General features: G+C 38.6%; 2 protein-coding genes, 1 long non-coding RNA gene and 1 pseudogene across 15 annotated transcripts; 1 reads left to right on the forward strand and 3 right to left on the reverse strand.

Moving 5' to 3' along the window:
- Positions 1–26470: 26470 nt before the first annotated feature.
- Positions 26471–40217, reverse strand: CCDC195 (coiled-coil domain containing 195). The gene is made up of 3 exons (XM_059927442.1): positions 39956–40217; positions 35133–35379; positions 26471–26594 (listed from the first exon to the last, which is right to left on the reverse strand). The coding sequence occupies exons 1-3, from the start codon at positions 40215–40217 to the stop codon at positions 26471–26473; spliced, it is 633 nt and encodes a 210-aa protein (XP_059783425.1).
- Positions 40218–80829: 40612 nt separating this feature from the next.
- On the reverse strand, positions 80830–369651 carry DOCK10 (dedicator of cytokinesis 10). 13 transcript variants are annotated; one of them, XM_059928827.1, is made up of 57 exons: positions 369453–369651; positions 249100–249219; positions 235559–235648; positions 217825–217907; positions 207172–207244; positions 206773–206895; positions 206390–206524; positions 189952–190135; positions 188604–188689; positions 188246–188329; positions 187971–188126; positions 179713–179934; positions 179402–179524; positions 178062–178144; positions 172849–172971; positions 170100–170179; positions 168069–168256; positions 167176–167241; positions 165347–165439; positions 161236–161359; positions 160918–161039; positions 160459–160545; positions 157684–157776; positions 157127–157245; positions 152655–152724; positions 149205–149318; positions 145029–145100; positions 139494–139640; positions 134001–134084; positions 131684–131780; positions 130011–130055; positions 128048–128223; positions 127805–127921; positions 126228–126339; positions 125394–125515; positions 125191–125305; positions 125037–125103; positions 124766–124813; positions 124098–124199; positions 114225–114349; positions 112826–112938; positions 111048–111185; positions 110173–110355; positions 109645–109755; positions 108053–108268; positions 104107–104164; positions 103696–103794; positions 100577–100683; positions 98688–98810; positions 98438–98551; positions 90972–91118; positions 88900–89110; positions 87488–87678; positions 85482–85582; positions 85167–85305; positions 83813–83888; positions 80830–81376 (listed from the first exon to the last, which is right to left on the reverse strand). In XM_059928827.1, exons 1-57 carry the CDS (start codon positions 369573–369575, stop codon positions 81315–81317), a joined length of 6582 nt encoding a protein of 2193 aa, XP_059784810.1. In that variant the 5' UTR covers positions 369576–369651; the 3' UTR covers positions 80830–81314. The 13 variants fall into 13 exon arrangements, 11 of the variants coding, with proteins under 11 accessions (XP_059784810.1, XP_059784806.1, XP_059784809.1 ...); XM_059928823.1 differs by lacking the exon at positions 369453–369651 and adding an exon at positions 304972–305446 and having other exon boundaries at positions 235568–235648; XM_059928826.1 differs by lacking the exon at positions 369453–369651 and adding an exon at positions 304972–305446 and having other exon boundaries at positions 125394–125488.
- LOC132369273 (uncharacterized) lies at positions 236119–253321 on the forward strand. Its single transcript, XR_009504317.1, has 3 exons — positions 236119–236184; positions 240558–240621; positions 253276–253321. It is a non-coding gene; the product is annotated as an uncharacterized LOC132369273 (long non-coding RNA).
- Positions 369652–400751: 31100 nt separating the features above from the next.
- Positions 400752–401446, reverse strand: LOC132368718 (ras-related protein Rab-5B-like; annotated as a pseudogene).
- Positions 401447–576716: the final 175270 nt, after the last annotated feature.

The following is a 576716-nucleotide window of genomic DNA, read 5'->3' on the forward strand; positions in this document are numbered from 1 at the left end:
ATCCGATACACAAAGAGTGGAGGAGAAGAGCTCTCAGCCGAGGAAAAAGCCTGAGCGAAGACCATGGGGCAGGAAAAAACGTGGGATTGTTAGCGTGGTGATGAAGTGTGCTGCCTTTAGAGTCAGAGCTCACATCCTGCCTCTGTCGCTCACTAGCCGTGCAACCCTGGTGGTGAGTTTCTTAACCTCTTTGTGCCTGGGTTTGCTTGTCTGTAAAATAGGGTACTCCATGAAGTTGAGAACAGGCAGAGGTTATATCCCACATGGGACTTTGTAGGCAACAGCAAGGGATGTGGGGAATCTCCCCATCGCCAAAGTATAATGGGAAGCCATTCAAGGGCTTTTAGAAAGCGAATAATATCATTTGCTTTATATTTTAGAAGGTTATTTTTTGTGGCTACATACAAAGGAATAGGAGGAGGCAAGTATGGAGCAGGCAGACCAGGTGGGAAGGAGTCCGGGTAAGGGAAGCTGACATAACGACTGACAGCATCTGGCCAAGAGCTGAATGGGTAAAAGTGGGAAAGAAATGCATCCAAAATAACCCTTAGGTTTTGGGCTTTAACAACTGGGTGAGTTACGCTGACATTTACTGAGGTGACATTGACCTGGCTTGAGGATCATGGGACCAGGTAGGCTGGGTCTGGGCCCTCCAGGACATCTCAGGCTTAGACCATACGCCTAAGGTTTCACTCTTAAAGTCTAGTAAGGCCTCCAGTCATCTTTTGTAGACATGAGAAATGGTATTTAAATACTGCCCTTAATGGCGCTGTCACTGTTTAAGGGCTCTATAGATGATAATTCTTCCAAAGGTCAGAACAGTCCTCTGAGGTAGGTACTACTATCATTACCATTTTACAGACAAGGAAAGAATGTAGCAATAAAATAGGGGAACCCAAATTAAAATCCAGGGAGTCTAGCTCCAAGTCTGCTACCCATAACTGATAAATTACCAATGTAGGTTCTGATACTACGTAAAGTATGGGGAGAAGTTTTGGCTTTTTTATTAGTGAACTTTAAATATAACATACATACAAGAAAGTATAAAAATCATAAGTGTGTAGCTGGGTGAGTTATCAAAGTGGACATGCCCGTGAACACCACTCCGGTCAAGCAGGGGAATAGTATTGGCCCCCAGAAGCCCATCTCATGCTCCTTCCCAATCACTACCCTCCTCCCCAAAGGAATCACTCTCCTGACTTCTAACACTATAGCTAAATTATGCTTATTTTTGAGTTAATATAAATGGAATTATAAGATTTACCTTTTTAAGGACAAAAATATGCCATTTTTGAACACTGTGGTCATCCACTGGGAATTGGAACACATTAGTGGAAATTGCCTCTAAATGCCAAGGAGAAAGCCCTCTGTCCGTGCAGTGTACTGTAGGACCTGGTTTGGGATAAACTTCCCTGGAGTCTACCAGTGACAGGTGGTGCAGTCTGTCTGGAGAGAAAGGAAAATTATGTAACAAGGAAATTCAAAGGAGACATCTCATGCATGTGTGAATAAAATTGGGGAAGAAAATGCAAAATGGAATTAATAATGTGGGAAAATGGGAGGTCAACTCACTGTTAAGGGCAAATCATAATGGGCAAATGCGAGGTGGGACATTTATGGAGAAATCATTTGTTGAGTTGGGATGTTTGGGGCGAGGGACCATTTGAAGTGGTCCCCCATTTTATCCATTTTGAAAAACCACAAGGGTAAGCTCTTAAAAGCCAATAATCTGGACTAGAAACTATATCATATAGTATGGTTTATGTGATGCAGTAAAAAAAAGGATTAAGGGCTAGTACAAGCTTGCAACTGTCAGTTAATCACAGGTTGCGTGAGTGATGAAAGGGACTTTACATCCAGGGCCTGCAGTTTATAGAAGCCCAGACTAGTTACGGGGATGGAGGCACAGCTAACTGGCCCACACCCTGGAAGGGGCAAGCTAGGGCCAGAGCCTGGGTTTTGTGGACATTCAGGTCTTCACACTGTATTGGACTGTTCTCTTCATGAGGTCAAGGTGTGTAAGAGAAGGTTGTGGTCTGAGGTCTTAAAAAGGGGAGCTAGAATCATATTCAAGGGTCATTTTGCAAACTGTTTATTCTCCCTTCATGAAAGACCAAGGGGCACTCATAGTGGACCATGTTTTCTGTGGGTTTGGGGGTGGGAAGCAGCAGGAACATAAATTATTCTTTCCTCTCCCTGGATGCTCTTCTCCCATTTCTTCAAAAGCTGGCTTCATCTCATCCTTCAGCCTCAGTTCCTAAGAGCTGTATCTAATTAGTTTCTATTTAGCACTCAAAGGATTTTCATCTCAACACCTATTGCTACAATAATTAATTAAATATTTAATTAAATTTTTATTTTTTAATTTTTTAAATTAAATTAAATTTTTAATTTTATATGGGAGTATAGTTGATTTACAATGTTGTCTTAGTTTCAGGTGTACAGCAAAGTGATTCAGTTATACATATAAAAATTTTTTTTTACCTTTTGAGCTCCACCCACTTCTCCTATTTATTTATTTATTTATTTAACTGGTTGCTTTGTTGATAAATCTCTTTGTCTACTTCCCCAACTGTAATGTAAACTCCAGCTCATCAGGAGCTGGTCTGTGTAGTTCACAGCAGTAATCCCAGCGCTGGTGCAGTGCTTCACCCATAGTGGGTGCTAAATTAAGATTCCCTGAATAAACGAAGGGCTGAGTGATAACAACGTGTCCCTGAATGGCAGGCTCCCGTAGAGGCAATCGCTGGTGATATAAGTTATCCCATATCTTTGGTCTTTTGGAAACCATGTTTCTGTGGGCAGGCTTGAGCATTCTTGGACGTTTAACTCTCTGCCCATGGCCCCTAAGCTTGGAAAATGAGAGAACCTGCAGGATGTGAACCTTCTCGACTCGAAGTCTGTCTAGTACAAGAGGTGTTGTTCTACCCATATGCTTAACATTCTGGGTGGGCTCACACTGGGGAAATTAGGCGTGTTTTTAGTGGAATTTTGTTTCTATTTCCTGAATTATCCCAGTGGATCTGGGATACTTCTGGAGCTACCACACTTACCTAAGTGTGTCCTGGAAATTCTGGGGATGTATGCAACTCTTTGGGACCCTTCAAGCTGGAGTCAGTCTGTGACTGGACCCTCTGTGGCATATCAGGATATCATCAAGCCCAGGGAACACCGTGTTTCTCCCCACCTCTAGCCTAATGCGTGGAGAGTGGACGCAGACTCGTTTTAAGGTGGGTGCACACGTGACCATGATGACCGTGATTTCTGAGGCTGGGGAGGCCATAGAATCATGTGACAAATGGTACAAACAGCAATTAATCCCACGGGAGTCAGACCGCCTGGGTTCAAACTCTATCTCACTTAGTGGCAGCGTGACTCTGGAAGAGTGACTTGTCCTATCCGAGTAATTGCCTACCAATGTTGGTGCCTGAATTTTTACCTTGGGGGCTAAATTTCATGCCCATAAAAGTCCCTTTCTCCTCGAACTTCTGAGACCAAGAGGATTTCCCCTGATCAGACACCTGGCAAATGGTATACATGGATAGTCTCCTTACCTGGAAAATCCCATGTTCAGGTTCAGTATCGTTTATAACCAGTGGGGAAGCAATACTGCTTCCTAGTGGAAGATATCTGACGTAAGATCCACTCTTAGGGGACATGCTTAAATCAAGATGACCCAGATCTCTAGCAGGGCAGCAGGTGCACAGGAAAGCAGGATTAAGCTGGCATAGGGCCAAAGGTATGGCTTTTCATTTTTTGTTCTTTTCTTAGCTTAATCCACTGAGTTCTTTTTCCTCAAGTGAATATGACAGTACATATTGCCAGAATAGTGCAAATGCAACTGAGACGATACGGTGGAGTATTTATTTTCTTATTAGGCAAATACTTTTAATTTAAGTAGCAAGTATCTGTCATGAATATCTTTGAATGTGAACAAAGCAGTAACTAAAATACCTTTAAAATAAGGATGATGCCACTCTTTTACATCTATTTTCATTGTTTTACTTCCATCTAATATTTGTGCCTTTAAAAAACATTTGTTTCACAAGCTTTTCAATCAACTGCATAGTTAAGGAGGAAGTTCAAAATTAAAACCTTTAAGATTGGGATCATGATTTATCTCTTGGCTTGTTTATCCAGTTAAAAGTCAAAGGTAACTGCAAACTGAATGATCCATATCATCAAATACCAGTTAATTGTCTCTTGGGTGACGTAGCATAAGGGGCATGAGATAAACACAGATGAATTTGTTCTTAGGCTGCCTAACGTTTTTGCATACTGCATTATACCTTATGTAGATTTTGCATACGTCCTTCAGCTAAGTATAAACACAAGCTTCGTATTTGATTTATTCCTACATTGGACTGATTATTTATGTTAGACTACCTAGTGAGCTATGAATCAACTTTTAGTAGTTTGGATTCTGTTGGCTTCTGTTGTAAATCTTGATGAAGTGCTTCATAAGCCTGACATTCTCAGGGATCTTTTTTTTTTTTATTTTTAAATTTTATTTTATTTTAGTTTTGGCTGTGTTGTGTCTTCGTTGCTGCACGTGGGATTTTCTCTGGTTGCAGCGAGCGGGGGCTACTCTTTGTTGCGGTGCACAGGCTTCTCATTGCGGTGGCTTCTCTTGTTGGGAGCACGGGCTCTAGGTGCGCGGGCTTCAGTACTTGTGGCACACGGGCTCAGTAGTTGTGGCTCATGGGCTCTAGAGCGCAGGCTCAGTAGTTGTGGCACACGGGCCTAGTTGCTCCGCGGCATGTGGGATCTTCCTGGACCAGGGCTCGAACCCGTGTCTCCTGCTTTGGCAGGTGGATTCTTAACCACTTCGCCACCAGGAAAGCCCCCCATTCTCAGGTTTTTATCAAGATTTCTGCCCAACTTTTTTTTTTTATTCCTGGAAAAACTATTTTTAAATTGAGGTATAATTTATACACAACTATATGCACACATCTTAAGTACTGTGGTAGGCAGAATAATGGACTGCCAGAGATGTCCACATTCTCATCCCTGAAAACTGAATATGTTACCATACATGACAAAAGGGACCTTGCAGAGGTCCTTAAATTCAGGTCCTTGAGATGGAAAGATTACTCTGGATTATCCATGTGGGCACAGTGAAATCACAAGAATTCTTAAAAGTGGGAGAGGGGGGCAGAACTGGAGGTCAGAGTGATGAGATGCAAGAAAGATTCCACCCACCCCCCATTGCTGGCCTTGAAGATGGAGGGAGGGAGGGGACCATGAACCTAGGGATAGGGGTGGCACCTAGAAGCAGGAATAGGCAAAAAACATGGTTTCCCCCAAAGCCTTAGGAAAGGAACACAACCTTGCCAATACTTTGATTTTGGCCTCGTGAGACCTTTGTTGGACTACCGGCCTATAAAACGGTAAGAGGATAAAGTTGTGTTGTGTTAAGTCACTGCGTTTGTGATAATTTGTTATGGTAGCAATAGGAGACTAGTACCACAGCTAGATGAATTTTTATATATGTATAAATCTGTGTAACCACTACCTAGAACAAGATATAGAACATTTTTACCATGCTACAAAGTTCCCTCAGGCCCTTTCCCAGTCAAAATCACCCATCAGAGGTAGCCACTCTTCTTGACTTCCAACTTCATAGATTAGATTTGCTTGTTTCTTAGCTTCTTATTAATGGAACCATCATATGCTCTTTTATGTCTGGCTTCTTTCTTTTAACATAGTATTTGTGAGGTTCCACTATTGATACCATTTGTTTTTATTGTTATGTAGTATTCCATTGTATGGATATGTCACAATTTATTCTTTACTTTTTCTTTGTTTCAAGTTTTTATCTATTAATAATAATGCTCTCTGAACATTCTTGTACAAGGCTTTTAATGGATATATGTACTTATTTCTCTTGGAGATGTATTTGGAGCAGAACTGCCGGGCCTTAGATAGGTGTATATTGAACTCTAATAAAAACTGCCAACAGTTCTTCCAAGTGGTTGGCCTATTGCAGAATAATTTGGCAAAGATCTGAACCAGCTGCATAACCTCTCTCAGGAGGGACATGAAAACATTCTGTAGTGGGCTGCCTTTTGTCGTGGTTATTTATGAAAAGGGTGTGTTTTGTGGCACTGTACTGCACAGGGCTTGTTACCAGGTTGCTTGGAGAAGAACAAAGAGCTGGGTGAGACCATGGCTGGAACTCTGTGCTTTAGACTTTCACCTGCCATTTCAAATACTTAACTCTGTTCAGGGTGCTTGTCAGAATTCAAAGTTGATGTTATGAAACCTAATGTAGCAGTAATAATGTGTTAATCACTATTTGGAAAAAGATTGGATTGCAGATGTTAAAAAGACCAAAGCAAGAGGAGAAAAAAGATGGAAAACACTGGGGGCGGGAGACTGCCACTCTGTTACACGACATAGAATAAAACGATCTGGTGACGCCCAAGTTAGGAGATGCAGGGGTCCTAACAGAAATTATAAGCACCAGCTTCTGGAGACACCGAGGAGACGTGTACCTGATGATCATCATGCATTGACTTTCAAAAATCTTTAAGTTCACAAATGCTCTTCCCCGAGACTTCCATCATCCTCATCTTTTGTTTTAATTGGTGATGAGATGACAAATACAGTCGATCCTCATTATTCACAGATTCTGTGTTTGTGAGTTCACCTCTCGCTACAGTTTATCTATGACCCCAGATCAATACTCACTGCGCTTTCATGCACATTTGCGGATATGTGCAGAGCAACAAAAAATTTTGAGTCCGTGGAGATGCAAGCTACCAGCTGACATTGAACCAGCTGATGCCCTGCCTTCTGCTCTTGGGCTGTAAACAAGTGTCCTTTCTACTGTCTCTTAGGGCCATGATTTTCACATTTTTGTGCTTTTTGTTGGTGATTTTGATGTTTAAAATGGTCCCCAAGCAAGTAGTGCTGAAGTACTATCTAGTGCTACTCAATGCAAGAAAACTGCCATCGATGTGTCTTAAACCAAGTGTTAGATAAGCTTCCTTTGGCTATGAGTCATAGTGTTGTTGGCTGTGAGTTTGTTATTGAATCCCAATATATATTAAATAAGGTGTCAAACAGAAATACACATAAAACAAGCTTATGTATGAATTGGTTGCTGTAAATTTTGTGATCATAGGCTCGCAGGAAGCTAACCCTGTATTTCCCCTGGGGGCAATTGTTTAGTATTTGCTAATTCCATATTCATGGTGACTTTATAGTGAATAATGAGAATCCACTGTGTATAGAACATAGACCCTCAATTCCACGGATATGCCCTAGAAATTCCCAGTGATGAAACATACCAAACAAACATAGAAACAAGAGGAAACCTAGAGTTCTCATTGACCTACTGAAGGGATTTCTTTCAGTTTGTAGCCAAATTTCATACAAGCTCATTCTGATCTCTTTTAGGTTCTGGGCATATGGCTTCATATTTGCTCATATCTGTTTTCCTACTTAAAATAAGCTTGTGGCAATGGCCACATAGGTTATAGAATGTCAGTGGTGTCAAGACCCTCAAATCTATCAATACAACTCCCTCTTTTACAGATGAGAAATTTGAGGCCCAGTTAGGTGAAGAGGTTGCCAAGATCTGGAATTCCATTCACTTAGCTGCCTTCTATTTGATAAATATGAATCAAGCTGAGGAGAGATGATCATAATAGCAATATATGAAATTCATGTTAAAAAAATCAATATAGTAAGAATAAATTCTGTATTATCAGCATCACGTAGACTTGGGTGATAAAGTGTTTCTCAGATAGTTTAGCACTCTATCTTTGCAAGTCCTGGTTTTAAGTGACTGATAGCATCATACTACAGAGAAATCTCTTGACTAGAAGATTGCCAGATCACTTTGTCTCAGTGTGAAGGAATGCTCTGAATTTTTGAGGCATTATTTGATACAGCTTAGCTAAAGTAACATTTGGGGGAAGCCCAGTTTACCGATTTCATGAACATGGATATGAATTCTTTTTTCACCTGCTCAGAGTGAAGCAGACTGGTGTGAGCATCTAAAAAGTTGTTTCTATTCCTGAAACTAACACAGCATTGTGAATCAACTATACTTCAACTTAAAAAAAGAAAAGGTTGTTCCTGATCTACAGAAGACAGACATTTGATTTGAGCAAAACTTTAGATTGTACAATGTGAAGTAATTTTCAATATCTCAGTTATTCAGATGTTTATAAATAGCCAATATTTTAATTTTTATTGTATGTGTGTATATGTATATATGATACAATTATATACGATTTTTTTTATACTGAGAGAAGTGTGATGTCACAGTCTGGAGAGAAGCAACCATGCCAGAAATGTGAGGTTCTGGAATGTTTGAACTCTGCCATTATTCATGCATGAAGGTGAAGTTACCAGCTCACCCTGTCAGCATGACATAAACTCTGAGTTATTTTTCTGTGTAATCAATAACGGTTCCCCTGATCATAAAAGTTCACGATAGAAAATTGGGAAAATAAAAGGGTGAAGAAGAAAATAATTTACTCATAATTCTGCCCTTCAGAGATGAGCACTTTGGGGTTTGGGCATGTTTTACTCTCTGTGTGTATGTACTCACAGGCATTCGTTGTGCTTTTTGTAACAAGATGGTATTATATGCTTTATTTTTGTACCATTTAAGTTTAATATATCATGTGCATATTCCAACGTCATAAAATATTCTCCCAAAACTTTAAAATCCATCATGACCCAAATTTACTAAAGCAATACCCAATTTTTGGAAAGGGAAGCTGTTTTTTGCTCTTGTAAAATAACATCGCAATGAGTATCTTTGAATATTTTTTGTAAAGCTCTGATTGCTTCCTTGTGATAAATTCCCAGACCTGTAATTATTGGGTTAAGGAGTATGGGGAGTTTTTCTAGTATTGGCATAGAATTCTCTGGACCCCTTCTAGTGGTAGGGCCTTTTGATGCGGGATGGCTAGAGGGGAAGGAGGCTGCCTTCCTTGCGGCGGTAGCTACCCGATAATCTCCAAATCTACCGCTGGGGTAGAGCCTAATACCCTGTTCTGATAGACTAGCTTTTCCTTCTAATCGTTTTCCTGGAGCGGGGTACTTGTGGTTAAAAATCTTGCTTTTTAAATTGAATCTGCAAATCATGAGTTTTTATGACTAAAGCTGCTATGTTGATGAAACAAATGATAACATTGTATACAAAAACTGTTTGAATATTTGAAAGGAGAACATACATTTTGAGGTTGTTCCCCTTTTGACATTTTCTCGAAGCCAGAAAATCCAAGCCTATAGAGGAGCTGACAGTTTCCTTTTGGAATAATCTTAACAGCACTTACAAGGAGACCAGTCACACTGGCCTTAGAAGACCTTTATGAGCTCTAACTCCTCCCACCTTTAACCCAGAATATAAATAAATATTATGTAGAGAAGAGATCTGGATTTTCTTTCTTTGTGTGTGTGTTCCAAATAAACCGCTCACACGTTTCTGACAATGGTCTTGGGCTTAAAAACGCACAAATTGCCTAAAGAATAACGTTGACTAACATTGGTGGGAATTTGGCTTTAATCTGGGTTGTGCTCTAGGTTCTTTATTTATCGATTTTATTCGTCAAAACAGTCTCCCCCCTCCCTCAGTGTTTATTTGACAGATGAGAAGACTGATCCTCAGAGAAAAGACTTTCCTCAAATCTGAGATTACGTGAAGAGCTAGATCTGTCCAGTTCCAAGTCTATATTCACTATAGCATGCTGCCTTCTCAGGGTTCTGATATGGTTTCCTGTTCCAAACCAAGTGATTTCTCTGCTTCCCTGCCACCGTTTCAATTATTAATTCACTCATTTATTTAGTGCATAACTGAGCAAATGCCCTGAGTTAAGATACTAGGAATAGAAAAATGACCAGAAAGCCATTATCTTTGAGAGGAAGACCTGGAAATGAGCAATGTCCCAATTGGGATGGGTATTAGAAAGGGTTGTGAAATGTTATAGAGTATCTGACCTTGACCCTGGGGCCAATGGCCTTGCAGCCTACTCCTGTGGATTTTTAGTCATTTCTCTAACGTTCTCTTATAGTCCAGTTCACTCTCACACCTGTACACACTCTTGCATATCCTCAAACATGCCCTCATACAACTCACTCAGGTTTGAATGTTCTCGAAAAGGTGAGTTGCAATTTAAATATAGCCAAACGGTTTTTATTTATGCTAGAAGCAAAACTATACCTGTTGTCTTATTATAAATATTGTCAGTCAATAAGTCACTTGAAGGACTCACAGATTGTAAAATATCCTTAGATTACATACTGTGAACTCGCCAATCAGGAACCTTCTACCGAACATCAGATATGTGAAAACACTGTGTTAGTCGGGGTAGAAGCTTCAAAGTGACAATAATGATGTAAGAATGATTTCTGCCACCAGGCAGTACACAAGTTCCAAACAGACAGCATGTGCTGAAGGAGACTGGAGGAGATGGAGACGGCTTCCAGAAAGGGTGATCAAGGGGCAGGTGTGGGTGTGCTGCTTGTTCCTCCCTCTCCTGTGACTGTGGATAAGTGAGTATGGGCATCATGGACTGAGCAGGGTACGGTTGCCAGGGCCGCAGACCCATCAGGATTGAGCTGCTGAGTCACACCACCAGGTAAGCCACCAAGACTGGCACAGGTAATATCTGAGAGCAAGGGATTTAGAATGGAGAGTGGAGGAGGGAGAGGGTGACTGGGACTGCAGTTCATCCCACTAAGCTCCCTCTTCTGTCTCCCCCAGCAAGAGAGGCTCACGTGGAAGAGCTGCGCCCTGAACCTGAGTCTCCAGAGAACCGCATCCCTGTGGCACGAGCGGTGGACCGTGGCAGACAGGGAGCCAGGGAGATGCACGACTGGGTGATTTGCATCCCTGCACCTCTGGACTCTGTAAGGCTAGAGGAACTGATTTCCAAAGTGGGTGCTCTCTTTCCAGGAGACTTAGCGAGGGTTCCACTGGGCTACAAGCCATTGCTCTTGCCCGGCATTTGGAGCTCCTTGTGTCCAGGGATCGGCAGCTGAGAAGAGTCCCCATCTTAGCAGGGTAACTGACCTTGATCTGCAGGGGGAGCAGGACTGCTGTTACAAACTGGGGACAGAGAGGAACACCTGTGGGACTCAGGTCATCACTTGGGTACCTCCAGGTACTCCCTTGTTTTCAGCATCCTCTCAGGAATACATTTTCTAAAAGCTCTTCCCATGATTCTGTGACCAGATAGGGTTGAAAATTGCTCAGTGAATCTCTTTTCTCATTCTATTTACTTTCTAAGATAACTCTCATTGTATACGTAGGAGACAGATAATAAGTGTGGTCATTCATAAACAGGAGAGATTCAAGATACACCTTAGACAATAAAATCTCCAATCCTTTATTTAACCTGGAGAATAACAGAGAACACATAAAAAACACGGTAAATAAAAGTACAGGAGAAGGTCATGTAATTTTTCATCTTCTTATACCCTCAGGCTTGTATTTTTTCCATTTTTCTTCTCATACTTACTTTTAACAAAATAGCTATTGTTTTCTTTGTTATGATAAACTTGCCTCAACTTTTTTCTTTTGAAAATTATTTATGTTCCAAATTTTTAGACATAAACTGTCTTCTAGGATTACAAAAATATAGCCCTATTAAGATTTTTGTCTCTTGAGAGATTTCTGTATATTATGTGAATGGTCATTCTCACGAAGGTTTGATATTTTGTTTTCCTCTGTTAAAGAAGGCTAGAATCATCCATATATTCCTCTCTTCTTCCTTTCACTGTACCCTCACATTGGGTCTTTGGCTTGTGGAATAAGATCTGCCTAGAGAGGGGAAATTCAAGTAGAACCCTGTGAAAATACCTCTCAATCCCTGGACAAGATAGAACATAAAAAACGATATCACATCAAAGGGGCATGGAGAGATTAGTGTCACCCTTAAAAATACAAAGGATGCAGGGTTGGTGGTGTCCATCATATTTCCATTTAATCCACCAATATAGGCCCCAAAGAAAGTTGATGGATCCTGGAGGATGGCTGTAGACAACAGCAAGCAAGATAAGGTATCTATGATAGAACAGATTGAAATTGAGCAGGACCCTGTGGGGCCCTCCCAGGGAACAGACTTCCTGCGTCCCCTGCCTCTTGTTTGTAGAAAAGCTTTAGCCTCCTAGACCTTCCCTGAGTTCCAAAGCAAATTTAATCAGAGAAGTGAGAAAATGCAGAAACAAAAGAAAACAGTCAAGTAAGACAAAATAGTAATAGTTTAGCCATAAAACAAAGTCAAGGACCTTTAGTTCCTCCTCAAGGGCTATAGATAATATCCTGAGCCATATCCTTGAGTTGTTTTGCAGATGCTAAAACCCCACCAGGTGGAATGATGCATGATGACCACCAGGGTGTAGACTCCAGACCAGTTGGAGCCAGAACATTTATAACTGAGATTCCTGAAATACCACCTGGTTACCTCACCCCCAACCAATCAGGATGTACATGAGCTGATCACGCACCCTGCAACCATCTCCCTCACCTTGCCTTAGAAGATGTGGTACATATATACAATGAAATATTACTTAGTCATAGAAAAGAACAAAATAATGCATTTGCAGCAACATGGATGGACCTAGAGATTGTCATACTGAGTGAAGTAAGTCAGACAGAGAAAGACAAACATCATATGATATCGCTTATATGTGGAATCTAAAAAAAAATGGTACAAATGAACTTATTTACAAAACAGAAATAGAGTCACAAATGTAGAAAACAAACTTATGATTAACAGGGGGGAAATGGGGAGAGGGATAAATTGGGAGATTGGGATTGACATGTAAAATAGATAACCAACAAGGACCTACTGTATAGCACAGGGAACTCTACTCAGTACTCTGTAATGACCTATATGGGAAAAGAATCTAAAAAAGAGTGTATATATGCATATGTATAACTGATTCACTTTGCTGTACACCTGAAACTAACACAACATTGTAAATCAGCTATACCCCAATCAATACAAAAAAATTGTATTGATTTTTTTAAAAAAGTAAATGTATAAAAACTCTTCCTTGAAAGTCATTGGGCAATTTGGGCCTTTTGAGCATGAGCTGCTCATTCTTCTTGCTTGGCCTTGCAATAAACTCTGTACTTTCCTTCATCACAACCCAGTGTCAGTAGATTGACTTTGCTGCATGTTGGGTGAGCAGATCCAAGTTTGCTTTGGTAACAAGATTAATAAGACCTCAGCATTGGCAAACACATTGTTTTAAAGCCCAGTTGGAAAAGATCAGAAACAATTTTCATTCACATGGAAGAGACAAGATCACATCGTTATAGTTTAGTCCCAAGGCAATGTCAACCTTCTTGCTCTCTGTCATAATATAGTCAGAAGAAATATCCCCTGCTTTGAGGTCTGTGGTTGGCTGAATAATGTCCCTCTTCCCCCAGATATCCATGTCCTAATCCTCGAACCTGAGAATATGTTACATTACGTGGCAAAAGGGACTTTGTAGATGTGATTAAGTTAAAGATTTGAGATGGGAAGATTAGACCGGATTATCTGAAGAGGTCCTATGAAATCACAAGGGTCTTGGAAGGAAGGAGGCAGGAAAGTCAGAGTCAGAGAAGGCAATGTAATGATGGGAGGAGACAAAGAGACGAGGGAAAGATTTGCAGATGCTGCTCCACTCGCCATCAGGAGAGTTAAGGACCATGAGCTAAGGAATGCAGCAGAAGCTGGAAAAGGCAAGGAAATGGATTCTTTCCTAGAGCCTCCAGAAACAACATAGTTCTGCTGGCTCTTGATTTTTGGCCATATGACCTCCAGAACTGTAGGATAATGAATATGTGTAGTTTTAAGCCACTAAGTTTATGGTAATTTGCTATGGCATCAATAGGAAACAACGATTTCCCAGAGAACATCAGAGTGATGGTAGGAGGTAGGGTGGTTTCCAGAACTGGTGAATTCAACAGCTTAATAACATACTCATGGTTCTAAATTATTTATAAATTTTCTCTTTGACACCCTCAGTGTGCTTTTTGCTTTTGTTTTCAGGCCAGTCATTTTTTACAGTGACAAGATTGCTGCTTTGGTTCCAAGCATCACATCTCACACCTCACTATTCAGTCAGGAAAGGAGAATGATCTTTGTGTTTATTTTTCAGGTGTAAAGGACACTTTCTCATAATAGCAGAATACTTTTTGACCTGTATATGCACCACTTTTTTTTTTAAAAACATCTTTATTGGAGTATAATTGCTTTACAATGCTGTGTTAGTTTCTGCTTTATAACAAAGTGAATCAGTTATACATACACATATGTTCCCATATCTCTTCCCTCTTGCATCTCCCTCCCTCCCAACCCTCCCTATCACACCCCTCTAGGTGGTCACAAAGCACCGAGCTGATCTCCCTGTGCTATGCGGCTACTTCCCACTAGCTATCTATTTTACATTTGGTAGTGTATATATGTCTATGCCACTCTCTCACCCTGTCACATCTTACCCCTCCCCCTCCCCATATCCTCAAGTCCATTCTCTAGTAGGTCTGTGTCTTTATTCCCGTCTTGCCACTAGGTTCTTCATGACCTTTATTTTCCCTTAGATTCCATATATATGTGTTAGCATACTGTATTTGTTTTTCTCTTTCTCACATACTTCACTCTGTATGACAGACTCTAACTCCATCCACCTCACTACAAATACCTCCATTTCATTTCTTTTTATGGCTGAGTAATATTCCATTGTATATATGTGCCACATCTTCTTTATCCATTCATCTGTCGATGGACATTTAGGTTGTTTCCATGTCCTGGCTATTGTAAATAGAGCTGCAATGAACATATTGGTACATGACTCTTTTTGAATTATGGTTTTCTCAGGGTATATGCCCAGTAGTGGGATTGCTGGGTCGTATGGTAGTTCTATTTGTAGTTTTTAAGGAACCTCCATACTGTTCTCCATAGTGGCTGTATCAATTTACATTCCCACCAACAATGCAAGAGTGTTCCCTTTTCTCCACACCCTCTCCAGCATTTATTGTTTCTAGATTTTTTGATGATGGCCATTCTGACCGGTGTGAGATGATATCTCATTGTAGTTTTGATTTGCATTTCTCTAATGATTAATGATGTTGAGCATTCTTTCATGTGTCTGTTGGCAATCTGTATATGTTCTTTGGAGAAATGTCTATTTAGGTCTTCTGCCCATTTTTGGATTGGGTTGTTTGTTTTTTTGTTATTGAGCTGCATGAGCTGCTTGTAAATCTTGGAGATTAATCCTTTGTCAGTTGCTTCATTTGCAAATATTTTCTCCCATTCTGAGGGTTGTCTTTTCGTCTTGTTTATGGTTTCCTTTGCTGTGCAAAAACTTTTAAGTTTCATTAGGTCCCATTTGTTTACTTGTGTTTTTATTTCCATCTCTAGGAGCTGGGTCAAAAAGAATCTTGCTGTGATGTATGTCATAGAGTGTTCTGCCTATGTTTTCCTCTAAGAGGTTACTTAGGTCTTTAATCCATTTTGAGTTTATTTTTGTGTTTGGTGTCAGGGAGTGTTCTAATTTCATACTTTTACATGTACCTGTCCAATTTTCCCAGCACCACTTATTGAAGAGGCTATCTTTTCTCCACTGTATATGCTTGCCTCCTTTATCAAAGATAAGGTGACCATATGTGCGTGGCTTTATCTCTGGGCTTTCTATCCTGTTCCATTGATCTATATTTCTGTTTTTGTGCCAGTACCATACTGTCTTGATGACTGTAGCTTTGTAGTATAGTGTGAAGTCTGGGAGCCTGATTCCTCCAGCTCCGTTTTTCTTTCTCAAGATTGCTTTGGCTATTCGGGGTCTTTTGTGTTTCCATACAAATTGTGAAATTTTTTGTTCTAGTTCTGTGAAAAATGCCAGTGGTAGTTTGATAGGGATTGCATTGAATCTGTAGATTGCTTTGGGTAGTGTAGTCATTTTCACAATGTTGATTCTTCCAATCCAAGAACATGGTATATCTTGCCATCTATTTGTATCATCTTTAATTTCTTTCACCAGTGTCTTATAATTTTCTGCATACAGGTCTTTTGTCTCCCTAGGTAGGTTTATTCCTAGATATTTTATTCTTTTTGTTGCAGTGGTAAATGGGAGTGTTTTCTTAATTCCACTTTCAGATTTTTCATCATTAGTGTATAGGAATGCTAGAGATTTCTGTGCATTAATTTTGTATCCTGCTACTTTACCAAATTCATTGATTAGCTTTAGTAGTTTTCTGGTAGCATCTTTAGGATTCTCTATGTATAGTATCATGTCATCTGCAAACAGTGACAGCTTTACTTCTTCTTTTCCGAGTTGGATTCCTTTTATTTCTTTTTCTTCTCTGATTGCTGTGGCTTACACTTCCCAAACTATGTTGAATAATAGTGGTGAGAGTGGGCAACCTTGTCTTGTTCCTGATCTTAGTCGAAATGGTTTCAGTTTTTCACCATTGAGGACAATGTTGGCTGTGGGTTTGTCATATATGGCCTTTATTATGTTGAGGAAAGTTCCCTCTATGCCTACTTTCTGCAGGGCTTTTATCATAAATGGGTGTTGAATTTTGTCGAAAGCTTTCTCTGCATCTATTGAGATGATCATATGGTTTTTCTCCTTCAGTTTGTTAATATGATGTATCACGTTGATTGATTTGCGTATATTGAAGAATCCTTGCATTCCTGGGATAAACCCCACTTGATCATGGTGTATGATTCTTTTAATGTGCTGTTGGATTCTGTTTGCTAGTATTTTGTTGAGGATTTTTGCATCTATGTTCATCAGTGATATTGGCCTGTAGTTTTCTTTCTTTGTGACATCTTTGTTTGGTTTTGGTATCAGGGTGATGGTGGCCTCGTAGAATGAGTTGGGAAGTTTTCCTCCCTCTGCAATATTTTGGAAGAGTTTGAGAAGGATAGGTGTTAGCTCTTCTCTAAATGTTTGATAGAATTCGCCTGTGAAGCCATCTGGTCCTGGGCTTTTGTTTGTTGGAAGATTTTTAATCACAGTTTCAATTTCAGTGCTTGTGATTGGTCTGTTCATATTTTCTATTTCTTCCTGGTTCAGCCTCGGCAGGTTGTGCATTTCTAAGAATCTGTCCATCTCTTCCAGGTTGTCCACTTTATTGGCATAGAGTTGCTTGTAGTAACCTCTCATGATCGTTTGTATTTCTGCAGTGTCAGCGGTTACTTCTCTTTTTTCATTTCTAACTCTAGTGATTTGAGTCTTCTCCCTTTTTCTCTTGATGAGTCTGGCTAATGGTTTATCAATTTTGTTTATCTTCTCAAAGAACCAGCTTTTAGTTTTATTGATCTTCGCTATTGTCTCTTTCATTTCTTTTTCATTTATTTCTGATCTGATCTTTATGGTTTCTTTCCTTCTGCTAGCTTTGGGGTTTTTTTGTTCTTCTTTCTCTAATTGCTTTAGGTGCAAGGTTAGGTTGTTTATTCGAGATGTTTCCTGTTTCTTGAGGTAGACTTGTATTGCTATAAACTTCCCTCTTAGCACTGCTTTTGCTGCATCCCATAGGTTTTGGGTCATCGTGTCTCCATTGTCATTTGTTTCTAGGTATTTTTTGATTTCCCCTTTGATTTCTTCAGTGATCACTTCGTTATTAAGTACTGTATTGTGTAGCCTCCATGTGTTTGTATTTTTTACAGATCTTTTCCTGTAATTGATATCTAGTCTCATAGCATTGTGGTTGGAAAAGATACCTGATACGATTTCAATTTTCTTAAATTTACCAAGGCTTGATTTGTGACCCAAGATATGATCTATCCTGGAGAATGTTCCATGAGCACTTGAGAAAAATGTGTATTCTGTTGTTTTTGGGTGGAATGTCCTATAAATATCAATTAAACCCATCTTGTTTAATGTATCATTTAAAGCTTGTGTTTCCTTATTTATTTTCATTTTGGATGATCTATTCATTGGTGAAAGTGGGGTGTTAAAGTCCCCTACTATGATTGTGTTGCTGTCGATTTCCCCTTTTATGGTTGTTAGTATTTGCCTTATGTATTGAGGTGCTCCTATGTTGGGTGCATAAATATTTACAATTGTTAAACCTTCCTCTTGGATCGATCCCTTGATCATTATCTAGTGTCCTTCTTTGTCTCTTGTAATAGTCTTTATTTTAAAGTCTATTTTGTCTGATATGAGAATTGCTACTCGAGCTTTCTTTTGATTTCTATTTGCATGGAATATCTTTTTCCATCCCCTCACTTTCAGTCTGTATGTGTCTCTAGGTCTGAAGTGGGTCTCTTGTAGACAGCATATATATGGGTCTTGTTTTTGTATCCATTCAGCCAGTCTGTGTCTTTTGGTGGGAGCATTTAATCCATTTACATTTAAGGTAATTATCGATATGTATGTTCCTATTCCCATTTTCTTAAATGTTTTGGGTTTGTTATTGTAGGTGTTTTCCTTCTCTTGTGTTTCTTGCCTAGAGAAGTTCCTTTAGCATTTGTTGTAAAGCTGGTTTGGTGGTGCTGAACTCTCTCAGCTTTTGCTTGTCTGTAAAGGTTTTAATTTCTCCATCAAATCTGAATGAGATCCTTGTTGGGTAGAGTAATCTTGGTTGTAGGTTTTTCTCCTTCATCACTTTAAGTATATCCTGTCACTCCCTTCTGGCTTGCAGAGTTTCTGCTGAAAGATCAGATGTTAACCTTATGGGGATTCCCTTGTGTGTTATTTGTTTTTTTTCCCTTGCTGCTTTTAATATGTTTTCCTTATATTTAATTTTTGACAGTTTGATTAATATATGTGTTGGCGTGTTTCTCCTTGGGTTTATCCCGTATGGGACTCTGTGTGCTTCCAGGACTTGGTTAACTATTTCCTTTCCCATATTAGGGAAGTTTTCAACTATAATCTCTTCAAATATTTTCTCAGTCCCTTTCTTTTTCTCTTCTTCTTCTGGGACCCCTATAATTCGAATGTTGGTGCATTTAATGTTGTCCCAGAGGTCTCTGAGACTGTCCTCAGTTCTTTTCATTCTTTTTCCTTTATTCTGCTCTGCAGTAGTTATTTCCACCATTTTATCTTCCAGGTCACTTATCCGTTCTTCTGCCTCAGTTATTCTGCTATTGATCCCGTCTAGAGTATTTATTTATTGTGTTTTTCATCGTTGCTTGGTTCCTCTTTAGTTCTTCTACGTCCTTGTTAAATGTTTCTTGCATTTTGTCTATTCTATTTCCTAGATTTTGGATCATCCTTACTATCATTATTCTGAATTCTTTTTCAGGTAGACTACCTATTTCCTCTTCATTTGTTAGGTCTGGTGTGTTTTGACCCTGCTCCTTCATCTGCTGTGTGTTTTTCTGTCTTCTCATTTTGCTTATCTTACTGTGTTTGGGGTCTCCTTTTCACAGGTTGCAGGTTCGTAGTTCCCGTTGTTTTTGGTATCTGTCCCCAGTGGCTAAGGTTGGTTCAGTGGGTTGTGTAGGCTTCCTGGTGGAGGGGACTAGTGCCTGTGTTCTGGTGGATGAGGCTGGATCTTGTCTTTCTGGTGGGCACGTCCACGTCTGGTGGTGTGTTTTGGGGTGTTTGTGGCCTTATTATGATTTTAGGCAGCCTCTCTGCTAATGGATGGGGCTGTGTTCCTGTCTTGCTAGTTGTTTGGCATAGGGTGTCCAGCACTGTAGCTTGCTGGTCGTTGAGTGAAGCTGGGTCTTGATGTTGAGATGGAGATCTCTGAGAGATTTTCGCCGTTTGGTATTACGTGGAGCTGGGAGGTCTCTTGTGGACCAGTGTCCTGAAGTTGGCTCTCCCACCTCAGAGGCACAGCCCTGATGCCTGGCTGGAGCACCAAGAGCCTTTCATCCACATGGCTCAGGGTAAAAGGGAGAAAAAATAGAAAGAAAGAAAGAGGATAAAATAAAATAAAATAAAATAAAATAAAATAAAGCTATTATAAAGCAAAGCTATACAGACAAAATCTCACCCAGAAGCATATACATATACACTCACGGAAAAGGAAAAGGGGAAAAATTAATATATCCTGCTCCCAAAGTCCACCTCCTGAATTTGGGATGATTTGTTGTCTATTCAGGTATTCAACAGATGCAGGCACATCAAGTTGTTTGTGGAGTTTTAATCCGCTGCTTCTGAGGCTGCTGGGAGAGATTTCCCTTTCTCTTTGTTCGCACAGCTCCTGGGGTTCAGCTTTGGGTTTGGACCCGCCTCTGCATGTAGGTCGCCTGAGGGCGTCTGTTCTTCGCTCAGACAGGACGGGGTTAAAGGAGCTGCTGCTTCGGGGGCTCTGGCTCACTCAGGCCGCGGGGAGGGAGGGGTACAGAGGAGGCGGGGCGAGCCTGCGGCGGCAGAGGCATCGTGACGTTGCACCAGCCTGAGGCGCGCAGTGTGTTCTCCCGGGGAAGTTGTCCCTGGGTTACGGGCCCCTGGCAGCGGCGGGCTGCACCGGCTCCCGGGAGGGGCGGTGTGGAGAGTGACCTGTGCTCGCACACAGGCTTCTTGGTGGCGGCAGCAGCAGCCTTAGAGTCTCAGGCCTGTCTCTGGGGTCCGCGCTGATAGCCGTGGCTCGCGCCCGTCTCTGGAGCTCGTTTAGGCGGCGCTCTGAATCCCCTCTCCTCGCGTACCGCGAAACAAAGAGGCAAGAAAAAGTCTCTTGCCTCTTCGGCAGCTGCAGACTTTTTCCCGGACTCCCTCCCGGCCAGCTGTGGTGCGCTAACCCCTTCAGGCTGTGTTCACGCCGCCAATCCCAGTCCTCTCCCTGCGATCCGACCGCAGCCCGCGCCTCAGCTCCCAGCCCCGCCCGCCCCGGCGGGGGAGCAGACAAGCCTCTCGGGCTGGTGAGTGCTGGTCAGCGCCGAGCCTCAGTGTGGGAAGTGCGGGAATCTCTCCGCTTTGCCCTCCGCACCCCTGTGGCTGCGCTCTCCTCCGTGGCTCCGAAGCTTCCCCCCTCTGCTACCCGCAGTCTCCGCCTGCGAAGGGGCTCCTAGTGTGTGGAAACCTTTCCTCCTTCACGGCTCCCTCCCACTGGTGCGAGTCCCGTCCCTATTCTTTTGTCTCTGTTATTTCCTTTTTCTTTTGCCCTACCCAGGTACGTGGGGGAGTTTCTTGCCTTTTGGGAGGTCTTTGGTCTTCTGCCAGCGTTCAGTGGGTGTTCTGTAGGAGCAGTTCCACGTGTAGATGTATATCTAATGTATCTGTGGGAAGGAAGGTGATGTCCGTGTCTTACCCTTCCGCCATCTTGCCCCCCTGCACCACTTTTTGTACTCACTTTCAAGTCAAGACCGCTAAAGGAAACATTGCAAAGAGTTGTGTGGAGGTCAAGATTTGATGCTGAATAGGTAAGTGACATTTGATTTTCTGGATGTTCTTGCCATGTTTGATAAGGATGAGAACTGGCATTCAGAGCAGTCTGCCTTAACCAGAGTTTGTTGAGAAGATGTGCATTTACTGAATACACAGTTAATAAAGCATTTTGCATATAGCATCATAGGATTCCAACCAAAATTTAATTCAGGCCAAATACTTATGAGTGAGTAACTGTGGAATTGCCCATTACCTTAAAGGCTTGTAATCTTCTTTTGAAAGCTCTGAATGCAGACTTCCTTCTAAAATGACGGAAATGGACTTGGTTGCTTGTAACAATACCCTCTTGAAGTCATTTTTGCTCCCCAAATAGATTTCATTGACCTATTCCATTTATTAACTTATTCAGGTAATTATACCCAGTTTGTCTGGAGGCTGAGCAGGAGAATGATATTAGGGTTCATCAGCATAATGTAGTCTGTGTAGAGACTGGCTTGGAAGTCTTCACGAGGGTGGTTATCACTTCACCAAGGTTTCCACGGGAGCTCAGAGGCTCTGGAATTGACAGTCCCTATGGGGATGAGGTCCTTTGTGGTAGGAAGGCAGCTGATGAGAAATGGCTCCGAGTTCATTGAAACCTTCTGAAGTTGCTCTAGTCTTCAAACAAGAAATGAACTCTTGAAGTGTATTTTCAAGAAGTAGATTTAAAACATAATATTTCTTATGGGAAAGAGCTTTGGGGCCATGTCCAGTCTTATTTACTGCATAAATCCTCTGCAGCCACCAAACTCAGTGACAGGAGGGCTGAGGTCATCAGGGCAGAAGTGTGGTGCCGTGGAAAGGCCACTGGACCACGAATCAGGAGACGAGGTTTCTCTGCATGGCCTGCCACTAATTCCCTGGGCAGGGCTGGGAGGGGGCAAACCTCTGCTTACCTTTTCCTTGAAGGCAAAGACTATGTCCTGTAGATACTACGACTGCCACTACTACCACTATTACTATTATTTCTTGAGTGCTTACTGGGTGCTAGGTATTGGAGTAGGTGCTTTACATATTTTAGCTCATTAAATCTCCACATGCCAGAGAATGTCAGCATATCCCCATTTTACAGATGAGGAAACTGATGCTTTAAGAGGCTCAGTGATGTTGCTTAAGATCACATGGGTGTGAGGGAGTGAGAGCCCAGGGCTGTCCTTGTCCGTGCTGTCAAGGCACGTCCTTCTTCAGGATCTGTGACATTCAGGGCCGGTCTTCACAGCCCCTCGACTTTACAACAGTGATTCTCAGCATTGTTTGCACATTGGAATCATGGAGGAGCTCTAAGGAATACTGATGACAAGGTCCATCCCCAGGGCTGCTGACATAACTCGTCTAGGGTGGAGCCTGGGAAATGGGATTTTTAATGCTCTCTGGTTTATTTGATGCTGCAGTCAGTATTGAGAACTACCACTATACGCTTAGTTTCAGGGACTGGGGAGAGAAGGCCAGGAGGTTAAGCACTTTCCGATTTTGGAGTTCCAGTTTTCTGAGAGCTGGCTTTTCTTGGAATGGCTTCTTGAGGAGATCGTTTAAATGCTAGATTTCTGGGACCGGGAATGAGCTTCAGTGCAGCTCTACAAATGTAGAGCACTTGAAGAGAGGAAAAAGTAAATATTTGGGAAGAACACTTGAATGAGTTGGTTTAGAAAAGATTTGAGGCCAAAGGGAGTTTCTGTTTTAAGAGAGGAAGCATCTGTGTGTGATGATGTGATGTAAGTTTTCCACAGTCAATCTGGATAGAACTAGAACCAAAGCCAATGGCCGGGATGAAAAAGACCACGTCTTTGACGGGCAATATAAAATCAGCCACATATTAGATGAAATAATACAGTTAGGAAGGGAGTAATTGGCTCACTTCTTGGATGCCCATTTAACTGTTATACGTGACCACAGGCCATTTAGCAAGTTACTTTTTCTAATGCACTAAATAGTGTAGCAATTGGGCCAAAGAGTTATTTGCTTCTGAGCTATCCATTCAGTTACCTGCTCTTCAATGCTGAAAGCTTTTCTTATATTAAACAATGGGGTTTGTTGGACAAAATGTTATTTCAAAGACCAAGAACCTTCTAGGTGTTTCACAGAGTGAATTTTTTCCTACTTAGATAATCTTGCTTGTGTTCCCCTTATCTTTCCATCAGAAATGAGTTTCTGGTCTGAGATAACTGTGTGAATTAAAAATCCTCAAGACTAAGGAGGAAAGAAAGGAGGAAGGGTGTGTATTTGGGAATTAATGGAAGGAATTAGGGACAATTTTCACGAATGAGTAAAATTAAGACTGATAACTGTGTTCCCTAAAGAAGAGGGGTGCTGTATCTTTTGGAACACTCTTAATGAAAATGTATACGGTCTTCATAAAATGGTATTGAGCAGGTGGCAGAATGAATTTGTTATCATTATTAAGAATAGACTTTTAATTGGTCCTCAGATTCAGACATCTCAAGCGTAAGAATTTTGAGTTGACCTGCAGGAGGAGAAATTCTAATTAAAGGAAAAGGTAAAATGAGGAGATATTTCCTGAACGTAAGCCTGAATGCCACAGAGAATTATCTTTTAGTAAGACCTGGACAGGAACAAGTTTAATCTCTCTCTGAGTTCATGGAGAATTGTGTTTCAAGATCGACTTTCAAAGTAGTTTTAATAATGTCAAAGTACTAAGTATGTATGAGACTGGATAAATTCAGTCTTCCTTTTCTCACGTTTCAGAAAACTAATTGTGAGTAGATTATTGTAGTCATGAGATATTTTGACTGTCTTACAGCACTAATGATAAAAGCAGGGATCAAAGAAGAATTAAAGCTACAACAGGTCTTTTATTCACTCCTGTATGTGAAAGAGTATTTTTCAACTACGTGCTTTTTCAAACACAGCTTGAATGAATGAACGTTTCTCTGCATTGATATTTAAAAATTAAGTACTACTGCAGGCGGTAGAACTGTCTCTTAAAATAGGACTATAATTGAACATAATATGTGGATTACAATAACCACATAGTACTCTCTTAGACTGCTTTATCATATTTTTAAAGTTCTATGGGTGGTGTTTTCCATAATCAGAAGGTACTACTGTACTTTCCTTTTTATTTTGGTGGTAAAAACATCAGGCTCAATGCTTGTGCCTGCCTGGATACTTAGAGGTTCCTAAGATCTGTTTTCTAGAGGGTAAACCAGAATTTGGACTAAGGAATAAAATGAACTCCATAATGTTTCCCATTGTCCCTGTACACAGCTATTTTCTGGTTAAGTTTATTCTAGAGTCACAGCTTAGGGAGTAGAAATAGCTCAAGGAAATCGGAGCAGACAGAATTGGGGTGCTGGAAAAGTTGCCAGGGCCAACCATTTGATTTTGAGCACATTGTTTATGTTTTCCTTTGTTTCAATATCTTTATTTGTTAAAGGACATTTGCAGGAGACCAATTTATGAAAGCAAATAGCTCTGGCAGATGTTGGTGTACTTTGATAATAGATTGATGTATTTGTTAACTTTTGGCTTTCATCACCCACAGAGTTATGAATTTCTGCCACTATTGGCAGTGATGGTGACCATTAAGAATTCATCATGGGGAGGTTTCTATTCCTTCTTCCTCTTTCTCTTTTTCCTCTTCTTTCCAGGTAAAGTACACAGCTCTGAATGCTAGGGAAGTGTCTTGCTGTTCATCTTTTAGCTGATGACTCATCAACTTAGCCAAGAGAAAATCAAAAGCTAGAACACACAAAAGCTAGAAATCTCACATATAAATTTTTACCTGGTATCTTAAATCTGGTCTTTAGACAAATTGTATTTGGTTTTCACAATGTTTTAAAAATTGAACATAATGCCAGTATTTATGAATCAGGAGATTTTGCATAAAAATCCAGATTTTAACATCCATTGGACGATAGACCATGTGACAATGGAGTGTCCCCTTCCCCACACAGCCTCACAAGGGTGAGTAGTTGCAGCCCCATGTGGATAGAGTGTGCATATGCCTGTTCTCCAGAGCACCCCCCCACTCCTTTCTATCACTTGTCTGTCCCTGCTGGACATTTGAGTTCCCCTCTTTCCTATCTTTCCCCTCTGGTTGTAACCTTGCCCTATTGTACACCTGGTATAAGGCTGAGAATATTGTTAATCTTAAATGAATATCATAAATAAAGGAAACATCTGACCCATTATGTGACTTTTACCTCAGGGTATTCGTTGATTCATCCATTTCCCTTCCAGGAGTCTGTCTTGTGATTATTAAAAACCTCTCTTAGAAATAGACTGGACCATTCATACCCTTTCCTTGCTTCCCTGCTTCTTCAACTTGGCATCGGATCTGGGGAACCCTATGATTCTTAGTATTTACAATAGTGGATAGCAATCATAGCTGTCTAAGACATCACCTGGGAAGGCTTGTTTAAAAATGTGAATTTCTTGTCTTGTTCCTGTCTGGAGCCCCCAGATCTGCATTTTAACACTCTGGAGATTTTAACATAAGATATTTGTTTAAAAGGCATACTGGTATTAGAACATGATTGCTGTAAACCTGGAGGAGGAGATGGTCTCTTGACTAGAAGTTCAGGATTTGAGGGAGTTCTGAGGTTTTCAACCTCTAAGTAATAATCATTTGAACCTTTTTCTCTCTCCTTCCAACCAGGATGAGTGTCTTTGCCGTTAGCCAGCCCACAGTTACTCTGAGCCCACAATACACGCTGTGGGAGTTTGCTGTGTTTGTGTCTACATGCCAGTAACACGGGATATTAAAAGACCAAGTGAGCTTGTGTCAGTGAAATATCAACACACAAATTAACTATAAGGATAATCACTGTGGCTTCTATGTTATAATCAGAAATAGAACTTTTTTTTTCTAGATTTGTTATAGTTTCAACTGGAGAACGACACATAATGGGAACAGCAGCATTTCCTGATAGCATAGCACAGATACGAAACACTTAGCATGCAATTTAATTTAATTACATTTAATTGCTCACATGCTGCATAGAGAGACTTCCACAGCCACCGTGCACCCATCAACAACAACATAAAGTAATGGCTTCCATTTCTTGGCCAAGTCCACTGACAACTCTATTGATCCAATGCCAAATATTTGTATATCTTACTGAGCATCTTGCCAAAGGTCTTTGCAGGGGAGGACATTGACCCAGCCAGGCCTCGGTGTTCCCACATGTTGGAAATCAACTGTTTCTTAAATTTCACCACCTTACGTATACTATTCTGTAATGGTACTTAGCTGGTTTGTGGTCTGATCTGGTGAGTATTTCAAAGAACTTGAGTTTTTGGAATATGAAGACATGTTCATGGGTAACAGGAAACTGACTGTCTTTATCTTGTCCCTAAAGAATGCAGAATAGGGAAAGAGAAATAAAACTTTTTAGTGAGCCTTTATGCAAAAACACTTACTATTTCTACAAAACATTTACTATTTTTGCAAGTCACCAAATATTGCTTAAAGTGTTAAAGGTTCACCTTAAATATATCATAATTTTTTTGTTTAGTTGTTCAATAATAATGCATGAAAAAATATTGGAATTGGCCTTTTGATTAAACCCAGTGAATAGCACTGATAAAACTAAAATTTAAAATTTTTGAGGCAAGGTCTGTACGTCTGAGGATTATTAGCTTGGCGTTTAAAGTTGGAGAACATCATGTTCTCTCAGGCAAACTGTCCTACACACCAAAACTCTTCAGTTGAAATGAAAAAGAAATTTGAGGGAATTATTTTATAATCCCAATCAATCTGCACTTTGGAGTTTGAATTAATGGACTATCCATCACACCTGAACAATGAGGGGAGAGAGAAGTGACAGCAATGACCCAGTGTTACCTGAGGGATTAAATCTTTTCATTTTGCCCACTTCTCCTTTCCCCTTGAACAGTGTTATATATAATTTTGACATAAATCAGGATAAAGTTCTCCCAGGAATAAGTCTAAAGAGCAGTGTTTAAAATTATTGCCTTTTCTCTAGTTTTTTTTTTTCTTTCTTTTCTCTAGTTTTGATCTCTCTCTCTCTTTAATTAGATAAGGCTATAATTTCACTGAATGGCATTTAGTGGCCTGTATCTAGGGGAACACATCTGCTCCCTCCCTTGGGAGGAAGGCCAGTAGTTCTATATGGGATCAATAAAATAATAACTGCTTTGCCACTTAGCAAGCATTCACTTGACTATCCCATTTATTCTTCAAAGAAACTATGAGGTAACTGCTATTATGATTCTCTTTTTACAAAAGAATAAACTACGGCACAGCTCAGACTAATAACTTGTCCAAGACCATGCTGTTTGCAAAAGATGGAGTTGGGACTTTAGCCATCTGATTCCAGAGGCTGTCTTCTTAACCACTTTGCTTAGGAAAAGAAGACAATGTATTTATTTTAATGTGTCTGTTTTATCCTATCAGTAAAATATCATTTCTAAGTTTAGTTGTCCATATGGACCCTTTTCCCTAATCTTTTCAACAGCCTGAGGTTATTTTTTCTTTTTTTCTTGAATGCAGGAGGAAAAGATTGGGTTTCTATGTCAAAATTAGGGAAAAAATTAAAATCCAGTCTCTAGTTTCTGGAGATCATTGGTTCTTAGAAATATTGACATTGGCATTATTCCGTAAAATACTTTATTGGTACAATAATAGAAAAGTTCATAAGCAAATTAGGTACAATGTCTCACTGATTTGAAAGCTAGTTCAAACAAATTGGTTCTTGATAAATCTTTGTAAGATTCTTTGAAAGCTATTAGAAAGGAAATGAATTTACCCAAAAATTAGAGGAATAATGTAATGAGTTGTTACTTTACTAGTTAATCCCTAAGAAAGTAAAAGACAAAATAAAAAAGTACTACAAAAAAAAACCCACTTAATTCCTATTCAACAGTTCTCTGTATCTACTGGGTTTTATGCCAACCCAGCTGTTGATTTAAAGCCGTTACTGACTTTCTTGCTTTAACACAATTCTACAATTGGCTCAAACTTTCAAATTAAAGTAGATTCCAAATTAGAAATGGATTGTGTTCTAATAGTTTATTCACTGGCAGCTTGGAAGTTGGAAAACATTTTGCTTCAGAAAAATAATACATTATAAACATTGGCTAGGTCCCCAAACTACCATAGAAAATAATGTAAATTGAAATGGGAAAATTAATACCGCTATATTTCCCAGTTTAGCATTGTAGGTCTGTAAGCCTGTAATGGTTAAAGTGCAAAAACTAAAGCATTATAATACAGGCACTGTACAATTATAAACTATGTAAACACAAGCCTGGAAAGATACGCATTAAAATCTCAATGGTGGTTTTTCAGGTAGTGGGATTTTGGAAGATTTTCCTTTTTATACTTTTTACTTTGTATATTACACTAATATTTTATAATTAGCAATTTAAAAAATAATGAACATTTAGTGCTTTTATATAACTGTATATTATATGTGTACATAATTTTATTTAGACAAAGGGTACATCTCTGCCTTTCTTCCCTCCTCCCTCTTTGAAATCACATGGCCATTGGAACACAATGGTTGGGTGTACACTTCCTGTTTCCATATCCCACATCTGCTTTGTTAACAAATCTTGTTGGCTCCACCTTCAAATGTTTAGAAACCACATCCAGTTATTGCCGTTGGCCAAGAAATAATCATTTCTTGTCTAAATTATATTTTTAGCCTTAAACCTGGTCCCCTTGCTTTCTGTATTGTTTTTCTATAGTCTTTTCAAAAGAGAGCTCCATATATACATATATATATATATATATATATATATATATATATATATATATATATATAATGAAAAGAGTATATTATGCATCCCGATTCACTTAGAAAAAAATCCAGAATCATTGGAAAGGAGTGGAAGACCACCCTTAGCTCTCTGCCTTCTCTCTCTCTGTCTCGCTTCTTCCCTTCACTACGCTCAGTGCCAGCCATCTTGCCCTTCTTCAAACACCAGTTGTGGACCCACCCAGGCCTCTGACATTTGCTGTTCTCAACGCCTGGAGAGTGCCCCCGCCTACCCACTCCAATCCCCTGCTCATATCCCCAGAACTCTCTCTCTCCATTCTTTATTCAAATAGTGAGGTATCTTCTGGCTACGATATAAAAAATTTCAACAATGCTTGCTCTTCAAACCCTTCATTTTTCCTTTGATTGGTTTACTTTTCTCACCATCTGACATAATATATACTTCCTGTATTTTCATGTTTATTGATCATTATGTTACAAAGGAAAAAGCTCCACATTGGCAGAGATTTTTGACAATTTTTTTCCTGCTGTATCTTCAGTGCCTAGAATCCAGCACGTAGTACACCCTTAAGATGTATTTGCTGAATGAATGAATGTGGGTAATGAAAGCATAAAAAACAGACTGAAAGGATAGAAGAAAAACTCATGGTTAACACTTGCCCCTCAGGAGTACAGGAGAAGAGAGATATAGGGCTTTTCTCTTTATTAGTAACATATTTTCTTTTATATATAAAAATATCTGGATAAAATATGATAAAACTCTTGCAGATGAATACATTGATATTTGTAATATTGGTTTCTGAATGTTTATGTATTTTGAAAATTTTCATAAAGACATATTTTACTAGCTTTCCAATAATTAATGGTAAAGCACATATTCCTAGCATTCCATGGAAGGACTTTTATGATGGATCCTGCTAACTTCTCCATCCTCACTGATTTCCCTACTTTTGGTTTTTCTCCGTAGTCATGATTTCTTCTCTCTTCTTGTCTTTTTTGCTCTACTGGGATGACCCTTCCATTTTTCTTTGCCTGTCCTTCCTGACCCAGGTTCCTCTCTCTGCTCCTATAATAGAACTTTCTACAAATGAAACACAGTTTTCATCCTGCTTTGTAAAATTCAAATAAAACTGGCTCAACCTTTGTATCCCACATCCAGTGGGAAGTCCAGCGCTCTTTCCAATATTTATGAGAATTCTTGCAGGCCTATTAATTATGGTTACCCTTTGATTTGATTTCCTGCCACTGCTGAATTAGATAACTCATTCTCTCAACAACTATATTTGTTCCATTTTCTCTTCCCCAGATAAGTTAATCGTGAAACCAGGTCCCTATTTCTTGATTTTCCTCCTTCTCCTCAGAGGAGACAAATGTGTATACACTTTTTTTTTAAACATCTTTATGGGAGTATAATTGCTTTACAATGGTGTGTTCGTTTCTGCTGTATAACAAAGTGAATCACCTATACATATACATATATCCCCATATCTCCTCCCTCTTGCGTCTCCCTCCCACCCTCCCTATCCCACACATCTAGGTGGACACAAAGCACCGAGCTGATCTCCCTGTGCTATGCAGCTGCTTCCCACTAGCTATCTTTTTTTTTTTTAACTTTATATTGGAGTATAGCCAATTAACAATGTTCTGATAGTTTCAGGTGCACAGCAAAGCAACTCTAGCTATCTATTTTACATTTGGTAGTGTATATATGTCCATGCCACTGTTTCACTTCGTCCCAGCTTATCCTTCACCTTCCCCATGTCCTCAAGTCCATTTGCTACATCTGAGTCTTTATTCCATTCTTGCCCCTACGTTCTTCAGAACCGTGGTTTTTTTTTTTAGATTCCATATATATGTGTTAGCACACAGTATTTGTTTTTCTCTTTCTGACTTACTTCACTGTGTATAACAGTCTCTAGGTCCATCCACCTCATTACAATTAACTCAATTTCGTTTCTTTTTATGGCTGAGTAATATTCCATTGTATATATGTGCCACATCTTCTTTATCCATTCATCTGTCGATGGACACTTAGGTTGCTTCCATGTCCTGGCTATTGTAAATAGTGCTGCAATGAACATTGTGGTACATGACTCTTTTTGAATTATGGTTTTCTCAGGGTATATGCCCAGTAGTGGGATTGCTGGGTCGTATGATAGTTCTATTCTTGGTTTTCTAAGGGACCTCCATACTGTTCTCCACAGTGGCTGTATCAATTTACATTCCCACCAACAGTGGAAGAGGGTTCCCTTTTCTCCACACCCTTCCAGCATCTGTTGTTTGTAGATTTTTTGATGATCGCCTTTCTGATTGGTGTGAGGTGATACTTCATTGTAGTTTTGATTTGCATTTCTCTAATGATTAGTGATGTTGAGCATCCTTTCATGTGTTTGTTGGCAATCTGTGTATCTTCTTTGGAGAAATGTCTATTTAGCTCTTCTGCCCATTTTTGGATTAGGTTGTTTGTTTTTTTGATATTAAGCTGCAAGAGCCGCTTGTAAATTTTGGAGATTAATCCTTTGTCAGTTGCTTCATTTGCAAATATTCTCTCCCATTCTGAGGGTTGTCCTTTTGTCTTGTTTATGGTTTCCTTTGCTGTGCAGCTTTGAAGTTTCATTAGGTCCCATTTGTTTATTTTTGTTTTTATTTCCATTTCTCTAGGAGGTGGGTCCAAAAGGATCTTGCTGTGATTTATATCATGGAGTGTTCTGCCTATGTTTTCCTCTAAAGTTTTATAGTTTCTGGCCTTACATTTAGGTCTTTAATCTATTTTGAATTTATTTTTGTGTATGGTGTTAGGGAGTGTTCTAATTTCATTCTTTTACATGTAGCTGTCCAGTTTTCTCAGCACTACTTATTGAAGAGGCTGTCTTTTCTCCATTGTATATTCTTGCCTCCTTTATCAAAAATAAGGTGACCATATATGCGTGGGTTTATCTCTGGACTTTCTATCCTGTTCCATTGATCTATACTTCTATTTTTGTGCCAGTACCATACTGTCTTGATTACTGTAGTTTGTAGTATAGTCTGAAGTCAGGGAGCCTGATTCCTCCAGCTCCGTTTTTCTTTCTCAAGACTGCTTTGGCTATGCGGGGTCTTTTGTGTTTCCATACAAATTGTGAAACTTTTTGTTCTAGTTCTGTGAAAAATGCCATTGGTAGTCTGATAGGAATTGCATTGAATGTGTAGATTGCTTTGGGTAGTAGAGTCATTTTCACAATGTTGATTCTTCCAATCCAAGAACATGGTATATCTCTCCATCTGTTTGTATCATCTTTAATTTCTTTCATCAGTGTCTTAAAGTTTTCTGAGTATAGGTCTTTTGTCTCCTTAGGTAGGTTTATTCCTAGGTATTTTATTCTTTTTGTTGCAATGGTAAATGGGAGTGTTTCCTTAATTTCTCTTTCAGATTTTTCATCATTAGTGTATAGGAATGCACGGGATTTCTGTGCATTAATTTTGTATCCTGCTACTTTACCAAATTCATTGATTAGCTTTAGTAGTTTTCTGGTAGCATCTTTAGGATTCTATATGTATAGTATCCTGTCATCTGCAAACAGTGACAGCTTTACTTCTTCTTTTCTGATTTGGATTCCTTTTATTTCTTTTTCTTCTCTGATGGCTGTGGCTAAAACTTTCCAAACTATGTTGAATAATAGTGGTGAGAGTGGGCAACCTTGTTTTGTTCCTGATCTTAGTGGAAATGGTTTCAGTTTTTCACCATTGAGAACGATGTTGGCTGTGGGTTTGTCATATATGGCCTTTACTATGTTGAGATAAGTTCCCTCTATGCATACTTTCTGGAGGGTTTTTATCATAAATGGGTGTTGAATTTTTTTGAAAGCTTTTTCTGCATCTATTGAGATGATCATATGGTTTTTCTCCTTCAATTTGTTAATATGGTGTATCACATTGATTGATTTGCATATATTGAAGAATCCTTGCATACCTGGGATAAACCCCGGTTGATCATGGTGTATGATCCTTTTAATTTGCTGTTGGATTCTGTTTGCTAGTATTTTGTTGAGCATTTTTGCATCTATGTTCATCAGTGATATTGCCCTGTATTTTTCTTTCTTTGTGGCATCTTTGTCTGGTTTTGGTATCAGGGTGTTTGTGGCCTCGTAGAATGAGTTTGGGAGTATTCTTCCCTCTGCTATATTTTGGAAGAGTTTGAGAAGGATGGGTGTTAGCTCTTCTCTAAATGTTTGATAGAATTCGCCTGTGAAGCCATCTGGTCCTGGGCTTTTGTTTGTTGGAAGATTTTTAATCACAGTTTCAATTTCAGTGCTTGTGTTTGGTCTGTTTATATTTTCTATTTCTTCCTGAAAGGTTGTGCTTTTCTAAGAATTTGTCCATTTCTTCCAGGTTGTCCATTTTATTGGCATAGAGTTGCTTGTAGTGATCTCTCATGATCCTTTGGATTTCTGCAGTGTCAGTTGTTACTTCTCCTTTTTCATTTCTAATTCTTTTGATTTGAGTGCTCTCCCTTTTTTTCTTGATGAGTCTGGCTAATGGTTTATCAATTTTGTTTATCTTCTCAAAGAACCAGCTTTTAGTTTTATTCATCTTTGCTATTGTTTCCTTCATTTCTTTTTCATTTATTTCTGATCTGATCTTTATGATTTCTTTCCTTCTGCTAACTTTGTGGTTTTTTTGTTCTTCTTTCTCTAATTGCTGTAGGTGTAAGGTTAGGGTGTTTATTTGAAATTTTTCTTGTTTCTTGAGGTAGGATTGTATTGCTATAAACTTCCCTCTTAGAACTGCTTTTGCTGCATCCCATAGGTTTTGGGTCATCGTGTTTTCATTGTCATTTGTTTCTAGGTATTTTTTAATTTCCTCTTTGATTTCTTCAGTGATCTCTTGGTTATTAAGTAGTGTATTGTTTAGCCTCCATGTGTTTGTATTTTTTACAGATTTTTTACTGTAGTTGATACCTAGTCTCATAGCGTTGTGGTCAGTAAAGATACGTGATATGATTTCAATTTTGTTAAATTTACCAAGGCTTGATTTTTGACCCAAGATATGATCTATTCTGGAGAATGTTCCATGAGTACTTTAAAAGAAAGTGTATTCTGTTGTTTCTGGATGGAATGTACTATAAATATCAATTAAGTCCATCTTGTTTAATGTATCATTTAAAGGTTGTGTTTCCTTCTTTATTTTCATTTTTGATGATCTGTCCATTGGTGAAAGTGGGGCGTTAAAGTCCTCTACTGTGATTGTTTTACTGTCAATTTTCCCTTTTATGTCTGTTAGCATTTGCCTTATATATTGAGGTGCTCCTATGTTGGGTGCATAACTTAAAAGCTTTTCCACAGCAAAGGAAAACATAAACAAGATGTGTATATACCTTTGATAGTCAGGGCGTAACTGGGAATGGGGAGGTAGAAATGCAGATTGTGGGGGAGGGGAAGTGATGCTCTAACACAGTAGTGCTTGACAGTGACAATCTTGTTCCGAAAGAGCCCTTGGCTTTACCCACTACAAGGGCCACTGGCCAAGTTTCCTCTTAAAGATTCCCAGCTTACTTCTCAAATATTTTCTCAGTCCCTCCCATTTGCAGCCTGCTCATAACTCCTTAAATACCAATTCGTATTTTGCAGAACAGGTCAGTTTCCTCTTTGTCTCTTGGCCTGTTTGGCTTATGCCTAGAGGGTCCTGTCTTATACTCACATAAGCCCATGAAGGCGCCTTCCTCCACAAGAACAGTTCTTTCTCAGAGAGGAATTCTCTATTCAGCTCCTAATGTAACTGTGCCTTCTCCCTGAGACACTATTGCAGTGGTCAGTTTACTTGTGCGTCTTTGTCACTAAATGAAAGTTTTGAACATAACGTTTTGCTTTTGCAGGATCTTGGATCCCCAGTGACCAGCTCAGAGTATGATAATTAATGCTTGATTAGTAAGTGAAGACTGATGGTTCTCCACTTAATAGAGGCATCTATTAGAGGGTACCATTTGATCTCACATAAATTTGTTTCTTTTGGTTCTCAAAACAGACATAAGTACGATGGAAGTTATCTTGGCCTAATAGCCTACTTGGTTTTATTACTTCCACTAGATAAGACCTGGCTTATCCAGGAGAACGTCTCAGTAGCCATCACAGCATTCAACTATAAACTATCCTGAGGCGGATTGTACATTACCTGCAACCAAAACCATGCTTGGGAAAGCCTCTTTGGCTGGAACCATTGCTGGTAAAAGAATCTGGGGCAAACATCTTTTCTTCGTTGTCTTGCTTCTTAATTGAAGAACATGCCAGTGATTTGACTGTTTTTTGAGCTTCTAGAATTCCACAATTTGGATGTTTTTTCCCAGCTTTCCAAGGATCATTTGCAGCTAACAAATGAGTTGGTGAGGAAATGGAATAGCGTCTAACAATCATGACATTGCCTGTACAGGAGACACAAAATTCAAGTTTAAAAATTCTACTTTTAATGACATCCACAAATGGAAGATTGTGTTGGTAGTAAATACTTCATTGAAACTAACTAACCAAAGCTGTTGTTTTTAGATTATGTTTTTTTGCATAAAAGACATTAATTCATTGATTTATTTTGCAAATTATTGAGTGCCAACCATGAGCCAGGTGTTTTTTTAAGAGATGGGGTGTGGGAGTGAACAACACAGAATTCTTGCCTGCATAAAATTCTCATGTGGCTGACAGATGATAAGCAATATATGATAAAATTCAGATAGTGATAGGTTCTAGGAAGACAAATCAAGCTGATGAGGGCTAGGGGATAGAGGCAGATGAGGGAGGGGGTCTATTTAAATAGTGTGGTCAGGGAAGACCTTCCTGAGAACATAGAATATGAACAGAGAGCTGGACATACAGAGATAATAAAACACGATCTTAAAATGCAAAGAACATGAATTTCTAGACATGCAGTTCTGGGCGTTCTCCTCATTCTAGAAGAACGTGCTCGTCCACAGCCCCTCATCACTTGAATAGCCACAAATAATTGAACTGGCTGCTCCCAACTGGCCTGAAATGTGTGTGTTGGCTTTAGTTAGGACAGTTGTTATGAGGATGCCTGTCGCATGAGAGATGAAAGCAAGGCAGACACATGGAAAGAAGTAAAGCCTCGGGACTTCCCTGGTGGTCCAGTGGTTAAGACTCCGCCCTTCCACTGCAGGGGGTGTGGGTTCCATCCCTGGTCGGGGAATTAAGATCCTGCATGCTGCAAGGTACGGCCAAAAAATTAAAAAAAAAAAAAAAAAAAAGAAGAAGTAGTAAAGATGCCTTCTGTGGGAAACAGGAGTTCTCCGGAGAGAGATGGAGAGATTTATGGCTTTAGTTTCTGAGGGCTTCCAACCCAATTTCTGTCCATAAGGGCCTGCTAATAATCTCTTTCCTTGAGGTAAATCCTATCTCCATTCCTTGTAATGAAAGCACCTTGAATAAAAGAGCTTTATTTTAGGGAGTCTTGGTTTGTCTGCATCTCACTTCTAACACTGTGCAAACTGACCTGGGGCCTGTCATTCAACCTCTACTTAGACATCTAGCTATTACCCCTGGGGTTAATGACACTGACCTCAAGGGTTGGTTTCCATTTTCTGGAGCACTCAATGAATGTTTGTTGAATCTTTATTCTTTCTCATCATAGCTTTGCCATTAGCTAGCATGAAAGTATAAGAAAGTGCAGCATCGTGTTTAGGTTTTCAGAGGGCTGGAAGCACAATTTTCTCTTTTTTAAGTTTGTGGCCCGTGTCTGCAGAACACAGACAGCAAATTATATAGCCATTACAGAAAGCAGAGGCTGCCCTGGCTTTTCATAGTTTGGAAAAGCAGAAGGTCATATTTTAAGCAAGAGTTTGTGGGGGAGTTTAAGTTCAAATCTCTCTGAAGTAATTAACTGCAAATACTATTCATAAATTATCTTTGAACACTTCCTTTGGCCATGATCTATCACTTCTATAATTATCTAAAAACAGGTTTATGACTGTTGACAAACATAAAAGTTTCTGTTTAAGAGGATTATAAAACAATATCTTTATACCAAATGGTAGGAAAGTACAACAGAGGAAATTATATTCATAATAGCAAAGTTAAGTTTATTGTTTGGGACCTATACTCCAGCTTGACTGATCAGCATATAGGCTTTTGGTTTATGTCCCTGGATCACAAATAATCTGTATCCTTTAGTTTCTTATCAATAAAAGGGAAAGAATATTCCACAGAGCATCACAGGGTCATTAGCACCAATTCAAAGATTGCTTTCAAATGCAGTTTATTTGCCAGCAAAGGGTATGAGCAGATTGAAGGGAATGCTGGAGTTTCCCTGTAAAGAATTGCTTCTTGCATCTTCTTCATAGCAAATTATCTCTTCCCTAAAAGAGCCTAGGAGAGATTGCAAAGGGCAGGAGGGGTGAGGGCAACATCCCTGTAATGGACGGGTTGGATTTTGTACCTACCAAATGCTGGCACACTCTTACATATGTTTCCAGGAGAATTTCGTCTCAAGTGATCGCTTCCAGACCCACCTTAATGGTTCCTTCTTAAAGTGAGACACACTTCTGATTTCATATCGTTCCTTCTCAAAGAATAGGTTTATGTTATTTTGTTTTCAAGAGGATCAGACAAGCTGCTTAATCTCTCTGGGTCTTGTAGCCTCAGCAGTAAAAACAGGGGATGAGCTCTAAATCTCCTCCTTAGCAGAACATTTCTATCATTCAGTTGCAAGTATGAATTTTGATTGATATCAGCAATATCTTACTGACTGCTAATAAAAAACTTAAACTCAAGTCAAATAATATTTTTCCGACCCATCCAATGATATGACGACAACTGCTACCAAGTAACTCATGCTGAGTCTTACTTGTGCTACATCATTTAATCGTCTCAGCAGTCCTATGAGATAGATTCTATCACTTTCTTCATTTTACAGATGAGGAGAGTGATCATAAAACATGTCACATTCATAGAGTCATAGAATTCTACAGTTGGAATAGGCCTTGGAAGGCATCTAACTGATTCATTTTTACTTGATAATGCTAAGATCAGGAATTTTATGTGAGCTCCCCAGCACTGACCAACCATTACAAAACGGATTACAACCCAGGTGTCTTCATGCTCAGGCCAATGTTCCTTCTACTTATGTCACTTTCATAATAGAACATCACATGTACGACACACAGAAATATCACTTAAATGAACTCAACTGGGTTTCTAAGCACAAATTTAAATCATATTTCCTTCTTTGCTTTGTTGGTGCAACTGGCAAGAGTTCCCCAAATGTCACCAAACGTTTTTCACTAGTCCTTTTCCAACTTAATGCTTATATTCTTATTGGAGGTCACCATTCAGATGCTGAAAATGTATATTATCAGTTGTGTATTTAGCTCTTAATAATATTCAAACCTCCTTTAAACTTGATGGCATTCAGGCCCTGAATTCAGGGTTTAAAGGGTAATACTCTTTGCTCTTTAACCAGTTTAATGCTTGTTTTAGAATAGCACTAGGTATACTGAGGCCCAAATTACTTTTGCATTAGGATAAGCATCATGAAAAATAGATTTGAAAGAGTTGTTTACCTTTGGAGTAAGGCAGTTGTTTTCAATTGGGAGAAATGTTGTCTTCCAGGTGACATTTGGAATGTCTGAAGACATTTTTGATGGTCATGACTGAAGGGGGAGAGGCAGGTACTACTAGTGTTTAGAAGCCAGGAAAAACTGCTAAACACCCTACAATGTCCAAGACAAACTGCTATAATACAGAGTTATTCAGTCCAAATGTCAAGAATTCAGAGATGGAGGAAGCCTGGGGAAGGATATACTACACATGTCCATATGTTTTTGTTTTTTTTTCACCAGGAGAAGGTCTAACTTCCGTAAAGGTTACTCTTTCAGTTTTACTAAATAACCAACAGACAGAATAACTCAGATCCAGTGCTGTTCTTGACAACAAGGGAAAAGACCGTGACTGGAATCTGCTCCCAGCTTTGAAATACAGGGACCCATACTAGAAAAAGGCCTCTTTAACAGAAAAAACCAGCTGGAAATAGAACATGTCCCATTGCCAAGCTGCTCAGCACCTCTAAATGGCATTGCCTGAATCTTTTGACAGAGGATATTAAGCGCTTTGAGTATTTAATTATGTATCTCAATTTTATTTGAATATACTGTATGTAGGCAAGCACTCATTTCAATGTAGAACGTATTTTTTCACTCTCCTGATTTCTGACTTAATGTATAGTCCTCACAGTCAAAACTCTTTCCCATAAAAGGTGAGAGATTTGATTCTTTTAGAATATATCATTGCCTTTTATTCTTGAAGTCTTCAACCTGTATAGTAAGTTGAATTATGTGCAACATATGTTCATAAAGGACAGTAAAAATTTTGTAAAATACGGATAAGAAATAATACCTACCATTTGTTGTGTGTTTGCCAGGTGCTATACTAAGCACTTAGGTTATCATTAAAGTCAATCCTCACAACCATGTGAGGTAGGTACTGTAACACTTCCAAATGAACAAAATGAGGGTTAAAGATTTCTCAGAGCTAGCTCTAAATCTAGTGGCTAACTGGTGTCAGATCACTAGCAACCATATTTGTCTGATTCTAATATCCATATACTTAATTATTACGCAATACTGTTCTAGGTTAATAAGCGAGCACGCCATTTGACACGTACCCATTTGGTGTCCCATTATGTAGCATTTAAATGCTTGAAGTCAAGAAAGGAAAAAAAGCATTACTTTTAATATGACTGATTTCCACAAATCTGTCATCCTCATCTTCCCAGGACTATCTGGAGATAGTTTCAATGTTGTTAAAATATGTTGCTTGAAGATGCTAAAGAAATTTTTGCCTAGGGATTCAAAGCTAATCTACCAGGAGAAAAAGGATGGAACTCACCACTGTAATACCAAGTTATGCAGTTATGTGAGAGGCACAATAAACCTACTATTTGGGAGATATTTGCAAAGGTGGGTACAGCCCAGAAGAGCTATGGACATACGGTACCTTGGTGTTCTCTCACAGCTGGGGCCGTACCAGTGGAAACACCACCATGAAGGGCTGCTGGAGATTGTCCAGGCACTTCTGCAAATTTACCGAGGTCTGTGACTTCCTCTTCCTTCTCATCTCCTGATTTTCCCCCTGAGCCTGGGGTTCTCTGACTACTTGAAGTCAGCTTCATCCGGAGGGCTTGATTCTCTTTCTCCAGCTTACTGATCTCTGCCCGCATTTCCTGGATAACTCTCATGAGCTGGATATTTGCTTCCATTGCCTCTTTTCAGGTCGTTATGGTTTGTTCCTTTGGGGAGACAGATCAACATTTGCTCATGAACCAAATGCACAATCTACTCAGTGAAACAAGTTGATCCCGCCCATAAACCTTCCTGAACAATAAGTGTCATTCTTCTCTATGCCATCTTTCAGCACCTGGGGAGTTAGGCTGTCTAGGGAGGTAAAGGATCTCTATGATTTATTCATTCTGGGTTTTGTTTTTCAGAACAGAGCTTTTCTTTGTATCTTTCATTTCATATCAATCCACAGTTCTAGAATATTGCTTTGTGTCTGCAGAGGACACTCCAGAAATTTCCAGTGAGGAACAGAGTTTCTTGCTTCTGTCATGAACTCACCATCCTACCAGCCACTCAAGTTTTTTCTCTGTTGCTATTTGTGGGATCAGACGTTTCATAGAATCACCAACTGGCACGAGCACATCAAAACTGGCACATAAGAATTATTCCTTGTCTTCTCTGTAACATATATCATAGTTCTGTACTTTTTGGGTAAATTATTAATTTTGACACCTCTTGATTAAGGGTAACTAGCAGAGGAAGTCATATGAATTGCAGTGAGATTATTTAAATGAGATGTTGATAATTATACCTAAATCCCTTAAGATAATTTCAAGGACCATATAATTACTTCTCAGTAGGTTTCTATCTTATAAGCATTTTTGCTGTTATTTGGTTTCAGAGTGTTTGCTTGGGCAAATACTGCCCAGAGCTATTTTGGGAATGTAAGAAGATACAGGTTAAACATTAATCTTGAATGAGAAGAACACGCTATAGGTAACAGCTTTCATTACCTATTTCCTGAAGAGGTTTCTTTGTTGGGAATGAAAAGTACGAATCTTAGATAACATATTCTCTATAACCACTTGGAAATTCAATTAATGTTTAAACATGAATGCCTTTTTGCAATAGGGTAAAAATGATCAGATAATTTTTCATGGTGATAGCTTTCCCTGCGCATTTGTTCCCTTATGTTTTTATGTATATTGATGTGTTTTTTTTTTGCTTATCCTAATAAATAGGATAGGCAGGTTGATTGATCCAAGGCCGTAGGTGAGAGTGATTGGAGAAAGTATTATTCCTTTTTTATTCATACTGAATTATTATATGTATTTAAATTTTATGAAGTGTTTACTAAAAAGTCAGTCTAAAAAAACAATGTGGCTGTTTTGATATACTACTTCTATTTGTATTTAAATGAATTTCAGTAAACTTTTGTGTGCCAAACTGGCTAGAGGCGATGGAAATGGCTGTGGAAATATGGAATATGGAGTAAGATGAGTCTTAAAGGTCATCCAGTCCAACCACCTACCAGATATTCAAATCTGTTCCACAACATCTCTGTAATGGATTATTGACCCTATATTTAAGTATTTTCCCTGTAGGAAAGTCCCCTTCCTACCAAGGTATACTACTTACTTTTTAATTAAAATTATTTACTTGACCAAAAATTGGCCTCCATGTAGCTTGTTCCTAGTTCTTCTCTTTAGAGAGGTTATGTGACAAGCCTAATCCTTGTTTTAATGAAAATTCTTATTCTATCATGTTCTAATGAGTCTCTATTCACCAGAAGGAACATCCCAATTTTTTCAACTGTTTGTCAGCTAATGTGGGTTCATGGACCTTGGCCACTCTCTTTTGAACATGTTTCCATTTGTAGAAAGGCCTCTTGAACTAGGATGTCCAGGTCTAAATGTATTCTTCTGAAGGCATCTGACTAGCCTGGAGTATACTGGCATAGCTTCTGTAAAGTCTTCTGTAGAAAATATTCCATAAAATTGGGCAGTAAAGACCGTTCTTGAAATTGTATTCACTGAAACAAAGCAGGAATTGTATAACTGTTGAAACTGAAAAAATAGTCATTATTTATAGACAATTTGATTGTATATCTAGAAAGTCCAAGAAAGTGAATAAAAAATTTTATTTTGTAATCTCTTATGTTACAAAATAAATATTTAAAAATCAGTAGTTTTCCAAAGTACTATTAATAACTATATAGAATAAAATAATTGAAAAGTATTCCACTAACAATAGCCTCCCTGCCTATAAAATCACTCAGGAATTGTCTTTAAAAAGTTTGTAGAAGAAAATCTAGTATTTTACTGAGTTAGAAAACTTAAGAAAATGGAGAATATGCTCTTGGTGAGAGGACCGTATATTTTAAGGAAATCGTAATTGAATTTCTAATTTATAGGTTTAGTGAAAGCACAAATTCTTTTGTTAAAAAAGAAACTGATGAAATCATTCTAAAGATCACCTGGAGACAATAGGCTTGAATTATGTGAAAATGAAGCATATTTTTTGGGTCTTTGCCTTATTAAATTATTCAATAGAGTATGAAGCTGTAAAGATGAAAACAGCAAATACTGGTGAATTTGCAGGTAGGACAAAGTTACAGATAATTCCTAGAAGAAATAGAAATGGCCAAAAAATGTGAAAGAATCTCAACATCACTAGTAATTTTGCAAATGAAAACAATGAAATACTTTTTGTGGAAGGGCCTAACAAGCTAGCAAAGATTTTGAAAAACGAATAAAATTAATGCAAATACTACTAATAAATGGCATGTCTTTTTGATAAGCAGTTTTACAATAAGTATCAAGGATATTTAAAAAATTCTTCACTGTAGACCTTTAAATTCTACCTTCTAGACTCTACCTAAGAAAGTAATTATATTTAAAGATTTTTATAAAAGGATGCTCATTGTGCACTACTTTAATAACAAAACATTGGAAATAACCTAAGTGTCCAAAAGAGGAGAATAAATAAATAAAATATGATAGAGCCTTAAAACATAATAGAATTCTGAAACTGAAAATGTTGAGTGAAAAACTAGTATATATTATAGAGTAAAATCAAAACCATGTAAAAAGCATAAGAAAGAAATGCCCTGAAAGGAAAACAATTCCTATCTCTTTGTGGTAAGATTTTGGATGATTCTTATTTACCCTTATATAGTACATGAATTTTTAAAAATCCTATAGTTACATGAAAGACTTCCATAATGAAAAAATTAGGTAATAAAAATAAATAATGTGAAAGAAATTTATTTAAATGATCTGACATTATGTTTTCTTGGGACTTTGTTGACGTTTGATTGAGTCAAATGGCAATTAAGTCAAATGGCTAGTGAGAACTGGAATTTTTTTCTTACCAAATTAGCTTTAGTCTTTAATAGTTGTCATAACAGTTTTAAAATTTGATATATGAGTGAAAGGTGTTCAGAATTAGTAAATTTTTATATAAATGCTAGGATTGATGGTTTTATAATTACTCATGATTCATTTCTAAGGGTGTGGATGGATGTCTTGTGTAATGGGACAGGCTGGGCTCAGAGAGTTCTGCTTTAGGAACTGACTTGTATAGTGGGGGAGACGGGGTATTGGGTCCTATAAGAAGGGCGGGGAAGTGGTGAGTGGGGTTGAAGGAAAATTCCAACAGCATGCTCTGGGAAGTCCAAATGGCAAGAGGAAAAAAGTGTCTGAAGACCACGGCAGTAGCTGACAGGTAATAATCGAAGCAAGAAACTTGCTTGGGGATCCAGGCTGAAGGATGGCATAGCGGGGCGTTGTTGGCATGTAGAAGAGCTATGGCCACTGGCACTGTGACTCCCTGATGGCACTTTAGGCCTTTTTCTTGAACTATCAAAATCAAGGCTGTGAGCCCTTTTTCTAGAGCAGGATTCCTCAGACTCCTCAGAGTCACCTGGGAGTGCTTGCTTCAAATGCAGGTCTACAGGCCCAACCCTACACCCACTGGGACTCTCTTGTGGTTGATTTGGTAAATCACATTGTAAGAAACTCCCTAGATTATTCTTATGCATACTAAAGTTTTACGACAATTGTTCTAGAACAGTAGTAGAAATTTAAAAAACCACTAGAAATAAAATGGAAGCCGCATACACCATTACAAATTTCCTAGTAGCCACATTAAAAAAGTAAAGAAAACAAATTAATTTCCATGTTTTCTTTAACCCAGTAGCCCCAGGATATTATCATTTCAGCATGCAAGTAAATATAAAAATTGCTAATGAGATATTTTACATAGTTTTTCTCACGCTGTCTTTAAAGTTCAGTGTGCATTTTACACTGAGAGCCTGACACAATTCAGACACTAATTTTTCATTGGAAATACTTGATCTGTATTTAGATTTCATCAAACTGACAGTTGAAAAGGTAGATTTGCATGCCCAGGTGGTTCCAAACATACTGAGACACACTTGGGTATCAGTCAGTCATCTGTAGAGCAGCCTCCAGTGATCCTCCAGCTCGACGGGAGTAGAAGGCAAGTCCCCACGTGGGTCACCCATGAGGTCTGATGTGATCCTGTCTTTGGCTCCGCTCTGATTTCATCTGCTACCACTCCCTTGCTCCACCACTCTGCCCTGCCCCAATCACACTGGCCTTTTTGGTTCCGTAAACACTCCAGGCACATTCTTGCCTTACGACCCTGGTCCCAGCTGTCCCTGTGACTGAAAGTGCTTCCCCTTAGATATCCACACAGCTAATTCCCTCATCTTCTACACCAGCTAGCAAACCTCATGCCTCCAGCCTCCAGCATGAGTTGACACTGTGGGAATGGAGTCAATCTTTGGCTCTTCCCACATTTGTGGGCAAAGGTTTAAAAAAGGAGATGAACTGCATTAGCACATCAGCTTTCCAGAGGACGGAGAGTTGGCACCAAGTGCCTTCCTTCCATCCTCCTCAAATAGATGATGACACATCATGTCCTTTTTCTGGACATAAAATCGTGCCTTGCTAGAATATGGTGTGTAGGGTTGACATGTGGCTTCTTTATCTGTCAGAAACTTCAGTTTAAGTCAGTGACAGAGGATGGGCAAGGTCAGATTAGAACTCAGGGATTTTGACTGCATTATCATCACTCGACCATGTGTAGAGGTACCCAATTGCCTTACCCTCTAAGGCATAATAGAAAAATGTCACTTACATGAAATCTTATGTCTCACTTTTCAAGCAGGCATACACTCTGCTGTTATAAATTATTTAAGCAGCTGCTCAAAAATTCTACTTTTGCAGCATTTGCTGAGAATTCACTTTGACCTTGAACTTGATATGTAGCTATTGTCAGAGTGATTTCCCAGGTGACCGGAAGCATCTGGTGTTGCCATGAGCCCAGACTCAGGAGTGGATTTGACAGTCCGCCTTCTCGTCGTCTTTTTGACATCTGAGTACCACACAGTGGCAGAGCAGTCATGTGGAAAGGAAGGAGGAGATGAAAAGTTTTTGACGGGCACAGCATCCGTGAAATGCTGATAAGCTTATGAGGGGGATGTTTAAGAATGCCCTGGGTCAACTCAGTGCCCTGGGAAGTGATGAGCCACCTCCCTGTTCAGCCAGATGTGAGATGAGCTTGGCTTGGCCAGCTTTGTGTGCATGAAGAGACTTTCATGGAGACAGACATGAGAAAGAACATCCGCTGTCTGATAGACTGCCACTGGCCTGTGGTGAGTTTCCAATGAGAATAAGAATTTCAAGGCTTCCCTGAAACTGGCATATGTGCAAGAAATTTGAACTGATATAATGGACAGGGCAGAGATCCTGGGTCCTAAGGACCTAACTCCTACTCTGTCACTATCTCATTATTAAATCTTACTCATAAAATAAAGGCAGGTAAAATAAATGAATGATATGAGTTGAACAACTAGTCAGCTCCAGCCATCAATTGCCATGAAGAAATGCACCTCTACTGTTTCTAGTTCTTTAGAATTTCCAAAAGAAGTTGGAATCCAGATATCATGAGAGATATTTACACTTTTAAAGATGGGCAGCTAATTCAACCTTTCAAATATACTGTGCAGACCCAACAAAACATGTTTGAGGGAATGGATAAATTCTCTTGGTTTCCAATGTGTGTGGCTTCCAGGAGACAGAGTCCTTCTTCCCATGAGAAAATAAGGACCAGAAAAGTAATATGGCTTTCCAAGATCAACTTGCTCTAGTCAACATTTACTGAGGGCCAAGTTTAAGCCTCCAGCAGGATATCCTGTAAGGATCTAGCTTTATGTACTTTCAGCAGCAAGAACAAGTTATTCCTCTTTTCTGAGCCTATATCTTTATCTGTAAAGGGAACATAAGGGCAGTTATCTCCATGGGTCATTGTGAAGATTGAATGAATTTATAATGATAAATACTCAAGTGCTTTGAAGTTAGTAAGTTTTCAATACATGTTAGTTGAGTAACATCAGGTTTTAAAATTAAAGATTGCTGGCTGAATATTCTATCTGCTATCTAGCATTAGACAAGTAGGGAGAGGGCTTCATAGGGGAGGAGAGAGGGAGGATGGAGAGGCATATGACTGCAGGAGAATGAACCTATCTGCGGGGTTTGAGTCTAGCCTTGCCCTGGGTACCTGTATATCTGCTGAGCCCCACTATTTTTAGTTTCATTAAAATCCCTTTTGGAATTTATGGATCAATTGGGAACAGTTAGCATCTTTACTATATTGAATCTTTATTATGACATTTATTCTGATCCACTTCTAAGTACTTCAAGAATGTTTTGTAGTTATGTCCATGAAAGTCTTCCACTTATTTTATTACATTATTGTTTCACTATCATTTAGCTCTAAATATTTTGTAATTCCTATTGTTATCACCTCATTCATTTATTCAATGAATAGTTATTTACTTCTTACCATGTGCCAAGCCCCATTCAAAGCACTGGACAATAGCTAGTGAACAAAAGAGATAGAAATCCTTACCTTTATGGAATGTATATTCTAGCTGGGAAGACAGCAAAGAAACACAATACATAAGCAAAATGTGAAGCATGTGAGAAGAGATAAGGGCTTTGGAGAAAAATAAAGGGGCACAGAATGCCAGGTGAGGGCAGTGAGAGTTCAGTTTAAATTCATTTAAAAACAGAGCAGGTAGGAAAGAAGTCACTGTAAAGGTGACCCGAGGAAAAGGAGGGAGAAAACCATTGGGAATAGTTTCAGTCATGTGAATGGAAAGAACAAAGGCACTGATGGAACTGTATTCTTGTTATGTTTGAGGGCATCACGTGATTTGGATGGTATGCGAAATAGATGTAACACAAAGAGTCAGGAAGGTAGCGGGGAGCTAGATCATGAGGGCTCTGTAGGCTACTGGGTGGACTTTGGCTTATATTTCCAAATAATAAACTTTAAAAATCCATTCACATTTATTGTTATTGTTTATATATTTGGATTTGTTTCTACTTTTATTCTCTATTTGCAATTCTTTTTTCTTAGTTGCTATTTTCCCCTCTACCACTGTCATCAGATTGTTTAATAAACTTGCCTTAAGGTAGCACAGATGCTGAGGAACACAGCCTCTGAAAGCACACTCTCTGGGTTTGAGTTCTGGCTCTACCACTTCTTAGCAATGTGACCTTGGGTCAGTTACCCAACTTCTCTGTGCCCTAGACTCAGATCTGTTGGAAACTCAGCTGTCAGCTGTTATCTCATGGGGTGGTTATGAAGATAGCTTCAAGAACTTCGAACAGTGGCAACATATAGGAAATACTCAAAGTGTGTTTGTTACTCTTTTTGCTAGTTTGGAAGCTTTTGACTGTATTTCTGTTCTTCTAACATTTAGCATTAATTTTTCACATATTTTTTAATAACGTGAAAAGTTATGCAATATTTTTCTCCCCCTCTTGACCACTACAAAAACTGAAAGTCTTTAACTTTCACTGAAACATTTCTTATTTGTTATAGTTATTTTGAATTTGGTTTTGAAAAACATTGTTTTTTGCAATCATAAGATTATTAAATTTAACAATATGCTTTAACTTTTTCTGTAATTACCCTGTCTTTTTTGGGGGGGGTTAATCTTCCTTCTTACTTGCATTTTTTAAACCAATTCTTTTAATGCAGGTCTATGAATATATAAACTATGTTCATATAAATATCAATAGATATGCTTTTATTTTATCCTCACTTGTGAATGAGGGTTTAGCTGGGTACAAAATTCTATAATATGTATAAATTTTCTTGAAAATTCCCAGCCATAATTGTACGTCACTGAATTTTTTTTCAAAACACCATCTATCAACTACAAGATCATGAAACAGTTCTGAACGCTACAGCAGAGAGATGCAGGTGTAATGATTTCAACACCCTGGATATATTCTTTCTCTTATTTGCTTCCATTCTATCTCTATGTAGGTTGTTGTCAATGGAACCAGACAGTGTGAACATCATGGCTTGAATAACACCCATCAGCTATGAAGAAGTGTGGCCAGTATTTGTTCTCTGTGTTGATTCAACTTTTATGTCTCCAGTAAAATTGCCCCTACGAAGCATTTGTGTGGACTCTCTGAATAAAGAGAAATTCATTTGTTCAGCAAAAAGTTAGCATTTTGAATACATTGTTTGGTTGCCTTTTGGCCTCTATTGTTAATAAGTGTGCTGTAAATTTAATTCTCATTTCTCTACAAGTAATTTTTCTATTTCCTCTGGTAAGTTTTAGATGGTCTTTATAATCTTTGATTTTTCTATATTTCATTAGGATGTGAATTTATCACTATTTACCCTGCTCATTATTCATAGTGAAGCTATGATCTGTTCACAAGCCTGTTGTGAAGATTGGATAAAATGGCCTGGGCCCTGATTACCACTTGACCTTCATCTTCATGTCACTTTTTCCTCACTCACCATGTTCTCCCCATACAGACTGTTCTCAGATGTATGAAGGTCCTTCTCATCTCAGGTCTTTACACATCTTGTTGCTTTTGGCCTGAAAACTCCATCCACATCTTCATCTGCAAACTCCTACCTATCTTCCTGGTGCCAGGTTAAGTACCGTTCCCTAGAGATGCCTCTTCCCATCCTCCTGCCCAGCTTAGGAGACCACAGCACGTTCCCTCGCAAAACGCCGTACATTTCCTTTGGAACACTTACCAAAATGGTGATAAAAATTATTTCTTCTATCTGCCTCTCCCCTTCTATTTTAAGCTCCATGAAGGCAGGGGCCGGGCTTGTCTTGTTCATCATTGCATTCCCAGTAGCTGTGCCGGTCCTGTCTTTTCAAGAAGTACATGCCAAGGCAGGATGAGATGTACGCCAGATTTATTAGGGGAAATTCTTGTGAAGAATAAAGGGGAGAGGGGGGCAGAAATCTGCAGGGAAATTCAAGGAGAGAGGAAAGGAAGTGTGGGCTAGGAAAAGCGTTAGACTGCAGCACAATTTTGAGAAAATTTTGGCCAGGCCAGTGGAAGCCCCCAGGCAAAAGTTTCTCCTTAGAGAAATTCTGTGTTGAGCAGAAGAATCCAGCACAAATTACCCTGCCGGACTCAGCACTGACTGGGGCCACCCAGGAAAGTGGGGCTTGGGCAGGTTTGCTGCAGCACCTTTAAGGGTGTGGAGATTCAGCTGGGGCAGCAGGACGAAAATGCTCCCCACAACAGGTTCTCGTACGGGAGGTCTGTGCGCGTCCCTCCGTGGCCACCAGGCCAATGAGATACTTGGAGTGAGTTGAATGGTGGCCCCCAAAGGTACACCTGTATCTCAACTCCTGGACCCTGTAAATGTGTCGTTATTTGGAAAAAGGGTTATTGCTCATATAATTAAATTAGGAATCTTGAGATGAGATTAGTAGATGCATGAGGCTAGTGGCTGCTGTATTGGACGGTGGACAGTGCAGATATAACTTATCCATCATCCTGGAAGGTTCTTTGAACAATGCTGTTCTAGAGTAGTTTATTTATGTTAGGCAATATGGTATGTGTATGTGTGTGTGTGTTTGTGTATGTACGTACTCACAGGCAAATCAATACAACCATATGGAAAGACTGCTTGAAAAATGCAAAATGATCTCTCTTAGCAACAGCCCTCAGTGCTGGTCAGGCTGGCCTCTACAGCAGGCAGTTCTTTTTTCCTGACCTGTACAACTTTCTTCCTCTCCTCCCCCTGTCCTTTCTCAACTTAGGCTGTATGTGTGTGTTTGCATGCTTGTGGTTTTTTAAAAAATATATTTATTTATTTTATTTTATTTTTGACTGTGTTGGGTCTTCGGTTCGTGCGAGGGCTTTCTCTAGTTGCGGCAAGCGGGGACCACTCTTCATCGCGGTGCGCGGGCCTTTCACTATCGCGGCCCCTCCCGTTGCGGGGCACAGGCTCCAGACGCGCAGGCTCAGTAGTTGTGGCTCACGGGCCCAGCTGCTCCGTGGCATGTGGGAACTTCCCAGACCAGGGCTCGAACCCGTGTCCCCTGCATTAGCAGGCAGATTCTCAACCACTGCGCCACCAGGGAAGCCCCATGCTTGTGTTTTTAAACTCTCTCTCCTCTCTAAAAGTTATTGTCACAGAGAGCCACTGTGACTGATGGAGACCATCTCATTTGATCTCCCAGGTGGCTCGGGCTGGAAAAACCCTGAAAACAATCTGTGAGCATCGATAATCTTCCTTATGATCATGTGTCGATGATCTCAGGATCATCCACCCTTATGTTCAGCTCTGTGAAGATTACAGAGTCAGCGGAATGCTATGTCTCTCCAGGAGGCCATTACCGGTAAGTTCTATTCTTAAGAGGAAAACTGTTCTAGAAATAGCAAAAAAGTGTGACCTGTTTAACCACTCTTCTGCTTTATGAAGCCAATTTGCCAGAAATAAGTCTGGTTTTTTAATGTCTCTCCTATTTTGTAGATGAAGAGAAATCTGTGGCTTTGCTGAACTTTGGTTACTATGAATTATTAACGAAATGGGACTTAAAAAATGTCCAGTTTCATTTAAAGTCTTGCGTAGCATGATGCCTCTACTTTGGCCTCATTAATTCTAATAGCATTAAACAGACTACAATGTCTGCATCAGGGCCCCTTACTTTGGGAAAGATGATTTTTCTTCCCCCAAGAGGGTCCCATTCCATTGACTCGTGTTGCACAGTATTACAAAGATTTTCTCTAGGACCAGCTTCTGCCATTAGAGCACTGGAAGGTAGTGTCACCTGGACAGTTTACTTCTGCTACCAGTTCCTGGAGGTAATTGCTTCCCTAGGCTTTGTGATGCCAATCTTTTGCTTATTAGCACTTTCTTTAATGAAGGATGGAGGCTGTATCGGTTATCTATAAATGTGCAGATGTGGGAAGGTTAAAACAAGGAGAATTGATTGAAACATATTCCTAGAGGCTCTCCTCATTTCACAGACCCAGTTGATTAACTCAAGTGCTAATATAAAACTGGTGAGTTATTATCTGGAAAGGATGAACCAAAGGGGCTCTGAACTGGGCACACCAAACTGAGAGTATGAATGCCACCCTGAAAACAGAGGATTAAGTGAGCATCTACTCACTGAATGGTGATGACACCAGAACTTTTTTTTTTTGAAAAGCAGGTTTATAACCTTTAGCTAAATTTTCTCTGGTTTCTGGGACACTGACCAGCCCAACCAGAAAGATCTATAGATATTGTCAGTTGATGGTTCCTCTAAATGGAAAGGCAATTTCTCTCTCTTTTAGTCTCTCTCTGTCTCTCTTTCTCTCTCTCTCTCTCTCTCTCTCTCTCTCTCACACACACACACACACACACACTGAGTTTAATGCCAGCTTGTGTAGTACCTCACTTTGAATATGAATGGATAGTAAATAGTTATCAATCAAGAAAATTATCTACCTTGAAAGACAAAGGCCAGAACAAGCAAACAGAATAAAAGTGCTCATAGGAAACAGAGGCAACATAGGGAGAAGAAGAAAATTTAGGCAAATAACTATAATTAATATTCCTGGAAAAGTATGTGAAGAATAGTATTCATGAAACAAAAAGAGAATGTATATAAAAAGAGAACATCTAGAACAATAAAGAACCTTTGAAAAATTAAAAATAATATAGCAGAAACATATGGGTTATAGTCTCTGCAGATGAGTTAATAGTAACAAAAGGAAAGATTTCTACTCCTACCCTCAATAAATTGACCATATAGAATTAAAAAGCCGTCATCTTAAAAAGGAAATGAAAATGAAATTAGAACTATTGCAAATGAATGGCAAGTCTGTGGGATTGACTATAACAATCCTCAGAGGAAAATTTATATCTTAAATGCATAATGCATTTACCACGTCTATTTGATTTTTCCTCCTTAGCTCACAGATAAACTACATTTCCCAGCTACCCCTGCAGTTAGGTGGGACCACGTGACTGAGTTCTGGCCAATGGAATATGGGAAGAAGTAGATATGCTTCTTCCAAGCCTGGCCTCTGAAACATCCTGTTCTCCAAACACTTCACACTCATTCTTTCAATCTCTCTCTCTCTTTTTTTTCTCTTTGGCTGCCCAAATAGAGGGATCCAGTCAAGGTATATCACAGTGTCAGCAAATAAATATTAACTGTGCTTCTGCTACTGCTGACAGAGGAACGTCATTTATCCCTCATCATTTAGTGCTTTTAAATTCAGGCTGATGGGATACTGAGTAGTTTAGCAAAAAGTGAACAATGTATTTGAAATTCTTAACTTCGTGGTGCAATAGCTTGGAAAGTTTTCTTTACTACAAGCTGAAACCCTCTGTGTGTTTCTTTTTGAGAGGCTGAATCAATTCATTCATGTATTCATTTTTGCATTCATTTATATATTCAGCAAATTCTTTTTAAAATTATTTATTTATTTTTGGCTGCGTTGGGTCTTTGTTGCTGCGCTCAGGCTTTCTCTAGTTGCAGCGAGCAGTGGCTACTCTTCTTTGAGGTGTGCGGGCTTCTCATTGCAGTGGCTTCTCTTGTTGCGAAGCATGGGTTCTAGGCATGTGGGCTTCAGTAGTTGTGGCTCGCGAGCTCTAGAGCGAAGGCTCAGTAGTTGTGGCGCACGGGCTTAGTTGCTCTGTGGCATGTGGGATCTTACTGGACCAGGGCTCGAACCCGCCTGTGTCCCCTGCATTGGCAGGCGGATTCTCAACCACTGCACCACCAGAGAAGTCCTCAGCAAGTTCTTATTAAGCATCTATCTATCTAATGTGCTATACTGGACACAGGAGACAGACAGGTTTTATGCCTTAAAAAGTGAGACAACCAAATAAATACATGAAATAATCAAAACATAAAATGTAAGTTGTATTATGATTAGTATTAGGAAGAAGTCACCCAGGAGAATTTTCTTTAAGGAAGATGGTCAGGGGAGGCTTCTTAGAGCATAAAGAATGAGAACACAGGAGCCCTGCAAAAAACTCAGCCAAATATTAAAATGCCTTACATACCACATGGAGGAGTTTGGCTTGCTTTTATTTTTGCCACCAGAAGAATGTGATTTTATTATTTTTAATTTTTTTAAAATTAAACGGAAGATTCTTTAAATTCTATAGTGCTTTACAATTTTCAAAAGTTTTACACACATGATTTCATATAATTCCATAATAATCCTCCCCCACCCCCTGCAACCCTTATATTTTGGCTTTTATTTTAAATCTTTAAATTTTAAAAAGATCTATTGGCTTTGGGTGAAGAATGGATTAGAGCAGTTATTAAGTAACTGGTATTAAATGTGAAAGAGAGGATGATTTATGAAAAAATACTTCTGTAATCCATTAATATGTAATGTCAAATAAGGAATTTCTCCTACCAGAGACATTTGAGTAGTTTCCAATCCCAAACTTGACAACAATGATCTTGTTGTGACCTGCCTGGAAGGGTCCTGCCTTCTGGGAGACTACTTTGCTCATGGTAGAAAAAAGACTTTTATTTTCAAGAGTATTATTTACTGTGTCTGATTATTTTAAGTGGAAAGACATCTTTGGATTTATCTGAGGATGAAATGTCTCACTGAAATTTGTGATTTGTGTGGTGATGGGAAAGTCTTACTCTATAGAGGGGAATAAATGGACTATTACGTTTTGTTCTCTTATTAGTTTATACTAGAGACTGTTCAAAATAAACTGTGTTATTTTGACTAGTGTCACTGTATTAGAACAAAGAGTATTCTTTGTTCCTTATACTATTAGGGTGTGTTTGGTAAAAGAATGAATGAATAGTAATCTTCTCTGAATGTATTTTAAAAATAAATGGAAGGTAGTCTGCCAATAAGAATAGAACTATGAATGCCTGCTCATTTAGTTCTTCAAAAATTGGCTCATGTCCTAAAAAGTGGGCCCTGTGGTTGGTTCTTCCACAGGCATGAATAATGCAAATATTTGACTCTGGATGAAATCTCTGTGAAGTCATTGGCATGTGGTTTTATGCAGTCTGGCTGGGTTGAAGGTCTTGAAATAGAGTTCCCATGAGCCCTTCCATTCCCCAACTCCACTGCCATTAAGGTAGACTGACGCAGACCTCCTATGCACAGCAACAGTTCACATGCCAGCCCAAGGAAATGGGTTCACAGGGCAGAAGAGTCATTTGACTACGGGGCTGTTACCTACAATGGTGTAAAGGGGCCCAGTGCTCTTTCTGAGTTTGCCAGGATTACAACTCAATGAGAACGTGGTTCAATTTTGATTCATTTCTGGTCTAATTTTTATAAGAGATTTATATTAGATTTGGTTCAATGAATGTAGAAATGTATAGGTCGAAGTCAATAAGCAATCAGAATATACAGTTATTGGTTGTATGTGTGATTTTGCTAAAAATTATTTTCCATCAAATATTTAACAGCTTACTCTTGTTTTTGTTCAGTGCAAATTCTTGGTCTCTGGAGATGCTTATAGATGAAGTAAATGGCCATCTCTTTTTCTAGATAGCCATTCATCTGCTGAAGCAGCTTTGAGGTTGTGTCCAGCCCTAGGCTTTTGTGATTGAAGCAGAAAAACGGGTTACTGTTGTTCAGAGATGTGGCCCTCATCTGTGATTTTCTTCAGTGTTTTGCTATGTAGAGAATAGCAATGTATTGGAAGCTGGGCTTTCAAAAATATCAGAAGAATTAAAGGATCCCAGTAAAAATTTTTTTTTTCCTCAAAGTCTCTGTGTTTATGTTACCATTACCATTTTTTCCTATTTATTTTGAACTAAATAGTCAATCAAATTATTTTTGTAGTTTTGTAGTTGACATTTTGGGTCCTCTATTCTTCCTTTTTTAGTTTTTTTTTGGTCAGGAAAGTATTAGCCTGGGTTTTTAGTCTTGCTTCTTTTATGTAACTCAGGTGAAATTAATTTAAAAGGCAATGGTTTGGAGATATTGGCTGGTGATGAAGTGACACAGAAATAGGAATCTTGCTGGGTTATTATTTATTTCTTCTTCAGGTTTTTTTTTTAAATAAATGCAGAGAGTAAGTACTGAGACACATTTAGCTATAATTGTAAATGCAACTAGTTCATAGAGGGTTTTTTTTTTTTTTAACATCTTTACTGGAGTATAACTGCTTCACAATGGTGTGTTAGTTTCTGCTTTATAACAAAGTGAATCAGCTATACATATACATATATCCCCATATCTCCTCCCTCTTGCGTCTCCCTCCCACCCTCCCTATCTTTTTTTTGTTTGTTGTTTGGGTTTTTTTTTTAGTGTATTATTTCCTAACCATCGAGAATAGCTCTGCTATGCTTCGTTATTGGAAAGGCACTTTCATGTTTTCCTATCATTCCTTTTCCTATATGTTAATGGGTTTTCCATGAAAGGATTAAGAAATTAAGGCTAGTGGTCCCCCTCAAGAAAGAATGACCAATGACCCTTTTGATCCCATCTCAGATTTGTTCTAAACTTTATCATTCACAAGGTTGTGCAACCATCCTTGCTATCTAATTCCAGAACATTTTCATCACTCTGAAAAGAAACCATTACCCACTCCCCATACCCGCCTCCCTCCCTGCCCTTGGCAATCATTAATCTACTTTTTGTTTCTGTTTTTTTCATATTCTCGATAATCTCATATAAATGGAATCGAAAAACATGTGGCCTTTTGTGTCACTTAGCAGAGTGTTTCCAAGATTCATTCATACTGTAGCATGTATGGTGAATTTTATGGCATGCAAATTCTATCTCAATAAAAAAATGTACCTAAAAGCCAACAGACTCAGTTAAATTTTAACTAAATTAAAAAAAAAATCTTCCCATTCAGACAGGAGAGCAACAAGTGCATGAAAACATTTACTTAAAATTAATTTATAAACTTACAGTGTTTGGTTTCTAGGTTACCTCTAACTTCATAATTTGCCTTTTCCCCTAAATATTAAAACTGGATTTGAAGTAACTCTTCTTCTTTTTTTTTTTTTTTTAAACATCTTTATTGAAGTATAATTGCCTTACAATGGTGTGTTAGCTTCTGCTTTATAACAAAGTGAATCAGTTATACATATACAATATGTTCCCATATCTCTTCCCTCTTGCATCTCCCTCCCTCCCACCCTCCCCATCCCACCCCTCTAGGTGGTCACAAAGCACCGAGCTGATCTCCCTGTGCTATGCGGCTGTTTCCCACTAGCTATCTATTTTACATTTGGTAGTTTATATATGTCCATGACACTCTCTCACCCTGTCACATCTTACCCCTCCCCCTCCCCATATCCTCAAGTCCATTCTCTAGTAGGTCTGTGTCTTTATTCCCGTCTTGCCACTAGGTTCTTCATGGCCTTTTTTTTTTTTTTTTCCCTTAGATTCCGTATATATATGTTAGCATACTGTATTTGTTTTTCTCTTTCTCACTTACTTCACTCTGTATGACAGACTCTAACTCCATCCACCTCATTACAAATACCTCCATTTCATTTCTTTTTATGGCTGAGTAATATTCCATTGTATATATGTGCCACATCTTCTTTATCCATTCATCTGTCGATGGACATTTAGGTTGCTTCCATGTCCTGGCTATTGTAAATAGAGCTGCAATGAACATTTTGGTACATGACTCTTTTTGAACTATGGTTTTCTCAGGGTATATGCCCAGTAGTGGGATTGCTGGGTCGTATGGTAGTTCTATTTGTAGTTTTTTAAGGAACCTCCATGCTGTTCTCCATAGTGGCTGTATCAATTTACATTACCACCAACAGTACAAGAGTGTTCCCTTTCCTCCACACCCTCTCCAGCATTTATTGTTTCTAGATTTTTTGATGATGGCCATTCTGACCGGTGTGAGATGATATCTCATTGTAGTTTTGATTTGCATTTCTCTAATGATTAATGATGTTGAGCATTCTTTCATGTGTCTGTTGGCAATCTGTATATCTTCTTTGGAGAAATGTCTATTTAGGTCTTCTGCCCATTTTTGGGTTGGGTTGTTCGTTTTTTTGTTTTTGAGCTGCATGAGCTGCTTGTAAATCTTGGAGATTAATCCTTTGTCGGTTGCTTCATTTGCAAATATTTTCTCCCATTCTGATGGTTGTCTTTTGGTCTTGTTTATGGTTTCCTTTGCTGTGCAAAAGCTTTTAAGTTTCATTAGGTCCCATTTGTTTATTTGTGTTCTTATTTCCATTTCTCTGGGAGCTGGGTCAAAAAGAATCTTGCTGTGATGTGTAACTCTTTTTCTACCACATCAACCATGCAGTATCTTTTCTTCGATTACATGCTGTTTGTCTTTGCTCCAGTGGAAAACTAGGTCATTAAAACCATCCTGAGGCAGAATAAGTTGTAGACAAACATGTCTATTCAGAGTTGAGTGCTGGGGTTTCTATCTTTCATACAAAGTGTGTGATGTTTACTTTCGTGGCTCAGTTGCTTCTTCCATAAAATGGGCACAAGAATAATTCCTACCAGAGGGGGGCTGTGAGGTGTAACTGAGTGCTCAGAATAGTGCAGGGCACACGGTGAATTTTCAAATGAGGGAAGTGATTATTACTCTTATTGGCCCTGACGTTTATATAATTGATAGTGTCCAGCTGTATGTGTTATTGTTGTTGTTTTTTTTTTTTTTTGGCCACACTGCACGGCATGTGGGATCTTAGTTCCCCAACCAGGGCTCGAACCCATGCCTCCTGCAGTGGAAGCGCAGAGTGCTAACCACTGGACCCCCAGGGAATTCCCAGTTGTATGTATTTATGGAACAAGAAGTATTGCACTAATGAATGTAAATAGTCAACGAAAAGGGAAAGGTTTCTATTAATTCCTGGCCATATACATTAGAATTCTGTGTATATGGCTAATAAGGTTCAGTTTGGGCTGTTTATTCTCAGTGAGCACTGTGTCCGTATGATCCGTCAAGAGAGCAACGGAAATATGGACATTGAACAGGCTCAGTGAAAAGAAACAAAATTTAATGCAGCTTTATTTTTCTACTAAGTATTATTTGTGTTAAAGTGTCAGTAAAGAAGTTGGGAAGAATTTGACATTCAGATTAATGTCATTAATAAACAGAATTATTAAAATGCATAAAAGCACAAGCAACTATACAGAGAATTCTACATAGAGAAGCATAAAATTCTAATTTCTTCTTCAGATTGGAAGATGGATTGCTTTTATATAATACTGAAATTATGAAAGCAATCCCAAGAAAGTTTTAATTATTTGCAGATATTTCCAGAATTTATTAACTGATAACTTAAAATGCTGACTTTTTTTTTTTTTTTAATGAAAGCTTCTTTCTTTCTTTCTTTCTTTCTTTCTTTCTTTTTGGCTGTGTTTGGTCTTCGTTTCTGTGTGAGGGCTTTCTCTAGTTGTGGCGAGCAGGGGCTACTCTTCATCGCGGTGCCCGGACCTCTCACTGTCGCGACCTCTCTTGTTGCGGAGCACAGGCTCCAGACGCGCAGGCTCAGTAGTTGTGGCTCACAGGCTTAGGTGCTCCGTGGCATATGGGATCTTCCCAGACCAGGGCTCGAACCTGTGACCCCTGCATTGGCAGGCGGATTCTCAACCACTGCGCCACCAGGGAAGCCCCACTGCTGACTTTTTAAAGGAGTTTATTGCATGCAATAGTTGTGCAGTATTTCACTTATTTAATAAAGGTACTGAATGTTGAAGGACAAATTAATACTACTATTGACATCAAATATATTCTTTGTGAAAAAATAGTTAATATCTGTAGATGAAGTTATATATATATTTATAGCAGTTTAATGGTAAAAAAAAACCTGAACAGGGTGTTTTTCATTTACAAAGTGATTATATATGACATACATTGATCTCATCAAGACCATGAGTGTTGACATTAATTTACAAAAATTTTATTTAGGGCCTACTGTGAGCCAGATATTGTTTGAGGTTCTCAAGGTAGATTAAACAAAAGAGATGAATATTCCTGGCTGCTATGGTCTTAATGTTCACGTGCCCCCAAATTTCATATGTTGAAATCTTTAACCCCAAGATGAAAATATTAGGAGGTGAGGCCATTGGAAGGTGATTAGCTCATTAGGGTGAAGCCCTCATGATTAGAGTTAGTGCCCTTGTAAAAAGACCTCGGAGTACCTTCCACAATGTAAGGACACAGCAAGAAGGCACTGTCTATGAGGAAGCATGTTCTCACCAGACACCAAATCTGCTGGCACCATGGTCTCTGACTTCCCAGCCTCCGGAACTGGGAGAAAGATATGTTTGTTGTTTACAACTCTTCAGTTTATTGTGTGCGTGTGTGTGTTTTTTTAATTTCTTTAAAAATAAATTTATTTATTTAGTTTATTTTTGGCTGCTTTGGTTCTTCGTTGCTGTGCGCTGCTTTCTCTAGTTGCGACGAGCGGTGGCTACTCATCGTTGCGGTGCTCAGACTTCTCATTGCGGTGGCTTCTCTTGTTGAGGAGCATGGGCTCTAGGCGCGTGGGCTTCAGTAGCTGCGGCACACAAGCTCAGTAGTTGTGGCTCGCGGGCTCTAGAGCACAGGCTCAGTAGTTGTGGCGCAAGGCCTCAGTTGCTCCACGGCATGTGGGATCTTCCCAGACCAGGGCTCGAACCCGTGTCCCCTGCACTGGCGGGCAGATTCTTAACCACTGCACCACCAGGGAAGCCCCATCGTGTTTTTGTTAGAGCAGCCTGAATGGACTAACAATACTGACCCTCATGGAGCATAACATATAAACAAATTCACATATAAATAAATAACCTAGCAATAAATAACTGATTTATTGTGTAATTCCACGTAGTGACAAATACTAGGGGAAACAAAAAGCAGAATAAGAAGTAGGGAATGATCAGAAGGAAGGGGAGAAATGCTGCTTTGGATTTCAGCCATAGAGTTCGGAGAAGTCCCCTTTGAGGAAGTAATACGTGAACAGGGAACTGAATGAAACGAGGGAGCAGGACGTGCAACTGCCTAGGGGAAGACCTTTCCAGGCAAATGGAACAGTAAGTGCATAGCCTTGAGTTAGCAGTGAGTTTGCCACGTGTGAGGGCCAGCAGGCCAGTGTGGCGACAGCAGCGTGAACCTGGGGGAATTGCCAGAAGGGGAGGACACAGGGTGAGTCAGGGGCCCCATCACCTTGGCCTTGCAGACAGTGTGATGGCAAGGCTTCCAGTTCTATTCTAAAGGTACATGCATCGATTGGAGGGTTGTGGCAGGAGTGGCAAGATCTGAGTACATTTCTAGGTACTAATGCTCTTCTTTTTTCTTTTTAACAAATAAGGGAACGAAACCCACAGGGGTACAATGGCCTGCTCATTCCAAGAGTGTAGGAGCAGAGGGAGGGCGAAATAGACTAGTGAAGTTCAGATGTGCTGTCTACAGTCCCTGGAGGGCTCTTTGCTGGCCTCATCTTCTCCTTACTGAAGCAGAATCTCCAGGGGAAACACCTGGGAATCAGTATTTTTAGTAACTGTGTCAGTTTTTCTCAGCATAAAGCAAACTCTAGAAGTCCAAAAACTACTAAGATAGGGTATCTAACTCTTCCCAGAATCTGAGTCACTATAAAATTAGATACATTATACTATAATTTGAAAAAAAAAATCTAAGTTAAAAATTTGTTTGAGAAAAATCACCAGTAAACATGACAAATGGATCTAATTCTTCTAGGTTATCCTGGTGTTATTAGGGAAATTCTTACCTGCAATTACTAGCATGAAAGAATTACTATTTACACAGAACATAATAATGATCATTGCATGTTCTCACTTTTTTCTTTTTAATAGAAAGACAGAATGAAAAATTAGTTAAGTTGCACGTTTCTTCATTTTGTTGAATTTTAAAACTTTGAGAAGGATTGCATAAAATATGGACTAATATAAAAAGTAATGATCCCCAATGACTGAATTTCATTCTTTTTTTTTCCCACTACTCCCTGATAGGATGCAATTTTTGTAACAATTCTTTGCAAAGGTTTTTTTCTAGAAGCTTTTTGAAGCAAAGAAATACAAATTATGGGACTGAATATTTCTATGACATACCTCTCCCAGCATTCTCTCAGAAACAAATATAATTTTAATGGTTATCTATAGTGTTTTATAGAATAAAATTTAATTTAAAATCCATCATCCAGTTTTATTCTTAGTCTATCCTCTACTGTAAATGAGGTCCTGGTATAAGCTGTAAAGTTATTTTTACCTTCTTATTTTTGGCCCGGCAATTCTACTCCTAGGTGCTTACATAAGGGAAATGAAAAGATCTGTACAGAAAGATTTAAAGCAGCTTTAATCATAATAGCCCCAAAATGTAAATAGCCCAGGTGATTACCAACAAAAAATAGATAAACAAATTATGGTCCATTTACATAGTGGAATACTACCCAGCACTAAAAAGGAATGAAATACTCATTCATGCAAAAACTTAAATGACTCTCAAAAACATTATGCTATAAAGAAGCCTTACCCAAAAGATAGCTTATAATTCCATTTACCTGGTGTTTACAATAAGCAAAAGTAATTTGTGGATAGAAAATTGGAACAGTGGCTGCCTCAAGGGAGTTAGAGGGGGGTGGGTATTGATAGGAAAAGGGCACCGAGGGAAACTTCTGGAGTGTTGGTAGTGTTGTGTATCTTTAAAGAAGGGTTATATTACTCAGGGGCAAGCATTTGTCAAAACACATCAAAGAGTACACTTAAGATTTGTGCATTTTACTTTATGTAAGTTTTACCCCTCCCAAATTATGAATAACTATTGAACTCTAATGTTATTCATGCTAAAGTTTTTAGGGGTGAGATATACTGATGTGAGCAATTTACCCTAAATATGTATTTTTAAAATGAGATGGAATGATGGATGGTTATAGGAATGAATAATGGGTAGATGTGTGATAAAGCAAATATAGGAAATGTTTATTGCAGAATTGAAGTGAGAACATACAAGTGGTCTGCTTTCTATTTTGCATACCATCTTTCTTTCAAGGTCCTCTTGGAACCCTATCAGGTTCATGAAACCCTTCTCAATACTCCATATCACCTTGGTATTTTCCGTCTCTGAATTCTTTTAATAAATGTAGCAGACATCACAAATTTTTGACATGATGATATACTGTCACGCATTTTTCTGGAACCGTGGACATAGCATTTATCTCCTTGACTAAGATATAAACTTCTTGAGAGCAAAGACTAGTCTCATTGGTTTTTTTTTTTCCCCTCTCCCCAGTGTCATTTCTCTAACACTCACAGAATTTACAAGAGTACCATGATAATGTGTCAGTATATGATAATGTTAGTTGGAGTGGATAAGTTTCAAGACACATATAACAGCTGTGACTCCATAATTTTCAGACAAAGCTGAAGTTTGTCTTTTAAAGGTGGTCTAGCCCTAGAGCACTAGACTAATCTGTTTCCTGGATAGATTCCAGTTTCCATTTGAAATATCTCCAGTGACCCAAACTCAGTCTATTGAGATGCATTTGGAGCATTTGGCACAGTGGCTCTTTCCTTGGCAGTCTTTAGATACATTGAGACAGTGTGGAAAGCTGATGAGACAAAATGATATGCACACCAGCAGTTTACAGGTACCCCGATTCAGCAGATAAAAATAGACCAACAATTACAAAATTATCAGAGGGTGGTTTGCATTGGGACTGCCTTTTGGGACACTGACACTGATCTTGCCTCAGTGACTGATTGCCCTAGGGAGACAGAACTATTACAATATGAGCAGCTAATACAGTCCTTGCTGTTAATTCCAGGAATAATGACCTCTAGGATTAGCAAATAGGAGTACATAATCTATACCGAGAGGAGTATTAAAAACCCAAAGCAGATTATTAATTCCCAAGATAAAGATGAGTCAAATATCATAAAATATATTTTATACTCTATTTGAATTTTATTAGATATAACAACCGAATTCCTCACTTTTTAACTCATTTTTAGAGTAAATCTGAAACATATTAAATGCAAAATTTTTTGTTGTAGTTTTCAGAATGAGATAAAATTGTCATCTAAAAATTTATCAGTTCCAGCTCTAGAGAGCATTTTTTTACTCATCGATTGAGAGGATCTTTTCTTTTTTTAAATTTTATTTATTTAGTTAGTTATTTATGGCTGTGTTGGGTCTTCGTTTCTGTGCGAGGGCTTTCTCTAGTTGCAGCAAGTGGGGGCCACTCTTCATCGCGGTGCGCGGGCCTCTCACTATTGCGGCCTGTCTTGTTGTGGAGCACAGGCTCCAGACGTGCAGGCTCAGTAGTTGTGGCTCACGGGCCTAGTTGCTCCGCGGCATGTGGGATCTTCCCAGGCCAGGGCTCGAACCCATGTCCCCTGCATTAGCAGGCAGATTCTCAACCACTGCGCTACCAGGGAAGCCCGAGAGGATCTTTTGAGAGCCTGACTTTGTCTTTGAACTTGCTTAACCATGCTGATGTGAATGGAAGTTCTCCTTCACAAGAGCCTCTGCAGGATAGGACACACATCGTCTTTCTAGTTCATCTTTGAATCTCATCACTCTGGCCTTTGAGACAATTACACCAGATCCCCCCAAACCTAGCAGATTTGACTAAGAAATTTCTTTTTCAAAAAAATTATTTTTATTGTAGTAAAAAGCCCATAACATGAAATTTACCCTCCTAAACATTTTTTAACTGTTTACTTCAATCGTGTTAAGTATATTCACATTGTTGGCCAGCCAAGCTCCAGAACTTTTCATCTTGCAAAACTGAATCTCTGGACCCATTAAGCAAGCACTTCCCACTCCCCCCCTCCCCCAGCCCCTGGCACCCACCATTCTCCTTTTGGTTTCTATGATTTTAACTACTCTAAATACCTCATGGAGGTGGAATCATATGATATTTGTCTTTTTCTGACTGGCTTATTTTACTTAGCCAAGTAACCTCAATGTTCATCCATGTTGTAGCATGTGTCAGAATTTCCTTCTTTTTTGACTTTTTATTTTATATTGCAGTATAGTTGATTAACAATGTTGTGTTAGTTTCAGGTGTACAGCAAAGTGATTTAGTTATACAAAAAAAAATGACACAAATGAACTTATTCACAAAACAGAAACAGACTCACAGACTTAGAGAAGTTCCTTCCTTTTAAAGACTGAATAATATTCTATTGTACATATAGACAACATTAAAAATAATCTTTTCATCCATGGATGAACACTTGGGTTGCTTCCACCTCTTGGGTATTTTGAACAGTGTTGCTATGAACACGGGTGTGCAAACATCTCTCTGCAATCCCACTTTCAGTTCTTTCGGATACATTGCCAGAAGTGGGATGTCTGGATCATATGGTAATCCTACTTTTAATTTTTTGAGTGACCTTCATACTGTTTTCTATGGTGGCAGCACCATTTTACCTTCCCACCAATGGCGTACAGGGATTTTTTTTTTCCACATCTTAGCTAACACTTGTTATTTTCTGTTTTGTTTTGTTTTTTTAAATAGTAGTCATCCAAATAAATGTGTTTAAAAATTGCTTTTTAACTGAAAAAAAACCGACTTTCTCACCAAAGGAGTTGAAAATATTGAGGGCACAAAGTCCACAAAAGCTGAATAAGATTTATTTCACATTAAAAGTATTGTGGCTGATCATTTCTTGCATTGATCATGGATTGTTTTACTCTTTAGGCTTCTGAAATTAGCCATATACTGAAATGAGCCACCTGCCTCAGTATTAACTGGGCAGAATTTGAATGGTGAACTTTTGCAACCCCATTTTCCATGGTGAATAAGTGTCTGTAAGAGAAACTACTTTCTGAAATAGTGAAAAACTGACAGTGCAAACCTGGTCTGCTGCTAAAGAGATAATGTGAATGAAAGTTGGTCATCACCATGAACTTCAGTGTTCTAGTTATTAAAACAAAGGAGTTTGTCTAGACTAGAGATGGCAAATCTACATGCCTACAGGACACAGGCAGGCCCTGTAAATGAGTGAGGCAGGTTGGTTGTAGAACAACAGAGTGGAATGTCTTTGTCAGACTGTGGAGTAGAGTACATGCTTCTTCAAAAGTAGGAAACCAGCCCTCAGCTCCAATGTACAGTGCCATGAGGAAACTAGACTTTTGTCCATATCATGTGTTGCTGGATCTTCAAACTTGCCAAGAAAAGTTGAAAAATTTTAAATATGGTGATAATTTTTTCCTTCTTTTTTTTAAAAAAATTAATTTATTTATTTTTATATTTTTTTAAATTTTTGGCTGTGTTGGGTCTTCGTTTCTGTGCGAGGGCTTTCTCTAGTTGCGGCAAGCGGGGGCCACTCTTCATCACGGTGTGCGGGCCTCTCACTATCGTGGCCTCTCTTGTTGCGGAGCACAGGCTCCAGATGCGCAGGCTCAGTAGTTGTGGCTCACGGGCCTAGTTGCTCCGCGGCATGTGGGATCTTCCCAGACCAGGGCTCGAACCCGTGTCCCCTGCATTGGCAGGCAGATTCTCAACCACTGCGCCACCAGGGAAGCCCCAGATATGCTGATAATTTTAATTAAAAGAAAAATGCTTTTGTGCAGGACAAATAAACACATTTCTGGGTGGAATGTGGCCTGTTGTCTGGGCTTGCAGTATGTGGGCTGGATGATCTCTAAGGTTCTTTGAGTTCTAAAATTCTTTAATTTTCACATATCAGGAACAGATTAAAAATAGCAAAAATAACCAGGGTCTGTGATCCTATTTTGTATTTTGTATTGCTCAAAATTATAGGCTGTTGTCTTGGTTTCATGAGAATGGATCAAAATGACTCAGTTGTTTGACATATAGACATTATCTCCTTAAGCACTATATTTATCTTCAGTGAATTGTACTAAGAAAGATTTGTGTGACAACTCAGATCACATTTGGGATGATACACGGCTCTCTGTAGCAAAACCCGCTGTCTTTTATTTGATTCCTTAGATCTGTATTGAATTTCAGCAAAATTGAAGAGAAGAAAAAATCAGTTCATGTCTCAATCAATTTCATGAACTAAAAGACAGATGAGATTTCTCCTTTGGCTCCAGATTTGCCTGTCCCTGCAGAATTGTTGGAGAATATTGGTGGTTGTCTGATCTCTTCCATCAGAACTTTTTCCTTTCAATAAGAATGCAGCTGTGATTGACATTTGCTCTCCAGCCAGTAGCCTTCTTCTCTTGTTTCTTTCTTTTGTTGCTAGAATGTTGATTTCCCAGTTAGCCACTCCCGCTGCAGTCTGAGTCTAGTGATTCTCAAAGTGTGCTCCTCAGACTAGCAGCCTCAGCATCCGGAAACTTGTTAGAAATGCGCATCCTCAGGTCTTGTCCCACGGGATTAAATAATTCTGGTGCTGCTGACCCACCCCACAGCTCCAGGCCTGATGATTTATGCACTGTGATGGTTTAAGACTGAACATATGATACAGGTCAGTGGTTGTCAAACATTATGATAGATCTGAATCACTTGGAGGGCTTGTTAAAACAAAAATTGTTGGCCCTTTCCCTCAGAGATTATGATTCTGTAGGTTTGGTTTGAGACCTAAGCATTTTTAACAAGTTTCCAGGTTAATGCTGGTGCTGCTCCTAAGAGATGCTGATGATCACACTTTGAGAACCACTGCTCTGCGTTCATGAGATTAAAGTCTGAGAATTTTGTTGAAACGCCACATGCATCAGTTAGCTGATGCTTCATAAAAGGTGTGTGAAAAGTACCCCAAATCTTAGTTGCATACAACAGTAAGTACTTATTTCTCTTTTACGCATGTGATCACTGGCTGGTATCTGACTGAGTCTGGGTTTGGCTGGATTTGGCTCCAAGCTTCAGGTTTAGCCAAGCTCTTCTCCATGTGTCTTTTATCCTCCCTGGTCCAATGGCTCCTCAAATCAAAGCCTGGTCCTCTAAGAATAAAAGTCGAAGTGCAAGTGACCAGGTCCAACTGTGCAAGCTTATTATAGATCTAACTCAGGTCAGTTACATCTACTAATATTCTATTGGCCAAAGCAAATCACATGATCAATACCAACATCAAAAGCTCTCACAAAAGTTGAAGGTGAGATAATGAATGTTTACTGAATGATAATCTATCGTATCTGGGAAAAAGTGCTTTTTTTTTTCCATTGTGTTTTTTTTTTTTCATCTACTATTTTATTTTATTTTATTTATTTATTTTTTTAACATCTTTATTAGAGTATAATTGCTTTACAATGGTGTGTCAATTTCTGCTTTATTACAAAGTGAATCAGTTATACATATACATATGTCCCCATATCTCTTCCCTCTTGCATCTCCCTCCCTCCCACCCTCCCTATCCCACCCCTCTAGGTGGTCACAAACCACCGAGCTGATCTCCCTGTGCTATGCGGCTGCTTCCCACTAGCTATCTATTTTACGTTTGGTAGTGTATATATGTCCATGCCACTCTCTCACTTTGTCCCAGCTTACCCTTCCCCCTCCATTCTCTAGTAGGTTTGCCCCTAGGTTCTTCTGACCATTTTCTTTTTTTTTTTAATTATTTTTATTTTTATTTTTAGATTCCATATATATGTGTTAGCATATGGTATTTGTTTTTCTCTTTCTGACTTACTTCACTCTGTATGACAGTCTCTATGTCCATCCACCTCACTACAAATAACTCAGTTTCGTTCCTTTTTATGGCTGAGTAATATTCCATTGTATATACGTTTCCACTGGTTTTTTAAGCTAGTAAGCTAGAGCCTTGGATCTGTTAGTGGCTGACTTTGCAGCCATATAGGAAACAATTGCCTCAGAATAAAGTCAATAAAAGGAAAGTCAGAGCTGAAAGCTGAAGAGAGATAGAATCCTGAAGCTTCAGCCATGTTAGAAACCATTTCTATCACTGAATTTTTTGTTAGGTAAACCAATACTTCTGTTTTTTCTTAAGCTGTTTCTTGCAACCCAACATCCTTAAGTCCATAGCCATGTATGAAATATTTAATGGTTACCTTTCACTTTGTAAATCTTCATCAATCCTTGAGACAATGGACATTTCAATAAATATGATGTTTAAGTTGTATGTCGAAATGTTTGTTTGCCAAGTTTCTCTTAGTACTGTGGTATTTTAGAAGTTTGATTCAAAGTTAAATTTACTGCAGTAGAATTTGTCTTTAACCAAATACTTTCAATACCCTATAACATTTTATTTGGTCATACCTCAAAGGATTAGATAAAAGTTAAGTAGTTAAGTGCCATAGGTGACCAAAAGAGGACTTTATATCTTCTGGGGAGTACATTTGTTAGAAATAACATGATGATGTTAGTAAGAACAATGCTGGGTTAATGAGATGAATTTTAAAGTTTTCTCTCCAGAAATAGGTATTCTAAGACTGGCATGGCACTCCACCATCATCTTGGACCCAGGATCTTTCTATATTTCTTCTCTGCCATTCTTAATGTGTGGCTACCAATCTTTCCCCAGGGTCCAAGATAGCTGCCAGAACTCAGGCTCACATACCAGGCACGAGGGAGGAAGTGAGGAAGAGCAAAAAGGGTCCAGGCCAGCTACATGCTACCCTTTTAAGGTGCTTTCTAGATGTGTCCCCCAACAAATTCTACCTGTACTTTATTGGCTAGACCTTAATCAGATAGACACAAGGTTGGCTGAGAAGTATAGTCTTTTTGGCTCAGTACTTTTATCTCCTGCATAAAATCATGGTTGTGTTATAGAGAAAGATGGGTAGAACTTAGGCAGCAGCTGGCCATCTCTGCCGCAAATGCGAATTTCAGAAGTAAACAGTGAAGCATCTCTGATGGAAGTCAACATAAAATCAAAAACCGACAGGAGGCAAACCGAAATGACTATAGAAATGGAATACAAACGTATCTCAAAAGAGAATTGGAAAATGAAGTGCAAGTAGTAATGGGTTAGGGTCAGAAATCAGAATGGTCACTAGAACTCCAGGCAAAGGGAAGATGGTGAAAAATACATTTTCTCAGGGTTTAATGGACACAGTTTTTGGGAGAGAAGTAAATGTAAATAGTTCAGTTTATAGAAAGGTGCACAACTGAGAGCGAAAAGAACTTTTCAAATAAAACAAGTCAAAGTGTTTTTCAGCAGGCTTTATCAGACTCAACTTGAATGAAATATCTTTAAAAATATCCATTTCTGGTATACCTGACGCCACATTTCCTATGCAGCCTGCTGGTGATAAATCTGCCCTTCAGAATAACCTTCCTCGCCTAGCAAGGATATGTAATAAAGGCAATGCTAACATTTGAGTTTACTCGGAAGATATTTCTTATAGTAAAAACCTGAAGCGTTTAGGTTGAAAAACATCATTACGTGAATTCCCTAGAGTGAGAGAGGGTAGGCAACGGCATCTCTCTAACCTCACAGGGTATCAAGGACTGTCGTCCTCCAGGTGATTGGGAACATTCTCAGAAAGGACATCTGATGACATGCGGGCAATGGCTCGGTATGGCCAGTGTGGGCAGGATTTTGGTTTAGGTTCAAGCAAATTCAAACAAGTGGTAAGTGGAAGAACAGCAGTGGACAGGCAGACAGATCTGACCACAATCCAGTTCTGCTTTTTATTATATTCCATCATGATATTGAACCAATTTCTTCATTTCCCCGGACGTGCATTTCTTCATCTATGAAATGATGATAAGGATACCTATTCACAGTGGTGCTGAGAAGATTAACGAGACCATGTAGGTAAAATTGCTTAGTCTGGTGCTGATGGTGGACATTCAGTTAATTCAAACCCCACTTCTATCCTTGGCCCTACCCTTCTCTCTTTCTCCTTTTTCTTTCTCTCTCTATTCTTCTTTCCTCACAGACTTCAAAATCTCCTAAAGCACCACAAGGAGGCACAGCTTAAACATCAGCTTACGTAACAGTAGGTTCCATGTAGCTCGCTGAGTTACGCCAGGGTAGAGTAGAAAGCCTCGTGGCTGGAAGTTCTGCCATTATTCTGAGTAGGCTGTGCATGTGCAGAACTATATGCCATCAATCTATTTACTCCAATTTGTAGAATATGAGTTGCTTTGCGAAGTTCATTTTTCTATTCATTTCTTTCTTATATTTTCCACTTGTGATTTGCATAAGTTCTTGCTCTCTAGTCAAAATTATTATAGTATTCCCTGTGTGTCTGTGTGCACACATGTTAACTTTCAGAATAAACCAGAAAATGAATAGTTTACTTTAGGTTTTCCCTGTTCTCACTTCCCCATGTCTTCATGATTTCCACTTGAACTTTGTTTTACATTTTTCACAATAATATGTGTATACTTTATTTATTTCACAGCATTGCTCTGAAAAGCTATCAGTTCCATTTATTGCCATAGTTAGAGCCAGTTTTTTGGTGTAATTACAGTAAATTATTCCTGTAAACATTAATCAGTTCAATGGGTCTCCAATCTCAGGTTCTGAAACACACAGCAGGTCAGTGTTATACATCTGTCTGGTTTTTACATAGCTTCTAGGCATTTTTAATACTACCAAACCTCACATCTTCCTAATGTTTTTCTGTCACTAAGGATGACCAAGTTGATCCTCTAACAGAGAAGGAAAATTTGATGCTAAATTATTTTTGATATCACTAATTGAAAAAAAAACGCTTTTCAGCAAATAACTATTTCATCCAGCTGGACTTTAGAAAGCATGCCTTTTCTGTATTCATATCCTTTGTCAGTGATTATGCTAATTTCACTTTTGTCTTTTATGGGCAATTTCAGAGGATTTATCCAAAGCCAAACCAATAGGTAGCATCTTTCCTTAAGGATACAGGCAGATAATAAGTAGTATTTGTGCACTTTGAGAACACTTTCTGAGTACCTACGATATGGTGTGCACTATGCCAGCAGTCTCTGAAAAGAGAAGATGCTTCCCTGTCCTCAGCCGTCTCACATAAAGGGAAACCACCTGGGACTTCCAGCTGGTATTATGTGTTCATTAGTGACTATGTATGGAGGCAACATGAATTACTCATTTTCTAATTTATGCATTCATTAATTATTCACTTATTTCAATCATTCTTTTAATAAATATTATTTTAAAATAATTTAAAGTCATAACCCCTAACTTCCCACTTGGGTTGCTTGTTTTGTATGATATTAATAATTATAATTCACAGATATTGAGTGTTTATTGTTGCCAGGCTGTGTGCTAAGTATTTTCTGTGCTTTCATTTAATCCTCTTAATAACCTTGCGAAATCAGTGTATTTATTATTGCCATTTTACAGATGATGAAACTGAGATTTGGTGAGTATACTTACTCAACACCACTTAGGCAATTAGCAGTGGAGCTGGGGTTCTATATTACTCTGGAGCCCATGCTAAAAACCACTATGCCACTCTGATTTAATATGGTATGAGTAGGGAAACCAAAGAGTCATTAGTCAGTGTGAAATTGCTCAAGGAAATCTAACCTTGAGAGCTTTTTTGATGCATTTGCTTATTCATTCACCCCTGTATCTAGACGGTGTTGACTGAGACCCTTCTCCATGCTGGACGCTTTGCCGAGCCTCCAGAATACAAAGGCACACAAGATGCAATCTTTGCCTTCAAGGAGTTACATGCTTGGATTCAACTATTCGTTTTCCGTCTCCCTCTAAGCATTTCTCTTTGGATTACTCTTGAATCATGCAACATCTTAGCTCTATGGGTCCAGGAGGTGGTGTTTGCTGCTGGCCCTTGGCAATGGGCTGCTACAGGAAGTCTTTCTGATCTGATTTAATTACATCTTCAAATGTCAAGATATCACAGTACAGAAAATATAAGTGGGGAATTCTGACAAGGAAAACATTATTTTCTAATTCTTAAAAAGAGACTATGCTAACATTTAGACTTCAAAGGGCGTATCACCTGATATGTTAAATAGACAACCCAAGAAGTTGCTAATTCCAATAGAGAGATGAAATTGATTAGAAGATAAAGCATAATTTTTACCCAAGGTGAGCACTGCACTCAAGACCATGTCTGAGGTGAAAGAATGGGGCAATTATCTGCAATTCCAGTCATGAGCTATTTCTACAGCCTCCAGAAGAGGGAACTGAATTGCAGCTACACAGCCCTCCAGGGGTCCTGCATTTTTGCCAGAGACATTCTCAGATTCTATTGAAAGGAGTAGAAAAACTGCATATTTGATGAAAGTGGAAAAATCGATAGTGACCGGAATATTAACACCTATTATTCAAATTTAAGACATCCTGTTTTCTTATCCACAACTTGATAAAAAAATCCAACTTTTAATGAAGTGAGTATGACTAAAGCCAAATGGAAGCTATTTTGAGAGGTATGAAACAATGTTGCCATGAAATCTCCCAGAAACAAACAAATGCCTCATGGTATGGGGGCAAATGGGAAACCTCAGACTCCCCAGGGCTGGTGATCTGTCTGAGAGTCAGGGAAGTGTTGGCTTACTCTGCTGGGCTAGATTCATTTCCATTTCATGCATTTTAAAAACATCCCATTTCATTCTTGCCAGATGTATGATGTTAGGAAATCCCCATTTCTGGGGTGTGGCACCTACCCATCCCCTCTTGGGGCTCTGACTCACTCTGTGCAGGACCAGCAGTAGATAGGAAAGCAAGATGGAAAAAGAGCTTTGTTTCTTTGAGGAGAGTCTCTGACTCAGCACAGTTACACACTCAAGTTACACTATAGAAGACAGTGAATATCAGTTTATAAAAGGCTGTTATTGTTCATTCTCAACTTTTCCCAGTAGTGACTGTAAAAATCCATAGTATCAGAACCAAGGTCTCTCAAAAAAAGAGTATAGATTGTTTTGAATCATCATTAGCATCTTGGGTTTAAAATCCTAATGGAAACAGTTTCTTTCTGGGAAGGACTCTTGTTTTCAGCCCTTCTAAATGTTAAAGGCAAAGTAAGGGGCAACACATTTCCCAAATACTTTAGCTTAAAAATAACCAATTCAAGAAACCTCAGGCAGCAATGTCTTTTGCTCAGCTGTTCAGAAGGGAGAGGCTGAAAACTGGAAACCACTTGATAGACTGTGATGGGTCAATTTGACTTTCGGAATCCAAAGGGGTGTTTTTGAGCTGAGGTGGTGAAAGGCCTCTGCCCTGGCTTGGGTCACTGGCTGGAAATATTTCTGTAGAACACTCCAGAGTCTTTTCAAGCTAGCTTTCCATTTTACTTCACTTTTGTTAAAAAGCAAAAATTCTTTTTTGTTGCTGTCATTAAATTGATTTAACTTGATTTCTAGAACTTTACTTTTATTCTTTATTTCTTTAAAAGATAATTGCTCATCCAAAGGGAAAAATAACATTGCAGAAGATAAGCCCCATAGAAATCCAAAGGAACTCACTAATTTTCATGCAAGTATTATGAAATGGACTTTCTCAATCATGGGCCATTCTGTTCAATAAAATATCCTGCAGATGCCACTGTCTTATTTGTAACTTTAAAACGTCAACCTATCCTGGATTTAGTAGTTCCAGTTGTGTGGCTTTTGATGAAATACAAGGAAAGTCATGAGCTTCAAAAGTAAATATTCTTTATACAATAGGAATATATACAAGAAGCAATGGTTTTATAGTTGGGTATTAATATTAATGATGTAAGAAAATTGCAAGCAGATGCCTCTGGAGAATCCTTGACATTAGTGTTATTTAAAGCTATTCTTTGTAAACCTTTGCTCAATTACTCAGGCTCAATCACCATCACCTTCTCCAAATGACCTTCATGAACCCTATTTGGGCATGTTTTGATTTATCTCTCACTCCTTATCCCTCTCAGATCAACTTTATGTGCTCGCTGTAGCGTCTCTCTTGAGACTTGTGGTTTATGATCTCTCCATCAAATTATTCTTCTCTTACCTCCCATGCCCAACCACACGCGTCCCCTACAGGAACATCAAGGGGCAAAGGGAAGGCAAAGGAGTTTAGAGCTTTTATGGGAATTTCTGTATTTTGCTGATGTCTCCCCATCTCCATTATTCACCTGGAACACTTTAATCACGCGTGTTCTGAACCCAAACATATTTATCTGCTTATCTGTCCTCTCCTCATAGCACTTCCTCTCATGTGTCCATAAGGAAATTGACACTTATCCTGTTCCATCTCAGGCAAATGAACTTCTGGTCAGGATGGGACTCTGTTCTCTAAGTAGACCATGGATCTTCTTGTTAAATCTTGGGACATAACCAAGGTGGAGCTGCAGAGGACATGCCAAGGGGGCTCTTAGATGCCAACTGTTAGCACTTCTTAAACTTATTTTCACCCTCTTAGAAAATTCAAGATCCCATATAAACTTTCTCATATTTTCAAACTTCTCCTATTGACACTATACACATGTGGCTCTCTCAGTAGCCATCAGACCTTGAATGTTGCCTGAGGATCAGGAGAATCAGATGCTGATTGCTTTGGAATGATGTGGGAAAATAGAGTGATCTGCTAGGATTGCTAATTGAAAATTTTCAATGAACATATGCCGTCTATGTACACCCCTCTACAAAGTACCAACACATCTGTTTTTTGTGTTTAATTTTCAGAACCACTTGTTCGGTAGCACTCATGACCCTCCCTTAGAGAGTTAAAGTGATTGGCCCAAGGACATACCTGTTTGAGCCTTCAGAATGTAACCAGGTATGGTTCTTTGTAACTCATTTACTACTTCACGTAGATATGATTTAACTGAATGTGTTCAGAGATGACTTCAGGCCTAGATAGAGATGATGGTTTATTTAGCGAGATGGTGGACAAGGATGTGGGTTGTGGAAGAACTTCAGTGGCAGACTCTCTGAAGACCTAAAATTCCAACAACTAAAAATTCATTCCTTTAGATGTGGTGCATACATACAATGGAATACTACTCAGCCATAAAAAAGAATAAAATAATGCCATTTGCAGCAGCATGGATGAAACTAGAGATTATCCTACTAAGTGAAATAAGTCAGAAAGAGAAAGACAAATACTGTGTGACATCACTTATATGTGGAATCTAAAATATGGCACAAATGAACCTATCTACAAAACAGAAACAGACCCACAGACATAGAGAACAGACTTGTGGCTGGCAAGGGAGGGGATGGAGAGAGAGGGATGGACTGGGAGTTTGGGGTTGGTAGAGGCAAACTATTACATTTAGAATGGGTAAACAACAAGGTCCTAATGTATAGCACAGGGAACTATATTCAATCTCCTGTGATAAACCATAATGGAAAAGAATATAAAAAAAAGAATGTCTATATGTGTATAACTGAGTCACTTTGCTGTACAGCAGAGATTAGCACAGCATTGTAAATCAACCATACTTCAATAAAAACAAATCATTCTTGGGCTTCCCTGGTGGCGCAGTGGTTGAGAGTCTGCCTGCCAATGCAGGGGACACGGGTTCGGGCCCTGGTCTGGGAAGATCCCACGTGCCGCAGAGCAACTAGACCCGTGAGCCACAATTACTGAGCCTGTGCATCTGGAGCCTGTGCTCCGCAACAAGAGAGGCCGCGATAGTGAGAGGCCCGCGCACCGCGATGAAGAGTGGCCCCCGCTCGCCGCAAGTAGAGAAAGCCCTCGCACAGAAACGAAGACCCAACACAGCCATAAATAAATAAATAAATAAAAAATATTAAAAAAAAAAAATCATTCCTTTGAGTTAAAGATTGTCCTTTGAAGATACTAATTTTCCCAGGAAGCGATAGCACTCTTTCCTATAATCAGTCACTGGATCAACAGTTTGAGGCAACCTGATGTTAGCCTTTCAGCAGGTTTCACGCAAGGGTGGGAGATGCACAGGAACTGGGCAGCCCCTCCTAACCCTAACTCCAGTGCCCAGCACATCACCAGTTGCCCGTACCGCAGGAGCAGAGGTGGTCTCACGTAATCCTTCTCAACCCAGTATCCCAGGCAACAGCTTCCTGTTTTTTTCTTTTTTGTTTTTTGGCTGGTGGCTTGTGGGATCTTAGTTCCCCAACCAGGGATCAAACCCACACCCTTGGCAGTGAAAGTGCAGAGTCCTAACCACTGGACCGCCAGGGAATTCCCAACAGCTTCATTTTGATTGGAGTTGGTATTTGAATTAGAATCCACTTGGAAGCAAGACAAACACAGATGGAGAAGGGGGTGGGGATTCTGCTTGAGGAAGACAGGACTGGGTGGAGGGCTCGAGCAGGGACTGCAGTGAGGCGACATTAGGTCACTGAGTGGTGGGGAGGGCACGAGAATACAAAGGAGCTAGGAGCAGAGAGGAGTGGGGAAGCTTCCAAATGAAAAGATCCTGTTGTTAGTAATTCTGTCCGAGTTTGCTCCTACAGATGTACGTATCCAGTGCCAAGTACTTCAGGGGCAAACCCTGCTGAGGCTGAGAACTGAAAAGAAACCCAAAGCAGTCAACACTGATATTTAAAAAAAAAAAAATCCCCTTATAAAAGAGATTCAAGGACACTCATTCCTACAATGACTTCTGGCTCCAAATCCATCTTCCCACAGTCTACTCTTTCTCCCTCTTCTCTCCATTCCCTGCCCTAGCATTTTCTCTGGAACGTCTCCATTCCAACAGAACTTGGAGAAATGACTCCAGAGCTCCGAAGTGCAGGCCAATAATTTGAACTGCCAACATCGCAAAGAAGATTAAGACACAATCTGCCTTCAAGCCAGCCATGGCATGGTTGGAAAGAAAATGCAGACACGTGAAATGATAACTGACAACATAATTAAGGAGAGTAAAACAGGTGACGCAGGTGTATGTGCCAATGAAGGGCAGAGAATGAGAAATCCAGATGAGCTGGGGTCAAAAGCAAAGCTTCTGGAAAATCTATGGACTTCATCTATTCCCCCGAGAAATAGACTCTGATGTGGAGATTTACATGCAGGAAATGTACTGGGAATCCACGCCTCTTGGGAATCCTCTTCAAAGGATGTGTGGGCAGAAGGGCTGAACTGTGCTGTAGTTACAAGTTGCTCTCAGCCAGAGCTGGGGAGCCCTGATGGCCCTTCAGAGTCGTCTTGAACTGGGGCAATGAGGCCAGGCCTTTGTACCTCCCACCATCAACCAGTCATTGAATGTGAGCTTTGTCTGGGCTTACATTGGACAAGAGGAACTCAGCTGAGAGCCATCAGCCACCAGGAGAGTGAGCAGCTGGGGGGATGGGAGTCTCAGCCCTGAAGGGTGGCTCTGGGTGTCCTATCACAGTGGCCACCACGGGTGTGAATTCAGCTGAGTCCTGATGTATATGGGTTGGGTTTATACGGTTGGAGAAAAGCAGCCTTTCAGGTGGAGGCGCAAGGTTGGTTTTTGTTTGTAAGTGAGCAGAACAATGTGGTCCAGTGAGGGGTGTGCGGAGGCGAGCAGGCAGGACGTGAACCTGGGGGGAGGGGAATGGGCTTCCGGCAGAGAATCTTGAATGCTACTCGTGCCTGCACTTCATCATTTTCAGAACAAAGTATCACATTATCGGCATATAATATGATACATATTTGCATATATATATGATTTTTCACTGATACAAACATGGGGGGGAGGATATGGGGGCCACTTGTAATGTGAGCAAATTTAAAATTTAATTTAGGGTCATTTTGTCACATTCCCTTTCAAATGGGTTTCATTTCCTAACTGCTCATAAGAGTACTGAAATTTTACATATATGTATATATGTAAATATTTTTTCTTTCTTTCTGGAGTTTGACTAATACTATAAGATGAAAAGTCATCAGTCTGCAAATATGGTAAAGTCCTTCTGCAGAGCAATGTTCAGGTTATGAAATCTGATACTTCCCATACATACTCTCCATCTCATCAGAAGGAAACAAGTTTATTGGTCCATTTGTATTGTTTTCTAAACGGATGTGAACACAGAATAGGGACATATTATGGGAGGTTTGGATATTGGGCACTTGTTAATAAGGTAGTTGTTGCCAAAAATGAAGGGATACATTAATTTTTTTTGCAGTCTGGGCATTGTGCACTTTGAAATGAGAATGGGGAGGTAGCTACTGAGTGGGATGATGAATGGGTGGGTGGACAGAGCCAAGACTGAAATCCCAAGTACTAGATCCGCTTATTCTGTGTTGGATACCTTCCAGGGTAAATCACAGGAAAATAATGTCCCTTGTCTTCTTAGTTTCAGTCTTTCCATTTGACGAACTGGGAGATTTGCTACCATTTTTTTTTATAGAGCTTATTTTGATGAGTTACTAATTAAAGTAAAATGTTGTAGATTGTTTTGAGAAAAAGGTAATATAAAGATGCAAAAGAACATAAAAGAAGAATTCAGTCTTGGTAATTCGAAATCAGGTCACTGGTTTATAAGGCATTGTCCTCTGCAAAGTAAATATTTAGGGGTGGTTAATTAGCACAGGATGCGGTAGAACGCTTATAACCCTTGTATGTCTAAGAATTATGTGGTGCTGGGTACCACTTCTTGGGGTTTCTATTTCAGAAGGCTTGATAGAGCTCAGAAATATGCATTTTAGCATGGGACATGCCTGATGCTGAAGCAGATGATCTGCTGTCCACATCTAGTAATCACTACACTTTGATAGAGAGAAAAAGTTTGAACTGCGGTCTGCACATGCCTATGGGATCTAGGCAGGAAACATAAATAAAAGTGGCTGACCTGGCGTAAGTCAGTCAGGGCCTGCTGCAGACTGTGGCAAAGAGGAGAGCACCTGTAAAGCGATCAGTGGGGTCTCAGTTTTAACTGATTGTTGTCAGGTGGGCATGTGAATCCAGCATTACCAGAGAGCTTCATTTTTTCACAGATACTAGAAAGCTGGAATTTTATATAAGACTCTGAATATTTAAGTGTTGGTGTGTACCTGAAAAAAATTAAAGACACTCTGTGTGACAGATAAAATGCATCTGTTGGATTCAGTCTCTGAGCAGCCAATTTGATGCATCTGGTCTAAAGAAGGGAGGAATAGAAGGCGCTGGGATTTGCAGGGTGAGTTCAGTGTTGTTAAAGCACAGCGGTCTTAGTTGATTCCCTCTAGAGCAGCTGACCTTAAACTTCTTGTACTATGAACCATTTCAGGGGCAAAATACAGTGAAGCCATCTAACATTTGGCTGTTTGTGATGCAAAAAATAGAATATTTGGCATTTAACATGAGTAAAAAGATGTATTATTTTCGATTACTTCCTTAGAGGTTTTATTTTCAGATTTGGACAGGCGACCTAATGCTGACGGTGTCCTTAGGGCAGGGGGGATGGGTGGGTTGAGATGGCCATTCTTTCCTTCCTTCTTTCTTTCTTTCTTTCCTTCCTTCCTTCCTTCCTTTCTTTCTTTCTCTCTCTCTCTCTTTCTTAATACAACAAAATGTTTTTCTCACTCAGACTCCATGTCCAACAACGTTGGGGGAGTGGTGTGAGTGTGTGTCTGCTCCTTGTGGTCACCCGGGGACTCAGGCTGATGGAGTCTCCATCTCCTGTCTTTCAACGATGTCTGCATCAGGTGAAGGGCTGGGGCAGAACCACTTACTGGCTTTTAAATATCTGCCTGAAAGTGACACATGTCACTTGGGCTCACATTTCAATGGCTAAAGTATGGTCAAGTCTAACTTCAAAAAAGGCAGGAAAGTGCAATACCACCACAAATTTATAAAATGTACAGATGGAATGTTTGTGAAAAGTCCTAGTAATTATCACAACCCTCAAGATTCTGATTGATTAAATCTTCTCCAAATCAGTCTAGTTATCTCCTGGGATTGGAAATCCCTGGTCTGTCTAGTTGACCTTAGGAGGAACTGTCCAGATGAGGTTCAAGTCCTTTTCCTGACTTCTTGCTAAGGCGTCACAGGTGGTGAGTAGTATCGTCTGAAAGGATACATGCACCCCAATGTTCTGCAGCACTGTTTACAACAGCCAAGACATGGAAGCAACCTAAATGTCCATCAACAAAAGAATGGATGAAGAAGATGTGGTACATATATACAATGGAATATTACTCAGCCATTAAAAAGAATGAAATAATGCCATTCGCAGCAACATGGATGGACCTAGATATTGTCATACTGAGTGAAGTAAGTCAGAGAAAGAGAAATATCGTATGATAGTGCTTATAGTGGAATCTAAAAAAAGTGATACAAATGAACTTATTTATAAAGCAGAAATAGACTTAGAGAACGAACTATGGTTACCTGCGGGGAGAAGGTTGGGGAGGAGGGATAGTTAGGGAGTTTGGGGTTGACATGTACACACTGCTATATTTAAAATGGATAACCAACAAGGACCTACTGTATACCACAGGGAACTCTGCTTAATATTCTATAATAACCTAATTGGGAAAAGAATTTGAAAAAGAATAAAACAAAAACAAAACCCCCAAAAAGGAAACAAACCAAAAAACGTTGTGAGTAGGATTGCATTCAGCAGAGGGCCAGTCCCATGAACCACTTTTAGTAGCAACTTGCCCACTCTTCAAGAGGAAACCAAATGCAAAGTAACTGTATTTTTTATTTCTATTAACAACAAAAGGCTTCCATAATTTCACATCTCATTGCTTTTAAGAGCACATATATTACAAATAAAGAAACTCCACAAACTTTAAAGATTAGTATCTATCAACATTTTTGTACACATACACAAATATTTTAATATAATGGTATCTGAAATGTTATTCATATAATTTTAGCACTGTCATAAGTATTAACTAAAAAGTTTTTTAAATTTGGTAAAAACCATATATTTTACAATCTTCTATTTACATCTGAAATATGCTCAAATGTTAAAAAACATTCACTTTGACCTTTAAAATATGTGTATGAGGACTGGGTATTGAACATAATGTAACCGACAGCAAACTTACAGTTGGCTTTTGAGCTACACATTCATTGGAATTTCATAGCAAATATTCAGCTTGGCTTGATCGACGCTGCTCAAAGAAAAAAAATATAAGAAATGTGCAAATCTGGAGGCTGGCAAAATTCTCAAGCTAGCGAGGTAAAAACAAAAAATATGAACACCATAAAAACTTCAAATAAATTAAATGTATCTTTCTCTTCCCCGAGGTTAGCTGCAAATTCAGAGAGTTCTCTTGGAGGCGTGTCTGACGTTGCAGACTCTCCCTCAAACTTCTGCACTGGGTGAGACAGAGACGGTGGGCAGAGAGAGAGCCGCCTTGCTAATGACTCGAGTGCAAGTTTGCTCCACTCCTCGCTTTGATGGGTCGTCCTGGTACGTAATCTTGGGACAGGACAAAACATATGTGACAAAACAAAATGATGACAGAGAAGTCTGTGTTAATATCTCCAAACACAAAATTAAACCCAGAACAGTGATTTTTTAAAATTCCCTACAGGAAATCTGCAAATGTTGAAAAATGCACTTATTAAAGCAGATCTGAAGAATTTTTTCCCCAGCCCATGTCTCAGCCATGTTAACCAGATTTAAAGTAGCTTTCTGATACTCTTCAACTATCAGATATATATTTTTAAATGTCTGAATGAACCTTATGAATGTGTTTGAGTAATTCTGGAATTTTATTTTATTTGCAAAGTTTGTAAACTGTATGGTCAAAATCTGCCCCCAAAGGGAAACAGCTGAAGCCTCATTTAAATGTTTGCGTTAATGGAACTATAATACAAGGAAAAAATATACCTTGACCTGATTTTACTTTTGAAAATCATGTTAATACGCCTAAATCATACTTTCCTGTCAGATCTGTTCAAATAATGATATGTGAACACAATAACAATCACAGAAACCCCAGGCACCTCTAAAATCTCTGTGCAGAAGAGACTTAATGAATATTTAAAATTCTTGGTTATGACAATTTTCCCACTAACTTCCTGCATTACCATGCTTTAGTTCTACTACTCTTCTGGGATGGAATGGTCGCTGTGTCCCCTCCAAGCACCTGGCATCCATGTATCCTATACTGCCAATAAGTTCTCCTTTTGATCAATGTCTCAAGTTCTGCTTAAATAAATTGGCAAACAATGTATCGAAAGAAATTCTAAAAGCAACATGCCTTTGGATCTCGCCTGCTTGGCACTGTAACAGAGTAGATGTGTTCCTTTCCCTGTATTTTATATTTGGTATCCATTACCAGCGTTGACTTCACTATGCTGTCATCTTTCTAAATGTTGAAACAGACTCCAAATCAGTATCTTAACGCTTCATCCAATAGTTACATGTATTACTTTGGCCTCCATCAAAGGAGGCTTTTATGGATTTTGGCTGTTTATAAAATAGTGCGGCATTCTGACTGCCTGTCAAGGTAATTACTGCCTGTCTGTCACTTTAGCAGCTGAAGCTGCTCCATCTCCATATCTCCGTTTTACACACTAGCATCCACTTAATCCGGCTCCATCTCTCTCCTCATACCGAAGGTTCCTTCACTAAGTAGTGGCTTCAGTCTTAGCCTTTTAGCTAAGACTTTTCTGGACACTCTTGGAGTGAACTGCATAATCAATTCTGTTTCTGTTTTTCTATTTCTATGTTTGTCTATCCATTCTAACTCTGTTTCTAAGTTTTAAAAGTTTTACGGTAGAATTTCTCTCTTCTACTCTTATTATACATGTACCTGTTTCCAGAATATGTGGATGAGTATCTAGGTATGTAAAGGTATTCATACATTAAAGATTATGGCTCATTCATGCATTACAGGATTATGCAAAAATTTGACTACCCTTCCCTCTGCTAGAGTTCAAACCCAAACATTATGGTCAAATGCTTTATTAAAAAATTGAGAAAAGAAGCAAACACATTTTTTTTTGTTATAAATCTGAACTGAGATAAATACCCAGTTTTTAAAAATACTTTGGACTTTAAGGACCCCTATCCTTTGCTAGCTATTTCTGACATTACAACCAACTCAAAACACTTATCAATGGTTGTCATGAAAATAGCTTATTTTGCTGTAGATGACTTAGAGTTTTGCTACGGTTAAGTTAAATTTATGATTGATAATCATCAATTAAATAGTTAATTTAGAATATCCTCTACAGAGTTAGAAGTTAATATTTTGTCCTCATTTTAATCTAAGGTGGAAATGTGGAATGGTCACATAATAGAGTAAATCGTTTTTAAGGAAAACTTTTTTTTTTAGGATATCGTGAATGTTGTAGTCATTGTGCCATACATAAAACCCATGTGACAAATCCCCATAGAAACTCAGGACCAGGAGAAAGTTTGTCTTTCCTGCCAACACATCTATTTCTTTTACTAAATAACAGGACCTGGGTAATGCATAAGTTTCTTTTCTTTGCATCAGTTTCTAGAAAGCACAGAGTCAAATTTTGCTTCTCTTAGCAAAGGTTTTCTGGAAAAGAAATTATTTTTCTCTCCTCTTAATCACCTGGTCCTTGCCTTTGTACTGTTGTTTTAGCACTTTGAGGTATAATGAATCTTTGTTTTGGATCCAAATGAGCTCAAATGTATTTCAGAAGTTGACAGAATATACATTTTCCTTTTAAAAGCTAAGTGATTAACTTTAGCTTTTTCATTTTAGTAGGCTTTTTAATTTTCATACTGACCTACCTTGAAATGGAAATAAAGTTGTTCTAATTAAGTAAACATCTAGAGAACACTAGTCACTATGGAGGCGTCTGGGAAAAATGAAGAGGTAGACCAGAAGGCCACAAAGGACAGCGTAGACATAAGGAAAGAAAAACATACCACTTTTGCTTACAGTACTGAGGGAGATACTAGACACAGAGGAACAGAAGCTGTATAAACATGGACCGCGACAGAGCTGCCAGGAAAAAAAGAGAAAAGCATTTTTGCCCAAAGTTTCAAGGTCAGATGCAATTTACAGTTGGAAACAAGCATTTCTTTGCCACCTATTCCACCTTTCAGATCCACTGTTTGTTCTTTTTGTTTCACTCTCCGATTTATGATTTCCCCATGCTGTTAAGGCGTTGCTCCTGAGTATTTAGTTCCCATTACCCCTGAAAAATTCCAAACCAATACTTCCACTAGGAATCCTATCCAAGGAGATTGTTTTCTTTGCAACATAAGTCAATTAACCATTTCTTTTTCTAACTGCTATGGAGAATTTAAAATGTGGGTAGAAGGAGATGGAAAAGAAGAAAAAGGAACATATGGGAAATGCAATTAGAATAGAAGTTGCATATGACACATTTCATGTTTTGTTATAGTGCTAGGCCATTTAAGGAAAGGAAAGGGAACTGATATTTAGTGAATGGCTACTGTGCATGAAACACTACTGGGAGGTTAACTCAAGTTCTCCCCCTCAATTGTTCTGGAAAGAGCACATCTAACTCCTTGAGGGGACCATGGGTGATGAGATGTCCAGGTAGAGTGTGAGGGTTGACGGATGCTGGGAAGTGGGCCAAAAAAAGCAGAACTTGGCTTTCGGTCGCTTGATTCTCAGTATCCCCAAAAGTACTGTGATTATTGAATGTCCACATTTTGTGCACAGTCTTACAGAACATACTGAATACATGTCAGAAATCATGGATGACTTGCTTTTGGGGTGGGGGGTGACTTTTATCCCACTTCTGCATATTTTCCAGAGGCAGCCTTGACCATTAAAAGCCCAGGACCCTAGTCCTGGTGTTCTTCCTGAGTATGATGCAGAGACCCCCTAGTGGCAGAACTGTGGAACTCCACATCCCAGCCTGGGGACTGTGAGGTCCTGAATCAGGGGTGCTGGGAGTGGCAGCAAACTCTAGCTGGAATGCCACCAATGTTCTTGGTGTCTAACAGGCATCATCTGTTCTAGAAAACCAACACACATCGTTTGGATAAACATCTCTGAAAACTGTAGACAGCAACTGGGTTCTCATCTTCTTTTCCTACAGATTTTTATCCAACCTGATCCCTCTACTTTGAGACAGGGGATGTTGTGCATGGGGGAGAGAACAGGTAAGCGACATGGTGTTCATGAAAGTACAGGGATTTCAGCAGCAGGAAAACAAAGAGACTCTTTCGGGTCCTTCTGGCATTGGGGATAAAATGGGCACTTTCTATGAATGGACCGCTCGGGCTGCCCCAGGGAAAGCCTCACCTGCTCATTCATGATTGCTGAGAGTTCGCTGAGCATGTCCTTATAATGGGATCTCAGTTCCTCCTGGTACTCCAGCTGGTCCTCCTTGATGAGGCGCTCATTCACATCCAGGGCCTGCCCACACGCATCTGCAAATTGCCTTTAGTGACAGCAATAAGCAAATTAACAGCCAGAGAAAGCGGCAACTCAAAGTCAGGCTGCTGATACACTCAGCCACCGAGAAGAGGGTCGGTCAGGTGGCTTCCTGGGGCATTCATTCATGACTCCCTGTCTGAAGGGATCCAAGGGAGAACAGCCCAACAAAGAAAATCTTACCTGAAGATTGCCTTCAAAAGCTTTACTTGGTTGTCAGGGTATTTCTTTGCGTTGGTTTCTTCAAGAAAAGCCCGTGCATAAGCCATTGGCCCGGCATTAACCTATTGGGGAGAAGAGAATTGGCTGAGAATGGTCCCACCTCCTCCATGGAGACTTCTCCAAGACTGGAAGGAGTAGCACCCATCATGTGGCCCCTCAATTCTCTCACATTGCCTAGTAGTCTACTAATTTGTTATCTGTCTTATCTGCTGTCTCTCACCTGGTCAATGAGCTACTAAAAGGAGGCATCTAAATTCCACATTTCATTGCCATCCTTCCCCAACTTCAGTCATGTGTGCACCGTGTCACATTTTGCCACACCCTCATTCTGCTAGCACTGTTATTTTCTTAATAACCTTGAAAACTAGACTCACCTTGATTGACTTAAGTAAACTTAACATCTGTGAAATCAAATGTTTGCTGTGCTAGTTTTTTCCCTACAAACATTCAAGCAAACACATAGCTATTAATAAGAGACAGTGCACAGTGGTCGTGATCTAGGCATCGCCCTGGAAATCACTGCCTTATTGCATCTCCCTCGAAAGTCTGGCTGAGACTGTGGTCCAAAAGGGACTTTTTAGATTTGCTGAATGAAGGCACAGTGCCAAGTCCTATTCACGCTCACAGGCATGCGTAGGCTCTCATTAGTGAAGGAGTCTATATTCTTCAGGGCTTACAGTCTTTGCATGTGACTGTGGGGCTTGGAAGGAATAAGGTAAAAGAAGAAGGAAGCCAGTGCTGTATCTGAGGCATCTTCAGATGGCTTTGCCTAGCAGGTATTGCCAGTGTGGTAGAGCGAGTACAGAAAGCCTTCCTTTGTTTCTCCAGATGCAACTCCACCCTCCTCTGCTCAGCTATGGGCTGAGGGAAGCTGTCCCATTTGGAGTATAACAATGGTGCTTTTATCTTCTGGCTTTTAAAAATGTAGTATCATTATTATTTTGAGTCAGCCATGGGGATACAGACAAGAGGTGGGTGGGGAAGAGGAGAAACAGGTCAGTATCAGGATCAACAGTACTGAGCTTTCCTTTTGCCTCAGGCTCCCGCGTAGCTCTGTGTGGCACTGTTACTGGCTTGCCTTTGTTTAAAATTTTAATACTTGTTCAATATGGATTTTTGAAGTTATTTTTGATTTTTAAAAACATTGCATTAAAATACAATTTTATCTTGATTACTGAGTGTTTTGATGCTCCCTTAATTTTGTGCCCAAGGAAAATGCCTCACTCGCCTCACTCTAGTCTCAGTCTTGTCTGGGCTTATTTAGGTCCAGGCCTTCTTCCTTGCAATCCCCCAGCACAGACCATGTCTATCTGTCTGTCTGTCTATCATCAGCTGGCTCTCCCCGCTGTCTCTCTGCTTCCACTAACTCTTCTCTCCCCTGAGTCTTCAGGTCTGGGGAGGGTGACAGCCCCTCACTCTTACGCCCCGGTGCCTGCCCCCTTTGGTTTTCCTAAATACTGCTTGTACTTTTTTCAAAGAGTCATTTGTTACGTTTTCTTCAGTCACCCACTGTGAGCAAGCCATCTGCTTTCCTCTCAAGACCCTGACAGTCAGATAAATACTGATGCACATTTTATGAACTAATAAACTTTTTAAAAAGTTTTGTTTTTGAACAGTTTTATAAGGCTTTTCATGACAGAGACTTACAAGAGAGCCATGCTTACTCATTCACTAATTCTTTGTTAGAATTTAGAATACAGAACACAGTTTATGCAGAGCAGATGGGAAAGGATGGTTGAGGAAGAAGAAATTTTCTTTCAGCTAAACCTAAGAAAGGCTTATCTCTAGTTGTCTGGAACCATCAACGTGCATTCACAAGGAAACAAAATTTTAAAGACTCAGATAAAGGTGTTGAACGGTATCACAAACAGAAAAATGTCTCTTATACCCTTTGTCAAAAAATTTCAAGGGGCGTTTTGTACCAGGTTCCACTGGCCATGAGTATCTCAGCTCCGGGCGATGCTTACCTTCACGCTGACACTTCCTTGGAGTTTGAGCTGCAGTCTGATCATGTCCACTTCTTCCATCGTGCAAAGCTGATTAAGCTCGGAAACTTTCTTGGACATCTCATCAATCGCCACTTCAATGGGATTCAGTTCTGTGCTCGACTGGCTGATGACCTGTATCCTCTTCTTCACGTAGGGGAACAAGTGACTCGCTGCACAAAAGCAATACAAGAGCATTTCAAGGTCGAGGGTTAGTGAAGAGTCAAGGGTTCTCTTGAAAGGACGATCCTGTGTCTTTTCTTTGCACACAGACCATTCCATCCTGCACGTTTTCTGTGTATGTGAGTCATTTTTTCTCGTATGTTCCACGCTCTCATATACCTCTTAGGAGCGCAGCTACTTTCCCCTGGCACGTTCTTGCATGCTTCACTAGCCAACATGTCCTCATTGCCAAGGCTGGACTAGACCTATAGAGTCTCTAAACACTGAAAAGATGATAGCTTCCACCACAACTTGTAATTCAAATAAAAACTACCCTAAATCACAATCAAGAATGCTTCAGTAGATACTGAATAGCATATATTATAATAGCTTTCTTCTAGTTTTTTTTTTTTTTAATTATGAAAGTTCTGGAAAAGTTTACTGAAGGTGAATGTTTTCCCATAGTTTGGATATGGCTGCTACCCAGGTATCTACGGCAGAATCTAGGACTGCTCACCTTTGAAGATGGCTTGGGTCTCCTTCGTTCAGATGCCCGCGCTCATTTTTCCCCTCAGCCTGCCCTAAGTCCCCCTCTGCTGGGTTCCCATTTCATTTCTCATGCTGGCCTCACCTGAAATTCTTGCTTTACTTGGCTCTTTCTCCTACCAGATGGTGAGCGCCTTGAAGGCAAGAATTGTGTTTTATTTATTTGAATTGTCAGAACAATGCCCGACACCTACAGGCACTTATCGAATGTTTGTGGAATGAAAGGAAGACCAACTCATAGGACAGATCTAGATAGTACTGGAAGGGATGCTGGAGGAAAACCCTCTGCATTCATTTCACAGATGAGGAATCTGAATTCCACAGTGGTTTAGAATCTTGCCCCAAAGCACACAATTCTGAGAGTGGCTATCTCTGCAGTAACTGGGGTGTAGTTTCAGGGAGAGAGGAGAGGAAAGCTCAGAGCGCCTTTCCCAAGACACCAGGACCTTGACCACTGTACGGTCTAAAGGGAAGAGGTGGGTAAAGTGACCCTGTGATAGTTTCTGTTTTGGTTGACTTGTCAAGGGTCTCTGTCTTGAAAGAAAATAAAGAAATGTTCCTGGCAAACATTTCCAAGTCAGCACATTTTGGGTACTTGTCTGCAAGATCGAAGGGTCTTGATTTCCACGAATCCGGCCTAAGCGAGGGCCCTGCGAGGGAGCACGTGCTCGGGGACCAGCACCTACTTGTCAGGACCGTCCTCCGCTTGCACTGCTCCTCCACGCCACCGTGCTTCTTGCCTGACGGCGTGAAGGGCGTCTCAAAGACAAATCGGTTGATGTTGTGGTGCGTTTCGAAGTCTGTCTTCCGGTCCTCTATTTCCTTTTCCTCAAAGAACGGCGTGACATAAGTCACCTGGATGTAGGCGTACTTGGGGTCCAAATCCTTGGGGTTTACCTGTTTCAACATATTATGGGCAGAGAAAGAGCGGTGAGCCGTGAAGTGCTCCTGAAAGAAAGGTGGGGAACCCTGTATCCCCCCAGCTTGGCGTCCTGAGCTGCCCCTCTCAGAGGAGAAAGGCCCATCACATCATGTGAGAGCTGGGTGAACGCAAAGCCCAGACAGAGTAGCTGGCTGGACCGCGGTCAAGCAGCCAGACGGTGGCAGAGGCAGGAGGGAGCCAGCGCGCCGAGTAGCTGGGGCTCTTTGAAACATAAGTACTTGGCTATGACATACTATTTAACCTTTTATTTTCTTTCTCTTCTGTACTGAATAGCTTCACCTTTGTCTTGAATCAAGCTTGTTGAGAGTGGAAATACATCTCTCTGTTCCTCTACGATTCAGTCGTGTACCTAGACTGGGACCATCGGCTGTGGGCTTGTAATGTGAAAGGAGGTTCCTGGTCTGTTTAGCAGATTAACTGATTACCTATCACACGACTGCAAATATTTTTATTTTCGATTTCTCAAATTCCTTCTCTAATCTGCAATAAGTCATTTTATATAATTTTTAAAACTAACTCTGCTTTGGTGAATAGGCTTGACAAATAGCAAGGAAGGAAGGAAGACAGGCTTGGGGTACCCCCCAGAAGCCAGGCAATGGTTCTTGCTTTCCTTCAAGGTAGAAGAGATAAGCCTCAGCCTCTTTCCTAATGATTCCTTGAAGAATTTTCAGACTTCTTCCAACTTTCTCCATCCGTTCACCCATCCACTGTTTATCCAGTTCCAGAGATTGGAGGAGGCTCATGAATTTATTTGTAATGCTGCAAATAATGGCACTGTAAGATGGGTACAACTAACCATTTTACGGATTAAAAAATGGAGACTCAGAGTGACCACCCAACTTCTCCAAGATGGATCGCCAGCTGATAAGTGGTAGCATGGTGGAATGAAGACCCCAGTTGTTCTGACACCAAAATTGGCACTTCTCTCACTGCTAGGAATTGTTTCTACGTTTCATGTAGGAGGGCCACCATGACCGCGGTTCTAGCTCTGTCCCCCTTTATGGGGAAGGGGTTTGTACCTTTCAAGCTAAGAATGATGAACACATTTTAACAATTTCTGCCCAGATTCAACAAATCTTATCTCATGCCCAGACCCCTCCAAATACTAGCTTCGCAAAAGAGGAAAAGGAAAAAAAGACCTTTTTTGGGCCTAATAGAGGTCAATACAGTTGGGTGCAAACCAGCTTTTCTAGCTCCACCTCTGCCACACTCTTCTATACAATCTGTGTTTCAAAGACCTGCCGTTCTCTAAACACACCTCCCCCTTGAATTCCTCCTGTCACTGCATGTGCTGGCTTTTTAGAATGCTTCCAGAAAACACCTTCTCACCCTACAATCCCCAGCTCAAGCATCACGCCCTCTGTGAAGCGTCGCCCAACCCAGAAGGAGCTGTTCAGGGAGCCCCCGGCCCCAAGCTTTCCCTGTATGACTTGGAGGAAAGCTCCTCCAGGAAGACCTTCATGACTGAATAAATACTTTTTTTGCTCTTTCCTCCCAGTCCACCACTGGGCCCAATCATTTAACCCTTTGGTTGCTACTCAAATGTGAACAACCTACGGGAGCCATGGAGGGTTTAGTAAGTTGTTTCTAAGGTTACCTAAAAGTTACTCAAATAAACATGTACAAGGTTTTTGACACCTCCCCTTCCCCAATCACCAATCCATCAACCAATAAACAACCGAAACTCCCAAAATAGTTTAGGTAGTTTGCTTTGCATAGTCAGGCAGAAATTTAAAACAGTAATGAATGTAGTTAAGAGAGAAAAAAAAATGAAGTTAGTTCTTTGCACTTGCATGAATACTGATGTTCCCCTACCTTATTGGAGTCCTGGATTATCTTCACATTGTCTGCTCCGAATTTATCTGCGTAGAGCTTGAGCAGTCTTTGGGAAATCTCGGAGAGACCTGTCAGCTTAGGCTCTTTATATATATACTCTTTACCTTCTTCTTCTTCAAAAAAACCCTATGGAAGACATATAGTGAACCGCCAAGTTTATTAGAGAACTCCAACTGCAAATAAGGAGCAAAACAAAAAACATTTACTTAAATATTATAGCCATTAGTTTGGTTGCCATCCAAGCCATAGATTAGCACCCTATAAAATTCAAATTCAGAGAAAAATCAAGTGAAGGAAACAAAATATCATGTTAGAATCAGTCATTAATGTAAATACTGCCTAGTCAGGCCAAAGAGCCTCATGAAGCAACTTACACATATTTTTCTCTATTAGAAGAAATCATTGGTAATACCTGCTTGCATATATTTTAGGGGAAGAATGCCCTCATGTGGTAGCCTGGTGTAGAACACGAAGTCTGGAGTACTTTTTGGTATTTTTCAATGGTATTTTTCAAAGAGCAGTATCATTTTTAAGAAAGTCTTGGAAACCAGGATAGGAAATATTAATGTTATAGGGCAGGTAAAGGTATCTAAATGGGTTGATATGCATCCCACATCATCTTAGATGAAAAGCCATAACAGAAATTACGTGTGCTATGCTCGCAAGTACTGTTATTTTTAGTATTTCATCAGGGGTCTGATGCAACTTGGCTATGTGCAATTTCGTCCTTCAATTTACTTTACTAATAGATCCCTTACGTTCTTGCAAAGCTAGACCTTATAAGAGTGAAAGTAGTAAAGTAACCATGTTATCATTTTTATGTCATAGGAGCAAGTAGGTTTTAACCTCTGTTAATTTATTTATCTGGTTTGAAACAGGGGGAAGGGAAGATTCCATTGAGGATAATTGAGGCAATCTTTATAATTCCTTCTCACTGAAGAGACACAGAGGCATTTTTCCTTTGGAATATATGTGACCTCAGAATATTGGAGTAAGTCTGCAGTTTAAGAACCCAAGTGTCTCTGGTATCTTCTGACTGCAGAGTTTACTGTAAGGAAATGACTTCTGAGGGCTGAGTGAAGATACTGGAGGTCATAACAAAATCTTACCTATATATTTTTTTAAATCATTTTTGGCTATTTAAAAACTACTCATTATGTGTAAAAAAAATGGGTAAAATGTTCCAATGCTTTTTTTTTTTTTTTTCATGGCTAACGTGAGGCAATCTAAGAATAATGATTAGAGCTCACATCTGTATGGTTCTTTATACTTGCAAAGCACTTTCATCCATGTAAGTCTGCCCATCATGAACAGTATACTTTGTATCATAATTGGGCTATAACTGAAGACAGGGAATAAGGCACATTCACCAGCACAGTTCTTGTTCAGCAGGTAATTGCTTGTCTCCTTGTGTTTCCCTAATTGACTTTGGGCTTTTTAAAGGCAGGAAAGTATCTTGTTCAGCACTGCATGTCCAGTGTTTAACATAGTGTCTGGTCTCTAGAGGGACATCACTGTGCATTAGTTGAATGAATAAACAGATGAATAAGATAGCTCTCAGAGGGCTACATCTTAAAAGGATATATTTGTACCAAGTATAACTGGAAAAGACTCCATTGCTTTTAATACAAATGTTTTTATTGAACACATTTCTTTGAGAATGTTCAAGACCAACACAGCTGATTATGAGTACCTTGACTCCAAACTGCTAAAACAAGTGATCTATGATGCTAAAAGCATGAAAAGTCTCTCCTTATCATTCTTCTAGACTTCGTAGGGGTAGTGAGGTCTGGCCCTATCCCCACATGACTTCCAGCCTGTTAGGTTTTTTCTGTTGCTGTCTTTATGGAGTTTTGTCTGATTCAAGGTCAGAGGTTAGTGGCTCAAATTGACAGATTGACACAAAAGAGAACTAAGACTTCTGAGGCCATCAACCAGAATCCCCACAGGGCAATAGCTGAAGCAACATTTACAACTTCCATTTCAGCGAGAAAAATGTCTCCAATTTCCAGGAAAAGATTTTCTCATCATGGTGTGAAAACTAGCACAGATACTTTCACTGTGAATTTTTTCCCCTAACAAATTTCTGAATCCAGAGTTAGCAGAAGAGGAGTGGTGAGAGCAGTATTTTATTGTCATTACTATGACTCTTGTGGCCTTGGTCATGACCTGTGACTTCTTTCATCCTTACTCCTTGCTCTGGAGGATGGGAAATAGTACAGACTTAGACTTAGGAGACCCTAAGGACAGTGTCCGGGACACAAAAGGCCATTGGTGAGTGTTAGCTATAATGAGGAGAATGGTAGTGGTGACAATAATAAAGGAAAAAACTGTCAGTAAAGCAATCTGAGTTCTGGCTAATATGCAGGGAAACAGCTTAACTGAGTTTTGAGTGCTTAAAAATGCATACCTTTGGGTCCTCTTACTTGGGAACTACAATTTTCCTTATTGTAAAAGGACTATTGATGATTATTTTGATATTTTGGTAAGTGATTGATCAGAAAGAATCGTGATTAGAATTAATCAATTTATTTACAGAACATGGAGCTATAAACCTGTTGAGACTATTTTATAAAATGAATAGAAAGGAGCTGGTGTAGCAGAATATAGTACTTAATCCCTTACAGGGATTGTGTAAGAGCTTTTGGAGCCAGAGAAATGGAGGCTCTGAAAATGGCTGGGATGCGAGCTTATCTTTAACCCAGGGAAATCAAAGCAAAGCCCAGTGAGGCACAGGACACTATCTTAAGGAAGTTTAATGCTCTGTCCGTGAAATAATTGATTTATAAATAGGGACACAAGGTGATGAAAACCTAGGGGCAGTTTCTCTTTTGCTTTTGCCCCAAAGTGATGAGAAGACTGCATTTCAAGGCAACAGGAAATGTGACTTCTGCATTTTCCATAGTTCAATTTTTTAAAAATGTCATTTTACAAGGCAACAAACGCCCTGATCTGCCATGGTTACGAAACAGCACGTATCCTAGTTAAACAAGGACTTTGAGTCAGTAGAGTTAACATGCATGGATTATGAAACTTTCAGGCAACAGATTATGATAAAAATGTACTTCAATGAACCGACAACGAAAATTATTGACTCCTTCCTAGATGTTTTTGCAGGTACTTCAGAATCTTGAAATAGCTCTGGATCATTATTGGGATGTCAAATATAAGTGCCCCTGCTATTATATTCCACCGATTCAACGTTCACAAAGGAATGCATCCAAAGAGGAATCTAATGTATAAAAGATGGGTCAGAAAATCACAATAAGCTAAATGTTAAGAAAAGAAAAACTTCACAGATGCAGAGAAATGGTTTCATACAAATATGAACCCAAATATGAACCCAATTATTAGTGTGTGTGTGTATATATATATATATATATATATATCTATATATATATATATCTCAGTGACTTTCATAGAGGAGGGGAGCCAGAAGGGTGTATCACACCCCAACATGGAGATGATGGCTGTACACAACACACAGGCACCTTCCCTCCCACCCCCAATCCCTTTTCTATCAAGATTCTGAGGTGCATCTATACCCATGTAGGCATGATTGAGAATCATGGAATTTACATCCTTTGATGAATAGAATAAAATTCTCCCAGGCTTTTCACTCAATTCATTCCAAGGCCATCTGATGTTTTAAGTTATTCAATGAGCATTCACTTGCTTGCTTTCATGCTAAATACCAGAGCCTAAGGATTTCATTGATTACAGTTGATGTTTGATCACTACTGGCGGTTCATTACTCTGGAAATGAATACTTCAGGGACACTTGAGGGGGTGTTTTATATAGGCTGCTCTGTGTAAAATTTCCACAGTCAATGATGCCAGGTGTTGCATTAGAAAATTCATGCTATGCAAGACTTGCGTTTTTATTAAAGTTCTCGCCACGAAAGAACAGTTTTCAACTTGTTTTCCAGGGTCTGGCTCATTGCAGACATAATATTAACTACCCTAGTCAGTACTATAAAGTGAAAGTACTAGTCCACGGGGGACACTAAAATATTTACACAAAGGCCTTTGTGGAGGCAAAGAGACGACCGCATGTTATATTCCCATAATCTTCGGAATATGATTGTGAGACATCAATTTGGATATTAAAAGGTGAATTTTACAGGGACATAAGGTACCATCATGAAAAAAAAATCATTTCTGACCATGGAGCTTATGCTAATGAAATAGTCAAGATTTTCTCAGATCTTTAGAACCTTCATTCTGCACACATCTGGGGGGATGTGCAAATCTATTTGCTATTTCTTTATCATCAAATATAAAGTGATGTGCACTGTCTGCTCCCATTGAATACAATAGTTCACCCTCTCCGTTTGGTGTCTTGGGACAGGTGGTTGAATATCATTTGAACAATGATGACAGGCTCTAAATGGCTGTTTATCAGAATGACCTCCATTAGTTCTCCTTGTTCAAAGGCAGCTGGGGTTTGAGTTTACAGAGTACCCTGCTTAGGCATGTCCTCAGGTCTGCAGATTTAACAAGACACTTTGCCTTTTAAGCTCAGGTTGGACTTTTAAATAAAAGACAATTGAGAATACTGGCAGCATTAAAAACAAAAAGTCAGGTGCACGGTCAACACACTTAATTGAGGAATCTGCAAAAAGAACAAAGTTAGGTCATTTGAAAGTAGCTCTCCCCCATCCTTCCCCATTGTCCACCTCCCCCGTTCTATTTAATAGAGGGGTTTCCAAGTATTCTTTTAGTAGGTGAGTTAAGGACACATGACCCAAAATTTACAAATGAAAGTAGAAAATACTGATACAGTATGGATGGGGGAAAGGGATTTTAAAGAATTACAAAAAAGTATGTATTGGTCAGAGAAGCAGAGCTGACTGTGGACAATGTATGGATATTGAAAGAATTTGCTTTTCCAGCTTACTCAGCAATAATTACATTGACCCACATGAAGTTGCCATCTTTGTAAGTAAAAAAAAAGGTTGATTATGGGCAATTTCATATGGTTCAAAATAACACAGAGGAAATTCTGTGTCACAGAGCTCTAGGTCTTGGCACGTTATTGCCCCTCAGCTCGTCCTCTAAAATTCTTACATGGCTTCTTTTTGCATCTCAGGAGACTTAACCTGATTTACAGGGTAAAGGTTTAATTCACTGTTCATCATTTATGTTGGGAATTAATACCATCACTTTAGAGAATGCTCAGAGCTCACCACCAAAGAGAGAGGGCCCCGTTTCTCCACGATACTCATTTGGCAAAGGGTAGGGTCCTTTCAGGACCCCGGGAAGGTGCCCACCAATGGCCACCACTATAACTTTTGAGATTCTGCCCACCATACTCTTCTTAATCAGCTGTAACTCTGGTGGCCTGAACTGAGCAGGGAAATTCCAATACTGAGTCTACTATCCATATATTTCAAATATGTGGTGCCCATATTTATCTGTGTGTGTGTGTGTGTGTGTGTGTGTGTGTATGTAGGTTTTCAGACTACACTGACCTTTGTGCAGAAAGATATTATATATGAAAAATAAAGGATACATTTTTGTAATTCAGATAAATGGAATAAACACAATTTAGTCCCAGAAATGCAGGATGACTCCAAAATGAATGGAAACAGGATTATCTCACCTATCTCAAATGTTCATTTGCACAAAAAAGTTAAGGTTCAGTAAAATCATAGGGAGGGAAGTGTGAGGCTTATTAGAGCATGCAAGTGGAGAGAGAGAACTTACCACAGCCTGGAACAATCAAGACCAAAAGAAGAAAAGAGTAAACATCTGCATTAAAATCTCATTGGAAAGGAGCATGATCTTTTCGTTTCCACCTGTTTAGTAACCAGTATCTTAGATGCTGGTTGGAGAAACCATCAGGTAGGCAATCTGCTTTTCATGACCAGACTATTAATGGCAATTCATCACTTTTTCATTAGAAAGATCGCCTGAAGCTTTGTAAACTCAAATCTAGGTTTGCTGAACGTACGTCCTGTGAGCTACATCCATGCTGCTCAGTTAGCCTGTGGCCATTCCCAGGAAACCCTTGCCTTTCCCTTACAATCCCTCAGCTCCCACATTCCCTTCCTGACGAGGTGTTCTGCCATTTTTCTTGCTAATGTTTCAGTGAGGTCAAGAGTTATTTATTTTCTGTTTATTGCTGACTTGTAAGATACCATTTCCTTTTCTCTCTCCTCCTCTCCTGCAGATTCTCACATTTCTAACTCCCCAATATATACTATCACTTCAGACAGCTCAGATTCTTTTCCAGGGAACCCCCAAATGTGTAAATTTAGCTTCTTTTTGTAGACTGTCTCCACAGTCCTAATGCTCCTGTGCAGTGGGGGAAATCTGGGTTGGATTAATTCGTTTATGGTAAGTGGCTGCCCAGTGACATTTTCCTTTCCAGGGAGACAGCAGCTGTCTTTATTAATTCAGACATTAGTTTTTAAGCTGCCTTTGGTGGTTAGAGGACAATAATTATTTTCCAAAAGACTTCAATATATATTTTCCAAAAGACGTCAGCGGGAAGTGATCTAGAATGACCATGCTGGATTTGACACCTTTGTTTGCAGCCTTAAAAGATTCTGAGGAGAACAAGAAGCCATGTGAAACTGTGCCTTACATGAGGGGAGAAAAAAAAAGGAAATGAGAGAGCTGAGAGTCATTACCACTGTGAAAATAAAAGAATGGAATGATTCTCCATGAAAGTAATAGCCTGAAATATGGCTGCTGAAATATACTAGTGTTATAAGCCTGCCTGGATTGTGATTGGGTTTATCCCACTTAAAGCACTACTCAGAGACATTCCTAATTAATATATAAGTTTGCTTTGCTTTTAAGACAATGCTATGGCTCACTAATATTTTCAGTCTTGTTCATTGTTTATGCAGTAAGCTGAGAAAGATCACTTTGAAATTATATTGACCGGCAATATAAGAAACAAAGCAACCAGTTTATGCTCTGCTTAGAAGCAGTGATGGTTTGAAAGTAGAAGAAAAGAAAATGCATGATTTTAAAGTCAAAAGTTCATGGCTTTGATATGGTAGAGCCCCTAGGAATTCTTTATTTCCTGGAATGTTATGGATTTCATTGCCAAAAATATATTCATTTAAATTTCATTTTCAAATATGATGCAAACCTATAATTAGACATTTTGGGGAGAACGGGAGGAGGAGGGTGTTGAAGAAGAAGTGCCCTCTTTCTCCAAGAAGTTCGAAATCACCGTTTTACCTCAATCTGTATTAAGACTCATGGAGGTCTCCGCTCATTTTTTTCTTAATTTAGTATGTTCCTTTGGCCAAACATATAGACCCTCACACTCAGAGAAACACTCAAATATACCTAGACACATCCCCACCTCCACCTCCACCCCCTCAATCCTTTGGCACATGTAGTTAGATGTCTTGTAAAGAATGAAGTACAGCAATCAACCACTTAACAGAACTTAGAGGCCATGCTGCTTGTAGGAAACTTACTTGCCCATAAAATGCCACACGATAGTAGCGACCGAAGAGCCGCTTCTCTGAATTCACCACCTCTGCAACTTTCAGATACGACCGATGAATGTCGTAGTAGAGATCTGATAATTTCTGAAACCAGAAGTGAAGGGTTTCGTGAAGATGATGCTGACATCAAAAATAGGGAGTTTCTACTTTTGGAAATTGTAAGTAATTCTCCAATGTAATGAAGGATATTTGAACTAACTCCTGGGTTTAGAACACCTACTTTGAAGTCTCTCTGCTTCTCAAAGACCGCAATGATGGGTTTGTTGACATCAGCGATGAGCTCATATCTCTCAGACTTCCACAGGAACTCCACACACAGGTACAGCTGCTCCACCAGGACATTCTGCAGTTCCGCAAACGGAAATGAGATTTTACACAGTGAAGATTGTGGCTCATCCCTGAAACTTGCTTTCAAAACTGTTGAACCGTCAATTTTATTCATAGTGGGATTTCTGCATTCCCTATCTTTGCAATTGGCAGTTACATCCATCCTGGGAGGGATGGTGGTGTCTTCTTGCAGTCTTCTCTTTCCTTATTAGTGCCTCAAACTTGCTAATTTAAATCTATAACAAGTATTCAGATCTGTCTGCTTTTTTTTCCATTCCTACAGTCACTGGCTTAGATCAAACCCCCGTTTCTTCATTCCCAGATCCCTGGGGTAGTCTTCAAGCTAATGTTTTCCCTCGCCAATGGGTCCTATTGGTCCTATGTGTTACTCCCCAGTAATCTTTGTTTCTAAAACATAAACCTGACCATGAGCTTGCCACTGCCCTAAACCTTTGGAGGCACTCCAGTGGCTATGAACTGCTGTCCAAACTCTCTAGCATGATATTGAAGGAGCTCCAGGATCAGGCACCAACCTCTTTTTCAGTGCCACTCTCATTCACACCTTGGCATTGACTTTACACTTTGGCTATACCACACTGTACCACACCATTCTTAGAATACTTTACAATTTCCACACTTTTGCCTGTGAAGTTGCTGCTGCTCCTCTGACAACCTTATTTTCTCATTTGACACCTTCAAGTCCTATCAAATGTCAAGACAGTGCAAAAGTCTGCAGAGTTTTTATTTATGCCCCATTCATCTGCATTCCAATCACTTTCATGTAAAAAATTATTCCCCTTTTAATTTCAGCTATATATGATGCCTAGATTTATAGTTACTGGGTCTTAGACTGGTTACTCCCCACCCTGAAGGAAGTTTGTCTTTCACAAGATTCTAAACTCTTTAAGAGCTGGGATTATGCCTTATTATCTTTGTCTTCCCAAATACATTTGCTTTACTTATCTTTGTCTCAATGCCTCCCATATACTAGTAGTTTAATAAATGTTCAACTGAATCAAATTATATACTCTCTAAAGCAAGTGGATAATATTGCTGGAATGTTTTCAGTGTCTTTTAAGAAAAGATTTTAAACATTATTTGAAATAGTTCATATAAATACATAATTGCATTTACTATTTATTTTCAATGTACATTAAGTTAACGTACAGCCATATGTAAAATTTCAGTAAAATCTACCCCAGATTTTTTTCTGTATCCTTTTTTAAGTCTATGTAATATTATGAATAAAAAAATTAGCTTATGAAATATTTTATTTACTTGAGGAGGGGAGCTCTATTTTCTTCACCTAAATTATTGCTAAGTAATTCCAGGTAGAGAGCTTCTTTTGAAAAATAACTGTGGTTTGCATACCAGAAGGTTTTCTGCAGAAACTAGTGCGATTTTCTGTTCAAGTCTATTTGTTAATAAATTTTCTAATGCATTAAATAAAGTTGTGACCAGCTCAACAAATTTTCAGCATCCCTTACCACATTTACCAACAGACTACAGATATTATATTTTGTAGAAAAGCTGATCGTATATATTTGGCTCCATCTTAGAGAAATAAAATTTAGTTTAAATTTTGATTGAAACTTATGCTTTATCAATGGAATCTGATATCTATTAATCTTAGTTTAATTTTAGCCTGCATTTTATTTTGCCTAAGTCATGTTATAGAATAACTTTATTTGATTTCTGAATAAGATTTTCTCTTTAGCTTAATGTTACAATTCAATGCATCTTTTTACTCAATTACTGTACACTCAATCATTTTGGTCTAACCTCATTGTATGGTGTGTCTTGCATTCCTGAATCTTCTTTCATTGCCCCTTCTTCTTTAATATTTGGTGTAATGCTCAGAAAAGCTGGCCAGCCCATAGAGAACATGCCTTGAGAGGACAAAGCAAAATGTATCATTATTTGAGACAAATCCTGCTTGGATTAGACAGTGCCTTTCTTCATGATGTGACATGTGGTGGTTAGAAAGCTCACACACTCAACGAGATGGTTAGATTATGACTGTTGATAAATACTCTCTTCTAGGCAACCAATCTTCCCCTTTTTATAATTTTTTTTTTTTTATCATTTTCAGGTGACCTGTTTTCTATAACGAGCTGGCATGGGATTATGGACAGAGCACATGCTTGCAGATTGATGTAGCTCCAAAGTTCTGGTTTAATTAACCTCTTGGAGTCTGTATCCCTCATTTGTTAAACCAGATACATTAATATCTATCTCAAAGGATGTTGAAAGGATTCAAAGTATTAGTATTAGAGAAAACATCTGGTATCATCAGTGCACTGTAAAGACAATACTCGATACTTACTAACTTTCCCTCTTTTGCATTATCTAGAAAACTTCTCAAATTTTCTTAGCCTCTTGGCCACCAAGCTTAAAAAAGATTTGGCTCTGAGGATGCATATGAAAACAGTTGATAATGGGTAATGTGCTAAACAAGGGATCAGATCAGAACGTCGGGGGGTATCAGAGGTTAAGAGCACAGTCTGGAGTGATAGACCAGCCCTCGAACTTCAGCCCCATCACAAGCTAACAAGGGAGTCTGTGGCAGGTTGCTTAACTTCTTTAGGTTTTCTCACCTGTAAACATGAGGTGATAACAGCACCTAACTCCGACTCCTTATTGGCAACTAATGGAGATATCGCCAGTACAGAGCTTAGTGCAGTGGCTGCCCTGGAGCAAGTGCTTTTTAAGTTATAGTTACTACTTTTGTAGATATTTCCATTTCTAATAATCAGATCATTGGCTATGTAAGTAACTTATCACCCCCAAACGTGCTAGAAATGACGATAATAATGATTGCAATTGAATCCTTGCATTAAAAGCTCTCCTTTCCTACTTTTTATTAATATTTTTCTTTGGAAATTAAACACATTAAATATATGAGCATTGACTGGAGCAGGAAAAGTCACTTCTTGTGGGATAATGATGATTGTTAGTACAACTGAGGAAGCCCTGTTTTCTGGAGTCACCTCAATTCACCTATACAGTCATCCCTCAGTATCCGCAGGGGACTGATTCCAGGACCTCCACAGATATCAGATATCAAATTCCACAAACGCTCAAGTTCTTTATATAAAATGGCATAGTACAATTGGTCCTCCATATCCATGGGTTCTCACTGATGGAGCGGCTGGTTGAATCTGCAGATCTGGAACCCCCAGATACGGAGGTTCGACTGCATTCTTATCACGTGTGCATTGTAGTGAAGGGACAGTTTACTTCTTTGACTTAGAAACATCATAACATACAAGTACATTGAGGACTTCAAATATATGCCAATGATCTTCAGATATATGCCAATGAATACAAATATCTGCTAATGCATCATAAATAATCACCTTCCTTAATTCAAAGTTTACAAAACAAATACAGTTGACCCTTAAACAACATGGTTTGAACTACATGAGTCTACTCACATGCAGATTTTTTTCAATAAGTACGCATGCAGCACTGCACAGTCTGTGGTTGGTCGAATCCGTGGATGTGGATATGGAGGGCCGACTGTAAAGTTACATGTGGGTTTTTCGACTGGCAGGGTCACCGCCCCTAACCCCCTCGTTGTCGAAGGGTCAACTGTATATATGTTTCTCAATGGGTATGTTATTCCAATATCACCACTGGTCTAAAAGTATTTAGATTTTTTTGAATATTAAAGATTCACACAACATTTTGGGCTATAAGTTTCCACAACTTCTCAAACTGACACCTAGCTTTATCTGGTTTCTCCAATTTTGTTTCAGTTAGAATATAAAATAGTTTTTATAAAACTGTATGGTATCTGATTATGAAAAAAAATTAGATGGGGAGGAAAGGCATGTTAAATACAACAATGATGGTTTTGATGACTTGCCTATAAAAATAAGGCTAAGTAGGAGGTATGAAACTGAGCAAGAAGATCCCTAACTTTTATTGTGGACATGAGTCATAAAGCCAGGTCTGGTCCCTTCTCCAAGGCCCTCAAACAAGTGAGCTCACTGTCTCAGAATTCAGTCTGGTCACTTGGTTCAAATATCTTATTTGCAAAATCCACTGAAACTCTTTAGGAAATAAATACATATTTAAAAGAATAAGGGACCAATTATGTTTCCAAAATATTGTAACCAAAGTCCTTTTCCCTTTTGTTTAGGTATTTTAATCTTAACATCTAAAGATCTGTTTCTGTTGTTCATATAGTGAGTTTTCCACTGCATTTTGAAAGTTAAGATAGTGATGTGAAATAGACCGCGGTTCATAAACTCTGCGTTTGAACAAACTTCTGCAAGGTTATATTGGCAAATTTTTTTAAACAAAGAGTAATTCTTTAGTTATTGTTAGAAAATCTCTATCAGATGTTAAAGATGGAATATTTTTAATTGAAGGAAAACCATACTGTAAATCATTATATGTTATAAATTGTGAGAATCAGTGTATGCTTTACAAAAAGAAAATGGAGCCTGTTGATTATAAGTGTAATCCTGTGTATATACACTATATTTATATGTCTCTCTTTCTGCAGCCCTTATTTTGAATAAACAGTTGTATTACATTTCAACAGCTGAATGGATTTCTCTTGCAATTTTAAACAATTCATCCATTTCAGAATAAAATCCCGAAGACAGACTACCATGCAAATTGGTAGTAAAACATGGCCATAATATTGGATAAGATGCAGTTCTGTTTGCTGAGAACTCTTTAGGTCTCTAAACTTCATAAAAGTTTGGATGGATGGAATTTCTGAATGGTAGAAACTTTGGGTTTTTACGGAGTAAGTTATGTAGGTCTGAGATAGTTTTTGCTTCTAGGAATACATTTAAGAGTTTCACTGGAACAAAATTGAAGCAGCGACTTGGTTTTCTCGGCACCATTCCCTGGGGATAAAGGAGCCCAGGTAGATCACTCACTTCCTCCACTGGGAGTTGTTAGTAATAAGTTGCTATCACAGGGGTGGATATCCTCCGGGAGCAAGGATGGTGTGCAAATCTTTTCCATTTTCCAGTAACCTATGGTAGTGCAAGATGAGGTTAGGACATTGTCACATGTTTATGTTAATTCAAGTTTATGTTAACCAATGAAGCCTTCTCATTTGGAACTAAGAAGCGGACCAGTTAGCCTGGTTGGACGTAAAATAAGCATGATAATGGCATGGAAGAGAGTTAAAACTTAAAAGTACAGCATAATTAGAAACATCTGTGAAAATTAACATTGCTTAATAAAACATCGAGAATAATAAAACTTAAAATTAATAAATAAATTTTAAGTTAGGTTTCAACATGTTGATTTCTGGACTTCCTCCCCTCACAAGGTTGTCTTACCCCTTCTTTTTAGGTATTCCGCGATGAGGGCAGCTATATGAATGTAACACATAGCAGCCTGTAAGAAAAAAGAAAACAGTTTGAGAGGAAGATTTTACCATTTATTTAATACTGTAGATTTTACTATCTATCTTATTAGGATTAATCCTCCAAGGTGAGTCAGTATTCCAAGTCAGAATATGTAGAGAAATCCTTTCCATGGTAGAACCGGAAATGAGAATCAATTAGATTTCCGAAAAGTTCACCATCAAGAATAAAATGGCTATTTGGGAATTTTTTTGGTTTGTTTTTCTTGATGTAGTTTTCAGGTGGGTGAATGAGCTGGCCTGAAGAATTTTCCCATAGAATTATCTTCTTTCCTTAATATCTATGTCTCTCCTCTCTCTCTAAATAGCACCTGGATATAAACTGGAAGTAAAAATAAGCCATCTTCTTACTTTTTTCTACTTCCAGTAATGCCCCCCTTAGAATTTTTATTGTCTTTAAAATGGTAGCCGCACAAGGCAGCACTTGATAAAATAGTGTGACCTAATGTATCACGTGTGCTTTCCTCAACCAGATTATTTGAGCTACATTTTTTTGTTCTGTAAAATCTCCTGCAAAGCCCTCGAACACTGCTGAACACAGAGTAGACCCTGACCTGCTGAAGAGTCCAAATGACTTCAACTTTGCCTTTTGAAGTTTTATGGAGAAACCCCTCCATTTTCAGGGCGGTCCAAGGGAACTGGGGCTGCTCATTTTTGTCCTCACCAAACTGCTACCAAGTGAGGCCTCTGGTCAGATCTACTTCCATCCCAGAGTCCTTCACATGTATTTAGGACTTCAGTTTTCCTACACAAATTCATCTCGTCCCAAAGAGGGCACAATCCTGGGAATACAGTAAAGCAGAACTTCCCCACTTGGTGTCTGGAAGCCACTTGGGTGCTGTGAATTGCTGCACATAAATCCTCCCAGTGTTTAAACAGACATTAAAAAGTTACCTATTGTGATACACCATATTAACAAATTGAAGGAGAAAAACCATATGATCATCTCAATAGATGCAGAGAAAGCTTTCGACAAAATTCAACACCCATTTATGATAAAAACCCTGCAGAAAGTAAGCATAGAGGGAACTTACCTCAACATAATAAAGGCCATATATGACAAACCCACAGCCAACATCGTTCTCAATGGTGAAAAACTGAAAGCATTTCCACTAAGATCAGGAACAAGACAAGGTTGCCCACTCTCACCACTATTATTCAACATAGTTTTGGAAGTGTTAGCCACAGCAATCAGAGAAGAAAAAGAAATAAAAGGAATCCAAATCAGAAAAGAAGGAGTAAAGCTGTCACTGTTTGCAGATGACATGATACTATACATAGAGAATCCTAAAGATGCTACCAGAAAACTACTAGAGCTAATCAATGAATTGGGTAAAGTAGCAGGATACAAAATTAATGCACAGAAATCTCTTGCATTCCTATACACTAATGATGAAAAATCTGAAAGTGAAATTAAGAAAACACTCCCATTTACCATTGCAACAAAAAGAATAAAATACCTAGGAATAAACCTACCTAAGGAGACAAAAGACCTGTACTCAGAAAACTTTAAGACACTGATGAAAGAAATTAAAGATGATACAAATAGATGGAGAGATATACCATGTTCTTGGATTGGAAGAATCAACATTGTAAAAATGACTCTACTACCCAAAGCAATCTACAGATTCAATGCAATCCTTATCAAACTACCACTGGCATTTTTCACAGAACTAGAACAAAAAGTTTCACAATTTGTATGGACACACAAAAGACCCGAATAGCCAAAGCAATCTGGAGAAAGAAAAACGGAGCTGGAGGAATCGGGCTTCTGGCATTCAGACTATACTACAAAGCTACAGTAATCAAGACAGTATGGTACTGGCAGAAAAACAGAAATATAGATCAATGGAACAGGATAGAAAGCCCAGAGATAAACCCACACACATATGGTCACCTTATCTTTGATAAAGGAGGCAAGCATATACAGTGGAGAAACGACAGCCTTTTCAATAAGTGGTACTGGGAAAACTGGACAGCTACATGTAAAAGAATGAAATTAGAATACTCCCTAACGCCATACACAAAAATAAACTCAAAATGGATTAAAGACCTAAATATAAGGCCAGACACTATCAAACTCTTAGAGGAAAACATAGGCAGAACACTCTATGACATAAATCACAGCAAGATCCTTTTTGACCCACCTCCTAGAGAAATGGAAATAAAAACAAAAATAAACAAATGGGACCTAATGAAACTTAAAAGCTTTTGCACAGCAAAGGAAACCATAAACAAGATGAAAAGACAACCCTCAGGATGGGAGAAAATATTTGCAAATGAAGCAACTGACAAAGGATTAATCTCCAAAATTTACAAGCAGCTCATGCAGCTCAATATCAAAAAAACAAACAACCCAATCCAAAATGGGCAGAAGACCTAAATAGACATTTCTCCAAAGAAGATATACAGATTGTCAACAAACACATGAAAGAATGCTCAAGATCATTAATCATTAGAGAAATGCAACTCAAAACTACAATGAGATATCATCTCACACCGGTCAGAATGGCCATCCTCAAAAAATCTACAAACCATAAATGCTGGAGAGGGTGTGGAGAAAAAGGAACCCTCTTGCACTGTTGGTGGGAATGTAAATTGATAGAGCCACTATGGAGAACAGTATGGAGGTTCCTTAAAAAACTAAAAATAGAACTATCATACGACCCAGCAATCCCACTATTGGGCATATACCCTGAGAAAACCATAATTCAAAAAGAGTCATGTACCACAATGTTCATTGCAGCTCTATTTACAATAGCCAGGACATGGAAGCAACCTATGTGTCCATCAACAGATGAATGGATAAAGAAGATATGGCACATATATACAATGGAATATTACTCAGCCATAAAAAGAAACGAATTTGAGTTATTTGTAGTGAGGTGGATGCACCTAGAGTCTGTCATACAGAGTAAAATAAGTCAGAAAGAGAAAAACAAATACCGTATGCTAACACATATATATGGAATCTAAAAAACAAACAAAAAAATGGTCATGAAGAACCTAGGGGCAAGATGGGAATAAAGACGCAGACCTACTAGAGAATGGACTTGAGGATATGGGGAGGGAGAAGGGTAAGCTGGGACAAAGTGAGAGAGTGGCATGGACAGATATACACTACCAAATGTAAAATAGTGGGTAGCAGCCGCATAGCATAGGGAGATCAGCTTGGTGCTTTGTGACCACCTAGAGGGGTGGGATAGGGAGGGTGGGAGGGGGGGAGACGCAAGAGGGAAGAGATATGGGGATATATGTATATGTATAACTAATTCACTTTGTTATAAAGCAGAAACTAACACACCATTGTAAAGCAGTTATACTCCCATAAAGATGTTAAAAAAGAAAAAAAGTTACCTATTGATTTATAACCATCACACAGTGGCCTCTTCTCATGTGGCTCTTAGGAGTGTTAACCTTTCCAACGCTAGTTCAGACTAGCTGCATACGAGGACAGATTATCCCAACCTGAGTTGACTCACCTCGATGGTGAGTTTCCCCATTCAACTCCAATTCCAGGGAAGAAATTTTAACACACAGAACACCAACTTATATAACTCAATTTCCAGACACCCTTACAACCATCCTCCTTAGCCTCAGGCTTTTAGCATTTGGTCTCCATTACACATCCTACAACTGCAGCTGGCCCCCAAGACACTGGCTTTTATTTGATATTATTTACATGGAGTTAGGCATCCTTGAATCCTACATGCAAATGTAATGCCCATAACATATAATTAGGTCATATTGACATTAGTGGGGAAATATGATAACTTTTTATATTCCTGCTGTAAATGATAATCCAATCATCCTGATCAAGAGGACAACTAATGAAGAATCACTGAGTCTTTGCTAATCACCTCGGATAAGTCTCCGTTTCTCGCATGAATTTTGGCCATGCTTTCCAGCCAGGTCCTCCGTAGCTCGGGGGTGCTTGCGTAGGAGTTTGCCAGGCTGTACTGGAGATCCACCAGCATCTCGGGATCCTTCTCATGCTCCTTCATCTGAGCCGTGGCCATTAAAACAGTCCTTATACGTTTAGTCAGATCTTTCACCTCTGCTGGGAAATTGCTGTTCTTTGGAAAACAGAGAGCCTGGGTCATTATCTGTTTAGAACCCACAAATTAACTCACTTCAAGTTACGTTTTTAGCTATGGCTTGGCATCACAGTCTGGTGCATTCTAAATATTGTTCACAGATATGTACATTCTTTATGGACAAACTCTGTGTATTGTGATTGCGGCTGTACACATTTGAAGATGAACTGTAGTAGATTCCATTTTGTCTCCTAGCCTACCTTCTTCTAGTAATAGCATCCCGACATCCTCTAGCATCCTCTCTGGCTCTAGTTCACATAATTTGAATGGGTCGACTCCATTCCCAGGCACCAGGGGTGACACATGATATGTGCCTGGCCAATCAATCATATTCTTTTATACTCCAGGTCACAGTGATTGGCTTAGGGTTGGGCATATGAAACAAGGTTGGATCAAAGAGACTCAGTCCTGGGACTTTAACTGGCACTACAGAACAAGGTGCTTTTCCCACCCATAGAATACTACCATTGTCCTCAGAATTTCTGAGAGAGTAAGCTCATGGGGAGAGCCTACCTGTAAATGAAGTAAAGGAAGAAGAAAACTGAACTGAGAGACAAGGAGAGAGGCAAAAATAGAGGTGGTAGGGTAGGGGGATCTGAAAACATTACTTTAATCCCTGGGTTCAGCCATGCCTGACACCAGGCTCTATCCCTGAACTTTTCAGTATTATAACTGAAGGACAAGTCTCCAGAAAGTTTTTTGTTTTTTTTTAAAATTTATTTATTTTTGGCTGCGTTGGGTCTTCGTTGCTGCACACGGGCTTTCTCTGGTTGCAGTGAGTGGGGGCTACTCTTCGTTGCGGTGCACTCGCTTCTCATTGCAGTGGCTTCTCTTGTTGCGGAGCACGGGCTCTAGGTGCATGGGCTTCAGTAGTTGTGGCTCGTGGTCTCTAGAGCGAAGGCTCAGTAGTTGTGGCGCATGGGCTTAGCTGCTCCGCGGCATGTGGGATCTTCCCGGACCAGGGCTCGAACCCGTGTCCCCTGCATTGGCGGGCGGATTCCCAACCACTGTGCCACCAGGGAAGCCGCTCCAGAAAGTTTTAAAAGAGATAAAATGAATTTGACCAAGAATGGGATTATGAGAGAAACACTGTATTTCTTGGTATCTGATATCTGTGGTTAGTTTTCTTGTTAAGCATCATTCAACCCCATATCTTGGAAATTCCACTTAACTGAGTATATGCTGAAAGTGTAAGAGCTGATTATCCATTCAAGCAAGTGGACTCAATATAAGTACTCAAAGGGTCAATAAACAAAATACAGAATTTGTATTTTTTATGATTTTGGTATCTCGCGAAAAGAATCCAGTTTAGTTTATTCCCAATTCTTTAAAAAAGTCTGCAAAGCATTTCTTACTTTCATTTGCTTGTCTCCATTAGCAAAATTATTGGTAATTGCAAGGGAATGTTGAAACCGAGAGCCTCCAATCCCAGCATCAGCTATTAACTGGCTTACGGCCTTGATAAGCTGAAAGAGAAAAGGAAAACGAAACCTCAAAAGCAAGTAACTCCGAAATACTAGTTGTATAGAAATCCACTGAGTTGGATGAATGTATCATTAATTTCTCCCTGTAGGCCCAATGAATGTGCTCAGAATCTGGTGGGATTTGGCATCCTAGAAACAATCATGGTCCCTGAGTTGTGTGTTCTATGATTCTATTCCCTGGCAGAAGAAAGGAAAAGTACAGGTGGAGTTATGGGCTTTGCTGATTTCTGCCCAGCTGCACTCTTTCTATGAATCGGAACTGAGTGTGATGGGCATCTTTAAGGAGGAATCTGATGGAAGAGTTGGGAACTGGTTGCCCTGGAAACAGTAGGCTTTTATTAATGCTGAAACAGATGAGTGGTTTTAACAACAACATTAATGGAAATTGGCAGCACTTACTTGTAAGTGGGACCGGACAATAGACTTTTGTTTGTTAAATTCAAAATTCTTCCTCATAAAAAAGTATAGAAGTGCTGACGCTTCCGTCTGAGTCGACCGTGACCTGTGGTTGCAGCATTTTAGGACTTCATAGCAGAATGATCCACACAAGTCGGCAGGCCCTTGGAAGAACGCTGAAGGAAACTACGGAAACAGAAGTGCTGGTGAAGTGAGCAAATTCCTTCATTTTGCTCTGTTCATTCTCAAATTTTAAAATCCCTTCGAATAAAATCTTTCTTTCTTTTTTTCTTAACCTAGACTTTGTCTCCCATTTGCAGGTGGAAGAGGATATAATCTTATTTACTGAAGTCTATGTTAGTATTTCTTTTTTTTTTTCTTCCTAGAAATAATCATTCTCTACGTTGTAAGTATCCCTTGCATCAGTAATGGATGACTACCCAAAGCAATGGAATGAGAGCTCTGAAATAGTTTCTATTCACCCAACACTGTAAAACCACCAGAGTCCTCAAAGGTGGACTCTCCTGTTTCTAATGCAGAACCTTTGACTTGGCAGGAATGGACATCACAGTTGATGGTGTGTATTTTACCTAACTCTCTGCCACAAACACTGAGAACCCAAAGAACTGATGGCCAGGTGCTAATTTTATTCCCTTTTGATACCCAGCAGATAGGCTGCCAAGGCTGTGAACTTATTTTGAGACCATGAATCAAATAGTTTAACAAAACCAAATAAATCGCCTAATAAAACCAAATAAATCAAATAGAAGAAAACAAACCTTCTTCCCCCGATACTGAGAGATGTAAGGATTAATATGTGTTTATTATCAGCAATGAACACTTCACTGAGCTTTCCTTGGAACCTGGAGGACCCTTACCTTGCATACAAATAGCCTCAAAGAGGCAAATACGTGCTTCAGTGCTGTGGCTGATTGGTTGACTTGAAAAAAGAGCATGTAGGTATCAAAGACCCTTTTCATCATTGAATTTTGACATTCAGATTGTTGGAGTTGTCTCTGGAAATTTAACACAGCAGTTATTTAGGATGAGTGAAAGGACACCTGTATTCTTTCAAAAAATATTTACTCTGGTCCTACTATGTAATAGGCACAATTCTGGGTGTGGAAATAAAGTGCTGAATAAGGTCTATGTTCCCAATGAAACTTACATATAGCAGTGATTGAAAAAAGTTACTAAATAAGAAAATAGAGTAGAATGATATATGATGGAAAGTAATTGCTTTGGGGGATAAGATTACTTTATATAGGGTGGTTAAGATCTCTCTAATGGATGAATTGACATGTGAGCTGAAAAAGTCAGCCATGGGCAGATCTGGGAGGATTGTCCAAGGAAAGAAAAACAGTTGGTACCAGGGACTTGAGATGGATTGGAGCTTATGAGTTCAAGCAGAGAAAAAAGAGAAAAAAGAAAAAAAGAGAAAAAAGAGCAGAGTAGCCTAAGCATGGTGAGTGGGGCAGGGTTGGGAGAGAGGTAGCAGATGTGGCCACAGACAGGCAGGTCCTCAAAGGCACTGATAGAGCCTGTAAGATGTATGAGATTTGATTGACATTTCCATCGAGCAATAAAGAATTAAAACATGGATTTTGGTTTTTCGACTGCCATGCTAACATTTTACTTGAAAATAAGACTTTCTTGCTATAATCATTCTGTTTGGTGCAGACTATTCAACCGACCCAACTTTTTCTAATTTAACCCTTAACATTTGAAAGCTCATTAGGTTGAGCTAATGTTTTTAATAACTTCATTGGGGTGTAATTGACATAATTTCTATAGTTCATAATTTATAAAATTTTATATTTTATATTCTATTGTATGACTATGTTTCAATACCACTATTTTAAAAAATCCATTCACCTGTTGATGTACTTTTGTGTTGTTTCCAGTGTTTAATTATTAAAAAACAAAGCTTCTATGAATATTGATGTACAAAGCTTTGTGTGAACAAATGCTTTTATTTTTCCTGGGTAAATTCCTAGTATTGGAATGGCTGGTCACATGATAGATTATGTTGAACCTTCATTCCAGCATACTTTTTTTCAAGGTGTTTGTATCATTTTGTATTCCCACCATCAGTGAATGAGAGTTCCAGTTTCTCCATATCCTTGCGAAAACTTGGTATGGTCAGTCTTTTTAACTGCAACCATTCTAATGGTAGGTAGTGGTATCACTTCACCAAAGATATTGAGATGGTAAGTAAGCACACAAAGATATAGAGATGGTAAGTAAGTAAAAAGATGCTCAACATTATCACTCTGTTTTCTCTAGCTGTTGTATCTGTTTATCTGTTGTATCTAGCCGTCATTTGTCTCTCCCTTTGATACTGAAAAAGTAGAGTCACATTCTCGCTCAGCCCAACTTGCCTGACAGTAAAGCAAGAGAAACAAGGAAGAAAGATTGTTTATTATTGGACAATAAGGAAATATGTCTGTGTGTATATCAATTGAGCATTTGCCAACTTCTGATAAATTCTGAATCTCTTCTTTAACATGTTTTCCACTCACACTTAGGTTGATTTATGTAAGGTTAATACATTTCATTAAATGTCATAAAAACCTTAAAAACATATTCTTGACTTCACATGACTTTTCCACCATTCATTTTATCATATTACAGAAGAAGTTACAGTCACACTCACCTGGTGGACCTGAGTGAAGAGGGCTAGCAGGTCTAGAATAGTCAGGCAAACCTCTGTAGCAATATTGGCCTCTGTGTCCACGTGGTGCACGATGTCTATTTCATTGGAGTTGCCTACAAAATAAAGTAGAAAATGCATAAATGTCTGAGACAAATCTTTGTACCCTAAAAAGAACTTTTTTCTATTACAACATAGTCAGTGTTTACTGGGGTTTTGACGAGTAATTTTATTAAATCAAGGTGCTTTCATTTGTTCAATTTCTTTATTGGCTGAAGCAAAAACAGAGACAGAGTTTTTAGTGGGCCCTATAGACTGAAAGTTTGTGTCCCTGCAAATTCATATGTCAAAGCCCTAATCCACAATATAACGGTATTTGGAGGCAGAGTCTTTGAGAGGTAATTAGGTTATGAGAATGGAACCCTCATGAATGGGATTAGTGCTCTTATAAAAAGAGACACCAGAGAGATCATCTCGCTCTCTCTGTCATGTGAGGACACAGCAAGAAGTTGGCCATCGTCAAACGTGGTTCTTACCAGACATCAAATCTGCTGGCCCCTTGATCTTGGATCTCTCATCCTCTAGAACTATGAGAAATAAATGTTTGTTGTTTAAGCTACATAGTCTGTGGTATTGTGTTGTAGCAGCTCAAACTGATTAAGACAGTGTGTGTGCCCTTTTCATTTGTCAGCTATAGAGTTTCCAAAGGATCAGAGTAGTCTGTTGTCCATTATTTCTCACTACTTTTCCATTGATTCAGCCATTGGTAGAGTCATATTTCCTCCGTAATCAGTCTGGGTCAAGTTTTATGGTCCTAGATTAATAGACCAAACGTAGAGTCTCAGTGGATGATCTGCATTAATGGCCTCATCAGAAAGGGATTAAATGTATTTATAGGTTAAGGCAAATACCTTCAAACAGCTAACTGTGGTCACATGTCCACAATCAAGAACACTTACATGATACAAAAACACTGGATCCCATTTTCTCCTCATTCACACCTGGAATGTGTGCAACACTGGATTCAAGATGGCACACTTGCTGCTTCTAGGACATGGACAACTTTCTCCTCTTCCCAAAGAGTGGACAGTAATCCGGTTGAGAGAGGCCACCCTAACCCCTCACAATGCCAAGTCACTTGGTTCCAGAGGAGCTACAGTGAGCATACTATATTGAGAGTTTTACTTTTCCCCTTTCTCCTCATAAGGACACTAGTTTATTTTAGATGCTTCCTGCTGATTCTCTCCCAGAAATGTTCCTCAGGCTACAGCAAGCCTGAATACCAGTGGTCTCAGGGGCACAGCAACATTCTTTACATTTCTGAAACAATGCATTTTATGTCCTGCACACATCTAGAGAAAAATGATAACCATCTTGTTTCTATTATTTCTGGTATACTTACTGGTCATGGTATTGTCTAACATCTGTAGGAGTTTAGGATTAGAAAGTGCATTTTTGCCTCGAATTATCGGTAAAGTTTGTGATCTGTGCTGCTTCTGTCCTTCATGACTGGAAGTGGTGTGCATCCTGAAAATGAAATGACAAAAATGCTTAAAGTCATAGGGATATGATAACCAAATTTGCATTCAAATTCTCTTGATTGAGTCAAATGTTAAAAAATCTTTGAATAGAGACTTTTTATTAAAAATATGAATTATAGGTGACATGATGAGAGGAACATTTAAAAGTACTTTTGGAGAAATTTTATTTAAGCCAAAAAAGGGTTCAGAATGATAATAGATACTAAAGGATAACAGACAAATAATAGATACTGAATTAAATTCTGCACAAACATATTCATTATTACTTAATGAAATCATGGGATTCCATGCATGTTAAGTTGGTTATTGGTTGATCAGAAAGGCATAGTCGTAGACATTAAGAAAGTACAGGCATTGGGGCAAGATGGCGGAAGAGTAAGACGCGGAGATCACCTTCCTTCCCACAGATACAGCAGAAATACATCTACACGTGGAACTGCTCCTACAGAACACCCACTGAACGCTGGCAGAAGACGTCAGACCTCCCAAAAGGCAAGACAATCCCCACGTACTTGGGTAGGGTAAAAGAAAAAAGAAATAACAGAGACAAAAAGAATAGGGACGGGACCTGCGCCAGTGGGAGGGAGCCGTGAAGGAGGAAAGGTTTCCAGGCACTAGGAAGCCCCTTTGCGGGCAGAGACTGCGGGTGGCAGAGGGGGGAAGCTTCGGAGCCGCGGAGGAGAGCGCAGCCACAGGGGTGCGGAGGGCAAAGCGGAGAGACTCCCGCACAGAGGCTCGGCGCCAACCAGCACTCACCAGCCCGAGAGGCTTGTCTGCTCACTCGCCAGGGCGGGCGGGGGCTGGGAGCTGAGGCTCGGGCTTTGGTGCTAGCCGGGAGGGAGTCCGGGAAAAAGTCTGCAGCTGCCGAAGAGGCAAGAGACTTTTTCTTGCCTCTTTGTTTCGCGGCGTGCAAGGAGAGGGGATTCAGAGCGCTGCCTAAACGAAATCCAGAGACGGGTGCGAGCCGCGCGGCTATCAGCGCGGATCCCACAGCAACAGGGGCGCAGAGGGAAAAACGGAGAGATTCCCGCACAGAGGCTCAGCGCCGAGCAGCGCTCACCAGCCCGAGAGGCTTGTCTGCTCACCCGCTGGGGCGGGCGGGGCTGGGAGCTGAGGCTCGGGCTTCGGTCGGATCGCAGGGAGAGGACTGGGGCTGGCGGCGTGAACACAGCCTGAAGGGGTTGCGGTGCCGCGGCGAGCCGGGAGGGAGCCGGAGAGGAGGTCTGCAGCCGCCGAAGAGGCAAGAGACTTTTTCTTGCCTCTTTGTTTCGCGGCGCGCAAGGAGAGGGGATTCAGAGCGCCGCCTAGACGAACTCCAGAGGCGGGCGCGAGCCGCGGCTAACAGCGCGGACCCCAGAGACTGGTAGGAAACGCTAAGGCTGCTGCTGCCGCCACCAAGAAGCCTGTGTGCGAGCCCAGGTCACTCTCCACACCGCCCCTCCCGGGAGCCGGTGCAGCTCGCCACTGCCAGGCTCCCGTGATCCAGGGACAACTTCCCCGGGAGAACACACGGCGCGCCTCAGGCTGCTGCAACGTCACGACGCCTCTGACGCCGCAGGCTCGCCCCGCCTCCTCCGTACCGCTCCCTCCCCTGGCCTGAGTGAGCCAGAGCCCCCGAAGCAGCTGCTCCTTTAACCCCGTTCTGTCTGGGCGGGGAGCGGACGCCCTCAGGCAACGTACATGCAGAGGCGGGTCCAAATCCAAAGCTGAACGCTGGGAGCTGTACGAACAAAGAAGAGAAAGGGAAATCTCCCCCAGCAGCCTCAGAAGCAGCGGATTAAAGCTCCACAAACAACTTGATGTGCCTGCATCTGTTGAATACCTGAATAGACAACGAATCATCCCAAATTCAAAAGGTGGACTTTAGGAGCAGGATATATTAATTTCCCCTTTTCCTTTTTTTGTGAGTGTATATGTGTATGCTTCTGGGTGAGATTTTGTCTGTATAGCTTTGCTTTCACCATCAGTCCTAGGGTTAGGTCCGTCCATTTTTTTTTTTTTTTACTTAAAAAAATTTTTTTTTTCCTAATATATGCTTTCTTAATAATTTTTTCCGTATTTTCTATTTTTAGAAATTAAAAAATTTTTTAATAAGTTTTTTCATATTTTTTATTTTAAAAAATTAAAAAAATTTTTTTAATAAATTTTTTTCTTAAAAATCTTTTTCTTATTTTTTACTATAAAAAAATTAATAAATCTATTTTTAAAAATTAAAAAAAAATTTTTTCTGAATACATTTACTCTTAATAATTTTTTTTCTTATTTTTTATTATAATAGCTTTATTTTATTTTATTTTATCCTCTTTTTATCTTTCTATTTTTTTCTCCCTTATATTCTGAGCTGTGTGGATGAAAGGCTCTTGGTGCTCCAGCCAGGCATCAGGGCTGTGCCTCTGAGGTGGGAGAGCCAACCTCAGGACACTGGTCCACATGAGACCTACCAGCTCCACGTAATACCAAACGGCAAAAATCTCTCAGAGATCTCCATCTCAACATCAAGACCCAGCTTCACTCAACGACCAGCAAGCTACAGGGCTGGACACCCTATGCCAAACAACTAGCAAGACAGGAACACAGCCCCATCCATTAGCAGGGAGGCTGCCTAAAATCATAAGGCCACAGACACCCCAAAACACACCACCAGACGTGGACGTGCCCACCAGAAAGACAAGATTCAACCTCATCCACCAGAACACAGGCAATAGTCCCCTCCACCAGGAAGCCTACACAACCCACTGAACCAACCTTACCCACTGGGGACAGATACCAAAAACAACGGGAACTACGAACCTGCAGCCTGTGAAAAGGAGACCCCAAACACAGTAAGATAAGCAAAATGAGACGACAGAAAAACACACAGCAGATGAAGGAGCAGGGTCAAAACACACCAGACCTAACAAATGAAGAGGAAATAGGTAGTCTACCTGAAAAAGAATTCAGAATAATGATAGGAAGGATGATCCAAAATCTTGGAAATAGAATAGACAAAATGCAAGAAACATTTAACAAGGACGTAGAAGAACTAAAGAGGAACCAAGCAACGATGAAAAACACAATAAATGAAATTAAAAATACTCTAGATGGGATCAATAGCAGAATAACTGAGGCAGAAGAAAGGATAAGTGACCTGGAAGATAAAATGGTGGAAATAACTACTGCAGAGCAGGATAAAGAAAAAAGAATGAAAAGAACTGAGGACAGTCTCAGAGACCTCTGGGACAACATTAAACGCACCAACATTCGAATTATAGGGGTCCCAGAAGAAGAAGAGAAAAAGAAAGGGACTGAGAAAATATTTGAAGAGATTATAGTTGAAAACTTCCCTAATATGGGAAAGGAAATAGTTAACCAAGTCCAGGAAGCACAGAGAGTCCCATACAGGATAAACCCAAGGAGAAACACGCCAAGACACATATTAATCAAACTGTCAAAAATTAAATATAAAGAAAACATATTAAAAGCAGCAAGGGAAAAACAACAAATAACACACAAGGGAATCCCCATAAGGTTAACATCTGATCTTTCAGCAGAAACTCTGCAAGCCAGAAGGGAGTGGCAGGATATACTTAAAGTGATGAAGGAGAAAAACCTACAACCAAGGTTACTCTACCCAGCAAGGATCTCATTCAGATTTGATGGAGAAATTAAAACCTTTACAGACAAGCAAAAGCTGAGAGAGTTCAGCACCACCAAACCAGCTTTACAACAAATGCTAAAGGAACTTCTCTAGGCAAGAAACACAAGAGAAGGAAAACACCTACAATAACAAACCCAAAACATTTAAGAAAATGGGAATGGGAACATACATATCGATAATTACCTTGAATGTAAATGGATTAAATGCTCCCACCAAAAGACACAGACTGGCTGAATGGATACAAAAACAAGACCCATATATATGCTGTCTACAAGAGACCCACTTCAGACCTAGAGACACATACAGACTGAAAGTGAGGGGATGGAAAAAGATATTCCATGCAAATGGAAATCAAAAGAAAGCTGGAGTAGCAATTCTCATATCAGACAAAATAGACTTTAAAATAAAGAATATTATAAGAGACAAAGAAGGACACTATATAATGATCAAGGGATCGATCCAAGAGGAAGGTATAACAATTGTAAATATTTATGCACCCAACATAGGAGCACCTCAATACATAAGGCAAATACTAACAGCCATAAAAGGGGAAATCGACAGCAACACAATCATAGTAGGGGACTTTAACACCCCACTTTCACCAATGGACAGATCATCCAAAATGAAAATAAATAAGGAAACACAAGATTTAAATGATACATTAAACAAGATGGACTTAATTGATATTTATAGGACATTCCACCCAAAAACAACAGAATACACATTTTTCTCAAGTGCGCATGGAACATTCTCCAGGATAGATCATATCTTGGGTCACAAATCAAGCCTTGGTAAATTTAAGAAAATTGAAATCGTATCAAGTATCTTTTCCGACCACAACGCTATGAGACTAGATATCAATTACAGGAAAAGATCTGTAAAAAATACAAACACATGGAGGCTACACAATACACTACTTAATAACGAAGTGATCACTGAAGAAATCAAAGGGGAAATCAAAAAATACCTAGAAACAAATGACAATGGAGATACGACGACCCAAAACCTATGGGACGCAGCAAAAGCAGTGCTAAGAGGGAAGTTTATAGCAATACAAGCCTACCTCAAGAAACAGGAAACATCTCGAATAAACAACCTAACCTTGCACCTAAAGCAATTAGAGAAAGAAGAACAAAAAAACCCCAAAGCTAGCAGAAGGAAAGAAATCATAAAGATCAGGTCAGAAATAAATGAAAAAGAAATGAAGGAAACAATAGCAAAAATCAATAAAACTAAAAGCTGGTTCTTTGAGAAGATAAACAAAATTGATAAACCATTAGCCAGACTCATCAAGAGAAAAAGGGAGAAGACTCAAATCAATAGAATTAGAAATGAAAAAGGAGAAGTAACCACTGACACTGCAGAAATACAAAAGATCATGAGAGATTACTACAAGCAACTCTACGCCAATAAAATGGACAACCTGGAAGAAATGGACAGATTCTTAGAAATGCACAAAGTGCCGAGACTGAACCAGGAAGAAATAGAAAATATGAACAGACCAATCACAAGCACTGAAATTGAAACTGTGATTAAAAACCTTCCAACAAACAAAAGCCCAGAACCAGATGGCTTCACAGGTGAATTCTATCAAACATTTAGAGAAGAGCTAACACCTATCCTTCTCAAACTCTTCCAAAATATTGCAGAGGGAGGAACACTCCCAAACTCATTCTACGAGGCCACCATCACCCTGATACCAAAACCAGACAAAGATGTCACAAAGAAAGAAAACTACAGGCCAATATCACTGATGAACATAGATGCAAAAATCCTCAACAAAATACTCGCAAACAGAATCCAACAGCACATTAAAAGGATCATACACCATGATCAAGTGGGGTTTATCCCAGGAATGCAAGGATTCTTCAATATACGTAAATCAATCAATGTGATACACCATATTAACAAATTGAAGGAGAAAAACCATATGATCATCTCAATAGATGCAGAGAAAGCTTTCGACAAAATTCAACACCCATTTATGATAAAAGTCCTGCAGAAAGTAGGCATAGAGGGAACTTTCCTCAACATAATAAAGGCCATATATGACAAACCCACAGCCAACATTGTCCTCAATGGTGAAAAACTGAAACCATTTCCACTAAGATCAGGAACAAGACAAGGTTGCCCACTCTCACCACTATTATTCAACATAGTTTTGGAAGTGTTAGCCACAGCAATCAGAGAAGACAAAGAAATAAAAGGAATCCAAATCGGAAAAGAAGAAGTAAAGCTGTCACTGTTTGCAGATGACATGATACTATACATAGAGAATCCTAAAGATGCTACCAGAAAACTCCTAGAGCTAATCAATGAATTTGGTAAAGTAGCAGGATACAAAATTAATGCACAGAAATCTCTTGCATTTCTATACACTAATGACGAAAAATCTGAAAGTGAAATTAAGAAAACACTCCCGTTTACCATTGCAACAAAAAGAATAAAATATCTAGGAATAAACCTACCTAAGGAGACAAAAGACCTGTATGCAGAAAATTATAAGACACTGATGAAAGAAATTAAAGATGATACAAATAGATGGAAAGATATACCATGTTCCTGGATTGGAAGAATCAACATTGTGAAAATGACTCTACTACCCAAAGCAATCTACAGATTCAATGCAATCCCTATCAAACTACCACTGGCATTTTTCACAGAACTAGAACAAAAAATTTCACAATTTGTATGGAAACACAAAAGACCCCGAATAGCCAAAGCAATCTTGAGAACGAAAAATGGAGCTGGGGGAATCAGGCTCCCTGCCTTCAGACTATATTACAAAGCTACAGTAATCAAGACAGTTTGGTACTGGCACAAAAACAGAAATATAGATCAATGGAACAGGATAGAAAGCCCAGAGATAAACCCACGCACATATGGTCACCTTATCTTTGATAAAGGAGGCAAGCATATACAGTGGAGAAAAGACAGCCTCTTCAATAAGTGGTGCTGGGAAAATTGGACAGATACATGTAAAAGTATGAAATTAGAACACTCCCTGACACCATGCACAAAAATAAACTCAAAATGGATTAAAGACCTAAGTGTAAGACCAGACACTATCAAACTCTTAGAGGAAAACATAGGCAGAACATTCTATGACATACATCACAGCAAGATTCTTTTTGACCCAGCTCCCAGAGAAATGGAAATAAGAACACAAATAAACAAATGGGACCTAATGAAACTTAAAAGCTTTTGCACAGCAAAGGAAACCATAAAGAAGACCAAAAGACAACCATCAGAATGGGAGAAAATATTTGCAAATGAAGCAACTGACAAAGGATTAATCTCCAAGATTTACAAGCAGCTCATGCAGCTCAATAACAAAAAAACGAACAACCCAATCCAAAAATGGGCAGAAGACCTAAACAGACATTTCTCCAAAGAAGATATACAGATGGCCAACAGACACATGAAAGAATGCTCAACATCATTAATCATTAGAAAAATGCAAATCAAAACTACAATGAGATATCATCTCACACCGGTCAGAATGGCCATCATCAAAAAATCTAGAAACAATAAATGCTGGAGAGGGTGTGGAGGAAAGGGAACTCTCTTGCACTGTTGGTGGGAATGTAAATTGATAGAGCCACTATGGAGAACAGTATGGAGGTTCCTTAAAAAACTACAAATAGAACTACCATACGATCCAACAATCCCACTACTGGGCATATACCCTGAGAAAACCATAGGTCAAAAAGAGTCATGTACCAAAATGTTCATTGCAGCTCTATTTACAATAGCCAGGACATGGAAGCAACCTAAATGTCCATCGACAGATGAATGGATAAAGAAGATGTGGCACATATATACAATGGAATATTACTCAGCCATAAAAAGAAATGAAATGGAGGTATTTGTAATGAGGTGGATGGAGTTAGAGTCTGTCATACAGAGTGAAGTAAGTCAGAAAGAGAAAAACAAATACAGTATGCTAACACATATATACGGAATCTAAGGGAAAAAAAAGCCATGAAGAACCTAGTGGCAAGACGGGAATAAAGACACAGACCTACTAGAGAATGGACTTGAGGATATGGGGAGGGGGTGGGGTGAGATGTGACAGGGTGAGAGAGTGTCATGGACATATATACACTACCAAATGTAAAATAGATAGCTAGTGGGAAGCAGCCGCATAGCACAGGGAGATCAGCTCGGTGCTTTGTGACCACCTAGAGGGGTGGGATGGGGAGGGTGGGAGGGAGGGAGATGCAAGAGGGAAGAGATATGGGAACATATTGTATATGTATAACTGATTCACTTTGTTATAAAGCAGAAGCTAACACACCATTGTAAGGCAATTATACTTCAATAAAGATGTTTAAAAAACAAAACAAAACAAAAAAACAAAAACAAAAACAAAAACAAAAACAAAAACAAAAAAAAAGAAAGTACAATATTATATAGCTCAATTGTATCAATTATTTTTAGGAGGTAAAATGTAAAAAAGTAAAATCTAGTCTAAAACAACACTTTGTCTCCTACTTCTTTGCATTTGGAAATTCTTACAGGATTCGTCTTTGCATTTGTGTCATGCCCACAGCAGGGCTGACATATGATCCTTGTTGGGGAGAGAGCTGAGGGGGCTTCTGAGCTGCTGCTTTCCCAGAGCAGGGACAATGGCCAGGGCTCTTATTCAACGCCCCTTGGCACTTCTAACTGGGGGAATGAGGAAGTAGGAATATTTCCTGTTCCCGACTTTCATTTAAGCTATCATTTCATTTAAGCTTTCATTTAAGCTATCTTATGGCCAAGGTCATAGAAAATTTCTTTGAGGAAAGCAGGCAATAGGAGATACTGAAGAGTCAAGCCTAAAAAAGAAGCAACTTTTTCTCTTTGTCTTACTTCTCAAGGCTTATTGGATTCTGGCTAAATCAAATGCTCTGGATGGATTGGGACCCTAGAGATCTAACTTTGGCTTTCAGTAGCCAGGAGAGTCTGGGTCATTTCTGTAGCTACAAGGAATAATGGGTTTGGGGCTGTATGGTTTGGGGCTGTATGGCTTGGACCTTTGGGACTGGATTATTTCCAGGTTTTGCGTCTCCTTCAGTCTGTAACTCCTGGAGGAAAAGCCATGGCTTCTGGGAGGGGAGTCGTGAAAATGACCAGGACCTGTCCAGATGGTTTAGGGAGGAGCCTAAAATCTAACCCACCAGACATCTCCAAAACTGCAGTGACCTCAGGTGGGTTACGACTGTCATTAAAGTAATTGTTTATAGTCCTCTACTCAACTGCCATTTATTTTCTCAAAAGGGGACCATTTCAAGGGGTCCCCATGGATAAACAAGCAAAATTTATTTTATGGTTTATTAGCTATATACTACATTCATATTTCTTTCTAAAGCTCTTTCCAAAATATAGCCATTTTCATATTATACATTATTATGATACTCCTGGGGAGAATAAATCAAACTGGAGAAAATTTTAGCAAAGAATTCTGATTTACTAGACCCAGAGGAGCTTTAAGGTAGGATTTTAGGGCAAATGTTTCCTGTAGGGTAGGTTAAGGAAGGGTGACCCTAGGCTTTATATACTATCCTAATGACTAAAAAAATCTAAAATGAGCTTACAGGGCCAGCTATGCTTCCTATTGCCTTTGACCCTTTAAAAAACACATTAAGCTCTAAGAATACTGATAAATTATTACAATTACTAAGAGGAAAGGGGAGATATGACCTCACATTTTACTTTGTCACTAGATTAGCAAACATTACAATAGGCATTTATTGGAATTATGTCTTTTCAGGTTCAATTAAATTAAGATACTCATTGACCCTATAAAAGGCATTGTACACTAGGTGCACATAAATAAGGCATAATCTTTGCTTCTTAGGTTTTCACAAGCTAGTGGGGCAGAGAGGGACGTACCGACAAAGTTTCTTCAGAGAAACATACAGAGTTACTTTAGATCTGTTTTTGGTTTGAGAGATATATATACACAGTCACACACACACACACATGCACGTGTGTGTGCATATGTGTGTATTCACAGCATATATATATATATATATATATGTACGTATACACACACACATCCATGTACACTCACAATATAATTTTAAATATCAAGCAAATGTGACAGTACCATTGTGGCAAGAGGCCAGAAGTCTGGCAGGATGGATTAGATCCTTTGAGAGTTCCATTGTTTTGGGTGGACTGCACGAATTTAAACGCAGCAGCAATTTTTCTGCAAGGAAAACTGAAGTTTTAATCCTAGCTCAGTGTTTGTAATTGATATATGAATTAAAAAAACGGCAACTGACAAAGTGATTACTGAACAATGAAATATTCCACATGCTATGAAAAATAAAATCACATTTTCTTCTGGAAATGGGAAATTGCGGGTTTAGGGAAGATGCCAGGGGTACTGCTGTCTCTCATGAGAAAAGGATGACAGCACAGTTTTCCAGATTGTTTTTTTTTAGTTTATTGGAAGTATTTTCTTAAATAGGTATCTTTCAAGTTATATTCATATAAAGATGGATAAATTAGTTGAGAAGGTACATGAAATGTGGTTTCCTTTCAGAAATGTGTTTTGTGCTTTTTCCCTGGACAGCTTTAACTGTTCCTAGATCTACTACGGCTATAGGGTAACCATCAAACTTCTATGTCTCATGTGAGGTCAGCCTTAAAATCCTTATTTGCATTTTAAGATTTCTAACATATATTTCTAAGTCTAACCTGATCCATTAATAATATGTCATAATTTTTTTCAGAATATCAGACTAACCTTTTGGAATTTAAAATTATTACCTTATTATGTTACGTTTTCCTAGATATCTGAAATTTTGAAGACAAACACTAGAAAGGAAAAAAAAGTCACATTCTAATTATTCATGCCTTTTTATTTATACAAAGTGTTCATCCAAGTATATTAAAAGAAAAATATTAAGTTTTTTTTAAATAGTTTATGCATTATTACTGATAGATCATTCACCATATGGTACCTAGAATGAAAAATGGTATACTAAAGTATTTTGAAGATTCTAGAAAAAAGCGTTATGTAATCAACTCTAAAACTTACTCCAAGATGCTGAAGAAGTCGGAGACCTCTGGACTGGGTGCTCTTTGCCAGTAGGCAATCAGAGTCTCTGAAAGGAAACACGGAGTAGCATGGGACTCTTTGAAATTCAAATTTTTTTTTCCTTAAAAATTTAAATTTAAAGAACTCTCTTTACCCTCTGAAATTGTTTTCATAATGTGAAGAAAGCACATAAGAAGACTCCTGGTTTCTGCTTGATCTAACTTGTCAAATCGAAGAGTTGAGCCTATCAAAGACAAGGGTCTTGGGATCTAGGAATGAAGAACCAATTAGGATTGAGTAAGAGTAGGAGATTGCTGACTGGTAATATGCTTGGTAAGTTTGGGAGAGAAGCCGTACCTTTTCACAGTTGTCAGTCTTCTCACTGCTCTTCTCATTGGTACTTGGGTTGGAGTCAAGACTTGCTAACGAAGCTCTGGAATCAGCATGGTTTACTGTAGAAATAGCTATTGATGAAAATGCTGTAAACACAAGCCACAGCACACAGACAGTAATGAGATGTACGGGCACACAACACAAAAAGCTAAAATGATGAACCAAAAAGATGTTGATCACTCAGGTGGCAGCAGTATTGTGAAAAGTTGACATAATAGAGTCTGGGATTGGCATGAAAGATATGTAACTTTTAAAATATTATTATAACAGCCATGCCAGCATTAAGGATTTAGGAAAATTTAGACCATTTTAACTGGAAATAAAGCTTTTTCCTTTGATTTCTTAAAAAGCTTTTTAAAGAACGTTTCTGTTTTAAAATGCTAATAAAAGTTCCTAATGATGCTTTTGGGGAAGAAGCTTTCAATTTTTGACAGTTTTTAAGAAATTAAGATGACATTTCCAAAATAGTTCTTAAAAATAATCTTTGAAGTTGAAGGGCTATTATATTTTAAAAGGCCATATGCAATGAAACCTTCAGGATTGTCTCCAGAATGAAACAATTTGATAACATCGGAGAAGACTGCTCCTTGATCAAGTAAAAATGAACACTAAGTAGAAGAGGAAGTTGCTGGATGGCATGCAAAGAAACATGTAACAAGACTCTTCAGCTATATAAATGCAGTATACTTTGTCACATAGATTATGTGTAATGAATTATGGAGTGGGTAAAACGCACAGTGATATACAATGTAAACACGGATGAGAGTTAAACACAACTGTCTGGAAGGTTTGAAGTACCTGCTATGGAATTTAAAACATCTTTAGAAAATGATGTGTCCACAGAGTTTGCATGTTTCATAGCTGACTGGGTGTGGAATCCTCCATTGGTGCTGAGGTCATCTCTAGACCCCTGTATTCAAAGCACAGAAGAAATTAGTGGGAATCATCATATTTCAGCATTGTAAACCCACATATGCCTTCTTCGTTACACTTTCAATTAGATGATACGTGATTTGATCTTTTATATTTCAGCAAAATCTTCTGCCAAACTAAGCAATGAAAATTAATATAGTTAAACCGTACTCTTAGTCACAGTTTAATTTCTTACGTGATTTAAAAAGTTTTTAACAATGTAGTAGAAACTATCTTTTAGATATAGACTAAATGGCTGGAATGGTTATTGATAAATTCACTGATTTAAAAAAAATTTTAATTGAGGTATAGTTGATGTACAATATTATATAAGTTACAGATGTACAATACAGGGATTCACAATTTGTAAAGGTTATACTCTATTTACAGTTATTATAAAATATTGGCTATATTCCCCATGTTGTATAATATATTCTTATAGCTTATTTTATACATAATAGTTTTTACCTCTTAATCCTCTACCCCTATTGCCCCTCACCCCCCTTCCCTCTCCCCACTGGTAATCACTAGTTTGTTCTATATAGCTGTGAGTCTGCTTCTTTTTTTTGTCATATTCACTAGTTTGTTGTATTTTTTAGATTCTACCTATAAGTGATATCATAAATTCATTGATTATATTATAGATTATATACCATTATTATCATGGATTATCTTATGTATATTACTATTATTAAAAACTAGATTTTAGGTACGTATTATAGGCCAGTATCTATGATGAATGTTCTTTATTCCACAATTTAATCCTCCTAAGAACCTTGTGATACAGGTATTCTCTTCCATTTTATAAATGAGGAAATAGAGGCTTAAAGAAGTTGGATAACTTATCTAAGGTCACATAGATAGTAACTGATTCTATTGAGATTTGAACAAGGCCTAAAAAAAAAATAATTCCAAAGACATAGCTCCTAACTTCTAGATGGTAATATCTTGCCTAGTACTGGATTCAGCAGTGCGTCAACTCATCTGGGAGCTGAACACAGTCAAAGGATCTCAAGAGGGTTGTCGTGAAGTCACTAGGCTGGCTCAGTGGAGCAGGGGTGACAAAACAGGCCACTCCTGGGCTGTGACTACAAATAAGGCACGTGGCTCTACTGACACCAGATGGGCCTAAACCCGATGCAGAAAGGTGGTGGGGAAAGGTGTACACTGAGGATGGGGCCATGAATGCAACAGAGGAACCTGGTACAAACTGGAGAGAATTGGAAGGTGATGCAGAGAACAGAGGACAATGAAAACAAAATGCTGAAAAGATGGCCAAGTGGAAGGCGTCAGTGACCAATCTGGAACAAATGACACTATGTAAACGTCTCAAAACACCTAGCAAGAAGTGTTGTTTAATCCTTCGTTTGCTCACAGTTGGGGGAAAATAGTTATCTATGGCAAAAATATAAAAAGGCAAATTTTTTATTAAGATAGACACTTGGAATATTCTGCAGACTTACCTGATTTGATGTATTGACGGTAAAAGGATACAGGTCCTTCAGGTAAATCCTTGGCATATTGTCCAGAAGCATGCCATAGAGGGGCATGTATAAACTTGCTATCTGGGCCTGCTTCTTCTAGGTGAAAAAGTAGTCAAAAGAAATCATTCACGTAAAAATCAATAGACTTGTAGGTTTGATGTGCATTTAATGCAGTGAACCATTAAATGGTGTTTAGGGAAGGGAGAGAGGAAGACCACTTACTGGTTCTCTGTATCGATCATCAAATGAATGCTTAGCCATTAGATTTTTTAGGACAGCTAAAGCCAAGTGCCTGATATCTTGGTCTTCTTGCAGAGCAAAGCCAACTTCTCGGAGCAGAATTCCGATTAAGAAGTGTTTGCGGCAAAACTCATTTGTGACTGAATATTCAGGCATATCTTTGTGAGGAAGGTAAAGAGATCATGTTATTGAAAATCAACTGATCACTTGATAATCGAGAGTGGTTTAGCAAACAACTCTCAACCCCTCTCACTACTAGGAGGGATTCAGTAATACAGTCTTGCTACAGAGATGAAAAATGTGAAGAGGGGCATTCAGCAAGTATTCTGTTTATACTAATCCAAATAGTACTCAATGTCAAATGTCAAATTCCATAAAAGTGGCATGTCTACAGTAGTACTGGAGTTGAAAGGAGAAAAGCTTATTTTCTGCCTGGAGGAATCAAGAGATGTGACCGGAGGGAATATGTTGAGATGGACCTTTGAGGGTGCTCAAGGTTGAAGATGCAAAGAGTCCGGGGGCTGGGGGGGGGCAGTTGGAGGCAGTACGGGGAGGAGAGGAGGTTGGGAGAAGGGATAGGGTTTCAGTGGCACAGACTTCTGAAAGCACAGTTATGTGAGGAGCACAGGTATGGAGGAGACCGGTAAGCACAGCAGCCAAAAGAGGAGTGGGGAGAATTAAGACTTAAGAGATATACTGGGACTGGATGATGGACAAAATCAAGTACAAATTCCTAAGCTGGTGTTTAGGTCCCTGAACCATTTGCACGTAATTCTATAGGAAATGTTAAGTGACTGACAGCTTTGAGATCAGTGGCCGAATCAGACCTATGCTTTATTGATCCATTAATATGATAGGCTATAAATGGGAATTAGACTGTAGGGAGATGTGGGGTGAGGGCTACCATCCAGGAGGCTGTAGGAACAGGGAAGGGGGGATGGTGGGAAGGCATCTGGACCTGGGGTAGCAGGACCCAAGTAGTAGCAGTAAAATCACCAGGACAAGTGGGCTGCAGGACGTAAAAGAGCAAAGAGAGAGGAAAACCAAAGAGGGCTGCACCATTTTGAGTCTGAACTATAGAGGAAAGAATGTTAAAATCTCAAGTAATAGTGCATTTATTGAGAATGGTCCAATGTGCTTTCTAAACGTTACTGTTAATAACAGGACTAGCGTCCAGCCTATAAAACAGGTATTGTGTGCCAACACTCGGCTAAGCACTTCACAAGCGTTATCTCCGTTACTCCTCAGAACTACCCGTTAGGAATAATGAACTATTAGAATACTCCAGGCCATAACTGACCAGGAGCAAAGTAAACACACCGATTTTTAAAAAATGCTGCTGGGGACAAAATTACGGGAAATGTGGAAGTTCAGGAAACTAAGATCAAAGGGCTTAGGTTAAATAAATCTTTCCATGAAATACTGAGTAATAGTGAGGGGCCAGAAAGAGAACAAAGCTTTCCGATTCCCAATCTATGGCTAGAAAAAAAATTACCGGGACTATTTGAAGTTATAAACTCGTCTGGGGTAAAAATAAACTTATATGATTCTAACAATCTCAAATCCTGAGAGAATGGTTTGAACTAGGGTGTGGTTTATTGATAGAAATATCAGATAGTTTCATTGAGCAAGTGTGTTATTACATACAATTGGGAATTTTATTAATGATGCACTCTAAGAAAATTTCAGATGCTTTGGGAAATTAAAAAAATTCCAACTCTGGAGAATAAAGTATGAAAGAATTCAAGTTGGGGAAGCATTTAATTATCTGTGACAAGAGAAAAGCTCAATCAACTTTTTGACTATTTTGATTAGATGATATTAAACATATGGCTATTTATTAGCATCTGGAAACTGGAAATTTGAAGTATCTATACTCATCAATATTATCAAATTATGATGTGGTTATTAATGCTGAGATAGTGTAATATAAAATATTATTTACCTGATGCATGTAACTCTTGTATTGATTCTGAAGGTGTCAAAGGATCTGGATTTAATATAAATAAACAAAAAGTTCAGATATATACATACTCAGATACACACTATATTCATTAACTATGTGTAATTTATACTGAAAAATTAAAATACACTGTCCTAAAATATGAGTGAGTCCCTTCAATAAAGCTTTGTTTTTCAAGACAAGTACCTTAGGTTGTTTACTTCTTTCCTTAAAAATGAATGCCATGAACAGAATTATTCTAATTCTTAGCTTTCTTTTTGGACACCTTTTTGTTCTATCAGAAATCTGCTTGCTACAAAACATATTTTTATGTTCACTGTTGATAATATCATATCTACACAGAGACTGTCAGGCCTTTTTCTGAGCCACTGATAAGTAGTAAACAACCAGAATCCAAATGACAAAAACAGGTTTGATCCTCTTGAGTGCTGTAACCAGCCGCCTAATGCAGTAATATCTTGGCACTAGTTCATAAACATAAAACAAAACAAAAAGTGAAAAATGTTAGTCCAAAATAACTTTTCCACCCTTTATTCTATGAAGGCATTTAGATAAATGTGTTTCATAAATTGGAAAAAGAATGGAATAATGTATACAGCTTATATTTAAGATTGACATGACAAAACTTTTATAGGCTTGATAATGTACGTTACTTTCTCTTTCCTTCCAAAATATTAGTGTGAGCTATAATACATATGAAGAGGCTCTTTACCATCTTAGTTTCTGCTTTCCATGAATATCAAAACTGTGCCTTGTAATTTACTCATGCTTAGAAGTATTTAATTAATCAATTTATTTATTTTATTGGGGTATAATTGACATATAACATTATATTAGTTTCAAGTGCACCACATGATTTGATATACGTACACCTTGCAAAGTAGAAGTAAAGTATTTTAAAGTCATAAATCATTTAAGTATTTTCTTTGTAGCTTGATGTTTGATTAGTTTCTGATGTCTAGATGGGTGATGCTTATTCTCTACCATGATCATGCTGATATGTGTGTATATACATATTTTGACAAAAGTAATAAATGAAAATATTGTCTATAGACCATTTATACTATAGTAAGTATAGTAAACAAAATGTGAAGCCCCATTTTTACCTGTGCACCCATCTCTGCCTCAGAGGTACTGAGTATTTACAATGTTGCCCATTTGCCTGCCTTCTTTTCTCCCTTTCAACCTACCAGTTTTCTTTGTATAAAACTCATTTTGAGGAATTGCATTTTAATGTACACACATTGATAATCTTAAATGAATTTATACTCACAAAGTATAACTTTTCCTCCCTGTAATTTTATGTCTCTCAAAATCAAAGGAAAGTTGTCTTTTGGAGCCAGTATGGTGAAAGACAGTATGGGTCTAGGTTAAAATTCTTTGATTTACAAGCATCAATTTTATGGTTTTCTTGGCCTTCTCGTTAATGAAAAAGGAAACATAGACAAAAATTGAGAAATACAGAGCTGTATTCTTTACCACATGCCACCAACTTCTGCATTTTAACCTGATTATCTGGCTCTAATCCCATGTGACAACTTCAGACAAAACCAACACTGAAGAAACAGGAAAACAACAACAAACAAAGGCAAAACAAACAAAAAAATATATTTGTTCCCATTGTAGGAACAGACAAAAATTCTGGGAATTATTACCTGGAATGTTTGCTGATCTTATGGGGAGACACAAAGGAATAAAGTGTTCATGCTGACATACTTCTTGAAGGAAATCAAATTTATATTGGCATAAGGTCTGAAAAAGAGGCAAAGAAATGACTATTATTCACACACTAAGAAAATTAATGGAAAATCTGCACTTGAATCTTATATCTAAAAAGGAGGTGGAGTTACTTTTGTGTGACCACTGGGTCATTGTTAAATTTAAAGGATTTTGTCCCCTCTGAAGTGGTAAATGTAGTCAGGCCCCCTGTTTTTGGAGATTGGACAAGGCCTGTTCAGGAAATGATCCCATCTGCAACCTACGTTGAGCTTCTATGAGATACAATCTTACTCAGCCCTATTTTTTGCTTCTTTTGGCATGTATTTAACATGTTTATTCTGGGAAAAATAGGTCCTCACCACATGTACAGAGGTCTTCAACTACATTCAGCTCAAAGAACATATCACTTCAATCAACTCCTAAGATCCAGTGCTAAGGAAGACAATGGTGCAGATAATCTAAAATTACAGTGAATCTCTCTCCATCTGCCATTTATTTTTGGAGTACGTTATCTAATTCCACCTCTTCCCTGCCCTAGCAAACAGGTCTGTCATTTCAATAATGTTTTGAGTAGGACAGAGATAAACGAAGTGCAGACATGGTCTAAGACAACTTAATACAATCACATAAATAGGAACAATCAGCATGTTCATAACCATTCTATTTGCATTGTCATGCAAACTAAGTAATCAATTTTTAAGACTCAGATTGTGTTCACTGTATTCACTAATACCAGCTAACAAAATAAAATATATTCCATTTGCTCAGATATTTTAGAATCATATTTTGTGGCAACTTTAGTCAATAATTTAAAATACTGCCATCTTAAACAAGGGTAGTATCTGACTTAATCCTTTGCACATCCAAGTGAAACGAAGCATAATTAAATTACATGGTAGTCATTCTTCACTGAGTATATTCTGTTTGGTTTTTGATAAAATATGTAGTTTAAGTTCACTGGAATTATACCTAAAATGATATTCTGCAAATATCATGCATAATTGGAGCACTAATGAAGGATATTCTCCCAAAAAATATTTACGGAGAGAATTGGATTCTCAAAATCAAATGACATATAACCATGTAACTCTCCTAGCCTAAAGTATATCTCCACTGCCAAAAAATAATGTTCAGTCTCCTAAGCATAACATGAAAGGTTCCAAGAAGATCATTATTTATTTTTGGCTTTTCTATATTCGTTACTCTTTCCCAATACCTAGATAATTTCCCAATGGGGACTTATCTTCCTCCCAATGGGTAAAGGTTAATGGGGAACTATTAATTCAGGTGCCCTGTCTTCCCTCCCTAAGAGGCAGGCATGTGACCCACAGCAGGTTGGTCACATGCTTCCTCTCTGGAATGTAAATCTTAAGCCGAGTATTAAGAAGGAGAAAATGGTCCCATTTGATTATTTAGACAGCAGCAGACCCTGGCCACTGGTTCATCCTTTGTGATTACTCTTGTGCCCTGGAAGTGCCTTGGTCACTGTTCTTTTCCAAGCTTAGTTCTCGAGCTCTTTCATCAATGCTGTTTACCCCAATATCCTTCCAAAAAATTCCCTTTTGCTCAAATTGGAGTAAGCTTCTGTTGCTGCGAGACAAAGAACCTTAACTGATAAAACTTTCACAGTCTGGCCCACTTCCAGTCTTATTTCCCTCTAGCATATGCCATACTACGTAGCTCAGTGGTTCTCAAACTTGAGAGTGCAGAGGAATCACCTGAAAGTCTTGTTGCAATCCAGATTTCTGGGCTCCCCCTGTGGTAGCTCTGTTCCGAGATCACTGGTCTAGGAACCACACTTTGAGAACCGCTGCTCTCTAGACAGTACTGTTCCCTATCTCCCAAAACATAGCCCCTATTTAGGTAGGGTGATCAACTGTCCCATTTTGCCCAAGACAGAAGGTTTCCAGGGAAGTGGGATTTTCAGTGCTAAAACCAAGACAGTTCTGAGTAAACTTGAGGCAGAAGAATTGCAGGTGGAAAGAATCACTCCTTTCACCGCCCACAGGAAATAAAAGTGAAATGTAAACACTTTCATTCCACACTCCTTTTTTGTCCCCTGTGAAGGAAGGACTGGGTAGACTTACTTAGCACATGAACCGTTTTAAAAGGCTGCCTCTCATTGGTATAGAAATTATTTTTTGATATGGATAATGGATAGGTTATTGTTTTAGACAGATATACACAGAGACCAGTTTATTTATTTAAAATGCAACAGTTTAGAAAGCAAGCACTCCGGTACGTGGTTCTTACCTTGGGATCACCAGAGGAGAACATGCTGACGTAACTGTTAACCGTCTTAAACACAAAACCCCGGTCCATAAACGTAAAGCAGCGCTAAAAAAGTAAAATTCTAAATTCAGACGTTTTTAATTTAAGGATCATTAAAGATGTTAGAAAAGGTGATTAAATATATTGAAGTAAAATAACATTTAACTAAATGTGCTATATAATAAATGTCTTAAAAATCTCTGCAATATGTTTAAGCGTTCATCCACATATGGCAACTAATTAAAATACTAGATACAGTACACACACCAGAAAGTTACAAACCCATATTTATCAATTTTCTAAAACATCTCTTGGAGCTTTGCAATGAGGTCTTTCCTTTTAATATAGAAAGTTTTAGCTTTTACTTGTCTATTTTTTAAAACCACTTAGTTACATTTTATTATTATTGTTTTTTAGTAATTCGATTCCATAATTCCTCAGGTGAAGAACCTTGCTGTGCAACATTGGGTAGGAACAGGGCAGAGACATGTCAGGAAAACCTTTTAAAATCTCACTGGCCAAAAAAAATAAATAAATAAATAATAAAATCTCACTGGCCTCCTTCAACAGAATAGCTTTTCTTTTCAGCCAAGGCAGCTTGAATTTGAAGAGTGAAGGTAAGAGATCCTGGGATTTCTATCAGTGAGCTGCTCACTGTCTCTTTATTATGTTGTCAATCTCTCTTAACTGTAAAAACGAGAGCCTTAAACAGTAGGTAGGTTTGGAGGAGTCAGGCAAGCGTTCCAACTTGGTACAGCACCTGCTCTCTCTCCCAAAGACCCATGGCCATGTCACCAGTAACCAAGCTACAGTGGCCAATTACTGCACTGGAAAAGTGTGAAGTGGGCATGGACCATATTTACTGATGCAGTATCTTGGGGAGGCACTATAGCAGATTGGCATATGGGGTCATCACTGCGTGTGTGGGGGTTGCATTCTACCCAGCCACATGTGTGTGAGCATGCGTACTACATGGGAAAATTTCTCAGCTGCTACATCACTCAGCATAGAAGCCTTCTTTCTCGTCCAAAGAGCCCTGTATGGTCCATTGTACTGGTTTTGCATCTCTTGATCTCTCCTCAATTTTACAAACAAATCTCTTTTCTCAAAAAGGACTGAACATAAAATCTTGTTATAGGTAGTCTACCAAGTGGAAAGTCTCGCACTGAAATACGCCCGTGTGTAAACATGAGCTTTTTTCTCTAATAACATTTTTCCAGTTGTTTGGTCATTTATATGTTTGTTTTGTTTCCTTTTCCATTTTTCTTTGTTTTCTTCTGAGTTTTTGTTTTTCATTACCTATTCATTATTGTGTTAACATACTGCTTCATTTATATTTTCATTTTCAATATGGATTTAAGTTCCTTCAATAACTCTCCCCTTAGAAAAAAGTAAATGGCTCCCATGTCCTCCCACCTCCCAAAAGAACAGTGAGGAAAGGTAGACACCAGAGCATAATCATAAGCACAGAAGATGTAGAGCACCTATAAGGGGAGGATGGGAGGAAAAGAGGGCTTTCGTGTCCTCTGCACTATGCAGGCTCCCAGCTAGTGTGTCAAATCCTCCCAGGATGCAGAAGGAAGTCCCAACTGGTGACCCTTGGACTATCCCCAATATGGAGCTCCCTCCCCAGAAGACCTCTGCTTTCTCTTTCCTGCTGGGAAGAAGCTTGTGTCTCACCTTGCAGAGAGAGGAAGACCATCCAGTATAACTGTGGGTTCTAGAAACTTCTCAAGAAACAGCAAGAGAAAAGAAGCCCTTTGGTGAAGACACAGGGCCCTTTGATTAGATAGAGAAGGGGTTGGTGAGTCCTGTCATTGAACAAGGGTAGTGGCAATTGCCACCTCCCAGGGACTACTGTAGCCAATCTGTGAGCTTTTGAAGGAGGCCTAACTCCATCACCCATGAATGGGGAAAGTGAGGAGAAGACTGCCTACCCTGGGGATCTAGGAAAACTCACTTAAGAGTTTCTTGAGATTTAAGAAGACTTTCTTTGTGGTAAACTTGTCATTCTCTTTCTAAGGGACAGTGAGGGAAAAGGAGGGGTCATTCCTAAGGTACAAAGCCAGCGGAATCAGCCTTCTTCCTGCAGAGAGCCCTCCTGCAGATCAAGCTTCATCAAATGTGTCTCTCCTGTCACCAGTCCCCTGTGTCTGGTCCATCCCAGCACCTTCTTAACCCCAGGCGAAGAGGCTCTTCTGCTCATTGCTGAGGGGTGGAGGGACCTCTCTGCTTTTATTTTAAAATAATTTATATTAACCTTCTATATGAGTAGAAAATAATTTATAACAGGTTTTGGTAAACTATGGCCCATGAGCCAAAAGTGGCACACTGTCTGTTTTTCTAAAGAAAGTTTTACTGACACAGCTACACCCATTTGTTTATATATTGTCTATGGTGAATGGTCTATGGTTGTTTCTGTGTTACAGTTGCAGAGTTGGGTAGTTGTCACAGAGACTGTATGTCCTGCAGAACTAAAAATATTTAATATTTGACCCTTTATAGAAAACAATTTTGCAGATTCTTGATATAAAGGATAACTTATACCCTGTCAGGCTTTTTCTCAGTTTGGCTTAGTAAGCTAAAAGCCAAATATTCTAAATTACATGCAAAAATATATTTTTGTATATATGGCTGTTGTAATGAAAAAATGTTTATTTTGTCTCATCAACTGTGAAAGTCACAGTTTTACTCTATAGATGGTTCAGTGATGAGTAATGAAATCCCAAATTGCAAAACACACCACCTGAGTGCCTTTCCCTGTATATTTTACAAAACCTCTGGGCCCATCATTTCCTTTCCTTTGCCCCTGTGCTAGGTATTAGCTTATGTAACACCCACAGCAACTTTTGTATAGATGAAGTTTCTAGAAAACATTTATTTATTTCACAAACACAGAACATTTAAGTAAAATAGAGTAGATATGAAGACTTTCCCTTTTCACTGACTTGCTTATCCATCTTTTTTTTTTCATAATTAGAACTATCACAGATGTTTCTTTAAACATAATTTGCTACCAAAGTCTGTTTTTTATATTAGATGATTTCCAAAAGCTAATTTAAATAAAGTAGAGATTAGTCAGACGAGGGGGTAAAAAGATATGGCTGTCTGAGAAGGAAAATTAAAATCAGAATGAACTTTCCTTTGCCACCTCCTTGGTATTATGTTTGCATGAGAAGAGTATCTAGACAGGTACGCTCAGGTAAGTCAGAGTTGTGACCCAGACTGGCAGTGAAAAGAAAAATTACAGAAGCTACATAGGTAGCCATGGATCCATTCACATGCTATCTTCTTCCAGGAGAGGTCAGAGAAATCGACAAGGTTTCTGGCATAAGTGATACAAAAACACTACTTTCCATCATTACATGATGTAAAAGAGGGCACATTCTCACCTAGGACATTTTCCTATGGCCACCCCAGAGGTACCGTTCTCTCCACTCTTGGAAAACAATCTTGGTACAACCATGGTGTTACAATTATATTTCAATTGTTAAATTCCAATGACAACTAATTTACGGTATTTGATTACTAATGTAGAACTCAATAACCAAAACAGGTAAAAGTCATCCGAAGCCTCAGCTGAGCAAATAACTGTTATCAGATTTCTGGGAATACAGAAGATTTATAATGCCAACAGTGGGCAATGTTGAAGAGCTGAACGCTCAAAGTTCATCAATTCATAGGCATTGTGCCAAATGACTATATTCAATTTTACATAAGAAAATCACTTTCTCTCCCTTTCCCTTTTCCTCTCTTAGTTCAAACGATTCATCCAATAAATTTTACAGAAAGTTTTTTTTAAGCTTTCTGTGTCAAATAAATGCCATCAAAACTACAATTTTAAAACAATGCTTGTACGATGGGCTTTTATAATGTACAATATATTAAACTAATGTTTTCATTTATAAACTTCACATATAAGTATTGCTTTCAGTTGGTGGTACATGGATCCACATATCTTATAGACTATATTTGTTTTATCTATTGTCAATCCATGCTTTTTACCCACAGATTTCACAACCACTGGTATCACCATTAGCTTTATACTTTGTGCCTTTTTTCATCTTGGACATTCATGTTAGACATTAGTTTATGTACCACCAGAAGCAACTTTTGCATAAATGAGCTCCACGGAAAACATATATTTATTCTAATAAGTACAGAGCATTTAAGCCAAAAAGGGTGGATAAGGGGTCTTTTCCCTTTTTAAGAGACTTGCTTATGCAACATTTTTTTTTGGAATTTTGGGAAGAATATTGCAGATATTTCTTAAATGTAATTTGCTTACAAATTGGACAGTATGCCATTTTTTTCCCAAATTTTCTTTTCCATCAAGCACTTCAAATAAACTACTAGCATAGTAATAAACTTTATTCTCATAGGTCTTAAAAACGTGGTAGAAAACGAGAGTAATTTTTTTCTCCTTTTTTTCTCTTTCTCTTTTCCTCCTCAACTCTGACCATCCCTTTCTCTTTCTGAAGCAAGAAAAAAAGCAAAAATAAGAGACAAAACAGTGAAGAAAAAGAAATACAAGATGAGAACAAACATGGTATGTAATTTGAAACTGCATTTAACACATTAAAAAAGAAATTAGACTGAATTAAAACTCACCAAAGACAAGTTAAGCTAATTTTCCATCTACCTCCATAGTCTCTTAACTTTATGTTAGTAGTATTTATTTATAAATTCCCACACCTATCCAGTATGTTCTGGTGTCTACCACAAAGAAACAAGTGAAGTGGCTTCATCAATAGTCAATAGTTGGGCAAAAGAAGGAATAGAAGAAAAACAGTATCTTTCTGGTTGAATGTGTTATCTGTTAAATGATACACCATCATTCTACATTAGCTTTTCTTGGACTAAGCACATTTTTCTTCTCAATTCAATAGAAATGCCTGTAATTCGAAGAAATGATGCTAAATATATGTATGTGTATATATATATATGTATATGTATATTCACGTTATGTTGCTCAATACTTTAACTGATAATTTTCCTTTCATGCGATTAATGCACAATATTTTCATCATGTAAAAAGAGCCTAGAGGTAATATAACAAAAATGCTAAATTCCCCAAAATTTTCCCAAAGTGGCTATTTGGCATCACTGTTAGAGCCGTAACCAATCCAAAACATCACTTCAAGGGCAGAAAAGCCCAAGAGAATAATATTGTCACAGTGCAGCATCTTTAAAAATCTCATTTTTCTCTTTAAAAGTATTTAGAAGTACTACATTTGGCAACACTCAAGTAGATACTTTTCTTTAACCTTGGTTTTTGTTCTGTATGACTGCAAATTGGAAAAAATATCAAAAAGTATTTCAAGCAAGAAAGATGTACAGATGAAAGTATTCATCTAATCCTGGTAGTCTTGACTTTTCATCATAAATGAAACTGTGACTTAAATTAACATTTAGAGTATCTCACACCCACTATCACGGAGGCTTGAATAGAACTGTGATCTTGTATAATTGTACCTTAAGAAATCTGGCAACGCTGTGGTTTGCCCTTCTTGTTTCTTCAAGTGCATCTTTGTTTTTCCAAATCATGTGGTCGGCTAGGCTCATGACAAGATTGTCCAGTTCATTTTGGTAAGATTCAGGAAATCTTTGAGGCCGAGAAAGCTAAGGAAAGAATGGATCATTTCTTTATAATGTGACCCATGAAATACTAAGTCTGGAAAACATAAACTGTAAGCCTTACTACAAACAAAAAGTCTTTTTGAAAACTTGAAAGCAATAATAAAATAGAAGCCCTTTTAATTTCAAGGTCATGATTTTCATCATTTTTATTTAATGTTTCCTTCTATTTTGGCCAATAAATTTTTCACTTTTTCATTATAAATTATAACATATATGAATTGCAGACTATTCAGACAATGTAGAAATGTAACATTTTTAAATAACCTCTTAATTCCCCTCCTTTCCCTCTCCGGAAATAACTACTATCAATTCAATGGTTTAATGAATATTATTCTAGATTTTCTTTGACTCACAGTTCTCTAATTTAAAAATCAATTATTTTGATTTTTTAAAACTAGGAATCCTCCAATAAACAGCTATAAGAAATCAGTGAATGAATAACTGAATGAGTACAGATATTGGTTTGTAATGTTCTCTAATAAGTAGTGAGTCCCAGCTGGTCTTTTTAAAACATTTATTTCAGCTTTATTGAGTTATAGTTGACATATAAAATTATAAGATATTTAAAGCATACACTGTGGTGCTTTCATACACATACATATTGTGAAAGAATTACATCCTCTACCCCTCATCTAGTTAATTAAGCCATCCATCAGCTCACATACATATTTTTGGGGAGAGGACATTTAAGTTCTACTCTCAGCAAATTTCAATTACACAATACAGTGTTATCAACTATAATCACCATGTTTTCCATTAGATGCTCAAATCTTATTTATCTTATAGATGAAGGTTTACACAAGCTAGTCTTAACTCAATGGTCCCAGCATATGCCACCGCAGATGCCTGTGGGACTTCACAGTCAAGATGCTTTTGCCACAAGATAAAAAGTGATTTGGCTGTGAGATTACATAACATACATTGAATAAAACTCTATAGGCCCCTAAAGACTGCCCTCAGTCCAGGAATCCATGCCCCACCCCCCCAATTTGAACTCCTGCACATAAAGGGAAAGTTTCAGGCAGCTGAGTTTTCCCATTTCAATCTCTACTTTGTGAATTTACACAGCCTCTTTGCACGAGATAGGTAAGATTCATTCATCTTTACAAGTTGGCTTTAAAATTAGACTCGCATTTTCACTATAGACAGAAACAGACAATTGAGAGTTAGACAGTGCCATATTCTCTAAAATTCTGAGCACCCAGACTTCCATGAGGCAAGAATAAAAACCACAGAGGCTAAAATTACAGGAACTGCATAGAACAAACAGTGATTAATTGTAGGACGCTGGAGCTGACTTGGACTGGCTTTTTTTTAAGCCATTGTACCAGGACATGACTGTATAGACATTTTGAGGATTTCTTGGTTACCCTCTGTATATATTCAAAGCTTATTGTTGAAATCAAATTAAGTTAACAACAAATAAACCTAATGGATTTAATTGCAGACATCATTTTTCATCCTGCTCCATATACCTTGGGGAAATAAGGGTAAACAATTCACCTACGAAAGCAGCAATCACTTTTTAGGTAATCAAAGCACATTTGTAGTTTTCCTCTTTTCATTGTGTTAGTCTTCCAAGATACATTAAACATATCAATGTCAACTTTTTCTTCACAGGGACATACAGTAATATCTTGGACTTTGATAATCCCTCTGTTCCTCCATTTTTTTGGCCTTCCTTTCAAACTCCCCTTGTAGCCTACTCCCACTCTTAACCCAAAGACATGCTGATTGGTAAACACATGAGTAATATTTTTAATTGCTCTCTGGAAGTCTATCCCAAGGGCTTGAGGCGGGAGAATTCCTGAGCTGGGGATGGTGGATTTTGTGTCTCAGGACAGGGGAGGAGGGGGAGTAAGGTGACAGCATGGTTGAATCCCAAGCTGTAGAGCTGGAACGCGTTGGAGAACCTGGGCTATGGTATGGTGGAGGTCACAAGGATCAGGTGCAGGGGCTGAACTTCAGGCGTTTGGGAATTTCGTTAAGAACAAGGGGCTGACGGGAAACAAAAGGTGTAGCCAGTACAAGAAAACTTTGGCTACTAGAGCTCAGGATTGAGAAGACATTCAGCACTTCCTAGTAAATAGGAATTCACCTTGGACAAGAAAGCAGGGGTCACAGGGAGGTGTTATCCGCCTTTCAGAGGACCAGACTAGGGATCTGACTTCCTCATATCTCCTTGATGATGGAAGCTTTTTTTAATAGCAAAGAAAGCTATTCACTTCACAATTAAAAAATAAGAAAAGAAAATGCAAATAGCTTGGGAGATGTTTATTGTGAATGCTTTCAAGTCAAATGATGGTATCTGGTCTTCTCGTACTGTGATACATAGAGATGGTTAGAAAATTGGAAGGTCATGCACCTCTGGAAGAAAACTGGGTATAGTGATTGCTATGGAAGAGGGTAATGAAAAGGGAACTTGAATCAGTGAAGATAAACTCTTGTTTACGATGAGTTCCTTTATTCTTAGGCTGTCCATAAGGGTGTTTTGTGACCTATCTATTTTAGCAGATACATACTGGTGGGAACGAAAGGATTTTAGTCCAATTTGTTCTTTTTACAGATGGGAGAACAGACTCTGAGATGTTTAGTGTCTTTTTTTTAAATCATCTAACATGTTAGTGGCAGAGCAAGGATTACAGTGGTGAGGTTTCCTGATATAGCTTAAGAACAGAGAGATAGGAATCACTCTTAGCTTCATGTTAGATTTTCTCTTCCTCCCGGACAGGACGCTCTTATCTCTGGAAGTAGAAGGGCAGACACAGCTGAAAAGCAAACACAGGACTTAAGAACTAAGAGTTATGGAACACCAGAGATGATTAGATGTGCAGCCAAGGCAGGTCTGTTATGCTTATGTCAAGGCCATGTTTGGAAAGGCCTGAGGTCTGGAGGCATGGATGGGGCATGTGGATGGATGGCCCGAGGATGGTGGCTTGGCAGCCTCCCCTGAATCCTCAGTGCCCCATCCTTCTCTATTCAGAGTCAGCGCTTCTCCCGTGTGGGAATACACTGCAAAGGTCTCTCCCTGCAAGACGACAGGCAGACCCTTCAGGAGCTGTCCTTCCTCCTCTCCTGGAGCTCAGGCCATTAACTGGGATTAAATGCCAGCTTAACTCAGCTGCGAACCTGCTGGGCCTAATAAGGTAAGGAAGCGTGTATACCCCAAGGAGTTATAGGAATTAGTCAGCATGTACCAGCAGGAGCCACACAGGGAGTACCACTGAGATCGGATGTTGAGTGTGTTTGACCAAGATGGCCAGAACATAAGAATGGATAAATTCAAATTCATTGACATGAGGGCACTTTGTCAGGACACAGGCTTAAATAAGACCTCAGGGGATGGACCACTCCCTGTTAGTTGGCTCTTAGAATCCTGGAGATGGCTCATTTTAAGCAGAATGGAAATGCCTAGGTTGCCCTGGCAAATGAATGAGGAAGGAGTAAAGAAGCAGACGAAGGTGGACATGTAGGAAAGGAAATATGAGCCCAGAAGACCCACTATCCACCAAGGCCATCAGGAAGGTACTGGGGACCGACATCCCTAAGACCGTTCACTGGTGTCTCCCATCTGCAGGTGAGAGAGGCAGTCACAGTATTGGCTCGCTAACAGTCATGAGGATGAGGGTCATCAATATAACACAGGCCATGTGATTGCACCTAATCTCCAGGGGCCAGGGGGTTGCGATTACCAAAACAAATGGCAAATCTGGAGAGCAGCCAAGGGGGCTTGACTCTCAGGGAGCTACAGAGCTGATTAATGACATGTTGGAAGCCCTAGGGACGAGACAATCAGCAGCCGACAATGGCGATGCTTAATGTCCTCCAAGGAGGCAAGGCTGGACAATCAGGAGATGAGGATGTTTGTTCCAGTGAATAGACACGAATCCTCTCTCTGTTCTTGGATCTCAGTCAATTTTCAGATCTGGTACATACTGGCTGAAGAGGAGGCAGGGTCCCTAAAGAAAGCCCCCTGCAGACCTTTGATAAGTACATACTGTAATGATTCTACCAGTCCTTCTCCAAAGGCTTTCCTCAGGTGACTATACTAGGTGGAGGGGAATATTCATATATTCCAAGAACTATGGGACACAAGATCTGAGTTGCTACCTGCTATCTGGGGACCAAAACACCATCATGCCCACCCAGTTAGAGTGGAAACTCACAGGATTAATAAAGTTGCCCTGCCTAAAGTTCTGTTAGCAGAGGGTCCACTGGGTTCAAAAATCCACCAAACAGCCATTTACCTGGTCCAAATGTATAATTTGTATTGACATAATCCGCATCTAGAGTAACCACACACTGGATGCTTGACCTGTGGCGCTATCCTGGTGGAGAAGGTCAAGTGTAAGCCTCTGACACTGCCCCTCCCCAGCCAAGGGTGTAAATGGAGACAATATTGCTATTCGCCACCATTCCCACCCCATGCAATATTGCTCTGATTTAGTCTCCCAGTGAGGGAGGGGTAAGAGTCAGAGGTTTCCCCTCAGTCTTACCCACAGTGAGGACAAGAGAAATACGTATGGAACTCAGGCAATCCACTTGGGTGCTTCTTGATCCTCCCTACCCGATTGTAACTCTATATGGTCTGAGTAGAGTATGACTCCTGGAGGCTGAGACCACCCTGGACCACTCCGGAATGAGGGTTTGGGTCACAACACAGTAAGTCACCAAGACCTTCAGAGCTGTTGGCTGAGGGTGAGGGCAATCTAGAATGGATGGTAGAGGAGGGAGGTGATGAGAACTGCACAGGGTTCCGAGACCAACTATAGTAACAGGGGCTACAGTTAACCCCACTAGCCTCCCTCTTGTAAGTTTCCTTTCAGGAAGGAGAGGCCCATGGGAACTGTGGAGGAGAAGATTCATAAACATATGTGAAAGGTAGTGTAAGCTGTGGACTGTGGACCACGGGTGGCAGCCAAGGATGTGCATAGCTCAGATACTCCCTTGAGAAAAAGTCTACTGGGATGAATGAAATAACTACGAAGCCTTTGGGACCCACTCAAGAGTTCATGCCAAGGCCAAACTCTCTCCGGCTGCTCTGAGTAATTACTGAGCTTGCAGAGGTAACAGAGCCAGACCATCTGCCCGATGCAGGACTTTTCTCATGAACATTCTTTGCTCTCAGACAGCCCATTGGCCCACCTACAACTTCCTCACTGCAAGCCTCTTTCTAGCCGATCCTCCTTCTTTTGCCATCTCCTTTCACAGGTGTCAGACCTTCCTAGTCCTTTTGTCTGTCCCTTTATCCTTTGTAGTCATTTTTGTACTTCTAATTTTGTCCTGGCATCTGCTTCTGAAGGACCTGTACTGATACACACAATCATGTCTCACATTTGTTGGATGCTATTGTATTACCTATGATCGTACCTGAATTTTATTTGTGTCAATCAAGTGCTGTGCCATGGATTTTAGGATAATTGCAAAGAAGAACCAGGAATGCTGTTAGGAAAAGAAAAGACAACCAGAAATTTATCATCTTATAGCAAAATAATGATAATTCCATTCTTCACAACTTGCGATTTTATAAAACCTTTATCTTAAAATGTATTCTTTGAAATTAAATGCATCAGAGCCATAGTATGTTCTCCATTATGTTAGGGTCATCCTTAGCAAAGTTCTAATGGTAAAAGTAAATACCAGATATATCTGTTCCTCAGTCATCTCAAAGACTGTTTAAACTAAAACAAGATACTGGTTTACTAGACATGGCTGAGTAGACAGTAGTCTTATGAAATACTTATTCATTGGGTGTTCTATCTGTTTTACTTAAACAAAACTAAGTAAAACTTTTTTATCTTAAAATATGGTGTAGCAGACCCACCCCTAACATTGCCAGGGATAGAGGCAAGAGTGAAAGTGTAAGCCACGTGTGAAAATATCTGAAAGTTCAAAGTCAAGTTAACAGAGTCTTAAATAAAATATGTTGGATCCTCCTATCTTGACAAATATAACTTCATGACAACTTGGAACGCTGTACCAGAACGTGGGGCCCACCCCCTCTTCTCACCTGAGGCTCCGTCCTACACTGAGGGGCCTGGGGCACGTGGGTGACTGTCCAGCCTGCAAATCCAAGTGCTGCCCACAAACCGGTCCCTCTCTCCCACCAAACACTGCTCCCCCCTTGGGTCTTGGGTTACACTCAAGAGTTTCCCTCTGAAGAATGGACTTAGGAAAGAGATCTAAGCATGCCCAGGAATAAACCTATAAACCCTTTAGGGAGGGGCTCCTGGGGAATTCTTATAGGTCCTGAAGAGGCGGTAGGGGCTCCCAGGAGCATTCCTCTTGGCTATTCTCATACTTTTTCTTATGAGAAGGGGTGCATTTGGAGAAGATCAAAGCATACGCAAGAGTGGAGGCCCCTCTTTCTTGGGTCTAAGGGTCTTGCTTAACCCAGATACAAAAAATATATATCACATATTGTGTACACTTACAAAGAATACACTTCCCTGAGCCTCTTCCCTTCCCAGCCTCTCCACCACAGATAACAATTTTGAATTTTGTGCTCATCATTCCCTTGCTTTCCTTAATCATTTTGCTACCAATATCATACATCGAAGTAATATTCAGTTTTGCCTGCCACTGAACTTCAAACAAACGGAATCATCCTGTATGTATTCTCTTGTGATTGCCTTTTCAATTCAACAAATTCTTTTCTAAGGTTTGCTTATGTGGAGCTAGGTAGCTGGGGGTCCTCTATTGTCACTGCATCACATATATAATCCCAATTTACCTATCTGCTCTACTGTGGATGGGCATCTGAACTATATCCAATTTTAGGCTGATACCAGCCATGCTGTTAACAACTTTTGAGTACCGGGTTCTAACGCTGGAAGATTGACTGAGATGAGGAAGAAAGGACGTTTAAGCTCTAAAGGGGCAGCTCTGGCTTAAAAAGGGGGTCATTCCTTAGTAAACTTGATATTGGAAGTGAAATTCATGTTGTTGGGAATATTTCATTAACACAAGGCACCCCACCTTGTCCTAAATAATATTTTTAACCACGATGCCAAATGTTCTAACATTTGTCTCTTGATTTAACTGACACCTGTCAGTCTCCATCCCTCAGCACTCAGCCCCACCTACACTATTTACCTTGAATCCACCAGGACTAATCCCATTGAGCCTCTTGCCTCTGTTCACATCTGATAACAGAAGAAGCCTCACTCCTCTCCTGCCCTCTGGTCTCCGTAGGTGCTGCACATCCCCTTGTGTATCTCACTGCTTCTCATCTCCTGAAACCCACCCACCATACCTTTGGTCTGGAACACATGGTCCATCACCAATAAAATCTCCTGAAGATGCAACTTCTCCTCCAAACATTCCCTTTGCCTTATCTTTTAACTGAACACTGACTCTCCCCAGAGGACCCTGCTGGAGAGGGTGTGGAGAGAAGGGAACCCTCCTACACTGTTGGTGGGACTGTAAATTGGTACAGTCACTATGGAGAACAGTATGGAGGTTCCTTAAAAAACTAAAAATGTAACTACCATATGATCCAGCAATCCCACTCCTTGGCATATATCCAGAGAAGAACATGGTTCAAAAGGATACATGTACCCCAATGTTCATTGCAGTACTGTCTACAATAGCCAAGATATGGAAGCAACCTAAATGTCCATTGACAGATGAATGGATAAAGAAGATGTGGTACATCTAGACAATGGAATATTACTCAGCCATTAAAAAGAATGAAATAACGCCATTTGCAGCAACATGGATGCTACTAGGCAGGCAGCCTTCTTCAGCAGCCCCGCCTCCACTCTCACCCCACTACAGTCTATTCTCTACACAGCCATCAGAGCAATCCTTTTGAACCAAGATCAGCTCAAGTCACTCCTCCGCTCAAAGTCCTCTGTTGGCTCCCAGTTTCTCGCTGAGTGGAAGCCAAAGCCCTTGCAATGGCCCACAGGCTTTACATTACCTGCCAAACCTCCCGCTGCCTCTCTGACTTCATCTTGCCTCCTCTTTTCTTTGCTCACGTGGCTTCAGCCACATTGGCTTCCCTGCCATCTTTCAGGCATGTCCACTAGGTGTGCTGCTGCCTTACAATGTTATACAGGTCTTCCCCTCTACCTTTTTTTTTTGAAATATAGCTGACTTACAATATTATATTAGTTTTAGGTGCACAACATAATGATTCAATATTTTTATAGATTGTACTCCATATAAGGTTATTATAAAAATATTGGCGATATACCCTGCACTATACATTACATCCTTGTAACTTATTTTATACCTAACAGTTTGTACCTGTTCATCCCCTTCACTTATTTGTCCCCTCCCCCAACTCCTCTCCCACCTCAGAACCACTAGTTTGTTCTCTGTATCAGTGAGTCTGTTTCTGTTTTGTTATATTCACTTGTTTGTTTTACTTTTTAGATCCCACATATAAGTGAATGAAATTTTGCTATTTGTGACATCATGGATGAACTCGGAGGGTATTATGCTTAGTGAAATAAGTCAGACAAAAGATACGGTATGTTTTCCCCTCTACCTTTAATGTTCTACCCTAAACATCTCCAGCTCCCTCACTTCCTTCACGTTTTTTGCTGAGGTATTACCTTCTCCACGAGCTCTATCTTGACCATTCTATTTAAAACTGCAAACCTCAGCCTGCATACTCAGGACTCCCCATTCCCTTTACCTGCTCGACGTTTTCTTTTCCTATGCTACTTCTCACCTCCAAACATACAATTTAATTAACTTTGCTACTATGTGTGTCATTTACTGTTTTTATCCCGCAGTAGAATGTAAGCTTCCCAAGGGCAGAGATCTTTATTCTATTCTCTAAATGCATGCCAAATGCCTAGGATGGTGAGGATGGTGCTTGTCACAAGGAAGGCACTTGGAATATACTTGTTGGATAAACTGAATGAATATACTCATACGGCTAATTTAAATTTAAACAAACAAACCGCTTGGCCTAGGAAAATGTGATTTTCGTGAACTCCTGTTGACGCTTATTGACCCAGCCTTCAGCCTCCCCTTCTAGCTACTTACTAATCAATCATGTATCTGTCAAGTCATGATAGATAATTAATTTAGCAGGGGACTAAATTCACAAGTCTATAAGTTACATCTTTAACAGCTTCTCACCATCTCTTCTTATATTACTACAAATGCATGTGTTTCAACTTTTGGGGGTCAAAGAGTGGCTGTTTCTCTGCCTCTTCTCTGCTGTCAGTATATTCATTACTACATCATTAATCCTTTTGTTGGTAGTTTTCCTCTTACTGTGCCTAAAAACCCAATAAACTTTATTTTGGGTACACTTAGCATTTTTGAATGTTTTAGGTCATTCTTAATAGTCATTCATTCTGCCTTCAGGCCAAAGGACTTAACTTGAGTCCATTCTACTTGTTAAAATGATCTGTTCTCTTGACATGGATCTTTTTTTCTTAATAGGTTCATATGTTACCATTTCAACATGAAGCTTATACCAGAAACTATTAGAGAAACGATCTATAAAAATCAATGAATCCTATCACCTTCAGGGTTGAGTGTAAGCCATCCCAATGAAAGGACCGTCTTTAAATTCTTTACCTTCAGGACATGCTTGACTGTTGTGGAGTCATTTGATTGCAAAAGACCAGTCACATTTTTAACCAGTTCCTCATGTATAGTTCTCTCCTTGCATGCCGTGGTCTTGAACACAAACTGAAGAAAATCCAAAAAGTGAAAAAAGTTAAATATTTAAAAGCAAAGCATCAAAAATTACGTTCCAAGAATAACTCATGTCTCAAAATTATCTGCTCATGCCAGATTTTGTCATGAAATAAATGAAGGCCCAATGATAAGTGTAATACACACCTGCTCCTATTGAGGGCTTTGCACAGGTAGAGCCTTGCTCACCTAAGTTCTCCTTGAAATGCTCTTTGTAGAAATCACAAAGAAGATCAGAGAGCAATTTAGAGGGTTCAAGGAAACATGGAGGGCTTTGACCCACCTACTTAGGATACATTTCCCCTTCTCCTTCCTTCCACTGGCAACAGGTGGGTGGCATGGTAGCATTTCTTCATCCTGAAAGGGTAGAGCACCCACTCAAATAGCCAAGTGGGGAAGCAGGCGCCTTCCAGAGGCCAGTAGGTGAGCTGCCCACAAGCCCAGTGTCCACTGCCATCTCATGCTGAGACATGGCAACCAACAGGTTCATAATGATTGGCCATCAGTAAGATAACTAATGTTTCTCGCTTTTTTTTCTTAAAAGATTGGTGTTGGCATTCACCACTGAGTGCACGTCATGGTCTAGTTTTCCATATTTCTTCATATATTTTAAGTATCAATTCATGCACGTATATTTAAAATACAAAATGCTTATTTCCGAATGATAATATTTTACTTATGAGTTGGGTTTGCCTCAAGGAAGGTCTTTTCTTCATAATATTCAAAATTTGGACTTCACTACAGTCAAAGATGAAGGCAGGCAAGAAACAAAGCAGAGGCACTTTGCATTTGGGTCTATAATTATTTCTTTGAACTTCAGAGCCCATTGACATCTAAGTCATTCTGATGGGGCCTAACTTCTCCACGCTCATCCCAAAGGAGAAAAACAAGGCTGAGAAATGCATGAAACTAGCTAAAATCAAGAGTAGTATGATTTTGCCCCTCATGGATTATGACTCATATGAGGGTAATGTCATCAACTATCTAATCCCATGTGCAGTAATTTAGCCCCAAGTGCATTTTGACTAGCTCTGAAATTTAAAAAATTTTGGCTAGACCATATCAGTCCCACGAATTGCTGTAAACCATGGCATTTAATTAGATTGACTTTAGGTATACATTTTTGAAAAAGACATGGTGTATGTGTGCATTTTGGATATTGTAGATGGAGTGAGTTAGCAGCATTTAGCACCACTGAACTTGAAATGGTGTTTAGATTACTTCTGAATAGGTTTGAATTATATCAGCTATCCCATCTTTCAAGGACATCAAAGCACGTATTGGTACCAGTTTTCATTATACTCTTAGATATGGGGCTTAATGTATATGTTAAAAAATAATTTTTTCCACCACGGGTAAAAAAAAAAATCATACTCCTTGGTCAAGGTCAGGCTGTCAGCCAGTCAGCCATGTACTACATACAGCAGGAGTCAAGTCACAGAATCATAGACCTAGATGTTCATCTGGTCTACCCCATCTCACTTCACAGAGGAGAAAAATGAGGTTCAGAGAGGCAGATTGCTCCAAGTTAACTATTTAACCTTAACTAGAATCTAGTTTTCCATTTGCTACTTTAATGTTCTTTCCAGAGTAAAATTCCAGTTGGTTATATTTATTAGGCTGTATTTGTTTTAGATACATGAAATTATGTTATAAAATATCTTTAGGAATTTTTATCAGCTTGAAATTCCACGTAGGTGTATTTCTAGATTTGAACCACTTCAAAGCAAACTAAATACACAGCTTCCTACGTTACAAAATCAAAAGGTCTCATCAGGATATTTCAAACATCCTGCTTAAAAATAAAGACCTTTCCAGGGTGTGTTTCCAGGACAATGCTCCAAGAGCATCACAGATAACATCTGAGAGCTGATTTAAGGCTCTCATCAGGAACTAGCCTCGGCTGTCACAAAAATAACCACAACATCATTGGGTTCTCAATGCAATTTTCAGTGATTCCATTGGAACAGGTAAATAATATGTGTGTTGAAAAGATGACTTTGTGTAATAAGGATTGGGGAATTTTTTTCTTCTCAGCCCCTTTGGCAATTGAAATGGAAAACTGGGGTAAGTGTCGAGAGAATGAAAATTCTATAGATGATTTCTGTTGAACAGTAAAGTCTTCAATACCCTATAAAACTAAGCTATGACTCTGTCTTAGAGAGCAAACTAAAAAGGCATTTGTAGGTGGAACTGGCCTTCTGCAGCTGAATTGTAGATCTTATTGGGTAAAATTATACCATAGGGAAATTACTGTGAAGAAACTATTTTTGGCATATGGTCTATGTTAAGGAATGGCACACACTCATACTTAGATATTTGGGAAGACATCTAACATTTCTGACAGGTAGAAAACATGTAAATATAAAACTGTAATGAGAAAAATTCCTCACTGATGGTATCTCAGAAGGGTTCACTCCAGAATAAAATTTCTAGTTATTTCCTTTTACAGGAGCATTTCTGTCACAGAAGACCCCAAATTCTTCTCTAGTCACCTTTCTAGACATCTAAAATATATGGATAAATGTCTATCTATATATTAATGGAATATATCTTTTAATAAAAAGGTCTATGTCTCTTAAAGATACAATCTGTGCATAAATATTGAAATTTAGGTCCTCTATGCATTATAAAGGAATATAAGGTACTTTCATTTATCTCTGGATGGATTTTTTTCTCTTCACTCAAGAAGATGACTTTTAGGCTGGAACTATAATGTGCAAACATCATCACAAGTTCACTGGTATTAAGTCACAGGCCAACTGAAAATGAGAATATAAACATATCCAAGTGAACATCTGACGAAGGCCACTGGAAGAAGCAGTGCACACTGATGGGATGGGCTAGTGGTTCATGCCAGAGGATAAAGGACTTAACATACCAGAAGCAGGTACAAATATACAGTAACTGGGAAATGAAATACTGCCTGAGAAAACAATAAAAAGAGCTAAGAAAACATTACAGAAGAAACATAGCGCATTCAACAAACCAACAGGAAACATCTTCCTTATAGAGGAATTTCATTTATTTGTAATGTTGACTTCAAAGGACAATACTTTAGTTTTCTCCTCTCTTTCTTTGCTCTCTCTCCCCATATAAATATTCATTTGCACATGTACACATTATTTATACATTTATACATTGAAACAATACATCGAGCCCATCAATGCAAAAAGAAGGAATTCTAAGTAGCTAAGGGGAATGTCTGATACGACTGTGGTAGGCACCATCCAGCTAAAGGGGGAAACTTCCCACTTGTTGCAGACAGGAAATGAGAAAAGCCACACAGCACAAGGGGATATGACCAATGCCCAGGTGGCAATTTTGTACCTTAATATAGGACTGAACGGAGCTGTCCAGCTGCTCCTCATGGCACTTGGTCACGATGTCAGTCAGAACCCTGGAAAAGCAATGCTGTTCAGTGGACTTTCTGGAGAAGGCAGGAAAATACCACTTGGTTTGTCACTGCAGTGCTTGGTAAACTGGGTGCTTAATCATTGTTGAATGAATGAACGAACCAATTTCAGACTCTCCCCACCCCCCTTATCCCTCAATACTGGCTGTTTAACATCGACAATACCCGTTAGCCATTTCCAACCATGAAATCTCTAAACACGATGATATAAGTAATGTATTATGGCTGCAATATCATACTGGATACATTTTTGCCCAAGTTGTATGTGCTATTATGGTCTATGTGTTTGCTGACATTGTCTTCTTGGAAAAGGGATCATTTTTAGTACCTTATTAAAAGTTCTTTAACCTCCAACTATCATGTTCCACTTTAAAAGGGCTTGACTTCCAACCTAGAGGTGTTATATACATGCTTTTGGAAAAACTAATTAGTTTAAGATGCAGGGTTTTGGGTTTCCCCTCTTAGCTGGGTTAGGGTTTCCCGCAGCAGTTGTGGTATGGGTTGATTTCTTCACATTAATACTTCCAGTTACTCCACAGCTGTAGGGCTTAGGAATAGCCCAGAATTTCAACATATCTATCTGCTGAAATATTTAGGAGTTTTGCCAACACAGATGCATATACTCATGCTGAAAAAGGCAAAACTTGAAGGCACAGTTGGGGACTTCTAATCTGGCCCCAGAACTGCCTGGTTGTAGAACTGTTAGAGATACTTTAATTTTCTAGAGCTTCAGAGCTTTACTTTAAAAATGACGCTAAAGGGGACTACCCTGGTGGCACAGTTGTTAAGAATCTGCCTGCCAGTGCAGGGGACACGGGTTCGAGCCCTGGTCCGGGAAGATCCTGCATGCCATTGAGCAGCTAAGCCTGTGCACTACGACTACTGAGCTTGCATTCTAGAGCCCGCGAGCCACAACTACTGAAGCCCGCGTGCCTAGAGCCCATGCTCCACAAAAAGAGAAGCCACCACAATGAGAAGCCTGCACACTGCAGTGAAGAGTAGACCCCACTCGCTGCAACTAGAGAAAGTCTGCGTGCAGCAATGAAGACCCAACACAGCCAAACAAACAAACAAACAAACAAACAAAAAACTGACGCTAAAGACTCTCATTCTGAAAGAGGCTAATAATATGCCTGTGAATTATGAAGGTACTGGAAACATTTCAATGTCGAGTAATTTTTTTCCAGAATGCTGTGACTAATATTTAAAAAAAAGTGAACTTTAGGAATATTTGATTCAATAATTAATTAAGAATTCTATCTCTAGAAAGAGGAAATTGTAACTGCCAAAGTCACTAGACAGATAGATTAGTAATGTTGAAAGAATATAGTACAGGCAAATTTAAAGTGAGAACAGTTGAAGAAAAATTGAGCATAAAAAAAAAATAAGATCCAGTGGGAGAGAAATGGTACAGCTATTCTGGAAAACAATTCGGCATGTTATTTTTAATTAAAAAAGTTTAAAAAAATTTTTAAACATCTTTATTCGAGTATAATTGCTTTACAATGGTGTGTTAGTTTCTGCTTTATAACAAAGTGAATCAGCTATACATATACATATACCCCCATATCTCCTCCCTCTTGCATCTCCCTCCCACCCTCCCTATCCCATCCTTCTAGGTGGTCACAAAGCACTGAGCTGATCTCCCTGTGCCATGCAGCTGATTCCCACTAGCTATCTATTTTACATTTGGTAGTGTATATATATGTCCATGCCACTCTCGCACTTCATCCTAGCTTACCCTTCCCCTCCCCGTGTCCTCAAGTCCATTCTCTACATCTGCATCATTATTCCTGTCCTGCCCTTAGGTTCTTCATAACCATTTTTTTAGATTCCATATATATGTGTTAGCATATGGTATTTGTTTTTCTCTTTCTGACTTACTTCACTCTGTATGACAGACTCTAGGTCCTTCCACCTCACTACAAATAACTCAATTTTGTTTCTTTTTATGGCTGAGTAATATTCCATTGTATATATGTGCCACATCTTCTTTATCCATTCATCTGTTGATGGACACTTAGGTTGCTTCCATGTCCTGGCTATTGTAAATAGAGCTGCAATGAACATTGTGGTACATGACTCTTTTTGAATTATGGTTTTCTCAGGGTATATGCCCAGTAGTGGGATTGCTGGGTCCTATGGTAGTTCTATTTTTAGTTTTTTAAGGAACCTCCATACTGTTCTCCATAGTGGTTGTATCAATTTATATTCCCACCAACAGTGCAAGAGGGTTCCCTTTTCTCCACACCCTCTCCAGCATTTATTGTTTGTAGATTTTTTGATGATGGCCATTCTGACTGGTGTGAGGTAATACCTCATTGTAGTTTTGATTTGCATTTCTCTGATGATTAGTGATGTTGAGCATCCTTTCATGTGTTTGTTGGCAATCTATTTATGTCTTCTGCTCATTTTTGGATTGAGTTGTTTGTTTTTTTGATATTGAGTTCATGAGCTGCTTGTAAATTTTGGAGGTTAATCCTTTGTCAGTTGCTTCATTTGCAAATATTTTCTCCCATTCTGAGGGTTGTCTTCTTGTCTTGTTTATAGTTTCCTTTGCTGTGCAAAAGCTTTGAAGTTTCATTAGGTCCCATTTGTTTATTTTTCTTTTTATTTCCATTTCTCTAGGAGGTGGGTCAAAAAGGATCTTGCTGTGATTTATGTCATAGAGTGTTCTTCCTATGTTTTCCTCTGAGAGTTTTATAGTGTCTGGCCTTACATTTAGGTCTTTAATCCATTTTGAGTTTATTTTTGTGTGTGCTGTTAGGGAGTGTTCTAATTTCATTCTTTTACATGTAGCTGTCCAGTTTTCCAAGCAGCACTTATTGAAGAGGCTGTCTTTTCTCCATTGTATATTCTTGCCTCCTTTATCAAAGATAAGGTGACCCTATGTGCGTGCATTTGTCTCTGGGCTTTCTATCCTGTTCCACTGATCTATATTTCTGTTTTTGTGCCAGTACCATACTGTCTTGATGACTGTAGCTTTGTAGTATAGTCTGAAGTCTGGGAGCCTGATTCCTCCAGCTCTGTTTTTCTTTCTCAAGATTGCTTTGGCTATTCGGGGTCTTTTGTGTTTCCATACAAATTGTGAAATTTTTTCTTCTAGTTCTGTGAAAAATGCCATTGGTAGTTTGATAGGGATTGCATTGAATCTGTAGTTTGCTTTGGGTAATATAGTCATTTTCACAATGGTGATTCTTCCAATCCAAGAACGTGGTATATCTCTCCATCTGTTTGTATCCTCTTTAATTTCTCTCATCAGTGTCTTACAGTTTTCTGTATACAGGTCTTTTGTCTCCTTAGGTAGGTTTATTCCTAGGTATTTTATTCTTTTTCTTGCAACTGTAAATGGGAGTGTTTCCTTAATTTCTCTTTCAGAGTTTTCATCATCAGTGTATAGGAATGCAAGAGATTCGGCATGTTCTTAAAACCAACACATACAACTACCGTATGACCCAGCAATTGCTCATTTCAAGGAAATGAAAACTTATGTTCACCCCAAATGTACCCAAAACTGGAAACAACCCAGCTAGCCTTCAACAGGTGAATTTTTAAACATTTTTTGATATGGAATACTACTCAGAAATAAAAAGGATTGATTGATTGATGCAACAACCTGGATGAATCTCTAGAGAATTATGCTGAGTGAAAAAAGCCAATCCCCAAAGGTTACATACTGTGATACTATATAATTCTATATCCATATATATACGTATATAATATATAATTTATATATGAATTGAAAATAGAATATATAATAAACTCATCAATTTATTATATAAATATATGGAGCATAGAGTATATTTTAACGTATTATATATAAAATGTTATATATTCATATTATATATAAAATTTCAATATAATATATATAAAATTCTTAAAGTAACAAAATTTTAGAGATGGAGAACAGATTAGTAGTTGCCCGGGGTAAGGAGTGGGGTTTGAGATGAGAAAGAAGTAGGTGTGTCAATAAAAGGGCAACATGAGGGATCCTTGTGGGGATGGGAATGTTCTGTCTCCTGATTCTATCAATGTTAATATTCTGGGAGTGATATTGTCCTATAGTTTTGCACGATGCCACCATTGGGAACATCTGAAGAGAACATGGACTCTCTCTGCATTATTTCTTACAACTGCATGTGACTCTATCTCAAAATAAAAAGTTTAATTAAAAACACAAAGTTAAAAAAGAGGTCTAAAACTTTACTTGAATGATGGTAATAGATGATTAGAAGGTAAGAAGTCAAGAGTGAGACATACTTAACTTTGAGATACGTATTCGAACGAAATGCAAGCATACACAATCAGGTGGCCATTCGGTTATAATCAAAGTTGTGTGTAACCACAGCTTATAAAATCTCTTCCCCTAAGGCTGTGCTATGGATACCTGGTCACAGTTGTGCTTATTTCATCTTCTTCATTCTGCACCAGAACCCTGAAGAGCTGATTCAAGATTACAGGCAGAAAACTCATGATTGCATGAATCTTTTCCACATTCAATAAGTTCTGTTAAATTGGCAGGACAAAAAAAAAAGGGCATTGATTAAATTTAAAGCACATTTTTTTACTGACGTTCTTCAGAATTTGAATATGACTACTGTAGCTCATTTTCGTTTGACTTTATTTTTCATGGCATTTAGCATGACATACAGGCATGGGGGTAATGTTGCAAGGACTCTACATCTAATTAACTAATTTAGAGTCAATTGATTCTGATTTTCAATCATTTTTATTTTGGAGAAACTGATCTTTGCTTATTTTTTAATGAACACAGACATCTTTTAGGAATTGTGAAATAAAATCATTTAGTCTCTGAATTGATAAGGTGTTTAAAAATCTTCGATAATAATTACCCCTTAGTTTGCTACTCAATGCAAAATGTAAAGGTCTGTTTTGCCCATTTCTACCCTGGAGACCATTGCAGCTATTTGCATGTCATGTTACCTTACAAGAACGGACGAAATTCGAGGTAGGTGACTGAGACATATCTTTCTCCCTTTTTTGGCATTGTCGGAAAAATGCGTTCACATGTGGATCCTGAAACAGCAAAAGAAAGTCTTGATTTTTGATGACACGTAAGCTGTGGAACAATCGTGGTGATGGGAGGTGAGCCCTTCTGTAGGACAAGATGCCTTGATGTGAGATGCTTTGTCCAGGAGGCATAGTGACAGACCTCTCATTTTCACAGACATTCCAGCACACAGAGGGCTTAACCTGAACTACAAAGTCCTCTCTCTCTCCTATTTCACTCTCAGAGATTTGTTTTCTTTCCGGGCCACATGATAATGGCTAGAGAATTACTTTCCTTGTCTCTGTTCTTTCCTTTCTTTCTTTTTAAATTGTCTTCTGTCATCTTCCAGTTCCTTCCACAGACTTCTACCAATTTTTCTTACATATTCTTTAACACACATGAGAATGGGTACAGTTTAATATGCACAGGGATATTTTCAGACTTAAAATGTCAGAGTTAATAAAAAAATTATGAAGTCCACCTGACATCATGAGATAAAACTTGACTCCCCAAACCCATATGTTGAAGTCCTAATTCCCAGTACCTCGGGATGTAACGATATTTGAAGATAAGGTCTTTAAAGAGGTAATAAGTTAGGGTGGCCCTAGTCCAATATAACTGATGCCCTCATGAAAGAGTAAACTTGGATGTGCACACACAGAGGAAAGCCAAGGGGAGAGGTCTTGGAAGAAGCCAACTCTGCTGACACCTTGATCTCAGACTTCCAGCCTCTAGGACTGTGAGAAATACATTTCTGTTGTTTAAGCCAGCCAGTCTGGTATTTTGTTATGGCAGCCTAAGCAAACTAATCTGCCCTTTAATGCTCTTTCCTGAAAAGGTTGTCACCTTGGAAATACCTAAGTTCTGTGTTGAGGGTCAAAGTTACGTAGTCAGGAAGTGGCATACAGATTTTTAGTGTAGGTGCACTCTCTGGGGGTTTCTCTGGCCTTTTGTCAGTTCTAGAGGGCATCTGTGGTTGGGGTTCCCCTCAAGTCGGGGTATGTGTGTACGTGTGTGTGTGCATGTGTGTGTAATATTTTCAGTTTCACTTCATTTATTTGAAGTTATTTATTGAAAGCTGACTATGTGTCAGGTCCTTGTCAGGCACGGAGGACAGAGCCAGGGGCAAGGAAAACCCACTCTGTGGTCCTTCCATTATGCCCGGGAATCAGGTTCCATACCATGATTTTCACACATACCTATTTGCTCATAATTAGACAAGTGCTTCAAAGGAAAGCAGGGCGCTGTACGGGTGTATGACAAGATGATACAGCATATCTGAGGGGTTAGGGGACAGGGAAGGCTTCTTTGAGGAAGTGACATTTGAGCCAAGATCGGAAGGTTGGGTAGGAGCTGCCCAGACCCATCAGGGGAGGGTAGGCAGAGAGGGAGAGATCGCCTTCCTGGCTGTCGAAAGGCTGAGTGTCACAAAATCCCTGGATCTTGGAGGTATGAAGCAGACAGAGGGCACAGTGCAGGATAGGGCCTGGGGTGTTTGAAAATTGAGGTAAATAGCGCTACGGAGGAAGGAAGAAGGTGTCCCCCAGGGTGACGAGAGCGTGGGCAGTGGAAGCTGATGTACAGGAAGGAGAGCAGTGGTGAGTCACAGAGAGACCTGGGCAGTTCGGAGAAAAGCAGCTGGAGGTGTGGGAAAGAGAAACTCGGGGCATTCTGAGAGATATAAAAGCAGGAGTTGGTGGAGAATGACCATTTTGTGGGACTTGACCAGGGTTGATGGTGCCAGAGAAAAGATGGGTTTAAGGAGTAATGGTCATAGGACTTGGGAAGAGGACTAAATTTGGCTTGAGGCACCAGCGGTTACGGAAAGACATTTTGATCCAATATATGGTGGTACCTGGATTATTTCATTTTTCTTAGTAACCAACCAAGTATGTGCTAGGGATAAAGCAGCATGAAGCAAAAAAACAAACAAAAAACCACACACAAAAAAACCCAGGTACACATTGAATTTAAGAAAGAAGCAATACATAGTCTACGTACTTGTAATAGTTTGTTTATAATTAGTACCACAAAAGTCCTCACATTGTGGTAAAGTTAAGCTGCCTTGCAATGGAAGGGGTGAGTTTGTGGTAACTTGACAGTGATAATAACTACATTTGTACAGCGTTTTGCAGCTCATGAGATATTTTCACGTGCAGTTTCTCATTTTGAGCCTCACTACCGCCTTAGGTGGAGATTTTTTATTGTTATCATTTTCCTGCTGAGGACACAGGACTGCAGGGGTGAGGTGACTTGTCCAGGGTCACTGGGCCAGAAATTGGCCGAGGTGGATCTCAAATACAGTTCTGCCAAACTCGTGGCCTTTCCATGAGAGGAGCCTTGGGTAGGGATTGGGAATTAGACTGAGTTTTAAGGTAAAGGTCCAAAGTCTTTATTTTAAACGTTTCATATTTTTAACATGTGGGGGTTGTCATGGGAAGCAAACCATCTTCCAAGGGAAGTGCCCTCTTGATAAATACACTACTGGAATTTTGGTTTGCAGTTTGACAGTGCCTGAGCTTTTATGGCTTAGGGCATTCGATCTCTTCTGGAAGAGGGATACGGTGTTGCCACAAACATTCTTCCTTTTTGATCACCTGCTCTTCTGACACCTTGTGGAATGGTGAGTCTCCTCCTGTAAATCTAGGAGACGCCTTATGATTCTACGTGTTAGAGAAGATTTTGATATTTTAGGACAACACGCTCACCTGAGTATTCACTGTTGATACAACAAATGTCGATACTTTGAAAAGTGGTTTGCCACCATCGACCCATTTAATGTCACTCCCACCATGCTGCAAAAAAGAGTTTGTTACTGTCACTGTGGCAATTTGAGAGAGAGGAAATAAACAGGTTATTTAGTTTACGTTAATTTGTCATCCTGATCCATCAACCTCACAGTCCTATAGAGATGGAAAATAAGAGATGCAAATACATTTGGTAATATTGGTAAATGAAACCAATGTGATACCAGGGGATCATTTTGAACAGATCATTTCTACTGGCCACAAACTAAACAAGATATTTGACATATCATAGGTACACCTGATTCCTTATTACAATGGATGAATACACCAAGGTTGGGTTAATTTAAACAGCAGAAAGAAGATAACCTCATGCCATTCAGCCCATGTATTTTTTCTCTTAAGTTTTACATCACTCAATACCTTTCCACTTGCAGAATCTTGAAAGCTTAAATAATTCGGAGGCAGGCTTGTTGCTACTGGGATATTGTACTCTTGAGAAGCTATCTGATCATCTTTCATGAGAGGAAGCCAAGCATATCCAACTGTGCAAAGGAACAACAAAGGGAAAACTTTTCAGTACAAACCTTCATGGCGAGGAGTAAAAATAAAGCTATTTATCATTTATGAATATAAAACTTCACTTTAAAAAACTCAATAAATCAGAGCTTTTCAAATACTCTCCAATTTAAGTTCCAGAGATAACATGCACAGCTATCTCAGATTGCTTCCTGTCAATACCTGGTGTTTCCAGAGCCTCCTTCTTTTTGGCATTAGCTTTTGCATTTATGTCACAAGTGACATGATAAAAAGAAAAAAAAATATGGTGTTTCTCATGAAGTTGTGTTGGTAGCTCAATTTTCACCTGCAATGAAAGAGATAATAGCTGGGCTAAGATTGAAATCATTTTCCTAGTGCCAAGACAAGACAAAGCCTAGGCACGTTAGTCTTTTTAAAAGTCTTTCAATGAAATCTAGGTCCACAATTTAATAGTCAGCACTAGAAGTACGATTTAACTCTCAATAAATATCCATCCCACTAGCAGTAATGTGTTAAGATGTTATTTTTACTTCTTTATTGTGGCGATAACTTAGAATACCTAGTGTTTCTCATTAGATAATTTATACCACCATGAATTACACACACACACACACACACACACACACACACACGCACACAGACATGACAGTAGAATGTAAATAAGGCACATATTAAGGACCTATCATCAAGGGACATGAGTTGAGTGAATAGTAGGTCCTTGCCTCCCAAAGTGTGTGCATGGACCATTGCATAAGCATCACTTGGGAGCTGATTAGAGATGCAGACTCTCAGACACTACCCCAGACATACGGAATCAGAATCTGCATTTAGCAAGATCCCCAGATGATCCACAGGCACATTGTTGAGAAACATGGTAGCTGCAAATGATGTTAACTGGAGCACGGAATCTATCTGTTATAAAAACCACAAAAAGATATGTGGTATGTATTGTGTAAAAAATTACATTGTGGTAACTAAGTAATGAGCCATTTTGTAAAGAGGTCATGCTCTCCTCTGTAAATAACACTTCCGAAAAAAACATAAAACATGAAATTGATATAGGTGAAGAATATACTTAATGAGGACCATCCTCCATGTTCCTGGAAAGGAAGGTTTTGGAACCCTCTACATGTGATAGTGCTTTTCAGTTTCCAAACCTCTGTCACATATGTTGTCATTGAATTCCCTCCACGGCCTTGCAAAGTAGGATGATACAGAGATAGCAACCAAGGCGAAAGATGTTAGGGGGCTTTGAGTCACGAGGAGGATGGACTAGTCAGTAATTAATAGGATCTTCCAGGACAAGAACACGTGTCACACTGGAATCCCAGGATCCCATGCAGGTAAGTGACATTCAGTTCAATATTAGCAACTAGGTAATTTCTTGAACAGTCAAATCAAGCAATAAGGTGATCAAGAGCCAAGCAAATTATCTACTAGTTTTTATTAGACTCTCTGTGCATCTATATATATAGTTACTTTATTTTCACGTTGTTCAGGAGAGAATTTATTACACAGATTTTCAGTGTCATCCCTGGGACAGCAGTATCAGCATCTCTGAGAAACTTGTTGAGAAATGCAAATCCTCAGGCCCCATCCCAGACATATGGAATCCAAAAATCTGGGGTGGGCTCCAGTAATCTGTGTTCTAACAAGCCTTCCAGGTGATCCTGTGCCTGGTAAGGTTTGAGAACTCCTGAATTAGAGTGGTTTACAGCTTACATATATTCATTACATACCAGCATGCTAACCTGGTAACAAAAGCCAATATACAGTTCAAAACATACAATAACTAACAATGCAGTAGAATGAAATTTTCTTTTTTTAGTCGGAATACATGGGACTGAAACAAGTGCTCAAGAATTCCAGTAAACTACAGATTAATGCTAACACTCCTCGGTAACAAATACTGCAAATACTCACATTATATTTTAGCAGTGCCTTAGAAGAATTTATATTCATGTTTATAATTAATGCAATCATCTTTTGCAATAAAAAAGGAGAAAATGGTTTTGAATCTGCACTGCAGAGTTCACCAGGCAGTTCATTATATACATGTTCTCTTGTGGATAAGCTCATGGCTTTTACAAGGATTCCGGGAAGCACATGAGCGTGACAGAGATTAAAAGCCAGACTTAACCGTATGAACATTTTTTTTTTCTTTAAATCTTATATGTCGACAGAGAATGCACCTTTCAGATGGGCTTTGTCAAGAGGTCAACCAATGTAGTAAATATTCTGTAATGTAGCCCTTTCCCTTATTTATTTATTTTTTTTACCTCTGTCCTGAATTTATAGGGAAAAAATTTAAGAGCATTAAATGGATGTGGAGGAAGGAGATAAGGTTAGTCAGGTCTGTGGTTTCATTGGTGTTCCAGGATGTCCCCCAAGTCCTAATCCTCAGAATATATCAATATGTCTCCTTACACAGTAAAAGGGACTTTGCAGCTGTGATTAAATTAAGGGTCTTGAGATGGGGAGATTAAACTGGATTAGCCCAGTGGGCCCAATGTAATCGCAAAGGTCCTTATCAGAGGAAGGCAGGAGAGTCAGGGTCATAAGAAATGTGAGGAGAGAAACAGAGGTCAGGGTAATGGCATTGCTGGAAGGGGTCACAAGCCAAGGAGTATGGGCAGTCTCCAGAAACTGGAAAAGGCAAGGTAAGGATTCGTCCCAGAACCTCCAGAAGGAATGGAGGCCTGCTGACACCTGATTTCAGCCCTGTGGGACCCATTTCAGAGTTCTGACCCGCCGAACCGTAAGGTAATCAATGTGTGTTATTTAAGGCACAAAACTGTGATAATTTGTTAAAGTAGCAATAGGAAACTAATACAAAAGATGTGATATTTTAAATCCCAGAAATCACATTGGCAGGTTGCATTAGTTCAGACCTTAGCTTCATGGTTAGAAATTAAATTTAATCACTGAAACTTGTTTGTCTAAAGCTGTTTCTAATACAAGCTGACATATGTATAGTCATTTACTACTAATCCAATAAGTTTTTTTTTTTTTATATGGGTTATAGCAGAGCAGTGAAGCTTCAGGCTCTGGAGTCACATGGGCTGGCTTAAATTTTGACTGTCACTTCACAGTTATGTGCCCTTGTCAAAGTTGCTTCTCTGATCGCCGGCTTCCTTATCCATAAATTAGGAAGGTGTGAGGGTTAATTTTATGTGTCAACTTGATTGGGCCACTGGATGCCCAGAGAGCTGGCTAAACATGATTTCTCAGTGTGTCTGTGAGGGTGTTTCTGGAAGAGACCAGCATTTGAATTGGCGGACTGAGCAAAGTAGATGGCCCTCCCCATGCGGGTGGGCACATCTCGTCCACTGAGAATAGAACAATAATAGAACAAGAAGGCAGAGTAAGGCTGGATTTCCTCTCTGCCTGACTGCTTGACCTGGAACACCGATCTTCTCCAGTTCTTGGCACTATTGGTTCTCAGGCCTTCAGACCTCGACTGGACTCTACCATAGACACTCTGGTTCTCAGGCCTTTGAACTACACCAATGGCTTTCCTGGGTGCAGATGGTAGATTGTGGGACTTTTCAGCCTCCATAATGATGTGTTTATATTAAATTAAATTATACCTATCTATAAAATATACCTATCTATATTAAATTATACCTATATTAAATTATACCTATCTTAAATTATACCTATCTACCTATGTATCTATCTATATTAAATTATACCTATCTATCTATCTATCTATCTATCTATCTATCTATCTACCTATGTATCTCTCTCTCTATCATCTTCCTACTGGCTCTGTTTCTCTGGAGAAAGCCATGTGGATCAAGTGAGATAGTGTATATTTAGAGTATAGCGTGGTTCCTGGCACATAATAAGAGAGTCTTGAGAGTTGGCAGGGCAGGTCTTGAGGTGGGGCGGTCCAAGCTCCTTCAAGTTCATGAGGGTTATAAGCAATAGTGTTGGCTCATACTCTAGCCCTTTTTGTTTTTTCCCTTAGGGTATGAAATGCCACTATCGATTGGTAAAAACTATCTAACACGATGTTTGTTACCCTAACCAATGAAAAATAAAAGAAAAAAATTAGTCTAATTTGAAAGAAATGATATAATAAAAACATCACATTTTTTAAATCTTGTGCTGAAATACATGAATTTACAGCATAGTCCTGGAGCAACTGTCAATTAACGTGGTTTTTAAAGCTGGGTTATGTAGACACCTGCTAAGGTATGTCCTTAGTCTGAGGAGTAGTCTAGAGAGAGTGTTTGTCATCATGTATTATCTTACCCACTCACCCATCTTTTAAGGAGCTGCTGGGGGCAGTGGAGGCTTGGCTTACCTCGTCTGAGAAATCTGGGTTCTGGGAATGGTGCAGAACTGCAGTGTAGGTGGCGGAGGTGAAGAGGGGCCCTCCAGGTTTTCCGTAAATACACTGTTTAAAAAGTTATGAGTTGAATGATTATGAGTGTCTGAAATTAACCCTGAGCACAAAAAGGCCACAACTCTTCAGTTACCCATTCTGGGACAAAGATGCATTTTGTGGTAACTTGCCAGGCTTAGCTGACATCTAATTAACCTTGAACTTCTTGGATCTGCTGTCCTGTATTTATTATACAATAGGGCACTGTTGAAGAAAATTTGAAGGCTTTAATTCATTATGTAGATATTATATCAATACTGAATACCTGAATCAATTCACTACTACCAAACTTTTGATTACCAGAAGATAAGAGATACTTTGTTCAATTCTGATTCCTGCGGCCCACGGTACCCAGCTCTGGTCTAGAGTTTAAGGCGATCAGTCCTTAGTGATACAAGGCTTGGTTTGACCCCAGCTCCTGACATGCTAGTCTCCAACCAGGAATGAGAGCTGGAAAAGTAGGGCTGGTTCCAGGCTCCATTGTATTGTGTTATTCTTTGATCCCAGCCCCTCATCAGGCCAGGGGATGGGATATGGCACTTCCTTGTCATAAAAGCCCCTTTAGCCCAAGGCTTAGAGTCCCTCTACTGGAGTCAGCTGTATCTCTGAGTAATGCTTTAGGATGCAATGACACAGAGGTCACATGTACCTGCGAGTACTCCTCTTTTATAGATTTTTCCCCATAAGCGATTCTCTAGCAGGCCTGGTGTGTTTGCCGTCTGGCCATTGCCTTTGTTTGCTTGACAATTCCATTTCATTTTATTTTTTCTCTCCTGCTGCTAATGTTATTGTGGAACTTGGAACCTGGGGATGCTGAGAGTGCCTCAGGACAATTTTAAAGAACTCTTCTCTCTATTGTGCATGATTCATTCAATCACTCAGATTGATTACTGTTCTTCTGAATAATGCTACAACCCTTCTGAGCACAGAGAACACAATTGGTACCTGACAGAGTGCTTTAAGAGATGATCTCAGATAATTGTGGGGATTAGTTAGAAATTAGTTTTGTCCTTTACTATATCTCCTTCCTCTGATTCACCCAAACTGGGAAGATCTGGCCACAGGCCCACTGAAAATAATTTTCCTCTCTATTTTTATAAGTTTCTTTATGTTGTTTGAAGTCCCTAAAATAAAAACAGTATATATCAAATAGGAACTCTGAAAAATGCCATCCAGTTGCAGTTTTATAGGGTCAAACAGCCCAGTTCCTACAAAACTCATAGTTTTATTGATCTTATTAAGTCGCGTGATCAACAGCAGGGACCAGCTTCCCAGAGCCATTTCCGAGGTCCTCGGGCAGGTGGCCACACGCACCTTCCATAAATGTGAGCGCCCCATGGGCCCCCTGCATTAGCCATCAGGCTAGTAGGCAGCAGCCCTTCTGCAGAGGCCACATGAAGCCCAGCTGCGATGCTGCATTTGAAATCAAGCATGCTGAATTCATGAGATGCGGGCTAATCTTTGAAAACGGCAAAGTCTTCCAGAGGGGAATCTTTGCCTTGATTTCACACTAGAACGGCTTCCTTTTTTCCAAATCATGAAAAGCTAAGCAGAGCCATGAGACTGGCATTTCTAATAGATCTAGTTAATGGTAGCTATTCAATCAGGTACATGTTAGGAAATCTAAATCAAATGTACTGAATTGCTCCTCTTTCCAGCATACTAAACTAAAAAGCCCCTCAGTGGTGGGGAGAACCAGGGCACCTGTCTCCCCCTGTATGCTGTATTCCCTCATGGGCTTGGCTCACCTTCACGGGCTTGGCATCTTCTTCATCGGAATTTTTGAATTCAATACACACGGTTATATTTCGTGCCTGAAATTACAGAGAGGGAAAATGGACATTGTAATTTCCTGTTAGATAACATCAAAAACCAATCCAAGTGCCTAAAATAAGTAGCTTCTAATTAAATCTGAAAAATGTAGAATAGCCAAAATTCTCTTGTGACATTACTCATAGCGCTCAGAAATAGCAGAAAGATTTGGAAAGATTATTTAAAAGGAAAGAAAAGACTCATATTGAAAGAGTGCAGGTAGGCTATTTTCAGAGTCTCTTAATAAACTAAAAATAAAGTTTGGAACAAAATTATTTAGGGCTGATTTCAGAAAGTTTTATTCATATGTTATAAAACGTGCATCTTTAAACACTTTTAAGGTGAAACTCAACACTGTCTCTCATTAAACATTTTCTTCAAATGGTTTTCTATTCCAAAATGTTAGTCTATAGTAATTTGTATTTGAACTTCCAAGAAACCATCTTAGGGCTTCCCTGGTGGCGCAGTGGTTGAGAGTCTGCCTGCCAATGCAGGGGACACGGGTTCGAGCCCTGGTCTGGGAAGATCCCACGTGCCGCAGAGCGACTGGGCCCGTGCGCCACAACTACTGAGCCTGCGCGTCTGGAGCCTGTGCTCCGCAACAAGAGAGGCCGCGATGGTGAGAGGCCCGCGCACCGCGATGAAGAGTGGCCCCCGCTCGCCGTAACTAGAGAAAGCCCTCGCACAGAAACGAAGACCCAACACAGCCATAAATAAATAAAAATAAATAAATTAAAATCATCGAGAATCTTATAAAAAAAAAAAAGAAACCATCTTAATATGGTCTAAATAGGGTGGAGAGAGAGGATGATATCTCAGAAACATATACCTTGTTGAAACATTTCTGGCTATCGTACTTGAGGTGCTTGGGGTAAATGTAAATTTGATTTTTGTATACTCTGTAAGGACGGCAATACTTTGTTGAGTCGTAAACAAATTCTTCCACTTCCACTGTGGGTTCTGGTTGAGCTGTCACATTGAAAGGCTTGACAGGGATATAGGACGATGTTACACAGTCTTTAAGAATCAGAAAAGAAAAGTTTGTCACTTGATATGATTGTAAGTGAACAATACTTAACCTATTTTAAAATGAATCTACTCAAAATAGAAACTCCATGCTTGTATACTAATTTATGTTAAATTATGCTGGCCTGAAAACTTTGTAGGAGGTAAGCATGACAGATACTCAGTGATATATTTAACATCAAAACTGATATCTCAAAAAACTGGTAAATCTTTTGGATTTATACCTATTTTCTTTTTGTATTAAGTTTCATATAGGAAGTAAATTTTAGCTAGAGATCCTCTGAGCATACTAACCAGATATTCTAAGATAAAGACTAGCCCACTGACTTTAGCCATCATACTATAAATATTGATCTATGACAGAACAAAACTCTGTCCAATGGGTTTATTACTGATAGTACCACTTGGCTTAATAGTAATTTTCCCTATGGAATGATTTCACAACCTAGGCCCTAATCCCCCTCTGCATTAATAGTTACAATTTTATTTTTCTCTTCAGTTTTCACAATCTTTATAATCTAACCTTGTAAAAACAGCCTAAGGGGGGAAAAAGACCATTAGGAATTTATAAATCAAAACTTGTCACTAAGCAGTTTGGAGGCTGAAGTTGTGGCACTGAAAGACAGCAAGGCCTTCTATCTTCCTTTACCCCATCTAGAATCTTCCTGTGTTCAAACAAGCAACATGGTTAGCTACATGCTTAGCTATATCGTTAGCTATATGCTTGGGAATCAGATTATAGGCTTTTTTTTTTCTTCAAAAATCAATTAGAATATTTTTATTATATGTTCGAATTTCTCTGATATCCTATGATATCAGAGAATATCATAGGATATTCAAAGAGAATATTTTAGCTTTCTCTTTTGTTATTTTTCTTTTCAAAGAGAATATTTTAGCTTTCTCTTTTGTTATTTTTCTTTTCCCTAGGTAATAAAAGCAACCTCCCACAAATCAGGTAGAAGAAATGGCTTACTTTGTCATCTGGTTTTTCACACCAATCAATACAAAAGTGATTTGGAGCCATGATTTAAGTTAGAATGCTCATTTTATTTCATTTTAAAGTGATTTGTGGAAAAATCATAAGAATGGAAAATTTAATAGTGCTAATGGTAATTCAAATATCCTGTGGTAATAATCCTCTCCCTGTTTGTAGTTCTTTTTAGGATGCCTTTATTCATTCTTTGCATCACTGAGAAAGTCACTAAAAGGTGTAATTAGAAGGAAAATAAAACCAAATAAACTAATCTCACCATTTAATAAATAAATTCTGAAAAATCTTATTTATAAGTTAATAAAACTGCTTCTGAAATTTAAATTTTCACTAACATAAATAGAACTTTTGACCATATTCTGGAAAAGATATATGTTCTCTGTGTAATAACAGAGTCTAAAAACTTCCCGGCTATAATTACTGCATGGCCACTTGGGCGGCAACGCACGGTGTTCAGAGTAGCCCTTTGACAGCTCAGTGTGGCATTGCCCATTATGGGTTATTGGGTTATCAATCTATCTGAACCGGACTTCCTCATTTGCAACCCTTCAGGGTTTTGAGGATTAAGTGATACAATTTAACACCCTGCTCGGTGCATGGTGTATACCAGATGAATATTAGGTCACCCTGAATATAGTCCCTATCCTACAATACTTACAGTCTGTATTAATGGAGAAGTAAGACATCCCAAATTTCTATAGGATAATGAATTACAGTTATCCTAAACCTTGAGAAAAAAATCCCCAAACAAACCTTTGTAACGAACCAACTATCCAACCAACCAACCAAAAAGCCACTAAACATTCAAAACTCTACAAGCAAGCCATGACATCATCATCATACTTGGATGCTCCAAAGGAATGTTGTCAACAGCGATATCCAGGCTTCCAGGAATGGTCTGCGTTTTGCTTATTCTGTCAGCTCTGCGAAAGTACACCAGCATAGAAACACACACACACACACACACACACACACACACACACACAGAGTGAATTATTCTAGTTGTCAAGGAAAAAGACCAGACAATGGTAATTCTGAGCTTTGATAAGGATAAACAGTGGGACCTTAAACAATCTTGTGAATAATTTCATTTAGCTAGTTTTATTTTGAAAACTAAAATTTATGTGATTTTGCAAATAAAAATTAAAAATCAGGGAGGGGTCAAGTTACAGATATTCTGAAGAATGTTTTAAATTTATTTGCACCACTTCAGATAACATTCATATGGCCAAACGAGTGCAATGTAAATCGTTAGTTTTGGTAAATGGTAAATATTTAGTTTTTGTTAACAAAAAGTACTAGTATTTGAACCGATTTAAATAATTCACTTTCATGAGGAATTTTAAGAAGTTTTGAGAGCAAGGCTGGTCTTTGCCACAACTGCTAAGTGGACAGTTTGCTTTTTCCCTCTTCACCAACAATCCAGGAGGACAAGGGCCCTTTCCCTGATCCCTAGTAAGTGTATGTAGACCCTTCTTCACCACCTATCCTGTGCCCACAGTCACTCTAATTCATGAGTCCTTGACTTTCCTTTCCTCCCTCTTTACTAATACCTTCTCCCCTATCTTCTTTTATAGTAAGGTGAAAGTTGCTAAGAACAGTTTCAAGTGTTACCCCTCTCAGGAAGTCTACTTCGAGAGGCAGAATAATTATAGTGGTAGGTCAGAGCCAGCTCTTCCCAGCCTGTGAGAGCTAATTGTTATATTTTCAGTTATTTTGCCTGCCATCTGTAAAACACAGTCATTATTAAAAATGAAATTATATTAAACAAATTACATTAAATACCAAGGTAAAAAGTACTGAAAATTCATCACTTAGTAATTGTTTTACTACATGGTGAACGAATCCATGCTCTTGAGGTTATTTACATCTATCTGTGTGGTGGAAATGTTATATGATGGTGTGCACATTTCTTTCCAACTCCATGTTTGGCAAAACCCCATTGGTAGCTTGAAATCAGCAATGGGAGGAGAATTTACACCATAGAAATTTGCCATCAATACAAATCAGTTTTTTTCCTCCTAGAGGGTCAGTGGTAGACATTTATCAGCACACTACTGAGAATAAATGTCATTACGTGTGAGGCATCCATGAAATAATTTAATGTCTCACCACTATGGCATTGGGTATTCTAGATGCCCTCTAAATGCCATAGTGATAACTTTCTTTGCTGAACACCAATAACATGGGTTTTGTGACAGCATGGTCTTCTCCTGTTTTGCCCATTCCCTTCTGCTCAGTGTTACAACTTTTCAGGCTTTAGTAAACTTGGAAAAAAGTAAAGAGGAAAAGTATTCTTAATTTCCACTTAGTGGATATAGGGTTTTTGACCATGAAGTTTGATAAGGGGAAGGAAGGTCTCCTCATGTAAGGAGTGGTCCTGTAGAATCACAAAAAAATAATATTGGTTCAATTCCACTTTTATTTTGCTTCCTAAGGTTTATTTTTTTCCAGAACAAAAAAGAACATTGGGCAAACTTCCCTTCTAGTTAAATAGAAATATATCCTCTATTGAAGAAACAGAAAATATTAATCATGCTTGTTTCATAGTAATATATAATTTTTGTTTTGGATAAACAAAATTAATTGATAAGGAATTGTTGATTCTTAGATGGGAGAGGCAGAGAGTTAATATTTGGGAAAGGGGCAAAGGGAACAAGAATCCTGACTGTGTCAGGGGACTAACAGTTTAAGATAAGCCACTTGTCATGAAAGATCTTACCATCATCAGATGCTGAATATATGGTGATTCATTTTAAAAATGTTGTGACTTTTATGTTTTTCTTCTTTTAGCTCTAGCTTCCATTGTCTTTTCCAAAAGCATTTGAATGACAGAACTATTATGAATTATTGTATTCACAGCAATTAATTGCTCTGTGATGTTTCATACATATTCTAAAATCCCGTAACAGTCTTCCTATTTAGAGGTGTCTATATACCCTTCACTTGAATCTAGGATCTGTGACAGTTTGACAGTATATTATGGCAGAAATGGCACTGTGACAGTTTCCCATCTTAAGAAACTGGCAGTGAACATTTTCTGTCTGTCCCTTGGGACACTTACTCTTAGAACCCAAGCCATAGCATCTCATGGAGAGGCTCCCATGGAGAAGAACCAAGGTCTCCAACCCACAGCTCCAGTTGAGCTTCCAGCCAACAGCCAGCACCAACTTGCCAGTCATCAAATGTGCTATCTCAAAAATGGATCCTCTGGCTCCATTGGACCTCTTCCAGCCGATGCCATATATAGAAGAGACAAACTGTCTTCACTTAGCCATGCTCAAATTATGGACTCAAGAGAAAAATAAGTGATGTTGTTGTTTTAAGCCACTAATTTTTGGGGTGATTTGTTACATAGCTATAGGTAACTGACCTAGTTTAATGTCTCACACTCCTTCCTCATCATTCTGGCAAATTTACTCTTAGGGTGTCATTTGGGCATATGAGAGGTCATCTGCAAAGCATCTGCTTTCTGGGGGAGTATGGATATTTGGGAATCTGGTTATCGAGTATTGTTTATGCAGAGATAACAAATCAACAGCAGCAATGTAGCTGATTCATGTTAATTTCAAGAGTATCCAAAACATCCTACCTTCTATAATCTGACACTAGTTTAAGTAGGTCCTCAGTTGAAATCTTGTTGCTTTCTTGTCTATACAATGGTGAAAATCTTGAGTCTCTGTCCACATTTCCTTGGTTGTCCTTAAACACTGATCTGAAAGAAAACAATATTTATTCAGTTTGGTATTTGGCATGGGAGGGAGGGGAGAATTCTACCACTGAACCACCAATGCTCCCCTCTTGGTATTTGGATATTACTTACGACGATGTATTTTTAAGTTGACTAAAATGATTCAACCTCCCATTTATAATGGAAGAAAGTCCAGGAACTTACAAAATAAAAAGACATGAAAACTACTTAGAAAAAAAATTTCATTTATACACTGTATTTATTATCTTCAATTTCTTATTTTCAACCTGGTATCTAAAGTGACAGCAGCCCATATTACAACTACATTTATTTATGATTTGGTAACATGTCAAAGCCATAGAGTATTAGGGGGGTGGAGAGGAATAGGAACACATGTTATCACTTTTTCATTATTCCTGGGCAAGCCTGGGTCATGTCAGTTTGGGTGGTGCCGTTAGAATTTATGAAGAGTGGAAAGGGTATGAGGTTGTGTATGTGGGTGTAGAGAGCCAGATTCTTGAAACATTTTCATGGAGATAAATGTGCCCATGTCCTAAATTTTTGGGCAGAGACAAAGATAAAATGGAGAACACCTGAATGAGCATTTTGTATTAAATAAAGAGAACACTGTGAACCTGAACCATTTATTTCCTTCCTTGAACCATTTCAATGGGACTATATAGATTTAGTTAAAATACATAAATTGTTTTCATCCAAATAATATAGTAATGCTGGGCAACACTTCCTGAAAAGCAAGTATACATAGCGTGCTTAAAGTCCTTTTTCTTTCCCATAATTCATCATACTCTGTGCCTATCAAAGGAAAATTAGACCTATGTGTAATTGAGTTTTCTTCAATGTTAGAGAAATGCTGAATTTTTATTTCTTCTAACTTAAGGACCTTAACGAGACTCTTTTACTACTCTTCACATTAGCCAAAGATTTCAATACACAGGCTGAAAAGGCCATTTAAATGGCTATCTGATCATAGAGCTTTAGTGTCAAATCATTTAGAAAATGGGCCAGGAATTTATCAGAATGATATTTTTAGACTCCTTCAACCTTTCTCCTTAGTTTTTTTTCTGTGAAGTAGTAACTGAGGGAAAAAAGGTCCCCTATCAAATAACACTGGGGGAGGAAGAATGAAAATATTTAACTTGAAGATTATTTTTATTTAAATATTATTTAGGGCTTATGTTTGAGTGTGTGACATTTTTCCCAACATGGGAGAAAGTTAAATTGAGTAGTATTTTAAAAAAATTTAACCAGTCACTTCAAATATATCAGTAGACTTGAGTTGTGTCACTGGCTTTTGCTCTTATCCGCAGCAGCTCTGTCCTGGAAACAGCTCACTTACATTGGACACACCGTGAAGAACACAGCAGCACAGAGAAGCACTGGTCACAGCACTCACACTCTGTCCCTACTCGATAAATATGGCAACTGGCAGGACAGCAGAGAACTGATTCATTTACACAGATGGTTTCAGGATGGCTGGGACACCACGCCCTGTTCCAACTGCCAGAGTTGAGCAATGATCAATGTGCAATGAAGGTCTCAGAGCCATGATATTTAGAGTGTGATTGAAAAAAAAAAATGTGGTGTTTAGCCTAAAGGAAAAGAAGCTTAGGTATCCCTGAGAGCTTCATTCATAAGCAGCATGAGGGACTTCCTTGGCGGTCCAGTGGTTAAGACTTTGCATTCCGATGCAGGGGGTGCGGGTTTGATCCCCGGTTGGGGAGCTAAGATCCCACATGCCTCGTGGCCAAAATAACAAAACATAAAACAGAAGCAATACTGTAACAAATTCAATAAAGACTTAAAAAAATATTAACAAAAATAAGCAGCAATGAATAGCTGTGATATATAGAAAGAATTGGACCCATTTTTTGTGGCTTTGGAAGACAAAACATAAAAGTGTCAAGCAGTTTAGAAAAATGTGTGTGTGTGTGTGTGTGTGTATATATATATGAAGAATTATCTAATCATTGGAGCTATAAAATACAGAAAGAACCACCGTGGGATGCACTTGAGTTTTTGTCACTGGAAGGATTTGAATAGAGGTTGGACAACCATTTGTTGGGTGTTGTTGTTGTGCTGTGTGCCTTCTATAAATGTATAGATATAAGAATGAAATTTTTATTTTAGTCTTGTTTAATTTTAAAGAAAATCCAGTTTTTTACTCGGTTCTATTTGGAATGTTGCATGGGACAGAGAAAAAGGAATCAAAAAGAGTCCTGTCCTGGATTTAGGTACACATAATCCTGGGGGTGATACACGTGGAAAGAGTTTGATTTAACAACATGGCACGTTTGTAAAGGTTGACTTTCTCCTGAATCAACGAGTGTACAATGCCCTCTGTAGCCATCTGAGTGCATTCTGTTTACCTACCCCAAATATAACCTTTTTTGCTATAAAATGGTGCTACAGCTGGTGCCCAAAATAAGAACATGCACCAAATTAGTACATGTTCTAGATAAAATGTTCACAGTGATGAGTATTTGTGTGTTTTGCAGCTGGTGGGATGACTGGATCGGGTAAAAATATGATTGTAAGCTAACTGTCAATTCTATGCTTTTTAGTGGCAGTTGATTTTATGGGCCAAAGCGTTTTAGAGTCCACTCAAAGCTATGTCAAGAAATAAGCTGCAATCGAGAAAATAGAATAGAAAGGAAAAGGAGCCAGAGAACCAGCGGTATCAGTAGGGTATTGGAATATGTCAGTAGGCTACCTTATGTCAAAACGACATGAGTAGCAAGAGTCCTTCTCTAATTTGGTCAACATTTATTTGAAGCAGTTTCCACACTGTGGAGGGAAAATTAAAATCTTCTTTGGTTGAATCTTGTACTTGATTTTGTGGTTAGATATTCCAAGGGGTCTAACATGAAATCTTGAGAACTGTACTGCTAGTTATTTTTCTCAGTTACTAGAGATGTTTATGTAAATCATATATTTATGGGCACACATTGGTGGTGTATACTGTTTCCTGGTCTACAACCAAACCAGTGATCAGGCGTTCATGCAGCATGAACCTGTGGTTTTGTTGGCTTTCCTGTCCTAGACATAATTACTTCAATAGTTGGTAATATTATCAGCCTCCCTAGAAACTTCATCTATCTTTTCTCCAGCACATTTGACCAAGACAACTTCAAAGTAGGGTTGTTACTGCTTTTCCTAACTGCTCAGGTTCTTTCTATAATGGGTAATTCTTTTGCTTCTTTCTCCCACATTATTCTTCACTGCCCCAAATTTACCTGAAAAGGAGACTTGTTTGGGTGGATATGATCTCCACAGGGACTTTTAATAATCATATTAGACTAATGGCTTCTAATAATGGCTATCTTTTATTGAGTAAATATCTGTACTTGTTAATCCCCGAAATAGTAAATTAGGTATTAGAATTCCTCTTTATACATTCAAAAAAATTGAGACTATAAGTTCTTGCTAAATTCACTGGTAAATAGAGTTGAGATAGGGAACCCAGCTCTGGCTCTAAAATGTCTGCTTATAACAATACTCAGAATAATCCTCAATCCTTAAAGAGAAAATGTGTTCACTATTATAATTTTGCTATACTGGAATATTTCACTTTGCAAAAGGACATCCTGCCTCTACCCTCTACTTGCCCCAACTGATTATCTTGTGGGAACTGAGAATACTTATCAACATGAAAAGTTTGACCTGCGAATTACAATTAGTTATCCTTTTTCTTGAAACTTACAAGGAATAAAATGAATTAAGTTCATCATAAAGGGTTCAGTATTTCTAAATAATACCTTTTATTCATGCAGAATATTCTAGCATTAGTTGTCCCTGTAGGGAGAGATATTAAAGGGAGATAAAATGATATATATGATCTACTTTATGACAGATGCCTTTGCACTTGTGATTGCACTACTGTTCACAAGGCGGTCTTGTTAGTTTCATTCTGCAAATGGAGACCCTGAGACTCTGAAAGGAAACATGACCAAAGCTACAGTCTATAAGTGGTATCTGATCTGGACCATGTTTTCAGATTCCTGGGCCTGGTCTCTTCCTCCTTAACTTAGAGGGCTGCCTTAGGGCAAATTAATCCCTAGAGACTGCATGAGTCTACCTTGGTTTACCACTGCCCCTAATTCCACATTCCTCCTCCCTGTACCTAACTGTCTCCAACTTTCAAAAACTACATCAAAATTATGAAAAATATTGGTGAGTTTACTCTGGTTATGCACCACAACTGGATACTGTGAGACCTGAAAATGACATAACTAACTAGTTCTCCCTTCCTCCTGGATTTCAAAGTTATTTGCATTGGGGTATAATCAACATTCAAATGGATACCTAATAAGCTGCTTTTTTGGTAGCACTAATTAATCTTTTGTAGTTCATTCAGATTGCCCATTGCTGACATTTTCCCATATGTCTATGCCAGGCATTTCCTCCTTTAAGAAATTCATGTACTGATAAAGACACAAAGAGACTGACAAGGACGATAGTAATTGATGTTTAAACAGATCTGAAAGGCATTTTTTGTTCTTCATGCAGAGGTTATATGTCCAGGTGGATGGTTCCACCATCAGTGTCCACATAACTCAGCATTTCTATCAGAGAGTCAACTGGTACTGAGAAATGTGGCTATGCTAATCAGTACCAAAATCAAAGAGAGTTCAAATGATCAATTTGATGGTTTCATTTGAACATCCATATATAGACCCGTGTTTTCTGCACAGATGAAAACTTGCAGCTGCATAAGAAATCACAGTGCTTCCATCTGAATTTTATGCGCACCAAACCCTTGGGACTGATAAAACATCAAGAGTTTGTTAGACCAAATCTACATAATAAAGAAGTTATGACTTGGCTTTGATCCTACCAAGAACCCACTGCATACCTGGTCATGCATACACTGTACACATGTCATGGTCCCAGTCTATTATGAGCTGGCTTGCTAAATTATCTTGTAAAACACATGTTTCTGGGGAGCTCAAGGTATTTTTGAAGATGAACACACTAGCATTCTTCTAGGTGTTGGTATGTTAAAAATAACAGGTAACACAGACGTGTTCAAAAATGAAGCTTTCAATGCAAACAATAAATGCACTTTATTCTGTTGGTTGCAATTGTCAACCTACCTCACCGCCCAAGCAAATGGCATGCGGTATTTCCCCAACTTGCTGCAGAACTGCCTGTTGGATTTTAGTATCTTTTGTGCGTACTAAGGAAAAAAAATAAATATAAATGTTGTTTAGAACATCACTGTACAAACAGTCCATGTAAAATATTAATAAATACTTTTCCATGTTATATTGAAACTCAGTAAAATTCTGCTTTACTGGCCCACAGGTTCTGCCTTGTAAAGAGACAAATGATATCCTCTGTGTTCAAACTATTGTATAACATTTTCTTTCTTTTTAGTTTAGAAATTTCAAATGTAGAAAACACCCTTATCTTGGAATACCAACTTTTTTTCTGACTTAAAAGACCTTAAAATATTGAATGGAAAGAGTTATGAAATTTACATTCACAGGCTGTCCTGTATTTCTTTTTATTTGTTATGACAGAGGTCAGCAAACTTGTTCTGTAAAGAGTCACACGGTAAATACTGGATTGGCTTAAAAGTTCTTTTGAACCAACTTTTTGGCCAATCCAATATATAGGGCTTTGCCGGCCATGTGGTCTCTGTCTCAGCTTCTCAGCTTTGTTGCTATAGCAGGAAAGCAGCCACAGACAATCTTAAAGGAATGAGTGTAACGTGTTTCAGTAAAACTTTATTTACAAAAATAGGTGACAGGCTGGAGTTGGCCTGCACTCCATAGTTTGCTAAATCCTGAATTAAAGCGTTCTCATAAATATGTTAAACACTGCCCTAAACTGTCACACCCCCTCAAATTAAATTATTATGCATTATTTTCCCAATATACTTCTTTGTGTGGATAATATAAACTTTTTGTATTTATCTTCTATTAAAAAATAACATTCAATTATTATAGAAAATATGGTAATTGAAAAAAGAAAGCAGAAAAAATGTCCTGCAGTCCCATCATTTAAAGAACTTATGGTATTTTCTTTCCTCTTTCTTTCTTCATTTAGGTGTTATTATAATTTGGTAAACAATTATTTTACTTTTTCACTTACTTCAGCATAAGCATTGCTGATGTCTTAGTAAACTGTATTCCCTTGTTTTCAGTCAGATTAATCCAAACTTTTCATTATTGTTAACACTTTAGTCTTTGGGGGTTAAAGTTTTATCCACATTTAAATTTATTTCTACCAATAGAGTCTCAGCAGAAATTGCAGGATCAAAAAACATAAGCCGAGAATATATATTTTAAAAATTTCCTGTTTGATACTCATTTCACTAACAAGGAAGTATTTCAAGACTTACATTTATAGAACTTGATAATTCATCAAGACAGTGTGATTTTATTTCTTGAAAGTAATTGAAATTATTTATAAAAAGATCATGCATTACCTTGTTGGAGTCTGGATTTTTAATATAGGGTTCAGCACCACTTGCAATGTTTCCCATCAGTACTTTTTCGATTTTGGCCACCAAAACAATTTCAGAATGTGGATTGCTTACAGAAAATATAGCCTATGTACAAAGAAAACAGCTAATAAGCATCTAGGAAACCACACTGAAGACATTTAAAAAATTCTACTTTTTTAGAGTACAGCTTTAAGGGGGATTTTTATTTGGAAAACTGCTCATCTTATGTAATCTATTGGTAAGAACAATGGAACAAGCATTTCCCTCCCATGATAGATAAACAAAAGTGCAACCTGCTTTGGAAATTTTAGCCATTCCTCTGGAAATCCCTTGACATGAGGTTCTTCTGATTGTCTTGGAGTGACAGTGTCTATGTTTCCATTCTCCAAAGCCACGGAAGCCCCTGAGAGCATCTGCCTGACAGCCGTGTGGTTTAGATCCACATGGAAATCAGCAGAAATCTTCCTGCTGTCTCTGAGGTCATAAAGTGCCACACTCACAAAAAAAGGCTCAATCTTTGGAGAAAAAGAAAGAATTGATGGTTTTGACATAAAATCATTACACAGGGGATAGCCTCCTTAAGTACATTATTTAATAAGGCAGTAGATAAAATACTACTATTTATATATAGTAGAATATTTCTATATATAATATGCTATATTATATGTAATAGATATAATACTATATATTATATTGCATATATTATATATTTTATATATAACATATAAAATACAATATTTGTAGGAAAGTTCCCAGAATCCCTTCCACTATCAGGTTCCTCAGATCCCAGAACTGTATTTCATTGGTTTCTACATTCTACTTTTCCTGCCAAATATTCTTTTTCATACGTTGTAATAAATGTATGATTCAACCTTACAAAACCTTCTAGTTATTTCCTTTACTCTCTCAGAATTATCTGCAATGTCAGTATCCCTGATGATGCCTCATGATCTGACTCAGGTCATGCTATTGGGGGCAGTAATACCCCAGTTTGACGTTTGATTTTCATAGTTCATTATATCAAGGGCACAAAAAGTCAACTTTCCCGCCACTTTAGGTAATGTTAACCTGAATATTCTGGTCTTGTTGGCATCTTCCAGTTTTCTCCATTTTAACATCACCATTTTCCCTTTGGTAAGTGATTAGCCTTTTTGGAAATATTTTCTGAGATTACACCAATGTCCTGCTACTCATCAAACCCAATCCACCATTCATAACTCCCACTGGAACCAACTACCGCTATGATCGCTACCAATGGTGATCTTCTAGTTCTATCATTCCTTCTACATTTATTAGTCGGTACTTTACTGTAACAATGTGCTTTCCTTTATCCCTCATTTTTTATTCATATATATATTTATATACACATACACACACATGTACATATATATATGTATGTATAGACTCATGGATTGCTATTTTATTCAATAAATTTCCATCTCTTACTATCGTTATTTATAGTGATACTCGACTTGTCTCAGATTTGGCTAGAGGTACACCCTTCAGTGCAGCTCCTGTGTCTTTATGGCAGGTCAGCATCATTTTTGGAGTACCTCTTTCTTTGCCCAACAAGATGTTCCAGGCTCATCTTATACTTTCCATGTCCCAGCCATTCCTCCAAAGAGCCCTGGTTCCTGTTAGTGAGGGTGACACTTAGAAACCAAGATCTGGGTGCTTGCTATGCTCATTGTTTCTGGGACACACACACATATATACATATACACAATATTCACAGCTACAGTGATTTCTCTACCTCTATCACTACATGAATATTTATTAAAAACTCATGGGTTCAAGTCATACCTCCATTTCCAATCCAAATCCTCAAAGATTCTTTCTAGCCTTTCCCTTTTTCATATTTGCAAGTATTTCATCCAATAGTGAAAAACCTGCCTCATTATCATTAATTTATTTACTTATTTGTTCAATTAATTTACTTATTGTTCAAAGTAACCAGTCTCCCAACCATAGTAGTCATCTTCTCTAGCTATCTCCTCTGCACCAGCCTGCACAGTGCCCCAGATCCTGACAGATCCAAGGGCATGGCACCTCTGCACCTCCACGTGGCTTTCTCCCCCGCATCATCTGGAATTCTTATGCTCACTCAATTCCAAGCCTCTGTGTGATTGCTCCCTTAACCTCTTACTACCATGCTAGGAAGGAAGAGGAAGATGTGAAGTAAAAGGAAAATGCGAAGGCAAAGGAAGATGGAAAAGGAAGGGAAAGTTTCTTGCTTGAGTTTTAAAGAAGTAGAAATTTGGTAAAGGGGAATTTATAAAGGGCTTCTAGTAGGTTGAGTGACATGGGCAAAGTCACGAAAAAAACACAGGTTTAGAGTGAGATCAGAGTGGAAACAAAAAATTAGGATGTGTTTGCAGAAGATACATTTGAGAAATGTTAGGAAGGTACAACCAAAAGGCTTGGAAATCCATTGTGTGTGTGCGTGTGTTGGTTGGTTGGAGAGAGGGTTCACAGGGGCATGAATAAAAGAAAATTCCCAGGTTTGGGGCTTATAGGAAACTAAGTGAATGACAACGCCATTCACTAATATATAGGATGAAGATACAAAGATGAATTCTTTAGTACAGAGAATCCTCTGTAGGACATTCCAGGAGCAGCTGGGTATATGAGTTTTGAGTCCAGTCAAGGAAATTGGGCTGGAGATTTGAACCCAAAAGATTTGGGGATGTGGGTGCCTATTCAAGGCATTAAATAAAAAGAAGAGAATCAGAATGGCATCCTAGGAAATATGAACATGCACAGGATAGAGACTGGAGTAGGGAAAACAGCTTATAAAGGAGATGGGGGAGTGGAGAGAGATTTTTAAAAACAAGCTAATAAAATTTTTTTAATGCTGCCAGAGTTATCACAGACACAGAAGAAGAAAGATTTCAGAAAGAAATAATTTTCAACTAGAAAAATGTCAAATGCAAGAGAAATTAAATAAAAGAAGGACTGAAATAAATATTGGTTGGCCAAAAAGTTCACTCAGGTTTTTCTGGAACATGGAAAAAACGAACGAACTTTTGGGCCAACCCAATATATGTATATGTAATTATATACACAGACATATGTACATAAATACACATATGAATAATTACATACATACATATATATGTAAATACATACATATGTAATTAACTACAGGCTTCTTAAAATGAATATACTTATAAAAAGTTTTTAAACTTTTATGTTACTTAATTTTGAATTGATGCGTCTCATCCACCAGGATTCTGTGGATAAGCAGGTTATACACAAAAAATACATTGTGACCAAGTTCATCACTGTACAGACTCACTCATGCTGTGGATTTTGCTGAATGTTTAATAAGTATCTTGTGTTCTCTGAAATGCAGGATTATGGCTAGTTTATAACAGGGGTATTAGTTTAATTCCTTAATATTAGCAATACCTGCCAGCTCCCTTACTGTTAGAATTACACATAAAATAAAATTCAACACATTATTTTTTTAAAAATAAGGCAAAGTGTAAAAGTTTCATGTTTTACCAATTTAATTTAGTTTAGAAAAACTCTTGGTTTGTGGCAGTGGTAGTCTGCTAAGAGTTGAAAAATACAAAATTATGTGAAAATAACTCAGGTAGGAGCCCCAAACACATTGAAGGTCAAAGGAAAAATATCCTTATTGAGTTTTTGTGAATTGCTGCCTTTTGATTTTCATTGCTGCTTCGTGAATGGAAATAAATTACCTACTTTGATAATCCATCAGAAATTAAAGCTCATATGGTGCTTCACTTATTTTTTCCAATCCACCTTTTTCAACTTAAATGTCACATCTTACCTTTTTTTAATTGTAGTAAAATTGCTTTACAATGTTGTGTTAGTTTCTGCTGTACAATGAAGTGAATCAGCTATATGTAAACCTATATCCCCTCCCTCTTAGACCTCCCTCCCCCACCCCCATCCCACCCATCTAGGTCATCACAGAGCAGTGAGCTGAGCTCCCTGTGCTATCCAGCAGGTTCCCACTAGCTATCTATTTTACACATGGTAGTGTGTATATGCCAATCCCAATCTCCCAATTCATCCCACCCCCTTTCCCCCCCACCATGTCCACATGTCCGTTCTCTATGTCTGTGTCTCTATCCTGCCTTGCAAATACTTTCATTTGTACCATTTTTCTAGATTCCACATGTAGGCGTTAATGTACGATATTTGTTTTTCTCTTTCTGACTTACTTCACTCTGTATGACAGACTCTAGGTCCATCTACATCTCTACAAATGACCCAGTTTTGTTCCTTTTTATTGCTGAGTAATATTCCATTGTATATATGTACCACATCTTCTTTATCCATTCATCTCATTGGACATTTAGGTTGTTTCCATTTCCTGGCTATTGTAAATAGAGCTGCAATGAATATTGGAGCACATGTGTCCTTTTGAATTATGGTTTTCTCAGGGTATATGCTCAGTAGTGGGATTGCTGGGTCATATGGTAGTTCTATTTTTAGTTTTTTAAGGAACCTCCATACTATTCTCCATAGTGGCTGTATCAATTTATATTCCCACCAACAGTGCATAATGGTTCCCTTTTCTGCATACCCTCTCCAGCATTTATTGTTTGTAGACTTTTTGATGATGGCCATTCACATCTTACTTTTTGAATCACCAGCTTTTCAATAAAGGGTTGTTTAGTAAAGAACTTTCAAAGCCTAACAAATTAAGTCATAGGTTTCTGATGTTTAGAATTCTGTACTTCTCTTTACAAAAATTCAAGAACATGGCATTTTAAATGTAGCTCATCTGTGAAGCAGTTTTATTAGTTCAGATTTTTGGAATCAATTTCTGTTTTCAAAGAAATATTTTATACTCTAAAACCATCAACCTGAATTTGGTTTTCAATTGACTGAATAAAAAATTACATGCTGTCAAGTATTGTTTCCTCATCATGAAAAAGTTCTTTTAGGGTGTCTTTTTAAAAGCTCATTCATTAAATGCTATTGAATTGTTGGCTCTTCAGCAACTTGGAGAAATATTTCAATTAACTTAAAAGCATGCTCACTGAGTTAAAAACAATGAATTTAAAAACAGCGACATTAATGAGTGTCACTGAATAATCACACAAAGATTTTTTAAAACAATGCCACTACATATAAAGTTGCAGTTGAGTTCAGGTGAGGCTGTTTTCTCAGTTTTTTTACATTATTGTTTATAAGCACTATGAAATTATTCTTAAAATTCTTTTCCTAGTTTTTAAACATTTGTATCACTGTAAAATAAATTAAAAATGATACAGACATACAGAGCACTTGGAATTGACTTATTCCTATGGCCTGACAGATAAGAAAGGGCTCACAAAAGCTGCTCTTTGAATTGCACACGTTCTCTTGCCTGGCGAGATTGGCCCAAATACACACATTTAGCTTCTGAATATGGGCTTTAGTATAAAGATACGAAGCCATGTGGAAGGAGCCATATGCCCCTGGCACTGGAAAGAAAAGCCCATTATCTTTGAGTTTCCGTTTCTAAATCTGAGTTTTTAATCACACTTAAGGATGTACCTGGTCAAAAAAAGCACTTATTTTTATTTAATAAAATTTAGATTAAGTGACATTATAATTTAGGTTAAATTTTCCTGATATTTCCAAATATAGTTTCAAGACCTAAGTTTCTAGTTTTTTTTTTAACTCCCGAATGAAAGTACGTTCTGATTACTCCTCTAACATTTTCACTCCAAGGAACTTTTTTCTGCTCTCGTCACCCTCCATGTGGCCACATCTACCACGCTGCTCTCTGGCTTCGTGTTATTCAGCTTCTCAGCACCATTCCACATAGCTGACCCTTTCTCTCTTGGCATCATGACCCACTCTTTCCTGGCTTATCTCTACATCAATGACCATTCCTTCTGATTCTTCTTTGGTCACTTCTCTATTCATCCATTAAATGTTTCCTACACACAGAGAAATTTCTACATGATTGATTCCCTCTAGGTCACTGCCTGTACCAGACTTCCAAATTTGTATCTCTGTCCATGCCATTCCCTTGAGTTCCAAACTTGTATTTGAATCTGCCCACTGGCCATCTCTATTTGGATATCTAATAGGCTGATTAAGCTTCACATATCCATAATGTACTTTTTGGCCTGTATCCCCCAAATCTGCTCTTCCTCTAGTCTTGTCCTCTTAGTAATGGCACCTCCATGCGTCTAAGTGTTTAAAGCAAAAACTAGGGACTCATCCTTCAGATTTCCCTTCCCCTTATCCTGTATATGCAATGTATCTGAAAAAACTGTCAGTTCAATTTACAAAACAGCAGTCAAATCCATCCATTCCTCTCCCTCCTCCTTGCCAGCCCTAGCGCAAGCCATGATGTGAACTATAGTAAGAGACTTCTAACTGCTTTCCCTGTTCAACTCTTGTTTCCTCCAATCCATTCTTCTAATGGGATGTTTTAAAAACACAAATTAGATCACACCATTTTAATGTGCTTTAAACTCTTGAACAGCCTCCACTCACACCTAGGATAAATCCAAACTCTTTGCTACAGCTTATAAGACCCTACCTAATCTTACCCTGTACTGTTTCTCCCACCGCATCTTGGTCTGCCCTTCCCCTCACTATCTCCTTTCAGTTCCCAGAACTTGCCAAGACTTACCTGTCTCAGGGCATTCACACTTGTTCTTTCTTCTGCCTGGAATCTTTTGCCCTGACCTGACGTTTTATCCTTCTCAACCTTTGGTCTCTGATCAAATGTCACCCGCTCAGAGAGGCCTCCCATGGCCCCCCATCTACAGCAGCCTTCTTTCCAGTTCCTCTGTATCACATCTCCCTATATTGATTTATTTTAAAGAACTTTGCACAATGTGCAATTATCTTGTTAATTTATTCGTTTCCTTATTTACTTCGGTCCTTTTCCAAAAGAATCTAATCTTCAAGAGGCTAGGGACCTTGTTCATCTCGTTCCCTGTTGTTTCTCCAGTACTTAGAACAAGTCTGGGTCTAGTAGGTGCACTGAATAAATATTTGCTGGAGAATGAATAAACTCAACTTCAACTACTTTCAGTCTCACATAACCTAGTGCACAGTTACAATTATAAAATATGAGGAAGCTTCATTTTGGAGGAAGATTCTTACTGGCAACAAATTTCAATTTTAGCTTACTTGTCAACAAGAATCTCACAGGTAACATTGAAAACATCAATACCTTGCATGCGTTGTATTTACAAATTTCAAAGCAATTTCCCACATATGAGAATAACAGTTAATATTTAATGAATGCTTACTATGCGCCGGGCACCATATTTAATCTTCACAATGGCTATTTGAAATAGTATTATTATTTTCCCCATTTTCAGAACAGGAGGCTGAGGTTAAGCCACTTGCCCAGCATGGAACAACTTGTAAGTGGGAAAGTCAGGCATTTGTCACTTGATTCTCCTCATTCTCCTGAGGTCCATAGCATGTACCGTTGTCCTGCTATTACACCAGCAAGAAGGAGGCTCAGACAACCAGTGAGGTGCCTGAAGACCCAAGGGCAGTAGGTTACAGTCTTTCGCAAGAGTTCACCCATTTTGCCAGCTACTCACTGTCAAACTAACAAGGCTCGTTTTACTACATCATAAATAAAGGCATGTACGGGATTGTGCGTGCAATCTGCAGGGAAAACTTAATGCTGCTTCTACCTTCTAAAAGCAAATGTGGCTTGTATCATGGATCTGGAAATAAGTTTTCTTCTTTAAGGTGAAAGATGACAATTGAGGGATGCTTTATTAGAAATGCATTAGCATTTGCAAAGAATGAAAGAATGCATTAGCAAAGAATGAAAGGGAACACACCAATATATTAACAATGATTTTTGATGTTAGGATTATGAGTGCTTTTTATTTCCTTTTTTATAGTTCAAACTTTAATAATATTTATGCTCACAAAATGTCTTCTTCCTACACATACATTTACAATTAGTATAGAATTGTCCCTTAGAATACTAAGCGCGAACTCTCAAGAGAGCTCACTTGGTAAGAAGAGGACTCTTGTATGGATTTAATGAGCACAGTGATGTTTCCCAAATATCAGTGAAGCACCTTTTTTTCCCTCCCATTTACATGTATTATTTATTTAATATTTATATAATATTATTTTACTTGATTCACTATTTAGCCTTGTTGTAAGCAGTAGTAGCTGTGAAATCACAGGGTTGATTTGCTCATTATAAATATTCTCTAATATACATGAAAATTAACATATAAATATTAAAATAAAAATATCAATTTAAAAGCCATCTCAAGTTCCAAGAAGATACAAACAATATCTTTGGAAACTCTGAACCACTGTGCTGATTTAATGGAAAGAACCCTAGAGCATAATCCCTTCGATACTTCTTTAAGTTAAAAGGGAAATTTTATGGCAGTATATTGACAATTCCACTTCATAACTTGTGCATTTTTTCATGCGGAAAAATGCTGTCAATCATACCCTTGGTACAATTGAGGGTGTGAACTCAGTGCCTGGAAAGATCAGGAATTGAATAAAAGATTTTAACGAGGGCGGTGTGATGTTGGCTGATCCTATAGGATGTAACAGAAGAGAAACTTACATTTGTTACCGGATCATTTTCATTCTCTGTAACACATCCCTGAAGATTTAAGTTGAGAGCTTTACAAATGATCATGATTCTCTTGGCAGCTTTTTCTTCAAATGGTTTGATCACAAACTCAGGTTCTAAAAGATCCTTCTTCTGAAGTTTCAAGCTCTAGAAAAGTTTGGAAAGTTCTACTCAGCAAACACCCATCATAAGAAAAGAGATTCTAAATTATAAACCACAACTGTACAAATCAAGTTCATGTCTGCTTAGAGAGAATTCCGACTTACATCTATATCTGGATCCAGCAAGAACAGATTTAGCCTCTCCGTGTTTCGAGTTGCTTTGACAATCTCTTCAGTTTCTGTGAGGTACTACAGAGAAAACTGTGTTAGTTCTTAGTATCTAAATAACCAGAAACTTACAGCCCAGCTCCATCCACATGGCCAAGAAATAGCCCCTTAGTATCAGCACTGCTTTAATATCATCCATTAACACTCCACAATCTTATAGAAACATGCTTTTGTTTTTTGACTGTTGTGTTTCTTAGTCTAATTCTTAAAAGAAAGCATTTATATCTTTTCCATGAAAGCAATAAACAATAATTAATTCGAATTTATTTGCGTAGAAAAATGTCAGCTTTATTACTTTTGTGAAGTCTGGGTGTAGGTTGTTCTCTGAAGAATCTGTTTCCTCCGGTGTGCATTCACAAGTTATAGAATTATCCAGGGAATCTTGAAAAGATACACCAAGACTGGGTTATTAAATAGTCCTCATGAATCATTCATTTCTCTAGCCTGTGACATATAACAACTGGGTTAGACTCAAGAGCGATGGGGGATGGATATTGGTGAGGAGATGCCTTCACTGTGTCCTGGCTCTAGTATTCTGTATTGTTAGATGAACTGGGCCTGGAAATCAGATGTCCTGTTGATCATTTTGGGACTCTTTCCATGACACCATCCTGTGTCCATAAGAACTCTGGACACTTACAATACTACATTTATACTCGAGGTTGTTTTGTCTCACTTCATTAATGCATACTAAAGTTTTCTTATATATGAATATATTTTGGATAATTCTGATTCTTAGCCCATCAATGTAAAACCCACATTCTAGCTTCAGTTAAACTCTCTAAGACTCTGTAAACATTAATATTCTAGTTGATTATTATTAAGTAAATCATGAATATAAAACACTTACTATGATATATAGCAGTTGTACTAAAATCAACCATAATTTTCTTCCTCCTTATCTCATGACTCTCTCTTATGATACATAGACTATCAGAACTTAAAGACTTAAAATAACATATCATGTGTTATGAAAAATGTCTTAAAGTAATTTTCCTTTAGGAGTGACTGACTCTGAAGGTGAACTTGTCTTCCATGCGGCTATAGACCTGTTTTCTCCCCTACTTTTCATCCTTTCTTTCCTCTCTCTTGTTCTCTTTTCTTTGCCTAGCCTGGATTAGAATTATACAAAAGAATTAGGATAGGCAGAAAGAAAAAAATTTGTCTTATAAAAATCTCTAATACCATGCAAAATTTATGGAACTTCCACAACTAGGCTGATCTCAGTGGGGTCAAAAGCACACGTGAAAGATGCCTTTCAACTAAAAGGAAAGAATGCATATTTGTCATTACAGAGTATAATGTTCATTAATTAAATTTAATGAAAGGCTATAAAACACAGAATCTCCCCTCTAACACCGCATCAGACATGGGTATATTTTTAATACTGCTGACCAATGGTTCCTAACATCATTTGCTGGATGTCAGCCTCAAAGCATTGCCAGGCAACTCAAAATCATACCTCTGTGTGGTGACTCTCACTATTGAGTAAAAGTAAAGGTTTACGGGTGATTTCCTGGAGCGAATGGCTCAGGGTTGGAAGAGCTACACCTGACAGCTACCAGGGTTAGTAGCAGCTGAAATGAACCAAATGCACAGGTCGCACGTCGCGAGGGAAGGGAGGTGGGTGTGCGTGCGCTCACCCAGCCCCAGATCCGTGAGCTCGGCGCTCCTCCTGCCCTGAGGGGGCCCCTCAGGACTGATCTGCAGGATGCGGTTGAGGGTGTGGATCCATTCATCCATATCTGACTCCGTTTCAGCCGCCAGCACAAAATAGGTCAGGTCATTCATTTTCAATTCAAAGGCATATTTTCTTAGTCGGTTATTCTGTGGCATGAAAAGAAAGAAAAGCACCAGACACCAAGTCTTAGAGAGTGGGAGACGTTTTTTACAGGGTCTTTCCTCATGAGTAGGTGACATCAAGGAGATCTTCCAAAACAGGACAAAAATTTAGCTGGATGAGAATCATTTCGTTTGGTTTCTTTCAAGCCTTTTTGTACGGACAGGTATTTTATTTATGTTTTTCTTGATTGGATGAGCAGGCTGGCTCAAAAATTTCATCTTCAGGCAGGTGGAGGAGTATATTCTAAGCTTCTTCAAATAGCTGCTTTGAGTTGCTGCCTTCAGTTTCTCACCTTGTGTTCTGTCTACAACTCACTCCAGTTGGGTTTTTGACCCCATCCTATCCCAGAGGCAGCACTTGCCAAGAACACCAACAAACTCTATGCTGCTGTACTACCCAAGGACATCTCTTTCTTCATATCTTCCTTGACCTTTCATCAGAATTAACACAGTGGCTTCTTGAAACCCATCTCTCTCTGGGTTTCTCCATGACTACACTCCATGACTACACTCTATTCTAGTTTTCTTTCCTCCTGAATGGCCACCGCTTTTCAGTCACCTCTACTGGCTCTTCCTTATCTTGGTGACTTGTCATGCTAACCTCAGCTCTGCCTTAGACTCCTTTCTTTCTCATCTGGTCCAATGGTTTTAAATGACAGCCATATGCCAGGGACCTCCAATTCCTTTCTCTGTCTCTGGCTTCTCCACCAACCTCCAGACTTTTCTCTAACTTGACATCTCTACTTTGCATTTTGTGACCAACCCACGAGGCTTTGTTCTAGTTCCCTGGATGTGCTCCCATCATAGGCTTTGTTGCTGCCACAGAGGCCTGAAACAACCCTCCCATCCCAATCATGATGCATGTGTTCACACACACAGCACGAAGTTTGCCCTTCAAGTACTTACGTGACTTGTATTCACTCTTCAGACCTCAAGTGAAGTTACCCTTGCTCATTGAACCTTCCCCAGTTCCCCAGTTAGGACAAGGTTCTTGTCCTCCGGGGCACTCACAACAACTTGGGATTACATGCTTATTCACTTTCATTTGTTTGTTTGAACTGTATATTCCTCCTTTACATCTGCCTCCATGAGAGCTGGGTCACCACTCTGTCCTGTACCAGGGCTCTCACATAGAAGGATTCAACAGCAGTGTGTTCAAAACAGTCATATCTTATAAATGAGACAGAAGAGGTTCTTATCCTTGGGAATGAATGAATGATTGAAGAAATGAACAAACAAATGAAAAACAAAGATTCTCTGTTGTGCAGAGAATTAAAATGGTCTGATGCGATGAGTAGCTACTTTAGATTGAACTTTCACAGAAGGTGAAATCTGTAAAAAGAAGTGAGCTGTTTAAAGATCAAAGAAGCACATTTAAAGTAGAGGGAATACAAAAGCAGATTATTACAGCAGTTTTATATATTCCTGCCATGAGATTAGAAATATAAATGCAAAGTAGAAACTTCCCCCAATGATATGAACTAGGGTTATATAACCTGCGGTGGCTGTAAGAATTTCTGAAGATATTCCACCTTTAATTCACTCCTAGGTACCTCTGATACAAGTATTCAACTCTTACCCACACTGTTCTAAAGCCTTTAGAGAACTCACAACTGTAATAAAGCAAAACCTACACAATTAAGATAAGTAAAATATAAATAATAGTAGAACCCTGAGATGAGAGCGGTACTACAGTGCGGGGTTGTGGCTAAACGTCAGGGTATAAATTCTTTCTGAGAACAGGATTGCTCTTTCTTGGTGGCAAGAAAGAATAACTTTTAATATACTCCTGGTAGTGTTCTCTTTCTTTGGGAGGCTCTTAAAAACTTCCCCAAATAGCGTTCTCCTTTCAACTTCCACAACAGTACGGTTACTACTACAAACATGACACTTACTAAACACTTGCCATCTATGTACCTGGCACTGTGCTGACCATTTCACAGTCACCATTTCATTTAAATCTCATAATAACTCTATGAGAGAAACTGTATCATTCCATTTAATGTATGGTAACATTGAGGCTTGGGGAGACAAATGAAAATATGCTTGGGATACATGGACAGCAAGTGGTGGAGACAGGAAATAATCCCTTTATCCTTTAACATCCCCTGAGATGACCCGGCACAAAGAAGATGCTCATCAGATGCCATTCTCCTTCTTTGCCCCCTGCCTGGCACAGTCACACACCAAATGGGTAACCATGGCCTGGGATGTTCTGGTTTCTCAAAGTAGACAGAGGGGCATCATACAAGACTCAAGAAAAAGTAAAATTTGGGAATTGAAGGAGAAAGAAGAATTAGCTAAAAAGCTAACTGTGATCCTCACTGTGGAATCTCACAGCTCAAATGGCACTTTCTAGACTCTGCCAAGGACAAGCTCTTTGCTCGTGTCCATACTTTCGTATTATTGTCAATTTTTATTATTTCTTTGCCCTGTAATGACTCACTTGCAGGCTGCCATTTTCAATCGCCCATGAGCCTGATAAGGGCAGAAGCTCACTAGTTACCCTCAGTGCATTGACAGTATTCATTCTTAAAGAGGTTCTCTCATGTTTACATTTTGTGCTGGGAAAAAACAGACAAGGTGTTGGAACAGGGGAGACGGGTGTTAACCAATTAATCACCCAAATGTGAAATTGGAAGATACATGTACTTAACTTTTGTATGAATGTATTGAAGAAGAGGCATGAAATCAAGGTATAAAAATTCTTTTTGAGAACAGGATTGTTACTGCAACATGAGAATACTACTTTTTTTTTTTAACATCTTTATTGGAGTATAATTGCTTTACAATGGTGTGTTGAGAATACTACTATTCTTGCAGAACCCTCTGTGTTCTGTGAGAGTACAGAAAGGGTGACTTGACTAGTAAAGGACCACAGTTGCATTGTGAGATCATTTGGGCTGCAGTGTAAACAGAGGCGGGGTGGTCGCTGGAAAGGCAGTGGCCCCTACCTGTCCTGTGCAAAGCAAACCTCCAGGTAGCTTCTTTAAGAATGCAAATTCTTAAAAGCTATGCTTGCCTCATGAGGAGTGGGGCAGACTCCCTCCACACACCCTCCCACACATTTCCCGGGGTGCTGAAGAAGGAGGTCCATAAAACCGCCTGTGACCTGCACTGACACAGAGGGTCTGAGGGCAAAGACAGATGGCCGAGAGCAGGTATAAAAGAGAGACACGTTGCTATGATAGTATTGTATCCTTCAAAAAGCAACAGGAACAGAAATAGACACTCAGAAAAGAACTAGAAGTGTCCAGAGTTCAGAGCAGACCTAAAGCATCTGAGCATAGCAGAATGCAAACAAATCCCAGTGTTGTCTTGAAAATAAAAGAAAGAATCTGCTTGACTAATTTAATGCTGTAAACAATGGGGACAGGCAGATGCAAAGCTATGTACAATGCTTATATTGGGTGGAAATTAAAAGTGGATTGAGCTGCAACCTGCTTTCAAATGCAGCTGTCAAGGAACTAATAACAAACATGACAAAATAAGAACAAAACTTGATTTTCTAAATTGCCTTCTGTACTTTAAATGAATTAAATATGATGGCCAACTTCAACAATATTATATATTAAATTTTTTTGAAAATTTGAGCAAAGTATAACAAGCCCTTGTTTCTCAAAAAGGGATATTTATAAATGAAATAAATATTCAATTCACAACTTCTCAAAAGCCAAATTATCTTTTTCTCCTTGGAGTGAAACAGAACTACTTGCAGTGAAGAGAAGCTTATGTTGGGGAAAACTACGATGCCTAAGTGGTTTTCCATCTCACTCTCCATAATCTCCAAGATAATGGCATATAAAACAGCAAAAAAGAAAAACCCAAAGCAGAAAACCAATGGGACATTTTTATAATCTTGAAATGCAATGTTAAGTCATTAAAATGATAATCAAGAAGTAATCGTTTTCTTCTTATTACTCCTCAAAGTTTCCTTTATTTTCCTGAAATCAGTATCCTTTGTGACCGATGCAACTACTTGGTTCATTCAAGCTCACCACAGTCTATCTACGTGACTTAATAAATAAAAGGAAACTGGAAATATGTCCTAATGCCACACGATGTGCTTAATGAGTTGTGGCAAACTGGTCTCTTTCCACAATATTCATCTGGAAAAGTTTCGAAATAGATACTCCAATAAAACCACCAAAGCCAATGGAGGACTGAATATTGAAGGAAGTTATTCAAGCAAAATATGCCACTGTACCTATTATGTGGCTAGCATCTTTTACAGAATTTTGCCGAAACAAGAGAAGAGTTTTAAGAGGAAACACACAACATCAAATCCAGGTTACTGGTATTGACGGCTACCATCCATGCTGTCCTTTCCATTCTCTGTATGCTTATTTGTTCATTCATTCAACAAAGATATATTGGCTACCTTCTATGTGCCAAGTACAGAGCATTAAAAAATGTTCAAGCGAACTGCTTGCCCTCACTGAACTTACATTCTACTGTAATGTAATGTCAGGAAAAAATAAGCAATATATATATATATTACATATGTATAATATAAGGTAGCATCATGCAGTGATAAATGTAATATCCTTCTTACATATGTCATCAGAACCTATTGTTTGAGATGTGTCACTCATGTTTAATTACTCAGGCATGTGCTATATCTGTTCTGTGTTTTTCGGTGCATCCTCCCACAGGCTGGAAGTTCTTTGAAGACACAAACCACATCTAATTCATGTTTGGCTTTCCCACAATGCTTTGCATAAAGCAAAAGTTTCCATATGTATTTGCTGAAATAAATTCTACATCTAAAACTCACTGCTTAAATGACACACCAGCATCTATCTTTGTAGTGCTTCTTCTGCCTGTGCGGCTTATGTAGGATGAATGTATGTATCTATGCAAGCATGCCCACTGGATGTACGATCACTAGAGCATTTCCTCGGGCACCTTTCTGTAACTTTGGACATTCTTCTGCCTCAAATGTAATTTTTCCATTTATTAGCTCTGTGACTTGGGCAAGCCACTTTATCTCGCTGAGTTTTATTTTAATAAATTGGGACAATAATAATACATGTTCCATCAACTGTTGTCAAATAATGTATTAGATGAAGAAGGTTACAAGTGTCATTCTGGTTTTTATTGTTATCATGGGAAGTGAGATTCTTTACAGCCAAGGTTTGCTAATGGGGGGTTTATAGGTCATAGTTGGCTTCTAAATTTATTTTCCTTGGGAGGTACACATTTTTTCCCCTCCCAGTTTGACTGCCTTTATATGGGCACACACAGTTTGAGCTGTTTCTGTTATCTCACAGCTGACCCTACTTCCCTCCTGTAGTGGCCTGAGCTGCAGAAGGCATCTGAATTTCTAGACTCTGGTTAAGCCCCTAAGGCCGTTGTCTTGGAACCCACATCCACAAGGTGGAAGATCAGCACCTAGGAGGAAATCAACAGCATTCAGCACCACACCACCCCCATTTAAGCCTTTATGTATCAAGTGACATCAGTCATTGTCACTGTTGAGGTAGGGACCCTAGGAAGCTGGGATTCCTGGGTTATTCACTCCCTTTGCAGTGGCAGGATCTGGAATGGATGGATGGATGGATGGATGGACCAATGAATGAATGAATGAATGAGAAGACTCTTAAGGAACAAGATAGGATAGCTTAGGTCCAAATAGCCCTTAGTCTCAAATCAAAACTGAAGTAGCAAAAATTGGAAGTTCTGCTCCAGATTGGGAATGAGGCGTGTAAAACAGATCTAGTACTGTTCGATGACATTACAAAAAAGTGGAAAACTACTGTTAGGTCTCAATTTTACCAAGATACAGGAAATTTCCAATCATAAACGTCACCTAAAGTCTCTGGGTAGGAGTTTCTCTCTATTTGAAGTCGCCCTTGAAATATATTTCTAAGAATTGCAAGGATCATTCTTAGGAAAGCACAATGATATAGAATGGGTCTGAATGAAGCAAACTAAAACGGCTTGTTCACTCAAGACTGTTATGTGCATGAATGCCCTGAGAATGCTGGGTGGTAGGTAGCACTTCCTGAGGCAAACTCTTTGTTTCTCTTCTCTGTTTTATTCAAGGGAAACTGACAATGATTCTTGACAAAATAGGTCTGACTCATCCTATTATTCATTTGCTTTGTGCTTCTGTGTGTACGTGTTTCGTCTCCAGGCACATTTTGTGCCTGAGAACTTGCTGGAACAATGACTAAACTTGCACTATCTGATTCAGTATCTTTTTTTCCAGATGCAAAATTTACAAGTTAGAAAGAGCTGTAAGCAAATACATAAGAACTGGCAGACATAAGGTGACAAGGGACCCAGATGTCTACCTTCCTAAAGTGATCTCAAGAAGCTAAAGGTCCCTCCCTCTATAAAGGGTAACAAGCTCTTGATAAAGAGGAATACAAATATAGGGATACAGAGCCGAACCCTTTAAAAGATAAAATACATGTTCCCGGGTATTTGAATGGCTATCTATTGGAAAGTGAAGTAGGATTATTCAGTTGCGCTTGAAGGTGCAAAATCTACCTTGGAGATTCCTACCTATATGCCCATTTTTTCTATGCATCCTTCCAGCCAACCCAGAAGAGTTTATCACTGTTCCGTGCTCCTAGAACATTCCATAGAAAGTGTCATTTATACCTCCATTATAGCTCTTGAGACACTGTGTAATAGTGAGTTATGAGCCTATGTCCTTCTCTGGTCATGATTTCAGCAGGGAATTCCTAATGCCTAAGCACAGTTCCAGCATGTCATAAGCACTAAATAAGTTTGCTGGATGAATGAATGAATGAAGAAAGAAATGGATAAATTAGCAAGTTTAGGTAGATATTTCAGGAAGGTGAATCAATATTTTCTAGAAGGGCTTTCCTATGATGGGGTGTTTATCTCTCAAAGTTGTGACCTTTGCAATTAATGGAAAAACTAGGAAAGGATGGCTGAGGACACACTATCTCCCAGATCCTTATCACATGTTAGCACATTTGTTTTACTTTTACAGATGAGACACCAGAAATCAAAGAGCTTGAGTAACTTACTCAAGGCTCTCAGATAGTAAATGGTGAAACTAGGATTCGAACATTGACCAGTAAAAACCCCAAGCTTACGTTTTCCTAAGAAGACATTCTCTTTCCAAGGTACTGCTTAAGCAGAGACTGAAACACAGTCTAAGATGTCATGGAGAAAAGGGACCTGTAGTGGAAGGTCAGATTAGAGCACTAACTAACTCTGTGTGTTCAACAGAGCTACAAGGTTCTTGGAAGAAGAAATTACACAATAATTCATATCTCGGAGGTGGGAGAAGATGGCGGAAGAGTAAGACGCGGAGATCACCTTCCTTCCCACAGATACAGTAGAAATACATCTACACGTGGAACTGCTCCTACAGAACACCCACTGAACGCTGGCAGAAAACGTCAGACCTCCCAAAAGGCAAGAAACTCCCCCCGTACTTGGGTAGGGCAAAAGAAAAAAGAAATAACAGAGACAAAAGAATAGGGCCGGCACCTGCACCAGTGGGAGGGAGCTGTGAAGGAGGAAAGGTTTCCACACACTAGGAAGCCCCTTCGCGGGCAGAGACTGAGGGTGGCGGAGGGGGGAAGCTTCGGAGCCACGGAGGAGAGCGCAGCCACAGGGGTGCGGAGGGCAAAGCGGAGAGATTCCCGCACTTCCCACACTGAGGCTCGGCGCTGACCAGCACTCACCAGCCCGAGAGGCTTGTCTGCTCAGCCGCCGGGGCGGGCGGGGCTGGGAGCTGAGGCTCGGGCTGCGGTCGGATCGCAGGGAGAGGACTGGGGTTGGCGGCGTGAACACAGCCTGAAGGGGTTAGCGCACCACAGCTGGCTGGGAGGGAGTCCGGGAAAAAGTCTGCAGCTGCCGAAGAGGCAAGAGACCTTTTCTTGCTTCTTTGTTTCGCGATGCGCAAGGAGAGGGGATTCAGAGCGCCGCCTACACGAGCTCCAGAGACGGGCGCGAGCCGCAGCGATCAGCACGGACCCCAGAGGTGGGCGTGAGACGCTGGGGCTGCTGCTGCCGCCTCCAAGAAGCCTGTGTGCGAGCACAGGTCACTCTCCACACCGCCCCTCCCGGGAGCCTGTGCAGCCCGCCACTGCCAGGCTCCCGTGATCCGGGGACAACTTCCCCGGGAGAACGCACGGCGCACCTCAGGCTGCTGCAACGTCACGACGCCTCTGCCACCGCAGGCTCGCCCCGCCTCCTCCGTACCCCTCCCTCCCCCCGGCCTGAGTGAGCCAGAGCCCCCGAAGCAGCTGCGCCTTTAACCCCGTCCTGTCTGGGCGGGGAACAGACACCCTCAGGCGACCTACATGCAGAGGCGGGTCCAAATCCAAAGCTGAACCCCAGGAGCTGTGCGAACAGAGAAGAGAAGGGGAAATCTCTCCCAGTAGCATCAGAAGCAGTGGATTAAAACTCCACAAACAACTTGATGTGCCTGCATCTGTTGAATACCTGAATAGACAACGAATCATCCCAAATTCAGGAGGTGGACTTCGGGAGCAGGATATATTAATTTTTCCCCTTTTCCTTTTTTTGTGAGTGTATATGTATATGCTTCTGGGTGAGATTTTGTCTGTATAGCTGTGCTTTATAATAGCTTTATTTTACTTCACTATATTATAGCCTCTTTCTTTCTTTCTTTCTATTTTTTCTCTCTTTTACTCTGAGCCGTGTGGACAAAAGGCTCTTGGTGCTCCAGCCAGGCATCAGGGCCGTACCTCTGAGGTGGGAGAGCCAACTTCAGGACACTGGTCCACAAGAGACCTCCCAGCTCCACGTAATACCAAACGGCAAAAATCTCTCAGAGATCTCCATCTCAACATCAAGACCCAGCATCACTCAATGACCAATAAGCTACAGTGCTGAACACCCTATGCCAAACAACTAGCAAGACAGGAACACAGCCCCATCCATTAGCAGAGAGGCTGCCTAAAATCATAATAAGGCCACAGACACCCCAAAATACACCAGACGTGGACGTGCCCATCAGAAAGACAAGATCCAGCCTCATCCACCAGAACTCAGGCACTAGTTCCCTCCACCAGGAAGCCTACACAACCCACTGAACCAACCTTAGCCACTGGGGACAGATACCAAAAACAACGGGAACTACGAACCTGCAGCCTGTGAAAAGGAGACCCCAAACACAGTAAGATAAGCAAAATGAGATGACAGAAAAACACACAGCAGATGAAGGAACAGGGTCAAAACACACCAGACTTAACAAATGAAGAGGAAATAGGTAGTCTACCTGAAAAAGAATTCAGAATAATGATAGTAAGGATGATCCAAAATCTGGGAAATAGAATAGACAAAATGCAAGAAACATTTAACAAGGACGTAGAAGAACTAAAGAGGAACCAAGCAACGATGAAAAACACAATAAATGAAATTAAAAATACTCTAGATGGGATCAATAGTAGAATAACTGAGGCAGAAGAAAGGATAAGTGACCTGGAAGATAAAATGGTGGAAATAACTACTGCAGAGCAGGATAAAGAAAAAAGAATGAAAAGAACTGAGGACAGTCTCAGAGACCTCTGGGACAACATTAAACGCACCAACATTCGAATTATAGGGGTCCCAGAAGAAGAAGAGAAAAAGAAAGGGACTGAGAAAATATTTGAAGTGATTATAGTTGAAAACTTCCCTAATATGGGAAAGGAAATAGTTAACCAAATCCTGGAAGCACAGAGAGTCCCATACAGGATAAACCCAAGGAGAAACACGCCAAGACACATATTAATCAAACTGTCAAAAATTAAATATAAGGAAAACATATTAAAAGCAGCAAGGGAAAAAAAACAAATAACACACAAGGGAATCCCCATAAGGTTAACAGCTGATCTTTCAGCAGAAACTCTGCAAGCCAGAAGGCAGTGGCAGGATATACATAAAGTGAGGAAGGAGAAAAACCTACAACCAAGATTACTCTACCCAGCAAGGATCTCATTCAGATGTGATGGAGAAATTAAAACCTTTACAGACAAGCAAAAGCTGAGAGAGTTCAGCACCACCAAATCAGCTTTACAACAAATGCTAAAGGAACTTCTCTAGGCAAGAAACACAAGAGAAGGAAAACACCTACAATAACAAACCCAAAACATTTAAGAAAATGGGAATAGGAACATACATATCGATAATTACCTTGAATGTAAATGGATTAAATGCTCCCACCAAAAGACACAGGCTGGCTGAATGGATACAAAAACAAGACCCATATATATGCTGTCTACAAGAGACCCACTTCAGACCTAGAGACACATACAGACTGAAAGTGCGGGGATGGAAAAAGATATTCCATGCAAATGGAAATCAAAAGAAAGCTCGAGTAGCAATTCTCATATCAGACAAAATAGACTTTAAAATAAAGACTATTACAAGAGACAAAGAAGGACACTAGATAATGATCAAGGGATCGATCCAAGAGGAAGGTATAACAATTGTAAATATTTATGCACCCAACATAGGAGCACCTCAATACATAAGGCAAATACTAACAGCCACAAAAGGGGAAATCGACAGCAACACAATCATAGTAGGGGACTTTAACACCCCACTTTCACCAATGGACAGATCATCCAAAATGAAAATAAATAAGGAAACACAAGCTTTAAATGATACATTAAACAAGATGGACTTAATTGATATTTATAGGACATTCCACCCAAAAACAACAGAATACACATTTTTCTCAAGTGCTCATGGAACATTCTCCAGGATAGATCATATCTTGGGTCACAAATCAAGCCTTGGTAAATTTAAGAAAATTGAAATCGTATCAAGTAGCTTTTCCGACCACAACGCTATGAGACTAGATATCAATTACAGGAAGAGATCTGTAAAAAATACAAACACATGGAGGCTACACAATACACTACTTAATAACGAAGTGATCACTGAAGAAATCAAAGGGGAAATCAAAAAATACCTAGAAACAAATGACAATGGAGATACGACGACCCAAAACCTATGGGACGCAGCAAAAGCAGTGCTAAGAGGGAAGTTTATAGCAATACAAGCCTACCTCAAGAAACAGGAAACATCTCGAATAAACAACCTAACCTTGCACCTAAAGCAATTAGAGAAAGAAGAACAAAAAACCCCCAAAGCCAGCAGAAGGAAAGAAATCATAAAGATTAGGTCAGAAATAAATGAAAAAGAAATGAAGGAAACAATAGCAAAAATCAATGGAACTGGGGGCTTCCCTGGTGGCGTAGTGGTTGAGAATCTGCCTGCTAATGCAGGAGACACGGGTTCGCGCCCTGGTCTGGGAAGATCCCACATGCCGCGGAGCAGCTGGGCCCGTGAGCCACAATTACTGAGCCTGCGCGTCTGGAGCCTGTGCTCCGCAACAAGAGAGGCCGCGATAGTGAGAGGCCCGCGCACCGCGATGAAGAATGGCCCCCACTTGCCGCAACTGGAGAAAGCCCTCTCACAGAAACGAAGACCCAGCACAGCAATCAATCAATCAATCAATCAATCAATTAAATAAATAAATAAATAAACCAATGAGGCAACTGGGAAGCATATAAGTGGGGGAGAGGTTTGAGGTCAAATTTCTTAAAAAAAAAAAAAAAAAAAAAATCAATGGAACTAAAAGCTGGTTCTTTGAGAAGATAAACAAAATTGATAAACCATTAGCCAGACTCATCAAGAGAAAAAGGGAGAAGACTCAAATCAATAGAATTAGAAATGAAAAAGGAGAAGTAACCACTGACACTGCAGAAATACAAACGATCATGAGAGATTACTACAAGCAACTCTATGCCAATAAAATGGACAACCTGGAAGAAATGGACAGATTCTTAGAAATGCACAAACTGCCAAGACTGAACCAGGAAGAAATAGAAAATATGAACAGACCAAGCACAAGCACTGAAATTGAAACTGTGATTAAAAACCTTCCAACAAACAAAAGCCCAGGACCAGATGGCTTCACAGGTGAATTCTATCAAACATTTAGAGAAGAGCTAACACCTATCCTTCTCAAACTCTTCCAAAATATTGCAGAGGGAGGAACACTCCCCAACTCATTCTACGAGGCCACCATCACCCTGATACCAAAACCAGACAAAGATGTCACAAAGAAAGAAAACTACAGGCCAATATCACTGATGAACATAGATGCAAAAATCCTCAACAAAATACTAGCAAACAGAATCCAACAGCACATTAAAAGGATCATACACCATGATCAAGTGGGGTTTATCCCAGGAATGCAAGGATTCTTCAACATACGTAAATCAATCAATGTGATACACCATATTAACAAATTGAAGGGGAAAAACCATATGATCATCTCAATAGATGCAGAGAAAGCTTTTGACAAAATTCAACACCCATTTATGATAAAAGCCCTGCAGAAAGTAGGAATAGAGGGAACTTTCCTCAACATAATAAAGGCCATATATGACAAACCCACAGCCAACATTGTCCTCAATGGTGAAAAACTGAAACCATTTCCACTAAGATCAGGAACAAGACAAGGTTGCCCACTCTCACCACTATTATTCAACATAGTTTTGGAAGTGTTAGCCACAGCAATCAGAGAAGACAAAGAAATAAAAGGAATCCAAATCGGAAAAGAAGAAGTAAAGCTGTCACTGTGTGCAGATGACATGATACTATACATAGAGAATCCTAAAGATGCTACCAGAAAACTCCTAGAGCTAATCAATGAATTGGGTAAAGTAGCAGGATACAAAATTAATGCACAGAAATCTCTTGCATTTCTATACACTAATGACGAAAAATCTGAAAGTGAAATTAAGAAAACACTCCCGTTTACCATTGCAACAAAAAGAATAAAATATCTAGGAATAAACCTACCTAAGGAGACAAAAGACCTGTATACAGAAAATTATAAGACACTGATGAAAGAAATTAAAGATGATACAAATAGATGGAGAGATATACCATGTTCCTGGATTGGAAGAATCAACATTGTGAAAATGACACTACTACCCGAAGCAATCAACAGATTCAATGCAATCCCTATCAAACTACCACTGGCATTTTTCACAGAACTAGAACAAAAAATTTCACAATTTGTATGGAAACACAAAAGACCCCGAATAGCCAAAGCAATCTTGAGAACGAAAAATGGAGCTGGGGGAATCAGGCTCCCTGACTTCAGACTATATTACAAAGCTTCAGTAATCAAGACAGTTTGGTACTGGCACAAAAACAGAAATATAGATCAATGGAACAGGATAGAAAGCCCAGAGATAAACCCACACACATATGGTCACCTTATCTTTGATAAAGAAGGCAAGCATATACAGTGGAGAAAAGACAGCCTCTTCAATAAGTGGTGCTGGGAAAATTGGACAGCTACATGTAAAAGTATGAAATTAGAACACTCCCTGACACCATGCACAAAAATAAACTCAAAATGGATTAAAGACCTAAGTGTAAGGGCAGACACTATCAAACTCTTAGAGGAAAACATAGGCAGAACACTCTATGACATACATCACAGCAAGATTCTTTTTGACCCAGCTCCCAGAGAAACGGAAATAAGAACACAAATAAACAAATGGGACCTAATGAAACTTAAAAGCTTTTGCACAGCAAAGGAAACCATAAACAAGACCAAAAGACAACCATCAGAATGGGAGAAAATATTTGCAAATGAAGCAACTGACAAAGGATTAATCTCCAAGATTTACAAGCAGCTCATGCAGCTCAATAACAAAAAAACGAACAACCCAATCCAAAAATGGGCAGAAGACCTAAATAGACATTTCTCCAAAGAAGATATACAGATGGCCTACAGACACATGAAAGAATGCTCAACATCATTAATCATTAGAGAAATGCAAATCAAAACTACAATGAGATATCATCTCACACCGGTCAGAATGGTCATCATCAAAAAATCTAGAAACAATAAATGCTGGAGAGGGTGTGGAGGAAAGGGAACCCTCTTGCACTGTTGGTGGGAATGTAAATTGATACAGCCACTATGGAGAACAGTATGGAGGTTCCTTAAAAAACTACAAATAGAACTACCATACGACCCAGCAATCCCACTACTGGGCATATACCCTGAGAAAACCATAGGTCAAAAAGAGTCATGTACCAAAATGTTCATTGCAGCTCTATTTACAATAGCCAGGACATGGAAGAAACCTAAATGTCCATTTACAGATGAATGGATAAAGAAGATGTGGCACATATATACAATGGAATATTACTCAGCTATAAAAAGAAATGAAATGGAGGTATTTGTAATGAGGTGGATGGAGTTAGAGTCTGTCATACAGAGTGAAGTAAGTCAGAAAGAGAAAAACAAATACAGTATGCTAACACATATATACGGAATCTAAGGAAAAAAAAAAAAAAAGGCCATGAAGAACCTAGTGGCAAGACGGGAATAAAGACACAGACCTACCAGAGAATGGACTTGAGGATATGGGGAGGGGGTGGGGTGAGATGTGACAGGGTAAGAGAGTGTCATGTACATATATACACTACCAAATGTAAAATAGATAGCTAGTGGGAAGCAGCCGCATAGCACAGGGAGATCAGCTCGGTGCTTTGTGACCACCTAGAGGGGTGGGATGGGGAGGGTGGGAGGGAGGGAGATGCAAGAGGGAAGAGATATGGGAACATATTGTATATGTATAACTGATTCACTTTGTTATAAAGCAGAAGCTAACACACCATTGTAAGGCAATTATACTTCAATAAAGATGTTTAAAAAAATAATAATTCATATCTCTGCAAACTTAATAGCTAACAAGGGCTACAATGATACTTCTTAGAAGATGATGACTCATTTGCTAGAGCAAATTTGGAAGTACAAATAGAAAAGAAAAAAGTTTTTCAGCTCAATGTCTGTAAAATGTAGTTATTGATCTTTAACCTATTGCTAAAGTATTATTTCATATTTCTAAAGCCAAAGAGTCTCCTTTGTGACCAACAATAGAAAACTATCTTCACCCTCCACTAAGATCCTTATTGCCCTTTCCATAAGGAAAGTTGGCATCTGTGTTATAAAGCAGTTAGCTTTCATTTCTAGTGGAGGACTCAGCAACACTTAATTAATTCTTTCCTTTTAAAGTGCAGCATTATTACTTTCTGGAGAAATTCCAGATTTTAACGGATAAACCATCCAGAAATAATCTAGGCTTGAGTGACTAAAGAGAACTCTATTTTGCATTCACACATCTGAGTGCCCCTGGTATTAATCCGAAATGTAATCTCAGCCATGTAGCAAGTTATGTGAATGCCGGTGGTTTGGTGATAAGGTAAAGAATTGTTCCTAGTGGCCTGTGACCAAGAATAGAGTCCTCAACCTAAATGGGCCAGCATCTTAATGTGAAATTTGAGGGAAGACTGCTAAAACACTTGATTGCTTCAATTTTTACATGAGAGAGAATAAGGATAGCTATTTCATCAGAGTAGAAAGAATAAAATTTTTGAAAATAAGATGTCCAAGTGAGGCCTATGGATATATTTTGCTTCCCTTTGCCACCGTGGTCCATGTCAAACTTAATACTAAGGACAATAATTTGAGGACCAAGGCTTTGCAGAACAGCATTGTCTGTTACAGCAGGCACTGTGTCTGTTTCTGAGATTAACTCTTGAGAATCAATGTAATCCTTGCCTTTGAAGAAACCTGCTCTTCGAAGAAGGATGATGCATTTATACACGGTAAATTTACTATCTTATTATTTATTACCTAATAATAAAGACAACATTCATGAAGAGCCTACTTTGAACTATGTGATTTACATGTAATCTTACTGAATTCTTTGGCTTGGTGGATCTCTACACTACAGCCATGCAGGTGGTCATTTTCCTCTTTGCCTTGAGTACAGCAGACTTGCTCTTGCCTCAGGACCTTTGCACTTGCTGCCCCTGCATATTCTTTAATCTCTAGATCAAATATTTTATCTTCATAAATGTTTTTCTCACTTCTGGAGCATAAAGATTCCTTTGCAACCTCACCATCGTCTCTCTACCTTCTGTAACCCTGTTTATTTTCTTTATTCCAGATTTTACCAATCATTCCACTCTGTTTATTTCTTTCTTTACGTATTTTCTGTTTTCCTTACTTTATTGAAATGAGTTTTGTGAAAGCAGGTATCTAGGCTGCCTTGCTCTCCACTGAATCCTTGGAGTTTGAAACAGTTCACGGCTCATATCAGATACTCCATACATATTTTTGGAATGAATGAATAATGATTGGATGAACACACTTTTTGATTAAAAAAACTCGTGGGAAAAGAGATTTCTACTCACCTGCACCACACCTGTACAGGAATCCAAAAAGATGCAACCTTTGGGTTCTTTGGATATTTTTTCATCTTTGTAAAAATTCATGATGTAGGAATTATCTGGCAACTGAGTCAGCTGGAAGAAGCGCTTTTTGAATGACTAAATAAAGGGAATAAAATATAAGGAGGTAGTTCAAATTCACAGAAATTAAGACTACTTCTAATTCCTTCAAGAGTGCTACATTTCTAGGGCACTGTTCTAGAGAAGAACGTCCTCCTTTCTCATAAATAAAATATGACACGAAAAACAAACTCAATGCAAATGGCTCTCCTCTGTTCTGTGACCGAAGTGGAGGAGGGTGTGAAGAAAGGTGGCAGAAACAAAGATGAGTCTTGATGTCTCCTTACCCGAACAGTAACGGTATTATTCACGGTGCTGTTAAAATTCCCCTTGTAGAGCCAGCCAGACTTGAAAACTCCGGTTCCTCCCATTCCCCCTCCGCCCTTGGAGGATGAGTGAGAAGTGGTATCCTGTACAGAAGGCATCATTAGCATTACAGCCATCTTTTGTGAATCCCAGATCTTAGACACTGCACTTAAAAACGAGACTCCTTTTTCTCTCTTTGACTCATCTTAAAAAATCATGTTCAATTTCAAAACACACGTGATTCATTTTATCTAAAAGCCTTCACACCAACAGCTACTGCAGCTTTAGGAGAAACTGGTCTGAATTTGAAACACGCTAGTGAAAGACAGGAGCTAATTATCCTCATGTTTTAAACATTTCACTTTCAACCATTTACTTACTTCATCCTTATCAGCATCTTCATGGTCAACCTCAAAGGAATGTGAAGGAAGTTTCTCCGGTTTGTATTCTGCTCTGATATTAAAAAAAAAAAGATTCTGATTTGTCATTTGAGACATTGCTTTCAGCTGGGAAACAGCTATTGTGGTGGCTTTCTTACACATTTTTATAAAATAATATAATCTCGTGAGGGATCCATTTCCTTTGGAAGTATTAACTTTCCCCCTACACCATTATATCTCATCTCCAGTAAATAAATCTCCATTTTAAACCACAGAGTTACTATTTGTACAGATTTACACATGTCCTTTTTAATTAGATGAAGGTAAGTGGGATGATTTTAAGGGCTTGGTGATTTATATTTTCCTTCCTCCACATTTTGAAGTGGAATATAAAGTACTGATATTTTCATTATCTTTTTTTTTTTTTTTTCCCTTTGCCTTTATGTGACATGTCCAAGGCTACAGGACAGTCATTTGAAGAACCACCCAGGGCTCTGGCCACCAGGCTGCGCTGCTCCCCTAACCTTGGCCTCTCCCCAAAGCCTGCACCAACGTGACTTAGCAGCAATTGTGCTCACTTTGGGGATTTCCATGGTAGCACAGAAAAGCCTCTTAGAGCATCACTGACCAGCCCAGAGGAGCAAGAGCGTACACTTGGCTCCAGAAATGGTAAAATAAGACAGAAATAAACTTTCCTTGGCTTGATTCTATCTCATAACACATGGTTGAATGGAAACCAGACAGTATCATCCACAATTCAGGCATTCCTTTATACCTAACTAGAAATCCTACACAGAGAATTGGCATGGGAGATTTGTTTTCTTTAGAATGATTTTATTATGTAGAAGCAATCTCAGAATTTGACTATTGAGAAAAAAGCCCAGGGGCACATTCAGTATTCCCATTACAAATGGTTTCCTATGTTGATGGTGTTCCAGATAGCACGGTGAATGACCAAGGACTCTTTATATGTATTCATATATGTCTATACATACATGTGTATATGTATATGTACACACACACATATATATATATTATATATGTACTCATAAAATCACCAAGCCGTGCATTCACATAGGGATTCAGTGGATTCAAACGGATTCAAAATATTCTGTACCCTCCTTCTGAAAGACATAGAAATGCCCATTCCCAGTTCATAGCAGAGAAAGAGCACAAAAAGAACACCGTCCTCACTATTAAATTGTAGAAAAGCCTGAGATCAGAACCACACCCTCCATACCTGATCAAAGTTTTTTCTATTGTGGTAAAATATACATAACAGAAGAATTACTATTTTAACTGTTTTTAAGTGCACAGTTCAGTAGCATTAAGTAGATTCACACTGTACAACCATCACCACTGTCCATCTCCAGACCATTTTTATTCCCAAACTGACTCTGTACCCATTAAACAATAATTCCCCATTTTTCCCTTTCCCCAGCCCTGGGTTATCATTCTACTTTCTATCTCTATGAAATGAACTATTCTTGGTACTTCATACGAGTGGAGTCATGCAATATTTGTCTTTTTTGTGGCTGGCTTATTTCACTTAGCATAATGTCTTCAAGGTTCATTCATGTTGGGGAGTGTATCAGGATTTCATTCCTTTTTAAGGCTGAACAATATTCCATTGTAACCTGGTAAGAGTTTGTGCTCCCAAAGTCATTTCCATGAAGGTATCCTGGATCTACAGAATTAGGACTGTCTTCCTGTAGATGCTGAGCGTACGTCTCTTATGATGCTCTCCTGGTTCTGTTATTTGGTCGCCTGTCTTAGCCCTCCAGCAGATTATACATTTCTTGAAACCAGTGACTCTAATGAAGTCCCATCTACATCTCACTCAGCTTTTTTCTTTCCTGTTGTAGACATGATCAATATGCATTTGCTGACTGAATTATTGAGAGGCAAGGTGAACAAGGATATCACAGAAGTGAGATAATATGAAAAGGTATAACTTAAAATTTTGTTTTTGGAAGGCATCTTGGCGATGTTCTTTTTAGCAGTAGGACACATTTTTGGTGATCAAAATCCTAAGAGGCACCTCCAATATGTTAAATAGGTTTTTAAAAAGTATCTTATTATTGTGAATTTATCCTATAAATTCAAATTAATGAAAGTCCCTTGCTACTAAAATTCATAACTAATAAAAATAAAGCTATTCTGGGGTACAAAGTACTTGATATTGAGTGTTATAAATGATATCTACAGTCTCACTTCAGTCCTAATTCTAATTTATTTCTCTATTTTGTTTCGGTTCCACAGTCTTGATAGGACATCCCAAGACCCATATATAAGTAGTTGCAGATGGTAACAGCTTTATTTCAAAGCCAGAGGCTTGAAAGAAGAGTGGTAGGAAATGTGTATTTTGAGGTTATCATCACAACAGGTTCAGACACATGGTAAGGGTAAGTCATCAATAAATACTTGTTAATTAATGTGTTTGAATTTACTTGCATGGGTATGTGTTAGTCCAAATTTCAAAAACATATTAATATATAATACAACCTTCCTCATCCATGATTTATTTGCAAGCTCAAAAATATATACCAAGATAACAGAGATTTTGTACTGAAGTCTAAATATGTACTAAGTAACATATTGCTTTTTATTCAAATGTATATGCATATAATCGGACTTCTGGACACAAATACTGGGAATCCACATCTAGTCTAATCTTGCTATTTTGCTGAGAAGAAAACAAAGTCCATAACAGTTACTCACATAAACACACAGTGAAAGAGATGGGGTCAGAAGCCTTATCTCTGAGACGATACTTCCTGTATTAAGGACAGATTAGTCCAAACCATCTTTCATAAGCATGTTAAGTATGATTGCAGCCATTTTTCTCTTGCAAAGGATCCTGGTGTACCTGTAGTTCTTTCTCCTTCTTGCAGAACCTTAGAGATACTCAAGTTTGTGCCAGCTGCCACTGATGTTAACTTGTTCTGCCTCTCTTGGTTAGGGTCAACCTTATATGAAGGCAGAACAGGTAACAGATCACACTGTTATTTTGGGACCACTGGGAAATTCTCCCCATCCCACCAAAAATACTCCTCTTCTCCTTAACAACATCTTGACACTCCTTGAACCAGAAGCAGTTCCTTTTGCCTTTTCATTTGACTGGCAAAATAAAGCGCTTAAACACAACCCTTTCCTCAACCCTTGCTCCTTCAAGAGGTGACACACTGCCTGAGATTCAGAGGCAGGTTCAAAGGGCTTATTTCAGAGCAATTACTCAAAGTATTTTGTCTGCAGAGGAGGAGACATGAGTGTTCCAGGATTCTTAAAATGATGGCAGGGCAGTAAAGGCACTATTAAGGAAACATCCTACGTGAAAGATAAAGGGATGAGTAGGGAAAACTGAGGATGAGGCAGCAAAGACAAACTTGAACTGGAAGGTCAATGTTTGGCTCCGGGGTGGCCCTAAATTATATGCTCGTCCTTTCCTGCCCGTCTCCCTTTGACCTTGAGACAGTTCTATTTGTTTCTTAATTCTTTGCTCTGTCCTCTTTTGCCAGCATGGTTTATCCTTTCTTTTCTTTCTTACAAAAGAATAATTTTATAGGCATTTGTTCTTGATAATTGTGGCTTGCAATAGAGTCCATGTTCCACAGTCCAACTCTCATTTCTGCAAAGATAATTATAAAAGTGTAAAGAAAGGAGAGAAGGAACAGCCTTTCAAACTAACAATGAAATAAACAATTAAGGAAACAAAATAGGGTTTTCATGAATCTCAGTGTATAAGGTTAAATACTTGTGAGGGTTTTTCCACAAATCTTCCATCAGAGAATTGAAAATAGGAACTGAGATAGCCTATAAATGATAGCCAAAGTTTCACAAAAGTCCATGATTTTAAAGTGAGTTACGCACAACTCAGCTGAAAATGCTGTGTCGACAGGAGAATGGCTAAACAAACTATAGTAGATCCACACACAAAAGGAATGTTACTCAGAAGGGGACGGGAGCTACTGATACATGCAACAATGTGGATATCACTCAAAACATCATGCTGAGTCAAAGAAGTCAGAAACACAGGAATACATATGGCATGATTCCAATGTTATGAAGTTCTAGAATATGTAATACTAATCCGTGGTGAAGAGAATCAGAACAGTGGTTGTCTCTGGGGAGAGAGGGAAGTAGGGGTGAGGACTGACCAGGGAGGGGTAGCAATGAACTCTTTGAAGGTGATGATAACATCCCTTATGTCAGTAGGGGTTTCAGGTGCGCAGGTGTATGCACAGTCAAAGTCATCCAGTGGCTCACTTACAACTTGTCTCACCTCCTAAAGTTTCCCTCAAAAGAAAAAAATAGTAAACTGTAAACATATATGTTTCTAGTTAACGGTATGCATTCTAAAGTGTTTAGAAAGGCAGCAGACAGTGTGTTGGTACTTTAAACTCACTTTGAAATGATCAAAATATAAGATGGTCTGGTGGATGGCAAGAGGGATGGGTGGATGGAGGGATAATGTCATAAAATACATACAGCAAAATGTAAAAGATACATTCTAGATGGTGAAAATATGGGTGTTCCTTGTATAAGTTTTCCAACATTTTTTGTATGTTTGAAAATTTGCATGATAAAATATAGGGGGGATTTTTTTAAAGGTGTTGAAGAAAAATGATGTCTCCTGAATTTTTTTTAATACTAAGCAAAATGTTAAGAAATTGTGCAAAAAAATATATAACTATTCTCAAAGAAAATAGTGAGTATGAATTTCTCAAGAACTTTCCCCTGGTATTTTTGAAGGACAGATGATTTTGAAAAGAGAGAAGGCGGCTTCATACAAATACTAAAAAAATTTTTTTAAATTTCCCAAATGTTACAATATTACAATTTGTGAGGTCTCCAAACTCTTGCATAAAACCAAATTTTCTTTAAGTTTTCCTTTTCAGTTCACTTAAGTATTATGACTCAAAAATAAATCATAAGATATGATAGATAAGACCAATGAGGTCACTAGCAAAACTCAACCAACTACATTAATCCTTAGTCATATTCATGCAGACCTTATTGTTCATCAAAAAAAAATGTGCAGACCAGGGAGTGTCAATTTAGGTCATATCTAGCGGTGTGGGATGGGTGAATGTGCATGCTTTTTCGTTGCTGGCTTTTCTTAAATCTGTTTGCTTGATCAAATTCACTGTGAGTTGAGAGCTGTGTTAATTCTTGGAGGCTATTCCTTCTCATCACTAAATGATCCAGTTTCCAGATAGTACCTGTCACATAGAAGACCTGCAATAATGACAACCACGTATCGGAAGATAAATCCCCAAGCTGAGTAAGCTCGCCTTCTAAGGGAGGAGAGAGTCGGTAATTAAGCATAAATAAACAAGGTAATTTCCCTGGATGAAAATGGTTGGGAAGAAAATTAAAGAGGAGAAGAGAAAAGAGTGATCCAGGTAGGGGTGGCAGAAGCCAGGTTTAGAAAGGGTGGTCACAGATGGCCATTTTGGTTGAGAATGAGAAGAAGCCGGCCATGTGATGATCTGGGGGAAGATCATTCTGGCACAGGGAATGGCGAGCAAAGGTCTTGAGGAAGGATCAAGCTTGCAGCATCCAAGAGTGGACCGCTGGTCGGGCTGGAGCACAGTGAGGGAGGGAGAGAGACAGGAGGGGAGGTCAGCCTTGTAAGAAAATGCCCTGGAGCACGCTTGGCGGAGGGTTTAGACGTGGGGGCTAATGAGAGCTCTTCTTTCCCGTCCCTCTTCCCACTGACCCACAGGGCACTGCCTCCTTCTCTTTAAGTAACCATCATCACTACTCAGTCTCATATCTGCAGCGCCATTAAGCATGACCTTTCTCTCTTCTGGAGGTCATTAAAAGATAAGCACCTCTGGCTGCTGAAGGTAAAATTCTCCCCCCAAGACCACTGTGGGTCTCTAAGGGCCTTTGGGTTCCAGAGACGGAGGGCTCTGCAGGGGCCTCACCTTCCGGTGTTTGGACCCAACATTAGTTGTCATTTCTGGTCAGTCTTATTTCTCATTTCTACACCCAAATTACCTCCTATACCTCATATAAGAAGTGTGGGGATACTTGAGTGGAGTGAGGTTGGGGGCAAGTTACTAACCCTCTCGATGCTCTGCATTCCTTTATACAACAGGGGAAACAGTTCCTACTCCGTGGGGTCGTGCGTGTTAAATGAGATAATGTACATATGGCACCCAGCACATTCTGGCTCACTGTCGACACTCAAGAAGTGTTCTTTTATTTAAAAAAAATTCGGTTCCAAATCAGTCCAACTATACAGGTTCCATTTTAATTGATCTTCTATCTATCACAAAATATACTCTATGAAATTTTCTTCTTTATATCCACCCAGCTGTGGTAAAACTTTTAAGTATGCCATATATCTCTGTATTTTAGCCTGTGGATTAATGAAATCTGTGGCATCATATTTTCTTGTTTGTTTCACATTTTTTAAATTGAGGAATAATTGACAGATGACATTATGCTAGTTTTAGGTGTACAAAATATTGATTCTGTATTTGTACATACTGTGAAATAATCACCACAATAAGTCTAGTTCACATCGTTACCATGCATAGCTACTAAGAATTTTTTGTGTGTGTGATGAGGACTTTTAAGATCTACTCTCTTGGCAACTTTCAAATATTTGATACAGTATGGTTAACTCTAGTCACCAAGCTGTACGTTCCATTCCCATGACTTATTTATTTTATAACTGGAAGTTTGTACCTTTTTGATCCCCTTCACCCCACCTCTGACAACTATCAGTCTGTTCTCTGTATCTGTGAGCTTGCTATTTTTTTTTTCTGGTTTTGTTTTTTGTTTTTAAATTCCACATATGAGTGAGATCATACGGCTTTTGTCTTTCTCTGACTTATTTCACTCAGCATGGTGCCTTTCAGGTCCACGCATGTCGTCGAAAATGGCAAGATTTCATTTTTTTTTATCACCGAATAGTATTCCATTGTGTATATATGCCACATTTTCATCCATCAGTGGACACTTAAGTTGTTTCTGTATCTTGGCTAGTTTAAATAATGCTGTAATGAACATGGGGGTGTGTATATCTTTTCGAATTAGTGTTTTTGTTTTCTTCGAATAAATACCCAGAAGTGGAATTGCTGAATCATATGGTAGTTCCATTTTTAATTTTTTGAGGAATCTCCATACTGTTTTTCGTAGTGGCTACACCAGTTTATGTTTCCACCAAGAGTGCACAAGGGTTCCCTTTTCTCCACATCCTTACCAACACTTGTTATCTCTGGTTGTTTTGATAATAGCCATTCTAACAGGTGTGAGGAGATAATTCATTGTGGTTTTGATTTGCATTTCCCTGGTGATTAGTGATATTGAGCATCTTTTCACGTACCATTGGCCATCTGTATGTCTCCTCTGGGAAAATGTCTATTCAGATCCTCTGCCTATTTTTTAATGAGATCGTTGTTGGCTTTTTTTTTTTTTTTTTGCCATTGAGTTGTACGAGTTCTTTGTATATTTTACGTATTAACCCCTTATCAGGTATATGATTTGCAAATATTTCTCCCATTCAGTGGCTTGCTTTTCATTTTTTTGATGATTTCCTTTGTTGTGCAGAAGCTTTTTAATTTGATGTAGTCTCATTTGTTTATTTTTGCTTTTGTTGCCTTTGCTTTTGGAGTCAGATCCAAAAAATCATTGCCAAAACCAATGTCAAGGAGCTTATTACCTATGTTTTTTCCCAGGAGTTTATGGCTTCTGGTCTTATACTCAAGTAGTAAATACATTTTTAGTTAATTTCATGTATGGTGTAAGATAGTAGTCTGGTTTCATTCTTTTACTTGTGGCTGTCAGCTTTCCCAATGTTTATTGAAGAGACTATCCTTTCCCCATTGTATATTCTTGGCTCCTTTGACATCATACTTTTTTTTTATGACATTCTTGTTTCCTAGGAACACAAATTTCAGTGCCAGTTTTTATTTCTAATGTGTGAAGTCTTTACATTTTACATTCTAGCCTGAAATAAAGTCTCTCTCCAATATCTTCCTATGAACAGACACTAAAAAAATGAGGTTTTTAAGATTGAATAATAGCACAATTTTAAATTTAAAGACTAAAAATGAGGGAGATAAACACATATCTTTTTTCACTTCCCCATAATTCCAAGTTTTTATTTTAAAGCCTCAGCAATCCATAAAAAGAAATGATCAGTTTAAATTGGTAGCAGATATAGGAGAATTCTTCTAATCCAGGAGGTATGAAAATGATTTACTTCTAATAGTCTCAGAAGGCCCAAGTAAATTATGTTCCCACTACTGACCTAAATATGTGTAGTCTTTAGTGGGGAGTGCTTAGCTTTGTAAAATCATTTAAAAAATAGTTTTACTATTCAATGTTACAGTCTTCATTCGTTCAGGGGATACATGAGGATTATTCTAGAACTTCTGATTTTCATTTTGAACATATCAGATAGAGTTCATTACAGTTTCTTACTTAGCGGCAGTCTTATGCTTCCCTTTCTTGGTATCAACTTCCACATCCTTTAGTTAAAGTCAGGGAAATTTTCAGCAATATTTTGGTTACTTTTGCATTTCTTCTCATGAGATTTCTTCTCGTGCTCTACAAGAATTCCAATTCAACAGTGATATCCAGACCCTGTTCTGACTGGAGGTGCCTTCTCTATGGTTTTCATAGAGGAAGAATATCGTGCATGTGAATTTTTTAATTAATTTATTTTTCTTTATGGCATCACGAATACAAGAAAAGATGAACAGTGTTTGGGGATAAAGCCATTAAAGATTTCAATAGACCTAAGGACAGCAGGAAGGCATTTATGCCAAATGGCAGCTAAACACCTCTTTCTACACTCTCTCCCTTTATATGCAGTCTTCCAAGTGCTTGGACATGGCTTACAAGTTGTAACCACTTCTCGGAACTGTTTTCAGAAAGAAGAAGTCTCAGTGTTAAAAAATGCTTTGCTTTTCAATTGCAGCTACAAAAAGTGTGTTACTAAGGCCCAAACATTCTGAATGTAATAATTATTCATGAAGGCCTAGGGTGTGATGAGACCTTCCCAACATGAAGTTTAAGGGAGTTATCTTTTAGGAGTGACCAGACTCTAAAGGAACGTTCAGAGATTTGGTGAAAGTTAACAGTCACTGTTTTGAATAAAGACTTGCTGTTTCAGAGGAACATTGCTTTTTGCTCTTCACAGTAATGCTACTCCAAAAGAAATGGCCAGCTTCTCTTTTTCTTTTTTCTTTTTTTAAATTCTCACTGCTACAGTCCCATTCTCCATAGAGTAGAGCAGGTAATTTCTTAAAGAGGTAAACCAGATCATGTCACACTCCAGGTTACAAATTTCTACAGTCTTCTGTTGCAATGAGAATAAAATCCAGCTCCTTTTCAGGACCCACGAGGTCCCCTGCCTAGTTCCATGGTTTCACCAACCCTTAGGTCCGGCCTCACTGATTGTCATTCTGCTCGAATGACCACTCTGGTTCCCACCTCATGGCCTTTGCCCCTGCTGTTTCCTCTGGGAACCCTTTTCTGGAGATTGCAGTGCTGGTAGCTACGTTTCCTTCAGATCTGAGCCCAAATGTCACCTTCCCAGAGCTACTCCATAACACCCCCTCCACTTCAAATTCTGCATCCAGGAGTTGATCGCAGCACTTCCAAGTATCCCAGTCTGGAAAAGATGTTTCTGGGGGCACGGGAAATCTTAGAAAGTGGTGCCCAAATCTAAACCATGTGTCCATTAAAAAGTTAGATGCAATGTGTATGACCTCAAAGTTTCACTTGAGGGAAGTGTTAATAAAAAATTAACTTTTGACTGTCTTAAATGTTTTTTCTGGACGATGTGCATCATTTTAGTTTGATGAACCAGTGTGTTGGGAGATTCCAGTTCATTGCAGTTCTTTGAATTTAAGCAACTCCAAGCCCATCCAGGATTATTATATTTTAAAATTTGCTACTCTCTCAGTTTACTTATCCAATAAGTAATTATTGCCCACCTACTATGTGCCAGGCATTCTCCTGGGCCTGCAGGGGACTCTGCGAGGAAGAGTCCCTGCCCTTTGGGGAGTTTAACTTTAGTGGGAGACACAGACACAGAATAAATGACTACTCTAGGTCAGGTCATTGGTCAGGTGAGCAAATTCTTTATAGAGGTGACATTTGGGCAGTTGCAGAACAATATCACCTTTTCCTAAAGACTTTATTTCCCCATAATCCGGAAAATATTAGGTGTGTGTTTTTCCTTTTTGCTCTTCTTAGACATTTATCATTCCTGTGGAGGTTGTTTATTTTCATGCCCTTTGATATCCCGGAGTGAAAATACATGAAACCAATGGCAAATCTGAATGCTATATACAGAATATTGTCAGAAAAAATTTCTGGTCCAAATTTTACTTTTTAAATTCTCTTGTATCTGCTATTGAAAAAGACAACTCACAAAAGAATGACATGGTACTTTAAAACTTTGTTCAAAACCTAAATGAGTATATGTATCTCTCACCGCAATTCTGTGAGGTTACAAGCAATACATTGTTGAACAAAATGTTCCATCATGACTTTTACTTTTAAATTTTGTAAAACATACCTTGATACTAGATTAACGTACATGTATTCATGAACAGTGGCAGAATTTAGGGAACATAGCTTATATATGGAAAAACCCAAGGAGTAATCATAATAGGTTCTTACCGAGGTAACTGTCGAATGTCTCCAGAATACTGTTCATATTTGTAGTTTACCACATACCACTGGGAACTGTAAAATTTACAAGCCTGAAAGGAAAAAAACGGCAATTAAAAATTATCATTCAAAAAGCAGCTGTCCTGATAAAGAAGCACAGTGAATTCAGTGCTCATGATCTCCGGGCTAATGTTAAGGTAGCTATGTTAGCAATTTTAAGGTAGATAAGGGGCTTGAGCATTATAATCATTTCATTTTCCAGTGAAAGGAAAATCTAACCTTTCCCAGACTCTTAGAGGAGGAACCGTTTAACATATTTATTCTATTTTTCTCCATTAAGGAAAGCCTAATTTAATCATCCTCTGAATCATAACCGGATATGTCACTAACCTCAAGTACCATCATTTTTCAGCTTTCCTTGGAAACCCTTCCTTTATTTAACAGTTCTTAGCAGTGAAATGTGTTATTATTTATATGCCATCCTTTCATCATAATTTTAGCCCATTTCTTCTTATTCTCGCATCGGTAACCTATCCTTTTCCTCTTTATATCAACCCTGTTGTCAGCTTGAAATGAGTTTTTCAGTTTTACCTCATTGCCTTCTGAGCCCAACCTTCTCCCTGATTATTCATCAACTTTATAAATATATGTGAATAAAAGATGACCAAAAAACTTTTAAAAAACAATGTTAATAGCACAAAAGAATTATCTTAGAGTGGTTCATGATGGCTGAGTTTACAGTATTTACCCATGGCAAATATTTCCCAAACACCGACCCTGTGCCTGGCACAGTACTGACCATAGAGTGGTAATGGGGATTTCACTAGCTGGGTTTTAAGATTCCTTTAGATTCTAAAATTACGTAAATCTGGGGATTAAACAGCAACACCAGGATTATAAGGAGACCTTGTCCTCTAGCATTAGTGGGAAAAAATGAGGAGCAATAAACTTACTGCAATGTGAGAGATAAGACCTCTGATCGTCTTTGTAACAAAGAAGGCGACAGCAAATGAGAGCTCTTCATGAGAGTCATTACTCAAGGTGTGGAAGGGTTAGAGCAAAGAAAGCACGGGCACTGTCCTTGCAGAAACAGAAAGTGGGAGGGAGTGGCTCAGAGGGGGGGTGTAGAAACACCCAGGGTGTTCTCCTGGGTGGAGAACACAGGGTGCGGGCACCTGGCTCAAGATGCACGGGAAAGGCAGGGAGAAGGGTTAGGGGTCCTCAGGCGCACTGGATTTCTCTGGCCTTGAACTTCCTCAGCACCATAGCTTTATCTGTTCAGGGAAACACCCCGACAACGCAAATGGGGACTGAGGGCAAACAATGCATGAGACTAGGACGAAGATAGGAGTGGGGGGATGGCGGCAGGGGGACAGGAGAAAGAAGAGATTAAAAACAGAACAGCAACAAGACAAATGGACGTGGATAACAGTCAAAGAGGATTCAGGGGATGTGTACCGACTCTGGATGGAGAAGAGGAATGTGAACAAAACTGAATGTTTAGCTAAAATTAAATTTCTTAACCTGCCAATTCCTGAGCCAACTGTGCAAACCACATGTTTCTGGAAATAAAAGGAAAACTGAACCCTGATATGCTCCCTGGCTAAAAAGTTCCATCTTCATTTTCGATAAAGATGCCAGGAATTCAGGCAAAGAGCGCAAAGATACACAGCATCCCAACCCAAGAGGGCAAAGCATTCATGATCACGGTTCTTTCCCACCCTCTCTCACTTACTTTCCTTTCTCTACACTTTCCTGTAGTTCTCAAACGATACAAAATGGAAAACAAAAAGCATAAAACCCACCCCTTTTTTGCATTCCCTTTCAATCTTTTTTTTTTCTGGTGCATAGTTTTACCTAGTTCTCCTCTAAGTATATATTTGAATTGGAATATTGTTTTTATTCACTTAAAGGCATATTCTAAAGATTTTTTAACTTTTGCTTTCTAAGTTTTATGACCACTTTAAATAAGTAGAATAAAGTCTCATACCCTAATTTACCAACCTGGTCTCTTAGTTTTGGAAACCATCCATTCATTAATTTGGTCAATAAACATTATTGAACCCATACTGTGTGCCCGGTGTTTTTCCAGGTGATGCAAATACATCAGTGAACAAGGGACAAAAATTCATGCCCTCTTGAAAACTGTGCCCCTGTGAAGAGCTGGTCAACAAACACAAAAATAAGTAAATTGTGTAATGTATCAGGAAATGCTAAGTGTCATGGGAAAAATATAGCAGAAGAAGGGGGATGGATAGAGTTGGGGAAGGAGGGACAATTTAAATAGAATGGTTAGGGTAAGTCTTACAAAGAAGGTGACATTTGAGCAAAGACTTATAGAAGAGGACAGAGTGAGCAGTTACTATGGCTACTTCAAATTTTGTGCCATTGTAGAAAAAAATGCTTCAGAGTGTTTCTTCATGAATTTGGTCCTCCCATTTTCCCCCAAGTTTGACCCTTTTTGGATTATTTTTTTAGGATAGAGTACTCAAAGTATTTTAAAGATTCTTGATAAAAAACTGCCAAACCAATGTATATTCTTTACAAAAAAAATGCAAACAGAGGGTACCGCACTGAACCAGGAGCTACAGGGCTTTATTCTTGGTCTGGAACTAGTACTGAATTCCAACAAGATTTTGGTCAAATCATTTTATTTATTAGGATCTCTGATTTAGCAACTGAACACTCAGTATATTAGACTGGATTAGAAATTTCTCTCTCATAGTATCTATTGCTACACTTCCTAATCTGGAGGTTTCGATGGGACAAATGTGCATTGTCTTATTGCCCTGTCTTGCTATGGATAGTACCTATGTTTAACCATGATAAACATTCACACATATTACACACACTGTTCATGAGATGCCACAGGCCTAACCAAACCTGAGATATGTTAATCCTGAATTCCACTGACCAAAAATGAAGGTGGTTATTTCTTATAATAGTACAGCCTAGTAAAGAACTACCTCTTTTTTGTTTTGGCAGTGGCAAGTGCCTGTCAGATACTGTTCTAGTAGGTGCTTTACATATAATCTTAATAAGCACTCCATGAGATTTTATATTCCCATTTTATAGATCACAGAGGCAAGGAGAGGCTCAGAATTTTGCCCAAGATCCCACATGTGATAGAAGTAGGATTTCAAACTGGATTTGTCTGACTCAAAAAGTCCATTCAACTAATTTATGAGTTGTTTGATATTTACAGACTTTGAAGACTTTAAAAAAAAATCACATCTGGACCACCATTCCAGAGGTTTTCTATGGTGTTTCTGCTTCTGTCTTGGAGTCAGACAAACCTGGTTTTGAATTTTGGTATTAACTGTGAGATCTCAATTAAGTGATTTAATATCTATTTCTTTATCTGTCTAAATAATACCACCTTCATTAGGATCGATTCCTATAAAGCACCTAACAGAGGGTAAGTAATTAACAAATACTTGTTTTTAAAAAATCGGTTTTCTCAGCAAGTTTGACTCAATCTATAAATCTCATTCATGACAGTTGATAATAACAACTTGTTTTTCTTGATTTATTCAAGTATAGTTTTGGAGAGCTATCTTAGCTCTGATGATCACAGCATTCTGTTTTAATCAAATTCCTCTGAATTTATTTGTTAGGTTTCTTGTAGCTGGTGGTAGGTAGATGAGGATTAGGGTTGGACTACATGACCCTTAAGAATCCTTGTAAGTCTGTGATTTCTCCAATTCTGAGAAAGCCAGCGCATTTTACAGACACATAAACATTTCTCCTACATAGTTAGGCATTTTGGAAATGTTACGCATAGAAAATTATTCTCCATTCTTTGTTCCAGCCCACACACTCACTCTAAGAAGATCATTAAGATCTATTATAATTATGACTACAATTCCTCTTTGTCCAAAAACTAAGCTGAAATGACCTGTTGCAAATTCAAAGTCACAGGCTACAACTCTGCTTGTTTTAGTAAGGCAATGGTTCCATTTCCCCCCTAAAAACTACCTATCTCCCAACACTGATTTCAAATTACCCACTTCTTATCCCCTTGAGAAAGGGAGACTTCCACAGTCTGCTTCAAAGATGAAGGCTGAATATCCAGCAAACATTTGCTGAGCTGGTTAATTTTTCCAAACAGCAATGCCCCGGTTCACATTTTATTCGTTTATTATGTTTGCTTGTTCAGCTTTTATCTTGCCATCTCTGCCTGTTATATGTTTAGACACACAAAAAAAATTGAGCCAACTCAACTTAGTCGAAGGCTTTTAAATCATTAAGATAGTGTTGCCCAAACTGTATTGTGTCCATGGGGCTTGCTAATTAAAATGCAGGTACCTGGGTCCCACGGGGGATTCACTGAATCAGAATGTCTAGAGGGGGCCTTGAAATGCATCATTCCACTGGAGTGACAGTGTGACTCTGTCCTTGTCATGCTGTCTGCCTATGAAATGAAAGCATTAGGGTCCCAGCTTCACACAGGGAACTCTAGTAACTGAGGTGACCCTCCAGCTTTCCCGTAAGTAGGCACATCCTTTTAAAAGAGCAGGGAGCGTATCAACTCCAGCATGGGGTTTTATTGATAGTGGAAACTCAATATATATGTGTTGAATGAATGAATCTTCTATATTCTTTCTTTTCCTTTAGAAATAACTAAACAAGACACCTTAAAAGTTCTAAAAATCTAAATACTTTCGAAAAGATTGGGCAACTATAAAGTGTACCCTAAAATACTCTAAACAAAACATATCATTTTCCCCCTTTTCCCTTCCTCTTTAGAGGATCATCAGAATCAATTCAAATCATGTTACCTACCTCAAATAGCAATTTAGGTTTGGCAATGTAATTTGTCCATCTCTTAAAAAGGCTGATTATTAGATTCTGGCTACAGAGTAATAAGCAGGTAATAGATTGCTTTTTAGATGCAAAATTATTTTTCTTTCTGGCTATAGAGGTTATTTAATTACATGACTACTTTCTTGCCAGAAATATTTATGTAACCACAAAAGGTGTTCTTTTTGGCCCTTAGTCACCAATGGGACTAATTCTGTATTTGTAAAATGATGGTGGTGATTTTCATATTAATGCCATTCTTTACAAAGTTTAGAAGTAATTACGGCTATTTTATAAATGTTAAAAAATGCAGCATCACGAAGTTAAGTGAATTCAGATAAATTATGTATTGAAAGAGTGGCTGAATAATTTATTGTCCACATTGAGGCACTTCAGAATGAAAGGAGATGCTATTAGCCAGGCCAACAGGTAGAATATGAAACTTCCTGCAAATCAGGACATTGGTCACCCAATAAATACATCGATATTTTAGAAAAAACGAAAAGGCACTGAAAACATTTTTTAATTTAACTTGACCACATTATATATTCCTTTAAAATGCAATCATTAATTTCTGTATTATAAAAATAAGCTGAACAGTTAATGATCTTTTAAAACTTATACTATACTCTTGGGAGAGAAATGAAAATGAGTTTGGACAAAATAAATGATGTAACTATAGATCTGATTCAGTTTCAGAAATCATGGTACAATCTTATTTAATAGATTTTTGAGTCTGGTTTTTTAAAATATTACTTGATATTAGATAGTGTTACTATGTATATAAATATGCATGTACCATGTAAAACAGAATGTCACATCAAATGCCAACCATAAGTGTAAATCATTTTTAAACTATTTTGTCTGAGTTATAGAGTGGCCTAAATTGCTACCTTTGTTGATTTTAAATTGAAAGTGAATCAAGGTATTTGGTTTGTCTTTTCAAAATGCATTGCACTAAGGCAACTGAACAAACTTTAAAATTAGACTTTCATAAATCACACCTGTGCCCAATCTGGGGAACCTACACTCTAATTTCCCAGCTAGATGTCACAAGTGTTTTGTCAGGACATAAATAATGGATGGTACTAAAAAAAAAACCTTGATAATATTATGATCTACTTGTTCTTTTCATGTAAGTCATAAAATCTGGGCTGTAATTCAATGAAACTGAAATTTTAGGTTCAAACTTATGATGGTTGTTTTTTAAATTTTTATACTCCAGGGTCTCCGACTTATATTTCTATATTTATACACTTACCACCAAACCTTGTAGGAGGTTTTTATTGTGGAGAAGATTAGAGGAGGCCAATTTAGAATGGGAACCGTTTTACATGTTTGGAAACAAGACTATTATTCTAGGGATTTGAGAGACTAGAAAATAAATTTCTTCGAGGTGGTTAATGTGAAACACAAAAATATTTTGTTTTCATTGTTTTCAACAGTGTTTTCCATACACATTTTATCCTAATGCCACTAAAGAGTAAATGCATTTGAATTTACCTTAATCAACAGTTGTATGTTTATTATCTTTACTGTCATACATTTAGTGTTAAAAAAAAATAGGGTGATCCATTTTGTTTTGACTATGATAGAAAAAAATCATTACATCTAAGACTAAACTATATACAGGACAACAGATTTTGATATCATTTTTCCATTAAATTCTTGAAGTTGCAAAATAAATATGGCTTTACTTATAAATTTACTTTTAAAAAGTACACACAAAGTGAAAAGTCCCTTAACTTCCAGCAAGACCTTCACTAGTGAATTAAGAGCCTCCTTCTTCAAAACAAAAACAAAAATCTTTCATTTGCACTAATTTTATTAAGAAAGGATTAAGATTTTTTTTTTAATTTGGAGAAATTTTTATAGTTGTATTCTCCCTAATATCTTCCAGTAACTGAAATTGTGCATGTACCCCTGATGTCACAGCAGAGGGGTTACTTCTAGATTGAAGAAAACTATGTTTATCGTGCTCTGGTCTAAAGTTAACAAATGTATTAGAATCACTCACTTGCTGCCCAATGATTCAGAATCAGAAAACGGCATTCATTTTTACTTAATTTATTTATACATACAAAAAAAAAAAAAAAACAACCCACCTCAGAATCATTTACTGAAAGACTCATTCTTATTTCTGGGTAAGATGGACTGCACCTTATTCTACATGTGAGATTCAAACAATTTGTATAAAGTACAAAGGCATTTTGGTTAAAAGAATGGTTTCTTTATCAATGTACACAACTTGCAGTCCAAAATTAAACATAAAGCATATAAAATTATTTCAACCATAGAACAAATGAAATTCCCTGTGTTTTCTTCAGAAAAGAAACATTTCATTCTTTTTAGATATGTTTCATTCAGTTAACGAAATGGGGCAGCATGAAATACATTTGAAATCATGGCCAGCCTTCCTCTCCTCATCATTTTCTTTGAAATGCCTAGGACCCACGTTGCTTAAAATCTCTTTTACTTCTCGACATGATGCAGCTTCTACCTTGACTATTTATAATTTTCTCTCGAATGAATTGAATGCCACTTGTCTGGGTCCAAATGGTAGATGAGGAAGAAGAAATTCATTTTCATTATTACACTCACTTGGTCACATATTGTTTTTCATAGTTACAAAATTTTGCTTCTTAATAAATTAAGCAATATTTCGGTACATTATTTAACAGTCTCCTGAGCTATTTTTAACTTCAGAATGCATAGGTTATTCTGCCTGAAGAGTTCCAATAGTTTTACTGGGTTTACCCTTAAAGCACTTTCTAAGGAAGAGGGACAACAATATACTAGCACCTTCTTCGATAAGATAACACATCTTGCATCTCTTCAGTGTTCAACCCACTGTAATCGGGTTGTGATCAAAGCTTCTGAAACTGCTCTGTTAAAGAACCACCAATGACTCTGAATTACCCAATCTTGACACATTTTGGCATTTTACGCCATTGGCTCACTCTCGCTATTGACAGTTTGTTGATTCTGAGAAAGCAGTCTCTCCTTGATTTCTTCCTACCTCCCGGTCCACTCCATCTCCACCTCCTGTGTTGGGCCCTCTTTGCCAGCCCCTTATGTGGGAGCGTCACTCAGGGACCTGCCTCGTGGCATTCCTGGGCAAGCTCTTCCAGGCTCAAAGCTTCAACTTTCAAATCCAGAGCCAGCACCTACTCCTTCCTTCTACGTTGAGACCTATGTATGTACCTTCTTCTTGGATATCTCTCTCTGCATGTCGGCCGGAGAGATTACCTGACTTGCTTCGTCCATCCCTGCTTGAGCAATCTGTACTTTCTCCTGGGTACCTTACTTAAATTACTGGCACAACTATCTGGCTAATAGCCCAAGCCAGAAACGTGGGAGTCATTGCCAATATAGTCCTCTCCTTCACTTTCTTTTCCGTCACCAACTCCTGTCAATTCTGTCTCCTTCACAGCTCTTTACTGTCACCACAACCATGCTGCCATACGTTACCACAGATCTTTAACCCAGTTGGGCTATTAAAATAAAGTCTCCTATCTGTCCAACTTCCCTTCAGTGTTACTCATGCCCACAAGCCAACCAATCCATTCTCTGGTCTGCCTTTAGTTGTTTTTTTCTAACATGTGAACCTGACCTTGTTTCTCTATTTTACAGTAATACTCCAAGGGTTCTTGTTAGTTGTTTTGCAAAACTCTGATCACAGGTCTGTGATTTCCCGCCTGGTGCTGAGCTCCTTGACTATGTTACATCCAGGTGGTATCAGGAGCTTAGTAAGTGATAAATGTTGGTGAATAATAAATCCAGTCCAATCTTTCATGCAGTGGGCAAGGCCCTTTATTTCATACACTTTGTATGTGATCCACAGTAACAATATAAATCAGCAAGAGAGGAACTTTCTATATAAAGAATTCAACCGTTTGTAAAGATAATCAACTCCACCCAGCTAGACTGGGAGTAGCAGTTTCTGTGTGTATCTAAAAGGGCAGCTTGTTTAAGTCACTGAATTTGCATTTACCTCTAGGACACGAGAAAACATAATCTGGTAATTGGACAGGGGATTGAGAGGAGAAATTGAAGGGCTGAATATGATGTTACTTTGAGCTTTATGATTACTATTATTTACTTCCAACTTTGAAATTAACCTTGTTTATACTTACAATTTGCTGCATGCAGATAAATCTATAGAACTCCCATCACTGGGTGTATCTGGGATTGTGTCTTAACATTGTAAGAGGTTTACTCCGGGAAAAGGTAGACACTTTTGACACTAATGATAAGAATTAAGAATGGATGTGCCCATAAAAAGAAAGAAACAATTAATTTCCTCTTTCAGAGGCTTTAATATTCCCTTTCTCTTCCTCACCATCTGCCTTAATGAAATACATGTCAAAGTTCACCCAAGAGCTGATTCTGTTTGACTTGAGCTGTATTGTGCCCCTAGTTCCTGATGATTTCCTTCCATCAGATTTACAATACATTGGCATTTCTGAAATATATTTCTCAAGATACTTGGGGGGAAATAGAATTTCTCCATGGTAAAATAAACTTGGGAAATAATTCATGCCATATTCCCTTCTAAGGCAGCCTCAATAGATGTTAGCTAAAGAATCTGTGTGTGTGTGTGTGTGTGTGTGTGTGTGTGTGTGTGTGCATGTGTGACCTGTGAACGTCCTGCAGCTTTCTGCAGAACACTCTGTGCCTCTATGAAATTGGTGTCCTGCTCTGATCTCAACCATTTTTTCTCCTGGTTTTTAGTGTGCACTTTCTATGGAAGCCTAGAGATTTCAACAACATTTATCCTGTCTTCTTTGAATCTGGTTTGTTTTCCCTATTCAGTCTTGGGTCCTGTTTTCATTATTGTTTTAGAATTTTTATTGGGGTATAGTTGATGTACAATAATGTATTACTTTCAGGTGTACAGCAAAGTGAATCAGTTGTACATATACATATATCCACTCTTTTTTAGATTCTTTTCCCACATAAGCCATTACAGAGTATTGTATAGAGTTCCCTGTGCTATACAATAGGTCCTTATTAGTTATCTATTTTATATTTTTCCTGGAGAATTCAACTATTTCTGGTCTGGAAACCCTGCTTAAAATGCAAACTTGTCCTTGCCTCAGTAACTTAGTACTTTCGGGATGAGGACAGTACCTAATCATTCTGTGCATGTGTGTGTATACAGACATATTCAGATACAGATGTATATATAGATATTTTGCTTCCATTCTATTAATGTTTCCACAACTCTAAGCCCTCAAGTGTCTTGTGCCTTGACCAAAGTGAGACTTGGATTCTTGAATTCATGTCTTACTCCTCACTCTTTCATTATTCTACTCCTGCTGCAGGTTGGTTTCTAGAAATTACAGAGGGCTTTGTTGGCAGAGTAACTTGCTACCTTAGTACTTAGTATCTCTCTCAGCCATTCAGGTGAAGTGGTCCCTAGACCCTTGCTCTCTGTTGGGCCACTGTATTATTCTCAGTTCTCTGCTCTCTCATCTTCTTTGTTAAGAGAGACCAAACCGAGAGCTTAGTGTTAATTGGTGTTTTGTGTATATTAAAATGAAAACTTTGCTACAGAAGTTTTGCTTAAGAAGTCTGCACCCTATTCATAGATCCCTTTAGTTGCTCCCCTGACCCCCAGTGGGAGGAAGTGGTGCTTGTTTTATCACAGAAGTGTTTCATATTTTTTATGGTTATAGATGTTGATTTTAAGTCATTTATGAGGATCAGATAAAGACATGGTTCCCCAGTTGTTATTTTCCAAGTGTTTTCATGCCATTGCTATATTTATTTTTAGAAACACAGCATTGGCACTATTAATATCCTCACTTAAAGATGGAGAAATTGAGGCAAAAAGGTTAAATGCTTGTCAAAATGAAGGATATATTCCCTTGTGAACAGTGGAAATATCTCCATTAGGTCAGGCTATTAAGTGCATGGTTTAAAGGCATTTTTCAAAGGGTCAGAGGTAGCAAAGTTGGTAAGAGCACGGAGCATGGGGTTAGAGAGATCAGGGCCTTAATTCTGGTTCTGTATGTATTTGAGCAAATATTTAATTGTTCAGGACCTGCTTCGTAGGCTGTAAAATGAGGTAGTAATACTTCTAACACAGGATGTTCAAAATATATATATAGAATGTGGCTGAACTCTGACTTGTGTTAGTTTACCATAACTGTGAAGTGCTTTAGTGGATACTAAATACACCTATACTCTTATTTTTAAAAGGAAAGAATGCCTACTGCCTTTCTGAAGAGGCTCAGAGCTGTCAAAGTAGAGTGTAGAGGGAGAATTCAAAATCAGTATTGAACTCCATGTGTTTAAATGAGATTCATGCCAGTTCGTTGCCTAGCAACCCGGGTATTTGTCCTTGCCGCCCTGTGGGGAGCCGCAGGGCAATTTAGCACAGGGCAGACTAAAAAGATTGCTTAGTGCAATGCAGCAGCCACTGTAAGGGAAACGTGTTTCTACGAAACCCTACAAATAATCAATGAATTCATTTCAGTGCTGGCTTACTCTGGTTTCAAAACTCCAGCCAATGTTTCTCAAAGTGTGGTTCACTAACTACATGCATCAGGGTTACACAGCTACAGTGGGGTGGTTAGGGAGAAGACTGAGACAAGTGTTCCTTCCAGAGGGCAGCTCTAGCAAAGCACACATGGGCAGTCGGCATCATGCTTAAGAGGCCAGGGGCCAGATGGCAGGGGTTGGAATGCCGGACCTGTCTATTCCCAGCTGTATGAGGCTGGACACGTTCCTTAATTTTTCTGTGAAAGTTTCATCATCGTTAAAAGGTAATGATGATGATAATGACGAAACGTATGTTTGTAACTACTGCAAGCAAAGGGCTGAGAAGCGTATCTGGCACAGAGTTAAGGAGTCAATAAAGATCAGCGGCTATTAGCTATTGAGGTCAAGACTTTTTGCCAGCATAATTCTCTGGGGTCATTTCTCAGTCTTAATCCAGCTCTCTGGTGACCCCTTTCTTTCTATCTACTGTCTCCAGGCTCGACTATTCATGTTCCATTATCATCATGTAATGTTTGTCTTCTATCCTAAGGCACAAGTTTCACTTTATCTCCATCCTTAAAAACAAGTACAACTATGGGAATTTGCACAGGGTTTTCACGGCTAGTGATCCAGAAAAATTAGCAGGGAATAAAAGAGTTTCTTCCCAGGCTTTCTCCACTTTCTTTTTTTTTTTTTCTACTTTAGATCCACACAGTTGGGAAAAATATGGTAAGAAGATTCATTCATGTTGCCAAGTCAGAGGCTCTGCCCTGAGATTTGGAATCTAAAAGTTTGGCAGTTACCTGGCATCTAAGGTAAAAGGCATTCCACCTGACTTCTCCTTAGAGAAGTTCTTAAGAGAATCGAGAAGCAGAGGGTAGAAGTGAGTAAAGGAGGAATAATCCCAGCTGCTAGTAGTTGAAAGGAAATTAATATAGGAACAAAGGTGAAGGTGAAAATTCCTCCCCAGGAGAAATAGCAAGACAAAGGCATATTTTGTGGCCAACCTGTTCTCAGCTGAAGTGGACATTCTTAGAGAACTACAGAAATAAAGGGATCGATTTGGCCATTTAAAGTCATGGTGCAGAAGCTCATGAAAGTACAAACAAAACTAAAGGCCTCTAAGAACTCTAGAATATCCTTGGAAGTCTCCAGGGTTGTACTGACCTAGTTTTCAGGCCATCCTTTCCCCAGGGAAAGGAGCTAAACTTGACACCTTGGTTGGATCCAGAGAATGGGGTGTGGTTTCTGATTAGGTCCTGGGATTTGGTCTTTGAGTTGATTGGTCCTACCCCGAAGGCTTACCAGGCAATAAAATGAGCAGTGTTAAGAGGCAAAAAAGCTGAAGTAGGCTGGCAACCAAATCCAAGGCCTCGAAAGCCTCAGGTACTAGAGACCCACAGGGGAGAGCTAAGAAACCCTGGTTCGTGTGAGAGCAATTTTCCACAGCCTAAAGGAGAGAGACTGCAGAAAATCTGGAACACACAAATACTCTATATACCCAAAAAGAGGTGCAAGGACCAAGAAAGGAAAGTCCCTAAAATCTTGGAAATGTTTATAAGTCTATTCAAATTATACTATATTACAAATGATTAAGAATGGATTATGTCAGAGGAACCTAATTGGCTTCTATGATGCACAGAGAAGCCCAGCAGATAGAATCATAAAGCAAAACACATATGGGATTTTGATCGCTCCATATGATATTTTCATTATCAAACTAAAATAATAATAATAATAACAAAAGAATCTGATGAAGTCTCTAAGGTGACTACCTAATGACTTGAAGAATAAAATTGGATTTTAACTTTTGGAGACAATTTTAGGAAATAGATTCGAGTTGCTTCCAATTCTGGCAGCATTTTTAGATATATTCTAAGTAATTTTTTTTCAAAATACTTTTTAGTTACAGAAATTTGTTTGTAACATCACAACATACAGAATATATACATTGAAAATCAACTTCTACCTCCTTCCTATAATCCCAAACTTGTGAGGCAACCAATGTTATGAGTTTAATGTGCATTTTTTAATACTTTTTCTAGGCTTATATAACATATTTACATATTCACATATTTTTTTAAACTCTCCAATGATATACTGTGTATTCTGCAACTTACTTTCTTCTCTTAACAGCGTATCATGGGCATTCCAGTTAATACACTTAAATGTATGTAATTTTTATCGGTTAGTTATTATTATAAAATATAGATGTGCCAAAATATATTCAACCCCACCCTTATCAACTGATGTTACAAATTGTCTGGTGCTGCAATACTCATGCTTGTAATTGTATTTTTATGCTCTAGTGTTTGTTTTTCTAATATTCATGTTGCATACTTATATGTATGACTTTAAAAAGATACATTTGAATATCTCAAAAGGCTATAGACATGTGAGAATTACAAACACTGTGTTATAGTGTTTATTTCCCTATATTCTTACTCTCACTAAATGATATTCAACTTAAATTTTTCTTCATTCAGATATTATACATCATTTTTGTTTTAATTTGTATTTTTATGATTACAAGTGTAGCTGGGCAATTTTTTTTTGAGTTTTTTTAAAAATTAATTAATTTATTTTTGGCTGCGTTGGGTCTTCGTTGCTGCGTGTGGGCTTTCTCTAGTTGCAGAAAGGGGGGGCTACTCTGCATTGCAGTGCACGGGCTTCTCATTGCGGTGGCTTCTCTTGTTGCGGAGCACGGGTTCTAGGCATGAGAGCTTCAGTAGCTGTGGCACACGGGCTTCAGTAGTTGCAGCACGTGGGCTCAGTAGTTGTGGCTCACGGGCTCTAGAGCGCAGGCTCAGTAGTTGCGGCGCACAGGCTCCATGGCATGTGGGATCTTTCTGGACCAGCGCTCGCTCGACCCCTGTCCCTTGCATTGGCAGGTGGATTCTTAACCACTGCGCCACCAGGGAAGCCCCGTAGCTGGGCAATTTTGTACACCTCTCGGCCAACTTAGTCTGGAACTCCTGCTCTTTTTGAACTTCCTGCTCCTATCTTTTTGCTCATATTTTCTTGGGTTATTTACTTTTTTCTTATTAACTTGTAGAATTTTGAGTATTAGGAATGTGTGTGGGGCGGTGTGGCAAAAGAACATGAGTTGCAAATGAGTTCACTAAGTATTTTCTTTTGGCTTGATTTACGGTTCCATTCATCATAAAAATTTAAGACTTTTGTTAAATGTGTTCATTTTTCCATAACGTTCCACTAAAAAATGTTTTCCTATGCTATTATAACTTTCGTTTCTAAAATTAAGATTTTAAAAATTCATCTGGAATTAATTTTTACATGTACTGTGAGATACAACTCTAACTTTTTGTCCAAAATGGATAGCCAAGTGGTATTTGTTGAATTGTCTACCCTTCCCCAGAGAATTTGAAGTGCCATATTTACCATTTACTAAGTAACCATATGCACTTGGAACTGTTTCTAGATACTCTGTTTCATTTCACTGGCTTATTTTTTTTAATTTCAGAAGACAGGAAAAGATGGAGTATGTCTCTATTTTTTAGAGCTAACTTTCCTCTAATACCAAAGGAAAAAAGAAAACTAGAGCCAAATTTCACTCATGAATATAAATGCAAAAATTTGAAAAAAATTAGCAATTCTGATGTAGTAAAATATTAAGGTAATAGTACAACTTGAACAAGAAAGTTTATACCAGAAACACAAGTATGCATTCATAGGACAGCAACCTATTAATTTTATTACAGTGATAAATTCAAGAAAAAAGCTATTATGTCAATAGGCTGAATATGAATTTCACAACATAGGGTAGCCAGTCTTTATAAGCACTGTGGAGACCAAGAAAGGCCCTTCTAAAACATGATAAAGACCAAGAAAGACCCTTCTTAGACAGTTCTTTTGTACTTGAAACTGTCATAAAACACCAAATCAAGAATAAGACAGTATGCCTGATGTTAGCAATATTATTCAATATTGTTTTAGAGTTATTAGATAATAAAATAAGATAAAAATCAAAGAAACAATATACTTATTAGAAAAAATAAATATAAAAATTTTTTGCAGATGATGTGACTACACACCTAAAAATTAAAAAAAACAAACTATTAGGATCAGAGAGTTTAGTAAGCTAGTTATCCATATTTGAAAATCAATAGCTTTTAAAAAATATCAGCAATGAACAGTAAGGAAAGGAAATGGGTTTTAAAAACTCTACTCATGCTTGCAACAAAACTATAAAATACATAGAAATAAACTTAACAACAAAGTTAAAGATCTTTATGAAGAAAGTGCAATATTTTAGTAAAGAACACATAAAAAGACCTAGTTAAATATTCCCTGTTAGGAATTCAATATCATAAACATTTCAAATCTTACCTAAGTCAACACAAATTTCCTGCAGGACTTTTGCAGACCTGGTCTCAATGATTCTGATTTGCTTGTGTAGAAAATGATTTACCAACTCTTTTTTTTTTTTTCTTTTTTTAAACAGTGATGCCCTACTAGATATTAAGACTTCCTCTAAGGCGACTGTAAACAAAATATTATGGTACTGACGTAACATTTTTATCAGTAAATGTGAAAACAGTATACTCAGATATCCTGATGTTATCTGAATTTGCACTTTTTTCTTTTTTTTAACCTTCTTAGGAGGTGGTGTAATTCAATGTGAACTTTGAGAAAATAAATATGAAATGATAGAATTGGGAAAAAAAAGGCAAATCTATGGCAAAGATGATCTGGATTGAATAGTCCAAAATAAAATATGTATGATTAATCAGATTAGGATCAGTATGTACACTAATAAGGCTAGCTTCTACTCGTACAAGTATGTTTAAGAGCTGAGAAAGGGTTTCGCTATTTTATGTAGCTTCATTTAAATCCTAATTGGGATACCCTACTTTCTCAGGATTAAAGACTGCATTTAGATCCCACTACTTTCAGTCTGACCTGTGCTGGGCTAAATGGTATCATTGCATGTTCTGTAAAGGAAGGACTGACTTCGTTTATTCATTCAATGGACATCTACTAAGTAGCTGTTAAGTGTGGGCCTAATCCCTGCCCCAAAGCCACCTGCAGTCTGGTTAGAAGAAGTAGCAGTTTTATAGGCCTCTCCTACACCAACTAAATGCAAGTAGATGCTACACCAACTAAATGCAAGTAGATGCTACACCAACAGGCTTTTATCAGTCCCTTTAAGCTGTCCACATGGTTTTCCCATTAACTATTTCTATAGTTAATACTTGAAAGAAATATCTCTCTCAAAATAGAAACTCTGTTATCCAAAATTCTCACATACTATGGCCTTTCCTACAACTCAATCTAAACAAGGAAAATAAAATTAAATCTTTTTGTTAAGAATACTCAAATAAGGATTAATCTCCAAAATATACAAGCAGCTCATGCAGCTCAATATCAAAAAAACAAACAACCTAATCCAAAAATGGGCAGAAGACCTAAATAGACATTTCTCCAAAGAAGATATACAGATTGCCAACAAACACATGAAAGGATGCTCAACATCACTAATCATTAGAGAAATGCAAATCAAAACTACAATGAGGTATCACCTCACATCAGTCAGAATGGCCATCATCAAAAAATCTACAAATAATAAATGCTGGAGAGGGTGTGGAGAAAAAGGAACTCTCTTGCACTGTTGGTGGGAATGTAAATTAATATAGCCACTATGGAGAACAGTATGGAGGTTCCTTAAAATCTAAAACTAGAATTACCATATGACCCAGCAATCCCACTACTGGGCATATACCCTGAGAAAACCATAATTCAAAAAGAGTCATGTACTGCAATGTTCATTGCAGCACTATTTACAATAGCCAGGACATGGAAGCAACCTAAGTATCCATCGACAGATGAGTGGATAAAGAAGATGTGGCACATATATACAATGGTGTATTACTCAGCCATAAAAAGAAACGAAATTGAGTTATTTGTAGTGAGGTGGATGGACCTAGATTCTGTCATACGGAGTGAAGTAAGTCAGAAAGAGAAAAACAAATACTGTATGCTAACACATATATATGGGACCTAAAAAAAAAATGGTTCTCATGAACCTAGGGCCATGACAGGAAATAAAGACGCAGACGTAGAGAATGGACTTGAGGACACGGGGAGGGGGAAGGGTAAGCTGGGACGAAGTGAGAGAGTAGCATTGACATATATACACTATCAAATATAAAATAAATAGCTAGTGGGAAGCAGCTGCATAGCACAGGGAGATCAACTCAGTGCTTTGTGACCACCTAGAGGGGTGGGATAGGGAGGGTGGGAGGGAGACACAAGAGGGAGGGGATATGGGGATATATGTATACGTATAGCTGATTCACTTTATTATACAGCAGAAACTAACACAACATTGTAAAGCAATTATACTCCAAAAAAGATGTTAAAAAAAAAAAAAAGAACTACATGGGGGGAAGCAAAGCTTTATAAAATAAAGGATTGGAAGCATTGCATTTACCTCTCTCACCAGTAAATTTTCTGCTTTGTGCTCTGCATCTTCGGGTACTGTTGAGTACAACGTTCGTATGTCCCAAGAAACTGTGGCGGTCTGAGAGGAACAAGGAAAGGAAATTAAGCCTTCCAACTTAAAGCACTGAGCAGACCACTATACCAAAGGCACAATAAAGAAGTGTATGAGATCTTAGCATTTAAGGATAAGAGAAGACAGAGAAACTTCCATAGTTCTTACCAATTTAATCTCTAGGAGGGAAGATTCAAACCTCTTTGGATTACCACCACTGGCATTACAGTTAGTCCCCTCTGCTCCATGGTTTCAGTTACACATGGTTAACCAGGGTCGAAAAATATTAAGTGGAAACTTCCAGAAATAAACAATTCATAAGTTTGAAATTGTGTGCTGTTCTGAGTAGCATGATGATATCTCGAGCCGTCACAATCTGTCGTCTGTCCCCACCATGCCATCTCATCGACATCTTCAGGGCTCCATGATCCAGGATGACCCTCCTTCTGAAGTATTGTCAGAAAGCTAATAAATAGTAGCCTAACACTATGTCACTACATCGTTCAACTCACTTCATCTCATCACCTAGGCGTTTATCATCTCACATCATCACAGGAAGAAAGGTGAGTACAGTATAATAAGATATTGTGATACAGAAAGAGACCACATTCACGTCATTTTTATTACAGTATATTGTTATAATTGTTCTATTTTATTATTAGTTATCATTGTTAATCTTTTACTCTGCCTAATTTATAAATTAAACTTTATCATATGTATGTGCGTATAAGAAAAAACAGTATGTATAGATAGAGTTTGGTACTATCTGAAGTTTCAGGCATCCACTGGGGATCTTGGAATGTATCCCCAGTGTATAAGGGAGGATTACAATACGGTATTGCAATTACTGTTTTATCTGTGAAGCTCATAATTTTAAGCTGTTTCCTTCCCTGCAGAACACAAAAATTTGGGCATCTGTATATTTTGACTAGTTTATTTATATTGGTATCTTTTTTGTTCTTAATGCTATTGATAAAATAATTTGAAATGAAACCTACTAAATCTGCATTATTTTAATCCTACTGTAAATAATCTCTTGAATATCCAACAGGGTAAATTTAGCCCCTTTCAGAAGCCCTGTGTGTGTGTGTGTGTGTGTGTGTGTGTGTGTGTAGCCACAATTACAGTGGGAGAGAAGAAAGGGTATTCAGTAAATCTGGACCTTGAAGAAAGTAAGTCATGTTTTTAGTGTCTTTATTTTCACTGAAATAAATAAAACATTTTCAACTTCAATGCTAAACAAACAATTTTTTATTAAATGAATATACATTTACTAAAAATATGAAGAATCTCTTAATAGAAGACATTTAAAACAGAATTCATAGATTGTTTCCCCTGTATATATCTTATGGGATGCCATAAAATGGTAGCTTTCCATTACCAGACACCAGCTTCCTTTAGTCTGTACTCCTTGGCGATTACAAGGATGCTGGGATGATAGGTCTGTTAACATACATGGTACCGACAGTTGGGATCTTTTATTTTGTACATCCCCAAACCCACAAATGATTCATCAGCCTTTCTAAAGCACAAAATAAGGTTCATTTGAACTGTTCTAGATGAAGGGCATTTTTTTCTAGACCAATTATTAAAACAGATGAGAGTCTTAAAACCCATCCTTACTTTTGGGAAGGAGAGGGGTCCAGGGAATTTAGTCTTCTGAGGTCACAGCCGCAGCTGCAAGCTCTGCCACCAAGGGCAGCATCGTTCTTTTTCTTCCAATCCTAGCCTCATATTTTCTTCAAATCCCTTTTTTCCTTCACTCTTGATATAAGCTCCTCGTGGGAAAGAAATTTGGTCTGTTTTGTTCACCGCTATAACCTCAGCGCCTGGTTGGGTGCTCAGTACTTACTTGTTGAGTGTGTTGAATGTGTGTGAGTACGTAAATGTGCATTCCGTGTATGCATGTGGTGTGTGGGTGGTGTGCGTCTGTGTGAGCTTGTGTGGTTGCACGTAGCGTGTACGTATGTCTGTGTGAATGTGTGTGTGTGGTGTGTGCCTGGTGTGTGAGTGTGATTATGCAGGAAGGTATGCTGTACTTGATAGCGTGTGTCTGTCATGTGTGGGTGGGTGTGGTGTGTGCGTGTATCTGTGTGTGTGGGCGTGCACGCATGTACGTGCATATTGGGAAGATGGGATTTGGACACTGAAACAGGAAGAATGTCATGTGACTCTAACAGGATCAGAGGACAAAAATAATGATCAGAGGACAAAAAAATAATGAGAAAACTATAATCAAGATACATTATATGGCAAAAATAAATGCTCATCTTGAAACACAGATACGGAGCCCCTCGGTCAGTGCATCTGCCCCAGGATTTGACTGCAGTTTGTGTGAAGAGAGTTTGGAAGTGCTCGGAGGACAAGGCTGTCGATTCAAGCCAAGTACAGATACACGCACAGGGAACCATTACCTCCCACGTGAAGCGTGTTGGGGCCAATTTAGGATGCATTATTATCTAGAGTTTACATTTTTGATTCCTTTTGAATTTCCTTTTGCTAGTTGCATCTTTTATGTTATTCACTCTGTTAGAAGATAAACAGTAAATAAACTCTATTGAAAGGTTGGAGTAGAAGATGAAAATCCATGCCTAAATTGAGCTTTGGGGATTATTGCTGGATTTCAATTATCTGGGGATAACTTATTTCCTGTTTGGACAGATAATTTGCAGACACACAGTGTAACTTGATGCGTTTCCAGGGAACATTACATGTTGTGATCTACTGGCAAGATTAAGGATTTTTTTCCTCCAATTGAAAAAATTTTCTATATTTCAGTCATTTTATAATAAAATTTTTATATAAAAAAGCAAAAGATTCCTCTTTTTCATTATCCACCACAGTTTCTTACTGATTTCTTGCCTTTAAAAAAATAATAGCTGCTCTAAAATACTCTAAGTCTGATGGAGAGTAAAGGGGCCCAAAGTTTAGTTTCCTGTTTAGTTATAACATAAACCTATTGTCCCACTAAGATCAGTACTCTGTGGTATAGTTCAATAGAGTGAATACTGAGCTGGTTTAGGAAGCTTTTTTTTTTTTTTTTCTAAATGGTAGGTTTCTGGAAGGTGGGCTCAGGTTTCTGGAAGGTGGGCTCACTTGATTTGTGATGCCATAGAGTAAAGATTAGGGCCCCCAATACACAGGCTAATGCTCATATTCAACGTATGAGATTGGAAGTTCCTTCAATTTGGGGTAATAAAAATTAATCATAGGTACAATGGTTATGTGTGATTCCTGATGACCTCTAGTTATGAGATGATGTTGATTCTTTGCTAAATAAGGCAGCTGGGGCTGAATCACCCTCATGTAACCACGTGATAAATCTGAAACAATATTTTACAACATGCACATCTAACACGTTGCAGAGTACACAAATACAAGAAAAGGAATACATGTATAATAACATGCTATTAACCTCAGTTATAGTTTGTCATAATGCTGGAGAACTTGCTTGAAAAAGCAGAAGGCCTCCATAAAATTTCAACTTTAAGAACTGTATTGCTTCTACTCATTTTTGATTCCTTTTGTTTTCATTTTTGAATTGAAGTATAGTTGATGTATAATATTACATACGTTACAGGTGTACAGCATAGTGATTCACAATTTTTAAAGGTTCTATTCCATTCACAGTTACTACAAAATACTGGCTATATTCCCCGTGTTGTACTATACACATCCTTGTAGCTTATTTATTTTATACATAACAGTCTGTACCTCTTCACCCCCTATCCCCATCTTGCTCATTTTAAATTTCTTTCATGTATCTCTGCTGAAGCAAAAATAAATCGATCAAATAAGACAAAAAGTATACAGAGCCATATTTGGTAAGTAAGGGAATTAACATGGTTACAAATAATTTCTTTTCTGAGAATTAGATGCTTTCAGACCACTACAAATTGCCTTGGCCACAACAGACTTCCTGTTCTCTTTAATAAACCCTCTGGTCGACGATCAGTAGAGCTCAGTAGCATGAGACGGATCCGAGACTGCACTGGAACACAGCCAAGCTCCTCGTCGGGTGGGAGAGTCTTATAAGGGCCTATTGTCCAGAGATTAGGCATTTGGAAATAAAAACTGTCCTTTTATTTATGAAGTGAGGCATGCAGGCCTGTGTTTGTAGTTTCAGGTCCATGACATTCAGACATCCTCCACGGCAGCTCTGACACTTTCTGATTCTTTCTACTCTGCAGTGGGTAGTCTTTGGTGCTTTGTCACAGCTACCATTCTGCTGGCTAAAATGACTACAGAAGACTTCATTCCAAGCACATAGGGGCCATTTCTCAGTTGGCCAAAGGCCACTGTCCAAGTCTAAAAAAGAAGTTGCTTTTCCTATGTTGGAGCTGAGCAAAGCTCCCTCTGACGGTATTGTGGATCCCAGCTGCTCAAAGAAAAGGACAAAAATGATGGTGTTTAGAGTAACCCATCAGTCTGAGCTTGAGAAACCAACAAGCCTCACAATAAGGACTATTAACTAACACTTTGTGGTCAATTCCAACGTAAGCGTGTGTTTAAAAGTAATCTTCGCCTAAATTTCTCAAATTAAAACACTGATATTGTTTTCTATCCTAGTAGAGCAGACACTTATGCTACATTTGTTGCTTGAAAAACATTTTTTACCCCATTCAGAAGAGTATTGTGATTTTATTTTTTTTACGTACATGAGAATTCACATGAATACTTTCATCGTGCTTTAAGGGGAAGGTCCTTCTTGTTTTGCTGAAGTTAAACTGTATGGGACGTGCACGAATAGCGAGCAGTCGCCCATAACTGGACCCTGGTCGTCATCCAGCCAAGTCAAGCACGGAGATTCATCCATCATAGTATTTAAGTATATAATTAGGGAACTTTGGAGACCTGTTTCAAGACATTTTAGTCTTGGACAGGCAAACCACTGAGCAAGTCACTTCCCTTCTTTTTTCTGTGCTTCATTTTCCAGGCTCCAAAATGTGTCTCACCTCCTCCATGGCAGTAAGGATGAAACGTTTTACATATGGAAAAATGTGAGTATTAATAGAACACACTGTTCCAACAGCAGAAATATACTTATTGCACCAGGGCCTCCCCTTGGCAAGGACTCAGAGGCTGTGGTCTAAGCTCATTCTCCAAGGAGGTACGGCGAAGAAGCCTGCTCCGTGTGAGGCCTGCAGATATGGCCCCACGAGGAGCAACAGGCCTAAGACGTGAGCCAACCCACCGCAGCCAAGCCGCCAGGGCACCTTTTCATGTGGCTGCTTGCATTCTTTCTTCCGTGCTGGGCTCACTCCTGCACATACCTTGCCCGTGCTCCTCTTCCTCTCAGAAAATCCTTTTCTTTCTTTGTTCTTTCCTAATCTCAGGTTTGACAAAGATGCCACCTTCTTTTGAAAATCTTCTCTAATTCATCCAACATACATCTTCTCTTCTCAGAACTATATCATTTACTGTCTGTATTACCCATGAAGTCTGCAGCTTAACTGTAGAATATTGTAGACCCAAAAGCTCTGCAAGTGATTAATTCAGCCAGTCATTTTACGTGTGTGTACTTTTGTATGTAAGCAAGCCACATTAAATCTGCTTTGGTGATAAAATATAACTATAAATGAAATGTTTTGCCATGTTTTTTATTGTGTCTCTGGTATACTTTGTTATCCCTTTTAAAGAATGAAGTACTTGAATGCAGACATGTGTTTTTATGATTTTTTTGGTATCCTGTCTCTGGCCACCTACACGATCCCTATCTTAATGCCTAGAACAATCTTTTTTTAAAAAAATAGCACTGTTATTGAAATATAATTGACATGCCATAAAATTCACCCTTTTAAAGTGAGTTCAGTGGTTTTAAGTCTATGCACAGGATTATGCAATCACCATCACTATTTAATTTTAGAACATCTTCATCACCCCCAAAAGAAACCCCCTATCCACTAGCAGTTACTTCCCTTTCTCCTTTCTCCCCAGCCCTAGGCAACTTGAATCAGCTTTCTGTCTCTATGGATCTGCCTATTGTGAACATTTCATGTAAATGGAATCATACCATGGGTACTCTTTGGGGACTGGCCTCTTTCACTTAGCATAATGTTTTCAAGGTTCACCCATGTTGTCAGTACTTCATTCCTTTTTTAAAAATTTTATTTATTTATTTATTTATTTATTTATGGCTGTGTTGGGTCTTCGTTTCTGTGCGAGGGCTTTCTCTAGTTGCGGCAAGTGGGGGCCACTCTTCATCGTGGTGCCCGGGCCTCTCACTATTGCGGCCTCTCTTGTTGCGGAGCACAGGCTCCAGACGCGCAGGCTCAGTAGTTGTGGCGCACGGGCCTAGTTGCTCTGCGGCATGTGGGATCTTCCCAGACCAGGGCTCGAACCCGTGTCCCCTGCATTGGCAGGCAGATTCTCAACCACCGAGCCACCAGGGAAGCCCAGTACTTCATTCCTTTTTATGGCTGAATAATATTCCACTGTATGGATATACCATATTTGTTTATCCACTCTTCAGTTGTGGACATTTGGGTTGTTTCCACTTTGGATTATGAATAATGAGGCTATGAATATTCACATAGAAGTCTTAATGTGGACATATATTCCTAGCACAATCAAGTCCAGAGCAGTCTCCACATATCCTTACTGAATTAAAGTAAGCTCTCTAGAATCCCTTCTCTGCAATATTGTAATGGTACCACTCACTGTGGGATGCAGCGAGTTAATATTTTCCCCAAGTCATGCACCTTATTTTTCTAAGAAGCAGCTGGCTCAGAGCACACTGTTTAGACAGAAACTCCAATAGCAAAAGTCAAGGTGCTTATGTTTGATTTCTGTCGTCACAGTTACTCTACATCCTTGAACATGAGCCTTTCCAAATCTCAGCTTCATTAGCTTGTAAACGAGAGGAATATTATAACTAAGAATAACCTAGTTTGAGAAAGACTTACTTAGCTTTTAAATTGCAATCACAGCGTTCTTGCATGAACACCAAGAGCCATTTAAAGTCTGCTTTTCAGGCTAAGAAGCCAAGGATTAAAAAGAGGTTGACATTCTTATAAAATGTTAGGCTGTGTCTCAGTAAGAGATGCAAGAAGAAAAAAATAAACGATCACGGCCTTTCTGCTTTTCCATTTAAAACATATTAAGGTCTTTCTGCTTCCTCTCACAAAATGACCCATGTGGTTGAGCCTGGAAGTCCCCACATACCAGTTGCTTTTTATAGCTAAAAACATGCTATGAAGGAATAAATGTTAAGAAAGCACAGCTCACGAAGCCTTGTTAATAAGCCATGAAAATTGCAGGATGCATTGGAGAGTCCTGAGACTCTACTTCTGAGCTACTGACATGAAGAAAGGATTTGAGAAGATTATGTTAACTCTCTCGACAGGCTATTTCAGACGTGCAATGTAGACCTTTGACTTTGAAGATGCCACTGACCAACGTTGAAAGTCTAACCTTTCAAGCGGAAGTACTGTTTCTTGTTCATGTTGGTGTCCTTGCTGTCTACAGCAAGTAGCTCACAGAAGGTGGGCCAGGAAACTGAGTGGAAATAGAGCAGTTTGACAGGGGTGGGCAGTATGGAAATACAGGTGATCAGGTGGCCTTTCCACAGTGTCAGTATTGCTTTTGGACCTCTGAACTTTCTTCTTTAAGGTTTTTACATCTCCCAGAAATGATCCACTTCAGACTTTCTGTATCTTTCTCTCACCAAGAAACTCATTTCTGCCTTTCTCACTTTTTTGTTCTGCTATTTTGTATCAGTTTCTCCTTCGACTGAAACACTCCCTGATATGATTCACTGTGTCCTTGAAACTGTTTTTTTTTAAATAGATATTTATTGGAGTATAATTGCTTCACAATACTGTGTTAGTTTCTGTTGCACAGCAAAGCGAATCAGCCATCATCCCCTCGCTGGTGAACCTCCCTCCCATCCTCCCTATCCCACCCCTCTAGGTCATCGCAAAGCACCGAGCTGCTCTCCCTGTGCAAACTGTTCTTTAGCTCTTGTTTTCCTTTCTTACTCTCCTTGCCTATTTCGTGAAGCCACAATTTGGTGACTAAATTCTTTATTTTTTGGGCTTAGGTTTCTATTACTACCAGCTTCAAAAAAAAAAGATGAGAAAAACAAGAGTAGCAAATACAATTACTGAAGGAGTGCATGTTTTTGAAATGAATGAGTTAATAAATGCATCTAGACCACTTATTCCAAGTAATCATTACGATGCAAGCAGTACAGAAGATCACACTGCTTTTTCCCAGAACCCACGCACCAGAGGAAGAGTTTCTACCTCGTGGGCCAAGAAAGAGGAAAATGCTTCTACTTTGGTTTCTTAATCAGGAAGAAGACGACTTCAATTCAATGTTCAACAATCTTTACTGAATGCCCACGAGCCAGACGTTGTGTTGGGTACTTAAAATACAAATATGAATTGATTTCTCCCTTGCCTAGTAACAGAAAGCAAGTGAATAAGTACATGGTGTTACAAAGAGGAAATTAGCCTTTGTTGATAGCGGCTAAGCGCCAGTCACTGTATCGGATGGAAAGAGCCTCTGGGGAAAGGGATCCCGATCTTAGCACTGTTTTTTTAAGGTGATGTGTTAAGTTGTGTCGAAGAGGAAAGTATCATATTAATGATCTCAAGCAAAACCAATGACTTCATTCTCTTTATTCTCAAATTTCATTTCAGAATAGCTTTTTTGGTTCCTAAAGGTACTCAAAGTTATATTCTAAAATAATAACCTCCATGTGTCTGAAAGACAACTCGTGAAATAGATATTCATTTTCCACCTGCTTGGTGCCAAGTGCCATTCTAGTTGCTGGGGGTCTTACCATGACCAAGGCAGGGACATCCTTGTCCTGCTTGAGGTTACTCACTGATGGTGAGAGAGCAAAAAAGCAAACCAAGATCTTCCTTGGTAGTGGTAAGTGTTATAGAGAGAAGCAAACAGGCGGATGTGATAGAGTAACACAGGGTGGAGGTGGGGTAATGCAGGTTGGAAGTCAGAGATGGTTCTTTGAAGAGGTAGCATTTGAACTGAATCGTGAATGGAAGACACGAACCAGCTGTGCGAGGGGCGTAAAGGCCCCACAGAGGGGGCAGGCTGGGCAAATGCAGGGAACACAAAGAACGCTAGGTATCTGTGTAGTGACCAAGGGAAACAGGGCTAGGAGAAAACGGCTCAGAGATTATCAGGAGCCAGGTGAGAAGCTGGATTTGACTCTAAAGGCAATGGAAAACCACTGGAAAGTTTTAACTAGAGGCGTGGCATTATCTGACTTGTATCTCCAAAAGCTTCCATTGAATAAATCAATCAAGGCAAAGAAGGATGCAGGAAGACCAGTTAAAGACCACTTCTGGGGATGCAGGCAAAAAAGGATGATGATGGCTTGGGCCAGCAGTGTGAATGGAATACTGTCTTGGTAAAAAATAATCTCCTTTAAGGGGTATAGAGGACCAGATGAAGACTTTGTTTCTTGTTATTTCTTAACCATAAGCATTCTTAATCAATTTTAGTTTTCATCCATATTAGGGCACACACTCCTTAAACACAGGGCTTTTGTTTTTCTTGTCAGTCTCTCTTGTCTAGAAAGTGCTGCTCTATATTCAGCGCCTTGTGGGTGCTGAATAAATATTGATTAAACAAACCAAATAATGAATCATGTCTACTGCAAGTGTGGGCGCTTGGTAACATGGCAACACAGAAGTGAGCTAGATTCTTCCATCTGTAGGGCACAACTGGAAAGGACATTGGAGGGAGGGTGGAGAGTTTGGGGCCGCTCCCCTCCTTCCATCCTGAGATGCTTTGGGATTGGAGCGGCCACTCAATTACTACCTCCCATTGGGTGACTGGGGGCTGTGCACACATATCCCAGAGCATCCTTACCCACTGCTCAAGGATGGGCCTGGGAAACGATACCCTAGCCAGGTGAACAGAAGCCTTGCTGTTGGCGAGCAACACCCCTGAAATGTGATGCAGGCTGTGGATGGAGCAGACTGTGGCAGAGGGCATTTAAAGAAGGGCTTTGCTCCACATGGAGGGAGAGGAAACCCCCCCAAAACGAACATGGTTGTACTGTATAGCGGGGATCCCCTAACTTCTTCTGTAAAGGGTCGGATAGTAAATCTTTTAGGGCCCTCTCTCTCTGCTGCAATTACTGCACCTCTGTTGTAACTCTGCAGCTGTATCATGAAAGCAGCCACGGACAACAGGTGAATGAATGGGTGTCATTGGGTTCAAATAAAACTTTATTTATGGATACCAAAATCTGAATTTCATATAATTTTCATGGGTTATAAAATATTCTTTTTTTCCCTTCAACTATTTAATCAATTCTATGAAGAAAATAAAACAGGGTAGTGTTTAAAAAAACATAAAAACCATTCTTAGTTCACGGGACATACAAAATTAGGTAACAGGCCACCCATGAGCCATTGTTTGTCAACCCTTACTCTGTAGAGTAGGAAAGCAGGCAACCAATCCAGCTGAATGCTGTTCAAAAACTGGCAACTTTACGTGGTAATAATATTCAATACTATCCTTTTGTTTGTCAAAATATCATTTCATGGAAATGAAAATTTAGCTGTTTGTCTAATACAATATTTTCTGATGATAGGGTGGCATCAAATGTCTCTTGAGCACCTGCCAATTGGGAGCTATGCTCCCAGCTGGTTCCCAGCTTCCTCTACACGCTGTTACGTGTTCTCCATGCAGAGGCCATATGAGCTTTTAATAATATGCACCGGGTCACTTGTTCCCCTTCTTGAAACACTCCAGCGACTCGCCACTTGCCTTTCGAATAAGATGCAAATGTCTTATCTTGTCCTTGCCTGACCTCAACTCTGACCACTCTGGCTGTCCACCCATACTGTTCTTCAATCTCAGACCTCTCCTGGGCCCTTGGAGCAGCTTCCTGCAGCCCCAAACCCTCCTTCCTTCCCCAGGCTTTATTTAGCAGGGTTGGTCTTTGGGAATTCAGAGCTCAGCTCAAATGTCAGCTTCTCAGAGGCGCCCTTGATCATCCAGCCCAGCTCAGTTCTTCCCCTCGTTACTTCTATTACTCGGCCCCGTTCATTCTTCACAGAACTGGTCTTTATCTGAATTATCTTGCGAATTAATTTATTCACTTATTTTACTTGCCTGATTCCTCCCACCAGAAGGTAAGCTTCATTAAAACAAGGAAATTTCTGTCTCATCACTGCTGTCTCCCCATTCTGAGATATTTTAATACCTAACATTCGGTATTATACCTTATATATTTGTTGAATGAATAAAGGAAGGACATCGTGTGAGGGGTGATAGAATGTTCCATTCAGAATTGTGCTAGTATTTTACCCCAGTTGGGAATGAGGGTGACTGTGTATGACAGGGTGGGGGGTTGGGCTGGGGAGGAAGACCATGGCCTTGAGAAATGGGCAAGGACCAGATCGTGGAGAAGCCCTTGGGAAATACTACAGTGTTTGCCCTTTGTTTTGAAGGCAATGGGGTGGCCACAGATGGGTCTTAAGCAAGCCCAAGATAAAAGGATTCAGTGTATTTATTGGAATGTTTACATTGGGAAAATAACAAAGTACATTATTATATGCTCTGTTTACACCGTTAAGGATAGCAAAGGACACAGAGTAATCAGACCAGTCTTAACTTAAATGAGTGTGGAAAGATGCCAAAAAATAAATTCAAATTCAGTACAAATGTTACATCGCATCTACATGCCTCCATTCTCTTCTTGAGCTGGGGGAACTTGGAGTAGCTTCTGACGCATTTCTGAGTAACAGAGCTAGAAGAAAAGGGGCTCCAAGTGTCAAGTTGTTTGTGAGTGTGCTGTTTGACAGAAAGAGACTGTTTCAAGGTTTACCCTCGGTCTGAAAGAAAATGAGGATGCGGAATTAAAAAATAAAACGTGGTTCAACTTTGTGCTTGCAGTTCAGGCCCCGTGGCCTGGTCCGACCATGGAAAGGAGATTTCTGTCCGAGATAAGCCTCTTTTAAACTGTGTCAAACACTCAAGCGAGAGACATTTAAAAGTCTGAAAAACAGATGGGAAGAGTTTCTTTTTTCCTGTCTACAAATCTGTCTCCTTTCTTTCCATCATTCTTGGTACTTGGAACAGAAAATTGTTGACTTCCACGCACCTTCTTTTTTATTAATCATGGAAAAAGGTGAAAAAAATGAACCTTTAGAAGCCAGAAGCCAGATCTGCCCCCAAGATAAGAGAAGGAATGGAAGTTTGAGGCTGTTTGAGGAAGTGGAAGCCCTGGGGCCCCAGCGACTCGTCAGAGGTTTCCGCGGACAGTGGCTGTGCCACAGGTTACCTCGGAGCTGCCTTTTCATCTGCTTTAAGAAGAACCGAGGGGCAGGACAGGAATAAAGACGCAGATGTAGAGAATGGACTTGAGGACATGGGGAAGGGGTAGGGGAAGCTGGGACGAAGTGAGAGAGTGGCATGGACTTATATATACTACCAAATGTAAAATAGATAGCTAGTGGGAAGCAGCTGCATAGCACAAGGAGATCAGCTTGGTGCTTTGTGACCACCTAGAGGGGTGGGATAGGGAGGGTGGGAGGGAGGGAGACGCAAGAGGGAGGGGATATGGGGATATGTGTATATGTATAGCCGATGCACTTTGTTATACAGCAGAAACTAACACAACATTGTAAAGCAATTATACTCAAAGATGTTAAAAAAAAAAGAAAGAAATTATATCCAACCACACACACACACAAAAAAGATGTTCATGTTTGTGATGTCTGAAACTACCTTTCTCTTACAAAAAAAGGAAAGGTTACCATCTGCGCATTGAGATCTCTGTTTATATAGATATTCACTAACAAATTAAACATGCTTCAGATGACCACAGGTGGAATGCTTGGGACACATGGGAGCTCATCATCCATAACTTTACTGTGCTTGTCTCCAAAATGAATTTCTTTTTTATTCATTCCCTGCACTACCCTCTGGAGTGTTCTGTGTGCCAGTGAGCATGGTCCTGAAGGGGACACATCTCAGATCACAAATCCTTCTGTGAAGATGCGCTTGCCTACCTTTCCTTGCCCACAAGGCTAAACAAGGGACAACCACGATTAAGGGTGATTTTTAAGACCTACATCTTTTGTGCCAAGAGATTCCCGCCTCTGCCTTTGGTTGGTTTCAGTTGCTTGGAAGCTTTCAGTTACAAATGGCCTAAGGGAGGAAGTGTTCTGTGAGGCCAGGTAAGTGGTTAGAAACCAAGATACTGGCAGGGACACAAGTACCACCTGGAGCCAAGAAGCACCCCATGACCCTCCCACCCCAAGTGGCCACAGTATCACTGAGCCTCCAATCTTCCAACTTTAGAAGGCCCTTGGGCACTTTCTATTGCTGGATATGCATTACATCTGTGATGACGGTGATGTAGGGTGACCACAGGAAGAGGGCTGAGCTCCCCAAATCTATAAGGAAAGACAGGGACACAATTTGGGAGGATCTACTATCACCTTGTGGGGCCCTCCTGAACTTAGATGGCTTGAAAAGACAACACTTACTGAAAAGTCGTCACTGGGGAAGAACAGGAGATCTCGAAGGGGATCATTCTGATAGGTCTTTTCAAGTTCTTCAATGACAGTTTCATAATCCAGAGGCTGGAGAAGCCTGGGCTTTTCTTGCTGTAGACAAAGAAAATATCGTATTAACCACTGAAACAGAGAATCTTGCTTTTTCTCAACATCTGGTTGGATTTCATTTCTTAGAATCGCCAAAGCTTTGATATCGTGCAACCCTTCTAAGAGAGTCATGGAGACTCCAGGCATTTGGGGCAAAGCCACATAACTATTATTTCCAGATCTGAAATAATATGAGAAGATCTTGAAATACCTGACATCTCACTCAGTAAGTTAAGCACCGAGCCTCCAGTGCACATGGTATTCAGCCTTGTCACATCCATAAAGTAGATGTTTATGTAAACCTGATCTTTGCTAATGTGGAGAAAGGCCTTCTCCTTATTTGCTATAGTATTATGATGATTATCATCATTTTTCATGAATTAGATACTTCCTTGTGAGGTCTACTTGGGTCTATTTTAAGCCGTTGGCTCCCTGCTAGCAATCAAAGTAACACAGACTGTCTTAGTTGTCACTGAAACATGGATCCTGTATCAGGATTAATTGCTTGGCTCTGAGCCTCTTTGCCGATATAGAGAGAAGTTAGGTAATTCTTTAGTAGAATGGAACAACACAATTAATATGGAAACAGTGTGGTGAAAATGGAGAAGAGTCTGAAAAAATAGCTAGATAATCTCACCACATTAAACTCCTAAAGCCAAGGGGAAAGGCACCTCTCTCAAAGAAGCTCCCCAAGAGATAAATGTCAGTGGGAGAAAGGTGGTTGTTTCATTCTACAGTTGATGTGTTTACGCCAAACTGTATAGAACTCACAAAGTGAGAAAGATGGAGCCCAAAATAAATAATAAAATATTACAGAAGACCAAGGACACAGTCTAAGTTCCCTTAGCCCTTGGATGAAGCATTCATGCAACCTAAATAAAAAAGGATGATTGTTTGGATTATTTTTGGGCTCCTGGAAGCTGGAGTGGTCAACATGAAATCTGCATGCTAAAGTGATCTCATAAATGAAAAAAAAAATGTGTTTCGTTGTTCATGTCAATGACATCAGCAGACACTTTCCCACCAACCCCACCCCTCCCCGCTCTGCAAAGCCCACAGATTTAGCTTCAACTTCTAAAGCCTTCTTTGGAAGATCTCTGCTGGTAAAACTCCAGAAACTGTTACCAACATTTTAATAATTGCTAATGAGCTCCTCAACGTAGCAGTCAATGTTTTTTTCCAACTATAAAAAACAAAACAAAACAAAATGTAACACGGTGGGCCAACAACAAGGATTTCCATGTACTTTCTGCACCGAAACAGAACAAAAACAAACCCATTTTACAAATGCTTAAGTAAACGGAGGATGATGAAAGGTGAATATTCTCTCTGGAAGGGCCCTTCAATTAAGATTGCTGATTTAGCAAATAAAAACACAGGGCTTCACGCTTGGAGAAAAGAAGAAATTTAGTTGCCCAACATAATCCATTTAGTGAAAGCTGTGAGACATTCAATATTTTCAAGTAGAAGATGCAAAAAGTCCTTCTTGCATCTTTTCCCTGCCTTTTGATATAATTATTCTATTTTAGACTTCTTTTAGGTTCCAATTCCCTATTTTCCCAGGCAAAAATTAATTCCAAGAAGTACAGATTGATAGCTCAAGAGGCAAATGCAGGCTCCAGACGTTTGTTTTGGCTCACTTATCTTAATGTTTTTAGTTGGCTTTGAATGTCTTTGAGTAGTGGTATTTCACTGCAGGTCAGCAACAGACCTCTCAGTAGCCTATCTCTCTTACCCTGCAATGTCACATTTAAAAAAAATTTTTTTTAACTTTTTATTTTATATTGGAGTATAGCTGATTAACAATGTTGTGATAGTTTCAGGTGTACAGCAAAGTGATTCAGTTATACATATAAATGTATCTATTCTTTTTCAAATTCTTTTCCCATTTAGGTTGTTACATAATACTGAACAGAGTTCCCTGTGCTATACAGTAGGTCCTTGTTGGTTATCCATTTTAAATACGGCAGTGTGTACATGTCAATCCCACACTCCCTAACTATCCCTTCCCCCCCACCCTTCCTCCCATGGTACCCGTAAGTTCATTCTCTAAGTCTGTGAGCCTGTTTCTGCTTTGTAAATAAGTTCATTTGTATCACGATGTCACATTTATAATATATTACCAGCTGCCCCAATAAGCCTTCAAGTCTGAAACACCTGGCTTATTCTGGAATCTCTTTTCTCCCCCTTAATATTGTGTTTGTGTATGAAACATAGCAAATAAAACAGAATGCATTGTAAAACGGTCCGGAAGCTCTTATCTCTGCCATCGAGTTGGTTGGTAAGCCCCTTTTCCTCACTGTTTCTTCAGCTCAAGTGTCTGATGTCCTTCTACCAACAGCTCATGATGTGATTACTAACACTTTCCCTTTTCTCCCCCTTCTTCACACCGACATGCATAGGAGCGTGGGAGTGTGGCTTAGTGTGCGTTGCGATTTATAGGTTTAACTACTGTGAGCAATCCCCCGACCCCTGACCAGCCTCCTCCCATGACTGGTGACTGTTTAACGAGGTGTGCATCCGCCACAAAAACAGGAGTGCCCCTGTGGCCTCTGTCCTTCTGCACAGCCCCTGTCGGTGCCCCTCACCAGATCTCTGAGCTGGGTGGAGGGCTGTCCTGGCAATCACTGCCCATTCCACTCACCCTTCAATGCACCTGCCCCACAACTTGGGCCTGGGCCAGAGGGGCAGGGGGAAGAGGAGGCATTAGTAGGAAAAAAAAAATAGAAAAAAATATGAACAGACTTAGCTTTGGGATTTCCAAACACAAAACAAATTATATATAAATATATATCTCTACCACATGCGATGGAAAGACTTCGTTTTCTTTTCCCAAAGAAATAAAATGGAGAAAGCCTCAAAAAAAAAAAAAAAAAGGCAAATGACATAAGGATGTTTTAGAAGGCCTTCTACAGTCTTGTTCTCACTATCATTTTAATTTTATCTCCCATTAGTCGAAAACTTGAGCGTTAATAAACAACCGCAGGTCAAGGAGACCTTCAAAGAAGATCTTTCTATTTATTTATTTATTTATGTACTTACTTGTTTATTTATTTATTTTTACTAGGGCCCAAACTCCACCTAAAATGAATCCCACCTAAATTAGTACAATAGGAAAATCAGAGTTCACAAGTCACTGGTTATTAATAAAACCACAGGAAAACTAAATCCTAAACTCTCCTTGATACACACAATAGATGGCATAGCCTGTAAGCATCTGTTGGAAGGTATATTTTTAGTTATTCACTTCAGGCTATGACATGCCAGCCAATTAACGAAGGAGGTTTACTAAGCCTTTCCTGTTTAAAATGTTGCACTGAGGTTATCTTGACCTGGGGCTGCAAAGCCTAGCAGATCTGCTTCATACAATTTATTAAGTTTTGACCTCTGGGGGATAAGTAAAATTCTAACTTTCCAGGGAATTTGTTAAATAGTGTGCAACATTCAAGATATTCAATGTTTCATAATTTGGGGAATATGAGGTTCATAAATAAAAATAACAGTGATATCTTCCACAGTACCTAGAGCTTAGAATTTGGCGATGCTTGCCAAGGATGCTTTATGCATCTGTGATGGTGAGAATCCAGGCTATGCAACCAGTAGTCTTCTCTGGAGCAAGAGAGCTGTCGGTTCCATGTTTTGGTCAAAGAGACAGATGTATACAAAGATGATGGGGTCAGTTAATTTCTCACTACTGCTCCTTACAGAGATGTTGAGTGAAACTGAGAACTGAGAAGCATTGATTTACAGCTTTACAACAGTTGGGTTGTCCCTCCTGAATTTAATGTGCCTCTTTCCTTTGGAAATGCACCAACTGGGATAAGGTATGTGCCAAGATTACCCTGAATTGGATTGGACTTTTATAGTGCTTTTTACTCTTACTCTTTTTCTCTCAAATGAGTAATGAATTTCATTAGCTGTTCTAAAATCACTCCAGGCATGGGAAAAGGCAACCACCAGTGCCCGTCATTATGTGGCAGGGCTGGTGTTGCACCGATGTGGGAATAGGGCTATTCTTTTGATACAGTATTAAGACATTTGTTTGATCTTCTCCCCCAGATCCATAGCTCTCTTCCAATTCGACTTCACAGCAGAAGAATGGGCTCCTGTGACAAAAACAAATGCTTTCTTCCCCTCTCCTTATTCCACAACTTCTCATGGAACGCCAATGCAAGTCTAAGCCTTGGAATTGGTGAACCTGCCATCTTGGTAACAACCTGAGCTGCCAGGAGCTGTTTACTGGTCCGAAACAAGCAGACTGTCCATGCTTTAGCTAAAGACTCTAATTTCAAGAACATGGTGTGCTACCACAAACATCTGAATTATTTTCATAATTATAATTCAAAAGCAAATGGGTGTAGAATTGACACTGAAGATCTAAGCATTTGAAGTATGTAACACTGAAAAAAGTCAAATGACTAAATGATCAACCTAGACATCTCTCCAGAATCTAAGAAATAACCTAGACCACGCAGCCTCGTTTTAGGGAAGTGTGATTATAGGTTTTCTATGTTGAGATGCAACAGAGACTGTAACATGCACTCTAGAACCAGAATTCCTGGGCTCCTAGTCCTGGCATTGCCACTTATGGGCTATGGAACTTTGGGCATGTTAGAATCTCTGTGCCTTAGTTTCCCAATCTGTAAAATGGACATTTTAGTAGGAGTTAGATCATAGGACTGAATGAGGTAATATCTGTTATGCTCTTAGAACAACACTATACCCATAGTACTCATCACATAAGTGTTAAGTAGATAAAGGCTGTGAGTTTTAAATTATCACTAGTCATGGATTTAAGGCACTTGTATTGTAAATTTAATGTGTACAGAGAGCAAATAATAGGTGCTCAATAAATATCTGTTGGGTAAATAAGTTTATATCCTTTCATCCAGGAATTCCTTTTCTGGGACTCTATTTTAAAGAAATAATCACACAGATAATCCAAGAAGTATACAAGGATATCTTTGCAATATTACCTTTCTAACATGATGGAGAAAATACATTCACTTTAATGCAAGAGGGCTAAGAAAGGCAGGCAGGCTGGTGGAGGCTATATCTAAAAGGTGAAGACACCAGAGCTGTCGTTCACAGAAAGCGATTTATATTTTCCAAGAATCGTATGTAGTGGAGAAAGGCTTAGTGATATAATGGGCTTTGGGAAGGATACTGAAAATAGGATAGGAGTTGGAAAAATATCAATGAAAAATTGTGTGGTACATGCCATAATTCTCCTTGTAACTCTTCAAATATTCAGTAAAGCTAGTTAGCTCACAACATTTTGCATGTGATTGGCTTTTGTGGGGAAACATGAGGAGGTTGGGGTCCATGATCGAGATGGCAAGTATTGCCACAAAAGGAAAGAAGACAATGAAAGGAGGAAGGAAAGGAAGTCAAATTCATCCTGACAATGGTTCTAGATTCACACATATTATGACATTAGAATTGAGTCCAGAATAGCTAGATCTCTGAGAGCTAAAAATGGGAAACAATAAATTATTAAAGGTAAAGAATGATTAGGGAATTATGGCACATCCATTCTAAGAAACAATACATGCTCATTAAAACTGAGTTTTTAAAGTTTGCAATGACAAGCAAAATTACTTATGTATTGTTAAGTGAAAGTGGGAATAAATACTGCACACTGAATAACTGCACAAAATTTAAAAAATTTAAAGAAAAGAATTAGAAATCTGTATCCATATATTATCAATTATATTTAGATGGGACTATGATGTTTAGGATTTTGTTATTTTGAATTTTTGCATTTTCCAAATTTTCTGTAATGAACATATATTTCTTTCATCATGGTGAAAAATGAACTTGGCCTTTCAAAACTCTCATGTCTCTGAAAACACTGGGGAGTTGCTTGGTTTTAAAATTGTTTATCCTTTGAAAATCCACCAAAGAGGGAAAATAGAAAAGCACATGAAAGTTCAACCACTAACAACCTCAATTAATTAAAAGAAGAGAAATAAAACACTGGTGAAAAGAGATCAGGGAGAATAACTACAGATTATGTATGTGGTTTTAGAAGCTAATGTCAGCAAGAAAGGGAAGAACAATTAGCAATCTATTAACGAAAGTATTTTGAGCTCTGTAGGGAACCATAAACATTTGGTAAGTTACTTAAGCAGCTCTGTGCATTAGCCACTCTTGCAAAGGATTAGAAGTCAGAATCTCTAGTTCGAAGTCCAGGGTCTTTTACCTCCCAGCTAAGTAACTTGGACAGTCATTTAAACTGAGACTTAGTGAGACTGACTCAAATGAATCAAAGGGCAACTTCCTGCTTACAGCAGTGTTGTCATAAGGATCAAAGAGATGAAGTATGTGAGGGCGTTAAGCGAACCAGCAGAAGCCAGGCAAATATAGATTTTTCTTTATTCGAAAACAATTGAAAATTACCACATACGTTTAACCCCAAATATATCCCAACACCAAGTCAAACCAACCAACCAATCAAACTGGTGATACTAAATTCTTCATGTACCAGAAACTGTCCTACATGCTTTTACGTTTATTATCTAAATTTCCTTAAAAAGCAAACAAACAAACAAATAAACCTTGATAATTAGTGATTCTACTGGAAGCAAAAGAGGTAAAAGCATAAGGAAAAGCACTGAAATTTAGAAAAGGGCAGCATCTCCTCTGTGTATCTCCTGAATCAAGTCAGGCCGCTCTATGACCGGTAGGAAGAAGGAAGGCAATCTAATTATGTATATCAGCAAATGAAAGTGACTTTGAAATTCTGCCTTTTATTTTCCTTGAGAAACCAACCTAGAAAATATTTTCTTGTATTTATATTTTCAGATCAAAAGAAAAGGATTAAATTTAGGATTAGTTTAGTATTAAACTCATTAGCTTTGCCAAGATAAATACCTAGACAACAATCAAAGTTTTATCAAAAGATATTTAGAATTTCTTTCTGTAGCTCTAACCTACACACATGCAAGTCAAGTTTGTTAGCAATAGGGAGTTAATAGGATCGCTAAGGACTAAAATCAGGAAAAGGGTTTGATGGGATGAGAAATGGAGAACAATCTCTATAGCAAACCCCTTGTGTTTGGGGCCACATGTTTGTGCTGTAAATGTTAAGTGTAATTAGGGAGCCAAGCACTGGTTACTCCCTGTTAGGGTTACTCTAGTTAGTCTGATCTGAACTACTTGCTTGGTTCTGCTTTTCAAAAAAATCTGATCTTTTCAAGAAACAGTATTATGCAAAGAGTTTTTTCCCCTACCTTTGAGATGTTTCGTATTTCTTCTGTGACATGCAGCGTCTACTGTGATGCTAGTCTAGACTTCCTCTATTTTCCTCAACCACCCCTGTCGCTTTCAGATATCTGAATCTTTATTCTAATTTGAGTATTTATAACAGAATTAAGTTTATATCTGAATGCCTTTGTCAGCTGACAATACTATTCATCCTGGCTAATGACCCAGAAAAACAAATAAAAATAGGTATGTACTTCAGGACCAGTACAGAAGGCTCTAGTAGGGCATGACATGTCAATTACTTAAACATTCTCTTCACATCTTGACCTACAGACAAACAAATAGGGAACAGTGAGGAGGATCTACACAGTCTTTAGACAGAACCTAAAAAAAAAAATACCAATCTCGACATCTCCAGAACAAATTAGAAACAACACAGCTGTTAATTAACTTCAATGTTATCAAGATGACTGATTACATTTCTTAAATAAAACAAGAGATCTAAATGACACATGGATTCTTTAGATCTCAAGTTCCTCCAGGACCCTTTGGCCTTAGTGCAACTGGAATGGAACCAACTTCCACATTATCTGTGTTTAAAACAAACAAGAAATTTGTGAAGACCCCACACAGCTGGATCCACGGCCACAGCTGTCAGCCTGTGGTCGTGTGACAGATTTAATTCAGCCTTTCATCAAAGGGAGTTCCACTGGACAACTTCTCAAATGTTTGAGCTTCAGAAAGCAAGACGAACTTTTCTTACCAAAAAGGAAATAATTAAGTAAGGAATAAGCCATCTTATGCTGACCCTTTAACCTTCTCTCTGTCTTCAACCACACAGTTTCATGAGAATGGAAAAACACCAGCTAAGTCAAAGTTAAGAGCTGTACAGCTGGGCAAACTCAGATTAAGCTGAATTTGGAAACAGTTCCCTTGGTAACAAAAACGGACATAGATCTCAGAAGAAATCAGCCAAATGTAACTCTTTAAATGTCTTAGTCCATTTCAGTGATATAAAGCAGGTTAAACTTGGTAAATTACAAAGTTGTTTGCAAATATGAAGGATTATTAGTCAGCATATTCAACACAAACATTATAGTTAGAAAAATCAGGATATTCTATTTTATTAACCCTTAATTTCATTAGGAAAATCAAGGACCTGAAGAGACTTATAGGATGTAATAAGGTATAGTTTCAAACTGAATTTAAATCTTTTCAGTTTTATTTTCTTTTTTAAGGCAATTTAACAACATATATCTCTTAGGAGCATGTCAAAATTCACTCATTTTTGCTCAGCAAATGAAAAAAGAAAAGTGCCTGCTTCTTTGCGTAACACTGGTACTTGTAAAGAAGTAGGAAAGAAGATCTAAATCAAATTAAATTACATGTCTCATTTAGTTTTCTAGCAACACTTGAAAGGTAATAAATATCATTAAAAATACATCACAACCCAGTTACAAGTCTGCCGGACACCAGGGAAATTAATGCCTTTGAGCCAGCTGCCAGGATTTTTAGATTAATTTATATAAAGTCTGTGATGAAAGCTGCCACCAGCTTAAACTCTGATACTATTTTAGTACTTTAACAGGCACACAAATGAGTCAAATGTGAGAGATATGTGTGTATGTGTGTGTGTACATAAACACATACATGTCACAAATACATGAATGTAAATAGTCCTGTCAACAACAACATGAATTATATATGTCCAATAAATCTTCCCATAATGATTGGTCAGCTCATTCTTTTATTTCCTTTCTTAACCTTTGGCTACTTGAAACTGAATATGCATAGTGGTCATTTGTTGTTTTTTGACCTAAGCAACATCCATCCTGCTTTCTTTTAGTACAAGCATGTTAATTTCCTTCTGAGGGCTTACTTCTTTCTCTTTCCCTGTAAAGAGCAGTGTTGGTGGGTCTGATAATTTAAAAAGTCCTGTTTTTCTGTGATCAAGGGCATGTGACCCCAGCCCATTCAACACTTCCCTCCAGGACTCTGAATCTTGAAGGAGAGATGCCAAAATCCCACATGACCGTCCATTAGTTCCAAACACCAAGACCATCCCTGTTTCGCACTGCCCCGAGCTGCTCTAAGTCCATTCTTGTTCTTTGCCCAGCCTGTCTCTCCATTCTTCCTTCTGTTCCCTTCTCTGGATATGTTTGTTTACCAGGGAAGGTTTCTTCTGCTTGCATCTAAAATAATCTAAAATGATATAATACAAGGAGCAGCATCTACAATAAGGGACTGTTATTTACTCAACTTATCTTTGTTTGGATTTGAATCACCTTAAAGGAGAACCTCTCCTGTAGCCAATGACTCCTTGAAGTACAGGATGTAGGTTTAGTAAACTCATGTGTTACTAATGAATTCCAACGTCATCCTACTCTATAAAAAATACATCAGATATCATGCATCCTGAGAATGGGGGACAAATACCTTCTTGGTTTTCCAAGGTGATAAACTCAGTGCAGCCTTCATCTCTAATTTTCCACTAAGCATAATCCATTCTAATCATCCCTCTCTGATGTCACCAGAGCAACTGGGGCCAAAAAATAAGTTTATGTCCACATTTTCTTTCAGTGCTGATGTTGTCACAAACTATAATTTTGTCTCTATAGGAGGTGCCAGGTTGCATTGGAAGTTGTGTTAGAGATGACCGACCAGGTGTCTCTAAGCCATTGTTGGCCCTGTATCACCTTCCTTCATTCTGTCATTTTCATCTTAAGAGAAAATATTTGCTATATTTGTTGTATTAAAACCAATTCATATATTTTTACTTGTAGAAATAACATAGTCACACCAAACAATTTAATACTAATAGTAACTTTAGACACTACCATTTTTTATCATTTACCCCATATATGCTAATGATAGCTTTTATTTTCCTACTACTATTATCATGATCAAATGGCAAGGCCTATAATAAGTATTTAACACTTTCTCTCATTGAATGTTCATACCAAGCCTAGAAGAGGTCATCATTGCTTTATTTTACAAATGCAGAAACTTGGAATCTGAGGACCTGCTCAGCAACTTGATGGAAGAACTGATATTTCAATCCAGCTCAGCATAAAGCCTTTGGTCCCCTCCACTACACTCTACCAGCAAAGGTCATACATAGCTTTGCAGGAATAAGAATCAGAAATGCGCTTTTTTTTTTTTTTTCCTATTGGGAAGATTCTACAATAGAGCTGTAGTTTGGGTACTGTTCCTGCTCCCTTTGTCAGTTTCCGCAGTGAGGGAAATTAGAAGGCTGGGGGCTGGTGGGAGGTCACTGGGCACCTCAGGGGAGGAAGTGGTAGGGACAGAGGACTAAGAAACATTTATAAAATGGTAAGGAAGATGAAGAAAAGGAGATGAAAAGGTATATTAAGGAATCATATATAATGAATCATATATAATGAATGTGTGATATTATGATTTATAATAAGAAATATAAATTTGGTCTTCATCCGCCTTTATGACACTGAGCTCCTAAAACCCTTGGAATTTCCTAAGAGCATGATGAAGGTATTTTTTGTTATGTTAATGAGATGACTTTTGGACAGGGTTGGGGGTGGGAGGTTGGTTTCCATGAGAACCAACAATGTGATTAGAGAGTTGGACCTTTCCGTCCCACCTCCCTGACCTCTGGGGAGATCAAGTGGGGTTTGAGGTTGAATCAGTGTTTTAAGAGCCAATGACTTAATCAACGATGCCTGTGTAATGAAGTCTTTATAAAAACCCAAAAGGATGGTGTTTGGAGAGCTTCTGGGTTGGTGAACACCTGGAGACTGGGGGACACTGGTGCCTTTCCCCATACCTTGCCCTGTGCACCCCTTCCATCTGGCTGTTCCTGAGTTATATCCTTCTATAGTAAACCAGTGATCTAGTAAGTAAAATGTTTCTCTGAGTTCTGTGAGCTGCTTTAGCAAATTAGTCGAACCGGAGAGGGGATCATGGGAACCTGTGACTTATAGCCAGTGGACCAGAAGTACAGATAACAACTTGGACTTGCACCTGGCAACTGAAGTCCAAGGAGGGGGTGGCTGGAACCTCCAATCTATAGCCGGTGGGTCAGAAGCACAGGTGATAACCTAGACTTGTGTTTGGCATCTGACATGGGATCGGGGGTAGCCTCGTAGGATTGAGCTTAACCTGTGAGATCTGACGTGACCTCCAGGTAGGCGGTGTTAGAACCGAGTTAAATTAAGGACACCCAGCTGGTGTCACACAGAATTTCTTGGTGTGGGGAAAAACCTCCACACACTGGGTGACCAGAGGTGTCAGAAATGAAGTGTTTTGTATGAGGAGTAAAGGAGACACATACGAAAGAGAAGACAGGTGGAAAACTGAAGTCTTCCAACTGAGAATGCTAGATAAGGTTTGTGTCAAAAACCACAGTGGAAACTGCCACCAATTGAGGGACTCTCTGCATTAAGAAACTTTTGTACTGCTGTCATCTGGGAAATAAAAGATGGGGGGATCATGGTGTTACTTTCTGTCCACTGTGCCCCCTCCCCGCCCCCCTCTGACAAATGGTCCACCTCCTGCTCAGATAGTTGTAAAAACATCGTCATGGAGCTAAGCTCTGCCCAGTTTGGCTTGGCAGTTCTTCTCCACCTTGTCTCTCTCTGGATTTAACTCTGCCCCCTCTCCTAGCACTCAGTCTCGAGGAAAGTAAGGTCATTCTTGGTTCAATTGCAGGTACTAATCCTAAATCCATTTTGAAAGCGTCTTCTCTGCAGCTACGCAGCATCTGAGCTAGCTGTTCCCTATCGCTTCAGCCACAGGCAGAGTCCTCAGATCCAGTTTCAACTTACACTTCTCCATTTCTGTGGTCTGGAGTGAATTCAGATCCCCTGTTGACTCCTGTTTCTTTACTTCCTTCCACCTTGTCCATTTATAGCATTCATCCCTGCTTTACGTTGTATTCCAACCCTGATTCCGTCTCATCTCATCGTTTCCTGGAACCATCATCCTGGTTCCTGGGACCCCATCCTGTGCTTCCTTTCAGCTAACTGGTTCATTGTAAAGTAGCCTAAGTAGGTAACTGTGAATGTTTGTATAAAACAGTATCAGTAAGTAAGGAAGCACAGATGACCAGGGAGAAGCTGTCCACATTAACGTGGAAGAGTAAAGATAAAAAAACAGACTTGAAAGACAACAGCACAAGACATTTAATAAAACGACATATGTAGGAGATACAAATATTTCAGATTACATCCTCCATCTATAGTTTTCTACAATTTTCAATTTTCTATTAAAGTGCTAACAGGCTATGACTAAAGAGGAGGAGGGATTTTCATTTGTAGCCAATGTCTTCTAAACACTTTGAAATCCTGCAGATTAATTATCCACAGGCCAGTAACAACTTAAAAATAACAACTCACATTTACTTAAATAAATTTTGCATGTTTTTCTGATGGTACAGATGACTGATATCATAACTCAATTCAATAGTATATTTAATCTTTCTAAATTAGGATATGTAACTTAGGAAGGAAACTGTCTTTTTATTAACCTCCGCCCTATGCACCAGAGATCATACTGAACGATTGGATAAAAAAATAAAAATAAAAATAGAAAGACAGTTAAAGAGAAAACCTTCAACTACAGAACACCATACACACTTCGAAAATTAAGGGAAGTAGTTCTACTTGATGATCTAACAAGTAAGTTCCATTTTCCTCAAACTTTTCTTATAATGCAGTTGCATTGTCTCGTATTGTATGTTGTCTGTGATAAGTGGATTAAAACACAGAAAGGGATTTCTTAGACAAGACACCTGAAAACTGGATTAATAAGGGAAGCTTCCAAAACAATAAAAATTTCCAACAGGGTTAAACAAACAGCTTCAAACGGCATTTGAAGAAAACCAAATAAACAAAATTGTCAGTCTGGGTCATGAGAGTATAAAGTTTGGGTTGTATACCACTTAGGAAGTCACAGACTTCCGGTTAAGTATTCTAGACTACTATGATACTAAACCATTTCTAAATTTGTCTTAGAGCAAGAAATGGTTTGTTGAATTCAGAATCCCCACAATCATTATAAAAACACAATCTGTGATAATTATTTCCAGCGATCATTATTTCTCCTTTCACCACAATATATAAGTATATCCAAAAATTCAAAAATTCAAAAATTCAAAAGAAATCATTGTTTTATTCTCTGACCTAACTGTAAGCCTTATCTTCATTTGTTGGGCATTTTGACACTTGAATTGCTTCTTCCTTATCACCTATCCAGTCATCTCAGAAGCAGGTCTCGAGATGTTGGTTTAGCTTTTGAAAAGCTTAGATGAATGTGCTGTGGAAAGTCCAATCTGGTTTTGGATGGGCTTCAGCTAAGCTGGGCTTCAGTGGGAGCCAGGGTGGGAAATGGCATTTCTAAGGCAAACCTCACTGACACACAGAGTGATCTGGGACCCCCGTGAGCACTCAGCTTGATGCAATTCAGAATTTTGTCTACTGAGTGGCTCTGTCATTGAAAAAGGGTCCCGGGAGGAAGGAGTCACCTATAGCCCAGTGGCTTCAACGTTGCAGTCACTGAAAAGACAATCTCACTCCACAATTATACCCCCCTTCCTCTGCCCTTGGAAATGGAGACATTTTACTTGGTTTTATTAATACTCCATAACACTTGCAACTCATAAATTTTTACAATGTTCAAATCATGTTCAGAATCCACATGATCAAAATGAATTCCAGTAAACAATCTTAAGACAGGGCAGGTATTGTTAGGAGCATTTTACGGAAGGGGCAGCTGAGGCTCAGAGCGATTTAAGTAACCTGCCCAAGGTCACATGGACGGTGGGTGAGAGAGTCAGAATTACCCCCTAGTCCTCTAATTACATGCTTCACTTTCTTGGAGTCTCTTTTTTTTTTTCTAAAATGAAAGCCCAGGATAATACCTAAGGATGGATTGAGCAATTCCCTACTCAACAGAAGAGACAACCTGTGAAAGAAGATATGCCTATCTTAGGAGGACCAAAAGCAGGCAACAGCAGCAGGGAGTCCCAGCGCCTTCTACAGAAGAAAGCGAATCACTGTATGAATGATCTTAATTAAATGTGAATGCACAGCTACTGAATGCTGTGGGAAAACACTCCATCCTTACTGGCTGCTTTCCCCATAGTTCTCAGTAGCAACACCTTCAAATGCAATTAAGATAATTCATGGAGTGATTAGCTTCATTATATGGAGACACACCAGGGACTGTCCTAATGCCAAATCCTGTGTGTGGTCTCTGTAAGATAGACACGTTCTTCTCCTGTGTGTTATCTCTTTTAGTGGACACAAAAAGAAGTAAACCTTATGGTGACATAACCCTTGGAACTTCTAAATTCCACTGAGAGAAAGGCAGCTAGGAAATTAACATTTTTTGGACTGGTCTGAAGGTTAACATAATCTCAAACCAAACAAGTTTTCAAACACTTATCCTCTTTAACAGGTTGATGGTAAACAACCTATGAGGCTTTTATGGGGCTGGTAGAGAAGTCACAACTGAGCATCCTTTGGGGCCAGTGGGGACCAAGAGGTTAGGTTCCGAACTCTGCATATTCCCATTATGAAACATCGAGTGGAAAGACCCGGGCACATCCCATGGGAACAAGGTCAAGGGGGTCAATTACCCATGTTTCCCAGTGGGAGACGTGTACTACTAAGATCCTGTGGTAGAAATAGCAAGGCATCAATCCTATGAACCAGACCTCCAGTAAATTCTACTCCCACTAAATTACCACCAGACAGATTGTAAGTATAAAGACAACCACTATTACTTGAGACAGAGTATTCCGTGCCTGATTTTGGCCTATCAAAGACTGAGTGACTATTCATTAATCTGATTATTCATATTTATTCAATGACTATTCATAAACAATCACTATATTATCAAATGTATATATATTTTTTAAGCTGTTCTGTTTCTAGATTAAAGGTGTTTATATAAACAAAAAGATTATTTACCCCTAGAGCAGTGGTTCTCCACCTGGAAGATCACCCTCCCTGCCCAAGGTGACATTTGGCAATGCTTGGAGACATTTTTGCTTGTCAAAATGGGGCAGAGCTTTCCACCAGCATCTAGTGGTTAAGGCCCAGGATGTCACTAAATATTGTACAATGCACAGGCAGCCCCAAACAACAAAGAACTCTCCAACCCAAAATGACAGTATGCTGAGCTGAAGAACCCCTGCCTTGAAGAAAAGCGAGCAAAACTTGAACCACCTGGTAAAATAAACATTCCTGTAAAAAGAGCTACCCGGTCATGTTGTTGTAGCCATTTATCATATAAAGTGGGCCACATTACATGTGAATCACTGAAGCTCTAGCCATCCACCCTGATACTCAGCTACCCATAGTTCTAACAGATAGAAATCTAGAATTCTGTAATAAGTACACTTTTCCAGATTTCTCATTTTGTTTAAGAATACTAAAGCAAAAACATTTTTTAACAATAGACAAAACCAAATCTTTTTACCTTTAAAACTTACCAATTTTTCCTCTCTTCCTTGGCTCATTTAATTAAATACTTATTTACATTTCCTTTCGTATTTTGGGTTGCTCTTTCTAAGAACTTTAAAACAAATCATGAGTGGTACATGATAAAAATAGAGCAGTAATACTCTTTTAAAAACACAACTGTAGGGACTTCCCTGGTGGCCCAGGGGTTAAGAATCTGCCTACCAATGCAGGGGACACGGGTTCGAGACCTAGTCCGGGAAGATCCCACATGCTGCCGAGCAACTAAGCCCGTGTGCCACAACTGCTGAGCCTGTGCTCTAGAGCCCGCGAGCCACAACTACTGAGCCTGCGTGCCACAACTCCTGAAGCCCATGCACCTACAGCCCGTGCTCCACAACAAAAGAAGCCACTGCAATGAGAAGTCCATGCACCACAACGAAGACCCAACACAGCCAAAAATAAATAAATAAATTAAAACAAAACAAAAGGAAAAAAAACACAACTGTATACAAGTCATCAATTGGGGTCTTAATTGAGGCAATGGTAGGCTTTTCTTTAAAAAAGAGAATATTCTAGTAGTATTTTAACTATTTAAATCCTGTATCAACATGTTTTAAAATAATGATGGAAGTAATTCCAATATTCCAAATAAGTCAGTAATGTTTTAGCTACTTCCAACCTCTTCCAATATGTTTTAAACTAATGATGGAAGTAATTAAAAAATAATGATGTAAGTAAAAAAGGATATTTATGAACTGGGTTGAATATTCTGTTCCATCTAAGACCTTGCCCATAGCCTAGGTTAGCATACCACTCCAGAACTAATCTTTTTTTTTTTTTTTTAAAGTATTGAAGAAAAGATGGAAAGCAAACAACATTCAGATACCTACAGAACTAAATCTGTGGATTTCTTCTTGATTTTTTCTCCTCATTGTTCGTCTCTTCTTCCAAAATTCACTGGGATCCCGTTTAAAAACCTTTCCTCGGAAGCTCATTGTATTGTTGTTATTTGAGTGGCAAGGTATTTAAAAATATCAATTTCTTTAAGCCTCTTCCTTCTGAAGCTTCACCAGGCCGAACAAATTTTTCTTCTCTGGTAAAAAGGGAAATGCTCATGCTACATTAACATAACTGAACAGAAAGGAAAAGAAAACCGACAAGTTACTGCTTCCTGTGAGTGAGTAACTACCAGCTGTTCAGAAGTGCTTTTGTGCATGTATTCTCCCTAATCACCTGCTTTAAAGCAAGATGAAAAACACAAAATGACTTTGGATGTTTAAGAGAATTGCTCACAGCTAAATAAACCATAGGATGTAAACTCACCCTTGGAACCAAGTCAAGACTGAATCAAAGAGCTAATTTATGGTAGGCTGCCATGTCTGTCAGTGTAAAACAGCCATCCAAATTTTATCACTGCGGCTAGATCCCAAAGATGAACTGTAATAATCGTTTGGTCATGTATGCGTAGATTACATTAACGGTCTTTCCAGGGAGGTGCCCGAGAGGATCACTTAGCCACAAGGGGAAAATATTAGAATTCTATTTATATTAGTCATCAAAATAGAGAAACTGTGCTTTACTAATATTTAACATAACACATTGACATCTTCATTCTCTATGTCAAATGGTTACAAATAGTCAAATAGTTAATTCCCTAATCTTTAGATCTTTACTCCCTTTCTCTGGGGCAATTTAAAAGTGCACCTCTCCCCTCAAACCCACCCCAGTGCTCCTTCCTGTTTTATTTTTCCCCATGGCACTTACTAGCATGTGACGCTACTATACATTTTCCTTATTTTACTTACGGACCGTCATTCGCCACTAGATTCTATGCCACAAGAGTGTGGGAATTTTTTTGCTTCATTCACTGTGTCTTCAGTGATCAAAACCACGCCTGGCTTCCAGAAGATTCTCAGTATATATATATACTTGTTTAATAAAAGAATAAATGAAGGACATATATATTGTGCTTAACAATGAACCTTATCCCCTATGTATATTGTGTTTTGAAATATTAGCTATTGGTAAGGACTATATAATTTATAAATACACACAGAGGATGGGAGTGCAGCCAACTTTTTTCTACGAAGTGAATGAGATAAATATTTGGAGGCCACAGGACTAGGAAATAATTGATTAGATTAAACATTAGAAAGCTGGGTTCTAAAAAACCCAGCTAAAAAATGATTCTAAAAAACGATTCTAAAAAACGATTGTTCTAAAAAACGATTGTTGTGGGAAACATTCATTCAGTTTCTTCAAGAAAAACGATTGTTGTGGGAGACATTCTTTCAGTTTCTTCAAGAGTTTGTTTCTTCATCTGCAGGGTGGACCCCCTCAACGGAGGTGTCCATCGGTGTGATGCAGGTGCTAAAGGAACCATTGATTGTATAGGAAGCACTCTGGGGTTTGAAAGATGGTTGAAGGAATATTTCCATCAAGGACTGATCTTCACAACCACCGAGACACAAGCTCCTACCAGCTTTCCCAGGAGATGAGTCCTGAGCAAGGGGCATTTTGAAGGGAGTAACTGTCAGGGAGTCAGTTCCACAGACACTTGTTGGGGCATCTTTGCACAGAGGGCAGTGTGATGTGCAGTGTGGACGCAAGCAGGAAGCTTAACCAGGTGAGCAATTTCTGTGCAAAAGGCTCTCAGTATTCTGGGAGTTTTGAACTTTAAGAAAGAAAAATAACAAGGCTGCTATTGCATGTGTGTTTTAGCTGGAAGCAGGACTCAGGGTACAGATGGGAACGGGGAGAGCGACCAGAGGAGGGGAACAATGAGTAAACACAATGAGTCGGGGGTTTTGTGGGGGGCTTTTGCTCCAGAGCCTTGCCTTCTCTTTCTAGAGCTCAACGCGGTTAATGGTGCAGGCCCCGATGTCTGCCACCGATGATGCCAGCTTGCCCCCCAGGAGCGAATGGTCCCACATATCCATGTGGCTTTTCCTCAGCTTCCTTCCATCTTTACTTGAAATGTCTCTTCCTCAGAAAGCCTCCTCTGATGGCTTTGGATGCTCCCCCCTTGCCTTTGTGTGTGGTAGGGGAGGAGGGGGTCCTAGACAAGATGGGATAAGAAGTTCGTATCTCACCCTGAGAAGCCACTTCTGCAAACATAGTTCTGATTCTGTAATGAAGGCGGCTACCCTCAGGGGAGCTCCCACTCAACCAGCTAGTTCCAAAGACAAGGCACTAATAGATGCCATTTGCTTATTTAATAAGCCTCATTATTGATTATTATTTAATCTGTAATAAGCCTTCCCCTTTATCATGGTTGCTTTATCCTGACATAGGCCATATCCCAATAGTATTTCCCCAATAAAGACCAGATTTAGTTGATGCACATATGTATCGCCCAGACTCTAGCCTCTTGTGTACCTCTACCTTCTCATGCAGAGATTTGTGCAAGACAGGCAAAAAGAGATACCGCTGGGCTTCCCTGGTGGCGCAGTGGTTGAGAATCTGCCTGCCAATGCAGGGGACACGGGTTCGAGCCCTGGTCTGGGAAGATCCCACATGCCGCGGAGCAACTGGGCCCGTGAGCCACAACTACTGAGCCTGTGCGTCCGGAGCCTGTGCTCCGCAACAAGAGAGGCCGCGACAGTGAGAGGCCCGCGCACCACGATGAAGAGTGGCTCCTGCTTGCTGCAACTAGAGAAAGCCCTCACACAGAAACGAAGACCCAACACAGCCAAAAATAAATTAATTAATTAAAAAAAAAAAAAGAGATATCACTTATTCCTTGCCGAAGTATGGAGACCTTGCCAAAGTATGGAGACCGAGGAAACTTCTTTCAAAAACTATGAGCAAAATAGCAAGATGCTACAAAAATAACAACTGAGGAAGTAAACTATATTGTTATTCTGTAATTGGTTTAAGTAGGCATCCAAAGACTCCACAGAGCAGAAGCTCTTTTGATCCATGGTCATGGGATATATAGAAATTCCACTGTCTGTCTTTCGCTCTTATCAACGTTCACACTCTGAGTAACTCTTTGGCATCTGTTGGATGAGCAGGTACATTATAGCACATGCAGAATTTTCAGATTTAACTTTCTTCCTTATATGATGAGAGTCTGCCTTTTTGTGTCACCTGATTTCCCGAGTATGTAAGATTATGTTTCTATTTTAATAGCTGAAAGTCGTATTTCACAACCCTTTTGGATCATGGACCTATTTGAGAATCTAACAAAACTGGACTCACTCACCAGGAAAATGTAAGGACTCAGAAAATGTGTGTGCATGGTTGGGGGTCACCAATCTCTGAGGTCCATCTGGGGACCCGCTTATTCATGTTACCCTAAATCCCTAGCTCATAGTTTTAGAAGATAGGAATGTTGTCTTATAAGGAAGCATTTAATAATCTTGAGCAACTCGTAAGTGACTTCCTCTCTTTCTAACAGTTGCATCTCGTCTCTCCTCTATTCCTCTTTAGGCGCCACAGTTCTTTATCCTCGAGTCCCTCCCACTTCCCGACTTCTGCAATGTGAGAATGACTCATTTCTCTCCTTGCTAAGCTGTTGATTGCAGCTACCTTTAATATTGGCAAAAGGAGGCATTGCCGGGCAGTATACGGGGATGTCAGAAAGACATAACCTGTGGTGACTGCAAAGGAGGAGAAAATCCGGTAGCATGGAGTTCAGTGTTCCATGGGATGGCACAGTTGAGCTTCTACTGAGCTTCGCCCTCCTTGATTTCAGACCAAGTCTGTTTCTCCAGCATTCTGTGATACCCCACGCCATTCCAAAAAATTCCTTTTCTGCTTAAGTTCGGACACTTGTTGACAATCAAAGAACCTAACTAGGGCACTGGGCAAGAATGGGCAATAAAGAGAAATCAGAGATTAGCTGGCTCAACCACAAGGAATCACTGTCAAGTTCATTAGTAAAGAAATCCGGTACCAATCAATGATCAGAATTAATTACTATACTCAAGGCATTGCTGTGCTTCGCGAGAAATATGTAATACTCTTCCTAGCCTTGAGAAGCTTGTACCTGACAGAGGAGTTCACTAAAATGTAAAGGAGACTGGGAAAGCTTTTATAATAAAGACAGGACCTAAGGGAGACTTTGAATAGGTTTGAGCCAAATAGATGGGAGAAGGGTAAAGGATACTCTAGGAAAGAGGAATGTAGCATAGAGAAGGCATAAGATACAATGGTTAAAACCATGGGATCTGGAATCTGCTTAGAGGCAGCTCCTGGGTCCACGCTTCCTAACTGTATATCCTCAACCAATACCTACCCTCTCCAGGCCTCAGTTTTCTCATCTGTAAAATAGGGAGAGCATAGTGGATACCTCACAGAGTTTTTGTGAGTATAAATGAGATGATACTTTAAAATTTCAACACATTGCCTGGTATAGTTACCATAACTATTCGTTATCACAGAAACTAAGAGGCAGGCCAAGAAAGAATATTTAAGAAAAAGTAGGAAGTCCAGCTTGTCTATAGCCAAGGGCTGAGTAGGAGAGTAGAGGCAGAAACAATTGAAAATAGAAGCCAGGACCAGTTCATGGAAGGCTTTGAATGCCAAGATGATGAAAGTTTCCATGGTATCCCGAAAGCCATGGGAAACCACTGAAGGATTTTTTTTTTTTAAACATCTTTATTGGAGTATAATTGCTTTACAATGGTGTGTTAGCTTCTGCTTTATAACAAAGTGAATTGGTTATACATACACATATGTCCCCATATCTCTTCCCTCTTGCAGCTCCCTCCCTCCCACCCTCCCTATCCCACCCCTCTAGGTGGTCACAAAGCACCGAGCTGATCTCCCTGTGCTATGCAGCTGCTTCCCACTAGCTATCTATTTTACGTTTGGTAGTGTATATATGTCTATGCCACTCTCTCACTTTGTCCTATGGATTTTTCAATTATGATTAAAATAGTGCCTTTGGAAGATTCATTTGATAATTACATGTAGGCTAGATTTTGGGGAATATGATCCAGGGTAGTAGTCTGCATTAACCCAGATTTTAACATAGAGTGGTGGAGGGCAGAAAACTTGGCATCAGAATTATAACCATAGACTTCACAGATGAAGATCTGGCAATTAAATGGAAAATGAATGATAGTTGAAATTTATCAAGCAAGTACTAGGTGCTGGGTGCTGATCTAAATATTTATAGTGCCTTATTTAAACCATGCAACAACCCTGTGAGGTAGGTATTACTATTACTGTTATCACCACTTAGTTTTACAGAGGAAGATACTTGGGTCTTGAGAAGTTAAGCAATTGGTCCAAGGTTCCAAAGCAAGTAAGTAGCACAGCTGGGATTTAAACCCAGGCCGTCCAGCTCCAGAGCTCATGCTCTTAGCCAGAAGAGAGGTCCAAAGATGCCAGCAGGTTTCTGAGTCTGGCCATCAAGGAGATGGATAATATGTCTGAGGGAAAAAGGGTGGCAAGAAGAGAGGACTTCTTTTCCACTAATGCTGATTTAGACATGTCAAGAAGATAGAAAAATGGGCATTTTCAGCACCACTGTTATACGTGTGCCTGGAACTCAGGAAAAAGTCAGGACTGGAGATATCCAGGTGACAGTCATCGAAAGAGTTAAAATTCAAAATCTGAAAGTAAACTGAATTTTTGGAGAACAGAGTAGCATAAAATTGAGAACACAATCCTGAAATTCTTTTATATATGATAAATAGAAGGCAACTTAGGAAACTGAGAAGGCATAGAGATACTGGGGGGAAACTATCAGGGCAGTGTGGTGTCCAGATGCACGGGGGGCGGGGGGAGTTTAAGGAGGGTGACACACGGCATCTGGGCAGAGATGGAGGTAGGACCCGAGGATGTCCAAAAAGATCCAGCATGAGAGATAAGCAAGATGAAAACTAAGGACCTTGTAGTCTTGGATCAAGACAGATCTATATTTGAATCCTCTTCAGCCATCTACTAGATAACCTCCAGCAAGTTACTGGACCCCTGTCTTCCTATTTCTTATATTTACAATGGAGCAATTAGTATACAGCTTACAAGACTGTCATGAAATAATATATGTTATTACTCAGCATTGAGGAAAAAAATACACATGTGTATATATAATTGCTAAGATTCCTATATATACATATATGTAAAGTATTATTTATTGACTATGATTGGTATTTACCAGGTCTAGCTAGGTACGTATTCATGTATATGCATGTACCTAACAAAATACACAGATGCACAAATTCTTATATGTGTATTCAAAGTCTGGCTCCATGGTGTCCAGAAAGAGAAACTAAGTTTGCAGTTTTCAGTAGATAAGAGTCTGGGTATTTGGAATTTAATTAAGATGGTAAGTCTTCACCATGTTTTAGAAGAAATAGGAATTTGAATGCTAAGATATCAGAAATTTGAGGAAAAGTTCTAATAGTCTGTATTAGTTTTCTATTGCTGCTGTAACAGATTACCACACATTTATTGGCTTAAATCAACACCCACTTGTTATCTCATAGTTTTTGTGGGTCAGAAATCTGGGTATGATACAGCTCAGCTGATTCTCCACTTGGAGCCTCCCAAGGCTGAAATCCAAGTGTCAGCAGGGTGGTGTCCCTTTCTGGAGGCTCCAGAGGAGACCCTGGTTCCAGGCTCATTCAGGTTGTTGGCAGAATTCAATTCCTTGCAGTTGCAGGACTGAGGTCCCAGTTTCCTGCTGTCTGTCAGCCAGGGGTCATTGTCAGCTTCTAGAGGCCGCCTGCATTCTCTGGCCCATGTCCCCTTTCTAAGCCAGCAACAATGGGTTGAACCCTTCTGAAATCTCTCTGACTTTTCCTTTTCTCCTAAATATCTCTTCTCTGCGTCTTTCTACTCTAGCTGGAGAAAAGTGTCGGCTCTTAAGGCCTCATGTGATTCGATTGGCTCCACCCAGACGATCTAGGATAATTTCTATATTTTAAGGCCAGCTGATAAGTAACCTTAATTTACATCCACAAAGTGCCTCCACAGCAGTACTAAGATGAGTGTTTCACTGAAGCATCAGAGAGTCTTGTTGAGGGGGAGAAGTATCTTTAGAAAACTGTCTCTCGCACAGTCTTATTCTGGACCACAGCTTGCTTTTTACACCTATCTTTTGAAGACAATGTTAACATCAAGAATGCACTGAGAAGAAGGTGTAGGCAGGACAGTACTTGGCCTTTGAATTTCTGCTGAACAGTGAGGTGGGATGCAGGTTTCAGTGGAGCCAAGAAACGAGTGAGAGGAAATAGACATTTGGCTTATAGGTCACTTCCTGGAAAAAGTTGGCAGTGAAATAAAGGTGAGAAAGAAAATCGTAGTTGTGGGGAGGGAGGGCAGAACCAGAGGCACATTTAGATGATGGGTATTGGTGAAGTAATCAAATACATAAACACAGAAAACAAAGGCAATAAGCTAAAGGCAACAAGCTCTGAGGTCATCTCTAAAATGTTTATGTTTGCACTGTATTTGAATAGGCTGTACAAACAGCAAATGACGTCCTCGTGGAATCTAAGAAACCAGAGGACAGAGATTTTTGTTTCGTTGAAAATGCATCTGAACCTGCTTAATCAACATTACCGAGAAAGTACCGTTAGGGATGCAGAGTAACTGAAACCCTGGTGGTTAAGACTTAGACAGCCACACACAACATCATACTTGAATCCACAAAACCTAATTCGAGCAGCTGGTAAAGTACTTTCTGTTCATTTCCACCTGCTTTCTTTACTAGCTTCTCATCCCATCTTATCTTTATTCCAATTTATTTTACCTGTGGAGCTTTTCAGCATTTATACTTCCTTGTTAGAGACCGTTTAGATAACTCATTTCATTTTTCTCTTCCATTTCCAATAGATTTTCCCTTTGCCTGAGGGTCTGTGTGCTTTACAGCCTCTCTCTCATAGGATGAAACAAGGCTGGTCCTCAGTGCTTCTCTAGGTCCTGCTCACCACTGTCTACTTTGTTTAGAGGAAGTAAAGCACCAGTAGCTACTTCCTCCCTCACTGTGGTCTCTCCTGAGCCCGGCCCCACGCAGAAGTGCTTCTGTAGCTCGTAGCACTGAAGCTCATTACTTCTGGCTACAAAGGTCAAGGCTGAATGGCTCTGAGTTACCCATGAGAGAGGCTTAGATAGCTCAGGGGAGTTTCACTGAACACGACAAAACCTCATATTTCTAAGTGTAGAGCTTTCAGTGGGCAGTGTCTGTGGAATTCAGCAGTTTTTTTGTGTGTCTGCTAAACTCTAATGCAAATCGCATTAGTTTTAGTACGAAATATTTAGAAATTTCACGGAAAATAAAGAGAGCCCTGCAACATGAATTGCACTGAGGGAGAATGTAGACATGCCAAAAATAGAAACAGACTGCAGTTGTGTGTGTGCGTGCATGGTGTGTGCTGAGTGTGTGACATGTTTGTTGTGTGTGTGTACACGTGTGTAGCATAAACGATCTTTATTGCATTAAAATAATTTAGAGTATTCCTTTCATGGCCCTTCAAACATGTATTAAGTTGTAATAATATTTGTTTATATTATTGAAGTTAAGTAGGTCTCAGGAGGTAAGAATTCCCACTTAACCAGGATTTCATGGGGACAAGGGGGGTAAAGAACTCATTGCTTACAGTTCAGTGAGCCTATCTTAGAATCTAATAGCAATCAGTGAAGGGGTTTTAGTTTTTTCTTTTGAATCATGGACTTTATCACTGGTCACAGCCTTCCACTAGGAAAAATATTATAGCCTGTATATACTCATGTATCTTACCAGTAAGCATCTTGATACAATATTTAGGAAATGAGGAAAAGTGAGTTTAATTTTACCCTTTTTCTCAGTTTCCTGATGGGTATATAGGCACTTATCATCTATGGTGAAGTTTTTTCTGCTTTATGGTAAAGGCATCCAACCACCCTCAGGAAGTCAGCTTTAGCTTGATCTGGTGCAAAATGGGAAATCCCTAAGAAGCAAGAATTCATGCTTCTGGAGACCACATTTTAACTCACCCCCCCATGCCATCAAACTCAGAGCCAGAGCAGAAAAACATGACAATAACAACAACAAACATACAAAAGCTAATATATGATTTTTTAAGCTTATGTCTCACACGAATAATACAGCCTGGATTGTTAATGTTCTTTAAAAAGTCATGCAGCTAATTCTACACCTAGAATATAGTGTTCTTTTTCCATTAAAAACATAATCAACCACCAAGCAACTTATTTTCCCTGGACTGTTTTTCCTCTGTCTTTTAACGAAGACTGAAAGGCATTCTGGGTCGAGGGAGACGATTTGTCTCACAAATGATCAGGTGAAAGCACACAAATGGGAGTTGAGGGTCCAAATCAATGCTATTATCTTTGATCTGCTAAGGACTACTGCCCGACAGTAACTTCCCCCCGGAGACACATGCGTCTCTCTGCTGGCTGGCTGGATCCCATGCCAGCCTCCCACTGCTGGCAAAGTTAACTACAGACCTGAGTTATTTCTTTTAAAATAAAACAAGTACCCCAAATTGTCCTCCTCTAGTCTTTCCAATTGCTATTACCTTGCTTTCAATATGTCACCCAATGTTTAATAATTATCTTGAAAATCATGTGTTTTATGGAAGAGCCAAGGTCTTTCAAATCTGTGAAGCTCCAATGGAAACACTGGTTAATTTATATAACATCAGTATTACATATGTTTTAGTCTTGTGGTAGTCTTTCTGGTTTTGTTTTGTTTTGTTTTGTTTTGTTTGAACTGCAGATGATGCGTCTTTACAAAGGGAGGGCGATGAGGCATTCTTACCTAAGCAATTTTGACGAGGAAATAGATTGCCACGTACATGCCAAACGCTGAACATGCAAGCGACCAACCACTCAGACCAAGGACTGCTTCCTAGTGGAGCTGACTGATAGTCTAGCTGCAATTTCTGCAACCTGTAAGCCCCACAAACCATTTGTTTAATGGTGTCATAATGCATTTATAACTTTTTTAAGGCCTCTCTAAGGAGGCCTTAAAAAAGCTAATGTAATACTTTGATTTAAGTGTTTAATGCCTTGCATTGTAGAAATTGCAGAGTAATGGATGGGTCTTGGCTTTTCAATCAAGAGCTTCTTTGTGTTTTACAGAGGATTAATTGTTGGATCCTCTTTATTTAGCTGTGCACACTAGAGTACATTCTTGACCTTTGGATGCGCGGTAGCTCATCAAGGTCCCCAATTAAAGGCCAAATTGACTTCTTGCTCTTTCTTCTGCACCTCTCCAGGTGGACAAAGGAAAAATAACAGGAAAATGAAGATTGGATGGCTCTGAAAAGGGCACTAGTATCTACTGAATCTGGTTTATGAGAATGGGTACAAATGCTGAGAGGCTCTGAGGACATTTCCTAGTCCTGGTCCGGGGCCGGATATCAGTGATGGAGGGGATTAAGTCAGAGTGCCCACCCACAGTCCAGGCGGGAGATCACCGTACACACAAAACGACTACAGAAATATAAGAACGCAGCAATGAAGTGTCAAGTGAAGACTATGAGTAAAGAACAGGAGGTTAAGGTCAAGGGGGACTTCATACAGGCACAGAGACTTGAGTCCGGGCCTGGACAATGGTAATAAGACAGGACATAGATGGGCCCCAGGCCGAGGAGCTAGAGTTTGTCCCTTGTGGAGAGATACTCCAAGAGGAAGATAATAGCAGGAGGATAGTAAGAGGAGCTGAGCTCTACCCAGATAACAGATAAAAGACCACATATTCATCATTCTCGAAGTCAAGGAGACCTTCCCGACCACACATGCACAGAAAGGTGCTTGAAGGTCAAAAAGGGAGGGGCGGCACCCCACAGTAGGTGATGTCAACCTACGCATAGGTCTCTTCACTAGAATCCATCTTGGCTAAGAGATGCGCCCACACACATGCTAGGACCCTGAGATGTACAAAGTACAGACTCAGAACCGGGCAAAGCAAGATGACTGGCCAACGGAAACCTGGAAGAAATGCCCCATATAAGCGATTCAAACTAACACGAGGGCACGACTCTCTCTCTCTCTCTGAGCCCACCCGTGTGTGCCCATTCACACGCACTCTTTTTTCCTCCTAGTAAACACTTTACTTGTTTCACTGCTTCCTGTCTTTGTGGGAATTCATTTCTGCAAAGCCGAAGGGCCAGGGCCTTGTCACTGGTCCCTGGTCTAGTGGCTGGGATTCAGCGCTCTCACTGCCACGGCCTGACTTCAATCTCTGGCCGGGAACCGAAATCCTCCTTCAATTCGCTGCAGGCCTAGGCCACCCGAGATCAGTAGGACTTCGAAAGTCACCTTTATAAGAACCCCCAAAGCAGGCATTCTCCAGTATATGCAAGAATCACATGGGAAGGTTATTAAAATTGTGGATTCCTGGGCTTATCCAGGACCTCAGTTGGTCTGACAGGAGGTCCAGGAATCTGGCTTTCCTAACAAACATCCACGTGATTCATTTGAAGATGCTACACAGACCACATTTTGAGAAACTATGACTCAGAAGCTGGTTCACTTAATTGTTTTCTTAGTCAGAAGAATCATATAATAGTATCCAATGGGGCATCACTCCCACTGCTAACTGTTTTTTGTTTTTTTTTACTAGACTCAAGTCTTATTTGTAAAATCAAATATTTCCTTTTCTCTTAGGTATACTCAAAAAGAGGCAGAATTAGCTGACCAGCTACATTGCCCTAAACATTTAGGAGACGGAGGAGAAAACCCTGGAGCGTAACTAGCTGTTGAAAACTGGGCCTTAGACGTGCCCCATCTGTCCTTCGATTTCACTTCGTTTCTTCTTCATTGGCTATTTCTCTGCTTGGACTTTTGTAACCCTGGTCATACTGGCCTCTCAATTATTGTCTAAACAGATTTTCTTAAACTTGGCATTAGTGACATTTTGGGCCAGATCGTTCTCCTCGTAGGGGGTTGTCCTCCGCATTGCAAGATGTTTAGCAACACCCCTGGCTGGCCTCTACCCACTCGATGCCAGTAACACCCCCCGGCCCCCTGCTGTGGCAGCCAACAATGTCTTCAGACATCATCACATGTCCTCTGGAGGGTGGGGGAAGGAGGGGAAAATCACTCCTGCTTGAAAATCTCTGGTCCAAATCCTAATGCAAATTATTCTGCCTCAGTATTGCTTTGACGATGGCTTTCAGGCCCAGAGATCTCGGGGCAGATGATGGAAGTTTCTCTTCAGATCAGGGTTAGCTCCTACTGAAAGCCAAGTTGAGAATCACTTGGCATCTGGGTCTTTCGTTCCTCCTTGCTTGGAGGAACCCCGGGGCTACTGACTTTCAAGTCAGTCCCCTCTCTTATTCTCTATATGCCTCAAAATTCCACTATCGGAATTAGTCTATGAGTCTGGGTTTCTGTTCTGGGGTGTCCCTAATCAAGTGCAGCTATCACTTTTCTGGAAGAGATCCGAAGCCATTAGAATCTTCAGTAACTTAGCATGATACATCATAAGAGGCAAGCTGGCCACCTAGGCAAAGCCCCAAGGACGTGGAGATGAAGATAGACATTTTAACGGTGTGAAGGATAAAGCTGAGAGTGTGGTGTTTGCCATGGTGGGTAAGATCACTGCGCTGGAGTCAGTCGGCCTGTGTTTGATTACTGGCCTTCCTGCTTACTTGCTGGGGGTCTCCAGACAAGTTACTCAACCTCTCTGAATCTGAGCTTTTCACCTGTAAAATGAAGGTAACCATAGTACCTGTTTCACTGAGCGCTGTGAGGCTTAATAAAAGAATATTTGCAAAGTGTTTAGCATAATGCCTGGAATATAAGAAAATGTTCAAAAGATGTTAGCTCTAAGTTTGGTTGTGGTGAGGAGGGGTCTTAAGCTGGGCTGTGTGTATTGGGCGGGGGGCGCAGACGTCCCAGCTGTTCACGCACTGAGCTTGGAGAGGTGGGGTGGGAGCACAAGAAGGGCGCTAGCTGCTTTGAAAGCAGCAGTAAAAGGGAAAGGACCTTCCAAAAATGGAGGGAGTGGCTAGGAGACCCCCTTGGCTTGGATGTGGATAATTAGGCTAAAAAGCCCCTCCTCCCATGCACACTCCATCCTTCCACAGCTGACCTCTTTGTGCTGTGTCTTGCAATACTGGTGATTTCATTTTGAAATCCCCACTGTGCACAGCTACAAAAGCTTCCAATTATCCTATTTCTGTCATCTCCCTTCATCCCACACAAAAGACCCAAATGCCAAGAAAGTTAAAGAAAGCCAAGATTTAACCAATATCATATGATTTTTTTCAATCTTTTCATGGTTACTTTTCTGCCTAAGCGAGACTGTAAATTCCCAGAGCAATGAACAGTGTTGTCTTTATGTCTGAACCGTGCTGGGTCCCTTACTGGCATGTGGCAAACACCAACACTGTAATTACCAATTTGATGTTGTGAACAGAGAAAAGGGCATAGCACTTTCTTTTTCTCTTTCTTCTGCTTCTCTTGTTCCACAACTTTCTGAGGCCACAGCAAGGTATTAAAGTACACTGACAAGGAGACATTAAATCTGACTTTGCTCCCATTTGCAAGGATGTCACAGATTGGGAAGGAGATCCGTTACCTAGATTGTATCAAAAGATCTTTGGCAGCATTTAAAATTGGCCTCCCTCTTGCTTTGGTTGGCATTCAGGGTGATGGCTTCCGAAAGCAGTTTTGAATTCGTGTTCCCTTCTTAGCTCTCTGTGCCCATAACAGCTGAGCGGAGACTGCCGTTGAGAAGTCATTTCTTTTGTTCTTCTAGGCAGAGTGCATCTGTGTTCACAGTGAGAAGAGCATCGGATGGCAGTCAGGACTCCTGTATTCAAGAATCAGTCCATTCACTGATGGTCTAAGCAACCTTGGGCAAAGCAGTAACCTCTCCGGACTTCTTTGACCTAAAGTCTTTTTCATCTCTAAAATTTTTATGTGTTTAAACAAAACTTGTATTATCCATTTTCAGATAGTCTGATGACCAGGCTGAGAAAATAAGCTTTTTGTCTGTTTTATTTTAACCTCAACGGCCAATTGGAAAGGAAAGCAATCTGCAGTCAGAGCACCTCTTTCTGCACGCCAAGTCCAGATGGTGTACCCCCAAACGCTACCTGTGCCTCGCTCCCTGTTCCAGCTAGATTTCATTTCAGAAGTCAATAGCTGTGCCTTCTCACTAGATGACATTGTCCTTGACATGGGTCATAAACAGACCATTTAAAAGAATTTTGGCACTGTTCTCATACCCACTCATTGTACTGATAGTCTTTGACTTCCCTATCAGACATCTCCTCTACCCCCTCATCTTCCAGAGCTCATCCAACAAGTGCTCTGACCACACCTGGATTAAAAAGACACTTTTCTCTGAACTTGAGCCTTGAGAAGAAAGACACAAAGCTGTGGTATATACCAAAGCCTGCCCCAAACCCTGCACGTTACAGCTCCAGGGGCCCGCCTCCTACTTCCTGTGTTTATGAGGCCTTCTGGTGAGTTCTGCCTCAGTCTGATGGGCTCGCCCCACCTTCACTCTTTATTCCCCTTGATTTAGCTCAAGCCATTTTTTGGGTGTAACCATATAATTTTTGCAACCATTTGTTTATTTCCTCTGTAAATGGGTGCAGATATTGTGCTAAGTATTTAGGGAAATCAGAAAAGTACAATAACTTCTTTGCCTTCACAGAGCTTAGAGGAGATAGTTTGGCACATGCTGTAATGAGACGTTTGTATTAGAAAGCCCTAAAAATCAAACAAAGAAAAATCTCAATATTCTTTCCCCAAATATTCTCTTAAGTGCTAAAACCAACAAAAAGCTCATTACCTTTCCTTCCAAATACTATTTCACATGACTTTATCATCACGCTAATAACACCATCATCCATGTAGGTGATAAAATTGGGGACCTGATTCTCCTTTTCTTTTTTTTTAATGTAATTTTTATTTTCTATTGGAGTATAGTTGATTTACAATGTTGTGTTAGTTTCAGGTGTACAGCTAATTGATTCAGTTACACATATACATATATCCATTCCTTTCCAGATTCTTTTCCCACTGATTCTCCTTTTCAACTTCCCTTATCCCACATCTGCATAACCAGCCCATCACTAAACCTAATGTTCTCTTAATCATCCCTCTCACTGCAGCCATTTTCCTGTTTAAAGCCAGGTTTGACCACGTCATTCCCCAGGTCAGAAGCCTTAAATGGCATTCCCCTTGTCCATATTCGTGCTTCCCAAACTGTGCTCTAGAACTTCAGGATGTGTGGGCCAGTGTTCCAGATAAGAGATATTCAGTGTCAAATAAACTTGAGAAACAACGGATTGAACAAAGCTAAACTGGCCTTTTCACGGAAGAACTCTCAGAGCTTTAAATTTCCAATGTGCAATGTGCATCTCTCAAGGAGTGTGTACTAGGCAATATTTCCCACACCGATTTTTGCACAAAAGCATTTTCTTACACAGCACTTATTATTCTGTGTCACATAGTCTGAGAAATGGTCTCTGCAACCAGCATTCGTAGTGAGCCACCTGGTGAGACAGAATTTAAAATATTTGAGAAAAAGAAGATGACAGCGGCTTCTTTTCCAGAGTTGAGAGAAATTGCAGGGGTTTACATGACAAAGCAGGAAAGTCTGAATTAGGGCACATGCTGGGTTGCTTGGTGCTAAAACATTAAAGATGACAGCATGGTGGCTTCGGGGTAAGACTTCTGTACCTTTTCCAATTTTGGTCCTGTTCCTTCCCCAGAGTAAGCACCAGCCCAGACGCCCACTTCTCCCAGGAGAAGTATAACCAAGCTACTTGTGCACATCGGTTAGAGAAACACACAACTTAAATAAATACTTAAAGCAATTTGCTTAAATTGGACCAAAGGTAACATCTATTTAGGTATGTGGCTTTGGGTATATTGAACCTCTGTGAAATCTCAGCTTAACAGGATAAGGCAGGGACAGATTTTCATGGTTGTGTAGTAAGCACTGAATAAGCACTGCAGTCAGCATGGAAAATAATTCATGACCCAGTTAAGGTGAAAATATGGGACGTCTGAATCCTCCCTCCATCCCTGCCCTCCGCCTTTCCCCTTCAAGAGTTGGCAGTATCTCTAGTCTGGTTTGTAAACAGATTTTTAAAAGGATTTGTTGCATCTGATGCATTAGTATCCACATCTTCCACCTGCATTATGTTGCTGAAAATTACATTAAGTGTCAGATATTTATTACCACATTCCCCTCTTATTGTTTTACAGTCAAGAGAGGATAGTCTGACTTGTTATTATTCAATTATATCTGTGGAAATCTTTCTGAATTAGGAGTTGGGAGTGCACAATTTCTCAAAGTCAAAATATAATCTCTAGCCCTACATGGACATTAATATCAAAATCTTTTTCCACTCAGACCAGCCAAACATATTGTAACATATTACAGGCAGTGTAGTTCTCACTGGCTCCTTGAAGTTGGAACCTTGAATTAAAGTAAAACTGATGCAAATTTATAAGAGAATGACAATCAGGCAGCCTATGGCTCAACGTGGACCCACAATTGTGTTTTCCTGCCAACATTGTTTTAAAATATTTGAATTAGTTGCCAGCATTTAAAAATGGGAAGATTTTACATAAAAAGCCCTGGTTATTTGCTTCTCTTGGAAAATTCAAGATCTAATCATACTAATCCTCACTTCTTGTGTGTGTGTGTGTGTGTGTATTTTTTAAAAAATTTTATTGGAGTATAGTTGATTTACATTGTTGTGTTAGTTTCAGGGGTACAGCAAAGTGATTCAGTTATACATATACATATATTCATTCTTTTTCAGCTTCTTTTCTCATATAGATTATCACAGAATATTGAGTAGAGTTCCCTGTGCTATAACTAATCCTCCCTTCTGACATTGAAAAAATTGCCCAAGTGGAACAGTGGCCATACCCCGTGGATGGGCCATAGTTTCTTTAGTTTGCTCTGCTCCCCACCACTCCCTTTTGTCTCCTTGTCTAGCCTGATTCACTTGTTCCCTGCAAGGCCTATAGGCATTTGAGTTTGGAACCTTTGACTTAAAGTCACATTTAAGATCATGACTTTTAGAATGAAATGTCATTTGCAGCAATATGGATGCAACTAGAGATTATCATACTAAGTGAAGTAAGTCAGAAAGAGAAAGACAAATACCATATGATATCACTTATAGGTGGAATCTAAAATATGACACAAATGAACCTATCTATGAAGCAGAAATAGAATCAGGGACATAGAGAACAGACTGGTGGTTGCCAAGGGGGAGAGGGGTAGGAGAGGGTTGGATTGGGAGTTTGGAAATAGCAGATGCAAACTGGTATATACAGAATGGATAAACAACAAGGTCCTACTGTATAGCACAGGGAACTATATTCAATATCCTGTGATAAACCATAAGGGAAATGAATATGAAAAAGAATGTATATATATGTATAACTGAGTCACTTTGCTGTACAGCAGTAATTAATACAACACTGTTAATTCAACTATACTTCAATACAAAATAAATTTAAAAAAACCCAACATGACTTTTAGTAAGACTTGTAACCAGGAATCTGCAGGAAGCCTTGCTTGATCCCTCTACATTAAACAACAAGCCTAAAGATTTCTACTGCCAATACATTTGTAGTTAATCCAGGTCTATATTAGATGGCTAATTCACTCCTGAGAATTCCCCGTGTGTGAATAATGCACCAACATCTTTTTTTTTTTTTAATTTAATTAATTAATTAATTAATTTTTGGCTGTGTTGGGTCTTCGTTTCTGTGCGAGGGCCTTCTCTAGTTGTGGCGAGCGGGGGCCACTCTTCATCGCGGTGCGCGGGCCTCTCACTATCGCGGCCTCTCTTGTTGCGGAGCACAGGCTCCAGACGCGCAGGCTCAGCAATTGTGGCTCACGGGCCTACCTGCTCCACGGCATGTGGGATCCTCCCGGACCAGAGCTCGAACCCGTGTCACCTGCATTGGCAGGCAGATTCTCAACCACTGCGCCACCAGGGAAGCCCTGCACCAATATCTTGAATGAAGTAATAAAACTGTGTTTTGGTTCTAACATTCCTGCCAGAACACCCTCTCCTTGCATGTATGGAACAAGAGAATATTTCTGGCGTTAAGCCATAGAAAGCATTAAATTTCTTTTTTAATTTTTCAAAATAAAAACCATTTTGAGGCAGAGTCAGCTCATGGGAGAAATTGGTGTGGCAATTAATGGCATGGTTCAACACCTCTTCATATAAATGATGGGAACATAATGCTAAGCAAAACCTCGAAGAAGTGATGAAATATTTGTTTTAAAGAGGAAGTAAACATTTTTCAAGCAGTAATTTCATATTAACGATGAAGGAAAGATAAGAGATTTAATATTAATGGTTATTGTGATACTACTAAGGTATTTATCTATAAATTTAAAATTATTTCCACCGTACATTTTAAGGACTATATCACATATCTGGATAAGGAACTCAGTACTTGTGTTGATCATTTTCCTGTTTCAATGAAATAAACACATGAGATTGTAAATAATCTTGAAAACACTAGCTAGATCTAAAGCTCTATTATGGTATGAGAGTACAGCTATGAAGCCTTAACAAATGTTCTTATTTATTCTCTACATTTATCCTTGGGAAACTAAGAGAATACTAGTCTCCTTTCTTCATATAGGGTCCCCGTGTTGGTAATCACGTAAGTCATGATGAAAGACCACAAGAGTCTTTCGAATAATTTGATGGTTTCATGGTACTCTTTCCAGATATGCTATGGTTGCATTTTTCTTGCACTTTGAAAGATGGTCAAGGGCTGATTCTGACATACCTCATAGTTTCTAGCAACTACACAATCATATTGACATTTCTCCTGCCAGAGGAGGAGAAATGTCATAATCCGTTACTTAGTAACGGATTTATCCCAGAAATCCTCCCTCCAAAGCACCAATGCCATTTTCTTGGCTCTTCCACCATTTCCACAGTCATGGCTTCCCTGCTGGGATGGCTGAGATCAGGTGTGAATCACGCCTCACTGCCCCTATCCAGTTTGCCAGTGGAGTACCCTTCCGGCCTCTCTGTTCTCAACACTAAACAACACAACTTTAAATTGTCCTGGGAGTATAATCCAAACATGATGCCAAGACTTTTTTTGCTGACGTCTTTTGTATTAAATGACAAACGCATATAGCTTAGCCTCACTGTTCCAACAGTCAATTGGACTGTAAACCAAATTCTGCTCTCTGCAAGAAAAAAAAAATGCATGAAAAAATTTAATGAATCATGCAGAAGATAAAGAATGTTAATAGGAATCTGGCATTGCTCCCAGCTTTTCTTAAACCATGAATGACAAGTAACTGAAAATTTGGAGTTAGTGTAATATAGAATGGGAAATTTTTATTTCAAAAACAATAGCAATGATGATATGAGGGACTGAGAAGGGAGAAAGTCAAAATTAAAACGAAGTCTGGCGGCTTCCTTGGTGGTGCAGTGGTTGAGAATCTGCCTGCCAATGCAGGGGACACGGGTTCGAGCCCTGGTCTGGGAAGATCCCACATGCCGCGGAGCAACTAGGCCCGTGAGCCACAATTACTGAGCCTGCGTGTCTGGAGCCTGTGCTCCGCAACAAGAGAGGCCACGATAGTGAGAGGCCCGCGCACCGCGATGAAGAGTGGCCCCCGCTTGCCGCAACTTGAGAAAGCCCTCACACAGAAACGAAGACCCAACACAGCCAAAAATAAATAAATAATTAATTAAAAACTTAAAAAAAAAAAAAAAATGAAGTTCTTAAGTTCTCCAGCGCAGGTTCAAGCTCATTTCCCCCAAATTGTTTTGATATATCATTAACAATGGACAATTAGCAACTTCCCAGGCTTAAATTTAATCCTCCTACTATAAAATTTAATAAGGTTGGCCTTACATGTAGGGAGTACAGTTACTTCTATGTGGGTTAATTCAGGGAAGGACTGTTTGGCCCTGGAAGATATGTGGAGCTCCTTATTACAAAACCTACTTGTTTCTTAATGCCTGCGAAGCAAGGTTTAAAATGCAAATAATTGCAGAGGGATAATATAATATTCACATCCACTGCAGAGCAAAGAGAAGTAGGACGGAAAAGTTCAAGGAGGCAAGGAGGCACTTGGGATGTGTGTGTGGTTGGTGTGAGATTCAACTAGATGAGTGTCAGGGACATAAAGACTATTCAGTCTGAAATCATCATGCTTTTACAATTTGGTCTGAAATTCAAAGAGCTATTTTCTCCATATTACTTTTCAAAATATTTAAAAATTTATATTTGAGGGGAGGACGACAATGCAGGATAAGGTGGGTTAGAACACATTCATAAGCCTCTTGCGGGAATTTTCCTTGGTGAAATTTAGAAGACTCTCTGCGTTTAGATGGATGTAATAAAAAATATGCCACAGAATTTAACGTGAATCACAAAACTCTTTAAATGGTAAGCTGCTGGGCTTCCCTGGTGGCACAGTGGTTGAGAGTCTGCCTGCCAATGCAGGGGACACGGGTTCGAGCCCTGGTCTGGGAAGATCCCACATGCCGCGGAGCAACTAAGCCCGTGAGCCACAACTACTGAGCCTGCGCGTCTGGAGCCTGTGCCCCGCAACAAGAGAGGCCACGATAGTGAGAGGCCCGCGCACCGCGATGAAGAGCGGCCCCCGCTTGCCGCAACTAGAGAAAGCCCTGGCACACAAACGAAGACCCAACATAGCAATCACTCAATCAATAAATCTTTAAAAAAAAAAATGGTAAGCTGCTATAAAAATAAAAGCCATTTTATACCCATTCAAAATTTAATGTGTCATTCACTTTCTAAATGCAAATAATTCTTTAATACAGCTTGATATTTCAACCAAAGCTCTTTGAAATAGATACCATTTGACTCACCAATAATTCCTTTTTGAGGGCTTAAAGAAGCATAGGAACCAAGAGACCAGGAATAAAACCATGATTTTTCATGATTATTCCATGGGTTTAAATATTGGCCTTTAAATATTTCTAAGAAAATGCAGTTGATGGTCTTGAATATCATCAACAAATGGAAGTTTACATTTTCCCTTCAGCAACATGCCCTCCAAAATGCAGAACTCCCTTCCCTTCATTATTTTGTTCTTCTTTTCTTCTCCCTTAGAAGGGATTAGTGCTGTTGTGAGAACTCATACTTCATGGACACAGACTAGGAGAAAGAAGAATGCAGAATGGTTAAAGGTAGAGACATAGGGCCATCCTGCCCACTTACACTGCCAAGTCACTTCTAGTGTGGACGTCATAGCAAAAATGCTTCTTTTTGGTGGGTTATGCCAGTATCACTACATCAGGTAAGAGATACTCATTTCATAGAAGAGAAGAACTCTTATTAATCAGCTTTTTAGTTGCTAGAAAAAATAATAATTATTAGGTTGATTTTAAGAAACAATTTTAAGAAGCAATTATGTCTAGTATCTGATGACGTGCATTTTCTCCAAAACAGAATCTTTCAACTTTTTTTTAAATTTTATTTATTTATTTTTTTTTAAATTTTTTTTTTAATGCTATTCTTCTCTGCTTACATTCTTTTTATTTATGTATGTATGTATGTATGACTTTGTTGGGTCTTCGTTTCTGTGCGAGGGCTTTCTCTAGTTGTGGCAAGCGGGGGCCATTCTTCATCGCGGTGTGGGGGCCTCTCACTATCGCGGCCTCTCGTTGCCGAGCACAGGCTCCAGACGCGCAGGCTCAGTAATTGTGGCTCACGGGCCCAGTTGCTACGCGGCATGTGGGATCTTCCCAGACCAGGGCTCGAACCCGTGTCCCCTGCATTGGCAGGCAGATTCTCAACCACTGTGCCACCAGGGAAGCCCCAGAATCTTTCAACTTTTTAAGTGCATATTTAATGCCAAGTGCTTTAACTTCACAGCGTGTGCAGAGGTTTAGGAGATGTGGTCAGAATTCTGAAAGTGTCTAAATTTCATGTTGTGTAGGAGTGGGGGCAGAGCCTGGCATGTAGAAGATATTAAGTAAATGTTTGCTGACTGCATGCTCCACGACAGGCACTGTTAAGAGCCCTTCTACGGCAAGGTCAATGTTCAGACTCAAGGCTGGTCTCAAATTTACTTTTCTGCCCTCATCTCCCGTATGATGCTGTATATAGTACACAGTCCAGTTCTTCTAGGGTAGATTCTTGCCTTCCTTATCCCTCTAATGAAACCTCATTGAACTTTCTTTGTGTTTCGCTCACGGTAATTACCTTACTTCTCTTTAGAGTGTACTCAGTACAGGCCAAATGCCCTCTTGCTGCAGTATCTTCTTAGATACAGAGCCATTGGCTTAATTACCTTTTTACCCTTGAGAGAGCTTAGTCTCAGAACTCTAATATAGCAGGTGCTCCATAATTATTAAGAATTTATGTGGCTTCCCTAAAACTCCCATATAGCACATTTAACTCTGAAGCCTAGAGCACTATTTCTTAAGAATTTATTTGAAAATCCTTAAAGAAGCAACTTGAATTGTACTCATTTACACAGGAAGGGCCAGAAGGCCCCAGAGAAAACTTTATAATATTTTCCTTTTCACAGGACTATTTTCAGAGAAATAAATTTCACTCCACCCGTTTCTTGTATACAAAAAAATACTTTTCAAAGAGCCATGTTTAAATGTTGAGTGAAATGCTACTTTTGGAAATTAGAATGTATTATTAATCACTCCACTGTGGCTTCCAGGGAATGTAATTACTTACTATCTAGAGCAGAATCGAGCTAACTGATTAACATTATCCTGTAATAAACACAAGTGGGCACAACAGACTCCCTGACGCCTTCGGATATTTGGCAAACAAAGTGCTCAGCCTATATACTGTCCACTCTCAGCCCTCTCTTTCCCTCCAAATTCTTTCAAAAGACATTTCTGAAGGGCCTGCCTATTCTTAATACCAAAAAATCAGGTGGGCTGCTAGGAAAAAATAGATGGATGGTGCCCCAGTCATGGCTCTAGCTCTATACCTTATGCTCATTTTAGAAAGAGAACCCTATTTGATAAAAAGCATAGCTTCTTTGCATTAGGATATAACACAGGCTACTCTGAACATCATGGCCTCTTTGCACTAGAATGATGTAACACATGCTATTTTTTTTTCAGAGATGATTCTCCTGATTTATTTTTTAAAATTAATTTTTATTGGCATATAGTTGATTTACAATGTTGTGTTAGTTTCTGCTGCACAGCAAAGTGAATCAGTTATACATATACATATATCCACTCTTTTTTAGATTCTATTCCCATATAGGTCCTTACAGAGTACAGAGTAGAGTTCCCTGTGCTATACAGCAGGTCCTTATTAGTTATCTATTTTATATATAGTAGTGTGTATATGTCAATCCCAATCTCCCAATTTATCCCCCCCTTTTTCCGCCTTGGTAACCATAAGTTTGTTTTCTACATCTGTGACTTTATTTGTTTTGTAAATAGGTTAATCTGTACCATTTTTTTAGATCCCACACATAAGCAATGTCATATGATATTTGTCTTTCTTTGTCTGACTTACTTCACTCAGTATGACAATCTCTAGGTCCATCCAGTGGCTATTTTGAATATACAGAACTATCACACAGTCTGTTAAGATTTATATAAGACTGAATTTCTACTTTTCTGCAACTGTAAGTTCCCAGATGTAGTGCCCAGGGCAACAAAAAGGAAATGTTTGATTTATTCCTATTTTCTAGAAGTCTTAAGTATTTATTTCCTCTTTCTGGAAGTCACTAAGACTACCACTGCCTCTAATAGGTGAATTGTGAAACTGATCACATGTGGTTGTCAAACAGCATTCCTGAGACAAAGCAGAAGGACCCTCATTCTAAAGATGCAGAAAAATTCTAAGTGTCACAAGGAGTATAATGGGCTATAGAGCAAGCTTCTTTGGAAAGGGACCTTAATACTTGCTGGGTTTATGGCCAGTTATATTTTATTGAGGCTATGAACAAACATGGATTAAACTCTTCAATGCCAGCTAACTCATGGTTATAAAGTTAAATATTTCATCTTAAGCAGATATTCAGGTAAAACAATAGAGACTCACATTTAACCACTGAAATTAAAGAGGAGGGAATTACACACACCTTTGGGAACCCCTTAGGTCTAAAATATTGTAGGTGCTAAAAAAAGTAAGAGCTCATGAAACGACCCCATTCATTGGGCACAGAATACGCCAGGATCAAACAGATAAAGTTTCATCTGTCTTTTAGTCTTATCCAGTATGAAGAATGGCTCGATGATCTACATAATAAGTAAAAATTTCAGGGTTTGCCCAGTGGCTTGGCAATGGGTAGGATATACCTAAAGTATTATTTTATAATCAAGTATCTAAAGTTATCATTTTATTTGGTGGCTATGACAGAAAGTAGGTGATATCAGTGACTATCATAGGCCCCCTCACCAAATTACAGTAAGAAATTAAACCAAAAACTGGCTCTGTGTCCTCACGTCCTGGGTTATGATCACGTTTACCTTTGTGATTAAATAGATCTCTTGGTGAGCCATCTACTAAAAGTCAGATTAATTTTGTAAAAAAAGAAAACTACATATATGTAGGTGTTACTAATGATTATTTGTAGGGATGTGAGAGAAATGTGGGAATGTGTGTAAGAAGTTTGAATAAAATCTCTCAAATATTTTCACTGTTTCATTTTATACCGATATTCGTTATTTACATTGTTCACGTGGTATATACTTCTTTTACAATTTAAAAAAATATAAAAGAGAAAAACTGATAGGCGTTATTCTGTCTTGGTTTTTACTCTTTTGCAACTGTAGTTTTCTCATCACGATCTTTATATATTTTGGGGAAACATCTAAAGAGAAATCACTAGCTGAATTTTAATGGATTCATCTAAATCTGTACCTTGGCATGCGGAGACAGATAACCACCAGGAAAGTAAAACAATGTTAAATTATGACCGTGATCAGGCACATAAAAGGGAGCATTGACTGGGAAATCGAGCCTGCGAGCAACAAAAATGGCAAGGACAAAGCTAACAGAAAATGATACGTCTAGTTTTACTGACTGAACTAATTCCCATGTGGTATTTAAAGAGGAGAGTCAGAAAATAACCTCTAAGAACTAAGAATAGTTTAAACTTTGGATTCGTTAAACCACAAGGAATATGAGTCTAAGCACAAAATAATCTAGGGAGGGGCAGGTTCTGGGGCTCAGTAAGCCCTTCTCTGAGCCATAGATGGTGTGAGTCAGGTCTCAACTACATCGTCCTACAGCCGATCGGCCGCTGGTCTCAATTTTCCACTGCCTATGTGGCCTTCAGCACATTACTTCTTTCAATCTATTTGACATTGCATATTTAGTATTTTTTGTAAAACAGTGATAAATGACATTTATTGTTAAAAGGTAAGAGATGAAATGAGAATATCGGCTAAGATTTATGAATTGCATCTCAAAAATGTTGTCCTCATTGGCTTTATCCTCACAAGGTTCTGAAATAACAGATTCAGTCCTAAGCGGCTAAATAAGGTAGTACATTACATTTTCCACACACACCAGGCTCCATTTAAAACTCTGTGTATCAGGCTAGTGGATGTACTATCATAGTCGAGTCCATATCAGTCTATAGCTACATGGATGCAGACCTGTAAATTAACTGTGCATATATGGATATAATGAGGCTGAATGTTTAAAGACAACACAAGATTGGAAAGTTTCTTTGACTGCAAAACAAACAGAGCCACGGACACACACAAGCACACAGATCTACCCGTACAAACTTTAACCAAATAGGGGCAGAAGGTTGGGAGGGTAAAATGAAAGTAGGGTTTGCCAAGGCCAGGCAGTAACACCTTCAGAGAAGCACAGTGTCCACTGCAAAATATCAGGGCAGGGCTTCCCTGGTGGCGCAGTGGTTGAGAATCTGCCTGCCAATGCAGGGGACACGGGTTCGAGCCCTGGTCTGGGAAGATCCCACATGCCGCGGAGCAACTAGACCCGCGAGCCACAACTACTGAGCCTGCGCGTCTGGAGCTTGTGCTCTGCAACAAGAGAGGCCACGATAGTGAGAGGCCCGCGCACCGCGATGAAGAGTGGCCCCCGCTTGCCACAACTAGAGAAAGCCCTTGCACAGAAACGAAGACCCAACACAGCCAAAAATAAATAAATAAATAAATAAATAATAAAAATAAAGGAATTCCTTTAAAAAAAACAAAAAAACAAAAACAAAAAAAACCCCATCAGGGCAAAGCTGTTCAGCCACGACTTCTTTACTTCTCTGTGGTCTCAGCTTGAGACTGGGCTCTCTGCTTTTGCCAAGGGAGTTTTCACAACGTGCATCTGTTTGTCGAAGAAGTAGCAGTCGTCTCAAATTGAGGCAACAGGCTTCTTCCAATACTTTAAAATTTACTTAGTGATACTATAACCCCACAATCTTGTTTCTTTTTTCAATCTCCATCTTTAAGTAAGTAATCTAAAGTCTTGAAGATCCTTAATGACCTTAACCACATCTGTAGTGAAATACACTTTCTCTGACAACAGATCTAAAAAGCTTCCGAAGGAAAACTTAAGTGATTCCAATGGTGCTTACTGCTTTGTGGTAAACTCAGGTATGGTTCATAATTTCTTTTTGTTTTAGCTGTGCAAAAAAAGATGTATTTGCGATCAGACTCTTTATTCCCCATATCTTTGCAAATGAATACTACATGGTTGTTCATGGAGACAACATTTCTAGAAATGTTCATTGGTTCATTTGCCTGTCAGTCAAAACGAAAGCCTCCAATGGCTATCACATCAGCCCCTGAAGATGTGATTCTACACCAGTTCCATCAGTTACAGATCTGCCATGCTCCACTCAACTTTCAGAGCTAAAGGAACAGCATGGATACACACAATGTTTAACTGAAAACCCATCAGCATTCTCTTTCAACAGCATGGACAAAAATGGGACGAAATATGGCAGCCTTATGAAAGAACAGATATCTTTAAGAGAAAAAAAAAAAAAAACTAGGGTGGAGGAATGCCACTGAAATGTTCCATTGTTTTAGAGTGGTACAAAAGCAGACTGGTTTTAAGCAAACCTTACAAAAGGACCCTTTAACATCCTCAAGGCCACTTTGATTTGAGAGAGGAAAAGGCACTTCACACTTCATTTTGCTCCCTGCTCAGTGAGCCTCTTCCCTGCCCACATCTCTTTGTCCTTGATCCTGATCTCTAGCTTTTGGTCCACTTATTTCTTCCAATGGCTTTCATCTGGGGAATGTCATTTGGTTCACTGGCCTTTTCACTGAGTCCCCTTTTTGAATAACTCTTGTTTACTTGCTAAGTCTCTTAACATTCTAGTTGCCTTATCTGGTGGAAAAATGAAGAGTCAGGCATACCAAGATGTCTCCTTTGGAATTAACACAAAATCGTCAACAGTGTATGTTTAACATACAGAAGTCATTACTTCAATTATGACGCAGGTGGGCAGTAGACATTTTCCTCATTTCACAGATGAAAGAGAGGCACATTCTCTTCAGGAACAGGGAACAGAAGCAACATGCTAAGTGCTTTTCCTCACTTTTCATTCGGACAGTCAACAGCACTGTGAAGAATCATTACTGCGCTGCAAATCGGGATACTGAGATTTAAAGAATGCAGAGACTTCTCCCATAGTCTGATACTTTTCAAAGGGCGCAAGTCTGACATCAAATCCCATGTTCCGTCATTACATAATTCTTTCTGGTACAGCACAGCATTTTGGGATTCAGAGTTTGGCAAGGTAGGAGAGATACACTTCTCAAAGTGGAACTCTGTAAACTATTCATTCTGAAGAGATTACAAGAAAGTGATTTGCCCCTTTTTTTTTTTTTTCTTTGCTCTCCCTGCTGTGGGACGCCAGAGACCGAACACCGTAAGACGAAAAGATGTTGTATCTCTGCAGCATCTGCTCATCTTACTGGTTTACTCTACACAGTAACCGGAACTCATTTTCTTTGTGTTTAGTCCTTCAAGAAAAGTCAAGAGAATAGTTTGGTGTAAGAGTCCCCTATCTACTGAATGACAAAATTGGTTTCCATCCCTATATCAATTTATTCTTCTAAAATAATCAGAGACTGGATATAATTTGCTATGCTACTGATGTTATTACTATTTTGCAGTCAGCATTTATGTGGTTTCACCTAAAACTGTGCACATACTCTGGCCCATTATCTCTGGATTGAGAAAGGAAGAGTATGTAGTTTAAAAGAGTGAGGGTCTCATCATTTTGAGACCTGGGCAAAGGTCATTGTTCTGCCACCAACTCTTATGAAAGCTACAGATATGTCAATTTGTTTTTCTGGCTCTGGGTTTCACCTTTCAAATGAGGCAGCTGAATTCTATGATCCCCAATTCATAACATTATTATTTTATATAATCTACATGGAAAACTCTGAATTTTTAAGAAAAGTACCAAGCAGCTTGCCACGCTGGACACAGCAGAAGAATGCCATGGCAGAGACCTGAGTCCCTGAGTCAACAGACACAGAAGGCGGGAGGGTGCAGTGGGGAAAGTGGGCCCGCGCAGGCTGCAGGAGCGGAGAGAAAGGGGGTGGAATCGGTGGGGTGGGTGTGGCTGCATAAGAGCCAGAGAAGGGAGGAGGGTGGAGTGAGGGAGGAGGGTGGAGTGGAAGGGGGAAGTGGTGTTTCTGGGTCGCAGGGAAGGTGGCAGTTATGGGTTTGGTAAGGGCCACACTGGGGTTGTCCCTGACTTCAACTCTAGCCTGGGTAGCTTTTCCATTTTTAATTAACTAATTAATTAATTTTTAAATTTATTTTTGACTCATTTGCCAACTTGATAACAATATTTATGCACCTTATTTTTTCTTTTTTTTTCAAATTGTTCACCTTTTTATTGAGGTATGATTACATCCATTAAAATTCACCCTTTTGAATTCATTGAGTTTGAAAACTGCACACAACTGCATATAGAACACAATCAAAATATACATTCCCATCACTCCAAAAAATTCCCTGTGCTCCTTTATTGTCAATGCCATTCATCACTCTGAGCCCCTGGTACCAGTGATCTGTTTTCTGTCCCTATCGATCTGCTTTTCTGAGACATGGAATCATGCAGTGGGTAGCCTTTTGAACTGATTTCTTTCACTCTGTATAATGTTTTTAAGATCCATCCCTATTGTTGCATCTCTCAGCATTTACTTCTTTTTAGTGCTGATTATTATTCCAATGTCTGGATATACCAAAATTTAATCGTCCATTCCCCAGGTGATGGACATTTGGAATTTTGTCTGTTACAAATTAAACTGCAGTGAACAGGTCTTGGCGTAGATGTATGTTTTCACTTCTCTTGAATAAATACCTAGGAATGGTCATAGGGTGGGTGTATGTTTACCTTTACAAGAAAAATTTTCTAGAGACAGGTGAAAAATAACAAATTTTTACTTCACCCCAAATCTTCCTATTAATAGATACTCTGGTCTCCCATGCCCCCTCCCTATACACTTTAAAGAAATTAAATGACCTATTTTTTGTTATTTAGTTTTATTTAATTCAGAGAAACCAACGCCCATGGGCAAGCAATAGAGAATGCAATGGTGAAGGCGGGCAGGGTCTCATGCTGCTCTCCACTCCCCGGTGTGTCAAGGGAGGGGCAGTGTGGCACCGTGGCTACAAGCAACCGCTCCGGGTTCAAACCCCAGTCCAGGTCCCTACCAGCTGTGTGACCCTGGGCAAGTTCAGTAACCACTAGATACACCCGCACTGTCTACGGCGGCAGGCACTAGCCATATGTGGCTATTGAAATGTGGCTAGTGTGAATGAGGAACTGAATCTTTAATTTGAGTTCATCTTAATTAATTTTGGTTTAACTTTAAAAACTGGTACTCTAGCCAGTTAGTGGAAAACTTTAACTAGTTTTGAAACAACTTGGCTACGTGAATTTACTCTTTCAAATGTAAATTTTATGAAACCTAAATACTGCACAAGTATTTGTGATAAATATTTAATATTCCAATTGGAATGTGTGATTAAGTATAAATACACACTGGATTTTGAAAACTTGGGATAAAAACAAGAAGGTAAACTATCTCATTAAAAATTGTATATTGATTATATGCCAAAATAATAAGAGTTTGGATATACTGGGTTAAATAAAATATATTATTAATTTCATCTTTTTTTCTTACTTCTTAAAATACGGCTCCTAGAAAATTTAAAATTATGTGGCTCGTTGTATTTCAGTTGGGCAGAGCAGCTCTATATGCTTTAATTTCTTCCTTAATGATATGGGAATAAAAATAATTTCCTCAAGTAGTTGTTGTGGCAATAAGAAAAGATAACTGCAAAGTTCTTAGCAAAGTGCTTGACAAAAAGCTGGACGTGCTCCCTCGAGAGCCGTTCTTCTGTGGACACGATTTCCATCCTTACTTCCTCTGACTCACGAAACAGAATTTGGAGATATTCTGTGGGATATTCAGTCTGTTCTCATAAAGTGCACAAGAGCCAAGAAGGCCACTGACAACACAGGGACCAAGGGATGGCAGGGATGCTGATAATTTACCAATGAACTCATATTTTGTTTTCACCTCACAGAGTCCTACTTTTATAACTTTCATGACCTGTAAGATATGGCTTACATTCATTCATTCATTCATCAAACCTTTTACTGAGTACCAACTTGTTGAAGAACCTAGATTCCATAGCTTTGCATTCTTAAGTTTCTTAATGGTTATAGACCTGTAATAAAAAAAAATCTGCTCACATCAGGAAACACTGAAATAGCTTTAAAATGATAAGATGCAGTCTATTCTTCATCTCTAAGTTAATAACTTCAATTGTCCTTACTGAACTTAAAATGTATTATCTTTTTTCTTCTCTCTCTCTCCTGATTTTCTACTTTATTATTGTGGAGGTTTTAAATTCTAAGCATTTCTTTTTAAGATTTTGTATGTTTTTCCTTTGTTCCTTATTTCTAACTTTGGCATAATTTGGAGAACTGGAAAGATGAAGTATTCACTTATAAATGATAAAGGGAAAACAAAAAGAAACTAAAAGTTAAATTTTAGAAAAGTGGCAATTGATGGATAACATAGAAGAGAATCTCTAATAAACGTAGGTGTTCTTTGAATAATCTATTCAGTAAGTATTACAGTGCTCCTGTAAATACGCTAACCTTGAATTTCCATTTCTCCACATTCTATGAAGCACAAATTAAGTTTCCTTTTAGCAGTCCAATTCTTTTTCCTAAAATAACTCTTTAAAGTATATTAAATTTGTGAACCTCTCTTAGTTTCAACAAGACAATGGAAGCAATCATAATAGCTAAAACTTAGTGAGGTCTTTCTAAATTCTGGGTACATAATAGATCCTTTACTTGTATTCACTAATTGAACTTTAATATAACTCCATGAAATATCTCAGTAGACAGATAACAGCCCTCCAAAGATGTCCATAGCCTAAGCCCCAGAACCTGTGAATATGTTATTTACATGGCAAGGGGGGAAGTAAGCTGCAGATGGAACTAAGGTTGCCAATCAGCCAACCTAGAAAAGGGGAGAGTATCCTGGATTGTCCAAGTGGGACCAGTGTAATCCACAAGGGTCCTCTGTAAGTGAAACAGGGAGGTAGGAGAGTCAGGGGTCAGAGTTGGAGAGATGTTTGACGACACTATGCTGCTGACTTTGAAGATGGAATAGGTCCATGAACCAAGGGTTCTTAAGCCATGGCAACAAAAGAAAAGTTAGGACTGGCACATGGCACTCCTCCTTCTACTCACTCTCCAGGTTTCAGCTCCCTCGTCACTTCCTCAGAGGGAGGCTTCCTTGCTTGTGTGGATGAGGTTGGATGCTCAAAGGGTATAGCCTTAAGGTAGAATGTAACTCTCATTTGAAACATCACGATTACAATTTTACATTTGTTTGAGTCCTTTCTGTCTCTGCCACCAAACTGTAAGCTCCATGAGAGCAGGGCAGTGGCTAGCCTTTGCCATCTGTGCCTGTCAAAGGTAAGGTGCAGTTGTCCCTCTGTTGTCTACTGAATTTCTGATGTTTAGATAATTAACGATCCAAATTCATTTGACACATGTGGAATTTGTTGGGCATGGTCTTAGAGAATAAAATGTATTCCAGCAGAATAAAGCAGATTATGGGAAATGAATTTCAAAATTCCTAGACTTTAGCCCCTGAGTAAATCAGCTCCATGAGAAGAAAATATGAGAGAATAAAAGAACTATCCAGAAGAAATTTGTTGAAGCATGACAAAAATACTCTATTTGTGTTTGGTTTGCCAAAAGATGCCTTTTTATCCTCAACTGTATTACTCAGTTTGCACAAGATTTCACTGTATTGAAACCTGGAACTTGGGGTTAAGTTTTAAATCTACTCTTCTAGAAGGCAAAGACACAAACAAAAACAAAACAAGCATAATCAGGCTTTTTCCATATTTGATTATTTTAAAAAGTTAAGGGACTTTTTGTTACCACTTATTTGTTGAGTCTTGACTTTTTCTAGCCATATAACTATGTGTTTCTACTTGTAATAAATTGTTTTTTAATCTTCACATTATGGTCTCCCCTCAAACAGTTATACCTACTAAAAGCATAATCTTCTATATGTTCTTATAATATATATCTTTATCGATAATATAAATATCTATTTATATCTATCTATAGTTGAATTTGCTAATTGTTTTTGGTATAAGTTTCTACTCCTGTATACCTGATTTTCGGCTTGTCTTTATCACTGTGGTGGTTTTAAATTTTAAACATTTTAGATTTTGAATATTTTGTCTTTGTTCCTTATCATTTCTAAATATGTGTTATTCGAAGAACTAGAAAGTTGCCAGATTATTTGGACAAGATGATACCAGATGTAATTTGAATCTAGTATGGCTTTGCCTCAAAGATTTGTGTTGCTAATTACTAAGGCTCAATCACATTCAATTAATTCTTATACCCATACAGAAGCCATTCAATTCATTTATCCATTTTCTGTGGCTTTGAGATTTCAGCGCAAATTCAGTGCCCAAGGAAAAATAACTGCCAAAGACTCCCTGTGCTTTTAAGTTCCACATTACACCCATCTATCTATGGCAAACCATTTCAAATCACTCTCCATTACACAAGATTCCTTTCCCTGGGGAATCTTACATTAGTATATTCAAAATTCAACCTCACTAAAATGAAATAAGAACATTTACTCAGGATTGAGAATGTTTGGAAGTCGTTTCCTCCACATGCATAAAGCAGAAACTGGGCAAAACATGTTAAAATCCCTTTGGTGATGATAAAGTTTTATTAAATTAGAATATTTATTGTAGAGTAAGAAGAGAGATTATTTTATTTCCTTTGAAGTAGCTCCCATAGTACATTTCTCTCTGGTCCTGATTTTATTCATAGGACATAAATGTAAACAAATGTGTGTTCCAAAGAGATGGCATCATTAGTTTCATAAATAATTGATGTCCTTCATTTAGCTTCCTTCCTTATATTAGGTTCTCAAAGAACTTGACCAGGAAGGAAGGACTATTATGCCTATTCTACATGAGGGGACACAGATATGGAGATTTATTGAAGATCAAAAAGCTAATCAAGTAGAAGCTTGACAGTTCACTCATGGGCCCTCTCTTCTGGCCACACTCACTATACCACCCTTTTGGGGTAGACATGGAGCAAATACAGTAAAATCCTAGTGGAAACTGCCTCCCCACATCACTGATGAGTCACCCAATGTATAATGAACTCTCACTGGGACAGTGCATCTCTGGTACTGTAAAGTTAGCTCCCTACCTGCAAGATTTTGTCCTTATATAATGCTCACTAATTTACAAAGTGATTCCATAAAAATAAACATTCTGATGCTTCCAAAAGACAGAATAGAGACTAGTCCCCATTTCACAAACCCAGACAAATGAATCAGCCTGTCTGGGTCATATGGGCTTTTAAGTGATGGCTTGAGACTCAGACACTGGGCCTTCTGACTCCAAATCTAAGATTCATCATTGAATCACAACCATTCTCAGCCCCTCAGGTGAACAAAAGGTGCCCAGGAAAAACCCAAGTTCCTTTGCACCTAGTTAGGCAGAGACCAAGTACACTGCAGAAATCGAATAAGTTAAAAAAAAAAAAAGAGAAGTTTCCATTTTGGTTGAGTCCACATCATTCACCAGAGTGGGGTTGGCAAACTTCTCCTGTAAAAGGCCAGATGGTAAATATTTTAGGTTTTGGGGCCATATATGGTCTCTGTTGCATAGTGGTCTTCTTTTTCTTCCTTTTTTGTTTTGTTTTACAAAACTTAAAAGTTGTGGAAACCATTCTGAGTTCACAGGGCATACAAAAACAGACTGTGGGCAGGATTTGACCCATATACCATAGTTCATCAGAGCCCTGGACCTGGCAACCACCAAAGGATGACTTGTAATGCAGATCTTAAGCAGTACCTGAAGTTCCCTGGCTCTGAAATGTTTACCCTATAAGTGCATATCCTTGACTCACAGAAGAGAGTTCACCTCCCCGACCCACCACAAGTTCGGCTATTTTTATTTTCCTCTGTCTTCAACCAAAATTAAAGACAAAGCCACGTTTCGCACACTATCTGCACTAGACCCCTGGCATTCAAAAATTTAAATATCATGGTTTCTACTATTTCAGAGACACCCCCAAATGCTCATGGATTTTAAAAACATTTCACTTTTGAGTTAAGATCCTAGAATTGTGCTTGGGAGTTGGTCATATAGTAAGAGAGACCAGCAGCCTGCCTAGCACTTGCTTCTTGTCCTGCTTCTATTTTATCTCTACCCTGCATCATATAAATGGATAAATGCTCTTGGGGTGGGGGGCAGGGAGGGGAAGAGGAAATAGGCCTTAAAATGGAAGCCAACTTCCAAGGTTGGTGATTAGTAAATTACATCAGAAATTATAGACATTCCCCAGAAAACAGCAGATCTCCATAAATTAAATTAGTGTCTGAGGCCTTCAACAAAATATGCTATAAAGGATGTAAGAAAAACTAATTCATGAAAAGGTTTCTGTTAATTCTCCCATCAGAGCAAAAATTTTTGAAGAGACAAACTAGAGCTTTGAAGGATTTTCCTCATTTTTTCCCAGTTAAATTTGACTGCATTTTAATAGGCATTGTAACAGTCTCAGATGGTAGGATTCATGTGTCCCTTGCAAAGGCCAAGGGCCTACAATGATTTATTTTGATGTGTACCAAGTGTCTCCATTTTGGACTATGCAGCCAAACTATAATCAGTGCCAGCCCAAAGCTGATCTCTAGATGAAGACTCAGGACCTGGACTCAGCAATGAGATTCTTTGATATAATGATGACTTGAGTGCAGAAGCCTTTTGCAGAACATTCAAACCCTTGTATTTATTGTAGTAGCTGTCTTCATTTTTAACTTATTCCTGGACATTTCAATGAAGAGTTAGGAAGGCAGCTTTAACAGTTGAACTTTTCAAGTTGGTGTCAATTGCTTAAAGATTTCAAATCATTGATGATACTCAACTTTTAGTCTATAAAAGCAATGGTGCTGGGCACCACTGGGGTATAAAGCCAACTTAGTTCCTGCCTACATGGGGTTTTCCACCTACCAGTGGGATAAAAAAATATGAATAATAAGGTAAATAAACAATTAAAAGTTCAATGAAATCGCTAAAGATATAATTAACTACAAATGGATTGACACACTGTAAGTATTATAGGAAATTAGAGGAGAGATCATGTATTCATTCATCAATCATGAATTGGTATTTATACAGTGCCAGGCATTATATCTTCTCTGCAGACTCTTCTTTGGGACTCTGAGCTATATATCCAATTTCCTATTTGAAATCTCCACGTATAGACCTCACAGGCATTTCAAACTTAACATGTCTTACAGTGAACTTAGATCAGCTTGCCAGATCTTCCCCTGCAGGCTTCCGCTTCTGAATGGCAACTCAGTCCTCTGGTTGTGCAGGCCAAAAAACAAACAAACAAACAAAAAAAAACAAAACCAAAATACCATACATTCATCCCTCATTCCTCCCTTTCTCTCACTCTTTGTGTTCAATTTGTAAGCAAATTCTACTGGTCCTACTTTTAAAACATATCCGAATCAAACCACTTCTCACAACCTCAACAACTACCATCTGGGTCTTTAGCTGGGATCATTGCAATAGCTTCCTGACTAATGGTTTCCCTGCTTCCACCCTGGACCCTTGGCAGCCATAGATTCTGTTACTGCCCTGCTCAAGGCCATCCAAATTAACAAACCTATAGTTAACACAGCACTTGCTACCCACCAGGCACTGTTCTAAGCTCTTTGCAAGTAGTAACTGAATTCTCACAATAGCCCTACACGATAGGTACTGTGACTCTCTGCGTTTCATCAGTGAAGAAATGAAGGCACACGGAGGACAAGTCAAGATCACACAGCTAGTGAAGGGCAGACACAGGACTCAAACCCTGACATTCTTATGTAGTCATTGGGGCCAGGAGCCCAAGGATTAGTATAAATAAGAACTCCTGGATGGACCTAGAGATTGTCATACTGAGTGAAGTAAGTCAGACAAAGACAAATGTCATGTGATATTGCTTATATGTGGAATCTAAAAAAAGGGTACAAATGAACTTCTCTACAAAACAGAAATAGAGTTACAGATGTAGAAAACAAACTTATGGTTACCAGTAGGTAAGGGGCGGGGAGGGATAAACTGGAAGATTGGGATTGACACATACACACTACTATATATAAAATAGATAACTAATAAGGACCTACTGTATAGCACAGGGAACTCTACTCAATACTCTGTAATGTCCTATATGGGAAAATAATCTTAAAAAGAGTGCAGGGCTTCCCTGGTGACACAGTGGTTGAGAATCTGCCTGCTAATGCAGGGGACAGGGGTTCGAGCCCTGGTCTGGGAAGATCCCACATGCCGCGGAGCAACTAGGCCCGTGAGCCACAACTGCTGAGCCTGCGCGTCTGGAGCCTGTGCTCCGCAACAAGAGAGGCCGCGATAGTGAGAGGCCCGCGCACCGCGATGAAGAGTGGCCCCCGCTTGCCACAACTAGAGAAAGCCCACGCACAGAAACCCAACACAGACAAAAAAATTAATTAATTAATTAATTAATTTAAAAGTGAATAATGCTTTAAAAAAATTTTTTTTCAGGATGTATGTGGCCTTGAGGATAACCTGCACTGTAATAGCCTAAACACAACTATTATTTACTCACAGCCTTATGTTTTTGTATTTTCTTGGTAGACTCAATAAAAAGAGTGCAAATATGTATAACAGATTCACTTTGCTGTACACCTGAAACTAATACAACATTGTAAATCAACTATACTCCAATAAAAATTAAAAAAAAAAACTCCTAGGTGATTCTGAAACACATTCAAGTTTTCAAACCACCATCTTGGAAAATAGGAAATCGTTTCATTGACTTAAATTAGGACACTAAGCATCACAACCTTAATATAGTAATTCCATAATGAGATCTGCAAAATATACTATCACAGTAAAATTTTGCAACTTAGGGCAGGGATCTTTGATGGGTTTGTTCATTGGTGGATTCCAAGTACCTAGAACAGTGGTTGGCCCATAGTGTATCGGCAACAAATAGTTGTGGAATGTGTGAAGCTTCAAGTGGCCCAGAGGAAACTTTCAAGATGCACAGTAACTTTCTATGAGCATATTTCACTCTGAGTGGTCCAACATTTCCATCAGACTTCTCATAAAAATTCACTCTTCTCAGTTTTATCATTATTTCCTTAGAGATATGAACAGAGTGAAAAAGTATATTGGCTTTTGGAATTATTGACCTAAGTGTGACTTGAGGCTCTGGCATTTGGCAGCTGTGTGATATAAACAAGGTATTCAATCTTTCTGAACCTGTTTTCCTCATCAATAAATCCATCATCACCTCATTTAATGTCAGTAAAGGTATCATATAATTAAAAGGATCTTTGAAAAAAACAGGGCATTGTTATTAGGTGAATTTATTATTTTTTATTTCTCAGTTACTTTGAAATACAGTTTTGGGGGCAAATTTCTAGCTGCAAAATTTTATAGTCTAATTAGTAAAATTAGGAAAACTGTTTTAATGACTGAGATGCCATGAGTAATACACATAGCTATAGAATGTGTTACTGCTATTAAGAGTTAAACTTGGAGCACAAATGTCTCAAATCCTTTTAAATTTAATTTGTGAAAACTTATGGGAAAATGAGTATGAAAATATTCCCACTAAGTGTTTTCTCTTAGAGATAATCATAGCCCAACAGTTGAAGAACAGTATTGCCCTTTTGAAAACCAGATATTGATTTGTTGGAGAAACTGGCATAGAATGTTATAGCTTAGTATTCTGTCACTCAAAGGCACAGCCCAAGCCAAATGACTTTCATTTAAAAACTTTTAGTGTAACAGGTATTTATCATTCATTATTTACTGCATCCTTGATATCTGAACATTGAAATCTAAGAGAAAAAAGTCGATTGTGCTGAAACCACGCAGACTTCAACGCCTCCCCAATTTTGGAAACTTTAGCACACTACTTCCATCCCAACATTGAATTTCAGTGACTAAGCATATCTCTCCCTGAACCTAAAGTAAGGAAAGACTCTGACCTCCACTTTATTCTTGCTGATCAAACAGATACACAAAGAAGGAGTAACACTATTATAATTAAAGCACAGACAAAAATGTAATTTGACAAGTGGCAAGAAACAGCTTTCTAATTAAAACACCATGCATTCCACAAAATTCTCAAAAACTTCATTCTGATTTTATGCGTAAGTTAAGCATTTTGGAAAGGCATTTCCATTGCAGCGTCAGAAATAAAGACCTCAAATACTTTGAAGTTAGAGATCTAACTACCAACATTTACACAACTTGATGGGTTACGTGTGATATAAAAATATCTATTGGGGCTCTACTTTCAAATTTGAGTTATAAAACAAAATCCACTTAATTAAACGAGACTTCAAAATTTTCTGTTTCTGCACAAAAGTTAATAACAGCATACAAAATGTTAGGCAGAAGACAGTTTCTCATAGACCAATAAACTGCACATTTTCATGACCAATCTAAAAGAAAACCAGTTCTTTGAATAATACATGAAACAGTTTTGAAAGATTTTCCCCAAACAGGAAAGCACAGTAGTAAACTCTAGGTCACACATTTCTTTATTGAAAGCTGAAAACCCAAAACCTCGAATGACAACCTCGTTTCTATAATAACAGTTTAATCAACGGAGGCTGCTTTGCCACAGATACCATACCATTATGATGAGGGTTCTGGGTCTACTCATTTCATCGTCACTTTCCAGAGGCAAAATTTCATGGGATGGTTCCTCCTGGCGTCGTCTACAAATGTGTGGACAGCTCCTCTGGACCACAGAACGAAAAGCTTGAAGCAGAACAATGCTGGCAGAGCAGCCCATCGCTGCATCCTGGAGCCCACAAAATAACTTCTATGTTGATGCTATGTTTGAAAAACAGTGGCTCCTTGTCCCTGAAAACAGCCTACATTGCAGCTGCAGCCAGCGCACTCTCCAATCACTTCCTTGAGCTCTGATCATCTGATCGCTGCCAAATAGCTTGGATGCAGAGATGGGAAAGATTTGATCCACTGAAACTGAACACACTCAGGGATATCAGAGCATTTCGCTCAGAGAGCGTTTCTCAGTTCATTTCAAGAGCGTGTCTCCTGTCCATTACAGGAAACTCCTTCCATTCTAGTTTCAGAGGTCTGAATAAATATATCTTTCCCTCTCAGACACTCAAACAAATCACTCTTTTTCTCATTAAACAACTGAAAAATTGACTTCACACTAACATTTTTTTTCTAAGGCAAATGAGTGGCATACAAAGAGTGACATGATGGTTTTAAAATGTTAAAACTTCCAGAAGTAAATTTTATTAGACACTTTACTAAGTGACTGGGGTTTTACTTATCAGAGCTCGTAAGTTCCAGAAATGAAATGGGCTCATCTGAAACACGCAGTGCGCTGAATCAAAACGATTTATCAAAAGTATGCACGCATTAACCAAACCCATGTGAGAGACACCAGTGTTCCCCCTGTGATTTCCTCTCAAAAGCATGCTTGTTCTGTTCCCACACACGCAGTTCTGCAGCCTAATACATTTTTATATTTACACAGGCGGCTTGCAGGGCTGAAAATATCTCTATTACTGAGGTCAGGCAGGGAGCTCCGCCGAGCTGACCTCTTAGAAAAAGCAGCTGTACAGCATTTTCACATCCTATCAATAAGAATTCAAGGCTTCAGGAAGGACTTTGAGGTCTTTGGTAGTTAAGAGTCTAGTATTCCCTGACTCCTGTGAGACTAGTCACTTAGGAGGGAACCGGAGAAATGCTTAGAAGTCACGTGACCTGCTTGGACTGGCCTCAAGATCTAATGGTATACTCTAAGAGAATAGGACAGCAGGGGATGCTTGCACCAAAAATATCTCGTGGAAAATAGATTTTGCTTACAAATGAAGAAACTATGAAATCCCCAGTAGGATTTTTCAATGTCGAGATCTTTCTGTTTAGCTAATCCTTTTGGTGTGACTCTCGGAGATTCAAAAATGTTCTCTTTGGTTTCTGGGCTCCGCAGAGCAGAGGGTGTTGCAGGAAGTTTGGAGGTTTGTTTGGCTCTAAGGTGTGACCCCAGTAAAGTGGTTTTCACAGAAGTATCTAGCAGAAGGCTCAATTAGGCATTCATTGCTCCGTAATCTGTCACAACACAGCCTCGTTTTAATTGGTATGTTTGCCAGAGAAGTAAAACATTTTGTTTTCTTTTAAGAGGTACTGCCTGCCAGTAGTTTTTCATCTCCCTATGTTTTGAGCAAACACATTTTAGTGCGGCTGGAAAAAGAAGAAAAAAAATGCTAATGATGCTGGCAAGTCCCTGAACCCCCTCCAGACCTTTGTCAGAGTTCCCGGGTGCTAATCTAAACCATTTTTTTACTCCAAACAACTAGGGCATTTACAGAAGAGAGGTTACAGTTTAGCCCGTCTGGCTTGTGTATTGAATATCTATATAAATGGTGTCCACCAGAGACAAAGCATGGAGTGGGTTGCCATGATTATGAATGTGTCTTTTCCAATAGGATTGCTCCTCGGGGCTCCCTGGATGTCGGTGCTCACCCCCTGTCCACCCACTCCCATAGCCCATGACCTATCACTCTCCAACCATTCCCTCGGGTTCTGGTCATCTGCTCATGACCGAATAGCTCGAATGCAGCAAGGCACTGACTGGAGGTGCTTCAACACTCCAGCAACTCCTGTGGGGAACAGGAAAGGGGAGGTGGATCCCTCAGTTGCACACCATGGGCTTGGCAGGGAAGAGGCAGTTCGCATCCCAAATTCCTTCCTAGCCACCTCTCACTAACTCTGGCTAACCTCTGGGGTGGCTTTTGGAGTTAGATGTTTTGGCAGATGCCAAAGTCTATGGGGGAAACAAATGATGTGCTTTCTAGCTATTAGAGTCCTGCTCTATTCATCGATCCCTGTTCTGCCTCTGAGGAATTCATCCCTGTTATTGATGGACTGCTATTATGGACGGAGTCTCAAAATTCTCTGTCTCTCTCTCTCTCTCTTAACTTCCATCACCAAGGAAAGGGAACCTCCAAGAATTAGTTTCTTGCGAATTCATTACACACTACAGTTACCCAATGGACAAGAGACCGGAAGGATGAAAACCAGAGAATAACAGGTGGACATGCAGTCCAACGTTTTCTTATGAAAATTTTCAAACATGCAGCAAAATTGCAAGAAAGGGATTGGATTCTGAGCTCGAAGTTTGAAATAGTAAATTAAGCTGGAGGTGCGGTAGGGTGGAGGAAAAGATAGAAATCAACCCACAGAGATAAGGGACCTTTTTTCCCTCACGTTTGGCATAGATGTTGACACACGGGAAATATTACAAAAGGAAGAATCAACTCCCCACAGGTGTCTGCCATTTTCTTTGAAGTATTAATAAAATGAATCATTAATTTGGCCTTCAACCATTAAATGTGCACCCAACACTATTGCTGATAGCAGTATGTTATCTTAGAAAACAAACATGCATTCAGATGTAAATATTGTAATTGAGAAATGAAGTACACATGTTTCCTTCCCTTCTTCCCAAAGTCCAAGTGAAATGACAACCAAGCAGCATAAAGGGGAATATATTAATTACAGTGAGAAAGTTGGGGGCGAGATGGATCTTCGAGCAGATGAGAGTTTTCAGAGTTTCTCTGAAAGATGAAAAGTGAATATGGTCACATTGATCAATAACCAAAAATGAAGGATGAATAACAACTTCCAGGGCAGGAGAAGGCCGTAGAAAGAGGAGCCACAGTTCTCAACAGAGCCCTGGAGGGGGGCCTCCAAGCTCGAGGAAAGTAGGCACTGGGTGTGAGAGAGTAGCTAATGGACCTTACCCCTCACCCCAGCAGACAGAACTTTAGAGCACAGTAGCTCTCTGCAGAAGGGCAAACGATTCCAGAATAAGTAGCCCAGGTGTCAGCTCCCCTTGGCCGGTGGAGGTGGGCACGTCTACAGCCTGCCCGCCTGGCTCACACACACTCTGAAGAAAAGATGGCAATGGGCACACCTGTCAGCTTGAGAGCTGAGAGTCAGGTATCAGTCTGAACCTAGTGAAGAAGGGGGCCTCTAGGACTTTTCTCCCTGCTCCCAGAGCTGGAGGGCAGAGCACTCAGGCTACCCAAACTAAGTAGAACCCTCCTTATATTTGGATTTATTCGTAGAGGAACTGACAGTGTATGTACTGAGCAACACGGTCCAAGTCTAACTGATCCCGGTGGCAGCCTGGAGGAAGAGGCGGCAGCAGAAGGCAGTAGAAAGGCTCCCCGTGAGCTGCAGAGTCAGACACACTCCTGCTCAGTCGAGCCTCTGCCACCCATAAGCTGTGTGATCTCGAGCAAGTCTTTAACCTCTCTGAGCCTTGAGAGTATTATCAGGCGGATTATCTCCGCTGTAACATGGAGATAATCCTTTACACCTGTCAGGATGTCGGCGGGAGGAGAGTACCTGAAAAGACCAATAGAGAGGGACTTCCCCATGGCGCAGTGGTTACGACTCCACGCTCCCAATGCAGGGGGCCTGGGTTCGATCCCTGGTCAGGGAACTAGATCCCACATGCATGCTGCAACTAAGAGTTCGCATGCCACAACTAAGGAGCCGGCGAGCTGCAACTAAGGAGCCTGCCTGCCGCAATTAAGACCCGGTGCAACCAAATAAATAAATAAAAACACCAAGAGAGAGCCTGGCCCATAATCATCATTCACTGAGCAAGTGTGAGACTATCTCTGCTGATGGGGAGAGTGAAAGCTCGGTCTCCTCCCCAAAGCCTCCAGGTTCGGCTTAAACATGACACTGCCCCCGAGAAGCCTCCCCTGACAGACCTCGTCTCACAGCCCGAGGTAATAAGGAAGCGCAGTCCTTATTACTGCACCCTGTGGGCTTCCTTCCTAACACATAAGCTGAAATCACATTCCGATGGATTTCAGTTTTAAGAGCTGTCGTCCCCTCTCCCTAAGAGCTGGGATTGTGCTTCGTTCACTCTAGGCCCTGTGTAACCATGCGGTAGATGCTCAGTGAGTAATAATAATAGTAATAACAATAATGATACTTATAATAAAGCAAGCCCTTCCATAGCACTTCTTATGTGCCAGGCACAGTTCTCCTTAATATTTACACATACTGATTCATTTACATCTCCATTATGAGGCCGTGCTCTGATCACCCCCATTTTACAGTTGAGGAAACCGAGGCACAGAGAAATTAAGTGACTTACTCCTAGACTCACAGCTATTTAAGTGGCAGAGCCAGAATTTGAATTGAGCTGGTCTGGCCACAGGGTCTAAAGCTTTTTAAAACCAATTCTGAAAGCCAAATATATGCCAAGTAAACCTTGTATCTTCCAAAGGTGGATTTATACCATAAAAACATTTGGCACATGGCAAGGTGGAGGCTTGCAACCCTGGAACATCCCCTGTGAGAGCTGGTTTGTCCTTCAGAGGAAAATTTGTGATGTCTCCTTGGATCACAGTTTCAGAAGGCAGCTAGTAGTGTTAGCAAGCCGTTTGGGGTGATAATTTAAATTGCATTTTAAAACATTTGAAAATGTAATCAATTTGATAAGATAATTTTTAAAAAGATGTGTTGTGTTTACTATGTGAAGCATCCATTGGCAGAAGTGACTCACTTGTCGAAACTGGCTCTGAAAGCACATAGTTCGAATACGGAATCGTGATTGGCCTGCTTTGTAACTCCTTGATGCAACATCTGTCCTTACATACAAAGATGCTGGTTAACACCGAAATGCCCCAAGACGCTACTCTGGGTCCAACAAGAATGAAGCCATCACCCTAGGACACCCTTTGAGCCTGGACATGGCACCAGGAAGAAGCCTGCTGCCACTCCCCCTGGAATCCACTGGAAGCTGACAGCCTGAACACCTTGCTGTTCACAGGGGACCAGCCACCGGCTTTTCTGGGCCAGCATGAGAATTTGGTGGGGACGCTGAAGTTGGTGGAGTGGAACTGCCCCCAGTCTTTGCTGCCCCCTCCTTCACCACCAGCACTATTCTACACAGAGTTGCAAGATGGAAAGAAACTGGAGATCAAGGTAGAAACTTCCACCCACTTCTTTAAGTTGGAGCACAGCCTTTCCATGGGAACTCAGTGCTTTGTGGAGTGAATCAATCAGAGTGAATCAATCAATCAATATGTAATGAAAACAAACTTCCCCTCCTCTTCCTCAGCATTATCACTCTCAAGGTCTGAATCCTGCTGGGCTGCTTTGCAAATTTTCCAGAGGCTCAGCAATTGTTCCCAAGTGAAAGTGACCCCAAAGGAGGAGAACCCTCATAGATTAAAAGCAACTGGGGCTTTAACCCCAAGCTGAAAAAAACCAGGTCACGGACCTGGCCACTTTCCCAGGGCAGGGATTAGAGTGAATCTTTTAACTTGTCTGTTTCCAGATGGGTAAGTCCCCTCAGGTATATAAACTCAATTAAATGGATAGGAGGGAGTCGATCCGTGCTTTCTTAGCTAAAAAGTGGAAAACACAACCCAGCGAAGTGACTCTCCCTGAGGCCCAGTTGCTCTTTATCAACTTGCATCTTTGCCTCTCCTGGTGCTACTCCTACTCAAGAGCTTGGGACTTAAGTCTATTTTGATAGTAACCATGACCTCTTTTTCCCCATCTGTGATTTGTAGAGTTCCCTTCTTTCAGCTTCTCTCTCTTCATTTTCACTTAATTATAGTGGCCTCCTCTTTACAGGCATCTTTCGCACTTGCTGACATTTATTGAGTTGTACAATTAATCACTTTGGAAACAGGCACACTGTTCGTTCATTTAAGAAATCCAGGTGCTGCTGCCAAGCTCTTCTTTGTCTTCATGTCCCTCCTTTTGGCACCAGTCCGGCTTCAAAGCAGATTACTCTTCGGTTGGTACATTCAGATGCATCAGAAAACGATCCTTCATCCCTCTCTAGGGTGGCTTCCTCATCAGCAGCTTCCTGCAGAATGCGTGCATAAGGTCAATGTTCCATTAATATCATACCTTACATTTCTCAGGATTCTATGTTTGACTGAACTGTTGTCAGGTCAGAATAAATCTTTCTTATTCTTAGTAGAAGACGGTATAGTGTAGCAGTATGGCAAAGGCTCAGGAAGCAGATTGCCAAATTTAAATCCCTGTTGAGATACTTGCTACCTTTGTGACTTACAGCAAAAATTTTAAACATCAGTTTCATCATCTGTTAGATGAATGAGTACTCATGAGGATCTAATCACCATGTCAGTGCCTGGCACAGGGCCAGACTCATGGTAAGTAAGTATTCAATACATGCGAGTTGGTTATTACTAGAAGAGAGAAGGTCTAAGGATTTCAATCATTGCTTGCTTTTCCCCTGTCCCTTTTACAAGTGGTATATTAAAAAAATCTCTGGACTCTTTCTTGTTGAGTGACACATGATGTTCCCTGGGTGATGGAGGAATGGGGGTATTGGGCATGCCTCCTCCGTGCTTTGAAGTTAGCTCCCATGGTAACATGAGACAAGTTCCATAACCCCTTTCCGGTCCTTTTCCATGAATAAACACATTTGAAATAATATAATAATACCTCACTTACCCAGAGGGCACTCATTTTGCAACCTCAACTATTCTGATCACAGCCAAGCCCCGGGAAGCAAGAGAAACAACCTCTGCAGGGCCAGAAAGAGACAGCACCCGATTCATTAATCTGGGAAGCTTACAGGAGTGGTTTAGAGAAGGGGTCTTCATACATTTACCATTTACAGCCACCTTAGACAGGACTCCAAAGAGGCTGCTGAACTAAGCTTGCAACAGCCTTTGACCAGAAGCACTATGATTCTGACTTGCCTTGGTCCAGTGGGAATAGGGCCCAGCCACTTAGAACTGGAAGGATGTCCCTGCTGAGGGATGGAGTGCTGACAGCCTCTCGCTTCTTCAGAGGGTTGCGGTGGTCCCAGCAATTAAACCAGAGGGCTACCGAGACCCACGCCACTAGATGGGGTTGCGGACTGTGCATTTGGGGCAGAGATGAGGGTTCGTGGTTCTAGCTTGGTACCTGGGAAGTGATTCAAAGTCTGAATCCTCTGAACCTGATTTTCCTCAATTTTACAACAGAACTAAGATGACCTCTTTTGCAGAGTTATTATAACAAAAGACATGCTATGTAGAAAACACTGGCATAGATGGTAGATCTTATCACTCTTTTACCTGCATTATTAATAAAACTATTATGTTTATTATCATTATTATTCCAAGAAAGTGCCAAAGAGGGTAAGTAACAGTCCTGTAAGTCAAGGTTCAACGCTAATACAGTCACATGTAAACACACAAACAAAAGAGACAGCCTCGGCACTAGAATGAATTGGCAAGGTCAAGAGTGAGGTGAGGCAGGAAGCGTCCTTGGCTCCTTTTCACCAGCTAGTGAGCCCAGGGTACATGCCTGAGTCCAACTAACTTAAAGGTACAAGCACCCACAAAAGGAAGGGCTGACAAAATAGACTGACAAAAATAAAGGAAATCAGTATCCCTAGTATCTGGGGCTATAAACATCCTAAAGGTCGTAAACTGTACAGTGTTTTAGTCCAGGACAATAATGAGAGCTCACAGTAATGACACTGATGCATCAGGAAAAGTCAAATTATGTCCAGTGGCGACAGCTTCAGAAGGAATAGAAACCTGTGAAACATGCGAGATAAACTTCCACCAGCGACTGCTTTTAGTTTTTAAAAGTTTATGATTAAATGGGGTCAATTTTGTGATCTTCACAAGTTAGCTACGTAAAAAATGTTCTCAGCTGAGGCTGGATCAATGAGCTATTAACTGTACTTTCAGTACTTGTCGTATTTTATTTTCTGTGTTCATTTCTTACCCCCTTTGAATTGTGGCAGGAATTAGCCACCCACGTCCTAAACATTCCAAGTTAAATCTCATTTACAATAATCATGAATTGCTTTCCAAACGTGAAAATGGCAGTCTTTTAAGTCATTTACAAATGTGCTTTCCAAACCAATTCGAGAGCTGAAAAGGATGGTGTCAACCTGAGCAAATCTCAACTCTACATCCTTTGCCAGGACTCAGGGGAGCAGCCCAATATATAATTTTAGAATTGGTGCAAAGCACCCAGCTCAGGCTGTTGAAAGGAAACGAGGACAAAACAAGGTTTAAACCCAGCAGGAGTAGGAGGGGCGGAGCTATATTCAAAAGATTAGCTTGATAAGATAACGTTCAGCTTCTCTTTAAACCCTAAACTACAGGATGTGGATTCTTCAAGTTTGTGTTCCTATTATCTCCAGTTTCTGCTACTGACAAATGAAGCTACTGCAGTTCTGCAGGGTGACTTGGGTACCCTGCATTCCAGTGGGATGTGATGGGAACAGCAGTGGATGGGGTTTGGGCTCCGACACTAATTAAGACTTCAGACAGTCCTTGTTACTTCTCTCTCTCTGGATCTAAGTTTGCTTGTCCATAAAGTTAGAGAGTTAGAATAGATAATCTCAGGTTCCTTCTACGTCTGGGGTCTAAAAGTTTTCTCCAACTGCGGATTCACAAAGACCAATAACACATGTCTGGGCTTTGGGGTCAGTCACATGTAAACACACAAACAAAAGAGGGGGAGATAGAAAGAGTTGTTGCTGGTATCTCCCACATTCCTCCTGCCAATATTTTTTTAAAAGGCTACAGTGAATCACAAGCAGTGTTGAAAAAGAGGTAGAAGCACTCTGAAGAGTGAGGGGGAAGAGGAAAACATTGGAAATGATGTAGTGGGTGGAGGTCCAACTAAACCCATTTCCTTGTTTTGGTGAGCAAGTCGTTTGGCAAGTCAGAAGCCAGCAGGACTTTATCCTACCTGCTCCCTGCCCTGATCCAACCCAATAGCCAGAATAATCACCACAATGAGCTCTAATACGTACACAGCAACGCCCTATGAAGTGGGAGCAAGCTGATGCGATGGTAACGGTTAAGACTTCGTTGGCTTTTCTCCAGAGGTATGATCATTTTGGTGTCCCACAGATCTGAGTTTGTCACTACCTGTATTTGTGACCCTGAGCAAACAACCTTTTGAACTTTGTTTCCATTTCAGTGAAATGGGGGTGATGACGGTGTATCCCTACCTTATATGATGAGAAGGAGTGAGTGAGATAATCCAAATGAAGCACTTAACACACTCAACACCGTGCCTGGGACGGAGTAAGGACCCCATAAATAGAGAGCCTTTGCTATTTATGAACTCAACTCGGGGACTTCCAGAGCTGACAGCTACACACCCAGTGAGGCAGGGTGCCTCTCACTGCTGGGTGACATTAGAGTCATGGAGAAACAGAAAACCTCCTCTAGCAGGAGAAATCTCTGGGCTCGCAGCATTTTAGAAGAGAAGAATGCAAGACAGAATACAGGATGTTCATGTTTACCCTTTAGGCAAAGTATTGTCATCCTGTTTTCTATTCAGGAGCAGAAAGGAACAGGAGGAAGACACATTTCAGGGAACTGAATTCTGACTACGGGAAAGTCTCTCCCTCCCTCCCCTTCGCCCGCGCTGACCCCTACCCAACGAGGACACAGGAGCCCTGCCCTGCACCGAGGAGGGGGCTACAAAAGCCCTGCCCAGCCTGTGGCCAGCTTAACATCAGCCTAGACTACACAGTCCTTATTGGAGCCGGAAGCAGCCCGGCAGGTGGCCGAGCTGCCAGAGAACAAAGCTGCAGTGCCAATGGCGATTTTCCTCAGGGCCACTGAGATCCCAGCCTCCATGCTGCTATGCTTCTACTCTGAAAAACCCTGAAATCTGGCCATACAAGAATTTCCCAAGTTCAACTGCCTGTGCCCTTAGGTCTTTAGAAGTATATGTGTGATCAGGATAGGATTCTATGACATTCCTCAAAGGCAATGCCAACTATCTCAGTGCAAATCTTAATAAAGATTTAATGTGCACCCAACCAAGGGATGAAGAGAAGGAATTTCCTATGAACATATTTTGGCTTTTAAAGTAGTCTATCACTACACATCTATGAATAAGGATGTAGCGTTTCAGATCACTTTGTAATTCATTTAATATATCAAATTTATTTTGAAAGGAATAGCCTAACAATGTATATGATGACCACCTTTGTAGGAGGTAATGGGGCTATAAGCTTAGGAAGCAAGTTTAACTTGTCATCAGAGGCAGTACTGTCTAGTATATGTGCTGGGTGTGGAGGACTCTGCAGACCTTCAGCCTGGTTTTGAAAGTCCGGTCTGTGTCTTCCTAGCTTGAAAATCTTCAGCAACTCACGTAACTCTTCTTCACTTTCAGATCCACCTCAGAGGACTGCTGTGAGAATTAATAGAGATAATGCATGTAAAAGTACATACATGATATGTTAACAGCTGCTTTGGAACGGTGCTAGAAGGTCACATCACCTGGTATTGATGTACAGCCGTGGTTTCAGATTTCTACCTATTTCCGTGCAAAGGTGGACCTACCCACCTGTGACAAACTCTGTGTGAGATGGTGTGTGATCGTGAGGGCCCTTGGAATACTACTTTTAGTTATGACAGGAAGTGCACGTTGGTACACTGGTGATGAAAACATGGTTAACTGCGTGAATCTTAGTAAATTCATCATTTTCAGGATGTGGAAAGTGACCATGGCTGCATTTTTAACTTTTTTTGGTGTTTCGTTTTGTTTTTTTTTACAGGAAAAGGTATTGCATATGAGGGAAGGTTTTTAAGTATGCATTGCTCACACCTGTGGCCATCAACTTGCTTTAGCATGAAAAGGACACTACTGATTTTCAAAATTCAATTTTGACAAAAACCAAGTCTGTTTAGATGAGGTGCACTTGTACGTGGCGTAGTTGTTCTTAGGCCTTTTAGCCAGTTTTGTAATTGATACTATCTGTTTCACTGGAATTGATTGTGGGATAATTTGAGTCAATGTAAGTTCGCGTGACTTGGTAATGTGACTTGGGTAAGTTGTCCAAAATAAAAGGCTGGGCCATTACTTGGCTTAACCATTTCTCCTTCAATAAAATTCTTGCTCAAGTCTTTTGTACCAAACTGCTCACATCTTCCAGCCCTTAAAATAAATTTCTCTTAAGTCTTCTACTCACTCCAGCAAGCACCTCATCTCTCTCCTCTCCATTCCAGCCCCACATGGTAAAAGCTCAGGCTATAGCTGGGGGTCAGACGCAGTGGGACCTGGTGGTCACCAGGGGTGGGGATGGGGGCGAAAGAGGATAAGCTGCCCGGTGCGACACAGAATATCAGAACTAAATCAGCAGCAAATAAATCCTAAAGACAAGGCATCCATCAAAACTTAAGGGGACTGGTAAACATGAATCAGAACACATTGGTTTACAGGCTGGCATGTGGGGTCTGATGCCAGAGTCCGAGTCCTGGCTCCGCCCTGGATCATCAATGTGACGATGGATAAGGGACTTCACGTCTCGGTGTCTCATCTGTAAACTGAGGAAAGTAAGTGTGGTAACAGTTACAGTGGCCATATAATTGACCATCCAAACCAGGACCCTTTTAGAGGGTGCTATTAATAGTGATGCCAAGACATTAGGCATAAATAGGGGCTATGCACAGACAAAAACAGATGCACAGTCACCTTGGTAATAATTTCTAATGTGTATGATTGCTATGAAAATCAAATAAGGTAAAAAAAAAATCAGATAAGGTAATCCATGTGAAATCATTTCGGCGGGTGTTTGGTATAATAGTGTCAATAAGTGTTAGTAACATGAGCAGGACTTAAGGGTCGAGGGGTCCAGTTTGAACAGCATGACAACAAGTGCTGAGCAGCTTTCGACGCTGGTTCTTCATGGAGGTGGCTGGCTTGCAAGGATAGTAAATTTCAGGCTGGCAGGGGCTGTGGGCTCCAGACATCAGGCTGGAGGAGGGGTAGGAACAAGGTCTGAGGCTTCATTAGTCATGCTGACTGAGCTTAGGGGCAGGAGAAGGAAAGAAAAGAGTTCCAACTTAGCGTTCATGTGGCCTCCCAAGAACCAGATTTCCTCTATACCTGGGATCCCTAAATCCTCACTTCTACCTTCAAATTCTACTCCAACCCCTCAAAGGCCTATTTCCACATTTCCATCTAGATATTCTGTGCCCTGCCAAGTTCAACATTGCCTTTGGGCATTGTTTCTGAGTCACCTCTGCCTTGCAACTGTCCTGTTTTTTTTTTTTAATTTTATTTTTTATTTTATATCGGAGTATAGTTGATTCACAATGTGTTGGTTTCAGGAGTACAGCAAAGCGAATCAGTTATACATATACATATACCCATTCTATTTCAGATTCTTTTCCCATATAGGTTATTACAGAATGTTGAGTAGAGTTCCCCGCACTATACAGTAGGCCCTTGTTGATTATCTATTTTATATGTAGTAGTGGTTCTCTTGGTTTTAATGGCTGTGCCATTGTTCCTCAGACTTTGGGGTAATCTTTGCTGCCTCCTTCTTCACGGTCATCCACGTGCAACGGGCAACAAGTCCAGCTCACAGGCGCTGCTGACGGAGGACAGGAATCAGACAGCAGCCTGTGTTGGGAATACACGCGAAACCCAGGCGTGATGACGCAGGTGGCTAATCTCAAGAACAGTGAGCACGAGAATTGAAGTCCAGAATTCCCAGCAAGCCAAGGAGGACCAGAGTAGAATCCAGAAAGAGAGCCATTACCAGACATGCAATGTGATCCAAAGCCATGAGAGGATTTTAGATCTGGAGACAGATTCCCAGAGGCAAGATCGGGGTCCAAAAGAGAGTGGAGAACCCAAGGGGGCTCCAGAAGAGCAAGCGGGATGTGGGTGTGTAGGCTTGGGGATATGAACAACATTCTGCGGAACAAACACGTGTCTCTCCAGCTATCTCTTGTCTGTGTTTCCCCCAATATAGGTTCCAAAATCTGTGAAGGTCTGTACCCTCAGATCTCCCAGGGACTTGTGAACATAGTTGCATGTTTCAATTCCTAGAGCCACCCAACCCCAACTCTAGTTCTTATTACTTGCAATCTCATGGTATTCCAAGAGCCAGACACTGATGATTTAAAAATGGCAATCAAAAAATAAATGGCAATCTATTTCCAATTTCCAATTAGAGTTACATGTTACATGAGTTATAAGTTTTCTATGTATTTTCTTAATATTTTGCTTCTCTTACTGCTTGTCTGTGAGTCAGCACGAGCAGATGAATGAAAATGAATGAAAATGAATGAACAAGTGGTAAACGAACTTACTAAAATCATTCGGAAGCATCTGGTTTTACTTGGCTCAGCACCTTGGTGTTATTTGTATTATTGTTGTTTTTTTAAAATGTTTACTCACATCCTGCCTACATTCTCCCTAGCGTCAGAAGCAAGGACCATCTCTGTGCATTCATCTCTGTGCACTCGCCAGCATCTTTCTCCATCCATCACTCCCCTCCCCCTCTACTGGCTCCTTCCCCTCAGCAGCATGAAAGCTTCTCCCACATACTATATAAACAAACTAAAATAAAACCTCTTTCAACCCTGAAATTTCTACGGCTACCGCACTCTCTCGCCTTCCCACACAGGCTAACAACTGGAAAGCAGCATCTAAAGACCCTATTTCTTTCCTTCCTCTTTTCCCATTCATTCTTAACCCCCCCGGCACTCACTTCATTGAACTCTCTTCACCAAAGGGTCACCAGTCAGCCCAGCCATGTGATTTCTAGATGGAAAAAAGATTGTTGACATCCTTCAATGGACTTTTTCCCTTACAAAACTGTTCTTGAAGTATCACTCATAGCATGAAATTTCACATGCACACCTTCAAGGTTGCTTCTACATGGTTATCCCAGGGAGCAGGTTCAGCTTAATGGGGTGTTAATATGTCAACTTTCCTACCTCTCTCCCTCCTTTCCTTCCTAATAAGCATGGAAAGAAGAAAGGAAGGAAGGGAGGGAGGGAAGAAAGGAAAGGAAGAAGTTTTCTCCATTTAATGAACATTCACTAAAGGTGAGTCTGTGCCAGGTACTGTCCCAGGCTCAGGCGATAGAGCGGTGAACACGGACATGAGAGCTCTTGCCCCTCGGGGCTCACATTCTGATGTCAGTCTCAAATAAAATATGATTTCCTCTTAGGAAAAGCTTACCCGTAAATACCATAATGGTGTTTAGGATTCTCTAGCCTAAAATGAGCACTGCCTGGTATAATGTCCATAATTTCAGAGGAGAAAAATTAAGCCCAAAGAAGCAACTTTTCCCAGGTCTCCAACTTGATAGTTAAAACCTGACAATACTCAGCAGTAAATATTAGAATTTATTTTATTGCATGCCAAGTGCTTGGAAAAACTCAGCAATGGAGTGAAAGCTTTATTATGTGTGATGTAACAAGTTCCCTCTGATGGCTCTTCAGAACGCATCCTGCTTGGCGTCACAAGGTGCTGATGCAGTTACTGTTAAATTGGCAAATGACCTTAAATTAGAAAACTACGGTCTATCAAAGGGTAAGAAAATGTGGCTTTTCATATCATACAATTTATATGCAAAAATACTGCTGGCCCCAAGGAACTGATGCATGGTGAGTCTTCTGAAGCTACAAAAATTATGTCCTATTATTTATAAAAAAGTCCTGGGATCACTCAAGCTATACACACACACATACACACACACACACAATTACTAGCTTCACAGGTCATGCTTCAGTCTCATTGCTGCAGTTTCTAATGGTTCGTGGGTCTGGTTTCTAAAAACACAAGGAAAGAATCATGACCTCTGAGGAACTCTTAGTGTTTGGAAATATATATTCTGCTTATTACAGTCATGAATGGAATTGTGCTTTCCGTGTGCGGAACACCAAAAGGTAAATGCTTTAACAGGGCAAGAAACACCCCACTTTATTCCTCCTCTCTCTTCTTCATTCTTTATTTTGGTAAGAACGCTCAACATGAGCTCTACCCTTCTAATTAATGTTTAAGTGCACAGTACGGTATTGTTACCTATGGGCACAATGCAGTACAGCAAATCTTGAGAACCTACTCACCTTACAGAACTGAACTTCATACCCATTGATTAGCAACCCCTCTTTCCTCCTCCCCACTTAAAAAAAAAAAAAAAAACAGATGTATTTTTTAGAGTGACCAAGCCCACTTTTAAACTGTTTTGCTTTGAGCACTTCCTCTTCACAGCTCATGGAAAGTAATACCGCCAATTCTGCTAGGAGGCCAACAGAATTTCAACAGAGTCACCACATCTGGAGGGTGTCTTTGCCAAAAGTAGGGCAGGACGAAGGGTCTGGAATGTGAGTCCATGTGCCAGCCATGACCTCTCTGCATTTCCTTTAGAGAAGGGGGCTTCGGAACAATGCTCTAGCTGTTCCTAGAAAGAAAAGCAGTTACTAGAAAGTGATGTGTTAATTTGGCACTGAAGGAGTTAACCTACTGAACCGGTTTAGTGCTGTTTCCTGCCAGCAGTGGGGAGCCAAAGATTATTATGAGAAGTGGCATCTTATCAGCATTTTCATTTTTAAATTTTTTAAAAACTTTTTATTTTATATTGGAGTATAGTTGATTAACAATGTTGTGTTAGTTTCGGGTGTACGGCAAAGTGATTCAATTATACATATATATGTATCTATTCTTGTACAAATTCTTTTCCCGTTTAGGTTGTTACATAATATTGAGCAGAGTCCCCTGGGCTACACAACAGGACCTTGGTTGCCATCCATTTTAAATACGGCAGTGTGTACATGTCAACCCCAAACTCCCTAACTATCTCTTTCACCCACCCTTCCCGTCTGGTAACCATAAGTTCGTTCTCTAAGTCTGTGAGTCTTAACAGCATTTTTAAATGATTAGCTTTAAAGTTACTGGTTAACTAATAATAGTAGAAGTAATAATAGTAGTCCTTTCGGCAACCTTTCAGGGTATATGTATTTAGCAACAGGTATGCAGAAGGCAAGAGCAGGTGCTGGGGATGTTGGTAAGCCACGGGCAGGGCTTACCAGAGGTGTGCAACGGTATACAACAAAGCACCTAAAATCAAGTTGTATTCAAAGTATTGGGTTGGCCAAAAAGTTCATTCGGGTTTTTCTGTAACAAATGAAAACCCCGAATGAACTTTTTGGCCAACCCAATACTATGGAAGGTCAGAGAGGGGCAGTTAATTCGGCCAGGACAGTTAGATATGGTTTCTTTAGAGTCTAAAAGATTGAAGCGGCATTATGAAGTATGGTTAAATGACGTTTGGGAAGTAAAGTGCGGAAAAGGGTTTCAATCATGAACTGCTGTGCCCCTCTTGAAGGCATCCCACTTATGCAGACGGATGCACTTCTCAGCCTGAGGCTGAAATCACTTCCTATAAGCACTGCCCCCTGGTGTCCACTGTGAGAAGAGGCCTCAAGTGCAAACATTCGTCCTCCTTGCCCTATTGCTCTATAAGAATGACCAAAGTGTCATCCTCAGCATCGTTTCTTCAAGTTTCATCCCTAAGTGGTACAATGAATAAAGGTGAGCTCTGACCAGGAACTGCAATAATAAGAATAACGATAACCACACGCAAAGCTTTCTCAATGAGTTTACACAGAAATAAATCTGCTTCTTCTTAGGGCCCTTTATTGACAGACGTGAAAGAGAATTACTTCCATTTACTTCTTCGGCCTTAGTGGCTGAGATTTGGTCAACTGTTCAGCTCTCTTTAACTGGCGAGTAGACTGAGATACAGAAAGTGTTTTAGTGACTGCTTATCACAGTGTGACAACAGCTGGGCCATGCCTCAAGGAGTTGGTCATCGGCTTAGGCAGACAGAAAGATGCATCCCCATATGCAGAAGGAAAGGAATCAGTAGATAGCCTGTCATTACCCACAGCTCCCAGGAAGGGCCTAGAGTATTGTTAGATGCTGAGAACACACTGAAGAGCCGGTAAGAACAATATCAGTGCAGACTGCCCTGTGGTGGACAGGTAAGAACCCACGAATGAGCAGGGGAAGTTTTAGAAGGTGACAAATGGCATCTCTAATTAAGAATGGAAAGGAATTTCAGGAGGTTACAGTTACAGTTTGGAGTTGGAATTTGGAGTAAATATCCTCAAGGACAGTTTGAGCTTTCTGAGGGTGGGAGGTGGGCGTTTGTTCCTCCATTCCACCAGAAGATGGATCTTAGCAGCAGAATTATCTCTGGCAGTGCAACACTCTCAATTAGAATCAGAGTAAAGACACACAATCCTGAAGTCATGCTTTACTGGTTTTGTTGACTTCACGTTTAATCAAATGAACCTTGTGTTCAAAAAACACATATCCAAAGCACAGACACACTCTCCGTTTATTTTAGTTTCAAATAAAAGGTTTTATCTAAAAGCAGTCCTGTTCCAAATTTTATGGAGTGGCGTCAATGGTATTTCATTAGCATCCTTGATCCCTGATGACCTTCCTTCTCTGCTAAAACTACGAGAAATATTGTCTTTAAAGTTCTATGATATGCATTTATCCTGATAATATAAGGTCAATGACTTCCAAGCCACTTTGGGGAGAAAAGCCAGGTTTTTTCCTGTGAAATGTTCAAAGGCAACTAGAGACTTATATCTGCTCCTCAGGTTTAATCATAACAGAGCCCACTGTTAAGTTTGGTAAGTCTATGGAAAGTAAATATTAGAATGACAAAACCAAGCAGTTATTTGATAATCCTAAAACTGATGACAACTAACATTTCTTGAACATGTCTTATTCACTTAGCATTTTCTTATTTAATCTGTGATGTAAGCATATGATTATCTCTTGTAGTGGGTTTAATGTGGCGTTCAAAAAGATACATCCACATCCTAATCCCTGGAACTGGCAAATGTAACCTTATTTGGGAAAAGACTCTTCGCAGATGTAATTAAGTTAAGGATTTTAAGATGAGATCACCTTGGATTATCTGTGTGGGTCCTAAATCAACTGATAAGTGTCCTTATAAAAGACAGAAGAGGGGAAGACACAAAAAGAAGAGAAGGCAATGTGAAGATGGGTCAGGGATTGGAGTTTTTTTGCAGCCACAAGCCAAGGAATGCCTGCAGCCACCAGAAACTGAAAGAAGCAAGGAAAGATCTGCCCTGAGAACCTTCAGAGGGAGGACAGACCTGCTGACTACTAGATTTGCTGACTACTCCTGGCCTGTGAGAAATGTCTGGTGTTGTAAGCTGCCCGTTTGTGGTAATTGGTTATGGTAGCTCTGGGACACTAATGCATCCCTATTTTAAAGTTGAGAAACCTGAAGCTCAGAGAGGTCAAATAACTTCCCAGGGCCACATGGCTAGCATTAATATATGGTAGAGCCATGTTTGAACTTATCTTTCTGACTCAAAAGTCTGGGCTAAAAAAAAAAAAAAAAAAAACCAGGCCACAGGCCTGGTTTAACAGTCTAGAGAGCATTTGTTTTCCTAAGAAAAAACCAAGAATGACGAGAGTGTTGACGCAGAGTTTCAGGACAGCCTTTCCAGCAGCTTCCTGCCTTCAGAATCAATTGTTTGCATTAAAAGAGCCATTAGGGTCTGTTCATCAGCAATTCAGTCCACGTGTGGCCCTGCTTCCCGACTCAGGGATAAAGCTGCTCTACACTTGGCCCCCAAAGTAGCAATCCTGGCCTTGCTTTATTTCTCTAATCATATATATAATCATCTTTAAGCATGCTGGGCAATAATACAATGGAGAATGAACATTAAATTCAATCTATAAAGAGCCTGAAATCAATCAAGCCCTTCATGAAACTAATTTTAGAAAAGAGGTCATTAGATATATTAGAATCAGTTCAGAAGTGAATTGAGAAATGGGATCTCATGTTCTCTTTAGAAAAAACTGTTTTTCAAGAGATAGAATTATTACCTTACACCAGAGGAGGACAGCACCACAAAAAAACTACAAGTCTCTACTAGTCAAAGCAATGATTTTATGCTCCAAGGAGAATAGGCCACCATAGCTGTTCCCCCACATGGAGAACATCTAACAGCATTCCATTCTCCAAAGGCCACCAGGCCAGCTCTCAGTGACACAAGAACATGATTTCAATAACTGGTGAATTCAGTGGAGGAAAAAGTCTTTAAAACATGCAAAGGTCTGGCAATTCCAGCTGGACCTTTACTAGAGCAGTGCTGATTGAATATTAGTTACTCAGGTACCACCATCTTTATTTTTGCCAAATGGTTGAATCACCTGCTCATATACCTAACAAAACCCTTTGAATCAATGACTTAATTTCTTTCCATAAACTTATTTTAAATTGACCATTAACAGAATATTTGGCAATATCAGTTGCCAAAATTAGAATAAAGTAATTTTAAACTACAAGGGCAAAATTAAATAAATGTTCTGATTCAATTCTAGTTCAATACTGTTGCCTCCCGAAGTTTAAGTCCAAACCCACTACCTCTTTGTAAAAAGTGGTAGAACAGCAAATGTTAGACAGGTGGTAAGGAAAACAACACTAAACTGAGACTTTTTATCCTTGGTGTAATCAGAAGTATTGAAAGAGAATTAAAAAGAAAATACCGGGGAGAGAGCTTCAAGACGGTGGAGGAGTAAGATGTGGAGATCACCGTCCTCGCCACAAATACATCAAAAATACATCTACATGAGGAACTGCTCCTACAGAACACCTACTGAACGCTGGCAGAAGACCTCAGACCTCCCAAAAGGCAAGAAACTCCCCATGTACCTTGGTAGGGAAAAATAAAAAAGAAAAAACAGAGACAAAAGAATAGGGATGGGACCTGCATCTCTGGGAGGGAGCTGTGAAGGAGGAAAAGTTTCCACACACTAGGAAACCCCTTCACTGGCAGAGACAGGGGGGTGGGCGTGGGGGGGAAGCTTCAGAGGCATAGAGGAGAGCGCAGGAACAGGAGTACAGAGGGCAAAGCGGAGAGATGCCCGCACAGAGGATCGTTGCCGACCAGCAATCACCAGCCTGAGAGGCTTGACTGCTCACCCGCTGGGGCGGGCAGGGGCTGGGAGCTGAGGCTCGGGCTTCAGAGGTCAGACCCCAGGGAGAGGACTGGGGTTGGCTGCGTGAACACAGCCTGAAGGGGGCTAGTGCACCACAGCTAGCCGGGAGGGAGTCTGGGGAAAAGTCTGGAACTGCCTAAGAGGCAAGAGACCATTGTTTCGGGGTGCACGAGGAGAGGGGATTCAGAGCACCATCTAAAGGAGCTCCAGAGACAAGTGCTAGCCATGGCGAACAGCACAGACACCAGAGACAGCATGAAACCCTAAGGCTGCTGCTGCAGCCACCAAGAAGCCTGTGTGCGAGCACAGGTCACTCTCCACACCTCCCCTCCCTGGAGCCTGTGCAGCCCGCCACTGTCAGGGTCCCATGATCCAGGGACAACTTCCCGGGGAGAACACACGGTGTGCCTCAGGCTGATGCAATGTCATGCTGGCCTCTGCCGCCGCAGGCTTGCCCCACATTCCGTACCCCTCCCTCCCCCTGGCCTGAGTGAGCCGGAGCCCCCTAATCAGCTGCTACTTTAACCCCGTCCTGTCTGGGCAGGGAACAGATGCCCTCAGGTGACCTACACGAAGAGGCGGGTCCAAATCCAAAGCTGAACCCAGGAGCTGTGCGAACAAAGAAGAGAAAGGGAAATCTCTCCCAGCAGCCTCAGGAGCACCGGATTAAATCTACACAATCAAACTGATGTACCCTGCATCTGTGGAATACCTGAATACACAACAAATCATCCCAAAATTGAGGCAGTGGACTTTGGGAGTAACTGTAGAGTTGGGATTTGCTTTCTGTATCTAATTTGTTTCTGGTTTTATGTTTATCTTAGTTTAGTATTTAGAGCTTATTATCATTGATAGATTTGTTTATTGATTTGGTTCCCCTTTCTTTTTTTTTAATATACATTTTTTTTTTTCCTTTTTCTCCTTTTGTTAGTGTGTATGTGTATGCTTCTTTGTGTGATTTTATCTGTATAGCTTTGCTTTTACCATTTGTCCTAGGGTTCTGTCTGTCCATTTTTTTTTGTTTATTTATTTATTTTTTTAGTATAATTTTTAGTGCTTGTTATCATTGGTGGATTTGTTTTTTGGTTTGGTTGCTCTCTTCTTTCTTTCTTTTTTTTAAATTTTTAATAATATATTTTTTACTTTGTATTTTAATAACTTTGTTTTATTTTATTTTTCTATCTTTCTTTCTTTTTTTTTCTCCCTTTTCTTCTGAGCCATGTGGCTGACAGGGTCTTGGTGCTCCAGCCTGGTGTCAAGCCTGGGCCTCTGAGGTGGGAGAGCAGAGTTCAGGACATTGGTCCACCAGAGGCCTCCTGGCCCCATGTAATATCAAATGGCGGCAGCTCTCTCAGAGATCTCCACCTCAATGCAAAGACCAAGCTCCACTCAACAACCAGCAAGTTACAATGCTGGACACCCTATGCCAAACAACCAGCAAGACAGGAACACAACCCCACCCATTAGTAGAGAGGACGCCTAAAATCATAAGTTCACAGACACCCCAAAACACACCACTGTATGCGGTCCTGCCCACCAGAAAGACAAGATCCAACCTCATCCACCAGAATACAGGCACCAGTCCCCTCCACCAGGAAGCCTACACAACCCACTGAACCAACCTTACCCACTGGGGGCAGACACCAAAAACAACAGGAACTACAAACCTCCAGCCTGTGAAAAGAAGACCCCAACACAGTAAGTTAAGCAAAATGAGAAGACAGAGAAATACAGAGCAGATGAAGGATCAAGGTAAAAACCCACCAGACCAAACAAATGAAGAGGAAATAGGCAGTTTACCTGAAAAAGAATTCAGAGTAATGATAGTAAAGATGATCTAAAATCTTGGAAATAGAATGGAGAAAATACAAGAAACATTTAACAAGGAACTAAAAGAACTAAAGAGCATACAAACAATGATGAACAGCACAATAAGTGAAATTTAAAATTCTCTAGAAGGAATCAGTAGCAGAATAACTGAGGCAGAAGAACGGATAAGTGATCTGGAAGATAAAATAGTGGAAATAACTAAGGCAGAGCAGAATAAAGAAAAAAGAATGAGAAGAATTGAGGACAGTCTCAGAGACCTCTGGGACAACATTAAACGCACCAATATTTGAATTATAGGGGTCCGAGAAGAAGAAGAGGAAAAAAAAGGGACTGAGAAAATATTTGAAGAGATTATAGTTGAAAACTTCCCTAATATGGGAAAGGAAATAGTCAAGTCCAGGAAGCACAGAGAGTCCCATACAGGATAAATCCAAGGAGAAACATGCCAAGACACATATTAATCAAACTATCAAAAATTAAATACAAAGAAAAAATATTGAAAGCAGCAAGGGAAAAGCAACAAATAACATAAGAGAATCCCCATGAGGTTAACAGCTGATCTTTCGGCAGAAACTCTGCAAGCCAGAAGGGACTGGCAGGATATATTTAAAGTGATGAAAGAGAAAAACCTACAACCAAGATTATTCTACCCAGCAAGGATCTCATTCAGATTCAATGGAGAAATTAAAAGTTTTACAGATAAGCAAAAGCTAAGAGAATTAAGCACCACCAAACCAGCTTTACAACAAATGCTAAAGGAACTTCTCTAGTCAGGAAACACAAGAGAAGGAAAACACCGACAATAACAAACTCAAAACAATTAAGAAAATGGTAATAGGAACACACATATCAATAACTACCTTAAATGTAAATGGATTAAATGCTCCTACCAAAAGACATAGACTGGCTGAATGGATACAAAAACAAGACCCGCATATATGCTGTCTACAAGAGACACACTTCAGACCAAGGGACACATACAGACTGAAAGTGAGGGGACGGAAAAAGATATTCCGTGCAAATGGAAATCAAAAGAAAGCTGGAGTAGCAATTTTCATATCCGACAAAATAGACTTTAAAAAAAAGACTATTACAAGAGACAAAGAAGGACACTGCACAATGATCAAGGGATCAATCCAAGAAGAAGACATAACAATTGTAAATATTTATGCACCCAATATAGGAGCACCTCAATACATAAGGTAAATACTAACAGCCATAAAAGGGGAAATCGACAGTAACACAATCATAGTAGGAGACTTTAACACCCCACTTTCACCAATGGACAGATCATCCAAAATGAAAATAAATAAGGAAACAAAAGCTTTAAATGATACATTAAACATGATGGACTTAATTGATATTTATAGGACATTCCATCCAAAAACAACAAATCAAAAGAGGATATCAAAAAATACCTAGAAACAAATGACAATGAAAACACGATGACCCAAAACCTATGGGATGCAGTAAAAGCAGTTCTAAGAGAGAACTTTATAACAATACAATCTTACCTCAAGAAACAAGAAACATCTCAAATAAACAACCTAACCTTACACCTGAAGCAATTAGAGAAAGAAGAACAAAAGAAAAAACCCCAAAGTTAGCAGAAGGAAAGAAATCATAAAAACCAGATCAGAAATAAATGAAAAAGAAATGAAGGAAACAATAGCTAAGATCAATAAAACTAAAAGCTGGTGCTTTGAGGGGATAAACAAAATTGATAAACCACTAGCTAGACTCATCAAGAAAAAAGGGAGAAGACAGAAATCAATAGAATTAGAAATGAAAAAAGAGAAGTAACAACTGCAGAAATATAAAGGATCATGAGAGATTACTGCAAGCAACTATATGCCAATAAAATGGACAACCTGGAAGAAATGGACAAATTCTTAGAAAAGCACCACCTCCTGAGACTGAACGAGGGAGAAATACATAATATAAACAGACCAATCACAAGCACTGAAATTGAGACTGTGATTAAAAATCTTCCAACCAACAAAAGCCCAGGACCAGATGGCTTCACAGGCGAATTCTATCAAACATTTAGAGAAGAGCTAACACCTATCCTTCTCAAACTCTTTCAAAATATATCAGAGGAAGGAACATCCCTAAACTAATTCTACGTGACCACCATCACCCTGATTCCAAAACCAGACAAGGATGTCACAAAAAAAGAAAACTACAGACCAATATCACTGATGAAAATAAATGCAAAAATCCTCAACAAAATACTAGCAAACAGAATCCAACAGCACATGAAAAGGAACATGCACCATGATCAAGTGGGGTTTATCTCAGGAATGCAAAGATTCTTCAATATACGTAAATCAATCAATGTGATACACCATATTAACAAATTGAAGGAGAAAAACCGTATGATCATGTCAATGGATGCAGGAAAAACTTTTGACAAAATTCAATACCCCTTTATGATAAAAACTCTCCAGAAAGTAGGCATAGAGGGAACTTACCTCAACCGAATAAAGGCCATATATGACAAACCCACAGCCAACATCGTTCTCAATGGTGAAAAACTGAAACCATTTCCACTAAGATAAGGAGCAAGACAAGGTTGCCCACTCTCACCACTATTATTCAACATAGTTTTGGAAGTTTTATCCACAGCAGTCAGAGAAGAAAAAGAAATAAACAGAATCCAAATCAGAAAAGAAGTAAAACTGTCACTGTTTGCAGATGACATGATACTATACATAGAAAATCCCAAAGATGCTACCAGAAAACTACTAGAGCTAATCAATGAATTTGGTAAAGTAGCAGGATATAAAATTAATGCACAGAAATCTCTTACATTCCTATACACTAATGATGAAAAATCTGAAAGAGAAATTAAGGAAACACTCCCATTTACCATTGCAACAAAAAGAATAAAATACTTAGGAATAAACCTACCTAAGGAGACAAAAGACCTGTATGCAGGAAACTATAAGACACTGATGAAAGAAATTAAAGATGATACAAACAGATGGAGAGATATACCATATTCTTGGATCGGAAGAATCAACATTGTGAAAATGACTCTACTACCCAAAGCAATCTACAGATTCAATGCAATCCCTATCAAACTACCACTGGCATTTTTCACAGAACTAGAACAAAAAATTTCACAATTTGTATGGACACACAGAAGACCCCGAATAGCCAAAGCAATCTTGAGAAAGAAAAATGGAGCTGGAGGAATCAGGCTCCCTGACTTCAGACTATACTACAAAGCTACAGTAATCAAGACAGTTTGGTACTGGCACAAAAACAGAAATATAGATCAAGGGAACAGGATAGAAAGCCCAGAGATAAACCCACACACATATGGTCACCTTATCTTTGATAAAGGAGGCAACAATATACAATGGAGAAAAGACAGCCTCTTCAATAAGTGGTGCTGGGAAAACTGGACAGCTACATGTAAAAGAATGAAATTAGAACACTCCCTAACACCATACACAAAAATAAACTCAAAATGGATTAAAGACCTAAATGTAAGGCCAGACACTATAAAATTCTTAGAGTAAAACCTAGGCAGAACACTCTATGACATTCATCACAGCAAGATCCTTTTTGAACCATCTCCTAGAGAAATAGAAATAAAAACAAAACTAAACAAATGGGACCTGATGAAACTTGAAAGCTTTTGCACAGCAAAGGAAAACATAAACAAGACAAAAAGACAACCCTCAGAATGGGAGAAAATATTTGCAAATGAAGCAACTGACAAAGGATTAATCTCCAGAATTTACAAGCAGCTCATGCCGCTCAATATCAAAAAAAACAAAAACCCAATCCAAAAACGGGCAGAAAACCTAAATAGACATTTCTCCAAAGAAGATATACAGATTGCCAACAAACACATGAAAGGATGCTCAACATCACTTATCATTAGAGAAATGCAAATCAAAACTACAATGAGGTATCACCTCACACCAGTCAGAATGGCCATCATCAAAAAATCTACAAACAATAAATGCTGGAGAGGGTGTGGAGAAATGGGAACCCTCTTGCAGTGCTGGTGGGAATATAAATTGATACAGCCACTATGGAGAACAGTATGGAGGTTCCTTAAAAAACTAAAAATAGAACCATCATAGGACCCAGCAATCCCACTACTGGGCATATACCCTGAGAAAACTATAATGCAAAAAGTGTCATGTGCCACAATGTTCATTGCAGCTCTATTTACAATAACCAGGACATGGAAGCAACCTAAGTGACCACCTACAGATGAATGGATAAAGAAGATGTGGCACATATATACAGTGGAATATTACTCAGCCATAAAAAGAAATGAAATTGAGTTATTTGTAGTGAGGTGGATGGACCTAGATTCTGTCATACAGAGTGAAGTAAGTCAGAACGAGAAAAATAAATACCGTATACTAACACATATATATGGAATAAAAAAAAACAAAAAAGTTTCTGAAGAACCTAGGGGCAGGAGAGGAATAAAGACACAGACATAGAGAATGGACTTGAGGACACAGGGAAGGGGAAGGGGAAGGGTAAGCTGGGACGAAATGAGAGAGTGGCATGGACATATATACACTACCAAATGTAAAATAGATAGCTAGTGGGAAGCAGCCACATAGCACAGGGAGATCAGCTCGGTGCTTTGTGACCACCTAGAGGGGTGGGATAGGGAGAGTGGGAGGGAGGCGCAAGAGGGAGGAGATATGGGGATATATGTTTATGTATAGCTGATTCACTTTGTTATACAGCAGAAACTAACACCTCATTGTAAAGTAACTTCAATAAAGATGTCAAAAAAAAAAAAGAAAATACCTTTTTCACAGTATGATTCAATGTTATTTAAAGCTGTGTGGGAAACCACTTAAAATAATCTTGCGAATGATCACTGGTATGCATTTCACACCTTGGGATAGAGCACTAACATTTCGGGGTAGGGGGGATCGGTAAAGTAATTTTTCAAAACAGAACAAATACAATATATGTATACTTTAAATATTTGATTAGTGTGAAATCCATCTTCATTTTTCCCTATCTCTGCTTTATGGACTGTTTCTATCCTTTCCATTTACAGCAATCTTAGTTGCAGTGGCATGGGTTACTATAAAATTCCCTAGTGGTTTTTCTAACTGCAATTTTTCAGTCTTTCAGGTTAAGTTTACTAATTCACTCATATCACAGCTTTAGTTGAATCCTTTAAAACCTTCCTTAACTCCATTAGATGATTCAACTGAGTTGCAATCCACAAGGCCCTTGTTAATCCAGCTCTTATCTTCTAGGTAAATTAACAGTTTCTTAGCTACTTCTTAAATATTTAAGCACTGTCCCATTTATGTTTTTGCTCCTATCACTTTTCCCACTTAGACTCCCTCTGAATCCTTTCAGTCAAAATCCCACTTATTTTTTCCAAGACCAGCTCAAAAAGTAGATTTCCTGAGGCCCTGTGACCAAAGTTATTTCTCTCTTCTGCATGCCTTTCTATTCCTCCTGTTATGCCCATCACACACCTTCCAACATGAGTTATTTGAGGATATTTCCCAACTATTGATAGTTTAAATTTACATTTGGAAAGAGAAGCAACAAGGAAGGGATAGACCTGCTGCTTAGAGCTGAAGAAAAATACTGATAGATATCAAAGTTCATCTTTCATATTGCCTCTATCTTCTCAACATCAGTGATCTGTGCTTAAAAATGGTAAATGAACCTTGATAAGGAGAAAATGAAGCCCTCAACAATAGCTCTGAAGACCTAAACTTCAAGTCCATGAAATTACTTTGTGGTGTATTGAAAGAATTCACTCAACTTCCATCAGGGGCTCTGTGGATGTATGCACAGGCCAGAAGACTCGAGATGCACAAATGCATCACAAAATTCATAAAAGGAACGTGAGGTGCATTCTGCTATCCAACATCTTGTTTTATGTTTATTTCCAGCAAATTTCTAAAGTGGATATTAACAGGATGGTTTGTCAGCTCTTGGGAAAGGAAAAGGTGGTCATGAAGAGTCAATATAGATAGATCACTTACATCAAATTAGGTCACAATAATTTTGTTTCTTTTTACTTGGGCCTGAGATAGAATGATGGAATGAATCTTATAAAGGCATCTGACAAGACCTCGAAGATGTTTTTGTTGACATCCTGGAGCGTGGTTTCTAGCAGTGAGCATCACTGCTCTCTTAGCTCTGTTAAATTAGACACATGCACAAATGAAACATGTGACTAGGTCATGGGGCCAGTATTGTCGTAGATGACATGAAGTAGAAGCAGAAGTGATTAGTAGATGGACGTACCCAGAATCCAAAATGTTCCCACATGCAGGCTAAGTCTAAGAAGATGTACTTCAAAGAAGATTAAGAGATCTTGATTTAAATCTTTAAAAAATCACAATGATATAGAGATGTGATTTAACAACACAATCATGAAAAAGACTTGGGTATTAGTATGAACCAATATGTGGTGAAGAATGTAACGTTAAGTTGTATCAGCAGAAAAACAGTATTTAGAATCAAGGTGAAGGTAATCCTGGTTTTCTTAGCATTGATGAAACATTGAAAACTGCTCAGTTCTTGGTGACATGTAGGAAGGATACAAACAAACCAGGACTCATTAGAAGAGAGTGATGAAGACACTGAAAAAAACACGTATAAGGAAGTTCTGAAGATGATGATTAGCTTTGAAAAGATGTAACTATACCAGGTAAGAGAATTATTACCTAAAACTTAAAAATGGCCGTATAAAAAGAATTATGCCTAATTAAGGGTATGGCCGGTGATATGCATCCCATGCTTTCAGAAACTCTATTACCATCCAACTATTTTAGTAGTGGGGTGGGAAAAAAATAAAAGTAACTCTCCGTGTATAGCAAATACAATATGCTCAATACAACCCAAAGGAGTAGATTTAAAGCCACTGCTGGAAGTTCATAGAGATCAATTCTGACTCAATATAATAGAGAATATTCTAGAAATAAAAGCTGTACCAAAAATGAAATTAGCCATGTTGCCATTTATTCAACAACTATTTCTTGAGTGAAGACCCTTTGTCACACATGGTGATAGATCTTGGCTAGTTGACACTTGTTCTTCTGAGCCAGTTATTAAACCAATACCTTATGCTGACTTTATGAAAATATTCACGCTTTAAGAAGAGACATAAAAACATATTTATTAGCATTTATGGTTTTCAATAATCAAGCTATAATTTTTTTCTCAAAATTTTAGATATTTTCTGTAGGCTGACCAAAATTTCACCGGGTAACTACCTAAATTTCCTTAGAATTAGCAGTTATCATACCACTTCCTCTACCAAACTGTACAGAACTATTGTTATGTACCAAAGTTCATATCACAAAGCGAGTGGGATTGTGAAGAAAAACAAGACCAGCTCTCTAATCTTACAAATGAGGACTCTGAAGTACAAATGGGGTAAGTACCTTCTGTAAGCGACACAGAGATTATGAGAGCGCAGGTCCACTCAGTCCTACTCAGTATTCTAGCCAGTTCTCCACCAGCTGTCCATAATAGTCCACAGAAGTGGACCAGAACCCACTGACAACCACAAACACGCCGAATAAACACTATCGCCTCCTTCCATAGACTGTGTCTCATCTGCCATAATGCCTAAACAAAATGCATCAGTAAATTATGCATTTATCATGTTAAAATGAAGTCTCCACTGCTGGTAGATTTACTAAAAGATTCCAATGTTTTAACCTAAACGACTTCAACTTCACAGGATATTACAGGCCGGCAGCCAACCTTTCCAGACCAAGTTGTGAAGTGAGCATATGGCGCCCTCTAGGGAGAACTACTTGAAAAACCAGGTTGACTCCTAAGTAAGGGGTCACGGATGACTGAATTTAAAGAGTCTAGTTAAAATTTCATGTCCCCATAAGAATTTTTCAACTAAAATAAGGATTAGAATTTTAGCTAAGATGTAATATTCTATCCACCAAAATAAAACACCAATCATTGACTCAAAATATTGAAAACAGATGACATTAAGTTCTCTAGGAGTGAACCCCAGGCAGGGAGGCTGTTGGAACAATAAAATACTCTCAGCTGGATTTCTAAGTTAATAAAAATACTTGGGGAATTTCCCTCTTTGAGATTTCAAAAGCAAGAGTGTAAAATAGCCACAAAATACAAGTATTTGCTTCAACCAAATGGGAGATGACTTTTGCAATCATCCTTCTTGTGAAAGATGATTTACTCTGCTCCAGTGTATCCCTGCAAATCTCATTTCACTGGGTGGCCTTTGGTGAAGTTAGCAGAATGTTTGCAGAGAAGAAATATAGATGGAAGGGTGTGAAGGGAAAAAGGACAAAGGCAGGCCCTAGGGATTAAAAAAAAGGCTGAAAAACTATGTTCAGAATTTGCTTAAAAAGGAAAACTCTCTAACAGTAATGAATTCAAACTAGCCACTTAAAAAGACCTGCTACGAATTTTCATTTTGACTCAAGAGTTTGCTAGGGTTTTGCCCATACTTAATGATGCGGTCAATTCCTGCAAGCTGCTATGGACACGATTTCTGATAGATTGAGAAGGGTCTTTGTGTTGCCCTCTCCCCTCAGCTGAAGCATTAGATTCCTTTAACAGTGTATTAGTTAGCTGTTGCTGAGTAACAAACTACCCCAAAACTCAGCGGCTTAGGAAAAAAAAAGCAACCATTTTTTATTGCGAAGGAGCCTATTGGTTGACTAGGCAGTTCTTTTGGTATTGGCTGGGAATGCACCCATGGGTCTGCTGTCAGCCACAGGTCAGCCAGGCAGCTCTGAGAATCTCTGGGGTCTTGGCAGACTCCCATATTCTCTACTAAGTATCACCCTCCAGCAGCTAACCCAGGCATTTTCTCATTATGAAGGCAGAGGAATAAAAGAGGAAGCAGAGGCACTCAAGAGTTTGTTAAGCTTCTGTATGTGTGTTGTTTATCACTGTCTCATTGGCCAAAGCGAATCATGACACCAAGCCCAGAGGCAATGTGGGAAGGCACCCCCAAAGCACCCAGATAGAGGGAAGTGTGAAGAACCGGGGAGGTTAATTCAATCCATCTCCCAGGATAGGGCACAGAGTCTTCTAGGGTCCAACAAGAAGGAAGGCACACAAAGCAAACAGACAAAGGTCTCAATCACTGGTACACATATCTGACAGCAGTTTCTTTTGAAGAGTGGGATTTGAGAAAGGGAAGGAGGATCAAGAAAGCAAAAGAAAGAGTCAGAGAAAGAAGAAAGGGGATAATCAACTTTACTGCTTTCAACTGTACTGCTCCTCAAGACTGCCTGGAGGGCTTGCTGAAACACACATTGTAGGGCCTGGCCCCAGACTTGCTGAATTACGAGGTGATGGGTTGGGCCTGCTAACTTGCATTTCTAACAAGTTCCCAAGTGATGCTGATGTTACTGAGAGAAGAGGGATGAAGGGCACACACTGAGAACTACCACTATAGAAAGCCCAGGTGGGGCCAGGAAGGAGCTTCAGGTTCTTATTGGTTCCAAGATCAGTTCAGGCACTTCACCCTTTGGTTCAAGCCAGATAGTTCATACAATTTGGGAGGGTCAACACTGTTTAAGGATGAAAGGGTGTCAATGAGAAATATTGATTCAACCTTGAAAAAAGAATACAGAAAACAGATGTTTTTCTATAGGAGAGACATCAACTAATCCAGGATTAGAAACAGAACTAAATCCAAAAAAACTTTTCTTCCAAAGAAGTATTTAGCTTGTATGAAGCAGACCAGCTAATAAGTGATACAGCACAGTAACCACATATGGACCCATCATTGCACTGGTCTAAATCAAACCAATGGTGAATAAAGGCCTGATATCCTCTCAGCTGACACGTCAAATATTTTGAAGGAAAACACAGTGAAATATTTTAAGTCTCAGAAGTGAGCCTGACTGTGACTCACTCTGCCTGACAGCAGGACATGTCTTTTCTGATAACGTTAAATAGTGATGGAAAATACTGATATGATATCTATAATAGCATATGTGGATAGTCCAAGTTCTTTTCACAGCAAGCAAGTCTTGCCGAATGATCAGGTTCAAAGAAGATTTCACGCCAAAGAAGATTACTACAAAAACCAAAAAAGACGATGTCACAGTAGTTGCCAGAAAGGACTTACGGCTTTATATGGAAAGTGGAGAAGTCACAGGAAACATTTTCTTTCCTTGCTTCTGGGAAGAAAATTAAATAAAAGCATCATATCTGCCATACAAACAAACCTGCTGGAGGTATTCACACTAGAAGTTCTAGATTCTTAAAGGGATTCTCTTTCATTAGAGGAAAGAGGTTGGATAATCAAGTTAGCTTAAAAAACAAGTGAAAAACAAACTAACTTAGCTCTTATTAGAAATACTGTGATCAGTGTCACCAACCAACAAGAGTGCAAACAGAGGTCTTTAGTTATGACTTCAGTATATGTCTGACTTTCCTAATATAATAAAATTTTTATGATATAGTTTTTAAAATGAAATGCATTTATTCAATCCTGATCCTTAAAGAGTAAACAAAACAGAAGAGTCTCTGTCTTTTAGGAAAGAAATTCAGCCAAGTCCAGAGCTGGGTGGAGTTGAGTAAAAGGAAGACTCTGGGGCTTGGAGGAACATCTGGCTACTGGCACGGAGGCCACATCAGTATGCAAACTGCCACAGGCATTATAAACAGGCACCCAAAATGTTAGGCTCTGAAAGAAAGGTCTAGCTGCTCTCAGCTACAGCATGAGTGGAAGTATCTAGAGTCAACGGGGCCTGAGCTGCTCTTTGAGATGATCCCCACTGAGAACAGCCCGGTGGAGGAGCACACTCGATGCAGGTATGATCTGAATGGAAACTAGCTCAGGTGTACTCCCTGGGAGAAGAAAAACAAAGTGCCACCCAAATTCATTGAGGAGAGAGAACTTGAAAATGGCTTTACATGGTATTATTACTATCAGTAACAGTTCAATATTATATATGCCATGTCTCCAGATTTCTCAGAATGAGGCCCCACTCATCCAAACTTTGAAATCCATAGCAGGCAGGGGAAAAAAGTTCCCCTCTCATTGCACGAAGGGAAACTTGAGACCCAGACACTGACTTAACCGGCCAGAGGTTATACTAAAGGCTGAAGGTTCTCCACCTGGGTTAGACTCTACTCTGGACCAGACCATAATGGACAGTAATGAGATAGGATCCTTTCACACAAAGCAAAGGCTGGAAGTATCCTGAATCATCTCTGTGTTAAATAAGGAGCTCTGGAAAGTATTTGGAGGCATGCATGACAATTAGGGAGACTATATAAATCATCCAAGATATACTTCTTAAGTTCATTTTATTTCATTAATAATTTCATACTCAATTCCATCTGCTTTCACTTTATTTTCAAAGTAAAAAAGAGGAAGACAATTCCCAAATCCTTTAATCTACTTGTGTAGCAACATCTGTTTTCTAAGTTTTATACTCAGCTTTCAAAAAGTTACAGTGCCCATATAAGTTAGCTTTTCCATCATATAATCAAAAGAGATATTAAAAATAAAACTAGTATATACACCTCGTTAGAGTTGACAAGGCACTTACAGCTTACAAACCACATATCTCATTTGATGTCATAAATAATAATAATAGTAATAATGGTTAATAATTATGAACTTTGACTGTATAAAAATATGTTAAAAATAACTTGCTTTTTCTTTTCCTCTAAAATCAGGAACAAGACAAAAATGCCCACTCTTGCCACTTCCATTTAATATAGTTTTGGAAGTCCTAGCCATAGCAATCAGACAAGAAAAAGAAATAAAAGGCATGCAAATTGGGAGGGAAAAAGTAAAACTGTTACTATTTGCAGATGAAATGATACTATACACAGAAAACCCTAAAGTCCCCACCAAAAAACTATCAGAACTAATAAATGAATTCAGTAAATTTGCAGGATACAAGACTGATATACAGAAATCTGTTGTTTTGCTATACACTAATAATGAACTATCAGAAGGAAAATTAAAGAAAACTGTCCATTTATAATTTATAATTGCATAAAAAAGAATAAAATACTTAGGAATAAATTTAACAAAGGAGGTGAAAGACCTACACTCTGAAAATTTTAAGACACTGAAGAAGGAAACTGAAGATTCAAATAAATGGAAAGATATCCCATGTTCATGGATTGGAAGAATTAATATTGTTAAAATGTCCATACTACCCAGAGCAATCTACACATTTAATGCAATTCCTATCAAAATACCCATGACATTTTTTCACAGAACTAGAACAAATAATCCTAGAATTTATATGGAACCACAAAATACCCTGAAAGGTCAAAGCAATCTTGAGAAAAAAGAAAAAAGCTGAAAGTACCATGCTTCTGACTTCAGACTTGCTACAGAGAAGTATAATACTGCTTTGTAATCAAAACAGCATGGTCCTGGTACAAAACCAGACACATAGATCAATGGAACAGAATACAGAGCCCAGAAATAAACCCATGCACTTATAAGCAATTAATCTATGACAAAGGCAAGAATAAACAATGGAGAAAAAACAATAAGGGGTGCTAAGAAAACTGGACAGCCATGTAAAAGAATGAAATTAGAACACTTTCTCATACCATATACAGACATAAACTCAAAATGGATTAAAGACCTAAATGTAAGATCAGAAGCCATAAAATTCCCAGAAGAAAACACTGTTATAACACTCTTTGACATAAATCATAGCAATATTTTTTTGAATCTATCTCCTAATGCAAAAGAAACAAAATTAAAAATAAACAAATGGGGCCTAATTAAACTTTAAAACTTTTGCACAGCAAAGGAAACCATCAACAAAATGAAAAAAACTACTTAATGGGAAAAAATATTTGCAAAGGATACTACTGATAAGGGGTTAATAATTAAAATATATAAACAGTTCATACAACTCAATATATATTAAAAAAAAAGAAAACCCAAACAACCCTATTTAAAAATGGGCAGAAGACCTGAATAGACATTTTTTCCAAAAAAGACACACAGGTGGCTAACAGGCACATTAAAAGCTGTTCAACATCGCTAAACATCAGAGAAATGCAAATCAAAACCACAATGAGTTATCACTTCACACATGTCAGAATGGCTACCATCAAAAAACAATAAATAATAAATGTTGGCAAGGATGTGGAGATAAGGGAACCCTAGTACACTGCTGGTGGGAATGTACGTTGGTGCAGCCAGCCACTGTGGAAAAGAGCATGGAGGGTTCTCAAAAAACTAAAAATAGAACTACCATATGACCCAGCAATTCCACACCTGGGTATATATTTGACAAAAACCAAAAACACCAATTGGAAAAGATATGTGCACCCCAATGTTCATAGTAGCACTATTTATGATAGCCAAGACATGGAAGCAACACAAGTGCCCATCAACAGAAGACTGGATTAAGAAGATGTGGTATAGATATCACAATGGAATATTACTCAGCCATAAAAATAATGTAATTCTGCCATCTGAAACAATATGGATGGACCTAGAGGGTATTATGCTTAGTGAAAGACAAATACTGTATGTTATCATTTATATGTAGAATCTAAAAAATAAAACAAATAAATGAAAGTAGCAAAACAGAAAGAGAATTACAGATATAAAGAACAGATTAGAGTCCCTCCTATCAGGAAGCCTGCACAAGCCTCTTAGATAGCCTCATCCACCAGAGGGCAGACAGCAGAAGCAAAAAGAACTACAATCCTGCAGCCTGTGGAATGAAAACCACGTTCACAGAAAGACAGACAAAATGAAAGGCAGACGACTATGTACCAGATGAAGGAACAAGATAAAATCCAAGAAAAACAACTAAATGAAGTGGAGATAGGCAACCTTCCAGAAAAAGAATTCAGAATAATGATAGTGAAGATGATCCAGGACCTTGGGAAAAGAATGGAGTCAAAGATCGAGAAGATTCAAGAAATGTTTAACGAAGACCTAGAAGAATTAAAGAACAAATAAACAGAGACGAACAATACAATAACTGAAATGAAAAATACACTAGGAGGAATCAATGGCAGAATAACTGAGGCAGAAGAACAGATAAGTGACCTGGAAGACAGAATGGTGGAAATCACTGCTGCGGAACAGAATAAAGAAAAAAGAATGAATAGAAATGAAGACAGCCTAAGAGACCTCTGGGACAACATTAAGTGCACCAACGTTCACATTATAGGGGTCCCAGAAGGAGAAGAGAGAGAGAAAGGACCCGAGAAAATATTTGAAGAGATTATAGGTGAAAACTTCCCTAACATGGGAAAGGAAATAACCACGCAAGTCCAGGAAGCGCAGAGAGCCCCAGGCAGGATAAACCCAAGGAGAAACACGCCGAGACACAGAGTAATCAAATTTACAAGAATTAAAGACAATGAAAAATTATTAAAAGCAACAAAGGAAAAACAGCAAATAACATACAAGGGAACTCCCAAAAGGTTAACAGCTGATTGCTCAGCAGAAACTCTACAAGCCAGAAAGGAGTGGCATGATACATTCAAAGTGATGAAAGGGAAGAAGCTACAACCAAGATTACTCTAGCCAGCAAGGATCTCATTCAGATTTGATGGAGAAATCAAAAGCTTTACAGACAAGCAAAAGCTAAGAGAATTCAGTACCTCCAAATCAGCTCTACAACAAATGCTAAAGGAAATTCTCTAAGTGGGAAACACAAAAGAAGAAAAGGACTGACAAAACAAACCCAAAACAATTAAGAAAATGATAATAGGAACACACATATCGATAACTACCTTAAATGTGAATGGATTAAATGCTCCAACCAAAAATTCCTGGCAGTCAGAATATAAAGGTAATTTTTAAAAAAGAAATACAACTTAAAAACTCATTGGAAACAAACACTTACAGCATTTGGAATAAAAATTCTCAATCAAAATGTGGATTTTAAGCCCACATTTTGCCTCTGGGAATTTTCAAATGATATTACCTACTTCCTAGGGTACCTAGATATCATGGTAGCCTAAATAATTTTCTCACATATCTTTTGGAGACAATGAATATTTTCGAAATGATATTTTGGGTGTTTCTGTGTTGAGAAAAAGCTCAGTTATTGAAAAATTCCAATTAAGTGTAAGGAAATTTCCTTATAAAAAATAGAAAAGATTTTTAAAAATAAAAGTTGCTATGCTATTATTATAGAATATTATAGTGTACCATAGTATTAGTATAAATACAAAGTATATTCTGTTTTGTAATTGATGAGATTAATCAGCTTACATTTACTGTGATTAGTTATCGATGTAGTTAATGTCTAAAAGTTTATTTTGAGATGTCTACTAATCATGCCTTTTGTTTGTGTCTTTTTTCTTATTATATGTTAGGTTGGAAAGATATGCTTTAAATTCTTTTTCTCCTCTGCTGGTTTAGAAGCTCGACTTTTATTTCTCCTCTGAATTTTAATGTAACTGAATTTTTCTTTCATATCTTTTATCTAATTTCTCTGAATTTTATTTTGTGTGAATTCAGTACTGTCTTTTAATATATTAGTTGTCTCTTGAACTGAGTCTAGTCTGAAGTTTATTCCTTAATTTCAGGGACTATCATTTTCATTTCCATGATTTTAAAAATCTGTATGTTCTTGTTTTGTTATTCTTTTTACAGCCACTTATTCTTCTCTACCTCTTGAATATTCTAAAGTAAACTCCATTGTAAGGGGACACAAAATACTTTAATGTGGTTATAATGTAATTGGTGACTGATCTCTTATCACCTGCCTGTTCTCATCTGAAGGTTGAATAGAAGTCTTACTGACTCTTGGAAACAGAGAGTCTGGGTCGGTGGGGGAGGGCATAGTTTGGAAGTGACCACTTTATGATCATTTGGGATTTTCTCAGTTTAGTGTGTGATACAAAATTTGTAATAGTGAACTGTTTTTTTTTAAACTTACTAATATATTCAATAAATAAAAACATTCTTTTTATTTTTTCCCACAGAAGCTGGAAGATAGCCAAAGTATATTTCATTATTTTTACAGTAATGCAACTTTGCACTTTGTGTGATTGAACTTTTATTAGATCACCACTTTTCAATGATGGCAGGGTTTTACTATAGTTTTAAAGAAGTATTTTCCAGATTACACTATTATTTCCTTGTAATCAGGACCAAATTCATCTTTTGATTGTTGATTTAAGGGGGCATTTTTGTTAGAATTCATTTTCCTCACATGTTCTGGCATTTTAGCATGCAGACTCGAGTCAGAGTAGGGCGTCATCTCACTTTCCACCCGGGCCTGGTAACTCCATCACATGGTGACTGGAGAGACGCAAGATCCAGGCCAGCTGGTAGACTGGCCAAGGCTGAGAAGCTGTGTTTAAGGAATATGGCTCTTAGGAATGGGACAGGGATGGTGGCTTTTTCCATGCTTATTCAAGGACACTGAAGCTCCATTCCAATTCCTGGTTTCCAGTTTTGAGTCTGATTTCAGATGCCCACCTTGAATGAGCACCCATTTCTCAGAGCCAATACCCCTGTTCTATTTCCAGTTCTGCCACCTGTTTCTTGTTTCCAGTCCCCCTTACTGCTCTGTGTTTCTGTTTCATTTCTATTTTTATTTGAAAGACTTTTAAAAATCTTTACACCTGATAGGGATAGGAAAGGTGGAGTAGGGGCCTTGAAATGTCAACTAAATAAAATAAAATATCACTAACTAAAAAGAAAACTAATCAGCCAGAATAAGAACATTTGGGCCAGAAATTTCACTCAGACTTTTTAAGCTTCAGTTTCCCCATCCTAGAGTTTTTGCTGAGACTTAAATGAGATGGGATTATTTTAAGATAATCCCATCTTAATATTATTTGCAAACTATAAAACCATAAAACATTATGTACTATTTGTGTTTGTACTCAAGTCTATCATGGCTGCTTCATTAGAGTCAGATAGCGTTAATGGGTCTTGTTAAGAGGTTTGTCACTAGCATATAATTTGCTTTCTAAATGTCTTACTATGGGCTTCATTATACAAAATATGCAAGTAAAAATGAAAAATAAAATAGTTGGTCTACATGTCAAGACTTTCTGTTTTTATTTGGACTTACAATATATAGACAACTTCTTAGATTTAATACTCAAAACATGGGTCACTTTTAATATGTCATAATTTGTATCTGTATAGAAGCTTTTCACTAAAAAAGAGAAAGTTTCATGTTGATTGATATGAGCAAGAAGGCAAATATGTTATTAAAAATCTAGGTGGTGGTATTATTTAAATGTACATTCTTTCCTAAACAGCAAATCCTCTTACTTATATTTTTAACTTTCCAAGCTAAAGCCCGAAGAAGACTAAAATTAAACCCAGAAAAACTTTGGAAAGGATTTCTTAACTAAATCTGTTATCCAATAATTTCACTTTTAGGAAATGGCAAGAGTGGTTGGATCATTCAGTCCAGCTTTGGGCCTTTGATATGCATTTGCAAAGGTTGTACATTATGAGTCCGTCAAAAAGATCAGTTTAGGATGGAATTAACCATCCAACTTTTATTTTTGAAGACAGCTTAGCCAGAGAAACAAATCTCACTGTTCATGCAAAGAGTCACAAGTTATATGGAAAGAAACAGAAATAAAATGACATTGTAGTGAGAGAAACAGGGCAACAGAGAGAGAGAGAGAGAGTCAAAGACTGAATGATTGATCCAGCAGTCTGGTCTGGTATGCCATTTCGGTAAAACATCTAAGGTAATTATTCAGCATGACTACTTCTCCAGCTTGTCCATTTTCTTTTAGATTTCTAAACAGAGTCTCTTAGTGATTTTTTTTCTGCTTTGTCAAAAAAAAAAAAATGTGAACAACACTGTCTAGCCAAAGAAGCCAATAATTGGAGATATGCCTACCACTCAAAAAAAGCAAAAAGGAAAGGCTGGTTGTGCAGAATATGTTTAAGCTGGCTCTCTGCTTAGATCTCCACTAACAAAGTTAGGTTAATCACTGAGGAAATCATCTAGAAAATTGAATCAAACAAAACCTTGTGTTGACTGAGTTATCCAAGGAATCCTGGTTTGGGCTCTAATTCTATTTATAACTGCATCTGTTCTTCCTTATCCCCGCCAACAGAGAACAGAGGTCACTGTCTGGTTGCCAGCCCCCATTGCCTGCCTCTCCATGTCAGCTACTCTGCTGGAACAACATGCGTTCATGGTCATGGTGAGGTGGGCCCTAGGTTAGAGCTGTGCCACATCTCAAGTTTGACTGGATTCCCTACAGAAAGAAAGCTTTAAGGAATACTTTACTGAGGTGACAACTTGCTTTCCAAGTGCTGAATTCATACATTTTCAAAGAAAAATACAGTGCATGAGGAAGCCTTTTTTATAGCCAATATTTTAAACAAAATATTTAGTCTCCTCTATTCTCTTCTGCGTATCGTCTCAATCATGGGGACTAAATTGTTCATCTCTGTTTCTGAACAGCTGAAAGGGAGAAGTGCTGACCCAGGGATTGGTGTGGAAGGAATGGTGAGTTGCCATTCCTTGCAGGACTGAATCAGGGGGCTGTGAAATGAGCAGTGTGCATCCCATCTTAACCATCACTCTCTCCCTAGGACAGAGCATTCAGTTGGTTTCATGGAAGGGCACCAAATTGCAGCAGAAATTGGGGGGAATTCTAGGCCTTATCATGTAAATGTATGTAAAGCTCTGTTACCCTGTATGACAGACTCTAGGTCCATCCACCTCACTACAAATAACACAATTTCGTTTCTTTTTATGGCTGAGTAATATTCCATTGTATATATGTGCCACATCTTCTTTATCCATTCATCTGTCGATGGACACTTAGGTTGCTTCCATGTCCTGACTACTGTAAATAGTGCTGCAATGAACATTGTGATACATGACTCTTTTTGAATTATGGTTTTCTCAGGGTATATGCCCAGTCTGTCATACAGAGTGAAGTAAGTCAGAAAGAGAAAAACAAATACTGTATGCTAACACATATATATGGAATCTAAAAAAAAAAAAAAAAGGTTCTGAAGAACCTAGGGGCAGGATAGGAATAAAGACACAGACGTAGAGAATAGACTTGAGGACACGGGGAGGGGGAAGGGTAAGCTGGGATGAAGTGAGAGTGGCATGGACATATATACACTACCAAATGTAAAGTAGATAGTTAGTGGGAAGTAGCCACATAGCACAGGGAGATCAGCTCAGTGCTTTGTGACCACCTAGAGGGGTGGGATAGGGAGGGTGGGAGGGAGATGCAAGAGGGAGGGGATATGGGGATATATGTTTATGTATAGCTGATTCACTTTGTTATACAGCAGAAACTAACACACCATCGTAAAGCAATTATACTCCAATAAAGATGTTAAAAAAAAAAAAAAAAAAGGTCTGTTACCAATTAGCAACAATCTATTTTTGAGTGCCTGTCCATTTTCTAAACCTTTCCTTTTGAATTGTTAAGAACACTTTGGTAATTATGTAAGAGAGAAAACAGCCTTATGGGTTGGGCCACAGTGGAGACCAATCATCTTACAGTCTGTTCATCAGGTTCTCTGCCTGGGCAGGCCTCCGTATGCTCAGGACCCCTGCTACGATGTGTGGGATTTTGAATGAGTAAAGGCTGTCACCCTGACCACATGATGTGGTAGTTTCCTGAATGGATATGGAGAAATACCACATTTCCCAACTAATACAGGCTCTGGGTTTCCAAGATCTGAAGCAGTCTCATGGTTAACGAAAAAGAAGACAACTGTGAATTTGGTGGTTGGCAACTTCAAAGCTCAAGAGAGCATGGTTTAATTTTGTTTTCCTGGCTGAGATACAAATCTCCAAGCCAACCCCACTTCAGTGTCCCATGCTCCTGCCTGGTTTTCTTCTTTAAACCCATTTTTGCTACTCCTGGCATCTACTCCCTCCTGGCTTCCATTTGTCTCCAGCTGTTCAATGCCTACTATTTGCTGTCAAACACAGTGGCCTGCACCACATTTCTCTGCCTCCAGGTCTTCCATTCTGAAGTGGATGGTTTATCCTCTCATCGCTGGGAGCGCCTTAGCAAACACAGCCCTGAGCTCTGGCTTGGGTATCAGGCTGGAATGTGAGGGTGAATAAGAAGATTGAAAGTATTTAATGTTAGGTTCTCATTCTGCAAAGCATGGTCTACTGATTTCACAACCATTAAATGAGAATCAGCAGCCAAAATCTGAGTATAATTTAGGTAAGTTCCCATGCTTTCAGTCAAGCGATGTGACCAATTGACAAAGCTAAACCAACAAGCTGAAGCCTGAAGACACGGGTGTCAATTACAGGCATATCTGCCATCCATATGTTGTTCTCGTGCCTAATTCCTTATGAATCTAGCTCAGTCAGAGATACAGACTCAACATATATATAGCTATTTGTCTACACAGACAGAGCACTTACCTCTATGTCTTTTCATAATTTGAAACTGCCAACAATCTAATGTTATTTTGCTCTCCTATTTTATAACCCTCACGTTTGTAATGATTCATAAGTGAATAGTCTTGAAATCGATATTAAAGTATGTCATATTTTTAAAAAAGGAGGCATAACACTTTGAACTATATGTCCTCGACATTTTGTTGAGAATAAGACATACATTTATATTCATCTGTGGTCAATATATTCTATAGAGCAGAACAGATGAGTCACAGCAAAGACCAAGATAAAAGATGGTGAACACATTGGCAAAGCAGCAGAGAAATCATGAGCTAATCACGAAACAAAGGATTTTTTTCTGCCGAACAATTTAACACAGCAACATATAATATTTTAGAAGCAACTTCCCCTATACTTGTTTTATTATGATGGTTCTCCAAAAATCATACTTTATTACATTATGTGGATGAACAAAAGTGACATTGATGGCTATGATGGATTTTGCAGGGTTTCTCTCCTCTGAGTAGAGGTAGCTATTTTAAGATTCTAAGGGACAATTTGTCAACTTGATGGCAATCATAAAATGATGTCATTTTCTAAAAATGTGTTGCAAGCATCTCAACATGAGATGAATGAAACAACATTTGCTATCACTTAGGACAATCTCCATCCTCAGCAATCTAATTTCTAAGACACACTGGAGCATTTCCTCCTATTAAAGAAAATAAAATTGGTTTAGATTCCCAAGAATCTTGTGTTTCAGACACATACACACCCCTCTTGCACTTGCATGAAGACAACTCCATAAATGTGATGGAATGCATATGTGACACAGAAATGTTCTGTTTATATTCACTGGCTTTAAACACGTCTGTGAAGATAAAACAAGCAGCAATTTGTTTCAGGAACTCACTTTGGGGGAGAGTTGAGCAAAAGTCAAGGGCGTTTGCTGAATGCGAGGGGAGTTGGAGAGCTGTGTCTTGTGCTGAACAACTAATGTGGCAGGGACCAATAAATGGCAGCAATCCTAAACATTGTGTTCAGCAGTATATCCTGTGTCCATCAGAGAACTTGACAAGACTACTAGGCAGTTGGTTAAACAGTGAGTAAATCATCAGTTCATCAATCTTTCATTTCCACTTAAGCTATGCAAATACTAAAGCCTCCTCACCCCAGTCTATGGACCTACCTACCCAACGCAGGATGCCCATTTATGACTATTTCCCCATTCAAAACTGCCCTTACTGTTTATTTGAATGAATGTTATTTGTTTAAAACATGTTGTTAAGAAGACGAGAGAAATGTGGAAAAAAGAGAAACTCCGGAGAGGATTTATCCCTGAAGACCTTGCACCCTCTGGGGTGGAGCTTCATTCTATTCTGTGGTGAGGTTCGCACATCAAATACTTGCAGCAGATTGCTACTTCCTGTATATGATCATATATATTGGTAGACTTCAGCTTTTTTGAATCTGCAATTTGATTTCCTAATTCAGTTGGGATAGAGGGTAGAAGACAGAGTCATAAGGGTCTGTTGTTGTTTTGTTTGTTTGTTTTATTTCTCTCCCAGCTCTTCTCCAAGACATACAGATTTGAGTGCCTGTGCTCTTCAGGAATCTCAAGGCCACTCCTAGAGATAAATTGACATGTCAGCATAACAAAACTGGTATGGTTTTATATTCATCTGTGGTCAATATATTCTATAGAGCAGAACAGATGAGTCACAGCAAAGACCAAGATAAAAGATGGTGAACACACTGGCAAAGCAGCAGAGAAATCATGAGCTAACTTTGGGAACTTGATCAGTTGGAAGTTCACCACATAACACGAAGATGGGACCCAGACATTGAATAATTTAGGATGGTCTACAAAGTTGTAAATATTTTCATTTCAATAAGTTATTTATTTATTTTTTTAAATGAGTGCACCATGAGGTTTTTCTTTACTTTTTTTTTTTTTAATAATTCTTTATTTTATTTATTTATTTTTGGCTGTGTTGGGTCTTCATTTCTGTGCGAGGGCTTTCTCTAGTTGCGGCAAGCGGGGGCCACTCTTCATTGCAGTGCGTGGGCCTCTCACTATCGCGGCCTCTCTTGTTGCGGAGCACAGGCTCCAGACGCGCAGGCTCAGTAGTTGTGGCTCACAGGCCTACTTGCTCCGCGGCATGTGGGATCTTCCCAGACCAGGGCTCGAACCCGTGTCCCCTGCATTGGCAGGCAGATTCTCAACCACTGCGCCACCAGGGAAGCCCCCAATAAGTTATTTTTAATGAACTTTTGTAGAAACTGCTTTGCCAATTATTAAGTGACAAAAAGACACAAATCAGGTTGGATTCTACACTCAATAACGTTAAAAATGGCATTTTCCTAATTATGCATTTTTAACATTATGCTCCAAAATGCATAATGTTGTAATGTCCATACACACACACACACACACACACACACACACAGTATTTTACAAGAGAGTAGCTAAGACTGTGAGTTCTGGAGCTTGCGAGCTCCCTCTACCATTTAATATTGTGTAATCTTGAGTAAGTTACTTAATCACTCAGTCCATTACTCTGGTTGGGTCAGACTGAGCTGCCAGCTCCATTTCTGCAGGTGCCCTTTCGCTTATTCCTTGAAGGCTTAGTTTTGCCAGAACCCATACCATAGGGTCCCCACACCCAGCTCCACGTCACAATCCTGATCAACAGCAGCCCTGTGACAGTAAAAACGAGCCATTCTTTTATATCAAACTCACTTGCAAAACCACACATTTTCATACAAGTGTAGAATTTAACTGTTAACCTAAACTGAAAGTCTAAAAGAATCTTCCAATATAAAACTATATACTCCTACCAGAAGTGGTGCCGGAAAAAAATTGAGACTTCAGGCTGGGTATTTACTACAACTTCAAACTCAAACATTTTTATATTGTTCAGTTCAGTTTGATTTAAACAAAACATTTGCAAAAGAGATGCTTGGGGCCAGGAAAGTCTGTGGGCCAAATAGCCCTTCTGTCCCTAGATTTGAGCAAAAGTTCAAATAAATGTAAGTTTCTTAAATGGAAACACCTGCTTGCATTTATTGTTGTGAATTTCATTATGAGAATTTTATACAGGACACTTATGTAGTGAATAATGAAGTCCATGAACTTGATGGTGGAAGAGGACTGATCCTAATTACCAACAGAGTTTTGAGAAAATGCTAACAAAACTTCAAAATGCAACTTAAATTCAAAAAATTTCCTCTACCAAAAAACTTCTAATAATCATCCTCCCTTTAATCTTTGGAATACTTATTGATATAAACTCAAATCTCCCAAATATATGCTAAATTGTCAGCTTGAAAAAGAAACAAGAATAGTGAGTAAACATATAAAAAGATGCTCTACTTTGTGAACAGGGAAATGCAAATAAAATCAGCAATAGGATGCCATCTTACCCAGTAAACCAGCAAAAATCAAAAAGCCTTGACAGTAAGTTTAAGAAGTGTGTGTGAGAATAGAAAGCGATATAGTCTTTTTGGAGACGATCTGGCAGCATTGCTGAAGTTAAAGAAGGTGTGCCCTGGAGAAGTCCCTGCATTTGTGCACCAGGAGATTTAAAATAGCAAACAACAAAACAAAAAATGGAGATAACCTAAATGTCCATTCATAGAAATAACTACTTTAGGAAAGTATCATCTCCAGATGCTAAAACAGTGGCTAAAGTATAAGGAGAAACAGAGGAGGGTCTCAGAGGGTCTCCCTACAAGTTACTGGTTTATTACAGAGGGAACTGCTATGGGTTGAATGCTAGTGTTCCCCCACCCACCAGTCCAAATTTTTTGTTGAAACCCTAGTCTCCCAATGTGATATTTGGGGACGGGGCCTTTGGGAGGTAATTAGGTCATGGAGGTGAAGTCCTAGTGACGGGATTAATGACATTTTAAGAGACACCAGAGAGCTTGCTTCCATCTCAGCTCTCCACCACGTGAGGATGCACTGAGACAATGGCATTCTGCAAATGAGGAGGAGAACCCTCATCAGACCCTAGATCTGCCTGTGTCTTAATCTTGGACTTCCCAGCCTCCAGAACTGTGAGAAATAAATGTTTGTTGTTTAAATCCCCTGGTCCATGGTGTTTTGTTATAGCTGCTCAAGTTGACTAAGGCAGGAACCTAGTAGCTTTAGAGGATAAACATGGCAGACACCATCGCAACTAAGTGACCAGCAATGGGACAAACTGACATCATGTCTCCCCCCACAGGCTGCACTGAGGATACCCCACGGCTTCTGCTACATACCTGCCCCAAACAGCTTGGCTTGAATCTAATCGTGAGAATGCATCTGTATAAAACCAGACTGACGGCCATTCTACAAAGCAATGGACCTGTGTTGTTCAAAGTGTCAAGGTCAAGAAAGACTGAGAAACTGTTCCAATGAAAGAAAACTAAACAGATGTGACAGCTAAATGCAATGTCATCCTTGAATCCTGGACCAGAAAAAAAAAACAGTGGGTCAATTGGCAAAATCTTAAGAAGATCTATGGGCTAGATACTATTATTGTATCAATGTTAATTTCTTGATTTTGATCATTCTAGTATAGGTATGTAAGAGAACTGCTTTAAGAAATATTCCTGAAGCAGTATTTTGAGGTAAAAGGGTATCATGTATGCCATTTATTCTCATACATTTCAGGAAAACAATATTGTGTGTGTGTGTGTATGTGTGTGTGTGTGTGTATGTGTGTGTGTGTTAAAGAGACAGAGAGAGAAACAGAGAGGCAAAAAGAGCTTGGAGGGAGAAAGAGAGAGAGAGAATGATTAATATTAAGTGTGGTAAAATGTTAAGATTTGGGGAATCTCAGTGAGAAGGGTATATGAGATTTTTCCACTACTTTTTACTTTTTAATAAATCTGCCAATGATAACAAGTGCTAAAAACTATACTAAAAAACAAAAAAAACCAGACAGACAGAACCCTAGGACAAATGGTAAAAGCAAAGCTATACAGACAAAATCACACAAAGAAGCATACACATACACACTCACAAAAAGAGAAAAAGGAAAAAAATATATATATATCTATACATAAAAAAAAAGAGAGCAACCAAATCAATAAACAAATCTACCAATGATAATAAACTCTAAATACTAAACTAAGATAAACATAAAACCAGAAAAAAATTAGATCAATGGAACAGAATAGAAAGCCCAGAGATAAAAGCATGCACATATGGTCACCTTATTTTTGATAAAGGAGGCAACAATATACAATGGAGAAAAGACAGCCTCTTCAATAAGTGGTGCTGGGAAAACTGGACAGCTACATGTAAAAGAATGAAATTAGAACACTCCCTAACACCATACACACAAAAAAAACCCTCAAAATGGATTAAAGACCTAAATGTAAGGCCAGACACTATAAAACTCTTAGAGCAAAACATAGGCAGAACACTTTATGACATAAATCACAGCAAGATCCTTTTTGACCCACCTCCTAGAGAAATGGAAATAAAAACAAAAATAAACAAATGGGACCTAATGAAACTTAAAAGCTTCTGCACAGCAAAGGAAACCATAAACAAGACAAAAAGACAACCTTCAGAATGGCAGAAAATATTTGCAAATGAAGCAACTGACAAAGGATTAATCTTCAAAATATACAGGCAGCTCATGCAGCTCAATATCAAAAAAAAAACAACCCAATCCAAAAATGTGCAGAAGACCTAAATAGACATTTCTCTAAAGAAGATATACCGATTGCCAACAAACACATGAAAGGATGCTCAACGTCACTAATCATTAGAGAAATGCAAATCAAAACTAGAAAGAGGTGTCACCTCACACCAGTCAGAATGGCCATCATCAAAAAATCTAGAAACAATAAATGCTGGAGAGGGTGTGGAGAAAAGGGAACACTCTTGCACTGCTGTGGGAATGTAAATTGATACAGCCACTATGGAGAACAGTATGGAGGCTCCTTAAAAAACTACAAATAGAACTACCATATGACCCAGCAATCCCACTACTGGGCATATACCCTGAGAAAACCATAATTCAAAAAGAGTCATGTACCGCAATGTTCACTGCAGCTCTACTTACAACAGCCAAGACATGGAAGCAACCTAAGTGTCCATCGACAGATGAATGGATAAAGAAGATGTGGCACATATATACAATGGAATATTACTCAGCCATTAAAGAAACGAAATTGAGTTATTTGTAGTGAGGTGGATGGACCTAGAGTCTGTCATACAGAATGAAGTAAGTCAGAAAGAGAAAAACAAATACTGTATGCTAACACATATATATGGAATCTAAAAAAAAAAAAAAAAAAAATGGTTCCGATGAACCTAGGGGCAGGACAGGAATAAAGACACAGACGTAGAGAATGGACTTGAGGACACGGGGAGGGGGAAGGGTAAGCTGGGACGAAGTGAGAGAGTGGCATGGACATATATACACTACCAAATGTAAAATAGATAGTTAGTGGGAAGCAGCCGCATAGCACAGGGAGATCAGCTCGGTGCTTTGTGACCACCTAGAGGGGGGGGATAGGGAGGGTAGGAGGGAGACGCAAGAGGGAGGAGATATGGGGATGTATGTATATGTATAGCTGATTCACTTTGTTATACAGCAGCAACTAACACACCATTGTAAAGCAATTATGCTCCAATAAAGATGTTAAAAAAAGTAAATCTGAATGCTCCTCAAAATAAAAAAGGAAAAGGAAACAACGAAGCAGGGAAATGAATACTGAGGACATTTTGCTTAGTGGCTCCTTCCCAGGAAGGAGGAGCTTGGGATGAGGAGAGGCAGACAGAGGCCTGTGAAGGTGCTGCTCACAGTGTTTCATAAACAACACTTTCATTTGTAGTCTTTCAGGAGTAAACATGTGCTCTAGATATTCTTTTTATATATGAAGCATTCATAGTTTATAACCAGGAAACCCATATTTGCCACAGAAGGCGGTACCCAGTGCAACTCAAGCTTCCAGGGTTTGGATGGAGAAGAGGGAAGGGTCCCTGGAGGAACTGATGTGTGAGAAGACAGGTGAGGGAGAAAAGAGCCTTCTGGGCTGGGAAAGACCCAGTCAGGGCTGTGCCTCACAGGTGCATGTTGCACACCAGGTGCTCAGAGGTGGCCCCTGGGCCTTTGACAAGGGAGCAAAGGGAGGCTGGGGTCCAGAACTACCACATCAAAGATTTTCAGTGGTAGCACTGGGGTAATATAATGTGTATTTCCCCCAGCAAACTGGATAATTCATAAAAATTTAATGTCCAATTTATTGTAACTCACTGCAACTAGAAAAAAATATTTGGAAATGTTAGACATGTTCAATGAGAAATGATAGGGTGTGCGCTTTGAAAAATAAAGAAATCGCAGACCGAAAATGCAATTTCTCCTCACAGCCACATCCATTCTTGAAAGGCAATAATTAAAATGGGTCCTTTTAAAAAATCTCTGAACCGGTTTCATTTTTTTTTTCAGAAGCATTGAACTGAATGCTGGGCTATTATGTGCAAAGCTAGGTAATATTTAAGCATCTAAGTAAGGAAGAGAAAGATAATGCCTTACTGCTTCTCTTGCACGACAATATTTGCAGTGCATTTCCCTTTCAAAAGAACACGGAGTGTTTAGAACATTTAAAAGAACTGTAAATATGCACAGGCATCTCTCCAGTCATTTATTACATCATGATAAAACTAACTGTCCGATGAGGTGAGACAATAAGTAAACGATTACAATGAAAAGTAAATCACATATTCAAGAAGTGCTATGGAAACTCAGGAGAGGAAGAGATTGTTTGCCTATAGATTTAGGGAGGGTAACAGGTGAAGGGCTGCGTCTTGAAGGCAAGTAGGAGCTGAACAAGATGAGAAAAAAGAGCAGCCGGTGGCACAAAAGTGCACAGCATCCGTAGGAAACGCCCAGAACCTTAAGTGGCTATAGTGCGTAGCGAGGAAAGAACCTAATGGAAAGTGAGGCTGGAAAGGTAGTTTGGAACCAGGTGAGATTGAATCCACTGGGGCAGTCATCAAGAGCATGAACGGCACTCAGGAAGAAACATATCATGATCAGAAGTCTGTGCTCACGAGATAAGGTAGATGAAGTGTGGAAGGTGGATGGCTGAGTGGGGAGACCAGAGACGGGAAGTAGTTAGAACGCTGGATAAAAACCTCAAGGACATTGCAAAAGACAATTGCACTGGGGAAGAAATCGCGAGCGACTTACCTAGATCACTATGGTCAGGGCGATGCTTGAAATACTTAGGATGTAGAGCTGTCAGCACTTGGAGCGTGATCCCCTGCAGGGTGGCAGGGACTAGAAAGAATTCAGCGTGGTTTCAGTTTGAGATTAAAGCATCAACTGAGATGTAAAACTCAGGAAAAAAGAAGGACAGATTTATGAGGCAAGAAAAAATGTATTCGATATGGATCCTGTTGAGTTTGAAGTAGCTAGGGGACTCCAAAATACAGGCATCAATAGGCAGGGCTGAGATACAGAGCACGAAGTAGAGACAGAGTTGGAAACATCAGTGCATAAGCGAGTTGTTGAATCTGTGGGAGGATGAACCAAGGAGGGAGGTTTTTTGGGGAGAGACAGAGAAAAGAAGGTCTAAGGCTAGATCCCTGGTGAATTCCAACATTAAGTGGTCCATTTTTCCCTACAGGTATTCAGTGATCTGAAAATATATTGAGGAATTCTTGATCCACTCTTCTGTGCCCCAAAATGTACTGAGTCTCAGCTTATTAATGAATCAAAGATGCCATTTTGAATAAGACTGCTTGTGTTAAATGGTTCTTTTAGCCATTAGGTAAAATGATAAAAGACAGTTTCAGCCTCTGTTTCTGAGTAATGGTTATTGAGCCCATGTACACAAAGTTGTAGACGGCTTGTCTGGAACTGCTGCACAGAATATTTGGTCCTGCCCACCAGGGTCCTCAGTACATGAGACTAAAGACAATATGGAGAAGGAAGTTCCGGGTCTGGTAGGTTTGAGATCTACCATGGATCAGAGTTACTGTCACATAAAATAATGAGGCCTGGTCAGAGACTAGGCCCTAAACCGACCTCCAACAGAGGGAATTCAGGGGGTACTTGGGGAAGAATTTGTCCTTTTAATAATCCTTCTAAATGAATTTGTGATAGGATCCCCAAAGATGTCCACCTCTTGATTCCCAGAACCTGGGAGTATGCTAACTTTCCCGGAAAGGGGGACTTTGCAAATGTGATTAAGGTTAAGGATATTGAAATGGGGAGAGTATCCTGCATTATCCAGAGGGCTCAACATAACCACATGAGTCCTTAACAGCAAAAGAGGAAAACGGAAGAATGAGTCAGAGAGATGTGATAGACACAGGACTTGATCCACCATTGCTGGCTCTGAAGATGGAAGAAGGGGCCATGGCCGAGGAATCTGTTGGTGTCTAGAAGTTGGAAATGGCCTTCAGTTTTCATCCAGCAAGAAAACAGGTACCTTGACCCTACGGTCACAAGAAGTTCCGCCAACAACCCGCATGAGCAGGAAACACACTTTCCCCTCCAGCCTGCGGAAAAGTACTCAGCCCTTTTGACACCTTGATTTTAGCCTGGGGAGACCGCTGTGGACTTCCTACCTACGTTACGGGAAGATAATATATCTGTGTTATTTAAGCCACAAATCTGTAGTAATTTTGTTATGGCAGCAATAGAAATCTAGTGACAGTGCTGGTGTCTCCACAAAGTCACAGAAGCCCAGACTCGGTCAAGTTCTGATCATTTCTTTGGGCCCTGAGAGATCACGTGTCACCATTCAGATCACTCAAGGTGGCAGCAAAAGGCATCAGCGTCAGCTTACAGGAACGGCACAAGCCCAAGGGCACAACCGCACCCTTCCGGTGCGCTCACAAATCAGAGACCCACAACTTCAACCTGCTGCTAAACACAGGTCACAGAGTCTCAGCAGCAACAGGTAACACCCCCCTCACATGTTCAGGAAGTAAGCCACGTGTGTACGCACAGGTTAAGTGTGTGTTTACTGTTTAAACTCCTTTGAAAGCGGTGTTCTATTGGCTTTAAGGCTTATTCACTTTTACTGGAAAGCCCCATAGAAATCTGAGTAAAATTCTAGACTTTCATTTTATGATATTAAATTATACTTCTGGCCGTTGATGGTGCCCTGGGCTGAGGGAGAAAAGGCACTGGGTCTGAGATCATCAACCTTGCTCTGTCACCCTGACCATATCCACTTCAACCTCCCTGTGACTCAACTTCCTGATCTATTTTAGACTTTTTCCTCTAGGTCTAAATGTTTATGATGATAGGACACCAAGAAATGTAGCACAATTTCTCTTTTCTCATTCCCAGCATACATTTCACGTGGAGTTGGTATACATAAACACCAGAAGAAAGAATTCTCAGGACAAAATTTAGCTTGAATCACTGAACACACGTGAAAAATTTAAATATTCACTATTAGCTTAAACGTGACACGTGTCAAAGGATATTTTTGTGAACAGACAAATGTTTAAAATAAACACACCAAAAGCTGTTACCAGTGGGTGGTGAGATTATGGGTGATCACTGTTTTTATTTTTCCATTATTTTCTATATTTTGAGTTATCAAGTTAATAAAGGTTTTCAAAGTACAGCTGTAAAAAGAGACTATTAGATGAAAATTGGAATTAAAAAGAACATAGAGCACAGTTATTACAACCCTCTGAAACAGTGTCAGGAAAGCTCCTTGACCTAAAGAAAAGCAGCAGAGTTTTGAAGAACTAAAATAGCACTCACATTCCCTGATAACCTCATACAGCTCTGGTGATTTATGAAGTGTTTTCTTGAAAACATAAAACGCTCTTCATCATGGGACTGGGGACGGACTGCTGCTCAAACTCTGTCGCCCACGCTTCCTGCATTTGAATCAATCATTTTCTGCAGCCCGCCCAGAGTTTTATTCTGTCCCAGCCTTGTGACTGCTAACAGCATCTGAGGGAATGACAGTGACACCCCTGGCCGAACAGTGAAGCCTGTGTGTGCCACTGAGGCGCCCACAAGGGGAGGGGCTGGTGTTAGAACAACACTAGCACCTGCTGGGCTGAGTCTTATTTATCCAAGAGCATCCGTTCATGCCAATTAACATTTTAATTTATTTTTTTATCTTTAAATAGCCTTTGGTGGGAATCTTGAATTCAGTTCCATTCAGGATACTTCAATTTGTGACAACTGAGCACATTCCATATGCTTGTACTTCATTATCATATTTCATTGAATAGTAAATTTTGTTCAAGTTTTTTTGTTCGCTTGTTTGCCAAGTCAGATGTTCACCAAAGTACTTCTTCTAAAACATACCTGAGAATTTCTTTACTGCAAACCAGGCACTTAGGTTCCCTTTCACACGCCTAACATGTACTTCTGTCATCTCCAAGGGTGACCTTCTTTCTTACATTTAACAAGCATTTCGTAAATACTACTGTATGCCATCTTGCTGTCCTGGAAATCTGGAAACAATAACCACAGTGCTTATCCGGAAGGTCTCTCAGGGTTTTGGAAATGTGAGGGCAGAACCACACTTCGTTCTCCATTTCCAGGGGAGGCAACAGGGACATGTGTCATGCATTTACATGCCAGAGATCGGATTAGTTACCAGTAAAGGATGAAACGTTATTTCTGGTACAAGCCTCCCATTCTTACGCCCATTTATCCTAAAGGCGATTTCCAAGGTACACCTGCTGGGGAATGGATTTACACTTGGGCGTGAATTCAAGTCAATGTCCCATCTTGTGTCTTTAAGGTTGACTTCTAACTGCTGAAGGAAATACGCTGGACCTTGTTAGGGATCAGGTTGCCAGGAGAATGATCTGGGAAGGAAGATTTTGCTGTCTTTTCAACAGCTCGGAAATCACACCAGAAAGATCACAGGGAACGATCATACTACCTTTCTCAGGTGTGAGAAGGAGGTGACAGAGACAGAACTTGAAAAAAAAAAGAGGTTCTTACTGCTTTTCAATGGCAGGGAAGAGGTGTGGAGCGTGGAGGATGGTTCAAACTCCCCCCACCCTGGTCTATACCATAGTCATGTGGGTGCTAAGAGGAGCCTGGCACAGACGTTAAGCCAGAGAGCTCGTGGTCTTAAAGCAGATGGAGCCCACAGTTCTCTGCAGGAATAGAAAGCAGGAAATGAGGTTACAGGCTTGCCTCTGAGCCTCCACCAAGTCGTAGGAACCTGTCTTGCCCACCTTTGTCACTGCTGGCTGTCCTTCTGACAATTCTGATGCCACTAGTCCTGTTCTTTGGGTGTATAAATGCTATTCCCTTCGTTACATCCTCAAATAACCACTTTGTGCTACCATTTTCATCTCTGAAATACAAATTTGGTTGTAGATCATTTGGAGCCATTCTACCTATTGCTAAAATCAGCTATTTAATCAATAATGGTTTTATTAAAATGAAAAAAAAAACTGAACCATCTATGAAAACCTCTTAAAAAGAATAATAACTCCCTAGATTTTTAAAACTAAGGCATATCTAAAGGTTTTACTGTCCAACCTTATCATTTTAAAGACAAGGAAACTAAAACCCAAAGAAGCTTAAAGACATGACCAAGGTTACAGAGCCTGGAAACCATTGCTTCCTAATGATAAAAAGATACATTTTTCAAATTGATTGAAAAGCAACCACATAATGGCTTTTGACTTGGAAAAATGGAAGTTAATAAATGAACCTTCCCTGTTAGCACCCAGAAAGGTCCTGAAAGAATCTTATCTGTGGATATTGGTATGCCAATAAATTTTATTACTGGCAGTTACACAGGGAACTTTTATAGCTATTGTAGATATACAGGCTTTAAAGTAAACTGGAACACTTTTCGTTGGAAAATAAAATCCTCTTTTGAATAAATGTCTGATTTTAAAATAAATAATGTAAAAAACATGAAAGTAAATGACTTTGAATATTAGTTCTCCAGATTTGGATTTTCTTCTTCAAAAAAGTTACTGAGCTCTGACATCACTTTCATTTTTGCGAAGGTTACTCAGCTGAAGTTAATTCCCATTTTCTCCTTCTGAAGAGTGTGACAAAGGGACTTTTAAGAGCTAATCAAATAAACAATCCGTGTTTGAAAATAACTTAATTATCATATTTCATTGAATAGTGAATTTTGTTAAGTTTTTTTGTTTGCTTGTTTGCCAAGTCAGATGTTCAGGCCTGTGTTCTGTTTATAGAATGCGTGTTTTGAAAGCCCCGAAGTCACTGGTCATTTTGACAGCCTTGATTAGTCATTTAGATTGGTAATTACTAAAATAATTGTATGAAGAAAAGCTCACTGTGGTCATCATAAATGGTGTCATCTTTTTCAATAGACCCTCCTCCACATCCTATCGTTAAACTCTGCCATTTTGGTGTTTACCGTAGAGAGCTGCCTCGCTTCCCCAATTCTACATGTCAGGGGAGGAGGGTGTGCTGAAATTGAATTAGGAAAACTGACTATTTTCACATTTAGCAGCACAATTAAAGGAACTTTTGATGATTCGGGTCCATTAATTCTGCTATTCTCAGAGGCAGACACTTCCACTGCAATCCAGTTACAAATATTAACGTTTTCAAAGGCAAGTGTTTTGCTCTATTGCCACTAACTCGGTCACATTCATTAAATTTTATTATTTCTACATCATTTAATGTAGGTCAACATGTCAAGTCCAGCAAACACAAGCATTTCTTTCCAGCCCACTGACACTGCTGTGAATGATAAGAGGCGAACAAATCTCACTTCAGTGGGAAAAAAAACCCTCTCCTTTGTAAACATGAACATTCAAATCAAGACTACAAAAGACAATGCAACAGATGTAATGCTGCAACTGCAACTACGCCATGCATATCATGCCAGAAATGTATTTCTACAGAAGGAGAAGAATCAAATGATGCCCCTTTCAAGAGATGAAGGAGCCATTGTTTGCATAGTTTAACACGCTCCGTGCCACTCCTGTCCTGGGGAGAGAACCACACTGACAGAGTGTCCAAAGTTGGTGTCACTCCCAGTATCCCACTCTGCTGAGATGTCATAAATGAAAAATTGCTCAGCAGAGCAAAAGTAACCACAGCTCTTCTCTTGTTGAGAAACTCTTTTTAAAAGCCTCTTCCTATGGCTAGTCCTCTGAGGTTTCCTTTTCTCTCTTTGCTCTCTCACGTGGGTGCTAACTGCATGTTTAATGAGATCTACCTGTCTGCCTGGCGGACCTGGTCTTCAGAATAGACTAATCGTGGGGAACACAGGCTCCAGAGTCAGACTGCCTGCATGTGACTCCTGGAGGCATCAATTACCGGTCATTCGATCTGGGGCAAGTGCCTGATCTCCAAGCACCTCTTTCCTCATCTATAAAATAGGAATAGAAATCCTTCCCCATACGGTTGTCATGAGGAGTAAAAGAGATTGTACGAGTCAAGTACCTGGCACATAGGATGTGCTCAATATCTTTCTATTAAATTGCATTTCTGCCACTTACCAACTAGACCGTGAAGAAGATGGCTCAAGGAACATCATAAGCAGATACCGACAACCCTGACATTTTGAAGTCGTAACTCCACTACAGTCTCTCACTGATGTACACCCAGCCCACTCTCCCGACTTTCCTTAAGCACTCATTTGCAGTGGGAAGGGAGACCCCCGCTCCTTATTTTCATATAGTCAATACAGCGTAAAGGTAGTGAAATTGACACGTTCCCTTCTCTCAATGGCACTTATATTTGAAGGCAGAAAGCCTGGAAAAGAGAAATAAGAAATTAAATACGTAGAAAGATCTCTTGAGATAGTGGTAAGAGCTATGAGGAAAGTGAAGCACAGTAATGAGCCAGAGATGTCTGTAGCAGAGGTAGGCTGGGCAAAATGCTTGCATTTGGGAATCCAAGATGACCTTCCTGAGGAGACGACATCTGAAAACCTGAGGGACAAGGAGGAGAAGCCGTGAGAACTCCGGGGCAGAGAAAGGGCAAATGCAAGGACCCAATCATCTAATGTCCTAATTTCACAGATCAAGAAACTGAGACTCCAGAAAGGGAAGTGACTCAGCAAAGAGTCACAGAGCCAGGGCTGGAATTCTGGTCTCCAGTCTCACGGGATCTGATGTTTACTACACCAACTCCCAAACTGGCCAAATGGTTCAAACTGCATGAGGGAACTTCAACTTGCACAGTCGTGGAGAGGAAAGAGTGTCCCAAGATGGTGGTAAAGGACAGCCAATCAAAGGGGTCCTGGACCACATTAATTACAACATGTGGAGAAATCAAGGTCTTTAACTCCATGGAATCCCATCCTTAGGACATTCAAATGAGAACAAGAAAAACCATTTTTTTCTGAGAGTCAATGACTGAAAGAAAAAAGGTTCATCATTTTCTGATTCTAGCAATCAGATATTCTGATATAACCAATTACTTTCAAATAACTAAGGGTTTCAATATGATGGGAACATAAATCTTCTAAAGCAATAAGTAATCATCATTGCATGTCCTACCAGAGTTGGAGTGATTCTGCTTTCAAATTCTCTGGTAAATGGGGTGCCACTGGCCTCATCCTGGAAACCATCTTCAGGGTTATAACCAGGGTGAGAACTTTTGCAGATTCACATTGCAACTATGTCATGTACGTTATAGAATTTTTTCCTTAACCTAGAAGCTTAACTTAAGTTCACTCTACAATTAAGGTGCTAGATGGAGGAGAAAATACAAAGCAAATAAGCAAGGGACTTCCCTAGAGTCACTTAGCAATGAACAAATCTCATTTTTATCCTTAGGTGGTCTAAATTTTATCTTTGTCTCAAGAGGCTCTTTCAAAGAGTTGCAGAATAAACCACGGTGTACTAGACCCTCACACAATTGCCTTTACCTGACAATACACTGCAAAAATACGGCTAAAATTGTAGCTTTGTGTGTGTGTATGTGTTTCTCACATTTCAATGTGCTTACAAATCATCAGAGGATCTTATTAAGATTCACATTCTGATCCGGGAGGTCAGGTATAGAGCCAGGGATTCTGCATTTCTAATGACCAGGTGATGCCAATGTTGGCCCATGGACCACATTCTAAGGAATGAGGGTCTATCACTGCATCATGCTTCCCTTTGTGAAAAATTACAGAAAAAAGACTATCTTGTCTTTGGAGTCTCAGTACAAGTTAAAGCTGACCATGTCTAGAGCAAATTATCTTCTTTTATCTTATGGCCCTCTGAATCTCATGGCTGATCATGTTTTCCTCTTTGACTTGGTTCTCTAGGATGCACCCTTAGCCAGACTACAGGACTTAATGGTCAGGCGTTTTATATACTGATCCTACTCCACTGACCTGCTCCTGACTACATCGACCTTTCCTAACACTGCTTTTTGTTGTTGTTGCTAATATTGCTTTTTACCTCCTTACTATATTTTTCGTTGCTGTTATCTTACATGCATCTTTGTAAGACGCTTGGAATCACTCCTTTGAATAAGATAGCGTGTGAGAAAAGAATCTCAGCACAACCCAGTCAAATGGAAATATGCATCGTCAAGGACACACGATGCATTGGAAAATTTCAGGCCCTTGCTTGGAGTGGGTGAAGTGATTGAGAACGGAGAAGCAGCCAATCCTGGGAGAGAAGTGGACTTGAGAAGGATTAACTCCACCCTCTTTCACAATTCGCTTATGGCTTTGCCAGATAGATGGCATGGGGATAGCTAAGTAAGTTCATGTTTTAAGGACTTAACCACTGAGCTCCGGTTGTCTTGGGAAGATCTATTATTAACACGGGTACCTGGAACAGCCTCTTCTGTGGCTTCTCACCTCAGAAGAAAACTGAAGCGACCCCTCACGGGTACTCTGAAATGCCAGTAGGAAGGACAGAGTTCTTCTTCCTTAGGTAGAGCTACCCATCAAAAGGCAACATTAACCAAAGTAAAATCCTTGTGTCTTCCAACTTAGAGATGCTATTGGAAGCAGCTACAAAACTGGTTGCTATTCAGGATGCAAAACAGGTTCCATGTCAGTTACTTAACTCAGAGCAAGGTATTAACCCTATGAGTCTCAATGGCCTCCTCTGTAATCTGTAACTATAATGACTTCATCATAGGATTGCTCTGAGAAATAAAACAATGCTGTGTCAGGCACTTTGTAGGTTCTCAACAAATGGTTTATTATATAACAACTATTACTGCTCTCTTTTTTTATGCTAGGCCTTAGAGAAAAAGGTTGTAAAGAAAGAGACAGACGAAAACGCTTATTCATTCTTTCATTTTTTGACCCATGTAAAAGTTCTCTAGAGCCCACCGTTGTTACCATTTATTTTTAAAGTTACCTCTGCAATGCCCTTGAGAAGTCAAAAACATGAGTTGATACAGTCAATAATAACATTCAACCTTGATTTTGTAAACTAAGTTTGTGTTGACTTCTTCACCAGGCTAGGGACTTTCCTCATTTGAAAACATAAACGTGGGATTGGGATTTGTGCTAAAGCCTGATTTCTGCTAAACTGTAAACACCCTTGTTATGAAGAACCCTGTCAAAAAAAACTGAAACAGAACAAGACGGTGCTGGGAATGCCAAACAAACAGGCCTCTGCTTTGCATACTGCTTTCATTCTAGACACTGACAGTAAAACAAGTGTTTCATTTTTCTTCAATGTCACTTCCCACATCATTTCACTGACTCTTACTCCAGGCATAGGAGTTTTTGGAAATTCTAGTGTCTCCCACTCAATTTCTTAAAACCCTTCTTACTCTCAACTACTAAATATCACAAAGTTCAGAGGGAAGGAAAGTCTTCCTTCTAAGAATTCCTCCTGCCCCTGCAAACATGTTTCCATATTCATAGTTTCTCAACCAGAAATCTTCAGTCGGTCAAAGGTTCTGCTTCTTATTCAAAGCTGCCTAAAATATCAGAAGGAGTACCACTGGGGAACAGAGGTAGTTAGGAAACACCAAATCAAAGCGAGGATATGGAATTTGGGGGAATACTGAATCAATACTCTCCTCTCTTAGCCTTTCTGGGTGGAGAGGGAGAAAACACACTGATTAAGTACAGGTGCTTTTAGCAGGATGTTTCCTCTTTAAAAGAAATTAATAAATTTGGATACAATTCCAACTTAAGTTGCAGAGCAATTTTTGTGTAACAGCAGAGTAAATGTCCTAAAGAATACATGTAAATAAAGTGGTATGTTCTCACCTAGGAAACACATAAAAGGCATTAGGCAAAAATTGACCAGATGATTAGTTGGTGTTTGGTAAACCTCCACCTGCCTCAGTGCTCCCTCCCCATCATCTGACCCTAGTTAGTTCTTACCCTCTCTGTTACTCAGTCTTGCATTCCTGTGACCCACCCAATCATGTTCCAGAAATAAAAGTCCATATCTCTCAAACAAATATAATATATATGCAGAAAAGAGCACCAATCCTATGTTTATAGCTTAATCAACTGTAGAAAGCTATCTAGATGAACTAATTCATGTGAAAGTACAAATGCACTTCACACATTTTAAAAGAAGAGCTTCTTAGCAAAAAAGAGTCTCTAATTAGTGGCCTTACAACTTTGTGGCCAACACAGTAGTATATTCAACCAAAAAAAATCAAACACTCAAGCCCTGACATGAGAGAAATGCTCCTAATCATTTTTGAACTGAGATTCTGCGATACACAAGTTTGCTTTGGGGGACTACTATGAATGGGGGGCGGTCAGGAAATACTTAAGCTGTGCTTGATCCTGAGATTGGCCTTTGCATGAGTTGTGATTCATTTGTTTTCTATGAAAAAATTTTAGGATAATTAAGGAGGAAATATTTCTGTTTTCAAATCTATGGCTTTTGCTCATAATTGTTCTCTATTGTTCTCACTCTTTTTTTTTCTTTTTTTTTCCCAACAACTTCATTGAGAGACCTTTGACATATAAAAATTGTATACACTTAAGGAGTACAATTTGATGTTTTGATGTATCATGGGAAGATCACCACGATCAAGTTAAATGACTTATCCATCACCTCTACCTAGTTACCATTGTGTGTGTGTGTGTGTGTGTTGGGAAGATTTAAAGATCTATCCTCTTAGCAAATTTCAAGTGTACAATACAGTATTTTCAACTATTGTTACCACGCTGTACATTGGAGCTCCAGAACTCATTCATCGTGCAGAGGTGACCAATCTGTACCCTTTGATGACCATCTCCTCATTTCCCCTTCTGCTCCCTTCCCCACTCCAGCAACCACTGTTCTACTCTCTGCATCTATGAGTTTTACCATTTTAGATTCCACATATACGTGAGTTCATGTAGTATTCGTCTTTCTGTGTCTGACTTATTTCACTTAATATAATGTACACAAATGGCAGGATTTCCTTCTATTTCCCTCTTTTTTAAGGTTAAATAATATGTGTGTGTGTGTGTACACACACACACACACACACACACACAATGGAATATTATATATCCATTGTAATGGGATATCTTGGCTATTGTGTAAAATGCTGCAACGAACTTGGGAGTGCAGATAATTTTTCATTATTATTCTTAAGAGGAATGCAGAATAAGGTGGGTCCTCACTAGAAGTCTGCCTGCATATGAGCTACTATAGTGCCTTGGGTTAAAACTAAAATCAACATTGCTTTGGAATCCCCCTCTACTTTCCTCAGCAACTGCCCTAAAAGTAGGCCTCCCGGTAAATGCCCTCACTCAGCATCTCTTCGTTCTCTGATCTCCATAATCCAAACACATTTTGAAGATTTCCTGTCCTATTATGTGTATGTTTGTATGATATATAGGTATTTATATATATTTATATATTTTTTGTATTTATATTTTCGGTCCCCAAAAGACAGATTTCAGAAAGGGTACTGTATGAATCCAGCAGTGAGACAGGTTTTCTCAGCAAGACTTTCTAGTGTGTCTCAAATATTTTTTCAGTAGATGACAGCTTGCTCCAATACACACTATTCCACTTCCTGTACTGAACTGGGCTCCCCATAATCTTCTTCCCCCAGACTATTCATTTTCTCCCTTGACAACTAGGATTTGAGGACTTGAAGCAACAAGCACAAAGAGTCTTAAGGAAGTGGATCAGTGTAAGCTAAGCTTCATCTTCACTGCACAGTCCAATTACAAGGTTTTAGGTTCAAAAGGGATGCTCTGCCCCACAGAACCCCACTGAGTTTGGGTGCCACCTCAGAGAATGCATCACTTTGCAGTTTCCCTTTAAGAGTTAACTGATGGGACCGATGCCAGGCACATGATTCCGTGCTGCCAAAATCGCTGCCCTAGCTGCCTGACTAGATGGGTAAGATCCTTTGATACGTCTTGGCAAAAGCTGGCTCCAGAGTGTTGGCCACGGTGCTGAAGTGAGGGGAGGGGGGCAGGGACACCTTTCCCAGCGAATCACCCCCTTCCCCCAGCTCTTTTTAAGACACTGGGCTTATTCATTTTGACAAGATACCCTAGGATTTCAAATCTGACATCAATTTGGAGAAAGTAATGTGTGTGTCTGCGTACAAAGGTATCTAGGATACATATTCTTTAAAGGAAAGTCGAGTGCTCCAAAAACTCTAGGAGAACCCTGTTAAAAATAAAACAAAAATCAAAAACAACATTTAGGGCTGTTTACTCCAATTGAATGCTACTTATTTCTCTGCACTTCTCTACCAGATCATTACTGAGATTTGGTAAAATGAATCAACTGCAAAATAAAGTTATCTTAAAGCAAATGGCAGACAATGACAAAGCCACAAACCTGAATAATCATTCCAAAGTAAAAATTATGTTCTATGCATGCCTGAAGATTTTACTATCTCTATTTTTACTCCAGCTGAACCTTTTTTTCAAATGTTCTTTTTGACCGATTATCCTTCCTGCCTTGAAAATGTGCATGCTGATATCAGAACCAGGGCAGCCCCTGGCACAGGGTCTGCTAACAGTTAAATCCCCTCTGGGTACCTGCAGACTGCAGCCAGTGGTAAGTGAAAGAGAAGGCACCCTGGCCACTGACTCCTGACTCATTTCACACTCCAATCACCCTCACCCTCTTGGGCATCTGATGCCTCTTTCCTCTGCCAGGCAATTAGCTTCCGTTCTGTTCAACTTTCCGACCTCTGGCTTTAGAGAAAAGTCCTGGCTGTGGGAATTGGCTCTGAGCAGCTCTTGGCTCCCTCCTGATGGGTGACTTGCAAGAGTAACACTTTCTTTGACACTCTTAAAAGAAGCCGTTTAATTCCTAATGATATTTCCTGGCAAATAGTAAAATGAAACCCACAACGTGGGATTCCGGTCCAGCAAAGGCAGGCCAAGAGTGTCGCTGCTGAACCCAAGTCTTGCTTTAAGTCTGTTCCCACTCGCTTCCCTTTCCCACAAGAGTTCATTTTGCTTCCTCCTGACACTTCCAACACGGAGTGTGACACCTACTGGAACTTAGGAACATCTGGGGAGGTATGGATATGATTTGGGCATCAGATGAGAACGTCTGGCTGCTGCCCCAGGGATTTCCCGCGGAAATCACCCAGCTCTCTTAGAAGGCGTTTCAATAAGGAAGTAACCAGTAAAGTTGGCGGGAGAACCCTGCGAACATCTTAGAAAAATACCAGAAACCACTGGATACTTAACGACCCACGTCTTCTCCAGTGCTGTTCCCTCAGCCCTTTCTGGACTCCTATAAAGCGGTTTGTGGGTTTTTACCCCGTGGAGGGAGGAGGGTGAGAAGTGCATTTATTTCCGCGAGAGCGTTCAGGTGAGGTTCCCAGCTTCAGCCCGGTCGAGGACCTCGGATCACACCCTCTCCTCCTGCGCCCTAGTCGCCAGGGGTGAAGGGGGCGCGCAGACCCGAGGACCGAGGGGTTCCGCTCCGTACACTCCCCACCCCTCGGGTCTCTGGCACCCCACAACCTAACGCCCACGGGGCTCGCGATGCGTTCCCGTGACCTCCTCACACCCCCAAACCCAGGCACGTCCTCTCCCACGCTGCGCTTCTGCTGCCCGCGCGGCTGACCCTCTGAGTGTCCGCCGTCCCCAAACGTGCCCCCGGTCCTCACGCGTCGGTGCCGCTGCCTCGCGGAGGCGGCGCTGGCGGCCCCGGGCGAGGCGGCGGCGGAGGCCGTGCGGGGGCGGGGAAGCCGGGGGCCGCAGGGAACGGGGCGCCGAGGGCTCCGGGAGGCCGGGCTCGGGCCCCCAGCAGCCCGGGGCGCACGGGGAGGCGCGGAGGACGCGCCGCACTCACCCGCTGCTGCTGCCGGCTGCTGACTGCCACCGCGGCGGCGGACGCGGCGCTGTGCCGGAGCTCGGCCGCCTGCCCGGGTCGCAGCAGGCTCCGTGTGAACCTGCGGGTCCGCTCGCTGGCCATCGCCCGTCGCGGGCCCGGAGCGCGCGTCCCGCCGCCCTCGCCGGCGCCGACCTCTTCTACCCACCGCCGTTCAGGAAGCGGAACTCGGAGCCTCTCCCCCCCCGCCCCCTTCCTCGCTCTACTCGCAAGAGGCGGGTTTTTCTCTCTGACACCCCCCACCCCCTGCGCTCCGCCGAAGCTTCGCGACGACTTTCCAAACTCTGCGCTCCTCCGGGCGCGCGCGGCCAACTCGGCAGGCGGCCCCGGCCCGGCTGCTGCGCCTCTGGAGCGGGGGTCGCGGGACGCGCGTGGGGCGGCTCCAGCCCGCGCCAACCCCCGGGCTCAGCCGGCCACCCGCGGCTGTGCCCGCCGCCCCGGGGACCGGCGTGTGGCGGGGGAGGGGCGCGGGGCGGCGGCGGCCGCGGGGCTCCGGGCGGGGCCTGCCCACCGCCCTCGTGCCCATTTGGAGGCTCCTTGCGGGGCTGGAGCTCTGGCCGCGTTCGCTGGTTTCGCCCCGACTTTCCGGGGCTGGCGAGTGGGCGCGGGCAGAGATCAGTTCGCCCTTCCAGCCTTGGAATCGGATCAGAGGCTTATAAACGGTCTGGTGGCTGGGATCTCCGCCGCATCTCCCGAGCCAGGCTTTCAAAGTCTCCTTTGCCCAAAGTCCTCACTCAGGGCCTTGGAATAAGCTTGCAAGTTCATAGATGCCTCAGCCAGTATTCATGAAACGCCTATGTTCCAGTTCACGTTGTTCTGGAAACTGGGCTAAGAGGGGAACTTACCAGCCCCACCTTAAGGCTGTGAGGGGCTGGGGAGGTCTTTGAGCTGGGGGTAGAGGCAGCAGATAACCCAGTTAATAAAAGAATACAAGTACGGGCTTCCCTGGTGGCGCACTGCTTGAGAATCTGCCTGCCAATGCAGGGGACACAGGTTTGAGCCCTGGTCTGGGAAGATCCCACATGCCGCGGAGCAACTGGGCCCATGGCCACAACTACTGAGCCTGCGCGTCTGGAGCCCGTGCTTCGCAACAAGAGAGGCCGCGACAGTGAGAGGCCCGCGCACCGCGATGAAGAGTGGCCCCCGCTCGCCGCAACTAGAGAAAGCCCACGCACAGAAACGAAGACCCAACACAGCCAAAAATAAATAAATAAAATTAAAAAAAAAAAAAAAAAGAACGCAAATACGTGAACAAGGGAGTTTCAGATAATACAAGCTAGAAACCAATAAATCAGGGTAATTAATGTGAGGTAAGAAGCTGGGGAGTATCACATAGGGTGAGCTGGCTGGAACTGACGGTGGCCTTCCCAGGGAGTGTGGGTCAGGTATGCGGGTGGACTTATATTTGTGTTGTTTTTCTTCTCCCACTCTTGCCACACATGCATCTGGCCTGCACATTGTCCCCAGCTCTCTGATTAAAGTCTTCTGAGAATTCTCATCCTGAGTCACACCCCAGGGTGGTTCTCCAACTCCATGTGGGGCTGGGAGTCGGGAAGAGCAGCCCCTGCCCCTAGGATACCAGTCTGCAGAGATTCAGGGCAGCCACTCCAAGTATTCTAGGTTTTTCTTAACAGCTTTTTATAAATCTGTGACCCTGACGTTTTTCCCAAGCCAATATGTAGTTTTAACACAAGGTTGTGTTTGGGTATAAAGAACTCTTAAGTGGCTGATAGATGCACTTGAGTCAGCTCTCTGATACCTGGGATTCAGTTAGCCAGAGGTACTGGTGTGGCATCATTTCAGCACATTCTATTTAGAAATCGTGATGGGCAGAGGCTCTGGAAGATTTGGGAAGTGCCATATGAAACACTGGTCGGCTCTACTACACCCTTCATAGCAAACTACTGTGTCTGGCATTATATGCTTTCACACTGGTACCCAATATGTGACCAAGGTCACCTTTAAGGGTAAGCAAAGTAGGTGGTTGCCTTGTGGTGACCCACAAGATCTCTATGAGAGTATCTCCCTCCAGCCACACCCTCCTCTAACAGGTGTGCCTTGTGGTGATGCTTTCAAATGCATATTTTCTTGAGAGAGAGAATTCATTAAGCACTTTTGAAAGAACTTGAGCTTCCCAAGAAGAGGTATCTAGTCTTCGTCCATGGTTTCACAACACTGCGTGGCACACAGGAGTTGCTCGGTAATATTGATTTGTGGATGACTTTCCCAAGGGTTAGATGGGCTGGTGCAGTCAGAGAGCTCAGAGTGCCTGAGGTAGAGACAGACAGAAAGGCATCCTGGAAGGGAAGGCTGGCGTACCTGAAAATTCCTCAGAATGTGTCCTTGGTGTGGCAAGCAAGGCACTGAGCTGCTCCAAAACACTGAGAACCCATGCAACCCATTCTTTAACAGTATCAAGTAACAGAAAATCACTCGCCCTTCCTTTATTACTACAAACTTTGCTTTCTCCAGCTTCAGGGGGTTACCCAGAGCACTGGTGTGAGAGGATTGATGAACAGATGCCTATTTGTCCTACCCTTACCCTGTACGATGTTCACTCCATGGGTCACACTGAGAAGGAGGGTAAATGTAAGTGACCTTTACACTCAGGACGTTTCAATAACGGCCCTTGACAATCATGTAGCTTTTAGTTAAGCTACCTTCTGGATTGCAAGGATAGAGTACTGAGTGTCTGCATAGACACACATATTCTTTGCTGCAGAGACATAACTTCAGGTCTGCTAATTTGGGATTCTCTGACTCTTTGCTGGTCACCCATCTCCCAGTTCCCTGGAGACACATGGCTAAGATGCTTTGTAAAGGCAAACCTATGAAAGTGCCATGAAGATCCTAATTAATGTAAACTATGGACTTGGGTGATTATGCTGTGTCGATGTAGGTTCATTAGTTGTAACAAATGTACCACTCTGGTGGGGGAATGTTGATAATGGCAGAGGTTTTACAGGTGGGGAGGTAGGGGGAGATCTCTGTATTTTTTTCTTTATTTTGCTGTGAATTTAACACTGCTCTAAAAACAAAAGTTAAAAAAAAAAAACAAAAACAAAAACAAAGAAAGCAATGTGACACAACAATGAAAAGACAAATAGCCCAATGGAAGAATGGGCAAAGGATTTGATCATACATTTCTCCAAAGAAGATACGTAAATAGACAATGCTCAATATCATTAGTCATCAGAGAAATGCAAATTAAAGTCACAGTGAGATACCATAATGAGATACCACCCCACAGGAAGGGTCATAATGAAAATATGGAAAATAGCAAGTGTTGGGGAGATGTGGGAATTGTGGAGAAATTGGAACCCTTGTGCCTTGGTAGTAGGGATATAAAATGGCACAGCTGCTTTGGAAGCAATTTGGCTGTTCGATAAAATGGTAACATGGAGTTACCATGTGACCCAGCAATTCCACTCCTAGAGAAATGAAGACATGTATTCACATAAAAAGTTGTATTATACAAGAATGTTCACAGTAGCCTTATTCATAATGCTAAGAAGTGGAAAAACTTAGATATCCACCAATTGAATGGATAAATAAAATGTGGTATATCCATACAATGGAGTATTTTTTGGCAATAAAAATAGAAGTATTGGTATGTGCTACAATGGATGAACCATGAAAACATTATGCTAAGTGAAAGAAGGTAGCCACAAAAGATTACACATTTATGATACCTTTTTTAACGATATGCCCAGGATTGGCAAATCTAGAAACAGAAAGTAGATTAGTGGTTGACTAGGGCTGGAGTGGGTGGGGGGAAAGTGGGGAGTGACAGCTAATGGGTACACAGTCTCTTTGGAGGATGGTGAAAATGTGCTAAAATTAATCGTGTGGGAGGTTGCACAAGAAACAGATTACAGTTATTGCTTTTGGGAAGGGGAACTTGACAGCTGGGGGACAGGAGTGTCAATATATATTAATATACATGTTAATATATATTACTATACACCCTATGTGCTTATTGGATTTTGTATCATATGTATAATAACCTATTCACAAACTAATAAGTAAAATAATATTTTACAAAAGAAATTACAATGAAATTACAAAAGGGTATTAACTACAGATTCCATAAAAATTTTTGAAGTTAAAAAAAGTCATGAAGTGACAAATTTTGTTCAATGACCTTAAATTCAATCTTTTACTGTTCCATATTTTCTAGTATTTAGAACACATAGCCTGCAATCAAGTTTTTTCAAGTTCTAATTCTCCTCTTTATTTGAGTTGGCATGGACCAAGCCATTTAATCAGAAAGAAATGACCCCACTTTCAATAGTAGACATTTATGGACTCTCAACTCTGGACAGGATCTCAACCTAAGCCATGGGGGCAGGGAGCAAAGCAAATGGTCTCTGCCTTCAGATAACTTAATTTCAAATAGAGAAACTGACATAAAACACTAGTGAGGGGTGGAGGGTAATATTCTGGAAATGGAGTCTCTCAGATAGGACCCGTATTAACATTTTATAGTTTATATTCTTAGAGCTCTAAGATTGAAAACATTTGTCTCAATAATATGGGATTTTCTGGTGCTTCCTCCCTCCCCCTCTCCCTCCCTCCTTCCCTCTTCCTTCCTTCCTTCCTTCCTTCCTGCCTTCCTTTCCTTCTTTAAAGCTCAGGCACTCTCCCTCCTTATTCAAAAGCATCAACGACTTTCTTAAGATGCAGAAAGCACTGATTACCTGCCCTGGTACAGTTTGAAGCTCTGTACAACTAGAAAAATGAAATTGTCAATAGTCCTCTCCTATCATCCTTCTCCATGACTTTGCCCAGGGCTGATTACACTAGTCTTATGAGTAAGGAAAGCTTTCAGGAACTTTAGCAGTAATAAGTATAAAAGTGAAAACTGTACTATCTTTACTGTATCTAGAGATCCAACAGTGTGAAAATTCCGTTAGTTGTTAGTCCAGGAGTCTGAAGACCTGGGTGTGAGTCCAGATTTTGGTACTCAGAGACTGTAGAAACTAGGGCAATACCTCTTGTACTAATTCCATGGCATTAAGCCACCTTTCCTAAGTGATACCAAGTCTATTGCACCCTAGGCGTCAGCCTGGCCATCAGCCTGTCTCAAGGTTTAACCATTTCAGGTTTGCCTAATGTTACACAGTTTACAAAATATAGTCACTATTTCATTTGATTCTAAAATAATTCATCCTAAAAGGCAGATGAAGCATGAAATATTGCCCCCATTGTCCATAAGATAAAACTGAGAGATAATTTAATAACATTGAAATTAGAAGGAGGAGCATTTTGCTAATTAATAAAAAAAGGCTTAGGGTACAAATGTCTAAGCTAAAATTATTCTGTGATATTATCAAGACTTCCTTCCTGGTTCCCTATCTAGGGAAAAGTACATTTATCCTCTTTTTATAATAGGAAAAGAGGTCCACAGAAGTAGGTGGCTTGCCATGACACTGTAGTGACTGTGATTGGGGTGGGTAAATTAAAATAATTGTATTTGGCTATTGAAAGTATACAATTTGTCCTATTCAGCAATAAGTAAATAAAGTGTCAGAATCGCAAACCAAAATATAAGAAAAATACTTTGCCATAAACATTTCTTTGTTCTCTAATATTAAGATAAAAATTAAACAATTGAATTTATTTCCAGTGGCTTTTTGGCTGAATGCTATTTCATAAGGTACACTTTTCTTCCCCTTGCCAAGGGAATATTAAAAAGCAGCACGGAAAATATGATTTGAGAGGTGTGATATTTATGGGCTTCCATTAGTCTTTGCCAGAGCCAGAGCCATTTGACAAAGCTGAGTGCCTCCATGTTGTTTATGGGCAAAGGAATTAAATTTGATATGGATTTGTTACTGTGTTTAGAAGACAGATCACTCTTTGGAAGAAAATTTCACTTAACATAATGTGATTTGAATGTGAAACTCTCTGCTGGGCTGTATATTTTGCCCACACGCCACATGCAGAGCACTATAAGTCCACCAGAATCCTTGGGGCATATCTCAAAGAGAGGCACATACTTGAAAGGAAAGAACAGTTTGGACGGGAAACCAGTCTCTGGGTTTTCTATCCTGCTTTGGATTTAATTTGTAGTCTGGCCTTAGGGAATTAATGTCCCAGGACCTTTATTTCTCCATCTGTAAAAATTACTGAGAGGCAGATTTTGGCTTGATATGAAGAAGAAGGAAATGATTAGTAAACATAGAATGGGAACTTTTCAATTTCTTACATGCATAGTTAAACCCTGCATTTATTTTATTCTTCTAGGCATTTCAATGCCCTTCTCTTATTCTTCAATATGTTGATTACTCCAGGCATTCACAATTCTCACAGAAATACCCCTTATATAACAAATTATAACAGAAGTATTTCTTTTACTTTTTAAAGAGAGCAACATAAAATTGAATCTGTCTTCTATTATTTCTTTGAGAATTTTGCAGCTCTGTACATGAGTGAGATTGGTCATCTTTTCTTTTGTGGAAGTGACTTTATTACATTTTGCCAGGAAGATTTCTTTAGCTTCCTGAAGTGGATTGGAGCAATTGCTGTCCCCTTCCATGGCCTACAATAATTTTTAAAACATTGGGATCATTTGGCCTCCAAAGGTTGAATAGAATCCAGCTGTGGAGGCATCTGGCCCTGGTGCATTTTTTTTTAAGGGGCGATCTATAATCACTTTCAAATCTTTTCTACAGTAATTGGTCTAGGCAAGATTTACACATCTTCTTTTAATTCATAATAATTTATGCTTTACAATGAATAGCACCCATTTTTCCAGGTTTCAAAAACATTTTGCTTTAGAATTGCATGTAGCATTAACTTATATATTTTCCCCCGTCCTGTATTCTTTTTAATTTTATTATAAAGATTTTAAACATGCCTAAAAAGTTTCAAAAGAATACAATGAGCACCCATATAACCCCCAGCTATCGTTAACCATTTTAAATTAGAGAAATCATGACCCTACATCTTTAAGCAATTCAGCATTTCTCTCCGAAGAGTAAAAACATTCTCCCACATAACTGCAATATCATTTAACACACTGAAATCAATCTCTTAATAACTTTTATCATCCAGTTCATGTTCAAATTTCTCCAATTGTTCCCCAAACACTTTATAGCTGATTTTCCGAATCCCGAATTTAATCATAGAAGATATTTGGTTGTCTTGTCTCTTAAGTCTTTAATTTAAAACCGTTCTCCTCCTCCTTTTTGATAATAACATTGACTTGTTGAAGAGACTAACTCAGTTGTGTCACTTCTTTTTACTGACATTTAATTTGTTCTTTTTTATCCAGTCTTTTCTCATTCTTAATCTTGAATTTCTTACTTTCTTCTTTTTTTCCTTAATTGTGTTCTCGAGGGGGATTAGCTATTATATTAGTCTCTTCAAGGAACTGGTCTTGAGTTTTATTAATTTGACTATGTTTTACTGTTTATTTTTTCATTAATAGGGTGAAACTCTCTTAATCAAGACAGGAACCCCAGATATTATAGAAGGACAAAATAGTAATATTTAAATACATAAAAACGTAAATTTTCATTATGGCAAAAGAAAAAATAAAAAAGCCACAGGCAAACATAATTGGGTTAATGTTTATAATAAAAATAAACAAGAAAGGCAAATACTTCTAATATACAAAGATCTCAACTGACAAGAAAAATACCTCAAATAGGCAAATTCCTAAGAGAGAAACTCTGAATTAGAAAAGGAAAGGAAATCTATTCGAATTTTTTGCCCATTTTAAATTAGGTTGTCAGCCTATCTCATTCATTTTAAAGTCTAATTTATATATTCTGGATATAAGTCAAATATTTATGTATATATATAATTTGTTGTTTTCACTATTGGATGTTGCTAACAGTAATCAGAAGTCATGGCATCATTTGCCATTTTCTTCATCTAGTTAAGAGAATGTTACACCAAATATACACCTAACAAATGCCAAGTGGTTACTTAAAAGAGATAAAGGATGTGTTTTTTTTCCTAATAGGCAGCCTCAGAAAGAAACATATTAATATTTAATCTATGCTTATAAAGTTTTTCAAAGCATTAATTCCATACCCTGATTAGGTGGGTGGAAGACAGATGGAGGAAACATGCTTTTGGTGCATATAATTGATGTAAAGAAACTATTTTATTTCCAGGAAATTTTTCTTTTAAAAAAGTCTATCCAACATTGTCACTGTCTTTTCCCAGGCATGTGGTTTTGGTGTGTAGTTGCATTTGCACTAACCCATTTCCTGTGCATATGCTCTGCTTTGCCCTCGCCCTTGATGTGTTAAAAAGAAGTGAAATAGAAATATAACACCATTGCCCAGAGATCAGTTTTTGAAAAAGGAGAAGGCAGAGGGAGAAAAATAATGCAAATGTGCACGCGTTTCCAAAGCCTGAAACAAAATTGGCAGTTTGACGAGTATTGAAGATGCCTATTCAAATGAAAGTCAGTGGGCTTTTTGTTCTTCCCCACGTGATCACTAGAATTTATTAATATGACTAGATAGGATTTTTTATAGCTTTATCTTCTAACATTTTCTCATGTATAGACTTGAAAATATATTTCTGTTCTGAGCTAATTGTGAATCTTCTCCCCTTTCTCCTTGTTTGTTTATTTGCTAGAGGGACAAAAAGAAGAAAATAGCTATTTTTATAAAATTTTAAAAGCAATAGAATTATTATGCGACTAGTCTAAAAAAATCCTAATAAAGTCAAAGTACTTTTTGTATATTTTAAAAGGGTACTATTAGCATCATCATGTGCACAAATCTCCAAGCTCACATTAACAAGAGCTTGTTCCCTAACACCTGCCAAGTACCCTATCTTCTGTTAAAGAGATGCTTGGATGGGAGCTACTTGAAAGCATCTGAGTATGATTCTTGAAGATCAATAACATATTTCATAAAGATTCCAGGTTTTTACTACCCTTTTTTTTTCCATTGGCTCCAACATTTATCCAACCAATGTTGATCAGTGTGATGAAGTATATCTATGAAGGCCAAACCTAGTGGTTAATATGTAAATCTACTAAGTAAGCTTTCATCTCGTTGCTGGATACGTATTCTCTTGTTGGATTCCTATTTTGGACAGGGGTAGAGTGCCTGATATATGGATGGCGAGTCAATTGTTAAAAACCACTGGGCTATGCTTGGGGATAAGTGGATCAAGGTATTTCTGAGATTGTCAAAGTTGGAAGTGGTCACAGAAATTATCCAAGTCATGTTTGTTTGCTTTTGCATTTTTAGTTGTAGGTTTTGTTTACAGAAAGGGAGGTGAAAACTCAGAAGCTAAGTGCTGTATCTCAGATCAGCTGCTGATAAAACTACTTGGTGGCAAAGGTAGGATTGCTACCCAGATATATTTCTAGTCCAATATTTGTTCCAATACTATACCATGAAGCTGGAAACGTGAAAGGGAGAAAATCAGAGGCTAATGACAGTAAACTAAATACCATTCTTATGAAAGGTTCTGGAAATAAGCACAGAACCGCCAGAGTCATGGTCCTACCTAGAGAATTATGGAAGGGACCAGAGAGAGACCTCAATATACTGAATTCCCTTTTGTGCCATTTTTTTGCCTGGCCCATCTCAAATTTCAAAATCACCTTCTTTAAGATGTCTTTTCTCTCTCCCAATCTGTTAGATGTCTTTCCTACATGATCAAATAATACTTTCTGTATACTGTAGTTTTTTGTTCACTTGTCCTCTCCTCCATTAATAATAACCATTATCAATCATTGAGTACTTACTATGTGCCAGGCATTTTGCCAGGCAATTTATGAAAGCAGTGTTGAGTTCTTGAAAAACCCTCCAAATCAGGGATGAGGGTTCCCTGATTGACCATGTTCAAACACTTAATAAACATCAGAACCAGAATGGGAAATCATATTTGCTGTGTTCCCATTCCTACATCATTTCTGTGTGTCATACTGACTAAATTCAGAGTCAGAGGACTGTGGTCATGAATACTAGACTTCTCTCATCATTCATTCCATGCACCTTCCAGTCTTTGAGGTTGGAAAGCTGAACCAACACTTTTCAAAGTCTCTGGAATCTAGGATTCTGGATATGATGGAAGGTGTGCCAGTTAGAAGCAGTTGTAAGAGATTTGGAAGGCAGTAATGACGTGCGTGCCATCTTCCAGCTGCTGTGGTGGCTGGGATGCAAGGCGGGGGGGTGGTGGGTGAGTAGGTAGAAGCAGACTCAAGCACTCAGTTTTCAGTCAACAGCTTTGAGGTTTGAGAGGCAGTTGTGACAACACCTGCGGTAGCAGCCATGGAAGCTTCCTGACATCTGGGTCACAGTTAGGAGGTGTATCCGTAACCTTGGACTCCATAGTCCAGGAGGGGCTCATCTTGCCTTTCCAATGATTTTGTAAAACTAAATTCCTTATTGCATTTCTTTTTGCCTCAAATATACAGAATGATATGGTGGCATTTCCCATATCTATTGTTGTATAACAAACCACTCCAAAACCTAAAATGATTTATTTTAGGACTAAAACAACAATGATTTATTATTATTATTTTTTTAATTTTTGGATTTTATTTTATTTATTTTTTTAATAATGACCTTATTAGTCATCAATTTGATACACATCAGTGTATACATGTCAATCCCAATTGCCCAATTCATCACACCACCATCCCCACCCCTCCGCAGCTTTCCCCCATTGGTGTCCATACGTTTGAATGATTTATTATTTATCATGATTCTGCAGTTGGTTGGAATCAGCCGGGCAGTTCTTCTGATGGGTTCACTCATGTGGCTGAATTCAGCTAGCAGCTCTGCTGAGGCTGGAACGTCTGAGACAGCCTCACTTGTCTGCTGAGCTGCCTTCAGACTTTTCCTTGTGGCCTCTCTTTCTACATGGTCTTTCATCACTAATCTGAGCGGAAAGCAGGAACAGGGACTGCTTAGCCAAGTTAGAAATGATATAATTCTGTATCTGAGCAGGAGAAACACAAGTGTCAGAAACCATAGAAAAATTGTAAGCCAACATGAATAGGAGAAAGGATTGAGGTTGGAGGGAGTTTGGCCAAATCTCCCATTTTTCCCATTATAATTCTGCCAAATGAATTTTATCATCCATTTATGCTGCCAACATTTGTTTAGTATACAGTATTTGAAGTAATCATTTGAGGTGTTGGATATAGAAAAACTCTGCCCTTGAAGGAATAAATAACAGGTGACAAGAGTATGATGATAATCCATATAGAGTGACAAAGCGTGAGCCACTAGCTGTGCCACGCAGTCAGGAAACCAGTCTGGAAAAGTCACCCTTAAGGAAGATCTTGAAGCCTGAGTAGGAGTTTGACAGGATGAATGTTTGTTTGAAGGAAATGGAGAATGGCATAGACTAACAAAAAATTGCCATGACACAGACTTCCGCTTCCAATAATGGTGGGATGTGTAGCTGAGAGTGAGGATAACTGAAAAATGGAAGTAAAATATGTGTTTGTGAGTCTGTGTGTGTGTGTGTGTGTTGTTTTACAATAAATAGACAAAAAGTCAGCAAGGATATAGATTTGAACAATGTAATTAACAAAAGAGATCTGTATATCTCTACATATATGTAGAGATCATTGCATCAACTACAAAACATGTATTCTTTTTCTAATAAAATTTTTTTAGAGTAGTTTTAGGTTCAAAACAAAATTGAGTGAAAAGTACAGAGTTCCCATTTACTTCCATCCCCACAAACTCACAGACTCCTCAACTATCAATATCCTGCATGACAATGGCACATTAATTACAACTGATGAGTCTACATTATAGTGTCAAACAGAATAGACCTAGTCAGATTGTCTATTTCTTTTCTGCGTTTCTGAAAATTGTGTCTCACGAGGAATTGGTCAACTTCATCTAGGTTATCAAATTTGTGGACATAGAGTTGTGATCTGTAGTGATGTCTCTTCTTCCATTTCTGATACTAGTACTTTGTGTCTTCTCTTGTTTTTCTTGTCTAGCCTGGTTAGAGGCACATCAATTTTATTGATTATTTCAAAGAACCAGCTTTTGATTTTATTGATTTTCTCTATTGATTTCCTGTTTTTAATTTCATGATTTTTGTTCTTCTAGTTCTTATTATCTTTTCTTCTGTTTACTTTGTGTTTAATTTACTCTTCTTTTTCTAGTTTCCTAAGATGGAAGCTTAGATTATTGATTTTAGATCTTCCTTCTTTCCTAATATAAGCAGCCAATGCTATAAATTTCCTTTTAAGCACTGCTTTTTCTGCATCCCATGAATTTTGGTAAGTTGTATTTTATTCAATACATGTTAAGAAATACATATGGAACAGATATAAAAATTAACAGATAATTGGACAAAAAGGAATACACAAATTATATCAAAGGATTGGAATCCTACAACATTTATTCCATTTCACAATATGAAGATAATATGAATCAATGGTAAAGCTTTAAGATTTCCATATGTTTCAAATTACAAAATATACTTCTAAATACTCAGAAAATCACAATGGAAATTAGAAAATAGGTTGAACTGATCTATAACACATATACTAAATATAAAATCTTGTGAGTTGGGGTTAGATCAGCACTTTGAGGAACATATATGTTCTTAGATACTTATATTGATTTAAAAAAATCTAAAAATTAACAAGCTAAACAGCCTTTACAAGAAATTTTTTAAAACAATAGCAAAATTAACCCAAAGAAAGTAGAAGATAGGCAATAACAAAAATGACAGCACAAATTAATGAAAGAGAATACAAACACATGATAAAGAGGCATAATAAAGCCAAAAATAGTTCTTTAAAGAGAAAAAAATAAAATTGATAAGCCTCTGGAGAGATTGATCAAGTAAATAGAAGGGACACATGCTAGCATTAGGGTTATAATAAAAGCTTGTGGTAGATTATTAGAAGATATAGCAAATAGAAAATCACTAATGGCCAGAAGAAATTAAAAAGTTAATAAGAAAACTTGTGGCAGAAACTAGAAAATTTAGATGAAATGGAAAGATTCTTGGGGTTGGGCCCCTGAGCTACCTCACATGATTCCTCCAGAAAGTCCATGTCGTTTTTGCAGTCTCAGAGTGATCACTCCCTTTCTGGGTAAGACTTCTGTTTCTAGTCCAGGCATCAGCTTTTCAGTGTGGAGCAATTCCTGCCTCATCCCTCAGTACCATGAGTGGGGCTGTTCTTCAAGGCCAGCCCTGAAAGGGTAAAAAAGTTTATACACTTCTGGGGGCAGAAAGGGGAAAAAAGTTTTTCAGCATGTAGAACAGGATAGAAGTTATTATCACAATAGCTTCTGCTGCATGTCCCTTACTAAGACATATGGTCCAATAGGCCTATTCATTATCTTCAGTATGCTTTATGGTTTTTTTATTTCTGCAACTTTGTTTCAAAGTGATTTCCTTGGCTTGGAATTTCCTCACCGCTTATCTCACTTCTAACCATCATTCAAATTGCAGCTCAAGCCATCTTTTCCCCTGATTCCTTTCCTGACCAGACCAACTGACCCTGCTTATCTAGCAGTGAGGGAGGTTGGTTGGAGGTACAGGTGTGTGCAGGAGTTGGAAGGTGTTGGGGAGTGGGGAGGGAGGATGGGTAGTACCCTTAGGGCTGATTTTCTGAACCATTCCCACATTGAGTAATTTTAGTCTCCTTGTGGCAGGAAGGATGTCATTTTTCTTTGTATCTTCCACAGTATCTTTACATATCATTTTCATCCAGTGTACATTTATTGAGTAGTTATTAATATATATTGTCATGATCAGAATTTGATTACAATAATCTGTAAATATTTTACTTTGGGATCTTGGTTTATGTATCTTAAAGACAGATAAAATAACTTTTTCTTTATATCAATATACATGAATAAAAAGCCATATCATTCTCATTTATTATGATGTAATAAGGTTGTAAATTATTTAAGTGAAAAATCCCTATCTGGTACTTACATTGATAATTTAATATTCACAGTGCTAGATACTGATGCTGTATTCTCTATGTCATGTAATGTTTTATCGATTGTGTTTAATACCTAGTCCCAATATTTCTGACTTTATCCTCCTTGTAATGTTCAAATAATATAAATAAAATAGTTTTATAAATGTACTATTAAGACTGACATATTCTCAAGTGGGGGATATGCCATGTGACACAGATTTCCCATCCATTTATGCAATAATTAATATCAGAGCTAAGCATATAACTTGGGAAGCTCAATAAGCAATGACAATATCATACATTTATTGTATCCATTCATTCAACAGATATTTATTATGAGCCAAGCAATGTTAAGCATTGAAGATAAAAGGTAAATGAGGTATATATATGCATCCTACTCTCCTGGGACCTATGCTAGTAGAGAAAGAAAAACATCATATAAAGAATTACACAATTGATTATTAGTTATAATTGTGGCAGGTGTTGTCAAGGAGAATTATTAAGTGTTAGGAGAGTGTGTCATGGTGGGACCTGCCTTGGTCTCCTTTGGAGTTCAGAGAGGCCCATATCTTTTATTCTTTTCCTTGAGAGTCAGAAATCAGAGTTTGGCATCAACTTTGGAATAAATAAATAAAGCTGTCATTCAACTGCAAAAATAGAGGTATGGAAGAACACACTCTTGGCTTTCAGAATTCTATCATTTAAAAGTGATAGCTCTATCACAAACTTTGAAAATTAAATGAACAGTTTAGGGCATGATTTAGATATTTACCAATGTGCTTTAAAAGTAAAAATTAACAACAGTCTAAAATTGATAGTTAATCAATATTGATAGTATCTCTTTGTCAAGTACCAAAAATCAAGGATGACTATATGGCAAGATGGTTTTGGGGAAATCCTCTATTCTGACCCATTACTGCTTGAAATACAACTGAAGCAGGTATTACTATCACATGAAAAAATATTTTCAAGTATTTTGAAGAATATATCCCAAATATTTTATTACTTCTCCTCTAGAATTGATTTTGCTCACTGATATTCTGATTTTACAACAGAAAAAAAAAAAAAAATGACAAAGTCCAACGTTTGTTTTTAAAGAATTATTTACATCTCTGCCCAGCCAGGGGATTTGTGATGTCTCTTGGTAAGGTACCAGTCAGTTGATGGGATGCTGAAAAGTCACGTATTGTAAGTCTCCAGGTGTAGTAAAAGCATGCCTTCAGAAAAAGCTTATTTGGAAACTTTTTTTTTTTTTTAAGGTCTATTAGTTTCCTGTGGCTGTTGTACCAGAGCCTTGATGTGATTTCTAGTTCTAGCTAAAAGCAACACAGATAGTAGCCATGGTGGCCATGAGTTTATTGCAGCGGGCTTCGGTCCCTGCAGTGGCCGCTCTGTCCGGCCCGTCGCCTTGGCACTCGACTTGGATTGGGGGGGCTTCCTCACCAATGACTTTCCGAAGACTGTCACTCCTATGCGACACAGTGGAGACCACTGGAAAAGACTGTTTTTCATCAAGACTTCTGGATTCTATGACAGACGTTTTTTGAAATTAATGAGATTCTACATTTTGTTGACTGGGATTCCAGTAGCAGTTGGCATAATTCTGGTGAGTGTATTTATTGGTGAAGCTGAGGTTAGTAGAAATTCCAGAAGGCTATACCCCAGAACACTGGGAATATTTCAAGTATCCTATATCAAGATGGATTGCCCGACCTTTCTTTGATAGTCCCGAAACGAATTATGAAAGAACAATGGCTATCCTTCAAATTGAAGCTGAAAAAGCTGAATTACGGTTATGAATGCTTATTGCATTCATATAGTGCAAAGACGTTTATAAAGCATGCCAAATGACTATAAGATATAGAGACTGTGGTTAGCTTTCAGAGACAAATTCCCATTAGACCAAAAACTAGGACAAAGACTGTCATATTCTGTCATATTCACAAAATTTTATATTTTATTACTCCTTCCTAGCAAAAGTATATTTTTAATCTTTAATGGTAGAAAAAAGTAGGAAAAGGCAGTGGTGAAGGTTTTATTGCAACTCTGCCCAAGAGAGCTTGGTCATTTTTTCCCGCGTCACCCTGGCAGCTGAAGAACAGATGGAAATCTAAACCACAGGAAGTGCTGTGTGGCAAGCCTTCTGAACTCTGCCCATCGCACACTCACATCCTCAGTCTCTCCCGCTGTCTGGAGGAAGGCAGGTTTTATACACATTGGCACAATTTCTGAAATTATCCAAAACCAAGACTTTGGAAACTTCTGCTCTTGGATTGCAAGCTTCTTGGTACCAGTCAATTTGTCCTAAAGAATTCTTGTAGAAAAATACAGTCAGGCAGTATTAATGCTTTGCCAAAACAGCTTTAAAATATGTGCAGAAACCATCTCAGAGAGACACACAAACAGAAGCATAAGCTTGTAATGGCAAGATCAACCGTTTTGTGAGAGAGAGAACTTTGATTTTATTCCTTACATATATTTACAGGCACTGAAAGGATCGTTTAACAGGACTTGTAATTGTAGTATTTAATCAAGGACAAAGGGGCCTGGCAGGGTCCAAGATTTTCCTCCACCCACCCACTGCCAACCCCATGACAAAAACTCTACTCCTTACTACGTGTGACTTTGAAAAAATGACTTCTTGTCTCACAACTTCAAGCCCCCACCCCACCTGGTCTACAAAATGAAAATGCAAACTTTCACCATGGTTGTGTGGTTTAAGTGATTTTAAATCCTTGAAAGTGGATAATAACGTGCTTTATCTTGAAATCCTGTTTCTCATCCCTGCTGGATATGTTGACGTTCATGGAGGGACGCACTCCTTATGGAATTCTTCAATGTCCAGTTATTAGGTGAGCTTTGTTTCTCCATGCACTCCACTCTCCCTGGGGAAGGGTGATGTTATCATGACGTACTCACAGGAGACGAAGGTGTGAGCCAGGGCCTGGGCGAGGCACCATAGCATGGACCCAGCTGGCTGGCTCACGTGGAAAGGCTTGAACCAGCAAAGCTGTCAACAAAATATTTATATCGTAGGTAGGAAAGATTTTAGAGAAAGAAAAATAGTTTACTCTAGACTTGGAAGGAGGGGAGGAGAGATATAGATACTCCTATTTGTCTGTTCTCCTTCCTCCGCAGTCTATCTTTCCCCAAGAAAACAAAATCAGGCTGGGGAAGTATCATAGATCAAGGGATGGAAAGGATTTGAACACAGTGAGGTGTGTGAGCATGGTCGGGGCGTGGTCCGTGTGGTGAACTTTGGGACTGCAGGTGCTTTTGGAAGCTTTAGATCTTGTGACCTGCTGGCACCTTCCTGGTTTCTGATTTCTACATTTGTGCCTCTTCATTTTGTGGGGTGGGAGGTTGATTTTGCCTGTGTGACAACAGTGCTTCTGGAAACCTAAAGCTACTAGGGTTGGGTCCTAGAACAACCCTTGGGAGCTGTGTACTGGGGCTGCCTCTAGGCTTAGCAAACAGAGCTCGGGGGACTTTGGGGGACTGCTCACCCCTGCAAGCTAGGAGAAGAGGAAGGGCAGTGCAGGGACTCTTGCTACAGGAAAAAGGAACTTCTGTCTGAGTGGACCTTCCCTTGTAAGGAATTATTAAGGGATCCCCATGGCCATTTATTGATGATCTTCCAAATTAACATGTTAAAATTCATTTACTAAGCTTTGTTTCTCCTTTCTTCATTCATGAGCGAGTCAATGGTTTATTAGCTTTTTGAGTATAGTGTTTTTTAAAAAGTATCAAGTCTTAGAAGCAGAGAACAAGAAAAACTACAATTCTGAAAGGGAAGCCTGCTGAGATTTTCCAACCTAAAATAAATAATGCTGTCTAATTTGTAGGAAGCTCTTTTTTTTCCCTAATGGAGGTCTCTAGTGCCATATTTCCACATCAGGTGCAATTAGACTCTGAGAATTATTAAGGAGGAGATTGCTTTGAGTACTTAGAACTCAGCCTAATGAGTGATTTGTAGTCCGGTTATGTAATGCCTTTCAAGCTTTAATGTAGCTCTTTCCAAATACGAAATTCTATTGGCAAAAACTTTGAGGAATTATTTTATTTCACACAGGTAAGATAATAGTGCTCTGTCATCAAAATGAGAAGTGGAGAACACTAGGTTAAGAGGCAGGTTCTTCTCAGGGCTCTGATTCTGTTGGCTCTGCTCAAGTTTCCTTGTCTGTGTCATGAGATTAGACCAGCTGCCTCCAAATCAGATGGCTCCAGGGCAGAAATGGAAGATGAATGAGTGAGGTTAGGCTTGATGGAGACTGTGCAATGGGGGATTGACTACCCCTTCCATGGTAGATTGGGTTACTGGCTCTAATTATTTAACCTTACCCCTGCTCCCATCCATGATACGCTTTGGAAGGTCCCCCCATTAAAGAGGCAGTGCACGTTTCCCCATTCCTTTGACTTGAGGTCAGCCATATGATTTGCTTTGCCCACTTGAAAGAGGCAGATGTGAAGGCATGTTAGCTATGACCCTAAATATTAAGAGAGCTCGTGTGTTCCCCTTGACCTTTTCCATTTCTGTCATTGCCTTGAGAAGAAGTTGCCCTGCTGGTGTGCTGGTGCTAGAAGGAGAATGAGTGACAAGTGGAGAAAAGCCAAGTCACCCCAGACCAACCCAGCCTAGATTAGTTGAACACAGCTGACCCCCAGACACATGAGCAAAACAAATGCTTACTGTTGTTTGTTGCTGAGCTTTTGAGGTTTGTCTATTATGTAGCATTACCAGAGCCATAGAAGTAATTTGTTCTATTTCCTCTGGATAAATTTCCTTCTTGGCAACACGAGGGTGTTAGGATAGGGCTGGTGATCCAAACTCAGATTGCCTTCGGGGCAGGAAGGAACAGTAAGTGAGGGAAAGAGGATGGTGTTTGATGACACAACATTCACCCCTTCTAAAAAGGAAGCTTCTACTCAGCTCCAGCCAAAAATAATCATGCAGGATTGTGAGCCCTGTGTTGCCATATCTACCTATTTTTCAAGAGAAGCTAGAAATCTAGATTTTTTTAGGTGGAATCTCCAAAATTTAAGTTTCCAAACTAGTTAAAAAATTTGTAGAACTCCATATTGGCAGTAGAACTCCATATTGGCAGGAGATTTACATATATATATATATATATATATATATATATATATATATATATGTAGTTTATCAGCTTTTTTGTTTTTTAAAAAGTAAAAGTATATACATATATATATGTATATAGATCTATATACATATCTATATATGTATATAGATCTATATACATATATCTCCCAGTATCAACCTTAGCAGTCTCTGGATTAGAGTCTGTAGGTCCCTACCAGATCTAATGTTCAGTAATCACTGGTCCTCAATGCATTGCTTGTCTACTGTGTGCTCCAGGTTATGCTAGCTGTATTTCTTTTATAATGAACTCAGCAAAGTTTTGATTTAAAAATCACAAATCACGCTTCTTTTGTCCCCAGTGGAATGTCTTACAAATATGGTCATAGCATAAAAGCTAAAATCAGCAAATGAAAAACCAGACAAAAACAAAAATCTTAAACTACCTAAAATCTTCAGCTATTTCAAAAGCTTAAAAAATAACAAATCAACTAGTTAATTATCTGTAGAAACTGACTTTATTTTACTAAAGGGATTTTTTTTTTTTGCAACTTTAAAATCTGTTCTTGTTTTTCAGGATGCAAATTTTTAAGATGATCTATTGTTATTACATTAAGAAAGCTAAGGTCTACTTCTGAAATGTAATGTGTGTCTATCAGGGGAGAATAGAATTTTTAATTCCTTTTAATGATTTTTTCTTAATAAATTAACCATCAACTGGAAAAAGGGATTGGCATCTCCGTTAAAGGAAAGGAAACCAGGAAGCCTTCCTTTAAATCTTCATTAGCTACTGATTAGCCCGAGAAGAAGGCTTCAATCTCCGGATTTCCTTGACCATGGATTACAAACCAGGAATAATTAAATGGGAGGAATATAACCTCCTTATAGGGTTGTTAATTGGCTTAATGATTACACATGGCTTGCAAAGTATGGACTATGAGTGTGTATGTCAATTTAATTTAAATAAAATTTACTTAGTCTCATCCAACAGCATATTGGATACAGGGCACAGCACTGCACAGAATATAGAGGAAGCAATTCTTGCTCTGAAATAAAGTACGATTAAATGAAGACCAAATGGAGAAGGCAGCACCTGGGGAGATTTCACTTTATATTTAGAACGAAAGGTTAAGGTCCATTAGTTATTATTGTTTTATACCTCATTATACTTGGAGAAGCTTCTCTCTATGTTATGTTCTCTGTATTCTTTTTCATTGATTGTTTTTAGGATTCCTTAACCAAAAAAAGGCCGGAGGTGGAGGAGAGGTTATTTAATACTTGTTGAGGGCCAATAATGTGCTGGATTAACTTATTTAATCTGTACAACCACTCTGTGCAGTAAAGCGTTTATTCCCATTTTACAGAATGAGGAAAATGAGGCTCCGGAAATCCAGTAAATCTGCTGAGATATCACTTCTTCACAGAAGTCTTCCTTGAGCTCCTCAGTCTGAATAAATTGCCTTGTAAGCACCCTAAATGTGTTTACATTGCATGCTTCATTCTGGCAATTATACCATTTTACAGTGGTATTTGATTACTTTCTGCCTCTCCTACTGGAGCATGAACTCTTGGAGGCTAGCGTTCAGCATAGAATGTTATCCAGTAAATGTGTGTGAAAGGTTTATGTCAAGGGCATACAACCTGTAAGTGGGAGAAACTAGAGCTTAGAATCAAGATTCTCATAAATATAAATCCCCTGCACTTTCTACTGCACTGCCACTTCAAAAGTTTAAGAATTGGGAAACCTTTTATAAAATTTTTCTTCAGTAGACAAATGGGATTGCATCAAACTAAAAAGCTTCTGCACAGTAAAGCAAACAATCAACAGAGTGATGAGATGGAATCAGAGAAAATATCTGCAGACCATGTATCTGATAAGGGGTTCATATCCAAAATGTATAAGGAACTCAAACAACTGAATAGCGAGAAAACAAATAATCTGATTTAAAAACATGCAAGGGACCCGAATAGACATTTCTCAAAAGAATACATACAAATAGCCAACAGATATATGAAAAAATGCTCAACATCTCTAATCATCAGGGAAATGCAAATCAAAACCACAATGAGATATACTTCACACCTATAAGAATGACTATTATCAAAAAGACAAAAGTTAAGTGTTGGTTAGGATGTGGAAAAAAGGGAACCCTTGTATACCTGTTGGTGGGAGTATACATTGGTACAGCTATTATGGAAAACAGTATGGAAGTTCCTTAAAAAATTACAAATAGAACTACCATAGGATCCAGCAGTCTCACTTCTGGGTATATATCCAAAGGAAATGAAACCAGTAACTTGAAGAGATATCTGAACTCTTAAATGTTTTAAACTCGCATGCACTCCATAAAAACGTTCTCCATTTCTATCCTCGTTAGGGGCTTTAAATCATGGGCTTTAAGTCCAGCGCATGACTGCTTAAGGCAATGTTTCCCAGTCTCACATGGTGATAATAATGACTTGGGGGCCTGTTGAAAAGTGTGGATTCTTTGGTCTCATGAAGACTTAGTGAACCATATTCTAAATGGCAAAGGGAATGGAAATCTGTTTTAAAGGGGTCCAAGTTATTGTTATCGTTAAACTTGTTTAGAAATGTTAAGGCATCTTGGAAATTGTATTAGGGTGTATGGTGAGGTGGGCTTTGAAGAAAAAACAACTATTTTATCCACTTCCATGTTTGGAGATCCAGAAGGCAATTCAACTTGGAGAAGATCTTTTGGAATAAAAATCTTTTGGGTGACTTCTCTTGTTATGGAAGGATAAGGGAAGCTATCATCCATCGCTTTAGGGCCAAGCAAAGACTGGCCTTCCTAGTACAATATGGAGCTCTGGGGAAGGGTCAGATGAAATCACAGAAGGATCCAGAAGCCTAGAGTGAAGGGACTGACTCCCAAACTCTCAAACTGGAGACTTTAAAAGTTACATACACTGATTGAGATGAACCCATGGACCCTTCTTTCAGAAGGCCTGGTAGGCAGAGAGTAGCAATGAGGTCTCTACAATTAGTTATCATACGGGTCCCCACCCAACACACACAGACACACACTCACCCCCCCCCCACACACACACGAGTGCATGCATGCAATGCTGATGAAGTCTGCATGAGCTCTGTGGATCCTGCTGATGTCAGTTCCCTGGTTTGGACATTGTACTCTGGTTGTAAAGGACATAGTCATTGTGGGAGGCTGGGATACGTGGGCTCTCTCTGTACATTTTTCTTTTGGAACTTCCTCTGAATCTATGATTATTTCAGAAGAAAAATTATAAGAAATAATTTTCCCAATTGCGATAGTTAAAATTTCAGTGGAGTTTAGGGAAGTGAAACTCAAGGCCTTACTGTATGTCATTTTGCCTTTGCTTTCTTTTTGCTTTAGGTTATTTTTAGAAGTTTTAGATGGGTTGAGAAGATTAACATTATAACTTGTGACCTTGTTGGATTTTTATGCATATACAGTGTGGGAATTAATCATTGATCTATTTATACCCCAACTTGAACAAACACAAAATCCCATGAATTGTAAAGATAAACATTATAGTCAGGCTTGATAACCTTAACAGCTCTCATGGTGGAGGGTGCTGGTGTATCTTAGGTACCATGCTGTATCTTCTTGTACTTTTGGTGCTCACCAAACTGCTGGCACGTTTCATCTGGTACTTACCCCTTGTCGGCTTGTGTTGTTGTTTTTTATTCCATACGGCACATACCCTTTCCCCAGATGGGCTGTGAGACCCCATGATCAAGAACCATGGCAGCATCTAATAAATACCATGTAAATGAGATGAGTGGGGGTAATATCTGCTGGGTTTCTTCAATTGTATTGCATACTGTATCAACTAAGATATTCTCTCATATTAGTGATAGAAAAACCAATTCAAACTGAATCAAGTGAAAAGGAAAATGCATTGACTCTTGTAAATGAAAAGTCCAGGAGTATGTTTGGCTTTAGAACATGTTTCTCTCCATCTCTCAACTCTACTTTTTCCAAATTGGCTCCATGAGCAATAGGGTTCTGAGCTTGCGGTCACAGGGAGGCTACAGCTGCCTTAACCTTACTCCTTTAGTTGGAAGTCCAGCTGAACAGTCTTTTTGGATAGTTTCCACGGAAGCCCAAGTATTCACTCCTTCTCTGACTATACTGAGTCACAGTCTCATCCCTGAGCCAATCACTAGGAAGAAATGTACTGACTGGTCTAAACTAAGGTCACCTGCTTTGCCCTTGCATCCCATAGTGAGGCCCCGGAAAAACCTTGCAGACTAAGAGTTGGAGGAGGTAGTTCCATCAAAGCAGGAGGCATTTCCTAAGTTTGGCAGTGAAGCAAAAATTATCACCTATAAAATCTTAGAGACTCCTACTCTCCTTTTGGGATAGGCTTATACTGGGGGCAGGGGAATCGTTATGAAGCTTTGGAGTGGTCATTGGAGACCTGATTATTAGTGGTTTGTTTCTTTCAACAACAGAGCACAAATGTCAAGGAAAGATTTATTATTTGACATGCCATTAAATGATAAGAAAGCTTGTTTGTCCTATGACTAACTTGTTTTAGTGTTAATTAATAAGTTTATAGTGTTTTTCATTTTGTTGGTTTAAACTGCATCAGTTGAATTTATAATCGTGTGTGGCAGTGCTGGAGAACTAATTGGTTTTGGTTTATATTCAACATAGACTTCATTATCTGCATTCTCCTCGGGAGAAATCCTTAATTCAGCTTCCTAATTTCCTTGCTGATGGTTTGCAGCATCTGAAATATGTGATTATGAGTGTTAACAGTGTCCCTCTGCAGAGTCCTAGTTTCACCTTGTTTCTGTTAATGACCCTGGAAAATTTGGTGATGCGGTGCTTGCTGTCAGGACCTCGCAGGTGTGGCAGGTTGTCACTCTGTGCTCCTTGGGTTAATTGTGGTTCCTTTCTCCACTAGAATCATGTAAGAAGCTCTTATCTGTGGTAAGCTCTATTGCCCAGCATTATGGCATTCATATTACAGACATGCTCTGATTTCCTAAAGGTATTTTATCTTACACTTTGGATTTTCCACCAGCTTAGATGCACTCCTCAGTTCTGTTTCTGGAGAAATGCCTTATGTCTTGAGCTTGAAATGACTCACCTCTCTTGTTTAGGTTCATATCTGCATCCTGTTTTTTCTTGTTCTGCCATAAGCTTGGCTCTCCTCCCATGACTTATTATTGTCTTACCTACTTAATTATTTGCTCATCATATCCCATTAGGATGACTATTTTCATCATATCCCACCAGGATGGCTACTTCTTGGTACCTTGAACTCTTTCTGTAAAGCCTCACCACTTGAGATCAAGCTACCAGGATTTCAGCTCTCACTTTCCCTCTTGTCTATCCCAATCCATTACTTTTTCTCTATACTCTAGCTAAAGTGAAAATTCAAAAACATACACCCAACAAGGTCAATAACCTGTTCTCTTCCTTCAAGCCCACTAAAAAGATGTCCGTTACTTAGGTCTAGGAGTGCTCCTGGTTGCTGATGAAGGCGACATGATTTTTCTTTGTGTCCTCAGAGCAGAGGAGAAGAACTAGTAAGGCTGCAAGGTAGAAACTTGGGAGAGGCATGCCAGGAACACATATGTTCACTGCAAGTCAAGTGGACACCATACAGAGAGCTGAGCTTAAGCCTTTACTCAGGTACTCCACGCAAGAGGTCACCCTCTGGGTAAGGAAAGTCCACCACTCAGAGGCACTAGGTGTAAGAGGTATTGATGGAAGATGGCTATCCAGAACGAGAACTGCCTCTTTTAGGGTAGAGGTCCCCACAGGGGCCCATCCACTCAAGAGTGGCAACATTTGGGAACTAGCCACGTGAAGGACCTGGAAGGAGTAGAGTGTCAATTAACCAAGGAGAAGACTGCTCCCTGCTCAGCCAGGAGAGAGAGGCTTGCCTTTTCACCGCTTCCTCCTCCTCATCCCAACACAATGGACCAGCTCACCCTACAAGAGGGCAGAGTGAGAGGGGGTTCACAAGCAGCCTCTTCCTTCTGACTTGGAGCACCCCCTCTCCCAGCAGTTCCCCAACCAGCCCTACCCACAAGCCGCTAGAGTCTTGACTCTTTATTGCTGAAAATGAGACATTTCAAATAAGTGAAATTGAGTGGAAAATTACTGAATCTTCCCAAGGTGTCATTAAAGTACACAGTGGGAAAGGTAGGATGAATATAGCACAATTAGAGAACAGTTACTGGAACAAAATGAGATCTTTTCATGTTTAGACCCCAAGTTGAAACTCTTCCATCCACTAGTTAGAGATACATAGACAGATATTTTAACACCAGAAGACAAGTTTTCCTAAAATGATCACTTAATCATGTTATTTCCAAGCTAAAAAATAAAAACCGAAGCTTGCCTTTGCCAAAAGAACACAAATTGGAAATTTGGTCTGAAATATAATGCTTTCCAGAATCTATTTCATTTTAAATAAGCTTATTAGATATAAGTTTTTTGTTGCAAGTCAACTCAGATACCCTTGAAAAGCTGATGAGGATATATATTATACATTTTAAAAAGTCTAGAATACTATAAAATAATTTATATTTTGGTATTTTGGATTTGCATTTGCATGTTAGTTTATAGAATATTTTGAAAAAGAGGATTAATATACATTGTATAGACCATGAAAATATCAAGTTTCTGAAAATATTTGGGTTACTGAGAAAAGTTATACCAAGTAAAGTAAAATAAAAATAAATTGAAGGAGAAGAAAACAATTACACAAAAATAGAGGCCATTGCATTTGCTTGGTGGATTGGCCAGACTGTGGCACAGCACTAGAATACAGATGTTAGGAATCTGGAGAGTCAATCATTAAAGTTTTAAACAAAAAGTAATATCTTTTGGACCTATTATTTACCCAGTACTGTACTGGTCACCATGTGAGAAGGAAGCAAGGTTGAATATTTGATCCATGACTTTGAGAAACTTAAAATCTAGAAAGATCTGGAACTGTGGTGGTGAGATCCAGCAGTGATCTGGAAGTTGGGGAAAGGAGTAAATCACTGTGGATGTGCCCTGTGAGTCCAAAGAGTTGAACCAGGCTGTATGCCATAAGAGGAGAAGGATGGAGAAGTGGGGACTGGCCAGTTGTGTCCCATGCTGGCTGAGAGACACATGAATACAAGCAACCAAACAAGAATAGCTCATTGGAAACCTTGAGGATTGAGGGGCAATGAGGAGGGGGTATCTGGAAAAGAAATGAAGGCAGGGTAGAGAGATTAGAGTTAGTTTTCAGGAAGTTGACTGATAAATAGAAGGGGCATCTAAGTGCTTTTTTTTTTTAAAGGTAAACATGTTATTTTGTAGCTTATGAATATTCTTATTTGTATCTGCTCAAATATTAATTTGGCCATTTATAATAAGATGCAGATGAAAAAAACTGAAAAAAACAAGATAAAAATAACATAGAATCACTTCTCTGAGCAAGAGCTATACTTTATAATCAATTCAGCAAAATCTATAAGTAATTTAAAAAATTCATATGGTTTTAAAGTTTGGATATTCTTGCATATATAGCAGCTAAATTGGAACCTCAATTTTCCCCTGGTGATTTAATCATTTCATTCCAGGGTCTCAACCCCTGAACGATTTATTCTTTACCGGCAGAATTGCTTATTATTTTAATGATAACATTGGGACAGAAAGTGGAAAACAACCATTTAAAGATGCATCCTCTAGATTAGAAAGAAAATAATTATGGTGAAAAAGAAAAGAAATAAGACCCACACTCTGCCACCAAAAGTTTACAGTAAAGAGTCCATTTCTCTTTTATAACACTTGATATCAAATAATAGACACACAAAGAAAAAGAGCCAAAGAATATAGAGGAGCTAAGGACAAAAAGCCAGTTTCTAACCCCACCTTGCCCCACCTCACCCTACTAACCAGAGGCAACTCCTTTTAACCATTCCTATTTTAGTTCTTTTGGAAGCCTACTTACTTTACATTAACATGTTTATACTATAACTTCTTGGTCTTTCAACTTCTCCAAGTGAAAGTTGAGGCTTCATGACCCATCACTCTGCCTTTCCTTCTTCCTCCCAATTTCCAATAATTCTATTATTTGCAAACTTTCTATCGGTTACCTGTTTTGTTTTTTTTTTTTTTAAATAAAATATTTAACCTAGATATCTTGCTCTACTGACGTTTGACACCTCACCAGGGAAGCTGGAGACATCAGCACTCCTGACTCTCCTCCCAACTTTGCTCCCACTGCTGTCTCCTAAATTCTGTCAGTCATACTTGGCAGAGTTGGTGATACTAAAAGTTTTTCACAACTAGCAGAGTCATCTTATTAGCTGGAGGTTGGACCTTTCGATTACAATATTTTATGTCATTTACCTGTTCTCTCATTATCCCCCCATACCCTTTGCCCTTTTGTTTCTGTCCTGGAAAGTACCATACATGTTACAGTAATAGGTCAGACTCATGTAGAGCTTAAGATGGGGAGGCATAGATGCATTCGTAAAGGAACTCACTAATCCTTGCAACAACTGTATGAGGCTAGTATTTTAAATCACTATATGCTTTTAAATATACCTAGTAAGTAATGGAGCTAAAATTCAAAACCCAGGTGGTCTGGTTAGAGAGTCATGTTCTTAAACTATTTATATATTTACTATTAAATATGGCACAATGTATTAAATATGTGAATTAAATATGGTAAAAAATATATATACACACATATATGTTTAATTTCACAATTCAGTAGCTGGAGTTTGTTTTTATAATTTTCTAAGTAATTTATTTCATTCCTCGATTCATCTATTTCCCTTATGAAAGAGTACAGTCCTTATTTACCTTGCTTTCATGTTCCTGGTTTTCTTCATATGTGTGTCGTTGATCATTGTTTGTCCTTCTGTATTTAAGAATGAAGACCTGGTTGAGTGTCTAAGCGGCCAGTCTGGGCCACCTTGGCTTTAGTAGACCTAGATCTGTGTTCTGTAGGCTGATTTCCAACTCTGTAAATGTGGATGGGGCTTCTTGACAACTAGAATTTGCTCTGTGTGGGCAAGAGAGGAGCTGGGTATTAAGCTGAGGGCTTTACTCTGGGGGCCCAAACCCACGGTGACCGCCTTGGTTTCCTGTCTGTGCGGTGGGTCACTAGGCTGAACTGGTCGCAGGCAAACTTGGGTGAATAGCCAGCAAGGTGTTCAGGCCCCTTCTCAGCCCCCTCTTCCTTCTGCTAAGTGTCATCTCCTTGTCCAGCACAGGGCAGCTACCACCTCCACAGCAGGACCCCACTCCCCGCAGCGTGTAGTCTCTGCTCTTTTTCTACCATCAGCCACTTCGCTCTACTTTCTGACTTCCAAACTGTATTGCTGGCCCTTGTTGATTGATACTCCTATCTCCTTCTTTATATTGTTTTATCTTTATTCTGGGAGGTGAGGGGCTGAGTACTTTCCTTTCTGTCCTCCATAATAGAGGATGGCAAAGGGGTTGGCATGGTTGCTAAGTGAGCCAACCTATGGTATGTGCCACTCCAGGATTGTTGGTAACACTTTAGGGAATTTTACTGTCAGCTTTGTCTGAGAGCTGAAGCACAGTTGTCTTATTTTGATACCTTCCTACATCCTAGTTTTTCCTGTACTGAATTAGTCAGTGATTCCCTGTATATGCTGGTTTGGAGTTAGAGACGTTTCTAGTATCATTGTAGATGGAACTTGTCTCAGTGAGGTTAAATAGCCCATCCTGTAATCACACAGCTAGCACCACAGCCAGGATTTGAATCCAAGTTATATGGGATCTTTGCTGCTTAAATTTTTATTATAACCTTCAAACTATTCTTTTTTTTTTTTTCTCCCTTTTTACTTACATGAAATACATTGGTAAATCAGCAGTCGCATTCTGTTACCACGATTGTTATGTTGGGAGAGGAAGAAAAGGGAAAAAAGGCAAATGCTTTCTTAGAAGCAAAAAAAAAAAAAAAAAAAAAAAAAAAAATCAGAAGAAAAAAATGAAGAGCTGGGAAATAAAAACTAAGATTCCCTAAGCCTAACAGATCTCAAAGGAAAGCAGAAGAGCTAATAGGAAGTAGAGGAAGGCAGCAGATAGGCCCAGAAGCTAAGGCCAATCCTGTTCCTAAGGGGGGCAGGGGAGGGGAGAAGAAACCTGGAGAAATGGTTTCCCAGCCCCAAGGCAATGAAACATCTTCACTACTGCTCCATGGGGAAAACTACACAGAGAAAGAACTTCATTTCTAAGAAACTTAAGAGAGCCATCGTAGTTCTTCCACTTGTAAGGACGTACTGGCTGCTTTGGGGGGCTAGTGGGTGCTGGGAAAATGAAGGGAAAACGTGTATGTGTTTCAGGGCCATGGGAACTAAGGCTGTCCCTGGTAAAGGGAGGGAATTTAGGGGTAAGTGGAAGAACCTAAGCTGGGTCCTTCAGAAGCTCAGCTTCATGGATTTCTCAGCTTCTCTGGGACAGAAGGCAGTCCGCAAGCCAAAAGGGCAGAAAGGTTCCAATCCTAGGTCACTATGGCCTCTCCTATCTTATTTCCCCCAATCTCCTCAAAACCCTGGGCTAGAACAAGAAGGGATTTAGAGTTCTCTCTTGCCTTGATGGCTTCCCAAAGACATCTTAAAATACCTGATGAGAGATGTGAAGAGAGACTAGACATTTAGAAAGGACCACTGTCCTCTGGTGATGTGAGACAGTTGTGAGGGACCTTCAGTGCCAGTGGTTCCCTGTCCACAGGAACAGGTGTTATGATATTAGGGGGCCACAAGTAGGCCTCTGTGGTGCTACCCCCCTATGGCACGTGGATTAAACCACTGACTGCATGGGGGATGGGTTTGGGGGCTAAGCATGGAGGGACCAAACTGAAGATACTAACAAAGGAGAAAAGAAATAGGGCCTGATGGGAGGTGGGGGGCAGAACAGACTGTACAGTGGGAATAAAGATCATACCTATTTACAGGGAAGTAGAAAAGACATGGTAATGGGTGGATCAAATTGAATGGGAACCTGGGAAAGGACAGAAAATTCCTCCCTCTTGCCGACTCCTCTTCACTCCCCTACAATGGCCTATGCTAGCCTGAGACTGCTCTCCAGTTGCTCAGTTAATTCCTCGGGAAAGGTAAACCTATACCCAAGAGTCAGGCTGGCAAGAATATAGGTGAAGTAAGAATCAGAGTTGGAGGAAGCTAGCAGTGGAGATTGGGCTTGAGTAGCTGCCAGCGGTACTGTTCTCTACAGCCCCTCCCCAAACCTCATATACACCTCGGATTCCACTTAATTACAAAGTTAAGAGGGCAGGTAAATCAATCAAAACCCCCATAAAACAAGTATCACAACTGAACTACCATCAGTTAAAGTGCAAACTGCAGGGGGATATAGTGGCTGGGGCTGAGGCCATCTGAAGGCCAGAGAGGAAAAAAATGCATATGTGTAAGTCAGAGGATGGATGTCAGAAACTGGTCCCTCCTCCATTTAGATCACAGCAGAGTCAAAGATGCAGGCAACCAGTGAAGATTCTTTGGAGGGCTCTGGGGTCCAGAATCTCCCCCACTATGGGGGAGAAGCTACCTAGGAGGCTGGGTGAGGGGAAAGTAAGCCTTAGAAGAGTTCCTGAGCCACAGATGACACTGCATCTCCACCTCTTCCACCTCTACCCAGTTAGCTAACAAGACTCCAACCTGGTGCCTGAGAGCGTGCCTTCCCTTTCTCACCTCTACCTAGAAACACCCTCCACAAGGCCAACTCAGTGTTTTCAAATATGAGAAACTCCAAACAAATGAAAACAAAAAGGAAATGTTTCCTTACTCCCCACTGCTCTGAGCCCAGGGTCCTTAATGTGACTGAACTGGAAACCTCCTTCCTCACTTCTTGGGTTCACTACCTTCTCCATCCTGGGGAGGGGAAGAAAAGGGGATTAAGAACAGAGACTGACCAAAAGCAGAAGGGGAAGGGGCAGGAGACAAAAAAGAGTTTTCTGAAAAAGTGGGGAGGAGGAGGAAAGATAAGTAGGTCACTGTCTTGCACCTATAATACAAAGTGAAGAAAGTTTGTTTTGGAAGGTAAGTCCTGGGGGATCTGACCCCCAAGCCCCAGAGCAGGGGTAGGAGGTCAGTGGCAACAGCTGCCTGGTGTTGTTGCTGAAGCGTTACAAAGTGCCGTGATGGAGCTGTCAAGAGGCAGCCCTTGGGAGCCAGGGCCCTGTGTGCTGTTAGCGTAGGGGCTGTGTGCTGAGCGGTGGGGAGGGAGGTTATTTCCTGGCTCTCGTGCTAGCTCCATACTTGTTCGCTGCTAGCCGCGCCCTCAGGTGCTACAACACTGGCTCTTGTTCTGCTGGGACTGCTCATGGAGATCCACACCCCGGCTTCGGCCTGCTGCATCCCCCAGATCCTGGGGTTCACTCTTTGGCAACTTCTTAGCTATTGCCAGGAAGAGATCGTTCACGTTCATAGCTGTCTTGGATGAAGTCTCCATAAACAATAAGCTGTTGTCATCTGCACACGCCTGGGCCTCTTTGTACTCCACCATGCACTTGCTGGCCAGGCCAGCTTCGTTCCCCGCCAGGGCAATAACGATGCTAGGACTGGCCTGTCACTGTAGTTCCTTTACCCATGTCTTTGCTCGGGTGAAGGTTTCGTGATTAGTACTGTCATAAACCACAGTTGCAGCTTGGGCACCGCTGTAGTACATGGGGGCCAAGCTATGGTATCGCTCCTGCCCAGCTGTGTCCCAGATCTCAGACTTGACTGTTGTATCATCTAGACAAACCGACTGGGTGAGGAAGGCCGCTCCAATGGTGCTCTCCTGGTACTCGTGGAACTGCCCTTTGACAAAACGTAACACCAGGCTAGACTTCCCCACTGCAGATTCACCCAGCAGGACCAATTTGAACTGGCATATTTTGCTGGCCTGGGGCTGCCCATTGGACCTGGCTGTGCTTTTGCTAGTCATGGCTAGATTATCAGAGTGGGCAAGGGTAGAGGGAGGGGGAAGCCACAAAGCGGCAGAGGGGGTAAGGGGGAGGGCAGGGGGAGGGCAGGGGACTTCCAGGCTTCAACAGTCCTGGGGCTCCGTCTCCCCCGTCGGGCCCAAGCCTGTGTCCCCTTCAAACTCTTCTGTACTTGGTTCATAATTAATATTAGTCATCAGGTTGAAAATATGCCATATAGGTTTTAGAGAGTTTTGATTCACCATCATTATATTGAAAAGGAAAATGCTATTTAATCATTTTAGATAGAACGAATATGCACTATCTATATGAATCTCTATTTGCAGAAAAACAATGGTTAACAGTGGTAATACACATTTAGAAAGAGATTTGCTTATATCCATTCAGTGAGACAACTATTATTTTTGAGTGCCCCCCTTGTACTAAATGTTGTACTGGAAGCTGCATATATAATAGTGAAAGAAGCAAGGTATGTTTCCGTCCTGTTGGAGCTTGTATTTTTGGAGGAGATGGTATTGAATAAATGCATAATTATTTATATAAGCACATATTCAGATAAATATGGGGCTGTGATACTAAAGAGATACTCTGGAGAGTGTGGAGGGACATTTGGAAGAACGGAGGGTTACTTACATACTCTGATTGTGACTATCACTCTTACACCGAGAAACGGGCCAGCATGATATAGCGGAAGGAGCTCTGCTCTGGATGGTTGGGATAGGAGGTTTCCAGTTTGCACTGGTACAATTATTTGCTGTAGGTCTTTGGATAATTCACTTGACTATAAGCTCTGTGAGGCAAGAACTTCATCTCTCTTGATCACTGCCATGTTCTCAGTGCCTAGAACACTGGGCGGCACATAAAAGCTGCACAATAATTATTTGTTGAAATAATGAACGCAATTTAACCAATGGTTACGGAGATCCTACTCTTTGCTGTTCACAGTGCCAGGTTTTTATCCAATAATCATAAAATAAGAAACTTGGATTAGATGACCTTTCCATTGATGGTTTGCTTCTTTGTCCTCAGATTCATCTCCTGTACTTGCCTTGCTTTGCTCTGTATTGCAGGAGGCTGATCTGTAAAAAATTGCATTTCCTGAATTTCTTTACCAACTAACTTCGGGTTAGGTTTGATGGAGAAGGAATGCTGGTGAAAAACAAGACCAGGAGGAGAAAGTGGCCAGCATGTATTTCCCTCTTTCATTCTACGTCATGTGGCTCTGTAGCGGTAGTTGATACTTCTCTGTTGCTTTCACCCCCCACCAGGCAGACACCCACTCTGGGAGCTAGCTTCTGCTGGACAGATCCTGGACTCCACACTGTATCCTTTCTCTGTCCTCTAGCCTTGAGGGTAAAGCAGCTATCTGGAGCTGCTATCCTCAGGGATTTCTTACCTTCTCCTCTTTGCTTGTTCAGCTCATTTATGCACCTATAGAACTAGTTACACATATTCATTTTATATCAGTCTACTAATGTGGGTGTCTAATTTTCCTGTTAGAACCTGACTGCTTCCTGCCAAGACTTCTTCCATTTTCCAAATGCAGTGACTCCAACATTGACTTCTCATTTACAATGCTTTGAAAAGAGAAATTTTGAGATTTCCAGTGCTCAATAAAAGTTGTCACCTCAAAACAGTGAATTTTAAAAAAAACTCTTAGTGTTATGAGAGTAATAAAACTTATACATAGTTGTAACCTTTAAATATTTGAGGTCTGATTAATTAATTATTAGTTAAAGATAGGCTTTTGTGTAAAGTTCTTTTTAAATATATGTTAAAATGTGGAGACATACTTATTCACTGCTAGGATAATTGATCAAGATATGGTTATACCTGTTTCTACTGAAGAGAAACAAAATAAAAACATGAGGTTTGCATTGCCTGAGGGCATGTTTAGAAAATTCACTCTGGGTTTTGAGATACTGAAACTTACTCTTCCTGTTCAATTATAGCGAATACATGCAATTTTAGTTACTGCTAAATAGTGAATATGTAACCTATGGAGATAACTGAAAGAAACAATGTTTTTGATACCTCTTAATTTCCTACCCCTATCTCGCCCCTGCCTTCATCCCTCTCCTCATTGGTAACCACTAGTTTTTCCTCTGTATCTATCAATTTGTATCTTTTTTGGTATATTCATTGGTTTGTCTTATTTTTTAGATTCCATATGTAAGTGATAACACAGTATTTGTCATTCTCTGTCTGACTTAACATAATACCTCCAAGTTCAGCCATGTTGTTGCAAATGACAAAATTTCATTCTCTTTTATGTCTGAGTAGTATTCCATTGTGTGTGTGTGCATGTGTGTGTGTGTATTACATCTGCTTTATCCATTAATCTGTTGATGGACACTTAGTTGTTTCCATATCTTGGCAATTGTACATAACGTTTCTATGAACATTGGGGTGCATGTATCTCTTCTAATTGGTGTTTTTATTTTCTTTCAGATAAATACCCAGGAATGAAATTGCTGGGTCATATGGCAGTTCTATTTTTGGTTTTTTGAGGAACCTCCATACTGTTCTCCATAGCGGCTGCACCAATTACATTCCCACCAACAGTGCACAAGTGTTCCCTTTTCTCTACATCCTCGCCAACATTTGTTATTTGTGGTCTTTTAGATGATAGCCATTCTGATAGGTGTGAGGTGATAGCTCATTAAAGTTTTAATTTGCAGAAATGAACAATTTATTTGAATTTTGTTTTAAACTAAATCAGTGGGTGTGAATCTTTCACCTTCAGCTCTCTCTCCTCTGAAATCACTTATAAATAATTACCAAAAGGCAAATTACCGAATAGCTAGAAATATGTGGTATTGTATAGTAAAAACTTGCATGGTTGAACAGTCTTTGTTGTTGAACTGGGAGATTAAGATTATGGCTCAAAACTATAAGTCTGGTATAGTAAACATATTTTAAGGATTTTTTCTTTGCTCACCTCCATTCATAAGCATACAAGTATCATTTTCCACTTGCACATGCTTTTGTAAAGTCAGTGAGTAATGAAAAAAAAACCCTTCATTCAGTATTGCTATTTATAGTGGCATTTCTCAAGTTGGAATTCCCTCAAGCGGTAAAATTTAATGCTATAGTTGCATGTAGAGAAACAGCCATACTAGCTATGTTTCTTTCCCAACTGTGATCCGACAGCTCCAAGTATGAGGTCACTGATGACATGAAACCTGAAAAGTGCTCTTGTGGGTCACAGATTTTTGTTGTGCCTTTGCCAGCCTCATTTTCTGTTGAAGATAGAATGAGGAAGGCTTGCATTAGCTAACCCAGTAAAGGACTGGATCACAGAAGCCAGGATATGTACACCTTGATGAGATGAGATGATGGATGAGGATGGCAGTCAGGATTGTCTTATGTTCCTTGTGGGGGCTTATGCAAGATTCTGGTGGAAGAGTTCTTTGTTGGAAGAGTTGGATTAACTGCACATTACTCTTGTATGTCGAGATTACGACACTATAGATTATAGAGATGTTCAGAGTTTGAAAAGACCATGCTATTTGTATCGGATTCTGAATTTGGTTGATTGCATTTTCCTCGCGTCAATTATCATGTTCCTTTATTCTCTATATTCCCTGTTAACTAGTGGAAAGATCTAGAAGCTTGATTAGATTCAGACAGAAATTTTAAAAGGCATAAATGCTTCCTGGGTGGCTCTGTGTACTTTATATTGCATCATATCAAAAGAAGTAATGGCTACATCTGATGATGTTAATACTACTGTTGGGATGAGTGTTGGCAACTGTTCCATCTATTACGAAGTTACCCATCAAACTTTCTCCTAAAAATTGTATTAGTAATTGTCTAGATCTAAATGTATTATTTCCTTATGGGTTACAAAATGGTGAATTTTCAAATTCTTTCAGTTGTTCACCATTTTTATTTTCTTCATTAACTATTTGAAATGCAGTTTAAAACATGAGGGCATGATAAATACTTGACTCCTTTCCCTTACTTACCAATCATCAGAATAGTTATTTCATTATTATTCAGAACAGTTATTTCAGCTGTCTCCAAAGATCACCAATGAAGATCTTATTCTTTTAAATTTTCTGTGTATTACTGTTAACTCATGGATTTTAATTTTAATTTTTTTGGTATGTTTCAAACTACTGCAATCATTTTTCTTTTATATACACAAACTGTTCCATCTTTAACCAGAAGCTACCCCTTCAAGTCTTTTTATCTCCCTTTTAAGCAATAGCAATGATCTTCAAAAATTTTCTAGATTTCTGTTTCAACAAGCTGTCCTGGGCTTATCTTTTTATTTTTATTTTATTTATGTTTTTATTTTTTTTAAGTATTTATTTATTTATTTATTTACGGCTGTGTTGGGTCTTCGTTTCTGTGCGAGGGCTTTCTCTAGTTGTGGCAAGTGGGGGCCACTCTTCATCGCGGTGCGCGGGCCTCTCACTATCGCGGCCTCTCACTATCGCGGCCTCTCTTGTTGCGGAGCACAGGCTCCAGGAGCGCAGGCTCAGTGGTTGTGGCTCACAGGCCTAGTTGCTCCGCGGCATGTGGGATCTTCCCAGACCAGGGCTTGAACCCGTGTTCCCTGCATTGGCAGGCAGACTCTCAACCACTGCGCCACCAGGGAAGCCCCCTGGGCTTATCTTATACATTTCCCCTTTCACATCTGAAATCAACTATCTGTTCAAGGTACTATTATTCCTTTTCAGAAAAGATATTTAGCGATCAAATCTAGGGCATCAAGAGTGCTCATTGTCACTTGATTGTTATTGTTTTCAGGTCCTTCCAGCAGACAGAGACAGGATATCGATACATTTTAGAAAGAGAAAATCAAGCCATAGCTAATACTGATATTTCTAATTCCAATTATGAACCAGAAGGCTATACTCAGCATCTTTATACCAGTATCATTTTTCTCCTACGCTGAAAGCTCTAGTGCCCAATGACATCAATGTGATTTTTGTACCAGATTCAGTATAGATACCACCACACATCTGTGCACTTGCCTTGATTTTTGTCTGGTGTGACCCTAGGAACCACTTGCATTCTTCCCAAGTTTCTGGAGTCCAGTTCCTGCTGCCTTCACTGCCATTAAAGACCAAGGATCTCCTTGTGATGGTGTGCTTAAATCTCTCCTGTCACTTGTAGGTGTGTCCCTGCCATGTTTTGTCTGTGCTAATGTTTGTTCCTGTAAAATTTGAGATGAATTTTTACATTTCTCGTGTAGTTTATTCAGGACATATTCAGATATATTCAAAATATAGGCCAGGGTTAAGTCTGGTTGTCTTGATTGCTTTATTGATTAACAGTGGCGTGTATCTGTGTGTGTGTGTGTGTAATAATTTTTGGAGAATGTCAGCTGTACAATGGTTGTCTCCTTCCCTGCCCATCTGGTGGGAGAGACCTGGCAAGTGGGCAGGGACTCCTTTTGAGTCTGGGACTACCAGGGATTCTCAACTGCCCTACTAGCTTGTAGCCTTTAAGACTCCACTAAAATTTTACGTTTTTTTCTTTTTACCTGTCTTGTTACTCTGCTCTGTCCAAGGTGAAATTTTTCCTGTGTCTCATTTCTCCTTGGAGGGTCTTGTATCTTTTGTCATTTAGTTCCTCTAGTTGACTTGAGACATCAGCTCTCAGCTGGGCTTGCTACATGGTTTAGGGTCTGTGAATTATCTAGGTTTTTCTGTTTTTTTTTTGTTTTCTGTTTTTTTAAAAAAATTTTTATTGGAGTACAGTTGATTTACAATGTTATGTTAGTTTCATATATAGCTTTTTCTTTTGGTTAGGGTAGGAATGACATTCTCTCAGGAGTTTCTACTTTGTTAGTGGACCAAAATAGAATTTTAATCAAAAATTGGTACCTATTTTGGGAGGCTGAGAAGTGAGGCAGGAGATGAGTCGGCTACAATGCTCCTCTTATAAATAAATGGCTATGAATAACGCTAAATAATAGACAGAAATGGGGGTTAAAAACTAGAAGAATGTTAAAAGACTTGAAAGAGGTGGTCTCTGAGAAGTAAGGTGGAGGTAGTGAACTATTGGGGGGAGGAGCTAATAAGGAGGAGAAGCAAGAAGCTTCACTTTTCAATTATAAGCCTTTTGTCATTATTTGGCTTTTTAAACTCTTTGCAGGTATTGCTTTGATCAGAATTGTTCTTTTAAATATTATTTTTTAATACCTGATGACCTTATTTTTTTTAAATAAGAAGTTTTGTTACTTTAGTGGAAAAAAAAAGACCATGGTCAGTGTAAAATATTCAAGTAGGTACAGAAACTTCCAGAAAAAGAAAAAAAAAGAAATGAAAAAGAAGGAAATAAAATAAAAATATTCAATACTCAGAAACAAATATGCTCAACATCTAGTAATAATCTTTCTAGCAATCTCTCCACACAGTTAAAATTAATAAAAAAATAGATTGAGAAATTATGTGCGTATGTATTTTGTTATAAAGTCTCCCCTTTCTTTAAAACAATATTATACATAGTTTTCCTTTTTTAAAATATATTTGAAAAATAATAATATATAATTTACTTATACATCCCATAGTTTACTTCAATATTAGGTATACATAAAAAATGCAGGGCTTCCCTGGCGGCGCAGTGGTTGAGAATCTGCCTGCCGATGGAGGGAACACGGGTTCGAGCCCTGGTCTGGGAAGATCCCACATGCCGCGGAGCAACTAAGCCCGCGAGGCACAACTACTGAGCCTGCGCGTCTAGAGCCTGTGCTCCGCAACAAGAGAAGCCAAGACAATGAGAAGCCCGCGCACCGCGGTGAAGAGTAGCCTCTGCTCGCCACAACTAGAGAAAGCCCACGCACAGAAACGAAAACCCAACACAGCCAAAAATAAATAAATAAATTTAAAAAAAAAATGCAACCAAGAGGGGCTAAGAGCTTTTCCCGAAAGCACACAGCTAATTTATGACAGTCAGGACTAGGACTCATTTTCTGATCCTCAGTTCTGTGCTCTTTCCAACTTACTAGGCTGTTTATTGTCTGAATTTTAGACATTATTGGCTTCTTGCAAGCTATACTAATGGATTTTCACTACAGTGTTACCAGATAAATTTTCTTGAACTATATGTGGCTTTGTCACCTAATTAATCTTGAACAATATTTGAAAATTTCAAGTGACAGAAAAATATTGTTAATGCAGACAAGGATCAAGAATGGTGGGTCTTTAAAGGTCAGACCACTGTGAGTCTAGAATCTGTGAATAATTAGATTTTTAAAGTAATTGAGCTAATAATGATCCCAAACAAGGTAGATTCAAATGAATATTTACTCATTTTTTCAAACACTGACTTTGATAAGTGAGAGTGTCTACGAATTTTTTTCCAGTTAGTGACTATCGGCTGGGAGGAAAAGGTTTTAAACATATATTAAAATTTTAAATATTATTTAAATATCTGCTAAAGGATCTATTTAATCATTCTGACCATGAAAGATTCTAATCATCTGTCACAATTAATAGAATCTTGTGTGTATTTTCCAAGAGAATGGAATTGAAAATGACTTTCTTTAAATTTGTCTTATTTTTAAACTTTATATCATAATATATTTATGGTCAATAATAGAACTTCCACTTCACCTTCAATTTGAAAGACTATTTCTGTATTAGAAGTTGATGTTCATGGCTACAGCATGAGTGAAAGTGTGGATTACAAATTTATCATTCATTATTATGTCAAAGCACTCTTATGCTATCATTCATTAATGAATTGAGGAAAGAAGAGGATTTTGAGAAAGAAATGTCCTCTGTAATTTTTATTACACATACTGATATGTTTTATTCTATTAAAACTATCCCTCATTATTCCAAAGGAAAATTATAATATCACGTATTACAGGAAATATTCTTGCTGCCCCTCCATATTTTACATCTTGACTAAGAGTCAAAAGAATGGGACCATATTATGGTGGTCCCATCCAGCCATCTGTAAATCAAACTAAAGTAAATTCAAACTGCAAGTAATACAAAGAAGTCCAACAAACTATTATATTTTTCCATAGTGACTACTCCAATGTTATTTTATCCTAAAATAATTTCTCATAAATTAATTTTTACATTCTCTGGCTTCCAATTCATTTACTGGTATCCTATTGGATGGATATCAATACTCTCTCTTTTAGGGGTTTGGGGAGTTGGTCATTTTACATAGGTGTTCAGCTCTAGGAAAGGTGACCAACTGGTCCTGTTTTGCCCAAGATTGTCTTGGTTTTAAAAATAAGAGTCCAGCATTATGGCAACCCACTCAGTCCCTGGCAAATGTTTGGTCACCCTAGTTTGAGGTGACATGGACTCATTTTTACATTGAATATCTAGCAAACTTAGCAAAATTAGAACAGAATTATTTTAAGGTTATGTTTTCTGAAAACTCACTTTTCTAATATACTCAGCCACTTTGTGAATGAATGGATCTTTCCCCAATATATCACCTTTCCTATCCTGGCCATAGACTATGGATCCTTACTTTATTACACAATGGTTTATTCCTTGTTGCTATGTAAACATTTTACTTCAGCCTATTCATCTGCCATTTATTCACTGGGATGAATGAAGTTCAGGTTTTCCTTAGGGATGTGTGGTAGAAAATACAGGGTTGCATAAAAATATAACACCAAAATAAAACTTTATCTCCATTTCCATTTCATAAATTGTTCCATTCAAGCAAACAGCTACTTTAGAAGACTAAAATTTTGTATTTCAATTCAAATGTCTTATTTTTAATGACTTTCTAAAACTTTAATATTAAAATCCAGCTTTTTTCTGTAAAACTATAGAGCTATTTTAAATTCTTACCCATAATTACCAAAATACATTAAGGTAAGATGTATATTCTTGGCCAAATATCATTGTTTTATGATTAATATTACAGATATTTTTGTCTACTGTCTTCATTGCTTATTTTAGTTTAATCACTACTTTCTAATTTACTTAATGACACATCACCTAGTCACGTTTTTTCTTAAATTAAACTTTCTTTTTAAATGCTGGCATAAATTATTGACACATTTATAAAGACCTGAGCACGAGTAGAAAAGAGATAGAAAGTTGTACAATGACACATTAATGATTGTTGGTGTTGCTTGTACTGAGCTCTCTGAAATGACATCGCAGCTCTCTGCAAACTCTGTCCTTCCTAGTCTGTCCTTTTCCTTTTTATTTTTTCTTTCTATTTTTATTTAGTAGGTAGTGTGACTCTCAAATCCCTGTTAAAATGCACACACATTTCCTTCTCAATGTACAGGAAACAGCCTTAAATCTTAGCAGAGTGGCTGAGTACAGGGCTATTGGTAACCAGCACGTTACCTTTACGTATAAAAATCTTTCCTCCCTTCCTCCCTCCCTCCTGGCTTCCCTCCCTCTCTTTATTCCTCCTTTCCTTCCATTCAGCAAATATTTATTGAGTATATACTTGTTGGTGAACCCCTGTTACACAATGTGTTGTTCTCTCTTTTACCATAGAAAAGTTCCTTAGTCTTTCTGCATGACAAGAAATTTTCTCCAATTCTGATATAGGAAACTGTTGCTTTATTTAGATTCTCACACTTCCTGCTCTGTCATAATCACACTATCCCCATGGTCGTTCTGAAGTTATAGAGAATTCAGGTTCGCTTATCTATTTCTTTGTTTCTGGTTCACGTCCTTGACTTTTCCCCAGGAGAATACCCCATACTCTCACCTCTCTACTCAAGCATCCAGGCACAGCCTGCCTTGTCTCCCACACATCCTTGCTGAGTCTTAGCCAAGGACATTGCTTCCCACTTTACAGAGCAGGTAGACACTCTCAGGCATATATTCTCTTGAATCTCAGCCTCTCTCCCCATAAAATGACTCATATTTGCATCATTGCTTCCTTCTCATTTCAGATAAAAAACAGCAACAACAAAAACACCACTTCACCAGCCCCATCTCTCACATCTGTCTGAGCAGGACTTTTCTCATTTATTTTTGTAGCCTTGGGGCCCATCATTGTATGCAGGACATTTTAGGTTGTCAGTAATTTCAGGGAATGAATGAATGAATAATGTTAGGCAGTGGTAGAGAGTACTGGACATGAAAAATCAATAGTAAATTGAAGATAGAAATTATTTTGACCCCTAAGCAGGTAAATTAAAGAAACATTTCTTGAATGAGGTGTTGCAGGTACTTAAATCAAGTGAGTGGATTATATTTGATATTGAGGTTATAATTCTACAAACACCTCCTGACCTCAAGTAAATGTGTGATTTCTGTGCTTTCAAACCAATTACAGAGAGACTGAGGGCATTTTTTTTCTTTTTTACAGCCCAAGATTAACCCTAATTATGATTTAAGGAAATGTGAGTCAGATATACATACTTTCAAATGTGATTGATGATTTTGATTTACATTGGTATTGCTATGAAATCACACAGAATATAAACTGGTCACATTAAATTACTTAACAATTGTATACGCATGATAATTTTTAAAAAACTGTAACATCTTTCCTATGTTGAGAAGGAAGGGGAGTAAGTGATAATAATTAGTGCTTCAGATGAAATTTATTTACATGATGTCAGTGAACTAGAAACATTTCTGCATTACATCCACTTTTTTAAGACGGAAATAGCTCTGCTAAATTATTATCATAAAATAATGTGTTCATAAAAATACTCATTCATAAACAAGTCAGATAATTCAGAAAAGTATGAGAAACCAATGACCTTCAATATGACCAGAGCTGACAACTATTACTATTTTTATATATAGTCTTTCTGACATATTTCTACACACATTGTTGAATATATTTTATAAAAGTGGGCTCAGACTATGTACAGTATTTTGTAAATTTTACTTTTTATTTAATAATATGCTGTGAACAGATTTCCATGTTAATAAGTGTAATTCTGTATCACCACTTTTAGTGATTCCAAAACATTTCATTGATGGAAGCACAAAAAATTTATTTATTTAACCCATTTCTTATGATTGGACCATTGACTTTAAAAAATTATACACTAATATTAAAATGCCATGTAAAATATCAACATGCATTCCTCTTTTCACATGTTTGATAATTGCATTAGGATAAATATCTAGAAATAGAATTGCAAATTCAAAGGAAATATACATATCTCAAGATATGTATATGTGTGCGTGTGTGTATGTATGTGCGTGTACGTGTATGAAGCCGAAGTGTGGTGATTTCTTCCAGCTAATTGATCAAAGAATAACACATTATTCATTTTTGGTCAATAAGCATAAGGGAAGTCTGCTTAGGTGTCTTAAAATTGTTTCTTCACTATGAAAAGTTTTCATGAAATAAACTTTTCTTCTGTCTCTGGTCTTGAGGGTTGAGGTCTGGAACTCTGGCAGTTCTAGAAGGACAAGGAAGCCAGACAAAGAGGAGAGGCACACCCTCTGAGAATGGCACAGTGGTAAAGATGGAAAGAACCTAAGTTCTTGATTATGTTAATGAACCAGTGAAATAAGCAACCCTGGACTCACTTTCCCTCCATAGTTTTGTTATTTATAGTATTTCATAAGTATCCTTTAGCCTAAGGCAGTGGTCCTCAAAGTGTGAGAACCTGAGGGGTCCCTGAGACCCTTTCAGATATTCAGATATTCAAAACTATTTTCATAATTATACGAGGATGTTATTTGCCCTTTCACTCTCATTCTTTCAGAGTGTACGATGGAGTTTTCCAGAGGTTAAGTGATGTGTAATAGGGCAACAAATTAAACATAGACACAGATGTGAGAATCCAGCTGTTTTCTATTAAGCCAGACATTAAGATTTGTAAAAATGTAACATGATGCCACTCTTCTCATTCAATTTTTATTGTTTGGGAAAATTTTTTTCAAAAAACTATATTAATATGTGATGGGTTTATTTTAAAATGAATGAATAAATATGTGTTCTAAAATTTCTCACGTTTATTTCTAGTATAGTAAATATTGACAGATGTAATCCACAGAACAAAAGCTCTTCAGGATCCTCAATAATTTTTAAGAGTGTAACGGATCCTGAAATCAAAATTTTTGAGAACCACTGGTCTAAGCTAGTGTCACTTCCCTGTTCTGGCTGTGATTAAGGTTTACTCATTGTTATTATTGTTATTCTTTCTGAAGGAAGTGGTGTGGTAGGTATAACCTCTTGTTTTTGCCCAGATTAATTTTTGTTCATCCTTAAATGAAAGGCTAGTAGTTCAGAAATGTTCCCAGAATGTAAAATGATTAAACATTTCTTTCCTCTCTCTAGTCTTATTTTTCTATTTTTCCATGGATTTTGCCTGGAGTACAGAGATTCCTTTGTACGGGCACACGTTTTATTTATTTATTTTTTCTGTTTTATTTTTACTTAAGGCCTATTCTCTTGGATTGCTCCTCACTCCTTTTCTACGTTTTCTCTTCTCCTGTTTTCATACCACTGTTTCCCCTGGTCCTTTTCTTCTTTATTCTGGGAGAATGGCTCACATTTGTTCTCCACAATATTGATTTAATTTAAAACAGCATCCATTCTGTTTCAATTTATCATTCCTATATTGTGTCTTTAGTGTTCTTGAAACCTTTCTTTATCTTATCTTATCATGCTACCTTGTTTTCTTTTCTATGCCTTGAATTTCTTTTCTTAGTGTATTTTATGAAAGATGCCACCTTCTTCTGGATCCTTCAGTACCATCGTTACTTCATTCTCCATAGATCTCCATTTTCCTGACCCCTATGCATTCCCTCCCCTTATTTATCATTAAAGAGGCAAAATCTGTCCAGAGTGAGTGTGTGAATAAAGAGATCATGTGGGTTGGCTCTCAGGTCTCCTGTTAGTGTGCATTTATCTACTTTTACTTTATAGCTGGAATGGGGGCTGGCGGGTGCCCTTGCCTCTGCTTCTACTGATAAAAGGAAACAGAATGGCGTTTACTTCTGCCCTGAGCATCCACAGTGTGGTCCTTTGGAACTCTGGGCAGGTGCGAAGCGACACACCCCAGAGCGTGCCCAGTGTTCCATGCCAGCCCCACCCTCAACCTCTTCTGAGCACTTCTCCTCCAAAAGTGGCCACCCCCAGAGTATAGAGAGACACTTATTTTTCTTCTGCTTTCTGCCTAGCAGAAATCAGTTCTCTGATATTTCTACTATTAGACTTAGAGAAGATGCAGGAGGAGTCAAGGAAAAGCTGAAAAGGGGTAAGGAAAATGCCCTCCGACTAACAGAGCAATTCCTGAGGGATCAGATGTAAATCCAGGCCACTGTGTGGCGCCACTCCAGGCAATAATGGAACCCTGCAGAGCACAACTCCACAGAGCCCTTGGAGCACCACGCTCCATGGCCTGCAGTGTGATGAACACCAGTGGTGCCACATTTGTGCAATAGCATAGCACAGCCCCAGAAAATGGCTGCCGGTCCAGCTTTCTATATTTTTTTTTTGGAAAATTGAACATTTTTTATTCCTTCTCAGTTAATTACAATTTTTCTTCTAGCATTAATCTTGGACTATCATATGTTTAATTATATCTCAATATCGATGAACCTATATTTTATTTTAATTATTTTTTAACATATTTATTGGAGTATAATTGCTTTACAATGTGTTAGTTTCTGCTGTATAACAAGGTGAATCAGCTATACGTATAGTATACATATATCCCCACATCCCCTCCCTCTTGCGTCTCCCTCCCACCCTCCCTATCCCACCCCTCTAGGTGGTCACAAAGCACCGAGCTGATCTCCCTGTGCTATGTGGCTGCTTCCCAATAGCTATCTATTTTACATTTGGTAGTGTATATATGTCCATGACACTCTCTCACTTCGTCCCATCTTACGCTTCCTTCTCCCCGTGTCCTCAAGTCCATTCTCTACGTCTGCATCTTTATTCCTGTCCTGCCCCAAGGTTCATCAGAACCATTTTTTTTTTAGATTCCATATATATGTGTTAGCATACGGTATTTGTTTTTCTCTTTCTGACTTACTTCACGCTGTATGACAGACTCTAGGTCCATCCACTTCACTACAAATAACTCAATTTCATATTTTTTATGGCTGAGTAACATTCCATTGTATATATTTGTCGCATCTTCTTTATCCATTCATTTGGCGATGGACATTTAGGTTGTTTCCATGTCCTGGCTATTGTAAAAAGTGCTGCAATAAATATTGTGGTACATGACTCTTTTTGAATTATCGTTTTCTCAGGGTATATGCCCAGTAGTGAGATTGCTGGGTCATATGGTAGCTCCATTTTTAGTTTTTTAAGGAGCCTCCATACTGTTCTCCATAGTGGCTATATCAATTTACATTCCCACCAATAGTGCCAGAGGTTTCCCTTTTCTCCACACCCTCTCCAGCATTTATTGTTTGTAGTTTTTTTGAGGATGGCTATTCTGACCAATGTGAGGTATTACCTCATTGTAGTTTTGATTTGAGTTCCTCTAATGATTAGTGACGTTGAGCATCCTTTCATGTGTTGGCTGGCAATCTGTATATCTTCTTTGGAGAAATGTCTATTTAGGTCTTCTGCCCATTTTTGAATTGGGTTGTTTGTTTTTTTTATATTGAGCTGCATGGGCTGCTTGTATATTTTGGAGATTAATCCTTTATCAGTTGCTTCGTTTGCAAATATTTTCTCCCATTCTGAGGGTTGTCTTTTCATCTCGTTTATGGTTTCCTTTGCTGTGCAAAAGCTTTTACTTTTCATTAGGTCCCATTTGTTTAATTTTGCTTTTAATCCCATTTTTCTAGGAGGTGGGTCAAAAAGGATCTTGTTGTGATTTATGTCAAAGAGTGTTCTTCTTGTTTTATAGTGTCTGGCTTTACATTTAGGTCTGTAATCCATTTTGAGCTTATTTTTCTGTATGGTGTTAGGAAGTGTTCTAATTTCATTCTGTTACATATAGCCGTCCAGTTTTCCGAGCACCACTTATTGAAGAGGCTGTCTTTTCTCCATTGTATATTCTTGCCTCCTTAATCAAAGATAATCTGACCATATGTGCATGGGTTTATCTCTGGGCTTTCTCTCCTGTTCCACTGATCTATATTTCTGTTTTTGTGCCAGTACCATACTGTCTTGATTACTTTAGCTTCGTAGTATAGTCTGAAGTGAGGGACCCTGATTCCTCCAGCTCCGTTTTTCTTTCTCAAGATTGCTTTGGCTATTCGGGGTCTTTTGTGTTTCCATACAAATTGTGAAATTTTTTGTTCTAGTTCTGTGAAAAATGCCAGTGGTAGTTTGATAGGGATTGCATTGAATCTGTAGATTGCTTTGGGTAGTATAGTCATTTTCACAATGTTGATTCTTCCAATCCAAGAACATGGTATATCTCTCCATATGTCTGTATCACCTTTAATTTCTTTCATCAGCATCTTACAGTTTTCTGCATACAGGCCTTTTGTCTCTTAGGTAGTTTTATTCCTAGGTATTTTATTCTTTTTGTTGCAATGGTAAATGGGAGTGTTTCCTTAATTTCTCTTTCAGATTTTTCATCATTAGTGTATAGGAATGCAACAGATTTCTGTGCATTAATTTTGTATCCTGCTACTTTACCAAATTCATTGATTAGCTCTAGTAGTTTTCTGGTAGCATCTTTAGGATTCTCTATATATAGTATCATGTTATCTGCAAACAGTGACAGTTTTACTTCTTCTTTTCCGATTTGGATTCATTATATTTCTTTTTCTTCTCTGATTGCTGTGGCTGAAACTTCCAAAAATATGTTGAATAATAGCGGTGAGAGTGGGCAACCTTGTGTTGTTCCTGACCTTAGAGGAAATGGTTTCAGTTTTTCACCATTGAGAATGATGTTGGCTCTGGGTATGTCACACATGGCCTTTATTACGTTGAGGTACGTTCCCTCTATGCCTACTTTCTGGAGAGTTTTTATCATAAATCAGTATTGAATTTTGTCGAAAGTTTTTTTTGCATCCATTGACATGATCATATGGTTTTTCTCCTTCAATTTGTTAATATGGTGTATCACATTGATTGATTTGCGTATATTGAAGAATCCTTGCATTCCTGAGATAAACCCCACTTGATCATGGTGCATGTTCCTTTTAATGTGCTGTTGGATTCTGTTTGCTCGTGTTTTGTTGAGGATTTTTGCATCTATGTTCATCAGTGATATTGGTCTGTAGTTTTCTTTTTTTGTGACATCCTTGTCTGGTTTTGGAATCAGGGTGGTGGTGGTCACATAGAATGAGTTTAGTGGTGTTCCTTCCTCTGCTATATTTTGGAAGAGTTTGAGAAGGATAGGTGTTATCTCTCCTCTAAATGTTTGGTAGAAGTCACCTGTGAAGCCATCTGGTCCTGGGTTTTTGTTTGTTGGAAGAAATTTTGTTTGTTATTCATCAGTAAATGGCTAAGGCTGCTGCTGCAGCCACCAAGCACAGGGCAATATCACAGGTTATCTCCATATACATTTTTTGGTGATAATAATGATTTGACTTCAGTATGAAAACTTAGGATCATTTACTGCAAACTATGTTTCCTTCTTAAAAGAAAAATCTCTCCTGTTATACTAACATAGAGCAAAGAGATCACTTAACCATAAAAGCAAGCATTAGAGTAGCTTGAAAAAGTGACTTTATGACAGCATAACTTTGAATAGTTCATTTGACTCTCATTTTAATTCCTCACATTTGGTAGGGATAGTAGTTATTTAACAATGCCAAAGAAAATAAAACCTTGCACAAAATGATTATAATTACTTTTTATTAATAAAAAATAGTGAGTCATGCACATGCCTCATTGGGCATAGGAATTCAGGAGTTAGTCCTTTATTGATGAATGCAGTTCTAGAGTAAAGTTAAGGTAAAAACTAAGTTTACATAACAATGGACCTCAAAAACAGAGTATTTCTTTCTTTCTCATTTAAGGGTCTTGAGGTGAGTAGTTTAGATTGGGAGGTAGCTCTGCTATATGACCAATTTCTTCCATCTTGTTGCTTTGCTATCCCCTAAGGCATTCTTTTCACCTGCATAGTTGAGGCTGGGTCACAACTGTGTCTGTTTTACAGAACAAGAGAAAAAGAGAGGAACTCCATGGCAAATGTTTTAAGTTGAAGATAATCCACAAATTGCAACCATCATCCACATTCAATCCCATTGGCCTTAATTTAATCATCTAACTACATCTAGTCTTTAGGAAGGCTGAGAAATGTTGTCTCTAAGTTGGCAGTCAAGAGTGACCTTAAACTTTATTACTACAGATGAAGGAGTAAATTTAAGGAAGTAATTAGTTGTTTCTACCATACTGATATGAAAGAGAATTTGGTCTGCTTTTTTTTCCCATCTTGCTTCAGCTTACTGTGCGGCTTGGATTGTAATATGCTAAGAACTGTAGGAGATGTAAAGAAATATAACATGAGGAATGTTAAGTTTGGAGGGTTAGTTATCATCATATCCAATAATTATCATCCATATCCATAGTCATTCTATTGGCGATGGAATATTGCAGGTACAGAAGCTCTGCAAATGGGACCAACTTCGACAACTCTCTGATGAATCCTTAATGAAGGTAGTCAGACTTCATGACCCAAAGACCCCAGATAACACATCCCAGGACTCAAGTTTTAAACATGCAGCAAAGATTCAGTGCCAACTTGTTCAATACTATGGGGAGAAAACCAAACCTTGTAGAAGTAAATATGTAACCCCGTAGGAAATTTTCTCTTTCTTGACACAACACTACCATTTAAAGCCTGGACAGGATTGATAACACGGTCTGGAATCATAAAATCACACCCCCAGGGGAGAAAAAAAATGAACGATTCCATTCTTCATGGGCATGTCAAGACCTAAAATTAAAATTGTTGTCATATTAAGGTATGTATGAAAATCACGAACCCCCAACAATCAACCATTTCATTGACAAACCTTTCTAAATAAAGGAAAGGTTGCTGGATATTTCTCTAAAACAAAGCTATCTTCAAAAGACAGTTCTGAAAACATAATCCACTGTTTGGATTTTTGCTGGGATATAGCCTAACTTCTATCAGGGCTTGAGGTGTATTGTGAAAGTTCCTTTGACCTGCGGGTCAAGAGATTTGGCTCTGGGTAGGTGACCTTGGGCAAGTTGTTTAATCTCTCTAGTCCTCTTGCTTTCATCTGCAAAAACACTGTGACTGAGGAGCTGGGGGAATGGATGGGAGGGAGGAAAACTCAGTAGTAACTCAGGTCCCTCACATTCTCTCCCTTTCTTCTATTCCCTAGGTTTTTGTGAATATCTATAAAGTATCATTTTTCCTGCATTTGGTGTGGATTTTGCTCTACATGAGAAAGACCAAGTCTAGGCTTTGTGCCCAGTACCTGGTAAAGTTTTATATGGGAGGACTTATAGTATGTTGATTAAAAATGCGAGCTCCCCACTTGGACTGCCTGGTCTAATTGTGACTCTTATTAGCTGCATGACCTTCAGCAAATTGCTTAACCTCTCTGAGTCTCAATGTCTTCAAATACAAAACGGGGAGAAGAATAATATCGACCTTACGGGTTTTGTGGGCATTAAATTATGTAATCTATTTGAAGCACTTAATACCGTGTCTGGCATTAAATATTCTATAAATATTACCATTATTATATGCAATTCAGATATTAATAAATGTTTTCTAATGCGTTTGGTAATGATGAAGCACTGTTTTTAAACTGGAAATTTTATTACATTTCATGTAGCAGTGATATTAGTAGAGAATGAAATTAGACTCTCATTCTTCTCTGGGAGCAATCAGAATAGATTAAAAGGACCTGTGTGCCCTTGTGATGATGCGGCACCAGCCTCGCTTTCCTGACATGGAACGCGGCTAGCTCGTTGGGGAGACCTGGAACACGCAGGGAGGTGAGAGTCAAAGGACCCTGGCTTCCTTGCCTGCTTTGCCATCGCTGAATGACTCACCGAGGCAAGTTGCTTAACCTCTCACAGCATCAGTGGTCTCGTTTCTAAAATAGAAACAAGAATCCCCTGGTAGGAATGATTTAAGAGCAAGACGAGATAACCTGAGGTGCCTGGCACAGAGACAGGGCTCAGCATAATTTATTTCCCTTCTTCTTTCCCCTTCTATGTAATTGCTTCGTAGGTAGATTATTGACCCTTAAAAACCATTGAATAACACCCAATGAGGCCTATTAAATCAATTTGGTTGCAGATTTTCTTTTTTTTTAGTTTTTTACTTGTGAACTATTTTTATAATTTAAAATTTACGGACACTTTATGTAACTGAAAGGTCCTCAAGTTCTCCTGAAATTAGGGTTTATCTTTTTTTTTTCAGTGCACAAAATAATGTCTCACCCAGATGTCAATGTAAGAAATTCAGTCTCCTTGTAACAATTGTTGAAAAATTTCAGAGGTTGCTTTTACATCATGTTTGTGGCCTGTCACGCTGAAATTTTGGTCCCAGCTGCTCTTGGGCTCCTTGACAGAACCTGGCCATCTCATGGCTGTGTTTTCCTTGTGATCCAGTTTTCTCTGGACCACTCTCCCTCTCCCAACATGGTCAAAACCTCCTCTCCTTAATCCTTAAGGTTCCATTCATGGAAGACCAGCATGAAATTAGTGGTTGATAAGCCTTTACTGAATACCAGAGGGTGGTAAGTGGCAGGGCATTCCACTACACAATGGGAAAATCATTAAATTTGGATACCAGACATCATTGTTTCTAAAGTCTAGAAGCTGAACTTCAGCACAGGAAGATCATTAATTTCAGCTGTCTCCATCCTTTGGCCACAGCCTACTTCCAGTTGCTGTGGCCAGTGTTCACCCAGAGCCCCCCTTTTTGTCTCACCAGTTCCCCACTTTCAGTGTCCTCCGACTCCTACCTCTCCAGCCTTACCCCGAAGAACCCCCAAATCATTTTTACATGAAATTAACATCTCAAGCTCAAAGGACACCCTTCCCCCTTTCTTTAAACTCAGTGTTACACAGCGGTTTAACTCCCTCACTTCTCACTTCTGCATTATGGATTATGCCGCAGGCCCTGCCTTCCCTAATTGAGACACCTGCGCTGTGACAATCCTCCTCCAAATGCAGAAATGGTAGCTGTTGGTGGGCATACCCACCGCACATACTCCATTTAGATTCATGTCACTCAACACGATATGGACTTTATGCTCTCAGTACCCTGGACGCTTTCACAAATTTTTTAGCCATTCCCTTAGAACTATTATGTATTAAAAACAGATTAAAAAACTGAAACATTTTAGAAGTTCTGCGTCTTCCCTGGTGGCGCAGTGGTTAAGAATCCATCTGCCAATGCAGGGGACACGGGTTCGAGCCCTGGTCCGGGAAGATCCCACATGCCAAGGAGCAACTAAGCCCGTGAGCCACAACTACTGAAGCCCACGTGCTCCACCACAAGAGAAGCCACCGCAATGAGAAGCCCGTGCACCGCAACGAAGAGTAGCCCCCGCTCACGGCAACTAGAGAAAGCCCGCGCGCAGCAACGAAGACCCAACGCAGCCAAAAATAAATAAAAATAAATAAATTAATTAAAAATTTAAAAGTTCTGAAAGTTTAAGTATCTTGCCCAAGGGTAGAAAACTCTTAAATGTGAGAGCCCAGATTTAAACTTTGTTCTGTCTGATTCCCAACCTGCTGCTATTCTAAACTACATCTCGTGGATTTGCTCTTAAATGTCATAAAAACTGAATAATTTCCAACAAAGCAGAGTGTCCTAGGTACTAAATATCCTTAACAAAGTCAAGTACTTGCTTTCAAATACTTGCTACTTCTCTTTTAAAATGTTTGTAGAAAGTACGGAAATACACAGTAGGAATTTCTACCTATAGAGGAACATTTTGGTTTCAAAAGCTGTTGACATCTGATTTCTGTCACATCTGTGCGATCCAGAAATCCCTAGAGCATGATATTTTCCAACAGTGGTACAAATGAAATAGATATTTCATTGTTTATGAAATGCTCAGTATAAATGTTGGCAGTCAGTGCTAGATTGTGGGAGACTGTATTTCCTGGGGTCTCCCCCAAACTGCCAAAAAATATGACAACTGTTAATTCTCACTGCCCCCCGAGAGACAAGCAATTTACAGCCCAGAAATCAAACCCATAAGGGAAATGTTCAAAATCTAGGCGTGGATAAGAGTATATCTCAAGTCTGGTAGGTAAGCCAAATTTAATTTTTGACTGCTGCTAACACTGGGAGGATTCTGCTTGTGTATTTCCTCTGGAACCCTACACTCTACCCTGTGTCACAATCTCAATGGCCTTTTAGTATACTATGTCATCATCCACAGAAATACGGTAATGCTGGCCCCTTGTTTACCACTAATGCCTTCAGCATATTAACTATAAATAGTTTACGTCCAGTGAGTTCCAATATAAATTGCAAAATTTTGGGTAATAATTTTTGTATTTACATATACCAGTGAACTGTCCAAAATATACAATGCATCATTAAATGAATAAATTAACAATTTCTTCAATTAACTTTTTAATAGCAGTTTTCCAGATAATTTTGTTGCAGACTAAAAATATCTTCTACTTGGTCAACCACAAAGACAGAAATTAGGAAAAAATTGTCCTGTAGAATGGTGGAAAATGCATTATAATTCTCTGAAGAATTTTTTCACAGAAGCAATTTTCATAGCATAATGGTGAAACCACCAGTTACTGATAGGATTTCATAGCAACTGGATTAACACTGCAGTCCAGATTTTTCCTAATCAACATCTGCTAGAAAATGTAAAACAGAAAAAAAGTTTATAACTGCCTAGAGTTCTGAAGTCTGTGCTTAGCCCCATACACATTTTGTGGGAATAAGAATAGCTTGGTAGATTGAATCACAAAGCAATAACAAAATTGCTTTCTCATCTGGTCTGGCATATGAGAAAACCACAAAACAATGCCTGCACTGACCACGCAGGTGTGTAAGCTACATCAAAACAAAGAAACATTATTCCCAGGACTCTTTCTAGTGGTATCATCATTTGAAACATAAAGAAGTAAACAAATTCCGAATGTTGGCTTTGCTTCTGTGCTTCCCCAACTGGGGAGCCTGAACTGGGTCAGAGAGGAGTCAAATGAGAAAGGGTTTATAGGCCAATTTTAGCTGTCAGCTGATACACTGAAGAAAAGGAAAGGAAGAAAATAACAAGAGGCAGTGTTTCAAGGCTATGAGGAAGGATATTGTTAGAAAATTCTGTTATATTTTCTTTTTAAATTTATTTTTCAATGTAAATTGGATTGTTTTGTGCCTAGGAAGCCCAGGCAAGTTTTTTTTTTTTTTTTATTAGAGTGGAGAAACTTTGTTTTCATTTTTCCTGCCTGTGAGTGATTTATATGTCAGATGTGGTTAGCAAATCCATGGGCTTTATTGCCTCATTTGAAAAGTTGTGAAATAGCTGCCTTACATCCCTCAAAATTACCTCTTTTTACACTGGTGAACCTAACAGAATGTCAATTGAAATTCTTAAGTGTAATGATTTAATTTAATTTTATGTCATGTCCATTAGGTAAGCCAAATTTAATATTTGATTGCTGAGAAGCCAAGAAAATCTGAGGGCCACTGTCATCTAGTTCAATTACCGTTTAGCAAATAAATCTAATGTTGCTGTAGATTTTATAGATGTTCATGTTTAGCTTCTTCATTCCCTTCTCTCGACAATTTATCGAATTCTGGAGATTATAAACTGCAAGCCATCTTGTTATCATGTAAATCATATTTCTAGGTGTCATTCTTCAGTGGCTACAAATGAGATCATATTTCTAGTATATTCAAATCATGATAATAGGAGGCCGCACGTGACCTCCATAAATCCTAGCCTTTCCCACAGTGCCATTGAGGATTTCTATGAGTTTCCTGGGAGATGTGTCATGTGTATGTAGCCCCACATGGTTGTCCCTCAATCAGATTTCCTTGTCACCTTGTCGATCATCCACCACATCCTCCCCATCTCAGCATAATCAACACAATGGTCCTGCTAAGGTGCAACCCTTGAATTGGTCCAATCTATCACTAATCCCTATTGACTCCGATCTCTGACATCTCATTGCATTTCAGTCAGTATGCTTCAGCCAAATCCCAGCAGCTAGTATCTGCCTCTCTAAGTCTGAGGGATTTTCCCCAAACCATAGGAGGCCACTAGCCCACACTTGGAGTAGTTGGAAATTCTGGAGGATTAGCACCACCCATCCCTATTCCCTACCCAGCAGCCCTCAACCAATGACTCTCAGGAATTGATGTGTAAAAACTCCATCTCTCTGGCTCCTCCAGCAGAGTAGTTCTGAAACCTGTGTTTCCGGGAATTTCCCCATGAATAAGCTCTGGTTGTCTATTGCAATAGTTGGCTTAGTAATATCCCATTAACGACTGCCTTCCTTTCCTTGTTTTACTTCCCCACACTCACTTATGTGCCCTTTAACTTCCACATAAACTATGTACACTTGAATCCTTGTCTTAGAGTATACTTTTGGAACAAACCATGACAACCTCACATTTAAGAATATATACCTAATTCATTATCCCCATCCATTATTTTTGTTATCACTCAAGTCACTGACCTGACAGTAGAAAGAGCCTCCAAAATAATATCAGCTCAAATGTGACTGCCCATTTTCAAGTCATTGCCGTAACAGCTGGTCGAGTAGGTCTCACTATAAAAATATCCACTCGTTCAATTAATTCATAATTTTAAAAAAACTGCCTGTCTATGCGTGTCTAACAAGGTAATGAAAAGAGAATTTAAAGAATAAGGAAGGGGATTATTCTACATTGGGTCATGCATGATTCAGGTCAAATTTATTCTTAGAGTATTAATCTGAGTATTCCAGGTAGTCAATGATATCATCTTCAGATAATGAAATTTTCCCTCTCCTCACCAATAGTACAGACTTATACTGTTTTTTAATTGCAGAGATCAGTCTTCCAGATAATATTCTTCTCTTATTCCTGAGTTAAACAGTAATGCTTCTATTCTTTGGATAGTTCAGTCTGAATCTACTTTTTGTCACTTGTTATATATAAAATACAGGCATGCCTTGGAGATATTGCAGGTTTGGTTACAGACCACTGCAATAAAGTGAATTGCAATAAAACAAGTCACATGAAAGTGCAATAGCATTATGTCAAAAAAACAATGTACATACTTTAATTAAAAAATACTTTATTGCTAAAAATGCTAACCATCACCTGAGCCTTCCACAAGTCATAATAGTAACATCAAAGATCACTGATCACAGATCACCATAATAAATATAATAATAATGAAAAAGTTTGGAATATCGTGAGAGTGACCAAAATGTGACACGGAGACATGCAGTGAGCAGCTGGCCTTGACAGGCTTGCTTCACGCAGGGTTGCCATAAATCTTCAGTTTGTGAAAAACAAGGGAATCTGCAAAGCATAATATAGCAAAGTGCAATAAAACAAGGTTTGCCTGTATGGAAAGGGATAAAAATCATCTCAAAGATGAATCCAGCTCTTCATAACCTACTAAGAAATGCCACTAAGGAATTTGTTTTATCCTTTTATTATTTATATATACATACAGAAAGCTATATGCATTTACTAAGTTAACCACCTTTGCATTCTTGGGATGAATCCCATGTGGTCATGGTATAGTTTCCATTTAATCCTCTATGGAGTCATTCAATTCCTAGGACAGTGGTCTTCAAGCTGTACCTAAGGGTTGAGCAGAGGTGCCTCAGGAGCCACTAAAGGGAAAAGAAGTGCATGGAGAAGGTGACTCTGTCCACACTCTCCTTCAACAAGCTACTCTGCTTCCTTGACTGCAGTTTTATATTTGGGACGTCTATAAAATATTTGAAAACTTGCTCTCTGCTGTGGGATACACACTTCACTGCCCACACTGAAAGCTATTTACCAAACTCCATTCCTCTTTGGCGCTAAATCTTTGATTTTGTACTGGTATTGATGGACATATGTTTACAGACAGAAGAGATGAAACGTGATTGGCCTAAGCTAATTGGGGTACTCTCCTCCTACCTTCCCAGTTATTGGGGTTGGTAGAGATGAATGATCCAGTTATGATCAAGGAGATATAAGAGGACATCTGCTGGGATTCTTCTGTGAGAGATTTTCTGTCTTCGTACAAAGAGGGGTTTGTAAGGAGAGAGTTTTGTCCCCTCCTTCCTGCTTTGGACATGTCACAGGAGGATGGAAACTCTCAGCTGGCGTAGTCATCTTGCTAACAAGAAGTGAAGGTCCAGAGAAGCAACTCAGAGCTATGACTTTACCAAGTTTTTTAAAAAAATTTTATTTTATATTGGGGTATAGTTGATTTACAATGTTTTTTTTGTTTGTTTGTTTCAGGGGTACAACAAAGTGATTCGGTTATACATATACATATATCCATTCTTTTTCAGATTCTTTTCCCTTGTAGGTTATTACAGAATATTGAGTAGAGTTTCCTGTGCTATACAGTAGGTCCTTGGTGATTATCTATTTTATATATAATAGTCTGTATATGTTAATCCCAAACTCCTAATTTATCCCTCCCTCCCCACCTTTCCCCTTTGGTAACCATAAATTTATTTTCTATGTCTGTGTGCCTGTTTCTGTTTTATAAATAAGTTCATTTGTATCATTATTTTAAGACTCCACATATAAGTGATATTATATGATATTTGTCTTTCCCTGTTAGACTTCACTTTACTTACTTCACTAAGTTTTGTTGGGATCCTGATACAACCTATTTCTGACTTTTGTCTTTATGTGAAAATTATTAATCTTTTCCTATTGTTTAGTCCATTTTAATCAGGCAGCCCAAACTGATGCATCTGCTAAGAAATAAGCATTAAATCCCTGTTCTGAGTACTTTTTTCCCTTCATCAATTCATTAAATGTTCAAGATTAGCAGTTGATCTACAGCAGTACTACTTAAAGAGGAGTCCCTGGCCAATAATTTTTCCAGGTACTCAAACAAGAGCACACAAGAGCTTTGCTCTCTATGGAAGAAAACACAACAAAATTTTTTTCACATACACTTAATAACATTGAAATGTAAGATTAATTGTGATGTTAACAGATGTCCCCTTACATTTTTAATAGTTCCATTTTTAAAGACGGAGCATGTGCTACAAGGACTACCTTGACTAGTAGTTCTCACTTAACATTATAGTCTCAGATAACAGGGGAAAGTCAAACTTAACTAACAGATTTTCTTGGTCATCCTCATTCGACTGTTTACATTTGATATTTTGCACTTCTGATAGGTACTATTTATTTGCACTGTACCACAATTCACAAAGATGAATCAATGCATACAATTAAAGTATAAAAGCAGGGATGAAAATAGTATCTACAAGCAAAAATTATGTTATATACACAAAGAGTGCCTTGGACTCAAGTAAAAATGGAACCTGTACGTATGAACTGGACAATGACAAACGATCTTGCGAGTGTGAAGACCTTGTACAAGCAGCCAAAGAAGAAAAATTGAATTGAAATATGGGCAATTTGCACATCCCTTCCATTTCTCCTAATCCCCATTGTTTTCTCTACTATGAACTTGGTTAAGCAGGGGCATGAATTCTTCTCTTATGAACTGTTTCCGCAAAACTGCACAGTGACATCTCTGGCAAACGAATCAACACTTTTAGATCAAGCAAAACAAAATTTTAGTTAACTTATTTTTGCTAAAAGAAAGGAAGAAACAAACACTACTGGCGGCAACGTCAAGGTTGCATTTCTCATGGCAAAAACAGGCACAAGTCACACTATTGTCAAGAAGCTCTTAATATGACCTTCACAGTTAATGCCAAATGTTATGCTTAGAGAGGAATCATAACGAGCCACAAGCAGCTTCCTTTATCAAAGGACACTGTTGGACCTTGTATAGCATCACTGTTGTATCACACAGAAGGGCAACTACTGTCACCTGAACATGTCAGGTGATGTTTCACTTTTGGAGTGGACCAAATCAATTGGCAGAGAATGGCCTTTCTTTTAGAACACACTTGTAAACGCTGAGAAGTTCACAGACCATTCGGGTCTATCACTAATTTGGCCTATATCCTTTCACCTGGGCTTTGAACCTGGCTGATTTCCCTAGACTGATTTTTCTAATGTCTGAAACTGCAGAATCTCTATCTCTTATCTATCTCTACTTGGTCAAATTCAACTAAGAAAGAAGACTCATTGTCTGACTACCCTTTAAAATTTTTAAAGTAAGAAATATTTCTCCCAAGTGAACAGTAATTAAAAGGAGGAGAAAATGATTACTTTTGCCCTTTCCACTTAGTATTATAAGGTACATGGAAGGTATTTAAGATGTTTTATATTAAAAAGCTTGCAAGTTTCCCTCTCTACTATGGATGGTTCTCTATTCAGAGAGGAGACAAATAGTGTGTATGTGAATGGGCCACCTTATTAGATTTCGGGAAACAATAATGTGTGATGTGCAATGTACTTTTTAGGTCCCTTCCAGATACCAGTATTACTGACAAGATTATTACAGAATCCAAGGAGCACAGATTCTCTCTCTTACCTGAAAGTAGTAAAAGAAAGAATTGCTGTAAACTGGAGCTATTGGAGGTCGAATATAATAGGGGACTGATGTTTTTCTTCCTACACTGTAGGGTTCCTAAGCCGTTGACATGGATTCCTTCCATTTGATTTCTTGATATTTATTTTTACTCTTTTTCCTCTTTCAAGTTGACTTGATGATTCTTTTCATAATCCTTTTATGGATAGGCTTAGAAAATTGTCACTTTAAATAAATGGCATATCATTAAATTAATATACCAGGTCACAGGACAAAAACTGGAGAGAATAGAAAATCACTGGCACACAATACATTCTATGACTTGCCAGTTTATTACTCTGTGTAATTAAAGTGTGGGAGATAGAAACATAAACCCAGAAGAATTGGGGCAGAGTGTAGTCATGACAGAAATGGATCTAAGATATAAAGAAAACATTAGATGAAGCAGCAAAAATTTTATAATGTACACGAGCCATGCGGCAGCCTCGGCTGCACAGCCCAGATCGTGTGCTGGGGAATGCAGTGTCCCAGCCACCTTCAGATCCCCCAACACAGTCACCACACTAAAACTACATGTACCCTGGGCTGTTCCCCACCAATGACCGTGCAGGCCCCTTCCTGCCAAGCACAGGACTCCTCTAACAGGTGATTTTAGCTTGAGGACTCCCCATTAGCGTGGTCCAAACTATTTTAAAATGACATAGCAGTCTGAGACTCTTCCTACCCATCCTCCTTCCTGTACCTCTCCCTTCACAGGTGTCAAAATTGCATCACTGTCTGAAGACTCTGTCTGTCTACCCTGGGTCTTTATCTCTTGATGAAGACAGGCATTGTCCCAATAAATCTCTCGTGTGTTGAATCCAGTCTTGACATCTCCTCCTCAGAGGATCTGAACTGATGCCTGTGCATCTATATATTTATTATACAAACATTATAACATAAAGCAACATTTTGAGAAAGAGCAGAAAACTATAAAACTATCAGCCTGTTTCCTTCCACTTGTTTTCCATGTTTATATAATGATAGTATTTCACTAATTATTCATCATTGTCAAGAATAGTTTTTGAATTGTTTCTTACTACTTTATTCTAATTTATTTTACTACTGGTTATATAGTTTTCTTAAGCTTAGTTATAGGCAATATAATGTTTCAGTTAATATACCATAAATAATTTATTTATTTATAGTCAATTATACATCATGTCCTTATTCCAAATAGTGCTGGAAGAGATTATATATCTCTCCCCCTCCTTTGAAAAAAGGGCTTAACATAATAATCTCTTATGGAAAATGCAGAATGATTCCTTGTTCTTTTGGAGGAAACCAACCAACCAGTATGGCCCATGCATAGATATATCACTGAGTAGATACTGAGGTTAAGGCATGAGTGTTGCCTTTCCAAGGTTCAGTTTTCTTAAGCATAAAAACAGTATAATAAGGGCACCTTACAGAAATTTTTGTGAGGATGGTTAAGAACTTAGTTCAAGGATGGACATAAATACTTAGTCATTAAATGATGTTTTTATTGGTATTATTTTATTATAATTCCTTTAAACAAGAGGATTTTAAAATCTCATTCAAATTCTGTCTCTTAAGCCACCAAGAACTCCTCCTTTGTCACTAAAAGAATTCTTTATTTAATAATAAACCAAAGATTATTCTCTTCCTTTTTCTCTTTTTCTTGAAATGAAGCCATTCTGCACCCAACTTCTAATCCCTGACTCCTTTCATTTCTAAGGTTCTTACATACTATACATTTTAAGGAAATCTGAGGAAAAATTCAGAAGTTCTGCTCAACCTATTACATTAAAACTTTTCCTTTCAATTTTTATTCTCAGGGATTTAAACAAATTCTGGAAACTAAGACTTCAACCAGTTGTAGTCATTAAAACTGAACTAAAAATGTGAAAATATCATGAGAGTCTTGCAACACAGAAAACTTGGTCTTAAGTGTCTTCTTCCACGGCCGTAGATGGACCTCTTCGGTGATTTTCTTTGCTGGGGTCCTGAGCACCATCATCTCCGTGGGGGCCTTTCCAACCAAGATTAGCCTCTCTTCTTCAGGGCTTATTTTTCCCTGTTTTAGAAGCTCTAAGTCCTGTCCTTCAGCCTACTAGGAAAATCATAAAGTCACATAAAGTAATTCTGTGTGTGTGTGTGTGTGTGTTTATCTCCGACAGAAAGTCCTCCACTCCTTTTTAAAAGCCTTCGTATTATTAGACATGTATTTATGCAGTTGTTTATGTGGTGGTTTCCTCACCAGTGTCTGGTGAGTAAGTGAGTTCTTGAGTTTTGACTGAGTGGATTAGCCAGTGAGCCTTACCAGAACAGAGAAAAAGTTGACCCCAAATTCTCAGGTCTGCTTCCACCTGCAGTTCCACAAAACAAACTTCTGGCTATTTTACAACAGATGTTTTGATCTTTTTGCAGGACTCTCGGATATTTAAAAAACTCAGATGTAGTCTTGGAGTTTCTGGTCAAATATGGATCCTTGAATGATGTTGAGCACAGTCTTCTTTATACAGTGATTTTCATCTGTGCTCTGTCCCCACCATGGTTTTATCTGTGTGAACATGAACTTGAGTCCTTAACTAACCAGGGGATGACTAGGAGGCAGGTTATTACATTCTAATTTGGAGTATCAATCTCTACCCTCTATGAAGAAGTATAATATTTATATGTTCTATTGCAAAGAGTAAATATATTTTCTAATTGAGAAACAATACAGATGATTTGTTTCAGGTATACCCTACTGTATGATTTATAATAAAATTATGAAGACTTCTGGATTTAAAAGAAATATTTGTAATAAATTTGTTATTGCCAAGGCTAAGTATCTTCTCATTTGTAGTTCTCCGGTCTGCCAGCAGGTTGCAGCAGAGGGCTAGCTTTAGTTTCAAATTAGCCTGCTAAAAGATTTTTAAATCCTTTCTCCCTTCCGTCCTTCCTCCTTTCTTCCTTTCCTGACTCGACTTCTCTTTCCTCCACCATCTCTCCTTCCTCTCTTTCTTTCTATCCTCCCTCCCTTTCTTCTTCTTTCTCTTTCTTACATCAGGAGCCTGATACGTGGTTATTTTTGTAAGTGCAGGAGTGAAATATATATGTCAACATTTGATTTTAAATAATGTCAATGATCTCCTCTTTCTAATTTTTTAAAAATATTATGATGGAGACTGCAGTAATAATAACAGAAAATAATGAACGTTCAGCTTGATTAACAAAGATAATAATAGCAAAAACCAGCTTTGCTTTAAAGTATACAAATTATTAAGATTGTATTCCACTCCCATAGCATATGCAAATGACCTCCTTTTTTGCTACTACATTTGGAAATGTGGAAGCAGGGAAAAGGCATTTCAATCATAGCTCTCATCAGTTATTCACTGTATCCAGGCCTCGCGATTGTGTTTCTTTCTTTAACGTGATAGTAAGCAATAATCTCACAGCTGTGCTTTATAGAGTGAACTATATAAGCATCTATATTGAGATTTCATACACACATAACATAAAAGGAAGAGAAAAGCATCAAGAATAGTGCTTGGCCCACTGCAAAACCGTACAAAAGAACTAATGAATCTCTCTCAGAACGGTTTTGTCGAGTGACCAGCTGTAAGACTGGATTTGTATTCCACAACGGAATCACCATTCCAAAAAAACGATTATTTCAAGGTATAACACTACTCTGCCTCTGAGGCATTGATACCTTTAATTGTACACTCTTGGTCACTGGGCTGAACTAAAAGAGACTCCTAAGCCAAAATTTGTCTTCTTTTCAGTTTGCTCATTCGCTCCATCTGCTTAAAAGCATTTACCCAAATACTCCCAAGCAATGTTGCTCACAGATGAAATATGATAGGTGCTGACTTTTTGCTATGGTATTTGAAGCTGAATGTTTATAGTTAAGTGGAAACTGTTTTGACCTATAGTTTAATTCGCAAACGTGTCATTCTTTGGCCACCCTAAAGTATTCTGTCAGAGAAGTTTCTTAGCAATAGTTTTGGGTATATAACACTGAAGTTTATTCCACATTCAGTCCACAAATATTTACTGAGCTTTTATCACTGACATGCATTAACCAGAATGGCTCTAGTCTGTGCTTACATGGGGCTTAGAATGGAGAAGGAGGGGATGGAGTGGGAGGTTAGGGTTAGCAGATGCAAACTATTCCGTATAGAATGGATAAACAACAAGGTCCTACTATAGAGCACAGGGAACTATATTCAAGATCCTGTAATAAACCATAATGGAAAAGAATATAAAAAAGATTGTATATATATGTACAACTGAATCACTTTGCTGTGCAGCAGAAATTGACACACCATTGTAAATCAACTCTACTTCAATAAAAACAATAAAAACAATTACAATTGTGTTAAGTGCTATGAAAGAAGAGGATGTTGTTCTTATATGAGAACATAGAAGAAAGGAACACGGTCTGGGGTTGGGGAAATGGCGTAGGGAAGCTTTCCTCTGTGACAGATAGGAAAATTCATTAGCCTCAGACGGAGGTTTAGAGTGAGGTTTGATTATTGTCTTTAACTTGTAATTAAATGGAGGAAAATATAATTAAGCACGAAACAAAACCTTAAGCAATATAGCATGTTAATTTACTGTACAGAGCAATCATTGTGGTAAGTGGTAATACAAATAGAGCTACTTCATTTGAATGGTGATAGGTTGAATTCTATGAAAAAACGTTTATCTTTTGTAGGGCAAACCCACCAAAGATGGCCATTACTGCTCACAAAAAGAGAGACTGCATCTCTTAACCAATATGGCTCTTTATCTACAGGTTAGAACTTTATCTTTTAAGTCTTATTGGAACATGTGGATTATAAAAGCACACAACAAAATCACATTTTGATATAAAATAGCATATTTTAAGAGAATCCATCTATCTTGTACATTTTTTTCACATAATTTTCTTTTTTCTCTCAATGTTTTAAAACCCATATTCTGATGTCAGTTTTAAATCTTGTGCTATTTTTCATCGCAAAGTATATTTACATATTCTTCATTCACAAGTAGAGTGAATTAATGTACTAACTTGAAATGAAGCTGATATCATACTTATGAAGAGATGAAAATTAGGAGGTTGCATAGCAAAAGGTGGTTTAAATATCTTTGTTAATAGAAAAAAGAGGAGGAATAGCATAACATTAAGAGATATTAATGAGTTCAGGCATTATAAACATAAAATGAATATAAAAATACATGAGATAGTTCAATAGAATATGGGAGCATAGATCACTCTGGTAAAGGAGTCTGTAGGAAATAATGAATTATAAAAATTACCCAGACCATCATCCTGAAAAGAAATGCTGGAAGCAGAGAGATAAATAAAAATAAAATTAAAATAGCAGTTCAGTTACACCATAGTAGAACAGCAATAGAGACTCTTTTTCAGCAACCTTTTGTAATGGATACAAGTCGGGAGAGAATATTAGGACAATATAGAAATGAGTAAAACCAAGTGATTAACACTAGATAAAAATAAAGTTTAAACACAAAATAATAAAAAAATGCATAAAGAATATAAACGCAAAGGTCAAAGCTATTGTGCTTTTTTGTCAGATAAGCCACATGGCAAAAATACAAAAGCATCTAAAATGATGAAAAAATGAACTGATAAATGTGAAACATGAACTGATGACATAGGTTTATTCCAAGATATAGAAACACTTGTTTAGAATTTTAAGAATAAAGTTTATATCCTTTGATTAAATAATAAAAATAGTATTAATGTCATTGACAAGGCAAAGAAGATTTTTAGGTCGCTGTGCCTTCTTATACTTTGGGCTCTCTGTGTTAGAAAGAACCAGTTTCACCAATCAAATCTTCCCACATCTTACCCCAGCACCCTCTCACCCACATCCGCCGGGGGTAGGAAACTAAATGAACTTTATTAGCAGATACAGCTTGAAAATGGCCAATTTTGTCCCTTGTCCCTTTAATGTCCAAATAACCCTGCAATACAGGTTTCTTTTTTTCTTTCTTTTTTTTTAATTCCTCATGACAAGCTTCAACACCTTATATTCTAGAATTTATGCTCCAGATGAGGAAAAAGAAACATTACTTTGTTACATGCAGTCTTATTTTACCTATGGTTACAATCAGGTCCAAGGGTCTTTCTGAAAGGTTGTTTGTTTAACAAAGATATTCTAACTCAATTATCTGGGAATAAAAGGAACAAAAGAAAGCCATTATGCAAATGTCAGCAAATGAAGGAGACAAAGTTTCTGGAGTTTCCAAACCAACTTATAATTAATATCAAGCATCCCCTTGCGTGCATTTAATATTATAATCTCTAAAAGGTGAGAACAATTGGAAAAAATAGAAGATATAATAGGGCATAAAAAAAGGTTAGAGCGTACCATGAGATTCAGGCCATATTCACCATGATAATACGGCCACAACTTATCAGGTAGATTGTGGAAACTAGTCATAAAATGTCCATTGCACTTAAAAATACCTGCTTTATTGAATAGATAAAAATAAATATATGAAAATATCATTTTATCTATGGATTGACCCTCTTCCCTTAAAATCCTAGTGGTAAAACTTCTCCAAAGGATTTGTTAAGGGTTTTACTCCACTTTATGGTGTGAAAATGAATGAAATAACCTCCGCAATGTTAGAAATTTCAGAGTCATAGATGGAAAATTGAAGACAAAAATATATTCAATTTGGGACAGATTGGGCTCTTCACAGAGCTCAATATTATTCCTTCAAAACCTTTGTTGAAACTCATTGGTCATCAATCATCAACACTTTCCAAAGCACGGGATTGCATGCTCAGGTGCATTATATATACATTATCTATCTAGCTGTCTATCTACCTATCTATGTATCTATCATCTATCTCTATATTAGAAACATATGTATACATACACATGTATTAAATACTGTGTTATGTATATAGTAGGTAATATTAAGTCATATTCTATATAAATATATATTAGTAATTTTAAAATAATGTTTGTTTTCCAAACTTGTGAAATCAACAAGATGGGATATATAGTATATAATATTAAATATTGTATAATTATAAATAATATAGTATACACATGTATTATATTATGTAAATATATATACACATGTAGCATATGCATGTAGTATAATATATACATGTAATATTTGTATACTTTTTTATTTTAAATTATTTATTTATTTATTTATTTATTTATTTATGGCTGTGTTGGGTCTTCGCCTCCGCGCGAGGGCCCCCTCCAGTTGCGGCAAGTGGGGACCACTCCTCATCGCGGTGCGCAGGCCTCTCATTATCGCGGCCTCTCTTGTTGCGGAGCACAGGCTCCAGACGCGCAGGCTCAGTAATTGTGGCTCACGGGCCCAGCTGCTCCGCGGCATGTAGGATCTTCCCAGACCAGGGCTCGAACCCGTGTCCCCTGCATTGGCAGGCAGACTCTCAACCACTGCGCCACCAGGGAAGCCCTGTATACATTTTTTAATAATTGTGTAGGCTGGCAAGGGAGTGAGACCTATGGAGTTATAAATATATATACATGTAATATAATATATATATGTAGTATATTTTGCAAATATACATATCTTTACATTGTACATATTATATTTATAAATTCTGGGTGGCAGATCTGGGAAATTTTATTTTATTTATTTTTTTTACAATTAAAATAGGTGAATTTTACTGTAAGTAAATTATACCTCAGTAAAGTTGATTTTAGAGAATATTATCCTGAAACTATTCATTTAGACTCAATCAGCTCCATTAATTTTCTTCCTTCTCTTTTTAGCTGCTGGTATTGTAGCTACCTCATAATTCTCAAAAAACACATTTGAAAAATGGTAGACAGAAATGCAATTGATATTCCAATAATTCCATTTTTCTACTTTTAAAAAGCTATGATCGTTCATTGACCTAAAAGGATGTTTTAATAATTCTTGTCTGCGGTTCTCAAAAGTTGACAACAGAAAAATGTACTTTATTCCGCATTGCCCTCAAATGTAAAAAACCAAAAATAATAAATAAGTACTGAACTCAATCATTGGATAAAGTACAAGTAAATTACATTCATTAAAACAGTAGAAAATTTCAGTGTTATACGGAAGAGAAAAATATAAGTGGAATACTGTCAATTTGAGCATACACTGATGCTTTTTTCTTGAAGAAAAACCCAGAAGTGTAAGGGTTTTTTTTGTGGTTTTTTGTAATAACATGTGTTGGACAAAAATGGTACTAGCTCGGCACATTTTTCATGGCCTTAGGTGATTGCCTTCTGTAGAGCTTCAATGTTGGCTCGATTTTATCCAGGATAATATTTTTAGAATTCTGAGAGGTATATAAAAATCAAAGGAAACTCATATGTCTCAACTGAAAGGCTGAATTAACTTCTCTAATAGTTCTTAGTTTCAGTCACATTTCATCTATAAATATGGTCTGGGAAATTTTATTTGAAAATAATCTCATTGAGTCGTGGGTCTTTGCCTTATATTCTATCTTCAAGTGATATTAATGGGATCTCAGTTCTGTTTCAACCCAATCACTCCTAGTTGTAAATGTGACACTTTTGCTCACTCAAATGATGAAGTGAATGCCTCTGTTTTCAATTTGTTAATCTCTTTTGTTTACACTTTTGTGTTTTCTTATATTTTCTTCACTAATTGATATTTACTGTTGTTTTTTTTTTTTCAAAATCCAGCTCAAATGTCCCCCACCTAGGGCTCTTTTTTTTTCCCTTAATGAATGCTCTTCCCTGTTTTATTCACCTCCTCTTCATCTCATAGGTGAAGGAGAAATTCCTGCCTGAGAGTTCTAGGGATTGCTGGGCACAGGATACCTGACACAGGTCAGATGAGGTTGACAGCAGTTGATTAGTGGCATATACTCACAGCTCCCAGGGGAAGGACAAGGCACACCATACAGGGTCACAAGGGGGTTGCACTTGGGAAAAAAGTGGACCTGCAGAGGCTGTGGAGACAGGCTTCGTAGTGCCGGGAGGGTGGGTGGATGTGCTTGGCTTGTTTGAACAATTCTGTGGGCTGGCAGGGACACAAGACTGCGAGGTTGAGGGCCAGGGGGAGAGCAGCTTGCCCGGCGGCTAGTGGGTGCAGAGTCTTTCCTGCTGGGTGAGGGGCAACTCTGGGGAGAACATATCATGGTTGGGTCTTTTGGGGCCCTGTCAGGTTCAAAGCTGTCGAAGAAGCACTTGAAATTTTAGGTCTTGCTGACTTAATCATTGACTTAATCACTGACCTGATCATTCCATTTAAAAATTTAATTTCATACTTTATGATTCTAATGTGTCCCATAAAATCTGGCACATGATGCTATTTTGCCTTGCAGTTGTTCGCTGGCAATTTTGTTAATTTGACTTAGTCTCTCAATTAGATTGCAAAACTGGAAGACAGAGACAGTATATTTTTTCTTATGACTTTTCCACATCCAAAAAAAAAATCTGATCTTTCACATACACATTATGTGTGTGTGCATATTGCATATTTTCTGGGCCTGCTGTAACAAATTACCACAACTGGATGGCTTAAAACAGCGGAAATTTATCCTCTCAGCGTTCTGGAGGCCAAATGTCTGAAATTAAGGTGTTCCAGGGCCAAATTCCCTCTGAAGGTTCTGGAGAAAAAACCTTTCTTTGCTTTTTCTAGCTTCTGGCCATTGCCAGCAATGCTTGGTATTCCTCACCTTGTTGCAGCGTTACTCCAACCTCTGCCTCTGTTTTCACATGGTCTTCTTCCCTCTTTGTGTGTCTCTGCATCTCCTTCTCCTTATTAGGACACCAATCATTGGATTTAGGGACAACCTTAATCCAGTATGATCTCATCTTAACTTGATTACATCTTTATTATTTTCAAATTATGTCTCAGTTACAGGTCCCAGGGATGAGGACTTCAATGTGCCTTTTTGGGGGACACAATTCAACTCACAACACATACAGTTAGAAAATATATGTATGTTGTGTGTGTATTTACACATTCCAGAGAAGTTCCTGTAGATGGCTTGTCCAGGATGATAAGAAGAGGCACAGGTGCCAGCAGGAAAAGACCTCAGCCCTAGGATTCCCAGCCAAGTTCTTATTGTCAATGGCTGAAAATGAATAACGTGTAGCAGTGTGCCTTGGTGCGCAATTTTCTTCTCAGACATTGTAACATCTACTAAATGCTTATGATGCTCTTTATGAGGTTAAAGGACTCTCTCAACACAAGCCAACTCTTTAGAAGAAGTAACTATAATTCATACGAACTGATAGGAAAAGAGAGACAGAAATCTCTGTGCTGGCTTTAGCTTGTGGTTTTGCCTCTAGCAAAAGACACATGACATATGAGGTTGGAACAAATGGCTATTTCCCCCTTATGATTGAACAAGCCACAGAATGGGGCTTGAAGCTTTCTTGGCATTTTCTGATACCTCTTCCCTTTCTATCAATTCGTAGTTAATCACAATTGGCAGAGTCAGCGGTCCTCCGTGGGTGAAAATTTGTGTGGTTTCTTTACACCAGTGATTTCATATTTCCTTCAAGGTCAGGGGAACAACCTGCATTAACCTCTCCCCTTCTCCATTATGGAGGAAATCTCTAAGTCCCAGGGGTTTTCACCAGCACCATGTGAGACAGGGTGCTCCCTTAGGCTGGTTGACTGAGCAAAGTTAAAGGCAAAATGAACATGGAAGGGTTAAAGAGCAATTTACTGTTGTAGGCTCAGCAATTGCAGTAAGTACCACATTTAGTAAAATATCATCTGTTAATTCTCCTCCTCCTCAAAGATTGATTTTTTGAGATATGACAGAAAGACTGAACCCAGAGAAGACACATTGCCTCTGTCAGTTGACCCAATTTAACCGCTGAGAAAGATTTCCATATACATCTATTATATGATCATTGGAATTGGGCAAGGATTAAGATGGAACCCACTATGATGAATTGAAAAAAATAGTTGCTAAGAGTTTTTGGCTTTTGCTGTGTTTCCTAAAGCTGAAGAAGGATATTCCAGATCAATTTCATTGATAAGTATACGGAGTTGTTTGGAAGCTGGCACTATTATTTAGTAACTTAGCTGATGGTGGTGTTGGACATATTTGATAACTCTCATAAAGTTGGAGTGTGTGACAGGAATGTAGACTATCAGGTCAAAGATAAAGAGTTTCCTTAAATGGCTGGCCTCCAGCTTTTCCCATTGGCCTTGGTCAAGTCAGTGTCAGTAATAAATGCTATAGAAGCTTAACTCACGTGATCTCTCCTCTTCTATACTCCTTGGCATCACTGCCTAGATTCCCATAAATGAGGAATCCCAGACTAGGAAAAGCAGAGAATCCCTCTTCTGGCATCCTAAGTAAGAGAGAAGAGTAATGTAGGCCCCCTGACATTGTTACTGCTGTGTTCTATGGTAACAAGGACAGTAGGAGGAGAGTGTGGGGTTTCAGCACCCTGGCTCTGAAGATACTCTGATGGAGTCAAATCTCTTCTCAGCAACTTGCTAGCCCTGTGAATGGGAAAGTGTCTTTGAGAACTCTGCGTCTAGTCATCTGATGGGAATAATAGAGAGTTGTCAGATTTAGCAAATAAAAATACAGAATACTCTGTTGAATTTGAATTCATGTAAACAATGAATATTTTAGTGCGTGTCTCAGATATTGCATGATATGTTAATTTCAAATTTAGCAAGTATCTTTGATTTTATCTGGCAACACTAGGATAATAGGTGCATCTACCTCATAAGGTTCTTACTAGGTTAAATGTGATGACGTCCGAAAAGCATTTAGCATGATGCCTATCCTTAGTACATTCCAGTTATTATTATTTCTAATTGCAACTACCATTTAATATTAGATGTTATGTTGGGCATTTTTATATCACATCATAGAACTTCACAACAACTCTGCCGGATGAGGGTTAACAGCCCTAATTTATAATAAGATAAACACGGATCAGAAAGTTTGAAATTGGCACAGCTAGTCTATGTCTAGTTCAGGAGCTGGGATCATTCAAGTATATCACATTACCTTGCTTTAGATTTTAGCCTAAAAGATTCTGAATTTCACACCGGTGCATAGTGTTACAGCTTAATGGGATACAGTTTATTGTAAATTGTTTGGTATCTTTAAAGCCTCACTGCTCCTTCTCCTTTCCCTGAATGACGATACAAGCGCATAATTGAAGGGAGAGAGAGTCCTACCCAGGAAATGCAACTGCCCCTTCTGAAATCACCTGTTATGGTCTCTGTCCTTCCTATGAATTAAAAACAGGGGAAAAGATGGGGACCAATAACCTACAGTGTAATCATAACATTTTAGGTTTGCATCATTAGCTATTCTACTTGCTAAGAGAAAAATATTCATTGACTGTTTTGTGAACCAAAATAGATGGTCTTATCATTTCAGATGTAGATGCATATCTGAGAAATGTTTATCAGTTATACAGGGAGACTGTGGAGTTTGGACAAAAGGGATAAAAACGATTCTTGAGAAGGCCTTCTGCTGGTGTTCCTGGCAGGGTGGTTCTGCAGCAGGTGAAGGAGCTGCTCGAAACAGGGCTTGGTACTGACAGGACACTAGGCTACTCGGTTGCTTTCATGAAAGGGGCTTCAAATCTTAATTCACTTACCGTGAGATAACTAAGTGCTCATATCTGAAAAAAGTACTACTGCAGTCAGCAAAAAGATGCCATTACCTACAAGCTTTCCTGTAAAGGGCTCGAGTCATCTGTGGAGACAAATTCCTTTTCATTCCTGTGATGATTAATATGGAGACTAATGTCAGGGTGACTGAGGGAAGGTTTCACTCATGCTGACTGAAGCCTACGTCTCCTAAGAATAAGGGCGGGGCCACATGTCAGATTAGGAAAAGGAGAGGGCATTGTTTGGAGGGGTACCAAAGCGGGTATGCACGAAATCACATCTGATTATGCCATGAAGTATGCTGAGTTACGTGTAGGGATGACTGAAGTTCAGAACCTGAATTTCCACATGTAGTTCGTATAATGACACTCAGGGCTGGAGTCTTATCTTCCTCCTGGGTCATTCACTACTTCATTGACTTTTCAGAATCTTCTCTTTCCAGCCAGACTGTAAGCCTTTTTTGGTCTAACTGCTGTGATTCATGCATCTTCTGCATGCCCACAGCACCTGTCATAGTGGAAGGCACAAAGTAATTCCCATTAAATTCAGATTCATTAATAGAATGAGGTATCTTTGAATCAATCCCCTATGGATCTTTCTTTGCATGGAGCTTCACAGAAAGTTATTTCTGATGTGATTGGTAGTCTAAGTATTTTCTAAGGATGGAGTCTGGCTGATAGAAGGTAAACCATCTATAAAATATGACAGTAGACTTTGGGGGGTGCTTGAGTTCTCTTTGAAATGTAATGTTTGTTAATATTGCCACCACTTCTCTCTCCTAGCCCTGATCATCCCTAATATTTCTGGGCCAAGAACAAGAGTACAAATAGAAATGGATATATACAATTTGCTAAATATTTAAAATTAACAAATCAAGCTAAAATATAGTTGAATATATTATATGCTGCTCTCATTTCTTGATAGATATAACTATATAACAAGAAATTATACTTAATGTAAAGGTACGGTTTTATGATTAAAAGTTGGCAAAATATTATAGATGATTCATTTAAATTATTATTATGCATGTCTGGGTATTCTGTCAATGGGTTAGTGTATCAATTTGGCTTCTCTGGAAGCAGAAGCTGAGACAGAACTGAGAATGCCAGGGATAGATTGTGGAGTGATGCTCATGAAAGATAAATCAACAGGGAGCAGAACTGGGAAGGTAAGGCTTTCAGAAAGCAATGCAGATCTATTATCTGTGAAAGGAAAGTGGGAAGGAAGCAGAATTGGGCAGGAAGAACCCCAGACTGTGAACTAGACCTGACAGTCTCAGCCCACCCAACAGAAAACCCTGGAAGCAAAAATTCCCCATGAGGAAAATCCTGCACTGGACTGAAATGGCCAGGCCCTAAGATCTTCATTCTGCTTCATTATTGGCTGGTGGCTGTCTGGGAAAAACTTGAGAACTGAGGTTGGTCTTGAAGGCTGTAAAGCTGGAAGCTGTCAGCTAACGCCTGTGGGATAGCTGGTCTATCCCAGCTGTGTCCCTCCACGGTTGACACAGTGGAGACCTCACTCTTCTCAGATCCAATTTTCCATGTAGGTTTGAGAAGCAGTTCCTCCAGGATTCCAGTGGGCTTCTCTTCCTGAGAAGAACCTCAAAAGAGGGAGATTAGTGAAATGAACCAGAGCTCTGTCCCCCTACTGCAACTGGTCTTGGGTCTCCGACTGGTACTCATTGTCTCCCTACGGGCTATATGTTCTAAATTTCCCTGTCCTCCAGCTGTCACCATTGCAGATCTGAAAGGCCTGACATCCTAGAAACCCTGTGTTTCTTAGGCTGAGGCTGCCTCCCTTGTCCATTCACAGTCACAGGTGAGTAAGTGAGTACCTAGAGGCACCCTGGTTCCATACATATTCCTCCCTGGGTTCCATACATATTACCTGGGTTCCATACATATTCCTCCCTGCTTCATTGTGTAACAGCAGCCCTGACTCCTCCTGATGATCAGGGAAAATACTACCCCAAGATGATGACTCCTCTTCTTGCCTACTAGTTCCCAGACACACGAAGTCCAAAGTGCCAGGTGGCTGCTGTTGCTTGTTCTTCCATGAAACCCTTGACACGTCTCCTGATAAGAGTGCTGCCACCCCTATGGGGACCAGGACCTTTCTATAAAGTCCAGCGGTGTGGAAATAGGAAGAAAAGTGTCCTCCAGTGGGTAATTGGGAATGAAAGTAAATGGGGTCACTCCAGCTTCCTCTCCTTGTTTCCTGACGCATCTATTCTTTATACTGGAGACATAGCACAAATCTGAAGAAGGTAAACAACCTGAAAAAATTCGGCAAAAAAATTCAAACAGAAACTTTATCAGAGAAGCTATGTAAGTGGCAAATAAACATATGAAAAGATGTTCAACATTATTAGTTATTAGAAAAACACAAACTAAAACCACAATTATATTCCATTAAACATCTTGAGACTAGATGACAATATCAAGTGCTTGCAAAGATGTGGAGCAACTGGAACTCTTGTACTTATCTCATGGGAATGCAAAATGGTACAGCCATTTGGAAAGCTGATTTTCAACTTTTGACAATTTCTTATAAACTTAAACATGCACTTACCATATGATCCAGCAATCCCATTCCTAGATATTTATCCAAGATAAATAAAAATTTATGTTTATACAAAAGTTTTACATGTTTATAGTAGCTTTTTTCATAACTGATTTCACCTGGTGAATGAATAAACAAACTGTGGCTCATACATACATTGGAATACTACTCTGCAATTAAAATAAACTACTGATACAACCAACAACATATATAAATCTCAACTGTATTATTCTAAGTGAAAGAAGCTGGACTTCAAATGTTACAAATCATTTCATTTTTAGGACCTTCTAGAAGAAAAGAAATTAGAGACATAAAAAGGATCAGTGATTACCAGAGGGTGGGGATGGTGAAAGTGGTTGACTGAAAAGGGGAAGCTTATGGGAATTTTGGGGGGGGTTGATGGAAATGTCTGTATCTTGTTTGTGGAAGTGGTTAGAGGACTCTATGTATTTGTCAAAACTCAACTCTACTTCAAAAAGAGTGAATTTTACTGTAAGAAAAATTAAAGAAAAAAAATAAATGAACAATTGTGAACCTCGAATGGGCCTTTAATGCAGTCAGGCAATTATACTGCATTTTCCTGGTTCATACACATTCTTTCCTCAGTACTATTTCTTCCCCCACCCCCTCCTCCTCACACTTCCAGCACCTTCTCTTCTATTTTTACACTCTACGGATGACCTTGATTTCTATTCATTTGAGAACATTGAAACAATTGGAGAAGAAATTTCATGAACTCTCATCATCACATCTTTTTCCATATAATACACCCTCCTTCCTGTTACTACCTCTGCTTATTTCTAAAGCCAATAAAGCATCAGATCCTGTACCCTCTCTCTTACTTTAAAGTATCAATTCAACAATGTTTATCTCCCTCTCTTATAATCTCAGTTTTCTGGCATTCCACTTGGCCTTTCCAATCAGCATACAAACATGTCTTTTTCCCATCTTAAATATTTTCTCTTAAACTCATTGCCCTGTTCAGTTGTCACCCCATTTCTCTGCTTCCCTTTATGGCAAAGCTCCTAGAAAGTGTTACCTACTTCCATTTTCCTCTATCTCTATCCTCCCATTCCTGAATGTCTCCTCTCCACTCAGGCTTTGGAACCTATCACTATACTGGAAGTTGCTCTTATCAAAGTCATAGGTCACCTCCACATTGTGGAATCCAAAGGACTTTTCAGTACTCATTTTCCTTGATTTACCAGAAGCTTTAGACACACGGCTGCACACTCTCTTGTCTTTGAAATGTTTTCTTCACTTGACTTGCAGCTCCTTTTCAGTCTCTTTAGCTGGTTTCTCCTTTTCTCTCAGAACTCTTAATTTTGGAATGACTTAGTCCTTGTACCTTCCCTTTGATTTACCTAAATGTACTCCTTTGGTAATCTTATCCAGTCGCATATGCATCATGCCCACTTCTGAATTTATATTTAAACACTGGACCTCACCACTGAGCTCTGATATAAATTATCCTCTTCAATCCATCTTTTTCACTTGAGTATCTATTGAACATCTTCAACTTAATAATCACAAAGTGAACTTCAAAACTTCCCTTACAACTTGCTCTTACTAATTAACGGCAACTTCATCTTCTTAGTTGCTCAGGCCCCAAACTTTTCTTTTCTTTTTTTTTTGAGTCTTCTGTTTATTTTATACTGCAGTTCCAATTTGCCAGAATATTCTTTCGGTTCAAACTTCAAAAATATATGCAGGAAGCAAATGTTTCTTACCTTGTCCAAAACCATACCTCTCACCAGGTTATTGCAAAAGCCTCATAACCCTGTCTGACTTTTGTCCCCTACCCCCGCTCCATGGTCTAATATCAGCTGGGGTAGACTGAAAAAATTGCTGAATGTTCTTTCTCTCCCATCAAGATATAAAGTCTATTTTTGTACTTCTTGAAACTGGAATAGCTGTGAGACTTGCTCTGCCCAGTGGGAAATACTAACGTGATGCAAGCAGAGATGTGAAAAGTATGTGTGCATTTATTTGGACTTGCCCTTTTTCTGCTCTTCGAAACCCTTGTAGTCACAATGAGGTGAAGGATCCCAGGCTAGCCTGATGGATGATGGGATGCACGTGGTCCAGTTGCTCTATCTTCCAAGGTGACAATGATGTAACCTCCAAAATCCAAGTCACATACCTGACCAGCAGCTGACCACAGACATCAATGAACCTGAGACCAGTAGAAGCACAGACCAGCTGAGCCCAATCCTGCTCAAATTGCCGACCCTCCAACTCATGACCTGAAAAAGTGTTTATTGATTTAAGCCAATAAGTTTGGGGTAGTTTGTTATTCATTAAATCCTACCTGAAACATTAATACTTAAATTTTTTAAAGTTCTAAGTTAGATCTTGTCACTTCTCTGTTCAAAATCCTGTAAAACCAGAGTCCTTACAATAGCCTGCAAGGCTGTGCATATTCTGGTGCCCTCTTTCCCTCTCTGACCTCAGGTCCACCGGCCACACTGGTCTCCTGTTGTTATTGCTCAAACTCAGGGGACACACTCCACCTTAGAGCCTTTGCACTGGCTCTTTTCTCTGCCTAGAGTGTTCTACTGTCCCTTTGCCTAAATTCTTCATCTTCATCAAGTCTTTGCTCACCTCATAAGCATTTTACTAAAAATGACTCCCTCACTAGAGCTCCGATATACTTATCGTGATTTTTTTTTTCATCCATGGAAGTGATGTACTAGGTGCTTTACTTATTCATGATGTTTGTTGTCTAACCCCTTCACACTATGATGAGATACTTACATCTAAGGATTTTTGTCTGTTATGCTTACTGTTGATTTCTCAGCACATACAACAATTTCTGGCACAGATTAAGTCCAAAACAAATATTTATTGATGAATGAATTATGGAGAACATGAGGACTGAGGTAACAGGAGTAGTCTACTTTTTAAAGGAGCTTTGATTTGAAGAGGAAAGAAATCTTCCTACCCTTTTGAGTTTAGAGAATTAAAGTATTTTATTCCTTGCTAGTTTTTGCATGTATGTGTGTGTATGTGTGTGTAATAACATGCAGAGCTATAAGACAAAGCCTGTTAGTATTGGGACAGGAAGTGCTCTCTTCTAGTTATCAGAACTATTCTATCCGAGTGAAAAGAGAAGTAAGTAAACAATGCTTTTGAACTGTGAAAAATGAATGAGTGTTTCAAAAGGTCAGACTTGCTGATTATCCTTTAAATATTCTCTTCTCTCTAAAAAATGCTACATTTATATGGTGTTATCCTTTGCACTGTGTGACCTCCAATCTGGTCAGAGACAGGTGCAGTATTCTATAATTCAGTGTTTCATAAGTCAGAGTGAAATGGTCTTTTTTACAAAATGAAGTTTGAAAGTAAAATTGTGCTTTGTTACTAGTCTTAATTCTTAGTAAACAGACCTTTAATCTTTTTTGATACTTTGAGTATATTATCTTTCATGGATGTTGCAAAGGTCAGGGAAGACAATTTCCTTTTTAAACAGATCCCTTTCGAACATCTCGTATTTGATTTGTTTGAAGATGAGCATTTTAATGCTTTCCTCTCCCTTTTCCTTCATGGCTAATGGGGAAAAAAAGGCATACCCTTTACTCTGATGCTTGACGTGTTTAAATTTTTTTTTCATCATAATGACATTCATATTCTGAATCACTTAAAAATGGTTACCTAGACTCTAGACTCATTAGCATACCGGTCTCAGGGCGAACTGCCATGTTACAAAAATTCTTGACTGACACTAGGCATAAAAATAAGGACAAAATTTAATTTAAACTAGTAGTAAGGTGCGTGAGAGCAATATTTCACTCACTCATTCATTCATCCATTTATCCAACAACAAACTGTAGAGTACTTAGTGTCATCCAGCCTCCCTGCTAGAATATGGACAATAGAACTAAATGCCATACATAAGCCGTTTCTTAAAAATGGTAGTTTAGTAGTGGAAGCAGACACATATACATGATATGTGCTATAAAAGGGGTCCTTATGCAAATGCTCCTCTATATTTTCCTTTACCAAATGACCAATTTGAGCAAATTTTTCATTTCATCAATTAATTGCTTCAGTATTGTGTAGACTAACCTTAGTGTGTCTAACATCAGAAAACTCTCTTTTTTTCTGCTGTTTGGCTAAAGGTAGCATGGGGTATCTTCAATTGGAAGGTCCAGGAACATAAATCACCCATGGTCCAATTTTGCTTTCTGTCTCTGCAGGGAGAAACAGCATGAGCTGCCCTGGGAAGAGAACCTGACTCCGTTGCTTGCATGTGTGGGCAAAATATAAATTCATATACAAAAGCCCACCGTGGACTTTCTTCCACGTGTTTGTGATAATCTGAACTCCTGCCAGAGTGTCTGAGATTTGGGATCATTATGTTGTCCTAACTTAAAAAAATTTGTTTTGAAAACTCTTTTCTTCATTTATTTGATTTTCCTTTTATGTGTGATGTTGTGGGCTTTTATTCAGTATCTTAGCATCTGGTGTTACAGACACAACATTGAAAGCTATAGGTTTAATTTTTAGTTTCTTTATGCTTGAAAACCCAGCTGAGTATTGACCATTAATGGGACAGGGCTCAGGTGGCATTATTGTCAGTCTTCCAAGTTGAGCAGAAAGATTCCCAAAGAAACAAATACCTAGTAGGAGTATATTTGATGCTGTATAGGGGTTGTAGAAGAAAATACATTGAATTCCTTAAAGATGGCATTTGTCTTCATGGACAAAGGATTAGAAAACCATATCATATCTCTGCCATTTAGAAAGAGGAGAGAACATTAGAAAACATAACGATTTCATGAAAAAGCTTTAAATTATTTTTATCCTGTATAAATCATTAAAATCTAGTTTTACGTATCAATTTGTATGTAGATTGAATTGCAGACTTCATATTAGAAATTATGAAAATGTAAAAATGGGGTCAAAGTGTGATATAAACACTTGCAAAAAGAAGGATATATTCAGACGTAAATGTAAGGCACAAATAAAATATACAGGTAAGCAGAAAATTTCTTGTTTAAAATGATCATTTGGTAGGGATCATGAGATAATGTACATGCTAGACAGAGGAAAAAGAGGAGTTGATTTTACCTTATAGTTTAAGAATGTAAAGATTACACATACATACATGAATGTATAAAAGTTATGTACAGAGATAGAAAGAAGTCATTACAGAAATTTGGTAGTATTATCAAGATAAAAAATACAAATAGGAAATAAACATTCTGATAGCATACTTAATCCAGAAAGAGAAAGTAGGTGTGACCTCAAATGAATAGTTTACAAAAAATTATGAGATTACTATCTGACTTCATGGGAAATGTTAATTTCCCTGATATGAACTGGACAGTGATACATTTTTTGGGTATGTTTCAAAGAGCAAAACATAGAAGGATTCATTAGACTATTTTGGCCACAAGCTATCAATACTTTTACCTTGGACAAGTCTCTCTGCTTGTCTTTACCTGACTTGCAGGAGCATTGGGAACCCACTCACCTGGTTGATGCACAGGAATAAGTGAAACTGTGTAAGAGAAACTTGATTCCTCTTCGAGATACATTTCTTTATCAAACTCTCAAAGAGTGAAGAAGTATAAAGTCCCATGGATTATCTGAAGGAAATCATCAATAATTAATATTTCTATAGCATTTTATGGTTTACAAAGCATTATCACTTTTATATATCTGGTCTCTCTGTCCTCTCTTTCTTCAAGTTTATATTCAGAGATGACATCCAAAATATTCAAATAATTGGTTGAGCATAGTTACTGACACATTAGAATAGATGTAGACCTTAATGATGATATAGCTATACCAAACCAGCCCTGAGTTTCTTTTATAATTATCTTTTAAGGTAATTCTGTGATTATCTTGCCATATTACTATTCACTTAAAAGTCATATTTTCAAGGAAAAACATATTTTGATCAGGGCAATTTTTGGTGTAACTGACAGAAACTCAACTCAAACTTCCACTTAAGTGAAAACAAAACACAAAAAATATTAAAAAAACCCAACAGCTCCCAAACCCATAGAATTTGTCTCATAAAGCCAGGAAATCTAAGTGTGATTGATCCAGTGGCTCAAGCAAAATAACATTACCAAGGATCATTTTCTTTCCATCTCTAGATTTGCTTTTCTCTGGTTAACTTCATTCTCTCCTGCTGCAGGAAAGAGAATTGCGGAGAGCCCTAAGACTGTTATCTTTACAACATGAGATCTAAAAGGAAGAGAAACTCTTTATTTTTTAGGGCCAATAAATAGAATAGCAGTACTCTGATTGGTCCTAGTTGTGGTACACACCCGCCTCTTGAACCAATTACTGTTGACAGGGAGATATAGGGCCGTGATTGACAGGACTTGGGTAACGTGCCCACCTCTTTGTCTAGGAGATGAGTGGGCACTCTATTTCATGATATTATTAGAATCAAATGGGATGGGGGATGGGACACTTTCCCAAAGAAAACCAAAGTGAAATGGGAACAATCATTGGGTAGAAATAAACTATTATTGCCATAATTTACTGTATAGAAGTGAATCACAAATAATTCATATTTTAGAAAAGGTAGCATGATGATTAGAGTCATGTTTTCTGCCCCCACCCACACTCCGTGGTTGAATTTCTTCTGTGTTCATTTTTTGGGGGAAAAAATAGCAATTTTTAGTATGGGCAAATCTACTTGTTTGCCAAGTTACTTTAATTCACTTGTACGATCATATACTGAGAGGAAAAATGCAATCTTTCAATAGCACAGTATTCAATACAGTCTTCTATCCTTTAAAATTGGATTGTGAAACATATAAAAATGTTTTTCTAAATCTCTTGTTCTCTTTTGATTATGCATGAATTCTCATTATTCCATGGATAGTAATCTTTTCGTGAAAAATATCTACCTCGTGTTGACAGACATCCAGATTTGTTCATCATTTTCCAAGGATTTTCCTATTAATTTCCCTCTAATAAAAACCTCTTCTTTAAAGGCAGTTTGAATGTGCTGTTCCTTGATCTTGCTGAACCGATAGGAATCCAAAATGTGCTCTCACTTTATCCAAAAGTGCATGCAATGTACAGCTTTGAGGATCTGAACATGTTCGAGTATTTTCTGTGTTCAAGTGAATGCCTCCCCACCCCTGCCCCTCACCGGAGAGCATGTAACAATCAGAGCTGGCTGTGCTGTGATTCAATGGATGTATTCTTCAGAAACCCATCTATCAGCCAATGACACATCAGAAACAGTCCCCTCCTCTCCAGGTGGGCGAACCAGTAAATGTGTGTCAGGACAGGAGTGTGTATATAATCATACAACTTAGATTGCTTGCATGGGTTGTTCTGGCATTTCATCAGTTTTGCCCTTTCCCCTACTTGGAATCTTATCATCTTCTTTTCTTCCATTAATTTTTATTGAAGTATAGTTGATTTACAATGTTGTGTTAATTTCTGCTGTACAGCAAAGCGAATCAGTTAGACATATATCCACTCTTTTTTAGATTCTTTTCCCATATAGGTCATTACAGAGTATTTAGCAGAGTTCCCTATGTTGTACAGTGTGTTCTTATTAGTTATATATTTTATATATAGTAGTGTGTATATGTCAATCCCAATCTTAATCTTTCTTATCTTCTCCATCGGGCATATTTCTTAAGTTTTACCTTCTCTGGAACCCTCCCCCAGCAACCTTTTTTGATTTCTTTCATCAGTTTCGTAGTTTTCCACAGGTAGATCCTATATATTTGGGGTTAGATTTATACCTAAATATTTCATTTTTTAGTGCTACTGGATTGTGTTTTTAATTTCACATTCCAATAGCTTATTGTTGGCACTTGACTTTCATGTTAAGCTTGTATCCTGCAACCTTGTTATTATCACTTATTACCAAGATTTTAAATGGATGAATTAATTGAGTATACTCTTTACCTGTCAAATGATAATTTTGTGTATCCTTCTCAACTATGTCATAAATTATTTAAATATAAGTGCTGTGGATTATACATCTACTTTCCCACATCTATTACAGCCATCACAAAGCTCCCATTAAACAACCACAAAAGAACAGTTTTATGAACTTCATTCTGAATCCTCACTGTAGCAGTTACTCACCCAAAATCAATAACTTTGTGTGCAAAATGGAGATAATAATATCTACTCCAACTGCTTGTTTTAAAGATCAAGTGAGAGAATATATATGAAAGTGCTTTAAGACCTGTAATGAGCCATACAAATTTATTTAACACAATAACAGTAATGTAATAATAGTAATAATAGTAGTATAAATACAATCAGTTGAGGCCATAATATCAGACTGAAGCCCTGATGATACAGAAAAGATATTACATTCTCTTTTCTAATGATGATCTCTGTAAATCACTTCCTTTCTTTACTCACGTAGGTGGGCTCTACACATTAAAACGATAAAAGACTAAAGATCTGAAAGTTATTAAATACTCATGCCATATAATTTTAGAGTTACACTAATGTTTATTAGAAAAGCTAAAACACTTGAGCACTTCATCTGTGAAACACAGGATTGTAGTTGAATAAGTCCTTGATCCAAAAACAATGAATTTTCCTCCCAACCTTAGAAAATATGAAATACTATGTAATTAGTACATACATAATATTGATACATAGTACATACACAATATATTAGTACATATATAATTAGTAAATACATAATATGATGTAATTAATATTAGAATATTTCTAATTCTATTTTCATTTTCACAATAACTAAAAAAAAATTAACAGATAGGAAGAGTATACTCCTGGCATCATTATGAGCTTAATATATTACGCGAATTTTGCTGACCATTTTTAAAATCCATGTTCTAAGAAAATTAACTGGTTTTAAATATTTGGAAGACCAACTTCAATATCTTGAAGGCAGTGAATTCATTGTCATGTCCAATTATAAGTACAGATAAAACCTTGAATGTAATTTTGAAGTTTCGGCTGATATCCACTATTGGATGCTCTTCATGCTATCCTGTGGTCAGATGTTGAGCATGCATTTAGGGTAGAAAATAATAGCTTATAGTCACAATTAATCTTTTATCCATAATATACATTTTGCCTTACCAAAAAAGCTTACAAAATTGTGCTTATTCCTTATGATTTAGTTGGTGATTTGTTAAAGTCTGATTTTAAAAAATTACTGTAAATATTGATCTCTCAAATGAATTTTTAAATATTGCCTGTCAATATAGTCAATTTTTCTTTTAATTGTAAATAAATAAAATAATGCTCTTCCAATAAATTTGCTTTCATTATTTTTAAATCAATAAAATAATGCAAATATCATGCTCCATTGTTGTTTTCTCTCTCTTTTTTTTCTTTTTTTTTCTTTTTAGTTTTGACATGGTCCTTCATAAACTCTTGCATGCATTTCCCTATTGTTTATTCTACACACAGGTTCTTGAATAGCATCTCTAAAAATAAAGAAGCTGTCTATTAATTAATAAGTCAAAGTTGCCAGGGAGGCTAAGAAGTCAAAGCCCTAGTTTCCAAGCTTCCATTGGTTGATTCTGTTTAAATCAAACAAACAAGCAAATAAATCTTCTACATAATATCTGGGTTCTAATGGAACAATTTAAGGTCCTGCTTGATGGATCTTCTTCAAAAACATTTCGTTTGGCTTTCAAGTTAATTTATATCTACTGTATGTTTTCCAACCTATGTGTTCAGGATATTCAAAGTATAATAGAATGCTTTGGAAAGAGAAACAAGGTAGAAATGAGGGGCACAGAGTGCTTGTCGAGGGCTTTGCCTTTGTTTGTCTGTGTCACCAAAGAAGTAGTACACTTCTCAAGGATTCCATTAACTCCTCGTTGAAGTGGCAGTGTTAGACTAGGTGATCCATAGCTTCCTTCTTGCTGGGCCGTTGCAACTTCAAAAACCCTGAACTGGTCTGTGTTTGGCTGTTAGTTAAGGTCTAGGTCTTGATTTTTTAAAAAATAATTTCTTCAGAATCTTTCCAGTTGTGCAAATTGTGACATTCATTACTATCACTTTCACATCTATTTCAATAAAATAATTATTTTAATTGATATTTTTCTATGAGATAGTAGATAAAGGTATTTAGAGATTCAATAATATTAGCTAAAATTTTCAATTTCCCTTAAAAATGTAAATCAGTACATGATTTTCCTTTGCTCAAAACTCTTATTCTTCTCATTAAAAAAAAAAAATCCTTACTCTGGCTTAGAAAGCCTTCCCAATATGCTCCTCAGTGACCTGTACTGCTTCAACCTTGGTCACCACTTCCTTGCTCACTGTGCTGCAGGCAATATGACCTCCTGGCTCTTCCTCAAAGAGCCAAATGTACTTGTTTAGGGTCTCTTAATGTATCACTCCCTCTGCATTCTGGATGCTTCACACAGATATCATTACCATTCAATTCCTTTTCCTTCCTTCAAATATCACTTCATTGGAGAGATCTTCTCTGACCAAGATATTTAAGGGAGCTCCCCTTCCAACACTCTCATTCCCTTATCCAGACCAATGATTTTCATAGCACTTATCAGCACAGACATATTGTTAATTGTCTGTCTCTCCTGACTAGAACATAACTTTGGAGAAAGGAACTTTGGCTGTTGTGCTCATTGTTGTATCCTAGTATCTAGAAGTGTGTGCACTAGGGATATATTTGTTGAATGAAAGTGGAAGAAAGAAGGAAAGGAGAGAGAGAAAAAGAATAAGAAGAAGAAGAAGAAGAAGGAGAAGGAGAAGGAGAAGGAGAAGGAGGAGAAGGAGAAGGAGAAGGAGGAGAAGGAGAAGGAGAAGGAGAAGGAGAAGGAGAAGGAGGAGAAGAAGGAGAAGAAAGAGAAGGAGAAGGAGAGGAAGAAGAGGAGGAAGAGGAGTGGGAAGGGCAGGGAGAGGGAGAAGAGGAAGATTTTATATCCAGCTGGTTACTTCATTTTGAGCCTGATTCTAGAATCTTGAGATATCTGAATCTTTTCTTACTCTGCCTGATGTGTCAAATTTCTACTAAGGTGTTTTATTGTTGTTGTTTTGATTTTTTAAAAGAGGATCAAACTTAATTATTTAAAATAACATCCTACAAAATTGGTTTCTTCACTATTTGCTTCCGAGTTAGCCTATCTTGTCTTCCTTTCATCTCTTCCCTCCATATTTGTAAAACTGTCAAACCAATGACTTGGCTGTCTTTTGTTAGTCCCTGGTTATCCTAGGCCTTGTCTTTCTGATTTTCTTCCCCATTAAACAGATTAACCTCCCTTCAGTCATGAGTGGATCATGAATTTTCAGAGAATTAATAAAATAAAATGCATATTACATTTCTGTAAAATATGTATATGAAATGCTGTTTGGGGACTATTCCTTTAATGATTTCAAAATTATCTCAGTACATAAATTATTGTTTCTGATATTTTTATAATACACTATGTGCAAGGTAAGCAAAGGTCCTGTCCTACATTTAAGTAGAATAGACCATTTAGCATGTGGCGGAATCAGAGGGATTGAAAACCTCTCTTGCTCCTTTGCCTGGTTCCAAAGTATCTCTTAGTTCCTTCTACATCAGGGGTCCCCAACCCCCGGGCCCGGTCCGTGTCCTGTAGGACACTGGGCCACACGGCAGGAGGTGAGTGGTGGGTGAGTGAGTTTATCTTCATCTGCCGCTCCCCATCGCTCCCCATCACTCGCCTTACTGCCTGAACCATCTCCTCGCCCCCCCAGCCCCGTCCATGGAAAAATTGTTTTCCTTGAAACCGGTCCCTGGTGCCAAAAAAGTTGGGGACCGCTGTGATGATGCTTTAAATATATCATTTGTTACTTATCAGCATATAAAAAGCAAGGCTTATGATAAAAACTTTAAAGGCATCCTGTGGGAGGGATGTCACATGAATTCATTTTTAGTCATTAACATCTTAGATAACATGGGAAGACCATGAGAAAGTGAAAAGATGGTGTCTAAATTTGATAGTGGTGGAGAGTTGGGGAAGTTATGGGCATTTAAGTCATGCCAGGGACAGAACCCCAGAAGGAGAGCTTTGGGAAGCAAGGCTACCTGAAGACACTGAGTTAGGGACACTGAGTTAGGTCATATCTGAATGTGTTATCAGTTTTACGTGAAAATGTAACTGTCTTCTAGCTTTTGCTTTGATTCAACAAAAATGTTGGACCGTGGGTATATCCCTTCTGTCTCTCCTGTGAGTCTCTGAAGATAAGTTCTCTGTCCTCTAGGAAAGCAGGGTCATTTGTTCAGGGACAGTTTGGTGAGGTGGCCTATGGAGGCACCATTTCAAGTAACAGAACTCTCAAATACTGTCTAGTTTTTGTTGGATATGTTGGAATAGTTAGGCTGTTCTGGGGACAACTTCTAAAAGATCACATTTTACTCAAATATACCTTTCCATAGGAAACTCTTTGAGGATCCAGCTTACCTAAACATGGTTCTGCTGCATTAGCCATATCATGTAATTATATAAAATGAAATCTACATGAGTTAGGAGCTGTTATATTTCCACTACCAAATCAGTAAGCAAAACCTTATTTTATTAAGTCAGAAAAATGCACTGTGGTGGCATTCTCACTCATGTCTGCAAGTATTTTGTGTTCTCTGAAACCTCAGTGTCCAACAATCTGATTTTCCTTTAGGATATTTGGTTTCTTTTTGAGAGTTTAAACAACAGGGGCCTTTCTAATTTTTCAAGATGCATTATACTGGACCTTACTTAATTCTGTAAGTTTGGATGGGTGTAAGAGTTTAAAAATAGTATGAGCACATGCCCAAGTTTTCTATCAATCTTTCTGTTTATTAATGAGGGACAAAGCTACAAAATATACTTTCAGACAACTTTGAGTTAATGTTTTTCAGCATGGGTGAGACCCCCATATTCCATATGGAGTCATCAGACAAGTCTGTTTTTGCTGTGTTCTCCAAAATGAGTCTGTTCAATGAGTCTTTCATTTTGTTTAGTAGATAATATTAATTGTTCTGGAAAATGTGGATTAAACACTTACATAAAAGTGCATTTGCTAAATTTAACACAAAAATGTTGCAACACATTGTGCTTGAGGAACATGTACATTTTCAAAGGAATTGACTGAAATTTGAATAATTTTTGCAACTAACTTTGAAATTTAAGATTTTTCTGGTTTGAGTACAGATTCGTGGTATGTGTATGCTTGAAATCTGCTGAAATAGCTACTTAGACAAAACCAGCCTTCCTAACCAGATGAATCATTTGTTTGCTTCATTTCTTCTTAAGACCTGTGAGGGGTTTCCAAGCTGTCCCCCTTGTAGCAGATGGAATACTCACAGGACTCCATCCCTATAGCAACCACAGCTGCACTGGGCAACCAGCGCGCCACTGATTTCCAAAATAGCATGCGAGTCCACTGGAGTCTGCAAAACCTCCCTTCCACTGACTGAGTTCCCTGCTGATACTGTTTGGATAATATCTAGTTTGACCTGTATCTCAGAGTAGATGGTTATCTTGTATATAACTTAAGAGAATACTCAACCTAAAAATAGAATTATCTCAAGGAAAAATATTTTTTCTAAGTATTTTCCCTCTTAGGTCATATATTCTAAGTACTTGACTTATGTCCTATAAGATTATCTGCCATAGATAAATCTACACCATAGTCAAGTGGTTCATTTGATTAGACCTTTGATAAAACTGTGGGGCACGACAGCATTTTTGTGAAGATTTAGCAGCTGTCATATAAAAGCCTTCATGAATTAAATTCAATATTTTTAGTAAAGAGTAAGTACTCAGGAGCAATACTGGGAAATTCCTTTTTGGAATGCTTTCTTAGTGATTGTTTAGAGATTCCATTAGTAATCCTGATAGCTGCAAACAAAATGGGATAAAGTCATAGGCTGGACCGTGCGTTATAAAAATTGTTTGATTATTCAAATGTAATCAGTTTAATGAGTTTTAGAGAGTGTTCTTGCTTGGGGTGTAGTGACAGTACCTATGTTGAATTTTCAGTATGAAGGGTACACTGGTGGGGATAATTTCAATAAATCAAACCCATGTTAGCATAAAAGATGTTGTGACTATGATGGAGGGATCTCACCTTGGCACGATAACCTAATTTCTTCTTTACTCATGTCCGCAATTGTCCAGCTTTCCTTAGCCTCCCCTGTTCTTCCTCCTGAACCTATCCGAGCTGGTCTGGGGATGGAAAAATGGTGGAATAGAATCTGATGAGGCTCAAACGTGCTTTTAGCATTGTACATTCATATATCATGACCATAACTGTTTTATGGGAGCTGATGAATGGGGGAAAAGAACCCAAGGACCAGATGAAAGCATATAAAACTTCCCATTTCTCTCCCTATAGATTTAAGCTTTTACTCACCCCATAGAATAGATTAAATATTCAGAGGTTTTCAAGAATAGTGTCCTTTGAAAATCAAATTTCTCTACCTTAATTTAAGATTGCATCTATGTCACAACAATGTAGTCAAGTGAAAAGGAGTCTCTCATTCAGCTAGTCTCTGTGTAATCCCCAATACACACTTGCTTTCCATTCCAGAGCCCACGTAGCCAGGTGGCAGATGGAATTTTCATTTTCCCCATGTTGATGGTGTCAGAGAAGCACAGCTTTCATGTCATGAACACAACTGTAATATGATTGCATATGGTTTCATTGAGAATTTCACATTTATAGGGTGGAACTATACCATAACATGAAATCCAAAAGGCTGGAATCAAGCATTGGACCAATCTTGCATTCCCTCCACGGAGGTTTTGAGTTTCTGGGGCTATGTGCAAAAGTACTCATTATAGCATGGTTTTGTTTGTAGCGTGTGTACCATTAACGTGGACCTTGAGGGTAACATTACAGGGAAGCTCTGGTTTTCAGGGAAATGTCTCCTTGCCAGAGAATTGAATCTGCTCCCCACGCGCACATTTGTTATGCCGCCTGCTGTCCTCTGTTATCTCCACTTCCAGCCTGCAGTCTGGGTCCACTCAGGAATCACTTTCTCCAGGGGGACAGGTAAACGGAGAGAGCTGCCACCAAATCTGAATTTTTTCCTTGTCGCCACTGCTCTACAGAATCTGTGTTTTGCCCGTCTTTTGCTGGGCTGCCAGCTACTTGGTTGACTAGTTGCTTGACCTTCCAACTCCCTGCCCTTACCTGCTCGTGTTTCTTCACGTCCTGACAGTCTGCAGTTTGCGAAGGGTGCATGGATGCCTTTGGCCTTCCTCTTTCCCAATACTTGTGGTCTCTGCCTTTCTCTGATTGATTAGGCTTCTTACCCCACTGCTTCCTGGAACCTGCATCAACTCATGTCCTTTTCCCTCAAGCTGTGCCCTCAGGCCCACACTCTCTTCCTCTCTTCCTATTTCTACTCATAACCTAGAACATATAAACTTTGAAGAACTAAAACAAGAATGAAAACCAAACCTCGCAGCAGCTTTGAATTGCCATGCCTTGGAACTCAATTATCATGCACTTAACTGTATCATTTGAGCTTGTTTTCCTTGAAGAAAACTTTGTGACATGGTGACTAAATGCATTATTTAGGCTACCTTTTATTATCATCAAAGCATTAGTCATGTCAGAAATTTGGGTGAATCCGAAGAGAAAAACTAGTAGTTTAGGAGTTCCAATGAAGTTCTTTAGAGAGTCACCTAGAATAAGTACATAGGGCTTTTTCTTCATGACTGGACTTACAAAATTGTAATTGTAACCTAAAGAATCAGTTCTCAGTTTTGGAGAGAATATAATTTTTAGTGTTCAGACTTGGTAGAAACCCAAGTTTGGGGGTTGGTTGGGCATATGTATAAGGCCACATATACATAATTACATATATGATTAAGTTAGGACCATATTGTTATATTTTTTATCCTTGCTTAAATTGGATGGAATATCAAATCGGAAACTCTCTTTGTCAGGCTTGGAGAATGATCTCTGACAATTATGTGCAGTCTTCATAAGGAAAACAGAAGCAACAATCTCCCTTTAAAAATACTTAAACAACTTATCTCTTATTGGTGTACTTGTGTTTTTCTTTTTATTCCATTCCTGTGTACTTGTGTGTTTTCTTTCTGAATCTCTGAAGACTGCAATTTGAGATCTAGAGGCTTATAATCTGAAAAAAAATAGACTCACTTAACCACTCCTCTTAGCCCCTGTACTCACTTTACAAAGGTTGGGTTCCAGCTCGAATTGCTTTGGGTGTTGCAGAGTTGATGTCTCCCTGAAGACTCCAAATTTTACAGTGAGAAGTCAGCGCTCTCCTTCCTCAAGGAGGTCTAAAATGTAAGCCCCCCCATCTCCACCATGCTGAACAAAGTTAAAATAGCACCCCGTCAACCAGAATCCCCTCCCCTTCCTACTGCCCATATGAGCAAGTGTGTTCTCAGCTCTGACATCTGCTTTCAGCTGTTGACTCAAAGAGCAACCTGAACCACTTGGTTTTAGCTCCACTGTATCCCTCAGTGCCCCTTCCAGAGAGCATTAGCATCTATCGGAGTTCATAGTTCTTTTTTTTTTTTTTTTAATTATTAGCACCTTTAGTTATTATTTATTTATTTATTTTTTGAGGCTGTGTTGGGTCTTCGTTTCTGTGCGAAGGCTTCCTCTAGTTGCAGCGAGCGGGGGCCACTCTTCATCGCGGTGCGCGGGCCTCTCACTATCGCAGCCTCTCCCGTTGTGGAGCACAGGCTCCAGACGCGCAGGCTCAGTAGTTGTGGCTCACGGGCCCAGTTGCTCCGCGGCATGTGGGATCTTCCCAGACCAGGGCTCGAACCCGTGTCCCCTGCATTAGCAGGCAGATTCTCAACCACTGCGCCACCAGGGAAGCCCCATAGTTCTTTAATAGGCCTCCAAAATGACTTGAAGTCATAGTAATTGCTACTCGGTGTAGCAATTTTGTGCTAGGAATACAAACTGAGCAGAGAATCTCTGATCATCTGGAGCTTAGCATCTGGACTATGATAGAAATGTTAATTAAGAACACAGATAAATGTAAAATGTGAAACCAAGTTAAGTGTTCTAAGGGAAGAGGACATAGTACTCAAAGATACCTGAGAAGGGAAATGCTTCCCTGAGGATGTGACACTGAGCTGAGATTTGAAAGATGAGGTGTTAATTGGGGAAAAAGGGGGGGCGGTCTATCAAAAGTAACCCAAGCACCCAGAGGAGCAGGTTCTAAGGCCGTGGGGTAGTAAGGAGCATGGCTAGTGAAACAGACATAAAGAATGCTGATATCACTGTAGCACAGAGAATGAGTGGGAGGGAACACAAAACATGAAAGCTAATGTAACAGCCAGGAAACCAGAAACCATTCTATATATTCAAGATATGCAAGGGCATATGTAACATGGAAGAGCTGGGGCATAGCTATCAAAGATGTGAATATCAAATGCCATGGGAACTTCTGTCAAAGACTGAAGCTTGAAGCACTATCACAGGTGGTTCTCACAAGCTCACTGTTGTTCAGAAGAACTAAAAGCAGGGACTTGAATAGTTATTTGCACAACAGTGTTCATAGCAGCATTATTTACAATAGCTGGAAGGTGGAAACAATCTAAGTGCCCATCAACGGTTGAATGGATAAACAAAAGTGGAATATATATACAGTGGGCTATTCTTCAGCCTTAAAGAGGTAGGAAACTGTGACATATGCTACAGCATGGAATTATGTGAAGTGGAATAAGCCAGTCACAAAAGGACAAGTATTGTATGATTCCACTACTATGAGATACCTAGAGTCATCAAATTTATAAAGAGTAGAATGGTGGCTGCCAGAGGCTGGCAGGGAGAGAGGAATGGAGAGTTAGTGATTCATGGGGACAGAGTTTCAGCTGGGGAAGATGAAAAAGCTCTGGAGATGGAAGGTGGTGATGGCTGCACAACAATGTGAAAGTACTTAATGCCACAGAACTGTTAAAATGGTAAGTATTATGTTGTCTATATTTTATCACACATACAAAAGAATATTTATGAGTCTGAAAATAATAAGAGGTGTTAAGGATTCAGCATAACTCCCCATGGTGGTCACTCTGACAATGATTTTATTGTCTTCAGGCAAGAAGAGGCCAATCATCTTGCCCAGAGGAGGGGAGAGGCTGCTTTTGTTGCTAAGGAAAACTCAGGAAACTCTGAGGGTGGGTCAAGGTTATTAGATTCATTGAAATATGCCCATTCTTATTATTAATGTTCCATTCTTTTTCCATCAATGACTTAACTGTAACATAAGAGCCCTATCAAGGCTGTAATTCAATTCCCGTTGTGTAATAATTCAGCCACTTACAGGATCAGATTTAGAAATCTCACTTTGTAAATTTAAATTATAAGGAATCATTTCAAGGAAGTCCTATCATCTCTATGGTACTCTGTGACTTGAACTGAGAATGTAAAATCTTTTTTTTAATGTTTCAACATTTATTGTTATTTTAAAATTTATTTTATCAAAGCATAGTTGATTTATAGTGTGTTAATTTCTGCTGTATAGCAAAGCGATTCAGTTATACATATATATACATTCTTTTTCATATTCTTTTCCATTATGGTTTATCACAGGATATTGAATACAGTTTGCTTTACTATACAGTAGGAACTTGTTGTTTATCCATTTTATATATAGTAGTTTGCATCTGCTAATCCCAAATTCCCAATCCACCACCCTCCCTTGACAACCACAAGTCTGTTCTCTATGTCTGTGAGTCTGTTTCTATTTCTTAGATAAGTTCATTTAAGTCATATTTTAGATGCCACATGTAAGTGATATCATATGGTATATTTGTCTTTCTCTTTCTGACTTACTTCACTTAGTATGATAATCTCTCGGTCTATCCATATTGCTGCAAGTGACACTATTTCATTCTTTTTTATGGCTGAGTAATATTCCATTGTATATATGTACCACATCTTCTTTATCTGAGAATGTAAAATCCTGAGCCTGTCAGTTTCTTTCTCCAGCTTCTCCAGCACACTTATATGAAGTCACATCTATTGCAACTACTACTTTGTCTTCTAAAGCCTTACTTTGCACAGACATTCGACACCATGCAACTGAAGTTTATAATATAAACAGCTCTCCTTCCACTTAATGTGAGGGACTGCCCATGTCTCATTGGAGCTCTGTGCCCCACCCATATTGCCTCTGCACGCTCTTCCATAGGCTGTAGGCTGTTTACTGCGAATACCTGTGGCTCTCTGCCTGAGGACTGCTCTTGTTTTTCTTCCTGATGCAGGAACATACTCAACATGCATTCAGGGCAAGTCAAATAGGCTGGAGAGTCAATGTTCCTGGGAGAAGGTTTCAACCAAAAATAAATGGGCAGTTAGTGGATAGAAACCCCAGCATCCGCCCTCAGCTGGGCTTCCTCTGCGTGACAATACACCTTGCCTCTAGTGCCACTCTTGTATAGCACTGTTGAGCTCCAGTTGCTCATGGCAGTGAAGTCTTGACTTTTTAAATTGTCTTCCTTCTCCTTGCTCTCTCATTTCCCTGCTTTCTTAACAGTGGAGCTCACTACAATCATCTGTCAGATTAACCACTTGTATTTACATTTTTGACTCAGGGTCTGATTCTGGGGAAAACCAAACAAAGATGTCACGTTCCACTGGCAATGAGGGCATTAGTTCCTTAAATCTAATCCGACCTGCAAACCAATTTTAGAGTCTCATCTTTAAAGTTTGTTCCCTGTTACCAACTCCAGGATAAAAAGTTGTGTGAGGCAGTATTTGGTTAGGGAAACAGACGTCACTCTCTATTTTTGTGGGTCTGAAATACAGAGCTGTAGGCAACCACTGAAAGCTGAAGGAACAAGGATCATAGAAGTCATCACTGGAGGTCAGGAAGGTCAGGGAAAATACCATTGAAGGGCAGGGAGAAAAATAGAACTGCTTTCAAGGATTTCAGCAAAGAATGTGCTTTTTAAGAGCTTGCTAGAAGCTGCTGTGACTCTCAGAGCTGCTCATGCTTTCTGCTGCCACAGTCTTAGGAGAACAATTGATTTTCCTCTCTTCTGCTTTCAGGATCTTGCATGAGTGCCAAGGACTGTGGGAAATGTAGTTCCTGGATTTGTCTTCATCCCAGGCAAGTTCTTAGAGAAGGAGATGGTAGTGATGTTGAGTTGTTACCAGCCCATCTGGAATCATAAGCAAAGTCTGGAATATGAAAGATCTTGTGTGAGATTTTAAACATTTTTGTTTCTATTCCAAGAGCAATGAGAAGACATTGGCAGGTTTTAAGAAACGTGTGATATCATTACATTTGCATTTTTTAAATCTTTGGCTACAGTGTGGAGTTTGGGATGGCAAGAAAACCAGTTAGGAAAAAATACAGCTTTAGTCCAGGAAAGAAGTTGATGGCCATTTATTTGGGTAGAGTAATGAAGATATACAGAAGATATATAGACAGGCTTAAGAGTCATCTAGGATATAAGAGTACCTGGACATGGCAGTAGACTGAATTTGAGAGATGTAAATGATCAGTTTATGATGCTTATTGGTTTACATTGTCATTAATTAAGATAGGAAATAATAGTAGACAGCCCGCGTGGGACAGGGTAGCTGCTTTGGAGGTAGGCTATGACTTTAGGTCACATATGATGAATTTGAGTTGCCTTTGAGGTGCTATGTGAGAATACAGAACAGGCAATGCACTATGTCACACTGTAGGCTTTGGGAGGGCTTGCAATCTTTCTTTTCCTCCTGGCTTTTTGAAGCTTAGGTAAGCAAGGAGCCTGGAAATCCACGTATCACTCAGCCTCCCATGGGCATGGAGCGTGATCTACTTTATTATGGGAAACTGAGTGACCCAAAGTTTCTCACGTAATATGTACAAACTCTGAGGACAACCCTTAAATTAAATAAAATTTTATGTTATTTGTAATGTTCCTATAAGGAAGTTTTGCCTCTCCTTGCATCTCCATTTATTTATTTATTCATTTGTTTATATCAGTATGGACTTCGTTTTATGCATTTTATACTTTGGCTTATAGCCCATTACTACATTATTTTATGCATAAATTATTCCAATTTTAAAATCCAATCTGAGATTTTTTCAGATTGACGTTTGTGTCCCTGTGAAATGCCTCTGTCCTCTTGTTTTTTGAGTACTGACTTCTTCTACAAGATGATTACAAGCTACAAGAGTTTTCTGGGTCCCAATACTAGAACCAGCCATTTCTCTAAGGAGCCTGCATTCTTTTTACTGGAGAACAATATTTTAAAACCAAGATCTGAGCGTTGGTATCCCTTTCCTTTGGCCTGAAATACTTCCCTTATCTTGTCTTGCATGGCAGGGCTGCTGGTGATGAATTCTATCCACTTTTGTACATCTGGTGACTCTTAGCTTGGCCTCTTATAGTTTTCTCATGTGTACATGCTGATCAACATTGTGTGAAAACTTATGAAAACCTTCTGCAGGTTTCCAGAGCTCTCTCTGTGAAGACTTCTCTCTCCATTCCGGTCATCTGCTTCACAAATTCCAGCTGCCCTGGTCTTACTCAATTCTCAAGTTGGTTTCCTTGAATCAGAGAGGCTGTGAGGCTCTGTTTTGGTTTCCCTTTCTTGCCCTTCAGCGTATAAACACTCAGGCAGTAATCTGGGGCAAACGGAAGGCTCCCCACGTTTGCTTGCCCTCCCCAGGGGTCACCAACAAGAGCTGCTCATTGCTCAAAAACTACTTGTCTGAAAGTAGTTCTGAAAATCACCGTTATTTTGTCTGGCTTTCTATTTATTTAAGGCAGAAAGGTAAGTTGGCTTCCCGTTACTCCATCTTTGTTGGAAGTAGAATTTCCTCTGCTTTTTATTTATATTGTTTTCAATGAAGATATGAAACTTCAGAAAAATGTTAACAATCAATCTTGAAAGAGATTTAATTTAAATTATAATAAACATATATTTTATTAAACAGATCCAGGAATAGTCTATATTTGTGTGAATTAGAAAAAGACACCCTTGCATAAAAACACTTTATTTAGCATTTGGGAAATTGTCAGAATATACACATTTTGCTAGCACAATACCCATTACTGCTATATGCTGGAAACTTTCCATGATGATATAAAAATCTATGTTGTCTTCAAAACAAATGTTATGCTCCAAATTTTTCTTGTATTCAACCTTTACCTTCCTTGAGGTCCTAGAAAAAATTTTGGAAGTGAGAAGGTTAGAGTAGAGGGAATTAAAAACATGCGAAAATGTCTGTAGTTTCACTGGAGGAAGTCAATAAATCGAGGTTCACATGTCCTGTTCATTGCAACGTCTAATTTTAAAACTCTAAATGTGTCTAATCAATAAAGAATAATATGGTATTAGTAAAAATTTTCTGTAAAAAATAAAAAATATAGTTTGTTTTCCATATCTGTGAGTCTGCTTCTTTTTTGTTATATTCACTAGTTTGTTGAATTTTTAAAATTACACATATAAGTGATATCATATGATATTTGTCTTTCTCTGTCTGACTTATTTCACTTAGCATAATACCCTCCAAGCCTATCCATGTTGCTGCAAATGGCAAAATTTCATTCTTTTTTTATGGCTGAGCAGTATTCCATTATATATATGTATTTATACCACATCTTCTTTAACCAGTCATCTGTCGATGGACATTTAGGTTGTTTCCATGTTTGGCTATTGTGAATACTGCTGCTATGAACAAAGGGGTGCATGTATCTTTTTGAATTATAGTTTTTCATAAAGACTTAAACGTGACACCATAAAACCCCTAGAAGAGAACACAAGCAAAACCTTCTCTGATATAAATCATACCAATGTTTTCTTGAGTCAGTCTCCCAAGGCAATAAAAAAAATAAATAAATAAATGAACAAATGGGGCCTAGTCAACTTACAAGGTTTTGCACAGCAAAGAAACCATAAACAAAATGAAAAGACAGCCTACAGAACGGGAGAAAATATCTGCAAATGATGTGACCAATAAGGGCTTAATTCCCAAAATATACAAACAGCTCATACAACTCAATAACAACAACAAAAATCCCCTATCCAAAAATGGGCAGAAGACCTAAATAGACATTTCTCCAAAGAAGACATACAGATGGCAAATAGGCACGTGAAAATATGCTCAACATCACTGTTTATTAGAAAAATTCAAATCAAAACTACAATGAGGTACCTCCTCACACCAGTCAGAATGGCCATCATTAAAAAATCTACAAATAACAAATGCTGGAGGGGTGTGGAGAAAAGGGAACTCTCCTACACTGTTGGTAGGAATGTAAGTTGGTGCAGCCACTGTGGAAAACAATATATAGGTTCCTCAGAAAACTAAAAATAGAATTACCACATGATCCAGCAACCCCACTTTTTGGCATATATCCAGACAAAACTATGATTCAAAAAGATGAGGTTTTTAAATGTAAGAAAATATTGTCTTGAAATCAGTGCTGATAAATTTGAAAAGATGAGATATCAGTTAAAATGAAATAAATGAAATTTTCTCCATAGAAAATGTGAACAAATTCCTCATCCCATTTAAAAATAGAAGTTTACTAAGTTGGCAAATTAAAAATTAAATTCTAAAAGAGGATACAGATCCCTACAGCAATTAACAGAAACCTTTAGAAATGCCTGTTCACCATACCAAAACTTAACTGAAGGTGATCTGCAATGGACTGTTTGGGTCCCACCCCAAATTCATAGGTTGAAATCATAACCACCATGTGATGGTATTGGGAGGTGAGGGCTCTGGGAGATAATTAGATCATAACATTGGTGCCCACATGAATGGGATTAGTGCCTTTATAAAAAGGACCCTAGAGAGCTCTCTCACCCTCTTTCTGCCATGTGAGGATACAATAAAAGTCCTCAATTTGCTATTCTATGGAGAGTGCTCACCAGAATCCTACAGTTCTGGCACCCTGATCTCAGATGTCCAGCTTCCAGAACTGTAGGAAATAAAATTCTACTGTTTATAAGTCACCCAGTCTATGGCACTTTGTTGTAGCAGCCTGGACTGGCTAAAGACTATCTGAAAGAGGGAGGATGATCTAGAGTGACAACTCACACAGGAGAGAGAGTGAGAGAGAGAGATAGAGAGGGAGACAGACAGAGATGACAAACAGAGGAGACAGAGAGAGAGAGAAAGTATAAAGAAGAGAAAGAAAATTCAGTAATCCACAATAGAAGAGATACAATGATCTTCCAAATTAATCCACATATTTATTTTTAATTTTATTTAAAATACTAGTGGAATTTTAATACGAACAGGACTTTAACAAGATTAATCTACAATACATCTGAAAGAATAATGAAGTGAGAATAACCAAGATAATGTTGAAAAAGAAAAATAAGTAGATTATTTTCCACAAGAGAGACAGCCAAGACCAAGACAAGTTAAATATCTTGCTCAGTCATTTTTCTTGTCACTGGTAGGGTCGATATATAAATTAAGACTTTTTTCAAACTCCAAATCTATTGTACAATCTAGTGTGATGTGTAAAAATGTGGTAGAGGCTAGGATGGCTCCAAAATCCGGGCTGAGCCACTAGCTTGGGGAGTGTTGGCCTGAGTAAGCTATTTCACAAAGGTTATACCCCTTCCCCAGGGGCAGCCCACATCCATGACCTCATGCATCCAGGAGTGCAGAGACCCATCCCTGGCCTCAATCTTGGACAACGCTGAAGGGTCATCCTAGCTGAGTGCCTCTTGTGGGACCAGCTGAGACCATTTTGCAAACTCATTGCATTCAACTTCATCTTCTAACCAATTCTTCTTCCCTCAATCCTTAATGGGTGCTGTTCCTGTGAGTATTCTTCAATTAACTTTCTGCCTACAAATCTTTGTCTTAGAGTACACATGTATGGGGAACCTGGCCTTATATATTTGATGCCAAGAGTGGTTCCAGGAAGCAGATTTAAAAACAGGAATTCAGAGCTGATTCACTCTTGGCCAGCTGGCAATGTGGATCACATCCCTGGTAGGTAGAGCACCGGTGAACTCTGACCTGCTGTAGCAAAACAATTGTTATAATGTTCCCTGGTGATGAACTGAAATGGGAGGTTGGGGAAGGTAATGCATTGGCTACTGCAATATCTCAAATGTTTGAGAGGTTTGGGGGAAGTAGCAATTATAAGGACAATGGAATCAGAGTACTATTGATGCATTGGACAAAGACAATGAAAGGCTGATGGTAATTAATCAACAATTCAAGGTAAAATGTGAAAATCAGAGGGCCTATTTGGCAGCACATAAAAAGAGTCCCATATTTTGCAGCTGGGGGCCAGAATAAGCTGAGCATCGGGCCAGGGTATAATTATGAGTAGCAGAGCATCAGAGAAGGTTGAAAATTCTAATTCTCATCCTTAACAAGTTTGCTATAGCCAAGGTCAGGGTCATGGTTGGCAATGTCTGAAACCTGAGAATTGAGATGGGGACACCTGAAATGAATATACTAGAACCTTGAAAACCCTAGATACCCCTAAATACACTAGGTCTGCAGAAATGGTCCACTCCTGCTAATCAAAATCTTCTACTCTGCACCAGCTTGAGGATATAGAAGCTGCTACCTTGCAAGTCAGGATCTATCTCTACCTCTGCTTCTGGATACCAGACTAATAACTGGGGTTATTACAAGATAACCTGGTCAGTGTATTCTAGTATATTCTCCTAAAAGAGGAAAGGGTTATTTCCAGGTAGAGCTACAAAACCTAGTCAACATATAACAGCAGGATCCAGGAACATATGTATGGGACTGGACAGAATTTTACTCCCTAACAAAGCTGGGAAACAATGCAAATACGCTCCTATGTTGGCTCTTGCAAGCTTGGAGAAAGTTAAGTCTTGCTCTAAGTGCAAAAGAAATGCCAGGACGGTTATACAAACAATAGAGGAAGAAATGCAAAGCCCAAAGACGTGGCATGCTAGAATTAATATAATACCTAAGGCCAGAAAATCAACTCTATTCTGTGAGAGGGCCCAGGGAATACTCCATTTATCGATATAAGATTGTGCTGGTGAGAGGAATACCATTGTCACCATCAGGGAGAATTTAAGTAGTGGCTGTCCCCTGTAGTAGGGAAAATGGTAGAGATACTGAATAGAACTGTTTTCCCTGATTAAAGTGAGGTAATGGAGTCCCCAAATAATAGAGACAGGTGGTGGCACTCAACCCTCAGAAGCAAGGTGTGCATATTTACCATAATGAGCAGCACATCAAAGTGGCAGCCAGGCTGGCCTGTCCTGCAGATAGCTATCGAGATGGTTAGCAGAATGTGGCTTTGCTTAAGGACAGACAGGATCTTGTTCAACATATACAGTCAAAAGCACTCCCAATGCAGGGGCAGGGGGCACGGGTTCGACCCCTGGTCAGGGAACTAAGATCTTGCATGCCACATGGTGTGGTCTAAAAAAAAAAAAAAATATATATATATATATATATATATATATATATATATATATATATTATAGATGTATACAGTCAAAAGCAATCAAAGACGGATAACAAGGAAGCTTAGGGCAATAAAATATTATAATCTTTTGTCCAGTTTCTGACTTGAGTCAGTTCTCAGACTCAGAACCCATTTCTAGAAAAGGAGGATGGGTCCCCATTCATCAGAACTGATGTAACAACTGCCTCCATTGAAGGTCCAACAGACAAACAACAGTAATAGATAACAGCCACTTCGATATGGGACCATTCCTCAAAGCAACAGGTCAACCACTGGTGACAAATTGATCACGTTGGACTCCTTCTACCCTGGAATGGGCAATGATTCATCTTGACTGGAAATGATACTTATTCCTGGCATGGGTGTGTCTTTCTTGTCTTTATGGCCATTATTGAAGGCCTACAGTATTTGACCCACTGACAGTCTTTGACACAGTATATCTCATACAGTTATCCCAGGCCAAGGGACCCAGTCTACAGCAAAGGAGGTACAGTCATGGACCTGTTACCAAGGTCTTATCTCATAACACACCACACAGAAACTGCTGGGCTGATAGATCAATCATGCATCTAAAATCTGACTTCTAATATCATGTTGTACAAAGTAAGACATTGTGTATCACATTGGTTTTTTAAAGACATGACAATTATGAACATTATTTTACTATAAAATTTATACTATTTTATTTGTATACTTTTCTCATAAGCAGGAAAAATTATATCTCTCTTAAGCATAAAATGAATGTATTGGTAGATATATAAGAAACTAACAGGAGTGAAGGAAAAGCATAATATTGTTTGGAAATAACAGAAACTAGTAAGAGTCAATTTAGGGCAGGGGTCCTCAACTCCTGGTCTGCAGACCAGTACCGGTCCGTGGCCTGTTAGGAACAGGGCCACACAGCAGGAAGTGAGCAGCAGGCGGGCGAGTGAAGCTTCACCTGCCACTCCTCATCGCTCCCCATCGCTCGCATTACCACCTGAACCAGCCCCACCCACACCATCCGTGGAAAAATTGTCTTCCACGAAACCAGTCCCTCGTGCCAAAAAGGTTGGGGACCACTGATTTAGGGGAATCTCAAAATATAAGTTATCTGACATTATGGCTCTGATGCCTTCACTGGAGGAATCAACTCATTCTATTTCTTCAGTGCTTAATGCATTTTGCTATGCTCACATTTCAAAGTGCTTGGGAAGAGAGGCCAATTTCTATCACTTAGGACATGTTTCTGCAACATGGCCTTTATTAGGCAGGAAGAGGTGTGATTTGTCAAAGTCCCTGGGGTTCTCTTTGGTTTTTATAATGGGAGGGCACCATAATTTACCACATAAACAAGACAACACACAATGAGGGGAGATGTAATTCCCCAGAGGAAATCATGCTGCCATTAGTTAAGAGAGAAACAGTCCTAGATGACTAGAAACACAGCAGTTGCCCTCTGATGTACATATAACAACCCTTTAAAGTAACCATTCAATTATTTCTGGTCAATATATGTGCTGTTGCTCTCACCACTATTATTCAACATAGTTTTGGAAGTTTTAGCCACAGCAATCAGAGAAGAAAAAGAAATAAAAAGAATCCAAATCGGAAAACAAGAAGTAAAGCTGTCACTGTTTGCAGATGACACGATACTATACATAGAGAATCCTAAAGATGCTACCAAAAAACTACTAGAGCTAATCAATGAATTTGGTAAACTAGCAGGATAGAAAATTAATGCACAGAAATCTCTTGCATTCCTATACACCAATGATGAAAAATCTGAAAGAGAAATTAAGGAAACACTCCCATTTACCATTGCAACAAAAAGAATAAAATACCTAGGAATAAACCTATCTAAGGAGACAAAAGACCTGTATGCAGAAAACTATAAGACACTGGTGAAAGAAATTAAAGATGATACAAACAAATGGAGAGATATACCATGTTCTTGGATTGGAAGAATCAGCATTGTCAAAATGACTATACTTACCCAAAGCAATCTACAGGTTCAAAGCAATCCCTATCAAAGCACCAATGGCATTTTTCACAGAACTAGAACAAAAAATTTCACAATTTGTATGGAAACACAAAAGACTCCGAATAGCCAAAACAATCTTGAGAAAGAAAAACGGAGCTGGAGGAATCAGGCTCCCTGACTTCAGACTATATTACAAAGCTACAGTAATCAAGGCAGTATGCTACTGGCACAAAACCAGAAATATAGATCAGTGGAACAGGAGAGAAAACCCAGAGATAAGCCCACACACATATGGTCACCTTATCTTTGATAAAGGAGGCAAGCATGCACAGTGGAGAAAAGACAGCCTCTTCAATAAGTAGTGCTGAGAAAACTGGACAGCTACATGTAAAAGAATGAAATTAAAACACTCCCTAACACCATACACAAAAATAACTCAAAATGGATTAAAGACCTAAATGTAAGACCAGACACTATAAAACTCTTAGAGGAAAACATAGGCAGAACACTCTATGACATACTCACAGTAAGATCCTTTTTGACCCATCTCCTAGAGAAATGGAAATAAAAACAAAAATAAACAAATGGGACCTAATGAAACTTCAAAGCTTTTGCACAGCAAAGGAAACCATAAACAAGGCGAAAAGACAACCCTCAGAATGGGAGAAAATATTTGCAAACGAATCAACGGACAAAGGATTAATCTCCAAAATATATAAACAGCTCATCCAGCTCAATATTAAAGAAACAAACAACCCAATCCAAAATGGGCAGAAGACCTAAATAGACATTTCTCCAAAGAAGATATACAGATGGCCACGAAGCACATGAAAAGATGCTCAACGTCACTAATTATTAGAGAAATGCAAATCAAAACTACAATGAGGTATCACCTCCCATCAGTCAGAATGGCCATCATCAAAATATCTGCAAACAATAAATGCTGGAGAAGGTGTGGGGAAAAGGGAACCCTCTTGCACTGTGGGTGGGAATGTAAATTGATACAGCCACTGTGGAGAACAGTATGGAGGTTCCTTAAAAAACTAAAACTAGAACTACCATACAACCCAGCAATCCCACTACTGGGTATAGACCCTGAGAAAACGATAATTCAAAAAGAGTCATGTACCACAATGTTCATTGCAGCTCTATTTACAATAGCCAGGACATGGAAATAACCTAAGTGTCCATCGACAGATGAATGGATAAAGAAGATGTGGCACATATATACAATGGAATATTACTCATCCATAAAAAGAAACAAAGTTGAGTTATTTGTAGTGAGGTGAATGGACCTAGAGTCTGTCATACAGAGTGAAGCAAGTCAGAAAGAGAAGAACAAACACCATATGCTAAAACACATATATATAGAATCTTAAAAAAAAAAAAAAAAAAAGGTTATGAAGAACCTAGGGACAGGACAGGAATAATGACACAGATGTAGAGAATGGACTTGAGGATACAGGGAGGGGGAAGGGTAAGCTGGGACGAAGTGAGAGAGTGGCATGGACTAATATACACTACCAAATGTAAAATAGATAGCTAGTGAGAAGCAGCTGCATAGCACAGGGAGATCAGCTTGGTGCTTTGTGACCACCTAGAAGGGTGGGATAGGGAGGGTGAGAGGGAAATGCATGAGGGAGGATATATGGGGATATACGTATATGTATAGCTGATTCACTTTGTTATAAAGCAGAAACTAACACACCATTGTAAAGCAATTGTACTCCAATAAAGATGTTTAAAAAAAAAGAAAAATATATGTGCTGTTGGACATATCGACTGACAAGAAAATCCTGCTTGCTAGTCCAGCACCACTTTCTTCTTCTTTCATCAGCTGCATGGAAGATGGACAAAGGCCATAGTACATTATTGCCTCTGCCCGCCATCTCATGTTGCCATCTTGGGCAACGCTGGCTTCTAATGGGAATGCCCCATGATTTCTCTGGTACTGATGAGTGCTATGGCCTTCGAGTTGTCAGAAAGGCAGTCCATTATATGAAGTCTTCATTATGCCAAAATTACATAACAGTCCATGCCGATTTTGTTTTTTTTGAACCTTCTTTCCCCTGAAACTTTTTCCCATCACTTCTTTATCTTCTTTCCCTTGGAAGTGATAGAAAAGTTTGTACCTGGATGTTGAAGAGATACAGTTTTGAATCAGAGAGTGAAAATGGCTCTGTTGGTTTCTGCATGCAGCCCTCCTGGATGGAATATACAAGTTCCCAGGGTGCAGTGGGAGCTGTGTTCAGAGTGGGGAGCATCTATAGCAAACTCTTCTGCAGCCACTGCTCTTATATCTCCTTCGGCCATATCCTTGTCTCTTGTCATTCACATGCTTTGTAGAAATCCTTAATCAGTTCCTTCAAGCTGTGGCATGAGTTTCTCAGTCTTTCCCCAGGTCCAGCATAAATAAATCAAGGCTCCTTATTGGTATTAAAAAAGAATTCTCTCTTGTACAAGAAAGTTTAATAAGGTTCTCTTAAAAATTGTTCATTGCTGATTGTGGTTCAATTCATAAACATAATATCTGCACTCTAAATTTTAGGTAAAGCCAAGTCTACTTTTATGGAATAACCGGAAAAGCAGCAGTAAGAAAATAGCATTGAGCTGGCAGGAAATTATTCAAGCTGTTCATGCCTCCCTCCCCAAGCCAGTGTTTCAAGAGAAAAGCAAAATAGAGTTCCCTGATAAGAAATGTGTTTTGCTGAAGGACAATGAAATCATGCTAAACTTAATGAGAATGTTTTAAAATTGTTCCTATTTCCTCTTTCAGGTGATGCTTGAAACACATTTATTCTATTCTCTTGATACTGTGACAGGAAAGAAATTGTAATATTACTTCTACTACCTAAGGAAAAGTAGCTCATTAGCTAGTTTTGACTTTTAGACTATTCTCGAATCATTCTCTTAGGGCACAATTCTCTTCCTTATTTTCAGTGACAGAGAAGTAAGGCCATTGCACGATCACCATTATCGTTAATGACTCTTCTAATGATTGGATGCCTGATACTTCTAATTTTTATTTTAGAAAACACTCCTACTACTGGGACTAAATCTCTTTATTGTTCACTGTAAATTTTGCCTGAGACATTTGCTTTTATTTAAAGAGGCTTAAATAAGTAAATAATACATAAATGTTCAGAATACAGTTTCAAGTGGACTGAAGTCAAACAGACAATTATGTTTTCAAAAGAAGAATGTAATAAGTAATAGTGTTTACTGTATAATACAATATCAATAAAAATTATCTCATTAAAAATAGAAAATATAAAATGGATGAGTGACTGAAGAACAAAGTTTATATAAAAAGATGTTTGGGAGAACTAATACTGATGCAACTTATGTTTGCATTTATAGGTGTTTTGTAAGCATGACAATGAACATTTTGGTTTCTGATATACCTATTAATTTAATGCTAGGATAATTAAGCTGATAATTTAGGAGCTTTGTAAATTTATAAAATCATTTTGTTTTTAATGACCTGTTGTCAGTAAGACATAGACTTTTGTAGTTTTTCTAGTTGTTATGATGGATATGAATCCAACGAAGTCCTGGTTTCTGCCAAATTGATCCACCTTGTGGTTAAATGAGCAGATTTGTGAGATAGATAGCAGGGATCATGGGTATAGTCCATAATTATGGAATAAAATTGAACAAGTTGGTGGATGAAAGAGTCAAGTCCACACCCCTGACATACTGATACTTATGCTCTATACAGTTTGGTGGAGTTGAGATCTTTTTCAAATGGAGAATTTCAGGCCAAGTGCTGTGAAACTCATTTCTTCTTCATTAGCCATTGAATTCTTATAGTTTGCTTTCCATGTTTCTGCTGACCTTGCCTAGGCATTGTGAAAAGATTGTTACAAGAATATGCAACTAAGACATTTCTCTCTCATCATAAATTATGCCATGTCATTCCTTTGCAAGATGAAATGGCTTCCTAATTCACTTGAGAAAAAAATATAAACTCCTTATAATGTGCCAAGAATGGTCTGCGAATAAGGCTAACAACAATTTTTCTCATTAATTTCTGTTTTCCTTACACTTGAATCCAGACTATCCTTGTGACTTTTTTTTGATCAAGAAATTGTGACAGAAATGACATTATGCCTATTACAGACCTAGGCTTCAGGACACCTTGTACCATATAACACCAGCTACCAAAGACGTCCAACTACTTTACTGCAGAGAAAGGTCTTGTGGAGAGAAAGAGAGAGAGAGTGAGGCCACTTGCTGGTTGATAGACCATAAAGGCAAAGAGAGAGAAGCCCAGATAGCCTCTGGCTCTTCCATCCACCTCAGCTAAGCCACTAGGCAAGAGAGTGAAGCCATTCAGACTCTCTAGGCCCACTTGAGCCACACCAGTGAAGACTGTGTGGAACCAAGAGGAACCATCCTGCTGAGCCCTGCCCACATTTCAGAATTATGGCAAATGAATTATTGTTGTAGATTTAAGACACAGAGAGTTGGAGTGGTTTGTTACACAGAGGTAGATAATTGATGTATCAATACTATGGCCTTCCAAGCTTTTCCTGCTCTGACTCCTGCCCACCTCCCTAGCCTTTTCCACCATTCTCCTCTAATTCAGGGGTCAGCAACCTACAGCTTGATGGCAATATCCTGCTTTTATAAACAAAGTTTTATTGGAATATATGTTGTCTACTGCTGCTTTCATTCTACAACAGAGAGCTGAGTAGGTGCAACAGAGACATAGCCTATAAAATCTAAATGATTTACCATTTGGCCATTTATAGAAAAAAACTGCTGATCTACGTTCTAGCTGGCCAAGCTCCTCCCACATTGGCTAACTTTCACTTCTACAAAAAACCACAAGCACTTTCCTGTCTGAGGGCCACTCAATATACTAGTCTCACAGCCTGCGATGCACATTCCCTGGGTCCTTAGATGTCTGGTTCCTTTACATCCTTCTTCTCTGAGGTCAAATATCACCTTCTCTGGGAGGCTTTTCTGGGCTATCTGATTCAAAGCCACCCCACACCGTGCATTCCTGCACACTCCAAATTATCCTACAGCACATAATTCTGTTTATTTGCTTCATAGTGCTTATAAAAAAAAACTAAAATGATCTTCTTTACATATTTATATCTTTATTAATTTTCCACCTCTTCTTGCCAAGATAAAACTTATGGGTAAATGAGTGTGACATCAGCAGGATGGTGAGATAGAGAGGTTCCTGATTTTGGTGTCCCACACAGTGGGCAACTAGTAAATAGCCATAGAGAAGATGTCTTTGAAGATCCCGAACCAGTGTGAGGCTGAAGCACCACTTTGGACCACAAAAACCTGAGAAAAACTGCATTTGAAGGGTAAGGGGAATGGTTTCACTTTGATCACATTGCCACTCCCCTAGGCTGGCATCAAGGAGCTTCCCCCTGGACCTACAGATTCTTCAGTGGAAAAGAAGAGCCCAATGTGGACATTCAGTTTCACCAGCATTCCAGGATGCTTCTTGGGAGATCCACTTAGATACCACCTCCTAGGGATCACCAGGAGAGTCAGTTAGAGACCAGGAAAGGGGATGGGGCTCACAGCAATGAGTGTGCAGCAGATCTTGGCAGACCACGTCCCTATTGGCCGAGGTGCCCGAGCAGAGATCCCAATCAGTAATCCAAAACCTCCCAACAACAAAAAGCCCAGAACAAGATGGCTTCATGGGTAAATTCTACCAAACATTTAAAGAATTAACACCAATCTTTCTCAAAATCTTGCAAAAAATTGAAAAAGAAGGAACCCTCCCAAACCCATTTTATGAGGAGGCTAGCATTACCTTGATAAGGTAATGCTTATCCAAAGCCAGATAAGGATGTTACAGGAAAGGAAAACTACAGGCCAATATCCCTGATGAATATCAATGCAACAATTCTCACCAAAATACTAGCAAACTTAATTCAACAGTACAGTTGGCCCTCCATATCTGTGGGTTCTACATCTGAGGATTCAACCAACTGTGGATTGAACTATTAGGAAAAAATTCCAGAAAGTTCCAAAAAGTAAAACTTGAATTTGCCACATACCAGCAACTATTTACATAGCATTTACAACTATTTACACAGCATTTACATTGTATTAGGTATTATAAGTCATCTAAAGATGATTTAAAGTATATAGGAGGATGTTTATAAGTTATATGCAAATACTATGCCATTTTATATAAAGGACTTCAGCACCCACCATATGGTATCACTTTTATGTGGAACCTAAAAAAACCTAACTTATGGAAACAGAGAGTAGATTGGTGGTTGCCAGGGTCTGAGGGGTGGGGGAAATGGGGAGATATTGCTCAAATGGAACAAACTTCTAGTTATAAGGTAACTAAGTTCTAGGGATCTAAGGTACAGCATGGTGATTACAGTTAACAATACTCTATTGCTGTGGTGGGCGAGAGGACATGTGAGTGACAAAATGTTGCCTGCCATGTTGGTAAACAAAGGATGCTGCAGCCATCTAGCCACTAGAGCTGCCCCGAGGGTGAGCCCTGAGGGAACTCAGGATAGAAATAGGATGTCCGCTATCCAGCCCTCAGGCCCTGCAGCTACCCCCCAGGGGTGCACCCCGAGGAGACTCAGGATGGGAAAACACAGGATACTGGCCCCAGATAGCTGAGGTGCATATCAAAGGAATGATTTCAATGAGCTCAAGACTTTTGCATCTTCCCATACACAGAAAAGCAGTAAATTCTTTGACTTGAGGTGTCTGGTTTCCTTTAATTAATAGTAATCTGTAAGCACCTGGTCTTGGTTGTAAAAACCCCTACATTGGGAGCGGTCCCTCAGAGCTATCTGAGAGGATGCATCCCGGGGCTTAAGTCCTCAGTTTTGTCTGCCAAGTAAAACCTAATTCTCAACTTTTAGGTTGTGCGGTCTTTTTTGTTTTTTGTTTTCAGTCGACAGAGAGTAGGAGTCCTTTTGCACGACTTGAGCTCTCTGGTGGTGTGTTGCAGCTTCACCCCTGGCTCACAGCTTCTTCGCAGCCCTCCTCATGTTCACCCTTCACGTCTTGGTATTGATATTCAGATGCCCCAGACAGACAGATGCACAGGCTGCTATCACTAATAATTATAAGTTATTAACATGAATGTGGCCCCCTAGCTCTGCAGCTGATCTGGAAGGCCAAGTGCTACACGTCGTTTCCCTTTTCCCTTCACTCTCTCTGCTCTGCTCTTGGGCCTCCCAAATAGTATCAGCAATTTCATTCTTGCCTTGGGATTCTGCTTTCTAGAAGACCCAGGCTGACAGTCTAATGAAAAGAATATAATGTTTCTTTTCCATATGTCATTCAACACAAAACTAGACTATATTTCGATGTAAATTCCTACTCAGGCATGTTTATGAAAACTAGAAAAAGTGTATCATTAGAGAAGCATGTATAATTATATTAGAATTAAGAGGAAGAAAAGATGAATTCCAAATGGTAAATATCAGGTCATGTGTCAGGGACTATAAATGCATAGGAAGATGCTGTAGGATCTGAGACAGAGTGAACAGAGGAGAGGACGTGGGCACGCTCAGTGCATTCGGGGAAGGAGAGGATGTGGGCACGCTCAGGGCATTCGGGGGAAACCAGTGTCACAGGAACCTCAAGCCCCACGTTAGAGATAAAACAACAACAACAATTAAAGCTTCCTATTAATTCCAACAAATATTTTTAACTTAGTAGATATTTACATAACATACTGGAAGAAAATAAGAGCTTACATATGTTTTATTAAAAATTTTTTATTGGAGTATATTTGATTTACAATGTTGTGTTAATATGCTTTTTTTTAATTCCAAAAAGAAGTAGAATTGACTTGGAAGTCATGCTTCTTGAAGTTTTGGCCCATAGTTGGCTGTTACTCCCAGGAAAATGACTTCCAGGATGATTCTGTTCCTGTTCCTTATACCTTCACCGTGCCCACTCCACTCTCTTCCATAAAAGTGGTGCCATTGATTTTTCAGTTTCCGGGACACTGATTGTCTAGTGGGCTAGAATACTGAGACCTCCGTGCACTTGAATGTCAGCCTATGATATGCTTGGCTCTCTTTCCTTCTACCTTTCTAACTGCAGTAGGAAACTCATCCCAGGCTTTCTGTCCTGGAGCAGGCCCTTCCATGTGGTTGGTAAGAATGTAGAAATTCAAGTCTGGGTTTAAGGGGAAATAGGTTCTTTAGTCTCTAAACATTCCAGGTTATTAAATTCTAAGGTTTGGGGGCAGATTTACCTGTGGAAGGAGACCTCATAGGCTTCTACCTCCTACCAACTTAAGTGCAGCTTAGTTTGTCAGAGTTCTTCCTTGAGATACAGAGATTCAGAAAAAAAGAATTTCAAAATGTTTGTTTTCATTCCTGTGTGCTTATCTTCATCAGGATCTTTGAAGATTCTGGCTACAGCTGGGGCTATTGCTTGATGACCTGGACATAATGATATCTTAGCCCATCAAAATCTCACCCCGGTTTCTCATATTTGCTATGGTTTCAGTAGTCCTCATGCATTTACCAAGGGAACCAGCAGTTGAGGAACAAGTACTACATGAAGAAAGCAAGGATCAGCCAACTATCTCTGCTGGTGAATGACTTCTGCTTCTTACAGGCAGACTCTGATATTAATGTGAAGAAAAGGATACATTTTTGGAGCCAGGGCAGGCTTTTGCTCAAGTAACAAGAGCAGTGGAGTATCCTTGCATTTCAAGGTAGACACGACTCAGCATATGCCAAGTTCTAATGTGTGAATCTTTAATTTATTTAGATTAGTAGTGCCAAATTGACACCAGTAGTATTAGATCCACTGCTTCATTATGTTCCTTAGTGTATCTACTATCTAGAATCTTCTTGGGATTCGTGTGGCTATGATATCCCGGAATCTGTCCCACTGTTTGCTCTCGAGTTGGGTCTTGTATGTTTATTGGTTAAATCCTCATCTTGGTTCTGGATTTCAGAAATCCAGACAGCAGATTTACATATAGTGAAGGAGTGGAAATCATCGATGAATAAATAAATAAAAATTAGGATATTTATTATAAAAAGTATGTCATTCTCCTGGATTTAGAGAAAGAAAACCTCAAAGAAATCATTGCAGGGCAATCATCGAAAATAATTAAAGGCAAGCCTATGCGTGGAACACTGTAGAGCAGTGTTGTCCAATTAAAAGACAACATTTGTCACAAATGAAATTTAAAAATTTTCTAGCAGTCACATTAAACAAAAAGCAAAAAGTAACAGAAATGATTTTAGTCATATATTTTATTCAACTGAATATATTCAGATGTTGTCATTTCAACATGTCATCAATAGAAAATGTGAGATATTTTAATCCTTATTTTATACTGTGTTTGAAACTCAGTGTGTTTTTTACACTCACAGCATATTTCAGTTTAGACTAGCTACATTGTCAGTGTCCAACCACAGTTGCTCTGAGACAGAGAAAAAATGTGAGCATGAGGAAAATTGCAAATGTAGAGTATGATCAAGATCATTAGTGCTTATCCTGCATCCTGGCTATACATGCCTGTGTCCACTCAGTTATCTCAGGCTCCCCTGAAGTTAGACTGAGGTCATGTGGCTAATTTCTAGCTAACATAATGCGGAAGAAGCTATGTAAGCCACTCACAAGCCTTAAAACCATCCATCCAGTCTTCTGGCCTTCTCTTCCCTTACCATGATGATTGGAGGCTGTGTGGTCCAGATGGCTTTGCTATGGATGATGATCACTTGTCCAAACTTTAACTATCACGTGAGCAATCAATGAACGTTTATTATGGTTAAGTCATTGATATTTCAGGGCTTGTCTGTTGCGCAAGCTTGAATTAATTACCCAGTAGGTAAAATTACTGCTTAGGCTGTGGGAAAGGAAAATCTGAAACACAAGTAGTAGTATTCGCTGAGTAACCAGCCAAACAAAGAACCACAAAAGTTTGTTTTGCGGTAAAAAGAAGAACCATGGGAAAAATAAAGAAAGAAGAGAATACTCTGATCTAATGAGTATCTAGCCTCACAAATGTAGAAGAGAAATTGGATCTAATTGATGAAGCAGGTTGAACTTTAAAAATCTCAGCTAAGATTTGCTTGAAAGAGATGGTAATAACAGAAGGAAATAGAAATGGAAACCTGGAGGAAATAGAGACATATGCATCTGGTATCAGGAAAAATACCATAGAGAAGAATGTTTCCGTTATCATTAAAAAAAGTCATGATTTATGCAAGTCCCAGAAAAAATGAAATTCTGAGTATAGATGAGATTTGGGGAGAGCAGTGTATGACTGGGGGCATACTGGCTGTGAACTTTGTTTGGAGAGTTTCCTGTTACAAACTTAAGGTACTCATGCCAAATACCACAAATTCAGGGTCCAAAGGGAAATAGACAATGTATATAAGTTTATACAGGTTGACACCAAGGAAAAGGGAAGTTGAAGAAAACTTGAGGACTTTGGGTACCACAACTGCAAATTTCTATAATTTGCAAGAATATAGGAGTGTTTCAAATCAGAGGCAAGTGGGTTTTCCCCCCAGTATCTGGGAAGCAGATGCTAAAACATTCCCAGTGGAAGATGGCTGGATTATTAGTTCTCAGGAAAGAGCTAGATACAGGCACACTTGAGTGAGACTCCCCTCGATGCAAATAGGACAAGGGAGGTGGTTTTGACCTCTTATCCATCTTAGGAGTATGGTTACTTCTTATTTGTGCTACTCAGTCATCTTTCAATGCAGGAGTTTTTTCTCTCTGATCCCATGTGGTTCTAGTGGATCTGACAATCTCAATATACATTCTGAGTCTGGCCAGTCATTGAATCTCATTCATTATCAGCATGAGATAATGCTGATAATTATCGCATGCTGGACTGGTCCAAGAGGTGAGCATGGAAACAAGCCAGGCCTATCTGATTTCTTCCACAGGATTTGATCTAAGGACAATGAAAAAGAGAAAGAGAGTGAGAGAGAGAGACTGGCTTTTGTACTGTTTTGAGACTGTGCATCATGTTTCACTCAAGTTAGAAGCACTTTCAGATTTTCTACTTACCTGTCTATCATTAATCTATTACAAATTGTTCGAGTTGGAGTATTTGGCATTGCTGGATTCATATCATTTTAGTTATACTGCTAAGCAACCTGCAGTGTATAATCCATCTAGTAATCTAGTTTCTAGAATATAGCTGGATCAGTAATAAATAAGAACTAGAAGAGAGTAGGAATTATTTAATGCCCTGATCCATCACAAGTTATAAATATTTGGAGACATTCATGAGGGATTGAACTGTCTTCTAACAGAACTCAGTGGATACGTAGGAGCAGGGGTCTGTGTTTCACCCACCATGTGAGTGAAAATGGAATTTCCTGATAGTTCACTAATCTTGCTTATGACTAAGGAAGGTTCACAGAAGAGGAAAGAGGGCAGTGTGGAACAGTGGTAATGGACAAATGTAGTTCCTCTTTGACCAGGAAATAGCAAAGAGAGAAAAAGTGGTATCCAGAGGTCACAACATGTCATGTGAGTCTTGAGAGAGAATGCATATATTATACATTTCTATTTCCTGAATTGTTGTATGTCCTAAATTTACCTTTCCACCTTGCAAATCCTGTATCTCACCCCAAATCAATGACTCTCAACTCTAGCTGAACATTTGGGGGTGCTTGGGACTCACACCAAAAGACCCAGATTTAATGGGTTGAAAAAAGAGACTCAAACATAACACATTTTATAAAAGCTCTCCAGGTGATATTGATTTGCAGACAAGGGTGAGAGCCCTGCCCCACCTCTAGGAACTCCTCTACCCAATGGGACTGAAAGGTCAGGGCTGATATTTAAGAGGTTGATCAGGGAGAGATGGTGAGATACCAAATTTAAGGCAAGCTGAAATGGAACATCCATTTTTTACTTGGAGTTCTACATTTGTATTAAAATCTCACATTCCCCCAAAAGACTCACTCAAATGGAATGACATTCTCCTATGCCCCTGAATGTAATTTTTTATTGTACTTTGTTTTCAAGTCCCCTTTGGTCTCTTTGTCATGTTTCCTTATCGTATAAGACCAAGCATTGGTGTATCCACTAAAACAAACAGCTCATATGTGTGCAAAGAAAGACTCTTAAGATTTGCCCTAGCCTTTGGCAGAATGCCAGTGGCATAGGTACTATTTAGGAAATTATTTTATAGAAAAAGAATTTATTTTTCCCTTATTTGGTCCCCAAGAGATGATAACAAGGATAGTCCTCTGGCCTTTGGTAAATAAACCAGATAGATTTATTGACAGTATGTGAATTATTTTTTTCTCTTAATTCACAGAGCTTAAGGGGAATCCCCCTAAATCCACCCAAGGTTTTCAGAGGAACAGAATCCTATAGATGGGTCTTTATGTGCATTGGCTGTTGCTAATGAAATGCACCTTTTTTCCTTTTTAAACAAAGACTGGCCAATTGCCTCATTTTTAGATGGTTATTTGGATCAGACTATTAATAAGCTGATCAACAAATAAAATTTCAAAATGGAATTCATAAAGCAAGGTGTGTGCCCTTCTTCAAGAATGAAGTAGTACAGCTTTTCTGGATCAAATGTCCTTGTCGTTTGAATAAAAGAACATCTTTTCTGTCTACTTGAGCAAATTGAATTGAATTGAATACACCCCCTTTTGATCCTGGCATTTTCAAAGTCATGAATAAAGCATTTTGCTGGGGCAGAGTGAGATTTCTGCTTTCCAGACTTGACCTGTGAAAGGTCAGAAGACAGCATGCCAGAATTAACATTGCATTGAAAAAAATCTACTTATTGCCGTTTGCATTTCCTATTATCATGCCTTTTGCAATTGGGGTGAAAGGAAGTGAACCTGAACTCACAGAATTCATGAAAACTTACTTAATGACAGTTTAGAATAATCAAAACTTTTTGAAGATCTTATCTCACTTACTGAATACCTGTATGACTGAAGCAGAAACATAAGGAATATATTTATATTAAAATATAAACTTCACGTAAGAATCCAATACAATCATTCGTGTTACTATTTGAATTTATAAAATTATGTTACAGTTAAACTATAAGTATATGGACTTTAGCCAAATTATTGTACTTAACTCTCATCACAGCCCCAGAAAGAATTCAGGGTATGTTATTTTACTGAGGTACATCATGTTTAGGAGACCTGTTTTAGTTATAAATATAGTGTAAGGTTACTATGAGAAGTAATAGGCATATAGGGTCAAAAAAAGTTATTTTGCTACTAGTCTTGAAATAATTTTTAATTTATGTTTTTAAAGATGACTCATTCTTCCCTAATGGTTCCAAATCTAATTTGTTCAGTGAAAACCCATCTTTTCTTATAAAACTGAAAAGAATTAGATATTACTTTCTTACCCATAAAAAAAAAATGCTAAAGCTCATCAAATTTAAATAAGCCCAGGGCCTAAAGCACTGTTAGAGAAAAGGTGAGATAAATGAAGAAATGTCCGAGTGAGGTCAGTGACCTGAAACCACAGAGTGAGCTTGTGGAAGCAGTACAGGCTTCTGGCATTCACCCTAATTCCTAGTTCGTAGATTTAGGGCCTCCTATACCCAAGGCTGCCTGGAGTAGCCCTCCTTCCGTCTCTTGCAGTATTTCTCCAAATAGATCTCTGTTTTCTGTAAGAGTTCCCCACATGGTTAAGAATTCTTAACTGGCAGCAAGCTTGCATAATTTATGACTAGAGGGTGATAAACCAAGCTTTGTTTTCAAGATGATTTTATAATTTAATGAAAAGTCCACATTATCTCATTAGTGTCTCATCAAAAATAGGGATTTCTTTCCCTCTTCCTCTGACTCTCTCTGACTCCTTTATTGGTAGTTAATAAGTAGAAGTTGTTGAGTTTGATTGATCTGTAGAGTCTTTTGACCAGTGCAAGTGGTCCAAGATTAGAGATCATTCGAGTACACTCACATCAGAATGGAGGGAATTAATCTGCTTTTCAGAAATACTGCATGCAATTACTGGTCATTTGGGAAATACTGAATTTTATGCTGGTTAAACACCAGTTTTCCAGAAGGTTTTAGTTTTACTTCTGCTTATATAATTGCATGTCAGAAACTTGGCATGAGGGTACAAATCTTTATTAAAGCTTTCCAGTTCTGTAATAGCTGGAGAAATGTATGGGCAAATCTCTCCTCTTTGCTTGCAGCCTGATTCTGTTATGTTGATGTATCAGGTTTTTCTTTTCATATGGCTAGGAGGACGTAATTAAGTTGCTTCTTTTAATAAAGCAGTGGCAGGAAAGTAAAGTCGGATATTGAGTCCTTGCTATAAAACAGGCAATTCAAAGTGTTTAATAAATTTGCACAAATAAAGTGACATTCAGATATTTTAGGATAAAAACATTTTTATATTCTATGCATGTAAAGAAACACCCACGTTTTTGCTTATTTATGAGGAAGATTGCTTTGAATTATGGGATATTGTTACAAAAAGCCACAGAAGTATGTTTAGTGTATATTGGGAACTCAGACTATCTTAAGTTTAAAAGTAGATATCTTAAATCAGTAAATAATTATCTGTCATATCAAAAACATTATGTGGAAATGAACGCTTAAAGATCTTGCACTATTTTACTTCCTTTAATAAGTAAAACATAGATATTTTGAACTATTTCATATTAAATACACTCAATAAATCATTTTCTGAAATGAATAGATATATAAAGGTAAATGCCAATTTAGTCCTTCCTTGCCTAATTTATTAAGACTTCTAAATTACTGAGCTCTAACTTCCTGGTTTTATTGCGTTAGTATTTTTACATGTAGGGTGATACTAAAAGGAAAAATAAAAGCACTCTCAAACACAGATATATTTAAACATTCCTAAAAATTCAGTTATAAATTTTGTATAAAATAACGTAAATGCCATTTTTTAAAATACTAAAATGAGATGCCATCATATAATGGATCAGAAATTCAATATGGTAGTTCAGTGAAATTTCAGACTGCCTGTGGAAAAAGAGTGGGATGGGAACAACTGATGATTTACTGTTTCCAGTTCCAGAATTATAACGTTGGACAGACCACTCAGGGAATCAACTTAAATTAGTGACAGAGCAGGAGAGAGAAAAATTTTTAGATTTTTGTAGATAACATTTTATATAGGTAGCTTTGTCAAGAAATGAGAATTTCTATCTAAGTAAATATTCTGGCTAACTAAGCCTGAAGTAAAATATTTAACCAGTGTCAATTAAAAAACTAATTTAAAAAATATTGTATTCACTTCCCTACCTTTTTCAGTAGTGAACAGTCTAACCTGATTGCCTTTGATTTAATAACTCAAACTCATGTCATTAACATGATGCTCCCTGAGGATTTCCAATGTTATCTCCAATAAGCTATGCCACCTGGTCCTGCCATATTCCAAAATTACATTAATTCTCCTCATAGTGTGTTTTCCCCTTTCATTAATGTCACATTTCTTTGCAATAATAATAACAAGTTAAAGAATAATTTTTAAAAAATGCTAAAATCACGATGCTCATATAAATGTAAAATGGTCATCGCAGATTTTATAATTCATTAACTAATGAAGGATCCAGAAAAACATTCCGACCTCCTCAAAGGAAAATTCAAAGAACATATACATACACTGGCAGTCAGGAATGCTGAAATTAATTTACACAGGGTTGTAAAAGTAGTCAATAGCCACAAGTCAATAGCCGTTTTTTTTTTTCTGCCCCATGAGAATCTTTTGCATTACTATTAGTTTTCTATGGTTTCTAAAGTTGTAAAATAAGCTCAAAGGCAAGTAAAGACTGCAATAATCTAAAGGGGTGGATTGACAGGACAACTAGGAAACTTCTTTTTGCCCATTTCACAATCTTTCACGATTTTTCCTAAAAGTGAAATTAAAAATGTTTATTACTTACTATTCCAGGCACTGTTCTGAGAACTTTACATGTATTACTTCATTTTGACTTTCAAAAATTATTTTATTATTAATAATAATAGTTATTACTACTAATATGAGGAAGTAGTATTACTATCCTCATTTTGCATATAGTAACTCTCATGTATCAAGTGGTGGGACTTGACCCCAGCTCATTTGGCTTTTTCTTTGACCTTGATGCTATACTACATCTCAATACTATACTTGAAGCTTGTAGAGGCACATTTAATTGTAGTTGATTTTAAAGATTTCTTAAGGAAATCCTTTATTTTCCTATTTGTAACAAACAAAATGAAATGATTTCCACATTGCCATGGAAAAGCACATATATAGGACTCTTAAGCCAATTATCTTAGTTACACACAATTCAGTCTGCAGGATTTGGAATGATGCTTCATTGGGCAGCTCCAAGCGTTTTCTTCTAAATGTGCAGTTATGACTTTGTGTTAACTGTTGTTTTGAATTTTGATTGCATCACTGTGTTCCAAATAGGATGTAATCCAACTTTTGGATAAATTGTACCTATACTAAGTGTAGATTTCACACAATGTAAGTACACTGTAGTAACTAATGTAGACTAAATATAGTCTGTTGTACAGAGTTTAAGTTGGACAGTGTATCTTAAAATCTTAGATATGTTTTTAATGAAGAATAACAAAGATTAGAATGAATAATGTACCAACCTTCACATAAACTCAATATGCTCAGATCATTCTTATGAAAGTAATAAAATAAAATAATTATCTGCACTATTGGTTCTCAAAATGTGGTCTGTGAAGCTGTGGGGGCCTTTGAAATTCTTTTAGGAGATCCATGAATAAAACTATTGTTTTCAAAATAATAGTAAGATATTATTTGTCTTTTTCTCTGTGATGATATTTGTAGATGGTGCAAAATCAATGGTGAGAAAAATTTCAGGCAACTTAGCACGGAGCAAGGTAGTACTAGTAAGGAAGAAAAAAAGGCAGTTTCACTTAAGAATGTCCTTAATGAAGCAATACAAATTATATTAAATCTCTCCTCTTAATCACATATTTTTTTAATGTTTTGTGTGCAAAATAGGAAATAGGCATAAAGTGTTTCTGCCGCATACCAAAATTATGATATTTGTCTCAAGGAAAAGCACTTGTGCAATTGAATTGTCAGCCCAGTTGGACATTTTTTTTCCTGGAACACCATTTTCACTTGAAAGAATGACTAGCACACAAACTATGCACACTTAGATCTGAATATTTGGTAGATATTTTTTCTGAAGTGAACAAAATGAGCTAGCTCTGTAAGGAAAACAGTTGACTAATGATAGAATTCAGGCTTTCATGTAAAAAATAAAATTTTGAAAACTTATACCTGCTATCACGAACTTTTTCTATGAGTCTGATGATGGTATTATGGAATGTGCTTCTAAATATAATATTGTATAATAAAATGTGTCAACATTTGGAAGATCTGCTTAGCTTATGTATATCTCACCAGAAACTATAATGTGGAATAATTTAAAATCTTTAGAAATCAAATCTATGAAAAGTATAATTTTATTGTACCCTGACAAATAATGCTAAAGAAAATTTAGGTGCTTTGAATGAGTAAGAGAAGCATGTTAATCTTTCTTTTAGTTAACATTTGTGTTAGGGATTCTGGTTGGGTATATGTATGGAATTAAGTTCCACTTCAAAGGAAGTGAATTAGGGCTCAGAGAAAACTGTGTGTGGAGCTAAATCCCAGTGTGTTCTTTATCCTTCCTTTACACCATAGGGTTTGAATATGTTTATTAAAAATAAAGAAAGGCTGTGAAATTTGAGGGAAGATAGACTTGTGGATTTTTTTCTTTATAAAATAAAGAAATGTAAAAAGTTGTAGCTTCTTTAATTTTCAACAGTGAAGGTCAATCACCAATGAATAAATGATTCTTATTATGAATATACATGCAATTAAGTGTTTATCACTGGTCATTATTAAAATATTTAAATCTTCCACTTCAAACTAACTTGTTATACATACCTGATTTTTAAAAGACCTAAAAGAATTAGAAGTGACTTTTTAAAAAAATAAGTTAAAGCTAAATATATCCAAGGAAATACAATACCTTAGAAAGAATAAAATAGTAAAATTACATTTGTTGAATTAGTTTTTAAAAATTGCACTATAAACCTGCAAATGTTTTTTTCAGAGAAAAAAATGCAGATTTGTACATAGAAAGACTTTGGTTGCTGGCCTCCATTATAATATTAAAGGAAGAAATTAACATTGACTGGATCTAGTTCTAGTTTTTCTTTAGGTGAGTATATACGTCCGTTTGCTTTATTTTGTAGTACACTACTCTGCATCACTGTTAATAAGATGTACAAAATGGTAGCCACTAGTCTACTTATGGCCTTAGACATATTTATTTGGCCTACTGTGTTTTTTTAAATTGAACTTTTAGTAACATTTAAAATTTATAAAAGTTCATTTAAAATTTCAGATTTCTGAATTTTTTTTTTTGGAAAATTTAAAAATCTAGGGCTGGAAGGCTGCCATGTCCACTTAGAAGCTTTTAGACTGAACTGAAATATGTGAGCTTCCCCTTTTGATGGGCATGCATCCCCTAGTTCCCCTGAGCCAACTAGGGTGATTCATTCATCTCCACTCCTTGCCTAGATCCTGAAGGCCTTTAGTTTTGTGATCACTGTCAGGGTATGAGTGTTCGTCGGCAGTGCTCCCTTCTTTGGCTTATAGTAACACACATAATGAATATGCCCAAAGGTAGAGCATCATTTCATGGCATAAAGTCCACGGAGGTGCTCTGCTACTCCCTTCGAGAGAACCTGCTGCCGGGAGCATCTCTGATGGACAGCTTCCAATGGCCACATCTTTGGATTCACCACAATATTTATGTCAGTCCACACTTCCGCCAAGCTACTCACGGCCAGTAACTGAGCACAGCAGGCTACTGGAATCCAGTCATCCTTTCCACTGTAGGAGTGTTCCAAGGGGCAACTGTGCCCTGAGCACTCTCCCTTAGCCTGTATAAAATTTTCTCAATATTGCTCAGCACTTAAGACGCTCCTTACTCATTTCTGCCTTCTCTCCTTTCACAGGTGTTAGATCTGCAGCATTATCTGAAGACCCTTCTTACCTCTTCCTGATTCCTACCTCCTTTTGCTTCACATATGGTAATATCCAGTCTCTAAGAGGTGGCCCTCAGTGAGCGCCCCATCCTGGTATCCACAACCTTGTGTAGTCACATCCAAGATTAGATTATAAAAGGGTGTACCCAAAAATAAATAAATAAATAAATAAATAAAGATGCTTTCATTAAAAAAAAAAACAAAAACAAAAACAAAGGGCTTCCCTGGTGGCGCAGTGGTTGAGAGTCTGCCTGCCAATGCAGGGGACACGGGTTCGAGCCCTGGTCTGGGAAGATCCCACATGCCGCGGAGCAACTAGGCCCGTAAGCCACAACTACTGAGCCTGCGCGTCTGGAGCCTGTGCTCCGCAACAAGAGAGGCCGCGATAGTGAGAGGCCCGCGCACCGCGATGAAGAGTGGCCCCCGCTCGCCGCAACTAGAGAAAGCCCTCGCACAGAAACGAAGACCCAACACAGACAAAAATAAATAAATAAATAAATAAAGACGCTTTCATTAAAAAAAAAAAACAAAACAAAAGGGTGTACCTTCTGTTTTGAGCGCACTCTTTTTCCTGCTTTTGCAATACTCTCTGTCTCTGTCTTTCTCCCTCTGACTGCTTGCTTGTTCTGAGGGAAATAAATGCCATGCTATGAGCAACCTATGGAGAGGACAACATAATGGGGAATAACGTTTCTCAGCAATATTTAGTAAGAGACTGAGGTCGCCAACAGCCATATGAGTGAGCCTGGAAGCAAATTTTCCAGCCCCAGTCAAGTTTGAAATGACTATACTTCCAGCTAACAACTACACCTCCTAAGAGACTCTGAGCTAGAACCACCCAGCTAAATCACTTAGCTAAGACCATCCAAGTCACTTTTGGATTCCTGACCTCCAGAAAATGTTTAATATACTAAATACTTGTTGTGAAAAGCTGTAAGGTATGGCACTAATTTGTTGCACACCAATGTATAACTAATACACACACATTTTCACCAAAAAATCCTTTGAATATCAAATTCTGCCTCAGTATCTGCTTCTTGGAGAACTCAAACTGTTATATGTAGGCTTCCTCCGATTTTGAGAAAACATTCGTTTTTTCCCCAGCAATATCAAGCATTGCAATAATTTTGAGTCACAACAACCATGAATAGTATATCAATAAAGACTTCTCACTGGACAGTACCATAGATGAGACAGGCCAAGAGGCACGTCATTCCTTGTATGCTAACTCTAATGCCATCTCTCTCCTCTCCCACCGTGGAAAGTTTATTGCAGTGCAAATGACTGAGTGTCATTACTGCCGGGTTAATATTAAAACTCCTCTCAGGAAAAAAAAGAGAAAAGAAGTCAAAGTTAGTGCTCTTATTATTTAGAACCCATTCCTTGTGAAGCATCTCACAACTGGCAGTGACACTGCAGTTGAGAAAAATGTCAGATAAGTGCTGTCAGTTTTTGGTCAACCGTTATTTGTGAGGGTTTAGGGAACACTGAAAACAAATATGCCTGGATTACAAAAAAGTATCCCATAAAGTCTTTGCAAAAATATTTTTGAAAGGGATTGTTCTGTCAAAACATGCACAGTTTGAATATGAGAGGAACCTCAAACTCGGAGGTGAGCTTCTGGAGAGGTTGGGAGATGGCTAAGTTTGGGGCAGGGCTGGGGGAACTAACTTGAGCAAAGGGTGATCACTAGTGGTCTGAATTTGGGCAGCAAAACACACTGGAAAACAGTATGGAGGTTCCTTGAAAAACTAAAAATAGAGTTACCATATGATCCTGCAACCCGACTCCTGGGCATATATCCAGAGAAAACTCTAATTTGAAAAAATACATGCACCCCAATGTTCATAACAACCCTATTTACAATAGCCGAGACATGGAAGCAACCTAAATGTCCATAGATAGACGAATGAATTAAGAAGGTGTCGTATATATACAATGGATTATTACTCAACCATAAAAAAGAATGAAATAATGCCATTTGCAGCAACATGGATGGACCTAGAGATTATCATACTAAGTGAAGTAAGCCAGACAGAGAAAGACAAATGTCATATGATATCCCTTATATGTGGAATCTGAAAAAAAAAAAAGATACAAATGAACTTATTTACAAAACAGAAATAGACTCACAGACATAAGAAACAAACTTATGGTTACCAAAGGGGAGGGGAAGGGGAAGAGTAAATTAAGAGTTTGGGATTAACAGATACACACTACCATATATAAAATAGATAATCAACAAGGACCTACTGTATAGCGTTGGAAACTATACTCAATATTTTGTAATAACCTATAAGGGAAGAGAATCTGAAAAAGAAATATTATATATATATATATATATACACAATATAATATATATTACATATATAATCTATGTATTATATATAATATATATTACACATACAATACATGTATAACTGAATCACTATGTTGTATGCCTGAAACTAATACAGCATTGTAAATCCACTATACTTCAATTAAAAAAAAGAAGAAGAAAAAAGAGCACGTGAACTCAAATTTGAACCTGGCTCTCAATGGTGGCCAAGAGTGTATCAGTTCGGGCTCTTTCAGTTTTTAACAATAAAAACAAAATTCAGATTGGCTTAAGGAATAAAAAAGCAAGTTTTAGGTAGAAAGTTCTGTCTTTCTTTTTTTTTAAACTTTGGGTTTGTTTGTTTGTTTATTTATTTATTTATTTATTTATTTATTTATTTATTTATGGCTGTGTTGGGTCTTCGTTTCTGTGCAAGGGCTTTCTCTAGTTGCGGCAAGCGGGGGCCACTCTTCATCGCGGTGCGCGGGCCTCTCACTATCGCGGCCTCTCGTTGCGGGGCACAGGCTCCAGACGCGCAGGCTCAGTAATTGTGGCTCACGGGCCCAGCTGCTCCGCGGCATGTGGGATCTTCCCAGACCAGGGCTCGAACCCGTGTCCCCTGCATTGGCAGGCAGATTCTCAACCACTGCGCCACCAGGGACGCCCGAAAATTCTGTCCTTAGGTGTGATCAGGACTCACGTAATGCTGCCTGAATCCGTCACTGGGCTTTGCCTCCCGTGGGCTGACTCTACCGTCTGAGTCCACGTGGTGGGCCCACAGCCTCGTGCTCACTATATCCCAGTATGTACTTGAGCCCTGGATACCTGCTCACCTGTCCAACCACTGTGGCTGGGAAGATTGTGTGGACTATTTCTCTTGGCTCTCCAGATCTCCTCTCCTCCTGCAGGAGCTGCAGGAGGCTGATCTGCACGTATGACGTTAGCAGGCTCCCATCCCTCCAGCATAGGTCTGAGCTCAGCTGGAAATCACAGGCATGGAGTAGCGTGGGTCAGAATAACTACTCCTCTGTTTCCCCTGTGGGGTCCTTTTGGACTTCACCAAAAGCCCACAGGTCCTAGCTCTACGTGAGTCTCTGTGCTTCCATGTTCCTGGCATTTCTTCCTCTCCAAATACTTTAAGTCTATGGGTGGTAGCAGCGCCAATGAACTTGGACTCTTCACATTAACCCTTAAGGTTCCTCTATACCCTGTGCATCCTTTGCAACCAGTCTGTTTGTAAATAAGCCCTCCTCAATTTATCCTGACTCTAGTGTGCCATCTGTTTCTATTGCGTGTCTGGCTGTTACAGAGATAGAAAACACTGATTGCCTCTGATCGAGCTTGTGTCCTGCCCTAAGGCTAAGGCAGCTCTACTTAGACAACATGGATAGAGAACTAGAAACCGGAGACAGTTATGGGGGGAAGCAGGAGTGGATGTTAGAGAGATAGACAAAATTGGTTAACTACAAAGAGGTTTGACCCAGTGGCAGGATAATTTGGTGGGTGTTTCTAAGGCAGATGTTTCTAAGGTTTCTAAGATGCGTAAGGCTTTCCAGATGAACTATCTTGCTAGAAGCACGTCTACATCCCTTTTAGGATATGAATATTGGATCCTACTGCTGAATGTGTGATTGGTCAAAGCTAGAAATAGCTAGGCAAGACTGTTGAGACTCTGTTTTGTTTATGTAACTGAGTGCTAGTTTGTGATAATCTACACACGCACCCATATTACTGGATTGGGAGTAATATGCACCCATATTAGTGTCTACTCCATCTTTTATTTCATGTAATTCTGTCACATCAGCAAACATATAGTTGAGAGACCAGAAGATAATTATATTTTAATTAAGGAATATAGGAGTTCTACAGAAAAGAATGGGCATGAGCTTGGAGAAATTACACAGAGAAAATTCCAGCTAGAGCTGATTTGTGTCTTATCTTTTCTTAAGGTGATAGATGAGGACCAAGGCTGTGTTCCATTCACCTGGCATCTTGTAAAAGCATATTTTCCTCCCATTTAGCTTTTGTTCACATTTTAGTCATTTTCCCAGTTATTCTCAATGCATTAGATGAAAGTCCCTTGAATACTGGTGAACTAACTCTGTTCCTATATCTTACTGGTGATTGTTTTATAAGTGATTATGGCTAACAGATACCATGGAGAAAATGACTCAGGATGTTGAAGATAATAAACTATTACATTTAATAATGGTACTTTAATTATTATTTTATTAAGTACTTTCTTATGTTATCAAGTACTTTTTATTATGGTATTACGTTTTACAAACTGAATATAAACTAAAGGTTTGTTTTAGTTGAGGTTGTCAAAGGGGAGAGCAGCTAAAATTTATGCTCCAGCCAGGCTGATGAGAGGTCTAATCTCAGTCAAAATTTCAGGAATTATTTTAGGGAAGAACACTCTATTTGATTGGCTTTCTTACTCTGCACAACCTAGACACAATTATTCACCCCAATGCCAGGGGCATTCCTGAGAGCTATTTGATTCAATTGCCAGTAAATATACTTTGGCAAAAATATGAGAGATCAGACATTATTACAAACTAATTTCTATTTCTCTGTTCCTGGAGTTCTGTATCAATAGTTCACACTATCTTTAGGGGAAGTTATTCCATATTGACTTCTTTGGAACAGTCCACAATTAAAAGAATACATTCTTTTCAAGACCACATGGCACATTTGCCAAAATAGGCCATGTTCTGAGCCATAAAGCTAATCTCAAAAAAATTAATAGGATTTAAATCACTAAAATAAGTTGTATGAAAGATTTAAAGTACAAATCAATTTCATAAAAATATGTAGATAATCCCAAATATGTGGAAACTAAATACTCTTATGAAGTAAAGAGTCAAGGAAGAAATCAAAATAGAAGTCATAAATTACTTTGAATTGAATTATTAAATTATTTTGAATTGAAAATAAAATAAAAACACAATATATCAAAATATATGGGATGCAGCTACAGGAGTACTTAGTGATAGAAGGATATTGAAATCTCTGAGCAAATTTTGGATTTGTGTGTTTCTCTTTGCATTTCCCGTTTCTTCGTGTAATTTTTATAGCAGTTCTATTGAGTTATTATTCATATACATAAAATTCATCTTTTCAGGTGTACAAACCAGTAGTCTTTAATTATACTTACAGAGTTGTGTGACTATCACCACTATTAATTTTAAAACATTTTCATCACCCCCTGGAGAAAACCTGTACTCCTAACTGTCTCAATTCATCTTTTCAGGTGTACAATCCAGTAGTCTTTAATTATATTTACAGAGTTGTGTGACTATCACCACTATTAACTTTAAAACATTTTCATCACCCCCTGGAGAAAACCTGTACTCCTAATTGTCTCATCCCTCCACTTCCAGGCAATAATTTGTATACTGTCTGTCTCTATGGATTTGCCTATTCTGGACATTTCATGAGAATATAATCAAACAATATGTGGTTATTTCAAAGGCTGAAGTGTAAATCCAGTTCTTGTTACTCTACCTCAGCTAGGAGTGAAAGTATAAAAGTCAAATTTGTGATTTAATATATTAAAAAAAACTGGGAATCTTTTAGATTTATAAAATCCATGTTATATCTAACTATATCTAAGCACATATGTTTCTGCACTATATTTTTGGTTGCAAAGTTTACAACTTTAAAAATATTTCAAGGACTCCTATATATTTGAACACAAAACTTCATATTTACCACAAGTAATATAAAGAAATGTTATATGTATCTGGCAACTAAAATACAGAATTTAAAAAAATTGATTTAATGTAAATTCACCTTCAACAAATTTAAACAGTACTTCAAAAGCTCTCAATTCCGCAGTCTGTTTTCAAAAGTTCTTAAAACAGCACATTAAGCTTGTTTTTAGTTTTTGCTTTCCAGCCAGATGTTTTGGCATCATGTAGCCAAAATTCTAGACTGATCATAATTATGAAGGAAGATTTACTGTTCTATAATGGTGAACATAAGGACCCTTTTGCTTTAGAATATTCTGTCAAAAGGAATTGTGGCAAAGAAAAAAGCAGCAAAAATATTTGCCAAAATTACAACAGAAAAAAAAAGGCTGACACTTTGCAGAAGAGATTTTATCGATAAGTATATCTATGAGAAAAATAATTAACTTCATTATTGAAAAAATGCAAACTAAAACTGCCAATAAGACATTTTTTCTTTGTTAGTTGATATTTAACCTATTATTTATAACTTTTACTTTATTTTCACTCTGTTTCTTTCATATAAATTTTGCAACATTAGGACTTCCCTGGTGGCGCAGTGGTTAAGGGTCTGCCTGCCAATGCAGGGGACACGGGTTCGATCCCTGGTCTGGGAAGATCCCACATGCTGCAGAGCTACTGAAGCCCGCGCTACTAGAGCCTGTAACAAGTGAAGCCACCACAATGAGAAGCCCGCGCACCGCAAAGAAGACTGGCGCCCGCTCACAGCAACTAGAGAAAGCCTGCGTGCAGCAGCGAAGACCCAATGGATCCAAAACTAAACAACAAAAAAAAAATTTAAAATAATGTTAAAAAAAAATTTGCAACATAAATTTTGTTTAGTTATTAAATGATAAAAAACAATACTTTCCCTCTATAAACATTAAGCATGGCATTTGAAACTGAATCTAGAATTGATCATTTTGAAGTCCAGATACTAAGTCTAACTTAAAATTTATCAAAGAAAAAAAAAGAAAATAAGAAATAGAAAGCATCAAAAGTAACCTTTAAAAATCTGTGTTAAAAATATTCCATAACTTTGTTGTGTTTACAGGTAATTATGCTATATATTAATGGCAAAATCTGTTCTTTTCCTAAATTGTTTTCTAATCTGTTTTATTTATAATATACTAAAAATCATACTCTGATCTAAATTCTCCCCCAAATGTTTTTAAAATTCTTAAAAATAATTTTAATGGCATATTTTTGTGGTTTTAACCTGCATTTCCCTAATGGCTATTATGATGAGCATCTTTTCATGTTCTTATTTGCAATCTATTTACATTGTTTGCTGAAGAGACTGTGCAAATCTTTTTCCAATGTTTTTTGTTGATATTTGTCTTATTATTGAGTTGTAAGAGTTCTTCATATATTCTGGATCCAAATTTTTATCATATATATGTTTTGGAAATATTTTCTTCCAATCTGTGGCTGTCTTCACAGTGTCTTAACAGTATATTTTGAAGGGCAGAAAATTTTAATTGTTGTTGCAATCCAAACTATCTTTTTCTTTTATGTTTCACACTTTTTGTGTCCCATTTAAGAAGTGTTTGCCTAGCCCAAAGACTCAAAGGTTTTATTGTATATTTTCTTTTAGAAGGTTTTAATAATTTTAGTTCTTACATTTAAATCTGTGACCCATATTAAGTTAATCAATATATGGTTTGAGATAAGAATCGTGTTTTTAAAAAAATATTATTTCAGGACCATACAATGAAAGGCTATCCTTTCCCCATTGATTTCCTTTGGCATCTTTGTCAAAAATTAATTAAACATACTTTTGTAGGTCTGTTTCTTGACTTTCTGTTATGTTCCATTGATCTATATGGTTGTTCTTATGTCAAAACCATAAAGTATTGAATTCTATAATATTGAAATCAAGAAATATGAGTCCTCCAACTTTGTTCTCTTCAAAATTGTTTTGACAGTTCTAGTGTTTTGCACTTCTGTAAAATTCAGAATAAACTTGCCAATACATTAAAAAAAAAAAAAAAGCCTGGGATTTTGATTGGTATTACACATCTGGTAGAAAGGCTAACATTTAAAAACAGTGAGAATATCAAGTGCTGATGAGGGTGTGGGAGTGACTGAAACATTCAAGAATTTCAGGTGAGAATACAAAACAGTACAACCACATTGGAAAGAATTTGGCAGTTTCTTATAATGTTAAATGTACGCTCACCCTATGATACAGTAATCCTGCTTTTTGGTTAATTATGACCAAAGACTTGTAGACAAATGTTTGTGGCAACTAGTCACCCCAAACTAGAAACTATCCAAATGTCCGTCAAGTGGTGAATGAATACACAATTTGTGGTGCATCTAATTTGGGGAATGGACTCAGCAATAAAAGGGAACAAGCTACTAATACATGCAACAGCGTGGATGAATCTCAAAAACATCATGATAACTGAAAGAAGTTAGGCACAAGGGACTACCTATTGAATGTTTTCATTTATATAACATTCTAGAAGAGGCAGAGCTATAGGGAACATAAGTACAAAGTCAAATGGCTAGAGTGGGGAGAGAGAGGTAACTGCCAACGGACAGAAGGAAATTTTACATGTTGATGAAAATGACATATCAATCGTTGTGGTTATTACACAACTATATATATTTGTCAAAACTTTCCAAATTGTATACTCCAAAGGAAGAAGTTTACCCTATGAAAGTTATACCTCCATACACCTGACAAAATAAAACAAAAACCCCTTAGTTTCTAGAAAGATCAATCAGTTAGTGATTTTAGACTTTAGTATTCTAGATTTTAGTATTCTACTGTTGACATAAACTACAAGTGTTGGGGCTTCCTCATCAATATTGGAGTTAAGAAAAGACCTGATATTGGAAACATGGTGACAAGACACTAACTCTTCTTTCCTATTTTTCTGCCAGTTGTTGCATATTCTTATATTTAAACATGTCTACTTTTTTATGTTATATACGATGTAAGATTTAACCAGTAGCTTGTTTCTGTATAAGTAATTTTAATAAGTCATTTAATACAAGACATTTCCTATTAATTCAAGTTAACTTGTTTTAAAAGTGTATTCTTTACAAACTGTGAGATGGATTTTCAAAGTTCTCTTACAGTATTCCCTATAGATTTCTTGGCTTAGATTTAATTTGAAAGCTGTTATGTAATTTACTCTCAATGAAAATCCTGTATATTTAGTTGGTAAGCCTTTTGAACACCTTCACAATTATATACGGAGAATGACCTTTGCAAAACAAACTATTGTCCTCAAGAGCTTTTGATCAAATGGTATACTGTAGCCATAACAGCTGCCATTTAAACATCTTATGGAAAAAGGTCAGGCACTTATTGTAATTCATGTGACTGATGGAAAAAAAAAAAAAACAACAAGAAAATGCATTTCTCCTCCTTATTTTTCAACTTTTTCCCTTTATGTAAGACTGCAAAAATGATTTTAGTTTCATTTGTATTTATGTTACAATTCATTATTTTCTTTCTTTCTTCTTTTCTTTTCTTTTCTTTTTTTAAAAAATCATGTCTGTAATCATTCACCAAGTAGTTCTCTGTGGGTGCAGAATCCAGATGGCCTGGCAGATGGAGCCTGGAAGATTGGTTAAAATGTCCCAGACACATCCATCACTTAAACACTCCATAGGAAATTTGAATAAAACTAAAGATCTGAAATTCTATGGACTGTAGAGGGTAGTCAGTTGTAAAGTTCATGTGCAAACACATGGTTGATTTCCATTTCTTAAAGCAAACTTCTTATATTATTATTTTGCTATTTGTGCATTATTTAATGATTTGACATTAAAGAAAATCTACCAAATCTTGATGACAAGATAACTCAGATTTCCTACTTCTTTCCTGTTTTTTTTACCTCATTTGTAGAAGCTGGAGTTGGAAATGAGGGAAATTCTTCTTGCAAATCAATTCAAGGAGTCTGAGGTGATCTTTTCTTGGACGAAAATGGGGAAATATTCTATTTTTCACGTGGCAAACGTTAATCAGTCACATCAGTTTATAAATATGTTTTTCTGTAGAGGGAAGTTTTTCTCAGACATTAATAAAAAACAACTTAATCAGCCCAATCGTTTACTAACTAGCAATTATGTGCTTATATCAAAAGGTAAGCTATTGTTATTGTGTTTTCATATAATAGATGCTCCTTAGATATTTACTCATTCTCTTGTTCTTACTATTTTCATACATGTTGAAATCTAGGCAGAGAGTAGAGAATATCTGAAGATTTGACTGGCCCCATCAGATGCACCAGCGTGGATTTAGATTTAAATTTGGAACAAATGAAGGGATAAAAAAGTTTTCCTTAAAAATCAAAGAGGAATGATATATTAGTGATTTTCAAAAAATGTCCAACGTTCATGTCTCTGTATTTTCAAACCAGGTGAAAGAGTAGAAAGAGTGAATAGTTTAAAAAATGTGTAATACAGATTATATATAAATGAAGTGAGCATTAATTTAGGATATTTGCAAGCAAACACCTGATAGTTTTTTATCTTTAACAAGAAATTAAAGGTCATAGACAATTTGGCCCTTACATCAATTTGAGGCTCATTTTTGGAGATTCCTGGTTCTGATTCACATACCTTATATTCCAGCTTAATGCTTCTGAAATATGGCACTGCTGGTAATACAGAGGATACTTTTGAGCAATTCACTGCATTGTAGGAGAAGACGTGTGAGGAGAGAAAGCTTAGTTTTAAGTAGCCTTACTAGCAAGAAACTGCATTGAAATAGATATATATTTGAATATAATTTCAAATGCTATGTTTCAGTTCTTATAAAACAGAGAAGTGGGGTGGGAGGCAGGAGAAGGGCGTGACCTTGAACATCATAAGAGACCAGGAGATGGGAGCCTTTTGGAAGTCACTTCATTCTATCAAAATTTTATTGGATTTATTTTTATAAGGGCTTTTCTATTCACATGGAGAGACACTGTTATTCTATTCATTTTAGTGACACAATGTCTCATTTTAAATATTTTAAAATTAAAAGCAGCAACATTAAAGCAGTAATAAGTAAAGCAGAAATGTGTAAGTGGCATGGTTAAAGTTTTGAGATCACGGTCCTGGCAAAATAAGACTTTTCTCCCATCCCTGGACTCATATTTTTGCCTCTTCTTGTTTTTTCCCATTTCCTGAGAGTGAAATGATCTTGCTTCTCTGCTCAGTTTACTTCTGGTCCATTTTGAAAACTAATTCCAGTGTCTCTGGGGTCCATTCTGAAGACCTTTCCACATTGGTTGCTTCGGTAACTTCCTCCTCTCTACTCACATACAGTTAGTTTTTCCCTTTTAAGATTCTGACACCAATGAACAATTCTGTACTCAGTCATAATGGGAGGGAGGTTCCCCACATACTACCAAGCAACTCTCAGACATCAGCTGAGTGTCTTACAATTCAACTCAATTCTAACACTATGAACTTGGAGGCAGCATCGCATCCCATGGGTTAAGTGCTCAGTCGCACAAGACTGCCTCTTCCCCACCTCAGATGCCAGTCACAAGTCCAGATTGTTACTTGTACTTCTGACCAACTAACTATAAATCAGAAATTCCCAGGACCCCCTCCTTGTGTTTGATTAATTTGCTAGAGTGGCTCACAGAACTTAGAGAAACATTTTACTTACTAGATGGCCAGTTTATTATAAAAGGATATGACTCAGGAAAAGCCAGGTGAAAGAGATGCATAGGGCAAGGTATGGGGAAAGGGCAAGGAGGTGCCATGCTCGCTCCAGGTGCACCACTCACCCCAAATCTCCATGTGTTCACCAACTGGAAGTTCTTAGAACCCTATCCTTTTGGATTTTTATGGACACTTCCTTACATAGGCATGGTTGATTAAATCATTGGCCCTTAGCAACTGCTTCAACTTCCAGGCCCTCTCCTTTCCGGAGGAGGAGGGAGGGGCACTGAAAGTCCCAACACTCTAATCCAATGGTTGATTCTCCTGGCAACCAGCTCCTTTCCTTAGGTAACCTAGGTGCTTTCCAAAAGTCACCTCATTAACATAACAAAAGACACTTTGAACTCTCTTGTCCCTTAGGGGAAATTCCAATGGATTTAGGAGCTCTGTGCCAGAAACTGGGACAAAGCACAAATAGTATTTCTTATTATCAACACAATATCACACCTTTCTTATCCTTTTACTTTAAAAGAAAACTGAGCAATAAGAGTTTAAAAATATAAACCCACACACATTCTTACTATCTTGGTAAAACTATGTTAATTTTCAGACCCCTTTCACATAGCTCTGTGTCTGAGTCTGACTTGCATGATACCAGGTAGAAATCTCTGTCTTGCTGGTACAATGAGTTTGTGACTTCTCATGGGTCAGTGTTATCACCTTGTTCAGTGCTTACTGTGGTCCTTAATACATGACCACCTCACCGGTTCATGTTCTGATTTGAATAGAAATGTTTGAGACAAACAAAGCCTTCATTTTAGCATCTGTGTTAATTTTTCTTCCTCTCTCTGTGGCTTGTCCTTTAAAAGCTGTCCCTTTAAAAAGAAAACCATCTACGCATACTTTTGATCTCTGATGTCTGGGATCTGATTGAAGGTTGAGATATTATTAGCTTGAGTGTTAAGGGAGAGCTTGAATTTTATGCCACATGTGTTTTTTCTCCCCAAGAATTTAAATAATGCTTGATTGTACTGAGGCTTCATTGTTGAGCGCTGCTAGAAAATCACTGTCAGCCCATGATTGTGAGAAAAGAATTCACAAACATGTGAAATAAAAAGAAAAAAAAGGCTGAGAAATTACATGGTGGTTCCACGGAGTAAGATTAGAAGGCCAGTGGCGCCTGATTTAAGGCTAGCAGTGGCCTGAGAGAATGGAAGTCCTTCTGAATTATCCTTCATGTATATTATTCTGTATTTGGACTTGAAGTATTTTGTGATAAAAATAAGTTAGACTCTGTGGCAGGTCAATGAAAAATAATTTTTAGTCTTTAGATACTAGTCACATAACAAATGTTGTGTGCAGTCATGAATATCTAGGAGCCTTGGTTTCCTCATTTGTAAAAGAGAGAACAGAATTTCAGGACTCTTACAGTTAGTGTAGAACACCAAACATAGAACATGGCCCAATAAATGACAGATTAAAAGGCGAAGAACTTTAGTTATTTACAGGTAAGCATATGAATTATGTATCTATGTCATCAAAACGTCACACGGATGGTTTACTACTGTCTGGATAATTTGCTGCAGCAATAACTCCAGCTTTCTGTGTCAGAGTATTAATGTGGTCAAGAATCAGCTGTGGTATGAAAATATATGTTTTCTTCAAATTATTTGTTCAACTTTTTTTAAACTTGAGAATCATGGCATTCATATTTCAAGACGTTCCTCTGATAATATAGCTGCTTTATCAAGAAATATGACTAACTAAGAAGAAAAAAAAAAGACACAGATCCCATCTGGAAACTATTGGAACTCAAATGGTGCCCCTTCAACCCCTGCTTCACTCAATATAAGAGTAAATAAAAATATATATGTTTAGGGCTTTGATAAAAGCTTTAATTCTCTTTCTTTCTCTTTCCTTTCATTAATACAATGTTCATTTTGCACATAAGACCTTAGATTTATTTACAAAAGCACCGTGTGTAATGAATTCTCCTTTACGAGGGATCTGAGAAGACCATCTGGAAGACAGAGAGTGTGTATGAGTCAGTAGGTCCCAGCAGCTGGGCATTGATGTACAAACCTTCTGCCACTAGCCTTTGGATTTTCACTGCTAAGTTATTATAATTCTAAATACACTATTGCTGCTTCTTTTTTTCCCAATTTTTTAAACTAAACTAAACTAAACAAAAGCAGTCCACCCATTTCTTCCACCCTCATCCCCACCTCTGGCAGCCACCAACCTGTTCTCTGTATCTATGAGCTTAGATATGTCTTTTTAAAAAAACAAATATATATATTATATAATATATATAATATTATATAATATATAATATTATATATATAATATATATATTCCACCTGTAAGAGAGATCATAATGTATTTGTCTTTTTCTGTCTGACTTATTTCACTTGGCATAATGCCCTTGACACCCATCCATGTCACTGTAAATGGCAGGGTTTTATTCTTTTTTTATGGCTGAATAATATTCCATTGTATTGATATACCACATTTCTTTTATCCATTTATCCATCAGTGAACACTTAGGTTGTTTCTGTACCTTGGCTATTGTAAACATTGCTGCAATGAACGTGTGAATGCAGATATCTTTTTGAATTAATGTTTTTGTTTTCTTTGAAAAAATACCCAGCAGTGGAATTGCAGGATCACATGGTAGTTCTATTTTTAATTTTTTGAGGAACCTCCAGAAAATACATGTTTGAGACAAATAATTACATGTATTTTTTAGGTGTAAATGAATATGGTGCCTGAACTCTATAAATCAGTTTCTCCATCTTTAAATCGAGACAATAAGGATTATCTCATGGGCTTGTTTAGTAAACTAGTAGTTCTCAAAGGGCCATCTCAGAGTCACATCAGTAGCACCTGTGAACTTAAAATTGCAGATTCTCAAGTCCTCTCTCAGATCAGTGGCTGTGAGGCCCAGCAACCTGTGTGTAAAAGAACAAAACAAAGCCCTTCAGGTATTTTTGATGCACATTAAAATTTGAGAACCACTGGTTGTGACTGGTTTGCCTGGGAAGAGATGCACACTAGCATACCATTATAGAGTATATTTCTACCTTATAGATATAATAGATATAAATAACCTCAAGAGCATAGATATCAGTAACATGCACTAAAATAATTAGTAAATGATTGTTTTGGAGTTGTTTTGCTTTTAATATAACATTGAATTTTAAATATATGTAATTTAATTCTTAATAATGACTATTTTAACAACTAGTTTGCAAAGTTCCTCAAATGTGATATTCAACTCTCCCAAACCTGTAGGAACCATCTTGAGCATACCACCTGGGTAGTAATATTTTCCTTTTTTTGTCTTAATTTTTTCCCCATAACTGGTAGACCATCAAGCACACAGATGTACTGGAGAGGAGCTTATGGCATTCTGAAAGTCTGCTCAAACAACCTACATTTCCAAGTAAGAGAGAAGATACTTTAAGGAGACAATTCAGGCTGAAAGATGTAGCATGCCAGTAAGTTGAGGCAAAGTCACCAGCATTCAGTTTTTAATAATTTTCTTATCCAAATTGATGAATTATGCCATAAGTTATGACTGCACATACACAAGAAGTCAACTCCATCATTGTGTTATGGAATTTGTTCTAACTTTTCAGTGATAATGAAGGTCGCTCCATTCTTATAATGGACATATGCCCATCCCGTGCAGAACACTTGCCAGTACATTCAGAAAGATGTAGGGCATTTCCATGTAAACACAGCATGTACAAAGATCTGTGGTTAAATAGGTAACAGATGCAAAGTTGAAAACCTGTCCCAGGTTCCTCTGGAAAATATCCCCATTACATGAAGAGTCAGAGCATCACCAGAACAGAAAGGCCATCAGTTATCTGGCAGGCATGGATTTATATTTCCATCTCAAAACCCAGCTTCTGTTCTGCTACTTTCAGCATGAATGTGCCACTTGCTAGAAACAGTAAACTAAAAAAAAAAAGGGGAAAAAAAAAACAACACAGTGAGGGGACCATCATAAAGATACTTGGGTAGGTTATGTGGAAGTACTCATCTGGAGTTTCTGAACATTTATTTCTCCTTGTGAAGTTCTGAAACATATACATGAGAATAAAGGTGAAATCACTCTTTATTAGCTGGAGATTTTGTTCTAAATATCTGGAAGGATCCAGGATGAAGCACATGGAGGTTATTGTTTTCCCACTCCTAAGCAAGCTCAAGTAGCCTCAAATCAAACACCATCCTTCCTTCCATGAGAATAATTAGACCCTGTACTTTCAAGGGGTTGCTGTGAAGATTCAGTTAGAAGATGCAAGCAAAGCATTTAGCCTGGATTTCTAATGCCTGCGACATAGTGATTGCTCAATTGTGTACATATTATAGAAGAAGAGCATGCTGGTCTCAATGTCCATACCACCCCTGGCCCAAGAATCTAGACCTTCATAAGTTAATCCAGTAGCTCAAGCATGGTGGTCACATAGGAGAGGAGCAGCCTTTCAAAAGTAGCATGAAGAAAAAAATCTTAGATTATGAATAATTCTAGACCTCTTACTGTTCAAGCAGAGTAGAGGCAAAAAGCTAGAAGATTAAGTAAAGAGAGAGAGAAAGAGAGAGAGAGCTGGCCATGCTGTTATCGGTCCCATGCATTGAGGACAATTATGGGCCACACCAAATTAAGCTAATCTATTACTTCTTTAAAAGTTTCAGTCATAGAAAGTGTAGCCCAAACTTTGTTCTCAAATATGACCATCAGGTTCCTACTCTTCCTCCTGGCTGTAGCATGAGAGGGGCTGGAATAAGGGGGGCTGACATGAGGGGAAGTCAGGAACATGAAAGACTTTAGCTTCCCTGAAAGACCATTACCTTCATTGGTGATGTTCTCTTGAAGAGTTTAATATGAGAGGCAGCCATAACATCAGAAGCAAAGCCAGTGACTAGGTCATCATTATGGCAGAACGCTAGAATGGGCAGCGGGGGACGCCTGCTATTGGGGGAAGGATGTGTTAAGAAAATCAGGGTGCCTGAGTTATGTTGCATACAGAAAACTTTTCCAATGCTCCCTGAGTCTGTCCATGGCTGAGCTGCTTCCTGTTTTTTCTTGCTACCTGCTGTCTTTTTTTTTTTTTTTAATTTTTATTGGAGTATAACTGCTTTACAATGTTGTGTTAGTTTCTACTGTACAACAAAGTGCACCTGCTATACGTATACATCTATCCCCTCTTTTTTGGATTTCCTTCCCATTTAGGTCACTGCAGAGCAAGAACTGTGTAGAGTTCCCTGTGCTATACAGTCGGTTCTCATTAGTTACCTATTTTATACATAGTATCAATAGTGTATGTATGTCAAGCCCCATCTCCCAATTCATTCCTAAGCTTCCTGCTGTCTTTACACTAAACCCAGGTTTACTGAGGCACTCACTGAAGCTCTTGTCCAGAGGTAGAACTTTTTCTTGTTTGGGGAAGCCTCAGTTCTGCTCCTAAGGCCTTTCAACTGATTGAAGCTGGCCCACTTGGATTACCTGGGCTAATCTTTCTAACTTACAATAAATTGGTTATACACTTTAATCATATGGACAAAATACCTTCACAAAACATAGATTAGTGTTTGATTAGATAAATGGGAACTATAGACCAGCCAAATTGATACATAAAACTGACTATCATACTCACCTAATATATTGAATGTTTCCTCTTTGCCCTGAGAATGTGACAGTAAAATTCTTGGTAGTGTCATGGAAAGGCTCTTCCTAACATAGCCGGTGCTGCCCTCTTGAGTTCCCATCAAAGCTGCGCCCCAGCCATAATTGAACTTCCACATGTATGTGTCTTTTGCTCCTTTTTAAAAATACAAGCAGCTTCATTCTCCTGGGATATCTTTACCCTCATCTGCTCCCATTGTTTATCTCCTAGGTGTCCTTCTAGATTTAACTGTCACCTCTGTTAGGATGCCTTCGTGGGTCTTGTCCCTCCTGCACTCCCACCGCATTCTGTGCTAAATACTGTAATAGTGCTGATCACATTGTATTGTAATGACTTGTTTCCTTATTTGTCTCACAATCAACAGTAAACTTCTAAGAATAGGGACCAGGTCTTATCCTAGGTGCATTTCTAGCGCTTGGCTCAGTGTTACACATACAGTTGACCCTCATTAAATATTTATTCATTGATGAAGTAAATGAATCATGAAAGCTAATATCCAGAATCAGAAGCATAAAGGCTATAACAAATGATCATATTTTCCAGTTTCAGCTGATGTTTTATATTTGTGCCAGGGTAAACTCCCCCCCCCTCCTCAAAAATACTATAAACAAATCTTGAGCATGCTTATGATAGGAGAGTCAATTTTGATCAATTATTAAAGAAAGTTATGAAAATAATTTTCTCATTTATCTAAAGTTCTCAATCTAGCGCTCCCTTTGAAAGCAATGAATAGTAGATACATAAATATTACTATTGAAATTAAGATGATGTTTATAAATCATTCCAAACACTCACTCATGCTATAGTTATCTGGCAAAATGAATTGACAATTTAAATATCAGAACTATACATAATATAGATAGAATATATATTCCAGTATTCCTAGGAAGTAATAGTATAATTAGAAGAGAAGATCATATGTCAGTTTTGAATATTTTGTGAAGAATCTTATTCAAAACTCTTCCAAGCAAATTGAACAAAACCTTACTTTGAGATAACTTAACAACTGTTTATTGAATCTACTAAAAAATAAATCTATCATGTGACAAGCACTGTTAGGGCTTTGGGCCTAAGAAGACATAGATTTTTGCTTTCTCATGGATCACATTCTATTATCTTTCTTAGGTTTCCTTCAAATTTTCAAAAACTGAGTTAAAATGTCTTCTTTTCTTTCCTGGAAACTGCTACATAAAAAGTGTTGTGCTTAGGGATTCTTTTTTTTTTTTTTTTAAATTAAAGAATCGAAGACTATTTTTCTGTAAAATAGCTGGTGTGATGAAGTGCCACTTCATTTTGTTCTGTAAAATGATATCTTTTTTGAACATAAAATATAAAATGCCTTCTTACCATATGTATAAAAAGAGCCATGAAACTGAGATATAATCAATAAATGGTATGTCCAACACACTACTTTATTCTTTGGTAATAAAGAAGAAATCCACCTTTAATTAAAGCTATCCCTTAACATTTATATCTCAACCTATACGTCTCTAAAAGGATGTGAGGTAAGTTAGTGATGTAACACAGGAAAACTGGTAGAATTTATAAAATCTGGTCCTAAGCACTAGCCGGTTTTAGAGCCTGTGCAACTTGCTAGAAACCTCTTGGGAACCTCTCTCTGCCCAGGCTATACCAAGGGAAATTAATTGACTGATTGATTGATAGTCTTTGTTGGTTTCTACAAAACAAACGTAAAAGAATCAGGGGTCAATAAAGCGAGGTTTGATATATAATAGTCCTGCATCAAATATCTGTCTCTGCTATTTACCATGACCTGGGACATATACATTATTTTGTCAGTTTCACTTTTTTATTCTATAATCTGGATTTATCTATCATACAAAGTCATAGGGTTTAATTATTATTAGGTAAATGCATGTAAGGAACAGTGTACATAATAAACACTCATTATATTGTAAGTGTCTTATTTGTCAGTATTTAGAAAAGAGTACAGCAAACAGTTGCTAAAAAAAGGAAACAAAACAAAAGAAAACTTTCTGAGCAGCTAGTAGGTACCAGGCCGTGCATTGTATGGTTCCACATATTTTACTTAATCTTTATAAAAACACTGTAGTATTTACATTATTATTTTAAATCCATAAAAGAGGAAACTGAAATACAGACTGTGACTTTCTCAAAGTCAAAGGTAATGAGTAGTGAAGTCAAGATTCAAATTCAAATCCGTTTTACTCTGAATCCTCTGTTACTTCTACACTTTTCCAAGTTCCACTGGAAAGAAATCTGAAGTTTTTACTCTGTCTTCAATTCATTAATTATCTCTTTGGCCATATCTAATCAACTTTTTAATCCTCTTTGTTGATTTTTAAAAATTTTCCACAACTTTGTTTTGAATTACTGAGTTATACTTTTTTTTTTTCTTTCACATCTGATTGTTTCTGTATTATTATCTCCTCTTGTTTTGTGTTTGGCATTACTTTATCTCGCTGAACAGTTAACACATAGTTATAAAGATTCTTTCAAATTCCTCATTTGAGTTTCTCAGTTCAGTTATCTTCTTTACTGGGTTTTGAATCAATCTTTCTTGGTGTTGGACTTGCTCAAATTTTTGTGACATTTATCTATGACCTCAATTTCTATGAAAATTTATCCTCTGAAAATGACATTTGAAAATTTCCTTTGAGCTCTGGTGATCTCCTATTGTTGGCAATTTCAGAGTTGCCTCTGTCTGGGTGCATGAAGTCATTAGATACAAACAAGGTTTGACATTTATGTCCTGGGTTTTCTTTTCCACATGAGCATTGTAAATGTGGCACAGATGCCTGCATCCTAAAAATGCTATGTCACATCTTGCTTCCACACGTGACCTGTGTGCCAAAGATCTGCATCACCTGATAGAAAGGTTTCATTTCAGTGAAAGACCCCATCCTGGCTCTCTGGTACCAAACCCCATCCCATTGCAGGCATCAATATACCAGTTCTTAGATTTATATCTGGCTCTAGGACATATTTTGCTTTCTTGCCTTGAGCTCAGCTATGCATTTTAATTCTTTAAACACATTTTACTGAGCATTTTTCTATGTATAGAGTGAATAGAGGTGGTTCCCACATTTCTCAGTCCATCATCTTGCAGAACTTCCTCCCTAACTATTTTTGAGAATCTTTTACATGAGGGGTAATATGTAATTTATCATCCAATTTTTTTTAGTGACACTGGGCACTAATAATAATTATCCTGGGGCAATTGAACTGTATTGGTCAGGGTAAATTGTCACTCTATTTCTGTGGAAACTAGTGTATCAGAACACTCTAAGAGAATGGGTTTCAGAAAAGTCTTAATTAGTCCATTCACTGGAATTGCAGGGAATCTTGGAAACTGAGAAACTTAAATGACAGGGTTCCTTTGAGGGCATTTAAAGATTGAGGCTGCCTGGTAATTCTCAGCGTCCATATGCAGTCTGTACTCCGTGACAACTATATGCTATATATAGTAGCTTCTGTTCATTAAACTCCTTAATACAAATCTGTGCTAGGGTAATTGGGAAGAATGGTCTACAGAGTAAGATGAATACTATTTGCTTCAATGTAGTCACTATTCCCCACTCTGTCATTTAGCAAATAAAGCGTGAACTTCATAAAAATAATCGAATGGATTCTTTATCACAGCTGTGGGCTTCTTGCAAGATACCAATTCACATAAAAGTCAAAAGGATAGAAAAACAGTACAATATTAGAATTTTTATACTGGTGCTCTGAATCAGTTGTTCTAACAATTTCCCTTTTCTTTAGAAGAAATATATATTATCAGGAATATTTAAAAAACCCAATCTACTTATTGGCTTGTCCATCTATCTATCTATCAATCATCTATTTATCATCTTTCTATCTATCATCTCTCTCTCTCTCTCTCTCTATCTATCTCTATGTACTCAACCTCATTTCATAAAAGAATTTGAGGTTGAAGTAATTATATCAGCCAGGTGTCCAGCAGAATTATAGTGGGGGAACCATTAGATGATATTATTACCACACAGAATTTTAGAGTTGGCGAGACCTTAGAAATTATATCATTTTCTGTGACCTTAATTAGGCAATCTGATTATTCATCATTATTTGAGGCCGTGGAGAAAATTCTTGCCTTCTATAATCAGCAGAACTCTTTTGTGTATCCGTATTACTGCAACTGATCTTATAGGTCATTTTCAGCAGCTTGGATTACTAATAACTATCAGTAATTACAGTGCTATTGTCTCTATAAAATGCAGAGGTTCCCAACTCTTGTAATATGACCTTAAATACCTGTACTGAATGAAACAACTTTTGATGCTGAAAGAGGTCTCATTCTGAGAGCTTCAATAAAAGATGGAGCTGTACTCTAGCCCAATCAGTCTTTTTTGACAGATAGAGATCAGCACCACCATCATTTGGGCATGTTCTTTCCTCTCCCTGGGAGGTATACACTCCTCTTCTCATCCCTATACCCAAATCCAATCACAGTTCTATTTATCCTGCATGAACTAGTTTCCTTGTGACCCAGTATTTCTACACTTTAGAATATATTCCTGAGAAATTATCCCAAATGTGAAAAATAATTCTGAACAAAAATGTTCCCCTCTGAATTATTTAAAATAGCCAACTATCTGGAAAAGACGAAAGCTCTAATTTGAAAAGATACATGTATCCCAATGTTCATAGAGGCACTATTTACAATAGCCAAGACATGGAAGCAACCTAAGTGTCCATCAACTGATGAATGGATAAACAGATTAATGGATAAAGAATATATATATATCTATATATATATATATATATACACACACACACACAATGAAAAATTACTCATCTATAAAAAAGAGTGAAATCATGCCATTTGCAGCAACAGGGGTGGACTTAAGAGATTATCATACTAACTGAAGTAAGTCAGACAGAGAAAGACAAATATTATACGATATCATATATATGTGGATTCTAAAAAAATAGTACAAATGAACTTTTTTGCAAAACAGGACCAGACTTACAGACATAGAAAACAATCTTATAGTTACCAAACGGGAAGGGGGTGAGGAGGGATAAATTGGGAGTAGGGGGATAACAGATGCACACTACCATACATAAAATAGACGAACAACAAGAATTTACTGTATAGCACAGGGAACTATATTCAATATCTTGTAATAAACTATAGTGGAAAAGATATGGATATACATACATACATATATATGTATATATATATATATATGTATAACCAAATCATCGGAGACTAACACAATATTGTAAATCAACTGTACCTTAAAAAAAAAAGTCAAATATTGGAAACTCAGCAATTATGGGGGGATTTTATATAAATTAGGGTACAACATGCCATGTTAAATGTACAAAACAAAAACAGTAAAGAATAGATCATTGTAACATTGGAAAGACTTCAGATGATTTTAATTTTACCAGTATGCTTTTTGGTATTTTGTATGACCTGTGTGAATTTCTGTTTGATAAAAACTAGTTTCTGAAAAAATGATGTTTATAAAACTATATGATAAGATGAAAACTTACTTATGGCCTGGTTTTATTTTAAAACATTTTATATATAAATTTTGCTATATAAAAATAAAGCCTTTTTGCATTAAAAACAAATGATGAAAAACATCAGTTAAAGATTCTATTTTCTTATTTCTTCTTACATTTTTATATTTTCCAACTTTATAACAAGCTTTGATTATTTTTATAACTTAAAAAACCAGCAAAACTTACTTAAAAAATCATCTCAAGGTCTCCCTTCTCTATGAAGTCTTTCCTTTAAAATGTGTATGGTTCTATCCACTGTTTCCACATCACTTTAAGCACAGATCTTTACATCATTAGTCACATTGTATTTTGATGTTTTGTAAGCTTACTGTAAGCCTGCAGACTCAATGTGTCATCCACTCTAAAATCTTTAGAGTGTAACACATTGTCTAATGGGGTAGACATTTCAGTACAAAATAAATGAATAAATGTCAAATGTTGAATATCGTCTAAACAAAAAGTCTTGTTGCCCAGCCCTTCCATTCTCCGATTGCCTCATGCATAAATCTTACACAAATATATTTTCTTCTTCTATAATTATCCCTTATTTACTTATAGGGTTATGGATAAGGAATAGCAATGAAACAAGAAGAATTTAGAGCTCAAAAGACACAGCTATACCTGATCCTGAAACTGGTTATTAGTCAAAGGTTGTAATATTTAAAATGTGTTTTTAAATATGAAAACACCACTAAATTATTTTAATAGCTTAGGTAAAAGTAGCAGAAAATCATTTTTAGATACTTTTCTGCAAAAAGAAATAAAAATCAGACATTAATTTTTTGATATTGCCCTATGTCAATTATTATTTTAAAATAGTTCAAATATATCTTTGCCTTTATGGAAAATAAATGTGAATTCCTAGTTTGAGGAAAGTAATATTTTTATAGGTATATAGAATTTATTTTTAAGGTCTATAATAGTGATCATTTTTAATTTAAAAATAATTTATTCTTTTTGTGAATCTAATTTATATGAGGACATTGCTTCATTGACTTGTTTCTGTTTTTACTGCCTTTTTTATGCTTGAAAATATAAAAGTTTTCAAGCATAAAGGTTAGTGACATATAGTCCTTAATCTCATTTGCTTATCTAATTGTCATAGATGTTGGATATTAGACACCAGGCAGAGTAGCAGAAAACAAACAGCACTTTTGCCTTCTATGCAGAAACTGGTATTAACTACCTCCTTTCAGGGCAAGTATATAAATCACTTAGATATAGGAGGCCGGTGGGAAAGGCTCTTGGCATAAAAGATCATTAGACCAAAAAAAAAAAAAAAAAAAAAAGAGGAAGAGAAATCTAGACCACCATAATTCAAAATCTTGAAAATATTTAAAAAAGTAACTAAGCCTGTTCCAGGACCAATATCTAGTTTTCTACTGAGTAGGAGACTTGGTATCCAATATATCATTCATTCCAGGGTACAGGATTATGGAAGGAGGTTATACAAGATTTTTAGTAAAAGAAGGTTGTTAGCTAGCACCAAGAACTACTTATTCAATAAGGCCTAATCACTAGCTCCCTGCTACCTTTTAGAGACTGCAGGTGTCAGGAATCATACTAACCATCTTGGATTAATTCATAATAGTATTTGACATTGAATAGAAATAATTGTGTAATTTTTAGACAGCTTAAAAAAAGACTAAAATACCACCGTAACACTGGAGTTTCCTGAAGGATTACAAAAAGGAAAAAATCAATGTGAAATATGCCTCCAAAAATATTTGACTCTATTGAATAACAAGCAATATTCATGTGAGATGGAGTACCGTAAGCCAACAATCATTATCAATAAACACATAGATGTTCTCTAAACATGATAACTTGGTTTCTCTGTATAACTCTACAATTTCAAACCTAGTGATACAAGTAGGACTATATACTCTGTAGATTAATCTGAACGTGCAATGACAGCATATAAATCAGACCATTCAGATACTACTTTAGGCCAATAAGAAGCCTGAGGCCCAAAGTCACCAGAGTGTCAGCCTGAGTATGGTTACTAAAAATATTAAGAAATTTTCTTGTTGCCATAATATTTATTACATTCCTCCTTCTCTAGAAGGTTGATGAAATTTACTGTGATTGTGGGAATGTGATTAACCTAGATGAAGAGATCATGGTCACATATGAAACTTGATATAAACATATCAAAGTCTGAATGAAAAACCAGAATATTTAAACCAATTTTGAGGTGGAAATATTAAATCTCATCTTTTATAATTGTTACTTTGAAAATGACATTTCTTACAAGACAAAGTTATTTGGGCACGTGTAATGAAAATATGCCAGAGTTATATCTTGCCTTTCTGAATAATTTAAAATGAAAAAATATGTTATTTCAAAGTAAATATGTTTCATTTGGTGAAGGAAGAAGAATCAAATTCATTTTTTAAGTTCAAATAGAGCTTACAGTTTTTTTTTAATCTTAATATATTGTGGTAGAGGTTTTAATGTAATAGACAATTTTACCTTTTTAATCACAATGTCAGTCATTGTTTGCAAAGTGTATTATCTATTTCTAAGTTTTGATTAGGCTTTGGAAGCCATTGCTTCGACTGTAGCTTTGAAGTTTTTTTTATATTCATCTAATTGACCCAACATTTCGTGAAAAATAGGGAATCTCAGACCATTTATCTTGATGTTTTCATTATACCTCTTAGAAAATGAGACACACAACAAATGGTGGGATTTTCAGGCAGTTGTAATTTTATTTGTCCTTTTCTTAAACATTGTTTATCTTTTTTACTGAAGCTTTATTTTTGTTTACTTAGTAAACAACTATTGACTATCTGAGCATAGCAATATGATAAAGGTCACTGAAGAAACCATAAAAATCAGAAAAGGTATCTTATGAGTTGAAGCAGCTTTGCCTCCTAGAAGCAAAGCAAAGAAAATCAGATGTATTGAATAACCACTCCATGTTAGCTATAATGCCCAGCATTGTATATCCATTAGCAATTCTCAGCCCATGTTTCTGTAGAACAGATCTAAATTGGGATGGGGCTGAGATCTAGATACATCTACACTTAATTTCTGGAGAAGAGTAATCCTCTGCCCTAGCCCCTCACCAAACACCTGGTTGTATCTGTTAATTTATATGGATAGATATATCACTGGAGGAAAAACACAAAACTAAACAAAAACTCTAAATGTATGTCCTTAATCAGAATTCAGGTACATGCGGATACGTCTTGTAAAGGTGGGTGATTGTAGTAGTGATGGAGGGGGTGGTGAAGCACACAAAAACCATATTAAAATGCAGAATGACAAGTTTCTCTGCTTGAGAGTTTGCTTTAAGTCAACAAAGAGCTGGTACCTGGCAAACTGGATTCAGCAATAAGGTCTCAATGTTGGAAGGAAATTGTAGTTGTGGTTATAGAGAATCTGATGATATTTCAATCCATCCATCATCATATTCAGGATGACATGAATATATGTGGGGGGGGGATTAATTTCATAGCAATGATGGGGCCAAGTAACTCAGCACTGAGATCCCCATAGATTGATGTTCACAGGGATTAAGAGCCATTCAACTTCTTACTTTTCAGAAGACTTCAAAGCTATCAAGTACCATGAGGATTAAAGTTAAACCCTTGGGTGGCAGAGAGCCATGGCAATGAAGGGGCAGAGTATAGACCTGAAGGGTCTCTATGGATTGTGTGGTGGATTTGGGAATTGCACAGGCCACATTATCAATGAATTGGGTAAGACTGCCTTGGAGAGTTCATGGAGCTGTTGGAGAAAACATGAGATCCTGGGAATTAGTGGTCTAAAAGTTACTAATGGACCTGACCTTGATTTGCTTTTAACTCTTCATCTGAGATCATATACCCAAAAGCTCCTGAGGTAAAGGAAAATTCAGGCTACATATATGCATGTAAATGTGTATTTTTTTTTTTTTTTTTTACTCCTCATCTTGTCTCAAAATAGTGGACTGGAAAATTACCAATGATAATGTTTATATTTTTTAAGTAATAAAAATGAAGAAAGAGAAAATAAGTAGAGGCAGGGAAGGGATTTAAAAAGACAAAGTACATTATGAAAAAATAAAGACACAAAATAAAGTCAGAGCTCCTATTTAAACTCACAATGCCTAACTTCAAACTCCAAGTTATAATAATATCAGAGGATTGCAGATACAGTTTTTTTTAAAGCTTATTCTGTATGAGAAATTATGAGAGGGGTTGGAGAAGATGAAGGAAGAGGTATGTGAATCCCTAAGCTCCATTGCTGTGAAGGTGCAAAGGTTTTCTGCTTTTTTTTTTTTTTTCCTGAATTTAAGACTGTTTCTTTGTGCAAAAGTCATGTTGAATTTTATGATGATATTTATCTTATACAAACCATTTATAAAACAACACCTGGATGGGACATGTACCTATGAGTTTTCTTTACTATGAGTTTCCTAAAAATGGTACTTCATAATTCAAACCAATATATTGTGTCATTGAAATGCTGGGGCATTAGACCATTTTGATATATGCATGCAATATATTAATGTGTTGTTCTCTTTTTTTTAAAGACAGTGAATGGATTAAACCAGAGTGTTTTTGAGTAAGGTGGTCCCAAGAATGGGTAGACATACCCCCCAAAAAGTGATTAGTGGGAAAGAAATGAATTCAATTTATAGTGTGTTTTCTTTTCTCTCTTCTTGATTATATTCCTTCTCCTTTTTAGGCTAATTTTCAGCAATTTTTATGATACTTATAGTGTTTTTTACTTTTTTCTTATTTTAGTTCTTTTTAGCTTTAGTAAGTAAGTAATAAAAACACTGATCTGATTTGAGAGAGAGAGAGAGAAATAGGAGAGAAGAACTGAGATCCTTACAGTATTCCCAAAATGGAAAGCCAAGACATGAGAACTTCCTGGGTAAATGTTCCTTTAAGATTCTTTCCAGCCTTGTGATTCTAAGGTTTAGTTTTTGTACCAGGAATTAAAGAATAGTAGAGGTGGAGGGTGTCACGGTGGGAGTTATTGTCTAGATCCCATGCATTCTGACTCCAAAAGCCCAAGTCATTTATAACAAATCATTTTCTATTCTTTTCTTTGTCACTTATGAATGTCCACCACTTACCTGACCCTCTATTTCACTATCATGTCATTTTGAAAATAAAGAAATTATTCTTAAAATCTTAAGATTTTTAGGGCCTCCTAAAAATCCCCACAGATGCAGAGAACAACTCCATTTGATCCTTGAAGATTGTAATTAGGTCACCCTTTAGTATTTTTTGTTGCAGTGAAAAGCCAATTTCATTCATTAATTTGTGTATTCATTTAGCAAGTAATTTTAGTGCTTTATTATACCAGATTGTTTTTGCCTGTTTCATTACTTCTGTTTGTATTTCTTGGACTCCCTCCAGTTGTTCTAGAATCCTTTAAAGGCTGATGACCAATATTAGACATGCTATTATAATAAGGATCTGACTTGCCAAACGATTAGATGCTAAGTCTTTCATTTTAATGTTTTATTAACACCTAAAATATTATATAACTTCCATTCCTCATGTACTACCCACCAACATCAACCTTGCCCCAACCACTGGAAAAGTATGCGCTGATGTAACTTATCTATCCTATTTTGCAATTTGTAGTACCAGCAACTGACTAATTTATTCACAATATTTACTTTCTTTAGATTTCCTTTTTTATTTCATTAAAATCTGCTTGATATAAAATGAAGGTAAAAATCCTGGCTCTAGCACTTATTAGCTGTGTGCTTTTGGACAAATTATTTAACCCCTCTATTTCTTCATCTGGAAAAGGGAATAGAACAAGGTGATCATGGTTCCTGACATATTGAACCATAAAGGTGAATTCAAATGGAAATGACTGACACACTGGTAAAGAGATGATTAAATAGAATAACTGTCAGTTTTGAAAGTGCTATGAAGGAAATAGGTAAGGAACTCAGAGAAAACTGAGGATGGGGTGGAGTAGTCACAGAAAACTTCTCTAAGGAGCTCACATTTATTAACCTGGGAGCTTTATAAAATAGACAAAAACAAAGAAAGGAAAAGAAGACATAGAGATAGAAGATAGATAGATAAATAGATAGATGGATAGATAGAGAGATAGAAAACCACCTATACAGAAGAGCATCTGTGAGACATTACAGACCTCGGTGTTCTCTTGAAAATGAAAGAAAACCAGTATGATCACAAGATTTGTTTGGGGGAAGGCTGGAGTGGTGGTCAGGGTCTTTTAGGAAATTGTTTTTATTCTAACAGAAATGGAAACTACTGTAGGGTTTTAAGAGAAACCATCAGAAAAGTCATATTATAACAAGATCAATTTAAAATTTTTTCACTTTATATTTTGAAAAAAAATCAAACAAAAAATTTACAAGAAAAGTACAATAAATTTCTTTATACTTTTGACCTCGATTTGTGATTTATCATATTTGTTCTTTCCTTCTTTATATAGGTAACTATTATTATTGTTATTACTATTAAGTCATCTAGATATGAGGTGTAAATTGCATGACACTTTACCTCTAAGTAGTTCAGTATTTTGAAAGAAAAAATAGTTTTTCTTACATAAGCCCAAATGCAATTAAACCAAATTCAATAAATGTAACATTGGCATGCTACTATTATCTAATACATAGAGCATATTTAAATTTCGCCAGCAGTTTCTGTAATGTTCTTTACAGCAATTAATCATGTTTTTGGATTCAGGAGGAGCTGTTTCAGGACCACATACTGCCTTTAGTTGTCATGTATCTTTCATTTCCTTTGTTCTGGAACAGTTCTCTCAGCCTTTATCCTCATGAAATTGACGTTTTTAAAAGTACAGGCCAGTTGAGGAGCAAACTCAAAGCCGTTCAATTTAGGATTGTCTGATACTTCATCGCGATTAGATTCAGGTAATGCATTTTTGGCAGGAATACCACAGAAGTGATGTCTTTTTGCAGGAAGGATGCAGAAATTATGACCTTCTCACTGCAGCACATCAGGAGAGCTATGATGTCACTTTGTCTTATTAATTGGTGATGCTAACTTTCACTATTTCATTATGGTGATATCTGCTACATTTCCCCACTGGAAAGTTATTATTCTTTTTCCTGGGAGATACTTTGAGAATCTCTATATATCCCATTTTCTTTTTTTTTTTTTAAATGATAGATTTTTTTAAAAATAAATTTATTCGTTTATTTATTTTGATTTTTGGCTGTGTTCGGTCTTTGTTGCTGTGCGTGGGCTTTCTCTAGTTGCAGCGAGGGGGGCTACTCTTCATTGTGGTGCACAGACTTCTCATTGCGGTGGCTTCTCTTTTTGTGGAGCGTGGGCTCTAGGCACGCTGGCTTCAGTAGTTGTGGCTCGCGGGCTCTAGAGGGCAGGCTCAGTAGTTGTGGTACACAGGCTTTGTTGCTTCGCAGCATGTGGGATCTTCCTGGACCAGGACTCGAACCTGTGTCCCCTGCATTGGCAGGTGAATTTTTAACCACTGCGCCACCAGGGAAGTCCAAGAGTCTTTGTGAGACACATTCTGGTTGTTTATTCTCCTTCACAAAACTTTCTCTAAGGAGTTGTCTTTTGCTCCTCAACCCTATTAAGTCTTGTTTCCTTACCAACTACTCCACTGAAACTCCTTGTGTACAGGGCATCGCCGACATCCATTTGTCCAATGCGGTAGACGAGTCTCTGATTTGTTATCATTCACAGGTACATCTTTTGATTCCTGCAACACTCACTCCTATCTCACTTGGATTTCCTTCTCGGTTTCTTGTTATCTCATAATCCTCTAATTGCTGTAGCTTCTAATGACTTGGTTGTAGAACTTTTCCCTAGTCATATTCTCTCTTTCAACGACCTCATCCATTCTCTTAGCTTTAACTACCATGCATATGCTTATAATAGCCAAATTAATGTCTTTTGCTAAGACCTTGTATATGAGTCCAGACTGTTGCATCCATGACTCTCTCCAAGAGTAGCCAAACTTAATACTGAAATAGAACTCTTCCCCTCTCCCTCACAAATCTATTTCTCCACCAGTCCTAAAAATCTCAGTAAATGACAATGCATTCTACCCAATTATTTATACCAAGATTTAAAGTTAATAAAAGGATAACAATGCATAACTAAGTGAATTCTCAGAAAGTAGAAAAAACTAAAACAATTGGTTGAGCTGCATGAGCTGTTTGTATATTTGGGAGATTAATCCTTTGTCTGTTGCTTCGTTTGCAAACATTTTCTCCCATTCTTTGGGTTGTCTTTTCATCTTGCTTATGGTTTCCTTTGCTGTGCAAAAATTTTTAAGTTTAATTAGGTCCCACTCACTTATTTTTGTTTTTATTTTCGTTACTCTAGGAGGTGGGTCTTAAAAGATCTTGCTGTGATTTATGTCAAAGAGTGTTTTTCTTATGTTTTCCTCTAAGAGTTTTATAGTGTCCGGTCTTACATAGCACAGAGAGCTCAGCTCGGTGCTCTGTGATGGCCTAGTTGGGTGGGATGGGAGGCGGGGAGGGAGGTCCAAGAGGGAGGGGATGTGTGTATGCTTATGGCTGATTCACTTCGCTGTGAGGTAGAAACAAACACAACTTTGTAAAGCAATTATACTCCAGTAAAAACAAAAACAATAGGTTGAAAAAGAAAAGAATTAAGAAAACTAGAGAATCAATGCAGAAGATCAGTGATGCCACTAATAGGAGCTGCAGAAAAGGAGAATAGAAAAAGGGAAGAAACTAGTGAGGAAATGATGCAAGAAAAATTTCCTAGAACTGAAAAGAACCACACCATGTAAGTGCATTTAAAACTTTTGCTTGGACCTGGTATAATGTCTGTTCACATTCCATTGGCCAAAATAATCCCAAAGTAGTGGAGCAGAGGAAACTACTTTTCCTGCAGTGAAGTTACGACAAGGGTGGGGAGAGAATAAATAGCTGTAGACTAATTGTACAATCTACCACAGAAAGAGTAGCCAAGGGTTCCATGAAAGAGGTACTGAAAATAAAAATATAATAGCCATATTTAGTAGAGAAGAGAGGCAAGTTGACTTCCAATATGTTAGTGAAGAGAGATTCTCAGGGTGATTACTGTACACTAGATCCGGAGGCCAACACATTGAGAGTGGAGCTGCGAGATGAAAGGCTCTGAGAAGGAGGTACACAGGAAAAGAAAAGGAGCTGATTGATAATCCGATCTGTTAGACTGTATGGAAAATTAAATGGGAAACCCTTGAAATAACTTTTTTAAAACAAATAAAATTGTCATTCCCTCTTTAAAACTATTCAATATCTTCCATTTCTTTTAGAATAAAATTAAAATGTCAGTAGATCTTGCACATTTCAGCTACTGCATGTGCCCTATACTCATTTCATACCACATCTCACTTGTTCTCTGAGCTTCAGCCATCCAGAGGTTTTCTGGATCCTCAGCCATACCAAGCCCATTCTTGCCTGGATGTTTTCATGCTTCTTGACTGCTCTGAGTGGATTGCTCTTAGCCCAGTTTTTCAAATATCTTTCTGGATCTCACTTTTCGTATCTTAGTTCAAATTTATTCTTGAATAACCTTTCCTGATAACACCATTTATATAATTTCTCATCTACTTGTATTCTATCACAAATCCATTACCCTTTATTCCCCTTTAATAACCATCACAATTTTAATAATCTTATTCATTATTTTTATTGTATATTTGATGTCTTCTTCCACTAGACTATAAGTTTTAGGAGGACAATGGCCTTCTCTCTTTTGTTCTCCACTGTATCTTCTGTGTTTAGGATAGAGACTGGCATGGAGAAAACATTTAGGTAAATACTGAACAAGTGAATGAGTAAATAAATGAATAAAATCAGGATAAATAAAGAAGAATCTATAGGGTTGCACAGGAACATTTAAGGGCAGCAGCAATCCAGGCTACAATGGTGAGGATTTGGTTTGCGGAAGATAATGTCTGAACTGAAATTTTAAGGATGAGGCATTTATCAATCACCATAGGGAGAGGAATATGCAGGTAGGTGGAGTAGCTTGTACAAAGGTCAGAAGCCTTGAGATAACACAGCCTAGTCAATGGATTCTAGGGTGATAGTACCAATTCTGCTGAGGCTGAAACATCTGAGGATATGTTAAGACATCACAGAGACCCCAAGAGCACAGTGAATGAGCCACTTATGTATCGGCCATCATCAGGGTCAATACTTAGATGCTTACTATTTATAACGAGGGCTATATCTTTGCAATATGTGACATTTAAAAATTGTCAACAGCTGAGTCTTAACTGTTGTAGGAATGTTATTAACAATTTTCTCTCATTAACGAGTACATCACATGAAACATCTTGAGTTAGAGATATTTTTAGCTCCTGGAGTTTTCCAGTGCTTTCCAAATAATCATAATCAAAAATCACAATAAAAATTATAATAATTTGTAGAATCCAAGGTCTGAATTTGTATTTAAAGAATTTATTGGTTAGGAGCAAACTAAGATTAGCTTGAGGAAAAATTGGGGGAGTTTTAAAACAATGGTGTCTCAGCATTTAATAGCTGTGCCATTATAATCTGTACTTCAAGATATACTTAGGGTAATTGGGGACCTATTTTTTTAACTTAAAAAGTTAAAATTTTAATTATGCCAATAAATGTAACCCTTTAGTTTTTCTGCCCAGTGATCATGACAAAATTCCTGAAAATTGGCTTTGTGTCTCAATCTGTGAGTGCAAGCAAGTCTGGTAATGTCCTAGAGCCACGTACTATAAACTGCAGAATAATAGGATAATACCCATCCACACAGCCTCTTTGTGGATCAAATGAGTTAATCTGAGTAGAAGTGTATCATGCATTCTAAGTTCCTAAACAAAGCATGCTATATTATTACAAGTTTGGAGAGCATTGCCAAATAAAAATGCCTCCTCAGATTATGTACTGCCAACTCTAATAAAAGATTTCATGAGAAAAATTTATTCTGCTCCATCTTTTTGGGTTGAGAGAATTGAACCTGTGTACCCAAAATTAATCTACTAAAGTGGGTGTTGAAATAGTGTTATGAAAGAGAAATTGTCCAAAAAAGCTGTCATTCACTGGCTTTCAACACAATTACTTAGATCATATATTTTATAGAAAAATAGTGTTCTAATTCTTGAAGAGGGATGGGTCAATATAATAGCCATATACATGCAACACACACAAGAGAATAATGTATTGACAAGAAGTTTCACCTGGTGTCATGGAATTAATTGATCTAGTATTGGATGGATTACAAGGCTACTTTGTGTAAATTCTCAAAGCCACTTCCTTTCCATGGAAACTGACCGTGTACTTACTGCTTCTCATTGCTAGGTCTGTTGTTCAATACTTTAATCCTACTTTCCCAAGTTGATTGCTGGTTTCATGGAAGTGGAATCTGGGTTGTCTACCTCTTTCAATTCCCTGCAGAGTCTGAAATAATACTTTGCAATGTGGTATGGGTTGAGAAAATCAATCCTTACATATGGTCAAAGAGTTAATATGTGTTTGTTGAATTTAGGTTCATTTTGTCTCTTGGGCGCTCCAGTGAGTTCAGTAGAGCTTGGATATGAACTCATCTTGGCTCGGCATGTTCTTCAGAGGTGAACTAAAGATGTTATCAGCCCCACTTTTTCATTCTGGCTTATTACAGTTATTCTCGGAATATCCATAGTTGCTAAGATATTAATCTCACAGGCATGAAATAACAGAACTTTCTTCATCTTTGCATTACCTGAAGGGAAATGAGCTGTAATAAAAAGCGTATATTTATTTTCAAAATTAATTTCAGAAGGAAAACTTTTACTTGGGAAATGCATATTATTTTATTCCACAATATAATTGATAATGTGGAAAATGTCATTTCACATATTATTGTAGAAAAATAAACTCAGGCAAATAGGGGAGCAGGTGATTTGAAGAAACTTACAAAACTGCTTCATGTTTAGGAATATTCTTTTAAGGTAACTTTATTTCCAGATTCAAGGAAGAAAAGAAATTACTGCTAATTTCAGTTTATTTTGTTAATTTTTTTCATTTTTAATTAGTAAAAAGTTCATGTTTATTTTATAAAATTTGGAAAATGCCAAAAACATGGAAAAAAAAAAACTGGCTATAACTTGTACTCTATCCCCGTCTCCCCATCTGGTGATTACTAGTATTAACATATGAGGGCATAAGCTTTCTGCTATGAGTGTGTATGTAAATAAAATTGTGCCCGTATTGAACATGATGTTATAACCTATGCAGTTTATACAATGTCATCGTAACACTTAAACTCTAACTTAGTGCCTACTTTATGCTGGGCGCTGTTCTAAGCCCTTATTTATTTGTTTGGTTATTTAATCATTGTGACAGCCCTATGAGTTTGGCACTATAATTATTCCCATTTCACAGATGAGCAAACTGAGGGACAGATAGGATCACACAGCTAGAACCTAGTTCCCTCTGACAAAACGCAGTTAGGTTTAGTGTCTACTTAGATGTTTGAGAGGTTTTGAGAGGCAAGGTAGGGACATGGCGAAGAGCTTGATGATTATGAAGCTTTCAATATATGATATCATTTGTTATTATTATTATTATTATGCCAGTGGTTATTCATAATTTTATCCCTAGTGTTTCATACAATTCCTAGATATGGTAATTGCAACTACATGCTTTAGTTTCAACTTCCTAAAGCATGAATAGATGATTAGTAGTTGATTACTAAGTCAGTACAATTGAATTTAATGTCAATTTTTTCCTCAGGTGAAATCTTCCCTGTTTTTGCCCGCTTTTCACAGATTCCCTCTGACCAACCTCTAACTTTGTAGAAAATAAATGAGATGTTTCTCAAATAACCCTTACCCCATGCTGTGATGGTTAAGGGGGGTAGTTAAGCCACAGACAATTGATAAGAACACCTTATGTGCTTTTATTATCTCTTCTCTCTTTTTTGTCTTCATCTCTCCAATCCCATCCTAGTAACAGGCAGTTTATTTTAGGCAATTGATTTGTTGTTATTGAAACATTACACTTTGAGAGTGGGTCACTGCTTTTTATAACAGATAATGGTTTTTAAATATTTCAGATGATTTCTTTACAAGTAAAAGGTGCCATATTGAGAGATGACAAATAAGGTAGTGAGTTAAGGTGCATGACAGTAAAAATGCCTAGGTTTGTCAGCAGAAACATGGTAGCAATCCTCATTAATAAGTGCATTTACTAAGAGACTTGAAAGTGTGTTTGCATTTGCTTGCTGATGTAACTATGCATAATAGAAATAATCCATAGCAAAACAGGCAGAATAGAGCCATCAGAGGGTATCATTCAGAGGGAATAAATTTGATCATCACATGGAAAATATGCTGCTGAGCTTATTGGCAGTATAAATGCCAATGTTAGCCAATAGAACTCTTCATAATGGAGTATTAGTGGCTGAATAGGATTTTAAAATGGAAATGTTGAATGCCAGAAAATAGGAACATGAATGGCGATGATGATGCCTTGATATAAATATAACAGAAGCACCACGTTGTAATCAAGTACAAGTTTCTTCCAATGGGATAGTTATTCCCACTGCTTATTAGATTGATCAGTTGTACAAGTGCACAGGAAAACAATATTTCTCATAAATACCATGTTTTATGCACAATGTAAAAATCCTCAGTTTTAGGTCAGATATTCCTGCTGAGCATACTTGAATAAAATGATGTGTTCCCCAATTGTAAGTGGAAGATACCAATAACTGCACAATAGTCTTCAATCATAAAATTACGTATTTTTAATTTTACTGTGTTCTTTAATTGTAGCTGATTTGGCTCCCTCTACTACTACTGGTAACTGAAGCTTTAGTCTAATCCTCTATATAACCATTTGGTGAATAAAAGTTGAATTCAATTTGAATAAGACAAGCAAATTGACATGAATAACAGAAATCATTTTGAAAACATGAACCAAGTTAATTACCCAGTTTTGCAAATGGGTTATTATAGTTTGATGACTTTGTTTTGGAAAGCATATAAGGGATTTAAAAAAAAAGAAAATCGGCAAACTATAACCCATAGAGGAAAAGAAATCATTTTAATTAAAGGAAAATGAGGTAAAGTATAAAGTGAGAGAAATTATGTTTTTGATATATTAAGTATGTCCAATTAGGAAAAAAGGAAAAGAACTAATATTTACTAAGGACCTGTTAAGTATCAAGCACTTTATTATATATTTCCATTTAATATCTCATTTATAGAATTCATATACAGTACCTTATCTCATGTTTAGAAAATATGATTTTTCCTACTATTTATTCGATGGAAAGAATATTTAACAATACTGGTCTTACTTGCAAAAATATGAAATTAGGTAACCCATTAAAATATAATGTTATTTTATTTATTATTTAATCCAACAAATTTATTAAGTGCTTACATTATGCCAGTCACCCACCTAGGCAGCCAGTAGCAGTAGTGAGTAATTTAGTTTTAACAGATGAGCGTGCAGACGTGTATCATATTTCAAAATGATATAAAATGATGATTCTAAACTTTTGCCGTGCTTTATGCCTTTCTAATAATCTGAGTGAGGCAAATGAAATACAAAATAATTCAGATTTTTCTGGCTAAGTGGTTGTCTCTAGAATTACTCTGCTTTTCAATTACCAACAGCCTTTAAATATTATTGCTAAAGTTTAGTTTTCCTTTCATTGAAAAAGCATGCTAGTGTTAGTGAGATGGTTATTATTTTAATTCAAATTAAAAAAATGGCAGTACAGCTAATGTTATTTAGGCAGAATAAGGTTAGAGCTGTAGTTTTAGGAAGCTGTAAGCAACTCAAGTCTCTAATTTATTGAGGGTCTAATACGTGACCAGCAACTAGGGGACACCAAATAATTCAGGAAATTTCAGACCACATGTAGCTCAGATATCGGGATGCTCAGAGTATGTGTTACAGGAAAGCTGAAACGGGAAGACTAATGCTGTTTTTATGGCCAAGGAAAAAGGAGTAACAAAGGAGACTGGAGGAGAATACTTTAGGAATCCAGCTCTCCCATCGATGCGACCATAATTTTGTGAATGTCCACTCACTACTCTTGAGATTATCTGCTTAATGCCAGCATTCCCTTCAAAACGCTAGGCTCTGAGAGGACAGGGCCCCTGTACGCCTATTCACTATTGTATTCCTCACTACCTAGTACATAATGAAAGCTTCATAAATAATTGTGAAATTAGTGAAGACATGGTCTCTAGGTTTAAAGGGTTGATAACATATGAGAGGAGAATGAAAAACATTTGCTTTTCGTAAAAATGGGTGCAATGATAACAAAGAATATTGTAGTTTACCCACCACCCAACACATATACTCTATTCCTTATTTCCATTTTTTCCTATAGCACTATTACTATCTAACATGCTATATGTATTTATTATATACTTTACTTATGGTCCATAAATAAATAAATAAATAAAATGCAGTATTCAATCCCTAGAAGAAAGGCAGATAGTTTGGCAGATAGTAAGGGCTCAACACCATCCCTTTGAATAAATCAAAGGGAGTGGTGGGTCCTGAGAGGAGGCAGACTCTCAGAGGAGCTTTGCCAGAGCCATGATAAGGGGACGGAGCTCTCTGGAGACAGAAGCTTCTGCCATCGCTGGAGTCATTAGTAGGGAGGTGGCAACAAACCCAGGAGGAAGCTGGATGAGATCTATCCAAAAGGGAATAGCATCAACCTCGACTTATTCAGACTGTTAAATGAAAATGAAATAAAATAAAAACATATCAGTGGAAGGGTCTGCTGAAAAGACATCTATCCCAGGGCAGGATAATCAGGACCCAACATAACTGGGCTTCCCTTGTCTTGCCCCTCCTGAGTTAGCTAGGCAGCTTTCTTCCAGAAATGGTAGTCATAGAGAAAAATGGTGTGAGAGCAGGGGCTCACTTGGATCCAGCAGCCGATGAGAGCTCTGGGAAATGTACTGGAATGTGGGATAGAGAAGCTGTGTGTTCTGCAACACTTAAATACCAACTGTACCCAGCCTCTGCTATCTCTGCCTCTCTTCAGAGTTACCAATATTCTCAACTTGGTCCACTCATCTCTCATGCATAATGCATGTCATATATATACCTTCATTTATAAAATTTACGTGAATGGTATTGCACTGTTCATATCCTTTTAAACTTGCTTTTTCCACTTAAATTTGTTTTTTATGATTTATCCATGTTGATCCATATAGAAATTCTCATTTATTTCAACTGCCATGTAATATGTTATTGTATGTTTGTAGTACATTATTTAAGAAATGTTGGAGGATTCATCAAGAAGAGTTGACCCCCAGTTGACCTACGAGTTGGATCTATGACATCAGAGGTTCCTCACCCTCTCCTATGTCCATGGAGTACATGTTCTGCCCACCATTCTCACAGTGGTTGCCATTTTTAAGGAGGAAGGCTTGAGAGAGCAATGTGTTGTTGAAACCATTTGGATGGTATTTGTGATTGGACCCAGTTTAGGACTATATACAAACTTTAAAAATTCTGGTAACAGGTGCAGAGATCTACTTGTCTAGCAGTCACCCAAGACAAGCCTCTATGTAAGTTCCTTGCTTATTATTCTGGAGTGGTCTGCCTCTTTCTTTGGGCTCTCCTTGCCCTCCATGTACGATGGGCAATTTAGATTTCACTTGGGAAGCTCTCAAGTTTTGACCCAATAAGAAATTGCTGAAGTAGTGTGGTAGGCAGAATTCTAAGATGATGCCCAAGATCCCTGACGCCATACATGTCCTGCACAATCCCCAACACTATGCATATGATGGATTTTCTGCCCAATGATTAGATTAGCTTAAATGGCCCACGTCGACTTTTAAAAATGGAGATTATCTGGGTGAGCCTGACTTAATCCCATGAGCCCTTTAAATCTATGTCTAGAGGTCAGGGATAGAGGAGTCAGAAATTAAAAGCACAAGAAAGATGCTCTGTGCCATTGTTGGCTTGATGAGGAAGGTGCTACAAGGCAAGGAATGCTGACACCCTCCAGGAGCTGAGAGCAGCCCCTGGCTGACAGCCAGCAAGTAAACAGGAACCTCAGTCCTGAAACCACAGGGAACTGAAGTGTTTCAACAATAAGAATGAACTTGGAAACAGATTTTTATTTCACCCAGAGTCTCCAGATGAGGACTCAGTCCAGCCCACACCTTGATTCAGCCTTGAGACACCTGAGTAGAGAACTAGGTCACACTGCACCAGATTTATAACTTACAGAAATTGTGAGATAATACATTTCTGTTATTTTAAGACTCTAGGCTTATAGTAATTTGTTACACAGCAGTAGAAGATAAATATAAGCAGTAATGGAAAAAAGTTTAAATTTGATATCTGGTAAATGGAACTGATTTTTTTCTATACTTTTCTATGTGCTGGAATTTTTTTTTAAAATGATTTTAAAGAAGTTGAATTTGTCACATTGAGGGGAAATGTCTATTAACTACATTAGTAGAGACCCCAGTAGGAGCACAAGATTTGGGTAAAGAGAGTGTATGTATTATGGAAAGTGACAGTGGGCCCTCTTCTTCCCCCACCCACACATTCTGTCTCTATCGTATATTAGCATCTTGTCTTCCCAGAATTGCTTTATTTGATAATTCTCCCAAGGTAAGGTCCAGGTTTCAATTTAGATTTTCTTCTATGGTACTTAATATAACACATGCCCGATGTGAAAAAAAGCAACTGTCTCTTTGGAAAAGCTAGAGTGAGGCAGTAGATAATTAGACTCAGCTATTAGTATGTGGCAAGGCTCTCATTGGGGAAATAATCAGGAAGTATGCACAACAACAGTGGAACTCCAGGAGAAGGTAAATAGACTAGGAGAAACAGGTACATAATGATAATGACAAAGACTGACTTAAGAAGAAATATGGTGGCTGGGAAATAATTAGCCATTCAAAAATAATTTTAGAAATCTACAACTGAGGAGCCCTGAAAGAAAGAAAAACCTGTGGTAATACATACTGTACATAAATAAATAAAGTATAAAAGTTAATGATGTGAAATGGTCATAAACAAATTGTGGGAATGATTTCAGGAGAAAATCTAGGTCAACGAGAGGCTAATAATTCTTGAGTTCACCCTAAATTTAATTTTAAAAGGCAATGCCATGTTTTCCCTTTTTTTCTACAAGCACTGTAAACTCAAAGTTAATGGGAGTTATGGGTAACATTTCTAAATCACAGCCTCTTGGAGGCTAATTATTTTGAACTGAATTGTTAAACAGCAACTTTTTTCTGGTTTGGTAATAAGCATGATAGCACCCCTGCTCACATGGCATTAGACTTTAAGAAAACATTCATCAAGATATTTCTTGTATAATAGATTTTTTTTCCAATTGTCTAAACTGAGGAAACGTGAACTATTCTGTACTGTTTTCCTTCTGACAGAATTGGAGAGTTAACTTTCTTAAAGTTATCAAATACCTATTCTGGGATATTTTGCCTTTAATGGGTAATTGCCATCTGTAAAATCAGGACAGCAGAGTGAATGATCTCCATATGACCAACTACTTCTCTCATAAAAGGATGTGACTCTAATTATTTACCCCTCAAGTTTCTGAGAGCTCTACAAAGTAAAGTTCGGAGTAACACCTAAATGTGACCTAAGATGTGCTTATGGAAAGTTATTCATTCATTTACTAAATATTTAATGTGAGTAATTGGTGTCCTCAGCACCTAGGACAAGGTCATGCCAGCACAGACATCTCATTAATGCTGGCTGAGTTCAGAGCACTTGGCTGGCTTTAGACACACAGTGACACACGTTTCATATAATACTAGATTGATATACATACATGAGCACATAAACGACCTATTCATGGAATCTTTTTCAAGTGTTGAAGAAGAGGCATATGCTTATCTTTGCTGGTGACGTGTTAGTGCATGGACTTATTAGGAAATGAGAGAGTAGGGATGCTTGTCTCCTCAGTCAAGGAGTACTCTTGGTTCCAGTTTTTCTAAGACTAGAATATGCACTTTGACTTAGAGGACCCCGAGCCCAGCAGTTTTAAGGATAAAATCTAAGTTCTAGAGAGCCATCTTTTCTTGCCTTGCTTACTTATATTTCCCAAGGGAGAAGTTCTATTGGATTGGTTTATTCATCCAAGAGAAAACACAAGTATTGAGCATATTTGGGGCTAAGGAGACTCCTAGGGACTTGGGACACTTATGTCCTGCTTTTAGGGGGTCACCCTATCAAGCCACAGAAATACCCAAACCCTGTATATTCCAATAATCATGTGCTTAACTACGAACATACTCATTCCCCTCTGACAAGATGGTACCCACGTAACACACTACTGGCTACAGCTGGAGGAGACGTTGCTGTAGTGTTGTAAGTTGGTCTCAGTGCTTACAATCTCTGGGTTCTGCAAGACTTGAAAAAAAATACATCTAAATCTCCCAATAATTGAACAACAACAAGAAAAGATAATTTAAAGCTGACAACAACTGGATCCACTGCTATAGTGAAATAAGGAGAAAAAGAAATAAGGAAAAAAGGCAGGAAATATCTCAAATAAGTGGCGGTAAATTCGATTTCATATAGAGGTTACAGAGGTAATATAAATGTGTAAATCTGGACAGGTGTAAGACAGATGTGAGAAATGCAGCCTGTTTGAACAGGAGAGTGGGTGTTTTAAGTGAAAGACATTTTAAATTAAAATTTTAAAATGGAACCAGACACAGTGTGAGCCATATTCTGCTGGATTCAGCCCACTGGTTGTCATTCTGAACCATTGTACCAAATGTCGAGAGGAAATCTGGAAAAGAAAGCTAACATCCGGGGAAATTGAAGGCTAGAAGGGGTGTCTGCTATTTCCTCCCTCCTCTATTTATTCCTTATTCTTTCTTCCTTGGCCAGGGTTCTAAGCCCAGGGTTCACCCACACTTTCAATTCTGAAGGGTCTGTTCATGGGTAGGCTATCTTGTCTATTTAGGACTGTTGTAGTTTTTCTGCTACCTTTCACTGTTGGACACAAAATGTGCTGTAGAGAGTCCCCAAGGTTTCCACTCTAGAATAGCGACCATATCCCAGTGATGGAAGGCTTCGTCATGCTCAACATCACTCTACTTTTCTACTTGCTCCCCAGAAGCATTTGGTGGCAGTCTCAGCTTTCAGCTTTATGGAAATATTATCATGGCTCCTAGTGAAGTGCCCTCCCCATGACTTCTAACTTCTCCAAGTAAGAAGATTCAGAGTTAGAGAGTGGTTAAAAAAATTAAAGTGGCTCATAATTAGGTGAAAGAGCTACTGCCCCTCCTCTGTCTTTTGGTGTCTGGCTTTGTTTCAAGCTATAGAGGCAGATAATATAAATATACTGCAATCTGCAAGTAAGAACCTTCTTATAAGAGTATTCACAACTGAGAGAATAGCTGGATGTGTTTTTACACTTTTTTTCCCCAAAAGTTTATCATGAAAAACTTTGAATACATAGATAGTGAAATTGAAAAAAAATTTGCAGTAAACATTGATATACCCAACTACTAGATTCTATATTGCACCTTAACTTGTTTTGTTATGTCTCTATTCATTTGTCTATCTTATTTTTGATGCATTTCATAATTAATAGATATCCGTATACTTTTCCCTAAATACTTCAGTGTGCATATGTTAATGACAGTTCAATGTTTGTTTAGAGTTTTTATTTTGATGTCAAATTTAGATGCAATGAAATGCACAAATCTTAAGTGTACATTTGCTGAATTTTTTACAAATGCATCCATCTGTGTAACTCATACTCCTTCATCACTTCAGAAATTTCCCTCATGCCTCTTTCCTTCAATCGCCACCTACATCTGCCCAAAGCTACTGTTCTGATTACTTTTTACTTTTTAGATTAGGTTCAGGCCATCTCATGAATGGAATCGTACAGTATGCATGCTTTTTTGTAAGGCTTCTTTTACTCAGTGTGAGGATTTTGAGAGTCATCCTTATTGTTTCATGTAAGAGTACTTTGTTTCTTTTTATTATTACATGATTATCCCACATTTTACCCAATCTTCTATTGATGACACCTGGGCTGTTTACAATTTCAGAAATGTTGGTTTGTAATAATCCCATAATTTCATGTCCCTTTCCTTCAATGTATAAGAGTTCTGGTTGCTTCATATTCTTGGCAGAGATTGGTGTTGTAAGTAATTCTTACAGTTTAGCCATTTAGAAGAGTGCATAGTACTATTTCATGTGTTTGTTTTATTTTCATGTCTCTGATGACTAATGAGATGGAATATTTTTTCTTGTGTTTACTTTTGAGTTGTATATCTTCTTTGGTGATGCATCTGTTCAATCTCTTGTCCATTTAAATTTGGTGTGTATCTTCTTATTATCCAGTTCTAGAAGTGTTTTATTTATCCTGGACACCAATTCTTTTTCAGGTATATGCATTTTCTGTTGGATTGTTTTTTTTTTTTTTTTTTTTTTTAAATTTTATGTTATGTGTATTTTGCCACCATTTTTTTTTTTTTTTAAATAAATTTATTTATTTATTTATTTTTGGCTGTGTTGGGTCTTCGTTTCTGTGCGAGGGCTTTCTCTAGTTGCGGCAAGCGGGGGCCACTCTTCATCGCGGTGCGCGGGCCTCTCACTGTTGCGGCCTCTCTTGTTGTGGAGCACAGGCTCCAGACGCGCAGGCTCAGTAGTTGTGGCTCACAGGCCTAGTTGCTCCGCGGCATGTGGGATCATCCCAGACCGGGGCACGAACCCGTGTTCCCTGCATTGGCAGGCGGATTCCTAACCACTGCGCCACCAGGGAAGCCCTGTTGGATTGTTTTAAAGGGACATTTCATCGTACCATAAGTCCATCAAAGCACTCATGAAACATAGAAATCTTACTAGGATGAGCAAACCCCTTGTCATTAGCCTACTGTCTTTTGAAATGTGTTCCTTGGTCCTCAGAAAAGCACACACAGAACTTTACAGATTCCTCTTTAAGTATAACATAATACTTGAGAGATGTCTGTCCTTTCTAAGCTGCTTGATTTTATTTCACCTGCACCACTTAATTTAAAAATTGGAAAAATAAATGAAAGGAGAGTTAAAATAACATACCAATCAAGCTCTTATATTTTACAGTTTACAGTTTATAATATAAACTTTCAAATATATTGTTTCATGTGTTGTTCATTGCTAGCCCTTGAAGAAAGTTTATCAGCTCCACTTTGCAGGTACCTAAACTGAGCCGTAATGAGGAAAGGCCCTTGCTCAATACCATCCAAGTGGTAAAAGGAAGGGTCAAATTTAGTTCTGACCCCGCCCCTCACCACTGCTGGTACCATAGTTGAAATGCAGCCTGGTGGTCAGTGTCGGAATTAGGGCTGGGGGATCAGCATCTTACTATCTTCCTGGTAATGGAGACACTAAAGCTGACCCCCAAGAGTGAATTATTAATTCTGAATTGCCAGACTCTGCTAAATGCATCTACCCGTGTCCTATTTCTATGAATACCGGGCTTATTTAGAGAAACAATTAGTCAAATTGGTGGCAACTCAACTTTCAAAAGGACACGGTGACCAGTACTCTGGTCAAGTTCTTTTCTTAGCTCTAGAATTTCGAGGATGTATATATGTTGAAAAAAAAGCAATTTGGGTTAATTCCTCAAGGGTTTATTTTTAGCAAATGCTTTGCAGATGATATGCAGAAGACATTTGCTAAGATAAAATTATTCTCATGGTATGAATCAGCTTATTGCTCCTCATCTCCTTTAAAATAATGGGTTCTTTACGTTTGTTGGATTTATTTTAACACATTAAAGCCTTTTCAAAAGTAAATGTCAATTTGAAAAATTACTCTCTCCATGTGTTCAGTAATGGATGGGAACCACACAAACTCACCATCAGCAAATATCCAAGGGGTTCTCTCATTAAGCCCTCGCATGGCATCAGGGCAGGTGAAAGGATTAGACGACTTAATTCCTGCTTCTAATTCCATTTCCATCAGAGCTTTAAATATTTACTACTGCTTAAGACTCCTGCATTTTGGTAATCTTTGATGAATCAGTTATGGGTTTTGAGTTATCGCAAAAGTGCACTATAGAACAGCCTTATCCTTTACATCTCTCTCCTTCTTCCAATCCCAGGCCCCCTGAAAGTAGGTTAGTTAAACTAGATCAAACATAAGTCTAAATAATTGAAACTGGACTCCCTCTGGGAACAGTTGAAATTCTGTTGTAAAGCCAGCAACATGAATGGGTAGAAAATTGTTCCTTAGACTAATTTTGCTCTAAGTAAAGCATTTTCTTTCCTTTGACCATATTTCTTGACAAATGTCCTGCACATAGTAGGTACTCAAAAAACATCTACAGATTGAATTTAAATCTATTCTTTCTTGGGGAGGCAGAATGACTTTCTTTTTTTCCCCCTCCAATCTCCTCCAAATATTCAGAATGTAGGGTTAGAGTTTTACAAAGGAGTTCTGAACTGAGGTCAATGGATAGAATTCAAGGAATCTGTGAATTTGGGTGGGAAACATTATATCTTTCTCATGACTAATCTTTAATTAGAAGTTAGCATGTTCTTTTATTGTGAATATAAGCTCCCCCCCAAATATAGTAAAGCTAGCGGTATTCCTAGACCTTTGTTTGCTACAATAGGAATCACAGATATTTTCAAATTATATTGTTTTTGCTGATCTTTTGAAATTTTTACATTCATCGACATTTCAAAATTATTGGGCTCACTAGAAGATATTTTTATTTACTGCATTTGTTGTGAGACACATATATTACGAAAATACTATTTTGAGAAGGATTCTCTTCTTAGTTGTCATTCTTCAAGTGCCCTCATCCTTCAGTGAAATCTGCATATCATGGAGACTTGTATGTTTGGGAAGAATGAAGGGACTTGGAGTCCAGAGAAGGATTTTCCTTTCTGACTAAAAATGCATCTAATATAATCCTAACAAAAAGTACATATATTCAATTTTTTTGCACGTTCTTGTATTATTTATTTTTAATTAAAAAAATTTATTGGAGTATAGTTGATTTACAATGTTGTGTTAGTTTCGGGTGTACAGCAAAGTGAACCAGCTATACATATACACGTATCCACTCTTCTTTAGATCCTTTTCCCATATAGGCCATCGCAGATTATTGAGTAGAGCTCCCTGTGCTATACAGTAGGTCCCTGTTAGTTATCTATTTTATGTATAGTAGTGTGTATATGTCAATCCCAATCTCCCAATTTGTCCCTCCCCCCCTTTCCCCCTGGTAACCATAAGTTTGTTTTCTACCTCTGTAACTCTATTTCTGTTTTGTAGACAAGTTCATTTGTACCCGTTTTTTAGATTCCACATATAAGTGATATCACATGATATCTGTCTTTCTCTGTCTGACTTATTTCACTCAACGTGACAATCTCTAGGTCCATCCGTGTTGCTGCAAATGACATTATTTCGTTCTTCTCTATGGCTGAGTAATATTCCATGTGTTCCATCTACTTTATCCATTCATCCATCAATGGACATTTAGGTTGCTTCCATATAATCAGGACTCTGTTGTAAGTCAAAGAAAACAAAATAAAAATCTCTCCAAACAGAATCTTTATGTTGTACACCTGAAGCTAATATGATGTTATATGTCAATTATACCTTAAAAAATTGCTCCAAACAATAAGTGGGAATTATTGGATGATGCCATTGAAGCAATGGAATAGTAACAACCCAGTTAAGACTCTGGGTCCATTAATCTGTGATTCCCTCGGTGTGGTTTTTTAATTGGTGTTGGCTTAGTTCTCTGGCTGCTTCACCATAACTGCAAGATGGGTGCAAGAAAGGATAGTTAATGGCTTCCTCATTCCCATCCTTGTGGAGAAAGCATTGCTTTATCAAAAGAGCTAACCAAGAAAACTCTTGTTGCCATTAGGAAGGGAAAAGAGGGGGAGTATTTATAGATTTTGCAACCAACAAGTGCCTAATTATTAGTAAATATTTAAATAAATTCAATGTTCACAGCCAGAATATGACACACTCCAGTTATTTTGTGTTTTCTTATGGTATTTTGAACACTAAAAAAATAAAAACTAATTTAAAACACTGGTGAATATTTATTACATCTCTTAATAGGAAAAGACTTTAAAGTATAAGAGCAATGGACAAAATGAAAATGAAAAGAATCACATTATTTTTAAATGGTTCATGAAAAAATTCCATAAAAAAACAAATATAAATTAGGAAAAATAGTTGCCAGGAAAATGAGAATTAATATTCTTCAAAATGAAAATTTTTTTACACAACCTCAAAAACAACAAGCTACCTTGTAGTGGACACTGTTGATGCCTCGCCCACTCTGCTGGGCTGATACTGTGGGATTGAAGCCAGCACCTATTTCTCCTCCCCTGAGCATTGCACCCAGGGCAGGCTGGAAGTGCCAGGGAGTGAATCCTCAGCCCCCTATACCCCCTAACCACAGACTGGCTGCAGTCCTTGTGGAAATATCCCAGCTCCCTAGTCCCTGAATGGGATGATTTGAAAGCAGAACCTAGTCAAAAACAGACCTTCTATCAGTTACCTTCATCTCTCTGTCTCACTTTCCTTCTCTCAGACCAGGGTTTCCCAAGACTACCAACCAAACTCACTGTTTCCACTCAAATACTACTTTCTGGAAAAGTTCCGATGAGAATCAAAAAGGTGCACCTCGATAACAATTTTAAAGCGTGAATATACAAATCATAAAACTCAACCCTTCCCCCCTACCCCGCTGTGCTCCAGAGCTTGGTTTTGACCTACCAGGCTATAACATTGTCTTGAACACCCCTCTGACTTCGTTTTATAGCAGCCTTAAGTATTTAATATGTTATCAACTGGTCTCACTATCCCCACAGGTCTTCACTTCATCCTCTGCCCAGATGTCAGTGATTCATCTAAATAGCAAATACTGACCATGTTGCTACCCTGGTTAAAGCCTTAGGAAGCTGGCTGGGCTCAGGGCACAGGATCCTCCTTGGGTATGTCTTTCCTTGTACTCAATCAGTTAAAAGAAGAAGCAGAAGAAAAGTAAGTATGAAAAAAAAAAAACCCCAAAGCAAAAAACGTTTCCTTCCTGGTTTTTAAAGAAATGAATATTTAAGGAAGAGCCTCTTTTTCAGTCAGATTGTCCAAGATTAAGAAACAAAACTCAGTGTTACTGAGTATATTCAAAGAATTCTCCCATACTCTGCTAGTGAAAATACAATTCAATACAATCATCCAAGAAGGATATTTGGCAAAAATATGTACACATGTATTTTCAAAAATGTTTATACCATTCAATTCAGCATGCCCACTTCTATTCATTCTTTATTGACCTCTTTGAAAATTACATCTAGTAAATTAGAAAACATTTTGATTAATTGCATCCTTTGAACTAAGTATAAAAAGAGAAAAGAGGGAAACCTAAGTCCAGGCTCTGAGAGTGTTAGTTATGTTATGAGAGCCACTGGTTAAGAATGGAAAAGGCAGGACGAATGAAGGAATAGAAGAAAGTTCCCTGGATTCTCTTGCTTTTCTCCTTCATTCATTTCTCTTGGCTCTGATGCTGCTCTGGCCTGAAGGCCCTGGCTCTGATGCTCACCATTGCTTAAATCTTGGCATCTCTTTCTCTTGGCCTGTTTCTAGATCTTGAATCTTCCTGAGCTGTGACATTGCATTTCTGGCATGCCTATTCTTTCCCAACTGTCTGACTTGGATCTTACGCAGTTTTCAATGTCACTCTTCTCACAATTCAGTGGTAACCCATTCTATATTGTGACATTATCATCCAGACTACTGATCCATTTGCTAGTTTGGACTACCATGTCCCATGTCTAAATATCATGTACCAATTTCAATATTTTACAATTAATGTTGTTAATGATGTGAGAGTGGGCTATAGGCTGATTAACTATAAACTGAAAAGACTTTCTGCATATCTTTTCCAGAATATAAGAAGTAGACTTTTTTTTTTTTAAACACTGGATATTGGCTTCACATTTCTATAGATATTCATTCTAAATCATGAAAATCATGAAAATCATAAAAAATAAATGGGAGGGGCGCTCATTGCCTGTACCAGGGTAGACTGTCCCTCATCTTTCCTTGGTTACTCTTCCACCATTGTGGATTGAGTGACATTAGGCCTACAAAAGGGTTCTGCAAATTTTGGATCAGTACATCAATGGATGCTTTATTGTTATATCTGATATATTATAGAGTCCAGTATGATGATTCTATTTTCTCAGGAGCTTCCACTTATTTTTATTCTCATCATGAACGCATTTCGTCTCCATCTGACTTTCTTGCACAAAGTAGACTAATGTCACTTTGTAAACATTTTTGTTTCATCTGGTACATTAAAATATACAAACCAAGTACTATTTTTCATTTTTAAAAACGGGAAACCATTAGAAATCACCAACGATATGTAAAGTTAATCGAATTGTCAGACTAAAACAATATTACTAATAAACAACTAAATGGCACATGGTTAAAATGAACTCATTACATGCAGACTATAATTATAAGGTATGAAAAATCATATGCAGAGGTTATCTTCACTGGAAAGTAAATAACTGTCTCACTCAGAGCTGATTTGCTAAAATATTATCTGGAAAACCAATAAATATTCATTATCATATTAAACACAACATTCTGTCAGTAGAAGATAACTTCTTTCAAGGTCACCTATATTGAAAAGCACAAAGAAGAGGCAGCAAATGATATACTTATTCAGGTCCCTGTTAAACCACAAAATTTTTGACCTCTAGCAAATTCCTGATTCTGCTCTGTTCCATTTGGAAAGTGGAATTTTGGATTTGCTGATTCCTTTTGCTTTATAAGTATATTGTAAACATAAATTGCATGTAGCTCGATGAAAATACCTGGAAAGCAGATATCTATGTAAATATAAGACCCTTATATCTTATTACTTCTAGTAGTTAAAAAATACTTTCTCTGACATTAAATATCTCCCAAAGCATTTTCAATCTGTGAAAGCTACTCAAATTATATAGTTCTATTACAGGTATAATGGAAAAGATGTAAATGTGTATACATGGAGTGTCATGTATTGAAACACGAAGTCAGATGCAGTTTGACACTTTGAGATTTTTGATCATGTTGATTTAAGTCAGCATGACATATTTTTCTTTTTAAAATTTTTATTTATTAATTTTTTGGTGTCAAATCAAACTTGTTACTTTTCCCCCACGTGTAGCTTCATCACAAGGGTATTCCCCAATAATGGAGCAAAGCAGTATGGCTAACTCCATTAGAAGCCAAGCCATATTTATGGCCAAAAGAACCATACATAGAAGATGATGTAAGCCTCAGGGTGAGGAGAAACTGTAGGTGGAGGTTGGGGGAGCCAGAGTAGATGACACCTAATTATACATATGGATCCATACAATTTCAGTCTGATTACTGAAACTTGCAAATAAAGATAGCTGCCCAAATCAGTACATCAAAGGCTTTGAAAACTGAAGTGAGACTTGTATCACTCTGCCCAATGACACACTTTTAGAGTGGAAATTGCCTAAAATCTGGTCCCACAAATCCATTAGCAATCCAAAGAGATCATATTTGTACCAGGACGATGAATACACTTTATTGCACAGTTTATAGAGCGTTAAATGTGACAGATTCTTTTACATATAATGAAAAGTAAATTTCACTTTTAAATAGCTGACAAAAAATTGATAGTTTTTTTTTAATTTTCACAACAGATTTATACCCTCTTTTACCTTCTTGGAATTAATGCCCTTTGAGACTGATATGTACATTTCTCTTCACCAAGATGCGAGTCCAAGTTTGGAGCTCAACTCCCTGGCATTTTTTGAACAGAATATCAGCAGCAGCTCTGATCATCAACTGCGATTACATCTGTAAATCTGGTTCGGTGACATTTCTGCACCTCCCTGTAGACACCAGAACATCTTGGCGGGTGGCCAGTTGATCAAGCACTAGAGAATCCCTGGGATGTGTAGCTGACACAAGTGAACCCATCATTTCGTAACCTGAGACTCAGCAAAATTTCATTCTCCTAAGTAAGAACCTAGGAAGTCTTGGAGTTATCTTTAAAAGTCCTTATAATTAATATCATGGGGATGACAAAAAAAGTTAGATTTTTTATTTGTTAATGTTATTTGTTGTGTGTGAAAGAACTCAATAGAAAAGGTGCCCATCATGAAAAATATGAGTAAAAAACAAACTGTGGGCCCTTACCCTTTGTTTGTGATTTTCCTGGTTTTGAATGAATTTTTTCAGAAAAGTGAAACTGATACCTAGCATTTAAGAAATGTTAATTCTAACACTCTGGAATATATATGTCTAAAGTCCTTTAGTTTTACTCTTCTTCAATCACCACTGAGGACATGAATTGTAAAATAGTGCAGTTGGCACATGATTTGTAGGCATGCAACATGGTGATATATTCCAGTAAATGGAATGATAGTCTGGGTGAAAATGAGTCACAAAATAGAATAGATTACCGTTGACCTGTGAAAGGATTAACATTGAAAATTGGGTGAGATCCAAGTCAGATATTAGGGGAAGACTAGGTAAGCCAATGCCAGAAATGTAATATCATAGCTCAGGAAGAGTTAAGATCTGAAAATAGGCCAAGAGAAAGAGATGCCAAGACTTAAGCAATGGTGAGCATCAGAGCCAGGGCTTTGAGGCCAGCACAGCACTGGAGCCAAGAGAAATGATTGAAGGAGAAAGGTAAGAGACTCCAAGGAACATGTGTCTATTCCTTCATTAACCCTTCCTCCCCTACGCTTGCCAATTTCCCATAATATAACTAACACTCTGAGAGCCTGTAATGGGGGGGTTCCCCTCTTCTCTGATCTTAACTTAGCATACAGTATGCTATAAATCAAGTGACAATTTAATTAATTTAATTTAATTTGGTGAATAAATGAATAAAGAAAGATAAAAGTGTATCCAGTGAGCACAAGGGCATCCACGTTTTAAAAATACATATTCTGTCAAATCTCTTTCTTTCATGGTTTTAGCGATGTGTGTTCTTACCAGCAGAGTATGGGAGGATTCCCTGTATGTAGCCTTCATAACTCTGAGGATTGTTTTTTTACATCTTGGACAGTCTGATCAATAAGAAAAAAATTTTTTTCTTTTTTATTGTTCATTTCTTTGATAACTGTGAGCCAGGAATTTCATGTTGATAACTTTTCTTCCTTCATGATTTGTGTCTTCATGTCCTTTCTGTGGGAGGAGGGGATGTGTGTCTTAATTTGTGTTCCCCAGAAGCTGCCTTAAGGCCAGATTATGAGAATTAATTGATTTTGTTGGTGATCCTGGAAAACACTGGTAGGAGAGTGGGGAATTGAGATGGGGAGAGAAGAAGGTATTTAACTTGTCTGAGCAGGTTGTCAGCACAGGTACATGGAGTGTAATCCCATTATGGGTCTGAGAAATTCAGGGATTTGGGAGCTGGGGTAATTACACTCTCCTGTTATCCCTTGACTGGGGGTCCTGGGGGAGGTGAATTTCATTCCCTGGAATTTCTGTCCATCACCAGGTGGCACATAGTAATCCCTGGATGCAGGCGCTGGCCTTTGGAAATTGTTCAGATTTCACTCAAATTGTGTTTGTTGAGAGGCTAGAGAAAAACACTAACTGTGTCTACTACAAGATAGCTTATTTTTTTCCTCAACAATAATTCATCTGAAATTTATACCTTGGAGGTAAGATTATCTATTGTTTACTTTCAAAACAATCAGACAACTAAGCCAAACTATTTCATAATACTATATTAATTTCACATTGTTTTGAGATAATTTTTAGCTTTTGCATTTCAAAGTGTTTACATATATGGTAGAATAGGTCTTCTCTCATGATAACTTTTTTTCCACGATTGCTGTTTTCTCTTAGTGCCTAAAGTTACAGATAAAATTTAGAACGATTTTGTTAATATAAAATGTCATTTGAGATTTTGCTTGGCCTCACTCACTCTAGTATTAGCCTTACACAGGAATTTGTGAGGCACTTCAATCTTTTTAGTATCTATTCCTTTCATATCCATGGAAGCATATCTTTTTTTTAAGATGTCAGTAAAACTTTTTCCTGTGTGTTTATAAGTTTATCCTTGGGCCTTTCCCTGTCATATTTTTATTTGAAATTTTCATATTCATATTCGATTTAATCATGAATGGTATCTTTTGGGTCTTAAGGTGAGAGGTAGAAATGTCTTGGGAGGTGCCTTGGGAAAAGATGACGTGAAGGATAGAATGTTGTTTGTCTTAGATATTGGCCCTTGGTGCCATGAAGAGGAGGGGGGAGACAGAAACTTCCCTCCTCAGTGTGGTTCTGCCTTCTATCCATAGAAAATAAATGAGGGGTGAATGGTCACAGTCAAGGTAGCTCACCACAGTAAAGAAAAATTAAACCTAATTAATAAAAATTAATAAAGGTTAATTAATAAAAATCTTCCAATGAGAAGGGCATTCAGTGACATTCAATTCAGTTCAGAAAATGTTTATCGAACACCTGTTACATTCCAAGCACTCAGCTGGGAATGGTCTGATTATTTTTAACCTTCTTTGAAAAAAGAAATAAGCCTTGTCCCTTTTATCACTGATCAGCACAGATAATGCAAAACTTAAATTTCTCTATACAATATCCCTTAGCAACTCCCTAGCAACCTTCAAATGAGCTAGCTTACACCAGTGGGTTCCAAGGAACTAAATTTTTAAAAAAACCTTCTTCTTTTTGCCACTAAACCTTTCATTTCAAATGTTTTATAAGAGAAATAAAATAATATTTCCCATAAAGGTTTAAATTATTCATTATCAAGTACTCTTTCCCATCATAATATCTAGCATAATATTATGAACAATAAAAGTCTGTTGAATTAAATCTCATTAAATATAATAAGTCTGAGAAAATCTAGGAGAAAAAGTGCACTTCTTCTCTTGTGTGGTAGGCACAATCAGGCCCCCTTCCCTCCAAAATATATTCATGTCATAAACCCTGGAATCTGTGAGAAGGTATTCTTGCAAGGCAAGGGGAATTATGATTGAAATTAGAATTATGTTTGCTAGTCTGCTGACCTTGAGATGGAGAGAGTATCCTGGACATTCAGGTGTGCTCAGTGTAATCACAAGGGTCTTTAAATTGGGAACAAGGAAGCAGAAGAGTCAGAACAGAGAGCTGGCACCATGAGAAAGGCTCAGCGGGACATCGCTGGATTTAAGCATGGAAGAGGGCCATGAGCCAAGGAATGCAGGCAGCCTCTAGAAACAAAGAAAGCCAAGAAAACAGATCCTCCCATAAAACCTCCAGAAAGAAACACAGCCCAGCTGACACCTTGATTTTAGCCCAGTGAGATCCATTTTGGATTTCTGGCTTCCAGAATTGTAAGATAATACATTTGCATTGTTTTAAGCCACTCAGTTAGTGGTAATTTATTACAGCAGCAGTAGGAAACACCTTGCATAAAATTAAGTCCTTGTGGTTCACAATACAACTTTCTGTCTTTTTCCTCATAGATGGTATTTACCTTTTTTTCTGATTGTCCCATTTGATTAATTGAAGATTTGGGTGCCTGAATAAACTCCTGTCCTCTACCTGAGAAGTTTTAACAATCATTTTTATGAACCATCTACTACAATAGCCTTGAACTCCATTTATGTGGTTTTCTTTCTTCGCCTCTGCTTCAGCCAATAAAAACAAAACCAAATCTAACTAACAAAACAAAAACAGCCTGGCATTTTTCATTACCTTCCATGTCACAGATATTAACTGTCAATATTTTTCACACTCTGACCATGACCTCCTATCCTTCTAAATGGCTAATGACCATTTTCCCACTCTTTAATCTACAGGTGTGCTGGTACCCTGCTTCCCAATTTGTCAAGCTTGCCAATATCTGTGGCATAAATACTCCCACCAAAGCCTTTTTCAAGCTACCAACTTGAGGTCATTGAAACCGAGTTAAAAAGAAAGGTGCACAACCAATTCTTGTGAGCCCCCTAGGGTCTAGCCCGTCACTGTGCTAATCCTATTTTCCCTCTCTGAAAAATCCTATTTATGGCCTTTCTCTTCTGTCTTCCTGTCTTAACTTCCTGTGTGATGACATGAATTTACTTTCTTAGAAGCTTTATCAGCAATTTACACTCAAAATATCTCAACTCTGGAATCCCTACAACAATCTACCCTTTGTCTCCAATCTGGGTTTCTGAGAATTGTGTACAAAAGGACCCAACTGGTTGGACTGGTACCTCTAGAAATGTATAGAATCTCCTTGTTTTTGGATCCTCAATGCTGCTGATACACACTCTGGCTTTACCATTGCTGACTCTTCATTTAATGGTCTTTAAGAACCTTAATTGCTCTCCTCAAGCCCACTATCCTGTCCCACCACCATACAAGCTTTGAAAACCTTGGCATTGGTATTGACAAGAAAATGAAGACATCTGGGGAAATCAATCAATCTTATGGTCTGACCTCCTCAAAATATCTTCTTCACTCATCTTCCTTTCAGTGTCTAACCTCCAATTACAGGAGGTCTTTTTCATCCTGTTTGATGCCAGCTCTTTCACTTTCACTTATCTTCTCAGCACTCCCATCTCTCTGGGAAGTTCCTTCATCAGTGTAATTCTCTCTACAGCCATAACTGCAGATTCATCCTTGCAGATTGAATCTCTTCTTTTAGTGCTAAACATTTTCTGGTCATGTCCAATTCTAAAAAAAAAAAAACAAAACAGAACTCTTTTAAATTGGCATCTTTTTTGCTGTTATCATGTCTTTCTCTCATGTAGGATTCTAGAAAGAGTCATCTACACATGGCAGAGCACTTTCTTTTCTGGTTCATTTGGTTTTCTCCCATTCTTCATTTTCATTCACTTCTCAGATCTTACACCATCCTCCCCACCCCCACCTGCAACACACATACACACATGCACACACTCATTAAACTTCACATATAGCTGATTCACTTCATTGTACAGCAGAAACTAACACAACATTGTAAAGTAACTATACTCCAATTAGAAAAAAAAAAAACAAACTTCTATGATTTCTATGAAGTGTTACTTTATCTTCTTTCCTCCTTCTGTGGTCCTTTTCCTCTATCCATTTATCCATTTTTAAAGGTGGTCATTGCTGGGTGTGTGACTCACAAACTGGAGAACAATTATACCACAGAAGTCCACCCACTGAAGTGAAGGTTCTGAGCCCCACGTCAGGCTTCCCAACCTGGGGGTCCAGCAATGGGAAGAGGAATTCCCAGAGAATCAGACTTTGAAAGCTAGCGGGATTTGGCTGCAGGACTTTGACAGGACTGGGGGAAACAGAGACTCCACTCTTGGAGGGCACACACAAAGTAGTGTGCATATCAGGACCCAGGGGGAAGGAGCAGAGACCCCATAGGAGACTGAACTAGACCTACCTGCTAGTGTTGGAGGGTCTCATGCAGAGGCCAGGGTGGCTGTGATTCACCCTGGGGACAAGGACACTGGCAGCAGAAGTTCAGGGAAGTACTCCTTGGCATGAGCCCTCCCAGAGTCGGTATTAGCCCCACCAAAGAGCCTGTAGCCTCCAGTGCTGGGTCGCCTCAGGCCAAACGACCAACAGGGAGGGAACTCAGCCCCACCCATCAGCAGATAAGTGGATTAAAGTTTTACTGAGCTCTGCCCACCAGAGCAACACCCAGCTCTACTCACCACCAGCCCCTCCCATCAGGAAGCTTGCACAAGCCTCTTAGATACCCCATTGACCAGAGGGCAGACAGCAGAAGCAAGAAGAACTAAAATCCTGCAGCCTGTAGAATGAAAAACACATTCACAGAAATACAGACAAAATGAAAAGACAGAGGACTATGTACCAGATGAAGGAACAAGATAAAACTCCACAAAAACAATTAAATGAAGTGGAGATAGGCAACCTTCCAGAAAAACAATTCAGAATAATGATAGTGAAGATGATCCAAGACCTTGGAAAAAGAATGGAGGCAAAGATTGATAAGATGCAAGAAATACTTAACAAAGATCTAGAAGAATTAAAGAACAAACACCTAGAAGAGTTAAAGCACAAACAAACAGAGATGAACAATACAATAACGGAAATGAAAAATACACCAGAAGGAATCAACAGCAGAATAACTGAGGCAAAAGAACGGATAAATCACCTGGAGGACAGAATGTGGGAATTCACTGCCATGGAACAGAATAAAGAAAAAAGAATGAAAAGAAATGAAGACAGCCTAAGAGACCAGTGGGACAACATTAAACGCACCAACATTTGCATTTTAGGGGTCCCAGAAGGAGAAGAGAGATAGAAAGGACCCGAGAAAATATTTGAAGAGATTATAGTGGAAAATTTCCCTAACATGGGAAAGGAAAGAGCCACCCAAGTCCAGGAAGTGCAGAGAATCCCAGGCAGGATAAACCCAAGGAGAAACACGCCGAGACACATAGTAATCAAATTGACAAAAATCAAAGACAAAGAAAAATTATTAAAAGCAACAAGGGAAAAATGACAACATACAAGGGAACTCCCATAAGGTTAACAGCTGATTTCTCAGCAGAAAATCTACAAGCCAGAGGGAATGGCATGATATATTTAAAGTGACGAAAGGGAAGAACCTACAACCAAGATTACTCTACCGGCAAGGATCTCATTCAGATTCGACAGAGAAATCAAAAGCTTTACAGACAAGCAAAAGCTAAGAGAATTCAGCACCACCAAACCAGCTCTACAACAGATGCTAAAGGAATTTCTCTAAGTGGGAAACACAAAAGAAGAAAATGACCTACGCAAACAACCCCAAAACAATTAAGAAAATGAAAATAATAACATACATATCGATAATTACCTTAAACGTGAATGGATTAAATGCTCCAACCAAAAGACACAGACTGGCTGAATGGATACAAAAACAAGACATGTATATATGCTGTCTACAAGAGACCCACTTCAGACCTATGGACACATACAGACTGAAAATGAGGGGACAGAAAAAGATAGTCCATGCAAATGGAAATCAAAAGAAAGCTGGAGTAGCAATACTCATATCAGATAAAATAGACTTTAAAATAAAGAATGTTACAAGAGACAAGGAAGGACACTACATAATGATCAAGGGATCAATCCAAGAAGAAGATATAACAATTATAAATATATATGCACCCAACACAGGAGCACCTCAATACATAAGGCAAATGCTAACAGCTATAAAAGAGGAAATTGACAGTAACACAATAATAGTGAGGGACTTTAACACCTCACTAACACCAATGGACAGATCATCCAGACTGAAAATTAATAAGGAAACAGAAGCTTTAAATGACACAATAGACCAGATAGAGTTAATTGATATTTATAGGACATTCCATCCAAAAACAGCAGATTACACTTTCTTCTCAAGTGCACACAGAACATTCTCCAGGATAGCTCACACCTTGGGTCACAAATCAAGCCTTAGTAAATTTAAGAAAATTGAAATCACATCAAGCATCTTTTCTGACCACAGCACTATGAGATTAGACATAAATTACAGGGAAAAAAATGTAAAAAACACAAACACATGGAGGCTAAACAATACGTTACTAAATAACCAAGAGGTCACTGAAGAAATCAAAGAGAGAATCAAAAAACACCTAGAGAAAAATGACAATAGAAACACGATGATCCAAAACCTATGGGATGCAGCAAAAACAGTTCTAAGAGGGAAATTTATAGCAATACAAGCTTACCTCAAGAAACAAGAAAAATCTCAAATAAACAATCTAACCTTACACCTAAAGGAACTAGAGAAAGAAGAACAAATAAAACCCAAAGTTAGTAGAAGGAAAGGAATCATAAATATTAGAGCAGAACTAAATGAAATAGAAACAAAGAAAACAATAGCAAATATCAATAAAACTAAAAGCTGGTTCTTTGAGAAGATAAACAAAATTGATAAACCTTTAGCCAGACTCATCAAGAAAAAGAGGGAGAGGATTCAAATCAATAAAATTAGAAATGAAAAAGGAGACGTTACAATGGACACTGCAGAAATACAACGCATCATAAGAGACTACTCCAGGCAACTCTATGTCAATAAAATGGACAACCTGGAAGAAATGGACAAATTCTTAGAAAGGGATAACCTTCCAAGACTTAACCAGGAAGAAACAGAAAATATGAACAAATTTTGACAAACAAAATATGACAAAGCACAAGTAATGAAATTGAAACTGTGATTAAAAATCTTCCAACAAACAAAACCCCAGGACCAGATGGCTTCACAGGTGAATTCTATCAAACATTTAGAGAAGAGCTAACACCCATCCTTCTCTAACTCTTCAAAAAAATTGCAGAGGAAGGAACACTCCCAAACTCATTCTACGAAGCCACCATCATCCTGATACCAAAACCAGAGATACTACAAAAAAAGAAAATTACAGACCAATATGACTGATGAATATAGATGCAAAAATCCTCAACAAAATACTAGCAAACAGAATCCAACAACACATTAAAAGGATCATACAACATGATCAAGTGGGATTTATCCCAGGGATGTAAGGATTCTTTAATATATGCAAATCAATCAATGTGGTACGCCATGATAACAAACTGAAGAACAAAAACCATATGATCATCTCAAAAGATGCAGAAAAAGCTTTTGATAAAATTCAACACATATTTACGATAAAAACTCTCCAGAAGGGAGCGTGGGAGGGAGAAACAAGAGGGAGGGGATATGGGGATATATGTATATGTATAGCTGACCCGCTTTGTTCTACAGCAGAAACTGACACACCATTGTAAAGCAATTATACTCCAATAAAGATGTTAAAAAAAAAAACTCTCCAGAGAGTGGGCATAGAGGGAAACTACCTCAATGTAATAAAGGCCATATACAACAAACCCACAGCAAACATCATTCTCAATGGTGAAAAACTGAAAGCATTTCCTCTAAGATCAGGAACAAGACAAGGATGTCCACTCTCACCACTATTATTCAACATAGTTTTGGAAGTCCTAGCCATGGCAATCGGAGAAGAAAAAGAAATAAAAGGAATACAAATTGGAAAAGAAGAAGTAAAACAGTCATTGTTTGCACATGACATGATACTATACATAGATAATCCTAAAGATGCCACCAGAAAACTGCTAGAGCTAATCAATGAATTTGGTAAAGTTGCAGGATGCAAAATTAATGCACAGAAATCTCTGGCATTCCTATACACAAACAATGAAAAATCAGAAAGAGAAATTAAGGAAACAAGCCCATTCACCATTGCAACAAAAAGAATAAAATACCTAGGAATAAACCTACCTAAGGAGGTAAAAGACCTGTACTCAGAAAACTATAAGACACTGATGAATGAAATCAAAGATGACACAAACAGATGGAGAGATATACCATGTTCTTGGACTGGAAGAATCAATACTGTGAAAATGACTATACTACCCAAAGCAATCTACAGATTCAATGCAATACTTATCAAATTACCAATGGCATTTTTTACAGAACTAGAACAAAAAAATCTTTAAATTTTTATGGAGACACAAAAGACCTTGAATATCCAAAACAACCTCGAGAGAAAAAAATGGAGTCGGAGGAATCAAACTCCCTGACTTCAGACTATACTACAAAGCTACAGTCATGAAGACAATATGGTACTGGTACAAAAACAGAAATATAGATCAATGGAACAGCATAGAAAGCCCAGAGACAAACCCATGCACCTATGGTCAACTAATCTATGACAAAGGAGTCAAGGATATACAATGGAGAAAAGACAGTCTCTTCAATAAGTGGTGCTGGGAAAACTGGACAGCTACATGTAAATGAATGAAATTAAAACACTCCCTACCACCATACACAAAAATAAACTCAGAATGGATTGAAGACCTAAAGGTAAGACCAGACACTCTAAAACTCTTAGAGGAAAACAGAGGAAGAACACACTTTGACATAAATCACAGCAAGATCCTTTTTGATCCACTTCCTAGAGTAATGGAAATAAAAACAAAAATAAACAAATGGGACCTAATGAAACTTCAAAGCTTTTGCACAGCAAAGGAAACTATAAAGAAGATGAAAAGATTACCCTCAGAATGGGAGAAAATATTTGTAAACGAATCAACTGACAAAGGATTAATCTCTAAATTATATAAACAGCTCATGCAGCTCAATAGTAAAAAAACAAACAACCCGGGTCTTCCCTGGTGGCGCAGTGGTTGAGAGTCTGCCTGCCAATGCAGGGCACACGGGTTCGAGTCCTGGTCTGGGAAGATCCCACGTGCTGCGGAGCAGCTGGGCCCGTGAGCCACAATTACTGAGCCTGTGCGTCTGGAGCCTGTGCTCCGCAGCGGGAGAGGCCGCAACGGTGAGAGACCCACGCACTGCGATGAAGAGTGGCCCCTGCTCGCCGCAACTGGAGAAAGCCCTCGCACAGAAACAAAGACCCAATGCAGCCATAGATAAATAAATAAATAAATACAAAAAAATTAAAAAACAAACAAACAAAAACAAACAACCCAATCCAAAAATGGGCAGAAAGCCTAAATAGACATTTCTCCAAAGAAGACATACAGATGACCAAGAGGCACTTGAAAGGCTGCTCAACATCACTACTTATTAGAGAAATGCAAATCAAAACTACAATGAGGTATCACCTCACACCAGTTAGAATGGGCATCATCAGAAAATCTACAAACAGCAAATGCTGGAGAGGGTGTGGAGAAAAGGGAACCCTCTTGCACTGTTGGTGGGAATGTAAATTGATACAGCCACTAAGGAGAGCAGTATGGAGGTTCCTTAAAAATAGAATTACTGTATGACTCAACAATCCCACTACTGGGCATTTACCCAGAGAAAACCATAATTCAAAAAGACACATGCACCCCAATGTTCATTGCAGCACTATTTACAATAGCCAGGTCATGGAAACAATCTAAATGCCCATCCAGAGACAAATGGATAAAGAAGATGTGGTACATCTATACAATGGAATATTACTCAGCCATAAAAAAGAACGAAATTGGGTCATTTGTAGAGATGTGGATGGACCTAGAGACTGTCATACAGAGTGAAGTCAGAAAGAGAAAAACAAATATTGTATATTAATTCATATATGTGGAATCTAGAAAAATGGTACCGATGAACTGTAAGGCAGAAATAGAGACACAGATGTAGAGAACAAACATATGGACACCAAGGGGGGAAAGTGGCAGGGGGAGGGGTGGTGGTGGGATGAATTGGGAGATTGGGATTGACATGTATACACTAATATGTATAAAATAGATAACTAATAAGAACCTGCTGTATAAAAAATAAAATAAAATAAAATTCAAAACAAAAGGTATGACAAAAAAAAGAAAAAATATGAAACAAAAAAATAAAGGTGGTCATATTAGTAAATACCTCTCTCCTTATTATAATACTCTTGTGGGCAATATTATCCACTTGTATGTTTTTAACTATTTTTTAATGAGAATGATGCCTAAATATATAACTCCACCCCCATCTTTTCCACTTTTTACATTAATACTACATGAGAATCTCCAGTATAAAGGATCAAAAGTAAATTCAGTTTCTTTCTCCCCAAACGTATTTGCCTTTCTGTATTATCTATCTCACCTAAGAAAACCAGTATCCATTCAGGTAGGAAGCTTGGGAGTTGCCTTTGAGTCCTTCCTCTCCCCTTTAGTATTCCCATGCCCAGTCAATCATGAAGCCTTAAAATTTTCTGGAATCTATGAGTTTTCCCCTTTATTCAGACAAATTATTTTCATTAGAATTATTGCAGAGATTCCTCACTGATCTCTGCTTTCCCACAAATCCTGCCTCCATACTACTAGTAGGGTGTTCTGGCTAAAATAGAAATCTTATGATGTTACATCCATGTTAAAAATGCTTAATGACTCTGCATGGCCCACATGGTGAAGTATGAGCTTTGTTCATATCAGAAAGACTCACCCTGACCCCGTCTCTGTTTTCTTTTCCTCTGCCACACATTACCTCAGACACAGTAAGCTAGCAACCTTGAACTTCAGCAAGCCCCCATTCACACCATGCTGATCTACACTGATGCAAACTTCTTCCTCTACCTGGAGTCCCTTACCCCTTATTTATCTGGTTAACTGCTTCATATCCAACTTCAAACCTACCTGGACACCCCCATTCCCCATGGGCTCGCTGGGCTTCCTCTGTACTGTGAGCTACTCATTCCACTGTTTTGAAATCCTTTATTTACCTTTTTGCCTTATAGAATTTAGCTCTCCCATAGCAAGGAGGACGTCATATTAATAATGAAGCAGTCCACACGGAGCTTGGCACACAGTTTACACTCAGTAAATGTTGGTTGTACTTGACGTGAGACTATTAAAATGTGGTAAACATCATTAAACTCTCTCTCCAACACCAGCACAGAATGCTTGATGAATATTGCACAGTTAATAGTTGTGTTGAGTGAAATCATTATTCCTGTGGCTTCTAATACATCAAAAAGAAATAAAAGAAGTATGGAAGGAAGGAAGCAAAGGTCTGCAATAAGTTTTCCAATTGATTTTCTCCTTAAACTAGAAATTCTACTGGAGAAAGGGTGAAGATCAGGGGGAATGTGACAGAGAAGATGCGAGAAGGACACTGAGGACTCATTCTAACACCATTTTGTCCAAGGCTGGTCTTTCACCTGACCCGGTGGGTACCAAATGCTCTAAGCAGTAACTTGCTATTAATCACAGTGAGGCCTGGACCAAGATCCGTTGCTGTTTCTTCCCTCCGCCAGCAGAGGGTATGATAGAGCACAGGCCTCCGTTGGCAACTTAACGCTAATTTGGGACACAGTTTCCTTTCCCAACCACCTTCTGTTTCTCCAAGCTGGTCTACCTCTAGGGGGATTTCTGTTATCCATTGCACTGTTTACTATCTCACCATCACGTATCCGCTGCAGCCCGTGGCATTTTGCTGCTGTCAAAATAGGCAAAAAAAAAAAAAAAAAAAGGTTTTCTATGGTAAGATAAGGCTAAAACCCATGGATTAAATGTGTATTAAGTTCATTATAAAGCCAAGGATAAGTGGATGCACAAAAGTTTATTTTGAAATCCTTTCTGCCTAATCTTCACAGGGCAATGGAAACATACAGATATTCTGAACTCTCTTTCACCCCTCTCCCATCCCCCATCAATTCTGCCATTGCTAGTATAAGTCAACCAACCTCTTAAATCACCGCATGCTTTTAGTGTCATTTCCATTCGGCAGCACTGCAAACAACTCAGTTGTCAGAGGAGATAGATCTGGGCGTAATATCACTTGCAAATGATTTATTCCATAAAGTACATAAAAATGTATTTTGAACTCCTAGGCTTATTATTCCCGTAGTAAACAATGATGTAAAGAGAACTCTTAATTTGCTTGCAGTGTGAGAAGTGTCAAGGGGAAGTCATATTACATTTCACATCTTTTGCATTATCAGTTAACTAACAGAGTTGATGGGGAGAAAAGCCACTTGTATTAAGTGATTGGAAATAATCTCACTGTGAAGATGTGCTGAAGACAGGAAGCCAAACTCCAGATGAAACTAATCTCTCTCCATTTCCTTTATTTCTCCTAAATGCTTTTTTGTTTTGTTTTGCTTTGTTAGAGTGGCACTATTCTGTGAAGTTTAAATGAAGCTGGATGCAATTCTTTTAAGATGTTTCACTACATAAAAGGAGAGAGAGTCATTCAAGAGAAACGAACAAACGACCGCCTGCCAATGTTTTTCCATGAAGCCCAGTTGACATTTTGGGTAAGATTATTCTTTACTGAGGGAGGCTGTGTCTCGCACTCCTAGGCATTTAGCATCTTCGTTTCCCACCTATTAAATACCAAGAGCATGCTATAGTTATCATAAGAGCCAGCTGCACACATTTTAAAACAGTTCTTTGAGGAGACAGAATGGCCTTCATTCAAGAAAGGCCACTTGGAAATGCCTCATACTATATGAGGTCATCTTGAAAGTTTGTTTTATCAGGGTGCTTTAATTAACACCATTGATGACCATGGGGATAAAATACTTGCAGAGATGGAAGAGCTTGAAATAACACATGCAAAGAGGGTGGACACCACATGGTAGATATTTTGCAATTAGCAGTTAAGATTATTGTGAGGAAATGTACGAGATATAATGGTGAATGAAGATGCCCTCTTGCCCTCAAAGAAAAAATAGTGGAGAAAACATACATACAGGAATGCACCCAAATAATAAAACAAGAGAATTCAATAGTCAGGGATATCGGGGCTGGGAAGGAGCTGAGTGCAAATTGCATTAGGGCTGTCTAGCTTCTGATCTTAAATGAATACTCATGCTAGGGTGGAGTGAAGGTATGGCTCTAATTTCCTGGCACCAAGTACATAATTTCCATCCAGATTTTGAGGTGGGAGCAGAGATGGATAGATGAGTTTATCATAGATTTCAACCTGGGACACAGCTGCACTTAAGTGTAGCCAGACGGGAAACTTCAAAATTGCTTTAGGAAATTAATGTTAAATCTGTTTTTAATCTCCATTAAGAGGAATATTTTTTGACTTTGTTGTACTTCAAGTTCTTATGAATATTCTCCTTCAATATCTAGTTAACCCCTAATGTTTCATGTGCCAGTATTTTTAATACAATTTAATTCCCAGACTCATATGTATCCTTGGCTTATCTAATAGCATTTCACATCCTTTCTGTTTCTTTTTTCCTGTATGTTTTATTTATGATTATGACTCCAACTTCTATTGTTATTTGTAAGGTATTTTAGTTTTTATTTTTATTCTTCTACATAAATCCATCCATTCAGTGCTTAACCATATTTACATTTGACTGAATGCATACCACCAGAAGCTAGAATATTTATTTATTGCTTTGAAGAACTAGAATGTTTAATAATAAGGTCATGTATGTATAAGTTATAAATGTAACAGAAAAAAAAATAAGAAAGGGCATGCTGGTGAAATTCTCACTTGAGCGTAAATATATCTTTTTCTAGGGTCAATTGAGTCTCTGGGCATTTTTAAAACTGAGGTTTACCACTTTAATTACTTTCAATTGGGGAATATTCAGTACTGTAGCATTTTTGGTGAAGTAAATTAAAATAATTCCCTGAGATACTTAGTCTGGATATCCTTCTACTCTTGTTACTGGAAGAAAGAGGTAACCAAAAAAAAAAAAAAAAAAAGACGGCAAATAAACCAGGTTTAAATTCTACGTAATAGGCAACACTTCTGCCTTATCTTAGGCTAAATTAGTGTATTTCAAGTTTTATAAACTATACAATAAAAAAAAGGATGGAGATTTCAGAGAAATCTGACAATGATGCAGCTGTTACCTGCAGTTTCTTTCCAGTATGAGGTACTGATTTGATGGTGGTTCGTTACCCAAAGAGATTATCTTGGCATCCAAGAAATACAGAATCTCATTGCAGGGGAATCTGATCTCTCAGGGCCCATTTCTCTTTGCAAACCCAGGGGAACCATATGGCCGTTAAAATCTGGGGCTGTGGAGTCTGACTCCACGGGTTCAAATCCCTGTTACTACCAAGTAATTGTCTGAAGGCAAAGTTCTTTGTCATCTTCACCAGGGTATTTTTTTGTCCAAGAATGGTGTTCTTTTCACTGAGCTTAGTGCATACTCAGATTCCTCTTAACACAGCACTCCAGGCAGAATTAGAACTAAACATCACATATGAAACATAACTACAGTAATTAAGTATGTTATCTGTGACTTGAAGAAATGTTTCCTCTACTCCACCTTCCATTCCCACAATAACAACCACCACAATATCAGCATAACACGTGCCCATCTATCTCTCACCTTGTGCCAGACATGGTCTAAGTCCTTCAGATATAATATGCCACCTCATTCACTCCTTTAGGAGAAGTTCAATGCTTGATTTTAAGATCTGGTGGCAATAAAAAACTAAATTCTTCAGAAACAATGTTTAGTTGGAAAGTATGAATCAATAACTTTAAAATGAACAACTAAAGCATAACAAAGTTCTCTTGTTATAGTGGGGGTGAAAGAGGAAAATAAATATGGTATAAAAATGGCAGGCATCTCTTATAACATGACATACTCAGCTGGTGCAGTGAGCCCCACCTACGCCACCCCACAGACATTTTGGGTAAAATACAACAACAACAATAAACCTATATCTATATTTAATATCATCATATTTAATATCTCATCTTTAATATTCTATATCTCGTTACTTGTATCTCTGATATCACTTTTCTCATACCATCTATCTTAATATCTATTTTATTTATATTATTTATTTTTATTTATTTATTTTGGCTGCACCAGGTCTTAGTTGCGGCATTTGGGATCTTTAGGTGCGGCATGCGGGATCTTTTAGTTGCAGCATGCGGACTTCTCTTAGTGTGGCATGTGGACTCTTAGTTGCGGCGTGGGAACTCTTAGTTGCGTCATGCATGCGGGATCTAGTTACCCGAGCAGGGATGGAACCCGGGCCCCCTGCATTGGGAGCGGTGAGTCTTACCCACTGGACCACCAGGGAAGTCCCTCATACCATCTATCTTATATCATTTTATATCTATATCTACACCTAAGCATTGGTCTCTATTTTTATCTCACATCCCTACCTGAATCTGGATCTATAATTTGTAGTAGAAATCTGTTCTGTATACTAGGTGATCGTACTCCCTTGGTCAGAAACAACGTCTTCAAGCAGTCAAGGGCATTTGCAGTAAGCAGTCAAGGGCATTTGCAGTAAGCAGTCAAGGGCGTTTGCAGTAAGCAGTCTTCGGGCATGTAGATGCGAGTTCCAGCGGATATGGGACACCTCCACTGCAGGAACCGTGCTAAGCAATCAAGTGAGGAAAAGTTGTGCTTGCTGGTCTAAGAGATTATATTGATTTTTCAGTGACTCGAACATTATTACTAGTTAATCTGGTTGTGTTCATACATGGCCAAAGGCAACAATGAAAAGGAAAAAATAATAATCACATTGCACCTATATTAATGGCTAATACAGAATTCTCTTAACAGTGTTTTCACACCCGCTATAAGAAACGTGTATAATTCCAACTGGATTAGCCAAATGAAATTCTGCCAGTTTTCAAGAATTAATATAGTCATGCACGTGAATAGGGATTTTATTTTATTTTGTGTTTTGGAAGGGTTTCCTCAACAAAAAGGCACGGCAGACGAGCAGAGCCTGCATGTGTAATCCTCACTCATCAGCCCAGGGCTGACAATATTATTCAACTCTCATGCCTTCCTACCTTCTGCGTTTTTGTGTGTTTTCAGAGTGGAAGAATCCCATTTCTGACAGCTATTTGGAAGCAGAGGTATCATAAAACCAACAGAATCAGCCTCATGATTCGTTGCTGTCCATTGACTAATTGTGCTGACAACTGGGACACAGGTTCTGGGCCAGGCATCAGAAAGACATGAAGACACAGAAAGAGCCACCTACAGTCCTGAAAATTTCCTAAGTGATGTGCCTGAGGCCCTTTTAACCTAGGACTGAAAGTTATCAAGTCTGACTTGTACTTACTGTGATTCATCCTGGGGAAGGCAGTCACTCGTATTTCATTTTTTTCTACTGATGAGAAGTTCAAAGCTATTAATTTAACGTGCCAATGTTCACATCAGCTGAATTATCCACTAATGGCACTTTTATAAAATATAATTTTTTAACCTTTATCAGCAATGATTTCTTTAAACACTTAATTCGAAAAAAACCCATTTTTAACATTACTCTTGTGATCTGTATTAACATTTACTTTGAACACTGGGAAAAATGATCAGGGCTTGACATTGATATTTTTTGGTGAATTATTTGTCAGGAGGGAGGGTTTCAGCAGTTGCTTAGTGAAAGCACCTGAAAGCATCATTTGTATTGGTTCTCACTTGCCCACGGGATAAAGTTACCCACCACCCCTTCCTGCGTGTCAGGGCTTTCGCAGTCTGGACCCAAGTTCTCTCAATTTCTTGGCTCCCACCATTCCCTGCCAATCCTTCTGTTAAATTTCTAACTGAACTTGTAGCTTATGACTTTAAAACCTCCCTATGTTTGCCCATGCTGACCCCTCTGCCTGAAGTTACATTCTTATCAGTGTTTTTTTAAATTTTACTTTATATTGGAGTAAAATTGGTTTATAATGTTGTGTTAGTTTCAGGTATACAGCCCACTGATTCAGTTATATACACATATCTATTCATTTTTCAGATTCTTTTACCATAGAGGTTATTACAGAATACTGAGTAGAGATCCCTGTGCTATATAGTACTTCCTTGTTGATTATCCATTTTGTATATAGTAGGGTATATATGTTAATCCCAAACTCCTAATTTTTCCCTCCTCCACTTTCCCCTTTGGTAATCATAAATTTGTTTTCTAAGTCTGTGAGCCTGTTTCTGTTTTGTAAATATGTTCGTTTGTATCATTTTTTTAGAGTTCACAGATAAGTGATATCATATGATGTTTGTCTTTCTCTGTCTGACTTACTTCACTTAGTATGATTGGAAAACATATCTCCCCCAAAGCCGTGCTCGAACATTACCTTCTCTGACAAATCTGACATCTTCCATCTTTCATCATCACTTCCTCTCCTGGACTCCCTAAAATATCTTATTATCTCTCTCTAGTATGTTCTTTTAAGCAACCTATTAACCTGATTGCCTCTGCCCCTAAATGCTGATCTCCTTGAAAGATGGGGCCATAGCACATATCTTAATATTCCCCAGCAACAAGCAAAGTATCTGGCACATGGGGCCATCCTTAGTAGACAATCAAATGTGTATGATGATGTAAGGAACCATAAAGATATGCAAAAAGCTTTATCAGACTCACATTAGGCTGCAACACACCTAAGAAGAATAAGAACAGGTTTTTTATTAAATTTTTAATATGTGACATTGCATTAAGTGCTTCACGTATGAAGCAAAATAATGCTCTGAAATATTAATCTTTGCACTTTGCTTTTCAGCATTTCTCGTAGTTGGGTCAGTGGCATCCATTTTGCCTTAAGGAATCTTAGAATCATCACAAAAGGGAAAAGTGAGGGAAGAAACTGTATTTGAGTGTTAAAACATTCAAAACAGGCTCTTAGGTGTCTTAACAGGAACAACACCCTGAAAGCCAAGGTTTTCCATTTGAAATAAGCTTACTTTTTTTAAGGGAAGGAAAAGCTTTTGGGATAACCCCAAAGGAAGCAAGGCATTGAGTTTATGTCACAACAGATTAGAAAGAGAATATAAGAAGGCCCAGCCTAGCCCACTGTCAGAAAGACAAGAGGGGAATTAACTGGACTGGGGCCAGAGATGGTGGGAAGGGCAGGAAAGGGTTTGACCTTGGTGGAGATCAATGAGCTAGAATCTGAGGGACCCGCAGAAGGAGGTCCTGGTCAGCACTGGCTTCCTGTTGAGTTCTTCTCTACCCTGGCAGGGCCACATCGCTGGATCTCAAGGGTTGGAACATCCCGTTAGGGTTCAGGGAAGTTCTTCATCTTGCCTATGTCACATTTGCTTTCCTCATTGCCATCTGATCAATCCTTCCATCCACAGCTCTCTAAGTATCTCCTGTGGATATTCCAGAAGTGATTCCCAGTTGTGACCTGGACTTTTCTAAACTTCCCATCCAAACGCTTCAGCAAAAATCTGCCCATTTTTAGAGTCTTGACTATGGTCCTAAAATGAAGGGCGGGGTCTCTGAAGTCTAGAAAGGCAGTTGTGGTAGGATTAGGAAAATCCTGGGCATATGTGCTTGGGTAGGACTGGGCAGTGGTAAGGCTCATATCCTTTACACAAGAAGAGTTGTATTTAATCAGCACAACAATGATGTAGGAATTACCATCTGTATTTTACAGATAAGTAAACAAAGGCCCAAAGAGTCTGACTAATTTATCCAAGATCATACAACTTGGAGTGTCAGAATAAGACAATAAACATAAGCAGACATGATCCATTATACTGTGCTGTGTTGTCTCAATTTTTAAAAAAAAACTAGAGTGTGCATGTGTGTGTATGTATGTGTGTGTGTGAATGTGTGTTTGTGTATGTATGTATGCAGGTGTGAGGCTGGTGTTCGTACAGTCCATGGGCATTGACAAATTCATTTATGCCTATTTTTTCCATACTGAGCACTTGTACAAAAATAAAGTGGGTCCATAGCCATCCCTCCTCCCTCTTTCCCTTCTCCCCTCTTCCTTCTCTATCCCCATTTTCTAGGGTCACAGTTCACTGCCAAGCCAAGGAGAAGAATGTATCTAGAGCAACACTAATGATTCTGGCCACTAACTGGGAATCTGATCTTCTGGGCTCCTTTCCCAGCTCTCCTACTGTGCAATTTTAAACTTGATGAAGCTTCTGTTTATCCAACTGTAAAATACAGGTAATACATTCCTACGTCAGTGAGGGCTGAGGAAGAATTCTGTTATGTACAGCACTTTATGATCCATAGACAAAAGGTAGAATCGGTGACAATTTCATTATATTGAAAGTGTTTTCAAACTCACCTTGTCCTATTCTTTCTCTTGGCATCACTTCTACCCTAGAGGTGAAGGTGTAAGATGGCTCCTTCTTTGGAGATGCACAGAATATTCAAGAAGCTTATCATTATTATGTAAAATGTTTTTCTTCAATGCAAGGAAACAATATATTCTAATAAAATTTTCTTGTGTGACATTAAGAATAGAAATTCTGAAGTCTTGAAAATTGCCTCTGAGAGTCCACAAATTAATAGTTTTATTTAGCTTTGGTGAGAGAACACACAAACCTAATCCCAACCAAGTTATCGACCCTTAAGAAATCCTGGGCCATGCCACTTAATCTCTCAAAATCAAAATCAAGTATGGATCAAAGAAATGTGTCTATTCCTTTCAGATGTACTTGAGCTGTGTCCTTCATTTGAATAATAAGCTAGAAAAAATGAATCAAGATAAAAATGGTATAGGATACTTTCCTAGAAGGAAGATGAATGGATGATGTCTTTGCCAATGTGCTGACTTCTGTCATTCTCATGTTCAGTGACAAGCACCATATGAATGATTCCACTCGGTTGATTCTGGAGAGTTCCACCGTGAACAGATTGTCAGAGCTGCAATTGGACTAACCTGCCACTGCAACTCACCATAGTGTTGGCATGGAGAAGAGTGCATTTCTTTATTTCTGAAAATGCACCGGCTTGCCAGAAATTTCATTTTAGCAATTTTAAAGCCAGCAAATTTGAACATTAATGAGTACAATTGCTTTTCATTCTAGCAATTGTTTTTCTTGGTCAAAAAAGGCTGCAGGTTATGAATACGTATTTTTGAAATCTAATTTAGGGCAGAGAAAGGGGAAAAAAGCATTATAAGAGAGTTTCCCATTCATGAGAAAAATAGAAAATAAATATGACTACTAAACTATTCTTCAAAATATTTATGTCCCCAAATGAACTCATCATCATCAGACCAGACTCAAAACTCTTGGTCACAGAGGCTTGAAGCCTTGTAGTTATTATTGGGTCATTCTTTTGTCACACATAAATGCCAGTTTGTGTAGCATGAATTCTACACATGTAGCATTAGTCAAATTCATCCCTTTCTATCCACATGGTCTACCCTAACACGAACTCTACTATTATCGCAGCCTCTTAATTGGTCCCCAGATTCTATTCTTTCTACGTGCTAAAGCATCCTGTGTATGCTGCTAGACTAATCTTTATAAAAATTGCTCTGATTCACAACAGTCAAGAGTTCCCAATTTTCTATCAAATAAAGACTAATGTCCTTAGTGTAGAACCCAAATCCCTCCTCAATCTAATATCAACTAATTTCCAGCGTTACCTTTAGTTCATTCACCTTCCACTGCCATTAAACTAGGTTAACTCTTCCATACAATCCTGTGCTTTAGTTGCCTTCTTCCATCATTCTGTTACCTACTTTTGGAATGTTAACGTCTCCACCTCTTTGTGACCAGATCCTACATTTGTCCTTAAAAACCTAAGCCATACGGTATTTCCATTCAACAGTGGCTTGATGAATATCTCCTGTGTTCCAGGTTCTGTTCCAAGTGCTCCAGTATGGTCCTTTAATTATTTTTCCAGGTGGAAATAATATTTCTTCTTTAAAGTCCCATGTCATGCTTTCTGTACTTTTCTCTGCTTTGTGACCTAGTTAAGGGAATAGATTCTATACTGTCCTGAAAGGGTTGGCACCCTCTCTGACAGTCTGTCAGGGTTTGCAATCTCCATAAAGCCTAAAGAGCATCTATCACATAGTAAGTTCTTTGTAAAGATTTTTGAATTGAAAGAAAAAAGCACAATATTTTCTGTGAGACATGGCAAAGCCTAGAGCAAATATCTGAAGCCATGAGTTGTAAAATTATGAATGTAGCTAATTTTTTGTATTTTATTAGTCAACATCAATGAAGACTCCTAAATTGTTGGTTTTTTTAAAACATATATGTTGACAATGGGGCAAGTTTATCCAGTTTTCCTAAAAGTGGAGTTAGTTTGTGTGTGTTTATGTGTGAAAACCTGTATCTCAATATATATACAAAGTGTAAATCAGGCTAGTATTTCAGAAAACCTCTATGCAAATTTGTACTTGAGTAGATAAGGGATGAGTAGTTTTTGTTCTGTTTTTATCTATTTAATTTTTATATAAAGCATATTTAAATGCATGCTTGCATTTCTTTTCAATGAAATGGGAAATAACTGTTAATATACTAAAGTTATACTTGGGATATAGTAAGACTCAGTGTCTCTACTAGAAAATTGAAGATTTTCTTCAGATGATGTGGACTTGAATCTTATGATGGCTGCAGGGCCTTGATACTTAGAGCACAGTCTTTGGGCATGAAGCTTTGGCCTCAGTTGGTATCTAACATTACTTGTTAGAAATGCCATATGATCCAGCAATTCCACTCCTGGTCATATATCTGGAGTAAACCATAATTCAAAAAGATACATGTACCCCAATGTTCATTGCAACACTATTTACAATAGCCAGGACATGGAAGCAACCTAAATGTCCATCAACAAACGAATGGATAAAGAAGATGTGGTACATATATATAATGGACTGTTACTCAACCATGAAAAAGAACGAAATAATGCCTTTGCAGCAACATGAATGGACCTAGAGATTGTCATGCTGAGTGAAGTAAGTCAGACAGAGAAAGACAAGTATCATACAATATCACTTATATGTGGAATCTAAAAAAATGGTACAAATGAACTTATTTACAAAACGAAATAGAGTCACAGATGTAGAAAACAAACTTAGGGTTACCGAGGGGGAAAGGACGGGGAGATAAATTGGGAGATTGGGATTGACAGATACACACTACTATATATAAAATAGGTAACTAATAAGGACCTACTGTATAGCACAGGGAAATCTACACAATACTCTGTAATGACCTATATGAGAAAAGAATCTAAAAAAGAGTGGATATATGCATATTTATGTATATTTATAACTGATTCACTTTACTGTACAGCAGAAACTAACACAACATTGTAAATCAACTGTACTCCAATAAAAATAATTAAAAAAAAAAAGAAATGCAACTGATTGAGTGCCAACCCTGACACACGGATTCCAACTCTTTGTGGATGGATCCCAGAGATCTGGGTTTTAGACAACCCTCCAAGTGATTCTGATGCTTGCTAAAATTTGAAAAGCAGAGAGAATTAAAATTCAGAAGTCCATTGCATGAGTAAACTTCAACATGTAAATTAAAGGTGACAATGTGCCTTAAATCAGGAATTATCAGAGTTTTAGGAAAAGGGAACTAAGTGTTATTTTATACAAATTGGATTCAGTTACAATGCACAGGTTGCTCAGGACTTTGTCTCACAAAGCCACCTGATGTCATTTTGCTGAGAGAAGAAAAGATGAAAGCTGTATCAAGAAAGAATTTTAAAGAACTAGTGTGTTAGTTATTTCTCATTTGAAGAAGATTAAAAAACCCTACATTTCTCCTTCACACATTGCTGCTCACCCTATGCATATGTCAACAGAACCAAGGCAAGTTAAAAGCATGGCATCCTAAGCCACTCCATTAGCTGCATAGAGAAGATTAAAAAATAACTAGAGGCACAGACTGGCTTGTTTTCCTAACCCTTGAAGTAATCCAGCTGTTCTGAAGACATTTTTTCTTGTCCCCCATCTTGAATTAGTTTTCTATTGTAAAAGCCTCTGTTTAAGACAGTTGGGGAAAATCTTACTGTTGATAATATTTTAATTAAATTTTCCATTTGGGGGGATTTGTTATGTATTCAGAGGTATGTAAGTTCCTTATGGAGAAACTTCTTTACATATGAAAGCAGACCCTGTTGGGCTTGTGAAATGTTTGGGTAGATGAAATTAAAAACTCACTAAGCCCTTTCTTTCAGTTTTTTTCTCAGGCTCACACAGATCCACTTGCTCAGAGAGCTGAATAACTAAAGAAAAAGATATACTAATATTACAGGGTTCAATACTAAATGCCAGCACAAAATAGAGAAGGGCAACAGGCAACACAGGAAATGGATCCACATATTATAATAAAATGAAAAAACAGGAAAAATAAACCAATAAAAACAACCAGATTTTATTCCCTCCCTCCCTCCCTCCCTTTTCCTTCCTTCCTCCCTTCCTTCTTTCTTTCTTTCTTTTTCTTTCTTTCTTTCTTTTTTTTTCTTTCTTTCTTCCTTCCATCCTTTCTTTCTTTCTTTCTTTCTTTCTTTCTTTTCCTTCTTTCATGGTGAGATTGTGCATGCAACCACTTTGAAATAATTTAGGACAGAATAAAAGGAATCTGGATGTAAATAAAAAGAAACATTAATAAATTAGCCAGTATTTATGTCCTGTCTGGATTTTGTTTTTTATCCTGTAGATGGAAAAGATCCACATATTACTGTCCTTTTGTCCAACAAAAACTGAGATTATTCTTAGAAATGGCCATACAATTACCATCAGAAAAGGCAATATATTTTTACTCCTACCAATATTGGTTTGTGTTCGGTTTTTGTCTAGATTTTGAGTCAATTTTCTGTTGGTTAGTTTTGTATTTTGCTGTATTTATGTCTTAGTCCCAAATGCCTGTGAATTTCTATTACAAATGGTATCAACTATGGAAGAAAAAGCAAGAGAAGTTAGTGGCTCAGGGTACTGCAACACAGAAAACTGCCCAGGGGCTCAGGACGATGAGCATGTTTTCATAATTCTCAAGAAACCAACAAAACCCTGCACTAATAGTGCACCATATTTCTTTGCATAATAGGTTAGTAATGATGAAGTGATTTGCACTGTATCCTACTCAGCTACTGAAATTTTTATACTCTTCAGATCACTGGGTATAATGGCAAGAGTAGTTTTGAATTCTTTGGATGAAAGAGTTACTAGTAATTTAAGAGAGGTAATGGATATTTTCATCACTTGGATTTCTATAGCAAATTATGACAAGTTCATCTTCTCCTTTGCTGTACAAAGACCTTATAATCAGTCTTAAAGACATATAAGTGCCTTAGCCTTCTGTTTTGTACAACTTTTTATAGCAGTTTTTTGCAAAGATTTTTTGTCAGTTGTAATAGAACATCCTATCAGAATTTATTTTTCTCAAGGAAAAAAGAGGTTTATCTTTAGTTCAAACATTCACAATTGGACTCAAGTCAGTGTTTAAATTCAGTCTTTAGTTATCAGGTGAGAATGTTTATAGACTTCATGTTAGGGTAGGTCCTTGATCCCTTTACCAAAACTGACCAAAGATTGTTAGTGACCAGGCTAAACACATCAAACCTTTAAAGACTATGCAAAATTACTTTCAAATGAAGGCATTCCTTTCAATACAAGAGCTGATAGAGAAAATACATGAATAAAAAAATCTCATTACATATGATGATTATGAAACTTTTAATAAAATCTCTGTGGGATTATGTCAGTAAAGGAGAGTAAAGATTGTACAGTATCTTCAATGGGATGGTACTGGTTGATGATTTTGCAATGAATTCATTTGAATACATATAGACGAATTGTTTCCAAAATCAATTAATTAAAAAGGGATGTTAATGTGAGAGTTGCAGTGGCACTCTCAAACCCTTCTGACCTTTTAGCTTCCAATTTGAAAAGGCATAATTAAAAATACACATTAAACATTCATAAAGGAGGTGGACACAGTTTAAAGAAAACCAGATTGGGAGAGAGATCAGTGTTCTAGTTCTGGCTCTGCTGCTGAATGCAGTGGCACAGTCCTTTATCAGATATGTCTTTGCAAACACTTTTCTGGCTGTGGCTTCTCTTACTCTCTTTTTAAAAAAAAAATTTTTTATTGGAGTATAGTTGAGTTATAATGTGTTAGTTTCAGGTGCACAGTAAAGTGAATCTGTTATATATACATATATATATATATATATAATCTAAAAAAGAATGGAGATATGTGTGTATATATATACATATCTCCATTCTTTTTTAGATTCTTTTCCCATATAGGCCATTACAGGGTATTGAGTAGAGTTCCCTGTGGTATACAGTAGATCTTTATTAGTTATCTATTTTATATATAGTAGTGTGTATATGTCAATCCCAGTCTTCCAATTTATCCTTCCCCCCTTACCCCCAGTAACCATAAGTTTATTTTCTACGTCTATAACGTTATTTCTGTTTTGTAGATGAGTTCATTTGTACCATTTTTTTAGATTCCACATATAAGTGATATCGTATGATATTTGTCTTTCTCTGTCTGACTTACTTCACTCGCTATGACAGTCTCTAGGTCCATCCGCATTGCTGCAAATGGCATTATTTAGTTCTTTTTTATGGCTGAGTAATATTCCATTATATATATGTACCACATTTTCTTTATCCATTTCTCTGTTGATGGACTTTTAGGTTGCTGCCATGTCCTGGCTATTGTAAATAGTGCTGCAATGAACACGGGTGCATGTATCTTTTCCAATTATGGTTTTCTCCAGATATATGCCCAGGAGTGGGATTGCTGCATCATACTGTAGCTCTATTTTTAGTTTTTAAGGAACCTCCACATTGTTCTCCATAGTGGCTGTACCAGTTTACATTCCCACCAACAGTGTAGGAGGGTTTCCTTTTCTCCACACCCTCTCCAGCATTTATTGTTTGTAGATTTTTTGATGATGGCCATGTTGACTGGTGTGAGGTGATACCTCATTGTAGTTTTGATTTGCATTTCTCTAATAATTAGTGATGTTGAGCATCTTTTCATGTGTTTTTTACCATCTGTATGTCTTCTTTGGAGAAATGTCTGTTTAGATCTTCCACCCAGTTTTTGATTGCGTTGTTTGTTTTTTTGATATTGAGCTATGTGTGCTGTTTGTATATTTTGGAGATTAATCTGTTGTTGGTTTCTTCATTTGCAAATATTTTCTCCCATTCTGAAGGTTGTCTTTTCATTTTGTTTATGGTTTCCTTTGCTGTGCAAAAGCTTTTAAGTTTCACTAGGTCCCATTCACTTATTTTTGTTTTTATTTTCATTACTCTAGGAGGTGGATCAAAAAAGATCTTGCTGCGATTTATGTCAGAGAGCATTCTGCCTATGTTTTCCTCTAAGAGTTTTATAGTATCCAGTCTTACATTTAGGTCTTTAATCCATTTTGAATTTATTTTTGTATATGGTGTTAGGGAGTATTCTAATTTCATTCTTTGACATGTAGCTGTCCAGTTTTCCCAGCACAACTTATTGAAGAGACTGTCTTTTCTCCATTGTATATTCTTGCCTCCTTTGTCATAGATTAGGTGGCCATAGGTGTGTGCGTTTATCTCTGGACTTTCTATCCTATTCTATTGATCTATATTTCTGTTTTGGTGCCAGTACCATACTGTTTTGATGACTGTAGTTTGTAGTATAGTCTAAAGTCAGAGAGCCTGATTCCTCCAGCTTCGTTTTTCTTTCTCAAGATTGTTTTGGCTATTTGTGGTCTTCTGTGTTTCCATCCAAATTGTAAAATTTTTTGTTCTAATTCTGTGAAAAAAGCCATTGGTAATTTGATAAGATTACATTGAATCTGTAGGTTGCTTTGGGTAGTGTAGTCATTTTCACAATATTGATTCTTCCATTCCAAGAACATGGTATTATTCTCTTGATACTGTCTTTTGCAGGGCAAAAGTTTCTAGTTTTAATGAAGTCCAAATAATCAATTACTTCATTCATTAATTGTGTCTTTGGTTTTGCATCTAAAAAGGCATCACCATACCTAAGTTCATCTAGACTTTCTATGTTGTCTTCTAGGAGTTTTTATAGTTTTGTGTTTTACTTTTAGATCTATGATCTATTTTGAGTTAATTTTGATGAAAAATGCAAAGTCTGTGTCTGGATTCTTTTTTTTTTTTTTTTTTTTGCTTGTGAATGTACAGTTGTGAGACTTTTTTTTTTTTTTTAAATGAAGCACTGACAACAAGAACACTGACAAATCATTTCCCTTCTTTATGTCTTGGTTTGCTTACATGCAAAACCAGTGTGATCCCTGAACTGCCTGTCTCACGAAGCAAGTGTGGAGATCAAATGAAATAACATCCATGAAAATTCTGTGTAAATTCCAGCCCATGTCTTATTCACCAATAAAATGGGAACTCAATAAAGCAATGGCCATGGCTTTCTCACCCTTGAACCTCTGGTGCTCAGTCATGCCTTCCATTAAGCAGATAGTCAGTAAATGTTTCAAAAAATTTTATGTCATATTTTTATTGATTATTAATAATCATTACAATCAATGATGAATTTGTTTTAGAAGTTTTAGAAAGTACCAAGTGTTTAAAAATTCATCTATAACTACCATAAAAATATACCTATTAACATTTAAGCGTATTTTATTCCTGTCTTCTTTCAATAAGTTTTTTTGACTTTGCACTGGACTGAGTTCTTATGACAAAGATTGGGGGAGGCAGGAAAGGACATCACAGAAAACAACCCCCCGCCCTCTGTGGTGGGACAGGTGTGCAGGTGGTGACTGGCTGCCTCTTGGAATAGGTATAACTTCTCTGAACCTTTCTTGCACATGAAACGAAATGCTTAGGCTGCTCTGGGAGGGACAAGACTCTGCTCTTCGTGGAAGGAAGTAAGCAAAAACCAACTGCTCCCTAGGAGAAGGCTGGGAAACACTGCAGACCCTACACCGATGCAAAGCCAAGGTCTGCTACGACTCAGCAGGCAGGAAACTCTTCTGCCCATGATCCCCCAGAGTTACAAGGCAGAGTTTTGCCTCCAAGGGTGAGAGAGCTGAGGAAGGCTCATCCTTCAGACTGAGGCCAAGACTGAGGCTGGACAAGGAAGACCAAGATTCTTTGCTGCACCTCCGTCCCCCCACCATCTCCACTAGTAGCCCAGGATAGAGAAAGAAGCAGAAGAAATCTGCTGCTGGTGGAGGAGCAGCGAAGCAGAGAGAGGTGCAGCCCATCTTTGACACAAACACGTGGGAAGTGTTGGAATCTGAGAGTGAAGGAAGAATACCGAGAAAGCTGTTGCCCCGACTCCACAGGAAATTCGAGGGAAGAGCAACCCACAGGTGGAGGAATTTGAAGTTTCTGATGCACTGATAACCAAAACAACAATAAAAAAACAAACATAGCTCAATTCCTGAACAAAGAGACTCAACTCCCATACTAACTGCCCAATAGAAGCAGAGTATTTCTGGGCATAAGTACTATTTATTTCAGCCTCTACAGGTCATCTCTACACTTTCTTCCACATATAATGGGCAAAAAAATTGAATAGATACAACTACTGAAGAGATATGGATGGCAGACATCAATTCATGAAGATGTGCTCAACATTAGGTCTATCAAAACCACATTTAGTACTACTACACATTTAGTATAATGACTAAAATGAAAAAAAAATACCAAGTGCTGGTGGGAATGAAGAGCAACTGGAACTCTCGTATATTGCTGGTTGGAATGCAAAATGGTACAGCCACTTTGGAAAATGTTTTGGCCATTTCTTATAAAGTTGAAAATACACTTACCACCTAACCCAGAAATCTTAGTCCTAGATTTTTTACCTAAGAGAAATTAAAATAATGTCTATACCAATACCTGAAAGTGATTTTATAAACTTTATTTATAGTATTCCCCAAGCTGGAAACAACCCAATTGTCCATCACCTGGTGAATGAATAAATAATAGAATACTACTCACCAAAAAAACTCCAATGAACTACTGTTACATGAAAAAATATGAATAAATCTCAAAAGCATAATGCTAGGGGAAAGAAGCCAGACACAAAAGGCTCATCCTGCATGAGTCCATTTATATGACGTTTTAGAAAAATAAAAAGTATAGGGACAGAAATAAAATAACAGGTTGCCTCCACTGGGTTTGGGGAGTGAGGATTGAATGCCAATGGGCATAAGAAAATTCTTGGAGACAATGGAAATGTTCTATGTTTTGATTGTGGTAGTTTTGATTATATTTGTGTATATATTTGTCAAAATACATGTTACCTTAAAAGGGGTAAATTTGACTCTATGTATATTTAACCACAATATACTTGAGTTTAAAGAATTACAGAAAAGATGATTTAGAGTCTTTTGGAGAACAGTAATAAGAAAGAGTAACACGCTGAATCCTATTCAAGATTTATTTACTGTTGACGTTTTAAAGACGCATTATTTATAGCTTTGTCCCTTGTAGTTTGTGGTTTCTATTTTTCCAAAATTACTAAACTATTGAATTTGATTGTAACACATTATTGTTTGATTTTCTTGAATATTTTCTCCTTTTAGACAGCCTAATTAATGTCACTGTATTCCACCCCTCCTGTTTACATCATGCAGACATCACAACAAGCAGCTTTGGGGTTTTGTCTTTTTCCAAAATTCACCCAGGGCCTCTCTCTCACTGACATCCTAACTAATACTTTCTTCTTTATCTATGTAGTCCTCTGATTCCTTAACTTGGTATTAGGGCTTGCAATCTCTTATTTTAATCTCCGTCTTTGATTTGGCCACACATTCAAGCAATCTTTTGAGGAGGACTCACCTTGACCTCTCCCTTGTCTTTTGATGCTTGTGTACTTTTTATTCTCGTGGCTTCCAAGGCTGGAGTAGAGAAGCTCTCCCCTCCCTCTGCCAAAACCTTTGACTCACAGAAACACTTTCCTGTATCCCTTCCTACCCCCAAAATACCCTGAAGCAGAGGTTTTCAGAGTGTGGTCTGTGGACCCCTGCTGGTTGACAAGACACTTTCTGAGATTCCTAGAGATCAAAACTGTTTTCATAACAGTAAGATGTTACTCTCCTTTTCCTCTGTGCCAATATTTGCACAGATGGTGCAAAAGCAACCGTGGGCAAAACTACTGGTACAAATCAAGGCAAGGATACCAAAATGTATTAATACTTTGTTCACCATCACACAAACATACACACTCCCATATACATACAAAAGGCCAATTTCATTTAAGAATGTATTTGATAAAGCAGTATAAGGTATTCATTTTATAACTTTATTAAATATTGGCCTTGAATACGTATTATTTAATATTCTAATCTCTGCCACAAAATGGGAAGTATATAAAGCATTCTTGATTAGTATGATTGTATTAGTTGTGAGCTGAACTAGTTCTTTTTTTTTTTTTCTTCCAATTTTACTTGGAAAACTGACAAACTGTGGTGATCAGATTTGCATCTGTGGCAGACATTTTCTCAAATATGAATGAATTGAGCGTGTCTTCACAGCAAATAACTGACAGTATTTATTGTCAATGGTAAAATTTGAGCTTTCTAGGAATAATAAGAATTTTGGAAAATTTGTATCTGCTGTTGTGAACTTGATAATTTACCAACATTTTAAAACTTTTGAAGTAATACTGGTGGTGATGTTAACAATTGTGATATTTTTGATATTGTATATTAAAATACATGCGCATTTGGAAGATATTCATAACTAAGTGAACTGATATTTTCCAACTGACCTACGTATGTTGTTACAAAATCATGTTCAGATAAAAGATCTATTCAAAATACAAAATAGACTAGACTTGTATGGATTTCAATGTAACAGAGTACAAAAAAAATCACTGATGTGATTTTAGAATCTGTATTGTAAAATATAAACTTTAAGAAATACCTCTTGTCAAGTCTGAGCATAGTATAGAAGATGAATATCCATAGTTTTCTGAAATGCTACTGAAATATTTCTTCTTTTCCCAACTACAGATTTAGTACAGAACAGATATGAGACTACAGAATATATTTACAGGAATGTAAAATGTCACTTTTCTCAGTATTTTTTTGTTTTAGAAATATATTTTTTCCTAAAAGTATATTACCTCTGTTAGCATGAAATATGTTTACTATTATTTTAAGTGAATTACCACCTAAATATTTTATAATTTCTCAATTTTAATTTCTCATATAGCAAATATTGATAGATATAATCCACATAAACGAAACTCAATAATTTTTTTTTTTTTTTTTTTTTTTTTAGAAGCTAGACACACATTTATTTGTGTATTAAGTTCTCGGCAGTCAAAATGCTTAGTTGCCAGCAACATCCGGCTGTGAAAAATAAGTACTTGATGAATCTATAAGATGACAGGTTGTATCAGATGTTATGTGCATTTTTCATCATTGCTTACATGGTTCATGGATAAGTGTACGAAAAACAATTTCTCTGGGTAGAAAATATTCAATCATGTAACAAGAAAGTGATAAGATTTTGTTGCTGTTGTCATTATAAAGAACCAATCAGAAAAAGTTGAGTGATAGGGAATGTCTTTTTGAGCATGAATCCTGCTGGGAAGTAGCCTCCCTCCTGGGGAAAACACCACTGGAATCTTCAGAAAGCCTCTCTGGCCACAGCAGTAGAGGGAGGGAAGATTTCCCTGAAGAATCTGTAGCAGGCAATTTTTCAATGCTTTTCTTTTTTTTTTTTTTTTTTTTGTTTTTGTTTTTGTTTTTTTTTTCACACACACACACTGTATTTTATTTTTACAAGAGGTAAATCGACTGACACCAAGCATTGTACATGGATGACCACAACAAAAGCAACAATGATTGCAATTACCAAACATGAAACACACTCATACTATGTCATAGTATTGACATTCAGTCCAGTAATCCTCCACTGTAACAGCTCCTTTACTTTGCAGTGAAAATTGATTTGTATATTCTTTGCCTCTGAGTCCTTGTGGAATTTTTTTTTTTTTTAAATTCAGACAGAAAGTCACAAAAATTATACTCATCCTCATCAGTTCACTCAGTCCCATGTAATTAATTTTTTTTTTATCTTGATCTTTTGTTAGCACTTTTATGAGTTCATCAGTTTTTCATTAGAGTTCTGAAAATGCTTATTCATTCAGTTCAGCAGTACAGTCCGTTACCAGAAACCTGTACTTGTCAGAGTCTTTTCCATGTATTTCTTGAAGATGAAACCCTTTTATAGGAACATATTTGCAAAATCATCAGAGTACACCCAGAACTGTCTGTAAATGACAAAAGACTTAAAAATGACCACGGTTAAAGATTTGATGACAGTTCATAATAATGCAGTTGACAAGAAAATTAGTTATTTCTGAGATATACATTTTAAAGTAATAACTAGGATTATTACTTATAACATTATACCTTTCCATACAAGTACAAATATAAGATTTTTAGAAATTTCATGTAATGTCTGAAACATTTATATTAACATATTTCCATACATATTTCCATACAAATACAAATATGATTTTTAGAAATTTCATGTAATGTCTGAAACATTTATATTAACATATT

Source organism: Balaenoptera ricei, chromosome 7, assembly GCF_028023285.1.
Source record: "Balaenoptera ricei isolate mBalRic1 chromosome 7, mBalRic1.hap2, whole genome shotgun sequence".
Classification (NCBI taxonomy): domain Eukaryota; kingdom Metazoa; phylum Chordata; class Mammalia; order Artiodactyla; family Balaenopteridae; genus Balaenoptera; species Balaenoptera ricei.

What these genes read in the sequence shown, in the direction of transcription:
- DOCK10 (XM_059928822.1), bottom strand. Translation starts at nt 305,133, where the DNA reads ATGGGCTGCTCTGCCAGCATTGTTCTGCTTCAAGCTTTTCGTTCTGTG. An exon ending in AAAATGATCCGGTAACAAAT is followed by an intron (nt 179,935 to 187,970) that starts GTAAGTTTCTCT and finishes TTTTCTCCAAAG; the next exon opens with ATTGAGCCTTTTTTTGTGAG. An exon ending in GCGTTGCCAGATTTCTTAAG is followed by an intron (nt 134,085 to 139,493) that starts GTACAATTATAC and finishes TTACTTTTTTAG; the next exon opens with CGCTGCTTTACGTTTATGGA.
- CCDC195 (XM_059927442.1), bottom strand. Translation starts at nt 40,217, where the DNA reads ATGGAAGCAAATATCCAGCTCATGAGAGTTATCCAGGAAATGCGGGCA. An exon ending in AGCTGTGAGAGAACACCAAG is followed by an intron (nt 35,380 to 39,955) that starts GTACCGTATGTC and finishes TCTCCTGTACAG; the next exon opens with GCAATGTCATGATTGTTAGA. An exon ending in AAGCATGGTTTTGGTTGCAG is followed by an intron (nt 26,595 to 35,132) that starts GTAATGTACAAT and finishes TGCATTCTTTAG; the next exon opens with GGACAAGATAAAGACAGTCA.